At 50.1% G+C, this 576,716-nt stretch overlaps 2 protein-coding genes and 2 long non-coding RNA genes across 15 annotated transcripts; 2 read left to right on the top strand and 2 right to left on the bottom strand.

Annotated features, from left to right (window-relative positions):
• On the top strand, nt 159,020-167,759 carry LOC106506851. Its single transcript, XR_002340332.1, has 4 exons — nt 159,020-160,658; nt 161,804-161,921; nt 166,750-166,881; nt 167,676-167,759. It is a non-coding gene; the product is annotated as an uncharacterized LOC106506851 (long non-coding RNA).
• TNS3 (tensin 3) lies at nt 207,889-439,385 on the bottom strand. 10 transcript variants are annotated; one of them, XM_021079356.1, is made up of 31 exons: nt 439,256-439,385; nt 393,413-393,524; nt 381,026-381,063; nt 360,340-360,378; nt 332,502-332,554; nt 330,616-330,787; nt 328,695-328,745; nt 326,535-326,657; nt 321,340-321,404; nt 318,433-318,516; nt 314,040-314,152; nt 313,899-313,959; nt 313,121-313,196; nt 300,390-300,519; nt 299,969-300,034; nt 298,927-299,031; nt 277,895-279,154; nt 263,196-263,359; nt 262,172-262,298; nt 261,989-262,072; nt 236,351-236,522; nt 234,349-234,986; nt 233,373-233,459; nt 229,060-229,191; nt 223,727-223,822; nt 222,165-222,242; nt 221,160-221,237; nt 215,293-215,461; nt 212,187-212,255; nt 212,060-212,086; nt 207,889-210,466 (listed from the first exon to the last, which is right to left on the bottom strand). In XM_021079356.1, exons 6-31 carry the CDS (start codon nt 330,763-330,765, stop codon nt 210,322-210,324), a joined length of 4,350 nt encoding a protein of 1,449 aa, XP_020935015.1. In that variant the 5' UTR covers nt 330,766-330,787; nt 332,502-332,554; nt 360,340-360,378; nt 381,026-381,063; nt 393,413-393,524; nt 439,256-439,385; the 3' UTR covers nt 207,889-210,321. The 10 variants fall into 10 exon arrangements, with proteins under 10 accessions (XP_020935015.1, XP_020935016.1, XP_020935011.1 ...); XM_021079357.1 differs by lacking the exon at nt 439,256-439,385 and adding an exon at nt 438,732-439,025; XM_021079352.1 differs by lacking the exon at nt 439,256-439,385 and adding an exon at nt 402,779-403,175.
• On the top strand, nt 364,603-366,288 carry LOC110257628. The gene is made up of 3 exons (XR_002340521.1): nt 364,603-364,837; nt 365,803-366,001; nt 366,173-366,288. It is a non-coding gene; the product is annotated as an uncharacterized LOC110257628 (long non-coding RNA).
• Nucleotides 528,029-574,576, bottom strand: MRPS24 (mitochondrial ribosomal protein S24). Of its 3 annotated transcripts, XR_002340520.1 has the most exons (7): nt 574,480-574,576; nt 574,332-574,400; nt 574,117-574,228; nt 563,909-563,965; nt 532,579-532,740; nt 529,542-529,637; nt 528,029-528,795 (listed from the first exon to the last, which is right to left on the bottom strand). XR_002340520.1 is itself a non-coding variant. In XM_021079350.1 (6 exons), the coding sequence occupies exons 1-6, from the start codon at nt 574,516-574,518 to the stop codon at nt 529,594-529,596; spliced, it is 483 nt and encodes a 160-aa protein (XP_020935009.1). In that variant the 5' UTR covers nt 574,519-574,576; the 3' UTR covers nt 529,434-529,593. The 3 variants fall into 3 exon arrangements, 2 of the variants coding, with proteins under 2 accessions (XP_020935009.1, XP_003134910.2); XM_021079350.1 differs by lacking the exon at nt 528,029-528,795 and having other exon boundaries at nt 529,434-529,637; XM_003134862.4 differs by lacking the exons at nt 528,029-528,795; nt 529,542-529,637; nt 532,579-532,740; nt 563,909-563,965 and adding an exon at nt 571,560-572,008 and having other exon boundaries at nt 574,480-574,568.

Raw genomic sequence — 576,716 nt, 5'->3', positions numbered from 1 at the left:
TGGTTGTGTGGGAAAAATGCACGTCCCATAATCTTTTCATTATCTTTGACTTAAAAGTACATTTCAAAGCTCCTTGACATTGGCCTTGGTTATGATTGTCTGGATCCGACACCAAAAGCAAAGGCCATAAAAGCAAAAATAAATACGTGGAACTAATACACAGCAAAGAAAACCATCAACAAAACCCATCGGGTGGGAGAAAAATATCTGTAAATTATATATCTGATAAACGGTAAATACTCAAAGTATATAAAGATTGTACAGCTTAGTAGCGAAAACAAATCAATCTGATTGAAAAATGGTCAGAGAATCTAAATTGGCATTATTTCCAAGAAGACAGACAGTCGGCCAACACGTACAGGAAAAGTTGCTCAACATCACTAAGCAGGAGGGAAATGCAAATACAAACAATGCGGTATCAGCTCCCACCTCTAGAGTCGTCATCGAAAAGATAAGAAAAAGGAATGGTAGTGAGAGGGGGCAGACAAGGAAACCCCTCTGCACTGTCCTTGGAACTATCAGTTGATGCGGCCCCGAGGAAGACAGTACGGAGGGTCCTCAATAAATTCAGAATGAAACTTGCTGCGCAATCCAGCAACCCCACTTCTGGGTGTGTATCCGAAGGAGCCAAAGACACTCACGTGAACAGAGATCTCCACCCCCCCCGTGCCCAATACAGTGTAATTTACAATGGCCGAGAAATGGAAAGAAAATGTGGGAGACATATATATATAATGGAATACTATTTAGCCATAAAAAATAAGGAAACCTTGCCATTTGCAACAACACGAGCGGACCTTCAACACATTATGCCAATTGAAAAAATGTAGAGAAAAATAAATATTGCATGATCACAGTTATTTGTGGAATCTAAAAACAACCCCAAAATTGAGCCTGTTGATGCAGGGAACAGACTGGTGGTGGCCAGAGGCAGAGGGTGCAGGTTAGGAAAAAATGAAGAAAGGGGATAAAAAATAAGTCACAGGGCAGTAATATGCAGCCTGGTGACTATGGTCAGTCAGTAAGTTGCTGGAGCCTAAATCTTAAAACTGCTCATCACAAGAAAAAAATATTGTAACTAAGTATGGTGAGAGAGGTCAACTAGACTTATTGTGGGAACATTTCACAATATTTGCAAATATCTAATCATTATGTTGGACACATAAAATGTATACAACGTTATACAGGGGTCATTGACCACAGCATTTAGTCTTGAGACCCAATATTGAAAATAGTACCCGTACATATTAGGCTGTGAATAAATATATTTTGGATTGACAAAAGATAAATTGTAATTATTTAATGTTTCCCAAAACCATAAGAAGTAGATAATTCTATCTACATGTGAATGATAAGTAGGCAAAAATTTGGTGGGTCACCAGCACAGGGACATACATTTGGTTATTCAAGGAGTCGAATTGATTCCAATATAAATGTTGTCTTGTTTTTACTCTTCTACAGCTCCAAACAATGTCCTCTCTTAACTTTTAAAGATAACTAGGATTTATTATTCAGAAACAAGTTTGGGATTGCTCAGAGAAGGGTAAGGAAGATCTCAAATTCATGGAAATATTTCCTTACCCACGAGAAAAAAAAAAAAAAGGAATTTATTTAACTGATACTTATATAATGCATGTTCCATAGAGTTTTAGACACTTTGAAGTATTAAGTCATTTAGCTCTGATAACAAACACGTGAGCTTGGTACTATTACTGTTCCTATTTCACCAATGAGGCAACAGAGACACAGATTATTTACGTCTGATTGAGTTTTCCTGAGAGTCTCGTGCGGTAGGGCTTGGAAAAAAGTCTTCCCACAAGGAGGAGCGGACCTCGCAGAGGAAACATCGTGTGGAGGAGAGAACGCTTGCGGGGGGGGGGGGCAGAAATCTTCGAGGAGAAACGTTTGCTATGTCACCCCCGCGAGTGAAGAGAGGGTCCCTTCCATCTAAGAAGGCCTCTTTGTCAACTGGAACGTTCCTAGGTTAAATGAACATTTTGCAAACTAATGAGGTCTGGGGTGAAATTAAAGTAGCAGCTACAAAACTGCCAGACGGGATACTGGACACGCCTGCCTGTCAGGGAAGCCTTGCTGTGGCTTTGGAGTCCAGATCCTCTTTTGAAGGTGTACATCAGCGCTGTGCAGTCAGCCGTCTTCATACCATATGGCTTTAAACCCCAGCAGCTTCAGAACCCTGCTCTTCCTGCTAGAAATAGCAGTAATCTGAGAGAGAGAGCTTGATTTTGCAGGATTGTTTCCAGTGTTTGGCATCTTTGTAAACTTTTTTGGAAATCCACTGATCATTTATCTTGCATTGTTTTGTTTTAAGCACAAAAGGGTAAACTGCTCAACGGTGTGTTTGAAACTTTAGGACCATATCATGTTAAATCACAGATACCCAGGATGGCTGAGCAAATGTTTACCTCCCAGGGCCAGCCTAAACAAAGGAAAACAACTGTCCCAAAGAGTTCCTTGCAGAATGATAACTAAAGACTCTTCTTCCCAGAGCCTTAATCCTAATCTTAAATATTTGCTGCCCTAAATTAAGGAAAGTTATGTCTGTAGTCTTCTTATCTGTTTTTCTTCATGTTCATCATAAATGCCAAAGGGTAATTCTTCCTAGAAAAATCCATCTTTTGTGATAACATGCAATGTGTTTTTAATTAATGAAGCCGCTTGATGCTGGCAGACGAGAGGCATCTTATCGTTACATGCTGGGGAAATTCATGCAGGGTCCTGTCTGTGCATATGCCAAGCCCCGGAGCCCAAGAAAAATCTCCTGTCATGAACTGCTCTGCTTAACTAGCTTACTTATTAAGAACCAAGCCATCAGTCATGCTGGATAAGCATATCAAGATATAAGGAGACGCCAGCAGCTGATGAAATACTTTGGTGAGAGCAATGACCAGTTTTGTTGTAATCACTTGTGGTTCATCTTCAGGGTGCGGGGGGAGGGGGAGGAGTCATTTGATATTGCTCAATTTTCTTGGGCAAAATGTAACTGTCATCTGAATCCAGAGGCAGAAAAGAGAATCTCTGTTTATTTTGTTCGTTTTGATGTGAAGATGAAGAGCAGTTTCTCAGTTGGGGGACAGCTTTGGGTTGAGTCGTTCATTTTTTCTTCTTAATAGCCCTAAACCCCTGGTGCATGCCACCTGTCCTCTCCAAGACTCTGTTTCCTCCACTAGAAAATGAAGCTGAGCCCATCCACTTTATGGTGAACACACAGGATAAAGCATTGACAGCACATCATAGGCTATAGGGACAAAGATGCTATTACTCTTTCTTAAAATTATGCTTATTTTATCCTTATAGGAAACCCCACCAACATGAGAGCTGGGAACACACATTCTTAAATGTTCACAAAAAGAAAGATGTCAAGGTATCCTCAGTTTTCAGATTTCCAAATTTTTGAGTTTTAGTGTGCAAACCTGACCAACAAAGGCTCCTTTCTTTCTCCCCTGAATGTGGCCAAAATAAAACGTAGGCATGAAATGCAGGGAATTTTTTGATAATGGAGCCGAGAGGTATTTATTGTTTCAGAAAGCACTTCCTGAAAACATTTATAACCATGGAGCCAATAAAATGACGGGTTCAGAGATAAGTACACTGGAAGGAAACAAAGACCATTGCAACACATAGTGAAACACCCTGGAACCAGTCTTCCTTGTATTCTTAAGCATAATTTTTACATTAATTTAAAGAGTAAAAATAAAAGTTCCCTGCTGGGCTTTTACAACTCCCAGCAACAGACCAACTTGTATAAAGAAAGCACAACCTGATCATTTTCAATTAGATAAATATAGCCCAGGTTGATTTATCTTGAAAATGCAATCATTTCATAGGCATCGACATTCTTTTAATGTTTGAAGGATTAAATTGTTTCTGAATTATAAGCTAACAGGATGAATATTGAATCCAATGCAAGACCTTTATACAACGGAAATAATAAAATTGCATAACTGCAGGTAATAATAATATAAGGATATTATCTCAAAATATAATAATAGTAACAACAATATGTACAGCTCAAGGAATTTGAGAAGATGATGGAAGCAAACAAGATGAGAGAAACTTGCAGAGTTGTCAACCCATACTGGTTCCTCTTCTAGAAGTGTCCACTCCTCAGTATCTGCATGATCACATCCCGTATTTCAAAGCCCAGGTGGAACCCACCGTCCTGCTCAGAACCTCCCCTTGCTCCTACATATCCCTTCTCCTTCTAAGGAAATCCCTCTTGGCATTCACCTCACAATAGTAATTTCCATGTGGGCTGAATCTTTTTTTTTTTTTTTTTTGGTTTGGCTGGGGGTGGGGGCTGTACCCAGCCACATGGAAGATCCAAGCTGCGTCTGTGACCTACACTGCAGCTCGCAGCATCACCAGATCATTAACCCACTGAGCGGGGTCGGGGATTGAACCCGAGTCCTCATGCTGAGCCACAGTGGGAACTCCAAGGCTGAATCTTAAATATACTCCCTTTTATAGCACCCAGTGTCCCTAAGCAGTACTTACCTATGTTCATTGTAGCCCACATGAAATGAATCATATGACAGAAGAGAAGTATTCTTAAGACACATAGCTGGGTTTATCTTCCAGGGTGGGCAAGAGGCAATGCTTGTGGCCACTCGGTGCAGGGAAATTTGATTTGGAGCCCCCATCAGGATGCTCGGCATCCTTAATAATGGGTCAGCACACACACACTGGCAGACCAGACAGGAACCGATGAGAGGCTGATCTCTGGTACGAACTCACTGGTAGCTATTATTTTGGAGAGTGTATTAAAGGAAAATGACTTTCTGATCCAGGATAATAGAACATTGATGATTGGAAGTAAACTGAAGGAGAGATGCTGACCACACAAAATTCACAGGCGTGAGAAAAGCACGGGCTATTTCAAGTCTGACCATCAGGTCAAAGGAAACAGGAGGTGAGATATGATGGAGAATTGGATGGATGGCCAGGTATTGTGTTTGGAGCTGGCTCTGTCCCCACCCCTCCTACCCACCACTATTAGGGTGCAGGAGTCCCCAGCGTTGTGCAGTGTGCTTTTGAGACCAGAGGTAACTTAATAGAGAAGATCAGGGCTTTTAAAAGCCGGACGATGTGTTACCCGAGAAACTCGAGACAGCATGCTTGGGTTTGTGTTCTATCCCCTCCTTCTGAAAAATCAGACCTCTCCTCCTGTACCAGAAGCAGCAACCCTATGATCAAAAACGATGGTCGCTCACGCCCAGTCGGCTCTTTCTATAAATCTGTGGAACTTCACTCAAGTAATCACCTCAATATTATTTCCTGAATCTGAGTAAAAAGAGAAAAATCAAGAACCACCAGCAAAAAAAGACATGAAATAAAGGAAATAAACGCAACCAAGTAGCAAACAAAAATGTTTTGAAATAGGCAATAAGGGTTAATAAGTGTATTCATGGAAACATAAAAACATCTCAGTAGAGAGATGCAAGAGGCAATTATAGCTGTTGTATAGATAAACGTCAATGGAAAAAAGTATCAGTATTTATAAATATAAACATTATCAGTGCGTCCATTTCAGAAGCGTTGGGTGAGCAGAGTCCAGCCCTGCCAAGCTGGGGCAGCAAGCAATGGACAGCAAGGAGAATGTGCGGAGCTAGGATTCTGCGAGAGGAGCACCGGACTTGGGCAGGCTCCTCGGAGGACCACTAACCCATGAGACCAAGTGGTCTCTCACCAGGACATTCTGTGCTCCGTGGACAACCATGTACGGTATGTATTTTATTTGTTTATTTTTTTATATATTATTTCTTTGGCCACATCCATGGCATGTGGAAAATCATGGGCCAAAGACTGACCCTGAGCCACAGCAGTGACTCGAGCCACAGCAGTGACAACTCCGGATCCTTAACCACTAGGCCACCAGGGAACACCCATAAGCAATTTTTACAAAGTGAAAAGACAAACAAATAAGTCTCCAAACATTTATACTGATTTGGGCATTTCGAGAACAGCTAGGGTCTGCCAGCTTGTCCCATGATGAACGTGCGTGTCAGAAAGTAAATCGAAAAGTGTCAGAATTGAAAACAAATGACCACACCGTCCTGTGCAACCTCAAAGCTTTGTCGAATTCTTGGCAGTTAGCAAATGCCCCAGGTATAGAAAGCACACAATATTGGTCTTTTCCCCGAACTCCTGAGCAACGACACAACCATTTTCCCTTCCACGGGGGAGTTTGTGTCTTGTTCTTCTTTGGCAGGGTTGGGGGGTGGGGGCGCAGGGCTGCTGCCCCCTGCACACCAGGCTCTCCTTCCCTCCTCGCCTCGTAGCCGTGAGACTCGGCCCTGGTCCTTGTGGTCTGTTTTCCTCCCCGCCAGATGAGGGACATGACCCTGAACCCAGCAGGTCTTCAGTTAAGTGAAGGCAGAAGAGCTTTGCATCCTCGGCGGTAACAGCGAAACGTGCCCAAATGCCCTCAGCAGCTGGGCCCAGCTCTGCGTGTGTTAATCTCTGTCCTTCTCTCGACAGAACCTCTTGTTGAAAAAATGAAGAGCCCTCCTTGTAGCCGAATTCCCTGTTAGACTTTTCCTTCTCTTCCTGTCTTGAGCTTCCTCTCCTCCTGCATCCCTCAAGGGTGTCAGCTTAAAAGATGCACAGCCTAAGAGTCGAGGGTTACGGTTTATTTGGCGGCCAAATGAGGACTTAAGCCCGGGCGGGGACCATCTCAAGTAACCCCGAGAAAGCCTCTCTGAGGGGGCGAGGGGGAGCCAGGATCTATAGGAGTTTTTGCAACAAAGGGCAGGTGGTAGAAACAAAAGATGACTGCTAATAACAGAAAGCCAGAGATCTCAGGTTCAGGAATTTAGCCCTTTTCCGTGGAAAGATGCAGCGATCTGGGCTCACCAAAATCCTTCCTTCGATATGCACCTCAGTAATCCGGGCCAGTATCCTGTGTCTCCACGGCCTGAGTTTCCCCGGGGCTCTCCGTCGGGAGTGGCTGCAGTCTGCCGGCTGCCAGATGGCAGGTGTTCTCCGTTTCCCTCCTGAGTTCCCTCGGGGCTCCCTGAAAGCCGTGCACACATCTTCCAGAAGTTGGCTGCGGGTCTGGTGACGGTGACGATGGTCATGAGAATCAGACCTCAGTCACCGTGAAGGATCTTCGTTCTTTTCTAGATACAAGGAGATGCAAGAACTAGGCTCATAAAATCTCGTCCTGAACACATCTCTCTGAAGACCTGTTCTGCCAGGTTTCCCAGAGCACAGAGCGCCTCCTCCTGAGCTCCGCCCTGAGCTCCTTTCAGGGGGTCCAAGGGTCGGCAGCTGCAGTGGCTCAGGACTCAGTCCCTGTAGAGGCAGGTGGCAAGGGATGGCAAGGGCCAATTTCCACTTGGCAGGGGTGCAGGTGCTGGAAGCTCCCACGCTGCGGGAGGGGGCCTCAAAGTGGATTCTGAGAACCCGCTGATTCAAAGAAAGGACCGCCCCTGGCCACAGCTGGGTTCTGGCCTCAGGACTGGACTTTGGCAGTGACCTCCTGGCTGTTCACTCCCTCAGTTCGTGTGTCATCAAGTGCCCACCAAGCCACTGCTCCCGCAGAGAAGTCCAACCACCGCTTCCTTAGCCCTTAGATGTACACGGTGACCACAGCCACTCACGGTCCTGGTTAGGAAGAGAAACAGAGGAGCAGTGGAGGGACCCGTGCGCCAAATCCTGTGACCCCTGGGAGACTCCTTGGGAGATTCACGGGAAGGCAGTTCAGCCAGGATGAAAGGCAGGTGTTCGGGGGACTTGGCCTGGCAGCAAAGATTTCCCCCTTGGGCACTTCCAAGAGCAGAGTTTTGACTTGGGTCAGAGGCTGAGATTGACTGAAAAAAATGCACAACCCAAAACCTGAGGACACTCTGAGGACTTCAAGCCTGGGACACTGGACTCTCAGATCTCTCTGAAGGACTGCTCCAAGGAGGGAAGGAGGGAGTCCCCGTGGTGGGTCAGTGGGTTACAAACCTGACTAGGACTCATGGATGCGGGTTTGATCCCCCATAAGCTTCAGTGTAGGTCAGACTCGGCTTGGATCCCACGTTGCTATGGCTATGGCTGTGGTATAGACCAGCAGCTGCAGCTCTGATTTGACCCCTAGCCTGGAAAATTCCACATGCTACAGGTGCATCCCTAGAAAACAAAAACAAACAAAAATCTGTGTATAAATGGACCCCAGCAGTTCACGCCTGTGTTGTTCAAAGGTCAACTGTCTAGAGGAAAAAAACAGGTTTCTGAGTGCTGCTCAGAGGAAACGAATTCCTTCCCTGTCCCTTTTGGTGTTTAGTGCATTAAAACTGGGTGATGGACGGCGTTGTAAAGCCATGTTTGACCTTCCTCACTGCAAATCGGGTTTGGGCACATCTGCGTATGGACTTTTCCAAGGGAAGAAGGAACTCCGGAATAGCACACATCCCCAGTGGGTCCCTGTCTCCCAGGAATGAAGGGACAGGGGAGGCTTTGATTCTAGGGGAACTTCACCTGCTGCCGGGTAGTACCCTTGTACCTTCCACACTCTAGCAGGTGTGCCCAAAGAGTGTTCATTGTGATACTGACGTGATCTCTAGTTTTCCCCCTGCATTCAATCCCCCCACCCCCAATTAGACAGGGACTGTGACCTTTCTTGTCTCCAAAAAATAAATAAATAAATTTTCCAGCTTTATCGAGATACTAGTTCAATTTTCTTCTTTTAAATCAAAGTATAGCTGATTTACATTGTTGTGTACTTTCTGCCGTACAGCCCAGTGACCTAGTCATACATGTATATACATTCTTCTTCTCATATTATCTTCCATCATGGTCTATCCCAAGAGACTTGATGGTGTCCCCTGTGCTGTACAGACAGTAGGACCTCATTGCTTATCCATTCTAAGTATAATAGTTTGCATCTACTGACCCCTCTCTCCATCCATCCCACTGCCTTATTGAAATACTCTTACGAGACATATAGTATTGTGCAAGTGTAAGGCTTGAATCCATTTCTATCTTACAAAATGATCACCATCATAGAGTTAGCGTCAGGCAACTAGCATTCCTTTTTCTGTGATGAGAACACTTAAGATCTACTTTCTGAGCATCAACCACTAGATTCTATCTAAGTGAAAACAGCAATGCAGAGAGAGCCAGAGATACAGAAACTGAGAGACTTTTTTGGACCCTAACTGAGACTTCTGGTTGAAAATGGCCATCTAAGTACATGCATTTATCTCCTCCTAAAAGCCCATTAAAATGACAGTGAAGGAGGAAAAAGAAAGAAAGAAAGAAAGAAAGAAAGCAATAGACCTGCAAGAATTCAAAGAAAATGAGGGAAATCATCTATTAAAGACAGATTTTAATAAAGCCCTGGAGCGTGATGAAGAAGTGGGAACGGGAAGCAGAGTGGAGAAAACTCCAGCCAAGACAACATGAGAAAAAAAATGTTTGGTTTAAATAAAGACTAGAAATATTCCTTCCTGGTTTACTGTGCATCACATGACAGCACTGCACAGAGTTGAACCAATGGAAGCCCTTACTGTGAGAGGCAGTAAGAGTGAAATAATTAGATGGCTCCAGTCTATGAAGATGGCTCAGATCTGGCATTGCTGTGGCTGTGGCTGTGGCCAGCAGCTACCGCTCTCATTCAATGCCTAGCCTGGGAACCTCCATATGCTTCAGGGGTGGCCCTAAAAAAAAAAAAAAAAAAAAAAAAAAGAGGAAAGAAAGAAATCAATATGCAAAAGATGTTTGAAAATTCCCCAAGTATTTTGATATTAAATAATAGACTTATAATTAACCCTTAGATCAAAGATGGACTCAAAGGAAAATTATAAAGCATCCTAGCCTTAATGAAAATGAAAACACAACATATATCAAAATGTCACTGTTGCAATAGTTAGGAAGAATTTACAGCACTAAAATTCTATGTTATAAAAGATGAATATTACAAATAAATCACCTCAGCTTTTACCGTAAGAAACTAGAAAAAAAGAAAGCAAATCACACAAAAGGTAAGCAAAAGAAATGAACATAAAGATAAGAAAAAATAAAGATGAGTGTATATCATTAATAGGAAAAATAGAACAGTAGAGAAAAATGAATGAAACTGAGAGCTAGCTTCTTGCGAAATGAAGACATCTAGATTGCAAAGGGAAATCTTAATCAAGTTGATTGACCATTCTCTAGAATGATCAGGAAAAAAAATAAGGGAGACGCAAATTACCAATATCAAAAATAAAAGAAGTGACATCCTACAGATTCGACGGACATTAAAACAATATGGGGGGGGGGGTTATGAACAACTTCATATCAGAAACACAGTTCAGAGGAAACTGATACATTTGTTGAAAAATGCAAACTACCAAACTCATTCAAAAGAAATGAAGAACCTGAATAGCCTTATACCTATTGAAGGTATTTGTAGTTACAAATATCCCCACAGAAAACTGTAGGCCCAAATGACTTCACCAATGAATTCTTCTAAATGTTCAAGGAAGAAAGAATACCAATTCTACTCAAACATCTTCAGAAAATTCAAGTGGACGGAATGCTTTCCACAAGCATCTTTTCAAAATGGTAAAATAATATTTATTATGAACATAGATGTGAAAATTTGAAACAAATTTTAGCAAATTGAATCCAACACCATATACAAATGATACCAGGTGATACCTCACCGGGATTTATCCCTGAAAGCTCTGTTTGTTTAAATTCAAAGATCCTCAATATAACTCACCATACTAACAAAATATAATTATTATTGTTTTACTAGATGCAGTAGAAGCAAAACTCAACACCAATTTCTGACAGAAAATCTCAGCAAATGAGTAAACCAGTAATTCCTTAATACGAAAAGAAATAGCTATAAAATCTACAGCTAAGAACATACTTATGGTGCGAGACTACCTGTAGGATTCGGAATAAAACAAGGATGTCAAGTCTTACTGCTTATGTTTAAAATTATACTAGTGGTTCTAGCCAGTTCAACAAGGCAAGAAAAAGAAATGAAGACATCTAGATTGCAAAGGGAAAAAAAGCCAATCTTTGTTCGCAGACAATGGAAAAAATCTGAATGAAGCTGCAGAAAAGCCATGAGAACACTAATCAGTGAGTTTAACGTGGTTCAGGATATAACATCAATATACTTTTGTATATTGTATCTCAATTATATTATATATTATTATTGTATATCAATTATATTTTAATTTACTCTTAATGAACCGTCATAAATTACATTTACCACTGAAATCATGATGGTCAACAAGTAATCTTCTTATGGAATTTAAATTTTCCAGTGGGGCCATACTTTCATAACCCACCAGGTAATAGTGATGATGTCATTATTTTTGTCATCCCCAGATCCAGTGTCCCAAGCTAGAAACAGAGGCCACCTGCTCAGACTTTTTCTCCATCGTCTTTATCCAGAACCCTCATCCTCTACCTCCTCAGAGTCTGGTGGTGTTTCCATCATCTTTGTGTCCCCTCAGCAGACTTTCTTTGATTCTGCTTCCAGTTATGACTGACCCGTTAGTCGCTCAGTCATTCAATCAATCAAAGATCCTTCAATTATTCAATCATTACTTCCCCCTTACGTCTCTCGATCTCTTTCTGCTCTCTCTATCACTTAAGAGTCTCATGGGTCAGCGTTCCTGCTGTGGCACACTGGGTTAAGTACATGACTGCAGTGGCTCTGGTTGCTGCAGAGGCACAGGTTTGATCCCTGGCCCTGCAGCACAGTGGATTAAAAGATCTGGCATTGCCTCAGCTGCAGGGTAGGTCACAGGTGCAGCTTGGATTTGATCCCTGGCCTGGAAATTTCCCTAGGCCATCGGTTTGGCCATTAGAAAAAAAAAAAAAAAAGCCTCATGGGCATTTGAAATTCAGCAGCCAAGACAGAACTCTATTTCTCCTATGTACAACTGCCTCTCTTCCTAGATTCTCCATCTAAATTAACAACACTTTCCAAGTGGTTAGAAAAATTTTAGGGACACTTTCTCGGCTTTGCACTCCACTTTCTCCTACGGCCACCCCAAGACATCGCCCACACCCTCCAGGTCTCTCCAGCTCTCCCACGCTACCCCAGACCACCACATTTCTCCCTGTGACCGTGATCCCAGACTCTGACTCTGCCTCCACCTTCAGACCCTGCATGGAGACCTCATTCTTCACACTTAGAGATGCTGTAGAAATCCTTATAAAGCAGAAATTAGATCCTATCTCTTCCATACTTAAAATCCTCCAGTTTCCTAACATATAACTGCCTCCTTTCTTGTCTATTTTGGTCTTCCTGTTGTCCTTTCTGTTCCGAGGTTTATTTGCACCGAGGGAACTTTGTGCTTTGCTATTTCACGAGGCCATCCTTCTCCTGAGACTTCTCATTGTACCCTTTCACTTCATTAGACTTGCAGTTTTAATGTCACAACTCAGGAAAATCCCTGCTCAACCCAATCAAAGGAAACCCTATGTCACTATCTATCACCTACACTTTTCAAATTGTCCACATGCCACATAACATGACATGGTGTTTTGATTGTGTGTGTATGAGCGTGAGTGTGAGAGAGAGAGACAAAGAGAAAGAGACGGAGACAAAGATGGAGAGAGGGAGAAACAGAGAAAAACAGAAAGATAAAGAAAGAGAGAGTCTCAGAGAGATGACGGAGAGGAACAGAGGGACAGAGAGAGACAGAGAAAGACAGAGAGGAGATACAATGAGAGAGAACCATAGAGCGGAAGAGAGGGGCAGAGAGGCACAAAGAGAGCAAGCATATTTATTACTCGTCTCCTTCACAAGAAAGAAACCTCCAAGTGAATACAAACCATGAACCACGTCAACCCTCAAACCCATTTGAGGCATAAATGATTCTGAAACCCGGAGGGTCGGGGGCCCCTTGGCCTTGGACCTAACCAGGCTTAATGCATACAGCACAGAGGATGGACTGGGTGCAGGGTGGGGACCCCTTTTGTTTAGCGAACCTGCTGTTGCTGATGGTGGTGGAGCAGAGCGTGAGAAGCCTTCTTGGGCTTGGTGTCCACTTGTGCTTCAGATGACCCAGCAGGCTGACTTGTTGTTTGACCCCAGAAAGTTGACATTAGCTTTTCTGAGGGAAGGTCAACCTTGAACTTCGCAAGCAGTGCTCTCTGAGCCCTTATGAGACCGGGAAGGAAGCCATCCAAACATTGGTATGTGCCAAAGAACGGTGTCATCCAAGGCACGGATGAGGCTCGGAAGAGATAAAAAGTGATGCTGAAGAATTTTATCTAAACTTGTTATAAATGGGCTTATAAATGTAGAGAAAACTGAAGCACAGGAGCATTCAAATGTGATAAGAAATAATGAGGGACAGAGAAAGGGCAGCTCGCTTGAATCTAGGCATCATTTTCCCCCCAAGGTCTAGGGTTATCTGGAGGCAAAGTTTGAATTCTGTGTTTCCTTCAGTGGAGCTCATTTCCTCAAGACTAATTAAAAGAGTCGTCTGGCAGCTTCCATACTGTCCATAAAACTTCCCGTTTATAGCCCTTCCTTTCTCAATATGTATCTTAGCTACACCTCCGTTTATGAAAAACCGAGACAACTTTACAAGGCATGGAGGACAAAACGCCCACATCTTTTTCCTCAGTTATCTTGAAACCATGTCATACTTAAGCTCCATCATAGACATCAGGGATAAAATGAGATGATATTTGAAGCTATAGATAATATTATGAACCATTTTGTTTGCTGACTTGCTTTTAAGAAACAAACAGAAAAGAAGATTTTAATTGTAAGGAGACAAGGGGCCTGATTTTCATGATTTGTTGCTAATTCTCTTTGACGTTGCCTTTGAGAGTAAAGATATGTCCTTTTTCTGGCATCATTTCTGATGTTTTCCTCACTATTAGGTGGGGTCAAAACTTGGTGCATGCCGGTGACAGTTTGGAGAAGGACTGCCCTGGGGGCTAGAATTCAGGATCTTTATTAAAAGGCCATGTTTACAACCACTATGGAAAACAGTATGGAGGTACCTCAGAAAACTAAATATAAAAATGCCACTGTGATCTGGCAATTCCGCTCCTGGGCATCTATCTAGACGAAACTTTCATTGAAAAAGATACATGCACCCCTATGTTCATGGCAGCACTATTCACAATAGCCAAGACTTGGAAACAACCTAAATGTCCAACAACAGATGAATGGATTAAGAAGATGTGGTACATATATACAATGGAATATTACTCAGCCACAAAAGAGAGCAAAATAATGCCATTTACAGCAACATGGATGGAACAAGAGACTCTCATACGAAGTGAAGTAAGTCAGAAGGAGAAAGCCAAATACCACATGGTATCACTCATACCTGAAATTATAAGTGATATTGTATGGTATCCTACGGGATCATGTTGAAAATATACAGCACAAATGAACCTATCTACAGAAAAGAAACAGACTCGTTGACATGGAGAACAGATTTGTAGTTGCCAAGGGGAGCGGGGAGGGAGTGGGAAGGGCTGGGAGTTCGGGGTCGGTAGAGGCAAACTCTTGCATTTGGAGTGAATGAGCAGTGAGATCCTGCTGTACAGCACAGGGAACTGTATCTAGTCCCTGATGATATGATGATAATGTGAGAGAAATAATGTCTGTATATCTATAACTGAGCCACTTTGCTGTACAGCAGAAATTTGACAGAACACTGTAAATCAACCATAATTTAAAAATTATTTTAAACAGTCATGTTACTTTTTCAAAGCTCTTGCATGAGTTTTACGTTCTCACTGGACGTCCCTTAGCTCTTCACTAGTAGCGCCTTTACATATTAATTCTTACAACTCGTATCAGTATGACATGGTAATTTGATTTACAGGCTCCTGATCACTAATAAGCCGAGGAACTCTTCAGTCGTCTATTGGCTATCCATGATTTTCTCTTCGGTAAATTGCTATTTTTGCCTTTTGTCCACTTTTCTATTGGGTGGTTTTTCTTTTTCATTTACCCTTTTTTTTTTCTTTTTAGGGCCACACCCGTGGCATCTGGAAGTTCCCAGGCTAGGGGCTGAATCAGAACTGCAGCGGCCAGCCTACACCTCAGCCACAGCAACGCCAGAACCGAGCTGCATCTGGGACCTATGCCAGTTTGCAGCAATGTCGGATCCTCAACCCAATGAGCGAGGCCAGGGATCGAACCCAGATACCGAAAGACACTTTGTGGGATTCTTAACCTCCGAGCCACAATGAGAGCTCCTGGATGGTTTTTCTTTTTTTCATTTGTTGGTAGATAAATAGATGATAAAGAGATAGATTGATAGATTAAGGGAGAGAAACATATATACATAGGCATATAGGTAGGCAATGATAGATAAATAGGGATTACATTTCAGCTACATATATTACAAGTATCTTTTATCTTCCCTCCATTTTTTTTTTTGCTTTTGTTCACATTTTATTAGGTTGTTTGTGATAAGCAGATGTTTTTAATTTCAATGGAGTGGACTCCATCAATCACTTCTTTTGTGATTAGTGGTTTTTTTTGTGTGTATCTTGCTCAAGAAATCTTTCTTAACCCCAAGATCGGAATGATTTTCATCTACATTGCTTCTAGCAGTTTTAAAGCTTTGCTTTTGATATTTCAATCCTTAATCCATCTGGATTTAATTTTTCTACAGTGGGAGGTAGACGTTTATTTCACAGATTCCACGTAGAAATGCATTCTCTTCGCCTCATACGTCACATCACCCCATCTTTAAACAACGACCTCCCGTGACTCTGTCATCATTTATCAAAATTTCATATAGTCTTTGGTCTGCTTTTACTACCTAGTTTCATTCCTTAATTCGCTCTCCTCTTGCAAAGTCAAAATATTAATTACTATAGTGGCATAATTAGATCAACTGGGGTAGTGTCTGCCCTTGCTGCTCTATCGCTTGGGAGCCCTTTGAAAATAGAGAATGCGCCTCATTCATCTCTGTCTCCCCAAGAAGAGCCCCTTAAACGGTACATCAAATGCTCTTACTAAGTACCTTTTTGGCAATTTTCATATGCGATTCTTCTCCCATCAAGGTATGGAGTCTATGTCCTCGCTCTTGAACCTGGGAGAGCGTGTGGTTATTTGGCCTCTGGAATATAGTAGGTATGATGCTATGTGACGTCTGAAGCTGGCCTTTTTCTTTTTCTTTCTTAGCTTTTTCCTTTTTCTCTTTTTAGGGTGCACCTGTGACATATGGAAGTTCCCAGGCAAGGGGTCGAATCAGAGCTCAGCTGTTGGCCTATGCTGCTGCCAGAGTGATGCGGGATCCGAGCCTCATCTGTGACCTATGCCCACAGCTCACAGCAACGCCAGATCCTCACTGCGTGAGGCCAAGGATCGAACCCACATGCTTATGTATACTTGTCTGGTCCTTAACCCACTGAGCCATAACGGGAACTCCCTGAGGCTGGTCATTGTAAGTCATGCAGATTTTTCCTCATTCACTGATAATTTTTTGCCCTGGGAGCCAAGAACCATCGTGTAAGGAGTCTGACCACTTCAAGACAGCCATGCCTAACTAAAGCCATAGCCACATGGAGAACTAATAGGTTGGCATTCCTAGCCAAGTTTGGTTTTTGTTTGTTTGTTTGTTTTTGGCTTTTTAGGGTCACACCCACAGCATATGGAAGTTCCCAGGCTAGGGATCGAAAAAGAGCTGTAGCTGCTGGCGTACACCACAGCCATGGCAATGCCAGATCTGCAAATCTGAGCCACATCTGCAACCTACACCACAGCTCACGGCAACGCCAGATCCTTAACCCACAGAGCAAGGCCAGAGGCCAGAGGCCCAAGTCCTCATGAACATTAGTCGGGTTCATTACCCCTGAGCCACAATGGGAGCTCCTCTGTCCAAGCTCTTGAGTTACCCCATCTCTGATGCCAAGAAATTGAGAGAAGAATCCTCCAGGCAATTCTGGCCCCAAGCATTTGAGTCACCCCCAGCTGTTGAATCTTCCCAACTGAGGCCTTAGGTGATGTGTATAAGGTTAGCAAACAATACAACACCACCTCCAAATCCCTGCTCTGCTGAGCCTGGGAGTCTAACCACAAGGTTGTTGTTTTGCACCCTGAAGCTTTGGAGCTGTTTACTCTGCTCCGACAGACAGCCGGGAGACCAATAAGCGGACCTGAGGGAAGACCAAGTATAGCGAGAAATACAAGCAACAGCAAGGCCCTGGGATGGAGGACCATGCCAGGTTCACCGAGGAGCATAACTGACCACGTATCCCCTTACTGATCTAGTTTCCCCTCTGCAAAACCGTTGTGTTGCACGCAATAATTTAAAAGTTTCTTCTGAGTTCTATTGTCTCTAGCTGTAAGCCAATCCAATCTGATAACCATGTTACTTAAAGCCAGAGAACAGGCTTATAAATTCACCTCCAAATTTCCATTTCCAGGATTTGCCAAGTCAGTGAGTGCGAATGGTTACTGGGAATGTATTTTACTTCCTGGATACATAATATTCACCACCCAAATTTCCTAATAAAAAGGGTTTGTCATTCATAATGTATTCTCTTACCACATTTAGAAAGACTAGACAGGTATTCGATGGAAATTAGAGGAAAATACAGGAGAGGTAATATCCACAAAAATGTATATTAATTTAGCTACCATCTGGTAACAAACTGGCCGTGTCTACAATAAATAAATTCAGTTCTGAGCAACCAAGAAGCAAAGGCAAAATATCATGTGTTACTGAACTTCTTTGTCCGATAAAATGTATCAGGTAAATGACTGAGCAATGATCAAAGATGTTCTGATAATGTACTATAGGAGTCAGGCACTGATAAAAAGCAACGAAGCTTGCAAAGTCTAGATATAAGCTCTCTATCAAACTGACCGCACTCTGTCAGTTAGATATCCCAGCATTTCCATTTTACAGATTAAAAAAATAAATAAATAAAGCTAAGGAAGACTAATGACAGTTGCTTAAAATTATACACCTCCCAAATGCTGGAACAAAGACTCAAACATAGTTGTATGAGCTTGAAATCAATCTCTTCCCACCATGTTTATAATAAATCCCAGCACGTGACGCCAGCACATGGGCCAGCTTGTGTCCAATGGCTCCGATAGCAACTGTGCAAAAATCCAGAGATGTGACACTTCCCTGAATCCACTTCCCCAAATCCCTGAGGTTACAAATGTAATAAACTCACCAAAATGATGCGAGTGTGTTGTTTATGTCAGGGGAGGGAGGGAGGCTACGCAAATGAAATTCAAAAGCTATTAAAAAAAAATATGCTCTGCAGTACATGGAAGAATAGTGGGTTTGCTTGTCCTGCCCTTATCTTTCTCAAACATCAACCTCCTCAACCAGGTCTCTGATAAGAATTGGAATGCAAACAGTTCAAAATTGGTCTTTCTTGGCTAGTTGTAGGAATAAACACCATGAAATAAATTTATTGTGAGTCATTGAGACATGCTGTAACCTGCATGGGCAACAGCCAAAGTGTTGTGTGGTCCAGCAATCTTGGGCAGTGTTTTCATGAGCAAAGGGCAGGTGCCTTCCAGTTGGATCTCATAGAGTATTGTTCACGTTCACTAGGTTTTACCTTTCAAAATACTAGGCTTTGAGTCCTGAAAAAATGCCTTAAATACTGTGGGTACAGAAGGTCTTCACCTACAGCTCTTTCTTAGGACCCCGCCTGGATGCTCAGCACGGTCCGATTGAAGCCAGAGGCCCCATCAACCTTTCTCATCACTCCCAACCACTAAGGCCCGCAAATGCTGGACCTCTGCCCTGCTGGGGGACTTCCTAGACTTTCAGAAGAATTGTTGGAACCTCAAATGCATACTGGCAATTTTACATGACTTGTCTTTCCAACTATTTTCAGCCTTTTAATTCATGACTTTTAGCAAAATGCCCACAGGTGGCTCCACACACTTGTAAATTAAAATTCTCCGCACGCTGCAAAACAAAACCAAATAGCAACAACAAATTTTCCCCTAAAGATGGGAAATAAAAATACTCGGAGATATTTTGAAATGGCCCTGGATCTATTAGGAGATGAACGTAGGAGAGATTATCTTTTTCATCATTTGCCCTGGTTTAGAATTTTATTTTCAGGCTGTAATTCACAGGCATCCCTTTGTTCTAGACATTTTAAAGGCTTTGCAGGAATCATAGGAAAAATCCTGGGCTCTTTCTTGTATCTGTGTCTTTTTGTAGCTTGTTCCCTTTGCCTTGGTATCCTGCCCATCAGGAGTCAGCTCTGGATAGCCCAGTTTTTACCTCCTTTTTGAAATCTTCCCCGATTTCTTCAGAAAGAATTGGGGGTCTTAGAAGCTTATAAGGTAGTTTGATTTTATGGTAGCCATCTGGACTTTCCTCTTCACTCAACAAACAGTCAATGAAAAATTGTCTGCATTGTTTCCCGCCTTGTGCCAGGCAACACTGTGAGCCTGGGGAGATGGCAAATGAGGAAGACAGGGTGATTCCACAGTCTAATGGAGGTTACACTGGAGTGAGGTCAGCACACAAACCAAACTAAATGCATTTATAACATTATATCATATGCACACAGAAGAAAGAAAAGCAGGCAAGACTATAGGCCAGAGTTCTGGAGGGGGGGGCCCATGAAGCGATGCTGAAGCTGAAACCTGAATGAGCCCCAAGGAAAGATTGTTCCATGAAGAAGGAAGAACACATACAGAGCTTGTACGGGTAATTGCATGTGGCCTGTTTGAGGAACTGCAAGAGGCCAGCAGGGATGGAGCTTAATGAGCGAGGGGGCGCGTAGGGGAAAAGGGTTTAGGGGGTGAATTCAAGGCCCCATCACATAGGATCCTCTAGACCATGGTCACACCTTGGATTTTCTTCCAAGCACGGTGAGGAGGGAGTGACATGATCTTATATTTTATGTGTTGTTATTTTTAGGGCTGCATCTGCGACATATGAAAGTTCCTGGGCTAGGGGTCTAATCAAAGCTGCAGCCACCGGCCTACACCACAGCCACAGAGATGCCAGATCCAAAGCCACATCTTTGACCTACACCACAAGTTGCAGCAACTCCAGATCCTTAACCCACCGAGTGAGGCCAGGGATTGAACACGCCTCTTCATGGATGCTAGTTGGATTCTTAACCCACTGAGCCACAGTAGGAACTCCTGATTTTATCTTCGAAAAGCATTAATATGGCCCCTCAATAGCTGCCACATTGATCACTGCAGCCCTTCCGACTGCATTTACTCTTTTTCATTATTTTTATAAAATTCCCTTTCCCTGTTTAGAATACAAATCATTGGGGTACATGGGCCAAAAAACCGAAGTGGGAACACTCTCAAAGGCAGAAGCAAATTAGAAGCGTTTTTTGGCAGTCAGGCAAGACAAGGTTTGTAAATTAGATGGGGCAGGGTAATGGCCTAATGGAATTCAGTCTCTTCGTTGAAAGCCCTGGAAGGCCAATGGTAATTGATCCCAGGAATGCAACCTGATTTCACTAAACAATCTCCAGTTAAATTAAACGACCATTCACCCCCTGCCCAATGAAGGAAAGGATATAGCTTCTTTAGAAGACTATATTACCTGCAGATTTTCCATTTTTAAAATACATAATAAATGTCATTTTAAAAATTACTGTTTACTCTGAAACACAAGAACACATTCCCTATAGCTGCGGAAAGAACAGATAATACAAATAGATCCACAGGCTACCCAGATTTTGAAGTTAGCTAGTAAAGCCTTTAAAATAGTTATCCTTAATATGTCCAAGAAAATAAAGAAATTGATGGGCAAAATTTGTGAAAAACTGAAAACTTTTCATCGAAAATTGCAATCTATAAAGTTAAATGACAATTATAGGAAGGAAAAAATACAATATCTGAAATAAAGAACTTATAGATTTAACAGTAAAAGGATACAACAGAAGCAGAATTTTTTCAGATTGGAACATAATCAGAAAATATCCAGTATTTACCAGTAAACAATATCTAATCAGAAGGATAGAGAGAAAAAAATGTAATTATTGAAAAGAATATTAAGTAAATATGGGGAGTTCCTGTCATGGCTCAGCAGTTAACAAACCCAACTGGCATCCATGAGGACATGGGTTCGATCCATAGCCTTGCTCAGTGGGTTAAGGATCTGGCATTGCTCTGAGCTGTGATGTAGGTCAGACAAAGCTCAGATCCTGCATTGTTGTGGCTGTGGTGTAGCCCAGCAGCTGTAGTTCCGATTCGACCCCTAAACTGGGAACCTCCACATGCTGCAGGTGTGGCCCTTAAAAGACAAAAAGACTAAATAAATAAGTAAATAAATAAATATGAGACTTAATGAAAAAAATCTATCCTAGCATGGGATGCAGCCTCCAAAATGGCCCCATAGTCCTCCTGGTGTACACATACTTTGTGTAATCATATCCCTTTTATGTGGGTTGGATACAATAACTACTAATAAGTAGAAGACAAAAAGAGACATGAGATTCTGAGATTTAGTTATTAAAAGATTAGGCTTTGGGAGTTCCCGTCATGGCTCAGCTGAAATGAATCCGACTAGTATCCATGAGGATGCAGGTTGGATCCCTGGCCTCATTTAGTGGGTCAGGGATCCAGCGTTGCTGTGAGCTGTGGTACAGGTTGCAGACAAGGCTTGGATCTGGCGTCGCCAGGGCTGTGACGTAGTTCAGCCACTGTAGCTCCAATTCAGCCCCTAGCCTGGGAATGTTCATATGCCGCAGGTGTGGCCCTAGAGAGCAAAAAATAAAAAATAAAATAAAATAAAAGATTATGTTTCCATCTTGCTCAGTATCTCAACAAGGGGAACATTTGTTCAAGAAAAAAGGCCTGAATCTCTGTAAGAACAGTAAGCTTTATAGTGAATTAACTCATCCTGGTCTTTCTGCCCTCAAGCTTCCTAGCAGCCTTGAAAATAATGGCTCATATGCCCAGATCAATATGAAATGCAGGAGTTCCCGTTGTGGCGCAGTGGTTATCGTATCCAACTAGGAACCATGAGGTTGCGGGTTCAGTCCCTGGCCTTGCTCAGTGGGTTAAGGATCCAGCGTTGCCGTGAGTTTTGGTGTAGGTTGCAGACACAGCTCGGATCCTGAGTTGCTGTGGCTCTGACGTAGGCCGGCGGCTACAGCTCCAATTTGACCCTTAGCCTGGGAACCTCCATATGCCACGGGAGCGGCCCTAGAAAAAGCAAAACGAAGAAAAATATATATTTATATATGAAATGCAGCCTTTACCTGCTGGCATCAGGCCCATTCACATGATAGGGAATGATCTGCTTTTCTCAAAGTCTACTGAGTTAAAAATTAATGTCATCTAAAAAATATTTTCAGGCGTTCCCATTGTGACTCAGTGGAAATGAATCTGACTAGTATCCATAAGGATGCAGGATGGCTCTCTGCCCTCACGCAGTGGGTTAAGGATCCAGGATTGCAGTGAGCCGTGGTATAGGTCACAGAAGTAGCTAGGATCCCATGCTGCTGTGGCGGTGGCATAGGCCAGTGACTACAGCTCCAATTCGAACCCTAGCCTGGGAACCTCCATATGCCGTGGATGAAGTTCTAAGAAGACAAACAAAATGTAAAGAGTAAAAAATATTTTCATAGTAACATCCAGACTGATGTTTGTCCAAACTTCTACATACAGTGGCCTAGCCAAGTTGATACATACAATCAACCATGACAGTGACCAAGCGGGATATATCTAGGAAGTTAGAAGAGCAGTTTAATACATACACACACACACACACACAAAATCAATGTAATATACCATATTAATAAAATAAAGAAAAAATACAAGTCATCTTAACTGATGCAAAATAACATGCGAAAAATATCTCACTCCCTTAACACGATAAAAAACACTTGAAGAGTAGGAGAAGGAATTGTTTTCAATCTGATAAAGGGCATCTGTAAGAAATGCACTGCTGAAGTTCACTCTGTGGTGAGGTGGGTTAACAATCCGTCTGGTCTCTGTGGTGTGGCCAGTTCAATCCCCCACTCAGAGCAGGTCAGAGATGCAGCTCAGATTCAATCCCTGGTTTGATCTCCCATCTGGCATGGGTTGCACAAGTGGCTAGGATTTGATCCTTGGTGATTCCTCAGAAAGTTAAACATAAAATTACAAAATAGTCTAGCAATTGCACTTCTTTTTTTTTTTTTGCTATTTCTTGGGCCTCTCCTGCGGTATATGGAGGTTCCCAGGCTAGGGGTTGAATCGGAGCTGTAGCCACCGGCCTACGCCAGAGCCACAGCAATGCAGGATCCGAGCCGCATCTGCAACCTACACCACAGCTCATGGCAACACCGGATCCTTAACTGAGCAAGGGCAGGGACTGAACCCGCAACCTCATGGTTCCTAGTCGGATTCGTTAACCACTGTGCCACGACGGGAACTCCCCAGCAATTGTACTTCTAAGTATACCCAAGAGAATGAAGACATATGAGCAAATGAAAACTTGTACATAAATGTTCACAGAAGGATTATTCATAATCATTCAATAGTGGAAATAACCCAAATGGCCATTACCTGATGAATACATAAATAAAAGTGATATCGTCATACAATGGAATATTACTTGGTCATAAAAAGGGATGAAGTACTGATACAGGCTACATCCTAAGTGAACCTTGAAAAGATACATGCTACATCATATGTCAACCCGGAAAAGTTTTATGCTAAATAAAAGAACCCAGGCCAAAAAAAAACAAACAAAACAGTACATATTGTGTGAGTATATTTGAATCATTCCATGTGAAATGTCCAGAATCAGCAAATCCATAGAGACAGAAAGTATACTGAAGGAACTGGGGAGTGATTGCTTAATGGGCACAGGGTTTATTTGGGAGGTGATGAAAATGCTCTGGAATTAGATGGCCGTGGTAGCATAACTTTGAGAATACAATGAAAGCCACTAAATTGTGCCTTACAAAATCATTAAAAATAGTGAAAGTTGTGTGAATTTAACCTTGGTTTTTTACAACACATATTTTGATTTAAAATGCATTCATCTCGAAGTGCCAACAAAAATTTAGAAAAAAAAAAAGATGACTTAACAAATATAAAGCCTTATTTGTAACCTGTATTAAATTTTTTATTTATATAAGCTGTATTAATTAAGACAATATGAATATGGGGTAGGGACAGACCTATCTATCAACAGCTTAGACATATACCCATGAAACATTGAGTCCTTGGCACACAATAGCAAAGGCACTATAAATCTTGAAAAAAGAGGAATTCATTTATTAAATAGTATTGGGACAATTGGTTTCCACAGCAGAAACAATAAAATTATATCAGTGACGCCATACTCAAAATAAATTCAAGATGTGTTATAAAAGACTGAATTTGAAAAGAAAAATCTTTTTAAATACATATTATGTATTTATATATGTACACACACATATGCACATCAATAGGAATATTTAAAATAGTCATATTTTCAAACGGTAAAAACTGCCACAGAGCAAAACCAAATAATTCACCAAAGACGAACAAAAATGAAGAGTTGACCATTGAGAAGATGCCTAGCCTCACTAATTTATGAGATATACCTGCTAAATTATGGGAAGTTTAAGTCTAAAACCATGAGATTGACGAAAAGCACAAGTTTGATTACACTGGATCCTTTCCATTTCGATGAGAAATCGAATAGAAAATCCAAATAGGATGGACTTAACAATAAGGAAATATATCACTTTATAGAACTGGAGGTGATTTGAGTTTCTGATTGTTAATCTATTGGTTATGATTCCTTTTCTTTTCAATTCTTCTTCTATAAGTCATATCATTTTAAGGATACCTCCCTTTCATGAACTTGAACAGAGCATTGACTGTGTTTTCCTTAAGTTGTTCTTTCTATTAATTTATGTATCCAACACTACAATGAGATAATCACAATTTTTGTCTGTATTTGGCAGATGAAGAGCCTGATGCGTCAAGAGATTAATTTCGCTCCAGGCTGCTCAGCTGGCAAGAGGCAGTGGTACTGTAGACCCCACACACTTAACACCGTAGGGTGTTGCCTTTATAATGGAGTCAAACTTACTCAAGCACTTTCCATATAACACATTGGCCCTTGGGGGTCGATGGTTACGTAATCACAACCATTGCCCTCGTAGAACTTACAAAATGGGAAGGTTGTCAAGAAATGACCTTGTCGTTCTAATGCACTGTGACATCTGCCAGAAATGGAGAAGAAGAGAAGACAGAGCAGTTCCCTGTTAGGGAAACTAACCCAATCTGAGGGGACAGGTAGCTCTTCCTGCATGAAAGACCCCCTAGCTGACCTCTGCCTCAGCCTCCTTTTCTGTAGGGGAAGCTGGGGGCGACGCCTTTGTCATTGGGGGTCCTAAGGACCTGTGTGGTGCCATGCAATCTTCATTTGGGTCTCAGCGGGTCCCAGAATTTGTCTGGAAAAGTCAACTCCCAAAATTTGGGAACTTTGAAACCCATGAGTCATTCTAGTTCCTCCATCACAAGAAGGAGGAACCTGGCCCTGATTCCAGGAAAGTGGAGCTTTACTGCCGCTCTCCAAAACAGCTACCCCATCCTACCCCAAAAGCTGCATCAGCTCTTATTATCCTGGCAACTAAAAGTGAGCCTGCTTGATCACTTTCAAAAAACTGCTTGGGAGTTCCCGTCATGGCGCAGTGGTTAACGAATCCGACTAGGAACCATGAGGTTGCGGGTTCAGTCCCTGCCCTTGCTCAGTGGGTTAACGATCCGGCGTTGCCATGAGCTGTGGTGTAGGTTGCAGACGTGGCTCGGATCCCGCGTTGCTGTGGCTCTGGCCTAGGCCGGTGGCTACAGCTCCGATTCAACCCCTAGCCTGGGAACCTCCATATGCCGCGGGAGCGGCCCAAGAAATAGCAAAAAAAAAAAGACAAAAAACTGCTTGGAGTTCCCATCATGGCTCACCAGTTAATGAACCCGACTAGTATCTGTAAGGATGCGTGTTTGATCCCTGGCCTCGCTCAGTGGGTGAAGGATCTGGCATTGCCATGAGCTGTGTTGTAGGTCACAGATGCAGCTCGGATCTGGCATTGCTGTGGCTGTGGTGTAGGCCAGTGGATACAGCTCTGATTCGACCCCTAGCCTGGGAACCTCCATATGCTGCAGGTATGGCCCTAAAAAGATTTAAAAAAAAAACAACAACAGCTCAGTACAGGGAAATATATCTAGTCTCTTAGGATAGACCATGATGGAAGATAATATAAGAAAAGGAATGTGTGTGTGTGTGTGTGTGTGTGTGTGTGTGTGTGTGTGTGTGTATACATACATACATATATATACACACATATATATATACACATACACACGTATAAAACTTCTGGGTCACTTTGTGGTATAGCAGAAAACTGGTGCACCATTGTAAACCAACTATAATTAAAAACAAACAAACAAAAAAACTGCTCAATTAATCACTGTGGAAATGGCTGGTGTTTTGTGAGGTTTTACTTTATACTTTACTTACTATTCGTAAAGACAGTATGAGAGAGTGGTAAGTTTTAACATCAAACTAGGAATATCAACTGTAATACGGTGATGCTACCATACCTATCCAGTAGCGTCTGTGAGAAACTGCTCTTCCGAATTGTCCAACAGGCTCTGCTCTAGGGAAGGCCCCTGTACAGCTAGCTTTCCGGTTCCCCATTCTACCCATCACTGGCTCAGTAGGTCCAAAAGTTAATGCTCATAAGTATTTAGCCAGCAGACCGAGAAATTAAAATCATCAGCAAGGGGAGAAAGAGGAAGTACCAGCCAGGTCCAGAAAAATACCGGGAGTCATAAAGCAGAAACGGGGTGGTCTTTATACAGATTGAGTATAAAATTCCTCCGAAGTGAAGGATAGGTAGGTATGATCTCTGAAGTTAACTGGGTGCCCGGAGGAAAATAAGCTAATATATTTTGGATTGATTAATTGATGAGCTGAATAATTACTGAATGTCAGCTAACAACTCAGAGCTGGTTTCAGTTCACGTGACTTCGCAATGGCTGCCTTTATAAATCTTGTAAACAAATAGCATAAAGACATCCCTGAAAGAGTATACTATTTGGGCAAAGGAAGAATAGAGAAGAAGGGGCATAGAATTTTAGAACTGGCTAACTCTGTGTGCTGTCATGGTTATGCTCAAACCCAGGAGAGAGAGAACCAAGATGGAATGACCTCGAGAACCATCCAAACCAGTCACCCAGTGGCCAGTCTCGCCATGATCAAAGCCTGTGGCCCAAGACCAGAATCAAAGCTAGGCCACAAAATTAGGTCAGGAGAAGTCTAGGTCAGCTTGAAAGAAAGAGAAGGTATTTTTATTCCAAAGCCAAAATTTTAGTATTAGGGACATACTGAACAAGGCCTACTATGCTTTTCCTGAATTTCACGCAGTGCCTGTTTTTAAACCATGCAGTGACGGATGACACCTGAGCATGTGTGACCTTGGATGAGTTGTGCCACTTCCTCAGCGTCTACCATGTCCAAAGTGGGACCAGTAACAGCCGTTTTGATACAAGTGGCTGGAAAGACTAAACATGCTGAGATGCTTAACGTGTGAAAAATGCTGGGCTGACGGGAAATGATTGTCTCATGTAATTCATTAAGGCCTATGACATTTCAGATCACTTTCCACTACCATCTGGAGATAGGATTTGCTTACTTCTTTGTTATAGGTATTTTGGTTTTGAGTTGTCATTCATTTTCAAATCTCATATTCTGTAATTATGAGCGAATTCCATTTTTACCACTATTTGCCATTATTGTGTGCATGGCTGCTGCCGTTTGTGATAATGAAATTGTTCTGGTTTAGTTATGCAGTTAGATCCACTTAATATTTCACATTCACAGTCCTTGCTATAAATTTGGAAAATTTTTACGCACCAAACTGTTGCCTTAGGAAGTTTGAAGCCTCATGAATATCACCCACAGTTATTTATAATTCTTTTTTTTTCTGATCACAAAAAAGCAACACTTTTATATTTCATGACCAAGCTATCGAATTGATCTCGAGCAAAAAATGTTCATTTAAACTTTCTACCTTGAAATCAGAGATTAGGATAGACATGCCAATTTTCTAGAAATGCCTTTTCCATGTTACCTTGAACCAGCTGATGGGCTCTGGAGGGAAAATTTTACTTTTACGTATTTTAACGAATTCTTAAGGAAAGAAAGGAGATTTGGCATTTAAGGAAGGACCCGGATATGTGGCCCTGATGATAAAAATTTTCCAAGGCCTAGATGCAGAGGCTGAGTCAGTAGACTTGGCCCTTTCCCACCACAGATTTTTCTGTTGGAAAAAGTAGCTTATCTTATTACATCCCTCAGAAAGTGCCCCAGCCTGTGGCAGACACTATTTGCCTGCCATGGTCCCTTCTTCACCAAAAGGACCAGGATCCATTGATCATCCTGGATCAAGATCAAAGGCTTTTCCCAGAGTTCCCGTCGTGGCGCAGTGGTTAACGAATCCAACTAGGAACCATGAGGTTGCGGGTTCGGTCCCTGCCCTCGCTCCGTGGGTTAAGGATCTGGCGTTGCCGTGAGCTGTGGTGTAGGTTGCAGACGCGGCTCGGATCCCACGTTGCTGTGGCTCTGGCGTAGGCCGGTGGCTACAGCTCCGATTCAACCCCTAGCCTGGGAACCTCCATATGCCGCGGGAGCGGCCCAAGAAATAGCAACAACAACAAAAAAAAGACAAAAAAACAAAAAAACAAAACAAAACAAAAAAAGGCTTTTCCCCTTAATCTGCATGTCTTGACTGGGGAGCATCTGCGTAGAGGTGAGACAGGGAGAGCAGGACGCTGGGACCCGCTCACTCCGTAGATGGAGTGATTTATTCCACGTGAGGATTACGAGCACCGACCCCCACCCCGTCAAAAATCTGTGTATCACCATCTCCATCTCAAAAATGAAGGAATTGATAACCGACTCCTCCGAGGGCCGGAAGCTGAGACTGTTTGGATAGAATCAGGACTCAAACCCTAGTCCTTCGGATTCCACAAACTGAGACGTATCATCAAACACAAACTTTCTAGAGTTCCCGTCGAGGCGCAGCAGAAACAAATCCGACTGGGAACCATGAGGTTGTGGGTTCTATCCCTGGCCTTGCTCAGTGGGTGAAGGATCCAGCATTGCCATGGGCTGTGGTGTAGGTCACAGACGCAGCTCGGCTCTGACATTGCTGTGGCTGTGGTGTAGGCCGGTAGCTCTAGCTCTGATTAGACTCTAAGCCTGGAAACCTCCATATGCCACGAGTGCGGCCCTAAAAAGCAAAAAAAAAAAAGAAAATTTCTGCCCCCTCTGAGTTAATTTAAAGATATGTAAAATGAAAATGCAAGTACTATATTTATTGAAAAAAAAAAATCCACCCATAAGCAGACCCAGGCCATTCAAACCTGTGTTGTTCAGGGGTCAACTGTATTTCTGAATTCTTACTCTGTGCCAGGTGCTCTTCTAGATGCTGGATGAGACGTTAGTAAAAGTAAGCCTATTAAGAATAACTGGGAAATCCTGGTTTTCTCCCTACAGGCACCCCCCCTCCCTGTGTTGCCTCCTCTTTCTTGCTGAAGGGAAGGCATCATGACTAGAGCTGCAGCGCTCACGATGCCAACAGGCGGAAAAAGCTGATGGAACTGCAGAGATTTTGCAGGTTAAGAACCCAACACAGCATGCGTGAAGATGCAGGCTTGATCCCTGGCCTCGCTCAGTGGGTTAAGGATTCTTCTTTGTCCAACCTGTGGCATAGGTTGCAGATGTGGCTCAGATCTGGTGTGGCTGTGGCTGTGGCGTAGGCCTATAGTACAGCTCTGATTTGACCCCTAGCCTGGGAACTTCCATGTGCTGCATGTGCCCCTAAAAAGAAGATAAAAATTTTTTTTTTAATTTTGAAAGGATACAAATGAAATTTAAAAAAAAAAAAAAAGGTGTCCAATAAATCTTGAAAAGACAGAAATAGTGTGCAAAATTTTCTTTCTGGAATACTTGAAGGGACAGGTGCTCTGCAGAATAAACTTTTAAAAACATCGTAATCTCTTAATCTAACTCAAATTCTTTAGGAAACGACTCAAGATATAGATAGAAAAAATAAAACTGAAACGTATAATACCATGATTAAACATATTAAAAATTCTAACAGAACTTTCGCTGATATTTAAGAAAACTTAAGCACTGAAACATTTTTAAAAGCCAATCTTGAGCAAAAGAAGTCAAAGATTGCCATGCCAATTTGTCATTCTCAAAAGAGAAAAATTTTTTATTTATTTTCTCTTTATAGGACTACACCTGCAGCATATGGAAGTTCCCAGGCTAGGGGTTGAATCAGAGCCACTGCTGCTGGCCTGCGCCACAGCCACAGCAACATGGGATCCAAGCCACATCGGTGACCTACACCAGAGCTCGCAGCAACGCCAGATCCTTAACCCACCAAGCAAGGCCAGGGATCGAACTCGCATTATCGTGGATGCTAGTCGGGTTCGTTACTGCTGAGTCACGATGGGAACTCCAAAAAAGAAAAAAATTAATGTTTAATCTTATACATTTGATGCTCCTATATTCATGATTTACCTAAGGACTCCCATGGCCAAATATTTAAAAATATAATATAAAACTCAATCCATTATGTTTACTGCTAAAATAGAAAAGCTGGCTCAGTTAAAGATAACAAGCTTTTACTAATCAAGCACATACATTATAATAATCTGGGTTAAGAACAAAGCCAAATACTCAGGAAAGCCAAGTTCAATTGTATTGACGTTTGCTTCACTCTTTGCGACTTTGTATCACTTAATACTCAGTAGGCCATCTCTGAGTTGGCCTTGGTTGTCCGTTTCTCAGTGTGACATTGAAAGAATGAATCTTACTTGGGAGCACGGGAACACGGTGGAAAGGTACTTTGTGACTTTGCCGCCATCATGTGGGTATTAGATTTACTAAATATGGAGAAAGCACATAGCTTTAAAAAAAGGTGTGTTGAGTCTATTTTATTTTAGGACTTCTTATCCTCGGTCCCATGGACTCCTTAACATGTCTTTACAGGACCTAAAAACCTCCTGAAAATGTATGTAAATTCTTTGTGGGTATGGACATGTTTTGGGGAGCTTTCATCACAGCCTAAAGACATAGGGATCAAACAGAGGAACCACTTACATGAGTTATACAATCAAAAATGTAAGCACTAGAAACATCAGGGAGCTTTTTTTGGGTGGCTTTGGTATGGGCTAGCTTTGATACTGAGGCCAACACATTTATGCTTTTTCTTGCATCTGCAGTCTTAGCCAGTAATTTTTCTTTTAGTCCCTGGTGTGTCGTCTTTTAAGAGTTGTGGGAGTTCCCTTGGTGATGCAGTGGGTGAAGGACCTGGTGTTGTCACTGCAGCAGCCTGGGGCACTGCTGTGGCATGAGTTTGATCCTTGGCCTGGGATCTTCCACTGCCACAGGCTCAGCCAAAAAAAAAAAAAAAGTTGTTGTGAAGATTTCTCCAACATGTTATATCTGAGAAACAGACCTATAAACTTTCGGTTGCTAAACTGAAATTGCAATAGCACTTCGTCATCCAGTGAGCTTTGGGTATTAGAGAAAAAATTTTATCCTGTCTAATTTTTGCTAAAATCAATGTTCTGCAAGAGTTAAACTCAGTGTGTTTCCTTCACTTCCCACTAAAACTGAGCACGGCAAATGACGAGTGAACTACTTTGCTGAGACAGAATTGCAGTGCATTATGCCACACAAGGAAGACTGTCTCCAAACTAATGAGAAGACTGGAATTTTCTCAACAGCTGGAATAGGACTCTACTTACTGTCTTCACGCCGAAATCCAGATATTGGATCTGCAAAATACATTTAATCTGACGGTGGTGATGGCTTCAGGAAGCCCAGCTGTCGTCTCCATGGTGACGGATCATGCCAGGCACGGCACCGGGATGACAACATACACACAGCATCTGTTGTGCTGTTAACTTTCAAAGACAGGACAGGTGGGATGAACACCGGACACCGGTCATGTCTCCTCTAGAGCAAAGACCTTCTAAAACGCCCCGATGCTCTAGAACATCCCTGGCGTTCCCAGTTTTATTGTTGCTGGGTGTTTATTTCAGCTTTGTAGATTAGATACATATTCAACTTCAACAGAATTCGACTTAGGTTCCACTGAAAATACACTCTCAGGAGCCAATTCTGAAAGTCGTGTGTCTGTGAGATTTTCCATGGAATTCAGAAAGAAAAATCAAGTTTTAGCTGAGGAAACAGGTCTGTAAGTAACTATATATTTTAAATTTTTTCTCAACCAGGCAATTTTGTAACCCAATAAGTCTTCCTGCCTCCTACTCAGCTCTGGACAGCAACACTATCCGAGAGAACCTCAAGAAATGATGCCTTGTTCATTCTGGCCACATGTGGCCACTGACCCTTTGGAATGTTCTCAGCATGACTGAGGAACTCAATTTTTAGTTTTATTCACTTTTAATTAATTCAAATTTAAATATCTCCATGTGGCCAGTGGCTATTATATTGGGCGTCAACCCTAAAGATTTGTATTTACTCATCAGTTACCTGTAGATCATTGTGATTTATTAAGAACCATTAACCTGGGAGGTTGAATTAGCAGCTTCTCTGCATTCTCAAGAGTTGCCTGGAGAAACGTTAGCCTGAGCCCGATCACTGTAGATTGGAGCTCCTGGTTTAGGTCTGCAATTCTGTAAACAGCAGTGTATTAAAACTACCTCAGAGATATTTTATTCTGTGGAAAACAAATTATTTACCAGTCACCCAAAAGGAGTTACCAAAATAAAGATACTTGGCAGAATAAACACAGTCAACATCTCAGCTAAGACAAGCTAGGGTGAGGCAGACCCCTGTGTTAAGGACAGAGCTGCTGCAGAGCTGGGGACCCAGCTGCTCTGTGCTGGGTGCAAGGAGGAAACCCACGGTCCCCAGCAGGAGACCTGATCCAGGCAGTTACCCATAACTGTACGGAAATAGTGAATGTAAATTCAGAATATCAAGGCGCGTAAACATTGATGTGGGCAGGAGCTCTCAAGTGTGGTTCTCGATGATTATTTTAGTATAGAAATCTCTTTGGGGGGTTTATTTATGTATGTATGTATGTATGTATGTATGTATTTTGAGGGCCACACCTGAAGCATATAAAAGTTCCCGGGCTAGGGGTCCAATCAGAGCCACAGTGGCCAGCCTACACCACAGCCGTAGATAGCAACATGGGATCTGAGCCATGTCTGAGTCCTACACCACAGCTCGCAGCGATGCCAGACCCTTAACCCGCTGAGCAAGGCCCAGGATCGAACCTGCATCCTTATGGTTACTAGTGGGGCTCATAACCACTGAGCCACAATGGGAGCTTCCAAGACATTTGGTTTTTATTTTTATTTATTTATTTATTTATTTATTTTGTCTTTTTGTCTTTTGTTGTTGTTGTTGTTGTTGCTATTTCTTGGGCCGCTCCCACGGCATATGGAGGTTCCCAGGCTAGGGGTTGAATCAGAGCTGTAGCCACCGGCCTACACCAGAGCCACAGCAACGCAGGATCCGAGCCATGTCTGCAACCTACACCACAGCTCACGGCAACGCCGGATCGGTAACCCACTGAGCAAGGGCAGGGACCGAACCCACAACCTCATGGTTCCTAGTCGGATTCTTTAACCACTGCGCCACGACGGGAACTCCTATATATAACAGTTTTTAATCCGTTAATCCCACACTCCTAAATTGTCCCTGCCCCCTTCCCTTTGGTATCTACAAATTTGTTTTCTATGTGAGTCTTTTTCTGTTTTGCATATGCATTCATTTATATTATTTTTTCAATTCCAAATATAACTGATATCACCCAGTATTTTGTCTTTCTCTGATTTATTTCACTAAATGTAATATTCTCTACGTTCATCTACATTGCTGCCAATGGCAGTATTTCGTTTTTTTAAGGCTGATATTCCTATGATACATATCTCACCACTTCCTAATCCATTCATCTGCTGTTGATGGCCACGCGGGTTGGGTCACATCTTGGCTATTGTAAATTGTGCCACCATGAACACTGGGGTGCATGAAATTTGAATTCTCGAAATGTACAAAAAATTTTATGTTCATGCTAGGTAACTTCTAGAAGATGTAAAGTACTGAGAACAAACTTTACAGTAATTGTAATTGAATCCTCATCAGCTGAGGCTCAATGGTAAACCATACACTTGTATAAATTTTCCTGTCGTCTTTCCAATTTTAAAATCCTTTCATTTTTTCCCCACTAACAGATGTAGCAGGAATGCTTTCTTTAGGTCTCTGACAACCTCAGGTAAGATTCCCAAGGCCTGCTCACTCTAAAGTATACATCAAGGAATGAATTGTTGGGAGTTCCCATCATGGCTCAGTGGTAATGAATCCACCTGGTATCCATGAGGATGTGGGTTCGATCCCTGGCCCCGTGCAGTGGGTTAAGGATCTGGCGTTGCCATGAACTCTGGTGTAGTTCATAGATTCGACTTGGATCCCACGTTGCTGTGGCTGTGGTGTAGGCTGGTAGCTGCAGCTCCGGTTCAACCATCAGCCTGGGAACTTCCATATGCCACAGGTGGGGCCCTAAAAAGACAAAAAAAGAGAGAAAGAAATGAATTGTCATTATTGCTATTTGTTTATTTGTTTTCTCTTTTCCTCACAGATTGCAACTGAGGGATATTTAAGCCATATTAACCTGGATCGGAACAGCTCACAGTTGTGTCAAGAATTATCTCAATTATTTTATGCTTTCAATAATTTTAAGATTTTTGTTCATTTCTTAGTTTTAGTATGAACATGACCTTAATGTTTGCAAAACCTTTTATATATTTTTCTTTTAAAATTATATCTCACCTATACATGCATGTATGTAAAAATATATTCAACCATGCACCATGGATAGATAAATAAATATTCGGAACTTCACCTGTATGTCCTCAGTAAGTAGCACATATGCTCCATTAGAGATATTTAGTTGCAGAAACAAGAATGGAAGAATGATATTACTCTTATTTCCTTTAATTCTCTCTATATATATAAAAAGTCAGAGTAATTTTCCATTGAAGAATAATTTGCTTTAAGTTGGCAATATGACTTTCAGAAAAATTTAAAGTACATGTATAAATTAGCATGAGTCTAAAGACCTAAGAAAATTAAAAAAAAATGATTTTGAAATAAGTGAGAATTTTTAACATTTAAAACATTTGACAGGTCATTTCAATCATTTTAGTGTCATGCTTGCCACATTAATAAAGTCTGATTTTATTAGATTCAGCATAGTAGTGATACCCAAAAGTGGTAACTAGATCATTTGATAGTTTTAGAATTTGACTTTGAGAAAAGCATCCAAAACTTGGAAATCAGAGCAGGGTGGCCTGCCCAGAGTTGCTATTTACTCTTCAGCTGGAACTTGGACACCATGGAGTTGGTCAATTTGTAGATTGCTGCCCAGGACAGAATGTAATGTCCTACCCGGCAGGACTTTAATAAATTTTGAATCTAACCCATCAATCTTATGCTCATTTGATTTCAAAATGCTGATAAATATCCAGTTCTGAAAAATGCTCATTGATCCAATTTTGCAATTCGTAGTTCCTCCATCAATTCATTGAATCAGGTTTTGGCACCTGAGTATTCTTTATGACAGCCACATTTTTAAATTCTGAAAGTTCTATTTTGACACTACCATTGATCGTATTTTAGCACATTAATCAGAAATTAACCAGGTGGGAACAAGAGTTTGACCTCTTACGAGACTAAACACTTTCTCCAGGAATGTGGGTCCTTAGGTATGTATGAGAATACCCTCTCTTCCCCAGAGACCTAGTGTGGGGGGCAGAGCTACTACTATGTTCTATTAAATTCTTATGAAAATGCCATCCGGTGCCTTCCTTAGTTATGAGTTTAACTATCTGTGTTTCTTTTTGACCAAGAACTTAATACAGCTCAATACTTTAGTTTGCTATTGATATTACTTGCAAGCAGTAAAGTTGTTAGGATTTGCGTGATATTTTTACAAGGTAGTAAGTTCCTTGCCACATCCTCAAATCACTTCTAATTAGAGACCACTTCCTCTTGCACAAAGTGAACCCATTTCCCAAGGTGCAGCTTCATCTAAGCTCCCTTCCTGTTACCCACACCTTTTCTAAGTTAGAATCATCCTTCTCTGTTTTCTGGGTCCCAGTATAGTGTCCCATTTAGACCAGATGACCTTAAAAAAGAAAAAAAGATCATCTCTTACACATGTTTGTATTCCTCACTGTGCTTAGCAAAAGCAGTCTTGCTTCTGTAAATAGTTCATGCGGTGAACTGTGAGTTAGGACTGTGAGTTAGAACTCCAGTCTCAAGCCCGAATCCCAGCCCCGCCACTACAGGTTTCGCTGCACACCCCATTCATCATCTACCAAGTGTGAGTAATTTGCGAAGCTTGCCATCAAGACCGAGGTGTAGTGTGATGGAAAGTAAAGGCGTTTTGGAGTTAGACTTGAGTTCCTATTCTGGCTCCTCTACTTAATAATCGTTTCCTGATCACAAAATGGAAGTCTACACAGCAACCTTACACGTTATGAGAATTGCATGATTCAAGGAAAGCTTCTGTCTTTAGTACCTGGTACCTCGTACGTTTTCAAAAAGTTGGGGATTTTTTTTGGGGGGGGGTGGTAATGGCCACACCCAATGGCATGTGGAGGTTCCTGGGCAAGGGATTGAGTCTGAGCCACAGCCGTGGCAGCGTTGGAGCCTTTCACCCACTGTGCCAGGCCAGGGAGAGAACCCTCACCTCTGCAGTGACCCAAGCTGCTGCAGTTGGATTTTTAACCCACTGTGCCACTGCGGGGACTCCTGCAATAAGAGTTTGCTCCCCATTTACAAAATTTTTTTCCAGTCCCTCTTGCTAAACACACCAGAGTAAATCCAACATCAAAGGAAATGAGTAGAGTCCTGAAGACCATAGCTTGTACATTGTATGTAAAAAAAAATTAGAAATCAAAGTCAACATGGAGTTGTCCCCATTCACTAATTCCATGACCTTGCCTTCAATTTACACCTCCCAGGACACTAATCTACTTGTCGCTCCTACTCGTCCACCAATCCTGTAATTGCTGAGGCCACCGATGGCCCTGTGAATTATAAATACAATGGAGGGTTATCTAAAACAACATCTTATTCTACCTTTCTTCTAAAGCTGCCTCTCTGGGTCTCTCCTTCCTCGCTGAAACTGCGAACTACAGCCCTTGATAAGGAATTAGTGGTCCTTCCTCTTGAGTCCTCGTCACTTAAATACGGCTACCTCTTGGCCATTGCTTTTGCTGTGAAACTTTCTGAGATGATTTCATCAACAGGCTTTGTTTCATCCACCTCCTATAGGGTGATCATTCCCTAACGCATTAGAATCCTATAAACAAATCACTTCTGAATAACTGCATTTAGGTGTCCTAAAGTTTCCCGAGATTCAGTGTTTCGAAAGAGTAACTCTTGGTCTTTAACCTGGATTTGCCTCAGGTATTCTCTGTCTCAACTGTTACAGCTAGCATTCCCCTAGTTTCCGAGGCTGGAAACCCAGTGGCCAAGGGTTCAACTGAGGATTGTGGGTGAAAGGAGCTGCTCGTAGAGGTGTGAACAAGCTCAAGAGGAGGACTTCTCAGAGACGAGCAAAGTGCAGGGCTGAAGACAGACATCACTTGGGGTCCAATAAGAAGGAGACCAGGAGGGACCGTAGGTCGAAGGATTTAGTAAAGGCAGCAGGGAATTTTCTAAGCTGATATATGGCACAAAATCTCATACAACAGGCCACTCCCTCTGGAATTTGATCTCACATTAGGAACACATTGTTCCATTATGCTAAGAATTTCTCCCATCATCTGTCTTTTTCTAGATGACAGGTCTCTTCTCTCTTCCTGCCATGTCACAGTTCTGAACGCCCAGCCTAAAATGTGATATCCAGTCAAAAGCCACTACTTCTCTCGGATATACCCAGCTGGTGCCATAATTGTCTTGCCCTGTGTATCTAAGAAGGGAAAATGGTTGTAAGACTTCATGGCATGGGAACTAAGTCTTTGGGTCACCCATGGTACAGGACTTCACATTTTCTGCAGGCTTCTCCAGCAAGAGGACCACCAGACAACTAACGAACTCTTCATAGTTCTGTTTGTGTTGTTGTTGTTCTGTTTGGGGTTTTGGTTTAGTTTTTTGTTTTTGTTTAATCTCATAAAATACGTTCTTAAAATGGAAGCTGTTAAAGTTTGGCATACATTGTTTAAAAATATTTCTAACCGGAGTCACGGAAACAGAAGTTTGGGTCAAAACCTTTTCATCTGTCTTGTGTAAAAGAGTAAATGTCATTGAATTTCTGGCTAAAACTTTAAGAGATTTTGGAACTGGAGCCCTTCATAGGCTGAAGAGAGTATTTCAGGAGCACCAGTGCTCTTGTCTGCGGAAACGTCTGTCTTGGAGGTTGAGAGGAAACTGAGAGGGCATCGGGGACCCACACGAACCCCTAAGTCATTCTCAGTCTTCCCGGAGGTAAACAGGACGACCTCTTTGTGAAGGATCCTCAAGTTGGGAGGCGATTTGGATGAGAGACCTTCTCACAAAGCTACGGCGTGTCTACTGGTCACGATAAGGGTATTCAGAGTGGGCAGGTCCTCACAAGGCCTGAGAAAATCAGACAGACGCATCGGGGGCAGGAAGCATGCTGTGCTTCCTTGTCCGTGGACACTAGCCCAAGAAGGATGAACACCTCTTGGTTGCTACATGTGTCCTAGGTTCAATAAAATAGTTCAAAAATGTTTGCTGCTAATTGTATCGCTAATTTTAATCTAAAAACCTCGTCATTCCAGATTCTGCTTATTTTCCTTCTTTTTTAGTAATTTTATATAACCCTGTCTTTCATACATCATATAAAAGATAGTTTGAAGAGTTCTCAGTATTACAAGCTCTATAACAGGTTTTTAAACACCTGAATAACGATATTATAGAATTAAACATAAGACTTTTATTTCTTTTTTTGGGGGGGTGGGTCTCTTGTCTTTTTAAGGCCGCACCCACGGCTTATGGAGGTTCCCAGGCTAGGGGTCTAATTGGAGCTATTGCTGCTGGCCTACGCCAGAGCCACAGCAATGCCACAGCTCACAGCAATGCCAGATCCTTAACCCACTGTACGAGGAGGCCAGGGATCAAACCTGAAACCTCATGGTTCCCAGTCGGATTCATTTCCGTTGTGCCACGACGGAAACTCCCAAGACTTTTATTTCTGGCATAAAATCTCTACAACTACTTCAAGAGTTTTATTTATATTAAAGTGAATTTGAGATTAGAGCAGGATTCTTTATGAAATTGGTTGTTCGTTTTTCAACACCTAAGTAACTAGAGCAAGGTTTTAAAGGAAAAAAAAGTGTTGGAACAAGCTTATCCAGCTGTTCCTGGATTCATTTCTGCTTGTAGAAACTGTAGGTAGCTTTAAAAGGACATGTTTCAAAAGCTTGAGAGGCAAGTTAATAAGATCGCCTTATCATTACCAAATTAAAAAACCTTGTAATTGTTTACTTAGGATTAAACTCTCATTCCAACACCACACAGAAATTAAGTTGTTCATTTTGGAGTCTTTTAAGAGTAAGCAGAGTGCACGCCAGGAAGAAGCCATGTATCCAGAACGTTGCCGGGAAACAGTCCTGGAGCCATAACACAAGCGCAGGGACCCTAGACCAGGCTATGCAGCTAAGTTTGGAGCAGAGTCAAAACTCACAGCAAGGCTTCACCTCAGGCCCCAGCTGCAAAGCCAACATCTCGGCATCTGTGTTTTGAGGTTTACCTTGCTGGAGTGACAATATCGGAATGTTTTCCTAAAAAAAGAAAGGAAAGCAATGCTTTCATAGAAAGAAAAAGAAATTTTGGTGCGTCCAATAAATCTGGGGAAAAGGGGAGAGTAATTCTCTTGAAAACACCATTTGGTCCTGCTCAGACCATTTTGGGGGTCATAGCAATGGCAGAAAAAGTCTTATTAAAAACGAGCTCTGGTGTTAACAGGCAGATAGAACCATGGCCCAGGTATAGACCATGGAAATAGTCTGACCCAGACCAAGGACCTGCTTAGAAAGCTTTTTGTAAAGTCGCGGGTAAGAGCAACTCAGGACTGGAATGCACCAAGAAAGAGCCTCATCAAACATTTTTCTCATCCAAAGCTGAATATAATTTGGTCTTCCAGGACCCAAGAGGCCCATCAAGGAGATAAATACCTTGCCATGTCCACAGTCAACTCAGCAGAGTATTTGTAAGTCATGAGACAAGAAATTAGGTGCTGTCAAGGACCATTAGTGCCTCTTGCTTCAGACAAAGCAGCTTGGTTTACATAATCCATTCTCCTAATGTGAAGAGTTACATGTATCAACTGGGATGAAGGGAGAGAGCTCTGAACACTCAGCAACCTGGGTTTACATCCTTCCTTGTCATCCACTGGCCGTGCATTTCGGGAGAAATTACATTCCTAAGACCCTTTTTCACACACACACACAAAATGGACCAAGAAGATGTGATAAGAAGAATGCTCATACACACAGAATTTTTGTGATAATTAAAAACATCCTTGGAGTTCCTGTGGTGGCTCAGAGGAAATGAATCTGACCAGGAACCATGAGGATGCAGGTTCGATCCCTGGCCTCGCCCCGTGGGGTAAGGATCTGGCGCTGCCGTGAGCTGTTGCGTAGATCACAGACGCGGCTCAGATCTGGCATTGCCGGGGTGGAGGCCGGCAGCTGCAGCTCTGATTTGACCTCTAGCCTGGGAACCTCCATATGCCTCAGGTGTGGCCCTGAAAAAAAAGAAGAAAAAAAAAATATATATATATATACACACATACTTGGAGTTCCCATTGTGGCCTAGCGGTAATGAACCCTACTAGGATCCACAGTGGACGAAGATTCAATCTCTGGCCCCGCTCATCAGGTTAAGGATCCGGCATGGCCGTTGCTGTGAGCTGTGGTGTAGGTCGCAGACGTGGCTGGGATCCCATGTTGCTGTGGCTGCGGTGTAGGCCAGCGGCTACAGCTCCGATTCGACCCCTAGCCTGAGAACTTCCTTATGCCGTGGGTGCGGTCCTAAAAATCAAAATATATATGTGTACACTTAAAAGTACCTAGATCTCTGTACCCACAACATATATTTCCTGCTGAATAGCTCTGTATGTTTTTAATTGTGAAAGTGGCGTGCGAAAGGTGTTGTTTCTCTCTGGCTTATGGGATCCTGTCTGCAAAGTGCTTTGCACAGTCTCTGGGCCATACTGAAAGTTTTCAACACATGTGCATCATACAGTGAAGAAAATCATAAAGAAGAGGAGGGGGGGGGAGGAGAGTTGTTATCCAGTTAGTAAAAGTGTTTCTCGCAGGCTTATGGGTTAGAAATTCTGAAACTGCCATGAACGCGTCGTTAAAAAAAATTGAATGAATTAGTCAATATATTATAGATAATAAGAGCCCGTTACTCCCAGCTGGAGAAAAAATGTACCAGAAATAACAGGAAACACTTAAACACAGTGGAGTTATATTTGAACCCAAAGATTCCGTATGTCTCCTCATACAGATAGATAAATACCCAAAATACAATGTGTGTACTGGGGTGTTGGCTTTGTCTGCTGAGGGAGACGAGACACAGGGCCACCCCAGAACCAAGAGCCCATCCAATGCCTAAGTCTTGGTTTCTGCATACCACTCACCAGTAACAGGAAGTAGAACTTCTTGGGGAAGCATTTTTCCTTTGTTCGTTTATTGGTTGAGCAGTTTTTTCATTGTAGAACTAGGGCCAGAAAAATATTCTATCAGCTTGGAACACGGCAGTACCAAAAAGTAAGAAAATGCCCTCAGAACAATGAGGCTTGTGAAACGAATACTGGGGCCGGTCCGAGGTTGCTGCCAATGGCAGAAATTGGAGCACTCAGAGCATCAAAGTAATAGCCGTACAGGATTTTAGTCCAGAGACTGGAATAAATCCATACTTAAGTGAGTAAATAATCACACAGATGAGTGGGAGGAGAGGGACAGCTTTTTCTCACTAGATTTCCGATGTAAACATGTAGAAGAAAAGGGGAAAGAGGAGATCGCTATGAAGCACCCGATGCAGTAAGAATTGCTGTAGACAGATGGATGTCAAAAATTAGTAGGTAGGAGTTCCCATCGTGGCGCAGTGATTAACGAATCTGACTAGGAACCATGAGGTGGCGGGTTCGGTCCCTGGCCTTGCTCAGTGGCGTGGCCGTGAGCTGTGGTGTAGGTTGCAGACGCGGCTCGGACCCCGAGTTGCTGTGGCTCTGGGGTGGGCCGGTGGCTACAGCTCCGATTCAACCCCTAGTCTGGGAACCTCTATATGCAGCCCAAGAAATGGCAAAAAGACAAAAAAAAAAAAAAGTAGGTAAATATTGGTGTAGGAAAAGGATTTGCCTTGTCGCAAAGTACCCCCCACCAAGACGCATATGAATGAAAAAGGGACAGATGATAACTTCACCTCGAGGCATCCCACACCATCTCAGCCATATGACCAAAGTCAAGACCACATGCTTCCCAACACAGTGCCCTGAGAGGGTACGACATCCTTTTCTGGTGTTCCTGCCAAAAACGCAAGACTTCATTTCACCCACAAAAAGACTCAAATTAAAGAACATTTTACAAAGTAGCCAATCTTACATGCAAAAGCACCATTCTGGCTGCTGTGTGAAGGACAAGTCATGGGGGAGCAAGCAGGGAAGTATGGACACTAAGGTGGACGCTACTGTGACCTGGATGTAGGGGACAGTGACTTGGACAGGGAGAGTGTGGTGGTGGAAGGGTGACACATGACCAAATTGGGACAGTTACTGATGAAAGAGCAAGCAGGCTTTTCTAACAAGAGGTGGGTCTGAGAGAAAGAGAAGAGTCACAAATGTTTCCAAAGCTTAGACCCGAGCAGCAGGTAGAAGGGGGATTTCTGTTTCTTTTTTTTTTTTTCTTTTTTTTTTTTTTTGTCTTTTGTCTTTTGTTGTTGTTGTTGCTATTTCTTGGGCCGCTCCAGCGGCATATGGAGGTTCCCAGGCTAGGGGTCCAGTCGGAGCTGTAGCCACTGGCCTACGCCAGAGCCACAGCAACGCGGGATCCGAGCCTCGTCTGCAACCTACACCACAGCTCACGGCAATGCCGGATCGTTAACCCACCGAGCAAGGGCAGGGACCGAACCCGCAACCTCATGGTTCCTAGTCGGATTCGTTAACCGCTGCGCCACGACGGGAACTCCGGATTTCTGTATCTTGATGTGGAGACGAGATGAGAGCTCTGGGCACCGGGAAACCTGGAGACGTGTTTTTAGGCACGTTAAACTTGATATGGGGAGAATGCAGCCAAGCAGAGAGGCCACAGAGACAGTTCAAAATCTGGAATTCAAAGGAGAGAGTTAAGGCTGGGTGCACACATTTGGATGGGGTCAGTGTACACTGGGTATTTGAAGTGGAGGTAGAAGGCATTGCCTAGGGAGCCACTGTGGAGAGAAGGGGCAAGGGAGCCCTGGCTTTGCATGGTAAACATTTAGAGGGTCAGAAGATGAGGAGAAGCAGAGAGGGCTTTGTCCACAGTGGGAGAGGAGCCAGATTTAGATGTAGTGTTTCGACATAGACTCGGAGAACAGACTTGTGGTTTTCGAGGGGGAGGGAGACGGGGTGGGATGGACTGGAGTTTGGGGTTAGTAGAGGCAAACTCTTGCATTAGGAGTGGATAAGCCATGAGGTCCTGCTGTATAGCACGGGGAACTAAGGCTAGTCACTTGTGATGGAGCACGATGGAGGATAACGTGAGAAAAAGAATATCTGTGTACACACACACACACACACACACACACACACACACACACAGGTAAGAATGACTGTGTCACTTTGCTGTACAGCAGAAATTGACAGAACATTGTAAATCAACTATAACAGAAAAATAAAAATCTTTTTAAAAAAAAGATGCAGTATTTCGAGAACAAGGCAGCTCTTCTGTAACTGGCTTGTCTCACTGAGCACAGGTGAATAACAAACTCCATCCATGTTGTCACAGGAGTTCCCTTCTGTTTCAATGCTGACTAATACTCACGTGCGATGTATGTGCCATCACATATTCTTCATACTTTCATCCATAGGTGAGCTCTTGGGTTGTAGCCACCTCTTGGCCATTGCGAATAAGATCACTATGAACGTGGGTGTACAAATATCTCTTCGAGATCCAAATTTCAATTATCTTAGATAAATATCCAGAGGCTGGACTGCCAGCTGTAAGAGGAATCTAAAATAGTCAAATTCAAAACAGAGTGGAGGAGTTCCCATCGTGGCGCAGTGGTTAACGAATCCGACTGGGAACCATGAGGTTGCAGGTTCGATCCCTGCCCTTGCTCTGTGGGTTAAGGATCCAGTGTTGCCTTGAGCTGTGGTGTAGGTCGCAGACGCCGCTCGGATCCCACGTTGCTGTGGCTGTGGCATAGGCTGGTGGCTACAGCTCAGATTCGACCCCTAGCCTGGGAACCTCCATATGCCGCGGGAGCGGCCCAAAGAAATAGCAAAAAAAAGACAAAAAAAAAACAAAAAAAAAAAACCCAGAGTGGATTGGATATTGCCAGGGGCCTGGGAGGGGGGGGACAGGGAGTTGCTGTTCAAAGGGTATAAAGCATTGGTTGCAAGATGAATAAGTAAGAGACCTAGTGACATACTGTACAACTTAGCACCTATAACTGACCATTCAGCACTGTGCTCTTAAAAATTTAACAGTAGAGATAACATGTTAAGTGTTTCTACAGTTAAAAAAAAAAAAAAAAAAAGACAAGGCGTTAATCAGGCACGACCACTTCAACTGCAAGGACAGACCCCATATATTAAAGAATATCATGAGGAGCTTTCATAAAAGGGTCCTTACTGACCCAAAAAGGGGCAGTTCCATTGGGAAGTAAACTGAAACTGGACAAGGATCCGGGGAGCCTGGGAGAAGGGAAGGGTGGAATGGGAAGCAAAGAAAAGTGTTTTGAGAATTGCAAATCTAAGAACAAGTAGATGAGTGAAGCGGCTGCTGCCGATGTTTGCAGGCTCGGTAATTTGTAAGACAGAAGAAATTACAGCATGCTCCTTGGAGCCCGATGTGCGTGATCTTAAGCAGAAAGTGTGCACACGAGCTTTACCTCTGCAGGAGGGATGTCTGTCAGCAAGAGGAACACGAGGCGGCCAAGAGAAAGGAAAGCCTGGGCATTAAAAAGACTTGAGGAGCTGCCATCGTGGCTCAGTGGTAAGCATCCATGAGGACATGGGTTCAATCCCTGGCCTCGCTCAGTGGGTTAAGGATCTGGCGTTGCCACGAGCTGTGGGGTAGGTCGAAGCCACGAGAAAGAATGAAACAATGCTATTTGCAGCAACATGGAGGCAACTAGAGATTATCATACTAAGTGAAGTAATTTGGAAAGAGAAAGACAAATGCTATATAATATCACTTATACGTGGAACCTAAAACATGGCACAAATGAACCTATCTATAAAGCAGAAACAGACGCCCAGATAGAGAGAACAGATGTGCAGTTGCCAAGGGGGAAGGGGAAGGGAAGAGGATGGACTGGGTTTAGCAGATGCAAACTGTTGCATTTAGACTGGTTAAGCAATGAGGTCCTGCTGTACAGCACAGGGAACTATATCCAGTCTCTTGGATAGACCATGATGGGAGATAAGATAATACATATGCATGACTGGGGGTCTTTGCTGTACAGCAGAAATTGGCATAACACTGTAAATCAACTATAAGAAAAATAAATAATTATTTTTAAAAAGACAGATGATGAATGATATAGAGATATGTCTAAATAGATACATCCTCTATAGACATGTATACATACACATACACATAGAGTGGGACCTTAAAGAGTTACTTTTACTGAAACTCAACTCTCTCAAGCATATGTCTTGATAGTTAAACGAGGTGATACATGTAGAATGTTTAGCAGAGGCACCTGGAACTTAGCAAGAATTTATCTAATGGATTGGTTTTCAATCATCATCATTACTGTCGTCATTGCCACCTTTATTCTATATTTCGTCCAGCCAACTATGACACATCTGGTATCTCTGATGAATAGCGTGGGCCAGGAGAGACCACAAGGCTTCTTGGGGTAAAATAAGACCTAAAGAAAAAGGTCAACTGTTACATCATTTCCATCATTAGACAGAAGCAATGCTTGGCTTCCAAAGGGTGAATTGTAAGTCCCACCACCCCCAAAAAAAGTTTGTAATTGGATCCCGAGGAGAGGAATAGTGCGAGGAGAGACTCAAGGAATTGTGGTTATTTCCTCAAGCTCTTCGAGACCTCTGGGCACCTATCAGCATTCCCTTGGGAGTATAGAGAGAAGAGAGACTTCCTTCACTCTGCTCTCTGATAGGCCAAAGCTTTGACACTTTAAAGGTTCCAGCACAGGCGGAGGCAGTGCCCACGCGGAGCAAAGGCCTCCGGTCAAAGGACTGGAGAGCAAGTTGGTCACCCTCAGGGAGCTGGTCCCCCCGGGGGCCGAGGATGCCCCCCGGGTCCTGGTGAGGGACAACGAAGCGGGGTACTTCCCTCACTTGACACGGGGGGTGTCCATGCAGTCGGAATGAGCCACTCATTTTCAGGCTTAACTATTTCCCGAGTCACACTCTTTCCACCTTCCACGGCCTCCCTTTGTCTGTGTGAATCTCTCTTTAAGCACAAATAAATAAGTTGAGATTAACCTGACTGTTCAGGAGTTCCCACTGTGGCTCAGCGGTTAACGAACCCACTAGCATCCATGAGCACACAGGTTCAATCCCTGGCCTCGCTGCAGGTTAAGGATCTGGCATTTCCGTGGGCTGTGGTGCAGGCGGGCAGCTGCAGCTCCCATTCAACCCCCTAGCCTGGGAACTTCAGTATGCCATGGGTATGGCCCTACAAAGAAAAAAATGAAAATAAATCAATAAATATATAAACTGGCTGTTCACCTGGTCTGTTTCCAAACTTCGGCCCTGAGCAGTGATGAGAGGAAAGCTCTGTGCAGAGGGCAGGGGGCTCGCAGGTATGAAAGCTTTTGCAGAGTTGGACATGCAGAGAGGGTACACGGTACATGAGTGAAAAAGCTCCGGGAGGCTTCGTTCCTCAAGCCTCCAGGCCTGGGATGACATGAATGCTATCAGCTTCTCTGTGTTACCCAGCAGGACCTTGTGGGACGCAGCAACAAGAGACCCTTCACCCACTGAGCAAGGCCAGGGATTAAACCTGCATCCTCATGGATACTAGCCAGGTTCTAACCCACCGAGCCACAGCGGGAACTCCCTCCCTTGACCTTTTAAAATGCTTTGCAAAAACCCATCAGGGAGTTTAGGCTTTTTTGAGCCTTATCTGTCTCAGACTCCTTGTACGACTCCTTACAATAAAGGCTGCCCTGCCCTTCACCATCCAGAGTCAGTAGATTGGCTCGGCTACGCATGGGGAAACGGACCTAAGTTTTGGCTGAGCAACCTCTGGATCTGAGTAGTAAGTCAGAACAGAATGTGGAAGCTGTTTCTCCACTCACCTTCTCCATGGCCTTCAGCAAAGCTCCATAAGCTCACCAGGTTACAACCGTGACAATAAGAAAATGCTAGTGACTATTGTAGCACTTAGCCCCGGGGTGGGAATACTCAGTACTTCTATGCACGCTAACCCATTGTACTTTCTGAAACATCTTCTGAGATGAGAGTATCATAATGTTATCTCTACAATAATAATTACTGTAATCATGATTATTAGAACACAATGGCCGCAGACCCCAGAATGGTGGGAAAGATTTTTTTAATGTAAACACCTTCATCTGGCAAACAGTAAAGGCAAACACTAAGGCTTCCTTACAGTTACTTTTGTTATTGTAAATGTAAACACTTTACAAATGCGAACTACAATGCCTGAGAGGGGATCTTGCCTTCAGAAATCTCCATATAAATAAGGAGGAAAAAGGCCCCGAAGCTGTAGGTTCCCAGGACTGCACCTCTCCTTCTGTCTGAGACTCTGTGGAGACCCTCCTTCTCCCTGCAGTGACCCCCAATGCCTACAGCTTTACTTCTGGCCAAAACCTCCCCATACGATCTGGAAAACTTGATGAAGAGGCTAATCGAGAAAAATGATGACATTTCCAGGTGGTTTTCTAGCTAAGACATCTCTTTTGAAGACTATGGAGATAAAATCCTATGTCTGGTACAGTCTATACCTCGATTCTGGGCAATGCTACCCAAGGGGATCACAGTGAAATAAATGTGAAATAAATGTGAAAACCTCGAGGCCACCATGTGAGAGTCGCTGGTCTGCCCCCTCTTGTGAGATAATATCCTTTACTCTAAGAGCTAACGTCTGTCCTTTCTTTCGTGGCCTTTGGAATCCCTTGGTCCTTATAAGGGGGTTTAAGTTTAGGGGCAGGTAATGGCTTATAGCTGGTTGGCTGCCTGGTCTATGGAGAGAGAATGACAAGAGTCCAGAAATGAGCAGGTAAAGGACTGAGGAGTTTCACTTCCGCACCTTCCCAGGCCGCTTAGGGCAGAACAGCTCTGAACAAACTCTCTAAAGAACATTTAACTGGAATTCATCACAGCCAGCACAGGGCGAGGTTGGCATTCTGCTGTGCTGTAGCTCAAGGAATCCTTCCACAAGCTAGGAAGCGGGGAATGGCCAGCAAGCCAGGTCCCACATGAGGAAGTGGAGCTGCCAGGAGGGTAAAGAGCCAAAGGAAACATGGGACTCCCTAGAGGTCATTGTCAGCAAAAGCATAAGTAAAAGGTGACTAGAGAGGCAACTTCAGCTCTGATGCCTTAAAAAAATATGCACAACCTCAAAGTTGAGAGGTGAGTTGTATTTGAGGCAAAATGAGGACTTGAGCCTAGGAGGCAGCGTTTCAGACAGCCCTGAAACACGGCTCCAAAGAGGCAGGTGGGAAATACCAGGGTCTGAATGATGTTTGGGGAAGGGGAGGTACGTACAGCGGAGCACACGTTTTTACAAGAGTCGCTGCTGGTCTCCTGAAGTTCCCACCAGTGACAGGGAGCAGATGTCACCATGAAAGATTTTAGTGCTTTTCGAGATCCAAAGGAGATGCAAGAATTGGGCTCATAAAATCTTGTCCCGAAAATATCTATCTGGAGATCTGTTCTTCCAATTTTCCCGGAGGGCAGAGAGCCTCGCCCCCGAGCTCCACCCTCAACTTCTGCAGGGGGTGTTGTGAGTAGGCAGCTGTGCAGTGGCTCATGATTCAATCCATGTCGAGGCTGACAGCATGTGCCAGTCTCCAGCTCACAGCATCACTGTGTATCCATTCAGAGCTTGGAAGACACAAACCCTGGACATTGGAGACAGTGCATCTTGAAGGTGGGACGTCCCTTCTCGTCTCTGAGATCCCTTATCTCAGAGACGACCTGCTGGAGGCATCAGCTCCTTTCGCCTCACTTTGTTCTGCAAGCTCCTTAATCAAGCACCTCTGGGCTTTGTGGTGTGAGTAGGGGAAGTGTACCAGGAGCCTGGAGAGGAACCAGGGGACCACCCGAGGACGATGGCCTAAGTCCACATGAAGGATGGACTTGCTTGAAGAATTTGCTGAGGAAGGAAGAACAAGTAAGAGGCTGAGGGTCTGGGCCTCAAGGACTGGGGGGCTTGTATTGGGCTCAAGAATAAAGTTGGCCAAATTCGGAGAGATAAAATGAGGTATTGAACGAGTAGTTCATATATCACACTGGGCCGCCAGGGAGGGGTCAGAGCTTTAGAGATGAACTTGAGAAACAGGTGTCTATTTCTGGTATTGAAAGCTGCATGGTGGAAGGGGAGGACCTGAGACGGAGTGTAGAGGGGCAAAGAAAGGGAAGTGGGAGGGCAAATTGTGCCCAAGAAGCCAAGTATAAAGGAAGGACAAGTGTTTTTGAAAGGAGAGACTGGGCATCTCTGTCACTGAGAGTATAAGGAATAGAATTGGTGGATTTTAATAGGTCATATGATTTGCAATGACTTGGGGCAAATTATGCTAATTGGCAGAAGGAATAGGGATCATTTTTCATCTTTTCTAATGCTTTTCTTAACTTTCAAATGTTTTGACTTGGCATTGGTGACTTTTCCTGTTTTGATTTTATGGCCCCATTTAATTTTCAGAACATTTTCTAAATCTCAAAATATGCTAACCATTGAAGGATGCGAACAGTTGAGCAATGAGAAAATAAAGCTAGAATGATATATTTTCACTCTTGGAAATGTTTTATTACTATGAGGTAATTGTATCTCTATTCTAATTATATAGCATTTAAGCTGGGTTAAAAACAGTTTGGGCTAAGACTACTTATCTGGGGTTTAATAATTAAAATTCACTTTCTTAACGTAGCCTATAATCTCCGTGTGTTATTCTTTATCTGCCTCATTTTAGAAACGACTTTGAACGGCTTATTTTTGTTGTTGCGGTGGTGGTTTTCATTTGCTGAGCTACCAGAGGTCTTCTTGGGGGTTACCTAATGCTATAGACTGACTTCTGTCTCCCCCAAATTTAAATGTTGAAGCCTAACCCCCCAGTGTGACTGTATTTGGAGACAGGGTATATGAAGGGGTAATTAAGGTAAATGAGGTCACCAGGGCGGCCTCAATCTAATATGACTTGTGTCCTAATAAGAAGGAGGGATTAGGACACAGATACACTCAGGGCGGGGAGATGAGGTGAGGACCGAGAGAGAAGACAAACATCTAGAAGGCAAGACAAGAAACTTCGAGAGAAGCGAACCCTGCCAACGCCTTGCTCTCAGATTTCCAGCCTCCAGAACTATGAAAAGATAAATTCTACTGTGTGAGTCACCCAGCTTAGGATGTTTATGTTGCCAAAACGCAGCCTCTGACTGGTGCTGAATAGAAATGCAGACAGTTTTAGGTGAGGGAGAAAATGCTAGCTTTTATTGCTTTGCCAGGCAAAGCAGGCGAAGGCCTTAAAAACTGTGCCCTCCCTTGGGAAGAATTACAGGGAGATTTATAATAAAAAGGAGAAAAACAGGTTTTCAGATAAGAATCCGGTGTGGGGCAAACATCCATTCTTCTTTCTTTGGGGGAACCTTAGTCATCAGACCTGACGCCAGGAGCTTTCCACGTGGTCATGCTGGGGGTCTTCCGGGTCGTTGCCCAGAATAACAGTACTTGTGGAAAGGGCATATGAGCAGAGATTGGAACAGACCAGGAAAGTTCCTGAAAAACATCACGTGCTAATAATCGTTAACCCACAGGCAACTGTGCCGAGGATGCCCAGTCTTTAGCTTACGCGTGGTTGTGTTGAGAAGGACGAGCAAGGACTCTCAGCTGTTCATTTTTAAAGCATTCTTTTCTCAAAGAAGCATAAGGAAGATAACTTTTATCTTAGGGGTACAGGACGCCCACATCGTTGTGTGTATCTCTTGAGAGGGACCCAGGACCCTGCCCCGAGGCTGTCCTCGGGTTTCTTGACTGTTCTTCCCTTGTCTTTGCATCCCCTCCTTTCCCTGATCAGCAACTGTCTGAAGCCGTCCCTTGGAACTCGGGGAAGACCACGGAGGCCGAACGAGGCCCATTTGCTAAGAAATGAGGGACACAGAAACACTCGTGTGCCGGGGACCCCCAGAGGGCCCCGCTCAGTTACAGTCATTGTGGCAACCCGAGTAGATGAGGACACCTAGAAATAAGACGATAAAGTTCTAATCTTCAGCAACCCCTTCAACATTTGTAAGGTATTTTCTATTCAGCAAAGATACTTTTACTTTGTAAATCTCATGCAGCGTTATCCATGTCATCTATTCATTCAACAAACGTGTTAACAAATGTTAATTTCCATCCCACAAGCCAATGGAAATCCTGGGAAACTGGATTGTGATGATCATTATACAACTACAGATGTGACCAAAAAAATAATAAAAAATAAAATAAAATAAACAAATATTTATTGGGTGCTTATTGTGTACCAGGCAATTTTCTAGGTGCTAGAGACGCAGAAGGGAACGAGACCAAACTGGAGCTTGTGAAAACAAATGAGGCAATGGAGGTGACTTAACTACGGTCATAAGCAGTTGCAGAACTAGAATTCAAAATCAGGATTTTTATTTCTAGCCCAGCACTTTGAAAAATGTATCCAATCTTCCTTTCATGCCTGGGAAATGATCTCCACAAATTGCTGTTCAAACTTTATCTCCTCCAATAAACCCAGTGACCAAAAATTCCATCACTGTTCATGCCCGCAATGGCACAGGTTCCTGTTTTGTCTCTGTGATGGTGCGGGTTTGCCCCCCACCCCGCCCAGGCTGATGCAGTGGGTTAAGGATCTCGCATTACTGCACCTGCTGCATAGTACACAGCCATGGCTCTGATTTTATCCCTGGCCTGGAAACTTCCAAATGCAGTGGGTGTGGCCAGAAAGAAAAAAACAGCCCAACACTGGAACTACATTTACTCAAATTCCTTTTACTTATCTTATATCCTCAGCCACAGCCCAATATTTTAAAAAGTCATTTAATAAATTGTTTTGTAACCAAGCAGGACCCTACCGGGCTTTCCCCGGGTGGGACCTTTCCCCATAATCCTTTGCTTTATCTCCTCTCCGAAGCATCGAGATAAGAGTATGTAATGTACATTTCCTGGCTGTCTCACAGATGTGAAAACCCTCCACCGAATGGCACATGTTAACTACTTGATGACCATGAGCACAGAGCTCCCAGTCGTCCTGGAGCCTCAGGACTGGTAATGTTAACCCTTGTGACACCATCCTGTTACTTCACCATCACCCAATCAGAGAATTGTGCATGAGCTGATCACATACTCTGTAACACTGCCCCCCTCCCCCAGCCTTTAAAAATGCTTTACTGAAATCCTTTAGGGAGTTCAGGATTTTAGGGGGCATAAACCACCCATCTCCTTGCATGGTCCTGCAATAAACATTTCTCTGCTCCCAATTTCAATGTTTCGGTTTGTTTGGCCTCACTGTGCATCAGGTATTCGAACTTTCATTCAGAGGCAATTTTAGAAGTTTCATTTAGAAAATAAAAAGATGTATTTATGTGTCTCACCCTATGTAATGTGCATATTTTTTGTCATTTTTATTTTGACCTAGCTTACTTTTTGCTTTCATTTCCTCTGGCCCAGGTTATCTCTTTCCATGTGTTGAAAGAAGATTCCTTTAGCATCCTGCAACCAATCATGTAACTCTTGCTTGAAACAATGGTGGCAAAAGTAAAAACTTCTCTGAAATAAAGGAACATTACAGAAGTCTACATTACATTTCTTAAGCTATTGCATAACCAGCCACGTGTAACCTACACACATTCTCCCTTCCCTGTGCTCCTAGGTGACACGCTTTTGTATGACATTTTACATCGTCTAATCCATTCATGAGGGAGAGGAACCAAGCAGTCCCACTTCAGTCAAGATGATGGATCAAAACAGCATCCTCATGCTTGCAGACACAGATGGGAAAAAATTGTAAAAAGTCTTGCAAAGAGGAAGTGGGAGAGGATGAATACTCAGTATATCCATCTGGTTGCACATTTTGGAAAAGCAGACTGATTTTTCCCATGTCTCCCCAGGATGATTGCTCCTAAGCCCGGCCATTTAGTGTGAATTTGTAGGTATCAGAGGTTGAAGTGATACCTGCAAATAGATATAGATAGAGGTGCTGAACTATCGAAGAGATTGCAAAATCTTGCGCTGGGGAAGGAAAGGGGGTTCCTTTCTTGCCCTGAACTCTACTTTGGAGTTGAAGTAGAGACAGCCAGCCATTCCCTAGCGCCAAGGACTCCATCCAAACATCACAGCAACAGTGACATTCCCAAACCTTCTGCAAGCCAGCACCATCTTTACTGCATTACAGTTACCTCAGGACCAATAGCGCCCTGGCCACCAAAACCAAAGGGGAGGGGGTGGTGGGAGGGTCCTGGAATGATCACATGACTGTCTTGATTATAGGCTGTGTTTTTGAGTAAACGCACCCTGCTGCTATGGTAGAGTGATAGCTCCTCCCCAGGAAGTGGCCCTCTGGGGCAGTGCTCCTACCTTTGGGATTGGCCCTTGGCTTTTTACAGCCCTTTCTTTTGCTTTTTCCAAGAATCTTTGCTCCTAACCAGAAGAGATGTTCCGTCAACTAAGAGAAGGCCAAAAAACGTGTGCTGGTTCAAAAAGGCCTTGAAAAGGGAAGAATGGAAATTCTCCCCTTGAATGAAGTCAAGGATTAAGAAGGAAAGCAAATGAGGTTGGCATCCTCGTGGCATGTCTTAGATGCTTGATAAATGGCTATGAAGTATTCATTCAGGGCCCTCCCCTTTGCACACCAAAGGCACTTGAAGAGGAGAGCTTGAAAAGTGATTTCTGGGTTCTGAGCATCCATCTGAATTAGAACGGGGGGAAGGATTGAGAATGCGAAAAGCATAGTCCACCACTGCACATACAGCGCCCCTTTGGAACAATTATTGTCTCTTGATTTACAGACTTCGCTGCAAATCGACACAGAAACAGCTATATTCAATCTGTGACTGAGACGCGAATGTAACCCCCAAATAAAAAGGCATTTATTTTATGCAACTGTTATTAAGAAAAATGGTGGTTTTCATTATTTTCGTTGTTGAAGAGAGGAATAACTCATTAACTCTTGAAACTTCTCTACAACCCGCTGGGGACTCTCTGGGGTGTGGGTGTGCCCACGGCTTGCAGAAGAAGTCTGCATTTCACAATATATGCCCGAGGGGGTAGAAATTAGCAAAAATATTAAGAGCCTTTATGTGGTTTTAGCCATGACATTTTGTACTTGGCTTTTCTCATCGAGTTGAGGCCTTATAACCCGTTATAAACCTTGGGGAGAATGCCAGTGTAATTAACATTGTGAAAGAGTTTCCACTATAAGCTTTAATTTGAGGACATTTGAATTTTACGAATAATTCTTCTTTGAAATTTTCCATCTTCATTTTTTATCCAAATGTGATTTGTCTGTTTGTATGTTTGTTTGTTTTGGAAAAATTGAAGATGTTTAACTGTTTTAATGTCAAGACAGGAAAATATTTGTTGTCTGATTGATTTTGTCCAATACTTTCATAGAAATATTCCAAATGTTATAAAGTGTCTGAATTTAAATCGCAAACTTAGAAAGTGAAATGAGATTGAGTGAGAAATTTTATAAATTAGAGTCATGAAATTTCATAAATTAGCAACGCATAGTTAAGACGGCAGAGCGAACAACGTATGGAAAGAATTTAGAGTGAATTAATTCCAACTCACTGTCTCTCTTGTGTGTCCACAAAATCTAAAAACATACCCTCTTGGGTTGTATCAAATTTTTTCAAGCGAAAGACACAATCAACCCAATTCTATTACTAATTTCTCTGCTTGCTTATGTTCAGATAAGAAGGAAATCTGTTCTTCTGAAAGATTAGTACTTAATTATCCTAATAAAAATCTCGTCCTCCTCTCTCTCTTTCCACTAATGGAAATCCGAATGAATTGGTTATATAAGTTTTTTAATAAAACTTTCAGTTTCAGTTTCTGTTTAGAAAGAGCTTGAATTTTATCACTGTTATTCGTACTATAGGAAAAAGCTGAACTAATTAAATGTTAATGACTTCTTTAAACCCATTAGAGAAATACAATTTTAGGACAAACGGCTACTCCACAGTCTGGAGGAACAAGGGAATCTGGAGTCACAGCTAAGATCTGCTTATTAACATCTAGAGCAAAAGTCACTGGAGGAACATCTCAGTAATGATTCTGACGACGTGATGGAGGCCGAATGTGAACTAGCACCAGCATAGCGGAATTCCCGGGAGCTGCAGTCTGAGGGTTTCTCAGTACGTGAAAGGCATTTATTTCAAAATGAAACTATATGGAGTTCCCATCGTGGCTCAGTGGTTAATGAATCTGACCAAGAACCATGAGGTTGCAGGTTCGATCCCCGGCCTTGCTCAGTGGGTTAAGGATCCGGCGTTGCCGTTGCCATGAGCTGTGATGTAGGTTGCAGATGAGGCTCAGATCCCGCGTTGCTGTGGCTCTGGCGTAGGCCGGTGGCTATAGCTCCAATTCGACCCCTAGCCTGGGAACCTCCATATGCCAAGGGAGCAGCCCAAGAAATGGCAAAAAAAGACTAATAATAATAATAATAATAAAATAAAAATGAAACTATAGGAGTTCCCTGATGACTCAGCAGGTTAAGGATCTGGTGTTCTCACTGCTGTGATGCAGGTTCAATCCTTGGACCTGGAACTTCCCTACGCTATGAGTGCAGGGGAAAAAAAAAAGGAGGGGAAAGAAAGAAAGGAAAAAGAAAGGGAGTTCGGGTCTCAGCTCCAACTGAACTAGTATCCAGAAGGATGAGGGTTCGAGCCCTGGCCTTGCTCAGTAGGTTAAGGATCCAGCATTGCTGTGAGCTGTGGCGTCGGTCACACAGGTGGCATGGATCTGGCATTTCCGTGGCTGTGGCATAAGCCGTAAGCTCGAGGCTACAGCTCTGATTCAGCCCCTAGCCTGGGAAGCTCCATATGCCTCGAGTGTGGCCCTAAAAAGACAAAAAAAAAAAAAAAAAACTATGAAAATTAGAAAGAGGCACAGGTGAGACAAATAAATCCAAACGTTGTTTTAATTAACTATCGAATTATTATATCAAAGTGTGATCATTACCTGGGCTGTTCAAAGTCCTATCCGTGGTGAAATGGTAGCATTAGATTTGCCTTTTCCTGCCATGATCATCTGATGAGAGGACAACACACAAAGCAACGGTTTTCAGCCATGGAACCGCACACAGTGCAGGGCTATAAGCTTTGAACGCAGGAAAGACAAGAGGTAAGATTTACCTTCATCCATGCTCCCTTCCTGGGAGCAATTTTCAAAAGTCAGCATAAGGAAGTCATGCCGGAAGGGAGAGCAGGAGCCTTTTTAGGTGGGGGAATAAGAATGAGAGTTTGGATCTGCCGAGGTGTGTGAAGCAGGCGGGCAAGAGCGTCGGAGAGAAGGCAGTTGCTCCGAGAAGAAACCCCAGCAATGGATCGCTTAAACCCTTGTCTCTGGCTGCATGCTGGGCTGCACATGCACAGACAGAGACTCTGTGAGGTCTGGTCGAGAAGAGCCACTCAGGAGCTGTGACCTGAAGAGAGATTCCAGATATTACACAAGGCAAGTAAATGCTGGTGTTCTGATACCCACCATGGGAAGAACTTGAAATCCTTTTTTGTTCAGTTGATATACTGGGGATGCCATTTCTTAGAAGTAGAAGCCCTCGGGGGCGGGGGCAGGGAAGACTCAAAAAAAAGACACCTAAAACTGTGCCACGAGAGCATCAAATGCTGGGACGAGATCAATCCGCCTGTGAACACCCACAATGTCCATCATAACCTAAAAGTACTAGATATGGGAAAATATAGAAAAATGTGACCCGGAATCAGGACCACAAAACAAAAGCAAAGAGACAATCGATAGAAACAGACTCAGAGACGGAAAAGCAATAATTTACATAGTCATTGTTCATATCAAAAGTTCGTACGGAAAAGCAAGTGTTTATTTCTTCATCTCAAACCACACAATGTTCTCTCCAGAGCCAGAGGGCAAGTATCGCCCGCTTCCGTGTTAGAAAAACAGTCGCAAATCAGACCTCTTCTGAATCTTGCTCTGGAACTTCCAATATAAATTCTTTACCTCATTTTATATTAGGATGTATACAGCTACTACATTGTTTTAATAGCTATAAAATATTTCGTCATATTGCATTTAGGTTACTTTTAGCCTTTTGATTATTATTTCCAAAAAATTACAATAAATATTCTTGGAGTTCCCCTGTGGGTCAGTGCTAGGAACCCAACTAGTATCCATGAGAACTGGGGTTTGATCCCTAGCTCCACGCAATGGGTTAAGGATCTGGCCTTGTGGTAAGCTGTGGTGTAGGCTGAAGAAGCAGCTTGGATACTGCGTTGCCGGGGCTGTGGTGTAGACTGGCCTCTGTAGCTCCAATTGGACTCCTAGCCTGGGAACGTCTACATGCAGCACCTGTGGCCCTGAAGAAGCAAATGTGTATATTCTCGTAACCCAGGCTTTAGCCAGAATAATGATGATAACGACAGCTAACACGCTAAGCACTGTTCTAAGTGCTTTCCGTGAACTGATCTAATCCTTACAACTGTCACATGAAATAGACTCTATAGAGATCTCAGTTTTACAGAGGAGGAATCTTTGACCTAGATAAGGTGAGAATTTTGTTTTTGACTAATTGGCTAGTAAATGAAGGGGTCCAAGTACTCTAACCTCAGATGATCAATGTATCTCCCGCGTTTTAACTGCATATATGCCAGGATTTCAAGCAGAGCATTCTGTGGAATTGCTGTGTCACTTGCACGTAATCTTTGATAGTTACCGTAAATAACCCTCAAGATGACTGTGCCAATTTCATATCCCACAAAATTACATGAATGTCCTTGTGTTGCTACATCTTAATAACCATCTTTTTTAGGTTCCCGGGCCCAATTCCAGCGTGTGTGTGTGTGTGTGTGTGTGTGTGTAGGCTCTCCCACACCATTAAGCAATTTTTGGATGCCAGTAGGATATCTGAGAATTCAGCTCAATTCTGACACTATTCTACCCAGAAATAGAATTAGACTCCACAGCTAAAGGACTCAGTTCCACAAGACCACTCTGCACTGCACATACCAGTCACAAGCCCTGGTTACAATTGTGCTTTTTTTTGGTTTCATTAATTTGCTAGAGTGGCTCATAGAACTCAGAGAAGCATGTTATTAGACCATCAATTGATGATAAAAGGAGGTTAAAGAATATAGGTCATTGTAGACGAATACTGCCAAGGCTTGAGGAAAGAGCAAGGAGCTTCTATGGTGTCCCAGGCCTACCACTCTCCCAGTCTCCACATGGTCACCAGCCCAGAAGCTCTCCAAACCCTGTCCTCCTGGATCTTTCTGGAGGCTTCGTCACACAGGTAGGATTGACTACATCATTGACCATGGACCATTGACTCAAATTCCATCCCCTCTCCCATCCCTGGAGGCTGGAGAGAGGGATAGGGTGTGGACGGAAAGTTCCAATCCTCTAATCGCATGGTTGGTTCTACTGGTAACCACTCCACTCCCCAGAATGGGATTCAAAAGCCACTTTCCTGAAGCATTTTAAGGAACTGAAAAAAGAGACTAAATATTATTCCCCTGCTCTTCTCCCTCAGAAAAATTCCAAGAGCTTTGGGAGCTTAAGCCAGGAACTGTGGATGAAGAAAAAATATATATAAGAAATATTTATTTGGTCATTTGGATAATACTGCACAATTCTTACACTTTATGCCTATAAAGTTGTTGATGAAGTATTTATTCTTATTTGTACTTATTTCATTATCAATAGGACTGTGTATATTTTCACATGCATATTCCTTTTTCATTAAGCTCAGTTTGATATTCTATCTTCATTACTTTCTGCTGGATTATTGGAGTTTTTCCAATTGAATATAATTAGGAGATTAACATTGTTATTGTATTGAAAAAGCCCTTGTTTACATGAATAATTAGAATTTTATGTACGCTAATCTACTACTTTATGCTGTTAAGTCTTGCTTTAAAACTTTCTCAAATGCTCAGGTTGTTTATATATGTATATGTATAGACATGTTCATAATACTTTATTATACAAATTTAATTTTAAGCCATTATTTGAAGTTTTTTACTATACAAAGATATACAGACCTGAACTATCCAATATCCTCTAGAAACATGTAACTATTGAGCACTTAAAATATGGTAAGAATAAATTAAGGTGGAATATAAGTGTAAAATAAATAGATATCAGAGAATTAATATAAAAAGGAACATAAAAAGTAAAATTAATAATTTACATTGATTATATTTTGGATATGTTAGGTTTAATACGTTGTATTATTAAAACTAATTTTATCTATTTTAGCTTTTTGAAAATAGTAATTTGAAAATTATATTATAAATTAAATTATATGTGGTCCACATTACACTTCTATTCAGTAGCTCTGCATTTACTATTTCATTTGCCAGTCTTAAATTCTGTCAAATTTATCACAGACACTTATAAAAAGCTTTAAAAGTATTTAACAAGATAAAAGCACAAAAAAATCTACACCTAGATATATTATGTTCAAACTGCAGAAAGTCAAGATAAGGAAAAAAATATCCAAAGAAGTCAGGAGAAAAATGTCTTACCTATATAAGAGTGACAATAAGTATAATTGTAAGGCCCAATTACATTGGGCCTTGGCTCAGATATCATGCAAACGAGAAGAGAATAAAGGGATTCCCTAGTAGCCTAGCAATTAAGGGTCTGGCAGTTGTCACTGCCGTGCTGTGTGTTCAATCCCTGTCCTGGGAACTTCTGTATGCCATGGGTGTAGCCATTTAAAAGAGAAAGAGAGAGGGATGAAATATTTCATGTTGAGAGGGAAAAAAAATCAACCTAGAATTCTATATCCAGTGAAATTATCTTTCAAAAATGAAGAAATAAAAACTTTTTCAAACAAACCAAAAACTGAGCAAATGCATTGCCAGTCAAACTGGCTTGCAATCAATGTTAAAAGGGATTATTCAGAGAAAAGAAAAATGATTTTGTTCAGAACATTGGATCTACATAAAGAAAGAGCTTTAGAGAAGAAATAAGTGAAGGTTAAATTTAAAAACTGTTTTATTATTTTTAGTTAACCTGACAGATGTTTGTTCACAACAATAGTGGCAAAAATACGTTCAATGCTTATAGTTTATGGAGCAATAAAAGCAATGACAGCAATGATACAAGGAACAGGAAAAAGGAATTAGGAAAACTTTATTATAAGGAGCTTATACTGCCTGTGAAGTGATATAGTGTCATTCAAAAGTGGACTAAAACACTAACCATATCAAATGCTTGTGAGAATGTGGTGCAATAGCGATTGCTCATGACAAGGCAAATTGGCCCAGCCCCTTTGGAAGACAGCTTGACAGCTGCTTGCAAAACTATAGCTACTCTTACCATGCAATCCATGAATGTTCTGTATCGTTCACTCAAATGAGTTGAAAAACTTATGTCCCACAGTAACTTGCATGTCGATATTTTTAGTGTTTTAGTCATAGCTGTCAAAACTTCAAAACAACTTAGAATTCCAACAGGTAAATAGCTAAACTGTGGTATACCCATATGATAGACTATTACGTGGCACTAAAAAGAAATGATCTATTAAGCCACAAAAAGACATAGAGGAAACTTAAATGCACATTGCTAAGTGAAAGCAGCCAATCCAAAGGGCTACATATTGTGTCATTTCAACGATGTCACACTCTGTGAAAGGCAAAACTTTGGGGACGATTCTTTTTTTTTTGTCTTTTATCTATTCAGGGTGCTCCCATGGCACATGGAGGTTCCCAGGCTAGGGGCTGAAACAGAGCTGTAGCTGCTGGCCTGTGCCACAGCCACAGCCACTGCACCACTGGATCTGAGCTGCATCTGCGACCTACACCACAGCTCATGGCAGGGATGATTTTTTAAACGTCAGAATTTGCAAGGTGCTTGGGTGGGAGGGAGAGGTTAGTAGGTGGAGCACAAGGGATTTTTAGGGACGTTAAATCTTGACATTATGCATTTGTCAAAACCTATCGGACTGTACAATACAAAAACTGATCCCGAATGCAAACTATGGACTCTAGTTACCAACATAACAGCATTATTTCATCAAATATAACAAATGCTTCATAGCAATGCAAGAGCTTAACAGGGAAAACTGTGAGGTCAGGAAATAGGGTGCATGGGAACTCTTTGGGCCTTTTCTTCAATAGGCTCGGAACCTAAAGCTGGTGTTTTTGGTTTTTTTTTGTTTTCTTTTTAAGTATATATTTCAAAAAATTAAAACCGTTCATTGCAAACTGCAATAAATTTGAAATTTTTTCCCAGAAAGATTTATCCTTCCTTCATGAACAGGTGATAGTTTCCCCTCCCTTATCTGACTCTGGAGTGGCCACATGACTTGTCTTGACCAATGAAATGCTAGCAGGCACATGCTGGACTGCAATTTGAAAAGCGTTTGCCTGATTGGGCATCTCCTCTTGGACTCTTCCACTGCCATGAAAACAACATGCCCTGGATGGTCCCAGAAGGTGAACAACGCGTGAACAGAGATGCCTTGGGTAAGGGAACCAGGCTGAGCGAGACTCTTACAGATGCACGAGCTTCAGATCAGCAGAATCACCCCAGGGGCGCCCATGGTGAATCAACAAACACTCAGCTGACCCACAGACACGAGAACCAAGTTTGTATTCTTGCATATCACCGTGATTTTCTCATTGTTCTTTATGCGGTAAAAGTTAATCGGGTGAAATGGGTCTAGTTGAAAGAGGCGTGCTCCCTAAGATATGTGAGACTGGTTTGAGAACCAGAAAAATGGATAGTAAGGACCTGGAAAATGGTGTCATAGCCATGAAATATTTAGTAAAACTGTTGCCTGCTGTACATTGAAATAGAGAATCGCTCCTTTGCAATTTGGCATATTTTTTCAGTGTGTCAATTTCCACACGTGCAAACCTGACAACAAAACTTGCCTTGCTTTTGATTAATACACGGAGTCTATGATAATTTTATGAAAACTGTCTTTTTTCATAGTGCTGTGTCCTCCATTCTATGAACAGAGTGCTCTCCTTCAATTATTTTAACCTTTTAAAAATATTTTTTCTCAAGTTTCTGTCGTGGCTCAGTGGTCATGAACCCGGCTAGTATCCATGAGGACGCAGGTTTAATCCCTGGCCTCTCTCACTGGGTCAAGGATCCAGCTTTGCCGTGAGCTGTGGTGTAGGTCACAGATGCCTGGCTCTGATCTGGCGTTGCCGTGGCTGTGGCCTGTAGGCCAGCAATTACAGCTCTGATTGGACCCCTAGCCTGGGAACTTCCATACACCATGGGTGTGGCCCTAGAAAGACAAAAAAATAAATAAAATTCTCAGGAGTCTTTTATACTTTTCTGTGTATATATTTATACCTTTTTGTAGCTTTATTATGAGTTGATATTTCGATGCTAAATTAAATATTTTTAAATTTAATTTTCCTTTTGTTTGTTGCTGATATAGCAAATGCAGTATGTTGCAATAACCCCATTGTCAATTCAGTGACCTTGCTAAATCCTCTTACCAAATAGGTTTTGAAATTTGGGGGAGATTTTCTATGATTATGCTTATGTTGGCTGGAATACTTACAGTTTTACTTTTGCTTTTTCAGTCTTTTAACTTCTATTTCTTGGTCTTGCCTAATCACGCTGGCTGCCATAAAGCAGACTTCTAGTACATGTTAAATACAAGGACTAAAGGCAACAGAAAGGGGTTGGGAAGGTAAAAACGCAGTCTCCAGATCATGCACGTCAAAATCAAGTTCATGTCTAACTAGGTCTAAGCCAATGCTTTTAAACTTTTTCTTTGTCTTTGAAAAGTTACACTTCACAGCACATTTTCCAAAAGTCCTTCTACCATCCAAAGGGTTCCGAGGCCCATTGAGGTCAATGGCTATGAACTTCAAACACAAACTGTTCTATTGGAACCAATTATAGCATTAGACCAACCAAGAGCCCAAAGAGAACAAAGTAATGAAAAGTGCATTTCTAGCCAATTTCTGAGCACCTGTTCTACGGCTAGATTATTTTTGGCAAAATCCGTGGATAAATCATGAGGCTTGACATCAAGGAAAGAAATGCTCTTTTCCTAAAAATACTAAACCTCATAGAACACTTACCATATTTTCACTTCACTGTGCTATTATTCAAAATTGCATGACATGCAGAGGAAAAATTCTGGGCCCAAACTATGGAAGCTCTGGACATTTAAAGGAAAAACAACCAGCTGGCATTCAGCACATTTATCATCTCCTGCCAAGTTTAATTCCTTTACCTTCGATATGACTATAGAGCTAATGTAAGTTAAACCTCTAAAAGAAGTTTTCTAAATTTTCCATTATGCATTTCGTATATGTGAAATACTGATGTGGGACCAATATTGCTAAGACATTTTTAATTTTAGGTAATTGTATTCTTTAAGATAAATGCAATGTATTGAATATATATGGATATATGGTATAAAATTTACCAGAAAATAAAATTCTTTTCTATACTAGAATCCTAGAGAATGTGGTTGAGAAATAAAGATCACTTTGCACAGAACATATCAGTTATTTTTTATTACTAAAATTATGTTTAGGAGTTCCCGTCGTGGCGCAGTGGTTAATGAATCCGACTAGGAACCATGAGGTTGCGGGTTCGGTCCCTGGCCTTGCTCAGTGGGTTAACGATCCGGCGTTGCCGTGAGCTGTGGTGTAGGTTGCAGACGCAGCTCGGATCCCGCGTTGCTGTGGCTCTGGCGTAGGCTGGTGGCTGCAGCTCCAATTCGACCCCTAGCCTGGGAATCTCTATATGCCGCGGGAGCGGCCCAAGAAATGGCAAAAAGACAAAAAAAAAAAAAAAAAATTATGTTTAGCTCATTGGGATTGTCTCCGTAATTTCCTTTTCTGATCTTTCATTGTTGGTATGTAGAAATTCAATAGATTTCTGTGTATTACTTTTTCCTCCAGCAATTTTATTGAGTTCATTGCTGAGCTCTAATAGTTTTCTGATAGTGTCTCTAGAATTTTCTATGTATAGTGTCATGTCATCTGCAAACAGTGACAGTTTTACTTCCTTTTCAATTTGGATTCTTTTTTCTTTTTCTTCTCTGATTGCTATGGTTAGGACTTCTAAAACTATGCTGAATAAAAATGGCAAGAGTGGGCATCCTTGTCTGGTTCCTGGTCTTACAGGAAATGCTTTCAGCCTTTTACCATTGAATAGGATCTTAGCTGTGGGTTTGTCATATGTCACCATTATTGTGTTGAGGTATGTTCTCTCTCGGCCCATTTTCTGGAGAGTTTTTATCATAAATGGATGTTGGACTCATTCTGGGTTTGGTTTCTGCTTCCTTGATGACTAGTGATGTTGAGCATCTTGTCATGTCCTTGTTGGCCATTTGTATGTCTTCTTTGGAGAAATGTCTATTCGAGTCCTCTGCCCATTTATTAATAAGATTTTTTCCTATTAAATTGTATGAATTTCATATATAATTTAGATATTAACCCCTTACCAGATAGATGGTTTTCAAATATTCTTCCCACTCAGTAGGTCGCCTTTTCATTTTGTTTATGGTTTCCTTTGCCAGACAGAAACTTTATAGTTTGATACAGACCCACTTGTTGAATTTTGCTTTTGTGGCTTGTGCTTTTGGTACACTGATCCAGGAGTGATATGGGATATGCTGGTTGGTCAAATGAATAATCTATGTGGCATATAATATTTATACACAAGCAATATACACAATATACTTCTAGCATATGGTATCCATAAAAAGAAACTCCAGAAGGATTATAGCTATAAATACAAAAAACACAATAAAAATTTGGGGATAAAGCTAGTGACCACTGTCTTCATAAGCCTGGTACAGTGAAAAAATAAAATAAAACTAAGCAGGACACAAACAGGAATAATAGGAAAAGAGCAATAAATTTTGACCACATTAAATTAAGAACTTCTGTTCATCAAAGTCACCAAAAAGAGAACGAAAAATCAAGCCAGAGAATGGGAGAATGTCTCATTAAAGCATATGACTAACAAAGACCACATTGTCTAAAATAGGAAACAAGCCCTTCAAATCAGCAAGAAAAGAAATCAGAAGAAAAATGGACAAGAGACTTGAGCCATCGTGTCAAATGAAGAAGATATTCCGATCAAACACAAACTTAATAACAGGTTCTCAAATGCATTAGTCGCTAGAGAATGCAAATTCAAATCTTACTTCTTTACCCACAGGAAGGGCTGGAACTAAAAGACCGATAAGTCCAAACAGTTGAAAGACATGACGTAGGGGGTGGTCTCTGACCGTGTCTGAGGGAGTGTGACGTGGTGGAACCACGTTGTGTCTGCTGCCATGGAAGGTATGATTTACTGTCCTGGCTTGGCCCCCAACTCAATATCGCATAGTAGAGATAATGTCACATATCATTTTTTTGTCTCCTAATTCTGGAGACATGCTTTTGTACTTTTTAAGTACGATGTTTGCTGTAGGATTTTTGTAGATACATTTTTCAGATGAAAAAGGTTATGCTTTTTTTTTTTAATTCTTAATTTGCTATGAATTTATTTTTCTTAAAACATTAATGGTTGTTGATTCCTACCAAAAGCATTTTGTTCCTTTTTTGAGCTGATTGTAATGTTTTTTACCTTATTCTCTTTATGTATAAACTGTATGGATTAATTTTTGAATATTAACTCAAACTTTAATTCCTATAATGACCTCAATTTGATAATGATTTTTAATTTGGGGGCATATTTGCTTTGCTATTTTTTTCTTTAATATGTTTGGTATCTTTTTTGTTTGCCTTTCTCAATTTCTTTTAAAAGGTTATCTTGTCCTCAAAATACAAGTTGATTTTTTTTGTTTTTTGTGGGGTTTTTTTTGTTTGTTTTGTTTTTTTCTGTCTTTTCAGGACTGCACCAGCGGCATAGGGAGGTTCCCAGGGTAGGAGTAGAATCGGAGCTGCAGCCACCGCTGGCCTACACCACAGCCACAGCAACGCCAGATCCGAGCCACATCTGCAACCTCCACACAGCTCACGGCAACACCGGATCCTTCACACACTGAGCAAGGCCAGGGATTGAACCTGTGTTCTCATGGATGCTAGTCAGGTTCATTTCTGCTGAGCCACGATGGGAACTTCAGCTGATTGTATTTTCACCAATACAAACATTTGGATTTTTGTGCCAAAGCTTAAATATGAAAAGTGTTTATAGTTTTAACTTTTGGAATTATTTTTTTCTTTTTTGTTTTTGTTTTTGTTTTTAAGTGCTCTAAAACACTGATGCCTGAATTGGTATTGAAGATATACAAATATGCTATGAGCATGTAAATTTGAAAGGTAAAATGGTCAGGTATAATTAGTGCTTGGGTGAGGTATTAACACTTTCACAAGGTAAATTTTGTGAAAAACATTTTGAACAAAAACAACAGATTTAGTAAAACTAGATTTAAAATGGGTACTTCAATAAAAAGTTCTGATATTTGAAAAATACATGTTTTCCTCATCTGTCCCTAGAATCTGGCTGGGGTTTCATCTTGGCCTCCAGTGAAACCACAAGTCCCCCCATCAGTTTTATGTGAAAAAATTGGCCATGAACCCGAGCATCCCAAAGTTGCCCTCTAACTCAGCTCTCCACCAAAATGGATAAAGGCTCCTTGGGACGTTACGATTTTTGCCATGTGCTGGAAAAGAGGAAAATGAAAGATGATCCTATAACAACAACTGGTAGTTTCCACAAAGCAAACATGGTTTTGGTCTTTCTTAAATAGTGATGAAATAACATAGGAACCCAGTCTGTCAAGCTTGACGCTTTTTTTTTTTTGTCTTTTTGCCATTTCTTGGGCCGCTCCCGCGGCAAATGAAGGTTCCCAGGCTAGGGGTCAAATCGGAGCCGTAGCAACCGGCCTATGCCAGAGCCACAGCAATGCGGGATCCGAGCTGCATCTGCGACCTACACCGCAGCTCACGGCAACGCTGGATCCCCAACCCACTGAGCAAGGCCAGGGATCGAACCCACAACCTCATGGTTCCTAGTCGGATACATTGACCACTGCGCCACAACAGGAACTCTGCTTGATGCTTTTACAAAAGGAATAAACAGTTAATCGAGGTGCGTGTCCCCAGAGTCTTACATTCAGCCATCCTAAGGGGATTGAATATTCCCCTGATACGTCAGTCTGGCTAGCCAGGGACTGTGTAGCAATGGGACAGAAATTATGCTAACATAAATTAAACTGTAGAAGTGACACTTTTGAGTTGAATCAATCAATATGTAAATTCCAATCAGCGCTATCATTTGTATGGGTTTTCCTACTCATTCAAGTGAGTGCAGTGTTTATAATAATCCAGCTGTGGCGATGGCTCACATCCCATTTTTTGATGTCAGATGACTGCTGACAGCTTGTAAGCCTCGCTCTCCTCCTTCCCTTTGTCCCACATCTGGACAAGCTAATGGGAATGGCGGGGGAGGGGGACTCCCTCCTTTGGTGTCCACTGGAGGTTCAACCTTGACCCCACCCCTGAGCACTGCAAAAACCCAGGCCAGTCTCCTTTCCTGACCCTCTTGAGCCATTTCAGCCCTGCTCTCCCCAGACCTCAGTTGGATGGGTTATGAAGCTTTTCACACCCTCTTGAAGTATACGTAGCATCAACAGTCTTGCCACTTGAACCAAACTGTCTGCCCCTGAAGGTGGCTGTAACACTGCTACACTGGGAAATCTGTCATTGAACCCCAAGTTATTATTCTAAATGTTTAACAGAAACTGACAATACAGAATTGAGCCGTAATTTAAAACTGAGATTAAATGCAACTGTTTGTAAACAGTGTTTAAAAGTTTAGTCCAATATGATTTTCCATAATTGCAAGTTCAGCTATGTCAGCTATGTAAGTAGCATTGCAACCTGGTAGAAGGCATTTGTTAGATTACAAGGCTTCCCTATCTGGGATGTGGAGTTAGGCAGTCGGAAACGTAAACCTCTAATTTCAGCTTGAGGAAGTTAAAGATATTAATTGTGCCTGGAAATGGAGCTAGAATTATAAGAGAATTCAATCTGTAACAGAATGTTAAATAATAAGCAAGAAGGACCTTTTTATTTTTTTGGCCATGCCCCTGGCATGCAGAAGTTCCTGGACCAAGGATGAAGCCCACACCCTAGAAGTGACAACACTGAATCCTTACCTGCTAGGTCACCAGGGAACTCCAATAATGACCATTTTCAAGTCAACATAAAGTCTGCTAGATTCATGTGTAAAAGAAGATTTTCCCTTAACATTCAAGAACATCTATACTTTAAACATACAAGCTAAGAGATTAGATATTATTTTAAACCCCAAAAAGGAACTAGAAATAGTTTCTTCTACAAACAGCCTCCCCACACCCAACAAAACCCAAGTAACTCAAAGGGCGACCTCAAGAGAGGAGAACTTGGGGAAAGAGGAGAAAATTGCCACGATGGCAGAGCATCACTGGTATGCGGATTAGAGAAGCTGGGGGGCCTGGGGGCATAGGGGACTTGTAAATTTAGGAGACTGCAAACAGGATAAAGTCCTCGCAGCAACTTGGTGAAGCAAGAGAAACACAGTCATGGTAATGGCATGTGTCTGGGTAGCGAAAGTTAAACCCTTCTCTGGGTTTCCAGTAGCCCCCGAGCATCACAGAAAAGCATCTAAAAGATATTCCTGTCCTTGAAAGAGACAATGTCTCTCTTTCAGATGTCACTGAGAGACGAACCGCAGACCTGAAAGGGTCTGACACTGGGAGGGATGGCAGGACCTCTGTGAGAGGAGGTTGAACAAAGGCACCCAAGTCAAAGATCCGCCAGGCCAAGGCTGGAGTGGATGAGGCACACCTGAGCTGACGGTGGTCGAAGACAAGCCACACACACAGGTGTCTCTGACGTCACCTCTCAATAGTAAGGGAGCAATTTTAAATTGCTAGAAAAATCTCTGATATGTCTGATATTAGCCTGAACTGGGGAGATCAGATAATTGAGGACTAGGTTGTCTGGAACCCTAGATACCATTTAAAGGTAATCATACAAAAATAAGATTTTTTTTTTTTTTTGGTCTTTTTGCACACCTGGAAAACCTGTGTCCAGGTATCAGAATTCTTGACAATTACTACCCCTTGAAAATTATTTCAGTTATAATGATTATGGAAACCCACCTCCAAGATTAAGTATTGAAAACCAAGATGCTCAGTCCAAGACAGCCTGTTAAGTAGCTGCATCAATACTAGCAACTACCATTTTCCAGACCACCTGTCTTGGACTGAAAAAAAAAATAATAATAATCCTTGCTTTTTAAATCACTATGAAGCATATTTTTAATTACTTGCAGCTGAAAGCATTCCTAAATATCAAGACATTTTTGAAACTGTTTTAGACATTTTTTTAGTATTTTTTTTTTTTTTAGGGCCCCATTCACAGCATATGGAAGTTCCCATGCTAGGGGTCAAATCAGAGCTGTAGCTGCCAGCCACAGCCAAAGCAATGCCAGATCCGAGCTGCACCTGTGACCTACACCATAGCTCATGGCAATGCCAGATCCTTTAACCCACTGAGTGAGGCCTGGGATCAACCCCAGTCCTCATGGATACTAGTCAGGTTCTTTACTGCTAAGCCACGATGGGAACGCCTAAAACTGTTTTAAATTAACAAGCAATATAAAAATAAGATTTGTTAGTATTACACTTAAAGATACCATGGTATGTACATTTTATTTAAGTTGTGATTAATAAAACTAAATATTATTTATGTATCAGTTAAATAACACTGTTGAAAAAATGAAATTATGTATTGCACCATTGAAAAGAATGAAAAGAAGAATGTCTCTCCTAGCTCCTGAGCCTCAGGCAACACATCAGCAAAATGAGAACCTATGATAATTTTACTTTAAAATAGAAAATGTATGGAGTTCCCATCATGGCTCAGCTGTAATGAACCCGACTAGTATCCATGAGGGTACAGGTTCAATCCTGGCCTCACTCAGTGGGTTCAGGAGCTGTGAACCATGAGCTGTGGTGTAGACCACAGACATGGCTCAGATACCACATTGCTGTGACTGTGGTATAGGTGGGCAGCTGCAGCTCCAATTGGACCCCTAGCCTGGGAACTTCCATATGCCATAGGTGTGGCCATAAAAAAATCAATCAATAAATAAAATAGAAAATATATGCTAAATTCACTCTATTGGAACCATAGGATGGAAAAAAAAAAAAAAGATATTTTGTGATATCTTTATAGCTTTCCTCAGGAAACTTGTCCCGGCAAAGACAAAAGCCCTTAGCAGAAGAAGACAGTCCAAAAGCACCCACTTCCTCCTCCACCCTCTACACACTGCCTTCAGAGTCACTGCCAGCTCTTCCCTGGAGATGCTGTCTAGGCTGACATACCTGGCCCAGCCCACCAATCCACGCCTTTTCCTGCCATTTCCCTCAATACCACCTATGTTCCATCCAGAACTACTCAATCTGCTCCTCATGGAAAGTGTCTCCAGCAGAGTCTATGGACCCCTCATGAGATCCTCGCATGAGATTAACACAAGGTCTGTGCTGCGGGCACGAGCCACCTTGTGCATTTTTCATCATATTACACAGGTCTTTCCCTCCTTTGAATGTGAGGCCAGAGCCTATCCCCTTGGCATCCTGGAATTTAGGATGGATCATGACTTTTGGGTTGACTGGAACTGACTTGCAGGTGGATAGATTCAGATTTATCCAAACACCAAAGAAGGAAAGAAAAGCTGCAAAGAAGCCACACAAAGAACATTTGTAAGACTGAGGGTGAAAATTTCAAAATTTTTAAAATTAATACATGTCCATATCCTTTTGTTTACTAATTATGTACACTGTCTTCATCAAATAAAGATTGCATCTACGTACTCTGTTTATGGAAGAAAAATGTAACTTCAGATGATTAATAATCCCCAGTATTTTCACATAGCATCTCCTGAGCAGAGATTCGGGGACTATCTTCCACATTCAGAAGTAGCTCAATGAACCGACTGGTCTTTGACGCACAGTGGCCTCCAGGATAAATGAAGAATAGTGCTTCCTCTAGGGATTACTGGTTTCCATTTTTAGCCCTTAGTGCTTGACTAAACACCACATGAAAATGAAAATCCTATACTGACTTCCTAATTGAAGCTGTGTCTGATTATGGAAACACTTAAAACATAAAAATGGATTGCGCATGGCCTGCCCCTAGCACTGAATTCAGGCACCATTTCCTGCCATCAATCCTAGATAGGGCAGAACCAATACAGGGCTGGGCCATGAAGTTATGCTGAAATGTGGACTAGTAAGAACAGCAATTTTTCAACCAACAACCCTTAGCATATTCAGTTTCAAAGCATTTTCCTGGCTGTTTCACGGTGACATTGTAGGCAGACCTTCCCAGACATCCCACAGCGTATCTAAGAATTTGAGCTTATATACACATTGAATCTTTGCAGGGGGCTTAAGTATTCACAGATTTTTTTTTTACTAGCAGAAGCCCGTTGGCTCCAGCCTGAAACGTCATTACTAACTTGAACTATGTGATTAGTCAGTTTCTAATTCCTATGCGTCTTCATACAGAAACCTAACGAGATAATACGGTCTGTGTTTGCTAGATCCATCATTCATTCCCTACCCAGACCACACTTCCCTGGAGGAGGGATGCGAAGAGGAGGGCTGCTATTATCCTAGCTAATGTTCAACAGAAACTTAAACTTTATAAAAAGGACGGTTTGAGGAACTGACAAGGGTAATGAGGAAAACTAGAAGATGTCAACCATAGAACCCAAAATGGCTTCATTTTCGCTTCTCCTTGGGAGATGCTTAAGAGGAAAAGGAAGATGCTTCGGCCACAACAGGGATCCCTGTAACCATGCCCTCCTCCTGTGCTCAGTCTGTGCTCCTGCCACCAAGGGCTTCAAGGTCCCTGAAAACCTACACTGAGTTCCCATCAGCAGACCTGGGCCAGCCGCTCCTGGGTCTCCGGCTGCGACGAGGAGGAGGCAGAATCAATGCTTCATCGTCAGAGAAATGAGCTCTGTGGAATCACCCGGATGGGGTTTCAGATCTCAGCCCTTGCCACTTACTAGCTAGAATTTTTTATCTCTTTTTTTCATATATCAAGTGACAGGTTATTTTTATTTTACTCTATATTCGTGACGCTACCAGGCTGCATTATCTTGAGTGAAAGATTTTGCTTCTCTTTGATCCACGAGAATTTCAGTATCATCGCTCTCTGAGAAGATCTAGTTTCTATGAGATCGGTGGGACTGTCCAGCAAAAAACAATGCTTGGCATGAAGGCACATTTTGCCAAGCTGTTCGGGTGTGGTTCTTTCACACAGCTTTTAATTCCTTCTCCCCCTATGTTTTGTTTTGTTTGTTTGTTTTCCTGCACTTGACGGTGTGTTTCCTCATTATGAAGCACAGGATCTTATCAGCAGACAGGCTTTATGTGTTCACAAGGAATGTCCACAGAACGGTGGTGGCCGAGATGAGATGTCACACATCAAACGGCTTTGCAATTAGAGCCTCCCGGAAGAGAAGAATAACGCAGATCTATGAAAAATGCAATACAATGCTGGTCATCATTAGTCCATTCCCTTCCTGATGGACAATTCGTTTTTCTCACCTTTTCCATCATTACAAACACGCTTTGGATTAGAAAGACATAGCTCGAATCATCCTCTTCGATATCACCCGTGGTGCTGCTACGACTGCTCATGGTATTAGGAAGCCTATCAGGTGGTCTAGGAAAATGTGTTTTGAAGAGAAATTGCTTTTAAAATCTGCTTCCAGCACTCCAATGTCGACACTCAGCTCCCACCGGGAGTCCACCATTGTGTCTCTGGAATTTTATCTCTTATCTTCAGGTCACACACACGTGAACACGGAGAGTGTGATTCGAAAGGCTACGTAAAAGCAGGTGGCACTGTGTGGAAAGCCACTTCCGTTTCCTCTTGCTCCTGAAGACAAGAGAGCCGTGGGGGATAAAAATGTGTGAGATTCCTTCCAGATATAACAATCCCTGGTTTATTTTCTAGCCAATGATGTGTTTGAACTTGGTTAGTCACCCAGACAGCACTGTCAAGTCAAATGCTTTGAAGCTTTCCTTTCATCCTAAGAAAGCTAGAGGACTCAGGGTCTCTCTAAAAATAAAACCTACACGGTGTCCCTAAACGCTGGTCCCTGTCTTAAGATCTTTAACCTACGATAAATCATTGACTCTAATGATCGCTAATACTCACATAGTAATTAACGTGTGCCAGATAACATTCAGCTCGCTTCCTGTCTAGTAACTCTCAATCTCCACAATACTTTGTAAAGTCGATACTTTAGTTTCCTCCTTGGATGCGCGTGGAAACTGAGGCGCAGAGAGATCACAGGCTGGTTCCAGGGCAGTGGAGGTGAGAGCTGAGGGGTCCGGGCAGCAGCCAGGCTCTTAGCAACTCCACCTGCAGCCTGTGGCTCCCAGCAGAGTCTAGCTGTCGCTCTTCTTGGGTTGTTCTGTTTGTTGTGCTGTTCCAGCCATTGTGATAAGGTCCTGTTCAAGAGCTGCCTGTCTATCCTCCCAGGAGGAGGTAGAATTTTGTGGAAGCTGAATCTTGTGGATAAAGAAAACTAGCTCCTTGGTCAGAATGAAAGCCGGCGACCTTGGCCTCATTTGTTAGTTTAGGAGCATGGGTGGGGGGCGGGAGAGGTCTTGGGGGGGGTGACCACCTGGGATCAAAGAAGATTCTGTTTCTCGCAGGACTTTCAACTTTTGCATTTATAGAACAAGTCACAAGCCAAGTGACATTATTCCACTATTTAGCATTCGGGGGGATTACCAGGTCGAAGGCATGTGCCTGAACCGGAAGTGTCGGAACCCCTTAATCTTCATTTCATTGTAGGGAGGCCATGCTAAACCAGATTAGGGTGCAAAAAAGTCCACATGGCCTCAGACGAGTCACGACACACGGCAGGGGCCGGGGGTTCTCATCAGCAAGTGACATCACGTTTGTGAGGGGCTTAGCACAACACCTCACACAAGGGCAGGGCTGAAACCCATGAGTCAGGGGAGCTGCTATTGCACTATTATGATTGCTCTTCTTACTATCATTAAAAAGGCGAGGGACATTTAGGTCGTTTCCACGTCTTGGCTATTGTGAACGGTGCTGCTATGAACATAACGTCTTCCTGCGTCTTTTTGAATCATAGCTTTGTCTGGATATAGGCCCAGGAGTGGGATTGCTGGTAGTTCTATATTTCGTTTTCTGAGGAACCGCCATATTTTCTCCATAGTGGTTGTACCCAATGACATTCCCAGCAACGTTTAGAATGGATAAGCAATGGATAAGCAATGAAGTCCTACTGTACAGCACAGGAACGATACCCAGCCTCTGGGGATAGAATGCAATGGAAGACAGTATGAGAAAAATTATATATATACATATACACACATATATATATATACACACATACATATATATACATACATACATATATATATATAATGTACGACTGGGTCAGCATGCTGTATAGCAGAAACTGACCCAACACTGTAAATCAACTATACTCTAATAAAAATAAAATAAAATGAAAAAAAGTTACTGTGTTGCAAAGTTCTTCTACACCTGGAAATAAGTGAAATCTGAGTGGGGCTAGGCAGGGGTCTCCAGGCTTGAGTCCTCCCGTTTGCAGACCCTCTCTGGAGCCTGAGACTCTACAGATACTGCCTGGAGGCATCTGACATGCAGGCAGGTGTGACCTCACCTGCCCAGATCAATGCACAAGGATGCTACCTGGGTATCTGCCGTCTTAGGACAATCATCAATCCTGCAAAGAACTACGCTTGCCTTTGCTTTTTTCTCCATTTTTGAGTTGCTTTTTTGCCCCCAGTATACATGACACCAACAGGCTGGGAGGATTTGTGTAAACACAGGGCCCCTGGGAGAAGGCAGCTTTCGTATCACTATCAGTCAGAAGGGCCCTTCTTTGTGAATGCAGAGTCACCGTCAGCTCCTTAAGGATGTGACAGCAGACCCAAGTCCTCTTGGCTGAATCAGTGGAAAATGCATTTGCATTTGGCAAATGCCAGTGTAATTGGGCTTTTTAAAATTCCAGAAGACTTTAATTGCAGAAAATCACTTAAGTTTACATCCCTTATTGTCTTTTTTTTTTTTTTTTTTTTTTTGCTCTTGAAGCTGAGCAATGAAATGAGACCAAACTAGAGTTTAATCAAAAACGAGTTCCCACTGGAATTCAGAGCACATCTTTAAACGGCCTTGAATCTTCTGTCGTGTGAAACACTGCCCAGCTCACGGCAAGAGGTCCACAGCCTGTTTCTAATTTATACTTTTTGCTCTCCCTTCAGGAGATGGAAGGAAAAAGAGCCAGAGAATAATGTCTGCAAGGAGAGCTCTGTGCCACAATCCTGTGCAACTGCAGGAGGAGCCCTCAGTGTGCGGGGAAGAGGCCACGAGGAGGATCCTCAAGGACCCCTGAGAAAGCAGAGCTGCCCCCGGTCAGCACCTGCCAGACGCCTGGGGCTCGTGGACGCGGTCCCCCCCTTCCCCCCCCCCTTCCAGGGTCCAGGGGCCGCTTGGTGACGCGTGTTTCTATTGCTGTGTAACTGCTCAAGTTCAGAGAGGCTGGGCCACCCCTGGAAGCATGTGCAGAGGTACTATAATGTGCGATTCCAACTGGGGCCGCCTACTTCCCAAACCAATTGTCCTGCCAGACAAAAGACAGGATGCTCAGTTGAATTTGAATTTCAGATAAGCCAGATGTTCCTAGCAGCCCCACAACCCAGGATAAGGCTTTAGTTTAAGTGTATCCCAAATAGCACATGGAATGTAGCGACACTAAGAAATTATCCATTGCTCACCTAAAGCTGCAATTGAACTGGGCGTCATATATTTCTGTTTGCTAATCTGGCAACCTTCCCACTGGGAGATTTCTGCTGATAAGAACCAAATGTTGACTATCTTGTTCTCTTCATTGGTATTGCTCTCAATTCAATTTATAAAAATAAGGAAAGATTGGGAATCTGGGATTAGCAGGTGCAAACTAGTATACACAGGATGGATAAACAACAAGCTTCTACTGTATAACACAGGGAACTATATCCAATAGCCTGTGATAAACCATAACGGAAAAGAATATGAAAAAGAATGTATAAGGAGTTCCCGTTGTTGGCTCAGCAGAAACGAATCTGACGAGTAACCGTGAGGATGCAGGTTCGATCCCTGGCCTTGCTCAGTGGGTTAAGGATCTGGCGTCACCGTGAGCTAGGGTATAGGTCACAGACTCAGCTCAGAGCTGGTGTTGCTGTGGCTGTGGCTAGCAGCTACAGCTCCAATTAGACCCTTAGCCTGGGAACCTCCATATGCCACAGGTGTGGCTCTAAAAAAAGACAAGAAAAATAAAAAGAATGTGTCATATATATGTATAGTATATATATATTATATATGTATGCATACAGACATTTATATATATGTTTATATGTAATATGTACACATACATATATAAATATATATGTATGTATGACTGAATCACTGCTATGCAGCAGAAATTAACATAACATTGTAAATCAACTGTACTTCAATAGATTTTTTTTAAATAATGTATATCTGACAGGGTATATAGGACATTGCTGCTTAATATTTTATTTTAGTCTCACGAGAAGGAAAGGACAAGAAGAAAGGATGGAGGGAAGGAGGAAGAAGGAAAAGAAGAAAGAAAGGGAAACAGATTTCTCAGAACTTTCCTATTTAAAAAACAATACTTTTCCTATATCAGTACCATAGACTGTTAAAAAGGAATTTAGCTGAGAACTGAAATGAATCATAATTCCTTACATAGGACATTTATTTAGAAAGATAACCTGTAAAATATCACTTTGGAACATTTCAATGTAAATATGCATATGTTTGACTAACTAAATTATACTATTAATGCCTTATTTCTCAAATATTATCATAACAAGCAGACCTACAATAATTAGATGACAGTAAACCAACCAAATTACATGCAGATAAATTCAGTTTTCATCCATTCAAAACATATCCTACAAGTCCCAAAACATCTGGATATCTGCAAGCCACTAAAACTTGGGCATTTTTATAGGCAAAGTAATGCACTATTTAATTTTTTACACTATTTATCCAGAGGTTGTATCTTCACACACACACACACACACAGTCACATTTCTCATTAATTTAAGAAGTCCTTTGACCTCCCTAGGCCTTGGTTACTGTGTCCATATAATGAGGCTGGGGTCTCAGGACCCTGACAGACCTTCTCATTTTAAAATTGAATGCTTTTCTCAGTCATTCTTCAATGGGTCATTGCAAGGAGTAAAAGTTTTAAATATTGCCTTTCTCAGTGGAAAAGATGGTTCGAGAATAGAAATACACCCTTATTGCGTTCTGGTTTAAGCTTCCGGGAATATAAGTCACAGTATTTGCACAACTACGAATTTGATTAAACAGAAGGTGAGAGAGTTTAACTGATGGGGGGCGGGCAACAAAACTGAAATCATGCTGTAATCTCATACTTAAGGCTGCTTGTATGTATTTGAAAATGCCAGGATATTATCCACTGGGAACAGAGACCTAAGAAAACAGAGGTTCACTCCAGGCTAAGTTCACAATGAAATCTCTTTCTTTGTCATCCTTGACTTTCTGTCTATACGCCTCTAAAGTGGATGCGACTCTGGGCAGTTCCCAGGACGTTCCTGCATCACAAGGACATTTTCTGGTGGAGCCGGGGGTGGGGGAAGGGCCACAAGCATGAAAAGACATAGTTCTGCCTTCAGTGATGGGGAGACCATGGACCCAGCCAATGCCAACACCCTGTTACAACAGTCACGAATGAAAGGGCTTTGGGGGAAGGTGAGGAGAGAGCCCCAAATCTGGGAGGACCCCAGGGACTATCCTCAGAGAAGGAAATGGAAGTGGTGGGGGACCCCAAAAGCTGAGGGCATCAGAGCTAAATGCACCCTATTGTGGTATCTTGGGCTCACAGACCGTGGGCTATGCTGCTGCATGCAGAGTGCGAGTGTTTTAAAATATAATGTAACAACAGAAATGTGATGTGCTGAGCCCAACGGATCAGGAGATTTCTGCCACTGAAAGGATAGTTTGTTTCAGTTCCCCAGAGGAGAGGGGCCACATGGGAAGCACCAGGGTCCATCAGGGGGCAGAGGGAGGGGGACGGTGGGCTTTCTTTTGGTGTCCTTGGAAGGGACGGGTGAGGCGGACTATGCCCGCAGCCTTAGGGTTGGCTGTTTGAGTGATTTCGGCGGGCTCTGGGCGTTGGTACTGTGCTTGATGGTCTGGTCCCTGCCCTCGGGTGATTAGAGCAGGTGTCACGGGCCTTTGCTCAGTGCACACGCATCACCTAGGTGGGCTCAGCATCCCTAGAGGAAGCCCTGGAGTTGTGGTTATTCTCGGGAGAAGAAGGCCCTGGGCCCATGGGGACCAGCTCCTAATGCACAAGTTCAGTTCTCCACAATTCCCCACGGACCAGGCCTTGGGGGCACCCAGCCCATGGGAATATTTCACCTCTAATTCGGAAGCACCAACCATCTCATTGGTAGTGAGCTTGCTGCACAGACACAAGAGGAAGACAAGGACAATTGTGACCTTTCCTCCGTCTCACCTCCACCTCCTACAGAAGAGAGGACTCTTAGAAAAACCAGCAGCACTGGCAAGCTTATCCAGACATACAGCAAACACCCATGGCATTTTTTTACATTCATTTCCACATATAACATTTTTTTTTTTTTTGTCTTTTTGCCCTTTCTAGGGCCGCACCCGCGCCATGTGGAGGTTCCCAGGCTAGGGGTCTAATCAGAGCTGTAGCCACCAGCCTATGCCAGAGCCACAGCAACGCGGGATCCAAGCCATGTCTGCAACCTACGCCACAGTTCACGGCAACACCAGATCCTTGATCCACTGAGCAAGGCCAGGGATCGAACCCGAAACCTCATGGTTCTTAGTGGGATTCATTAACCACTGAGCCATGATGGGAACTCTATAGGATGTTTCTAATACGTATTTGGTAAACAAGTTCAATTTCAGAGCCTTCATTAAAGCATCATGAGCGTTAATCAAACTGGGGAGTTTTATATAGCTATACATAAAAGAAAGTTCAAGTCATTTTTCAATACGGCCCAATATCTAAATATTAGACATTGCATAGATAAAGCATAACCTAATCAGAAGATTAGGCATTCTGAATATGAGACTATCAGAATATTCCATTCTATTGCAACCTTGGGCTCAATAATTATAAAGTGCCCATGGGTAGGTGCACAGAGAAGGAAAACCACAGAAGCAAAGCAGTTGAGTTCCTCACTCCCCGTAAAATTTGCAGATGGAGAAACTGGTGTACGTCCAAGCGAGCTATGTCACTTGGGAACCACCAAGAGCACGATACGGAGATTACCACGTCTCTATCTTTTTCACAATCTGAAGCTATTTTTTTTTATCTCCCCCCGTTTGGAAAGAGAAAATATATAAAAGAAGAGCGATGGCCTTCCCAAGTTGGTACCCTAGAGTAAAAGATCTGCATGTACTGACTTTTACTCGAATGCTTTGAAGTTTGGAGTGAGAAGAATAATTTTATAAAATGTTCTATGGCCCAAGTTCCCCTCCTGGAGCTTGTAGAGGAATCTGCCCAGCAAACAGCTGTGAGGTTTACACAGTAGAGAACGATGGATGTTTTGGGAGGAAAGCACATGGGACGCATTTCCAGAGCACTTCTAAAGAGCCATTCAGGAGTTCCCATCGTGGCGCAGCAGAAACGAATCCGACTGGGAACCATGAGGTTTCGGGTTCAACCCTGGCCTCGTTCAGCCGGTTAAGGATCCGGTGTTGCTGTGAGCTGTGGTGCAGGTCGCAGAGGTGGCTCGGATCCCACGTTGCTGTGGCTGTGGCTGGTGGCTACAGCTCTGATTCGACCCCTAGCCTGGAAACCTCCATATGCCATGGGTGCGGCCCTAAAAAGACAAAAAGACCAAAAAAAAAAAAAAAAAAAAAGCCCTTCACATTAAAACCATAAAATATTCATCATCAAAACCTAAGAAGGCAAGAGTTAAGGTGATAAAATCTGTTTGGGAGTTCCCGTCGTGGCGCAGTGGTTAACGAATCCGACTAGGAACCATGAGGTTGCGGGTTCGGTCCCTGCCCTTGCTCAGTGGGTTAACGATCCGGCGTTGCCATGAGCTGTGGTGTAGGTTGCAGACGCGGCTCGATCCGCGTTGCTGTGGCTCTGGCGTAGGCCGGTGGCTACAGCTCGATTAGACCCCTAGCCTGGGAACCTCCATATGCCGCGGGAGAGCCCAAGAAATAGCAAAAAAAAAAAAAAATCTGTTTAGCTTGGCCCCACACGGAAAGCGGGGTGTTCAGGTAAATCAGGAGGCCTTGGGGCCCGGCGACAAGTGAGACAAACACACCCTTGACACTGACTGACTGAGGCCCCAGTGGTGCAGGTCAGAGGCGCAGACCACAAGCCCGTGGCGCCCGCTTTCTCCTCCGACGTTCGTTGGGTTAGAGCTCAGACAAACCTTCTCCCCAGGCGAGGCACAGCCAAGATCAGGGAGGCAGCACGAGAGCTGAGCATTCGGCACAGAGGCCCTCTCCCAGCAAAGGAGGGCTGGCTTTCCAAAATAACTGCGAGCTTTGTCTTATTCCAGACCGCGATTTGTTTTTTAACGATTACAAGGGCTTCTTGATTGGGCTCAAATGGTTAGCAGTATAACCCGCCTCAGTCACTGTTCTCACCCAGCTGCCTCTTCACCAGGGGAGAGGTTCACAGGCTACAGCCTGGATGAGACCCTCGGTGACCTGACCCAAGGCCTGGTGTGCAGGCGAGACTCTGAATGTGATTATGCATCACTCAGACACCTTTGTAAAATATGAAATATGGGCTGAAAGCAAACCAAAACCCTACCAAAATATTCTAAGAGCAGACTATTCTAAGAATATTCTTATTCTTAGAAGAGTTTTGTTTTGCGTCCCCAAAGAGATGGGAAATAGGTGTATGTCGAAGCGGGGATTAAGCCTGAGTATATCCTCACCCCTTTTTTTTTCTTTTCCTTTTTTAATGTATTATAGTCGATTTACAATGTTGTGTCAATTTCTGCTGTACAGCAAAGTGACCTAGTCACACAAATATACCCATTCCTTTTCTCAAACCATCATCCATCATGCTCTCGCCCAAGAGGCTGGATATAGTTCCCTGTGCTGTACAGTAGGACGTCACTGCTGATGGATGCTAAATAAATCATTTGCCTCTACTACTTTTCAAAGTAAGAGGACACTGACAAAAAGAAGTTTTAAAAGAGTAATAAAGCCACTGACCTGTGCTTTCTAATAGCCAATAGGTGTTTAACTGCAGCCACACCTCATCTTTTAATATGAGAAAAATATTTTAGCAGAAGCAAATTCTAAAATAATAAACTTTTAAATTCAAAAGGACACTTCTTGGTAATCTCTTTAACATAAATTATTGAATTCTTCATTTGCTCCCAAGGTATTTGGCCGCAGTCAATCAGAACGGAAGTTTTGGAAAGAGAAACTTGATAATTTACCTATGTACAAAAGTTGTGAAATATCAAGATATTTATGGGTTTGGCCATGAATGGCAAATTAGAAACTTATTTCATTTCATCTTTAAAAGACCGAGTTTAGAAAATTCCCAAAATATGTTCTACAAACTTTTCCTTTCGAATTTATGTTCTGCCCTTTAGTATTCATTAAATATGAATCCTCAGAGGGTTTGGACATTGAATTTTGAAAACAAAATTAAGAGAGTTTTTCCCCCTTCAAAACAAGTCACTGGTTTACCAAGGATTAAGTTGCTCACATTAAAATCATCTCCTGGCTGAGCCAGGTCACAGTTCCTCTAACCCAAAACATGTCAAGTGGGAGAGTGAGCCATTCATCACAGGAGCAGCAATAAAAGTATGTATTTCTGCATTTCGTGTGTTCTAGATTTTGTGAATTGGAAGAATTGGAAGACTTAGCAAAATGGAAGTTAACGTCAACAAAGCTGTTAAATAAATCACTTGAAAGATCCATCTCCTCCTGAGGAACAAAGTCTCCCCTGACAGCAAAGGAAGAAAAACAGTGGGATGAAGAGAAATGGTTTTTCTCGCAGCTGCTGTGTCCCGGCCACCGTATGAGGAGCTTGACACGCCCCCGCATGCCACGGGGGACCTTTTTGCAAAACGACCTGGAGATGTGGGGAAATGGCATATCTGCTTCTCAGATGAGGAAAACCACTGACCGGCATAAAGTCCCAGGGGTCAGCTCCTGCCCATGCCAACGCGGAGGTGGTCCTGCTGGCTGCACTGGCCCCCGGCGTTGGCCCTTTCCTGCCGATGTCACTGTGCCAGCTCCTGGACATACTCTGTGACAACCTCCTGTGTCCGGCCCTAGAGAGACGGGCTGGGTCTGGGACCCTTTGCTGCAGTGGTTGCAATGCTTGCACGCAGACAAATATCTCTTGAGCAACAAAATACAAAGAAATTACAGGGACTAAAAATAGCTGTGTGCATGGGCTATTGGGGCAAATTATGGGCAACCAGATATAAAAAAAAAAAAAAAAAAACTAAAAAACCAACTGCCCTTCTGAAGAGCCTGGAGCAAATGCATGCCCCCTGCACATAATACCACCAAAGGGGTGGGCACACCACCCAAGCCACCCCTCTGGCCCTGGTCTCTGCACCCATGGCTATCCTCTCCCTATCAGGTCAGGCGCTACTGCCTGGTACATAATATGAGAGCTGAGTTGAACTGTTGGACAACCAGCTAGTGCTGGAACATGGCTTGCAGGTGTGGGGAACCCCTCCCAGCACACACACATTTTGGAATTGGGTATCAGAACCAAAGAGTCACAGAGCTAATTAGTTGAAGGATCAAACTTTGATTCCAAATCTTTATTTATTTATTTATTTGTTTGTTTATTTGCAGGGCCACACTCGAGGCATATGGAAGCTCCCAGGATAGGGGTTGAAGCAGAGCTACAGCTGCCAGCCCACACCACAGCCAGAGCAACGTGGGATCTGAGCCGAGTCTGCGGCCTACATCACAGATCACGGCAACACTGGATCCCCAACCCACTGAGCAAGGCCAGGGATCGAACCCTCATCTTCATGGACACTAGACAGTTTCCTCGCTGCTGCACCACAAGGGGAACTCCCAGTTCCACATCACTTTAATCTCAAAGTTCATCCTGCCACATCACAAGGCATCTAAGAAGGGATACATGTGGAAACCGGGTCCTTCTTCTATATAGCTCTGGAGAATTTCATGCTCTTTTGTATTCAAAGACTCGATCTCCTCAGAGTCTGAAGTTTCCGGTGAATAAGGAGGTTCCCCATAGATGTGTGCACCTTGCTGATCTCTAGCCAAGCATCAAAGCACAGAGACACGAAGTCCAAACTCTGGGCCTTGTGCTGGCTTGTGCAACTGAATGACTTTGCTCTGTACTCCCAAGGAAAAAGGAAAAAAAAAAAAAGGAAGGAAATGAACTCCCAAGTCTTCTTTTGTTACAAAAGCCATGATTTGCAGCAATATCCCATCTGCGACTAGAGACAATGAAATGTAGGCTTTAAGAGAATATGTTTTCAATTGCATTTTATAGCCAAGTCATTACAAAATGTCCATTTTCCGAATAAGATGAAACTAATGGCTTCCTGTTGGAAATGTTTCCACCTTTTTAATGCTGTCCCCGGAGCTCAGAATTTGCAGAAGGCTAAAGCTGATGACGGGAGCCATGGAGACATCTCATCTTCCCCTCGTGTTTCATGGGTCTTCATCTATTTACCTCTTCCAGTTTTGACAATTGCAATCAGTACGTCTACATCTGCGCGTATCCCAAGAAAGATCTCTCCTACATACCACCAGGACTGTCTTCCTGGTAAGCAGATCTGGTCAATCCATGCCTAAGCCTGAAGAAAAGCCAACCAAACCCAAGCAAGACAAGACAAAACAGAACTCCTGATAATTCTTGCTTCCTATGGAGAAGACTGGCATTCCCAGCCTGGCACACAAACCCTGGACATACAACTCTCATCTCTTCTCCTTGCACCCCCATCACTTTCCTCCTGACCGCACAAACTTTGGTTCTGATTTCTTGTCCCTTACCAAGCACTTTTCATCTTCCATGTATCCGAGTCTTTACATGCGCTCTTTTCTCTGCCTGGATTGTCCTTCCCCTTATATTGATCTGGAGATAATGAAATACATGAAAGAACAAGTCAGAGGTGAAGGTCTCAGAGAGTTTTCCCTCTTGGGTGGGCTTCAGGACTGCCTACACATCTTTCTGTGGCTAACACATGTGTTTGTCTAGTTCTCCTGACTTGCTGGCTACGGAGTCCCTGCTGGGACCCTGAAGTGAAGAAGTGTCGCAGATCCTGGATGAAATATACAGGTTAAAACATGTTCCACCTTTTGCATAGGGCAGCTTTGATTTGGGTGTTGGCGTCTCACTCTTACGAGCTAGATGAGATTAGGCAACTTGCTTAATAACATCCACCTCCACCGTCTTGTCCATAAACTAGGAGAAATAACACACTTCTCAAAGAACTGCGGTGAGGATTGAGACTTATAAACCCTCGGCCCTCTCTGGTATTATAACGCAACTGTTCCATAAGGGAGGAGTTGAGATTTCAGCTGTCAAAACGGGGGGCCCTGTCCTTTCATGGCTGTGTGAACTTGGCAAGTGACGCCCTTTAAGCTCAATGTCCCCTTCTGTTAAAGTGAGAGGCGTGTACCTAGTTTGGGATTATGCACTTTAGCTACACTGCACTTAGATTCTTGGGCAGAAGCTGCAGGATGCACAGCGCTTATCCGTGTAGGTAGCCCTCCAGGTGTTAACTCACCCACCATCTCACCATCTGTGCGCGGTGCTGGTAGCGCTGAGTAGCGCCACGGCCGCATCCTCCTCCTCGTCCATCACCAGCACCTTCATCCTCGCCCTCATCACCCTCAGCATCACCACTGCCACCGTGATCATCGCCCTTGTCCTCACCCTTGTCACCCACACCGTCCCCACTGCCACCATTGGCATCGTCATCTTCATCACTGTCGCCATCATCAGCTCCACCGTCGTCGCGGGCATCCGGTCTCATCCTATCCATCACCCTCTTCTTTGTCCTCACGCTGGCTCCCACTGGGCACACCCCTTCCTAGTCACACCCACTCCTCACCTCTTTACAATCCTCGGTTACTACACTTTGTTAACATGCTCACAAAGCCGTTAGAATCCAGGCTCTGTCCCCCTGGGCGGGATAAGGACCGTTTGAAAGAAGCCTGATCGCTGTACAGCAGAACTCATGATCCCTTTGTATCAGGAGAACTGGTTGGCTTCTCACGTGTAGCTCACTCTCCTTAAAATTGCCTATGAAATACTAGTTTTATAAATGTTCTGAAAATATGGATTCCGTCACGGCTCAGCAGGTTAAGAAACCAGCTGGTATCCATGAGGACGTGGGTTCGATCCCTGGCCTCCCTCAGTGGGTTAAGGATCAGGCATTGCTATGAGCTGCCGCATAGGTGGTAGATGCAGCTCCAATCCCGTGGTGCTGTGGCTGTGGTGTAGGCTGGCAGTTGCAGGCCCGACTTAACTCCTAGCCCAGGAACTTCCATATGGCACAGGTGTGGCCCTAAAAAGAAAAAAGAAAAGTTCTGAAAATAAAAAAAAAACCTATCCTGTGATCAAAAATGTGAGAAATGGCATATTATACATCATTCTCTTGATACACAATAATTCATTTTAGCATATTAAAGGACTAGAGAAATGCCACAGTAAAGAAATATACTGGAGTTCCCGTCGTGGCTCAGCGGAAATTAATCTGACTAGCAATCGTGATAACGCAGGTTCAATACCTGGCCTCACTCAGTAGATTAAGAATCCAGTGTTTCCGTGAGCTGTGGTGTAAGTCACAGACACAGCTCAGATCCCACGTTGCTGTGGCTGTGGTGTAAGCCAGAAGCTACATCTCTGATTTAATCCCTAGCCTGGGAATCTCTATATGCTGCGAGTGCGGCCCCAGAAAGAAAGAAAAGAAAAGAAAAGAAAAGAAAAGAAAAGAAAAGAAATATTCTTACTAATTAATATATTTAACTCATGTAAATCCATTCATCTGTGTAATCAGCTATTCCCTAAATCTATGACTATGGAAAATTCCCCTGTGTTTGTGCGTATGTGTATGTGGGTGTCACATGCAGTAGGAAGGGCTGTGCAAATGCCTTCTTCTAGCCATGTACTGACATGTGTGTATATGCATATGTGTGGTGTGTTGCCTTCTTTCTGTGTGTGTTTGCACTAAGCCATGCCAAGTGTGTCATCTGCCCTCTTTATGTGTGTGTGTGTGTGTGTGTGTGTGTGTGTGTGTGTGTGTGCATGTACTAACAGAGAATGGGGAGACAGTATTACATGGCTTTTTCGATGTACGCGTGTGGGGGTGTATCTGTGTGCTACGCTACATGCGTTCGCCTCTCTATGCGCGTGCATGTGCTGTGTGCACTAAGCGATGAGAGGCTGTACCAACGCCTTCTCCTGTGTGAAACTGCTCCCACCTTAACCTGCTCCTTTCAGGTTTTGAGTCCCTTTCCCTTCTCTATTATCCGCATTTCTGTTCTGTCTCTTTCAATATTTTTTCTACCCTCTACAAAAAATAAAGACAACAACCAAAAGGTGAGGGGAGGTGGGTGGAAAACACGGTGTGCCCACTAGTTTTTATTTGCTCTGCTTCTACTCTGTGGGGTTGATCTGGCACCACTTCTGCTGCATCCATACCAGGTCTCGTTGGCCTGCCCCTGTGCCTCTGGTCCCTTCAAAATTTCATCAAGTCTTCCCCTCCTTAGCAAAGGAGCATATACGCACATGTCCACTCGTACTCACACGTATAACCTTAGACCCTTAGAGGTCAGGTCGATGGATGCTGGGTTATGGCAGATGCTCAAGGCAAGGACAGCAAATGCCATACTAATCCCTGAATCCTTGATGCCAGCACAGGCTCTGGTAGAGAGGAGGTGCCAATAAATGTTGAAAGAATAAATGAATGAATCAGGATGGCTCGTCGAGGTCTGTTTCTCTTTAAGACCACGTGGTGTGTTTTTGGTCAGCATCATATTCAGCTGCAAAGGACCAACCTGTCCCAAGTCCCTGGTACATCCAGATATAATTTTCTCAGCCCCTTTCAAAAAGGTTATCCTTCTCCGACATTCACCCTGCCTTCCTCTGTAAGTTAAATCTCCATCCCTGAAGGTCAATATGCACCGGTGTGAAGGTTGCACACGGTCCTTGTACAGAGTGTCTGCCAAGGAAGGGAGTGAGAGCTGAAATTCGAGCTCACGTATTGGGGCGGGCAGGGTCTGTCTTGAAGTCGAAGCACCATTTGCTTGCAGTTATGCGCTTACCAGCACGAATGCTTTTGTTTCATTCTCTCAGAGAAGCTGTGTGGATTGGTTGTGAGTCTCCCACAGGCTATATGAATCCCTGCAGGTGGTTTGTTTTTTTTTTTTTCTTTTTCAAAATCTAGGTCAAGAGTTGAAAAAGATGGACACATGCCACCTTGTCATTACAACTTACTGTGCGGCTCACAGTGGGAAATATTCCTGAAAGAACATTAGCAACAGATACTAGATTTAACTGGACCGAGTCTCACAAAATTCTTTCCTTTGCTGGCCACAAAGTGGTTGAGATGTGGATGTGCAGACAGCATACAAACAAGTCTTATTTTTGTATCCATTTAGCCACTCCGTGTCTTTTGTTTGGGGCATTTAATCCATTTACATCCAATGAAATTATTGATATGTAAGTATTTATTGCTATCTTCCTAATTGTTTTGGACTTGTAATTTACATCAAAAACTCTATCAACAATAAATGCTAGAGAAGGTGTGGAGAAAAGGGAATACTGTTACACTACTGGTGAGAATATAAATTGGTACGGCCACCAGGGAGCATATTATGGAGGTTCCTAAAAAACTAAATATAGAATTACCATACGACCCAACAATCCCACTCCTGAGGTGTATCCAGAGAAAAGTATAATTCGAAAAGATACATGCATCCCAGTGTTCATTGCAGCACTATTTACAATAGCCAAGACGTGGAAACAACCTAAATGTCCATCAACAGAGGCCTGGATAAAGATGGGGTGTATGTATACAATGTGTCATAATTCAGTCATAAGGGAGGGTAATACAATGCCATTTGCAGCAACCTGGATGGACCTACGAATTATCATATTAAGTGAAGTAAGCCAGGCAGAGAAAGATAAATATCATATGATATCACAATATGTGGAATCTAATTTTAAAATGATGCAAAAGAGGGAGCACGAGGCAAGATGGTGGAAGAGTAGGAGGACACGCTCACCCTCTCCCACAAACACATCAAAAAAAAACCACATCTACATGTGAAATGATACAAAAGAACTTGTTCATAGAACAGAAACTGACTCAAAGATTTTGAGGTCAAATTTAGAGGTACCAAAGAGGAAACCGAGGGTTGGGAGGGATCAGACGGGAGGATGGGATGGGCTCATGCACATTCATACGTGAGGGGAGATACCCAACAGGGACCCAAGGGAAGTCTACTTAACGTTCTGTAAGAATCCACGTGGGAAAAAGAAGAGATATGTGTAAAACTGATTCGCTTTTCTCTACATCTAAAGCTAATACAATATTGTAAATCAATGATACCCCCATAAAAAAAAATTCAGGCAAATATTTAAATGATGAAAAAAATCACCCCTGTTGTAGGAACGCTGTGATAGTGATAAATACTGTACAAATACACTCAGCAGGGCTCCTTGGCTATACTGAGCCCTGCACAGGGTCATTGAGCTGTTGGGTTCCTTTGTTGTGAAAACTGTTCTCTATAAAGATGTAAACACAGAACGCAGACATTTGGGCCACATTCAAACAGTGAGAAATTGTTCAACATTGGAAGAGTTAGGCTGAAACAGTTTGGGTTTTTTTCTTTTTAATATTCTGTCTTTGTGGCCAAATCCTACTTGCTGGGTTAACTTTTGAAACTTAGAACAAATTGTCATCGCGTAAGTTAAAATGATCTCAGCCTGAGTGTGTTTCCTGCTGTTAGTTCACTCAGAATGTTCTGGGCTGTGTGTCAAATGCATTCTCATTGTGTGGCTGCCAGAGGGGAAAAATGCCCATTGTCTTGGCTATTGCTATTTTTATTTAAATTGCAGTCCAACTTTTAGAACGTCTGGATGGTCATAAATGTGAAATGGTGGGTAAAGCACTCTTGAAAAAAGATTTATTGTTTTCATTAAAATAAAATAACACATGTTCATAGGGGCACATTTTGGAGACAAAAACTATAAAAGAGAAAACCATTCCCATATATGTGTTTTTCCAAACATAATCACTTTAAAATCTTTGGCGAATTTTTACTTTTTTTATTTTTTATTTTGTCTCTTTAGGGACACACCCACAGCATATGGAGGTTCCCAGGCTAGGGGCCGAATCAGAGCTGCAGCCGCTAGCCTACACCACAGCCACAGCAACGCGGGATCCGAGCCTCATCTGCAACCTACATCACAGCTCATGGCAATGCCATTTGCAGCAACTTGGATGGACCTAAGAATTATCATATTAAGTGAAGTAGTGTGGATAATATTACTTAACCCACTGAGCAAGGCCGGGGATTGAATCTACATCCTCCTGGATACTAGTCAGATTCTTTTCAACTGAGCCACACTGGGAACTCCCTGGTGAATTTTTAAAATCTAACCATATAGACAGATGTGTACATAGACACCAAATAGACAAACATACGGGATACACATATGCACGTGTTATACGTATGCACATATAAATGAGCGAACATATATATACAGACATAAAATACATACACATGTGCACTAGATATATATGTAAGTACATGTGTGCCTAACTTGCAATATAAATTGGCGATATGCATCTATATGTGTTGTCAGCATGAAGACACAGACACAAATATAAATGATACAATGACTGGGTGTCTGGAGATAAATAGATATACTGACTACATGATCATGAGTCTGCTTTTTTAAGGCTAATGTTCTAGCAAGAACAATATGTTGCATCTTATAATTTTTTTCATCATCAATTTTTTCTTTTTCAGCCACCCCAAGGCATACTGCCTTCCCGGGCCAGGGGTCAGATCCGTGCCGCGGGTGTGATCAACTCCGCAGCAATGGCAACACTGGATTTTTCAACCCACTGCACCAGGCCTGGGATGGAACCCGCGCTCCAGAAATGCCGCCGATCCTGTTGCACCACAGTGGGAACTCCCTTCATCACTAACATTTTAATAACTATGATAATAAGTGCAATAAACTCTGTTTCACAGGTTGACAAACACAATTCTAATGACACTTTTCCTTTGAGGTTGCTTCCCAGCCAATGTTTGGATAAAGATTGCAAGAATTACACTTCTGGAGTTCCCGTCGTGGCGCAGTGGTTAACGAATCCGACTAAGAACTATGAGGTTGCGGGTTCGGTCCCTGCCTTTGCTCAGTGGGTTAACGATCCGGCGTTGCCGTTGCCATGAGCTGTGATGTAGGTTGCAGACGCGGCTTGGATCCCGCGTTGCTGTGGCTCTGGCGTAGGCCGGTGGCTACAGCTCCGATTGGACCCCTAGCCTGGGAACCTCCATATGCCGCGGGAGCGGCCCAAGAAATAGCAACAATAACAACAACAACAAGACAAAAGACAAAAAAAAAAAAAAAGAATTACACTTCTGCATAAAGGTTTATGAATTGTTTCTCTCTTTAGGACATACTTCTGGAATGTGAATTGCTGGATCCAAGAGCGTGAATACTTTGGGGGATTCAAGATACATCACAATAAACATTTTTGTCATTGTTTCTTTCACTGCTTTTAAAATTGTTTGATCAATATTCCCCTCGGTATATTTATACTTTATTTCCCTGTATTCTTCCAAATGTGGCTACCATAATGTTCAAATGAGAATGTTTTTATATTGAAAATAATAGTACACATCCAAGAGGGTTTGAAATGTACCAAAGAGTAGTTAGGCAAACAAGAAAGGCTTATTGCCCAGCTATTGCTTGCAAGCCCCTTTTAGGCACGAAGAAAGAACACGCAGCTACGTAGCAGCCTTTCCTCTTTCACCTGAGGTTTCAGTCCTGCGAGCAGACTGTTGCAGAGCTGCACCCCCGAGAAAGGGCTTCACAATCGGCATAACTACCGTGGTCTCTGCAAGTGACGACAAGGCTCTGGGGGTAGGCGAAGGGACATCCCCAGGGGGAGATGTCAGGTGACCCTGAAAGAACAGTGGTCACAGGAGAAGCTTTAACTAAAAGAGCATCGTGGCCATAGAAACAAGGGCCCAGTTCAGAATGTGGGGGGAGAACCAAGAGAAGTGGGTGGGTGAGTATAATCGGAGCTGAGGAAAGCGATGGGGGGGGGTGCAGGTGAGACCAGTGGGGCTTGGAGCCCCACCCCCACCGCAGTCTCAGCATGGGAAATGGGTCAGCATCATATGATGTCACTTATATGTGATATCTAATAAAAAAAAAAGAATTTCTTTAAAAACAAAAGTACTCAAATGATGCAACTGCCAAGGGCTTAATCTCTAAAACATACAAACTTATACAACTCAAAAAAAAAAAAAAAAAGCCAACAACCCAATTGAAAAATGGGCAAAAAAAACCTGAATAGACATTTCTCTAAAGATATACAGATGGCCAACAGGCACATGAAAAAATGCTCAACATCATTAATTACTAGAGAAATGAAAATCAAAACTGCAGTGAGGTACCACCTCACACCAGTCAGAATAGCCATCCTTCCTAAGTCCACAAGTAACAAATGCTGGAGGGGTTGTGGAGAAAAGGGAACCCTCCTGCACTGTTGGTAGGAATGTAAATTTGTACAACCACTATGGAAAACAGTATGGAGATTCCTCAAAAAACTAAAGTAGAGCTATCATATGATCCAGCAATCCCACTCCTGGGCATCTATCCGGACAACACTTTCATTGAAAAAGATACATGCACCCCTATGTTCACTGCAGCTCTATTCGCAATAGACAAGACACGGAAACAACCTAAATGTCCATCAACAGATGAATGGATTAAGAAGATGTGGTACATATATACACAATGGAATACTACTCGGCCATAAAAAAGAACAAAATAAAAATAATGTCATTTGCAGGAACAGGGATGGAACTAGAGACTCTCAAACTAGAAGCAAGTCAAAAAGAGAAAGACAAATACCATATGATGTCACCTATATCTGGAATCTAATATACAACACAAATGAACCTTTCTACAGAAAAGAAAAACACTCATGGACTTGGAGAACAGACTTGTGGTTGCTGAGGGGGATGGAGTGAGATGGACTGGAAGTTTGGGGTTAGTAGATGCAAAGTATTACATTTGGAGCGGACAAGCAATGAGATCCTGCTCTATAGAACAGGGAACTATATCTGATCACTTGTGGTGGAACATGATGAAGACTCATGTGAGAAAAAGTAAATATATATGTATATATACATTATATATATACATATATATTTATATATACACACACACTGGGTCACTTTGTTATACAGCAGAAATTAGCAGAACAATGTAAATCAACCATAATAGAAAAAAATTAAAACTTAAAAAAAATAAAAAATAAAAAACAAAAAAACAAAAAAACAAAAATAAACACGGATTACCAAACCAATCTCATGGTTAGCATAGGGGAAACAGTGGGGGGAGGGAGGAATTGGGCGGTGGGAATAGCATATACCCACTACTGTATAAAATAGATAATTACCAAGAGCCTGCTGTATAGAGAAATCTACTCAGTAACCTACATGGGGAAAAAAGGGTTGTATTTATATGTATGACTGAGCCACTTTGCTGTACACCTGAAACTAGTACAACATCATAAGTCAATTACTCCAATAAAATTAAATTTAAAAAAAAAGAATGAAAGACCCAAGTGTTCTTTCACTCTGAGTAAACGTGAGACATCCTAAAGTTTCCACACCTTGCAGTTAAAGGGTGCCCCTAAGGACCCCAGAAACTCTCGCCCTCCTGCTCCCCTAGCCTGACCAGCCAAGTTCTCCCACGTGGTTTGAGAGGCCACTCAGTGAGTCATACCCAGCTCGTTATGAGCAGCAGCCCCAAGCCCCGAACTGCGACCTCACTCATCACAGCGCAGCCAGCCCTGCAGACCACCTCTGTGGGCCAAAGGGACAGGGGACAGGAGTAGCTTCAAGAAGAAAGTTTCTTCCAAGAGGAGCTGGTCAGCCGTGTACCTGACAAGGCTGGGGCAGCTCGAGCTGCAGCAGAAATTCCAAAATCCACCCTAGGAAGAGGAGAATGGATGGGCCCTGGTGGAGAACATCCCTGGACTACCCCCAGCCCAGCTCCTGAACCCAAGATAAACCCCCCAAATTGACAAAAAATAAATAAATAAATGCTGCCCAAAAAGAGTCCACGCATGATAACTGAAATGGCCATGGCACTATAGCTGTGTTAACTGTGCCCCGAGAGCCTGCACTAGCCTGCAGGGTCCCCAGAACAGCAGGAAGGTGGGGTGAGATCACCCCATTTGTGACACAGTGGCCACCAGGATGAGAAGCACTTTTAGGAGTTGCCATCGTGGCTCAGCTATAATGAACCTGACTAGTATCCATGAGGATGCAGGTTTGATCCCTGGCCTCGCTCAGTGGGTTAAGGATCCGGTAACAAGCTGTGGTGTAGGTCGCAGATGCGGCTCAGATCTGATGTTGCTGTGGCTGTGGTGTAGGCCAGCAGCTACAATTCTGATTCGACCCCTAGCCTGGGAACCTCCATATACCACGTGTGAGACCCTAAAAAGCAAAAGGAAAGAAGGAAGGAAGGAAGGAAGGAAGGAAAGAAGAAAGAAAGAAAGAAAGAAAGAAAGAAAGAAAGAAAGAAAGAAAGAAAGAAAGAAAGAAAGAAAGGAAGGAAGGAAGGAAGGAAGGAAGGAAGGAAGGAAGGAAGGAAGGAAGAAAGAAAGAAAGAAAGAAATATGGAGGGAGGGAGGGAGGGAGGAAGAAGGCAAGCACTTTGCTTCTCACATTGCTCCTTGGAGACAGGCGTCGCGGGACCGGAGGGGCTGCTGTAAACCACCTCCAAGTGGACCTGGGCTAAGTAGCAGAGTTCTGTACACACAACCGGAGGTCGAAATGCTGTGACCCCGTGGAAACTATTTGCAAATAATAAAGGAGTCACCATGAGTCATTCCCAGAACAAGGAAAGTTTCCTTGTACTCTCAGAATCCATCGTGTGTGCCCCATGCTCTGGTGCTGGTAAGCACTCGGCCCCCAGAGCCCCACGACACAGCTGCCTGGGAGCTGCCCTCCTCTTTGCACTTGTCCCAGAAGGGCTGTGCTTATTCCTTGATGTGTCCGTGTGTCTCTGTTGGCAGACTGAGCAAACGAATGGCTGGGCAGTCAGTCTTGTGCCCTGGATGTTTCCTTAGAGTTGGTATGAGAGAGGAACTGGAGTTCTAGAAGACACGAGCTTTTGGCTAATCAGAAAAGAAAGAGTTGTAAGAAGTGGACTCCCTTAGGAGTAGTGGTGGGAAAATTGTGACTATTCTAGAAGAAGAAAATGCATAGTGCCCCAAAATACAACAAAGATCTGTCCAGGGGGCACCAGCCACTGTGCATCTGCCTGAAACGCTGGTAGAAAAGGGTCTGGAATGACAAGAAAGAAAAACTAATAACAAAGGAACTTGGACAAAAACACAAAGTGAATACATCCATTTTTTCGCTGTTATACCACGTACATATATGCAAACACACAAAAAAACATGTATATATGCATACACACAGATAAAGACATATGTAAACATACATGCATGCACACACACAGCCTGCATACATACAAACATATATACACACACACACATACATACAAAGCAGAGATGACAACACAAGCACACATCCACACACACACACACACAAACACATATGAATGGCTTATTCTATAGTTTGCCTTCAGTTCGTTTCAACTAATTCTTTTTGCTCTCTGATAAAAATGTAAGGTTAAAAACACAAAAATATCCCACTGTATAGCCCTGGGAACTATATCTAGTCACTTATGACGGAGCATGATACTGTGAGAAAAAAGAGTATATACATGTATGTGTGACCGGGTCACCTTGCTGCACAGTGGAAAATGGACAGAACACTGTAAACCAGCTAGAATGGAAAAAATAAACATCGTTATATAAAAAAACATGAAAATAGTAACAGACACATACAGGCGTTACTAAGGAAAGGGACCCCAAATTCGGGACTTCAAGCGACCAGGAGGAGAAGGCAGACTGGGCTTCCGAGAGGGAGGCACAGGTGAGAGGCCTTGCCCATGGCCGGTGCTTCCTCTTCTCCTACCAGGATGGAGATGATTCACGCTCCTTAGAAATAAGCCAGGGGACAACCACGGGCAGGTGCTTTTAGTTTCAAATCTTTCAGCATCATCTCCGTTCAACTCCAGGGCAGAACAGCAGAAGCTGCGACTCAAAGGAGCCTCCTGCTGCACAGGGTGGGCCTCGAGGCCCTGGGGGTGCCTCTGCCCCGACACGCTGGGTGCCCCCTTCTGAGCCGTGTTCCTGTGTAGCACCTCTTCACCTGCCAAAGGGGGCAGTGTCATACATTTCCCTTGGCTGTTTGAAAACCCATCAGGAGGGACAACGTGTAGAATTTCCCTATAAAATGTAATGATTTTGAGCAGTCATGCGATGATGCATTTTGGATGGTCAACTTTATGTACCAAGCACAAAGAATCGCAGAAAGCAAGTCTTTGGTATAAAATATCGCCCTACAAAAAAAGACATATCTGGAACAACACACAAGACAGGATGGAGGCTTCTTTATTATCAAATCCCCATTTCCCTGAGAAAGCAAGAGGGCCTGTGTTTGGGGAAGGGTGCCGCATGGATAATTAGTGACAAGGCCCATGTCCCAAAGGCTCAGCCCTCTGACATGGGGGCCAGTGCTCCCTTGACCAGAGTCCCCAGCTTTCTGCTTCCCAGAAACCCCTGGGAGACAGAGGCAGATACCAAAGGTCATAGAGGAGCAGCTGAGAAAATAAACATGGCAAGTTTCCCCAGGCTCTTAGGGCCTGGCAGCAGACAGATGTGCAGGGGAGTCCCTGGCTTTGAGAAACTCCCCCTGAGGGGCAAGAGGCAGGCGCATTTTAGCTCTAGCTCTTTCCTTCCAATTTCTACGGGAAATAAATCCAAATCCTATACTTTCAGGAGGACACCCCATCACCGCAGTGAAGCAGTGAGACGACCGCTACCACAGCTTCCGCTTATCCAGCCGCACTAGGATACAGGGGCTTAGACACAAACACCAGCACAATGCTTGCCCACTTGGATGAAAAGAGGAAGGCTGGTCAGAGGGAAGGACTAGATGTTTGGGCAAGAGGGGGCAAGAATGGGCAGAAGGTGCGTTCCCGCTGTAGTGCAGTGGGTTAAGCCTCTGGCGTTGTCTCTGCGGCAATGAGGATTTGATCCTTGGCCCCGCCTGGCACACTGGGTTAAGGATCTGGCGTTGCTGTAGCTGTGGCTTGGATTCGATCCCTGGCCCAGGAACTTCCATATACCATGGGTGCAGCCCCCCCCCAAAAAAGAAAAAACCCGAATGGGCCGAATGAGAGGAGCACTCACGTCCCTCTCCGAATCAGAAAGATCAGAATCAAGTCCAGATTATAAGATATATTCAGAAGGTAACATCCAGATATGGCAGCACAAGTGCGGAGGGAAAACAGATGAACGAACGGGCTCTGCTCACAGGGTGGACCGGCCGGGGTCAACTCTGGAAGGGAGCTCGTTCTCCAGCCATGAAAGAACCAGGGAGGAGCCAGGTTCGGCAAAGGCGTCCCGGATTTCCAGTCCCGACAGATACCGGTCCCTCTCAGGGCAAGAAACTCAGCATTCAGGATCCTTGAGAGGCACACGATGCTGTCAATGAAAATAGTCAGGGAGTTCCCGTCGTGGTGCTGCGGAAACAAATCTAACTAGGAACCACGAGGTTGCAGGTTCGATCCCTGGCCTTGCTCAGTGGGTTAAGGATCCGGCATTGCTGTGACCTGTGGTGTAGGTAGCGGACGAGGCTCAGACCCTGTGTCGTTGTGGCTGTGGCGTAGGCCAGTGGCTACCGCTCTGATTCAGCTCCTAGCCTGGGGACCTCCATATGCAGCAGGTGCGGCCCTAAAAAAAAAAAAGGCAAGAAAGAAAATAATCAATAAACAATCTCTAGTAGGAATAGAAAAGAGTTTTATTTGAGCCAGATGGAAGACTATAGCCCAAAAGACAGCTTCCTAGATAACTCTGAGAAGCTGCTCCCAAGAAGTGTGGTTTCCAGCACAGTTTTATGTCTTGTCAGAAGAAAAAGTTCCCATTGTGTCTCAGCAAATTACGAACACAACTAGTCGTATCCTTGAGGATTTGGTAAGATCCCTGGCCTCGCTCCGTGGGTTCAGGATCCAGTGTTGCCGTGAGCTGTGGCGTAGGTTGAGGTTGCATCTTGGATCCGGCATTGCTATGGCTGTGGTGTAGGCCAGCAGCTGTAGCTCTGATTCAACCCCTAGTTCAGAAACTTCTATATGCCACGGGGGTAGCCCTAAAAAGCAAAAAAAAAAAAAAAAAAAAAAAAACAAAGAACATCATATAAGTCAGTGGCACATTCCTTTAAGGTTTAAAAAAAAACAAGACATATCAGCATGTTAACTGAGAGTCAGTATGGCCTGGCTTTGGTGTCCCAGGAAGGGAGACATTTAATCTTTATTTTTAACATGGACATTCTCTACCTCTGGTTAATACGCCCTTTGCTGTAATAATTAAAACAGACATACAATGTATGTTTGCTAGGCCACCAACAGGCTCTCCTAGTTAGCATAAAATGCAGGTTAACTCAGGACACGCTAGAATGACTGCCCTGCACCTCAATATTTGAACATTTCTTTTATCAATACAAACATGGCTGAGAGACTGGGTGAGAAATGGTCAAAAGTGGTGTAAAACACACACACACACACACACACACACACACATCAAAAACAAAAAAGGGAGTTCCCTGATGGCTCAGCAGGTTAAGGATCTGGCATCGTCACATCTGTGGCTCTGGTTATAGCTATGGTTTGGATTCGATCCCTGGCCCAGAACTTCCCCATGCCCCAGGAATGCCCCCCCCCAAAAAAAATGAGTCGTGGGCAGGAGAATTGGCAGTCACACGAAAGCAACTGGACCTTGAGAGCGTGGATCTGAAGCATGGGTCCAAGCACGAGGCAGGAGGAGCCCGCCTGGCTCCCTTAGGCTCTATGCCCTGCAGAACGCGTGCTGGGAAAACACTGCATGCTTTTCAACAACTGTGCCAAGAGGCTCATCTCCCACGAAGGCCACGTTCAAAGGAAATAGGGGTTTCGAAATATACTCAGACCAAGAAAGGTCATTCCTTCTACGTCCCTAAAGAATTATCTAAAATTTCCTGGGGCTCAGCCTATGTGCATCCAGAAAGCTGTAGCTCCTTGGCCGAGCTCAGGCTGAACGGATAGGCCAGGAGATTAATAAGATACTCACACTCGTTTTCACAGAGGAACCCCGACAAGGATGGTTAGCAAATGATTTGTTTGGCTTTCTGGCTTGAACCCAAGGAAAGCACATAAAAATGCTAATTAGCAGCTAAGAGAACGTGAGAAGTTCTTGAGAAATCATGGAGATAGTCACCCTACTTTGGCAAGAATTAGCTTAAACCCTCAGAGGCACTAGAAAAATCTTCTTTTACAAAAGAGAAGCAGAAAGAGGAGTTGGCAGGACCCCCTTGGTATCCTGTTACCATGATAGTAGTTTTCTTTTCTCTTTTTTCTTTTGTTTTCTTTTTTTTTCACAGCGCTCCCTGCAGCAGATGGAAGTCTCTCATGGAGGGGACTCAGATCCCTGTCTGTGGAGCCATGATGGGGACTCCAGCAGCTTTATTCTTAACAGGCCAAACTCACAGTGCTCTGAGGTAAGTCACTGTAAGTCACCCATGTGTCAATAAAATTTTTTTTAAAAAGAGTAAAGTTTATAAAAAAAGAATAAAGCTGCTGTAAACAACTACGTACAGGTTTTTATGACCACAATTTGTTACTACTCTGGGATAGTCACTGGGGTCATTTGGTAATTGCATGGGGTTTTTTTTTCACAAGAAAGTGTCAAAAGGAGTTCCTGTCGTGGTGAAGTGGTTAACGAATCCGACTAGGAACCATGAGGTTGCGGGTTCAATCCCTGGCCTTGCTCAGTGGGTTAAGGATCCAGCGTTGCTGTGAGCTGTGGTGCAGGTTGCAGACGTGGCTCAGATCCCGCATTGCTGTGGCTCTGACTTAGGCCAGTGGTATAGCTCCGATTCAACCCCTAGCCTGGGAACCTCCATATGCCGCGGGAGTAGCTTAAGAAAAAAAAGGCGACAAAAAAAAAAGACGACAGAGGTTGGAATTATGCAAAAGATGAGCTGGTTTACTTCCAAAAAATAATCAAATTGAGGTTATTTTGAACATTGTATTTTAAAAAAGACAAATTATATAGAGTTAATAATATCAAGAAAAAGCCCTATGGTAAAGGTGGGATCTCCCAAAATCTAGGGCAGAGCACATGCTGTGTGGGTACAAAAAAAAAAAAAATTTTTTTTCTTTGTCTTTTTAGGGCTGCACTCATAGCATGTGGAGGTTCCCGGGCTAGGGGTCGAATCAGAGCTACAGCTGCCGGCCTCCACCACAGCCACAGCAATGCCAGATCCAAGCCATGTCTGTGACCTACACCACAGCTCATGGCAATGCTGGACCCTTAACCCATTAAGCGAGGCCAGGGATGGAACCCACATCCTCAAAGATGCTAGTCGGGGTCAGTACTGCTGAGCCAGGACAGGAACTTCTGGGTGGGTGCGACTTGAAGAGTGAGTTGTCTTGAGAGGAAGGGGAAGAAAGGGAAGCCAAGTTTCTTCAGCAAGGGATCCAGGAAGGGAGACGTGCCTCGGAGGGGGACGGTGGGGAGATAAGGCAGGAGTAAACAGAACAATAAACACCCACACCAGTTGTGTTGTCACAGTTTCAGCCATGGGGGAAGTGTGTGTCCCCCTGGACCACATGGGTGGGTAACAGAAAGGCTGACACCCACCTGTCTGCTAGAAGCGCAAGGCTACATGCTTTCTCCTCGGGACAGGGTAGGAAAAGAGAAAACAAACAAAACACTGCATGTGAGTAACAATTATCTGAGATAGAGAGGTTGGTGCCAGAAGAAATCCGGAGTTCCCACTGTGGCTCAGTGGGTTAAGAGCCCAACGCGTCTCCCTGAGGATGCAAATTCCATCCCTGGCCTCGCTCAGTGGGTTAAGGACCCGGCATTGCCACAAGCTTCGGCATGAGTCACAGATGCAGCTCAGATCTGGCATTGCTGTGGTTGTGGCGGAGCCCTCAGCCGCAGCTCCAATTCACCCCCCGAGCCTGGGAACCTCCATAGGCCGCAGGTGCAGCCGTAAGAAAAAGGCAGCGGGGAGAAGGCATACCCACAAAAAGAAATCCCTGCCCGTTTGTGTTCCAGGGAACAGCCCACTGCCAAGAACTCCCCTTCCCCCACAGACCTCAGGTGTTCACCCAGGACTGGACCAGACACCCACATTCCCATTCTGCGTCTCATCAAAGGCTGATTGAACGCTGTGTCCCTATTGACCAATCCGTACGAGCGCCTGCCAGCCGGACCAATCTTCAGCCAGGTTTTCTCCACCCCTGGGGCCCTGAACATGGCCTGCCTTCGGAAAATGGAATGAGGGATTTTTGCGGCTGTGTGGCTGAACCACACGGACCCCTGTGTCCACTCCATCTCAGGCTTCCACTGCCCTCGCTGTGGGCTGAAGCTTTAGCCCGCTGCCAAGGAATGCTCCCAAGCCAGATAAGCTGCCATCAACTTTCGGCCTGGCCTTTGTCTGGTGTGAAAACGGGAAGCACGCCTTTTGCTGACACAGATGGTTAATGGTCCCCGAGGAATAAGGATCCGGAAATTCCCCAGGGGAAAGGGACCCTGGTTCCAGTCAGTGTAGACATGCTACTCCCTGGTGGCCGGCTTCCGTCTTTAGCTTCGCTCCCCGCCCCGCCCCCCCAGCCCCCGAGGGCCCGGTTCCCCTGCCAAGAGCTGACTGCAGCCACAAAGGCGTCTGGGTCCTCCCAGCACCTGAACCTGCCTGTGGGTCCGTCACCACGGTGAAGCACACCTGCTCCGTGGGAAGCTGCCTGCTTCCTTTTCCACCTCAAATGTCCTTCTCAGTTCTGTGGGCACTTTCCATCCCCTCCCTGCTCAGACAATAGCCCCCCTGAGACTCGGTTGATCTCAGGGACGTAGATTTCCTGTCCACTCACTGGTCACTACGCACTCCTGTGTCCCCACGGCAAGGTTTTTCCAGCATCTTTACCCCTCCGGAAACAAGAAAGCCTCTTTCCTGGCCTCTCAGAAAATAGAGGCATCCCCCTCCTCCTACTGCAGTAGGTTTACCCCTCCTCCCCAGCGGGGCCACCCCTCCCCCGGGGCAGTCCCCCTCCCCCATGCAGTCAGCCCTCCCCCACTGCAGCCTCCCTCCCCCTGGGCATTTGTCCTTTCCCCTCTAGGTGATAGCATCTCCCCTTGCTGTAATAGTCTCACTCCTTCTGAACAAAGTCTGTCCTTAACCTAAGTTCAGATTTGATTTCCATTCGAAATCAGGGGAAAGCCTCCATCACGCTCAGCCAGGGGAGCCAGCATCCTGAAAGGAAGGACACAGGGACCTGAAGACAAAAATCGCATATATTTCACTGGCTGAACCAAAGGACCACACTTCGGCAGATCAACGTGCCTGGACCGGAGGCTTCACCTTGAAGCTTTGCAAATGAGGAGGGAGAACTTTAAAGAAGGTGCCCAGGAAGCGGGGACACCGACCACAGCAGAGACAAGGGGCGAGAATTAGGGCAGAACCCGTCTTCACTGCAAGTTAGAAGTGGGTAAGAACCCATGAAATGCCTGAAACATTCAACAGCATCTAACGACTTAACAGTAACGGAGAGAGAACAGACGTCCCTTGAACCTCTTCCCACGGGGGAGTGATTTAAGCCTCGAATGAACACACGCACCCAGAGGGAGAGAAGAGAGTTACATAAGAAAAATGGACACTGTCCACCAAGGAGGTAACGCCACACAACAACAAAGATGACATTTACGTGAATGTGAAATGGATCTATTTGCCAATAGCAGGAGCATTTTAAAACTATAAGAAAAGTTCAGAGAAAGGATTTTAAAACCTTTTTAATAGGAAACATCCTTACACAGTAAGAATCAAATGAGATATTCTTTAAGGACAACACGTCTTATAGAAAAGACGTCAGCGTCTTTAAAAAAACGAGTTTTATGGAGACCAGTGGATTTCACTCGCTATTTGCTCTCCAGACTGCCCTCCAAATACACACACGCCTGTTCTTCAACATCGCCTTCTTCAACTGGGAATTAAAATGAAAAATATGTGTATTTATATGCATATATTTCATACGTATTTTCTATCTTTTGCCAAATTACCTATCTCCTATTGATTTTTGCTTCTGGGATCTTAAAATGTTAAATGTTTAGTGTTTAGTTATTTATTTTTGGCAAAAATGTTCTGTTTAAGACAAAAGGCTTAAAAACATTAAAAAGCTCCAAATGTTTACAATGTCTCTCAAATTGGAAAGATCACTTGAGGACAAATAAATAGAGTGTGACTAGAGCTTCACTTGCTAAACACGGTTTTTAAAATATCAGGGAAAAGTAAAATGAGGCACGTAGGCTGGTATGAAACTTAAAAATCCAGGAAAATAACGGTTTCTGAAAGACTGTGAAATGCATCCAAATGCACTCTTCTCTAGGGAAGAAACTGGACTCTACTTAAATTGAATGTTGTGGATTTGGGGATTTTATTCTTTTTAGCTGTCCTTCGACTCTTTAAGATGGGTCTTGATAGAATTAAGTATAATTCCTGGACATGGAGAACATGGGAAATGATCTAAAAGTTACATATAGCCTCTTCAATTCAGAAGGTTAGCAGTTCAACTCTAAGTGAGTCTGTAATTTGTCCCCATATAAGTTACCAAGCAAGGAGATTAGGAAGTGTCACATATATGCTTCAGAGAGTTCCTGCAGGTGCACCGGGGGGGGGGGGGGCAGGAAAGGTGGGGGAGGAGAGGCCGGGGCGGGGAGGAGGCTTGGCAAGGTGGCATGTATCTCTGACACATTATCTTGTGCACACAGAGTCACACTCTGGCCTGAAAACACACACTTAAGCCTTTGTCGAATTTAGTGCTTGCGTTCTTCAGAAAGAACTGAGTCATCATCTGGTCTCCAGGCGTAATAGTTATATAGCTCACTTTGCAATCAGCACACAGCTCGAGGCACCAAGATGGATTATATGCAAGCCCTGGGAGCCAAAGGAATCCCTCCGAGGGAAAACCAGACATAGAACGTGAAAGCACGGATGTGCACATAGAATGAGAGTCACAGGAAGAAGTCAAAACAGCAACCAGCCTTACCAGGAGTTTGGAAGTAGTTGAGTCCAAGCTTCATGGATGGCTCTGAGGGATTCAAGAGCCCAGTGGAGCAGGGGTTCCACTGTGGCTCAGTGGTAACAAACCCGCCCGGTAACCATGAGGATGCTAGTTCAATCCCTGACCTCGCTCAGTGGGTTAAGGATCTGGCGTTGCCATGAGCTGTGGTGTAGATCGCAGATGCAGCTCAGATCCCACATGGCTGTGGCTGTGACGTAGGCCAGCAGCTCTAGCTCCCATTCAACCCCTAGCCTGGGAATTTCCATATGCTGTGGGTTGGGCCCTAAAAAAAAAAAAAAAAAAAAAAAAAAAAAAAAAAGTCCATTAGAGGAAGTAAATGCCAGTGTGATGGAAATAGCAAGAAAACTACAATGAAAAATAGAGCCTGAGGAGTTCCCATCATGGCGCAGGGAAAACAAATCCAACTAGGAATCATGAGGTCACAGGTTCGATCCCTGGCCTCACTCAGTGGATTAAGGATTCAGCGTTGCCATGAACTGTGGTGTAGGTTGCAGGCTCGGCTCGGATCTGGCGTTGCTGTGACTGTAATGTAGGCCAGCAGCTGTAGTTCCAATTGGACCCCTAGCCTGGGAACCCCCATATGCTGTGGATTCGGCCCTAAAAAGCAAACAAAAAAAGAAAAAAAGAAAAAATTGTCACAATTATCACTTCATCAACAACTATCAACCATCAACATCAAAGCAAAAGATCTTTCACTAACAAAAGTATATGACTTATTGACAGCTCAGATGATGGTTCACATTTTTTAGCAATAAAAGTGTTTTTAAATTAAGATATGTTCTTTTTTTTCTTTTTGTTCTTTTAGGGCTGTATCTGTGGCATATAGAGGTTCCCAGGCTAGAGGCTGAACCAGAGTTGTAGCCACTGGCCTGACACAGCCACAGCGACGCCAGATCCAAGCTGAGTCTGCAAACTATACCACAGCTCACAGCAATGCTGGATCCTTAACCCACTGAGCAAGGCCAGGGATCGAACCTGCAACCTCATGGTTACTAGTCAGATTCATTTCTGCTGAGCCACGATGGGAACTCCAAGGTCGGTTCATTATTTTTTAATGTTATTGCTCTCTTAATAGACTATGGTATAGTATAAATATAACTTTTATAAGCTCTGAGAAACCATAAAATTTGTGACTTGCTTTACTGCAATATTTACTTTAGCGAGGTTTCTAGAACATAACTCACAGTATCTCTGAGGTCTGCCTATATATACATATACATATATATATAGCTTTTTTTGGCAAAGCCATATTCATTAGAAGGGCTGTGTGTAAAAATTCTTTGAGTCCTGAGTCCAAAATGCCTTCCTTTCGAGAGAATTTGCTAGTAGAGGGTTCTACTAGCCCAGGACCGCATTCAGCTGAATTTTAGTTTCGTTTTGGGGGATATGCACAAAGAGTATAATTCCAGACCCAAACCTGAGTTTGCGGAGGCTCGTGGTTGGAATTTCTTGATGACATTTTTTTCTGCATTGTGGACTGAAGACCAAGAGCAATGAACATGTTTCCACATTGTCACCATCTAAAGGCCGAGGTATTTTTAGAATTTTTTTAATTAAAATATAGCTGATTTACAGTGTTGTGCCGGGAGTTCCCGCTGTGGCTCAGTGGTAAAGAACCTGACTAGTATCAAAGAGACGCAGGTTTGATCCTTGGCCTCTCTCAGTGGATTAAGGATCCTTATTGCCCTGAGCTGTGGTGTAGGTCACAGACGCAGCTTGGATCCCGAGTTGCTGTGGCCGTGGCGTAGGCCGGCAGCTACAGCTCCGATTCTATGCCTGGGAACCTCCATATGCTGCAAGCTCGGTCCTAAAAAACACTACAAAAAAAAAAAAAAAATACAATGTTGGGCCAATTTCTGCTGGACAGCAAAATGACCCAATCACACAGATGTACATTTTCAGAATGTGACCCTTGAGGTTGTCTATTCGAAGGGCCCGGCCTGTTTAGGGCGACCTTATCTGGCTTCCCACTCTGCTCAGTGTGGGTTCAGTTGTTTAGTTTCCCCTCACTTCTCCTGCCCATGTGGGCACCCACCTTAATTCAGGATAGAGAGGTTTCAGTAGGAGTTCCCTGGTGGCTCAGTGGGTTAAGGATCTGGCCTCGTCACCACTGTGGCTCAGATCACTGCTGTGGCTCAGGTCACTACTGTGGCATGGGTCCAATCCCCGGCCTGGGAACTTCTGCATGAAAAAAGTTTTCAGTAAACTCCTAGGGCTTACCTCTCCCCTCTATAGATTCTATTTTTCTTAGCATATTTAGCCTCTCAGGATTTACTTTACTTTCCTAGCTCTTGAGGCATAAAAAAATTAGATAATAAACAAATACACACACACACACACACACACACACACACATACACTTTGGTGTGTTCTACCGGAATCGTATGTATCCTGTGCTAGGAGTGTTCTCCACGCATCCAATCTGCCACGTTACGAGAGGAGGATCCCTCTTGCAATCTGCAGTTTAGTTTCATCCCCATGCCCTGCAGGAAGGGCCCTTGCCAAGGCCCAGGAGAACTTCCAGGACGCTAAATTCACGAGACCTCTCGGCGAAATTCAGCGCAGTTGTTCAGGTCGCTTTGCCGGAGCCTCACGTTCTCCTGACTCTCCCGGCACAAGGTTCCACTGATCTTCACCTGTCCCCCTGGCTGCTCTCTCGCTGGCTCTGGGCTGAGGTCCTCCTCCCTTTCTAGCTGTCGTCTTAGTGGTAAAGAGCACAGATCAGGGTCCTTTGGTCCCAGAGACAAATGAGTCCTTGGAGCCCCTTTCTTGTCCTCTGCATTTCTTCCCTCCCCGCACCATCCTCCCCCCCGCCCTCCTTTCCTTCCTCTCCCTCTTCCTCTCCCTCTCCCTCTGGCTTGCGCTCTCTCCCTCTCCCTCCCCCTTCTGCTCCCCCAACTCTTTCCCAGGGAGTGTATTCTTTCCCGTGACTTTAAGTACCCTCTCTGTGTCAGAACTCCCGAATTGATGGCTCCCACCAAAATTTCATTTTCTGTCCCAGGGTATATCTGGTATGAGCCAAGTCATGCCCCACGCCTAAAATTCATGCATTGAAGATCTTCTTCCTAGTCATTTAAAATTTGACCACCTTCGGCATATTTAGAAATAGGGTTTTTAATGAGGTGATTCAGCAAAAACGAGGCCATTTGAATGGGGCTTAATCCAGTCTGACTGGTGTCCTCATTAAGACGGGAAATTTGCACACAGAGGGACACCAGGGAGGGGCACACGGAGAAAAGACCATGTGTAGACACGGTGGGAAGACTGCCCTCTGTAAGCCAACGTCTCAGAAGAAACCAAACCTGCCAACCCCTCCCTCTCGGACTTCCGGCCTCCAGAACTGTAAGAATATACACTTCTCTCGTGTAAGCCCCTCAAGAGGCCTAGCAAACAAACCCAGTGTCCAGCTATCTCTTTGATATCCACCTTGGAGGTCCCACCAGCGTCTCAGCATAAACTTGTCCCAACTTGAGTCTCAATCTTCCCCTCCCCATGACAGGTGCCCACCATCCAACTATTGGATTGAAATTAAAAACTAGGAGTAATTCTGGATTCCTCCCTGTTCCGTGTTACCAAATCCTTCCGATTATTCCAACGAAATACGCACGCTCATCGCTAGCGTCGTGCTTCCGAGGACTATTATTTCTTGATTGGCCTAATAAAGTGTGTTCATAACTTAGCTCCCTGCTTCCACTCCCATCTCCCTACTGGACACGCTCGACTCAGCGGCCAGAGGGCCATTGCTACACGTTTTGTGCAGCTTTTCACTAGTCCTCAGAGGGGAGGTTGCTCCAAATTCCCTCTCCTGATGCCGTGTCCAGACCCAGCGTCCCAACAGGATGACTTCTCAGCTTTCCTTCCTGGCCTTGGTCTTCATTGTCTCCACTGTTCTTTTCAATGATAGAGTTTGCTTGCGGAATCCCTTTCCCGCTGCACCAGAATCCCAGCCGGACGATGTCCTTCCTCCATCCACCCGGGTGGTGCAGGACCTTCAGGACTTCCGGGAGAAACAGGTGACTCTCGCCATTAAGAGGTGCTTGTCCAGGGGTTCGAATCCTTGGGGCATCTTATTTGGCTGCTCACCAGGTACGCATATCTCATGAGTAAAGAGTTTCGCCTTTGTCGTCCCTTTCCTCCATCTCCTCTATGGTTCATCCCCAGGTTGCTCTCCGACAGCTACCCCTTTCTAGAACGCGGCTACGTGAAAGCAACGCTTTCCACGCCCATCTTTTTTTATTGCACTAGGAGTCAAGGGAGGTTAGACAGGCGTCCATGATGGCCCAGGTGTCCTGGGGGCTTTAGCATCGAGCATAGAGAACTCTGTGATGAGCCTCCCAACAGGTGCTTCACAATCCTTTGTTAATTTGAAAATGATGTTTTAGCACATTTGGGGGTTTTCTGAAACACGAAGAACAATTTCAGGGAGAATCCCAAGGAGAGCCACCAGGTCCCAGGAGCAGTTCCCTTCTGGATGCTTAGCACCCACACCTGTCAGACATTGAGCCCCCATGAGTGGGGACCAGTCCTGCCTGGGTCTCAGGCAGCCGCAAGGGGCCCAGGTTTATGACCTCTGACGCTCACAGGGTGCTTGTTGTATGAAGGCATGACCCTCGTGGAAACTGCCCAGGACTCTCTGCTCAGATGGGGAAACCAAGAGAAAGAGGAAAAGAGAGGCTGGGTACCACGCACATCCGGGGTCTAGGAAGGGAATGATACAGGATTCGGCCTCGGCCATCAGTCTCCATAACCACCCTTCTAGAAGGGCCCCAGCTCCCAAGAGGGGAGCTGCTACATACCCCCCACCCCCCATCCCACTGCTACCACTCACCTGCTACTCGTGAGAAAAAAAACAGAGGCTCCAAGGCACTCAGTCCCCTTAACCAACTCTTCTGTTACTTGCATCTCAGAAACAGGCTAAGAGGTGGGGTGATTTTGTTATTAGTACTAGCTGCCAAATTCCATGAGGGTGGCCCCGAGGCCATTTCCCACCTCACTGCTACACATTCTCTGCTCCTCACTGTACACATTCTCTGTCCAGAGACCATCCACGGCACAGGATCAGAAAACAAGCAGATATGCAAATAAAATATTCTTAAAATAGTAGGATGCTCACCCAGAGGCGCCATATTTTGATTTTCCTTACTTTTCAATATAGAATGAATTAATTAGGAAAAAAGACAATGGAGGAAAAGCTGCATTCTCAGAAACTTTAAAAAAAAATATGTTTAAATGTCATTTTCTCCTAGGTGGTCTGTGAAACAAGAAAACTCAGACACAATTCTCCTTTGCAGACAGACATAACTGAGATTGGTTAAACCCCAGGTCATGAGCCAGACGGAAGGAAAGAACCCCTGGACGCCTCACAGCTCTCCCAGTTTATGCATCTCTGTGTCCAAAAAATTCCTGACCAGCTCTCGTATCAGCCACGGAGGCTTTGTTCACACAGCAATAAATTCAAGCGTACAATTGAGTTTACACTCCGCATGTAAACTGTATCCAGGACACAACTAACAAAATAACAAGAAGTGAACCATAAAGTTCTTGAAATGTTTAAGAATTACAGGAACTTCCTAAGAAAGAAACAAAAATATTATGCTTTGTAAAACATCAGGAGAAGTTGCGCTGGAGTTGTTTTGTTTGGTGAGTAAATGCGGTCATTTTTTACCTCCTGAAGAGGTTGGCTCAAACCTCAAGTGTGACTGAGCTGCAAATTTTTCATGAAGCTAAACTATGTAATGCAGCCAACACTCCACCGGGCTGAGGCTAAGGACGGGGGGGAGAGGGAGCATGCCCAGCCCCCTCCATGCAGGGGGGTTGCATCAGGGCCCCCCCCCCCCGGGAGTGGCCTCCCACGGATGAGGCAGAAAGAACGTGGCAGCCGCAAGGAGGAAAGAGAGTAACAGCTTGAGAAGAAGTGCCCCCCAAAAAAACCCTGCTCCCCCCACTTCTCCAGGGGAAGTCTTTGCTCCCCAGAGGCTGCCATAGGCTTCGGTTCTCATGCGTTTAGCAAGCCTTCCACAAGACAGGCTGTTTCATCCCTCAGCCGGTATCTGGTGAAGGCCTGCTGGGCATCTCACATGGTGCCCTTGGGAATAAGCTGGTGCCCAAGGACCTCGCAAGGCCCAGGGTCCTAGCCCAGGGCAGCCGAGGGGGAACCGCATCCAAGGTCTTGTGATTTCAAGTTCCCTGCCCTTCCAGCTACCAGCAGCCGCACTCCTGGGTATTTCACCAAAGAATTGAAAGCAGGATCTCCAAAAGATACCTGCATTCCCACGTTCACTGCAGCGCTATTCACAGTAGCCGGGATTTGAAAGCAACCCACCAGTAGACACAGTGAAAAAGAAAAGAAATTCAAGATAGATACAGATGTGGAGATGGATATAGATACACTGCAGAATATTACTCAGCCCTAAACAAGAAGGAAACCCTATCATTGGCAACAAAGCAGATGAGCCTGGAGAACCTCATCCCAGAGACGGCTTGATTCCACTTATAGGAGAAACTGAAAACCATCAAATGCACAGAAGCAGAGCGTGGAATGGTGGTTGCCAGAGGCTGGGTGGAGGGGGAGATGGGGAGACGAGCAATGGGTGTGGCGTTACAGCCGTGAGGCATGGGTACCTCCCGGAGCTCTGCTGCCCACCATACTGGCTAGAGTCAACCCCTTAGTACTGGGCACAGAAAAACTTGTTGAGCGGGTAGATCTCATTCTAAGGGATCTTATCACCTCCCCCAAAAAAAGCAAACAAGGGGACACAAGAAATCTCACTTCTTACTTCGCAGTGACAGTAGCAGGGATGGAAGCGATGTCCAAACTGATCAAAATGTGTAGTAAAAACATGTAACAGCTGGCAAATGACCTGCACCTCCATGGAGTCGAACAGACAAGATGTCAAGAGCATCAATTGTCATAAGTGGATGTTTGCGAGAAACCATTGCTCATGATATTTGGACAGCTTGCGGAAGCTGCGAAAGACTCTGGTATTCCTAAGAAACTTTCTAGTCTCAGTACCAGAGGGTCCTGATGCGTGGCGCTGGACAGCATGAGAAACGGGGCAGGAAGAGAGCCCCTGGCAAGGCTCTACCTGCTGGGACCTCTGCGGGTCGCTAGGGCTGCACACAACATCCCATCCAGCTCTGAAAAGTTCTCCTTGACTTGCCAGGCAACCTAGCCTGGGATCAGCAACAATGGGCAATGAGAAGTCATGCGTCGGCCCGGTTGAGTCCAAGCCAACACCGGTAGGAAGCACTGGGAAAGGCTGTTGGACCCCAGCAGTTTTCTATGGGGAACCAAAACTAGAATAATGTGAAAAATGCTGGTGAGAAGAAATCCAGAAAAAGCTGTAAACGGAACGTCTGACTTTGGGGAAAAATATTGGGACTTGCCAACACCCTATCTGGGAAATGGGCCACTTGGTTTTGAAGCCTCAGACACAACAGATGCTTAGGACTTTGAGCCGCCGACCGAAACCAGAACCAGACCGTTCACACAGGAACCAGTCTGGCTGCCGCTCCTGTGACCTGCGCTGGCTGGTGGCAACGCTGGAGACACATTCTGCGTGGCTGAGTGAGGGCACAGAGGAAACTTCACGACGGTCAGGAATGTGCTGTTCTTTGAGCTATTTCCTTTCACAACTGGGAAGAAATAATAATTCATATAAACAGTGGTCACCAGAGAGAAATAGGAGCACAAGGTTTGCAATGATTCAAGTTCAAGCACTTCTCTGTGGGAACGGGGCTAAGCCTCCACCCTCTGAGCGTCAGTTTCCCCTTCTGTAACGTTAGCTTTGAATAGGTCTGGGTGCCCTGCAGGCATAGACATTACCCCCGGGGCCCCCTTCACTATCCTCCATGGTTCGATAATCTGCAATTATGTGTTAGGTGATCCCCAGTGAATTAGAAGAAATAACCAAAGCGAAAATGAGACTCCCAGAAGAAAAGTGATTACATCACAAAGGGTTCCAGGCATTAAATTCATTCCCATTTTGGAGAAATATTACAATCCTTCCAGAACGTATAAAAAGATGGGGGGGGGGGCATGTTTATTTTACCAAGCACATCTGACTCTGATATCAACATGTAATTAATATAGATCCAAAAAGGAAAATTGCAGAACTCATCTCACAGATCCCCGATTAATAGCTAATAAATAGACTTTCATGTTCAAAAACAGGAGTACAAGGGCATTTGCCTAACACAGAGGACGCACTGCAAAGCAGCTGCCCCAACGTAGAAACATGAGATGACTCTCACGATACCAGGAATATGAGAGAGAGAGAGAAAAGGGCCCGATAACCCCAAAGGATTGAACCCTGTGGAGGAAGCTATTGTCAATACAATATGACATTAAATATAAATATTGCACCAGAAAAAAATAAAGCAGTATTTATCTGAATACTTGATTATGCAGATAAAAATCCAAAGATAAAAACAAAAAGCCGGTTGGGGGCAGATAAGAATCAGAGACGATAAAGGCAGGCAGGCAGTTCTCTGGAGCCTGAGAAAGAGAGACCCTGTCGGCAGCAGGCCAGGCCCTTCGGGAGGGACAAGGTTTGAAGGGATGGGGGGGGGGGAGGCTTGCACTCGACTCGTGGGTGAGACGGTGGAAAGTCCACGCCGGTCTGGGCGAGGCTGCTGTGGTCCAGGCCTGTGCATCCTGCAAACTCACATTTCAAAGCCCCTCCTGAGGACAATGAGGGGCCCTGATGCCAGCCCCTGGGAGGAGGACCCAAACAGAGCCCAGCAGGGAAAGCAGTGACAAGAGAGTCTAGATTTGAAAATAGACCGTGACTCAAAGATGGTAACCACGGAAACAAAGAGTGCACAGTGGGTCTACACTCCAGAAGATGGGAGAGGGCTCAGAAGGCAGAATGGACAGCAGGTGGCCTTGCAGGTTTAACGGAGAAGAAAGGGATGGGGAAGGGACAAGGGAGGAGGTGGAAGTCACTGGCTCTTTTCAGTACTGTTCGTAGCAGAGCCAGGTGGCAGAGTGCCCATTGTGGCTCTGTGAGTTAAAGACCCAACATTGCCTCTGCGAGGACGCAGGTTCAATCCCTGGTCTCTCGCTCAATTAAGGATTAAGGGTTAAGGATACGACTCGGATCCGGCGTTGCTGTGGCTGTGGTGGAGGCTGGCAGCTGCAGCTCCGATTCGCCCCCTAGCCTGGGAACTTCCATGTACCACGGTGGAAGTTCAGATCCAGACAAAGCTTCAATCCAGACAAAGATTAAGGGAGCTCCTTGCTGGCAGAACTACTGTGGCCTGAATATGTGTGTCCCTCATAATTCATACGCAGAAATCATCACCCCAAAGGGGATGGTGTTAGGAGGTGGGGCCTTTAGGAAGTGATTACGTCGTGAAAGTAGATTCCCTCACCGATGGAACGCGTGCCCTTAGAAAAGGGACCCGGGAGTCCCCTCTGAGGCTCGCCGGAAATGAATCTGACTAGTGTCTACGAGGATTGGGATTCCATCCCTGGCCTTGCTCAGTGGGTGAGGGATCTGGCATGGCCATGAGCTGTGGTGTAGGCTGCCGACACCGCTTGGATCCCGAGTTGCTGTGGCTCAGGTGTAGGCGAGCAGCTACAACTCTGATTCGACCCCTAGCCCAGGAACTTCCCTATGCTGCAGGGGTGACCCTAAAAAGACAAAAAAGAAGAAGAAATCTAAATTCGTGCATCTTGGAGGAAACTGGTGGATTCTATTCTACGGGCAGAGTAATAACTCGCACCAGATTGTAGGAAAAGTTCAAAGGCCCGACTCTAATCAAGTTTCGAATTATAAAAAACCGGTGAATTTGTCAACAACATAATCCTTAGCGACTTAGAAAGAGATGCGGACTGAAGCTCATGCATCGCATGCCATTTTGCTTCAAAAACACGAAGCTGCCATGGTCAGCCAACTGTAAGAAAAATTTAAAAATAAAATACCAACGACAACAACAACAACAAAAAAAAACAACTGAAGCTGAGAGGATGGAATGATTTATCTCTGATTTTTTTTTTTTTTTTGTCTTTTGTCTTTTTTTTTGTTGTTGTTGTTGTTGTTGCTATTTCTTTGGGCCGCTCCCGCGGCATATGGAGGTTCCCAGGTTAGGGGTCGAATCGGAGCTATAGCCGCTGGCCTACGCCAGAGCCACAGCAACGCAGGATCCGAGCCGCGCCTGCAACCTACACCACAGCTCACGGCAACGCCGGATCCTTAACCCACTGAGCAAGGGCAGGGACCGAACCCGCAACCTCATGGTTCCTAGTCGGATTCGTTAACCACTGCGCCACGACAGGAACTCCCATATCTCTGATTTTTTTTTTCATCCAGGTTGGGCGTCCACATCCCTGGGCCCATGAGAACCTGGCCGTTTGGACCCACCTGCCTCCAGTGTATCTCCCCCCCACCCCCAGATTTTTTGTTAAACAGTTGATTTATGATGCTAGGCCATCTTCTGCTGCATAGCATAGTGACCCAGTCATACAAACATAGACATTCTTTTTCTCAGACTATCTTTGAACTCTCTCCTGTCTCTAAAAGGGGCCTGCTGTTGGACTCTGCTTCGCGAGGTTGTTTCGAGAATTAAACTAGAAAATGACATGACGAGCAGTCCCCCGCTCCTTGGCACGCGCCCTGCAGGCAGCCACCAGAGTGGAATTGTCACGTTAGCTACCCATTCTCCTGCCAGTCCTGACAGATGCACAAACACACAGAAACCGGGGAGCCCTGGCTCTCCTGCTGGGACTGAGGACCAGGGAGGGGCTCCCTGAGGGTCCCTGACTCTCCATCCTCCTCTGTGGTCAGGCCTCTTGCTACAGCCACTCCTTTTCGAGAAAAGACCCAGCCCACTCTGTTCGACCCCGATCTTTGCTCTGCTTGAAACCCCAGCCAGCCTGAGTGTTCAGATAAACTCTCTCGGAAGGCATCTGAAGGAAAAGCAAATATTTGGACCGTTAAAAGAACCTCTAAATCTAAACAGCACATGTCAAAGGCCTGGTTTGTATTAGGCAACGTCACTTATCTGCTGGCTCACAGGATGCTTCTGCTCCTTTACCAGTGGCTGTCTCTCGAGAACCTCCGTTCACAGGATAAGAATGATCAGCAAAGAGGGGGATACTGAGCACATCCCAGCATCTGCCTTGAGTGTCTAGCTTCCCAGACACTTCCAACCTGTATTCTCAAGGAACCGGTCTGCAGGGCAGGTGGGAAGGGCTGGGTGGAGGGCACAGGGCCAGGACAGTCTTCTGCAGGTGATCTGAGAAGGTCCTAAGTCGTCTTTCCTCCCCTTACCCTTCATTTTCAGAGGGTGTGGGCTGGTTGGTGTAAACACCAATTTGGGGATGTTGAAAGAATATTTATAGTATTCAGTTTACTTGCCTGCTTAGAATGATAGAGTGGAGTCACCCGAGGAAGATACTGAGGATTTGCTATGTGACAGAAATCACCCACGTTTATTCATTCAGTCTGTCCTCTGCACACCTTCTTACTGCTTGCTACGTGCCAGGCATTCCCCCACGAGCTGGAAGAGGTCCCATAATATACGTCCCTGGGACTTAAATCTAATTCTTAGATAAGCCATAGTCAAGCGTTTTTAAGCAGCCCACAAATCTGTGTCCATATAATTCGATACCTGTATGGCATATCCCATATTACAGGTGAGGAACTGGGCCCCACCCAGCTCAGGCCTGGCATGGGCTTTGGGGCTTCCCGACTCTCCAGCCACAGTAAGAACACATCCCACGACTGTCTTAGAAACACAGATGCCAAGTCAGCGTCATGTCCCCTATTCTACAAGGTCCGCATTCAACTGGCCTGAATCCTTGCATTCTTCCAGATTTTCATCACTTCCTGGTGGCTGACACTACTGAACTCTGATTTCTTCCTTTTTGTTTTTTGGCCACCCCCGGCATGAAGAAATTCCCAGGCCAAGGACTGAACTCACACCACAGCAGTAACCCAGCCAGAGCAGTGACAAGGCCAGATCCTTAAACCACTGAGAAACCTGGGAACTCCCCGATTTCCCTTTTTTTTTTTTTTTTTTTCCTTTTTAGGGCCACACCCTCGGCATATGGAGGTTCCCAGGCTAGGAGTCTCATTGAGCTGTAGCCACCTGCCTACACCACAGCCACAGCAAAGTGGGATCCTTAACCCACTGAGAGAGGCCAGGGATCGAACCCGCAACCTCATGGTTGCTAATCTCATTGGTTTCTGCTGTGCCGCAACCAGAACTTGCCGATCTCCTCAGTTGAAGCTAAACTTATCTTATTTTCATCTCCCGAGGGGTGTGGCTCTTCTCTCCTCTGGTCCATTCTTGATCGCTACTGCCCATCCACACAGGGCATCTCCGTGTTCCAGATTTTAGGAAAATGAAAATGCCCACCAGTGGTGGGCCACAACCCAGCACTAAATGGCCAAAAAAAAAAAGAGAGAGATTTCAAAAAATTAAACTTAAATATTAGATATTTAAAATTATTCTATAGTTCTTTCCTTACCCCAAGCCTGAATTTCTCACTGGTTGCTAATTCCCTACAGGCATCTCACAGGCTCAGCCCTCCTCTGGCCTCATCTCATTGCCACCCACCTCCAAACTCACGTTTATTTCTTATTCATATCGGGATATCATTCATTCACTTGTATTGCTTTCTCCTCCTCAACCAGGTTTCAGTAGTCTTGCCCTTCATTTAAAAAGTGGCACAGCAAAGTTTTTTTCATTACTACATGGAGAGCTATTAAAAGAGGAGAGTATGCTAGTCTGATAAAGACAGGCTGCACTTTATTTTTTATTTTATTTTATTTTTTTTTTGTCTTTTCAGGGCCATACCTCAGCATGTGGAAGTTCCCAGGCTAGAAGTCAAATGGGAGCTGCAGCTGGCAGCCACAGCCACAGCCATAGCCACAGCCACGCTGCATCCTTAATGCACTGAGAGGCGCCAGGGATCAAACCAGTGTCCTCATGGATACTAGTCGGGCTCGTTACTGCTGAGCCAGAATGGGAACTCCCAGTTGCATTTGTAGTAGGACTTAAGTAGTCCTGACTCCTGGGAGGCAGGAATTAACCATCACCTAAGCATCAACGCCTTACCTGGGACCACCGCGGAGGAAGAGAAGGCAGGACCTGAGAACACCTCTTCCTTCTTACTTCCTCCCCACCAGGATGCCGCACCCATGGAGGATGGCCTAAAGCCACCCAACACACAGAACCCAAAATCAAAATGCAATGACAACTACCCAGAAGCATCCTGAGCTCCAACTGCGAGCTGAGCATTATGATGGGACAACATCCTTACGAGTGGGACAAACTGCCCTTGTTCTCCTAAACCTTCGCTGTGCACCAGACCCTCAGCCAGAGACCTAAGCTTCCCAACTGAGCAATTTGCCATCGCCCTTAGCTTAGCACGCCTCATTTCTTGAGCTACAGAGCAGCCAGAATGATCCTCCTTAATAAAATACACATCCTGAAATATTTTGGCATGGATGAAATTCTGCAATTTCTACAGCTCGACCTCCACCCTCATTACTCTCAGGATAAAGGCAAAATCCTTTGGCATGATATTCAACACAGTGCGACGCTTCTCAGCACCGAAATCACCTCTCTGTGCACTCGTCACCCCAAAATCACCTGTAAATGCACCCTGACTCCATGCACACCAGATGCTGAAATTTCCATGAACACACCTTACTCCTTTTGTCTCAAAGCCTGGCACCTTTGTACAGGAACTGTCCTCTACCTGTACTTACTTGCTCTTCCTTTCTCACGTCTTGAATGCCTACCGTTCTATGAAAATCAGTCTCTGAGACTCATTCACAGACCGAATTGCACAGATATGAGTTCATATGTACATATAAATGTTTCCAGGGTCCAGCATCATAGCCTGAGGTCTGTACACACCACAGAGTGGTCCCCATCCCAGACCCACTCATCACCGTACAGTGGACTCCCTTCACCTATTTTGCCCACCCCTCAAGCCCCTTCCCCTCTGGTAACCACCAATCCGTTTTCTGTATCTATGAGTTTTGTTTTGTTTTGGGGGGGGTTGTTTTTTGGTTTTGCCTTTTTTAGGGCCACACCCACGACATATGGAGGTTCCCAGGATAGGGGTCCAATCTGTTGTAGCTGCCAGCCTACACCACAGCCACGCAATGTGGGATCCAAGACATGTCTGCAACCTATACCACAGCTCACAGCAACACCGGATCCGCAACCCACTGAGCAAGGCTGGGAATTGAACCTGAATCTTCACGGATACTAGTCGGATTCGTGTCCACTGCACCACAACGGGCTCTCCCTAGCGTTTTATTGACTCCAGATAAATACCCACAAGTGGAAGCGTTGGGTGGTATGGCAGTTCTGTGTTTACCTTTGCGAGCTCTCTCCCTTCTGTTTGCCAACGTGGCTGCACCACGTTACATTCCCACCAATGCTGCACCGAGGTGCCTCCTTCTCCACATCCTTCCCAACGTGTCTAATTCCTTGTCTCTTCAATAATAGCCATTTCCAACAGGTGCGAGGTAATACTTCACGGTTTCATTGGCATTTGCCTGACAATCTGTGACGTTCATTTGTCTTATCATGTACTGCTTGGCCATCTGTGTGTCTTTGGAAAAATGCCTGTTCATATCCTCTGCTCCTTTTGTAATTATTTTCTTTTTAATGGTTAAGTTGTATGAGTTCCATATGTATACATATACATATAAATACCGTAGGGTATTAAATGTAATTATACATAGTGAAATATACATATTTATTTATATTTGCATATTTGGGATATCAATCCCTTCTAGAATTGAGAGGCTGCCAAAACCTTCCAGGGTAAGCAGCTTTCTGGGTGCAAAAGCTGCCCATCTCTCTACAGGGTAACATTGTTTGCGGGTCCGTCTTCCCCACTATCTCAAGAGCCCCTTAAGGACGAGGCACTGAGTCTCCAGCTTGTAGCCCAGGGTCTCTGGCACATAGTAGGTATGCAGGAAATTATGCTAAATGACTGGACCAATAACCCATTTGAAAGGACGTTCCTAAATCTAAATCCTGAACGTATGCCAAAGTGGCATTATCCTGGGTTGATTCGGCCACTCTACATAGAACCATCCTGGGAATGTGCTTAATCTGCGTTGCGATGTGGTTTTTCCTTCTGTCGATGGAGAGGACTCTATTTTATCCCGAGGTTTGCTCGGTCAGGCAGTGCTGGTCCCCCTGGTAGTGCGTTCGAAAGGGCTGCATCAGGGCAGAGGTGAGGGTAGCAGAAGTTCCCACCCCCTATCGGCCCAGCCGGTCCCCCGCGAGCGCCGCCAATGCTGTAAAACTAAATAAACACCGGAGGGCTGAACATGTGTCTGGCGGGGTTCGCCCTGCCTGACCTCCGCGGGTGCGTCCTTCGGCTTTGCTTATATTCCTCCTAGTCTGTTTGGTCTGGAGCGCGAGCTGGACGGCTCCTGACGCTTTCCGACTCTTCAGGCGGGGACCAGACGGCTCTCGTGCGGCTCGGCCTGGAGCCATCCTCCTCTGAAGGCATCCCCGCCGTCTTTATCGTTGGGTGTAGGAAGCACAGCTTGGGAGGCCAGAACCCAAAAGGCTCCCTGGCGCCTGAAAAGAAGCATGTGCATGCACGTAATTCAGCACTAGCAGGTTGGGACATCACACTGGAGGGAAAGAACGTCTATGCTTCGCATCCCCCGGTTGCGCCTCCCCAGCCCCATCCTGGGAAGGAAATGAACCGGCCCGCGTAGGTGAGGACAACTGCCCAAGACCTGTCCCAGGGAAACAGCAGCCCGATGGCCGGCGGGGGGGGTGGGGGGGGGACGCTCTAAGCCTGCAGAACCAGGCAGTAGTTGTGCAGTTGCGTGTGAACCTCTGCCACACTCGAGATACGTGATCCTACTTTCCTCATTGACTTGAAACCCTGATTACGGCTCACTCTTTTTTTTTTTTTTTTTTTTTTTTTTGCTTTTTAGGGCTGCACCCCTATCATATGGACGTTTCCAGGCTAGAGGTCAAATCAGAGCTGCAACTGCTGGCCTACACCACAGCCACAGCAGTGCAGGATCTGAGCCAAGTCTGTGACCTACACCACAGCTCATGGCAACACCAGATCCTTAACCCACTGAACAAGGCCAGGGATCGAACCCGCAACTTCATGGTTCCTAGTCGGATTCATTAACCACTGCGCCACGACGGGAACTCCTGTCACAGACTTCTGATCTGTGCTGAAGTTTTTCCATCAGCCCCGTTCCAAGGAATTCCTCCCACTGCACGTCAATTCGTGTCAGTTAGCCTCAGGGCTCAGGTTTGGGGCTCCTGGACTCTGTAGTCCATAAGAAAATCTTATCTTAGATGACCAAGCTCCTCATTTTAAGGCTCAGCGGTTAACAAATCCAACTAGTATCCATGAGGATGTGGGTTCGATCCCTGGCCTCCTTCACTGGGTTAAGGATCCAGCATTGCTATAAGCTGTGGTGTATATCACAGATGCGGCTTGGATCCAGTGTTGCTGTGGCTGTGGTGCAGGCTGGAAGCTGCAACTCCAATTGGACCCCTAGCCTGGGAATCTCCATATGCCTCGGGTGTGGCCCTAAAAAGACAAAAATAAAATAAAGAGAATAAAATAATAAAAGAAAATAAAATATAAATAATTTGCATTAAAGGAAAAGAGAGGAGGATAAAAAATCCAGACTCTTTTCTAAACTTCTTATTGACTCACAAAAGAAGAGAGAGGCCTTTGCTTGATCCAGGGGAAAGAGCCGGGACCGTGGGGCCACATGGCAAAGGGTTTCAGGTTTGAGGAGGCAGAGAACAGAGGCTGCAAGACAGAGACCCTGGGAGGCCTGGCTGGGTAGGAGGCTCCCTGGTCAGTCACAGAGGCTCCTGGGACAGGTAGCTGCCCTCCTTCTCTGGGGAGTGGCTACTCACTGAGCTGCACGTGCCAGCCTGCAGGACCCAGGTCATCAGTGACAGTCAGCTCCATTTAATAGGTGGCAGCCAGCATCAGAGATGAAATAAACAAACAGAAGAGAAGGATGAGCAGGTGAAACGGAACGTGGGCGGGGAAGCAAAGGGCAAACATCAGCACGCCTGGTACCCAGAAGGTGAGCCCTCTTTTGTGGCACTTTTGTTTCAATCCTGTGTATGGCAATAGGAGTACTGGTTTGTATTATAAAGCAGATTGCTTATAAAAGTATAAACAGTGTTTTATAGTAAAAAATTTCAAAGTCACTGGCTTCGTCCCCCTAACAGCTCTTCTTCTGAAGCACACCTGTCTACCATCGCTCTGAGGAGGCCAGATCCAGAGGAGAGGAGCCCTAAGGACGGTTTGAAACGTACGCCTTGCTGGTCAGGAGGGAACTCTTGTTTGCTTGTTTTTTCTTTTTACGGCTGCACCGGTGGCAGATAGAAATTCCCAGGCCAGGGGTTGAATCAGAGGTGCCGCAGCAAGCCTATACCACAGTCACAGCAAGGCGGGATCTGAGCTGCGCCTGCGACCTACACCATAGCTTTTGGCAATACTGGATCCTTAACCCGTCGATCAAAGCCAAGGACCAAACCTGCAGCCTCATGGAGACTATGTCAGGTCCTTAACCCTCTGGGCTGCAACAGGAACTCCCAGGATGGAAATCTTGTTATGACATTAATGTCTTTCTAAAATCTGTAGGAGTACTGGAAAATAAATCTAAAACCTTTAGCCAAGCAAAACACTGACAGCACTCCTGGGATTCAATCAGCCAACAGACCTATGAGAGACAACTCAGGGAACTCACAGCCCAACTCCCAGGCAGAGAAGGGACACTGAGTATTCTAGAATCAACAAGTACCGGGGGTAGGAGAGGCATGGGGCAGTTGTCATGGTTATGGACTAGACCCTTGCACTCTCAAGCAGATCCAGTATCATTTCTTCCCCCAGCCATTTAAATTCACTACAGTTATTCCCATGCTCAGCCAATGGGGGTGGGCACAGAAGCCAGCCAGGTGCAGCGGCACCCCCAGGAAACCTGCAAAACCCAAAAGGAACAGAAGCCACAATCCCAGAAGAGAGGTTGTTAGTTCAGCCATTAAAATGGAAACTCTGGACAGATTTGCAAACACAAAAATTAAGATGTCCCTTTGAAACCAAATTCATAGTTACCCAAGGATCATGTGGGCAGGAGGGATACGTTAAGGGGTTGGGATGGACATATACACACTACTAAATTTAAAATAGATAAGTAACAAGGACCTACTGGATAGCACCGTGCAATGTACTCGATCCTGTGTAATAACCCACATGAGAAAAGAATCTGAAAAGGAACAGGCAGGTGTGGAGAGCCAACGTATTTACTTTGCTGCACACCTGAAACGAAGACAACTTGCTAAGTCAATTATACTCCAATAAACTTTATTTTTTAAAAATTAAAATATCTTTACATTGAAAATATTTGCTGCAAACATAACAAAGGAGCACCTTCTAGAAGAGGTGGATTCATCATGAAGCAAATGCAGCTCAAACTGCAGAACCACTCACTTGCGTGGGTCCACCCCAAGTCCCTACACAGGGTGGGTAGTAAAGAGTTACATTTTCATTTAAGTTTGTATTATTTTTCCTAGAGATGACCCTCAATTTTGTCTTATTTTTCTTACAGAAGATCCCCTAAATTTGATAAGCTTTAGGAATCATGAAACCTAAACCCATCTTAGATTTCCAGAGTAAAGTTATCCTGTAATCAATAAGAAATAATAGAAACATGACAATATAAAAATAGGCTAAGGATATGAACAAACAATTCTTAAAAGAAGCAAGGAGCAAATAACCATAAAACATGTGCACCATCTCACTTGAAATTAGGAACATGCAGCAGTTCCCATCATGGCTCAGTCGTTAACGAATCCGACTAGTGACCATGAGGTTGCGGGTTCGATCCCTGCCCTTGTGCAGGGGGTTAAGGATCCGGTGTGGCTGTGAGCTGTGGTGTAGGTTGGCAGCTACAGCTCCAATTGGACCCCTAGCCTGGGAACATCCATATGCCATGGGTACAGCCCTAAAATGAGAAACGCCATACGCTGCACTTGCGACCCGCCCCCCACCCCCAGAAAAAAACTGCAATGAGGTATCACCTCGCTCTAGTCAGAATGGCCATCATCAAAAAGCCTACAAGTAAGAAACGTTGCAGAGGCTGTGGATAAAAAAAAAAAACCCTCCTCCACTGTTAGTGGGAAGGCAAATTGGTGCAACCGCTATGGAGAGCAGTACGGAGTTTCCTTAAAAACCAAAAACAGAACTACCATATGATCTTGCAATCCCAATCCTGGGCATATATCTGGAGAAAGCAATTTGAAAAGATACATGCACCACAATTTTCACAGCAGCACTATTTTTTATTAAAGTGCAGTTGATTTACAATGTTGTGCCAATTTCTGCTGTACAGCAAGGTGACCCCGTCATACATATATGTACATTCTTTTTCTCGTACTATATCTTCCATGACGTTCTGTCCCAGGAGATTGCACACAACTCCCTGTGCTTACAGTATGACCTCATTGCGTATGCATCCTAAATGTAATAGTTAGCATCTACTAACCCCAAACTCCCAGTCCATCCCACTCCCCCTGCCTGGGCCATAAGTCTCTTCTCTATGCCTGTTTTCTGTTTCGTAGACAGGTTCATTTGTGCCATATTTTAGATTCCACATATAAGTGATATCATACGGCACTTGTCTTTCTCTTTCTGACTTACTTCACCTAGTATGTGACTCTCTAGTTATATCTATGTTGCTGCAAACAGAATCATTTTGTTCTTTTTATGACTGAGTAGTATTTACAACAGCCGAGATATGGAAGCAACCCTAAATGTCCATCAGTAGATGAGTGGATAAAGAAGATGTGGCACATACATACAATGGACTATTCGCCATAAAAAGAATGAAATAATGCCATTTGCAGCGACATGGATGCAACTAGAGATTCTCATACCAAGTAAAGTAAGTCGGACAGAGAGAGACAAATATCACAGGATATCACTGGTATGTGGAATCTGAAAACAAGATACAAATGAACATATTTAGAGAACAGATACAGACTCACAGACACAGAAAACAAACTTACCAAGAGGAAAAGACGGGTAGAGGGAGTAATAAATTAGGAATTTGGGATTAACATATACACGCTACTATATATAAAATCAATAACCAACAAGGACCTGGAGTGTAGCACAAGAAACTATAATCAATATTTTTAGTAACCTGTAAGGAAAAAAATCTGAAAAAGAATAGATAGATACACAGATAACAGACAGATACACAGATACATAGAGAGAGTTGTTAAATTTTACATTATTTGGAGTTCCCGTCGTGGCGCAGTGGTTAACGAATCCGACTAGGAACCATGAGGTTGCGGGTTCGGTCCCTGCCCTTGCTCAGTGGGTTAAGGATCCAGCGTTGCCGTGAGCTGTGGTGTAGGTTGCAGACGCGGCTCGGATCCCGCGTTGCTGTGGCTCTGGCGTAGGCCGGTGGCTACAGCTCCGATTCGACCCCTAGCCTGGGAACCTCCATATGCCGCGGGAGCGGCCCAAGAAATAGCAACAACAACAACAAAAGACAAAAAGACAAAAAGACAAAAAAAAAAAAAAAAATTTACATTATTTAAAGCATATTTAAATTATTTTAATGAGGATTAGGGGTATAATGTGCAGAGAAAGTCTATGTATGTAACTGAATCATTTCAGGTGCTGTATGCCTGAAACTAACACAGCACTGTAAGTCAACTATACCTGAGGTTAAAAAAAAAAAAGTTGCCCTTGATTTAGTTTCGAGGCGTCTGTCCAGCAGCCCCCACATCCCACGTCGAGGTGTGGAGGAGGATATCTGTTGCAAAATTGCAAAAGCCAAATTAGAAGAAGCCTACATGCCCAGCAGTAGGGTCTGCATGTCCACACGCCCTGCCTTGAAAAGGAAGGAGGAGATGCGGGTGTCCTCTGAAGGAAAACTTCTCCCGCGAAGGAACGGTTCCCGTGTGAAATTCAAAAGTTAAAATAGCCTGCTATATTCTATACCGGGGCCCTCTGGGAAGAGGGTGGCGCCAGAAAGAATTACAAGATTTATTAAAGATTAAAAACTGCCATTGACCTAAATGTCCTTCTCTCTGCCAGGCACACCTGCGGTGGAATTTCAGTTTCTTGTGGGCTCTTATTCAAAGCTGGCTCTTTGAACTCATGTTTATATTTTGTTCCCATTTCCTTTGGCCATGGCCCCTTTGCCAATACGATTTTCCTCTTCCAATCTTTGGCAGTTTCCCCACACCTTGGCATTTAGGATGCTCAATGCTTGTTCTTCATCCTGCAAAATGATGTCACTTTTAATGTAGTTCCACACCAGTGATCACTGGTTGTTGGACTTCGGACCAGTCTTCCTGTATGTCCCATGGTCTTCATTCAATGTCAAGAACACCACGAGCCCCCATTCTCCTGGAGGAGTGTTTGTGTCCCTACAGCGGTTAACAGTTTCACAGGGGCCTCTGAGCTGCTTTCATAAACATGACTAACCCTCGGATCACCCTTGGAGAGAGAGGCATCCCAGGTTCAGACCTCATCTGGTCCTGCTGACTCATCCACCTCCTGGGTTTATCATAAATGAGCTGATGAAAGGAAGACCTTTGCACCATCCTTGGAAACAGTGAGTATGCAAAAGCGTAGTTGTTCTAAATGGCCTTTGGGTTATCATCCCCTGCTTTGTCAGATACCAGGCATCCTCCGTACATTTTCCAGGATTCCTTGCAAAGCAAGGATGGCCCTGAACTTCAAAACCTTGATCCCAGTCTCATCCCCCCCGCCACTGCCCAGCACCACTCCATCAGGCCTTCCTCAACGCCCACACCTCCCGGGGGACACCCCCTGCCTGGGCCGGTGGGGGGGGGGCGGTGGACACAGCTCCCGAGTCATGTGCACCTGTGCACCTGGCTTTCGCACATTAGTACAAATCGTGTTTGTACGGAGCATGAGGTTACAGCTGTTTTCCTAGGTCTGTACCAGACCTGGAGGGAAGGGAGCCCATGGGGCAGAGGAAATGCAGAGGAAGAGGGGGAAGGGGAGAGGCCCCTCCAACAGGCAGAGGCACCAATGTCCGCTCCTGCCTGTCAGGGCCGTCCCTTTCCCCCAACCCCGAGACAGCGTTCATCCCCACCTCCAGCTGCAGGAGCTTCCACTCCCACACACACTCCTGTGGAATCTCTCTGCCTTTTCCTGTGACTGGACCGCTGGCTTCTGGAAGGCATGAATCAGCCCTCACTCACGCAGGCACCGCCAGGACGCGGTGCACTGATGGGAAGAGGAAAGAGCCCCCGGCTTGATAAGCAGCTGATAAGCAGCGCCGTGACCTCTTCGGATCTCAGTGACCTGAAATGCCCTCTTTCCAGGACACCCTGGGGCAGAGGCAGGAGCTGCGTGGGTTCCTCTGCAGGGCTTCTGGGCCACAGGAGCTCAGAGCAAAAAGGCCAGGAGAATTCTGCAGCAGAGACCAGAGGAGGCCCGACTGGGAGGAAGGGAGACAGACAGGTGGAGACTGGAATTGTCTGTGGGGCGCAGGTGAAGCGGAAATACACATGGATAAAAGCCCCGGCAAAAAATGATGCGGGGAAGCGAAGGCGGTCATAGCCAGGAAGGAGGGCTGGGTCCCCACCCCCGGTCACAGCACGGCAGCCCCATCACCCTGGCGGCTGCTCAGAGGGGCCATGCACTCGCCACACCTACCTGCTACCAAGTATATGGGGAACAACATATGACTCTAGTTCTCCTGGCAGTAGACACTGCCAGTTTCTCAAGCAGGGATGGGGGACTGGGGCTGAGCTGAGCTTCAGCTATGGATACAAACCATCAGCAACTTTAATCCTCCTGAGTTTATTTTCGGCGCGGTTAACGCCCAGACCAGCGGACCAGGACGTCCACGCAGCATCCCAGGGGCCTTGCTGGAGCTGCAGCCCACCGCCCAGGGCTCAGCTCGGCGCTCAGATGTCGCCATCTAGTGGTGAGAATGTGCAAACAGCATCTGCTCCACCCGTGCCTAAAGCATGAGAATTTTTTAAAAAGATGTTTTTCTAATAAGGCAACATTTAAAATACTTCTTTTTTCCAGGAGTTCCTGTCGTGGCTCAGGGGCTAACGAATCTGACTAGGAACCATGAGGTTGCGGATCACAAATTCTCTGAGGCCCATAGTCTTCACTTGCAAAATGGGCATAGCATCCCTGGTTTCCCAGGATTGAGTGGCACGAAAGTGGGTGTAACCATGTATGCGCAGCCCTGGCCCGCTTATTTCCCCTGGCAGCACGCTGGCCAGCTGCCCCCAGGAGCATGCAGTTCCCCCTCTGTGCAGGGAGTTCAAGATACTCCAAACCCTTAACAAATATCAAAAATGGAACAGTCATGATAGAAAAATGCATCGGTTTTCCATTAGCTCGAGTGTCTAAAAAGTGTTAGGTTTCAAGGCGTCTTCAAGGAGGATGACCTCAAAGCCTCTGGCCAAGACAAGAATCGCCAGACCCTTGTCCTCGCCCCATCCGGCTCATTGCAAGGCCGCCTCCCCCACCTCGAGCATCCTGGCCTCCTCCTTGCTGCCCCTACTAGGAGAGGCATGTGGCCCACGCCTCACCCCACTCCTATAGGGCATTACAAGCCCCAACCAACCAGCAAGTGTATCCTAAGAGCCCTCTTTCCCCGACCAATCCGCAGATAGCAGGTGTACGGCGAGACCTCCCCCCTCCCTGGGCTATAAAAACAGACACGACCACGTGCCCAGGCGTCCCCTCTCCCTGATGGTCAGCAAGTCATCCTGCTGCACCAGCAGCATTTCTATTCTCAAGAAACTCTTCTTTCTTTTCACCCTGACACAAGTCTAGAAACTCGTCTTCCCACCCACATGCACAGACCACGACAGAAAGCACTGAGGGCCCTGGTCGGGACAGGCTTCTGCTGCCTGTGCTCCTTGGGGTGGTGGGTGGCGCCAAGAGCCCTTCACCACGTGGAAGCGTGCCTCCTGGGCATTCACGGAGCTCGGGTTCTGCGATGCCAACGTGCTGGTGAAGATCCGCCTGTGTACTTTCCTCCTGGCTCCACAGGTGCCTTTCTCAGTAATGAGCCTCTGCTCCTAGAGCTGCCTCTTAGGATCCTCAGAGATTTTGCTCGTAGACGGACTTCCTGCCCCTATGTCCAGCCTCTCAGCTCTCTCCTCTGCGTGGATGAAAGTGTATGTGTGAGTGTGTCGTGAAGACGTGGGTGAAAGATGTGTGTTGGGGGGAAGGGTACCTAGGACTGTGCGTGCACACTCGTTAGTATATTGTGCGCGGTGTCTATGGATGTGCAAGTGTGTTTATGTGCAAACGTGTGAGCATGTGTGTGTGTGTGTTGTGAGTGTAAGCACCTGGGTATATTGTGCATGGGTGTATGTACGTGTGAGAGTGAGGGCTTATATGTGTGTGTGTGTTGCACACATGCGAGAAGGTGTGTCGGTTTGTGTGAGCATCTCTTTGTGTTTAGGTCTCTGAGTTGCATGTGGGTATTTGCACACCTGGGTTGCTCCCAGCATGTGACAAACGGGACTTAAAGAATCAGGGGTCTTCCTAGTAGCAGATGTGTCCGTTTCAGAGACAACTCCCATGTCTTGAGCACTTTTCTACAGGTTGTGTCACGTATCCGCTACCATCTAAATCCACAAAACAAAGTGTCATTCTTCCTGGTCACCCTGAGGCATGGAAAAGCATCAAACCCCAAAGAAAGGCTGCAATAGACTCAGACCTTTGTGAAAATCGGCTGGGCAGTTCCATCTCGATGCATCATTGTTTAGTTAATTAGTAGCTAACTAACGATATTAACAAAAGTCATTTATCGTTGGGGGCTTCGGAGTTTTTCACTAGCACAGCCCAACACACATCAGAGCCTGGACCCTAAGCATCAAGAATCACTTCCCTTTTTTTGGCCACACTCGTGGCATGCAGAATTTCCTGGGCCAGGGATCGAACCCATAGCCACAGCAGTAACTTGTATAGATGTACCAAATGTTTATCGCTTCATCTGTTGATGGATATTTAGGCTCCCATGTCTTGGCTATGGTGAATAGTGCTACAGTGAACATTGGGTGCATGTTACTAAGTGAAGTTCGTCAGACAGAGACAGACAAACATCATGTGATAGCACTTATATGTGACTCTTAAAAAAGCATGAGACAAGAAAACGGGAACAATGCAGGAAAGCAGGGATGATGTGACCCGCTCTGGGTCTCACAGGTCAAGAAAGGCTCTAGTTTCTTGGGTTTTTCAAGTGCCTTTACCACCCAGATGCTGGCAGGGGGGATGGTACCTCTCAACTCCCCGCCTCTTGGGAAAGCTGAATAGTCCTCAAACCACCTTCCCTGTTGGTCTCTTCTCTTCATTAATCTCTCTCTCTCTCTTTTTTGTTCATTTTAAAATAAAGCCTCAATGCATGAACCTAAAGAATTTATTTGAAATACATTGAATAACTTTGTCTTGATAATTCAAGTATCTATAACATTGGAATTTGACATTTTGTGACAACCCTGTATTACCGACCAACATAAAGCAGAAAATACAATTATTTCTCCACATGAGAAAAACTGGTTTAGGACACAAAAGGGCAACGACTGATTTTTTTTTACTTCTGATTCTAAAAAGTCAGTGAAGGAGAGAAATAGGGAAAAAATACCTTCTGGAGTTTGTGAGATCAGAGGCTAACTGAAAGACCTGAAAACTGAGGCGTATTTCCTGGGTAAGAAATATGTATTCAGGGCAGCCTTCAGCAGACCTGTAGTTCTGATAGATATCCCTTCTTAAGCCTTCAAAAATCTTAGATTTGACCTTCAATCTAAATGCTTGCTGAATAGATTGCCACATTCTTAAAAATATTTTTAATACAAACTTTTTTTTCTTCTTTTTCAGGGCTACACCTGTGGCATATGGAAGTTCCCAGGCTAGGGGGCAAATCGGAGCTGCCGCTGCAGGTCTAGACCACAGCCACATGGAATCCGAGCTGCATCTGCAACCTACACGGCAGTGCATGGCAACTCCAGATCCTTAACCCACTGAGAGAGGCCAGGGATCAAACCCACAACCTCATGGTTCCTAGTCGGATTCCTTTCTGCTGCACCACAACGGGAGCTCCCTCTTTTATCTTTTTAAAGGGATAGTTTAGTGTGAAGCAGCAAGTGGCTGTGTGAAGAACCCGCCTCCGTTATAACAAGGGCTTTAAAATCTACCTGCTACTCAGTCTCACCTTCCAGACCACGAGGCTTCAGAGGGGCCACAATGTTTCTTCTGTGGGAAAATTATAACATGGGCCTCGATTTTGCCCCTGTTATTCCCTGCTCAATACAGACCTAGGTGTGCATATAGATGTGGGGATGGAGGTGGAAATGAACAGGTAGACGGACGTATAGAAATAGATTTCACCATAGATACACACGTGTACTTATTGTGACACGGTTTATAGTAACAGAAAAATACGTATAACTTAAATCCCTGAAAGGAAAGTCAGCCTATTGTAGCACCTCTTGTGTGTTGGCATGTCTAGCGATTGTTTTCGATGCAGCTCAGATGCAAATGCATCTAAAACCCTTGAAGCAAAATTGGATGCTTTTTCTCCAACACGCCTAGACCTTATTGTGCAGGTCTTATTGCACTCATCTCGGTTCCACCAAAGTGGTGTTTGGCTTTTCCTCTTACGGAATCGTGAGCTTTGGGGCACAGACACCAAGTCAGTTTACTAAGTTATATACCGTCAGCATCCCTTCCACAAAGCAGAAGCTGAGTGATTTGTTGTGAAAAACACGAACAAATTAAAGTGATCTGTTTTTATACACTCCCAGGCACATCTAAAAGAAAGTGTGAAGGCATACCACACTTAGTAATGGCAAGAGGAAAGTCATTATGGAAAGGCAGAGGCAAAAGGGCATTTAAAGTCCTATGACCTAATGCCCACACTTGGCAGACATAGAACTCTGGAATGCAAGGGTCTGAGAGGGGCAGTGCCTGACTGAACATCACTTAAAATCAACAAACAGCCAGGGGAAGGTCGGTGCTCTCTTCTGAGCCACGCAGAGCCCCTTCCAGCTGTTCCAGCATCCCCTCCACTCCCGGGGCAGTGGGCACCATTTGGAAGCCCAGGCTGGAGACACTGATGACAGGGCACCTCGCATGCCACCCACACAGTGGGAGCCCATGGGGTCTGTCGAGCAATGGGAGTGAGCATCCCGCCTGTTCCTTGGCCAGCTGACCGCGAGGGAATGGCAGGGGTGAGTGGGACTGGTGGGCCCGTGACACCCGTGGGCCCCCATCATCAGTGCCCTCCCAGGCCACAGCGGAGCCTCAAATCCGGGCCAGAACACCGGGCCTGTAGGATTTCAACTGGCTCTGCCCACTCAGTCCAAACCCTGGCAGAAGGAAGGAAGCCTGAGACACACAGCCCCACAGACCCAGTCAGAGGCTGCACCCTGCACCTGCTGCATCTCTTCGCCAGCATCCTTCCTGGAAGCGCTGCCGCCTCTGCTGATCAGAGTTAAAAATGCCAAGCAAACATCAGATTCAAACCCCAGTCTGTCTCACTCCAGCACCTTCGATCCCCTCCTACTCTCCAGAGTAATGGAAATCCTTTTGTTTCCTCTTATATTTATTGTTAAACACTGATGTTTAAACTTAATTCTTTTTTAAACGGAAGCATGGTTGATGTACAATGTGGAGTTAGTGTCATGTGTACAGCAAAGTGATTCCATTACGCATACACACGCATTTATTCTTTTTCAGCTTCTTTTCCCACGTAGGTTATTACAGATTATTGAGTATAGGTCCCTGTGCTACAGACCAGGGCTGGGTCGTATATGTTACATAAAGTGGGGTGTATCTGTTCATTGCAAACTCTTACTTTATCCCTCCCCACCCCTGGAGTAACAAAATCTTACAACTTGACACACTTGGTCGAAATAGAGAAATTTCCTCCTCCATAGACGGTAAGACTTGATTGAAAAAAGGATAAAGAAATCATACTATAGATTTCAAAAATATTTTAAACACAAGTTCCCATCGTGGTGCAGTGGAGACGAATCAGACTAGGAACCAGAAGGTTGCAGGTTCGATCCCTGGCCTCTCTCAGTGGGTTAAGGATCTGGCATTGACCGTGAGCTGCGGTGTAGGTCACAGACTCTGCTTGGATTCTGCGTTGCTGTGGCTGTGGCGTAGGCTGGCAGCCGTAGCTCTGATTGGACCCCTAAGCCTGGGAACCTCCATATGCTGTGAGTGCGGTCCTTTAAAAAAAAGAAAAAGAGAAAAAAGAAAATATTCTAAACAATGACTGAAAGCCAAAAAAAAAAAAAAAAAACTTTAAGGAAAAAAAATCAATATTTTCCTTGCTAGAATTCTCTAGCTTCTCCCACATTCAACTTCCAGTTGCATGCACGGCAGGTGTCTGTAGGGTTGAGCTGAGCTCTCTAAGAAACAACTGAACTTGTGGTTCTGCAACCCCGAGCTCCCACCACACCCGCCTCTCCCAGCATCACCGTCAGGCCACAAAAGCCACGCAGGTCGGGCACAGGTCATTCCATGGTGCCACATTCCTATCCGGTTGCAAAACCCTCTAATTATCGTCTTCCAAATCTAATTTTGTTGAAATAAGTCCATGTTATTTTCAGCCCATGCTAACCGTTCCACTATTTAAAAACCCTCCACTTAAAATGAGCTTCGGTTTTCTACTTTCCTCTAAAAGGAAACAATTACAAGTGTCTCTTTTACAAAGAATTATTTGCAATTTCAAATAAAAATGTACTATGTCCCCCATTTAGTTCTTTTCAAAAGGGCATTGTGGAAAATTAGCTAAGTTAAGAACAACTGGAGCAAAAATGGTAAAAATTATGTGCAAAGTAATATTTAATTTTTCCTAAATAAGGATATTAATAATTGTCTATAATTACACATGTATAAACCTAACAAGAAAAACATAACTTTGAATGTGGCTTTATTCAGCATTTTCATTTTTTCTGGGATATTCTTTCATCAAACAAATGCATTAAACACCTAGTAGGCGAAAAGCAGCTTAAAAGAACAAGACTAACTTCTAAAACCCAGACGTCCGCTAACTAGCTCATCCTTCCCTAGGAGAAGACGGGGCCACGTGCTACCCTGCGCAGGGCAGGAAAGCTTTCCCCAAACAGGTGACACTTCAGCTGAGTCTTCCTGACTCGAAGGGGAGGGACTCCAGGCAGCCGTGGACAAAGACGAGAGCAGAGCCTGTCCAGGATTGCGCTGTGTCTGGACGATGGAGGCTGGGGAGCTTCTGAATGGAGAGCAGAGGCGAAATACAGTGGCTCGCAATGGCCACCAGTCTCCGAGGCCCCATGTGAGCGGTCCGCTTCTTCCCTCCTGCCTCTATAACATTGTGTGTCCACGTTAAATGCCTCCATCCCTCACAGGATGGCCGGACGAATGCAGACACACTTCCATGCTTCCAGAAGGTCCATGCTTCACTCAGGCACGGAAGCCCCTCTTAGGACCCTAAAAGTGGGCATATCTCCTTCGCTCTTTCATTTTACTCAAAAGCTTTGAAAGAGACCATCTTTTTCTTCTTTATTGAAATATTGCATAGAAGCAGAAAGCAGCCACCATCATACAGTATCCGCAGCACCCCAAGGCCTCGTCTCTTCTCCCAGTCGTCAGCACCCCCTTTCCCAAAGACATGCACTGTCTGACTTTCAACACCATTCGTTGTCTTGCTCCTTTCTGAGCTTTTCACAAAAAGGATTGATACTCATTTATGTCTGCCTTTTTTTTTTTTTTTTTTTTTTTTTTTTAATATGGCCTCACCCATGGCATATGGAAGTTTCCAGGCCAGGGACTAAATCCGAGCCACACCTCTGCACCAATGCCAGATCCCTTAACCCACTGGGCCAGGCTAGGGATCAAACTCCAACCTCTGCAGTGACCCCAGCCACTGCAGTTGGATTCTTAAACCATTGCCCCACAGTGGGAACTCCTGTGACTGCCTTCTTTTTCCAACATTACCTGAGGCTCAACCCTGTTATCCAATGTATAGAAAGACCAGAAGTTATATACGAATTCTTTTTTTTTTTTTTTTTTTTTTTTGCCTTTTAGGGCCTCAGTCGCTGCATATGGAAGTCCCCAGGCTAGGGGTCTATTTGGAGCTGCAGCTGCTGGCCTATGCAACAGCCACAGCAACGCAGGATCTGAGCCATAACTGCGACTTATGCGGGCCACGGATCAAACCGGCATCCTTGTGGATACCAGTCAGGTTCATTACCACTGAACACAGAGGGAACTCCTTGTTTCTTCCCTGTTTGATCCACGCACCTGCTTCTTTTACTTACCTTATTACAGTTCCTTGACTTAGGAAAGCCTATCCCTGATTTCTTTCCTTAACCACTTGCCTGGAAACTCAAGGAGTTTTTACAATTTAATGAAGTTCGCCCACTCCTGACTTTCATGCCATTGTTGGAAGAGTGGTTTACTTATTTCTTTACTTTTTAAACTTGGAAATAATTTCAAACTTATTTAAAAGTTGCAAGAGCAATACGGAGAAACTATATTCCCTTCATCAGGCTCACCATTCTTGTAACTTTCGTGCCATGTTAGTTAGCTAGCGTCTTTATTCTTTCTCTCTTTGGAGAGACATTTTTTCCTAAACCATTTAAGAGTATTTATGTTCATTATGTGCCTTTATTCAATATTTCAGCATGTATTTCCTAAAACAAGGATATTTTCTTTCTTTCTTTCTTTTTTTTTTGCTGCAGCACATGGAGGTTCCCAGGCTAGGGCTCAGATCGCCAGAGCTACAGCCCCCAGCCTGCACCACAGCCACAGCAACGCCAGATTCTTTTTTGTTTCTTTTTTTGAGCCAGGTCTGCAACCTACACCACAGCCTGTGGCAACGCCTGAGTGAGGCCAGGGATCGAACCAGCATCCTCACGAATACCGGTCGGGTTCGTTAACCACTGAGCCATGATGGAAACTCCTAGCCCCATTTTTTTCAGTTGTTCTTTACAGTGTATTTCTCCCCAACCCAGGATTCACTCCGGAATGATGTACCATGTAGTTCATCAGGTGCCTTGGTCTCCTTTCCAGCACTTCCTGTCACAACAGTGATGTTTCCTATGATATAGATCAGATACTTTATATACAGTTGCTCCCCTTGAGAATAACTCTACTAGAAGCAACAAGATTTCATGTCATTCTGAGGGGGTATTTGGCTCAGCAATGCTACCCCTGACCCAGGAACATCCATATGCTGCAGGTGTGTCCCTAAAAAGAAAAAAATAATAAAATGGCATCAAAAGAATAAAATAATTAGGAATCAACTTAACCAAGGAGGTTAAAGAGATACACTCTGAAAACTATAAAACAGTGATGAAGGGAATTGAAGATGATATAAAGAAACAGAAAGATATTTCATGCTCTTGGACGGGGAAGAATTAGTATTATTAAAATGGCCTTATTACCCAAAACAATCGACTGATGTAATGCAATCCCCATTAAAATACCCATGATTTTTTTACAGAACTAGAATCTCTCTAAAATTTATATGAAACCACAAAAGACCCCTAATTGCCAAAACGATCTTCAAGAAAAAAGAAGAGAACAAAACTAGAGGTATCATCTGAGCAGACTTCAAACTATACTACAAAGCTACCATAATCAAAAATTATTTTTTAATGCCAAGATCTGGGTTTTATTACCCCTGAGATACCCTCGCTTCCTGATACCTTCATCAGACAAAACTAGTGTGTGTGTGTGTGTGTGTGTGTATACATATACACATATTTCAATACCTCCATTACCTTTTTCTTTGCTTTCTCTCTATTCAAATGAAAATTCTGAATCCCATCAAGTTTACCACTTTCCATTGCTTGCCCTAGCCTACATTCAAATTGTTTCAGAATCACTATACACACAACACTGCAAAACACAGACGTACAAATGCGAGTGCTCAATTAATTTCAGTTCTTGATTCTGAAAACTACAGTTTTACAATCAAATTACCATGTTCAAGTTAGTTGCATTTAGTTTTTTCCCCTTCACTGTGGGTATGAAATAGACTTACATTCTCTTGCTTCTAATTATATTCAGTATTAGATCTTCCTCCCATGAACTGTTGATTTAATGTTATTTTGTTTTTGAATATATAGAATACCAACAAGGTTCCAAAAGTCAAAATCCTTCAAGACAGAACCAAAAAATTTACACCTTCTTCCGGCTCTTCAACATCATCGGTCCCAACCATTTTAGAACCAGTTTTCTCGTTTTCTGGTTTATCCTTCCAGTGATTTTCTGTCTTGTTTTTGCCAAAAATGTCAAATACGTGTGTATATTTATTATTTCCCTTTTTTCTTCATAATAGGTAGCATACTCTATTACTTTTTGATAATCTGCCTATTTTAGTAAACAGTGCCTCTCAGAAATTACTCCAAACTCTTCATATAGATCTTTCTTATTGTTTTCTACAACTGTATATTTCTCTTTTTGTGTAAGTACCAAGATTTTTAAATTATTCTCCCATACTTGGACATTTCGGTAATTTCCAATATTTTGTAATTACAGAAAATGCTCATGGATAATCTTATGTACTGTGTGTTGTCGTATTTTAGAGGACGTGTCTTTAGGGAACACTTCTAGAAGAGATATTGCTGAGTCAAAGGGTAAATTCATAGGCATTTTGAAAATTTATCGCTTAGCTTTCCCAGCAAAGAAATATCTCACACCTGTTTCACCAGAGACTCACCCATAGGTGTATTGTCTGAGGTTTGAAGACTTTCTATTCACTTTAGAAAGGACTTTCAGATTAAAAATAGCAGTAATCCCAAATTATTCTGAATGTCTTGTCCAAATATATTGTCCAAATCTATGTCTCAAAAGACAAAAGTTGATGAATTTGTGATTGACAATCTATGTTTTGACCAAGTTAGTGAAGCCTTTGAACTGACGCATTTGGGAAAAAGCACTCAAACTGTTGCAACAATTTATTGATTTATTTATTTTTTAGAACTGCACCTGCAGCATATGGAAATTCCCAGGCTAGTGGTGGAATCAGAGCTACAGCTGCTAGCCTACGCCACAGCCACAGCAGCACAGGATCCGAGACCCATCTGCGACCTACACCACAGCTCACGCCAGATCCTTAACCCACTGAGCAGAGCCAGGGATCAAACCCACAACCTCATGGCTCCCGATCCAATTGTTTCTGCTACGCCACAACGGGAACTCCTGATTTTTCAGTTTCTTCTAGGCATTCTCTCCCTGCCTCCCTCTGTCTCTCTCTCTCTCTCTTCTCATTGTGTGTGTCCCGCCAACAGTATGTTAGGCCTTTTGCGCCTGTTCCATGCATCTCCTGGGGCCTCTTCTCTATTTGTTCATCCTTTGTCTTCTGTGTCCAATTTTCTGATGGACCCAGCTCTTGAGTTCTTATTTTCTTGCATGGATTTGTGGTAATTATAGACCATCCACGTAGAACTTTCCTTAACGAGTCTCTTTTCAGCTTTGCGTGTTTTGTTTCCTTAGACACATTAACATAGTTATTTCTAAGTCAAGGTATGGTGACCCCATTATCTCAATACCTGTTGGACCTTTAGGTTGTGTTCTTTGCTCTTAGATCGCGTTATTTTCTGCTGTATACACCTGGTTATTTTCTATTAAATGACTGGCATGCTATATGAAAAAATGATGTAATAATTTCCTTTTTCCAGACACTCTTGGCCTTAACTTGTGCCAAGTGGCCCACGTACTGGCAATCTACACACACTCCTGCTTCCGTGAGGGATTGATTCGAAGATGGGTTCTATCTTGGGCAGGACTGGACCATCTCGGGTTTGCCCTTATCCCTGCATCCAGACTTTAAGGGTGCCCAGCTGCAAACGGGGCTCCTGGACCTCCTCCCTAGCCCTTCTGGAATTAAGACACCTATGAGGAAAATCATTCCTAATTCTGGCTTGCCTTTCTCATCTCCTTTCTCCCTAGCGTCAGCTTTATACTCTTCACTGTGTTATTAAACCTCCAACATCCTTGGGAAAATATTTCTTATATTTGGCCCAGGAGAACTCGTTTGAATTATTTAGTCTGCCTTTACTGCCAGTGGATCTTTATATTTTTATTTTCATGTTTACAGCCTCCCCTGAAGCATATGGAAGTTCCCAGGCCAGAGGTTTGAATCGGAGCTGCAGCTGCCGGCTTACACCCCAGCCACAGCAACACCAGATGCTTAACACCAGATGCCAGGGATTGAACCCATCGCCTCACAGAGACTATATTGAGTCCTTAACCCACTGAGCCACAGCAGGAACTCCTGCAAGTGGATCCTAACTTACATTTTTAGTTAAACATGCATACCTTGTGAAGTAACATGGAATTTTAAAAATAAACCCCTGAGTTCCCGTTCAAGGTCCATCCCTTAGACGACACACCCCACCTGCACGTCGCCTGCTCGCCCACTTACTCCTTTGAGGGACGCTCTGGTAGAAACGTGTTAGAGCAACAGGTGTTGTTTACAGAAGCTGAGGATTTCCGGCTGACCCCAGAAGCTGTGTCCAGAGTAGCTGAGAAGCAGGTATTTCTGTTTGCAGAGACCACGAAGGTGTCCCCACCTGTGTATGAGGAATGGTCCAGGGGCTGGAGAGGACAGGGTCGCTGTCACCTATCTGGAGGAGTCCAGAGAAGACAACTGGCTGGACCCTGGACACGGGATTTCCTGGAGCTCATTCAGGAAGCTCAAGTTAAGACAGGCTCCAAAAGAGGTCAGTTTAGGAAAAGATGAGTTTGTGCATAGAAACTGTGTAGTCGATTAAAAAAAAATCAATACACACAAAAAAGATTGTACACATGTATGTGTGACTGGGTCCCATGCTGTGCCATAGAAAATTGAGAGAACGCTGTAAACGAGCTATGATGGAAAAAATAACAAGCATTCTTTAAAAAAAAACCCATCAATACAGAAAATGGGTCGTCGAGAGATCAACTCCTACCATCATCAATGGTGGAACTGATTTTGAGATGGGACAGAGAGGCGCCTCACCCTTCAGGAAGCTTGGGGTAAAACCAGGAATGTGACAGGTTCTAACTCATTTTCATCTGCCCCCCAGTGGCAGCTGTAACACTGGGGAAGGAGCTGGCAACTAGGAACCAGAGCCTGGCAGGCCGTGGCCTGGCTGGTGGGAATTGAGGGGCAGGGGCGAAGAAGAGACTGAAACTCAGCCAAGTGCTGGAGACGTCACCCAGCATTACTTAGGGGACAAGGTCTTGGCCAATCCCATTCTGACCGAGCTATTTCCCATGATAGTCACAAGCAACCCTCTCCGCCTGCCTACGTCTGCCTGAATTTGTGACAACAAGTGCAGGATCACAGCCATTCTTTTCCTAGAAATTATCTACTTGGGGTTTCGAAAATGTATGTTCAACTTAAAGGAGCCAAATTATATTATATTCCCAAGTCTGTTCCCTAAGTTTTGCTTAAGTGACTCTTAAGAGTGACGAAGAGCAGAAGGCCCTACGATTGGCTTTTTTACATGGTTTCAGCCTTGGAAAATCCCTAAAAGTCCCTAAAGGAAATATATTGCATTTTTACCCCACTTCCAAAAGAACAAAACATCTGTAGCAATTATACACACTATGCTCCCCCATGGGCCAATTAAACTGCTAATTGTTAGTCTATCGTTTTAGTTTTCTTTTTGCATCTGCGCAGAATGTCAATTGTGAAATGCTGGCTTTTCCATCTGCATGAAAAAGGTCCTTGGAAGCTCCTGGCCTCTTCTTGTTCACCGTCTACCCCTCCTCATCCAGTATCGTTATCCCACCCCACCTCCTATGCCCAGAGAAGGCCGAGGACCCCCTCCCCATCCCCGGCTCACATCCTCGGAGACCACAGCATCCGTGAGCCTGACCCAGAGAGCGCCCCAGGCCAAGGAGCCCAGAGGCCAGTGGGCAAGTCCCGACCCCGCCCTCAGGGAATGCAAGTGCCTGCAGAGCCAGTCAGTCGATGGCCAGGCATCTCTTCTCTAGGGTCAGATGGCTTGAGTTCAAATTCAGATTCTGACCTTTCCTATATGTGACCTTGGGCAAGTTCACCCAAGGGGCCTTCCTCCTCTGTAAAAGGCTGGTAGGAGAACAGCACCAGCCTGCAGGGATTGCAGCAAGCCGTAAAAGAGTCCATGCAAAATACTTAGGACTGGCACATAGCGAAGTCTATTCGTTATTATAAAAGACACATACATTCAGAACTATTTCAAGGACAAAGCGCTCATGACCTTAGGGCTGCAGTAAATGTTACAGGATACAAACCAGGGAACAGCTGGGTTGGGGGAGACCCTACGAGGATGGTGGTATGTGAGAGCAAGAATTTGCCTGGTGAGAAATAAACCGAACCTCCCGAAGAGAGCAGACGGCCCATGCCAAGATACAGAAATAGGAAAGGCGTGTGCCACTGCACTTCAGTCCATGGTTCCAGCAGAGTGAAACAAGTGCCCGGGAGTTTGGCAGAGGGAAAGCTCTTTGGGTGGCAGCTAGATAACCAGGACCTGGTTTTAAGGCTGCTCTAAGGCTGTATGAGAACAACGCTGGCATTTCTCAAAAACAAACAAACAAACAAACAAAAAATGCATGCAGTCGTGATCTTTAGAAAAGAGCTACCTAGGAGTTCCCGCTGTGGGGCAGGGGAAATGAACCTAAGAACCATGACCTTGCAGGTTCGATCCCTAGCCTCGCTCAGTGGGTTAAGGACCCAGTGTTGACGTGAGCTGTGGTGTAGGTCGCAGACGCAGCTCGGATCCTGCGCTGCTGTGGCTGTGGTGTAGGCCGGTGGCTAGAGCACTAATTCGACCCCTAGCCTGGGAACCTCCATATGCTGCAGGAGCGGCCCAAGAAAAGACAAAGAATAATAATAATTATTATGGGTAAGCATAATGCGAGCGCAGTGGTTTTCCAAGGGCCTTCCACGAGTGGCCCCGTGCTGTCCTCGTTACATGTATCGTCTTGCTTCTCCAGATCCACTTGGATCTTAACGAAGCAGAGCCGGAGATGGAGCCGTCAGCGCTGTGTCCAGGGAGACCCATGTTCACATGTGAGAGGGACCATAACGTCTGACCAGGAGCAACTCCGCCTGGAGACACAGACCCGCCAGCACCAGCAGCTGGTCTGCCCAGCCTGGCTGAGCGGGCCTCACCCATCCAGGGACTTGCGCACACACCCTGCTCAGGAAACTGAAACACACCCACTGTCTCCCTACAGCTTGCACTACAGGCCCCTCTGGCCCAACAGTCTTTCTAAAACCCTAATTCGAAACCTCCTCCTAATTATCATCTCTCAGTGGATCCTATGTGTTGCCAGTGAAGCCTGAGCCTCTTTTATTTATGAATTTATTTATTTTTTCTTTTTAGGGCCACACCATGGCCTTATGGAAGTTCCCAGGCTAGGGGTCCATGCGGAGCTGCAGCAGCTGCCAGCCTATGCCATGGCCATAGCAACACTGGATTGAACCCGCATCCTCTTAAATACTAGTCAGGTTTGTTACCTCTGAGCCACAAGGAGAGCTCCCCTGTGGCTCCTAACTGCACAGTCAAGGCCCCTTGGATCCTATTCCGCCGACTTATTCAGGAAACGAGCCCTCCACGCCAACACCTCACTCCCTGTCACCTCTGCCCGCAGGAAGGGCATTTCGTCTCCCCCTGCCCTCTATCCAGACCCCTTCTGAATCCTGGCCTGCCCCTATTGCTCCGACTCCGAATCCCCACGGTGCACAGTTTCCACAACCCTTGTGGGGGAGGGCATTGCTTGCTAAAGGGGGGTGGGGAATTTGGAGGCGAAACGGCCAATTCCCATCTCTGCGTCCTACAACCAAGCCAGATGCTGGGCTTCTGGAAGGGCATCGCTGACCTCAGGCATTGAGTGAAATGTGCCACAGGCCACGCTTGCAGTTCCCTCGCCTGGTGATAATTACGAGGCGGAGGAAAGGCCCTGGGATGGCCTGTGTGTCCAGGGAGAGGCTGCCCCCTTTTCATGGAGAAAATAAAATATCCATGCCCTGTCTTCCCACCTTCCTCTCAAAAGATTTTGGAAGGAAGACAGACATATTAAGAATGGAGAGTAGGAGTTCCCGTCGTGGCTCAGTGGTTACTGAATCCGACTAGGAAACATGAGGTTGTGGGTTCGATCCCTGGCCTTGCTCAGTGGGTTAAGGATCTGGCGTTCCCGTGAGCTGTGGTGTAGGTTTCGACGTGGCTCAGATCCCAAGTTGCTGTGGCTGTGGTGTAGGTCGGCGGCTACAGCTCGATTGGACCCCCAGCCTGGGAACCTCCGTATGCCTGGGAGCAGCCCTAGAAAAGGCAAAAAGGTTTCTTCAATTTTAGGGGTATAAAAACCCATTCAATTGCAAACTTTAATGCTTTACCCACAACATATGGAAAAAAAAAAAAAAAAAAAAAGAATGGAGAGTTTAGGACTTCCCGTCATGGCTCAGTGGTTAACAAACCCGACTAGTATCCATGAGGACTTGGGTTCAATCCCTGGCCTCGCTCAGTAGGTTAAGGATCTGGCGTTGCTGTGGTGTAGGCTCAGATCCCGCATTGCTGTGGCTGTGGTGTAGGCAGGTGGCTACAGCTCTGATTCAACCCCTAGCCTAGGAACGTCCATATGCTATGGGTGTGGCCCTAAAAAGACAGAAGCCAAAAAAAAAAAAACGAAAAAAAACAGAGCCATTTTAAAACTCCGGCTTTGGGAGTTCCCTGGTGGCTCGGTGGATGAAGGACCCAGCATTTTCACTGCTGTGGTACAGGTTTGAACCCTGGCCCGGAAACATCTGCAAGCCAACAGTGAAGCCAAAAAATAAATCAATAAAAATAAGTCTCTGGCTTTGAACAAGACGTGGAAAAGGGGAATCTTCGTTAAGTCAGAAGTTTATTAAATACTGGCCACCAGTCCTCAGTGTTGAGTTTTGGATTTCACTCATTTACTTACTTGGCAAACGTTTTTGTTCAGTTTTGTTTTGGTTTTGTTCCTGTTTTTCCTCTCTTTACCACCGGTCGTGGTGGGTTAAGAGCCCAATATAACGTCCGTGAGCATTCGAGTTCGATCCCTGGCCTTGATCAGTGGATCAAGGTGTGGCTGTGGCTGTGGTGTAGGCCAACAGCTGCAGCTCCGCTTCGATCCTTAGCCTGGGAACTTCCACATGCTGCAGGTGTGGCCATAAAAAGAAAAAGAAAGAAACCTCCTCCCCTTGACGCTGGCCCAGCTCTGATGCCTCCCCAGCTTCTCCTCCGACAGCATGGACTCACCCACGGTGATTCTCTCGTGCGTCGGGCTTAATACACAGAAAAGAACAGAGTAGGAGAAGAACAGAGGTCTGCCCCTGTGGGCTTTAGGGCTAGGTGCAGCGCTAAAAAGCAAGAAGAAAAAAGAAAAGTCCTTTCTCCTTAGCAGGTGACACTGTCATCTTCTTTATAGAGGTAATAGGAACAGTCACAGAAGATCTTACCTTCCCGTCTTCAGCCTCTCATTGTCCCTCATGTGTAAATTTTCTGTACAAATTTTAGAATCAACAGCTTAATAAAGAACATAATTGTTGACAAAAACGTCTAACCTATAGGTAAAAATTTGAGAAGAGGTTAATATATTGATAACATCTTGCACAACTATTGCTAGAATTTTTCCCTGTGTATTCGAGATTTTATGAAACTATTGTAAATAATGACTTCACCTTTCTAATTGCTTATTACAAATATAAAAATGCACCTGACCTGTGTTTCTCTTATATGCATCCAATTTTGCCAAACACTCTGTCATGGAGGAACTTCTCCTTCTTCCTTCTCCCCTCTGCCTCCTGCTCATCTTCATGCCCCACTGGAGAGGCATCAACTAGCTCTTCCCTCTCTCCCAAATCATTCTTCAGAAATAGTTGCCTTGGGAGTTCCCCTGTGGCTCAGTGGAAGTGAACCCAACTAGTATCCATGAGAATGTGGGTTCAATCCCTGGCCTCGCACAGTGGGCTAAGGATCTGGCGTTGCCATGAGCTGTGGTGTAGGTTGCAGACACGGCTTGGATCCCTAGTTGCTGTGGCTATAGCATAGGCTAGTATAGCCTGGAAGCTGCAGCTTCCATTTGACCCCTAGCCTGGGAATGTCCATATGTCACAGGCACTGCCCTAAAAAGCAAAAAAGAAAAAAGAAAAGAAACAGCTGCCTCTACAAGCCCCAAGGGCAGCCTCATTGTCAAGGCCAGTTGCCCCGTCTCAGTCCTTGCCTTCCTCACTTTCTCTGGCTTATCTGATACTTCTGGCTGGTCCTTTATCCCTCGTCTTCAGGCAATCTGTTCTCTTGCCCTTTTTTTTTTCAATTTTTTTAATTAAAGTATAGTTGATTTTCAATGTTGTGCCAATTTCTGCTGTATAGCAAAGTGACCCAGTCATACCTACATATACATTCTTTTTCTCTATTTTCTTCTATCGTGGTCTATCTCAGGAGACCAGATATAGTTCTGTTCTACACAGTAGGACCTCATTGCTCATCCAGTCTAAATGTAAGGGTTTGTACCTACTAACCCCAAACTCCCAGTCCATCTGTTCTCTTGCTTTTCTGCCTCTTATCTCTCTGTTTCTCACCATCTTTATCCCTCATTCCCCAACCCCTGCTGTTTTTTTGTAATATGGAAGTTCCCAGGCCAGCGATCCAATCCTCGCCGTAGCCCTGACTCCAGCCACAGCAGTGACAATGCTGGATCCTTAACCCACTGCATCACCAGGGAACTCCCCTTCCTTCTTTAAACATGGTTCTACCCTGGAGCTCACCCTCCCACCTGTTTTCCTGCTCAATGCAGAATGTCCATCTTACTAAATGATTCGAAGGAGGAATTCAACGGCTTTCACTGATTGTTCGAACAATATTTTTACATCCAACTAAGCATATATATTATAGCGTGCAAAAGGTGAATTTCAAAATAAAACCAAGAGTTCAAGGTTAATTTGCACTTGGTCTGCACATCTACACATAGCGGTATAAATGTGCTCTCTAACTCTGGGTATATTTTGGTGGAAATTTGCGAGAAGCACTTCCCTAGAGAATCGAATTCCCGCTTCTCAAATTGTATTAGGGCATCCAGGTTCAAACCCCTCCTCCCCACTTCTGTTCCCTCTACTCACCCCATGTTCAATCACACTGAACTTGGACATGTCCAGCTTGAGCCAGGCTATAGTCATAAATCTTGAGGAGGAGCCGTAACTTAGTCTAAACCAATTGCCTAGACCATGGCATTCACATGTATGAACACATAGATACGACTGACTTTGAGCCAACTTGGAAATCAAATGCAATGGCAAACAGCAGGGCCTTTCTGTGAACTCCCACTGGGTAGAAATAAGCTTGAGAATCAACCTGGAGCAGAATTGGAGGACACGTTTCAGTTCATTTTTAAACAACAGTTTCATTTGCCGGCTAGCCTTAGAAATAACATATTTAAATTATGATGACAACCTGCCTTTTCATTAGTAACTCCCGTTTGAGTAATATGCACCCTTGGAATTAAAATTTTCCCTCCTGGATGAGGACCAAACATAAGAAATTTCAGTCCAAAAAGTAATTTTTGCATAGTGATTTCTTTCCGAAGAAATAACATAACGTTCAACGTATCTCTTTCCGATGCAATATGACGGCACCAGCACCATGATATCAGAGTGACACCGTCATGTGGCCACTCAAATAAAATAAAATTCCCATCTGAGCTTATCATGCGGTTAAAATAACAAGCTTACTGGAGTTCCCGTCGTGGCGCAGTGGTTAACGAATCCGACTAGGAACCATGAGGTTGCGGGTTCGGTCCCTGCCCTTGCTCAGCGGGTTAACGATCCAGCGTTGCCGTGAGCTGGGGTGTAGGTTGCAGACGTGGCTCGGATCCCGCGTTGCTGTGGCTCTGGCGTAGGCCGGTGACTACAGCTCCAATTCAACCCCTAGCCTGGGAACCTCCATATGCCGCGGGAGCGGCCCAAGAAATAGCAACGACAACAACAACAGCAAAAGACAAAAAGACAAAAAAAATAAAAAAATAAAAAAAAATAACAAGCTTACTGACAAGTGCTTGTTTTATGTATGTAACCTCTTCCCAGAAATCCACAAAAGATATGCCGTGAGTGCAGTTCTAAAAAGACCAAAAAAAAAAAAAAAAGAAAAGAAAAAGTTCACAAGCACCTATGAGTTACACTTGGGAGGGCGTGCTTTCTTTTGGGAGCTAGGCAAAGCCAAATGAGATAAAAGAATGCAAATGGTCACAGTGGCTGAGGTTTTCTCAAGTCCTCCTTTTTTTCTCAAATCAATCTTGTTTGTTTCCTTAAGAGTGAGTCAAACGCACGAGGCCGTGTGACAAGTAAAAAGACTTCAGTGTTTTTCCCACCAGTATGTGTTGAGTCATGACCAGTGGGAAATAGTTTTTTTGGCATGAAATTTCCATAAATATCTAGGAGAGTTATGTTCTGATAAGCTTTCAATCAATAATTAAATCAAGAAATTTTTTTCTCTTACCCCATTGCTTTTTCATGAACTGTCATACCTGACTTAATCCTTCTCAGTTTTATGTCTGGTAAAGGTAAGAGATAAGGGCAACAGATAAGGGTCACTCTCTTCCCGGTAGGCAAGTTCAGTGTTTTGTTCTCTGTAAGTGTATTATTCCTGGCTCCATCTCAGAAGTTGAATTTAAAATTCATAACTGGATTTCCCTCCTGGCTCAGGGGTAATGAACCCAACTCGTATCCATGAGGATGCAGGTTCGAACCCTGGCCTTGCTCAGTGGGTTAAGGATCCGGTATTGCCATGAGCTGTGGTGTAGGTCACAGATGTGGCTCCGAACTGCTGTGGCTGTGGCTGTGACTGTGGCATAGGCCAGTGGCTACAGCTCTGATTCAGTCCCTGGCCTGGAAACCTCCATATGCTGTGGACGCAGCCCTAAAAAGACAAATCAAATCAAATCAAATCAAATCAAATTCATAACAGTCTGATGTAGGGTTATTACTCATAGCTTACAGATAAATAAACCAAAGGTCTCCAATCTTGGCAGCACCACTTCAACACGGAAGACTGTGTGTCCTTAGGAGAAGAGGAAATTAGGACAGGGACAGGCACAGAGGGAAAACTGGGTGAGGACGCAGGGAGAAGACGGCTGTCTACTCGCCCAGGAGAGAGGCCTCAGCAGGAAGGACCCAGCCCATGCCTTGGTCGTGGGCTTTCAGCCTCCAACACTGTGGGAAAGTAAATGTGTGTTGTTTAAGCCACCCAGTTTGTGGTACTTTGTTCCAGCAGCCTTAGCAGATAAACACACCAGGAAATGCCTTTCATCATATTTACTCTCCCTCCAGCATCCAGCCAATGCTATGCCTTTATTAAAGTCATTGATTTAAAAAAAAAAAAAATGCCGTAACCGAGCAGGGCCCTTGGGGCTCCTGGGCACAAAAAGCCTTTCTGTGTCCCCCACTTCTCATTTTTAGGAAATGGACCTCCTTCAGTCTCCATGACCTTCCCTGAGTTCCAAGGGACAGGTGCAGACAGCTACGGATCAGGGAGGGGAGGGGATGCAGAGACCAGGGAGGAACAGTCAGAAACAGTAGTTCCCTTGGGGCAGGATCCCGGTTCAATCTCAAGGGATACACATAATGATGAGAGCATCTTATACACCTAAGAGAAAAGCTATATTTCTTATACTTGTTTTAGAAATGAATGCTTTACAGAGGTCCCATCGTGGCTCAGCAATCAACGAATCCAACTAGGAACCACGAGATTTCGGGTTCGATCCCTGGCCTCACTCAGTGGGTTAGGGATCTGGCGTTGCCGTGAGCTGTGGTATAGGTTGCAGACGCGGCTTGGATCCCGAATTGCTGTGGCTGTGGTGGAGGCCGGCAGCTACAGCTCCGATTCAACCCCTAGTCTGGGAACCTCCATATGCCACAGGTGCGGCCCTAGAAAAGACCCAAAAAAAAAAAAAAAAAAAAGAGAGAGAGAGAGAAATGAATACTTCAAAACTGAACAGCCTAGAGTCCTTCCTTGTCCTCCCCAGCTTAATTGTACCCTAAACACAATCACCCATGAGCTAAAAATTAGGCACCCTGAGCCTAATGGCCTGTGGGTTAAAGATTATTAAATTGGCACATGATGTGTTTCAGGAACTTTCCCAGTTTGTTCTGATCTCTGATCAATGTGCGCTTTTCGCAAGTACTGTTATTCTAGGCAGTAACCCAGAAGACCCCCAGCATGATCACGCGAGAGCTCCTAGCATCATCCCTTTGATCAAATTCTCCCCAGAGAAGGAAGAATGCACATTTGCCCCAATCCTGATTCCTATCTGAAAACGTGTGTCTCTCCTTTTTTCTGTAAAACGCCCCAGTTCTTCCCATTGGAGGCACCATCTTTAGGGCCTAAGCCTGCTGGGGCCTCGGTGCCTGGCAAAGCAATAAAAGCTCTGTTTTTCCCCTTTCCCAAAAACTCAGTCTCCATGTTTCTATCAGGCACCCGTGGACGGAGGCTGAGTTGCAGCAGCAGTACTACATGCAAGCAGGAGAGAGCGCCTGAGCCACACCCCTGAAGACCTACAAGTAGCTGTCCCCAGAGAATGGTTCTTGACTCACCCCTGTCTGCTCATCCTGGCTGGCTCCTTTCCTGGTTGGTGCATCTGGAATACAACCAACCACAATCCACCTGCGATTTGAGAAGAGAACTTGTAAGTAGGCTCTTTCTCCCTGGAGTGAAATTGCCTGAAGGCCAATGACCCGCTAGTTATTTATCCCTGAATCCTGGGCAGACACGAGTGCAGCGAGTAATGGGGACACAATCACATTAAAATAAGTTAATGCCCCTGGTACGTCAGATCTGGAAGAAACCCTAAATATTATTTTTTTAGCTCGCAGTATTGGGACCCAGTAGGATCAAGTGACCCATTTCTTTAGCTATCAGCAGGAATCAGCATTGCTCTCAAAATATGAACTTCAGTTTCCTCCTGTTCTACACACACACACACACACACACACACACACACACCTCTCAAACTTAGCCTCTTACTTTGCAAGCATGCTCAGTTGACTTGCTCTCTTGAATGTGTTGGTTTTCCCATGTGTCTAGAGATATGAAGCTTCTCCTTTAGTCTCTTTTGTCTGATTCGGTGAGTTATTTTTAAACTCGGATTTCACTCATGGAAATTCCTTGAGAAATAACTCTTAGGAAAACTGGCGCTGATTATTTTAATTTAGAATTCGAAGGACAACAACAATCCCCATGCCTGTGCTTAAAAATGCGTTGTGTAACAAAAGATATTCCATTTACACGGTCATGTTACGGAACATTAGCAGCTGGCAGAGTTTTGCCACCGCCTGTAATTTCCCTTGATTTTCACATTATTCAGCCGTTGTCGTCTCCCCCACAGGAGCAGCTGAAAACTGTCAGGAGATAGTTTTATTTAAGAAAGTCATTTTGCAATTCCAGGAATCCCCAAATGTCCTAAATCAGCATACGAAACAGACTCAGACCTCAGCGCCTGAGTCCCAGTATTTCTGTAGTTCTTAGCTGACTGTGTTAGGTCAGGAAGGGGGATTTGAACAAGCAGGAACAGGAGGAAAAAGGAAATATTTCCAAAAGAGGGGGGAACGTGGGCCGCAGGATGGAAGCAACGCTGCCCATGAGTTAGGTAACAGCACAGTTATCTACTTGTGGGAAGAGCCCTAAAGAAGCAGGGGGTGGCGTCTGTACCACATACCACAGGGAGCCGGGATCCACCAAGGTGCCGCGAGGAGGGATGTGATGAGGCTTGGGTGTGAAACATACCAGGGCGGTTGGGCTACTCATCTGAGAAGAGGGTCTCTCCCAGGCAGAAAGGTAAAGCCAAAGCCTTCCAGAACAATCCAGATGAAGAAAGAAGGGGGTGGACAGAGGGCAGTGGCGGTGGTGGTGATGACAGTGGTAGGTAAAACGAGAGACAGGGCGGAAGGAAAGTGAGCCAAAGGCAGGGAGGAGATGAGAGCTGAGCCTGCGGCGTGGCAGGCATGTTGTCAGGAGGCTGGAGCCCTCGGGGTGGGATGGGATTGTGGGGGAACGTGGAGAGTTTGCAGGGAGCCTGAAGGATCCGTCTGGACCTACATCCGGGGAGCTTTCCCTGTGGAAGCTTGCTCCAGGCACATGGATGTTTCCAACTGGTGCCCACAAGACGGTCTGGGTCACAGAGGGCTCTTTTTCGGTTGTGAGATGAGGGTGGATGTGGAAGTAGAGAGAGACTGGCACCACGGTCTTAGTCCCTTCAGGCTGGTACAACAGAGGACCACAGACGGGCAGCTTAGAAGCAGTTGGCACTGAGTTCTCACGGTGCTAGAGGCTGGGAGTCCAAGGTCGTGGCGTGACACCTGCGCTGGCTCTTCCTCCTGGACATGGCCTTCTCGCTGTGTCCTCCCGCGGTGGGTGGGGCCAGGCAGCTCCCTGGAGTCTCTCTGTAAGGACACCCATCCCACTCATGAGGGCTGTGCCCTTATGCCCTAAGCACCCCGAAGACCCCACCTCCTAATACGTCACCCTGGGGGTTAGGTTTCCAACATAGGTACTGGGGGAACATGAGCATTCAGTCCACGACAGTAAATGAGTGAGAATATACAAGGCGGGAAAGGAAGGAGTCCAAGGCTGGGACTCTGAGGATGGTGACATTTGGGGGGTTGATGAAGGAGGCAGAAGAGAACTGATATAAACCAGAACCAGGATTTCATGTACAAGAGCTTCCAGAAGGAAGGTAAGGTCAGAGCTATAAAGGGATACCGGGAAGCTGAGTGTGATAAAGAAACAAAAAGAAATGGGATAACTATAAAATTCTTCAGTCCACCTCGAGGGAGCCTGTCTACTCACATGGCTGTGCAGTTGGGTGTAGAGAGCGGACCTGGTTTAGCCGAGGCCCCGGGAGGAAGTCGGTCAGTCGGTCGGCAGAGAGAGCACATGGCCACTGCTCTTGCAGGAACTTTGGTGTAAGTTGAGTTAGAAATAGGTTGGAAAGAATTGCAACCAGCGTAGGAAGATTGCAGCTCAGAGAGGCTGGTGACCCTTTCCCATCCCCAAAAATAGCATAGGAAGTGTCACTTTTGGCTTAATTAGAACTTCTGATGGATTTCAGAGATTTCCCTACAAAAGCAGTTCCGTGTCTTGGTCAATAACCCAGGGTGGCTTGTCCATCACTCATTAGCCAAGAATGTGAGAGGCAAGTGACAGTGGAAAAAAGAGGTGCTTCCATCAGAAAAGCGGGTGGGAGTTCCCACCACGGCTCAGCAGTAATGAACTGACTAGCACCCATGAGGACACAGGTTCCATCCCTGGCCACGCACAGTGGGTTAAGTATCTGGCAGTGTCACAAGCTTTGGCATAGGGTACCAATGTGGCTTGGATCCTACATTCGCTGTGTCTGTGGTCTAGGCCACTGGTTGTGGCTTTGATTCGAGCCCTAGCCTGAGAAACTCCGTATGCCACGGGTTCGGTCCTAAAAAGACAAAACAAATAAATAAATAAAGTTATCCTGGGAGTTCCCTTGTGGCTCAGAGGGATAAAAATCCAGCATTGTCACTGCAGTGGCTTGGGTTATGACTGTGGCATGGGTTCAATCCCAGGCCCAGGAATTTTCACATGGCACAGACAAACTAAATAAATAAAGTTACCCTGTCAAGGAACACTTAGTAACCTGGGGACCTCACATCCCATGGCAGGACACAGGTGCTATCAACCCCTCTGCTGTCCCCAGGCACTTGAGGGGCTACTCTTCCAGTGCCTTGGTCACGTTCTCTATCTCAGCTCTCAGCCGCTCTTGAGAACATCACTCCGGGTTCAAAGACTCCCTACTCCTTCCAAGAGCCCTTAGGCCCCTCTGCCCTTTTATCCTCAAATCTCCTGCAGAGGAAGTATCTTTCCAGCACTTTCTGCCTCCAGCTGTGGCTGCGTGTACAGGAATGCCTTACACGCTGTGTGCCGATCAGCAATAACACGGTGCAGGAGCTTGCTCGAGCTGCGTAACAAAAGATCTCGGACGCAGGGCGGGGCTTCGCAGCCAACATTTCCCGTCTCACAGTTTCGAGGCCAGGAGTCTGAAAGTGGCAGGACCAGGCCCCCTCGCACAGCAGGGAGGGATCCGGGCCAAGTCTCTCTCCTTGGCTCCAGGCTGTGTGTCCTTCACATCGTCTCGTCCTTTGTAGAAGGACAGTCACACTGGTTGAGGACCCGCCCCAATGACCTCATCCTAACTTGATCCAGAACCCACGCTTTCGCCCCTGCCTGCTGCCTTGGAGCCACATTTAACTTTACACACACAAAGTGACTTGGCCAATACATACACCTGAGGTGTGTTTTTATTTTATGTTATGTTATTTTATTATTTTTTTTAATTTATTGGCCGCACCTGCAACATGTGAAACTTCCACGGCCAGGGATCCAACCCACACCACAGCAGTGACTCGAGCCATTGCAATGACTATGTCAGATCCTTAACCTGTTGCACCTCAAGGGAACTCCTTGTTTTACTTTTTATTTTTTTGGCTGTGCCCGCAGCATGCAAAGTTCCCAGGCCAGGGATTGAAGCTAAGCCTCAGCAGTGACCATGCCCGATCCTTAGCTACTAGTCCACAGGGAACTCCTGAGATGTGTAGTTTTATTTTTTTATTTTTTATTTTTTGTCTTTTGTCTTTTTTTAGGGCTGCACCCACAACATATGGAGGTTCAAAGGCTAGGGGTCAAATCGGAGCTACAGCTGCTGGCCTGCACCACAGCCACAGCAACTCAGGATCTGAGCCAAGTCTTCAACCTACACCACAGCTCACACAACACAACATGGGATCCTTAGCCCACTGAGCGAGGCCAGGGATGGAACCCGCAACCTCAAGGTTCCTCGTCAGATTCGCTTCCACTGCACCACGACGGGGTCTCCATGAGATGTGTGATTTTAGATACAGCCTCACATCAAAACTGGTGACCTCCTGAAGTCACCGTCAGCTTCCTTATGCTGTGAGTAAGGTTCCAAGTCCCTTCCCTGCAGCGCCTCCGGGTCAGCCTGACAATGGGCTCCACTTGCTTATACGGCAAAGACGTAAGGGAGAGAAGTCGCAGGATGTGCTCATGGGAGTGTCTCTGTTCCAGACTCAGACGAGCTGCTCTGATCCAGGCACGCGCAGCTTGCAAAATATGCACAATTCTTCCCGTTTTCCTGGGTGCAGCCTGAGACTCCCCCAGAAGCAGCTTTCTCCCAGGGCAGCCCAGGCAGCCAGGGCTGCTCCGCAGGCAACCATGCAGACTTCTGGGTCCTGGGAGGGAGGACCACACAGAGCACGGTCGGGTGGGCCAGGACTTTGTGAGGGTGCAGCCTAGGGTTGCGTGTCAGATGGACTCTTGTCCAGCGCTCAGTCCCGCCCCGGGCAAATGACCCCAGTAAACACAGGGCGTGGGAAAGGGCCAAAGAGCAGCATCTTCCGCTCTCGTTTGCTGTTGCCCCTCAGCTTCTCACTGCGGGCTCTGCGTCAGGGGAGCAAGGCCTGTGCGCTCAGCCGGCGTAGACTCACTGACTGTGAGCGAGAACCACACATGAGGCAGAGCCGTGGTCCTCTCCCGTCCAGAGCAGCCTGGGGGGGACAGCCAGGCAGGACCAGAGCCACTGCCATCAGGGTCGCAGGGGTAGAGGCATCACTGCCCTGGGAAGAGTTAATCCAGGAGAGAAATTAGTTCAACCGCACAAAACGAAACACAGATAATAGTTCCCTTTGTGGCTCAGCAGATTACAAACCTGACTAGTATCCGTGGAGGTGTGGGTTCGGTCCATGGCCTTGCTCTGTGGGTGTTGCTGTGTCTGGGGTGTAAGCTGGCAGCTACAGCTCCATTTCAACCCCTGGTCCAAGAACTTCCACATGCCACAGGTGCAGCCCTAAAAAGCAACAGCAACAACAACAACAAAAACAAAAAACCCACAAACGTAAGAGACCAGGCATTCCAAGCACAAAGTGAATAATTGTAACAGCAGTTGAGAGCAAGGAAAACTCAAATCAAAAAAGAGAGAGGGTAGAAGTTCCATTGTGGCTCAATAGTAACGAAACTGGCTTGTATCCATGAGGACGCAGGTTTGATCCCTGGCCCCACTCAGTAGGTTAAGGATCCAGCTTTGCCATGAACTGTGCTGTAGGTCACAGATGTGGCTCAGATGCCATGGAGCTGTGGCGGTGGTGTCGGCCAGCAGCTGCAGCTCTCATTCAAACCCTAGCCTGGGACCTTCCATATGCCGCAAATGCAGCCCTAAAAAAATAAAAACGAAATAAATAAAACCTGGAGTTCCCATTGCGGCTCAGCAGTACGAACCTGACTTGTATCCATGAAGATGCAGGTTCCATCCCTGGCCCCACTCGGTGAGGGTCGGGGATCTGGCGTTGCTGTGGCTGTGGCGTAGGCCGGCAGCTGCAGCTCTGACTCAACCCCTAGCCTGGGAACCCTGGGAATATGTCACAGTTGCAGCCCATCAATAAATAAATCAATCGAACAAACCAACAAACCTGAGACCGTGAGCCACGTGGCAGCGCAGCTCTCCTGGGTCCCCCACCCTGCTGCTCCCCCCAGGCGCCGCTTCCCAATAAAGTTTTTTGCTTTGTTACACGTGTGTCTCCTTGGAGGATTTATTTTCCAGGAAGACAAGAGCCCACCCTCAGGCGCTGGAAGGGGTCTCACTTCCAGCAGCAGTTGCATTTCTTATGCCGTGTGAACTGGAGGTGGGCTCGTGGATTAACTCGTGAGCCGCTGCTGCTCCCGACCCACAGCACCCCACCCACAGCACCCCACCCACAGCACCCTGTCCACAGCGGGGAGACCAGGAGTGAGACCCTCCGTCCTCCGGGAAAACTGGCAGAACAAGCCTTCTGATAGTTGAATATTTTGAGGAGAAACTGTCATGAGCCCATTGCCTGCATGTCCTCGGATGGAGAAAAGAACTAAAACCCTTCTTGGTGGCATCTGCTCCCCAGGACTAGCAGTTTCCTTCTGGCGTCCTGCAAACTGTAAAATGGGTGTGTGGCTGCGAGCACCTCCCCCTCCCCTTTGTCCCTTCTATCTGGACAGTCCCCCTGTCCTCTTCGCAGAGGGTTTCAGAGCTGTCTGAAACGCGGCCGCTGGGCTGGAGTTAAGCAGGCGGAACAAAAGATGTCAAGGTCAGTCACTCCTAAGGGTGAGCCCCCGAGGGAGCTCAGGAAGAAAGGAAGACAGGCCCCCAGCTGAGCTGCGTCTCCAAGGAGGGACTCCAGGAAGCCCAGGCCTTCACATCTTCCCACAGAAACTGGTTTTCTGCACATTTTTTGTTCCGACCACCTTCCCTGTGCTGCAAAAACTCATCCATCCCGGCTCCCCCCTCACCTCCTCGGAGCGGATTCTCAGGGCTCCCTAACATGCTGGCTCCTGAACTTAAGTCCTAATTTCACCACAAATAAAATTTAACTCTCAACTTTCAAATCATGGGCTTTTTTTTTTTTTTTTTTTTTTTTCTTTTTAGGGCCACAGGTAGGGCATATGGAGGTTCCTAGGCTAGGGATCAAATTGGAGCTGCCACTGCCGGCCTCCACCACAGCCACAGCAACGTGGGATCTGAGACTCATCTGTGACCCACACCACAGCTCACAGCAATGCTGGATCCTTAACCCACTTAGAGGGGCCAGGGATCCAACCTGTATCCTCATGGATCCTAGTTGGGTTCATTACCACTGAGCCACAACAGAAACTCCCAGGTTGTGCATTTTTTAAGTCATCACAGGAAACATTTGAAAACCGGCAACAGAACAATGAGAATGGGGTGGATGCTGAGGAATGAGTGCCTCGCTTGGACTTAATTTTAGGAAAGAGGTTGGAGTGGGCACAGGGGATCCCAGACGGAGGGTGTCCTATTGGCTGTAGAAAACTCGTGCTCTTTCTTTGGGAGGAGGGGGAGTGACTGAGGGGCTTCTGAGGCTCCTCCTGGGATGTGAGGAGCCCCCCCCCACTCCCCAATACTTCACACATCTCCCAGCATGAAAGTGGGACAGGCCAGTCACTGCGCCCCAACCCGTGCAGCTCAGGTGAAATAAACAGGCTTTACTTTCAATTAAACAGGGCTTGCCTCTGCTCTCAGTTCCCCAGAAGGGGTGCCCCTCACTTGGCAGGTGCCGGATGCACGAACTCCGATGGCAGGGGGAACAGACGATGTGAACCCAGAGTCTTTGATGCCAAAACTTGGCCTCTGTCCACGTTGCTGAATAGAAACTCGGAGACAGAGTTTGGGGTGAAGGAGAAAAAGATAGCTTTATTGCTTTGCCAGGCAAAGGGGGCCATAGCGGGCTAATGCCCTAAAGGCTGTGCCCCCTTTAGAATGGATTAGCAGGTGGATTTATAGTTTGCGGAGTGGAAAATAGGGCTGCAGAGAAGGGTCAGGGTAGAGGCAAGTGTGCAGTGTCTTTCCAAGCTGGTGTTTCATGGCCCCGGGACTGGTTCTGGTGGTCCTGCTTCTTCCTGGAATGAAGAGGCTTCATCAGGTAGGTCTTCCATTTGTTGGGGGTTTTAGTTCTGCGGAAAAGCTCAAAGATAGTGTTCTGTGTATTCCTTGAGGAGGAACCAGGACCTGCCCCAAGGCTGCACTAGTCTCTGGACGGCTCCCCCCTGGTCTCTGCATCCCCTCCCCGCCCCGGTTAGCAACTGCCCTTTGGATCTCAGGGAAGGTCCTGCAGGCTGCAGTTTACTCCCTAAAAGCAAGAAACGGAGGACACAGAAATGCTTGTGTGCCCAGGAGCCCCCCAGGGCACTAGCTCGGTTACAAGAGGACAGGAGAGCTGAGGGGGCAGAGCCCTATGGGCTCCTGGGCACCAGCCTTTCTTTGTCCCCCATTCCTTGTTTTCAGGAAGTGAGCCTCTGGGTCCCAGACCCTCCCTGAGTTCCAAGGGGCAGGTTCCAACCTTTCCTAATCAGGGAAGGGAGGGGATGCCCAGGGAAGGGAGGACCAGTCAATAAACAATAGTGAGCCTTGGGGCAGGGGCAGGTTCCCCCTCAAGGAATGGACGTTACAGTATCTTTGAGCTCTTCCTTCAGAGCTCAGGCCCCCACCCAGGTGAAGGATGGTAACTTAAGCCTGAGCTCGATTCCTGGAAGTTGGCCCAGTTATCTCACCACCAACCAATCAGAAGACAGTCACCCCCCTGCAGCCCTCGCACCTGATTTTGCCTATAAAGTCTTTTCCCCCCAAACCATTGGGAAGTGCAGGGGTTTTGAGCACGAGCAGCTCATTCTCGTTTCTTGGCCCTGCAATAAACCATTCTCTGCGCCACACCTCAGCGTTTCAGATTATTTGGCTTCATTGTGCATCAGGCCCATGAACTTTGTTCAATAGCATTCTTTCTGCTTGTCCTCCCAGTTAAGTGAACCAGCAAAAGCCACCTGTCCCCATGCCCTATCCTCGCCCCCCAGCCCACCCCCGCTCCCACCAAGATGCTGCAGCATCTGAGAGCATCGCACCAGAAGGCTTTGTTTTCTCTCTGCAGACCCAGGCAGAGCTGTGCCGGTAACCAAAGACACAGAGTTGTTTTGTTGTTGTTGTTGTTTCTTGGAAAATGACAAGATAAAAATCCAGATGAACCAAGAGAAGCCCTTAGATAACTTTACCACTTAGACAACCTTGAAGAAAATGTTCCTAAGATGATCTCTGATGGCAGATGTGCCAGGGCTCTGTGGGGGAATGTGACAGCAAAAGGCATCACGTTAATTTGGCAAAAACCAAAGAGGAATATCCACATCCAATCATGTGAGAGAAAGCACTTCCTCTTCATTAGACAAATCGTCCTGAGGGAGTAATGTATAACATCCCTTGGGTTTGGGGGGCCATCCCAAGGAAAACGGGTTCTCAGGCTGCCTGGTCCACGGGATTCCCGGTCAGAGACTGCCACCTGCTGGACAGAGGACGGGCCCGAGGCTAATGGCTTCTCATCGGGGCTCTTGAGAAACCAGCGATGGAAAAAATAAGAGAGACAAATGAGTTAATGCAGAGGAGGGTTTAGGCACATGAACAAGGCTCAGCCACCCTCTGAGAGTTGCCTGGCTGAGAGTTCCCGAAGATCCTGAGCTGTCTCGGTGTGCTGTGGAGAACAAGCCTTAACTACTGTCCCAACCATGAGCGAGTTGTTAAAATGAAGATTCCCAAGCCCCTCCCTGGACCGTCCATTTCAGGAGGGCTGGAAGGGGGGGCCCTCAGCATTCTGAGCACATCCCCAGGACCAGGGCTGTGGGGTGGGACCCACCTGGATTCCGGCTGCTGCTCTGGGACCTAGACAAGCTGACCCCCACCCCCACCCCAGGCTAAGGACGGAGGACATCCCATCACCCCCCTGCTCTCATGTCCACCACAGGGGAAGGTCCGAATTCCTCAGTGAGACCTGGAGCTCCTCTGGCCCATCTTCCGCCCATTCGGCCCCTCCCTGTCCAGCCAGCCCCTCTCCCTCTTCTGATATACCAAGCCCTGGGGGATGACCTGACTTACACACGGCCGCTCAGCAGCCCACCCTATGGACATGCCTGGGAGTCCACATCCAGAGTCTCTGGGAAGAAGGACGTGGAAAGCTCTCTGGGCCCTGGAGTTGCAGCCGGTGGACGTCACTTTCCCTGCGGTGCCTCTGGGGAAGCCTCCCCAGTGATGGCAGACCCACCCGGTGGAGGCTCATGGGAGCACCAACCATCAACCATCGCACATCACATCACGTACACGACAGTGGTTCACTGTACATGCATCCCATGCCATTACTTTTTTTGCTTTTTAGGGGTGCACCTGCAGCATATGGAAGTTCCCAGGCTAGGGGTCGAATCACAGCTGCAGCTGCCAGCCTACACCACAGCCACAGCAACAGGGGATCCAAGCCTCATCTGCAACCTACACCACAGCTCACAGCAACACCAGATCCTTAACCCACCAAGCACGGCCAGGGATCGAACCCACAACCACGTGGATACTAGTTGAGTTCTTAACCCACTGCGCCACAGCGGGAACTCACACCTGCTAGTTTTACTGTCTGACTGTCCTTCCGCCCAAGGTATAGCGTGAATGGAGCAGTGTGCTGGCCAGGGGACTGTGGCTGGGGGGGCCTGCTGTGGGGCAGGGCGGGGACGGGCAAGCTCTGGGGACGGCAGAGGAGATGTTCTTGGCATTGACAGACAAGGATGTTGGCATCAACATATCGGCTGGCCCATGGGGTTCGTGCTTCCACTGGTGTTAGCGCTCCCTGGGGTTAAGCCAGGTTTAGGGGACCGATTAGGAAATGCAGGTTCACGGAGGGGCTAAACCAAAAATGACCTGACAACGCTTGCTCCCCTGAGCCTCCCTCCTAACTGAGTTCTTCCTCAGGGGAGGATACCCACGCCGGGAAGAGCAGGCTCCGTGCACACTTGCTCGCACACCAGCTCCCCGAGCACGGCCTCTCTCTGACTCATGCGGGCCTGTCCGCACAGACCTTATTTATAGCTTTTCGCATATTGGCCCAGGACCTGCCTCCCGTGTGCCAGGTTCTTTCTGAAGGAGAACACAGCTCTGCGTGCTCCCGCTCCGTCTCTCCCTGCTCCACGCTCTCTCTTCCCTGAGCAGCTTCTGAGTCCATCAGCCCTTCACCCGGGGGCAGGGAGCCAGCAGGCGGGAACACCAAGACCCACGGACCCTGCCAGCAGCTCCAGCCTCAGCCATTCCGAGTGGGAAGGGAACCACCATCCACGGAGGGGTGAGGTAGTTTGGGAAAAGCTAACTCAACATCTTTTTAAAAATCTTACCTTCGAGGACTGGCCCTCACTGACGACATCTTGTGGGGGGGACATTCCAGGGCCCTGTGTCCTGTCATTTCACTTGGCTTCATTTTTCTTGTTGGCCAGCCACTATCTGGAGTGATCTTATGCATTTCTGTGTTTAATTGTTTACTGTCTGATTGAGACCAGAAGACCCACTTTCTGGTTCTTTGTCCACATTCAGTGCTTGACCTTGGAGGAGCGGTTGCTCTCTCTGCCCCATAATGCACCAGCCACGACCCAGGACCCTTCCGGCACGGTCCCCCAGGACCTGCCAGGTCTTCCCTCCATTTCCACCACATTCTCTTTCTTTGTTGCCTCCCCAAGGGAAGGATGCTCGAAGCGGATGAGCATCCGTGGGTACCACGTTCGAGGGGGCTGGGTTCAACACTCGGAGAGGCATCAACCCTCAGCCAACTCCAGAGAAGGAATCCTAAACACTCAGAAAGGAACTGGCAGAACAAGTAGAAAAGTTAAGCCAGAACATTGTGGGTGTGCTGTACCGTCCAGAACTTCCAATCCCTAACTTCCACAAGCAAGAGGGGTACCATCCCTGAGGGACATGGGCCAGAGAAGAATCTCATAGATGCAGAAAAAGACAGAGAGGCCAGGACAGAGAGAAAGGCGGGAGGGACAGACGGAGAGAGGAAGGGAGAGGTTCAGATGGGAACAGAGACGATGGAGAGAGAACGCAGGGTTCGCGGGGCAAAGGATCAGCTTTCAGAACTGAAATCCGCACAAACTCATCTTTTCACTCGCCCTTCACTCCTGAGTTGTGGCCGAAGTGGACACTGCAGAGGTGAGAGGGCTGGTACCCCGAGTGAACTCTGCAACTCTGTCTCCTCCCGTCCCCCAGGAACTACCCCTCCACCCCCGCCCACCCGCTGGCTCTGGTTTCCTGTTACACCCATCACCGTGAAATCCCCCTGGGGCAGTGGTTCAGTTTAAATCATCCAGTGGGAATCTTAGCTCTTTTTTATTTTATTTTATTTTATTTTATTTTGGTCTTTTTGCCTTTTCTAGGGCCGCACCCACAGCATGTGAAGGTCCCCAGGCTAGGGGTCGAATCGGAGCTGCAGCCGCCAGCCTACACCAGAGCCACAGCAACGCGGGATCCAAGCCGCGTCTGCAACCTACACCACAGCTCATGGCAACGCCGGATCCTTAACCCACTGAGCGAGGCCAGGGATCGACCCCGCAACCTCATGGATACTAGTCAGAGTCATGTTTCTGCTGCGCCACGATGGGAACTCCCACGGGCAGGTTTCTTAAAAGTGGCATAAGCCTCCTTTGCTGGGGAATGGGGCACATTTTCTTCGAAGCCGCTTGAGGGCTGTGGAGAGCAGAACTTTGACTTCTAAACCGTAAGGAGAAAACTCTTGCTTTCTCGGGCTTGCCTTTCAAAGGTATGGTGTTCAAACCCGCAAGGCTGCTGGTGAGCGGGAAGCACAGGACAAGCGGGAGCTCCACGAGGCATCGGGCTTGGTTTCGCCAATGAGCTTCGCAGACTCTTCTGTGTCCTGGCCAGAGGGGTGCCCTCCACGTGGCTCTCAGGGTTAAATCCAGGGGACTGTGTGAGGATTGGGAGCCAAGAGGCCTCATGAGTAATACGACGTGTGTGTGTGTGTCCTTGGAGCACGTATCAGCTCTGGAAAGCTGAGAGGCAGTAGGTGGGAATTTAAAACACCAACGTCATCTTGAGTCATGAAAGAAGAATCTGGTTGCCTTTGGTGGGAAAGCCGTAAATCAGCAAAGGTCAGGCATCTCCTGGCAGAGCTTTGCATGGAATACGTGGATTTGCCCTGTGCCTAGAGATGGCCCATGACGCAGAGAAGAGCTGCTGGCCTTTGCCACGTCAACTCAAGCTGTGGTGAAGGCTCCAGAATCCTCCCAGCATTGCTCCCCATGCCATCAAGTGCATTTTTCTCTTTGGTTATCTTTCAGCCTGGCCTGCTTAGCTCCTGAGCCCATGGAAAGGCTCTTCTTTTCCATTGTGTTGTCTGGACTCACTTTGGCGGAAACATGACTGACCTCACTTTCTATTCAGCCCAACGAAAAGTGGGTGAGTGAGAAATAAAACTGGATTTTTTATATTTTTTTTTTATTTTTATTTTTTTTTGTCTTTTTTTTTGCTATTTCTTGGGCCGCTCCCGCGGCATATGGAGGTTCCCAGGCTAGGGGTCCAATCGGAGCTGTAGCCACCGGCCTACGCCAGAGCCACAGCAACGCGGGATCCGAGCCGCGTCTGCAACCTACACCACAGCTCACGGCAACGCCGGATCCTTAACCCACTGAGCAAGGGCAGGGACCAAACCCGCAACCTCATGGTTCCTAGTCGGATTCGTTACCCACTGCGCCACGACGGGAACTCCAAAACTGGATTTTTTTTAATTGAAGTAGAGCTGATGTATGATTTTCTGATAATGTCAGGTATACAGCAAAGTGAGTCAGCATTTTTGCAGATTATATTTCATTAGAGATGATTATAAGATAATGCCTATAATTCCCTTGCTAGTCAGAGGACTTACATAAAAATCCTTGCTGTTTTTTCATCTATTTTATCTATTTTATATACAGTAGTTTGTATCTATTAATCTCATATCTAGTCCGCCCCTCGCCCACTTCCTCTCCCCTTTGGTAGCCACGATTTTGTTTTCTGTATCTGTGAATCTGTTTCTCTTTACATATATGTCTGTTTGCACTATTTTTAAAATCCCACATGTAAATGCTACCATGTAGTATTTGTCTTTCTCTGTCTGACTCACGTCCCTGAGCATAATGTTGTCTAGGTCCACCCCTATTGCTGCAAATGGCAAAATTTCATTCCTTTTATGGCTGAGTGTTAGTCCACTGCATATACGTACCACATCTTCCTAAGCCAATTACCTGCTGACGGGCACAGCTTTCTTCCGTATCTTGGCCACGGCAAATAGTACTGCTATGAACACTGGGATGCATGCATCATTTCAAATTAGAGCTTTCATCTTTTCTAGATATATGCCCAGAAGCAGAATTGCTGGATCATCTATTGTACTCTAGGTTTTGTAAGGAGCCCCTCTTCTGTTCTCCGTAGTGGCTGCACAAATTTACATTCCCACCAACAGCGCACAAGGGTTCGCTTTTCTCCACATCCTCAGCAACACGTGTCATTTGTAGACTTTTTGATGCAATCCTGAGCTTACTTTGAAGGTGTTGTCGAATTCTTTTCACTGTGCATGTGGCGGTTTGACTTGGCAGAAAAACTGGTTTTAGAGGAAAGAATCACAGCGTCTTGTGACAGTTTCCTAGTTGCACAGTAAGAAGGTACATCTACGTGAGATGCCTGGAGAGGGCACGGCATTGCAGGCAGAGGCTTAGGACGTGTTCAGAGACAGGCTTCCCTGTGGGTGGGTTTGGAGAATCAACCTCAGCTCGGCGAACCCTGAAGTCTGTCTTAATAGGATGGACTGTCAGGTTTGTGCTGGCTCTGGGTTTTCTCAGAACATCACACGACAGAAGGGATGTCGATAAGTGGAAAAAACTGGAAAACAGCGGTTCTAACCCTTTGCCTCTAGGGTCCCTGTGAAAAGGCACCATAAACACAGGGCAGAGTGTGCAGTAAAAGACCAGCAACGCCCGCAGCACTCAGCCTTCCCACACCAGACTTGAGTCCCCAGCTTCTTTTTTGGAATTTCCCAGAGAATTAAGATAATTGATCTGGTTACTTTCATTTAGAATTTTTTTAACATAGAAGAAATAGAACTAATCGGTAATGACAAGGTAAAAAAATTAGTATTCATTTTTCCCAATTCTCCTTTATTCCTTTTCTCTCGCCCCCTCCTCCCTATTTCTCTCTCTCATTTTTATTTATTCATGTATTTATTGGCCCTGCCTAAGCACGTGCAAGTTCCCAGCCAGGGATCGAACTCTTGCCACAGCAGCCACCGAAGCCACAACAGTGACAAGGCTGGATCCTTAGCCACGAGGCCACCAGAGAACTCTGTCTCTCATTTTATTTGTGGTGGAGATTTCGCATAAGTGAACTCACCTTAGTGTAGCTCTGTGAAGTTTACGTACGGACACACACAACTGTGTGTCCATCCAGATCACAATGCAGAATGGCCCCCCGATGTTTTCCACACGCCCCATCCCAGTCAGTAACCAACCCCTCCCACACAGACACAACCCGTAGGGGAACCATTTTTCTGGTATTTATCACCATTAATTTGTTTGTCTTCTTTGGACTTCGCATCATCGAAAACATAGAATACATCTTTTTTCTGCCTGTCTTCTTTCTCTCTCAACATGAGGACTGCCAGGTCCCTCCATGTGTAAGATACATTAATAGCATACACCACAGTTATGTCACCACTTACTTCTCCATTCTCGATGGACACTGGAGCTGTCTTTTTGGCTCTTAGAAATAAAGCACCTGGACAGACAGACAGACATACAGGACAAGCATACAGGACGTGTATGTTCACGACACTTTGGGAGGAAATATTTACTCATTTTTCTTGGGTACAAAGAAATGAATGTTCAAAGCATGAACTTTCCACTCCCTTCTAAGAGAGTAACCAAGAAGCAGCGTGCTAAAAGCCGTATTACACCTCAGGGACACGCAGAGACAAAGGCCAGTACACCGTACAGGCAGGAACAAGGGCAACCATTCCTATGACACCCCATTTCATCCAGCAATTGGTCCCCACGCGGCCCTATGGATCCTGGGGATTGTGCATCGGCAAAACCTAATCAGGAGTCCCCATCGCGGCTCAGCGGAAATGAATCGGACTAGCATCCAAGAGGACACAGGTTCAATCCCTGACCTCGCTCAGTGGGTTAAGGATCCAGTGTTGCCGTGAGCTGTGGTGTAGGCTGGTGGTTACAGCTCCTATTCGACCCCTAGTCTGGGAACCTCCATATGCCTCCGGTGCGGCCCCCAGAAAACAAAAAAAAAAGAAAAAGAAACCTAATCAGGTGGTGAGTCCACCTGCAGCTACCAAGTGTACCACGGCAGGGCGCAGGGTCTCAACCCACTTGACCTTCCACAAAACAACACACGGATCTGTCTCCAAGGTGAAATTCAAGCCGCTGCCCTTCATACTCCTCCCATGAAAAAGGGGGCGCAGTGCTTAGCAGGCAAACCTGGTTTAGTATAACTACCCATACACTTTGCCAGGCCCCGTGTTCAGAGGAGGACAGCATTGACCTTGACAGTGACGGCTTTATTTGCTCTATTTACCCCATTTTGTGGACTACAGCCATGTCCATAAAAGCGAACTTGCTGAAGGTCTCACAATTAAATACTGTTTTAATTGATGCAATTCCCGGTACTGACTTGAATCTTGGAGGGCAGGAAGGGTGTCTATCTAATGATAACTGTAATTGTGATTAGCATATTTCTACAAAGAAGAAGAGAACATTTTTAACCTTGACAGTCTGTAAATATCTCACGGGCCAGGCACGAGTCTACACGGCCCTGCATTGTTATTTCATCTGCAGAACTCACAACAGAGTGGAAAAGCGAGGTGCCACTAGCCAACTAAGGTAGAGTGTGACCAACCCCAGACCAAGTGGAATGCCATCGCTCAGAAAGTAGGGAGAGTCAGCCCTCCATCCCTGAGAGCAGGTGTGTGAACTTGGCATTGGAGGTGGACTCTTCTTTCAGTAATGAATGTAGTGTGGGAGTTCCCATTGTGGCTCAGGGGTAACAAACCCAACTAGTATCCATGAGGGCTCAGGTTCAATCCCTGGTCTCGCTCAGTGGGTTAAGGATCCAGTGTTGCCAGGATCTGTGGCATAGGTTGCAGACACAGGTTGGGTCTGGCATTGCCGTGGCTGTGGTGTAGGCTGGCAGCTGCAGCTCTGATTTGACCCCTAGCCTAGGAATTTCCATATGCTGTGGGTGCAGCCTTAAAAACAAAAATAATAATAATAGGGTAGCATGTACTGACCAATTCCAAGGTTCAGCAAGAGCAGAGGTACAGGAGAAAATCCAAGGAGATGATATTCAAAGGCTGGTAAGTGAGATGAGCAACTAAAGAAAGGGTGCATGTTGGAGCAGGTTTGGGAAGCATGGGAGTGATGGAAGGAAAAGTCAAAGTGTTCTCGGTGTCTCACTAAGTAAGAAGGTTATTCAATAAAAAGGAGACCAAAAAGAAGGCATGCCAACCAAAGGGGTGTCAGTTAATTTGCTGTGAAGATGCTTCCATGCACCCCCGGACTTTTCAACCAACATTGGATTAGTCAGCAAAGGCTAGGTTGTACTTGGTAACAAATAGGCCCGATACCTCTGTGGCTTAATAGAACAAAACTTCACTAATCACTTACATAAAAGCGTCCTGCAGGCCCAGGCAGCCACCTTCCAAGTAGTGGCCCTTCAGTCCAAGTAGGTTGAGTGTGGCTCTGTCACCTTAGCACGGGAATTCCCTGGGGGGCCCTAGAAAGCAAGATCTCTTGACTGCCACAGGCCAGAAGTGATCTTTCTGTTCCCAGCCTGTGGGTCAGAAGCAGCAGCAGGCACCCCTATGTGCACAGGAGCTGAGAGGAGGTCTTCCTGCGCCCAGCAAGGGGTGGAGCTCGGGACATAAGGAAGCCTAAGGGATCTCTACGGCAGCCACTGACGAGTTAAATTTTTATTTGGCTCCCTCACTGCTGACATGAGTGTCAATGTCAAACATTTCTCTAACACTTCTTTCCTTATAATTTTAATTTGTGGTTGGAGTTTCAAAACAAATTCTGCTTTTCACATATTTTGCAATTTAATGATTTGGGTTAGAGGGCGGCCTTCATGTAATATTTACTTGGAAGGAAAGAAGTATTTGGGGACTGTAATTATGTTGATTTAGGAGCTACACTGTTAAATTTAAAAAATTAAAACATCCTAAAAATGATCTCGTCATGTGGTACAGATTGTTGGCTCCAGATCCCAGTTGGCTTTGCACAGAGAACATGTACACGCAGGATCCAGTCCCCGTGCATCTCAGTCTCCCCCTTTAACCCAGCCTACATGTCCCGGTACCATCCACTCACCTGTCTGTAAGGTGAGCAGCAAATGCCCCCGCTGCTTCCTTCCTCATCCAGCTGATGTTTCTGTGCTTTGTGGCTCCACCCCATGGGAGCCCACTGCTTAGCTGCTGAGTCCAATCCAGCTTCCATAGCTGTCAGTCAGGGCTTTGGCTTGGCTTGGTTCTACCTATCCTCCCAAATTTTGGAAGGATCTGCCCATCCCCCTAGGATTCTGCCCCCGTCCAGTCTCCCAATCCGGACACGCAGTGTATTTGGAAGCCAGTTTTATTTACCTTCATCAACAGACTCCTGGTCAGTGTGGTGAAACCCTGTACAAGCCTTTATGGTGTTGCATTTGGAAATTAAAGGCTTTTCCCATAGCCTCCCAGGCCCTCCTCAATCTCAAAAGGCTGACTCAAGAGTTTAGGATTAGGGAGCTCCCGCTATGGCGCAACAGCATTGGCAGCGTCTTGGGAGCGCTGGGATGCGAGTTTGATCCCTGGCCCGGCACGATGGGTTAAGGATCTGGAGTTGCCCCAGCTGCGGCTTGGATGGCAAATGCTGCTGGGATCTGATCCCTGGCCTGGAAGCTCCATATGCTGCAGGGCAGCCAAAAAAAAAAAAGCCTTAATGATCAGGAAATGTAGTTACAGCTATAAAGCCGCTCCCCTTTGCGGGGCTCAGCTTTACTCACACCAACCCGCTTCGCCTAAATGATTTTACTTCCTTGCTCGATTCCCCTTTCACAGATGATTTCTTCTTTTCTTTGCAATCTGGTAGCTTTTCTCCTTTGAAATATTCCCTAACGCCCCCTTCCTTTCATAAGCAGTCTTCACTGCAGAGAGAAGGTCAAGATGCCATAACCCCAACGGCGCCCGAAACTGTCACCGGACCATCCGACTGCAGCCTTGACAACTTTGAAATCATCTCTGGAGGGAGAAGAATGCAGGCTCCCTGACCCTTATCCACAGCCCTGGTTTTCAAGCGAAACCTCTAAGATCCCTTGCTGTCCCCTCTCAAGGGAGGACACAGGTTTGAGGCATTAGTCTGTTGTGCCTCCTTTGCCTGGCAAAGCACTAAAGCCGTTCTTTCTGCTTCGCCCCAAACTCTGTCTCCGAGACTGAATTGGTGCCGGTGTACAGAGGCCGGCTTTCAGCTGCATGGGGTGTTCAGAGCAACAGTCCACACTCTGGGGAACCTGGAGAGCTGAACCCACATCCACGACCACAGCCAGCAGGGCCGCAGCGTGTGACTTACCCCTGTTATTCTGATAACAGGGATACGGGATTCTAACAGCCGGGCTAGTCTCAGAGCCCAGCTCTGAGCTCCCCTTTAAGAAGATTGGCAATAACACCCATGTGACTCATTAGCTCTCCCCGGGGACCCCCACTGGAAGGTCTCAACGCCAACCCCAGGGCTCACACGCTTCCAAAGGGGTGTGGTTCTTCCCTCTCGCGTGGTCTCTACAGATGCCAGATGTCTTTGTTCAAAGTCAGCACTTCATCCTAGGACCGACCTGCCCAGGTCGTGGGAGAGGAGACCCCACCGGGTGCATCGCCACCCTCCCGGAGTCCCTCTGCTTAGTAGTGGCAGCGGCCACAGCGTCCGCGGGTGCAGGAGAATATCCAGGGCTGCAGCGCCCCGCGGCCTTTCCTCTCCCGTCCAGGAACGGCCTACGTGCCAAGGGTCTGTCGGCACCGCCTCTTATTTGAAAACCACCAAACCTCCTCTGATTGGATGCTTCTTAATTCCCTGGAAGGCCCCATATTCCTGGAAAACCGGGAAAGGGCGTCGTTTCGCATCCTCCGAGATGACGCTGCTTCTAAGTGGAAGGAGCATAAAAATGTAGGTTGAGTTTGCAGGCTCGGCGACTCCCCCACCTCTCACCTCGTTGTCCTCCTGCACCAAGAAAGAAAACAAGACTCAGCCCTTGTCACTGAGAGCCTTTTATGCATCAAAGGCATTGTCAGCATAGCGTCTAGAATCTTCATAACTGCCTTAAAGCCATGAATGCTGTCATTCTCAATTCGCGGGGAGAAAGAAAGCCGCTGGAGCAGGGCTGAGCCTTATTCTTCAGCACATGCGCCCTGATCCAGGACCCACAGTCAGGCCTTCCCACCACCCAGGCCCTCACAGCCTGGGACACCAGGACCCACCACCCTGGTGCACCCATAAGAGGCATGGGGCCCGAGCTCTTCTGAAGTGCTGTGAGCTCCGTTTCCTTCACAGGTAAAAGCAAATAGGAGCTCCCCTTGTGGCTCAGTCGGTTAAAGACCTGACATTGCATCCCTGAGAATGTGGGTTCAATTCCTGGCCTCCCTTAGTGGGTTAAGAATCCAGTGTTGGAGTTCCCGTTGTGGCTCAGTGATTAACGAATCCGACTAGGAACCATGAGGTTGTGGGTTCGGTCCCTGGCCTTGCTCAGTGGGTTAAGGATCCATTGTTGCCGTGAGCTGTGGTGTAGGCTGCAGGCACGGCTCAGATCCTGTGTTGCTGTGGCTCTGGCGTAGGCTGGTGGCTATGGCTCCGATTGGACCCCTAGCCTGGGAACCTCCATATGCCGCGGGAGTGGCCCAAGAAATGGCAAAAAAAACAAAAAAAAAGAATCCATGCCGAGACCAGCTCAGCAGAATGGGGCTGAAGAACGGGTGCTGCGGAACTTAAGGAAAAAAGTGAACATAAGACAAGACAGAGACATTTATCTTAAGTAAAGGTGGGAACCGGGGGACTCAAGGTCTCGGGGACCAAGAGCCCTGCCTCAAGAAACCACACCGCTTCCACTGTGCTCTTTAGATGAGATCAACTGAGGAGGGGCTGTGGGTGGAGGAGATAGGGTTTACGATTTTATAAGTTCTTTCACTAGTTTAAAAGCCACTTAGCTGGTAAAAGGTTAAGCTTTTACTCTGACCTTTAGGCACATAAGAGTCTTTGTTCTTAAGCTTTAGTCATTCACCAGCACTGTGACTGTTTTTCCAAGCAGGAAGACTGGATAAAGTAAAGAAGGACAAGATGGAGCTTTCAGAGAAACATGTCTTGCGACAAATCCAGTGTTGCCGCCAGCTGTCGTGTAGATCCTAGATGCAGCTTGGATTCAGTGTTGCTGTGGCTGTGGTGTAGCTCTCATTTGACCCCTAGCCTGGGAACCTCCATATGCCGCAGAATCGGCCCTAGAAAGAAGGGGAAAAAAGGATAATAATCTGTATATTAGTCAAGTTCTCCAAAGAAATAAAACCAATAGATGTGAACACAGAGAAGGATTGATTTGAAGGAATTGATTCACGTGATCGTGGGTCTGAAATTTGCAGGACAGGCCCACAGGTTGCAAATCCAGAGGAGGTGACATTGCAGCCTTGAGTCTAAGAAACCGAGGCCCAGTTTTTTATCTGGTAGCCTTGAGGTAGAACTGCTTCTTTGGGAAAATGCTGCGAAGAACTTTAAAATGATTGAATGAGGAGTTCCTGTCGTGGCGCAGTGGTTAATGAATCCGACTAGGAACCATGAGGTTGCGGGTTCGGTCCCTGGCCTTGCTCAGTGGGTTAACGATCCAGCGTTGCCGTGAGCTGTGGTGTAGGTTGCAGACGCGGCTCGGATCCCGCGTTGCTGTGGCTCTGGCTTAGGCCAGTGGCTACAGCTCCGATTCAACCCCTAGCCTGGGAACCTCCATAGGCCACAGGCACGGCCCTAAAAAGAGGAAAAAAAAAAAAAAATGTAAAAGAACAGAAAGAAATGCGTTTCCGGCAACATCCAGCTAGGAGGCTGAGCAAATAATAGGTACTGTGGTCTGGCCGAGCTGACACCTAACTTACACTTCACACTTCCTGGTCTTGGAAGGCAGTACAATATGGGGGTGAAAGTGTTTTCCTTTCCCCTCGTGACTCAGTGGTAATGACCCCGACTTGTATCCATGCAGATTCAGGTTCAATCCCTGGCCCAGCTCAGTGGGTTAAGGATCCGGCATTGCCGTGAGCTATGGTGTGGGTCGCAGACTCGGTTCAGATCTGGCGTGGCTGTGGCTGTAGTGTAGGCTGGCGTCCACAGCTCCAATTTGCCCCCTAGCCTGGGAACTTCTATATGCCAAGGGTGCAGCCTTAAAAAAAAAAAAAGAAAAGAAAAGAAAGAGTTTTCCTGCTCAAGGTGGCTTCGTCCTGGCAAATGCAGGCACAGCTGGAGTGTCACTCAGTCCCAGATGCCAGGTGAGGCCCAGGGCGAGGCCCGTCCAGGTGGCGCCAGCCCCATGCCTGGCCCCACCCGCTGTCCCCGCTCAAGGACAGGCTGAGGACAACCCCCCACTTGCTGGCTTTCAACTCTGGATTTTTTTTTTCTTTTAATTTGTTTGTTTTTGTTTCCTAATCTTTGAGGATATATTTATTCTGTTTTAAAAACACTTAAACCCTTGTCACTCTGCCCTGTTTCATCGATGCCTGGTTTCTGATTTATGATGTTTTCATTACTTCCCTTTTGTTTTCTTCTCCTTCACCGTCCATCTTCCTAAGCGTCAACTTCACTGATTTCACCTTTTTCCCTTATTTTCACTCGTCTAAAAAAGACAGGAAAAGACAAGCGGTTTTTTTCATGCTCATCGGCCTTTCATTAGAATTCTCTTCTATTCATGCAGCTGCTCCTCTGGTTCCACGAGTACTTCCTTGCCTCCCTCAGTCTCCTAATCCTTCTTCTTTCAGGATGGAGTTTTCTCTTTCACTAGTTTTTATTTATTTGCCTTTTTAGGGCCACATCTGCCGCTTATGGAAGTTCCCAGGCTAGGGGTCAAATCGGCGTTGCAGGGAGTTCCCGTCATGGTGCAGTGGAAACGAATCCGACGAGGATCCATGAGGTTGCAGGTTCGATCCCTGGCTTCACTCAGTGGATCAGGGATCCTGCATTGCTGTGAGCTGTGGTGTAGGTTGCAGATGTGGCTCAGATCCCACATTGCTGTGGCTGTGGTGTAGGTCGCAGCTGTAACTGCTCTTCAACCCCTATCCTGGGAACCTCCATGCGCCATGGGTGTTGCCTTAAAAAGGAAAAAAAAAAAAAAAAAGAATATGCAAAAGGGAGAGAAGGGAGACAAAATACCCAGTCGGAGGTCATTCCTCCTCAACGTCTAACCTTTATAAACAACAAGGTGAGGAATCTCCTTAATTCCCGTCATCTGGTTGTCACTCCCCAGCCCCTGTCAAAGCAGACGTCTCTCTAGGAGTTCCCTCGTGGCTCAGCATGTTAAGGATCTGGCGTTGCCACTACCGTGGCTCTGGTTACGGCTGTGGCGCTCGAGTTCGATCCCTGGCCTGGGAACTTCCATATGCTGTGGGCACGGCCAAAAAAATAATAACGGCAATAACAGTCTTTATCATAGTCTCCATCGAACACGTGGGTGGTAGTGGGCTAGCGTGGCCTTAACAAAGAGCAGAGGGAAATGTGTTCCCTCGCAGTCCTGGAGGCTGGACATCCACGATAAGGTGTCCTCAGGGCTGGTTTGGCCGGAGGCCTTTCTCCTTGGCAGGTAGACTGTCCGCTCAGCCCGTGTCCTCACAGGGTCATCCCTCGGCGCCCGCCCGTGTCCCGATCGCCTCCTCTTACGAGGACACAGTCACAGGGACTCGGGCTCCACTTTACCCAGTCGCCTCTGTAAAGAGCCAGTCTTCGAATAGAGTCGCATCCTGAGGTCCTGCAGGATAAGACTTCAGCACAGGAGTCTGGGGAAGGAGCCAGCAATTGCCGAATGCAAAGTCCTGGTGCTTCTCTCCGCCACCTCAGTCTAACTGGCATTTCCCGAGGGTATGGAGCGCCCCCTGCGGGTGGCGGGGCGCTCAGCCCTGGGCGGCCTGGGGATGAGTCTCCCCAGAAGCCTGCCCAGCCCTGCTCTGTCTCTCTTCCCTTGGCTGGTTCTCTGCAACCCTGGCCTCACCCTTCCTTCTTTATTCCATCATGATCATCTTAGAAGTGCAGTTTTCTGCATTCATGTTTTCTTTAGTTTTCCATCATAAAATTCCAAGCTAAGAATAAAGGGGGAAATGACCTCCAGGCAGAAACCCTTGGAAACAGCATGCGGTCTCCAGCTGTCCTGTGATAAAGTGATCATTACGCAAAAAACAGTCCTCAGGTAAAACTCGGTTTGAGTTTCCCGCCAGTTGAACCTAAATGAAAATGAAACAGAAACGACAAGGTCACATTTCAAATGAAGGGAATAAGTTTGCATCAGGAAAGTGTGACGACATAACTGAAATTCACAGCCGGCTTGAAGCCCACCATCCGGTAACAGGCGGTAGCCGGAAAGTGTCACATCGAACGTGCTATCCCAAGACCTTTTTTTTTTTTTTGGCTTCTCAGGGCTGCACCTGCGGCGTATGGAAGTGTCCAGGCTAGGGGTCGAATCAGAGCTGCAGCTGCCGGTCTACATCACAGCCACAGCAACGTGGGATCTGAGCCGCATCCCCAACATACACCGCAGGTTGTGGCAACACCGGATCCTTACCCACTGAGCGAGGCCATGGATCAAACCGGCATCATAATGGATCCTAGTCTTGTTCATAACCCACTGAGCCACAACGGGAACTCCTCCAAAGACATTTCCGCTTATGGTTTTTGGAAATGTATTCCCCCCCACCCCCGCCTTTTCTAAGGCGATCAAGAAAAACGTTCGCTTTTCAGAAATTCCACAGTAGTGCTGAATTGCCTGAGTTTCTTCTTTCTGGACAAATGGGCCATGTCTTCCCCTCCTGTCCCTTCCTCTCCTCCCCTCTGCCCCCTGCGACTTCACTAGAGTTCAGCGCTTGTCCTAACCATTGGGGGAGCCGTGATTCAAACTCCTCAGGTCAAACATTTTATTCTCACAGCACACAGGCAAGCAGCCAACGATCTGTGGCAAAGGAAAGTTGCCACCTGTGAGATCAATCATCTTGTCAGCCTTGGTGGGAAGGGGAGTAGAGAGGCAGCCAAGGAAGATGCAGAAATCCTCCAGAGGCAGCTGGCAGAGGCTGCATGGTGCAGGTAAGGGGGCCCTTCCAGCTCCGGCAACGGACACCTGGAGGAACGTGCCTCCCTGCCTCCCTGCGGCGCCACCTCGCTGAGCCTCGGGTTCCCCAGCTACGTGTTCCAACAACCTGGACCTCGGTGTTTCGGGGGGGGTGGGGGGGACGATGGATGCTCATGGACAGAGAGCACCCGGAGCAGAATCTCGACAGGGCAGCGGCTCATTTCAAAAGGGAGACAGTGTCGGCAAAAGAAGGCAAGGTCTGTGTCCCAGAAGGACACGGCTCCGCCTTCGACGAGAAGCCAGCCTGCCACAGGCGGCAACCTAGACCATCCTGGAGGAAGTTCCTCTGCGTGAAATAAACCCGTCGCAGAAAGACGGATCCCCTGTGATTCACCGCTGTGAGGCATCCCAAACCAGTCAAAGTTGGAGTGCCCGTTGTGGCTCGGCGGTAGCGAGCCCGACTAGGATCCATGAGGACATGGGTTTGATCCCTAGTCTTGCTCCATGTGTTAAAGGATCCGGCATTGCCGTGAGCTGCGGTGTAGATCACAGACCCGGCTCAGATCCGGTGTCCCTGTGGCTGCAGTATAGGCCGGCCGCTGCAGCTCCGATTGGACCCCTAGCCTGGGAACAGCCATATGCCGCAGGTGCAGCCCTAAAAAGATGAATAAATAAATAAATAAGCAGACAAATAAATAAACAAACAAATAAACCAATAAATAAAATAGTCAAAGTCATGGGATCAAAGAGCAGAGTAGTGGTTGCCAGGGGCTGTGGGAAGGGGGAAATTGGGGAGTTATTAGTCATCGGCCATAAGGTTCGGTCCAGCAAGAGGAGGAAGTTCTAGAGAGCAGCTGTAGCACCCCGTGCCTGCAGTCCACGGGACTGTGTGTACACGGAAACATTCATGAAGGGGTGGGTCTCGGGTTTGGTGTTCTTACCACCATGAAATTTAAGAGAAAGAGGTTGAGAGAGAGTGCTGTGTGCCTCCTGGCTCGGGGCTTGCTTCTCCCGAGGGCTTCCTCTCTAACTAGGTCAGCCTCCTTCCTTCTTCCCCCTTCTATCCCGTGTTCCTCCAGGGTTGCCAGCGACCCAACACCCCAACCACCCCGTCTGACCCTCTTCCAGCAGACAGTCAGCCTCAGGGGCTTGCCCCACGAGCCCCTGCTCTTGGTTGGTACACAGCGCCTCACCCCCTTACTTGACCGTGTGGAACCACCGTGGGGCTGTTCCTCTGAGCCCCTCACCTCCCCCCGCCTCCCCACCCTGACGTCCAGGAGGCAACTCGACCACAGGCAGCTGTAACACATCATGGTTATTTGCAGCAAGATGGGAGCCTGCCCCAAACCACTGATTTCTAGGAACCGCGGTGTAGATTCCAAGAATAATATTTGCGGCAGATACCATGATGATGCCACGATTGCTGGAAGCTGCATTGCTCTGCAGCTCACCAAGGCCCGAGGTTGCGGCACGCGGTCCTAATTAGGTTCAGCCCCGTCTACCAACCAGTACATTATTTTTATGGGGAGTGTCGGAGCTAGCTTACTCCGGAAAAAAATGCTCCTTCGCTCATGCTGGCTCTCCTTCCAGCAAAAGCCAGGAGCTTGGCCGAGATCCCCCAGCCTCCACCTTCTACGAACCGCTTTAGGAAAGACAGAACGACAAGGACGACGGGAAAGCGAATCTGCTTCTGTCAGGGATGGGTCGTTTCTGCAGGACTGGAGCAAAGGACGGGGGTGTCGCATGGGCTATTGTATCTGAGAATCACAAACAGGCTTCATGATGTAAGCCTTCCTTGTGAGGTCTTGCCATCAAGAATAAACATATTAGGAGTTCCCTGGTAATTCAGCAGGTTAAGGATCTGGCATTGTCACCGCTGTGGCCCAGGTTGCTGCTGTGCTGAGGGTTCAGTCCCCGGCCCAGGAACTTCCACATAGGCAGGCCAAAAAAATGGGGGGGGGGGAAGAAGCATATTAACACATTTGTTCAATAAATACATATCATGTGCCGTCTGCGCTCCAGGTTTCCTGCTGACTCTGTGGATTTTCAGCCAAATGACAGACGATTTTGACTCTTCCGCCATCCTCACAGATTTTAACAGAATAAAATAATGAGCAGAGTTGATCTTAATGTACAGAAGCATTTAGTATATGATACAGGAGCCTTTACCAAAAAAAAAAAAAAAATGAGGTAGGAGCCATTTTATAGTAGGAAAATGACTCGTAGTTTGTAACCAAAAATTAGAGGGTTTTCATTTGTTTTTGTTTTTTTTTTTTGACTTTTTAGGGCTGTAGACACAGGCATATGGAAGTTCCCAGGCTAGGGGCCGAATCAAAGCTTTAGCTGCCAGCCTACACCACAGCCACAGCAGCGCCACATTCTTTTTTGGTTTGTTTTGTTTTGTTTATTACTCAATGCATTTTATTGCATTTATAGTTGTACCAATGCCAGATACTTAACCCACTGCGTGAGGCCAGGAATCGAACCCGCAGGCACCCTCATGGATACTAGTCTGGTTCGTTACCACTGAGCCACCGTGGCATCTCCAAAAATGATAAGTTCTTACATCTATCAAAATTAATTCCCAGCAGAGTCAAGAATTAAATCTAGAATTTGCCAGAGAAGATATAATTTTTCCGTTGGGTAAAGGACTTGCTAATGTAAAACACTAAAATAAAGTAGAAACAAAATAATCGATTGGATATTCAAAGGGTTTGAAGCATCTTCGGAGTTCCTGTTGTGGTTCAGCAGATTACGAACCCGACTAGTATCCACGAGGATGCAGGTTCGATCCCTGGCCTCACTCGGTAGGTTAAGGATCCGACATTGCTATGAGTTGCAGTGTAGTTTGCAGACACGGCCTGGATCTGGCATTGCTGTGGCTGTGGCGTAGGCTGGTAGTTGCAGCTCTGAGTCGACCCCAGCCTGCTGGGAACTTCCACAGGTTCGGTCCTAAAAAGACAAAAAAAAAAAAAAAAATTAAGCAGTTTATCCTCTAATAGTTCATCCAACATAAGATGCCCTTTTTTTTCTTTTCTTTCTTTCTTCCTTTTTTTTTTTTTTTTTTTTAATGGCTGCACCCACGGTGCATGGAAGTTCCTGGGCCAGAAATCAAATCCAAGCTGCAGCTGCTACCTACATCAGAACTGGGGCAACACTGAATCCTTAACCCACTGGGCCAGGCCAGGGATCAAGCCTGTTCCTTTGCAGAGACCTGAGTTGCTGCAGTCGGATTCTCAACCCACTGAGTTATAGTGGGAACTCCCATAGTACATATTTATTGAAAAAATGTGTTCATTTGCTTTTTTAAATTTTTTTGTCCACGCCCATGGCATAAGGAAGTTCCTGGGCCAGGAATGGAACCTGAGCCACATCAGTGACAATGCTGGATCCTTAACCCTCTGTGCCACGGCAAGAACTCCTAGGATGCCTTTTCTGAAGGCTGCAGCAGTGCTGCGTGGTGGGAAGACCACAGCATAAGACTTGGGAGATGTGGGCTCCAGTTCTGCTCTGACCATAACTAGACCAGCCCCTCCATTCTGTGGGCCCTTTTTTCTTCATCAGCTTGAAGTGGGTTGGACCCCACAATCTCAGGGAATTCACTGGACCCTCTGGGCATTTGAGGCCTGGGATGGGCCTGGCAGACACCAGGCGAAAGGCTGGATCATGTGTTCAGAGAACAGGGCTTCGTAGGTGGAGGCATCCATTGACGTGGTTAGAGTCAGGAGGAGCCAGGATGGAAGTCAAGGCAGGTCTAGGAAAGGCTGAGGCCAGGCTGGGAAAGTCAGAGCCTCAAGACACCGACAGAGTCATGAGACGGAGTCAAGGCAAAAACTCAAAAATTCGTAAACTCAGAAACTGTGCCCACAGACTGGGCACAAGGCCTGGGTGCATTTCCTTTAGCTGGGCGGGGAGCTGTGTCTGAGATTCTGGCCTCATGCTGGCTTGGAAGACCGTGGCCTGGTTGAGGCACCAGCATTCTGAAAGTCTATGCCTCCCTCATTTGCATATATAACCCAGAAGGAAACAGAGCTCAATGAAGAGTGTAATTGTCTATTTTTGTCTTTTTAGGGCCGCACCCCCGGCACATGGAGGTTCTCAGGCTAGGGGTCCAATCGGAGCTGTAGCCACCGGCCTACACCACAACCACAGCAACAGCAACAGCAACAGCCAGATCTGAGTCACCTCTGCGACCTACACCACAGCTCACGGCAACACCAGATCCTCAACCCACTGAGCGAGGCCACGGACTGAACCCACATCCGCATGGATACTAGTCAGATTTGTTTCCACTGAGCCACAAGGGGAACTCCTATGAAATTTTTTAAAGGTACAAGACTACACAACGGTGTCTGGGCTGCATATTTGGATGAAAACTGCACAAAACTGGTGGACAGTGTTTATTTACCAAGGGAGGCGATTTGCAGCTGGGACAGCATATGGATGGTGTCTGTGTTGAGACAGGGCCATGTATTGGCCTGGGTGGTGACGAAGACATCTGCTTTACAATAGCTTAGGAAGCCACATGTTCGGGGTTGTTTTTTGATGGTCTTAGCTATTTGTGTTTTATTTTACAATGAAGATGTTAAAATATAATAAGGTGTTGCTATAAGCATGTCATCGACCCACCTTCACCAGCGCTAGAATCTTCCGGAAATTTCCCTCAAGCATCACCGTACGATTTAACCCACCTCACCTGCATCTCCCAAGTTTTTACAACAGCTGAGGATGAGTGTTCCGGTGTCCGCCCCGCCCTCCCCAAAGTCAAGGCTCCTTCTTGCCGCAGAGAAATAGCCCCTTCCGATAAATGTCATGGCTTGTTTTGTGTGAGTCCACCTTCCAATCAGACTAAGGACTGGGTCGAATGATTGACCTTTGAATTCTTTGGCGTAAATTAACCCGCTGCCCTTGAGCTGAGACTGTTTGATTTTTAGAAAGAGAAGTGTCTGAGTCACAACTCGTGGAACGTTCTAGTTTCTGCCTGCATTTCCAGTCTCCCTTTTTTTTTTCCATCCAGCTCTAATATTTTATAACTTTATGGTTTTGTTTCTCTATAATATTTGCAACGGTGAGGCAGAACACACATCTGTTTTTCAGAGACAGCTCCAACTAATGACACAATGACGCTCTGAAGAGCAGTCCATCCAAAGAATGAGAAATTACCAAAAGTCCACTCTAAGATGAGTGATGATCAAACTACAAGAAGGAGATTTTGTCTTCTCACTCTGCCCAATCTGCTCAATAAAACTGGGGTCCGTTGTACCAGCAGGGACCCTGAGCAGCAAGAAAAGCTCTTCCGGGTCATGTGACCTTTGTCCTCTGCTTCCCCACTCATCTAAGAGTCCAGAGAACAAAGCAAGAGATATCAAGGGAGTTGAAGAAGTTTATTTTTCCACAACCCAAGTGATTATTGTGATGTGAGTTGCTGAAATTTCATGGGAGGCTGTATTTGCAGTAAGTGTGTCCCTCCAGAATAATAAGTGCCAACTCTTGAGAAAGAGAGAAGTCTGAACAGCTTCCCGGTCTATTCAAGACATCCAAAGTTTGGAGTATCTTGAGCAGATTAGAATTATTCTAGGTAGAACATGCATTCAAGGGAAGTCAGATGTTCATGCGACTTCTAGCCGGATGTGAACAGAAATTCCCTGGAAGGCTTTCTATCATCCCTTCAGATATATTTGTGTCTAGGAGGCAAGGGCCTGAAAACAAGAACTGAATGTACTGATTACAACAGAAGGGAATCTGCTCGCTAGAAATAAACAAGACGAGCAGGTGCCTTGAAGAAATAAAAGCAAAGACATCATTCAGTTCACGCCATGTGCCAAGCAAATATTACCTACATATTACCTTCGCACATGTGACCTACCAACTGTCAGGAGAGCCCAGGAAGACAAGGATGTTACCTTCATCTGATGCAGGAAGAAGAAGAGACTCAGAACACCCCGTTCTCTCAAATGGCACGTCTGATATCAGCCCCGCGGCAAATGTGTGTCTTTGGCATCTAGGAGACCTGGGAGAGCGTAGATGAAAGCAACCCAGTTGCATTCCTTGGGAGAAGAAAGGCCAGCTGCCTTCATTCATTCATTAGTTCATTCAGCACGAATGTTGTGAGGCCCTGAGAAAATCAATGATTCCCACACAAGGGTGTGCTTGTGAATCGCCCCCAGGAAATGGCTACAGGGACAGGGGGCATCCGGATTCAGCAAGCCTGGGCAGGGCCTGAGCCTTTGCGTTTAAAACGCTTTTGGAGGATACCCAGGCTGTCTGTCCACAGCAAGTGCCACCTGGCCAGCCCTCGTGAGGCCAAGGAGAATACAAAAGTGAGTAAGACATGGTCTTTGACCTTACGGTACATAAAAGTCTAACAGAGGAAGACGCCCAAGACAAATACATCCACTGAAATGCCAGACTCTTCAGGAAACCCCAAGCCTTCTGGGCCGAGAGGTAGAGAAAACATCATTTAGGAGGATCTGGAGCTGAGCTGGAGACAAGGGGGCTGTTTTCTCAGAATGGCTGGTGGGTGAAGTTCATTCTAGGGAAGCAGCAGGCTGAGATAAGGGACAGCGAACCGCACAGAAACCCATTTTATGTATTTATTTATTTTTTGTCTTTTTAGGGCCACATCTGGGGCATATGGAGGTTCCCAGGCTAGGGATTGAATCGGAGCGGTAGCTGTCAGCCTCCACCACAGCCACAGCCACATCCCGTGGGATCTAGGCCGTGTCTGTGACCTACACCATAACTCATGGCAACGCCAGATCCTTAACGCACTGAGCAAGGCCGGGGATTGAACCCGAATCCTCATCCGTACTAATAAGACTTGTTTCCACTGTGCCGTGATGGGAACTCCCAGAAACCCGTTTTAAATGCAGCACTCTAAACAGCACTCATCATAAGAGAGCCAGAATCTTCCATCCCAGATTAACGATGAGAAAAATGCCAAATTCCAATTAAAGGCATTCTACAAAATTCCTGACCAGTGCTCCTTCAGCTGTCAAGATCTCAAAAACAAGAGAGACTGAGACCAGGGCAGACGGGGGGGGGGGGGGGGGGGATGATGACCAGGGGACTGTGGCATCTTGGACTAGATCGGGAGCAATAAAAAAAGACAAAAGTAGTGAAACTAGTGAATTCCAGAGTTCCCGCTGCAGTGCTGTGGGTTAAGAACCTGACTGCCGCAACTGGGGTCACTGTGGAGGCTCCAGTTTGATCCCTGGCCCTGCAGAGTGGGTTACAGGATGGGGCTTTGCTGCGGCTATGGCATAGGTCCCTGCTGCAGCTCAGACGCAATCCCTGGCCCGGGAACTCCATAGGCTGCTTGTGCAGCCATTAAAAATAAATAAATAAATAAAAATAAAGCTTCACCAACCATATTAATATTAGGAAAAGTAGACTCAAAACAAAGAAAATGACAAGAAATGAATATAGACCCAACATAATAATAAAGGATGAATTCACCAATATATGATAACCCAAAATACAAGAAGAAAGTATACACACACACACATATATGACTGGGCCACTTTGCTCTAAGGCAGAAATTGGCATGACACTGTAAATCAACTATGCTTAAATTAAAAATATAGCTATAGTCCTGAATACACCTAATATCAGGTTCCACAAAGTGAGAATTGAGAGAGCTGAAAAGAGAAACAGACAAATTCACGGTCACACTTAGAGACTTCCGCAGGCTACTCTCAATTCTCAGTAGAAAAAGGACACAGAAATCCAGCAAAGATAGAAGAGCGATCTGAAAAATACGATCAACAAACTTAATTGAAATTTATGCAACAATTCACTTCAAAAAGCAAAATACACATTCTAAAGCACAAAGAACATTTACCAAGATAAAATAGATCCATCTTTATAGAACTAACGCTACCAAACGAAAAATTTTAATCATGTGAATTATGTTTTCTAACAAGAATGGAATTAATCTAGAATCAAAACATAAATCTGAAAATATTCCCAGACCATCTAGAAATGAAATTACGTATTTCTAAATAGCAAATAGGTCAAAACAGATGTCTCTGGGGAAATTAGAAATAACTTTGAATTTAATGAAAATGAAAATATAATATAAAAATATTTTGTATATATTTGCAGAGGGAACTTTATAGCATTAAATTCTTTTTTTTTTTTTTCTGTCTTTTTAGGACTGCACCCACGGTCTGATACTAGTCAGATTCATTTCCCCTGAGCCACAATGGGAAATGTTCAGGAAAGAAATAGTTTTTAAATAATTTTTTAAAATAATTTTTTAAATCTAGGAATGGAAGCGTGTCTGCACACACATACCTACACACACCCAGGTATACATGTAAGTACAGTAGGATTTAGAGTTTGCCAGCAGATCTCAGGTGACCCTGGGGTTAACTTGGTCAAGGCCTTAGGTGAGAACCCACACTTGCTGTGTCCAGTGGCCTCGAAGACAGATGTCACAAGAAAGCAAAGCCACAGGGCCTGGGAGAGGAGAGCTGAGTGCAGAGCTGGCCAGCAGCTCTTGCCTTGTTTGCTATGGTTCTAATGCCATGGAATTTTATTACAAAGCCTGCTGCCTGGCCCCAACACCACCGCAAAAAAAAAAAAATTGTCTCCTGGGCAGCAAGGAGGCTGATCTTTCCAAAGTCTGAATTATGCGCACAGTGGATAAGATTTGGGTTTTCCTTTTCTTACATGTAACCCTCAGGCATCAGTTCACTGTAGTTCTCCTGATCCCTAACCCTGCAGGGTCACAGTCCTTCAGCACTGAAATGGAAACAGCGCAAGGCCCTGCATCCCGGGTTTGTCAGAAAACTCCATCCATCCCATCCCCATCCACCGACAGACCTGGGGACACTCTGAGGACACGCACTGCCCTGGTGTCCTTGGCTCTGCCCCTGTCAACTCAGATCCTTGGTTCCGCAACAGCCCCCAGCATGGGGCTGTTTCATGGGGCACAGTTTTCCTAGAGGACGTGGTCCCCGGAGGAGACCAATCCCCTTAGAGCACCACAAACGGCTCCCACTGCATGTCAGGAGAGTGTCGAGGAGGTGCTGCCAGGAGCCCTCCCCCAGGGCACCCCTCCCCAGGCACCCTCCCCAGGGCAGCCCTCCCCCAGGACCTTCCTCCCACCAGCTCCACTTTGTCCTGGAGCCTGGCAATTTCCCTCAGTGTTTTGTGCAGGACAACTTTCTCTCCAACCCCTCCAGGGCTGGCGTTGCGCTGCCTTCAAAGGTTTCTTTCTTTATTTATTTATTTTTTGATCTTTTTGTCTTTTTAGGGCCGCACTTTCGGCCTGCGGAGGCTCCCAGGCTAGGGGTCTAATTGGAGCTATAGCCGCCAGCCTACACCACAGCTATAGCAAAGCCAGATCTGAGCTGCTTCTGCGACCTACACCACAGCTCACGGCAACTCTAGATCCTTAACCCACTGAGCGAGGCCAGGGATCAAACCCGCAACTTCATGGCTCCTAGTCGGATTCGTTTCCACTGCACCACAACAGGAACTTCCCAAGGTGTCTTGTTAATGCCTTCAGCTCCCTGGGCCCCCTTTTCTACAAGGTGGTATATAATTGATACTCACCTTTGCCGAGCCATTTACATCTTACTAATAGCAGAAAAGAGGTATCTGGTTATTAGATGCAAACTGTTGCATTTGAACTGGATAAGCAATGAGACCCTGCTGTATAGCACAGTAGCACAGGGAACTATATCTAGTCACCTGTGATGGAACATGATAGAGGATAATGTGAGAAAAAGGATGTGTGTGTGTGTGTGTGTGTGTGACTGTGTCACTTTGCTGTACCGCAGAAATTGATAGAACATTGTAAATCAACTATAAAAGAAAAAATAAAAATATTTTTAGAAAAAGAAAAGGGGTATCTGAACTCTTCTAAAGATTAGCAACTTCAAAAATATCTCCCCCAGGCTCCTTGAAGTTTAAACTCAAGAGAAACGGCTCCCCACGTGAACTGGGAGGTAAATGAAGCATGTTTTAGACCAAAGGAACCAGAGACAAGGAATAGAAGAAGCTGGTGGGGGTTGGCGGGGGGTGGGGGTCCAGGGGGGAGTAGAGTGTGCTGCAGGTACCACATGACGAGGGACAGATCACATCAGGAGGATGCAGGGGTCCAGCACAGGGACGGGGGCTCCTGCCTGAGGAATGGGGCGGCCTTAAAGTGACAGGAGGTCACTGCAGGTGTCGGCAGGACACCAGTCACTTCGAGACGGAGGGCGCTTCTCACCCGAAGCGCTCTGACGTCTGCTGCTGCCTCCCTGTAATCTCAGGCTGTCACCCAAGACCCGACTCCTCCAGACCCTGCCCACTGCCAGTGCCCATCTGGCAGTCCTCAGAGAAGTACGGGAGACTTCCCCCTGCCACCTGTGTCATTCGAGGTTGGGGTCAGGTGCCACAGCAAGATGCCATAGCAAATGGTTTCCTTGCTTGCGGAAACTCTGAGCTCAGAGCTGGAAGATGGGGAGAGGGGCTGCCAGCCCCCGCCGCCAACAGCCTAGAAGCACCCCCTTCTCTTTACACTGGGCTTTCTCTCTGGGGCTCCCCATTAATCTTCTCTTTTTGAACTTCTCATCTGTGTAATGCAGGATTTTTATTATGCTACAAATAATAGAAAAGTCTTAGCTCTGGGAGCTCAGGCGTTTGTAGAACTCCAAAAGTCAACAATGTCTTTAGAGAATAAGGCCCCCTCTTTCCTGCCCATGTGCACAGTGTGGCTCTGGTACCTGCAGGCATCACACACTCTCACAACAGGGGAGAGGGGCAGGTGGGCACAAGGCCGCAGGTGGAGGTAGACCACATGTCCCCACTAAAAGATGCTCTGGATCCCGCCCACAAGCTGAGTCTCACAGCCTCTGGCCCAGAATTAGATCACATACCACCCACAGCAGCAAGTGGGGCGGAGCAAAGGCAGGTATTCTGGTCCTCTGACCTTGGGAGCAGAAGAGGGCAGGGCAGAGGAATGCTGTGAATGGCAGGGCAGGCCTGGGCGAGCTGCCTTGGGGATGCTGGGCTTTTGACCCTGCGAGGACCATCCCGTTCACATCAAGTCAAGGGGAGGGGAGTTCTGGTCCCTGACAGCCCCCAGCGGCCCAGGCCAAGCAGGCTCTCTCTTGGGTGTGTTAAAATGTAAATGCATCCCGACATTCCTCTGAGGAGACCAGGTTTTGGCATTTTGATCATGCTGTGGCAGCTTGAACTGTCATTCCTCACCTGTCCTGGGGAAGCTAATATGCTACGACAGAGCCGACATAGAGAAATGTATGGAGAAAAACAACTAGAGGAGTTCCTGTTGTGGCTCAGTGGGAACAAACCCAACCGGTGTCTGTGAGGACGTGGGTTCGATCCCTGGCCTCACGCAGTGGGTCAAGGTGCTGGCATTGCTGTGAGCTGTGCTGTAGGTCGAAGAGGAGGCTCAGATCTGGCGTTGCTGCAGGCTGGCAGCGGCAGCTCTGATTCAACTCCTAGCCTGGGAACTTCAATACGCTACGGATGTGGCCATAAAAAGATGAGATTAAAAAAAAAAACGGAAAACAACTAGAGAAAACACACTTCACCCTCCATGCTTATAATCTCATTGAGACGTTCCCCAACCCAACAGCTAGTCTCCCGGGTAGACCAGGCCTGGGCAGAAGTCACCACATTGGGCTGGGCAAGCCCACAGCAGGGAGCAGCTCCAGGCCCAAAGCAACCCAGTTCACAGGCACTGGAGCCCAGCTACTCCCAGAGCATGTTATCTGCTTGGTAGGGCTGGGCTGGCCAGGGCAACGTGGCTCGGGGAGAGACCTGCTTTGCAGCCAAGAGAGACTGATTCTAGAGCAAGCGGCACACCAACTGAGCCAGGGATTTGGAGAGAATCCCTGAGCTTCCAGATTCTAGCAGACTAGCTCTATTCTAGAATAGAATTCTATTCTAGAATAGAGAATCCCCCTGAGCTGTTGCAGTTTAATGAGGACAAAGGGCCTGAGAGGCAACGAATATTCCTATAAAATACTGTGCTAAAAATCTATAATTTGGCACACGTTGGGCACGCAGGGTCAGCTCTGTAGCTGCATTTCTGCATTTACACATCGGGACTTTTATAAAATGATCCCTATGCAGATGGCCCCATCCTTCTCGTCCTTGTCTCCAGATGTTTCCCTTTGTTTGGCTTCTAATAGTTATTCTGAAATTGTTATTACGATTGACCTCCTCCTGTTGATCTTCAGAAGATCCTCGATTGAAAAAAAGTCTAGGAAAGTTGCATGTGTCCCAAACAGAGAAGATCTGTTATTTCCAAATTTGTTATTTGTAAATGTGAAGCTTTTTCCCCCTTCCTCAGCTTTCCCAAGGGGTTATATTGTTCCAGATCCTTCCAGCATTTGGAATAGCGCTGAGCTGCACACTTAACATTCTTCTTTAATTATGAAGTTGAAATAAACATCAGTGGACGCCAGATCCAATGGTCGATGGGGACAGAAGTGCCTGGGCCAGTGGGAAGAGGAGTGTCGACCTTCCGACCTAAAAATGATGGATAGTCCGCCTTCTCACCCTTTGAAAGCAGGACGAGGGAGAGAGTTTCCATTTTGGCAGCTTCTTTGTTTACAAAGAAGGGAAGGCAGAAGAGGCCCAGCTCCCCGTAAGCCCTTCCCCTGTTATGCAACTTCCTTGAAAAGCAACTAGGAAACCAAGGCCTCCACTCCAGCTGACAGTTGGTGCAGAGATGGCATCCCGGTGCTGGCTCTGGGCTCCCTCTGGGGTGCTGCCTGGCAGAAGCCCATGGGTGCTCAGGAGCCAGAGAAACCTCAGAGGCATTAGGCTGTTTCCCTCCATCCATCTTGCTGTCTTTCTCCTCTGGCTACGGCCCTTGGGGGAGCCCACACAAGCCACAGGTGGGATTCTGCCTCTCCTTCGCGCCCATGCCCCCACGCCCACGCTCCAGCTTCTTCCCATCCCAGCACTGCCTGAGATCCTGACTCATCCACTGTGCTTTTTTTTTTTTTTTTTTTTTTGGCTTTTCCCTTTTTAGGACCGCACCCATGGCACGTGGAGGTTCCCAGGCTAGGGGTTGAATTGGAGCTGCAGCTGCCAGTCTACGCCACAGGCAGAGCCACTCGGGATCCGAGCCGTGTCTGCAACCTACACCACAGCTCACGGCAATGCCAGATCCTTAACCCACGGAGCGAGGCCAGGAATGAACCCGTGTCCTCATGGATGTTAGTCGGGTTCATTACCCCTGAGTCAGGTTCGTTACCACTGAGCCAACAACAGGCACTCCTCATGCCCTGTGCTTTGCCATCCCTGGCTGCTCTGCTGAAATGGCCTCCCCTCCCCCCACTGGAGGACTTGGTTGTCTCATAGGTCACCTCCCCTAGGGTGGCCCCCTAGGGTCAGTGGGAGCCCTGCATTCGTCTGTTTTGCCAAGCACACCATTGCTGGAAACCTCTCATGGGTGGAATTGTGGCATTCTCCAAACCACCACCAAGTTCACAGGGCAAAACCCTAACCTCTAACGTGACTCGATCTGCATCCAGGGCCTTTACAGGTTAATTAAGGTGAAATGAAGTCACAAGGGTGAGGCCCAGCCCACGCAGACTGGGGTCCTTATAAGATGAGCGAGAGCAGAGACACACACACACAGAAGAAAGGCCACGTGAGGACACAGCAAGAGGACAGCCCTGGGCAAGGACAAGGCACGGGAAGAAGCTTCTGGACAAACCAACCCAAGCCGTACCTTGACCTCAGCCTTCCAGCTATGAGACCCACGAGAAGACAAATGTCTGTTGTCTAAGCCCCTCAGCCCGGGGTGGTATTTTGTGATGGCAGCCGGGCTGATAAACACAAAACTGTCTGACTCTCAGACACATGAGGGCCCCGCCTCCCTGTGGACGAGGCCATCATTTCAAATAATTAGCAAAGCATTTGGTCCTCCATAAGCCCTTTTTCTGCTGCTTGTTATCTTTCTTTTAAGTGCCGAGAAGCAGGAAAATAAATAAGGTACTTTCTTGTCTCCAGTAAGAAATGTACTTCGCTTCTAACACCTGACATCTTAGCTCAATGCTGCAGCTACATTAAGAGACGTGGATGGAACTCCCGCTGTGGTGCAATGGGATCGGCCGTGTCTTGGGAAGCCTGGGACACAGGTTGGATCCCCAGCCCCGCACAGTGGGTTAAGGATCGGGCGTTGCTGCAGCGGCAGCTTAGGTTGCAACTGTGGCTCAGATGTGAACCCTGGCCCGGAAACTCCATGTGCCGTGGGGTAGCCGAAATGATTTAAAAAAAGAAGAACAACAACAACAGAAATGGAGGCGTTCCCCCTGGGGTGCAATGGGCTCAGCTGCATCTCTACAGGGCCAGGACACAGGGGGGTTCAATCCCTGGCCCAGCACAGTGGGTGAAAGGATCCAGCATGGCCACAGGTGGCACCAGATCTGATCGCTGGCCCAGGACCTCCATGTGCCTCGGGGCAGCCATGAAAAAAAAAAAGACTGGCGTTCCTGTCATGCTCAGCTGGGATGATTCCGACTAGCATCCATGAGGAGGCGGGTCCACTCTCTGGCCTTGCTCAGTGGGTTAGAGATCCGGCGTGGCCGGGAGCTGTGGCAGGTCACAGAGACAGCTCAGATCCCACGTTGCTGTGGCTGCGGCGTAGGCCAGCGGATACAGCTCTGATTCGACCCCTAGCCTGGGAACTTCCCTATGCCGTGGGTTTGGCCCTAAAAAAGACAAAAATAAATAAATAAAAGAAGAATGGAAGTGGATTTAAAGGAATGAATGGCTTCCAGGGAACCAGGTTGTCAAGAGGGTCAGTAACCATGACGATGTGGAAAAGCCCTGGGCTGGTCCTGTAGGGATGCCCGGTAAACACACACGCCCCCCGCTTAAGAGCCCACGGCCTGCCATACCCACCCCAGGAACGTCTGCAGCGGGGGAGAGATTCCTCAGTTCAGCCATTTGGTTAGCTAGGGTCCAGGGTGGACAGGCCCTGGGCAAACTGGAGGAACACCAGTAAGATGAAAAGCCGACTCCACCCCTACCTTCACTTCCTTGTGGGTGAAAGAGACACGAACCCAACAAGTGAATCTAATCAGGATTTTGGGATGGTCAGCGCTAGACCAGGCCGGGAATGTGAAGGAGGCTCAGGGATGAGGTGATACAGATGCTGTTTCAGTCACATTTGTTCCAGCGTCAGCTTCTCACAGGAGCCTATGGTCATTTCCAGAAATTCTGCAGGGAACCACCAGGGCCTGTCTGAGACGCTTCTTGGTCCCACAAACCTTGATTAAACTGATAGCACTGTTGAGTTTTTTTATTTCCCTTTCCCTTTCTCCTTCCACAGTTAAACCTTTCTAACGGAGTGGCCTTGGACCTCTGGTCTCCTCTTCAGGATTAGGGCTGGAGAAATTGTGGAAGAGAGAGCAATTTCCCCATGCGTTTTCCAAAGCCAAGGAACTACATCTAAAATAAAGACCTCTCTATATCTTAACAAACACTTTTTCTTTATTTTAGGGAACTGAACTAACCCAAGAAATTATCCTTTGTTGGGAGTACGGCATTGTCACGGCCGGGACTCAGGTGGCTGAGGCGCTGGGGATTTGATCCCTGGTCTGGACAGTCCCCATGCTGTGGGCGGGGCCAACCAGAAAAAAAAATGGACATTGTCCTTTGCTTATAGTCAAAGGAAAAACGTAAAAGCGTTTCCAGCATCGGATGATCTGACTTAATGTTCAGAGCATGTGCATTTTTACGGGGTTCCAGGTGGTGGATGAAGGCGGGGCAGCGCTCATGAGGGTGTCGCAAGTAGCCGCTGGGATGTGGGGGGGCGCGTGGAATCGAGTAAAGTGAGGAGCCCACTCTGCAGATAAACTGGGAGTTCCCACTGGGGCTCAGCGGTAACGAACCCGACAAGTACCCATGAGGACGCAGGTTCCATCCCTGGCCTTGCTCAGTGGGTTAAGCTCCTTCATATCCAGAGAGAGAGTATCTGCCCCATGAAGTCAAACGAGGACTGTCGCGGGGCTTCTTCAAATCAGCAGACGGGCGGTAACAGAGGCTAAAGTACGTGGACTCCCCTCGGGTTTCTGTACAAGGAGGGCCTCCTACTCTGGCAAGTCACCTTCCCCTTAAACTCCTGCCCTTTGTCCCAAGGAGCATTGTCCTGCTGAACTTGAATGCAGGTCGCATTGTATCTTTCCCTCAATGACCTGAGGCCTAGCGCATGCTTGTATGTGTGGTTTTTAGTTAAGCAAGCCTGCTTTGTTCTAGACTTTCCTGAGTGAGCATTAATTAACTCACAGTGGTCTCCCAGATTCCCTAAGTTCCCCAGTCTCTCTCTCTCTCTACGGTCCCCAACTGGACTTCTACGACTACTGTGTAACTGTCCCCTTCTAGCCCTATCAACAAGATGTGAGCAGGTGTGACACGTGACCGACTCAGACGCGGTCAGAGGCTCTCACCTTGAGATCCTGTGTCTTCTTTTCCTGGGAGAAGAGATGTCCCAGATCCGAGTAAAGAAAGCATCCCTTAGGAGTTCCCCTTGTGGCTCAGTGGTAATGAACCTGACTAGTATCCATGAGGACGGGGTTCGATCGTGGGCCTTGCTCAGTGGGTTAAATGATCCCACTGAGCTGTGGTGTAGGTCACAGACTTGGCTCAGATCCTGCGTTCCTGTGGCTGTGGTGTAGGCCAGCAGCTGCAGCTCCAATTCAGTCCTAACCTGGGAACCTCCGTATGCTCTGGGTTTGACCCTAAAAAGACAAAAAAAAAAAAAAAAAAAAGAGGGAAGTCCCCATCCCTGACTGAGGATGCAGGAGAGCCATGGACTGGGGCCATGAGGAATGCAGCCACCGTCACGGCTGACCTGAAGCTGGCAGGACAGAGCCGCAGGCCACCCAGGGGACATGGAATGTGAGCAATTTGCTTCTGTCGAGCAGCTGCCTTTGTTGGCCTTTGGCAGCCTAGGAACCCAGACTCCTACCCCAGCACCGGTAAACCTCGACTCCAAGAAGCTCCTCTCAACACAGCCCGCTTGGGCACCCCTCGCCGCCACCACCACTTGGAAAGCCAGGTGGCCTGAGTTGTCCTTGCACGGCGCCTCTGTCCTGGCCGGCTTCTGCCCTCCCTGGAAGAAGCGACCCAGAGCTGACTCCTCAGGCTGCATCACCAGTCACAGAAACAGCTCGTAAAAACCAGATCCTTGAAACTGGTCACAGTTTCCCTTGCTCTGGCCCAGTCTCTGTTTTGATCACATGACAGAACGTTCTACCATCTTTTTTTCTTTCTTTTTTTCTTTTTTGGCCACCCTGCAGCATATGGAGTTCCCAGGCCAGAGATCATATCAAGCCTCAGTCTCGACCTACGCCACAGCTGTGGCAACGCCAGGTCCTTAACCCACTGTGCCAGGCAGGGGATCAAACCTTCATCCCAGCCCTCCCAAGACACCGCCAATCCCATTGAGCCACAGCAGGAACCCCAAAAGTTCTACCATCTTAAAACGTGCACTTGTTCAGGTAGCTCTTAAGAAAGATTTGTTCTCTGAGTAAAAGAAGCGAGGGCAACACAACATTGCAAATCAATTATAATTCGATTTACAAAGAAGAAAGGAAAGCAGAGAAGGCGGAAAATAAGAAAAACAGAAGTCTGCTACTGTAGAGGAAGAAAACGTAGGATCCACCCCTTTTTACGGCTTGCTGGAGCGTGATACGATGTTGAGAAGCTCCCAAGTTCTACAGAGGCAGGCGATCCCAGAATTTGGTTCATTAGGGGGAATATGGCTCACGCATAAAAGAGAGAAAGCATTTGCCCACAGATGGAGTTGAAGCCACTGAGGAGCTCTGCGATTTACGGGTAATCCAACCTAACGCTCTGCCACTTCGCTCAAGGCCCTGGAGTTTGTGACACTGATGTATAATAAGAATATATGTATAATAAGAATATATATATATTTGGGGTTTGTCCTGGTTTTGGACACAGAACTCCTAAAAATCTGGCCTTTCCTAAGTGAGGGAAGCCAAGAGGGTGACTTTTGTTATGTGAATGAGGTGGTTTTGGAAAGGGCCGGGGAAGGGCTGGAGGTGGACTCGAACCCCAGCCGGCAAGGATCCAATCCATCTGGCCCATGTGTGAAGCCTCCAGAAAGCCCCAGAAAGACAGGGTTCCGAGGGCTTCCCAGTGAACAGGGGGAGATTCATCTTCCACAGGTGAGGACAGAGGGAACCCATGTCCCAGCCCCCACATCAGGTTGGTGGTCCCACGGGGGCTGCAAAGCCTCAAGGGCAGCAACGCTCAGAAACCCTGTCGTTTCCCCATGAGGGGCGGGGAAAGAGTGTTTGTGGCAGCAGAGATGAGTCCCACGTGAAACCTGATGGTGGCCCCAAGGGGTGGGGGCTTTGGTGTTAGCAGTATCACTGGAACCGAGCAGGAGCCGGCAGGGCTCCTGGGCTCCAAAGCCCTTCTGCCTCCCCCGTTTCTTGCGTGTAAGAAGCAGGCTCCATTCAGCCTCCATGACCTTCCCCGGGTTCCAAAGGACAAGTTCACACAGTTGCTAATCAGGGAAGGGCGGGGATGCAGAGGCCAGGGAGGAGCAGGCCAGAGACAATGGTGCTGGAGTTCCTGTTTCGTCTCAGTGGTAACGAACCCAACTGGTACCCACGAGGATGTGGGTTCAATCCCTGGCTCCGCTCAGTGGGTTAAGGATCCAGAGTTGCCATAAGCTGTGGCACAGGTCCATATGCAGCTCGGATCTGGCATTGCTGTGACTGTGGTGTAGGCCGGCAGTTACAGGTTCAATTCCACCCCCTAGCCTGGGAATTTCCATATGCTACAGGTGCGGCCCTGAAAAGAAAAGCAAAGAAAAGAAAGACGATGGTGCAGCTTGGGAGCAAGGCCCTGGGTCCTCCTCAAGGAATACGCATAACAGTATCTTTGAGCTCTTCAGCCGGACTAAAACCTCCAACAAAGGAAGTTAACTACTTGATGAAGCTTTTATTTTTATTATTTTTTTGGACCACACCTGAGGCCTATGGATGTTCCCAGGCTAGGCTGCAGCTTACACCACACCTAGAGCTACGGCAACACCGGATCTGAGCCACATGTTCGACCTACAGCATAGCTTGTGGTAATGGCCAGATCATTAACCCACAGACAGTGGCCAGGGATTGAACCTGCATCCTCATAGATACTAGCTGGATTCCTAACCTGCTGAACTCCCCATGAAGCATTCTTCTTTCCGGAGAGCAGGTCACATCAAGAACCTGGAGAACCACAGTTCTGAGGGTGTTAGCCCTGCGGTGGCCCCTTTACCTGGCAAAGCAATAAAGCTATTCTTTTCCTTTCACCCAAAACCGTCTCCAAGATTCAGTTTTTTACCCATGTACAGAGGCTGAATTTTGGCTACCTTACCTTATTTCACAAACAACTGATGAACTAAAATTCCCATTTTATAGCAAGATGAGAAAAATTTACACCTAAATCGTCGTGGCCCCTCCCTGGCTTTAGTGTGTATTGCGCATCTTCCTGAACCAGACCTTCTCTCCAGAACCTTCCTACTTAAACTTGTTGGGAACCACAGTGACCCTTGACCCACTGCCCGCTTTGTCCCCGTAGACCTGGATTGTGGAAACGGTCGATAATGTCGTGGTCTGCTCGGGGGAGACCCCCAGTAAGGCCCCTGCACGGGCCACCAAGACTTCGCTATCTGTGCATGAGGGTTGGAAGAATGTCCGGATTCCAAACAAGGGGAAGAAAATAGAAGTAAGAGACACCGTTACCATAGCAGGCTGACTTGCTGCCCACCAGGGAGAGCCGACCATGAGCAGGTGGTCGTGTCTGTTTTTATAGCCCAGGGAGAAGGGAGATCTCGCGATACACCTGCTGACCTGCGGATTGGTCGGGAAAAGGGGGGTCTTACGCATTAACTTGCTGGTTGGCTGGGGGCAAATAAGGCCCCTCTGGGGGCGGGGGTGGGGAGTGGGGGCCTAGTAGGGGCAGGAAGGAGAGGGCCAGCTTGCTCAAGGTGGGGGAAGGGGCCTTGCAAAGAGATGGGTGGGGCGATGATAAGGGTCTCGTCATTCTTGTCTCGGCCGGAGACCTTGAGTTCTCCTTGAAGGGGCCTTGAAGCCCAACAGACAATACCGTACTGCACTCAGTGTAGAGCCCTCTGTCTCCAAACCTTACATCACTGAGCTTTGACCTCTAATAGGGAGAACGCTTCTTTCCAAGAGGCTTTCTCTTGTTATAATCCTCCGTTTGGCTCAAATAAAAATTTCCATTTCTTTCTTAGATCAACTGATTGTTTTCATCAACCCGAGAAAGGGCCATCTCCTATGAGAGCCATGGAGCGGAAACCCCAGCAGCTGGTAGGGCCAGAGCCTCCCAGCCTCCAGGGACAGTGGACTGGAACGGTTCCTGGTGCAGGATGGAAGGAGCTGAGAGGAGCTACCATCTGAAGGTCACCCAGCCCATGTTGGGGACATGGCTCAGATCATCAGTGTCGGAAAATGAGACCCACGAACATGGGGAGCTCTCGACAAGACTCTCTCCTCCTGCAGAAGGGCGCAGGTGCTCAAAAAGCGCGCGCCGAGAAGAAAAGACCCTCCCCACTGATCCCTAACACCGGTGATGCACCTGTCCCCTTCCCCTGGGTCAGGTCAGGGTGCACATTCTTCTCGGTTGGCTCATTTGAAACAAACTGTTACTGGGAGAAGAGGGAAAGAGGAGGGGGCTTGCTTTCAGCTGAAACCAGAGCGAAACGGAGTCACCAAGAGTTCCTCTGATAGAAAAGACATTGTTAATTTCCACACCCAGATCCTTGTGGGGGGGGGACCCTCCCCAGACCCAAACCCACAGCTGACCAGCACCCAGGAGCAGGGCCTGAATTCTCACCCTCGCCACGGCACACTCCCCCCAACCCAGAGACACCAAAGGGTCGACCAGCAGCACGCCACCCCAGGAGAGGCCCCAGGACCCAGCCCCACAGGGAGATGGCCAAGCCCAGACACACCCGGGCGGGGACTCCACCAGAAGAGGGACTCAGAGACACCAGGTATCCAAGGCTGTGAAACCCAGCCTGGCTCCCACGGACTGGGAGGGGCTAAAACCCTGTACAAGCCCCCAAGCCCTCATGTTCTGAAGTAAAAGGCCTTTCCTTTAGCCTCCCAGGCCTCCCCTCGGTCCCCAAAGGCTGATTCGGGAGTTAATGATTAGGAACCCTTGTTACAGGAGTTCCCATCGTGGTTAAGCTGTAACGAGTCCGACTAATGTCCATAAGGACGCGGGTTCGATTCCTAGCTTTGTTCAGTGGGTCAGGGATCTGATGTTGCCATGAGCTCCGGTGTCGGCCACAGACACGGCTCTGATCCTGCGTGGCTGTGGCTGTAGCTGTGGTGTAGGCTGGCAGCTGTAGGTTCAAATCAACCCTTAGCCTGGGAAACCTCCATGTGCTGTGGGTGCGACCCTAAAAAGACAGACAGACAGACAGAAAGAGGGGAGGAAGGAAGGAAGGGAGAGAGCAAGGGAGGGAGGAAGAAAGAGAGAGAGAGAAAGGAAGAAAGGAAGAAAGAAAAAAGAAGTACTATTACAGCTAAAAACTAGTTAAAACCCTCTCAGTTGTGTTCGGTCCTGCCTTGGCCCACAAACTTTTCACAAAAGATTTCTTCCTTGCTTAATGCCTTTTTTTTTTGCTAATGTTTACTTTTTAGAGTGGTACTGCATCTCGCATTTTCTTTTGTAATTGAAACACTCCCTACCACCTCTTTCCTGTAAAGCAAAATCTTCTTTCCAGAGGAAAAGTGAGAGGAACAATAACCCCGAAGATAACCAAAAATCGTGGATAGGGATGGAGCAGGGTAGTTGCACGGGTGGCTGTGGGGGTCCCACGGGGGGACCATGGATGGAGGGGGTGCCTGGGGCCCCCGGGAGATCCCTGTGGGTTGGCGATCACTGTGGGGGAGGGGGGTATCAGAAGGAGGCAGGCTTGCTTGACCAGTGGAGGCTCGAGAGAGGCCTCTGGTCATTGGTGGGGGATGGGGTGAGGCCTGCATTCAAGGTCAGACCAAGGGCAGGAGTTTAAGGAGCACCCTTCTGCTGATTTGAAGAAGCACCGTGACAGTCCTCCTTTGACCTTAGAGGGTCAGATACTCTCTTACCGGATACCAAGGAGGAGCTGCTCCTGGAAGAAAGAGGAAGAGGCGGACTTTTCCCAGCCCCACTCCCCTGGGGTGATAAAACTGTAGCCCACCCGACTCTCAGGACAGAGCCTCCTCGCCTGTCCGCTTGCATCTCTCACAAGCATCCCATCTTAATAAATCTATTTCTTGCCTATCCCTTTGTCTCTCACTAAATTCCTTCTGCACTGAGACACAAAGAACCTGAACCTCGGTAAGTCCAGACACGGGGTGAGGGATTCTAGTTTAAAAACTGCAGATTCGGCTCCCAATCTGGCTTCTGGCTGGGTTCGAGTCCAGGCACCTGGGTTCAAGTCCCAAGCTGGGTTCTGACTGAGTGCACGTCATCGGTGCTGTCGGTTTCACCATCACCAGGCTGGCTGCTGCCAGACTTGACGGCTCCAAAATGATCTCCGGAGACACCTCAATCAATAACACTGTCGTCCAAGCTAAACTTATAAGACCCCTTGCTGTCCCCTCTCAAGTCAGGACACAGCTTTGAGGCGTCAGCCTGCCGTGGCCTCCTTTGCCTGGCAAAGCAATAAAGCTGTTCTTTCGGCTTCCCCCAACCCTCTGTCTCCAAGACTTAATTGGTGTCAGTGTGCAGAGGCCACTTTTTGGCTACAAGACCACACCCCAGGAAGCAGAGGTCAGGAAGCAATGGAGCTGGGGAGTCTGAAAGGACCAAGGGTTTAGGGGAAAAATCAGCATCCCTAAGACAGGACCAGATGGAACGGAGAACAGACTCAGACTCTCAGACTGTCAGACAGACATTGGGTGAAAACAGAGCAGAGGTCATGAAATGAAGGCGCGGACCAGGCTCCACTTAAGAGAGGGTGGAAGGACAGGAAAACAAGGAAAGACAGCACAGCGAGATGAAGACGTCAAAGATGCAGGAGCAGGTGAGAGGCGGGAGGACGAGAAGCCCAGCTCTCAATAAGGACATTTCCAGAAGACGGGACTGACCAGGAGGGACGCCCATCGCCCTGAGTCACCAGTGTCCGTGCTTCCATCGCTGGACCTGGGGGCGGGGTGAGATCCTCCTTGCATCCCCAGCACCTGACCCAGAGCAGGCGCAGAGGGGTCTGGAAGCATGTCTGGCAGGACCCTGAGTAGTACCAGCCAAGGGACGCCTCCTGGTCCTGGGGTTGGGGGGGCGGGGATTCAGGCAGAAGGACGAAGACTGCAGTGGGCCCTCCGGTGTGGGGACAAAGACAGCCTGGGGCTGGACCAATAAGGGAAGCCAGGTCAATTTTAAGGGTAATAAGGTTGTAGATAATAGTTAATCCTATTCCTGTCTTGGAATGAGTCACTGGCACCATGTCTCCTCGGATTCCAGGTGGAGAGGTTCACGGTCCCTCGGCCAGCTGGGGTCTGGGGTCAGGTACCCAGTCCCTGAGACAGCCTCTGCTTGGGAAATAGCCTTTTTTCCCCCATTTCTGCGGAGCTGGGGAGCGTGTGTGTGTGAGAGCCCTCCAGGACTGAGCAGGGTCCCCAGCAGCCTGGCCTCGCGTGTCTGGCAGCAGGTCCCCTCCCCGCGTGGGACGGAGACGCTCTGTGCAAGCCCACAAGTTAATCGTGCAAAGTTCCCCAGCACCCAGAAAGCTCTGGAAGACCCCCGCCACTTTCTCGCCTGGCCGAGCAGGTGCGCGCCGGGTTCAGATGGGGCGGGGGGCGCAGGGCAGCCTTCTTGGGGTTCCCGTCTATTCCGGATGAAGCCACCTCCACCAGCATCCCGTTTTCCGGCCCGGGGTCCCTGCTGGCGCCCCCATCCCCTCCCGGGAAAGTTCTGGAGCACCCAGCCTGGCTCAGGACCCAGTGGGCGGTCCGCGAGCCCCCACCGGTCCACCGATCTCGTCCGCCCCCAGCCCCGGGCCCAGCCTCCGTTCTCCGCGAGGATCCCTCCTCCTCCGCTCCGCGCAAGTCCCGCGGGGCGCGCGCCCCCTGCCGGCCACTCCGGAGCCCTGCGCAGACCCTGCCCGGAGCGCTTACTAAGGCGTTTTCCATAATATAAAAGATTTCAGCATTCGAGCCATTTCTGAAAATACAAAAGGGGGGATACCCCCTCCACACACACACTCTGGCACAACTACAGTTACCATTCTGTGTTTTCCTCTAAAGCCTTCCTTCCACAGTGCTTGTGCTTCCACACATGACAGCAGTGATAGGAAAGCGTCCGCGGGCAGCCGTTGGGCAGGTGAACAGTGGGCGGCAGTCTACCAATTCCCAGGAGCCAATGGGAATTTCAAATTCTGCAAAGGCACCGCCCACTTTCTCTAAATCCACAGCATTAACGTGACTTCAACCCCGCAATCCCGGTCCTTGTGAGCTGCAGGCTCTGTTAGCCACTCCTGCCACCCTTGCTGGGCAGCAGGAAGGTCCTGGAGTCCCGGTGACCCAGTGTGGTCCCTGCTGGCCGCTGAACACAGACGGCGCTGAAACTCTTTGGTGCCTGTTGCTGGTGGTCACTGCGGTTTGAGGTTGATAAGGACCTCCAAGCCACATTAGCAAACAAGCACACACACACACCTGCACACACACCTGCGCGCACACACACTCACAGTACTCCATAGCGCAGTCCCCCTCTTCCAAAATCACTGGCCCCAGTGGTGGCGGGGGGGGGGGGGGGGGGGAGGAGGAAGATGGGCCAGGATGCAGCCTCCGAGCCGGGGGACACAGTCCCCTCTGGTCTGCTGCTGCAAAGCCAGGAAGGGAAGGCATCTTCCCCCAGCAGTGAGTTTAGCCCCGCAAAGCCCTTGCTCCTGGGAGCACGAAGAGAGGTCAGCAATTCTCCTGACTTCCTTCCACGTTTCTCTGTGTTTGTACAAAGAATGTGCCCCTTATCTTATACCCGGGCCTGGCCACCTCCCTGGGTTAGGCTGCCCCAAAAGCCTGAGGGAGAGAAAGGGGAGGAGGAGGGAGGGCTGAAGTCGGGCTGTGCTCAGGCTCTTAACCTCATCCTCCGGGATGATCTGGTTCTGCCGGCAAATTTGTCCCCCAGCTGCCATCGGTTTTCTCAGCCCTGCAGCAGGGCGTCCCTCTTAAAAATCACTCTAGTCGGTTGTTTGGAGGCGTGTGTGAGATAATGCCCAGCACAGAGTAAATGCTCAATAAAGTTTAAGGATTAATATTGCTCAGAAAACGCACTGGGCCGCCATCCAGAAATGTGGCCTAATATTTTGTATTTATTTTTACCTTTACATACAATGAAATCCTTGTCTTACTGGTGTACAGCTCCATGAGTTTTTTTTTTCCCTTTTCCTTTTTATTATTGTACGTGTGGCATATGGAGGTTCCCAGGCTAGGGGTAGAATCGGAGCTGCAGCTGCCAGCCTACACCACAGCCACAGACAACACCAGAAGCGAGCCACATCTGCAAGCTGTAACACAGCTCACAGCAATGCTGGATCCTCAACCCACTGAGTGAGGCCAGGGATTGAACCTGCAACCTTGTGGATACTAGTCGAGTTCTTAACCCTCTGAGCCACAGCAGGAACTCTTAATTATATACATATATATATATATATATATGTCTTTTGATGGCTGCCCCCGCAGCATATGGAGGTTCCCAGGCTAGGGGTCCAATCAGAGCTACAGCTACCGGCCTACACCACAGCCACAGCAACGCTGGATCCAAGCCATGTCTGCGACCTACACCACCGGATCCTTAACCCACTGAGCAAGGCCAGGGATTGAACCTGCAACCTCATGGTTCCTAGTCAGATTTGAATCCGCTGTGCCGCGACGGGACCTCCTTAATTATATATTTTTTAAAGATAAATCTAGGAGTTCCCGTCGTGGCGCAGTGGTTAACGAATCCGACTAGGAACCATGAGGTGGCGGGTTCGGTCCCTGCCCTTGCTCAGTGGGTTAACGATCCGGCGTTGCCGTGAGCTGTGGTGTAGGTTGCAGACGCGGCTCGGATCCCGCGTTGCTGTGGCTCTGGCGTAGGCCGGTGGCCAAAGCTCCGATTGGACCCCTAGCCTGGGAATCTCCATATGCCGAGGGAGCGGCCCAAGAAATAGCAACAACAACAAAAAGACGAAAGACAAAAAAAAACAAAAAACAAACAAAAAAAAAAGATAAATATAGCTAGAAATAACTAAGTGCCAATTCCCTATAGGTACTTTTATAACCTGTGTGCGTGGATTCACTCCTGTGGTTCTCAGAACGCCCTTGTCACGGAAGCACTACTTCTGGTCCCATCTGACAAAGGAGAAAATTGGTCTGGTCAAGTAGCTTGTCAAAGTCACAGAGTGAGTAAGCGACAGACCCAGTCTTTGAAGCCAGACAACACGGCTGCGGCTTCCCCACGCCCCACATCAAGACAACTCAGTTTATTCCATTTCATTCGCCGGCTCTCTCCCCGCTGCTTAGCAGCCAACAGAGACCCGCAAGGTCTGTTTTGCCTGCTGTAGTAAACTCTGCTGCCACCAGGGGGCGATGCTGCCCACGATGGTCTCAGCCACCACCGTATTCAGCGCAAATCCTCGGAGACTGTGGCTCTGTTCAGCTGGACTCTTCCTGTGCAAATGGAAGGCCAAGTGCAGGAGAGAGATTGCTCACTGGGCAAGGGTGTGAAAGGACAGCCTCTCAGGGCCACAGGGAGGATATACGCTCTAGGATTGACGGCTGGGTTCTCACAGCCTCCCATGCTGCCTGGCAAAAAAAAAAAAAAAAAAAAAAAGGCAGCCAGGTCTGTGTTCAGGTACCTAAACTTTTCCAAGCCTGAGCTTCATTATCTGGAAGTGGAAACAGCCATCCGCCAGCTTGCCGGCAGTTAAAATCACCTCATCTCCACCCTGTCTGGAAGCGGCTGCTCCATCTTGAGCAAGGTAACCAGATGCCAGCTTCCATGGCTCCTGGCTGAGGATCAACCCATGCCTCTTGGGGGGATCTGGCCCAGATTCAGCAAGCACACTCCCACCCGGGCCCACTCCCGTTTGTGCTGGGGAGGGCGCGGGGCGGGGGGGAGATTTCCTGGGCTCTTCAGCAGAGAGGCACATGGACCAATAAACCAGAGCTAAGTGGCAGGCGGTGGCCCTGCTCTTGGCAAACAGTAGGCATTCAGCCAATGTCTGCGAAACCCCGAAGCCCCCCTGGAGAGGACCCTTGCCCTTTCTCAGGATCCGCCCTCCGCTTTTTGGAGGTCTACTTGCTGAAAGGTCCACAGGTGCTTGAAGAAATATGTATCTTGCCGTTGAGTGGGGTTCGGGATCCATCAGGACCTGTGGCTGCTTTGCCTTGTCCAGGCTTTCCACACCCCCTCTGATTTTCTGTCCGTAGTAGTTCTAGCAGATGCTGAAGGGCACACTGAATCCCCGCTCTACTTGTGGATTTGCCTGTTTGAGCTCAACCAGCTTCATGTGTTTGATGAAGTGTCCATTTAGGATCCACGTGTCTTTCCAGTGGATTGATACTTTAAAAAAATATATGGGGAAAAAGAATTTCTGGGAGCGTAGTTGATTTACAATGTTGCATTCGTCTCACGTACACAGGCAAGTGAATCATTCATACATATAAATGTGTCCATTCCTTTTTCCCATATAGGTTATTACAAACTATTGAGTAGATTTCTCTGTGCTATACAGTAGGCTCTTGGTAATCCTCTATTTTATACAGCAGTGGGTATATGCGATGCCCGCCCTCCCAATTCTTCCCTCCCCCAAAATGGTTTCATGTAGGGTAACCATAAGATTGGTTTCGAGATCTGTGGGTCTGTTTCAGTTTTATAAATAATTCTTTTGTATCTTTTTTTTGGCCCTTTGTTTGTTTTTAGAGCTGCACCTGGGGCATATGGAAGTTCCCAGGCTAGGGGTTGAATTGGAGCTTACAGCTGCCAGCTACGCCACAGCCACAGCCACAGCCACACAGGATCCGAGTCATGTCTGCAACCTACAGCACAGCTCAGGCAACGCTGGATCCTTAACCCACTGACCGTGGACAGGGATCAAAATTGCATCCTCGTGGATGCTAGTCGAATTCATTTCCACTAAGCTCCAAAGGGAACTCCTTTATCACTTTTTTATTGGATTCCACATGTAAGTGGTATCATATGACATTTTTCTTTCTCTCTCTGACTTGCTACACTCAGTCTGATAATTTCCAGGTACATCCATGTTCCTGCAAATGGCATTATTCCATTCTTTTTAGTGGCCGAATAATATCCATATATTATATATATGCTACATCTTCTTCATCCCTTTCTCTGTCGATGGATATTTAGGCTGCTTTCATGTCTCGGCTATTGTGGATAGCGCTGCAGTGGACACACTGGGTGTGTGTACCCTTTAGAATTGTGGTTTTCTCCAGATGGACGCCTGGAGTGGGCCCGCTGGACCATAGTGTTTGCAGGAACTCCGTAGTTTCCGTAGTGGTTGCACCAGTTGACATTCCCATCAACAGTGTAGGGGGCTCCCTTTTCTCCACACCCTCCCCAGCATTTACTGTTTGTAGACTTTTGGATGACGGCCATTCTGACCTGGTGGGAGGTGACACCCCATTGTAGTTTTGACTAGCATTTCGCTAATAATTAGTGACGTGGAGCATCTTTGCACGTGTTGTTTCGGCCACCTGTCCGTCTTCTTTGTGGAAAGGTCTGTTTACATCTTCTGCCCATTTGTTGATTGGACTGATCCTTTTGTGGTTGTATAAAGTCATTTCTTGTCTCTATTAATTTTCTTTGTTCTAAAATTCACTTTATCAGATACATGGGGTGTCTGTATTTTTAAATTAATGTTGGCATTACATCCTTCTAATTTCAACATTCCTACATCACTGAATTTGAAGGGTCTTATAAACAGCTTATCATGGGGTTGGGCTTTTAGGGTTTTCCTTCTTTTGGTCTGTTTAGGGCCACACCACCCACAGCATGTGGAGATTCCCAGGCTAGGGGTCAAATCACAGCTGTAGCCGCCAGCCTATGCCATGGCCACAGCAACACCAGATCTGAGCCACATCTTCAAGCTACACCACAGCTCACGGCAACACGGGATCCTTAACCCACTGAGCGAGGCCAGGGATTGAACCTGCATCCTCATGGATCCTAGTCAGACTTGTTTCCACTGAGCCATGACAGGAACTCCAAGGTTTTTCTTTTTTCATTCTACAATCTCTGTTTTTTGGTTGGCATAGTTCAAATACTTACCTTGAAGGCAGGACATTGTATCGATAAGTTAGGGCTGAAGTCTGCTGTTATTGGTTTTTTTTTTTTTGCCTTGTTTTTGTTTGTTTTCTTGCCTTCCTGTTGGTTATTCTTTAAGAGTTCTTTTGATATATTTAGTGCTATTGAGTATATCTTTTTGTACACTCTCTGTGGTGGTTGTTAAAGCACTAATTTAATTACTAATTCAATGTCATCTACGTGTGTGTGTGTGTGTGTGTGTGTGTGTGTGTGTGTGATTTGTCATCATCTGCTGGTATAAACATTTTACCACTTAGGAGTTCCTGCTGTGGCCTAGTGGGTGAAGAATCCAACTGCAGCAGCTTGGGTCACAAGCTGGAGGCACTGGTTCGATCCCCAGCCTGACACAGTGGGTTAAAGGATCCGTGTTGCCACAGCTGTGGCCAATTTCCATATGCCATTGGTGTGGCCGTTAAAAAAACAAAAACAAAAACTTAGCAAAAAACATTTCACCACTTGGACTGACATATGGAACCATCACTTTCAGTGAGGTCACTTTATCTTCCTCACTTGGAAATATTTCTGCCTTGAATATCGAATGGTGCTATAATTTTTGTCTCAGTCATCGGCCATCTGATTTAAAGTACTTGTGAGGAAAAGCTGAGTCTATAGTTCTTCTCATTGCTCCTTTTTCCTTCTTGATGCTCCAAGTTTCCTTCTTCCATCATTTTCTTTCGTTAGAACTTCCTTTAGCCAAATCATTAAGAATAACCCTGCTGAAAACAAATATATACATATATATTTTTAGTTTTCCTTCATTTGAGAAGAATGTCTTTATTTTCCCTTTATTCCTGAAGGCTGTGCCACTGAACTTAGAATTCACAGCTGATAAGTCTTTCCTGTCAGCCTTGAAAAAATGTGTCACTTCCTTCCAGCCTTTGAGGTTTAACATGATAAATCCATCATTGAATACACATCATCCATCACTTCCTTCTGGCTACTTTCAAGATTTTTTTCTTTGAAAAACAGGGGGGGGGAGCAGATGCAAAAAACAAAAACAATACAGAAAACAATTTTTAAAAAGAAAAAGATTTTTTTTCGTTGTCTTTAGTTGTCAGACAACATTATCAGTTGTTAATGGTAAGTCTTGAATGGATTTTTGTTATCTTTCTCTATTTGGGGTTGACTCGGCTTTTTTTTTTCTTTTGCTTTTTAGGGCCACACCCATGGCATACGGGGGTTCCCCAGCTAGGGGTCCAATCGGAGCTACAGCTGCCAGCCTACACCACAGCCACAGCAATGTGGGGTCCGAGCTGCGTCTGCAACCTACACCACAACTCAGGCAACACCAGATCCTTAACCCACTGAGCAAAGCCAGGGATCGGACCCACAACGTCGTGGTTCCTAGTCGGATTTGTTCCCACTGCGCCACGACAGGAACTCCCGCTCAGCATCTTGAATCGACAGGTTCCTGCCTTTTGCAGAATGTGGAGGGTTGGGGGCCATTTCTTCAGCTACTCCTCAGCCCCTCCTTGCCTTGGGGATACAGAAAATGATTGTCCCACACATCCTGCGCCTCTTTAAAAGTCTCTGCTGTTCAGACTGGAGACGTTATTGCTCAGGACTCAGGTTTACCGAGTCTTTCCTCCATCGTCTCCACTCTGCTACTGAGCCTCCCGTGGGTTTGGGTTTTTGAGTTTACTTTTGGTGGAGGTGTAGTTGTGTTTTATGTTCAGGTGTCTCTTGATCACGGTAACCCATCGTCCCCCATGAGGGGACAGCCGGGAAAGACTTCCGGAGGATTTTACCGAGAATACTTGGTGCCTGCTTTTTGCCCTCAGGAAACCAGAAGCGCTGGAGATTAGGTGGGCTGGGAGCAGGGCTGAGTCCGAAGGAATGCAGGAGTGGGAGGCTTGTGCTGCTTAGCTGAAGCCCTTTGCTCTCTGGTGGGTTTCCAATCCGTTTTATACGTTTTAGTTTGGAAATCTGGTTCTTTTTCATAACTTCTGTCTGGTTTTCATTTGTTCCTTCTTTCTGTGGTTCTGTTTCTCCACTTGTGTGAAGAGAATTTGGACTTGCTTATTGAAGCTTTGCTGCAGCGAGCGCTTTAAATCCTCACCAGATAATCCCAACACCCGATGCGTCCGGATGCTGCCTCCATCAATTGTCTTTCCTCATTCAGGCTGTAAATTTCTTGGTTCCTGGTACAATAGGTCCTTTTCTATCACATCCTGGATATTTTGGCTGTTATGTTAGGAGGCTCTGGGTCCCAATTAAGCCTCATGTGTCAGCACCAGGTCCGGGACTCCCATGGGCTGTGTACCCATCGACCAGTCAGGCTTCAGTCTTTCTGTGCTTTTGGTCTGTGGGGCTTGCCTGCTGCTCTGGGGCTCTCGGGGGCCCCTCCTGCCTGAGTGGCGGAGGGTGTCTCCATGAGGATTGGGGTGGCAGGCCAGCGGCTCAGAGAGCCTTCCCTGGCCTGGCACTTGCTGTAGGGGATCCTTTACCTGCGGGAGACAGAGGGTGCTTCCCAGTGGGCAGGACCTCTGCCTGGGCCCTCATCACCCTGGTGTCTCTGGGCTGGAGAAGGAAGTCTCAGATCCATGGAGAGGAGAGGCTTCGAGGCCAGGTCAGTTGTGGCAGAACCCCTTTTGCTGGCACCTCCACAGGTAACAGGCTTTGGGGGAGCCCTCTCCACCCTCACTGTTGCCCCAGCCCGCACTAGAGTCTCTGATTCCTCAGGAACCTCAAGGCCACTTGTTCTTGGTTCTTTCTTTTTTCCTTTCTTTTTCGGCTGCACCTACGGCATATGGAAGTTCCCAGGCCAGGGGCTGAATCTGAGCTGCAGCTGCAAACTATGCCACAGCCGTGGCGACGTCAGATCCTCAACCCACTGAGTTACAGCAGAAGTTCCTCTTGGATCATTCTTCTTGTTATCCATTCAACAGCCCTGCAGCTCAAATATGTCAGGATAGAGCCCATTTCCAGGTACGGGAATGTCCCTTCCTGGTACCCTAGGTCCACCTGGAAACTCCAATTCAGCTCTGAGCCGGGCTCCATGATGCCAGGGCCACTGGGGCAGCTCTTCCCTCAGCCCTGGAGATCACACACAAACCTCTAGGAGACAAAAAACCATGACAAAGGGGGGCAGACCTAATGTGCCCCAGGCGCCAGGTGAGGAGTGGTCATCAGTGCATCCATGACCCAAGTAGATGGGGCCAGGGGCCTGTCACCAATAGGTCCATTATCTGAGTGGGCAGGGCCTGTCACTGATAGGTGCATTATCTGAGTGGGTGTGGTGAAGGGACAGTCCCTGAATGATGAGCAGAGAGCAGGCAGCTCCTGTGGCAGGGGCTGGTCCAGCAAGGCTTCCCGGGCGCTGGTCCTCTGTGCGACCTTGGGCTATTGTGACAAATCCAGACTGTACTTGAACGTGCCCCCATCAGGGTAGTAGAACCAGGGCGCTGCCCGCCTTCACTACCTGCCGTGACACTGGTCAAGGGTCTGGGGCACTCTTGTGGGACAAGAGTCCACCAGCTTCAGCTGCTCTCCCTCCCTTCCTGGCAGCCATACGGGGACCACTGCGCATCTGTCTTCCCAGCAGTCTCCTGGGCGCCTCCACAGAGCAGAAAGCCGAAGCCTGTACAGGCTCAGCCCGCCAGGAGGCAACGGAGCTTGGAGGAGGAGGACAGCTCGTGTCTGTCCACGGCGGAAACGAGCCCACGTTGTTTGGAGCTGGAGCAGAAGCAGGCAAGGGGGATCAGCCACGTGGATGGTCACGCCTCAGCCGAAACCTGGTGAGGAGTGTTCGTGTCTGTGCCAGAAGCTACAGCGAGAGAGGAGGAAGGCAAGGCCCGGCGTGGCCCCGTGCTTGTCCACCTACTGGGGCCTGGGTGTGACACAGACCGGGGCCGAGGCACATCCAGCGGCCCCCCGGCATCCTGAAGTGACAGAGCTGCACCAGGTCTTGGGACACAGAGGAAAGGAAGGCGGCAGGTCCTGTGTGCCTCACGAGACGGAGGAGGGCAACCTCGGAAGGGGGCCTGGACCCCAAGAAGGCAGAAAGGCAGTAGGGTGGGTGGACGAGCGCTGCTAGCCCAGAGAGCCAGCAGGGTGGCGCTAGGATGGTCACCAGCATCGGCTGAAAAACAGGTGAACTCACCAAGCATTTTGTAGTCAGGCTCAGCGCCCAACTCAGTGAAAACCTGCAAAGTCCCACTGGAGGCTGGTCTACACTGGGAGCTTCCACCTTTAGCTACCGTAACAGGGGGTTTTCTTTTCTTTTTTTTTTTTTAGGGCCACACCTGTGGCATACGGAAGTTCCCAAATCCACCTACAGCTGCCAGCCTGTGCCACAGCCACAGCAACACAGGATCTGAGCTGTGCCTGCTGCCTACACCATAGCTCATGGCAATGCCGGATCCTTAACCCACTGAGCGAGGCCAGGGATTGACCCTGCATCCTCCTGGATACTAGTTGGGTTCTTAACCCACTGAGCCACAGCAGGAACTCCCTAACAGGGGATTTCTATCAACACTAGAAATCTATTAGCAACTATAATCAATACACGCATTACTATTAAATTCTTAAATGAATACAATTTTCAAAAGTCTCTGGGCAGAAATCAAACTATATTCCTGAAGGCAAAACACGTAAGAATTTTTAACTGAATCCGCAGTTATCCATTAACGATCCATAAGCTACCCCTTCAAACTCCCAGTAAACACACACACAGGCACACCCAGAAATGCACACACATATGGGTCCACACCCGCAGGTGCACTTCCACCAACACCACAGACAAATGCCTGCCTCACTGAGGCTTACCAAGCTTATAACTTTATTATACTCTGAATAGAGATGATATTTAAAGAGCAGAGCACATGACTATACAAAGGATTTATAGAACATTCATTTACATACTGGATATATTCTTTACAATATAAGAAAAGTAAAAATATCCACTACTGGGTAAGGCAGATAAGGAGACGTGATGAGGTCTCTGCTGCTGAAGATACACACGGGGGCCCTTAAACGCGGTGACATAACACGGTTACAGGTTAACAATGCAGGAACACAGCGTGGGTTAATGAGCAGGTTAACAGGACCCTGGCTATGACACTTGAAGGGCGCAGTCCTCGCGCACGCCCCGGGAGAGTACCCCTGTGCCCAGATGCCTGAGGATGCCCCTCCCCCGAGTGCCCCGGAGCCAATGTTAGGGGTGGGGCTTGGCCAAGGTCTGAGCATGAAGTTCATGGACTCACCTTGTTCCATTCAATGCACATGTAACACCTTGTTGTACCAGCTCCTCAGAAACTAGGGAATTGGCTCCTCAGTGGGAGCTATTTGCTGGAAGGCACCTTCCTGATGCCCTTGACCACTAAGAGTGAGAGTCTCAGCTGCCGGTCAGTTTAAACAGCCAATGTCTCGGCTTAAATGCTCTGCAGGACGGCTGGGGGCGGCCCTGACACCCTCTGTGATTTGGGCAGCTTATGCCTCTCCATCCCGCATCCTCTCTGGCTCCTATTTCTACACAAGCCTTTTCTTCCTTCATGGAAGGATGAGGGACCTGGCCTGTGGTCTTTGGGTCAAAGTTGGGTACCAGCATCTCGGGAGCAGGCGCCCCTTGGGGACAGCGCAATCCTCCGCTCCCCTGGCCGCGTTCCTGCCATGAATGAAAAACGGAAATGTTAGATGCCCCCAGCACGGGGGACCAAGGCAGCAGGCTTCTGGAAGATACTGGCACATTCTCCTAAACAGCCGCGCTGCCACATGTCAGGAAAGGTCCGCAAAGACCAAGGCAAACATTTGGCACAGAAATGAGGCACTTGCATTTGGTGCATCAATACAGGCTAAACGGTGGACCCATCCACCGGCTTTCACACACAAACACACACACACACACTCACTCGCACTCACGGACAATGCCCACGGCGATTCGGATGACCCCCCTCTGCTGTCACTGCGTCTGTCTCTGCCCTACTTTAAGGCAGAGAATCCACAAAGCCCACTTTCCCCAGCAGTGACCGTGACAGTGATTCCAGAGAGCTGGTACTTGCTTTGGGAAGCGGAGGAGAATGGGTGGTTGGGGGGGAGGCGGCCGTGGCGCGAGTGTCCGGGGTGACCGGGAGGAGACGGCGCTTTATGAAGATGCCGCCCAGTCCTGCCTCTCACTCCGGGGGACGTGCAGGACCAGAGCTTCTCCCAACCTCTGACCACCGCGCTGCGACGCATCACCGCGCATAAACAGGGCTACGGGGGTGCAGAAGAGCTGCTCTCAAAAACGGCTCCTTGTCTTCCTCCCCTGCTCAGGGGCCAGGACACACAAGATGCCAACAGGAACCAAAGGCGGGGCTGAGGCAGACAGGGCAGCAGTTCTCTGGGCAACCTCTCGCCAGCCCTGAGGATGCTGAGGAGGGCTGGGCCTAAAGTTAAGCAGGTGGATCCGCAGCCTGGAAAGGACGCGTCGGTGCTCGAGACCCTGGGCAGGCTGCTGCTGGAGGCAAAGCCAGCACGACCCACAGAACCTCCTCCTGCATCCGACAGAGACGGTCCTTCCAGAACCCGGCCCGGCAGGCGGCAGCATGCGGGCTCCAGGACAGCATGGCAATGGCAAACTGGTGTTAGCATTAAATAATTTGGCCTAAATAAAATATAAATTCCATGGAAACGGCGTTTTACCTCCATCTTCTCACTTTCCCTCTCACAGCCCAGCGAGCTGGTACGTGAGTGGAGGCGGGGAGCTGTCGCCAGGCCAGGGTGGGGCTCTGGCCTCTGTGGCCCCCACGGTGGCCAAGTGACCTCTCACGCCTCGCCGCCCAGCACGCCGTCCCCTCGCCCTTCCACGCCCTCGGTGCTGCAGGGAGGGCCTGACCTGCTCGAACCTTCACCACACATGCATTGCCTTCTCAGGTTAACAGCTTCTCCGCCGTAGGGGGGACAGAGGCCCCTGGGTGCCCGCTGGACAGGAGCCCCCGAGATGGCAATGGCAAGGCAGAGCCGGTCACTTGGGGCCATGTGGAGTGGGCGGGGCTCCCCCCCTCCCCACAAAGGCCAGAGTGCAAGGAACGCGGGTCCCCAGGTCTCATGAATGGTCCTTTCCAGCTCGGAGTCTGAGTGGGCACCCTGGGTGGGTGCCCTTCTTCCTCCACCCAGAGATGCACCAGCTAGCGGTGTCCCTCAGGAAAAGGCCACCAGGTGGCAGGGTTGTTTTGTGAAGCTGGAGGCGTTTCGGGGCTGGGAGGGCTCAGATCTTCTTTGGGGATCCGATCATGACCTTTGACACGAAGTTGACGATGGCGCTGGCGGGCTGCTCTGGGTCATGCTCCGCAAACAGGTGGCACACGTTGTCTGTGGCGCTGCCCTGCTTCCGGGCCACAAATCCAAAGACTCTGCCAAAGGAGAGGCGGGGTCAGCGTGCCAGCCGAGGGCCCATCCATCCCACAAGGATGCAAACCCCACCTCCTCCCACGCCACTGCCACCTCCGGCTGCCACCTCTGTGCCAGCTCGGGGGACAAGACCCCTGCCAGACACTTGCCCTGACCTCCTCTCAGCCTCGCAGACACTGCAGGGAGGGTGCTATAGCCAGCAGCACAGGGAGGAGCCCAGGGACAGGGCTGGGGGTGAGCCAAGCCGCAACGCCAGCCTGAGCCCCATTCCCCAGCCACCGAGGGGAGGGAGGGTGGACCCTGGCTCTACCTGGGGAGCTGCCTGCTCTCCTCACGCCATCGGCGCACAGGCTCCAGGTACTAGCGCCCGGCCTCAGCGCCAGAACGCAGGGCTCTGCCCAGACACCCACGCTCGCACCCACTCGGGCAGTGGCTCCCACCCACTCCCTCCTCAGGCGTCACACCCCTAAGCTACAAACTATGTGCAGGCGAGCAAACGGCTTAAAAGAACAGTACAATCTAATTATTTTGTTTCAGAACTGGGGGCTTTATCAGAATAAGCTTCCCCGAGCCCCAAACTTAGTAACTACCACTATCCAATCCAAATCCCTGGCAAAAGTATGTCTTCTCCTTTTCAAAAAAAATGAAGAATTGTGTGGTTTGAGCTGAGGGGTCTCTACACCACAGGAGGGATGGGCCAATGGCGCTCAAGTGACCTCCTGGGGCCACACACTCCTCTCGGCTGGAAGCGCGGTCGCCAGCGAGCCAGAGCTGGGGGTGGCCCAGGGTGCCGCCCCACGGCGGGGCTGGGGAGGCCTCCAAGCCCTTCATCAGGTGCCAAGACGAGTGAGAAATCGGAATCCTAGGACAGGACACCTGCGGCTGGACATCTGTGATTATCAGACGTGGGGGAGGCAGGGGATGCCCACCTGCGGAGGCTCTGGATTGTTCCGAGGCCACATAGCCAGGCCTGGCTGCCACAGAGCCAGGCTCCCCCAGGTCTGGAGTGTGCGCTCATGTGCGCACAGGCAGCCCCACCTCTAACACCCTGACCCGGGGACTGCTGCTTCCACCCCTCCCCCACGCCCAGAAATGCTGTGTAATTCATACTCTTTTCCTGTGTGTCTTTTTAGGGCCGCTCCGCGGCACACGGAGGTTCCCAGGCTAGGGTTCGAATTGGAGCTGCAGCTGCCGGCCTACACCACAGCCAGAGCCACACGGATCTGAGCCCCATCTGCAACCTACACCCCAGCTCACGGTAATGCCGGATCCTTAACCCACTCAGCAGGGCCAGGGATCGAACCCGCATCCTCATGGATACTAGTTGGATTTGTAACCCGGAGCCACAAGGGGAACTCCACACTCTTTGACCATAATTTTACGGGTCACATATAAATACTGCTCATTCAGAGAGCAGCAAGCAGGAAAGTTAACCCTCTCCAGGCCCTTTCTGCACAAGGACTCTTCCATTCTTTTCAGAGCAAAACCCAACCCCCTTGGCATTATTTAGGCACATCCTCTTTGGAAATCTGGGACAGATTCGGGTTGGAGGCCATTGGGAACTGAGAGAGAAAGCGGACAGGCTGGCAACGTACCTTGAGCAAGGGCCGTCTGTGATCCATCTTGCAAATCACAGAAAAAGAAAAAAGTCACATTAATTTCTCTATTAACTTGTGGGGCAAAGGAGGCACAGTCATGGCTCAACACAAACATCTGTCTTACTTCCTATCTTGCGGATCCAAGGCACAGAAGATGACACTGCTCACGGGGTAGTGTCTCCGGAAGAAGAGCCTGGGGGACATGGAGAGAGGAGTGGGTTACTGGGGTTCTGCAGTGACAGTGCTGCACGGCGCCCCGAGGAGATTCAGGGGACAGAAGCCTATTTCACGCTTTTACTGGTCATCTGGAGAGAAGCGCAGAGGGAACGAGGGTTAGAAATCAGCAGACGGGGGAATTCCCGCTGTGGCAGAGGGTTAGGGACCCGGCACTGCCTCTGCACTGGTGGGGGTTCGTTCGATCCCCAGCCTGGCACAGTGGGTCAAGGATCTGGCATTGCTGTAGCTGCAGTTCAGATACGATCCCTGGCCCAGGGACTTCCATATGCCGTGGGAAAAGAAGAAGAAAAAAGAAAGAAAGAGGAGTTCCCATCGTGGTGCAGTGGTTAACGAGTCGACTAGGAACCATGAGGTTGCGGGTTCAATCCCTGGCCTCGATCAGTGGGTTAAGGATCCGGCGTTGCTGTGAGCTGTGGTGTAGGTCACAGACACGGATTGGATCCCGCATTGCTGTGGCTGCAGTGTAGGCCGGCAGCTACAGCTCCGATTCGACCCCTAGCCTGGGAACCTCCATATGCTGCAGGTGCGGCCCTAAACAGACAAAAGACAAAGAAAGAAAGAAAGAAATGAGCAGACGGAAAGCTGGGCCGGCAGAGCAGTTCTGGGGCAAGTCTTGGGGTGAAGGCAGGCAGCAAGCAGAGCGGAGAACTGCCAGTGCATAGACCAGCCTAGGAGGCCGGCCTTCCCATTCGTATCCCGGGAACCCAGTCTCCAGCCTCAGCGGCTCGCCTGTGAAAAGAGCGTGGCTAGAGCCCACCATTCTCCGGGGCAGGAGCCAAAGCAGCCTGGATGAGGGATCTGACAGCCCGCTGTGAACTGTCAAGGGCTGTGCACACCAAATCCACGAGGAAGGGCCCCTAACGCCAGGCCAGCACAGCTGCTGGGGGGGGACCACCAGAGGGCCCCTCTGCCCTCAGTCCCGGCTCCTGTCACTGTGTCTTTTGCTTCACTGCCAGCCCTCCCCACCCATGGCCAGCTGGGCAAGTGCTTCTTCCTCCTGGGAGACACGGTGTCCCCAGAGGCTGGTGGCTTTGCTCCTGCCAGGGACCAGGAAAGGCACAGGAGAGCCTGGGCGGGCACCTTTCAGATGGGGACCCCACGACTGGACACCACTGAGGACACAGGCCCCTTTGTCCAGCATCAGCCCGTCCGCATTCCAGTTCTGACCCTTAGTTCTGACCCCTGCAGCAGGAAAGACACCAAGTGCTCTGGGCGCGACCCGCTCCCAGGGTTTTATAAGGATACAGGGAAGCTAGAGATACAGAAAAAGCACATAGTCGGCAGAGCAAAGAGAGATGCTGCGAAGAAAGACACCCTGCTTTCCTGCCTGACCCAGGGACCCCGCTTCAGCCGAGCCCGGCTGGCACCCAGCCTGCCTATTTCATTCAAGACAGTTAGCTCAGTGCAGTCTGAGAGGGGAGGAAACTGCTCGGTGGCCCCGCGGGTAAAGGGGGGAGCAAGGACCCGATCTGAGCGGCGGAGCCTATGCCCCCACCTGCTTCATCCTGAGAGCAGTGGGCATGGGGTTCAGTTCAGGGACCTTCCCACATTCGGGACCAGCTCTGGCACGGGGCCAGGCTGGGAAGAGTTCCGGGGGTGCCAGGGGCGCTGGGGTGACCGCTGTCCCAGCTGGTGGGAGGGGACTGGCTGCCTGCCCCTTGAAGCTCCTGTCGCAGCTCTGCTTTTAGGGCTAAGGATGCGGCGGCGCCCCTCCCCGCCCCCCTTAACCAAGGGCAGGCTGTTTCCATAACAAATAAATGTAACTGCCTCTGATTTGCCTTTGATCTTGAGGTCAAAGTCTTGGTCCTGGGAGGAACATGCCTGCAGCTGTACTGTCCCGAATTCGACCCTGCTCCCCGCTCAGGCGCGGCACGAGGGCTCCCCCAGACTCTGCTCAGCTGGAACCCACTCAGTGACCACTCGGAGGGAAGTCCCTGGAAACTGAGACAGTATCTACAGTATCTAGATAAAACTTAATAATACAGGGAATGCCCTTCGTGGCTGAGTGGTTAACAAACCCGACCAGGATCCATGAGGACACGGGTTCGATCCCTCGCCTCACTCAATGGGTTGGGGATCTGGTGTTGCTGTAACCTGTGGTACAGGTTGAACACGCGGCTCTTCACCCCATGTTGCTGTGGCTGTGGTGTAGGCTGACAGCTGTAGCTCCGATTTGACCCTAGCCTGGGAACTTCCATATGCATGGGTGCAGCCCTAAAAAGCAAAAAAGCAAAAAAGAAAAAAGAAAAGAAAAAACTTAATAATATAATGTCGAAATGAACCAGTCATTAATGATTATTGGTAATATCAATCATTCTTATATTTTATTATATTATTATATGGTCACTAATATCTAGGTAATGAAATAATATCCATCAAGATATGACCACCCATTAGAAGTTTTTTTTTTCTTTTTTTGGCTTTTTAGGACCCCACCTGCGGCATATGGAGGTCCGCAGGCTAGGGGTGGAATCAGAGCTGCAGCTGCGGGCCTACACCACAGCTCATGGCAACGCCAGATCCTTAATCCACTGATCAAGGCCAGGGATGGAACCCAAAACCTCATGGTTCCTAGTCAATTCATTTCCACTGCACCGAAACGGGAACTCCTATTAGAAGTACTAAGACTGGAGCAAAGATGAGTGGATTCTATCACAGTCTGAGTGTTTTTACAGAAATGACTCTTGCATTTGTACACACACTTACGTGCATGTGTAAGAGATACTCAAAGGTCCACATGTCTTTTTTTAATTTTACTGATCCTAAAAAAAGAGCATTTGGGCCAAAAGTTAATGGTTTATATGTGGCTCTGGGGACATGCCGGATGTCAGGGAAAACCACAGATTGACTAGATCCCTGGTTAGTCCCAAGACGGCTGAGCTTTGCCCGGGCGACCAGCACACCCCAGGCACGTCAGGGTGATGAGCAGGGCTGGCGGAAGGGTTCACCCGAGGTGGCACCGGAAGCCCCGCCCACCCGCTGGGCACACTCACTTCCTCTGGTTGTCCGTCAGGGTGATGCCCTGGGCTGACACCTTGAAGTGCACGACCGTGCACAGAGGGGGCGGCTCTTGGACCAGGGTGATGCTCAGTGCCTTCTGCACGGCCTGGGGGCCCGTGAGAGACTCCATCTCCACGGAGTTGAGGTACCACACGTTGCAGGCTGCAAGATACGCGGGGAGCGGCGTTAACGCACCCACCCGACACCAGGGCCCCTGGGCGACAGGCACGTTTGCAGCCAGGTGCGTCTGCGGGGCTCGCCCTGTGCCCCTCGCTCCAAGCTGTAGACGGCGAGGGATCCAGTGACACACTGCCCGAGGCCAATGCGGAGAATAACTGCGCGTGGAGGCAAAGGGACCCAGGACGAGTTTCCTCGCTGTGTTTTTCCACCTGGAGTCTCCAGGTGGGGCTGGAGGCACCTGCACGTCTCAGGGTAGGTCTGGAACCCCAAATATCCACCTGCATGGAGTTCTGAAAGCAGCAGGCAGCCAGAAAGGGCTGCTGAGACAACGAATGACTTGCAGTGACTTAAACCGCTGTCTTGGTGCAAAGATCTGGGACAGCCTGTCGTGTCCCCACGCGGCCAGGGGCCTGGGGGCGTGTCCGTGGCCATCTCCCTTGGAGAAGCATCTGAATATGAATGAGGCTTTGGAAACAGCCTGATGGCCCTTTGAGCCAGGATCCTGCAGCTCAAGCAGAGGCTAACGTGGGACTCTGGGGGCGTGTGCAGTCCGTGTGATGCTGCGACAATCAAACTCTGCCTCAAGTTCTCTCCGGTAGGAGCTATGGCACACGCCACGCTCATCCCCTGCTCTGTCGGAGGCCAGGCTGTGCCTGTGAGTGGCGCATCTTAACCCCTCTCTAAAAGCCTCTAGATTTCCACTAAACAGAAAAGAAAATGCTTCCCCGTGACCCTGCAATCGAAGGAGCGCTGTGCCCTCCCTCCACCCTTTCCTCTGGGAGAATCCCCTGGAGGCAGGGCCGTGGGCCAGCTCCGCCTTCACCCCCAACCTCTGATGCTGGGCAGCAGTCACACCTCTTGGCAGGTGCATGATACACATCCGTGAGGGTCGGTTAAGAGGAACGGGAATAGGAGTCCCTGCTGCGGCGCAAAGGGATTGTCAGCATCTCTGCAGTACCAGGGCGCAGGTTCCATCCCCAGCCTGGTACAGTGGGTTAAGGATCCGCAGGGCGGCCAACAACAACAACGACAACAATGGAAACAACGCAGGACGTCCCCGGTGTCAAGACGCAGGGCCACCTGTGAGCTGCTGCCCCCCACCCCCTCCACCCCCAATCTCTCCACAGCCAGCACTACAAGTCACACCTCCATCAGCGTCTAAGAAGCTTGGAGCCTCTGAAACCTCTGCTTCAGGGAACCCAGAGAAGGATGGTGGGGAAAGAAGGCAAAACCTGGGGTCCCCGTAACAAGCCCATCAGAAAAACGAGGCCCCTCCCCTTATCCTGGGCGGGGGGCCTAGAAGCGGGCAGGCAGAGTCCCACTGACGGGCGCCGGGCGCCGGGAAAAGCTACGACCGCTTGACTCACTGCAAGAGGCCTGACTGGCAAGACCAAGTCTGGAGGGCAGGCGGCAGGTGCCAGAGAACCTCCTGAAGGCGAGCAGCCCCAAAGACAGGTTACGATGTCTCCCAGAGCGAGTGTCACCACACAGATCCCAACACACCCGGGAGAACGGCCGAGACCCTCTCAACGCCAGGCTTCCCCGAAGCCGAGTCAACAGGACGTTTTATCCCAGCTACCAACCTCCCTCTAGAAAGTTACAAGTCACTTCTACTCTCATGAAAAAGAGCTTGACCTTTCCCTCCTGTAATTAAAACGACATTGTGCCATGAAGCACAATCCTCAAAGTCCCCACCCCAAACACTGCAGTTTCCATCTCTCCGAGCTTTAGCCAACGTGCAGCTCATTCATAAGGAACCTACGGAAGACTTCAGAAGCTACCTCATCAGACCTGCCCCGCCGGCCTACGAGGAAGATTTTAGCCTCACCCCCAATTTACAGACAGGGAAACTGAGGCGTGGAGACATGAGGAACATGCCAGAAGCGCCTCGGCTCCCCCGCGGGCTGTGGCACCAACCTAGTGCCGACGCCTGCGGGGCTGACGGAAAACCCTCCAGGTACCAGGCACCTGGCAGAGAACACGGGCTCAGGAAGAAACGCCACGTAACATTCCTGAGAATGAGCTGTCGATCTTCCTCCAAGACGTTTAAGTTGTGCGGGGTCTTCCTCGGCTTTAATAACAATGCCACCGACCATTCCACGTCCCCGTCCTGACAGCAGAGGCATCTTTTAGATCTGTCACTCCTGTACATTTCTTTTTTTTTTCTTTTTATAGCTGCGTCTGAGGCATATGGAAGGCCCTTGAACAGGGAGCGCATCAGAGCTGCAGCGGAGGCCTAAGCCACAGCCACCGTAACACTGGATCCGAGCCACATCTGCGACAATCTGCAGCTTGTGGCAATGCCAGATCCATAACCCACTGAGCGAGGCCAGCGATCAAACTCGCATCCTCGCGGCGACAATGTCGCATTCTTAACCGGCTGGACCACAGCGGGAACTCCATTCCTGCACATTTCTGAGGCAGGTGGAGCTCAGAGATGCCCTCCCTGAACGGCTGAGTTTCCACGGCCTCTGCTGCCCTCTCCCAAACACATACCCTCTCCTGCCGGCGATGAGACACGTCCAGGAACCGGTGGGCCGGGAGGCTGACGGGCACTTCAGCTCCCGTCTGAACTTGAGGGATCTACTCAGGTCATCTCGGGAAAGAGATCGAGCTGACCAAAGTCTTTAAAACTTCAGCTTCCCAGGAGTTCCCGTCGTGGCGCAGTGGTTAACAAATCCGACTAGGAACCATGAGGTTGCGGGTTCGGTCCCTGCCCTTGCTCAGTGGGTTAACGATCCGGCGTTGCCCTGAGCTGTGGTGTAGGTTGCAGATGCGGCTCGGATCCCGCGTTGCTGTGGCTCTGGTGTAGGCCGGTGGCTACAGCTCCGATTTTCCTCCCTCCCTCCCCCCTAGCCTGGGAACCTCCATGTGCCGCGGAAGCGGCCTAAGAAATAACAAATAGACAAAAAAAAAAACCAAAAAAACTTCAGTTGCCCAGTGCTCAAGCCTGCGAGGCTCTGATGACATCAGAGGCTCTTACGAGCTGCTCACGTCACCAGGACAGCCCTTCTGGAAGATGATTCTGCAGGGTTTATCGGAGGATCAGAAGACAAGCCTGTACTCGGTAGCCTGGAGGTCCCACCCAGCGAGAAGAGAGAGGAAATGTCTCATAACCAGGGGAGACAACTAACCTAGAGGGGAAGAGAGCTGAGCCACATGCTTATTTGGCAGGGAAGCTGGAGACCAATGACGTCCAAAAAGAAAGGAATGGTGAAATCAGCCCCTCGGTGGAGCAGCAACCAACCAGCAAGCGGGAATCAAGAAGCCCGGTGGGCAACATGGAAGACATTAGCGGTTGATGGAAAAAGCAGAGTAAAACTATCTGTGCTGTGATTAGAACCACATAACAAAAGGCATGTGTGTCTACTACCAACAGGAGCTGGAAGTGAGCCTGGAAAACTGAAGACCGTTTGATTTTAGGAGGGTGAGTATCCTGTCTTTTATTTCATCCGCACTACCGTAATGACAGCCGTGCAGTTACGAAAGAGAAAAGAAGGGCAGTTTTTCCTCCCTCCCTCCCTCCTCCCTCTCTTTCTTTCTGGCTGCACCCGAGGCCCTTGGAAGGTCCTAGGCTGGGGATCAAGCCCTCGCCTCCGCAGTGACCTCAGCCGCTGCAGTCGGATTCTTACCCCACTGCACTACGGCGGGAGCTCCTGAGAAGATAATTTTGATCTGATCACAATGAAAGCCCACAAAACTGGCGCGAGCTGGACCTAGAGCAAGCGCACATCCACAGCTACAGGTGGCCAGGACCCAGACTCCTGTCTCCTTGAGCCGGACAAATGGCCTTTGATGTGGAGCGGCAGGAGCAGAGGGCTGCTGTCCCTCGTGGGAGCAGAGAAGGGAGTGCGCCTCCCACGCATGTCTGGGGGCAGCTCCGCTGGGCACACGCCAGCCTCCGGGAGCCCGTCTCCTACCCAGCAGATGATGGGTGGCACTGCTGTGTTTGTCCACGAGCCTGGCCCAAGAGTCCGATGGCCCCAGAGGGTCAGAGCTGTGATGTGACACTGCACAGGAAGGCGCCCATCAGCCCCACAGCAGGGGGGGCAGAAGTGTGAGGTCCATGCGTTCTCACCCAGTCCTACCATGGCGGGAACCCAGGTTCTTAGGGCCACAATTCAGAATTCAGAAAAAGGGAGTAATGCACAGAGGTAGCCTTTCCATCGCCATGTGTGGGACGGAGACAAGCTGAGCAACCGCAAGGGGGGGAATGGCATGGTGACGGGAAAAGCAGAATAAAACCATCTGTGCCGTGATTAGAACGACACAACGGTTATTCGACGGTTACTCACTGGACATGAGACCTAGGCGGTGTTTACAAAAAACATAAGAAAACCTCTGCTGCTAAGGGAGGAAAGGAAAACCACTCAGTGGCTGTACCTGGGCGACAGGTGTGTGAGGAATTCATTTCTCCCTTTCTTTTCTGTATCTTCGTTTATTTTATTTTTTTAAACTGGAAGAATGCCTATATACCAGCAGAGAACAAGTAAAACTTGGAACTAAAAACACAATACCATTTATATTAGCTCCCCACTCTAAGAGTAATAAGCTTAAGTATAAATCCAATAAAATAGGTGCAAGACCTATCTGAGGAAAACTATAGGACTCCCAGTAATAAAATCAAAGGAAAACTAAATAAATGGAGAGATAGTCCATGTTCATGGATAGGAAGACCCAATACAGTCAAGAGGTCAGTTTTCCCAACTCAACGCATAGATTCAATGAAATCCCGATCAACCTCCCAGCAAGCTCCTTGGTGACTATCAACAAACTAAGTCTAAAGTTTCCATGGAGAAGCAAACAACCAACACAAGACTGAAGAACAAAGTCAGAGGACTGACACTGCTTGGCTTTAAGCCTTACGATGAAGCTACCGTCATCAGGACAGTGTGGTGCTGGTGCAAGACTAGACACATAGGCGAATGGAACAGAATAGAGCCTAGAAATGACCCGCATAACTACAGTCAATGGACCCCTGACCAAGGAGCAAAAAAGATACAATGGAGCAATTTGTCTTTTCAACAAATGGTGCTGGAAGCACTGGGCATCCACATGCAAAACAACGCATCTAGACACAGACCTCACCCTTTTCACAAAAATTAACTCAAACTAGAACAAAAACCAGTTTAGTGTAAAATGCAAAACTATAAACATCTTATAACGCAGGAGAATATTTAAATGACCTTGGGGTTTGGTGATAACTTTTCAGATACAAGTTATATACAAGTCAGATACAACTTTTTAGATTCGAGCCGTGTCTTCGATCTACAATCAGCGACACAGGATCCTTAACCCACTGAGGGAGGCCAGGGATCGAACCCATATCCTCATGGATACCAGTCTGGTTCTTAACCCGCTGAGCCACGACGGGAGCTCCTCACTCATCACTCTGACTTTTACAGCTGGAGGCTCAGGTCAGCACAGCCTGTCTGACCACATTCCCCCAGCGAAACAGAAGACTTGACACTTACTCCACTGAATTTGATCTTGTTCAAATTTCCTGTGGCATCCTGTGGCCCATCGGCCAAGGGAACTTGGGGCCCCACCCAGCCCTGGGGCGGCTCCTACAGAGGGAACCTTCTCTGACACACAGCAAGGAAAGGAACGGGACTGGAGGAGCACGGAGCCCATCCCTGCGGGGAGCCAGGAGGAAAGAACGAGGGGCCGGGGGACTGACCTGCCCCCTGCTTCAGCAGCTCTGCCGCGGAGTTGGCCGCCGTTTGCGGAGAACTTTCGGCTATTTCCTCCAACGGATCTGCAGGAAAGAGCAAGAAAAAGCAGCAATGAGCCCAGCTTGCTTGCAAAGAATCCTTGCAACAGTGGGGATGCCCGTGGAGCCCCAGGCAGCGGCACACTGGCTCCACAGAGCTCCCTTGGCGACAGCAGCCCAGTCCAAAGAAACCCCATCACACTGTGAGCAAAAATCAACACGACACAGCCCAGCAAAATACTTTCCTCATCTCTGCAATAATTTATGGGACCAACTACATTTTCAAAGGTAAATCACATCCACCTGTATTTTAAGCTAATCATATTTCTGGACTAAAACACAATTATGTGACCTCGAGACTGCTTAGGAAAGCAAAGATATGCCTCTTCATATGCTATGGGCGCTATTTTTTTAAAAAATTATATCTTTTTTGGGGGGAGGCGCATCTGGCACATGGAAAATCCCAGTCCAGGGGTCACATCGGGAGCTGCAGCCGCTGGCCTACACCATAGTCACAGCAATGTAGGATCCTGGCCTCATCTGCGACCTACACCACAGCTCACGGCAATACCCACCGGATCCTTAACCCGCTGAGCAAGGCCAGGAATCGAACCCTCGTCTTCATGGATACTAGTCGAGTTCGTTACTGCTGAGCTGTGGGAACTCCATATTGTGGATATTTTTAAACAAACCCAAAGGTACAGAGAATAGTTCAACTAGCACCTATGGTCAAAAACATCAACATTTTGCTGATTTTATAGAATTATAAAAATTACATGTAAATGACCTTGACGGTGTCTGAGCCCAGACATTTTATAATTTCGAGCTACAGAAACCTTTGCTCCGTGGAAATTTTTCACAAAGCCATGACATCAAGATACGACCAGAGGCTGCGGGTGCCGCGGGCCAGCTCTCCTCACCTGACCTGGTGGACTATTCAGGGTTCACCCACAGAGTTATGTATCAGCTCACCTCTGTCCGGAATGAGCAGTTTGCAGGGCAAAGCCAAGGGCGTGATGGAATGCTGACACACCAAAGCCGTCAGGCTCCCTGGGAACGGAAGAACAGCCAAGAGGCATTAGCCCCACTCTCAATACTGTGTTGCTCGGCCAGTGTATCTGCTGAAGGGAGGCTGCTGCAAAAGGTGAGCCTCTGTGTGTGTGTGTGTGTACACATACTTACATTTTGCTTTTTAGGGCCACACACATGGCATATGGAAGTTCCCAGGCTAGGGGATGAATCAGAGCTGCAGCTGCCGGCCTACACCACAGCCACGGCCATGCAGTATCTGAGCCCTGTCTGCGACCTACACCACAGCTCACAGTAGCACCAAATCCTTAATCCACTGAGTGAGGCTAGGGATCAAACCCGAGTCCTCATGGACACTAGTCGGATTGGTTTCCATGGCACCACAACAGGAACTCCTGAGCCCTTAAATTTTTAGCTGCTAACACATTCCATTATGGTGGGAATTTGTGCAAAATTTTCAACAAGTTCAGCAGATAGCAAAGGGGCAGGTAAGCGGAACTGAGATGGCTCTCAGCAAAGACACACCATCACCAGTTTGTCAATCTGAATGCATTCCGGCAGCTCTCACAGCTACCACGGAATTGTCTGCGTGGTGCTTCTTTTTACGACCGCACGCGTGGCATATGGAAGCTGCCAGGCTAGGGGTCGAACTGGAGCTGCATTTGGGGCCTACGCCACAGCCACGGCCACACCGGATCCAAGCTGCATCTGCGACCTACACTGCAGCTTGCGGCAACACTGGATCCTTAACCCACTGAACGAGGCCAGGGATGGAACCTGCATCCTCACAGACACTGTTCTTAACCTTCTAAACCACGGTGGGAATTCCACCTGCCCAGAGGCCATGATAGTGCACTGATGCGGTTTGCTCAAGCTCCGCCTGGTGGGCTCCTGCCGTCTTTCAGACAAGCCGTCAGGGTCAGGTCTTAGGGGCAGCCCGTGCTCTTCTCATGCCCAGAGGATGGGGTCACAATCAGCTCCAACCTCTCCACACTCCTCTGCCACCTGCCTGGACCATACCTGTGAACCTGCATTTCCGTCACCGTGTGTTTATTTGCCTTTTTTTTTTTTGCTTTGTAGGGCCACACCCACAGCATATGGACGTTCCCAGACTCGGGGTCAAATCGGAGCTACAGCTGCCAGCCTACATCACAGCCACAGCCATGCCAGATCCGAGCCGCATCTGCGAGCTACATCACAGCGCACGGCAACACTGGATCCTTAACCCACGGAGCAAGGCCAGGGATCGAACCTACAACCTCATGGTTCCCAGTCGGATTTGTTTTTTTTATTTATTCATTTGCTTTGTTTTGAGAAAGCTTTTTAAGAACAACTTCATATCCAGTTTATTTCATAGATGATAACTGAGGCATCTCCAAACAGGGAGGAAAAGAAAGCGTGCTGTGTGAAGGATGGGCAAACCCACGGCCCTGATTCTCAGGCCGAGAGCACACGGTGCACGTGCTCCTGGGTTCAGAGCCGAGAGCCGGCTCGCAGCCACTTACCGAAATACGGTTCATTGGAGCAGCCTTTCAACCGCACTCCCTTTGGGGTGCACTCGATCAGAAAGTGCCGAACCAGTTCGTTGGCCAAATCTCCAGCTGTAGTAAGAGATTTTAAAAGGAGAAGACAATTTCTAAAAATGAGAGCATGAATTATTAGAGAAATGCATATCAAAATTACAATCAGGGGAGTTCCCGTCATGGCGCAGAGGAGACAAATCCGACTAGGAACCATGAGGTTGTGGGTTTGATCCCTGGCCTCGATCCGTGGGTTAAGGATCCGGCGTTGCTGTGGCTGTGGTGCAGGCCAGCGGCCACAGCTCTGATTAGAACCCTGGCCTGGGAACCTCCATAGCTGTGGGTGCGGCCCTAAAAAGACAAAAGACCAAAAAAAAATTTTTTTTTAATTACAATGAGGTATCACCTCCCTCTGGTCATAAGGCCAGGAGAGGGACTGCTAGATCATACGGCAACTCTATTTTTACGTTTCTAAGGAGGCTCCATAGTTTTCCACAGTGGCTTTTTCATCAAAAATTCTACAAATAAATGCTGGAGAGGGTGTGGAGAAAAGGGAACCCTCTTACATGGTGGATGAGAATGTAAGTGGTGCAGCCCCTGTGGAAAACAGTCTGGAGGCTCCTTAAAAACGTAAAAATAGAGTTGCCATATGATCTCACAGTCCCTCTCGCGGGCATTTATCTGGAGAAAAAAGCCATAGTTCACAAACTGCTTATGCCCTATGTTCACAGCAGGACTATTTACAACAGCCAAGACATGGAAGCAACCTGAATGTCCACCAACAGATGAATAAAGATGTGGTGCATATATACAATGGAATACTACTCAGCCATAAAGAAGAATAATGCCATTTGCAGGAGCATGGATGGACCCAGAGATTATTACACGAAGTGAAGTAAGTCAAAGACAAATACCTTGTGATGGTGCTTCCATGTGACATCTTAACAAAATGATACAAATGAACATATTTACAAAACAGGAACTGACTCACGGGCATAGAAAACAAACTTATGGTTACCAAAGGGGAAATGGATAAATTAGGAGTTTGGGATTAGCAGATACAAGCCACTAAAAGTGAAACAGATAAACAACAAGGTCCTACTACAGAGCACAGGGGGCTATGTTCATTCAATATCTGTAATAAGCTACAGTGGAAAAGAACTTGAGGAAGAATATATACATATATGCACATGTATAACTGAATCACTTTGCTGTGCACTGAAACTATCATAACACTGTAATTCCACTATACTTCAATTTTTTTTTTTTTTTTTATGGCTGCACGCATGGCATATGGAAGTTCTGAGCCAGGGACTGAATCTGAACTGCAGCTGAGACCTACACCATAGCTGTGGCAATGCCAGATCCTCTAGCTTCACGGTGCTAGGCTGGGGATCGAACCCTTGACACTGTGCCACGGCGGGCACGCCATGCTTCAATGTCCCCTGCAGTGGGCGGGCTGCCAAGAGCCACGCTAGGAAAGGTCGCTGGGCTGCAGGAAGGAGGCTAGAACCCCCTGCGGTCACCGCGCCTGGGGGTGAAGGAGTCCTCAACCATTCTGCAGAATCCCCGTGATGGGAAGGAGTCAGCAGCCTCCAGCTCCTTCCCCTCCTAGGAGGAGAGGTTAGAAAGACCCAGATGTAGCCGCCCAGGAATAAATGGCTGAAAGGAGCTGGAAGGGTGCCTGTCCTCTGGGTAAGGCTCAGCCAGGAGCCAGGTCCTCAGCCCCTCGAGGAAGCAGGCCGTCTATCACACGGCTTCTACACAGCCCACGAGCCCAGAGAAGGTGCATGTGAAAAACCACGGAAGGGCGAGCTGTCTGCTGGTGGAAGAGTACAAATGACACAAAAAAGACGAGGCCGTCACCACTCTGTGCTAACAAGTCCTGCAGACATGCCCGCTGTGCTGCGCTTCCGTCCCGCCTCCCTCCCGCCACGGGAACGCGTCTGCTGCACCTCCTAACAGTTCTGAATTTCTGGTGGCAGGACCCGCTGGAGTTGGGTTTGGGCCCCACATCTTGCCCGCAGCAGGCTCCCCCGGGACGCTCATCATAAACCACACAGAGAACCGCAGCGGTGACAGCCTTTCGCAGGGGCCGTATGGCTGGCAGGAAAGAAAATCCTCAGAGCCCATAAAAGGCACCCCTGAATAAAAGCGAGGAAAAAACACTTCGCCCTCCCGTTGAGGGAGGAGAACGACCCACCACCGCTTCCAAAGCCGAGGGAGACAGAGTGTGGTCGGGATGCAGGAAACCCAGCTGCTCGGGGCTTGGGGAGCAGGTCCCGCCCATCTGGGGCTGTCCTGTCTGCCACCAGGGGTGGGTGGTGACTTCCTGGGCTCTTCCCAGGTTTGGTCACCTCTCCCCTCAAATCCACCCTTGGAATGTGAAGTGCAACTGCCAAATCCAGGGGCTGCAGGAAGCCAGATAAAGTGTCACCCAGGACGCCGGCAACTGGCATGTCCTGAAGCCTGTTACACTAACGTCCTCGATTTTGTGGCCTGGGCCTGAAGGTGAGAGTCTAAGTTATACATCAGCATTTGCATTTCCAAAAAGACAATGCATGCAGAAAAAAAAAAAAAAAAAGGTTTGGCCTTGCTTTAAAAGCTTCAGCTAGGGAGTTCCTGTCATGGCTCAGCAGGTTACAAATGCAACTAGTATCCATGAGGATGTGGGTTCGATCCCTGGCCTCGCTCAGGGGGTTAATGATTCTATGTTGCTGTGGCTGTGGTGTAGGCAGGCAGCTGCAGCTCCGATTCAACTCTTAGCCTGGGAACTTCCATATGCCCCAGGTGTGGCCCTAAAAAAGCAAAACAAATAAATAAATAAAAGCTTCAGCCAAAACTGAGGGGGAGCCGGGAGCTGCAGTGTACTCACCTCCTGCCCCCCACTGATCCCCGTCTCCACAGACGCTCAGAGGTTCCGGCCCTGAGACCCTTTTCTGCCCTAACCATCACTCAGCGTGTTTCCAAATGCCCCGCATCCTCCAGGCCCGACTCAGCTCATGAGCTACGAAAGCCTCTATCTCCACCCCAAGGCAAGTGGAGAGTTTGGGTGGAGCTTCTCCTGCAGGGATTCTGGGCACCTCAGGGCCTACTTCCAAGGCTTCGTTCTCCAAAGTTCTCCCCGATGGGCACAGAGCCTGCTCCTTCTTCGCGGCCAGACACAACGACACGCACGGTCTGGGCTCCAGGCTGAGTCACCTGCTTCCACGCAGCCCCGCCCCATCTCCTCACACAACCTCTCCCTTTGCCCGGACTGACCATCTGTGTTTCCTGAAAACCCCGTGGCCACGGCCCGAGGCTCGGCCCCTCGACCAGCAAACCTCATGTGCTTCAAGGGGGAACTCAGTCCCAGGTGATTTTCTCCAGGAAGAGCTTTAAGCAGAGATTTCCTCCAGGGGATGGTTCTGGGTGCGGGGCAGGAATGAAGCAGGTGAGGGTTCTTTTGTTTGAACACCAGGGGCTCAGAATCCGTGCTTATTCTGATCTGCACCCCCAGCTGCACCCAGGTGCCCGAGGAAGAGCCCTGTGACCCACGGACATTCCTGTATCTACAATCTCCACTCGGGGGAAAAGAGAGCAAAAGAATCTTTTCGCTTGGAGTTTGCCGCAGAGTTGATGAGAGGTGGGAGGGGCAAAGAGGGCAGGGTGAGATAGCAAGGCAAAAAGAATAAATCAGAAGCCGTATGTTACGGGAGAGAGGGTATTGATTTGTTGGGAGCCAAGCTTGTCCCTGAGAGAGGAGGAGAAAAGGGACCTCGTGATACCGTATTTGAACAGGGGGTATCAGCACGAGCTCAGGAATTTTATAAGTGACACGTTCTCCAGCTCTGGTCCTAGAGAGAAGCAGCGACAGTCCAATAGCCAAGAGCCGATCCAGCAACTCGAGCTTGGTTTCTGGATGCCACCTTCCGGTAAAGAGAACCAGGAACCTTTGGGGAAATGGCCAAAGCGGGGAAGGAACAAAGTCAGCCTCAAACACGTTTGCTGTTTCAGAAAGCTGGGGTGCCCACAGACTGGTGGGGCTATGCCAGAGGGCGCTGGGGCCAGCCGGAAGGGCTTGCACGGCCAAATCCAGGATCCCTGGGACAGTCAAAAGCAATGACAGTGATGGATTTACTACACGCAGGAAAACACAGGGAGGGGCTTCCCCAGGAGGCTGTCAAGTGCATTTGGGTACACACGCATCTGCCCCATGATACCACCTACTCGTGTCTGCAGGCATTGCAGACTCTGCTGTGCATCATTATGCTCGCAACAAAGAGCATCAAAAAGAGCAAGAAGAAGACATGAATGGAGAACGCATTATTCAGCTAACATCTGCCACCTGTGCAGAGTGCTGGACCAGAGCGGGAGGAAGGCTTTGGCCGTGCCCTTGAGGGGGATAATCCAATGACTCCAGGCTGACACTGGCCTCACTTCTAATCCATCGACACACTCTACGGGGTGCAGGAGCAAGCACTGTGAACGAAGGATGCCACCTTCTAGGTAAGAGAAAGGAAAAATGCACACCTGCCTGCATTGGAGAAAGAGTGAGAAGACGCACAGCAATTTATGGCAGACCTTCGCCCACCTGAGGGAAGTAAGCGGGGGCGGGGGAGGATGGGCTGAAAATGGGAGCCTTATCTGAGGCTCCCACGTCCTGATGTCTGCACAAGGGGACGGATCACCCATCAAAGCAATAAAAAAAATAAAATTAACAAGTAATTAACCTCCCTTCCTGAGCCAGGACTGGCACTTGCCATCTGCCTCTCCTCGGACGGAGCCACGAGCCACTGCAGCTGCCGACCCTCGGACCCCCTGCAAGGAGCTCAGGGCGGAGCTCAGGAGGAGGCGCTCTGTGCTCTGGGAAACCTGGCAGAACAGGTCTTCAGAGAGATGTGTTCAGGACGAGATTTTATGAGCCCAGTTCTGGCATCTCCTCGCATCTAGAAAAGCACTAAAATCCTTCCTGGTGACGTCTGCTTCCCATGACCGGCAGTGACCTTCTGTAAAATGTATGCCTGGCTGCACGTACCTCCTCCCTGTCACCAAAATCGCACATACACGACGTTCCCCCCACACCTCCCTGGAGCGGTATTTCAGAGCTGTCTGCAATGCTGCCTCCTGGGCTCTAGTCCTCATTTGGCCCCAAATCACACTTAATTCTCAACTTTTAAGTTGTGCATGTTTTTGAAGTCAACAGAGTACTTCCTAACGTCTACCCAAAAACATAAACACTAAGAAGAAAATCCATGAATGCTGTCCGGGTCACCCACCATCCCACCAGCCCAAGTGCCCTGATAGTCACGTGGCTGAGCGGAGCCGGCCGGACCCACCTTTCTTGTTCAGCTGCAAGACGGAAGGCGGGGGTGTGGCCACTTTCATGGCCAGGCCGTAGGCGCCTCGGAAGGAGTGGCTGTCCCTGACGATGAAGGACCCAGGCTCCTTGTCCTTCAGCATGGCGATGGCTGGGGGAGGAGAGCAGAGAGACATGAGTGTCCGCCAGGGGGACCGCGGCCTCTCCCCTTAGGGCAGTGGCAACGGTCTCTCCTGCAACCCGGGTCCCTTCTCAGCTGGAGGGCAGTGGCACAGTGGCACAGAACAAAGCAGAGGCCCTCCTGTCTGTGCAGTTGGGGGGCCCTTGGGGAGGTCTCTGTGATGCCCAAGGTTTTGTGGGGGCCTGACCATAAGGATGCAGGGGTCAGGGGGCCCATCCCTTTAGATCACAGAGGTGTGGCTTTTCACACGGGCTCCTGTGAACCCTGCAGCACCTGGAAGGTTCCAGTGAGGACTCCGACCTGACAGTGCAGGAAACTTGAAGCCCCAGGGGCATCGCTGCCCAGACCAGCTCCCAAGACACACAGTGTGGCCAAGCAGGAAGTGGGGGGTGTGGACCAAGGGGCAGCCAGTCCTCTAACTGGCCTTTTTTCTTAGAAATTTTAGAAAGTGCAGTCTCAACTTTCAATGGAAGGAAAGAGATTTCCAGTCATACTTTCTGCAGACTGTGGATGTACCCAAAACGTTACTAAATGTTTAATACAGATTCCCAGATTTGCCCCAGGGGATGGCAAAAATGCGGCCGTAGGTGGCTTTCCAGCCGGCGGCTCCCAGGCAGATGCAGCCATTGTGGCCCACTGTTTCCAGCCTGAAAGGGACAGAGCCCTCCTTTCTGATGTGGCCATCACTGTCCGTCAGGCCACAGCTGGGCCTGGCACTGTACCTCCCACCTGCCCGAGGGAAGGCTGGGAGGCATTTAGCACGACTTGCTGCTTAAAAGGAACAGCCGCCGCTTCCTGCTCCAAGTCTGGCCCCCCAGGTCCCATGCTCACAACATGGGAAGAAAGAGGAATGGGTGGGGGTGCGAGTAACCTCAAGCTAGTGATGCTGCCCAGACATCCGCAAGACTTTTTCCTAGTCACTGGAAAGCATCTCAGAATTTTTTTTATAGACATGTACCTTTTATGACGAGAAAACCAGGGGTTTAAAGGATAAAGTAATACACAATTTCAGCCATGGAAATGCAAGCTTTCTATATAGCCCAAGGCTCCGTCCGGAGAACTTCAGGAGCCTGGACATAAACCCAGGAGTGGCAGGAAGCCCCGCGTCACGCCTTAGAAGATAACCTCAGGGAGTCCTCTGTCCGAGGTCCCTTGGGCACCCCGACTCCAGCCCAACCTTCCAGCATGATGCTGGCTTGGCTGCAGGGCAAAACAACTGGTTTCTTCTATACAATTTTCAGGGCACTGCCCGGAGCCAGGACAAAGCCATGAGGCAGGAGCTCGTAAACTGCACGCAGGGAGGGAGGGAGAGGAACACAGCACTCCTGCCTGGGAGCGGGTTTGACGGGATGCTGGGCAGGTGCAAGCCTGACCTGGTGCAGGGCGAGCCAGCCTCCCTCACCTGCTGCTCCGGCAATCCAAGGCCCCAGATGATGGCTGGGGTGGGGTGGAAGCAGGGCCCCCAGGCCCACATCCTGGACGTGGGGGGATTTGTCTCAGCGTGTTTTCTAAATTTAGGGGCGTAACGTGTATTTTTTTTTTTTTTTTTTTTTTTTTTTTTAGTAGGGGCAAGATCACTTATAGACATTACCATTTTTTTATTGTGAACCACTAACCAGAGCTTTTTCTTTGTAAGTCACAGTTTCCCTTCACTGTGGTGGAAAGAGGGCCCCAGGCTTGCAGGCGGCAGACTGCTGAGCAGCAGAGGAAAGGCTGGGTCTGCTCCAGCCCATTCTCCCCTCCCAGACCCCATCCCAGAACGTGGGCCGCCTGGGTGCAAGGGAGCCAGGCTCTCAGCACAGCAGAGGGGGCTCTGAGGACCACAGTGGGCTCACTGCTTTCTGCGACAGACGTGAGCCTGTGCTGCGGCCATGAGGACAAGCACAGGACACCCCCCTCGTGGGGCAAAGCCAGGGCTGCCAGCTGCAGTGGCCAGCGGCCACATCCTTGTCACCCCTCTCCCTGCAGCTGGCGCTCTCACGGATGGTGAGAGTAGAGGCCTGAGCATGGCTGGAACAACCATACTTCATTCCTGCTTTACTCGAGAGCCCCTTTCCTCCTGGTACTTTCATGTTCACTCTTTTTTTTTTTTTTTAACTGCACCCATGGCATGCGGAAGTTCCCGGGCCAGGGACTGAACCCTCAACACAGCAGCGACCTCAGCCACTGCAGTGACCATGCCAATCCTTAATCTGCTGCACTGCAGTGGGATTCCTATGTTCACGTAAAATAAAACATCCCAAGGAATTAACCTTGCCATAGGAACAGGTGCACAACTGTGCCCCCAAAGAGAATAGAGGTTTTGGTTTGTTTTTTTTTTTCTTTCCTGCATCTCCCTGAAATCTCGCTACAGCTTTTCCAGAAAAAGGCACATTCCAGCAGTTACAACAAAACCCACGCATGGCTATCTTCCATCTGCAGAAGCTGGCACACCAACAGAACATTCGTCTGTGTAGGTGTTCTCTACACGAAACGTCTAGAAAATAGAGGAAGTTACGTTTCTGGAGTCCCAACTGGAAAAATCAACGCCCAGTGCACATAGTAGCTATTTTGAGATGGGGTCCACCCCAAAGAAATATTTTTAAATGTGTGGCTAAGATTAGGCCAATGACAACAGTAACGCCTGCCGCCCACTGTGCAGCCACCAGGTGCCAGCAGGGGAGGTGCCCTCCACCCGGGCCTCTCCCCGAAACTCCACAAGGCAGGCTTTGTCATCCCGGCCTGCAGGACCGCCTGGCGCACTCCAACCAAGCCTGGAAGCGGGAGCCTGGCTGTTCAGAGACGGGGGCAGCCCAGCACAGCCCTCACTCGGCTCTGAAAGGCTGTGCCACTAGTGTAGGCGGGCCCGCTCAGAACATTCTAGAACAGAGCCCTCAACAAGCCCTTCTTAGAGTCTGTGGGGTTGGGTGAGGTGCAAAGGCGCTGGAGCTAAGAGGCACAATCATGCGGATTCTGGCGACCAGAGCAGGGAGGGGACGAGAACGGAGCGTTTGGCCACAACAGGGCCCTGAAACGTGGTGAGCGGCCCAGGCACAAAGGACAATTCAGGGCCTCAGAAGCACCCCCAGCCTCTGACTCCCCCACCCCCACTTCGAAATGACAGTGGGTCCATTGAGCTCAGTGGAAGAAAGGCACATTCTTGCCATTCTTCCAATCTGCTTAATTGAGTAGAAGGCTGTCGGTGGACGTTGCACCGTGCTGGTTCCCAGCCACTTCACTGTTTGCGTGCAGGCGTTTTGGAGACACAATACTTCCCAGGAGAGTGGCTGTGATGTTCCCCCCCGAGCTGAGACTGCGGCACAGAGCGGCCGCGTGGGCTGCACGCCGACTCGTCTTGCCCCTTGAGGCCACACCACCCGCTTCTCAGCGCTGCACCCACCGCCAGAGCCCCTGGGGCACCTCCTTTCTGAGCACCCTGGCCAGCGTTTGCCAGCCTCCCCGCCAGTCCCACGCCAGCCTCTGGGAGGGATAAGCCTGAGGGCGGCCCTGCTGTGGCCTCGAGGGAGGGCAGGGGCTCCCGTGAGCAGGGCCAGCACATTCTCACAGACCCCATGCATTCTGCTGGAGTGAGTGCTGGCTGCCCCCAGAGGGACCACCCCTCCAGCGGCTGGCCGGCCTCCCTCTGGGCCGCCTATCCCCTTTGCATTCTGGTAAAAAGTGACATATGACCTAGCTGCTCAAAAACGTTAATGATTTCTCATTTTTGCTGATCTGGACGTGAGACACTGGGCTAAGCCCACCAACAACAGGTCCAATCCTTGGGTGCTTGTCTTCCCGATGTGGACACAGGCTGGGGCATCAATGCGTTAGAGAAACGCCTCTCCCTCCCCCATCCCCCCATCCCTGCCACTGGGGGCCCGTGACGCCGTCTTGTTATAACCTACAGGCAACACTGGCCAGACCTCGGCTGGTGGAAGCCGCCAGAAGGTACACCCCACCCAATGGAACAACCATGACCCACTCCATTGTCAGAACCGAGCCTTTACAGTAAAAACTTATAGCCTCCCCACCCCCTCCCACCCCCACCCCAGGGCAGGTCATGAAGCGCAGGCATCGCAGGAACCCCTCGGGTCTGGGTGGGGGGGGGCGGCCCCAACATGCCCACCCTGTTCCCGCCTCCGGGTGGCCCAGCCCTCGTCCCACCGGCACACCTTGCTCTCTGGAGATATCCGCCTTGTACCAGAACTTGGATGTGTCTTGGACGAAGTTCACGGACACGTGCTTGTCACCTGAATGATCTACAAAACAGAATTTAAAACCAGGAACCATGAAGGGCGTTTCTTACTGCAACCTGTCACCTCGAGGGGCCTAGAAGTGCAAAGGCCCCCTGCTTAAAGGGAGAAGCACTCTCGGTAACCACGGGGCACAGGGCGTGGCTGCTTTACAACGCAAAACACGAAGACAGCAGGACACTCCAACAACCCGTAGCCGGAGACGGCGGGCACGCGAGCAGAGCTGATGTGGTTTTACTCCTGTCACTGTCTCTTATTCCCTCTGCACTGGAAACATCGCATAATTGAATTCCAAATGTATTCTTTTTTCTTTTTTTTTTTTTTTTAGGGCCACACCTGCGGCATATGGAGGTTCCCGGGCTAGGGGTCCAATTGGAGGTATAGCCACCAGCCTACACCACAGCCACAGCAACGCCGGATCTGAGCTGTGTCTGCGACCTACCCCACAGCTCACGGCAGTGCCCGATGCTTAACCTACTGAGCAAGGCCAGAGATCGAACCTGGGTCCTCATGGATGCTAGTGAGATTCATTTCCGCTGAGCCACGATGGGAACACCTCGAATATATTCTTTCAATTTGTTTAAGGTGACTTTCAGACAACACTGATCCCAAGTGAAAGGGGAAAACCACCACTCAGATGTCTGCGTTTTCTGCTGCAGACTGTACACAGGAGCCCAGGGTGAATTAAGCAGCGGCTCTGGATTGGTACTTTGCTCTGGGCTAGAAGAGCAGAGATGCTCTGAGATGGAAAGGACCCCTTGAAAGCTCCGGATTCTTCTTTCAAGGTGCTCAGCCCAGCACTGGCGCTTGAGCTCACGGGGCAGCCGGGCCGGAAGGCCAGGGCCCTCCCTCCCGGGTGCAGGAGGAGAGCCTCCCGCGGCGGAGACGCACCTACCTGGGGACGGTGCTGCTGCCTCTGCAGCCTTGGAAAAGTCCGGGAGGACGTTGGGGAAAGGGATGCTCATGGTGCTCCCGCTGTGAGGGCTGGAGAAGCCGCTGGAGGACGGGGAGACGGAGCCGAAGGAACGGTCTCCCTCCGAGGCCCGCTTCTTCTCGGGAAGGGGCGGCTGCCCGGGCAGGGTCATCCCCGGGCCCTGCAGGACCGGGCTGTGGTGGCCGCTGTGTCCAGGCGCCACCGTGAGAAAGTTGTGGGACAGGAAGCCATTGTCGGTGGCCTCAGCTGCTGTCCGCGGGGGGCCGGGGGCGGGGGACGCCCCGTGGGAATTGGCCAGCAAGGCCCCAGAATCCTCCCTGGGGGCGAGGCCACCTCCCGAGGGGGCCGTGCTGAAGCTCAGGAAGGCCTGGCTGCTCGGGGGGCCCAGGGCTTCGGGCGGCTCCACCAGGGACAGCTCGTGGCCGTGGAAGGACGTCTGGAGCTCGGCAGGTGGGAAGGGGGGCCGCCCGGGGCCGTCCTTGCCAGGCCCGGAGAACTCGCTGGCGCCGAGGAGGCTCCCTGCAGGCCGGCTGCCCCCCAGCAGGGCCAGCGTGGACTTGGGGCTGCTCTCCACCCACTGGTGCTCGGCCGAGGAAGGGCTGTTCAAAAGACAAACCACCAGAGAAGAAGTCCAGGGGGCTGCCTGGGAATGAGCCAGGTTCCCACAGGGCGAAGAAGGGGACCCGGAGGCTGGTGCTGGGGCTCCCCTGGAGCGTGGCCTGTACCCCCAAGATCAGAATCCAAGCCCTGCCACCCTCCCACTTGACTTTTCACCCCCAGACGCTCAGGCACAGCCTCGGGGACCAGCCCGACCCACCTGCACAGCCTGCTGTGCCTCTGCCCTCCTCGCACTTCACCTGGCCAAGTGGCCTCTTCTCCCCAGGATGAGGCTCGGCTGCGTCCCTCTGAAGCCCTCCCAGCCCAGAGCCACGTGTGCCCAGGGACCAGCGGTGTCCCGCCCTCTCGTGCCTCCACGTGCACATCAACCATACGTCTACTGAAACTGCCTCCCCTTCTTCCTCTTCCCTCGATGCCCAACTCAGTGCCTGACAGTTTTCAGCAAGGGCTTGCTGGTACAACCCGCTGATTGCGGATGCCAGTGAGAAGCTATGAAATTGGAAATTCCACCATTAAGAATATTGGAAATTACGTCATATTTAGAAATATAGGAAGCCAGCTAACACATATATTCCACGAGCAAACACGTATCTGCCTGTGGGTGATGCCGAGCCCTGATGAGAGATGTCCCGCTTTTTTTGTAAAGAGAAAGGAGGGGGAATTAAGGCTGGCAACTGTAAAGCAATGTGCCCACACGTGAAACACTCAGTGATGACTCCTCCCCTGAGCATCTGCAATGGTCCCCTGGCAGTCCTCTGCGAAGGAGAATCAGACATCTCTCTCTGTCCCGGGCCCCCTCCTTCCTGTTTCCCCAATCCCATCGAGGGGGCTTCCTGCACCCCCTGTACTTTCCCGAACACCTGCACAAATTCCATGTCCTGCAGTCCTGCCCACCCTCACCAGCCCCCTAATCTGCAGCCCCAGGCAGGTCCCCTCCTGGCCTGGCCGCTGCACCCCGCTTTCCAGCCTCAGCTCGGACAACGCCTTCACGGATGCTGGTCCTTAACCCGCCACTGTGCCCCGACCACACGCAGGGTGCTCCTTGAGCGCTCTGCCTGCTAAGAGAGAACGTCGCATCTCAGGAGTTTTTTTTTTTGTTTTGACTGCATTTTTTTTTTTTTTTGGCCACACCCACAGGGATGGAACCCACACCACTGCCGTGACAATGCCAGGTCCTTGACCGCTAGGCCACCTGGGAACTCCCTTGACTACATCTTTGAAACGTGACGCTGTCAATCCACAAGGCAGCCTGGTGTCACGTGGAGGAGGGCGCCCGCCTCCCTCCACCCTGCTCGCGCTGGCGTCTATCCGAGCAGCCTGGGTTGGGCTCAAAGGCCCACCTTACCTCTCCCTCCGCTGGCCGGAGCTGTTGCCAGAAATCGTGCAGGAGGACGTGAACGCCCGCTGGAAGGAGGGCGCCGTGGGCATGTCGGCCCGGAGCATCGCGGGTTTGGGTCCAGCGGGGCTCTCTGACATCCCCGCAGAGTGACCGAGAACCTCAGGGCAGCCTCGTGGTTCTGGAGCAAGAAACACGGGCAGACCATAAGCAACAGTGTCACTTGTGACGTTCTCTGCGGCAGGAGACAGTGACCCCGTCCCTCCCAGCACAGCTGCTCCTTGCCTGGCACGTTTCCAAGAGGAGAAACCCGAACCTGTCCCCTGGCGCGGCTTCCCCCATGTTGCTGATGATGGTCGGTGAGTGAGCTCGTTTACAACGGAAAGGGACGGAGCCCAGGGTCACCGCCTGGGGACCCACGTACCCTGACTGACTTGCACGATGACGAAGTAAGCCATGTCCCACTTTAAAGGACAAGGCATCTGTGCAAACCAGCAGGAGGCCCCCACGGAAAAGGGCCGTTTTCCATAAGGTGCCAGCCCAGGGGCTATAGGCTGGGTGGGCCCTTGACCTCCCTTTGTGCCCCAGGCTGGGCCTCGAGCTTTTGGGTGACACGGCCCTGCCCATGGTGTCCCCAGCCCCGAGAGGCCCAGAATAAGAAGCCGAGCACCAGGAAAATCAGCCTGTCTGGCACCTGCACGCCCAGGGGACTTCACACGCTCCACTGAGCAGATGCCCAACCTGCTTTCCGACCACCGTCGCCATCCCTTCCGACACAGGCACCCAAGGCCTGTGGAAGTTCCCAGACCAGGGACTGAATCTGAGCTGCAGCTGCAACCTATGCCAAGCCGCAGCAATGCCAGATCCTTTAACCCACTGCGCCGGGCCGGGGATGGAACTCACACCTCCGCAGCAACCTGAGCCACTACAGCCGGATTCTTAACCTACTGCACCACAGCAGGAACCCCAAACCCACAGATTAAGTCCAGAGCTACCCAGGGATTTTTGCCTGGTAACCAAGACAGAAGCAGCAGCTGGGAAGCCAAAAGATAAGCTGGGATTTTGGCAGGTCCGCGGTGGGGTCTGAAAGAAACAAAACCTAGGAATTCAAGGCACTTAGCTAAGAAGAGAGAACCTTGTAAACACTGCCAAGGTCCCAGGTGAGCCCCTAAAGGCTACAGCCTAGGAAGATGAGCACCAAAACCAAACTGGCCCTAACTGGTCTAAATGGCCTGCCCGAGAGTCAATCATACGCCCTCTGGGGAATTAATCCACCCTCCATGGCTGCCTCTGTCTGCCCATCCACTCATCTGACAACTACCCAGCCCCCCATCCATCCTATTCCTCTATCCAACCATCAACCCATCTGTCTATAATTTTTGGATACAATATCAGATATTTAATTAAAAAAAAACAATCAAGCATGCCAGGTAACAAAACAAAGAAATGAAAAGACAGAAAAAATAAAACAAACAAAACCCACCAACAGCTAAAACAAATACTGGAGTTAAAAGACTTTGAAATAACTAAACTGAAAATGTTTCAGAACAACTAAGAACAGAGAGAAACAGAGAACTGGAGTCCGCTAAGAACAATCAACTGGAAATCCTGGAACTCCAAAATAAAATTAATGCAATTAAGCATGAGGTCAGTGATTTTATCAGCAGGTTAGACATGGCAGAAATAAGTCAGAAGAAAATATGTAGCAAGCACCGAGACGCAAAAGAATGGAAAATACGAAAAAAGAGAAGACACATATAGGACACGATAAAAATTCTAACATATGCAACTGGAGACCAATTGGTAGGGAAACTGAATGAGGCAGAAGCAAAACTGGAAAAGATATTTACTGAGAATTTCCTAGAAGAGACTAAAGAAATCAAGCCACAGGTTTGTTTGCTTTTTTTCAAAATTTAAGTCTTTTTTTTTTTTTTTTTTTTTGTCTTTTTAGGGCCTCACCCAACAAAATATGGAGATTCCCAGGCTAGTGGTTGAATTGGAGCTGTAGCCACTGGTCTACACCACAGCCATAGAAACGCCAGATCAGAGCTGCATCTGAGACCTACACCAGATCCTCAACCCACTGAGCGGGGCCAGGAATCGAACCTGTGTCCTCACAACACTAGTCAGATTTGTTTCTGCTGAGCCACGGCAGGAACTCCTGCCCTTTCTTTTTTAAGTCCATGAAATCTAGGCAGGATAAGTAAAAAGAAAAGTACATGTAGTCCCTTAAAGGAAAATTTATGAAAGTCAATTTAAACATAACATCTGTCCATTTGGGGAGGAGAGTGGGAGCCAAACTCAGTATTAACTTTTTTGAGAAGTTATAGAGAAACCCAGCGCTGTTGTTCTATTTGTACAAACCACACTGTAAGCCCCTGGGGACGGGCACTGCCTTCCACCTTCGGCTGCAAATGCTCAGGCACCACCCGGGGCTGGGCTTGGTCAGTGTCAGCGTCCCAACAAACCTGGGTGCGTGTGTCCTACTGGGACTCACCCAGCCATTCCTAGAGCAGACACAGTCACCCCACCCACAGTAAATGTTCTGCAGGAAATGCTGGGTAATGGGGATTCGTTAATCAGCCAGATGGTCTTCAAAGGCCGCCCTTCAGCCCCTCGATTGAGGCTGGGATAGAAAAACAACGATGCGGGCTTCAGACAGCCGCTGCACCCGCACTGCTCTTCCCGGTAATTAATCTTCAGGACGCCTGCTTGACCTCATTTCCGCTTTATTTATTTCTGTATTTATTTCACTTTTTTGCTTTTTAGGGCTGCACCTGTGGCATATGCAAGTTCCCAGGCTAGGGGTCAAATTGGAGCGACAGCTGCCAGCCTACACCACAGCCACAGCAATGGAGGATCCGAGCTGCACTGCAACCTACACCACAGCTCATGGCAACGCCAGATCCCCGACCCACAGATGGAGGCCAGGGGTCAAATCTGCATCCTCATGGTTCGTAGCCGAGTTCGTTCCTGCTGAGCCACAACAGGAACTCCCTCATTCTCCATTTCAGATGTACCTGCTGAGCACCAGCTACCCGTCAGCCGGGTGCTGGAGGCTGTGGGAAAGCGAGCACCTGGCTGATCCTGCCTTCCAAGGAAGCATTCTGTCTAAAAGAGGAGGCTCGACTTAGCAGCTCATTGAAGAACATGTGAGGTGCAACCAGAGACCTGCAGGCAGAATCATTTCTGTTTGGAGAGAGTGGAAGGCTTCCTGGAGGAAGTGGCATTTGCTAGCTCTGTGCTCACAAGGCAGGAACCACCCTCAACCCCCGCCCCCTTCACTGCTGACCCACCACTGAGCTGGCAGCTGGTGGGAGCTTCAGGTCAGCCGTGCCATGAAGTGATGAATGAGGTGGCTGAGGCGCAGAGGCTAAGGGCAAAGTCCAGGGCGCAGTGTGGAAATACAGTTCAGGGGGCTGGCCCGAGGAGAGGGAGGACAGGGGCACCCACCGGCCCCCAGATCCCACGTCGAGGAGCAGCACTGAACTCTGGGAATCAGAAAACCAGTTTATCTATCAAGTCTAGCGCAGCCACTTTAGGGTTATTTGAACATTTCACAGGCCACGTGTGAGAGACCGTGGCACTGGGCGCGCACGCAGCATCTGCTTGCAGGGTCGGGTCTCAGTTACCCAGGCTGCCCCCGTGGTCCCCGCGCAGGGACACGGGCTGCATGTCAGGGCTGCAGCCATCTCCGGGATCCCACACCACACGCACAGCCAACATTCCCACCACGGGAGAAGAGGCCGAGGGGAATCAGACCCCGCTTTGTGTCGTTACCACATTGCCTGTTCCAGAAAACAGCAAGCGCAGTGCTTCCCATCAAAGCGGCTTTGTTCCTAACTCCGTTCGAGCCAACTCTGGGGCATGCACGGGGTTGTGTGCCCTCTGGTCAGATCACTCCCTGCCCCGGGCACAGGACTTCACCCCCTCAGGGGGGCCGCCGAGGACCTCGGAGTGGAAGGCATTGGCTTCCTGGCTCCTCCATGTCCCAGAGATGCAACAAGCACTAGGAGTGGGGCCTCATGGGCAATGAGAGGGTGCACCCTTCCCCGAGCAGAGGGGTGCTGCCCACTGTCCGCACTGGGAATCTAAAGACGTAAGAACTGGAGCCCCACACGGCCAGGGAAGGACCCTGAAATCAGAGCCCAAGCACAGCCGGAGGCACCAGTTGCCTGAGTCAAAGCTGCAGACTGCAGACCCTTCTGTGGGATCTGCCCCATTTCTAGAACGTGCACGTCCTAAGAGCAGTGCCCTAAGAGCAAGCAGAGGTGTCCTGGCTGGTTTTTTGTTCAACTCGCACATCTGCAAAGTTAAACGACTGGTGAAACTGCCAAAAGGACGACTGCCAGTGGGCCCCAGGCAGTGGGCCAGGCGCTGTCTTCTCAGCTCTGGAGCCAGGAGGCGGCTCAGGGTGCAGTGACGGCTCTGGAGCAGATGAGGGTGAGTCTGCGGTCTGCCAGGGCTGGGCTGCAGGCACCGTGCAGACCTGGCCCCCAGCTGCCTGCCCGTGAGCGCTGTCCTTGGCTCCTGACACCCAAGAGAGCATATCCCTCCTCCATCAACTACTCGAAGGGCTCCGGGGAAGCCAGACTCTGGCCCACGGCCCCCTGGGGATGTGTCCACGGTGTGGCGGGGAGGGCAGCTAAGGGTCGCACGGACACTGCCTTACGCCCCATGCATGGGCTGTCAGAGCCCTGGGGCCTGACCCGACCTGGGCCTCCGTTAGGTCCCTGGCAGCCTCCAGGCAGAGGGGCAGGTCTGCTCCTCCTCCGGCGTCCTCACACCTCCCTTCCTGCCGACACCCCGAAGGGGCCGGACCTTCAGTGTCTGGAAATGCGACCCCCCCACTTCCTGGTGTTCCCTGTGCAGCTGGTACCCTGGAGCTGAGCGCTGGAAGGAGGGAGCTGGCCTCTCCCTGGGGGCTGCCCTCGGCTTCCCCTTCCAGCACTTCCTGTACCCAGAACAGGGTGAGACAGGCTCGTGGGCGCTTTGCCAAACGGTCTATTTTTATATTCTCGCTGGGGCCGCTGCAGGAGGGTCTGTGGGAAGCTGGGTAACATTTGCTCTCTGCTTGCTACTATTTACATCACATAGAAGGTAACAGGAAGAAAGGGAGCCAGCTCTGCTCGCAGGCCGGGCTCCGGCTCACTGTCCTCCAGACCCTGGTGCCTCCCGCCCGGAGGCTGAGACCGACCCGTGGAGGGACAGGCCAGGCAGAAAACGTGAAGGAGGGGCCTGAACGTCAACGTTCATCCCCGCAAGATGCAGGAACCACTACCTAAACTAACAAAAGTCAGGGCACGCAACGTTTAAAAAAAAAAAATCAACATTTTCCTGTCTTAGTTACATAAAACATCTTACAAATGCATACAAATCATTTGTTCATATATGACTTACTCTTAATGAGGATAAACTGCCATAAAATCTGTTATAGGACCTTTAATGAAACACAAATTTAGCTGAGGTCAAGATCACACTTGCCTAGGGAAGCGAAGCCTCTTGAGTAATTTATTTCACTACCTAAAAGGTCAGTCTCAACCTCTGACCCACAATCAACAGGCAGACTCACAGTAAACTTTTAGAAGTGCATGAGAATATCCATATCTGTAATCTTTTTTTTGCCATTTCTTGGGCCTCTCCCGCTGCTCCCTCGGCATATGGAGGTTCCTAGGCTAGGGGTGTAATCGGAGCTGTAGCCACTGGCCTATGCCAGGGCCACAGCAATGCGGGATCCGAGCCGCGTCCATAACCTACACCACAGCTCACAGCAACGCCGGATCCTTTACCCACTGAGCAAGGGCAGGGATCAAACCCGCAACCTCATGGTTCCTAGTCGGATTCATTAACCACTGCGCCACGACGGGAACTCCCATATCTGTAATCTTTTTATCCATCTAGTCACCGTTCATCCATCAATCCTCCTTCTCCCTGTCTTTCATGTTGTAGCTATTTCTCTCTATTTCCTATCACGAATCTCTCTCTATCTCCATCCCTCCGTCCGGGTGACATCGGGGGATGATGTCATCAACCGGGAAGCTTCCTTCGCCAGCATATGAGAGAGTTCCACAAAACGGAACTCTTTCGTCTCTTTCACTCTATTTCTAGCTGTGAAACTGGGAGCTGCCAGGAAGGGGGTGCACAAGCTCTCCGAGTTCGAGTCTGGGTTCTGCCGCAAGTCATGGACCACCCAACACACTCTCAGCCTCTGGGACCTCAGGCTCTTCATCCTCGGAAGCCCATCAATTAGGACCAGAGAAGATGATTTCCAGGGTCTGTTTCGCTCTAAAGTTACCCTCTACTGTCTCCATTTCCTCTTCCCTCCATTTCCTCTCTTGTGTCCCTTCCTCCATCTCTGCTTCCCTTTGTAAGTTGCTGGTTTCCATCTATGGCCATTTGCTGTCTCCCCTTTTAACGTCTCATTTCAGCTCTTGAGTTTTGCTTTATGGGTACCACAAGGTGTACATAAAATAGTTCAGAGGTAAAATCGACCTTTTTTTTTTCTTTTTTTTTAAGGCCTCACCTGTGGCATATGGAAGTTCCTGGGCCAGGGGTCGGTCAAATCAGAGCTGCAGCTGCTGGCCTACACCACAGCTTGAAGCAATGCTAGATCCCTAACCCACTGAGTGAGGCCAGGGATCGAACGCACACCCTCACAGAGATCACATTCGGTCCTTAACCTGCTGAGCCACAACGGGAACTCCCAAACAGTCCTTTTTCTCTGTCTAGATCTAAATTTAAAGTATTATTTTGGGAAGCTCAACAGTAATATTTTTTAAGGGAACCCATATCTTATAATTCTTCTGTTATTTGTCCATAAACAACAGAGCGTTTAACCAGCCCTCTTGAAAGCCAGGGGAAGACGGACAGGCAGCCAGATATAATGACAATTAAGTAGCGTAAAACCCTGAAAGACTGAAAAGCAAAGTTACGGTAGATGTTCTTGATGAAAATCAAAGTTCTTCTTCTCTGGCCTCACAGACACCCTACAAACAGTAGGAAAGGATCGACGGTCCCCAAAGACAGAGATGTACAGTTTCCTGGCCTCGTGTACACCCCTCTTGTAAGCCCTTAAGTCAAAATCACCTCATATGGAGTTCCCATCGTGGCTCAGCGATAACGAACCCGACTAGTATCCTTAAGGATGCAGGTTCGAGCCCTGGCCTCGCTCAGTGGGTTAAGGATCTGATGTTGCCATGAACTGCAGTGGATCCCGAGTTGCTGTGGCTGTGGTGGAGGCCGACAGCGGCAGCTCTGATTCGACCCCAGCTGGGAATCTCCATAAAAAGATAAAAAAAAAAAAAAAATCACATCATATGAATGTGTTCTATGGGTTAGGTCACCATTTTCAGTAAGTACCAGGAGTGCCCTCCCAAGGACGGACTCTCTCTTCTAGAAGCATTCTCACCCCTGACAGAGCCAGGAGTGCCCCACACAGCAGGACAGCCAGGGCCCCATCCAGTCAGAGACGGGGGACCTTCTGTGAAGTTCTTATCCAAACTCAAATTATCCCTTTCAAAAAATGATGCTGTCAATTAGAATAAAGAATAAAAAAAATGATGCCACCGTGGTCCTTTTCCTCAATACACAGAAGAACCAGAAAACGCAGATACAATAGCTTATTACAATTAGGACTTTGTTTCTTCTGATTCTTTGAAGATGCCCCATTTTTGTTCAGAGGTTTTGCTTCAAACATGCTGGAAAGAAAACACACTTGCCCCCATTTAGTTGGTATTGTGTAGGGAATTCTAATGTAGAAACGGTTTTTCTTCACAATGAGACTTTCCAAAGCAGTTTCTACTCCAGGGATGCCCTAAGCAAGGCCAGTTTCTCAAGTGACTAACGAGGGCTCTTAGCAACCTATGAAGAATGAGCATGTTTCAAAAATGGGCTTTGCTGGGAGCTCGCAAGAAAATAAGCTCCTTCTTTCTTTCCCGCTAGCCTTTAAGGAAGGATGGCATTGGGGCGGGAGGGTCCCGAGGACACCTAAGACCCCCCAGACCCATGGCTGAGGGAGCCTACACATCAGGGGAATGAAGTCCCCTGACACCAAACAGGAGCCAGAACCACCCTCTGCAAAACTCGCTTCCGTCCCCTTCCTTAAAAAGACCGAGGTGAAACATACAAACTACCTTTTACTCTTTTCACCAGTTTTCAGCGTGCAGTTCAGAGGCACTAGGTACAACTCACGTGCTGTGACACCATCAGCACCAACCACCTCCAGAACGCTCGTCATCCTGCAAAACTGAAACTCTGTCCCCACTACACACCAACTCTGCATTCCCCCACCCCCCGCTGCCCTGCACCCAGTCCTGGCTCCCACCATCCCGCTTTCAGTCTCTGTAAATCTGATCCCTCTAAGCACTTCATATAAGTAGAATCATACAGTACTTGTGCTTTCGCGTCTGGCTTCTTTGCTCAAGGGTCATCCATGTGTCACATGCCTAAGACGTGCCTTCCTTTTTAAGGCTGTATAATATTCCACGATACGGCTGGATCACACTGTTTATCCCTTCACCTGAGAATGGACACTGGGGCTGCTCCCACCTGGCCGCCAGTCCTCTCAGCTAACACACGCTTTCGCAGCCTTACACGGAGCTGCTACATATTTTAAGCTAGAGCTGCCGGCATCTTCCCGGGGGACACGGATCCCTCCCAGAGGACGTGGCACTGAGGGCCAGGTCCAAAGGGCCAGGTCTCTACAGTCCCAGGGAGCCGGGTCCATGCGGCTGCTGACCCTGCAGGTCCGTGAGCCGATGGTGTCCCTTCCAGAGAGCTGGGAGGGCTTGTCATCAGGAGTCATGGCCACTCCACACAATGACACCAGGGCGCCACTCCCACGTCCTATCCCGGAGATGAAAGGTGAGGCTCTGTGTCTTCCAGAAATGCCTGCTTTCCTGCTGGGGCTGTGGCCTTTGGAATGTGCCTCCGCTTCTTTCCTCAGCAGATCCCTCAGCAGTACAGCAGTCTTTGATTGTTATCATTTTATGAGAAAACTCCGTGCGTGCGCTACCTCACCCCCACCTGCTCCAGGAAGCGGGACACTGTCCCAAGCCAAGGCCTTCTAAGGAATGCCTCTTCCTCCCTCACTTCATGTCTCTGGATGTTTCGGGCGTCTCTGGATGACTTCCTCAACCAGCTGGTGAAGTTCCTGCAGTGGGGACTTGTACCTGCTTAGCCCTGGTTTCCAGTTGCTCGGCACACAGCGGGTGTTTGTGCAGAGATGTTTGCCAAATGAGCAATGCTAAAAATAGTAAGATTGGGACCTTGCGGTTCTGGCCAAGATGGAGTAGCCTCGTCCCTCCCCTGGCCTGGCATTGACAGCTACCACCCCGGACCGCACACCACCCCAGGCACCAGAACTGTGGCAGCAAGAAGGACCTGGGCACCTGGGCAGGTGAGGAAGGACACCGCGGCGAGTTCCCCGGTCTTGCCTGCTTCCCATAGATCCCAGAACCATCGGACAACAACAGCTCCTGGAAAAGCCTGCTCAGCTAAGCAAACAACTCAAACCAAACAGACAGACAAACCCAAGAGCGGCCTAACAGCAGGAGAGCTTTTTGGCAATACCTGCCCTGTTCCGCCGACCAAACAGCCACCGGACCCCCGCCCCTGGCTCCACCATGGGTTTAGCGAGGCCCAGTGGAAAGCTGATCTTCGTATCACGCCCACCTCACAGGAGGTGCCCCCCATTTCCCCACCAGGGGAAAATGAGCCAGGTGCCTCCCCACCGAGCCTCAGGATCAAGGACAATGGTGCGATCGGACAGGGGCGCTGTCTCCTCCTGTGTCGGCAGGGCTGGCTGGAAGTGCATCTAAACACCTAAATGTCCACGTGGCCATGGAGCTACACCTGGACAGGAGCGCTGCCAAAAAACAAGACCAGAGGAAACCGCATGCAGGGCTCACAACTAACATCAAAAAAGTCCAGGAGAAAACCTAAAACCGTCTCATCACACCAAGAACCAGACCGTGAACCTGCAGGACAACGGGGAACCCACGGGAGCTCCTCAAGGCATGTGCCCTGGGGCAGAGGGACAGGGCCCTGGGTGACATCAGGTCTGCTCTACCCACAACCCCGCCCCTTCCAGGACCAAATCTTCTCCTGGGGGAAACCCTGCCCTCTCACCTTCTCAGAGCTGTCAAGGAGACCCATGGCCTTCTAGAAGCTTCTCTCTGTGCACGCAGTCATGCCAGAAAGCTGGCTGTCCCAGTGATTCTCGGGTTCTCCACCCCGCTGAGTCTTGATTATACCTACCCCAGTCCTTCCACCACATTCCGCTGGCTCCCGCCCTGAGTGTGAAAGCTTTACCTGGCTGTCCTCTCCCTCGTCCCCCTGGCCGCCCCCAGTCTTTTCCGTGGAGACGTCGGACCTGCGCTCCCTGAGGCTCACCGCGGATCAGGTATCAAAGGACACCGCTCCAGGACAAAAGTTCCCTGGTATTTAGCGGCAGAACTGGAAGCTGAACTGGATCTCTAACTTCTTCATCCATGTTTTAAACGTCTGTCTACAGGATAGGAGATGATGGGACCGAAGGAGGAAACAGGACTGCGGCCTGTGAAAGGGAGTCCAGACCCCAGCGCCTCCGTAAACTCTGATTCGGTTAAAGCTCCCCCCCCCCAATACACACACCTTTTTTTCTTGGCCACCTTCGAGGCATGCGGAAGGTCCCAGGTCCAGGGATCAAACCCACACCCCAGCAGTCACTGCAGCCACCACAGTGACAACACCAAATTCTTTTTTTTTTTTTTTGTCTTTTCTAGGGCCGCTCCTGCGGCATATGGAGGTTCCCAGGCTAGGGGTCCAATTGGAGCTGTAGCTGCCAGCCTACACCAGAGCCACAGCAACGCAGGATCTGAGCCGCATCTGCAACCTACACCACAGCTCACAGCAACACCAGATCCTTAACCCACTGAGCAAGGGCAGGGATCGAACCTGCAACCTCATGGTTCCTAGTCAGTTTCGTTAACCACTGTGCCATGACGGGAACTCCGACAACACCAAATTCTTAACCGCCTAGGCCACCAGGGAACTCTGAGGCTACCTTTAAGTCACAAGAAAATGCCTGGAGAAGAGACCGTCTCTGGGGGCCTTTTGCAAAGTGAGTGGGACCCGGGGCTCCTAAGCCATCCCGGACGGACGGCAGGAGACCAGGCTCCACAGTGCCACTTAACACCCGTCAGCCACACACACACAACCCCTGTCGCCACCCAACCTGATTCCAATGCAGCTGAGCGGCTACTGCCTTTGGATCTCATTTTATTATTTTCTCAAAATACAGGGAGGGGAAACTGATGGGTAGGAGGAAAGGCAAAGTGAGCAACAGTCGGAGGATTGTTGATACACGGTCGGTCCTTGATGTGCCAACTGCTGGCCTTCTAAGCTGATCGTGAAACCCAGCGCCGCCCAAGCGCCACTGCTTTCAGAGCAGTGCCGCAGGCCGCATCTGCATGTCCATGACTCCTAAAGCACAGATTTCTCAAAAGATGTTTTAAAAGCCTGGGTAGAGCACACATATCCATCTTCTTTGCAAAGGGAACAATAATGGAAATCAGAATAATAGCTGCTCTGGGCTGAGTGCTAAGCCACAGGCAGGCGTCATCTTTTTTTTTTCCTTTTCTTTTTGGGGCCGCACCTGTGGCATTTGGAGGTTCCCAGGCTAGGGGACAAATCAGAGCTGCAGCTGCCGGCCCACGCCACAGCCACACCAGATCTGAGCTGCATCTGTGACTTACACCACAGCTCACGTCAATGCCAGATCCTTAACCCACTGAGCAAGGCCAGGGATCGAACCGGCATCCTCATGGATACCAGTCAGGTTTGTAACCGCTGAGTCACCACGGGAACTCCCGCAGGCATCACCTGATTTACCCTCATAAAAAGGTTTCTTTGTGCAAATGATGACTCCTATGTTATGGATGAGGAAAGGGAGATGCTGAAAGATGGAGGGGCCTGCTGTGGGAGTTCCCAAGTGTGGAGAAGGCCTGGGGCATCTGGGCATAGCCCTGGGACTGAGGCCACCCCTTGCAAAGAGGGCCTGCAGGGAGCCCCACCTGGAAGCTGGCTCCCAGGATTTATCAGCCACCATCACCAGCAGAGAGAAAAAACCTCTCTCCCCTGATGTAAATGGGCCAAAACGCACTTAAATTCACCCTTGGAGTTAAAAAAGTATTTCCACTCTAACCAAATAATTTCTCATAGATGGACACACATATGGGATTCATGGAAAATTACTATGATGTATATATTGCATTCTAACGACAGGAAACATGTGAACAGACATTGTCTCCCACTCTACTGCGGAGAGATCCCCCAATCCTGGAAGAGAGAACATAGGAGACTTTCAGGCTGGAAAGAATGAGCGGGCGGACCCCCCACGGGTCTGGGCTTGCCTCTCTTAGAGCCACTGTTCCTCCCCCTCCTAACAGCCCCCACCCTTGCAGCCAAGACACACACAGCGCTGAGTCGGCTCAGGGTTAGCAGAATGCAGAACAGCAGCGGAATCCTAGGGGCAAAGATGCCCCCGGGCAGCCACGGAGATCCAGGCGCCCTGCCGGGCCCCTGCCACTGGGGGTGGGTTCAGAGGTAAGAGGCAGACCCAGATGCTCTTCCCTCTAGAGGCTCCAGTAATACGGTGAGCTGGTGATTTCGGGGTGTGTCTCGTTTTAAAGTCCTGGACTCAAACCTTCCCTCTGATTGCTCCAGCAGAAGATGGGACAACAGCAAAACTCATTTTGAAACCCCAACGTTGCTCCTCAGGCTGGCTTGAAGCATTTAGTAAAAGCACCACTCTCCTAAGAAGCAGTAGCACCTAGGTGCAGCCCCAGGGGTCCCTCTGTCCTTGGGGCAGCCCGAGGTCACTCAAGGGGGACTCCGGGGATGCATGGGACAGCCCTGGAACTGGGCAGGCAGGCTTTCTTGGTTGCAGCAAAAGAATGTGCTGTGCTGGGAAGTAGCCCCGGCTCCGGAAAGCCGCACATCTGTAAACCAGGCTTTCCTCTGCCCCAGTGAGTCTCCGCAAAGACAAAGCATGGCTTTCTTTTGGAAGGAGGAGCCCTCCAGGCTCCAGGACAGGGGCGTTTTGTTCCGCAGCCTTAGGACCTGAGGGCTGTCAAGTGACGGGGGACACTGGGAAGAGCCACCCTCCTCCCAAGCCCCATCCTCCGGGCTTCCTGGCCCCGGACCCCGCAGCCCACCTCCTTCCACTCCCCTCCTCCCCTCCCCCACCGCCCCAGAGATCAGGTTTCAGCGTTGCCTGGAGACGTGGCCAGAGGCAGCGCGGAGCTGGGACGCAGCGCAGCCGCTTACCTGGCACCGCAGGGCACCGGTCAGTCCACGGCCGGCCCGGGAAGTGGGGGCCGGCGGAAGGCGCTCCCAGGACTGTCCCCAGCGGCGTCCCCCACCCACCAGGGCAGGGCAACTCTGGGTTCCGGCGTCCCGGGGGAGTCGGGGCGGGACGCGGGGCGGCCACCTCGGAGGAGGCCCATTCAGAGGGCGGCGGGGAGAGCTCGTCCGAGGAAAGAATCCGGGCTTGCTGGGCGGCCGCTGGCTGCGGCGGGCCGCCTGCCCAGTGAGTGCCTCCAGACGGCGGTGGCCCCGCCTCGCTCCACTGCGTGGTTCGCTTCCTTTTCATTTCTTTCCCCTTTTTTCCTTTTCCCTCCCTTTAATCTCTTGCAAACTCCAGGCTGAAACCCCACTCAGCTTTGTTTCAGCCCCAGGGCCAGTGCCACCCAAGGGACAAGCAGCATGGAGCGGGTGACCCCTGGGAAACAGACCCCCCCAAACCAGCCCTGGGGGGTCTCCTGTCCAGGACCTGTGCCTCAAAGCCACTTTCCCTAAAGGCAGACCCCGCTCCCTGAATCTGATGGTCACGGAGGGAAGCCTCCGGGCTCCCCGGTCCCCTCCGCCCCGCCCCTGCCTGGATCCACACCCAGTCCCTTCTGCCTGGATAGGGACACTGTCTCTCATCAGGTTCCAGTCACCAGCTCCAAGGCCCAGGGCAGCCTGGGGGACCTTCCATTGTCACTGTCCTGCTCAAACCCTGCAGGGTTTCCTCCTGGCTGCAGTGGCTCTTGGCACATCTCTCACACCCCATTTACAGAGTCTTTTCCAACACTCGGCCTGTCTCACCTGGCTGGGAGCATCGTCTACCCACAGGCAGGTCTAAACACATTATATCCTTCCCTTCCTCTTCATTGCTCGTTATATCCTTCTCTTCCCTCTATCTGAAAGGCCAGCTCCCTCCACTGCAGCAAACTGGCGAACTCTATATACTCTTCAAAGCCCATTCCAAATAACCCCACATTTTTATAAGACTTGGCACAATATCCCCCATTAGTCAGGTAAGTCCATGCTCCATCCCTCATGGCCTGAAATCTGTACCAAGTCCACAGAGCAGAGCAGAGGGGCTCCGTCTGGTGTGTGGCCTTCAAGACCGAAGCTCCAGGCAGCAGATACGTGCTCACTAGGTTTATATCCACCAAGCGCAGCATAGAGTGAACCCTCACCCCGGCCTCTCCTGCCTTTCTGGTCAGACACAATCCCACTCATCCGTTAAATCATGGCGCTGACGCCACATCCCCTAAAGTCTCCCCTGAAAGAGAAGGTCCCACGTCCCTCTGGGAGACCCCTTTCTTGCCCGTGGGCCAGCATCAGTGCTGCCTGCAGCACACCACCACGGGGCACAAAGCACACGCAGCAGGCTTCCAGGACACGCTCCAACCACACTGCGCTGAGTTACACCTGCCTGGCCCCAGAGTGACCCTCTGACCCACACATCAACCTGGAGAAAGCTGCAGACACCTGCCTCTGACAGGACAGACAGGAGTGCCTGGGACCCTGGGGCCACCCATCTGAGATACAGGCCACGAAGGAACCAAGGACCCTCCGAGCCAGAGGTCGGCGCAGGGCACTTCCTCTGGGGTGTTTCTGTGCCTGCTGGGCAGCAGCCCTGTGCAGGATCTGAGGAAATGCCCGAACACAGCCCAAGGCAGCCTCAGCTGGCAGATGGACAGGCCTTTCCGGCGGCCCAGAGCTTCCCGAGAAGAGAGGAAGGCAGCCGTCTGGCAGCCAGGCCCAGGAAGGGCGGGCACGCCCCAGGGTGGTCCTGCCCCGAAGCCTGGGGCAGCCAGGCTGGGTGGAGGGGAGGGCAGGACCCGCTTTCTGAAATGCTGCCTCTGTGCTGCTGCCTTCAACCCTTCCGTGACCAGGACACTCTTGTGGGGATCTACAGCCACTTAGAACCTTCCAGAAATCCACCCGCCCTTTGTCCTTCTCCTCTCCGCTCAGCTGGAGAAACAGGGACTAAACTGATTCCATGGTTGTGCTCCAAGCAGCAGCAATTTCGAGGAAAAGTCCCTTTCAGAAAACGCATCCCCTCGTACTGTGCTGCCTCCACCTAGCAACCAGGATCTGGGTCAGCAGGGGTGGGTACCCAAGGGGCTCACACCTGGCAGGGCCCCCCACTCACTTGTGGAGTCACAGATCAAGTGCAGGCGGTGTGTCCACGGTCATCGGCCACACCAACCCTCCCCTGCCCACGACGCACCGGCCACCTTGCTCCCTCCACTCCTGGAGCAACGCGTGTGCTCAGCTCCCTTTAAGCAGAAGGCGTCTCTTTCCTACTCACTCACTTATCTACTAACTTGCTAGAAAACCACAGACTTTTATCCAGAACCTTCTCTGTGTTAGGTGCCGGGATGTGATGAGGAGTGAACGTTAGGTCACTCGGTAGCCTGGACGCTAAGAGAGGGGGAAGGGCACGATCTCAGTCCGGGCTGTTGCTGCCTGCAAGGCAGACCCCCCACCGCCTGCCAGGAAGCACAGCCCAGGGCAGGTGACGGGCTGGAGGGCTGCCCCATGGAGGGCCTGGGACCCTGTCCACGCCGACAGGCACTCGGCACCGCTGTGGCCACCCAGGAGGTGACTGTGGGACTAAGAAACACTGCCCAGGGTGGGGGGCACAGGGAGAAACCATGGGGCAGGAGCAGAGGGGCAGTGCAAGCTCCTCTCTAGAGGAGGATGCAGAAAGGCTCAGCATCTGGGGTGAGGCACCGGGAGCGGGATAAAGGATGACAACCCGACGGCTAAGGCGCCCGGAAAGGGCACCGGGAGGCGAGGAGGGTCCCCCGCCTTGCGCCTCCAGAGGGACCTGACCCGTTGTTTTGGTTTTGGGGTTTTTTTTTTTTCAAATTTCTTGTCTTTTTAGGGCTGCACCCGCGGCATATGGAAGTTTCCAGGAGAGGGGTCGAATTGGAGTGACAGCTGCCGGCCTTCACCACAGCCACACCAGATCCAAGCCAAATCCATGACCTACACCAGAGCTCACAGCAATGCCAGACTTTGACCCATGAAGTGAGGCCAGGGATCAAACCCACATCGTCATGGATACTAGTCAGGTTCTTGACCTACTGAACCACAATAGGAATTACTTAGAAATGCTGTAATGACCAAGCACATTTGGGATTTTAAAACCATAGTGCAAGGCAAATTTTTGGTACGTTATCACACACATCAGCTGAAATCTACCTTCATTTCTGAGAGACCACCCAACACCACATATGATATAGCCTTTTTGGCCATGCCCACAGCATGCAGAAGCTACCAGGCCAGGGATTTAGCTCAAGCCAAAGCAGTGACAATGCCAAATCTTTGCCCACTGTGCCACAAGAGAACTCCAAGCTATTAGTATTTTTGTTTAACAGATGTCTTAAAAAGTGCCAGAACTGTGGAGCGGCAGCTGTGGACGCCCATGTGCCTGTCAGCAAGCCCAGAGCCTGGTCCGAGGCCACTGGCCTGTGGGGCCAGAATCACAGAAGCAGCAAGACCCCTGTTGGCAGCACAAGGGAATAACTTCTATGTGCCGAGATTCGAGAACAGTCCATCAGAGGAGTTCCCGTTGTGGCTCAGTGGTAATGAACCCGAAGAGCATCCATGAGGATGCGGATTTGATCCCTGGCCTCACTCTGTGGGTTAAGGATGGGTGTAGGTCGCAGACATGACTCAGATCCCAAGTTGCAGCTGCAGCTCCGATTCCACCCCTAGCCTGGGAACCTCCATATGCCACAGGGGAGGCCCTAAGAAGACAAAAAAAAAAAAAAAAAAAAAAAAGAGCATCCATCAGATACATACATTGAAAAAGACAAAGTCTCCTCCAAACTCAAAGCAGGCAAACAAAAGGTGGCATCCACCACGGTCAGGAAACCGTCGGCTCTCATGGGGACACGTCCCAGCCGGCCTGCGGGGTGGATGAGGTGTCGGCACAAGGATGCCAACATTTCGTATGTTTTGAGCTTCACTCCGCTGAGAGCAGGGCTCTCGTCTCTGCAGACGGCTCACTGTGCCGTCATGAGCAAGCGCGGCCGGCGGACCTCCACCAGCCCCGCACCGATGTTCACTTTGAAATAGATTTTGAGGCGGTCAGCTTTCCTGTTCTCATTTTCTAAATCTGAGGTGGCGGTGAGGGAGCCATAATTTGCTAACCCATAGCCATCATGCGGCGTCACATTCATCAGCAGGAGTCCCTGGCACACATCGGCGTGCAAAGTACACACACGTGTGGCCAGGCGTGCTTGTTCCTACACGTACTTCCCCACATGTGTACCTACGTGTAAGAACACCACAGATACACACATCAAGTGCTTGCTCGCCGGGTTCTGCAAAATTCAAAGTGATCAGAGACGTCTATACATGTCACACACACTCACATGCAGTCCCTGCTTTCACTCCTATTGTAAACATGCGCATTGGAAGTTTACAAAATGTCAAACGAATCCTAAGCTGGGTACATGAAGGAAAGGGAGGCCTGAGAGAAGCATTTTACAATTTGCCAAGCTTTGAAGAAGGACAATTTTGTTTAAAAAAAAAAATGGAGTTCCCGTCGTGGCGCAGTGGTTAACGAATCCGACTGGGAACCATGAGGTTGCGGGTTCGGTCCTTGCCCTTGCTCAGTGGGTTAACGATCCGGTGTTGCCGTGAGCTGTGGTGTAGGTTGCAGACCCGGCTCGGATCCCGCGTTGCTGTGGCTCTGGCGTAGGCCGGTGGCTACAGCTCTGATTCGACCCCTAGCCTGGGAACCTCCATATGCCGCGGGAGCGGCCCAAGAAATAGCAACAACAACAAAAAAGACAAAAAAAAAAAAAAAAAAAAACACAAAAAGAAGAAGAAAAAGAAAAAAAGACACAGTCCTGGAGCGTCCCTGTACCAAAGTGGATTAAGAACCCAACTGCAGTAGCTCGGATTCCTCACCCGGCCCAGTGAGTTAAAGGATCCGGCACTGTTGCAGCTGAGGCTTGGATTCTATCCCTGTCCCAGGAACTCCCATACGCCGAGAATGCAGCCTTGAAAATAAGAAATACACACAGACGTAAATAAAGCATGGCTTCCAAGTCACCTCTGACTCCCTTTCTCTCTCCAACCCCCGACCCCACAAGACACACTCCTGATGCCTCTTCCTCCTTCTGGCAAAATTCACCCATTTTTGCCCTTTGAAGCCAACTCCAAGAGGTCCCAAGAGCACTAACCAAACCCCCCGTGCTCAGGGCAGGCCTCCCTCCTGCCGGCTCAGCGAGCTGGGGGTCAGAGCCTCTCCCTCGGGATGCGGTCCCCCCGTCACAGGCAGGTCTCCAGAAACACCGCTCCTTCTCCCCAGAACTAGCAGACGCAGGACGTACAAAAGCCTTTCTCTTTCAGTAAACATAATCATTGAAGCCTGAAGTCCCCAAATGTTCCCTAAATCCCACCTGTAAAACCGTCACCTGGTGAGGATATTCTGGAACTACTTGTGGACGACGTTGTGGCCGTAGGACACACCACTGAACTGTCCACTGCAAACTGCTTCCCTTGAGGTCCTACGAGTTTTACCTCAATTAAAACAAATCTATCACAGGAGTTCCCGCGTTAGGGCTCAGCGGGTCACGGACTGAGGATGCAGGGTGCTGGTCTGATCCCCGGCCTTGCTCAGTGCGTTAAGGATCCAGCATTGCCATGAGCTGTGGTATAGGTACAGCGCGGCCAGGATCTGGTGTGGCTATGGCTGTGGTGTAGACCGGCAGCTGCAGCTCTGATTCAGCCTCTAGCCTGGGAACCTCCATATGCTGTGGGTGCAGCCTTAAAAAAAAAAAAAAAGAAAAAAAATCTATTATGGTTTAAGTTAGAAGCTGAGCTATATCAGAAACATACATATATGTGTATACATACATATATATACGTATTTTTTTTTTTTTTTTTTTTTGCCGCACCCAAGGCCAGGGATCAAACCCACGCCATAGGAATGACTCGAGCCACAGCAGTGACAATATCGGATCCTTAACCCGCCGAGCCATGAGGGAACTCCAGAAACATAAATGATTTTAATGAAACCTGTCCTCCTGGTATTTCCCCATTTATTTTAAAAATATCATCGAGGCTACTTAGCCTTTAATATACTTCCGAGAGAATACTTTAAGTCGTAAACTTCCTGATTTTCTCTCTTTCTCAATCTTTGAGGATTGAGACTAAATGGCTCCTTTATTCAGACTCTGACCACGGGTTTTGTTTTCAGAAGCGCTTTCCCTCTGAGGTTCTAAAAGGTTCCACCCCAATTAGAATGTCGCATATGTGTGGGCGGGTCCCCACACCAACCAGCAGGGCTCCCACACCAGCTGGGGGTCCTACAGCTCGACCCAGTTCTCACACTTCTACCCGGGGGAGCGTCAGACCCCACAGGCTAAGCACGCAGTCCCACAAGACTGCCTTCCCTTCGGGCGACACTCACAAGTCCAGGCTGTCACCTGTGTCCTCAGGTGCCTTCAATTTGCTAGAGCGGCTCACAGAACCCAGGGAAACTTTTTACTCACTAGATCACCAGTTTTTCGTTTTTTTGTTTTTAACCTTTTTAGGGCCCCACCTGTGGCATACGGAAGTTCCCAGGCTAGGGGTCGAATCGGAGCTGCAGCTGCCAGCCTACACCACAGCCACAGCAACCCAGGATCCAAGCTGCATCTGCGATTTACACCGTAGCTCAGGGCAACACCAGATCCTTAATCCACTGAGCGAGGCCAGGGATTGAACCCACGTCCTCATAGATACTAGTCAGGTACGTTACCACTCAGCCATGATGGGAACTCCAGATCACCGGGTTATTATGACAGAATATCACTCAGGAACAGCCAGAGGGAAGAGCTGTACAGGCCAGGGTGTGGGGCAGGGCGTGGAACTTCCACGCCCTCTCCAGAAGCACCATTCTCCCGAATCTCCAAGTACCGACCCGAGAGCCCCGAACGCTGTCCTTCTGGACTTTTCTGGGGGCTTCATTAACCAATCCTTCATAGGCAGGACTGCTTAAATCACTGGCCACTGCCCATGATTCAACCTCCAGTCCTTCTCCCCACCTGGAGGTCAGGGGGTTCCAACCCTCTAATTACCTGGTTGGTTCCTATGGCCACCCTCCCCCGCCCTTTCCAAAAGTCACCTTACTGGCTCTCCTCCCTGGAGAAATTACAAAGGTTCTAGAAACTCTGCTAGAAATGAGAAAGAAAACCAAATGGGTATTTCTTAATATGAATCATAATATCACAGGCTCGCGCCAGTCTGAGGATGCTGTTCCCGCATCCGTGTGTTCCCAGGGCACAATGCAGGCTGAGTCAGAGATGCGCTGAGCGCACAGACCATTCGTGGGGCAGCCACTCCAGGCCTCCCGCTTGAGGGTCCCAAGCAGGGGGGACCTGTGGGTCTCTCCTCCTGGAACTCATGGTACTGCCTCATCAGGACGTCCCACAGGAGCCTTGTCATGCATCCCCTGGCTGGTGCCAGCGTCCTCCAAGCTCCCACGGCTGCCCTGCCACCTCCTGCTGCCTGCCCCCACTCCTTCAAGCCACCACCTCCTCTTTTAGTTACAACACCTGCCAGGAGAATTCAACAGCACGGGAACTCATGGATTAACTACTCAAGTAAATACTTAAATACCTCTCAGAGTTCCTGCAGGGGCACAGTGGGTTAAGAATCTGACTGCAGGAGTTCCCGTCGTGGCGCAGTGGTTGACGAATCTGACTAGGAACCATGAGGTTGCGGGTTCGATCCCTGGCCTTGCTCAGCAGGTTAAGGATCCGGTGTTGCCGTGAGCTGTGGTGTAGGTTGCAGACCCGGCTCGGATCTGTGTTTCTGTGGCTCTGGTGTAGGCTGGCAGCTACAGCTCCGATTAGACCCCTAGCCTGGGAACCTCCATATGCCGCGGGAGCGGCCCAAGAAATGGCAAAAAGACAAAAAAATAAAGAATCTGACTGCAGCAGCTCGGGTTGCTGCAGAGGGGTGGGTTTGATCCCTCGCCCCAGACCTTCCATATGCCTCGGGTATAGACAAAGAAATAAAAAACGAGAATAAATAAATAAATAAACATTCCTCATTTTTCTGGCGACGGTGCTGTAATTTAAGAAAAGCCCTGGGCACAGGCCTGGGCAATGGGAGCCCACACCGGGCGAGGGCAGGCTATCCTAGGCTCAGATCCCCCCATCACTAATAACCTAGAGGACACATACCCTTGTTTACTGCAGGGGTGAAGGGTGAGTGGGAGGTGTCTGTCACAGGGGATCCCTGGCACTGAAGTCTAGGGGCTTACGCTAAGCGCCACAGGACCTGAAGGACAGAGAACGGACGTGTACTCCCCAAGGGGAGGGCAAGAGCTGCCGGCGGAGGGGATAACACAGAGCTATCCGAGACCAACTCTCCCTCCTTGGTCAAACCTGAGACAGGGCCCCAGGAGCATCTTCTCCACAACCTTGGCTTTCCACATCTGTCCTAGGCGGATCCAGCCTGGGATTCTGCGAGGTTGGACCCTCTGCCTGCTCTGATCAAGCTCTTCACCCCCACTCTCTGGATGGCTAAGACCTCCGCCTGGCTTCAGCAAGATCCTGTTAGGACAGTTTAGCAAGAATCTCCCTCCTCTGGATATTCCTCTGAGTAACTTTTAATTCCCCGCCCCATCACTGCTCTTTGGCTGTCTTTGCTGCATAGGAGTGGAGCTCAGCTCTTTCTCCTGCTGCACTAGCACCAAATAAAATCTGTCTCTACCATCTTCATCTGGTGTCCTACTCTGTTTCTCCCTGGCACTTGTCTGCCGGTGGTCTGAGAAATAACCTGACACATCTGGGTTCGTGATGACGAGGCCAATACCAAGCTCAAGACGATACAAGCTCAGTTTGATGTAATAAGCCACACCGAGGAATTTTACGCAGCGGTATACTAACTGCATGCTAACTGGAAGAAGACAGAAGACAACTGCGATCACAATGTTACCAGCAAAAAAATCAGGAACAGTCAAGCCCCAAATCCACTCTACCAAGGTCAGTTGGTTGCACAACCTCCATCTCCCAGAAATCCACCTACCTCTTCCCAGCGTTTCTGAAACTATTTTTTGGCCAGAGCTATTCCCCCGACACCTACACTGACTGCTGCTCTACACAGAGAAGCCAGGTCAACGTATGAAAATGGAAATCTGAGCCGGGCCTCCCTGTCTCAAGCCTTGTTAATGACCTTGCATTGCTTGGGGATGTCACACCACCACCTGTGGTTACAGAGAACAGCTATGGCTGGGCCTCGGCTCACCCCTCCACCTCCCTGTAGACCCCTCGTCTCCAGCCTGTCCTGGGCCACATGGCCAGTACCTGCTATTTCTCCACCTCAAACGTGCCCCTCCATTCACCAAGTTAACTCTTACTTAACCCTACTCATCTTCAACCACCAGACCTTCTCACCAGGTACACAACCAATGCGAACTGGCAGAGTGCCACTGCCCTGTCCTGAGGTTTCCCCACCAGGGGATCACCAGGTCCATCCCTGCTTCACCGGCTGCACTTCTGGGAGGGCAGGGCTGGGTCCCTGGGCTCGCACCAGCCTAGCAGAGCGCCACAGAACAGATGAGTTCAATAGACAGATGCAGACCACACCGAGAGGTCTACTCCATGTCAAACGTTCCTTTCTTTTATACTTTACGTTTTCATGAGAGAAAATTCCAAACACACACAAAGCAGGCAGAACTGTCTGATGAACCTCCTTGTGGACATCACCAGCTTCAGCTACTGTCCACTCACAGCCAATAAAGAGTTGCAACCACACCCATGCCACTTCCCCCAAGGGGGTTTAAACGCAACTTTTAATGTTGAGATCATGGTAGATCTACGTGCAGTTGGAAGGAATTACACAGAGACCCCCTGTACTCTTTTTCCAGTTTCCCTCAACCGTAGTACTTTACAGAACTAGACCGGGATGGTGACAGTGATACACTTAAGGTACAGAGAGCATTTCCAACCCACGAGGACCCCTCGCGTGGCCCTTTACAGCCACCTGCACCGCCCCTCCACCTTTCCCTGCTCCTAACTCCGAGAAAACACTCATCCCCTCTCCATGTCTACAATTCTGCCATGTAAAGGATATTATACGAATGAACCATACACGATGTGAACTCTGGGGAATGGCTTTGCTCTGGACAGTCGCTCAGGTTGCTGCACTACTGTTACATCAATATTCCACCCCCTTCACTGCTGAGCTGTGGTCCACGGTGTGCCTGGACCCCGATCTCTGTATTCACCTGCTGAAGGTGACCCACGTTGTTTTGCGTTTGGGGCTATATTAAGAATAAAGCTGCTACAAACATCTGTGTACATGTTTTTGTGTGAGTGTAAGTCTGCGTCTTTGGAATAAAAACCCAGGCACGCAATCGCTGGGTCATGTGGTGGTAGCATGTTCCGTTTTTTTAAGAAACTGCCAAACTCTTTCCCATAAAGGCAGCACCACTGTACATTCCCCCTAGCCATCACGGAGAGTTTCAGTTTCTCTACATCCTCACCAGCATTTGGCATGGTCACCCTTTTTATTTTTAACCTTTCTGATAGGGGTGTAGTCACATCTCACTATGGTTTTAATCCAAATTTCGCTGACGGCCAGTGATCATCTGCCACCAATACAGGGTCTTCAGGGAAATGTCTCTTCGGGTATTTTGCCCATTTTCTAACTGAATTGTCTGTTTCTTTACGGCTGGGTAGTTAAGAGTGCAAATATTTTCTCCCAGTCTCTCGTTCGTCTTTTTTTTTTTTAACTTACCAATTTTTTCTTTAACGGATTGTGTTCTGGGTGCTAATCTAAGAACCCGTGCCTCCTCTGGACCCCAAAGATGTTCTCTTTTTTTCGTAAGAGTTTTACGTTTTACAGTTAGGTTTGTGATCCACCAGAAGCTAATTTCTACAGAAGATGTGAAACATCAGTTTGCCTGTGGATGCCCACTTGCTGAAGCACCACTGGTTGAAAGCCTCTTTCCTTCACTGACTGCTTTTGTACCTTTCTATTTTATCTTTTATTTTTGTGTCTCTTTAGGGCCACACGTGCAGCATATGGAGGTTCCCAAGTTAGGGGTCGAATTGGAGCTGCAGCTGCCCACCTACACCACAGCCACAGCCATGTGGGATCCAAGCGGTGTCTGCGAGCTACACCACAGCTCACGGCAACGCTGGAGCCTTAACCCACTGAACGAGGTCAGGGATTGAATCTACATCCTCATGGATGATAGTCAGGTTCATTACCACTGAGCCACAGTGAGAACTCCCTCAATACATTTTTTTAATTTCCCATCAAATTTCCTCTTGGATTCATGGATTTGCAAGTTGGTTGTTTCATTTCCAGGTGTTTGGAGATGTTCCTGTTACCTTCGTGTTACTGATTTTTCCAGTTTGACGCCATATGGTTGGAGAATACACTCTACCTGGGTGTCGATTCTTTTTCGTCCACTGAGGACTGTTACATGGCCCAGAATGTGGTCCTCTCAGGCCACCGGTCCTGAGGACCATGGCCAGGCTGCCATCTTTCCTCCACCTGCCAATCTTCTCACTTTTGTCATATATTTGCTGGCCAGGGTACTCAGCTGGACTTAGCAGGAAAAATAAGGAAAAGTATGTCTACTCTATCTTCTAGGAAGCCAAAGCCACTTTTCCTGCATAATTTAAAATCAAGACCTTCATTTTCATACAGGCAGGTATCCAGTTCTTACACACGTGTAGGTACCCAGTTCTAAGTGATACAGAACCAGGCAGTACGTTAGGTGCCTCAAAGATGCTACAATTCGAAACGCACAGCGGTCACGGAGGTGTTCTTGCCTACATCTGTAAATGAGGAAATAGGCAGAGCATGCCAAGTACACACGTCACACTTACTCCTTGATTAGCCTTAAACCCAGGACGGCTGAGACGTTCCATGTGCCTTTTCAGTACTGACATCACATCAGCACCGGTTTACACGAGGAACGGGAAAAAGCAGCCCTGTCCAATCTGACAATATCTGAAAAGGTTGGGTGGTCCAGTGTTCTAGCTTCTTTCAGCTTCAAGCAATGCTACAAGGAGCTGAGAAGTACTGATACACGGCTACTGAGAGCACCACGACCCCCACCCCCCGCCCCTGCCCCGCAAGGCCTGACAGCGCTGAGTGAACAGAGGCACTGCCTGCAGGAAGCCAGGCTGAGATTCAGCAGTGTTGCACAGCCCCCGAAGGCCGCACAGCCCCGTGCCTGCACCTTCCCCCACCAGAGCCATCCTGGCCTTTGAGGTTTCTGAGAAGTGATGCAGGTGGAAACGCTTCTGCACCAACCAGAGCACGCCCCGAGCAGAGAGAAGGAGGTGGGTTTCTTACCGTGAGCTCCTTTGTACAGACTGCTGGCGCTGCCCATCTGGGGCCCGGATGGGCTGAACGGAGGATAACGCGGGCTTGTAGTCACTGGGCAAGAAAGCAGAGTGAGGAGCTGTTTCGGTCCCCGCCACCCCAACCCTGCCTCCCAAGCAGGACTGCACACAGAGAGCCCTGCTTCGTTCTTACCATACGGTGTTTCTGGAGACACAGGGAACGCGGGTGTGGGAGAGACGGACTCACTGCCACTGCTGGTGGGAGAGAAGATCCTGCCGTCGACCGCATCCAGGTCTGGGGGATACGCGGTGACCACCGTCTGAAATCGGCATGGGTGGGGGTGAGGGGAAGGCCGCCTCCGCACAGAGGGGGATCCCCGGAACCAGCCCTCATCTGAGAGTGGGCACAGGAGGCGGCCACGGAGAACTGGAAGACGCTTCGGTGACAGTAAAGGCGGAGGGAAGGGAAGTGTCGTGTGGTCCACTGGTCACCACATTACACAGCTCGTGGGCAGAGCTGGCAGAGCGTTTGTGCAGCAGAGGGAACGTGAGCATTCAGTGAAGGGCAGCGGAAGCATCTTCCCCTGCAGCGTGTTCACGGCTACGTAAAAGGCACCGTGAAATTAAACACACAGGTGTAGAAAAACAAAAGGCTGGAAGGACCTATCCCAGACATCGACACGGGCTCTGCGTGCGTGAAGACTGCAAGTGACTTTCCTTTCTCGTCTGTCTTGGGTTCCAACTTTTCCGCCTTGAGAGTAGATTGGAAAGCGTTCATGGTTTGGGGGTTTGCCAAGCTGGCTTACTTCATTTCGGATTAAAAGCGTAATTAAACGCCTCCCAGAAGATGCTCTATTGGTCTCCCCGGGGGTTACACATCCACGCTGACCCGGTTATCTTCCTGCATCCCTCCCAGGGGCTCCGAGCCCTTGGCGGTGACCTTGAGGAAGTGTGTGTTTGCCCTTTGCTGCTGCCGTCCACCCACGAGGCTCTGCGACCCCCATCCTCAGAACCCACCTATCCCCCTTCTCAGGTCAGAGCACAGAGGCTCACGTGGCCCAAGTGAGAGAGGTGCACACCCGCCCAGCTCCCTCGGGAGCCAGGGGGTTCCAGCCAGGCCGGCTGATGGCACCCCAGCCCCCAACCATACCACCTGCCTTCAGGGAGGCTGGGGTGGGGACCGGCTCAGGCCAGGCTATGGGTGGCAGTATGCATACCTCCTTGGCGTTGGCTGGAGAGAGAAAAGGTGCCAGGCTTGGAGGCTGCTCCCCGCCGGTGGGTTTCCCCCAGCCGCACTTGGAGAAGGCCGGCTGCCCCCCAGCATCGTTGTCATACTGCCCAAGGCTCAGCTTCCGGAATCTTCCGCCCAGCGGCTCGTCACCTGTTAGGAGAGTCACATGGGCTGCAGGCGCCTTCAACTCAGAGGGAAGTCCAGGCCCTCAGTTAAAACCTCACAGGAGTTCCCGGTGTGGCTCAACGGAAACAATCCGACTCGTACCCATGAGGATGCAGGTGCAATCCCAGGCTTTGCTCAGTGGGTTGGGGATCCCGTGTTGCCGTGAGCTGTGGTGTAGGTTGCAGACGCAGCTTGGACTGGACCCCTAGCCTGGGAACTTCCATGTGCCGTGGGTGCAGCTCTAAAAAGAAAACAAAAACAAAAAACCCCAAACCCAAAAAACAAACAAACAAACAAACAAACCTGATTCTAGAACCTCTCAGAGGCACTCTATTTTATTCTTTCGAGTTCAAGAATATTTTCATCACCCAAGAGGAAACCCCAGCACCCACTAAGCTGTCTCTCCCCATCCCCAACCCCCGGCCCCCGGCAACACCACCCTGCTTTCCGTCTCTATGGATTTGCCTGTTCTGGACGCTTCATGTGCACAGGCTCACGCAGTCCCAGGCCGTTGGCGTGTGGCTTCCTTCACGCAGCCCGGGCCCTTTCCCGGTACTGTGGGAACTGACCCGTGTCCACCTCCAGCACTTGCGTCTGGTGGAGCTGAGGGTGGGATCAGGATTCCCTGGGCCTAGAACACTGCCTGGCGCACAGCAGGTGCTCAGGAAGCACGAGGCGCAGAGAAGGGCCAGGACCCCGGATCCAGCCTTCCTCCCCCTAGGTGAGTGAGCAAGAAAGATTCTTGCTGGTCGTTCACGTCAAAGAGCCCAGGGCGGCCCCGATGGCCGCAGGCACTGGGGCTCCACTGTCTGAGGCCTCTGCACACACAAGCCATCTCCCCTTCTCGAAGCAGCTGTGGTCATCTTTGGGGTCAGAGTGCTTGCATTTTGTTTAATGACCAGAAGGAGATAACAACACTTAGACCAGAGACACAGAAATCTTTTCTTTTTTTTTTTTTTGTCTTTTTAGAGCTGCACCCAAGGCATAAAGGGGTTCCCAGGCTAGAGGTGGAATCAGAGCTATAGCCACTGGCCTACATCACAGCCACAGCAACACCAGATCCAAACGTCATCTGCGACCTACACCACAGCCCACAGCAACGCCAGATCCTTAACCTACTGAGCAGGGCCAGGGATTGAACCTGCGTCCTCATGGTTCATTGCTGTTGAGCACCGACGGGCACTCCCAGAAATCTTCTTTTCTTGAGTCACAAACGGGCGTATATATCCATTTGCCTACTCAGTCACTTTCTATACCTGTCGTCGGCATTTTAAGAAAAACTTCATCCCCTCTTTTTTTCCACGGTGAATCACTATTTGCTTATTTGCTCAAGCCCAGGAGATCTGTGCAGTAGTACCGGAATTGTTAACCTGTACAGTATTATTATTATTTTTTGGTCCCCCTGCAGCATATGGAGTTCCCAGGCCAGGGATGAGATCCCAGCCACAGTTTCAACCTAGGCCACAGCTTGCTGCAATGCCGGATCCTTAACCCACTCTGCCAGACCGGGGATAGAACCTGCATTCCCAGCGCCCCCCAGACGCCATCAACCCCATTGCGCCCCCGTGGGAACTCCAACTGTACACTTCTATTTCCAAGGGTCAAAGACACTGTATTTCATTGTTGGTCGACACAGGTTGCTCAGGGGAGTCTCGGGGGCTGCTGCACAAGGACATGCAACCCAGGGGTGTCCTCAGACTCATGCAAGGAAGCAGCCCTGAAAACCAGCAGCTCCTGAGAACCAGCCCCCTTCTTCTGGAACTGGCTTCTGGGCAAGACCGAGCAGCAGGACAGCACCCATGGTGGCTGGGGGCAAGGACCGGGCGGGGTGTGCCCTACAGCCACTGGGCACACAGGGACCTTGTGCGCCAGAGCTGTGTGCGCCTGCCCAGGTCAGGGCCAGAGAGCTCTGAAGGGCTCCACCTGCAGAGGCTCGGGGCCAAGCAAGGGCTCTGGGCGTGACAGCTTGAGTCTTAACCACGAGAGACTCTGGAGTTTGAGAAGAATGCTTAATTCAAGCACCGACAATCAACATTCACGGTCCCAACCAACTCAGACTCAGGTTAAGGGGGGTGGCGGAGTGATCCGGGGAATCTCACGGCTGGTGGTTTGGGAAACCTGCTACAGGCTTTAAGGATGGCAATCTTTCTTTCTTTGGTCTCTTGTCTTTTTAGGGCTGCACCCACGGCACGTGGAGGTTCCCAGGCTAGGGGTGTAATCAGCTACAGCCGCCGGCCTACACCACAGCCACAGCAACGCCAGATCTGAGCCACGTCTGCGACTTACACCACCGCTCACGGCAACGCCAGATCCTTAACCCACTGAGCGACCCCAGGAATCAAACCCACAACGCCATGGCTCCTGGTCGGATTTGTTTCTGCTGCACCACAGCGGGAACTCCAGGATGGTAACGTTTCTATCGATGACACCCTCTGAAAGTTCAGACACGATAAGGATTCCCCTGCACTTCAGATTTAAGCTCTGCAATCCTACAACCCTGAGGCTCACAATGACACCGCATTTAAAGGTGGGTTTACATCACCAGCGCCTGCGGCCCACACGGAACAGCCCTGCTCCAAGTGAGCCCATGGCTCGGGTCACGCTGTCACGCAAGCGCCCCACCCTCTGCAGGCACATTCAGAAGCTGTGTGTAATTCAGAAGCTGCCCCTTGAAGGGAAGCTACATCAACAGCAGGGACACTCGGCGACTCCTTTGAGGGCCCCACCTCCCAGCCCTCCAGCTTCCCAAGGGTCCCTTCCTGGACAGAGGCCAGCCTGGCACCGCTCTTTGTGTCACGCAGGAGGACATTTGCTCAAAGCCATATGGCTGGTGACCCAGCGAGCGAGCTGTAAACTCGACCTCCACGTGGCCACCCCTCCCAGAACCCGTCCACCCGCACGTCCCTGCACAAGCCTGGCTCCCAGAGGGTCAGTCTGGGAGCAGCAGTTCCTTTATAGGATGCTGCTGGCCGGTCCGCTCTGCGAACCTGCTCTTCCCACCAGCACGTGGCAACCAGATGACTCAGGCCCCTCACAGGGTCAGAGCCCTGCTGGGAGAAGGGCCGGGCAGTGGATGCAAATTTACACTGGCCACGAGAAAAAAATGAGGTGGTGCGGGGAAGTTGGGGGTGCTACGGACAGAGCAGGAGAGCCAGTCTTTTAAAAGCCAGAAACCCTTCGGCTGCTCTGCACCTGAACACACCGAACTCCCGACCATGCAAACGAACAGCGCACAGGAGCACGGTCGCAGGTGACTCAGAGCACACTTGTGTTTTCCTTGCACGGCGCCATGGCAGACGCAGACTTGTCTGGGGGACTGTAGGACCCTATTTAAAGACGAACCTCTGCACCATCCAGGTGGGGTCACAGCACCCACTCCACCTGCTGAAATAAAGCTTGGACCCTCGAGGAGGTGGTGGCACAGGGAGTCACTGCCCAGACCCCAGGCACGTGGCTCCCAGCTGGCCTCCCAGCAGGTGCACTTCTCCTGCCTCACAGCAGTGGGTCAGCCTCCAGGTGATGGGGACCCAGGCCCAGGCCGAAGCACAAACAGGAAATAGTGATTCTTGGCGTTCTCATGGTGGCTCGGTGGTAACAAACCCAACTAGTATCCATGAGGACATGGGTTCGATCCCTGGCCTCGCTCAGTGGGTTAAGGATCTGGCGTGGCCATGAGCTGCCGTGTAGGTCGCATACGTGCCTCGGATTCAGTGTGGCTGTGGCTGTGGTGGAGGCCTCAGCTGTCGCTCTGATTCCACTCTTAGCCCGGGAACTTCCATAATGCAGTGGGTGTGGCTGTAAAAATATATAAAAATAAAAAGTAAAATAGGAGTGCCCATCGTGGCTCAGTGGTTAACGAATCCAACTAGGAACCATTAGGTTGCGCGTTCGATCCCTGGCCTTGCTCAGTGGTTGAGGATCCGTCACTGCCATTAGCTCTGGTGTAGGTTGCAGACTTGGCTCAGATCCCGAGTTGCTGTGGCTCTGGTGTAGGCCAGTGGCTACAGCTCCGATTAGACCCCTAGCCTGGGACTCTCCATATGCCGCAAGAACGGCCCTGGAAAAGGCAAAAAGACGAAAATAAAATAAAGTAATTCTGACCCCCCACCCCCACCCAGCCACAAACCAGGCCAACTCAGTCTACCTTCTGGAGGCAGGAACTGCATACGGGCACTTTGGGCCCCTGCGTTTTGTCCAGTTTCCAGGGAGCACCGAGCAGCAGTGACGGACTCCCGCTCTGGACAGGAGGTGGGGACCCACGACCTTTTAGAACATGGCCTGCGTCTTCTATCTGGGTCGCTGCAAGGGAAAGCACCCTTAGGCTGTTTATTTATCTTTATACGATCATATAAGAACGAAGCCTGCGTCATACAGGCCTGCGCAGTGGGTTCTGGAAACTCCCCTGCATTCCTAGGAGCAAGAGCCATCGCCAAAGATCCACTTGGGTAGGTTGTGTCCAGAGCTGGTTGGAGGCCTCCCGATTCCAGCGCATTCAAATGACCACGTGCATCCTCTACACGAAGAGTGGAAAAGGGGAAAAGGCAGAATGGCAACGAGAAGCCCAACACTCTTCCCAGCTTAAATGTTCCCAGGATGATGTAAGAAGCTTCCCCCACCGCAACCCCCCTGAACTGAAATACGAATTGATTCACCAGCATGGTATATTCTTGAAGAGCAGGGTGACACTGTTAGAAATTCCTAGTCTGGGAGTTCCCGTCGTGGCTCAGCAGTTAACAAATCTGGCTAGCAACCATGAGGACGCAGGTTCAATCCCTGGCCTCACTCAGTGGGTTAAGGATCCGGCGTTGCTATGAGCTGGGGCGTAGGTCGCAGATGCAGCTTGGATCTGGTGTTGCTGTGGCTCTGGCGTAGGCCGGCAGCTACAGCTCCGACTGAACCCCTGGCCTGGGAACCTCCATATGCTGCAGGTACGGCCCCAAAAAGACAAAAAAAAGAAAGAAAGAAAGAAATTCCTAGTCTGCAGGTAGAGTGATGAAGATGCTGGTGGGAGCAGCCTCCGCCTCTGGGGCGCCCTCTCTCAGCCTTAAACTACAACACAGATGTGCCTGCAGAGCCATTCGCTGAGAAAAAAGAGGCTCCACTTCCATGTATGGGAAACGCCCAGAAGAGGCAAATCCCTAGAGAGAGAAAGCAGATTAGGGGCTGCCGGGGCCTCAGGGGAGTGGAACAGGGTGACTGCCAGTGGGCACAGGTCTCCTTTTGAAATGACAACAAATCAGGTAGCGGTGATGGTGGCATAACATTGGGAAGGTATTTAATGCCATTTAATTGCGTACTTCGAAATGGTTAAAATAGTAAATTTTACTTAAGGTGCATTTTCTCACAATAAAAAAGATCGAGGTGGGAGGCTGTGGTTTTTATTCCCGAGGGTGACCTGCCCAAGGGTTTTCATCTGGAGATGCACATTATTCTATCGCGAATTGCTTAACTGCTTTCTTTCTATGGCTGCACCCGCAGCGTATGGAAATTTCCTGGGCCAGGGGTCGAATTGGAGCTGCAGCTGCCAGCCTACACCGCAGTTGCACCAACAGTGGATCCAAGCCACATCTTCGACCTACACTGCAGCCTGCAACAACACCAGATCCTTAACCCACTGAGCGAGGCCAGGGATGGAACCCACATGCTCACGTACACTATGTCAGGTCCCTAACCCACTGAGCCACAGTGGGAACTCCAACTGCTTTCTCTTCATGTATCCTTTACTGAGAGTGCTAGGGTATTATGGAGATCTTCTAAAAATATGTGTTTAGGTAGCTTACGTCAGCTATGACTTCGATTTCAGGATACTGAGATGGTATCGGAAAATAGCTGTTTTGCAAACAGGACCGTGGGCCTGAGAGGGAGGAGAAGCACTGCTGCAGGCCAGCCCAGGCGGCCCAGAGCAGGCCGGAGAGGCCTCCAGGGCCAGATGGCACCTCCCGCGTCCACACCCCCTAGGCCTTTCAGGGATGTCCAGAGAGACACCGAACTGGCCAGTCTGTGAAATGAGGGTCGCTGGAGCACAAGGAAGTGGTTCACCAACTCTCAGATTTAAAACGCGCTTTGATGCCACAAAAGTGAGTAGTCGCAACAACAGCTTCCAACGGTGACCTTGTATTTCTCATCTTGCAGTCTCTTCCAGATTCAATGGGCACAGAACAGCCTGTGGCGCAGCAAGCTGACTCTGCCACTAAATGTGCACGTGTGGGGGTGGGGGTCCAGTCCACCACTCTTCACTGTCCTAAAACGTCCGTGTCAGGGGGCAAGAGGGAGGCGTGGCCAGCCCTGACCTCTGGGCAGGAAACTCACTTTACTTTTTTATGATTTTTAGTAGCAAGCAGCTACTCTTTAGATCTTTCTTTTTTTTGGCCACGCCCACCACACGTGGACATTCCCAGGCCACCAGGGATAGAACAGGCGCCACAGCAACAACCTGAGCCACAGCAGTGACCTGCCAGATCCTTAGCCCGTGGTGCCACTAGGGCGCTCCGGGCACCTCGTTTCTGACCTCTCATGCAATGACTGGAGCTCCCTGGGGGAAAAGTCCACCTTTGCCTGTGGCAGCACATGGAGAGCAGAGTCCTTCATGGCAACGTGACCAGGGGCCCTGGGCCCAGGCTCACGGGCCCTCACCCCACCATCTCCTTTATCCTGGGTCCCTCCTGGGCCTGGGCAGGAGGAAGTCCCCCCACCCCCCGTAACTGTTAGCTCCTCCTGCTTCCCAGGCGACTGGGGGACGGGGGTCGGGAATGACGTCAGAGCAAGGGACACACACAGTGCAAATTATCCCGGGAGAGGGGGACCCTCTGGGCACACAGGGAAGGGACGGCGGCCAAGAAGCACCTCAGAGAATGCGACCCCGAGCTGACCCCTGACCACCCAGAGCGTCCCTGACCCCTAGAGGCCACGGAATGAGAGGCCAGGCCTCCTGGGCTCCTGTGTGTCCTGAGGGCCTGGGAGTCGGACTGGACAGCACTGGACACAGCCTAAAACCACACACTCTGGGCTCGGGTTCAAAACAACATCCAGCGTTGTCATGGTGACACGGATGGGATCCTGCACGCCTCCGCAGACCCAAGGATGCTCACACCTGGCTCAGTGGGGACAGGCCTGGCTGGGCAGCTGAGAGGAACGGGGGTTTCCGTGGACGGTGGAACAGCAGGTGCGACGTTCGCGTTGCATTAGCTGGGTTCGAAGGAGGCAGCCGCCCCTCCCAGCACGTGTGGTTGGGACCAGGGGCTCGGGAGGAAGGAGGCGGGAGAGAGGGACGTGGTGGGGGTGGGGGGTGGCCAGGCAGACATCGGCACAGGAGCCCGGGACTTGACAAACTCCAAGGGTGCAGCTACGCAGGTACAAAGCAGATCAATTAACAACTTATTTAGGCTTTAAACGTTAACTCCCTTTTTTGTAGTGTTAAAAATACAGCATTACATTCACATTCTTGGCCATTTATAAGTGCGCAGTTTAGTGATATTAAGCATATAATCAGATGGTTCTGCCACCGATCTCTGTAACTTTTTCATCTCAAAATACTGGATAGAACTTGTCTCTTAACCGAAGCGGTATGGACACGTTGCCTTAAGCTCTACTCCGCGCTAGAGCTTTTAAAACCACACGAATGAACCCATGCCCAGACGGCATTAGATTTGTGGGCATAACAGCCACCATCTAAAGAAAGGCCACCTGCACTGTTTGAAACCCACCGAAAGAGAACCAAGCTGTAGCTCCAAGGACCTGGCACGTCACGTCTCCCAGTGGAGACCAGTGGCTATTATCCTTCACCCTCTTGTTCCCAAGCTCGCCCGCGGCCCCCAAGGACAAGGACACTGAGCTGCCAGTGACGCCTGCTCTGCCACGGCTCCTGCAGGGACACCAGGTCCGCCTGCCCCCTGGACATAGAAGCATCCCCCCTCCCCGTCTGCAAAGGGTCATTTTTGTCTTGGAAGGGCCATGAGGAGAGGCCCGAGGGTGGAGAGAAGAGACCCGAGCCCTCGCTCTTTGCTCAATGCGTCCCCAGACCACACGGTCCGCGGTGGCTCCTGCTCCTGGGCCGGGACCCTCTTCCCGGAAATGCCTAAGAACGAACACAGGATGGCCACGCAGGAAGAGCCCCCAGGCCGGGTCGGAGCCTGGTCTCACGCCCTCCCTGACCTCGAGCTTCCTCTCTGTGAACAGACGTCACCCTCCATCGCATTCGACTGGGGGGGACCAGAGCGCCTCCGGGAGGGCGATCCTGGAAGAGCCTTCTTGGTTCGGTGATGCCCAGTTCATCGGGAAGCACACGGCTGTGCCCCAGAGCCCCAGAGGCTGCGGTACGTGGTAGGGGCATATGGCAGGCTGGGGACCTGCTGCTGTGGGTGACCCCGGGGCCAGCCTGAGATGGCTTTCCTCACCCATCAGAGTCTGCATCCTCGGGGAAACGGAGGGACCCCGAGGGCGAATATTCCATTCCGTGACGCACCCCACTGGCCCCTTCCTCCCTCTCCCTGCCCACCTGGATTCCTTGGCCTTGGCCTTGAACACCCCTGCACTTCGGGCGCACCTGGGCCCCGCCTCTCCCCCAGGTCTGCACAGCCCGTGCCAACCTTCCTCCTGGCAAGCCCTTGCTTTCCACCCTTCCACCCCCATGCGATGCTCTCAGCTGTCCTACGCTGGCCCCATGAGCTCATGCCCTTGCCCCCCCACGCTCAGGGGTCCTATGCTCACCATGTGGACCCACAGCTGAAGCTGCGAGTTCTCACACTGGACCCCTCTGGTTGGGGCATAACACAGAATTGAAATTGATGGGCTTTCCACTACCCGTCACTAAATACTTGGCATCACTCTGGATTCCCTTCAGCAGGAATCAGCTCTGATGCAAGGACTCAGGCAGGGCATGTCTGTCTGCACAGTGTCCTAGCGTCCTCTGCAAGCAGAACACGGGGCCCGCCAGGGTCCTACCGCTCAGGGTCAGGGATGGATGTGCCGCGAACAAAAGATTTTGACCACGGGAAGCAAGGAGCCCATGAGGTGTAAGGAAAACAGAGCTGGCTTTCTGCCATCCGTGGAATCATACACTCCACAGACTGAGTCATTTCTCTTGTTACTCGGGTATTATCAGGTGAGATCTCCCCCCACTTAAAGGATGTGATCCAAGAAACCCATCTTCAAGCAGGGCTGCAGAGGTGTCAGATGGGAGCAGGGGAGCCCCAGGGGCACGGAGCACCTGCAGGGAGTGAAACACCCCCACATCTCACCCCACTTCACAAGGTCTCTCAAAAGCTTCCTGAGATCCCCTTCTCTGTGGGGCCTCTCTTTTGTCCCCTGGGTGGGGACTGACTCCTCACACTGTTCAAGATAAACCTCACTCAGGACCCTGTGCCAATTCAGCAGAGCCACAAGGGTCCCTGGAGAATCTGCATTTCCTTCCAGCCCCTCTACGTACAAGCCTTACCAGGTGCCAGGAAACAAAATGAATAAGTCGCTGGCACTACCCTCCAGGGGTTTTCTGTCTGGTGGCAAAATCTGAATTTAGTGGTGTAAGGGCACAGCCAAGGGAAGCAGCATGAGACAGACGGAGGCTCTGTTTATATAGTCTGGTGGCGTGGACGTCAGGGATGATGCTGTGCTTACAAGAGTGCAGGTGCCGAGGGTCAGTACTTACCATCACTCTACCCTCCCAGCGTCGTCATCACCACCCTCACCACCCTCACCACCAGCGTCACCACCACCACCATCACCTCCGTTGTCATCACTGTCGTCCTCACCACCCTCACCACCAGCGTCATCACCCATCATCGCCATCACCACCATCATCACAACCATTGTTACCACCACCACTGTCATCACCATCGTCCCCATCACCACCATCACCATCACCTCCGTTGTCATCACTGTCGTCCTCACCACTGTCACCACCAGCGTCACCACCACCACCACCACCGCCATCACCCGTCATTACCATCATCGCCATCACCACCAACCATTGTTACCACCACCACCACTGTCTGTCATCACCACCGTCCTCACCAGCATCACCACCACCACCATCACCACCAGTGTCATCACCTTCACCACCACAACCACTGTCATCACCACCATCCCCATCACCACCAACTATCACCACCAGCGTCACCACCACCACTGTCATCACCACCAGTGTCATCACCCTCACCACCACGACCACCACTGTCGTCACCACCGTCCCCATCACCACCACCCATCACCAGCACCGTCATCACCACCACCAGCACCAGCACCCTCCTCACCATTATTATAACTGTGTTGATATAAAGGAGACTTTCTCAGAAAACGCTCAGCCTCCACATATAAATTTCATCTCAGAAACACCCAGACCCAAGGTGGCCACGCGGCTGCCCGCAGAGCCGATACAGCGTGACGTGTGCGGAACACGCAGCAGCCCTAGAAGGAGCTCCGCGTGTTCCCAACTCCCTACCACCAGGCGGTCTTTCGCATAGTCAGGACATGATGTGCAAAGACTGAAGGACTTTGCTCACTTAAGGATGCTGAGGCCTCTGCGGCAAACATTTATCTACAGCCAGAAGGAAGACACTGTGCAGCTGTTGACAGCTGGGGGCAAGATACAAGGCAGGCCAAGGAGGGTCTCATGGAGCAGATACAGCGTCTTGGAACTTCCCAGCCTATTTCCCATTTGAGAGCAAAACTCGAGGCGGCTCTGGTCAGATACTGCCCCACATGAACAGGGCTGAGCCTCAGGCACACGGAAGCAGGACGATGCATCTGTGGGGTGAGAGCCACCGTCCTGGGCACGTCTGGAGCCTTGCACTCTCCAGCCCCTCCCGACCCAGCATGGCAGGACCAAGAGCCACACGTGCCCCAGCTCAGCTCGGCAGCCCTGCTCTTGCCCATCCAGGGGACAGACGTGTGCTGGGGACCTGGAACATTTTCAAAGCCCAGGTTTCCAGCATCCCCAAACCTTCTGGGATGTTCCACAACTCAGAATCAGTGGGTTAGCTCTACACCTTTATGACTTTCCTGGCCACTTGGTGCTTTTTTTTTTTTTCCCCCCTGTTGCTGGCTGACCTAGCTTTTTGCAACAGAGAGATGTAAATACTGACATTTAAATTTTTTTCTTCTTTTTTGTCTTTTTTAGGGCCACACCTGCGGCATATGGAGGTTCCCAGGCTAGGGGTCCAATCGGAGCTGTAGCTGCCGGCCTACACCACAGCCACAGCAACATGGGATCCAAGCCACGTTGCAACCTACCCCATAGCTCACGGCAACGCTTAAGGATCCTTAACCCACTGAACGAGGCCAGGGATCGAACCGGCAACCTCATGGTTCCTAGTCGGATTCGTTAACCACTGAGCCACGACGGGAACTCCTGACATTTAAATTTTAAAATCAAACGGGTTCCCGTGTCCTCTATACATGCCAAGGAGGGAAGGAAGTTGTCTTCGCCCTCCATTCCAGGGGCTGAGAGCTACCGACTTGCACACGCCTCTGATGGCCTTTCTATCAAGACAACACGTCCCAGAACGAGGGCCAGAAGTCTGCGCGCGGCCTGTTGCAAGACTTGTCCACACCTTCACATCAAACGTGGTGCTGGTCTCAAGGCGCTGCCCTTCCCCGCTGGGCACTTTCCTGGAACAGGAGCTCATCCCGCCCTCGCGAGCCAGGCTCCAAGGACAAGGCCAGTGCCTACGCTGTGAGCCGCGCCTCTGGAGTTCCTCGCTGCTCAGGCTTCCTAACTTCAGGATGATCTCTGGCGATCAGCCTCCACTCAGCCTACATCAATCGAGTTCTAAAACTATAGGGGGAAAATAAAAACCAACGAACGCCCAAGACTCCTATCAAAAAAGAATGGACTGATAAACACTCTAATTGAATTGGCATAATTAAGAACCAAACATGCATTAAATTTTACAGGTCTGTTGAAGCATTCAAGTCCTACAATTTCAAAAACATCATTATGTAGCATAGGTCGCAGCTGCAGCTCGGGCTCAATCCCTGGCCTGGGAACATCCATGTGCTAGGAGTGCAGCCACTAAAAAAAAATTTTTTAATGTAATTATTTTTTATAAGAAAAGGAACGAGAAAATATCTAAAATAAAATTAACATTCCAGGACTTCCTGTTGTGGCTCAGTGGCAACAAACTTAACTAGTATTCATGAGGATGCAGGTTTGATCCCCAGCCTCGCTCAGAGCTCAGTGGGTGAAGGATCCCGAGGTGCTGTGAGCTGCAGAACAGGTCACAGATGCTCAGCTTGCATCTGGTGTGGCTGTGACGTAGGCCAGCAGCTGCAGCTCCGAGTGAACCCCTGGCCTGGGAACTTCCATATACTGCAGGTTCGGCCCCACCCCACATCCCCCCAAAAAATAAAATAAAATAGACAAAAATTCCAGTAATTACAGTGATGAGTTTCTCAAGTAACTTAAGCCAACTAAAGCGTGGAGGAGGGGAAGGGCTCCAGGCTCTGGGTTTCATTGCTGTAAGAGGAGCAGTCCCTGCGGATGGAGTTCCATCCCCTGGAAAACGAATGAACTAATTAAAGAGGCCGCCAGAGGGTAACCAGAGCCTCAGAGTCCTTTTTCTCCAATACGCTCAGATGCCTCCAACCTCCTCCAAATTTCGAAGGAAGTTTTCATCCAAGGGAAAAGGATTTCTGGTTTTAATTTTTCCAAATATTTGAAGTAGGTTCGGTGAAGTAAGAGAGAGGATGCAGGCAGTCTTTTTCCCCAGCTGAAACCTTTTTTAAACTCAGAAGCCTCTGAACGAATCTGAGTCTCTACACCCACATCCTGCCACTTGGACTCAGCACCACTGAGGTGCTGCTGTTACTACTGCTGCTGTCCTACGGCTACATGACAGCCTGGGAGTTCCTGTCATGGAGCAGCAGAAACAAATCCGACTAGGAAACATGAGGTTGTGGGTTCGATCCCTGGCCTTGCTCAGTGGGTTAAGGATCTGGCATTGCCATGAGCTACAGTGTAAGCTGCAGACTCAGCTCAGAGCTGATATTGCTATGGCTGTGGTGTAGGCCAGCAGATGTAGTTCTGATTGGACCCCTAGCCTGGGAACCTCCCCACGAAGTGGGTGTGGCCCTAAAAAGCAAAAAAAAAAAAAAAAAAAAACCCACAGTACATCCTGGTCCTCCACTCTCAGGAGATGCTTCCAGGATCCTAGGTACTCGGGGGAGCTGGGATGTCACACCATCGGCTCCCTTATGACCCAGGTATTTGACTAGCACTTCCTGAGCCCCTCCATCAGCCCGGCACGGCACAGGATTTCTTTTAACGGATGGAGTGAACAGAAATTCAGAGATTACATCCTTAACCCCAAATCCCAGTCAGTCCACGCAAGGCTCAGCCACACCAAGGTCTGCAAAGCTCAGGTTCCCTGGCCACCTGGCCCTGGGCGGCCTGAAATCCACCCCATCTGACCGCGAAGCGGGCAGGGCCTCTGGGTGCAGCAACAGGGGCCAATTCCTGTGAACGACCTGGGTGACCCTGGAACCTCAACTGCAAGACAGATCGGCCCCTGCAGCCCAGGGGCCGGAGGGGATGAAAGGGCTCTGAGAACAATGTCCAGAGCAAGAAGAGCCCTCCCCCATCAGGAGTCCCGTCCTGCAGACACCCGGTCCTCAGGGCCAGACTCCCATGGAGGAGCAGGAGGCACAGGAGGAGGAGGAGGAGGAGCAGGAGGAGGGGGGGAGGGGACCCCAGGTGCTTCCTTCTTCACCCTCCTGTGTTCGCTCTAAGAGGCTAGGCCCTTGGGGAACCAGCTGAAGCCCCAGGTGGGGACGCACTAACGCACCAACACCAGAGGGTCTGGCCTCCCTGGACGCCACAGTCTCAGCCCCGAGGTGACCACTGGGTCGTGCATCCTGCCTGAGAGAGGGAGCTCCCCAGAACGCGGCCCCATCCTGCCCTCCACCTCCCCAGATGCCAGCAGCTCCCAGGCTTCACCCAGCCCCATCCCCTCCGTGTGGACGTTTCTAGACGTTCACTCCCCCTGTGGCCTCACACACCATCCCTTGACCCCGGGCACCCCCACTCTGTCCCCGTGTCCCACAGCCTACACCTCCCCAACGTGAACAGCTTGTCACAGGCCCAAGCCCAACACCCGCCCCACATCCAAGCAGCTGTGCGGCCAGAGGTCACCTCTGCCCACCACAGCCATTCCCCGTGGCCCCCAGGCCTTGCACAACCAGTCCTGGGGGAAGAGCCTGCACAGCCCCCACTGCTGCACGGGGCACTTGGGGACCCCTCGTCAGCGCCTGCCTTCCTGCTGCGCTGGAGCTGCCACTGGCCCCTGGAGCCCGGATTCCAGCCTCTCAGCCCGACTCTCTGGAACATGCCGCTCCGTCTTCCCTCCCCAAGCCCACCTCCACCCGCCCCCACGACCCTCTTCTAGCTCTTCGGCCCCAAGAACAGCCTCTCCACTCCTCCTCATGCCCCTCATCCGGACCCAGTGAAGAGCCCAGCATCTTCCAGAAAGCCCTATTCTGCTAAACACGGACGCAGGCAAGTACACGTCCCATCAAACGCCAGCTCACCTTGCCGCGTGGGGGCCCGGCCGGGGCCATCTCCTGCGTCCTGCAGGCGCCCGCTGGCCCGCAGCCCGCCTCCCACGCCGTCCGGGGGCGCAGGGCTGTTGGCCTGGCTGCCCGGCATGGTCATGTGGGTGGGGATGGGCTCAAAGGTGGGGTCCAGCTCCAAGATCAGCCTGTTGAGCTGCTCAATGGACTGATCGATGTCCAGGGTGGGGGAGCCTGGGGAGGGGTCCGCGCTCAGCTCCAGGCCGGTACCATTCATGACTCTGACGTCTGAAATCCTGGGTTTGAAGGCTGCTTTGCCGGGAGGGGGTCGCTGTGTGTCAGGTGGATGTGGCCCGGGGCCTATGCCCCTCTGGACAGCCACTCTGCTGCTGGCGCCCCGGGTGGGGGTGATGGGGACCCTGGGCTGGATCTGTGCCAGGCTGGAACTGTCTGCTGGGCCGCGGGCGCCGAGCCTGGCCTCCCCGTCGGGGGCGAAGCTGTACTGGTGAGCGGCCACCATCTGCTGCTGGCGCACCCAGGTCTGCGTGGGGTAGCTGCCCTGCCCGTAGGCCGGTGTCGGGGCGGGCACAGAGGGCTTCCTGAGCACGGGCTGCGGCTGCTTGGGCTCACAGCTTCCAAACGCCCGCTCCCGCTCGTAAGAGGGGTCCACACCGAGGCCCAAGTCTGGGGCGAGGGTCCCGTGCTGATCCTCGCCCGCGGTGCTGCCAAATCCGTCAGACAGGAGGGAGTTCTGGCTGCTCTGGTGGCAGGTGAAGGGGCCCAGGTGGGCTGACGGGTGGCCCTCCGAGGAGGACAGCGTCCCGATGCTGTCGACACTGTGCAGGTCGTGGCCGGGCGTCTCGTCGTCCAGGATGTCCGTCTCCCGGTCCTTGGGGGTGGCGTCTCCATTCACGTGGACCTGGGCTGGTACCACATGGCGTGTCCCGCTGTACTTGCTGCGAGCATCAGTCATATCCTTGACGGGGCTTCCAGAATCTTCGAGGCCAAAGCCACTGAGCAGCTGATCCAGCTCGGCCTTCTCCTGGGGGCTCAGGCCCCTCTTGGGTCCTGGAACCAGGTGCTCCTCAGTCCTGTCGGTCCTCACCGAGGCTGTGGAGTGGCCCGAGTCACTGCTGACAGACAGGGTGTGGTCGCTGTGGTCTGGGCTGCCGGCGGCCGGGACGGCCGGGGATCCAGCCGGGGCACTGGGATCCGAGGCGCTCTTCTTCCTCACCTTGGCGTAAAGACTGCCGTCGACGGGGCCCTGCGTGTGCAGCACTGGTGGGGAGAAAAGGAGAGGCGGACTGTAAGTCAGGGCTGAAAGGGGGCTTTGGGCTCTTGGAACGGGTCTGTGCACCTGCCTGGACAAATACATGAATTCCTAACAGGCAGCTTAGAATAACCAAGGCCAGGGACTCTTCTAGGATCCCCAAGTTCTATACACTCCTGCAAGCGATTGCCAATGAAAAGCAATTTGAATAATCAAATATCTTCAGGCCCCAGAAGTGTTTCGACCGCCCCCCCCCCCCTTACGGCCGCACCCACGGCATATGGAAGTTCCCAGGCCAGGAACTGAATCTGAGCCTGAGCTGCGACCTATGCCACAGCTGCAGCAATGCCCCATCCTTAACCCAAAGGGATGGAACCAGTGCCTCCAAGGAGACAAGGTGGATCTTGAATCCTCTGTGCCACCGCGGGAAGTCCTGTTTCTACCTGCTGGTGCCACGGGACTGGTCATTTAGAGAACCTTTGGGACTCTCCACACTCAAAGTCATCTCGCTTCGAGGGCTCCCTGCCAGATTCATTCTTAGTGTGAATGCGGAACACAGCTCAGCTCGCAAACCCCCGAGACTCAAGGATGGATTGTGCGTGTGAGACAAGACAGGGCTTCTGTCAACTGAGACTTTTCCAGGGACCAGGTTCACAAGCCCTTAGTAAACAGAATATCCGACTTAGGAGCCTGCTATCCTTTCAACACAATCCAATGAAATCTAAATATGTGACTCGGTGAAAAGAGAAAGTTACAGGAACAGGTTTCCAGGCTTCCTGCTAAGGCAGCATCCCCGTCCCCCGGCCAGGAAGGTGCCAAAGACCTCAGCACACAGGTAGGTGAGCACTGGTTGGTTGCCACGGCGAGCCAGGAAAACAAAAGTAGGCCTGGCATGCAGGTGGGAAGAGCAGAACCCCCTGCTACAATTATTAATTTCAGCCTTGGCTGCGGCACTCAGCCACTCCCCGGCCTCAAATTGCTGATGGTACTTGGTACTCGCCCGCCGGGGTCAGAGCGTGGAGCTGGGAGGGCACCCGACAGCAGGAGAGAGCTGCAGTCAGCTCCTCCCTCCCCCGCCGCCCTCCTCAGCGCCCCCCCCCCAGCCCCGTTTTCCCAAGCCTGAAATTGCAGGCATACCACAACAAGGGAGCTGCAGGGGGCTTGACCACAGGGCTGCCGGGGCCCCTGGGAGCCACTGGGCTGCATCCCAGCACAGGAGGAGCCTGCAGCGCTCCGGAGGGACCTGTGCTGGGTGCACGCCAGGATCAGCTGCTTCTGCTTTTTTGAGAACATTGGGGCGCCATGCCAGAGCAGAGATCTGTAGGGTGTTTGGGGGTGCTATGCCAAGAACGCTGTGCCCAAGAGGAGGCAGTGTGAGGAGGAATGGGGACACTGAGGTACAGGCCAGTGCAGAACCTCAGTGACCCTCATCCGAAAGTAAGACCTGGCCAGGGGGCGAGGGGGGTGCCGGTGTTAGGGCTGGGCAGAGAAATGATACCCCAAAATGCTGTCAACAAACCAAGTCTTTAAGACAGGCAACCGGTGATGTGAGCATCTAAGTAAGAGGCAGCTGCTGGACGCAGCTTCGGGGTAATTGAGGGAAGGTGTCAATGACAGCTGGTGGCCACAGAGCACCTGTCAGGGGGCAGGCACTCAGCACATTTCCTCTAACTTCCACAGGAACGCCTTTCTCGCATGTTCCTTTTGTGAAATAAAGAGCAAAAGCTGAAAGAGCATCCGTAACTTGACCAAGATCGGGAGGTCCAGGCGGGATCAGAACCCAGGCTCTCCGGCTTTGCAGCCTGGGCTCCCCCATTGCCCGTGCTGACCACCTGCCCAGGAAGGCCTGTGCCAGGGCCCTGCCCATGAACGAGGTGGCACCGGTGAGGACACTCTGCAGGGGGTCAGCAAGTGACTGGCGGGCACTGATGGGAGTGTGTGCTGCCCGAAGCTCTGCACACAAGGACCCTGAAACGAGCTCTGCAAGTCACAGGGCACCTGCCACCATCACCCCTACAGCCTCAAAGTGCAAAGTCCAGCCGCAGGTGAGTCACCAGGTCATCACGCTTAGGACACTGGTGGGCTCCTGCAGAATGGCCATGGGTGAAGTGGGAGCTGGAACATCAGACAGCCACCAGTTCAAGTCCCGGCTCTTCCTCGACCTGCCCTGGGCCACCCACCCCAGTTTGCCCAGCTGCACAATGAGAGGGTGGGCGTGGTTTCCGCAACACTCTGGAGGTCACGGCACACAGAGGGGTTCTTTCTAGCCCCGAGGAGACACTGGTTTAACTGGGCCTCTGTGGGAGACCCTCTACAACCAGGAAAACTCGAGTAACGCGAGACCCGGGGAGACAGGTGCTGGCCTTCTCATCTGCAGCGTGAGCAGGACAGGGCACTGCCCCCTGGGAAGCTCAGCTCCCCACAGCGCAGGGGCAGCTGGCACCAGGCCCAGGGGACAGACCCCCCCCCCCCCCACTGCACAGCCAGGCAGGGTGGTCTGCGATCTCTAGAAACCGAAGCCAGGCATGCCAGGCATTCATGACTTCTGCCTCCCTCTTCCTGAATCTGGTTGCAAACGACGGGCACAACGAATTAGGGGAAACAAGGAATCTGAGAATGAGCTGCACAAAAATTTTTGATTTCGATTCAGGCACTGCCCCAAAGTTAATCACTTAGAGTCGAACCCCTTGGCCAGCCCCAAGCCAAGAACGGTGCCTAAGCGCCTGCAGGCAACAGAACAAGACAGGATATCCCTGTCTGGGGAGTTACGAGTAATCTCAATCTTATTTTTATTAGCAGTAGAAATCTTACGATAATAATAAATGCATTAAAAACAACACGACTGCCCCTGACTAGACACCAGCTCTGTGTGAGGCCGGGGGGGCACTGAGCATCTAGGCCTCCGTCTCCTGGAACCCGCAGCCTGAGGGGGTGGGAGGAGGGCCCAGGCTGCCCCCCCTACAGGGAGTGCGGCAATGGGATGCAGCCAAAGGCCACCACGGACTCTCTCTAAACTTCCTACCAGGCGCACAGATTCCTTTCTACATCAGAAAGCGCCCAACACATGTTCCCTCCATGGGAAAAGAATCAGCACCAAATCAGTGCATCTTCAAGTCAGACTTGCCCAAACTTCTGAATCAGTCTGTAGGAGCTTGAATCTCCCCATGCTACAGGGCCCCTGGGGGGCTGTCCAGAGGCCTCCACAGATGCCCTCCTGCACCCACGCTTTGTGCTCCTGGGGAGAGGGGCAGCCAGACTCCGGGCGAGGAGGAAAAGGGTGCCCTCTGGTGCCCATTGCCCCTGCCCTGCATTCTTCGCCAAGGGACTCAGAGTGAGGCTCTCTGCACCTGGAGGTGGGGCTCGTCTTCTGCACTGACTTTGCGCATCCCCGGTTAGGATGTTCAGCCTGTTCAAGGCCCTGATTCTTTACTTCCAACAGGAAATAATTATTCCTACCTTCCAATGCACTTAGAAGAATTAGAGAACTCAGCTCCTAGGCTCTGAATACCGGTATCCATAATTACTAAAAACTCCTTCCACAATGAACAAGGCCCGGCATTCCCTGTCTGCACTCACATCCTCCCTGCCCACCCTGCTCTCAGACCACAGCAGCCGTGCACCTGCCCCAGGACCTTTGCCCAGGCTATTCTCTGTCTGCACTCACATCCTCCCTGCCCACTCTGCTCTCAGACCACAGCCACCATGCACCTGCCCCAGGACCTTTGCTCATGCTATTCTCTGTCTGCAGGACTATCTTGACCTCCTCCTTCACCTCTTCAGCCCGGGCTCTCCGGACCTTCCTTTCCCTCCCTGCTGGGCGCTCATCTGGGCACACACCAACACTCAGACATATTGCACACTTTCTCAACAGCCTCCCCCCACCAACAAGAACGTGGGCTCTAGGAGGGAAGGGGTTTGCTTTTTGCTCTCTGTGGTACCCCAGCATTAGGGACCAGCTCCTCGTGTCCAGCGGGCATCAAGTAACTGAGAGACTGCATGTTCTAGCTTGCTCTCACAGGACAGAGCCTGGAGAGCTCTTTTGGAAAGATGCTCAGCTGCCTTAGAAGGAAAATACCTGAAAACAACCAACCAACCAACCCAAACAAGCAGGGGCCCTAAGGTAGAAAAGTACCCACAGCCCTTGGCCACCTGCAGCCCCAGGGACTCCACTTCCCAGACATCAAAACAACCTCCCCCCAGATGGAGAAATTAGTTGCAAATGATGCCACCAACAAGGGCTTAATCTCCAAAATACACAAACAATGCATGCAACTCAACAACAATAACAAAAAACCCAATTAAAAAATAGACAGAAGACCTAAATAGACATTTCTCCAAAGAAGACATATGGATGGCCAGGAAACACATGAAAAGATGTTCAACATCACAATTATTGGATAAATGCAAAGCAAAACTATAATGAGGTACCACCTCACACACATCAGAATGGCTATCATTAATATTAAGTCTATAAATAACAAATGCTGGAGAGGGTGTGGAGAAAAGGGAAGCCTCCTACACTGTTGGTGGGAATGTAAACTGGTGCAACCATTATGGAAAACGGTATGGAGGTTCCTCAGAAAACTAAAAATGGAATTACCATATGATCCAGCAAGCCCACTCCTGGACACATAGCCGGACAAAACTGTAACTCAGAAAGATCCATGCACCCCTATGTTCATAGTAGCACTATTCACAATAGGCAAGACATGGAAACAACCTCAATGTCCATCAACAGATGAATGGATTAAGTAGATGTGGTATGTGTATACAATGGAATAGTACTCAGCCATAAAAAAGAATGAAATAATGCCATTTACATCAACATGGATGCAACCAGAGATTCTCATACTAAGTGAAGTGAGTCAGAAAGAGAAAGACAAATATCAGATGACATCATTTTTATGTGGAATCTAAAATACGGCACAAACGAATCTATCTACAAAACAGAAACAGACACACCAGGCATAGAGAATAGACTTGGGGTTGCCAAGGGGGAGGTATGGACTGGGAGTTTGGGCTTAGTAGATGCAAACTATTCCATTTAGAATGGATAAAGAATGAGACCCTACTGTACAGCACAGGGAAATATATCCAATCTCCTGGGACAGACCATGATGGAGAAGAATATTTAAAAAAAGAACGTATGTATATGTATGACTAAAGTCACTTTGCTGTACAGCAGAAATTGGCATGACATTGTCAATCAATTATGCTTTAATAAAAAACTAAAAATTAAAAAAAACCCTCCCCTCAGGCAGGCAGCACAGGCCTACTGAGCTGGCCTCCCAGGAACCCGGCACCCTTCACGTTCTCAGCTTGCCACCAAACAAGACTGGAAAGGTGCTAAAGTCCACATGCGGTTCCAGAATGTCAAAGAACCTCAGTGTGAGCCCGATGTGCCCGTTAGGCAGGCAGAAGGGTCAAAGGTCAGAAGGACATGTGAACACATCTGCGCACCGCAGAGTTTATGCAACACTTGCCACGGGTGCCGTTAGTTGTTCGTGAAGAGAGAAGTGAAGCACTCAGCAGAGCCCCAACTATGTGCTGGGATGGACCAGCCTGGGGAACCAGTTAAGAAGCAAGCAACAGAGGCGGGCAGGTACTTCACAGCATCCGATGGGGCAGCAGAGGCAGAAAGAGAGTAAGAGCGCAGGACTGGGAGAAAGGACGCATCCAGGAGCAGCTGCACTCAGGGGAGGCTGTAGGAAATGGCTAGTTCCATCATCGGAGGAAGAGAGAAGGCAGGAAGCAGCCCCCCTGCCATGGCGCCGACACCCCCCATGTGCCAGGACACGGCCACGCTCCAGGGATGGAGCTCGCTTACTCCCAAAGCAATCCCGTGACAAGTCCATTTTACAGAGGAGAAAACAGAGGCTCAGAGAGGTTAAGCTCATTTTTTTTTCTGCCTTTTTTTTAGGGCTGCACCCTCTGCATTTGGAGGTTCCCAGGCTAGGGGTGGAATCAGAGCTACAGCTGCCGGCCTACGCCAGAGCCACAGCAACACCTGATCTGAGCCACGTCTGTGACCTACACCACAGCTCACGGCAACACCAGATCCTCAACCCACTGAACGGGGCCCAGGATGGAACCTGCATCTTCATGGATACTAGTCGGGGTCATAACCCTCTGAGCCATCGTGGGAACTCCAAAGCTAATATTTAAGATAAAAGGCTATCGAATAGATCACCTGGAATTCAAATCCTTCCTCTGTCCCACTCCCAAATCCATGCTTCCTGGTTGGTTTTTTTGTTTTGTTTAAGCACTGGAATTCTCAACCTGACCCACCACTTTAATGTGAAATTAACAATTTAATTTGAGAAAGGAATTTGCCTAAATGTTTTCTTTGCAACTCCCTCCCTCTCCCCCCGCTCCACCCAATTCCTCAGAAAGGACTGGAGCACTTGGTTTTCCTCCGAACTCCTGACACGGTTCACGGTGGAGACAGGATCCTGTGCTGATGATGGCAGTGTTTCGTCTGTTTCCTAGGCTGCAGCAGCAGGAGGCCACAGTAGGCTGTGCATTTCTGTCCTTACAATGAATGAACAGTCCCCACCACTGTGGCCACCACGCCCACCACACCCACAGCCCCCTGGGCAATCCACCCTGACTCACCAGGGGACAGGCTGTTTCTCTGGACGGGGACTGCTGGCCACCGTCTCTCATTTCTGCCTCCTGAGGCGGCCCGCCGGGCACCATCGCCAGCTCCCCTCCAGATTACGCCCCAACTGGGGCCACCCAGCTAAACCAATTCACCCCGTCAAAACATCCTCAAAGAGGTCCCGCTGTACAGCACAGGGAACTCTATCCAGTCTCTTGGGATAGACCACGGTAGAAAATTATAGGAGAAAAAGAACGTATACGTATGTTTAACTGGGTCACTTTGCTGTACGGCAAAAATTGACAGAACATGGTGCATCAACTAAAATTTAAAAAAAATTTTTTTAAATGTCCCAATGCCAGACCTCACAAGTCCCCAAGGAGGGGCTTACAGCCGCGGGCTTCCCAGGAAAAGTGCTGAGAAGAAGGAAAGACGATGAGACTGCCATCTGCATGCCGTGCACCCCCGGGCACTGAGCAAAAGCAGCCAGACTCTGAAGGCATCAGCTGTAGGATCCTGGGGACAGATCGGCGCTCTGGGAGCCGAAGCTGTGAAGGACAGAAATGTCCTCTGTCTTACCCGTGGTGGGAGTTTCAGGACAGTAAACAGAGTGAACTTTATGGAAATCATACTTCGGGTTTTTTTCTAAAAGAGCACGAAATCAAGACAGAAGTGAGGCTCACTGCGCCATGGGCCCGCCTGCTGTGGGGCCTCATCCTCCCTCCCCTCCTCACCCTCCTCCACCTTCTGTCTTCCAGGACCTCCCTGCCTCTTCCGAGAATCCAGAAGAGGGTTAGCGTTCTCTTCCCTTCCCCTCGGGATGGCTGTCATGGTCCCTGTGTGTCCCCCTGGCGCCGCAGAGCTTAACTTTTTCCTGGAGCAATTTATGTGCACAGCTTCAGTTCCCTGCTAGACTTTCTGGCATAATCCACCTGGGTGTGACTCCTAATTAAAAATCCTCCCCAGAGCTGTGTGACCTTGGGGGAGTTACTCGACCTCTCTGTGCTTCACTTCCCTTATTGGGAGAGACTTCGCATGGCGATGGGGTGTTTGACCGAGAGCTGCCCTGGGATCACCGTGGCCATTTCGTGAGACCAGCACAAGGGGAAGAGTGCAGGGCACTGGGGGAACACTGTCCCCACAAGTTCCCACACCTGTGCTCCCCCGACCCAGAGCCTGGGGAATAAGCCTGCCTCGCGGTGTCCAGTTAATGAGTATTCTTTTTTTTAAGGGCCACACCCACAGCATATGGAAGTTCCCAGGCTATGGGTCAAACTGGAGCTGCAGCTTCCAGCCTACACCACAGCCACAGCAACATCGGATCAGAGCCTTGTCTGACCTACACCGCAGCTCACAGCAACGCTGGATCCTTAACCCACTGAATAAGTCCAGGGATTGAGCCCACGTCCTCATGGGTACCAGTCGGGTTCAATACTGCTGAGCCATGACGGGAAGTCCCAAATATTCTTAACTCAGCCTAATCTCATGCTTTGGAATTAAGTGGAAGAATTGCTTTTTTAACAGAAATCTAAAGTAAAAGATGGAATTTTTAAAACCACTCTGAAAGTTCTCTAAGCCCTCATCTCACAGGCCCCAAACTGCACAGCGTGACCCCCCCAGGTCAGCTGAGCAGCCCATCTCCGGCCCTCACACCAGCTATAGAGAACACAATTTGAGCCCCATAACCTGCTCTATTTCTCAATTTTCTCCGATCGACAGCCATGAGGACAAAAGCAGTAGCAGTCAGACAGCTGAGCGGCTCCTGTGGCCTCTGCATTGTCTCGCAGCCTCACCACCAGTGCGCCTCTGCTGGACCTGGGCCATCGTGGGGGCCGTGCCTGACCCCCAGGCCTCAGTGGAAGGATAACAGCCCTGCCAGGGGTCCTCTAAAGCACCCAGGGGCGTCACCCCTCTGCACATCTCGAGACCTCACCCTAGCGGTTAGGTACGGTTTCTCCCAGACCCGCGGCAGCCATCAGCTCCCATCGACCTGCTTTCAATCTGGAGAAGGGGCCCGGGAGAACCAGCCCAGCACTGCAGCCTGAATAGAAGCAACAAGCGTCTCAGTGCCCGCCCTGCCGTGTACAGAGGGGGCACCTGGGCTTCCAGTCTCTGCAGCGTGGAGAAGGCCACCACCGTGCAGGACGGCTGCAAGGGGGATGGGCCCAGAGCAGGAGAGCGGGGTGAGTAACCCCCGCATCCTCTGGCCAGGTGGGGAGCTGCAGGTGGCTTTGGAAGCATCCAGGGTGCCTCCTCCCCTCCCTCAGGGGCCTGTGGGGCAGCAGGACCTTCACATTCAGGAGAAAGGCCAGGTGTGGCAGGTGGCCCTCTCTGGGGGGCGGGTCCTTATCATGTCACTGAGTCACTCAGGCTGACTCTCTTTCCACTTGGACACTATAATTGTAATAGTAGCATTTATAACTTCTCAGGAAATGAGGTTGGCTTTTTTTTTTTTTTTTTTTTTTTTTACTGCAATAGGATTCTGCCTCTGTGCTGATTAAAAACACTCTTGCATTTGCACCAAATTAGTCCCTATTCTCCAAAAACTGCGAGTTGCAAAGGATGGCTGTACCAGGGCCTTTGGGAGTATCACCTTTGGTCTGCAACAGCGCAGGCAGGTGACTGAAAAATGACAGCGTTAAAAGTGCCCAGAGTTCCTTTCGTTCAGTGGGTTAAGGATCCTGCCTTGTCACTGCAGCGCGGGTTGAGGCTCTCTGGCACCGGTTTGATCCGGGTCCGGGAACTTCCACATGCCGCAAGTGTGATCAACGCCCCGCCCCGCCAAAAAACCCCCCATAAAACCAAATTTAAAAAAAAAAAAAAAAAAAAAAAGGTGCCCCTTTCCTCTAAGCAAAAGGCAAAAACATGGTAACGAGCTGCTCGGAACCTCACCGGGTGAAAGCCCCGCCTGTGCCTCTGGCCAAGTAAACGCCCTTTCTCGCCGCCCCAGGCTGAGTTCCAGAAGTAACTCCAGGCTAGCACAAAGCTTCTCCAGACGTGCCATCTCACACCTTGAGAGCAAATGCCTGCCAGAACCCCCAAACTCAAAACGGCCCCCCTGAATGCCAGCCGAGGAGGCGCCGGAGGCAGGAAGGCGACACCTCGCCTGCCAAGGAAGGTGCGGGGCGCAGATGAAAATCACTCCCTTTGGAGCCAAGTCAAGCTTGTGTAAATGTTTTCTAGAAGCGGGCAGGCTGTAAATTCTTGGGGAAAAAAAATGAAGCAGGAGTGGGGCGTTGCAGGCAGAAAGGCACGCGGCTCTCCCGGAAGGGACACGCCAACGGCAGGGCCCCGGGAGATGGAGCCACACGGATTCCAGGCGCTCCTGGCGGTCCCCCGGGCGAGGCCAGGAATGCCAGATAACAGTGCTGGGCCCAGCCCCACGGTGGCAGGCGTGTCCCAGCCACGGCAACCGTCCCAGGCAGCCCACACGAGCAGGACTGCTCCCACTCGGGCCCCTGTCCCTTCCAGCCAACGCCCCGTCCCAGCAAGCGCCCTATCTTGGCAGCCCTTCCCTTTCGGGCACTCCTGACTCTGCCAACACCCGAGCCGCCCAGGAAGGCAGGAGGCCCCAGGGCCGACTCCGAGGCCACCTGGGCTGGCCCGCCACGAGCCCGCTTCCAACCATCACTGATTCTCCAAGGGCAGAAGCAGCCAATATTCCTCTAACCTGCAAACAGTCTTGCCCCGGGCCTGCCTGCCCTTCCCCGGGCTCGCTGCTCCCCACTGGATGCCCTCTCCTCTCACGGAGTGCCATGCGGGCCCTCTGGGACTTTTCCTGGCTGGCAAGTCCCTGGTCTCAGCTGCTGGTCTTTGCAGCCCACACAGGCTCCCTGCTTACCTTCCTTCCAAACAGCCCCAAGGCTTGTTCAGTCCAGACCGGTTGGACCCACGTTTCCATGAAGAAAGCCTTCAACCCCAGGGCGCAGCATCCCCGGGCAGGGCGTGTCTGCCCCCCAGGGACCCAGCCTCCCTCTCCGCACAGAAGGTGGATCTTCCCAGCTCAGTAAGGGACTTTGGTTCCACCAAAAAAAGGCCAGGGCTATGTAAACAGGAGGGTGGGGTTTCCTGCAATCAGGTTTAGTGAAATTTGAACCCTGGAGGCGGAGGAGGCGGGGCAAAGGCTTCCACTCCGGAGCCACTCAGCCAGACCTCTGCTCCCTTCCAAACCTTCCCAGCTGACAACCTGGCCTGCAGAGCCAGCACTACCCTGCTTGGGTTTACAAACCAGTTTCGGCCATCCTTTGCGTCCCTGAGCACATCAGCCACTGGCTGACACCCTCCATCTCCGGGGCTGTGACTCTCCTCCCTGCTGGGTCGCTGCCGGGGTTAACTGCACATGGCCTATCTTGCAGGGCTTCCTTGCACACTCAGACCACCACGCTCTGCCCAGCAGCACCTCTGCACCTCAAGCCTGTACATGTGCAGCTTAGGTGGCCCAAGGGTTTACCCTCTGCTTTGACTGCCTCTCGGTCACAGCACAGCCACACACCCTGGGTCTTTCGATGACAAGCGCCAGCAAGCAAAGCCCGTCCCAACGCCTTTAGGTTCCCACAGCACAAATGTCACCACCCCATCAGCCTGAGATAGGAGACAGAACACAGCCAGGAGGTCACCATGGGTACGGATTTCCTCAACAAATCCCCCGAAAAGGCCATCAAGGCACACATCACCTTTGCACTGGAGGGGAAAACCATCTCTTTTATCGCGGGACACAAAGCGCTTGTTATGCAAGGTCTGTTCCGCTGGGTGTTCGGTAAAGGGTATTGACCAACCCGCCTTCCTTGGAAGGGAACCGACATCCCTGTGCCCACTCTGCAAATAACACCGTCGCGGCCAGAAAGGAAGTGACTAACTGATGGCGTAGTACTTATCTTCAAAGATTTTACATCAAAAGGAAAGAGATTAGAAATGGAAATCCGAGAGATCAGGTTTAACAGCGGAGCTGAATGGGGCCTTACCACGTGATAGCCAAGGCCAAGGCCAGGGGGTGGGAGTCCCGGCCCTCTACAGGACAAGGTTTTAAAATCAGACCTTTGCACCTCAATTGCTTTTTTTTTTTTTTTTTTTTGTCTTTTTGCCATTTCTTGGGCTGCTCTCATGGCATATGGAGGTTCCCAGGCTAGGGGTCGAATCAGAGCTATAGCCACAGGCCTACGCCAGAGCCACAGCAACACGGGATCCAAGCCGCGTCTGCAACCTACACCACAGCTCACGGCAACACCGGATCCTTAACCCACTGAGCAAGGCCAGGAACCGAACCCGCAACCTCATGGTTCCTAGTCGGATTCGTTAACCACTGCGCCACGACGGGAACTCCTGCACCCCAATTGTTTAAAAAAAAAAAAAAAAAAAAAAAAGCTAAGTACCACAACAATGAGGAAGAGACAAAACATCTGTACGCTCCACTGAGGTCCCTTGGCTCCATTTCTAACAGAACCAAGTCGCATGACTGGTTGTGTGTCTAAAGGAGCCTGGTCTTTCCTGCGGCTCCTTTTCCACCCTCCTATGGGGCACAGGGTGGGTTTTCCTGGCATTGACAGCAGCCTCACCCATGAGCTATGACAGCCTCCATGAATACCTGCAGCGGGCACCAATCTGGCCTTCCGATCTTGGCGGTTACGCAGCCGATGGCCTCCCAGGGCTCAAGCTCAACACACTATCCTGTTCCCTGGCGCCCGCCTGAGGGTGTGGATCACACACAGCCCATGCAGGCGGGTGGTGCTAACTTCTCCTGCAACAACGCGGTCTTGTGAGGCGTTGCTGATGTGCGGCCAAAAGGGAGCTCTGTGTCTCAGTGTTTGGAAACGCCTCAAACTTTTCAACCGCACAGAGGTGGCATTTTATACCTGGGGTGACAGAGCGAACACAGAAAATACTTTCCCTGACAGTAGTTGGCAAAGTGGGACAGGAGGCCTGCAGAACGTTCAGCGGGAGGCTCTGTGGGGAGCCGCAGGACAGAAGAAACAGCCAGAAGGGGAGACCAACCAGGAAAGCAGTAGAAGAAGTGGAAACTTCACAGCACAGTAGACAAGATCGGCGGTGTGAGACCAACTTAAGGTCAAAACGTGTACGGGACTCTTCACAGCGGCATGAATTCCAACAGCCAAAAAGTAGAAATAACCCAAACGCCCACCTGTGGATGAACAAATCGACACACTGTGGTGTGGCCACACTCTGGAACATTATGCAGCCCTAAAAAAGGAATGACGTATGAAACCAACGTGCATGCACCCTCAAATCATCAGGCAAAGTGAAAGAAGCCTGTCACAAAAGGCCACACACGGCATGATTACACCCATGTTAAACGTCAGACGAGGGAAAGTGACGGCGACAGCAGACAGGTGGTCGCCTGAAGCCGGCAGCGGGAGGGCTGGGAGTGACTGCCGGGGGCACAGGGTTCTAGATGGAACAACCCGAAGCCTGAGTGAGAAGGGGCTGGGCTGCACGTGCTCCTGGGTGCGCCCAGGATGGAAATGGGGTGATGAAAATGTTCTAGAATTAGAAGGTGGTGACAGGTGCCTGGTCAGACCTGGCCCGGGCCCACAGAGGGGCAGCTGCCACCACAAGGCCAGGAGAGGTCCCCCTGTCCCCAACCCACACCAGGCCACCTTCACCTCCATCCAAGCTTCCTCCTCCTCTGGAAGCGCGTGCCTTCCCTCCAGCCACTCCTGAGGCACCTGATGGGAATCCTAGAGTCACAAGACATGGAATCTGACCCCAGGAACACCCTCACTGCCACAAGGAACACCACTGCCAAAGGAGCCTCGCAATCAATGGCAGGGATTTTTTTTTTTCTTAAAGGAATGGGCACATGATAATTGTCCCTATAAAGACAAAATAAAGGGTTTTTCCAACTGCTACCTTTCCCCGTAATTCATGGGAAATTTTTCTCTTGAGGATCCCTGGGTCCGCTTTGCTTTGCAGCCCTTTTCCAAGGAGGGAGCGTGTGATCAAGTCCCGTATCTGGGATCCGAAAGGGCCCCCCAACATCTGTTAAATCTGAAGAGATGGGAGGTGGGGCAACAGTGTAACCATCTCAGGCAAGAGGTGGCAGGAGGGGTAACGAGGGCGCGTGCTCGGGAGGGCGCACCCAGGAGCACGTGCACCCCAGCCCCTTCTCGCTCAGGCTTTGGGTTGCCCTTGTCAAGGAGTTAAGGTCTGTATCTTTCCTGTGTTAGTGACATCGTCAGAATGTCTCAGCCCTGACTTGGCAGAGATGCCCCTGATGGCAGGGATGCAGAATGGAAGACTGCCATCTGCCCATTACTGGCAACAGAAAGTTCTCCCCACGGAGGACACACAAGGAAATTCAACAGGTTTGATCTGAGCGGAATTCACGCAGCCAACGTGCCAGCTCCAGGCTAAGCGGGGAGCAAGCCAGGAGGGGCTTGACTGAGAGGCAATTTGATAAAGGCAGGTCTGCGTGCAAGAGCTTTTAAAGAAGGGAACAAAGAGCAAACCCCCGGCCACACCACCTTTACACACTCTGCAGCTCACACTCACGTAGAAGCTGCATGATTTAGGGTCTTGGGGAGATGGGGGTGGGGGTGGGGAGCCGAGCCCACTTCAAAGTTCATCTCTCAGAAAACCCATCAAAAGCCAGAACTAAACTGCTGTCCCCAAGGCAGGGCATCAGTGACAGAGTCCGAAGATCCGTGTTCCAGAGGCAGGATCCAGGGAACAGGCAGGGATCCTGGGTGCCTGCTGCTTAAGCCAGTGCAGCATCAAAGGGCAGGAGCTATGCCGAAGCCTCTCATAAATGGGAAGAGGAAAGTGAGAGCTGAAGAAACACCCACTTGGCTGGAATCTAGGAAGATACTGGAGCTGCAGGCACACCAACAGCTACCTGTCTTTCAGACGCCTGCCCAGAGCACAGGACACAAGGACTCCCGAAGTGGGTCCCATGGCCCGAGGCATGTTCGCAGGCTGGGGACCAAGGGCCGCAGGGAAATTGAGCCAACTCTCAGTGCCTCTGTTCGCTGTCTGTCCTGGGGTAATGCCACTTAACACCTAGCCCTCCTTGGGAGACCGATTCAATTCGTGCAAAATCAGCCCGGACAATACGAAGTCTGAACCGATTTCTCCATTACCCCTCAGGCTAGACAAGCAATAGACTCTGAGTGAGATGACAGCTCAGGGCCAGTTATGACTCCTGAACAGCCTCCGATGTCGCACTTATGTTTTGGACAGGATCCAATCCGTTTCCAAAAGTCAACACCCAAAGCTGCTCTCCACTCAACTGTCTACGCCCGCTTGGCTGGGGCAAGACAGAAGAAACTCCCCTCGGTCTGGGTACAGAACGTGGAAGCGTTCAGGGAGTGGTTGCCATGGCTGGACACTCGTGAAGCACCCCCCCCACCTCCAATTTCTGGAAGTTCTGGGAGCTCAGGCAGCCGCATTCCCATCCCGCAGATGAGGAGCCCGGCCCTGAGCAGAGTGGAGCCAGGACCTAACCTCTGACCTGCCTGGTTCCAGCGGATGCTCCTCCTGGGGGCTGGTTTGCTTTTCCAAATCTCAGTATCCAACAATTTCTAGGGAGAAATGCTTTCAAATCCATTTTCAAACTGGCAACACCTAAAGGTCACAACTTGACCCAACACTTCTTTCTGTGTGTCTTTTTAGGGCCACATCTGCGGCATATGGAAGTTCCCAGGCTAGGGGTCGAATCAGAGCCACAGATGCCAGCCTACCCCACAGCCACAGCAACGTGGGATCCGAGCCACATCTGCGACCTACACCACAGCTCACGGCAACGCCAGATCGCCGGCCCACTGAGCGAGGCCAGGGATCGAACCCGCAACCTCATGGTTCCTAGTCGGATTCGTTTCCACTGCGCTACGACGGGAACTCCCAGGTCTGCTTATTTTCTCTCCTCGAGCCCCTCACAGGCTCAGAAACACAGCAGACCCTAAGGAAACAGGAGATGCATATGCAAAAGAGAGACTGAATGTAGAATAATAGAAAAAGAACTCAGCAGTAGACGTTATCTCTAGGGTGAGCTAATTAAAATAGGCCATTTTACAGAGGAGGAAACTGAGGTTTGGTCAGAAAGAGAAGCACTGCACCTCGGAGGAGTGGAGCAGGGCCACGGCTGCACCTGCTCAGCTGGGCTCACTGCCTGTCCTCATCATTACCTGCCCCCAGGGAACGCTGCCTCTGGGGGTGACAGGCCAAGTTCAGGGACCCGATCCGTGCTGAACAGCAGAACAGGTCCGTCCTGTCTGGGGAATGTTCTCCGTGCAACAGGAAGTCGAGGCAGAGCTAAGCGTCATCACCGAGCAAGGTCAGCATGGAGGTGAGAGAGACGGGAACAGAAAAGTCTTCTGGCTGGAATAGAAGTCACCAGAGCCCCTGGTCACAGGCCCCCCTCGGTTCTGCCATGCTGTGCTGGGGGGCACCTGACAGTGCAGGGAAAGACAGTCACGTGCCTCTCCCAAGACATCTCAGGGTGCCACGCACCTCCCCCAATCTCAGGTTAGACCAGAGCCTCCATCAGTCTCTGGGATTCCGACAAAGGGCTAACACTGTTAGAGTCCTGGCATCCAAAGGACATGCTCAGCGTTTCGGGGGGTCCGTTTCACTGCACCCCCACGGCAGCTCTGGTGCTACACCTCCTCCCACTCTGCCGAGGAGAAACGGGCACAGAGAAGTCAAGTAATCCGTCCAAGGTGACACAGCACAGGCAGAGGGGGCAGCTGTGCAGAGCCGTGGGTCTTACACCTCCCTGGGCAGGACGGCGGTGGTCCCTGGGCACAGAGGGCAGCAGAGGACAGAGCCCCTCCGCAGGGCAGGGACGAAGGAAACAGAAAGAATAAGTTGAGCCTTTCCCCCTTCATCATGATTCCGCATCTGCGAATTCGCCTACTCGCTAAGAATGACTTGTAACCCCCCCAAATCATTACGCCTGGCGTTTTCTGGGTCGCTCAGTGACACGCACAGGGCGGTAGAAGTTTCCAGTCCCACACATGCAGGCTCCTGGCTGGGGTGACAAAAAGGAACGCCCTGCTTTCTCCTTTCAGCTCTCAGACCATAAACAAGTGCCCACCCAGGCTTATTTAGTGCCACCTTTTTTGGCATTTCTGTGCATTTTGTCAGTGCTTTTTTTGTTTAAAGCGGCCCCCAAGCATGGCGCTGAAGTGCCATCCTGGGCTCCCCAGAGCAGGAGACTCTGAGGTTTCTTCTGGAGAAAACGCACGTATGGAAAAGCTCTGGTCAGACACGATCACCGCACCGACGGCCAGGAGTTACCGAACCAAGAGAGTCAATAAGCCGTCTTTAAACAGAGCAGCACGTAACAGGGCGATGCACAGGCAGCAATCCTGGCCCCGCCCTGTCATCCAGCATGCGTGGGGCTGCCCGACCCAGCCCAGCTCCACTTCCTGGGCCCAAGTAGAGGGTCCACCGTGCAGCCAGGGCCCCACGAGCAGTGCCCAAGATCAGGCCCACGGGGGAGAGATGGTCACTTCCACCCAGAAGCTCACTACTCAGGGCCCTGGAACTAAGTCTCTGCTGCTCCAACCGCCTACCGGGATCATGCTGCCCGCAGCCCGCGGTGGAAAGATAACCTTTGCACCGCGCAAGCTTTGGGGTCAAACGGCCCGCATGGAGTCCCATTTCCACAGTCTCTGTCCCACGTGACCTCGAGCACCGGACCGCTGGCTCAGCTGCACCTGAGACCACCAAGACCCAAGCACCCCAAAGGGCTACCAGGACCCCTCACCAATTTCTCGTCTTTGATCACTCCTGGGAATTGTCCCTTTTACCTTGAAAACGAGTCACAGGTTCCTGTGTGGATTAACTAAGATGACAGGCGAGAGGCTTCTGGCAGGCTGCCATGCTCTCGAGCACCCCCCACTTCTCTCTCCTCGAGACAGTGAGTGCCCCACAAAATGCTGATGGGGCAGCGGGACCCCACCACTGCCCCGTCAGGGCCACAGAGCCGGGAGCAGAGGAGTTCACCACGGGTAGAAAGTGGAACGCCTCGGTCAGCTGTAAATGGGGGATCGAGGGCCCACTTGAAGGCAGCTGCAGAGGGTCCAGTCCAGGGAGGCAGGGACTTCCAGGGATAAATGCAGCTTAAGTCAGTGCGTGTGTGCACGTGTGTGTGTGTGTTACTAGCAGGACTAGAGATGGACGTGCAGACAGAAAAGAGAGGGCTGCACTATGTCACTGTCCAGCCAAAAGACACCGTTCTACAGGCTGCCAAACCCTCCTAAGCCCTGGCTAGAGTTCGGTCCTGATGGGAGCAGAGCCGAGAGCCCGCAGCTTTCGGCCAGAGCCAAGAGCCTTGGGAACGAGTTCACCACTGCAGGTCGGCCCCAGGAAGCCTGGAGAGTCGGGGAGAGGAAGGGAACTTCAGAAAGGGAAGGGTCCCTGTGGGCGAAACGGCGTGCGTTCTGGAAGGTGCCTGTGCTGGGGGCTGCAGGGCCTTGGCTACGGGGCCGAAGAGGCAGCACTTAACAGCGAGAACCCCACGAGCTCCACCAAGACCAAGTGCAACTGAGGAGGGGCAGGATGGGGGTAGGGAATGAAGAGGCACAAACCATTTCAGGCATCAAATAAAGAAGCTACGAGGCTACACTGTACAGCATAGGCAATACCGCCGATGTTCTATAATATAAATGGAGTGAAACCTGTAAGGATTGTGACTCGCCTGCAACTTACATGATTTTGTACTTCACCTCTGCCTGAATGTTCAAAAACAGATTTGAGAGGTCTAAGAAAAAAAGATCAAGAGCAATTGGGAACCCCTCTGACGGAAGGCAGTGGGGTCGATGAACTGGGCGCAGGAACGGTGCTTAAAGGTGTGCCCAGACGCTCGCACAGGGGCTCAAAGGGGCCACCGGGTGATGAAACCACGCAGGAGCCACCCTCCTGTGAAACACACACACAGCATTGCTTTTTTGGCTGCGCCCACAGCACACAGAAGTCCCCAGGCCAGGGATCAAACCCGCGCCACAAAGGTAACAACGCTGGATCCCGACCTGACAAGGGCTTCACCTCTAGAGAGCAGGATGGTCTGGGTGACAAAAATACGGGCATGAAGCGTTCCCAGGATGGCTCAACAGGAACGAACCCAACTGGTATCTATGAGGATGTGGGTTTGATCCCAGGCCTCGCTCAGTGGATCAAGGATCCGGCGTTGCTGAGAGCTGTGGTGTAAGTCACAGATGCAGCTCGGATCTAGCGTTGCTGTGGCTGTGGTGTAGGCCGGCAGCTACAGCTCTGATTTGACCCCTAGCCCAGGAACCTCCATATGTCATGGGTGCAGCCCTGAAAAGAAAAGAGAAAAAAAAAAAAAAAAAACAAGGGCTGTGAGCCCAGACATTCCAGGAAGACAAGCAGAGCCACGTGCCACCTGGAACACACAGTCCATGACTCCTCATATGGACCACAGACATCCCAGCCAGTGCCAGCAGGTGCAGCCACCCACAAAGATGGGCACTGGTGGGTCATTGCCACAACACTTGCCTTCAGCTATTTAATGTCTGGACTAGACTCACTGGACCAAAAGTGTTTTGCTTATCTCTCCCAAATCAGGTCTGTTCTCAACCAGTGGTTGACAAAGATGAAAGGCCGGAGCCTGAAAGAAGTCTGAGCCCTCTTCTTTGAGAATCAGCCTTCAGGGGCTTCCTCATTCCTTTCCTCCTTCATGATGCCACTTGGGACCCAAACCGTGGATCGCGTGGCAAACCGAGAATGTGTTTGGATGAGACGGACTCACAAAAAGGGAGATTAAATGATGCAGCCGGACACCAGGACATGAGTGTGATAAGCAGACAGAAACAAAACCAACACACCTGCCACCCGCAGGGCTTCCCAGGGGCAGGACGGCTGCCTCTGCTCAGACACCAGGCAGCCCCCACGCGCACTCGGGAGGGAGAGGAGGGGGCAAAAGTTGGCCCCTGGAAACATGCAGACACGCAGCTTCAGGTGAGGAAGCTTCGGAATGATGCCTTCACTCACTGGCCATCGCCTGCCCAGCTTCATCAAAGCCCAGCCCAATTCATCAAGCCTGATGTTCATGAACCCCCTCAGACTCACAGCGGCGGGGGGTTCCGGACAGCGGGGTCCCCAGCCTCCAAGCAGACTGCAAGGACATTTCTGATCTAACCAGGAACAGGCTGCCCTTTCAGGCTCTGGTCCCAGGTAACTGACACAGCAACCCAGACGCACCTCCCCCGTCTGCGCTCAGGTTCTCGTACGAGTCCCAGCGGATCAGCGGGTCTGCCGTGTTGAAGTCCACGATCACCCCGTGGTCGTTTTGCAGATGTTCACACCCTGCAGGGGGAGAGGGTAGAGGTGGGTAAAGACAGGCATTAGTCCCGGCCAAGCCGGCCCCTTCCTTGGGCACCTGCCAGATCTGAGCGCCGAAGCCCAGCACCTAGACCTACAGCTGCCCCCACGAGCCCGGCAGTAATCAGAGCCGCCGAGCGGTGTTTTCAATGAACGAACGAACAACCGTGCAAACTGCTCAGCAGAGAGGACAGACGAACGCTGGTCCTCCGTCCTCCGGGTGCAGGGCTCTGGGCTCTGAGCTGCTGCTTCTGCGGACAGGATCGCCAGAATCGCTCCACACATCCCCACCCAGAGGCACCGAGAGGACGGACTCAGGGCAGGTGGACAGCTGGGGCAGGCGTGGCCCCCAGACCCCTCCGAGGAGGCCAAGACGACCCTCACCCCCACAGCCTCGAGCTGAACCACCCATGCCTCATCCATGGCACTGAGCAGAGAAGTAGGCGTTTCTTTGCCACAGCTGCTAAGAACTTAATTAAAACCTTCACGCACAGGGACCCCGTGGTGGAAATGAATCATTTGCCTTAACCAGTAGTGATCCCCCTTTCAAGGTATTTGTAGACAAAAGGAGAGTCTATTTTGCACACACTTGCGGTTTACCACATTTCTAATCCTCTTTTAAAATATTCAGTTGTTTGCTGAGGGGAGAAATAAATAGGACATCAGGGCACGGACCCAGTCCTGAGGTTCTGGGACCTTCCTGGGGCAAATCATGCCATTTCTGGGCTCTTACTGACTCACACTGGCTCTACTGTCTGTCGAATAGCCTATTATTTTCTTAAAACATACGCTAAATATTTCCAATTACATGCAAAGGTGGGAGGCTCTCCAGAGATCCCAGCCTATGCATGACTGGACCAGGTCTGCATCCTGCTCGTAGCATCCTGCATCCTGCCCGCCCAGTAGCCTGCATTTTACTCACCTTGAATCTTCTCGGGAGTGGCTGAGAAGATTAACTCAATCTTCCCATTGTCAGGAAAACGGTCATCTAAAAAAAAAAAAAAAAAATCCATTTCAACAAACGTGGAGATGAGACAATAAAGCGTGGATGAATTCTGTCCTTACGTTCCAACCAGGACAGCACCACTCCCAACTGTGCGACAGCACACCCGCGGCAGAGGAAGTATCACTAGTTTCACTGTTTCCGCTGGAATTTTTTTCTTTATTGGATCAATTGTCTTTCCTGAGATTGGCATCATTCCGCCAATGGGCTGATGTATGAGGTGGGGGTTGAGGGCAACCCTGAAAGGAACACACAAGGCCACCGGGGGGCACCATGCTGAGGGCCCAGAGCGCCCCCCCCCGGCCCCCATGCCCCATATGCACCCGGCAAGGGACCTCACCTTTGCTGGCATTGTCCAGGTCCTCCTTCCCAAACAGGAGCCTGTAGCCCTGCACAGCCCCGGTGTGAAACTGCAGGCGGAAAATGACGTCGCGGGTGGCTGAGCGGTACTTCTTATGGTAGCACTTCACCTGCGAAAAGGGGGGGAAGGAAGGGCCGCGCTGTGTCCCCGGGACAGCCCCTCCCGCGCGGACGCCATGGGTGGGGGTGCGCAGGCCTCCCCCTCTCGGGAGGGGCTGGGAGCGTGTGCAGCCAACAGCGGGTCCCGTTCCCCCCCACACTCCCCCCAAAGACGGGCTGCAAACATCCCTGAGGCTTTGGTCCTTTGCAGGACGCTGGTCCTGTCCCAGCAGGACAGGAATCCCTCAGCCTCTAGTCCTTGGATGGACCACACCTCTCTTTGGAAGACATCTGCAGAATGAAATTCCACAGCGCCTTTTCCCTAATTTCATCTAAATTCTCCACATTTCACCTTAAAGCCTCGAAAGAAGCAGGGGGTCATTACTTTCTGTAATGCACTCAATATTTCTGTCGCCTGTGTAATGGGGGGGGAAGAAGGCCTCGGCATTTAAATTCCAGTGCTGAGCGGTCCCAACGGACGTCCCGAATGGTCGTCCCGAATGGTCATTTGAACCAGTCTCCATAATCACCAAAGATGTGAACTCAGGCTATGGCTCCCCCGGGTCCCCGGGTGCAGCTCAGGCCTCCGGGGTGACAGTGACGATAAGCAGGGTCAAAGCACCCCTTCCTGGCACTTGGCACCACCCAGGAAGGGTGGGCAGAGGAAGGGCCCTTTACGGGAAGGGCCCTGCAGTCTCCCTGCCTGACAGACCTGTGGCCACTGGGAGGGCTCCAAGGCCAAGGTGTGCGGTGGAGGGGCTGCTGCGGGAGAGGGGACCCTTCCTCCCTCCCACGGCAGGCCAGGGGCTCTTCCCAGGGTTCCCAGGGGTCCAAGGCCAGAAAGAGGCTGGATCCTGCCCCAGACACACAGAGCAGGGGGCACTCCCTCCACTGCACCTGGCAGGAGGGAGCGAGGCTGGAGGCTGTGGGGACTTCACAGGCAGCCAGGCGCTCACAAGAGACTTCTCCTGGGAAAAGGCAGGCTTAAAACATTCTGTGTGGCGTCAATGAGAAGCAGCCACGGCAAGGAGGGCCAGCGACACGGAACCATGCCGCAGGTGACCATCTGTCATCTTCACGAACCTGAGAAACCATCACGCCAAAGAAAAAATAAAGGCTCAAGGAGCCAGGCCGGCTTGGCCCGTGGCCCTTAGGGCAGGCCAGAGGTCCTCTACCACCGTGCTGTCTACAAGGAAACAGTCCCACAAATACACGGAAAAATGTAAACAGACCATCAGGGGAGTGTCGCACGTTGACAAACACGCGCTGAGCACTCGCCCCACGAAGGTGCCAGGCGGCCTGTGCATACACGGCCGGCAGGGAGCCAGACCCAGGCCTGGCCTCTGGGGCCCTGTCCAGGGTGTCTGGAAGCAGCCGACAAGAAATCTGCAGAAACGTGAAAACTTCCACCTGCTTTCCAATAGCAGAAAGACGGCCAGCCGCAAGCCCTCTCCACCTCGTCCAGAGCCTCTGGCCGGCCTCCCAGCCCTCCTTCCAGAAGGTGCTGCCTGCATCTCACCCCTCTTGAGGCCCTCGTCCCATACTGACCACCCCGAGCGCTCAGCAGAGGCCCTCAGTGCCCTCATGCTGAAGTGGAGACACCCCGCAGAGAGGTCATGTCCCTGGGTGCCCATCTCTGCGACACGAGGGGCCCACGCCCTCCACTTGCCTCGCCCACTGGTACGGACGTTAAGAGTGAAAGGGGGTCACAAGTTGAAGAAAAGGAAAGAGAGGGCCCTCAAGTCTTTACAAATACCAAGGGGAACCCAAACTGTACAATAACCCAGCGGGACCTCCAGAAGCTGAGAGCCCGAGGGAGGCCACCCCAGACCAGCCGACAGGAGCAGCCACGGCCAGCCAGCAGCTCCCCCACGCGGGCACCAGGCACCTATGGGCAGGCAGAGCCCCAGGTGGACATGGGAGCATCGCAGGTGCCAGGCAGAGAGCGACATGCAGCCTCAAGGTGGCACAGAACGGTCCCCCTCCCACTGCTTCTGTTCTGGGGAGCCTTTCTGCTGCGAGTTGCAGGCTTCTTCCTGCAGCTGCTCCCAGAGGACAGCTCAGCTCCACCAGGAACCCCGAGGCCCGAGCCCCGCATCCCCCAGAACCCAGGGAGCTCCATGAGCTCCCTCCAGTTTCCCCATGGCTCATCACAGCAGCTACCCCCCCCCACACACACACACAGCGTGACGCATCAGACACGAATCCCAGCCCACGCTGGGCACCAGGCAGGGGGAAGGCAGAGGTCACCAAGCGCCCTGGGGCAGGGGAGGGACACCAGGTGGAGTCACCCTCCCAGGCTGCCAGCTCCCAGGGTGCTGGGGCACAGGTCCCTTCCCAGGCCCCGCGAGACTCTAGTGCCTGAAGACTCCTAGTGTTCCAGAGGGCAAGGCTCAGGGTGGGAGGAAGAGCGAGGGATCCACTGTCACGGGACAGCCACGCGCTGGCTGAGACCCCAGTCCCCCCGACTCCCTTCCGCTGCTTCAGGAAGAACTTCTCTTCCCCGGGGGGTACCCGCCACCCCTCTAGCCCTCCTGGCCTCCCGGGAGCCTCCCTGACTTGGGTCCTGGCAGTTCTAACCCAGGAGGAGCCCGACAGCGGGGGGCGGGGGTGGGGAGACACACTCTGAGTTGTGTTCATCAAGCACATCAATAAATCTGTGTAGCATTTGCAAGAAGAGAGCAGAATCATGCTCTTTCCACCCCACGGAAAGAACCATCAACATTTTGCCCCCTTTTTTGGTCTTTTTAGGGCCACACCCGAGGCATATGGAGGCTCCCAGGCTAGGGGGTGAATGGGAGCTGCAGCTACCGGTCTACACCACAGCCACAGCAACGCCAGATCTGAGCCATGTCTGCGACCTATACTGTAGCTCACGGCAATGCCGGATCCTTAACCCGCTGAGCAAGGCCGGGGATCCAACAGGCAGACTCATGGATACTAGCTAGGTTCTTAACCTGCTGAGCCACAACGGGAACTCCAAACGCCCCTTTTAAGATATGAAGTATTGGTACCATTTTATAAAGATTAGCGTGATTGAGGTCTGTAATGTGCCCTTTATCCTTTCGGCGTTACCAGTTTTAGTTACCTAAGTCTCCCCAGCAAGTTTCTAGAATGCATCAATTCCTTTGCCTTCAGATTTTAGAACAGCTGCCTTTGAAACAACAATTCAAAGAGCTGGATGTCAATTGCGTCTGGGGGGGGAAATTAACAAGACGCAGTGAGCACTGCATCACAAGACATCCACCCGTCATGGGTCCTCACCAGAGCCCACCAGAGAGGCACATGGAACTGGGAGCCTGGGGTCTTGGGAAAGATACTTAGCCTGGACGTGGCTTTGTCTGACTACACAAGGAATATTAAAGCAAGGGTCTCATGATGCTGTAAGGATTAAAAAGCACTGGACATCAATGTAATATGTAAATCCAAACACAGACAGTATCTGTACGTTTATATGCACATATTACCAAAGGCCCCGAGAGAGGGTGGTCCCTAGTGGATAAGGACCTAGTGGGAAGGTCTGCCTGCTCTTCCCATCCCCGCCAGGTAGATGAAACAATTCTGGCACCTTGGGGCAGCTGTATTTTCTTTTTTCTTTCTTTCTTTCTTTTTTTTTTTTTTGGTCATTTTAAGGCCACACCCACAGCATGTGGAGGTTCCTGGGCTAGGGGTCGAATCGGAGCTGTAGCTGCTGGCCTATGCCACAGCCACGGCAATGCTAGATTCGAGCCACGTCTGCGACCTACGCCACAGCTCATGGCAGCGCTGGATCCTTAATCCCTGAGAGAGGCCAGGGATCCGAACCTGCATCCTCATGGATGCTAGTCAGATTCATTTCTGCTGAGCCACGACGCGAACTCCTGTATTTTCTAACGGTTGCATAAGAGCCCACCCCACGCCCTTGAGTGGACTCTGAGTTGCCAACGACCGGTAACCAAAGCACCACCCAGACCTCGGCTTCCCTGGAGATGCCGATCACACATCACATGCGACAGAATTCTGATTCTAAGAAGTTATCCATCAATCTGGTACCTAAAGGCAGCTGATATGCTAACAGACCTGCTAAATCCTTAGGCGGCACCGGTGCATTTTTATTTCAAACTCTCCATCAACGAGAGAAAAAGCACCTTGGACCAAGGGTTCAGGCTTGAGGACACAGCTCTGGGAGCTCATGCTCCAGAGGTCAGCCTTCGGGTCATCAGTCCCCGCCGCCTCCCTGTGTGGCAGCCCCGGTCAGTAGTGGCCCCTATTCGAATCCATCCTCCCCTAAATCTTCTAAGCTGTTACAGGAAGCAGGTCCTTCAATGTAACCCCTACCTGAAGAGAGTCACCCTGTTTCAACCCACTTTGCTGGTGGCCCCAGCAGCTGTCTAGACAGGCCTCAAGGAAACTGTATCCTCAAAGAAGGAGCTACAGGAGTTCCCGTTGTGGCTCAGCAGGTTAAGAACCCGACTAGTATCTATGAGGATGCGGGTTCAATCCCTGGCCTTGCTCAGTAGGTTAAAGGATCCAGTGTTCCAGCAAGCAGACGTAGCTTGGATCCAGCATTGCTATGGCTGCAGCAGAGGCCGGCAGCTGCAGCTCCCCTTCAACCCCTGGCCTGGAAACTTCCATATGCCATAGGTGTTGCCCTAAAAACAAAAAAACAAAAAAAAAAAAAAAAAGAGAGAGAAAGGAAAAAAAGAAGGAGCTACAACCACACACCCTTAAGGTTTTAACACTTTAGATGGTTGCCCTCCTAAGTCAAAGCACCTGCATTATCCAGGGCCAACACTAACCGCGCTTCCGCTTGAAGGTGAAAATGACCTCAGAAGGTGGCAAGACTGTGACGCACTCACTAAATCACTGGCGGGTCAGGAGTGTTGGCCGTGCTGAAAACAGTAGATCCACTGTGCGCAGATGCAAGATGGATTAGGCCCGACCCAGGTCCAGGAGACTCCCAGCCGGCGAGAGGGAAGCACGCCCAGCCAGTCCTAGGACCGCAGGGGACCGTTCAGCAGAGATCCTGTTAACGACGGGGGAGCGGATCCAGCGGGGCCAACGGCCCGTTCATCTCCCTTGATCTTAGTGAAGTGCCCTCGGCCAGAAACAAGAAAGCAGGGTGCTGGCTGTTTGCAAGGCCCCTTGAGAAAGGATCCCCCGTGTTTACACGCCGGGTCGCTGGAGCCAGGTCCCGGAGCCCTGTAAGCACAAGGCTGAAGTGGACGTGGCCACGGGGTTTGCACAGGCAGAGGCAGCAAGCCGAGGCATGAGGATGGGAAAGTGTTTACAAGCCCATCAGGGCTCTGGACAGCGGCCAGGCTGCCGACAGGCCGGCGGCCCACGCGAATTCCTCAGCGAGGTTACATAACGACACGGCCGCGCCTCGGACGCTCTGCGCTCCCTCCTGTCAGCAGCGTGTTTACTGAACACCTGAGGCCCTGCCCTTTGGAAGGGGTGGACTTGAAAATCACTGCGAACTCGGGCGGGTCAGGTGTGCAGTGGGAGGACGCAGGGGATGGGCCAGCCGTGTTCAGGTGAAGCCGGGGAGCCGGTAGATGTCACCCAGGCCTCACCAGGAACAGCCCTCCCGCCAGCCCCTGAGGGGATGGAAGGACAGACGGAGCCCCTCCACTATCCCATGTCGTGTCCCCAATCCGTGAGCCCTAAGGAGGCTCCCTTATAACCTTGACCTCTGCTACCTTCATTCACCTCAACACAGAATCCCTCATACGGAAAGAGGCGGGTTTGTCTGTGCACTAGGCTGCCATTTACCAAAATCAAGGAGGGAAAAAAAAATCAGAGGACCAACCACGGGCCTGGAAGGATGGCAACCTAAAGCACACGCCCGAGGAGCCAGCCCTGGGGGCACCTTCCACCTTCCAGAGCAGAGCCAGGAACGGCAGAGGGAGCCGGCAGAGCCCTCTCCAGAAAAGCATTTTCTGCAAATTGGGATTCTGTCCAAATCATGTTGCCAAATTCTTGACGAGGACTGGACATGCCTGCCTATTTGAACCTTTACACAGAAAAGTCCCTGAGACTGTCCTCATCCGTCCAGAGCTTTCCCCACCCAAGGAGCACCCACTGGACTCGAAAGCGATGATGTGCGGAAAACTGAGGGACGGGGCAGGACCACAGTGCGAGTGTCTCCCACAGTTTATCTGAGACGGGGAGGGGCCGGAAAGGACGGAGCAGGTGCTTCTCCCGCCTCGGAGACGCAGGAGATGGGGCCTCCCTCTCAGCGGCTCAGCCTGCTCCCCGGGATGCTCTGCCCACACCCAGGAACATCCTGCCACACGCACCCTGGCTTCCCTGTGTTGATCCTGGAGGTCACTGTCAGGTTGAACCAACAGCCCTGGGATTTGGGGGAGCCCACAGATAGGGGCACACAGTGTGGACCCCAGCGCTTCCGATCTGAGTGTGGGGACACCCGAGGTCTGTCCTCCCAGCTGGCGGGCGCTGCCAGCCCCGCTCAGCCTCCCTCCTCGGACACACTGGGGTGGCCTCTCCCGCCCCCGCAAGCCTCCACTCCTGCCTCGTGCTCACGTGAACACACCCCGCTCTCCTTGCGGCCCGTCTCCCCCAGCAGCTGGAATCCACAGTCTTGGGGCAGGGCCCGGGTGTGTCTCGAGGGCACATCCGCCTCGTTCCCAGGTTCAGGACCCGCTGCGGGGAATGAACGAGGGGAACGAATGAAGGCCGGTGACAAATCAGAGCCAGAGGTGCCAGGCGACCAGGGATGCTTGATTTCACAGGTTTATTCTAGAAAAGGTCTAGTCAATGCACAGAGGTCTCATGGGCTGAATTCTGTGCCCCCCAAATCCATCCAAGTCCTAAAGGCAATGAAGGTAAAGTGAGTTCGTGGGGATGTGGCCCTAACCCGCATCACCGGTGTCCTTCTAAGAGAAGATCAGGACACAGACACACACGCAGAGGGACGGCCAGGTGAGGACACAGGGAGAAGAGGGGCCTACCCCCAGCTGAGGAGGCCTCAAGGGGAACCAGCCCTGCCGACACCCTGATCTTAGATTTCCAGCTTCCAGAACGGTGAGAAATAAATATCTATCATTTAATCTCGCCCCCACCCCTACCCCCAGGCTGTGGTACTTTATGGCAGCCCTGGGAAACTCACACAAGAGGTTGGAGCTACTCTGCAGCTTCTTAGAGGTCAATAACTAAACTAACCTCCCCAGATAAATCATTTCTACGCACGGGGCAAGGAAAAATTACCCTTGTGCGATGGAAAAACACCCCTTCCAGCTGTAACCCCTATCAGTCCCCTTCCATCTGATAAAGTTGCAAAAAATAAGTGCAGAGTGTGCAAAAATGAACTGTAAACACAGGAAATAGAAGTCAAAAAATAATTCAATCCTAAAATATGCTTTGTCAGACATGCATAAATGCGCAGGAAGAGGCCGGTTTATCAAGGTCAGCGTCTCCCGGGCCGAGATGGGCAAGAGCCTGTGTACTGGCATTTGTGACGAAAACAAGAATCCACAGGCAGCGCGCCTTCAGGGCCTGGAACAGCCACCCCCTCCCCTGCCTGAGAGACCCCAGTGACAGGACACCCGAATGCCAGACCTCTGGGTTCTGCCCTTCTTCATACACCACGGCTTCTGCTTCCAGGCTGATGGGCCTGGAGCTCAGATCCCTGCGGGATGGCCCATGGCTGTCCCCTCGCCCGGGCTGCCCACAGCCCTAGACCCAGGCTCCTGCAGTGAACGTGCCCAGGGACTGCGGCCTCAGGGGCAGGCTCCGGCCAGGAAGGTGGGGATGACAGGCCCCCTGTCAGCTCACAGCGGGGGAGAGCCACCACCCGACAGGGCAGTGTCCCACTCTGCAGAGCAAGGACAAGTGCACCATGTGCTGGAGGGCTTGGCATCACGAGGAGGCAGACGAGACACCCATCTGTGACAGATCGTCATGGGACACGGCCTAAGGGAGGGCCCGGTCACGTGCCCCAGTCACGTCCGATGTGGCTGATGCGGGTGAGCAGCATTAGCAAGACGCAGAGGAAAGGGGTGTGGGGCCACATGCAGAACAAGGTGGATAATCCAGGGTCTCCGGGGCTAAGTGGCTGGAGGGGGCAGGAACCAAGGAGCCTGGACGTCCCTCTCCCACTCGGGGAGGACGCTGGGCCATGACCTCGCAGCCTTGGGATTCAGGACACGTCGGGTGGAGGGTCTGCATGACTGATGAGAGGTGGGGCAAGGGGCGCCAGGACGAAGCACCCGCCTGGAGTCTGGGAGATGGACGGGGATTGTCCCAGAAACCAGCCCGGCGGACTCTGGGGGACCAGCGGGCACAAAGGCTGAGCCTGAGGACGGAGGCCGAAGAGAGTAAGAGGCAGCTGGGACCCAGCAAGAGAGGCACAGGGCCATGAAGAGCAGTTCTCAGGAAAGAGGGAAGCTGGGGACACGGCCAGGGGGCGACCAGGAGAGGGGGGCTTCAGGTGGGGGCTGAGCTAAGAGGAGGCTCCAGCAAAGAGAAAGGGAGCCTGGACGGCAAATGCCACGGGGACAGTCATGGGGACGTGGTCTCTGGATGCGGCGGGAGGCGAGGGGCACGGAGGGAGGGGAGCAGAAGGCAGGGCCGTCGGGTGTAAACTATCCCCTCCTGAAACCTGGGCGGGGGGCGCCCCCGGGGGAGGAGGCACTGTGGGGCCCAGACTCTTCCTCTCAAGACCCTCTGAGGTGGCACTGAGGCCACACCAGGCTTCCTGTCATTCCTCCCACCTGGCCCACGCCCCTCCTCTGTCCTCCTGTGACTGTGGGGCCCCCTCCTCTTGATGACACTGCTTGCAGGCCACAAGCGCCCCAGCCCTGTGACAGAAGGGAGCCACTCAGCCCGGCTCAGGGCTGATGGCCCCCTGGCCACGCTGGGTCCACCCTCCCCTCCGCCCAGGCTCGCTGTCTCCAGGGGACTCGAGCAGGTGCTGGTCTCACGCCTTCACCTGCGGTGGGCACTTCAGACACCCCCTCAAACCCACCCTCAGCACCAGGAAGACGACGAGTGTGCCCCGGAAATGAAGTTTTTCTGAGAAGGACCTAATAACCAGACTTTCCGACTTCCTGGGAAGGGCTTCACAGCGAGGTGCATTTGGCCACCGGTTCAAACCCACTTAAGAACATACCTGAGGAATATACCCGAGGACAGCCGTGGGCCACGAACCCGTGGCCACCGGCACCTTTCATGCGGCTGTGGGTGCCCAGAGGCACCATCTTTCTTCTAAAACCAATGCAGGCAACTCGCATCCCAAACTCATAGGCTTGGCTTCGCCAGTGCCCAGGGCTGGCTCCTGGCACCCACCCAGGCACTGGCTCGCAGAAACCAAGCCTGGGCATGTCTGCCAGCACCTCCTTCACCCACCCGGCCCCTCTCCTCCCGCATTCCCAGACCTGCCTCCAAGGTACCAAGGGCCAAACCACAACCTCCCACCCGCATCCCCTCAGAATGCCCCCACCCCCTGCTCAGACCGCATTCCAGCTGAAGGTGGGTGCACGTGATGTCTCCTCTGACACCTTGCTCTCAGCTGGCTAGGACAGCGGCGGGGTCCGGGGGGGGGACCACACCGGGAGGGGGCTTCCAGGATGGTGGCAGTAGATGTCCCTGGCGGAGCCACAGCGCTAGTGTCGTGTGGCCTTCCCACACACCCACCCCCCCAGCTAGCTGCCCCAGCTCACGTCACCCTCACAAACCCTGAGCAGGGTTCTCATGCAGCGGAAGGGGGCTCCAGCTTGGACAGGACCAGTCTGAGGCCACCCAATCCCATTAAGCCAAACACCCGGCAGGAGCCCAGGCAGGGGACCTGAGGCCTGTCGAGCTGCGGTCCCCTGGGCCGCATCAGAGGCTGCAGTTCCCAGTCTGCTGCGGCTGGTAAGCGCCCGGTAAGCGCCCGCAGGGCTTCGTTCCCTCCACCCGGAGACTGGGTCCCTTCTCCCATCCTCCCTACTCCTCTGGTTCCCCACCCATAAGGTGACGGGAATTCAGTGCATTTTTAGGACACGGAAAAGAGCTCTGGTGACACCACGTTTCCCAAAAGGAAATGGCCAAATCCAAGCCCTGTGATGATCTGGCTTCAATCCCCCAGGACAAATGACTCCCACCAGGCCATTCACCAGGCCTGCGGGGGGCCAGGGAGCCCCAGCCCGGCGCCTCACATCCAAGTCCAAGGGCCTCCACCTGAACCTCCAGCCCACCTCATCCAGCAGGGCCCCCTCCGTGCTGGGCGGCGCTCCAGGGAGATGCTTCCTCCCCTCCCCAGGCTCCTCTGTCCCTGCCCTCCCTCCTGTGCGAGGGCCCAACACAGACACTCGGAAAGCTCAAAGCATTCAAAAAGGGACTGCTGGGCAAATCAATGAATGTACGGAAGAAAGGAGGGCAGGTGAGACCCCCCCCAGCTGGCCTGGGGACTGGCGACCTCCTGCTGCCTCGGGAAGACCCTGCAGCCCCTCAGCCCCCAATCTGGAGCTCTTTCTGGGAGGGGGAGCCCCCCCCCCCAGGCCTGGGAGTCACCCTCCACGTTGTGGTATTTCCGCCACCTCCTGCGGGTCATCACACAGCGACTCGGCCATAAACTTCTCACCACGGGCCCCAGGGAGCATCCTGCCTGGAGATGCTGTCCCAAGCCCCGCCCCCCAGGCCTGGCACACCCCCTGGCAGCAGCTCCACCCTCTCTCCTAGCCTCTCTGGGCTTCCTGGCCTTTTTTTGGGGGGGCTTTTTTTTTTTGTCTTTTCTAGGGCCTCACCAGCAGCATACGGAGGTTCCTAGGCTAAGGTCTAATTGGAGCTGTAGTCACTGGCCCACGCCAGAGCCACAGCAACGCGGGATCTGAGCTGCGTCTGCGACCTACACCACAGCTCATGGCAATGCCGGTTCCTTAACCCACTGAGCAAGGCCAGGGATCGAACCGGCAACCTCATGGTTCCTAGCCGGATTCGTTAACCACTGGACCACGAAGGGAACTCCCTGGCCTTTTTAAAGCTGGAACGATACACCCAGAACTCCGAGCCGGCGAGCAGAGAAAGCCAGAGCCAGGTAAAGCCCTGGTTGGAGCCCAGCACACAGCAGGTGTCAGTAACTGCACGGCCCCTTTGCCCAGCAATCCCGGGAGGTCCAGGGAGACTTGCGCGAGGGCCGCAAGCCAGGCAGAGAAGCACGGGAGCAGGGGCCCCTTCCCGCTCCGAACCCCAGGGCTGAGGCTGCGGGCTGCTGAGCAGAACGCCAGGCGGGAGAAGCCCGTCCCCACGCCCTCTCTCTCGGGCCCGTGCCACCCTGTGCCTGAGAAAATGGGCTTATTTCTGGAAAGGCCACAATTGTCCCGCACCGCGGCTTCCTCACCTACGGAACGGGGCCCTGGCTCTTCCACCGCAAGGTCTCTGGGAGGACGGAAGGCCCTGATGTCTGTAAAGTGCTCGGCAAGGCGACTTGCTGTTGGTCTTACTGCTTTTGTAAATTGCTTATTCCCTCTCTGAACACAGACCTGCGGCCCAGAAGTCGGGGGCCCCAGCTGGGAATGTCCAGGGGGAGTGTATCTCTGAGACCCTCATTGACTTCACCTTGTAAGGATTCAGGATGGGGCAGGTTGGGGGGGTGGTCAGCCACCCCAAAAAAAGGCTAAAATCCAGTAGTTTAGGGGAAATTCCTAAGACTCCTCAAAACCTCTGGATGAACCACTTACAGTAAATTAAAAACCAACCTGTGACCATGTCACCTTCTCATCGGGGCGGCCCTCTAGGCCTCCAACAGATTCTAGGAAAGCCCTTCTACGCGTGGGCAAAGCACGCATGCGCCTTAAAGGTTTTCCTTACTTCAGACAGATTTCTCTCGGGCTACTTTAGATGTAGGAATTTTCTTAGATTCAAGAAAGATAAGAGGCAAGACGGAACAGCTAATCTCCCCCTAAGATCCAGCACAGCTGAGAGTCAAAGTTATCTGGAGAAATTACTGTTCGGTCATAAACCAAGTGCAATACACTAGCTTGAATTTCACACTTAGGCCACTGGTGATAAATATTTTTCATCTACACCTGCCCCTGGAAGGCCAAGGTCATGGTAAGGCTGCACATGATGGTCAGGAAATGGAACCCTGGGCAGAGCAGTGCCTGGGTTAGGAGTTTAATTTCAAGGGTGTCCACAGCAAGCAGCTCTAACAATTTATTCTGTTCTTTGATTAAAATAGGTTTACTTAAGGAGTTCCCGTCATGGCTCGGCGGGTAATGAATCCGACTAGGAACCATGAGGTCACGGGTTTGATCCCTGGCCTCGATCAGTGGGTTAAGGATCCGGCGTTGCCGTGAGCTGTGGTGTAGACTGCAGACGGGGCTTGGATCCCGCGTTGCTGTGGCTGTGGTGCAGGCTGGTGGCTACAGCTCTGATTAGACCCCTAGCCTGCGAACCTCCATAGGCCATAGGTGTGGCCCTAGAAAAGACAAAAAAAAAAAAAGGTTTACTCAGAAAATTAACCAACTGCCTTAAGGTAACGGATACCTTTCATTCTTCCTACAGGTTTTTTCGGTCGGTAGGGGCGGGGGGGGGTCTGAGTGAGTTGATGCCATCGCTTTCAGACGAACCTGTTTTTCCCTTTTGAGGTGTGACTACTGGGAGAGCAGGGACGAGGCCATGACCACTCACCATGATGTCCCCTTTCAGGAGCTGGGCCGGCTCTACGGCAATGTGGATCCTGCTCTGGTGTTCTGGGCCAACGTTGCTTTGGAATAAACAAGAAGGTATATTATCATGCAATTTCATGATTTCATGGACAGAATGCATTCTGAGAAAGGCAACCCCGCAACCGAAATGAGATAAACTATCCTGCTTGGCCCAGGAATCTGAATCCTCAAACTCTCTCCCATGGACATGAGTCCAAACGGTGTGAAAACGCTACAGCACCGGGCTGGGTCCTGAGAGGAACATTCATCAGCGACCCCAGGCCCGGCCCAGCCCAGCCGGCGGGGCACCCAGCATGGAGTCGGAGGGTGGGGTGGGTGGGGGCTGATGGTGGCATCTGCACTCAGCCGAGGAGGAGACTGCCCCCGTGTCACCAATGCCTGGGCCCGACAAGAGTCCAGACACCTGACGACAGCTCGCATGCCAAATGACGACAGAATGAGAATATGTTTTCACCTTTATACGTTTTCTGCTAATGTGCATACAATTACCAAAAGAGCAAACGAGAAAGATCCAGAATTTGTACATTCTGGAAATGTGTGCCTGCCATTTGCAAAGCGGAGACGAAGCATAAGACCACTGGCCGGTCACAAACCTGGGATGCATTTACTTCCACCACGCAGGGCCCTCCCCTCTCCCCAGGTCTGGGCGTCCACACCCCTTCATGGAGCCAAGACAGCTGCTGGGCTGGGCGGCAGGCCAGGCCCCTTCCCCCCCGCCCCCCGAAAGCAGCCACACTTACTAGATCCCCGACGTGTACACGGGCTGCATGGCTTGGTAGAGCTTCAGAAAGGGCCGGCACGCTGCAAGACAGGCAACTGTCTGTTAAAGGGCCAGCCCTGGGCAGCAAATCCCCTGAGCCCGCCCCAGGCAAGACACTCACCTCCACCCGAGTCAAAGTTGGGGGTTCCGTGCAGGATGACGAAATGCAGGAACAGGGGCGAGGCGTTCATCTTCACGGTCCCAGACAGGAGCCCGCTGAGAAACTGCACGTACCTGCAAAGGGCAGCCAGCTTAGACTTTCCACCGGGCGCCCGCACGGCTCCCGAGCCCAAGAGGGGCTGCAGGGAAACGAGGAAACGCACCCGCTTTTCCAGGAGATCCGGGCCAGAACCCATCCTGAGGGCTCACAGCAAGGAGGGCTCGCAGCACCCCAGGCATTGGCCCTGGCCCTGCAGAGCCCAGGCGAGCCCACGACCCCACCGAGAAGCACTGGGCCTCCCACACTGACCCAGATGCAGAACCAAGGGCGCCCCCTGCGTGGCAGCCCAAGCGTGTCCACTGAACCCAGAGCTGGCAGGGCCAGGTCCGGGGCTGTCAGGTCCATGGGCAAAAGAGCTGCCATCCCGAGCATGCTCTCTGAGCCAGCCCTGACCTCTGAAGGCGTCAGGGTCACTCAGTCGCTCAGTCCCATCCACCCCGCTTTCTGGTCGCACGGGGAAACCCAGCAAAACACTGGCTGGAGTGCACACTCCCACCCCCAGGAAGCCGTCAGAGGCCACATCTCATGTGAGAGGCGACCCCACAACAAGACCGGCCCTCGGTCTTGTCTCCCCTGGGCCCTCCTTCCTCGTGGCCCATCTTGTCTCTGATACCACGCCCAGCTTGTGTGCCAGGCTGACGGCTGGCGCCCGGCGTGAGTGCTTGGGGGCTAGAGGGAAGATCCTACCCTAGGAGCACCCCCCTTGTTGGTTTCTCCTGAGGACCCAGGTGGCAGCTGTGACCTCAAAGGGGGTGCAGACCTGCCAAGCTCTCGGATGCAGTCAGATGCACTCCTGCACCCCGAGTGCGTGACTCCAGAGCAAAAACCAAAACCCCACAATATCCAGCACCTATGAGCACATCTAATGCCTCCACGGAACCACGGAACCACGAGGCGCGGAAGGAGGCATTCACTGACTCAGCAGGCGGTGCTGCCCGCACAGCGTCCTCCACACCCTCCAACCAGCCCGCCCCAGGCCACCCCCCCCACCCCAGGACTGAATCACCAGCCCGGCTCAGGCTACCTATGGTTAAAAAATTAAATCAAAATTCTGGTTTTCTCTCTCTGGCCTATTTCACTTTGCAAAATGTCCTCAACGTCCATCCATGTTGTTGCAAACGGCAAGGTTTCATTCTTTTTTATGGCTGAGTAATACTCCATTGCATTCTTGATCCCCTCATCCACTGGGGGACACTTGAGTTGCTGCCATGCCTCAGCTGTAGTGAATAATCCTGCACAAGGAACACAGCGCCCTCTTCATCTCCCTCAGGTATATACCCAGAATGGCAGTTTCAGTTTCAATTTTTGGAGAATGGGTAATAAGTATGCCCTCGAGATCTAATACACAGTATAGTAAATACAGACAATACTGTAGTATAATTATCAAACTTGCTAAGAGACTAGAACTTAACTTCAACCACTGAAAAGAACTGGTTAGCATGTAACACAATAGAGGTGCTAATTACAGCAACAACGATACGAATGTCTCAAATTAACACGTTGTACACCTTAAATCTCACACAATGTCACATGTCAAATGCATTTAAATTTTGAAAGATACCTAATTTATATAAGCAATTCAGATGTGGTCCTTTATCTGAAGCAGCTGAATATACAAAGGAAACTGAACAAGAGGAAATTTCTAGTACATTTTTTTTTTTTTAAAGTTTAAAAACCCCACTTATAATCCATTCTTTTAGGGGGAAAAAACGTCAGAAAAGAACACACGTTTCAGCTTAGGTTCCCTTCACAGTGTTTCCATCTTCCCGGCGGCAAACTGCTCCTCCTTCCTCTCAGAACAGGAAAACTCATGAGAGTCCAGAGGTCCCGTGGTCTGGGGGACGGGCTGCAGGCCACCAGGTGGCTGAGCTCACCTCCTCATCTCATCTTTTCTTTCTTTCTTTTTTTTTTGCTTTTTAGGGCTGCACCTGTGGCATATGGAGGTTCCCAGGCTAGGGGACAAATCAGAGCTGCAGTTGCCAGCCACAGCCACAGCCACAGCCACGCGGGATCCCAGCCAAGTCTGCGACCTACACCACAGCTCGCAGCATCGCCGCTTTAAGGATTGAGACACAAAGCGACAGAGAATTTGCCACCCATCAAATGAGCCTCCTGCCTCTGAGCTCATAAACCCAGGATTAATTACATGAAGGCTGGAGGAAGCTTGCTGTGTAGCCTCTAAGCTTTTTGGACCGCAGACCCAAGCTAATTAATCCACTCTCACCAGGAGATGGATTTTGAAATGGTTTCTTGAGCCCAGTCCTAAAACAGCCTGCAGAGCCCCCCTTCGGGGCACTGGGGACCAGGGCAATGGCTCCCATCACCACAGGGCCTGTCCCCACAAATGCAGTCATCGCACGTCCTCCGGGTCTCGAATGTTCCTCCAGTTGTCCCTACACATTCACTCTGTCTTCTACCCACCCAATGACTGAGGCGTGAGCATCTCCCCACGTGGGCGCTGGCGGGATAGTGTCCTGCTAATCTGCCTGGGTGCAGGGAGATTAGCCTCAAAATGCAAAAACCTCACAAAATGTAAATACCACAGCTTCCGCTATGCAATGATGCAGGAGACACATTAAAAGGAGAAGATTTTCCCCCTTTTCCAGACCCCTTCAATGCTATCCAAAAGCAGCACATATCCTGCTGTACAGCACAGGGAACTCTGTCCAATCACCTGTGATGGAAGCTGATGGACAGTAAGTGAGAGTGTGCACAGACGTATGACAGGGTCACCCCGCTGTGTGGCAGAAATTGACAGAACAACCTAAATCAACTATAATAACATTTAAAACAACAGTAGTAAGTAATGACAAAAAAGAAGAAAGCGAGGCAAACACCCCTCTCTGGGGTGTGCTGAGCTGTGGGGCGAGCGGCCCCCTGCTGACCCTCACGAGTCACCGAGGGGCTGGTATACATGCAACCATTCTCAAACACGGCTCCACCAAGAAATGACGCTAAAAAGTTCAAAACAGATCAAGGGGCTGTTACACTGTAATACTAATAAAATGCTGGCTTTTCCCTGGCTACTCACATGCCCCAGGACGGGGGCCCTTGCTCAGAGCAGGGCATGGCCAGGCCCTGACCTGTGGTGCCACATGCACAACACATCGCGGGTCTGAACACAAACAGACCCAGCCACAGAACACCCAGGACAAAGCACGAGGGGCCTCTGGCAAACTCCCTGTTCCAAGAGGAAATACGGCCACGGGGCTCCTGCCCAAACCACACCTGAGAGCCTGCCTCCTGAAGGAATGTGGAGTCCACCAGGGCTGGTCCAGTCCTCCGGCAGGGTGGGAAAAGATGCGAGGGGCAGGAAAACCATCTGGGCAATTGCCTTGGCAGTTCTTATGCAAATGCCATGATGTCTGCTTTAAAATAAAAATGCAGCGACTGTGTTCTTGGCTCCAGGTTCCCAGGCACAGTGGCAGTGGGTCTGCAAGGGAAGTGGCCACCGCTCTCCTCAGGCCTCACACCTGACTCTTCTCTGGCTGGATGGCAGGGATGTAGCCAGGGGCAGGCAGCCAGAGGAAGTGTGCTCCCTGGAGCCCTTCCACCACACCTGCCAGGGGCCACGCCCGGCAGGAGAGAAGGGAGGTAGGCCTGGGAGGCCAATAAGAGAGAAAGACTCCCAGGCCTCTGAAGCTGGCGGTCTAGCCCAGGAGTTGGCCACCTGGGAACCCGTGTGTGTCAAGTTTTGCTGGAGATCAGCTGCATCCACTCGCTTCCCACCACCCACAGCCACTCCGTTAGAGTGGCCGTGACAGAGACTACGTGGCCTGCAGAGCCCAGGACATCCGCCATCTAGCCCCCTACGGACACAGTTCACCGACCCCTATTCCAGGATCCAGAAACCAGTTCTAGCATAGTAAGGGCCCCAACACCAGCTGAGCGTGGGGAGAGAGTCTGAATCCATGCCAGAGCCAGCCAGGGCTGGACACCAACAGCCCCTCCGTTCTGACCCCGGCTGGTCAGCAGATGTGCCTTTTTTTTTTTTAAATGGTCACTCCTGGGGCATATGGAAGCTCCCAGGGTAGAGGCTGAACTGGAACTGCAACCGCCGGCCACAGCCACAGCCACAGCCACACTGGATCCAGGCTGCATCTGCAACCTACACCTCAGCTCATAGAAATGCGGGATCCTTAACCCACTGTGCAAGGCCAGTGATGGAACCCACCTCCTCACAGGCACTATGTCAGTTCTTAACCTGCTGAGCCACAAGGGGAACTCCCTCCCTACATTTTTCAATGTAAAAACGTATTCACCTTCTTCCTCTGGTTCCAGGACAGATACCTACCGTTTCTGGGAAGGCTGCATTAAAGCTGAAAGTTTATCATCATAAAACTTCTTCATTGCAAATCTGTCGAGGGCCTGGTCGGCACTGGGGAAGCAGAGAGAGAGAGAGAGAGAGCTTTAACTCCGTGGCCACCGTGGGGGGCTGGGTGACATGGGACAGGCTCGAGGCTGTTCTGAGCGACTGGCACCCACAAGACCTCCACTTTTGCTACACCCCTACCCCACGCACACCTACTTTAGCAGCTTTTCTCAGGCCTTGTTTTCCCCAGGAAGAGGTTCAGGGCCAAGTGGAAGCCCGGCTGCAGGGTCTGAAGCCGGTTCTGAAACAGCAGCACCTGATCTTAGGATATGGCGCTTTCTGCGCTGCACGCAGGCGGGCAGGAGAGGCACCCGCCTGCCACTTCTCACAGGCAGGCACAGGTGTCCTAACCACCTACAATACTGTCTCAAGTAATAGTTTTTGCCTAAATAAGGGCTGGGCTGGTAGGGCTGCACAAGAGCAAGGGTCACCTAAGCACTGACTATTTAACATGCTGAGAGCACAGGTATTTTAGAGCACATGCAATCATATTTTCTTAGGTATTCCTTTTTCTGGAATTCATTTTTGTTATTAGATTTTTTTTTTTCCCCTAGGGCAGCTCCCTCAGCATATGGAGGTCCCAGGCTAGGGGTCAAATCGGAGCTGTAGACACCGGCCTATGTCACAGCCACAGCAACGCTGGATCCTTAACCCACTGAACGAGGCCAGGGATCGAACCCACAACCCCATGGTTCCTAGTCGGATTCGTTCACCACTGTGCCATGGTGGGAACTCCTGTATTATTAGATAGTGATAATGCATTTTGGCCAATATTTACGCTCAGCATTAGTACTGTTATTAGTATTCATAATATTTTTAAATTTTTTTTTAAATTTTATGGTCATACCCACAGCATATGGAAGGTCACGGGTTGGGGACTAAATCCGAGCCACTGCTGCAGCAAGGCAGGATCCTTTAACTCTCTGTGCCAGGCCAGGGATCAAAGCCACACCTCCACAGGGCCCCAAGCCACTGGACCGCGGCGGGAAGCCGGTATTCACAGTATCAGCACCGACTCTGTGAACTCTTATCTTCCCGGCGCTGCTACTATACTGTTCTTCCCACTTTGTGCCTGGACGTGTCTGTCTGTTTTTTTATTGTAATGATTTTTCCTTTTTCTATTATATTTGGTTTACGGTGTTCTGTCAAAGTGTTTGTCTTCATCAGGAGCACAGTTTGTGACAAAGGCCTTAAAAACGTCTGCGCCCTGTGACTACTTGTGGGATAATATCCAATAGAGAAAAAGGAGACGTGATCAAAGGTGCCTGGGTGGGAGTCTGCTATCACGGCATGCTTTAGCGTAAGAAGCTCCTCAAAAGGAAGCAACAGAAATTCTCAAGAAAAACTGCAAATAACCTGGACCAGCGATACTGGCGAATCCTTAAATATGCACTATCCTATTCATCAAGGGGCGAATCATGCAGCCACTGAAATAATGTCAGGGAAGGCAAGCAGGGAAGCGTGTCAATTTAGAGGAGCAGGCTACCCAGAGCACGGTGGTGTCACTTTATTTTCACCAAGAGCACTTCACGCCGTCACCCCTACTAGGACCAGCAGCAGTAACAGCAGCTAATACCCAGCACGGGTGCTGCAGTACGTGCCTTCCAGGCAAAGACCTCCTGAACTGTCCCAAAACCCTGTGAAGTCCAAGCATCACTCCCACTTCCCCCGGGAGGCTGTTTTCGTGTGAACGGCCTGACACATGCAGCAAGACATGCACTCACTATTTGGAGAAAGTGGGGCTTTTAGAGAGTCAGTGATGAGCTTTAAATGAATGAAGCTCAGTCTCCACGCTTCCCCCAAAAATGCCAGGATTGCCTGCCCAGGGTGCGTGGAACTCTGGTTCTGTGCTGCTGCAGCAAAAACGTGAGGCGGGCTCCGTCCAGAATCCACCAGAAATCTGCTCTCTGATCAAAATGTCTTTGGCTGAGCAAAGGGACACGATGTGACCAGGAATCTCAATTTGTCTGGCACACACGCGAAAGCTTCTTATCACCAAGGAGGGATCTGATTTTCGCTGGAGGGGGTGGGGTTTCCTGCCTGGCAGGCATGGGCTCCCCAATTTGTTCCCAGAGAAAACATTTAGAAGGTCAAATTTCACTCCTTAATCCTAGAAAGGAGAGGGTTTATGGGCTAACGTGAATAGGCTTATATTCCCTCCGCACGGAATAGTTCATGCTTCACAAAGTGGCCATTGGACAGACAGGGCCAGTGCAGGTGCACAACCCAGAGAAGCTATTTCTGAAGTGGACTTCAGTGTGAGGGGAGGCGTGTGCTGGGGGCGATGTATCTGGGGTCACCACGTGTGCCCCAATGCCAGGAGGGCTGGCTTGTGGTCGGGCGCCTCACTCACTGGCCTTGCAGTGCCCGTCGACCCCGGTGGACCAAACTGGCCTCCACTCATGGGCCGTGAGGTCCTGAGCAAGCTGCTGGGATCCCCAAGCCTCAGTTTCCGCATCTGTGAAGTGGGAGCCATGACTTGGGAGGAAGTCAAAACGGGCAAAGGGAAATATGCAGAGTACCTCCCGTCGGCCCAGTGCACACAAACCGTGGTGGCCATGGCCATGGCCATGACCAAATTCGAGGTGTTAGAGAATGACAGTGTGTTCACGTCCTCACGGATGCCTGTGTGGAAGTCTCCAGGGTGAATCCTACGTGGCTGCACGTCTAGGAAAGCGTCTTTCTCACGAGTGTAAACCCTTAGCTGGAGCTGGGTTTCTGGGCACCAGGGGCACTGGGGCACAGGTCGGCCCCCAGGCTGCCTGCCTCCCACCCACCCAGCCTCAGAGCAGCACGATGCCCTTGGCAGCCAGGACGCATCCCTCCTACCTGGCCGAGACGTTGGTGAAGTGCATATAAGATGATACGACCACGCCCATGCGTCCCTTTCCGCCCTGAGGGAGACAGAAGGGGGTCATTTGAACACGAAAATGCCTTCGGGCGCAGGGCAGCAGTGAACCTGCTCTAGCGGGGGAGCCAGCCTTAGCCTCCTCTGGTCCCCGATCCAGGGCAGGGCAGCACCCACCTCAGCAGGGAACATGTATGTGGGGTGCTGACGGCAGGTGCAGGTGCCACCTGGGGCATCCGAGGACACCCCCAGGGGCAGGTCTGCACAGAGGGGGCCCGTCAGGTCCCATTTCTCAGAAGGGCCGGAAAAAGTTGTGCGTTGGTGATGAGCGTGAGGGGATTACCCCGGTGAGAAAGACCCAAATGGCCCACTCACGGGCGGAGGGCTTTGAGGGCTGCACACCCAGCCCAGAGAGGTCTGGAGGAGCTGGACGGCAGATCCCAGCTGCTGGCACTGCCCGCCCTGCCCTGCCACACACAGGGCACCCCATCCCAGGCAGTATGACAGAAAGTGCACCACTCAATCTAACCACAGACACACGCAGTCCAGACACAGTAGCCTGGCCAGATCTCAAACCCTCATCACCATCAGGAGAAGATGTCTGGGCGTTCCTGCTGTGGCTCAGAGGGCTATGGACTCGACTAGTATCCATGAGGATGCAGGTTCGATCCCTGGCCTTGCTCAGTGGGTTAAGGATCCAGCATTACCATGAGCTGTGGTGTAGGTCGCGGCCACAGCTCAGAGCCCGTATTGCTGTGGCTGTGGTGCAGGCTGACAGTTGCAGCTCCTACTCGACCCCTAACCTGGGAACTTCCGCATGCTGCGAGTGCGGCCCTAAAATGCCAAAAAAATAAAAAAAGAAGTTGTTTGGAAGGACCCCAGTTCCACGACAGGACACCCTCAACCAGAACTGTGGACTGCCGCCTGCCAGAACACGCTGCCATGACCCAGAACAGCGGGCAGCGAACACAGCCCACCAGCCGCTTCTGCCCACCACCCGTGTCCCTACTACCTCTGAGTTAAGAGCCGTTTTAACGTTTTTAGACAGCTGAAGAAAAATCAAAAGAATATTTCAAGGACACATGAAAATCACATGAAGTTCAAAGGTCAGTGCCCATCAAAGTTTGATTGAGACATGGCCTCGTCTGCTGATTGAGGCAGCTCTGGAGCTATTTCCACACGGTCCCAGCAGGTGTGAGCAGACGGTGAGGCCCCAAAGCCTTGAAAGCCCCATCTAGGTGTTTCCAGAAAAGCGAGCAAGCCCTGAGCTAGAACCACATGGGCCACAAAGGCGGCACCATCAGCATGCAGGTCCCACATCTAATCTTGAAAAGGAACAATGGAGAAAATTCACGTCCACATTCTGGTGCCTGAACATCAGTCGGAAGCACTCTCCTCCCCGCCTTGCGAGCTTCAGTGCAGACCCGCCTTCAGGCTCTCACGGGAATCCTGCCTCCCGAGGAGACGAACTGTGCAGCCCTAGCCCGTAGGCTGCATAAATGCACCTGCCATGAGCACCATCTCCCGCAAGCCTGGCACATGTGGTGGCTTCCACTGCCACCATCTCCAGGGGTGCTTGGTGCAGAGAGGAAATCTTTAAGTACAAGCCACATTCTTTAGGACTTGACCAGTTTTTGGCTGTTCTTCACAAAACTCAGAATCGCTGACGGCCCCATTTCCAGACAGCGTGCTTCACCAGCAGCTCGGAACTAAACGGCGTGGGGAGCGGGCAAACTCATCCAGCAGAACTGCGGGCTTGTCCTACTCAATACCGGTGTGGGGGCGGGTGGATTCATTTACAACACGGAAACAAATTCTCAGATTTCAAAACCAACCTATGCGAATCCGACTAGGAACCATGAGGTTGTGGGTTCGATCCCCAGCCTCACTCAGTGGGTTCAGAATCCGGCATTGCCGTGAGCTATGGTGTAGGCCGCAGACACGGCTCGGATCTGGCGTTGCTGTGGTGTAGGCCGGCAGCTGTAGCTCCAATTGGACCCCTAGCCTGGGAACCTCCACATGCTACCGGTGCAGCCCTAAAAAAAAACCCAAAAACAAACAAAAAAACCTAGTGTGCGGGCAGGTGAGGGGGGACCTGGAGACCAATTCACATAAACACCACCCTTTGTATCCGGGGCGGGGGGAGGCAAAGCGTGGCAGTTTGGTCCTTGCCGGCCCTCCCCAGGCCGTGACAGCATCCCTGGCCTTCTAGGCAGGAGGAGGGCTCTGTGCAGGACAGGCAGGTTTTGGTGAAAATCAGCAGTCTCACCCCTTCTGCCACTGGGATGAACTTCCCCACATGTCCACATCTGTAAATTGAAATTACAGGAGCGCTTCCTCCTCGGGGCATGGTTTCTGGAACATCTCGGACAGAGTTCTCAGCCGTCTGAATAAGTGTCAGAGAGGAACAAATCGCTTCCAGGAAGTTCCAGCATGTTTTTGGTTAACCCCATTCACAAGGCTTGTCCAGAGAGCAACGTAGAGTTTCGGAAAAGGATGTGTTTGGAGACCTCGACGAGGCAAGTTCATCACTTGGGACCCAGATGTTGTAAGTAATATGTATTATAATCGCTTCACTAAAAACGTGGACCTTTGACACGCACAGCTGAATCCCTGTGTTGTGCAGCACAAACTATCACAACATTGTAAATCAACTGTTTTTTTTTTTTTTTTTGCTTTTTAGGGCCACACCCACACGGCATAGGGAAGTTCCCAGGCTAAGGGTCAAATCAGAGCGACAGCTGCCGGCCTACACCACAGCCACAACAAAGCCAGATCAGAGGCGAGTCTGCAACCTACACCACAGCTCAGGGCAACGCTGGATCCTCAACTCACTGAGTGAGGCCAGGGATCAAACCCACATCCTCATGGATACCAGTCGGGTTTGTAATCCACGGCACCACAATGGGAACTCAATAAAACTTTAAAAGATGAAAAAAAAATTTTAATAAATCAATATCAGAATCAAAAAAAAAAAAAAAAAACGAACAACAAAAATGGACTGTATGGGAAAGGGGTGCGTCGTCTCAAGGGCCAGGGACCAGAATCCTCTGGAGACGCAGCTGGGAGCCAGTCTGACCGCAGGCTGCTGTTTCTCCCTGTGCAGCTGCTCTCTGCCCAGGTTAGGGAACACAGCTTCAAAGGCTTGCGAAGGAATCTTAGGCAACAATGGCCCATCAGTAGCATCCTGACCGTGTTAAAATCATCAGGCCAGAGCTCTCGCTGTGACACAGTGGGTTAAGAATCCGACCGCAGCAGCTTGGTGGATACGGAGGCACGGGTTCAATCCCCAGCCCCAGCCTGGCAGTGGGTTAAGGATCCGGCGCTGCTGCAGCTGCAGTGTGGGTTAAAGCTGTGGCTCAGATTCAATCCCTGGCCTGGGAACCTCCATATGCCACACGTGCGGTGAAAAAGGAAAAAAAAAAATCCACGTGTCAAACCCAATGAAAAACAGTTTTAACAATAATTGTTTTAAAAAAGAAAAGAAAAGAGTCTCTTTCTTTACGTTTGCATCAAAACACAAACGCGGCGAGAAGCTCCATAATATAACGCAACCCTTGAATAAAAGTTAACTTCATAATAAGAGAAGTAACAGGACTGCCCGGCTGTTAGCGGGAGAATATGCAATCAAGTTAGACGAATAAATAAGAAAAGCAGAGAATAAATAAGAAAATAAATAAGAGAATAAATAAGAAAAGTGGAGAGCAGCAAATCCCCTTTGTGTGCACCCAGTGGCTTTTCCTCCAGGTTGAGTGACCGTCACCTGTCCCCATTGCGGGAGCTTTGAACTGCACCAGCCGCGTCCACCCTCCTCACTCAGGGGCCAGACCTTAGTGCCCCTGCAGGAAACTCCACAGAAAGTCTGAAAACTCAAGGAAGGTTCATTTACTTTAATTTACATCATGCAAAAGGTGTCTGTGCAGCTGGGACATCGCCCTGCCGTCCCCACAGCCGGCCCTGGCCACCCTTTAAGAGTGGACTTGTCACGTCCCCATCAGGCTGGCCTGCTTGGCAAGGACCATAACATTGCTGCAGCAGCATCCTGCTCGCAAGTGCGAGTCAATGGACTAGCCTAACGTGATCACTGCCGTGGTTACCTTAACGGCTCCTCTTTACTTTCTCCGCTTTTTTTGCTTTTCTAGGCTCAGGCCCAAGGCATTTGGAAGTTCCCAGGCCAGGGGTCAAACTGGAGCTACAGTTGCCAGCCTACACCACAGCCACAGCAATGCCAGATCCGCGCTGCATCTATGACCTAAATCACAGCTCACAGCAATGCAGGATCCTTAACCCACTGAGCAAGGCCAGGGATCGAACCCGTGTCCTCATCAGATTTGTTTCCGCGGAGCCACAATGGGCACTCCTCCTCGTTACTTGTTAAAAAGGCTTTCCTTGAAAAATGAAAATGCATGAAAATGAAAGGATTCACTCCTGGGTACCTTAAAATGGTGACTGTCGTATCTATCAGTAAACCAAAAATGTGGCAGCCATCAAGCCAGCACGTTACAGCGGCCCCCACGGCAAGCCCCAAGGGAACTCAGGATGGGAACGAAGAACGCCTGCCATCTAGCGGTCAGTTGCTGCAGACACACACACACACACACACACCCTCCCCCAGGTGTTCCCCCCCCAACACACACACACCCCAAGGTGCCCCCTGGGGAGACTCAGGATGAGAAGAGCAGGAGACTGGCCCCAGAGACGGAATGATTTCAGTGAGCCCAGACTCCGCGTCGTCCCACACTCAGAAAAGCACAAATTTCATTCCTCTGAGATCTCTGCTTTTCTTTCACTAACAGTAATCCTTCCATGTTCCCCCTACCTGGTCTTTGGTTATAAAAACTTCTGTAATCCTGGCTCCCCTTCTTGCCTCTTTGGAACAGTTTCTCAGGGTGCGCTGAGATGCTGTGTCCCAGGCTTGGAGGCCTCAGAACATCCGCCAAGTAAAACCTAACTCTCCACGTCAGGTTGTGCTGGGGGTTTTTTGTTTTGTTTTTTTCCAGTCAACACTACATTTGCAGCTTTGTATTCAGAGACCTTCCAATACCATCTGCAGCCAGACCCTGGGAGGCTGGATGACTTTTTTTTTTCCCCTAAGTGTGAAAACCTAACCACACCCCCCTATAGAAGCTGTTAAGAGAGACAAGGTGGTCCCCCCGGCTCCCAAGTGGGCACTTACCCTGCAGTGAATGACAACCACGTGCTGGGGGTCGCTGTTCAGCCAGGCCTCCTGCGCCTTGCAAATGGTACACACCTTATCCAGGGGCGGCGCGTGCAGCTCGGGCCAGCCCACGTCCAGGGTCTGCAGGGACAGAGAGAGAAGGAGCTGCCTGCTTCCCATCTCAGAAGCCCCAGGAAGCCGCCTCACGACGGTCTGCTCAGTTTCCCAAAATATTCCATTTTAGAGTAAAGACTAGGGGGGCATGTTCCTTTTCTAAAACTTCAGGGGAACTGTGGCCAGCCTCCTTTACTGGAAAGGAAAATATGAAGGATTATGTTTCCCCAGGAGACATCCACTCCGCGTCTTATCTGCTTTTCTGCAGCTGGAATGACAATTCTAGAAAGGGCTTTCGGGAGCCACTCATGGGGCAGGGCTCACGCGGAGAGGCCCAGGCCTGGCAAGATCTGAAACAGGAGTTCTTGGCCGGAGCTGCTGCCAAAATTCCTCCCCGCAGACTAAAATCGCAGTTTGGGAAAGTGCAGTGAGCCGTTCCTCCACAGGCCATGCGGGCGGGTAACTTGGGAGCTGGAGACGCCTACACAGTGTCACTCCTGCAGGAGAGGAACCTGCCAGGAAGGCCTTCAAGCCCAGGGTGCAATTCAGGAACAAAGAAAGTCATCACCACGTGACAAGAAACCCAGCAGGTCTGTATGCAAAAAACCAGCCCCTCTGAGCCACCTGACTCACACACGCCCGGCTCTGAACCTGCCGACGTGCAGGGCTGTGACTTCTGCTTAGCTTCTTTTTTAAGCGGGGCAGAGACACAGAACTCTGCCTGATTACAAAAGCAACAGAAATTGTGTAAAATGATGGGAAGATTCCAAAAACTGCCAGAAGCAGGGAGAGGCACACACCCCTTCTGCCACTCAGACCTAAAGGCCACTACCTTACATTGTTTTTCCGTGTACACTGGGCATAGGTGAAGTACTATTATACACAAAGTCTAGACTGCATTAAAACAGGCAATTCATCCTCCTCCTATTTACATATTCTAGTGGCTGCAAAATATTTCACCATATGGAACACATATACCTGTATATATTATATAATATACTGTAACTTCGTCAATCTTAAAAATTTCCCCCTAAATCTTTGCTATTTAAAAAGAATAACAGGGGGAGTTCCCGTTGTGGTTCGGCGGGTTAAGAACCCGACTAGTATCCATGAGGATGTGGGTCCAATCCCCGGCCTCACTCAGTGGGTTGAGGATCCCACATTGCTGTGAACTGTGGTGTAGGTCACAGACCTGGCTGGGATCTGGCGTTGCTGTGGCTGTGGTGTAGGTCAGCAGCTGCAGCTCCGATTCAACCTCTAGCCTGGGAACTTCCGTATGCCTTGGGTGTGGTCCTTAAAAAAAAAAAAAAAAGGAAAGAAAAAAAAAAAGAAGAAGAATGGGGAGTTCGCACTGTGGTACTTCAGGTTAAGGACCCAACTGCTGCGGCTCCAGTCACTGCAGAGGCTCAGGTTTGATCCCCAGCCCAATGCAGTGGGTTAAGGATCCACTGTTGCTGCAGCTGTGGTACATACAGGTGGCAGCTGTAGCTTCTATTCAGTCCCTGGCCGTGGAACTTCCACGTGCTCCAGGGCCCACCACAGAAATAAAATAATAATGGACGGTAGGGTGGCGCGTGGCTGTACCGAAGTGGCAGGAGGGAGACCTTTGAGGTGAAAATGGTCTGGATTTGACTGTGGTGCTGGTGACACAAATCTACAAGGAATGAGATGGCACACATCTCACACACACACATCGCACGCGCGCACACACACATGCACACACACAGCTGCTACACGCAAACTCAGTGGAAGCTGCATGCAGTCTGTGGATTGTAATAAGGTCAAATTCCTGGCATTAATACTTTATTGCAAGTTATACAAGATGTTACCTCTGGGGAAGACTGGGTCAGGGGTATTATTTCTTCAATTTCCTATAAATTTAAAACTATTTCAAACTAAAAAAAAAAATTTCAATTAAGAAAAATCAGCCATGGATTTGAACAGTTCCTAATACCCCTCATTAAGTCAGATCCCACAAAGATTTGCAACAAACCCTTTCTGCACAAGCAGGATAAGCATCATGACATTTAACAAAACTCAGAATATAAAGGCGAAGGTCCCTACCTTTGGGTTAAGCTTCGTAAGGTCATACCTCTTTTCTGAAAGGTTTAATACCTACAGAGGGGAAATCAGAAGCCATTAGACAAATCACTGTCCTCGGAGATCAAAGAGGAAACAATGCATCTCACACGCTGTTTGCCTTTGAGACACGGAGGATTATAAAACCTTGAAAGGGGGAGTTCCCATGGTGGCTCAGCGGTAGCAAACCCGACTAGTACCCATGAGGATGTGGGTTCGATCCTGGCCTTGCTCAGAGGGTCAGGGATCCAGCACTGCCGTGAGCTGTGGTGCAGGTCACAGATGTGGCTTGGGTCCCACGTTGCTGTGGCTGTGGTGTAGGCCAGCAGCTGTAACTCTGGTCTGGGAACCTCCTATGCCGTGAGTGCGGCCCTAAAGAAATAAAACAAAATATTGGAAGGGATAGATTATATAATTGCCATGGAATGAAAAAGAAACAAATGCACTCAAGTCAGCACACGTATCCCATGGGACTGGCCTCGGCCCCGAAAGCCTGGGCTTCCAGGAAGGACGCAGCACAGCGAGGGGCCCAGACCCACGTGCTGGCCGCCCCTCGAGGGAAGAACACGGGAGGGCCACTCTTTGGAGGCTGAGGACAGCGGAGACGAGGGGCTGCACGTGGGGTGGGGGCCCGCGGTTCCTCTACCCCAGAGCAAGCTCTCCTGCACCTCGGACCGTGGGCCCTGCGGGAACCCACCTACGTGGCCAAGGCCTGGGGCCGGACAAGACAGTCGCCCTGGCCGGTGGCACTGAACAGTCGTGGGTGGGGAGGGCAGCGGCCTGTCAGAGCCCCCCCATTCAGAGGTGGGGAGACACGTGCTCACCTCGGGGTTCTTAACGTGCACCTGGGTCTTCCTTCGGACTTTTCACAAACGTCCTTGTCCCAAGACAAGGTGGGGACGCACCCCCTCGCCATTTTGCAAGGGGAGGCTCTGGCCTGACGGGGCCCCGCCCGAGTGAGGGGAAGAACTGGCCCAGCCCCCAGCCCGGACCCCGGTCCCAGGCCCCCGAGGGCTCTGGGTGGACAGGAGGTGGGGTGGGGGACTGTGTGACCACCTCCTGGGCGGGACATCAGGAGGGGGAGACAGCTCCCGCCACGCCTGCGGCCCTGAGAGAGAGGACGGGGTGGGACCATCTCAGGGGCTGGACCCCAGCCTCCCGCCTGTCACCGGCCCTGCCGAGGGCTGGCGTCAGCGCTCCGCTCCGGCTCGGACCGCTCCGGGTGGGGGCTGCTGGAAGCCACCCAGAGGTCACCTCCCTCTGCTCTGCCTCTGGGGCCACCCGCCCGGCCACCGCCCAACAGTTTAGTCCTCTGAGCAGACCGATAAGGATGACAATGAGAGTCTTGTCGGTTTAGGGCAAAGATTAGTGGCCCTAAGGAGATAAAGAGGCCTCCCGGGGGCCGGCCCAGGGAGGCGCGAGGAGCCGTAACTGAACCAGAGATCACATCACAGGGGACGGAGCCGCGGCCGCACCACCCGGCCGTGGGAACATGAAGGCCGCGTGGCGAAGGGGGGACCGGGAAGCCTCGGGTGCGGGTCCCGCCCACAGCGTCTGACCAGGCGGATGCTGGCGTCCCGAGCGCCCACCCTCAGGCCTGGCTGACGGCAGCAGGAGGGAGAGGACGGGACCTCTGATGCCAGCAAGGCCAAGCCCGCCGGCAGGCAGGAGAGCGGTGCCCTCGGGGCACATGGGCCAGGAGCTTGGCTGGGGAGACCCGGGCGCCCACAGCATAGCAGGCAGCGCAGGCGGGCCTCTCCCTGCGGCTCTGAGAGGCCCCGACACAGGGGCACCGCTGCTGAGCTGCAGCAAACTCGGGGTCTTCCCAGCTTTACCCACGCTCAGTGTGCCCAGCGTCCCCGCGCTCAGTGTCCCCAGCGTCCCCGCGCTCAGTGTCCCCACTCACCAAGTAGTTGTCGCCGTGCTTGGACCGCAGCATGCGCGTCACCTCCTGCAGGCTGTGCAGGTACGACTCCTCGGCGCAGCCGGCGGGGAAGGACACGGCGATGATGCGCTCCGTGATGTAGGTGAGGTCCAGCTCGCGGCCGTCCTCCATGGCGGGGCGCGGCGCGGGGGGCCTGGAGGGGAGGCGGCTTTCAGCAAAGGGGCCGAGAACCGGGACGGAGGGCCAGGTCCACGGCCGGGCCTGCTTCCAGGCCTCTGGGGGTTTGCCGCGTCTGCAGCCTACGTTCTGCCCATCACAGGAGGGCACGTTTCCCTAACAGTTGCCACGGGGCACCGCAAGCCAGGAGCGGGGAATGAACAGAGAATAGGGTGGTGGCAGGGCTCCCGGGCCTGGTGGGAAGCCCGCAGAGGGAGGGCTGGCGGGGGATGGGGGCGGGCAGGTGGGAGGGGTGCAGAGAGCCTGGACCTCAGACGGAAGAGCTTTCCTGGCTCCGGGGGTCAGAAGGGCCTGAGGCAGCAGGGGAGGGAGCCCACTGGGTGGGATGGGAGTCTAGAGGTGACGAGCCCTGCCTGCAGGCGGCATCCTGGGGCAGGTGCACAGTGCGCGGCCCCGAGGGGGGCCGGCGGCCTGTCCTGCAGAGGGGACGAGCCAGGCCAGGAGGGATTCCAGCAGCAGCCGGGAGGCCTGAGAAGGGCTGTGAGGGGAGGACCCAGGGAGGCTGGCGGATGTGGGGAGAGCCGGGGGCGGTGAGCCAGGGGCAGTTCCTCCTTCTTGGCTCATCACGGCCTGTGCTGTGGGACCTGTCGAGCGCCCCTCCCAGGAGAGGCCCAGGGGCCGAGGGGGTGGCAGGAGTGGCAGGGGAAGGTCCCAGGGAGAGGTGACAGGGTCAACCCCAGAGCTGAGAGCCCACCGTGAAACCATGGAGGGCTGCAGGACAGTCGCAGGAAGGCAGTCCCAGTCCATCAAACTGCCCGCCTCCCCAGCTTGAGGGGTCTGTAGTTGTCTGTTTACTACCCCAGTTCAAATCTGACACTCGGCTACCCTCTTCCATCCATATCCTCTGCTACCTCCTCCAACACTTTGAAGAAATCCCAGATATTACATGGGCTGTCATTTACAAGTATTTTTGCATTTATTTCTAAAAGACGAAGACATTTTTTAGAAATATCTACAATGCCATTATCACACCTACAACAAGCAATAATATCCTCAGCTATCCAATACCATAAATTATTTTTTTTAAAACTGGGTTACTCAAATCTCCACCATCACCAGGATTTTTTTTTTCTCTATTCTACTCACCAGACATGGATGTAAAACAGTTTTGATGACTTTAAAAAAAATCAAGTCACATTTTTTGACCCTGGTATTAAAAAAATAAAGAGCTTATTCCACTGCTAGAGTCAATTCTGCCCCCCCCCGTACATTTCACAATCAAATCACAGCTTCATTATTTGTTGAATGTTCCACAGTCAATCAGGGTTTCTTCTTTTTTTCTTCTTTTTATGGCCACACCTGCAGCACATGGAAGTTCCCAGGATAGAGATCAAATTCAAGCCGCATCTGCAATCTACACAGCAGCTTGTGGCAACACCGGATCCTTAACCCACTGAGCGAGGCAAGGGCTCGAACCCGCATCTTCAGGGAGACTACCTCAGGTTCTAAACCCCCTGAACCACAGCGAGAACGCCACGACCAGGGTTCTGAATGCTGGGCGATCACATCCAGGAAAAGGGATAGAAACCTGCCATTTATCAACCTTGAGCATCTATTTGCAAAACTGAAAACAACACTAAGATTCCTACAGAGTAAAATGCCACCACGTCCGGGCTGCCTCTGGGACATGTGACCCCAGGCCAGAGGCACACGCCGTGACGGACACTCACCTGGACGGTCTGTCACGGCACGGAGAAGCGGGTGGTGAGGACACCTCCGGAGCCTGCCAACGACAAAACACAGGCCATTCGCAAGTCTCCCGTCCCGCCAGCCCGCACAGCACAAACCCCACAGAGAAGGAAGGACGACGGCCGCTCCGAGGTTTAATCGTAAAGGGTACGTCAGACCCTGGAACTACGGGCTCATCTCATCACCAGGGAGGGCCGCCAGCTTATCGGGTTATCTGGGCCCTAAGACTGCAGATCCCAGCCGACACGATTCCACGAAGCACCAGCAGGGTGACAGCAGCACGACAGCCCCCGGTCAGGGCCAGGGAAGCGGTCCCGACCCTTGCAAAGGCTTGTCCTTGCGCACGACAGGGGCTCGGTCAAGGCCGGCATCATTCCTGTCACTGGTGTCGGGAGTGACTTGAGAGGATCAGTTAATGACTTCGAGTAAACTCATAGTTTTTTCTACTCTTTTTTTTTTTTTTTTTTTTTCCTTTTTGGCCGCATGGCGCTCCCAGGCCAGGAATCAGATCCAAGCAACAGCTGCAACCTACTCGGCAGCTTCGGCAACGCTGGATCCTTATCCCACAGTGCCAGGCCGGGGATGCAACCTGCGTCCTGGCGCTGCAGAGACACCTGCAATCCCTTTGTGACACAGCGGGAACTCCTCTACTTTTTTTTTTTTTTTTCAAAAAAGCTTATCCAACTGTGAAAAAAACTTGATTGTAATTGCTGTACAGTTTACACATGACGCTTTTGTGTGTGTGGCGTGTGTGTCTAGTGTATTGTGTGTAGTATGTGGCGTGTATGTGGAGTGTATGGTGTGTGGTGTGTATGGGGGGGGTGGCTATGTGCACACCTGTGTTCCAGGTTGTGCTACCATCTGTACACTGCAGGAGGTGCACCCAGCAACTTTTGGAGAAGGACTCAGCCCCAGGTTTCAGAGGTGGGGAAGGCGAGACTAAGAGAGCCGTGAGGTCTTGTCAGAGATGGCGGGGGGCGGGGGGACCAAGATGTCCCCGTCACAGCATCCCCGTCACAGCTCTTCTTTTCCTGCTGCCTTCTGAGAGGTCCTCCCTGCCCACTGCACCCCTGGATCCTGCCCCGATGCCCAGCCTGGGACACACTCTGGGTGGGCAGTACTGGGGACAGAGCCTCCCACCCCCGACCCCGACCCTGACCCTGGGGAACCCCTCTCGGACAGGATCTGACACCCCTCCCTCACCTGGTGTCCCACCTGGGCACCCGGCTCACCTTGGCGCCCAAGGTGTGAGATGGAGAGACAGAGAGCAAATACCAACGTTGCTCTGGGGATTGAGGGACAGGCACAGACATTCTCCTGAAGTCACGCAACGTACCCCCAAGCCAACCCCGACCCACAGAGGTCACCACCTCGGCCCCGCCAGAGGCAGGACCTGGAAGGCACCCTCCTCTGTGCACAGACGTGAGCGCGCGCTCTGGGGATGCACGCGCGCTGGTCTCCCCGCCAGGACACCCTCCACTCTGCCCTCCTCGCAGAGGTGTCTGGGATCGACCTGGACACGAACCCCATCGGCGGCAGGAAGCCTGCCCAGCACAGGGTGGGGCCCTGGGGGCTGGACAAACCCAGGCCAGGCACAGCCCTGCAGCCCTGCAGCCCCAGAGAACCAACACGGGCCTCCACGGCCCAAGCCCAGAGACCTGAGCATTCCCCACCCACCTAGAGTCCCTGCCCAGCGGCTAGAGGGGCCTGAGAGTGACCCCACCCTCACCATGGCCAGGTCACAGACCCTGACCACTGCCCACTGGGCCTCCAGCCTGCCGTTCCTCCCAAGGACCGCATCTCCCTCGGGACTCAGCCACCGGTCTCATGGTCAGAGGACCCTGCTGGTTTTAAGCGAAGCAGGTCCCCAGCGGGAGGCGCAGGCTGCTGTGGGCTGTCCGTCAATTCCAGCAGCGTTGACCACTTTGTTTTAGACTGAGTGTGTAGAAGGAAGGCACACGACATATCTGCAAAGCGGGACAGGTGTGTAATTTATAAACAAGCAAACGCAACGTACTGCATTCTAGTCCACTCAGCCTAGACCCACCGTTCAACCCAAGTGGGTCTCGGCCCGGGGGGGCAGGGATCAAAGCTGGAGATCCCTGCCGTCAACCACCGAGCAGCACAAACAGAGGCTTCTGTCTTCTGACATTTTCAAAACGCCTCTGCATTGTCACTAAGAACCCGAAAACTCCCATCAGCAGGCTGTGCGCACATAACGATAACAAAGCCAAGCGGGAGGAGATAAAGCCCCGACGGGAGGGAAGCAAGAGGGCGTCCGGGGCCCAGCCACCTGCTGATGTCCCCACGCTGACGTGACCGAGCCAGGCTGCCCACCTCTGCCCCCTCCCGCCCCCACCGCCTCGCCTCCACGCTGAGCTGCGAGGGGGCTCCCCTGTCATTCCTGACACACAGAAGCTGAGTTTCAAGGGGGCCACAGAGTCCCATCTTTCCCCACTCCCTCCTCTCCTGGCTTGGCTCAAGGGCTCAAAGAGAGCCGTGTTAGTTTTGCCCTGTAATTGTAACCAGCCGGAGCATCACGACTCTTCCTGCTCCAGAAGGCACAGGGACAGCAGCTTCTGGGCCCAGGGAAGTGCCAGGAGGGCAGTACCCACCCTCCCCACAGCCCACAGCTTCACGGAGGGTCCTAGCCAGCCGGCCCCCAGCAAGTCCTCAGCTCCCACTCCTCTGCAGGAGCTAGATGATAAGGACTGAGATAGACGGCAAATAGAAGATTAAGAGGTGACACAGACACACAGGTGCAGCCAGAGGATGCGATAGATAATGCAGTCGCACACGTACGTGAAAGATGAGTAAACAAACGCATTCGTATCTACAAACAAACAATACAGTCAGAAGGTCAGGCCTGCCCTCCCCCCCAAGCCCATCATTTCTCTGTGTCCCCCCCCCACTTTAGACTGAGGTAACGCCCACGGACTTAGAACAATCAGACACCAGCCATAGAGTAAATTTGTGAATAAAACGGGAACTCTTTTTTTTTTTTTTTTTTAAGGGCCACACTCACTGCACATGGAAGTTCCCAGGCCAGGGGTCAAATCAGAGATGCAGCTGCCGGCCTACACCACAGCCACAGCCACGCCAGATCTGAGCCACATCTGTGATCTGCACCACAGCTCATGGCCACGCCGGATCCTTAACCCACTAAGCGAGGTCAGGAATCAAACCTGCATCCTCACGGAGACTAGGCGGGGTGGGTACCGCCAAGCCACAACGGGAACTCAAGAGGGAACTCTTTTTTTTTTTTTTGTCTTTTTTTTTTGCTATTTCTTGGGCCGCTCCCGCGGCATATGGAGGTTCCCAGGCTAGGGGTCCAATCGGAGCTGTAGCCACCGGCCTACACCAGAGCCACAGCAACGCGGGATCCGAGCCTCGTCTGCGACCTACACCACAGCTCACGGCAACACCGGATCGTTAACCCACTGAGCAAGGGCAGGGATCGAACCCGCAACCTCATGGTTCCTAGTCGGATTTGTTAACCACTGCGCCACGACGGGAACTCCAAGAGGGAACTCTTGAAGGCAGGCCCTTCATGCCTTCCAGCACTGCCTCCACCACCCCCACCCCACCCCCCCATCACCTAACTGGATGACAAAGGCTGGAAGCGCCACATACTGACAGTCCACCCCAGCCTGCCAGGACTGGACTGGACTGGCCACCACTCGGGAGAGGAACACACAGGGAGGGGCACAGCACCGCTTGGCGCGGGGGTGGGGCAGTGTGGGAGGTGGGCTGAGGGTCTCTGCAACTCCGGGGGCGCGTGGCCAGTGCCAAGGCCCTGAGGAGGGACTGTCTGCAGCCAGGGAACCAGCAGCCGGGATGGGGGGTGGGGAGGAGAGTGAGGGGGTAGGACCCCTAGGATGAAGAGGGGAGGCCCTCCGGCCAGTCCAGGGCCCCCGAGAAGCTGGAGAGAAAGCCTCCTGGACCCCGTTCCTCGCCGCCCTGCCCCTGCCCCCAGAGCAGGCAGCTGTGCCAGGGCCGCAGGGCCTGGGCTGCAGCTCACATGGAGGGCAGCAGCGTCCCACCGCCCCGTCCTGTAAGAGGGCACAGGTGACCAAGGTCAGGAAGCAGACCCACTCGTGGTCCGCCACCAGCTCCCAGCAGGACCCCAGGGAGCAGACGTGACTGTCCCACTTCATAGGCTGGGAGAGAAGCACTCAGCACCCGGACGTGTCTAGAATCACACAGCAAAGAGGCAGCAGCAACTTCTGACACCGACTCTGGACTCCTTCCCCCCACTCCAGCCCCCCACGCCCCCCCCACTTCCTGCCCTGCCTGTCCCTGAGTCAGACTGAAATCAGGGAAGTTAGAGGAGCTTTTCCCAGGGAAGTTGGTCTCACCCTCAGCCCAAGAAGAGAGAAACAGTGACTGAGGCACCACTTCTTTTTTTTTTTTCCCCCCTGTCTTTTTAGGGCCACACCCATGGCATATGGAAGTTCCATATGGGGTCAAATTAGAGCGGAAACCACCAGCCTACACCACGGCCACAGCAACACCAGATCTGAGCCTCGTCTGCAACCCACACCACAGCTCAGCGCAAGGCCGGATCCTTAACCCGCTGAGCGAAGCCAGGGATCAAACCTGAGTCCTCATGGATACTAGTCAGATTCTTTTTGGCTGAGGCGCCACTTCTAAGCCAGCTCCTGTGATTCAATGGACACGAAGTCCTGCAACAAGGAAAACTTCATTCTGGGGCTGTATGTGGAACGAAGCAGATGCTGTATCAGTGACAAGACCCGGATACCCTGGATAGAAGCCCCTGGGTGGCCCAGGAGGTCCTGCGCTGCCGCTGATGGAAAGGGGCCGGGCCCACGTCCACTGGAAGGGCCGACCTTGCAGAAACATGGTGCTGGTCAGGAAGGTGCCACATGCTCTGGCTCTGGGCATCTTGACCCAGAAGCAAAGAATTCACTACTCTTGGGGCTAAAAAGCCAAAGCCCCCCTTTTTCACTGCAGCACATCTCTTGCCTTAAGAAAGACAGAGAACCAACTCACTACAAGTTTAGGGAAGACGGTCCCTTGCTCACGAGAAACCCTGCACCCTGATCTTGCAGGAGTCTGAGGCCATCTCTCTCCTCCTGGACCCCAGGCCTCCAGATCCGTGCTGCCAACTCCTTGTCTCTTGCTGTTGTGCAAGAGGAAAACTGCCCGCCCGCCTTTCTGGGGAGCCTCTGGAGGCCGAGGGCTCCAGGTCACCTGCTCTCCGTGGACCCGTGCCAGCATCCCAGGATCGCACAGGCGCCTCCTGGTCTCCAAGACCAGCAGCTCCGTCCCCACCCGTCTCTGCCAGGCCCACCCTCCTTCGCCTGTACTCCCTTTGGCACGAGCTTATCACCGCCTGCGACTTCTAAAGGTGCTAAGAAAAAGAAGGAAAAAGACACAGCTGGAATGGGTGGTAAAGGTCAAACCTGTGAAAGGTCACCAGCGACGCCAGGGCTGCCGGAGTGGCCGCCTCTCCTTAAAGGCGCTGCTCATGGCCCAAAGCTCATCTGCTTGGACCACTAAGTGGTCCTGGGACCAGATGAAGCCCCTGGCCTCCCTGGGCATGAGTCCCTTGGCATAAAATGACAGTGTTGTATGCAACGCTCAGAAGGCCCGGCCCAGCCCTGGAGTCCCCAAGTGCACTGATCAGAAGCAGGGACGAGTGGGCACCCCATCAGGTAAAGAGTTAAGACGACCTACTTGGGCGCGGGGGACGCTCTTGTTCAATATCTTTGACATGATGGAAGCTCATTTATTCCGCTAATGGGATTACTTTTATATTTGCAATAGACACAGCAAGAGCACTTCTGCAGCCACGCAGCCACTTCTAAGAGAGAACCTCCATGACATTTGCATGCTGACACTAACTTCTTTATTTTTATTTTTGTTTTATTTTTAGGGCTGCAGCTGAGCCATATGGAAGGTCCCGAGTTGGGGTTCAATCAGAGCTGCAGCTGCCAGCCTCCGCCACAGCCACGGCAACATCAGATCTGAGCTGCACCCACGACCTACGCCACAGCGCACAGCCATGCAGGATTCTTAACCCAGTGAGAGAGGCCAGGGATCGAACCCGCATCCTCACGGACACTATGTCGGGGGCTTAACCCACTGAGCCACAATGGGAACTCCTGACACAAGCTTCTAAGGGAGAACAGGGCTCGGTGCATGAGTTGCCAAGACCACTGGCTGCTCTGCCCAGAGCACTTCTTGGTGACACTGGCCCAAGTATTGCTGAGCGAGAAATGCTTTGCCACTGATAACTGGGCCTGCCTGAGAGGCCAGACTGCTGGAAGGCAGGCTGAGGTTCAGACAGGAGCCACATCCTTCCAGATAACAGGGTGTAAGAAGGACAGCAGGTCTGCTGGGGGGGTGGCAGGGACCATGGGGTGAAAAGGCCACAAGCTTGCCTGGAGCCAAAGCCAAAGCCACCCCCCCGCCCCCCCCTCCGTCCACAGGAGGCGGTCCAATGCCCCCCAAGCGCACACCCAGCTCTAGGTCACACCCTGCAGGCCCCGCCGGGCTGAATAAACACACGCCCAGGGGCCCAGAGGCGCCCCTGTGCTTCCAGACCGTGGACGGTGGGGGCGGCGGGGCGGCCGGAGGATCTGCATTCCGGGGGCAACACCACCGCCCAGGAGATGCCGGACTCCCCAGGGCAGGAGGGGGTCCCAGCTCCCAGGCCCCCCGCTGACCTGAGGCTTGTGAGGCAAGTTCTTCAAATCCAGTGGGGATTCAGGTTTTTTGACCTTTGTCATTTTTTCACTGATTATCCGCACACATCAAATGTTTCTGCAGCCTCGTGAGGTCGTGACAAACTCAGAGGCGGTCCAAGTGTGAATTCCACCCCCTGGCAGCTGTAGCCTTGGGCCAGGGAGCTGAGGAGCCTCAGTGATCTCATCTCTCCAATGGGCTCAGCGATGCCACCCTGAAAGACTGTCCCCTGAACAGTGACAGACGCTGGGAGTCTGCCTGGCACTCGGGACAGACAGGTACCGCGCACGGCAGACCTCTGCTGAGCCTTTTCTGTAGGCGTCCCTGGCCAGGTGCGCAGTGTCCGGGACAGGCTACTGCTTGGCATCCAGCAGCTCAGGGTGGACCTGGGGCATCATGAACCCAGAAAGTGGAGTGCCCTGGGCAGGGGTGGCACAGAACTAGAGGACACAGGACTGCAAGAACCTTGAGGCTCATCTGCTCCAAGCCCCAAAGGGACCCATGAATCTGCTGCAGGTGGATTCAGCCTGGCCTCATCTGGAGCAGGGAGCTCACTCCCTCTGGGACAGCGCAGGCCACTTCTAGAAGGTCTGCCTTGGAGTTCCCACTGTGGCACAACGGGAGCAGCAGCCTCTTGGTAGCACTGGGTCTCGGGTTCAATCCCTGGCCCCCCACAGTGGGTTAGGGATCCGGCATTGCTGCAGGTGCAGCTTAGGTTGCAGCTGCGGCTCGGATCTGATACCTGGCCCAGGAACTCCACATGCCACAGGCTGGCCAAAAAAGAAAAATAAGTACATAAATAATTTTTTTAAAATAGAAAAAAATATAGAGTTCCTGTTGCGGCTCAGCGGGTCACGAACCCAGTTGGGGGGACTAGAATACATGACGATGCAGGTTCAAACCCTGGCCCTGCTCACTGGGTTAAGGATCTGGCATTGCTGTGAGCTGTGGTGTAGGTTGCAGACACTGCTCAAATCTAGCACTGCTGTGGCTGTGGCACAGGCTGGCACCTGCAGCTCCAATTCCACCCCTAACCTGGGAACTTCCATATGACACATACTCGGCCCAAAAAGAAAGGAGAAAATAAAATTAAAAAAAAAAAGACAAAAGATCTGCCTTCTCCTGAGCTGCCCTGTCCGTGCCCCCTGACAACAGCTCAGCCATCCTGGGTGTTACACAAAAAGCCTGGTGCTGTGGATTTTGCCCCTCAAGTACCTGAACGGCTCTCAAATTTCGCCAGGTTTTCATTTCCACAAGAATTCTGAGCTTGGGTTTCAGCCCCAAGACGGACATCGGCTGTAGGACTGATCCCTGATCCTGTCTTTGACCTGGTCAGCAGGACAGCAGAGACCTCGTGACAGGCAGGTGCTGGGAGCCACCCCGGAACCTCCCCGGCCCTCTCCAGGGTGCCACTGCCCGTCCCCGCCAGCCATCCAGGACCCAGGTTTGTCCCTCCAGAGTCTATGGGGCAGTTCAAGGATGAGCCCAGAGCCAGGACCACACCAAGCTGAGCCCCAAGCATCCTGCACCACCTGGAATCCAGGCCTCCGCCACCTTAACAGAACGCCACGTGTTCTCAGCGACCTTGAGCTCATACTTTTTCAAGGAAAAGGTGCAGTGAGTGCATCACAAGACAAACACCCTGATGTTATTCTGGATGCAAGAGCTGACATCATGGAAAAGACACCTTATGACTCTGAGGCCAAGAAGCTCTGCGCCTCCCATAATCATCCATGAGGGGCAGATCACTGGCTTCCTACAGGCTTCTAGAAGAAGTGGTGCTTAACGAACACAACTCAGGAATGACAGCAGCAATGCCCCATGGCCAAGGGCCCCGTGGCCACCTTCTGGGCTTCTCCCTGCAAGCCCTCCAGCCCCAGGTGGCTGTGACTGCAAACCTGCATGGGGACACCCAATGGACATACAGGCAGGGTTGGTCACCAGGCCCCGCTCTCCTTCAGATGAAGGCCTCTGAGAGTACAGGTAACAGAAGTCCGGACTCTCCCGCTGTGTGATCTTGGGGAGGCGTCTTGCCCTCTCTGTGCTTCATGCTCCTTTTTCATAAAATGGGCTACTATCTGCAGCAACTTTCTCTGCAAGGTCACTGTGGGGTGCACACAGCAAAGGCCTGTCACACGCCCAGAACAGGGGCCAGCCCAGAGTAAATGCATTATTAGCATCGACAGCAACATACTCTCATGTGTTTTCTGGGAAACCGTGAGACGGGGCAGGAGGAAAATGAGAATGGAAGAAGAAATGCCTCGCTGAGAATCACTCAGTGGGCAGTGCCCACACGTCAACAGGACAGAAGAGGCCACGGACGCGTCTCCATTAAGATCAGCAGTACCTGTCTTTCTCATGAGCGCGCGCTCACGTGCACACACAGTGGGTCCGGCACAGGCACAAATCAAGCCTGTGTTGGGAGGCTGATGCTAGTGGGGAGGTCCCATTGCCACCAGGTGAAGGGCTGGGACTTGCCCGGCTCAGGAGGCCCTGGGCGACACCACCCCGCCCCTGCCCACCCAGAACAGCCCACCTCGTGGACCTCCTCCCTCACTCTTCATTCTCACCCCGAAGCCGTCTGTCAGTTCTCCCAATCCAGTCACTCCCTCCTGCCCCAGGGCCTTTACACGTGCCCTGCGCAGCCTGGAATGCCCCCACCCCCTTACTCAAGCCCCACCTGGCGCGCGGGGCTCAGATGTCATCTCCCCAGCAGAGAGACCCCTTTGCGTGTTCCATCTAGCCTGGTCTTCTCCACAGCACTGACCTCAACTGCACAGGAACAACTAGTGTGTGAGTTCTTGTCTGAGCTGCACACCCCCCACCCCCAACCCATGACGACCCGGCAGAGGTGCGGGCGGCCCGCTTCCAGATGCGGCTCAGGGCTCAGCGCAGCTCAGCATATGCTGCTCACAGCGCGCGGCCAGACACGGAGGAAGGAAGGGACCGGGCACTGACTCGAGGATGGGGCGGGATGGCCTGGCCACTTTCAGACGCAGGGGGTTACGGACTGACATGGTAGGAATGAATATTGCGTTAGCTTCCTTTCTAGAACCCAAATAAATGTACCCCAATGATTTCAACAAACTTTTCATCTAAGAGAAGCACAGGAGAGGAGGAGTTAAGTCGACACCTTTACACGGTTGTGACATATGGAATCAATGAAACGGGGGGGGGGGGTAACGTGGGAAGAAATTGCCCCTGCACAGCCACGGGCTGAAGCACCAACCCCAGAAACCCAGAGAAAGCAAGGCCCAGGTGTCCCCACGAAGCCGTAAAAGGGGCTCACTGGCTGGATGGGACCCACAGGCGGTGCCACCAGAAACCGGCTACAGTAACACACATTCTCTCCCATGGCTCCCCCACAACCACCCGGCCTCCGCGGAAGCTCTTCGAGACCTTCCCCCACCCCCCCAGCAGGAACCCAGGCGGTGGCGACAGTCCGCTCCAGAAGGGGCACACCCCGACCACCAGGCTCACCCCTCGCTCCTGGCGGTGCCAGGATCCCTGGGCTGGAGCAGGTGACGGCTGCGCTCCTGCTTCCCACGGCCCCTCACCCGCCTCCGGCTGTAGGACGAAGAGCAAATGAAGAAAGACCTTTAGCGGACGCCACACCAGGAACTTGGCAGGGCCTGAGAACACATCAGGGATGCCAGCTTCCCCAGAGCCGCCGGGCCTCTGCTCGCTCCAGCCGTGCTGACCAGTCCTGAAACTTGCCTTGTGAAAGGTCCCGTAAAAAGGAACAAAAGGGACCTTGTTGCATAACCGGAGCCAGATTCACAAGGAAGCACAGGGCCTGGTGGCAGCGCAAAGATGTCCCTGCCAGGCTGGGGACTGGGAGGGGGCTCCATGGAGGAGATGGGCTGAAACACTTCTGCCCACTGTGTTTTTGTTTCTCCAGGAAAAGGGAGGGAAAAATACATTTAAAACCTTTTTCAAGGGCAACAGTTTAGCCACATGCAGTTCAACCATGAAGGCATTCGTTTGTTCTCTCATTCATTCCCTCACTCACCAGCCAACCCACTGGCGGGGTGCAGTGCACCCCCTTCGGAAGCCTCATGCCTGGGTCTGAGGCCCCAGCTGTCTGACCTCTGGAGAGTACCTCTTCGAGACTCAGTTTTCCCATCTGGAAAGCGGGGGTGTCGGGAGGATTAAATAAGGAAACCCCTGCCGAGCTAAGAACAGCCCCGGGCAGGTCACAGGTGCTAAGCAGGTATCAGCTCTGCATTTGAATGCCAGGCAGGGATTGGCCCCTGAAATACACCCCCCCCAAAGGCCCACCCCAAAGTAACCAGCCAAGACCGCAGCACCATCCAGAGAAATCCAACTCAGGGAGGAAATTTTCCCCAAGTCCGACAGCCAGCGAGACCCTGTTCCCTTCCGGAATGAGAATACCAGCAACAATTTCAGATCAGGATGGCCCACTTTAAGAATTTCTGAAGACGGCCCACCTCAAGAATCTTTCTGAACACAAGAGCAGCGATTACCATAAGCTCCTAGAGAAACCTCACAGCCTCTGAAGCCAGGAAGCTAAGGTAACATCATGTTGCCCCCAAGCTCAACTATCCGAAGCAAAGATTTGTTCACGCTGAGATCACGTCTGTGCTGCGTTGTCACCAAACACGCAGGTTCTGAGATGCATAAGCTGGTCTGAACCACGCAGAGGCGGAGGGAGGGAGGGAGGGGGCCCCGGGCAGGCTGTGGAGTCTAAGCTCTCACAGTCAAGTCTGAGGTCCCCAGAGGGGCCGGCCGGGCCGAGGTCCTCAGAAGCGCAGCCCCCAGCAAGCAGCGGCCGGGAGCCAGGGTCGGGCGCAGGCTTTCCATGGAACTTCCACCACCCAGTCCAGCAGAGCGAGGACAGAGGCAAACAGGAGAGGTGCCAGGGACAGGCCCAGGGCCAAGTGCACATGGAGGCCGCTACGGATCCCTCAGGAGCAGGACTTACTGTGCTGGGGAGGGGCGCGCGGCCAGCTTCTCCTTCCAGAAGCAGCCCCTGCTCCTGTCTTGCTCCCTCCCTGAAGTTCAGCAGGAAAGAAGTTTCGGGCTTGGGCACAGGCCTGGGCCAGGGCGGGGACATGGGGCTCCAGCCAAGGGCCGCCTGCCAGGGCCCAGCAGGACCTGGCGAGGGACCAGGAAGGACCGCACTGAGCAGGGGCTGCATCCCCCTGGCCCAGCAGGCACCGAGCTGGCCCCTCGCCCCCCTAAGCTCCCTCAGGAAACCTCCTGTGTTCCCGAGAAGCCAGGAGTCCCTTAACCTCACAGGGGCCCGTCCACCGGCCTTCTGTCTTTTCTGATTAGCCTGAAACCAAGAAACAAACACCAGAACAGTCAAAGCACAGCACTGGACCCCAAAGAAGCTGGACCCAAAGAGCAGGGCACAAAGAAGGGCTACCTCCATTAGCTCCTGCACTTTCATGCTCCTTGGGCTCCGAGTTGCCAGGAGGCCAAACAAAAAGGGAGGTGGTGGCTGGACACACGTCAGGCCATGGGGACAACTGCGGCTTTCCAGGCGACCCAAGCTGTCTGAGGCTGGATTCAATTCTCTCGCTGGACACCCTGGGCTACAAGAGGAAGGGCAGGCAGCACCGGACAGTCGAGGACCCGCCCAGGCTCAGAGCCTTGTCCCCCACTTCCTGCTGTCTACACTGGAGGCTGTTGGGTGGATTCCAGTATTAAGTGGTCAGTTACGTCCCTTAAGTTGGGAAGGCGATTCACCTGGGCTCATGTTACCACTATGTCTCACATGGGGATTCTTTTATGTTTATCAGTTATTCAGTTATGTCGTAACGAGAATATTTCTTTGGATGGAGGACCACAGGGCAGGGCGGGGAGGCCCGGCCGTCAAAACTCTATACCCGGCTCATGGGTGGGGAGGGGGCTACGGAAGGCGTCCTGTGGAGAAGAAGAGGCCCCCACACTCTCTAGAAGCTGAGGAGCTTCGGGCAGGTGTGAGCTCCCCGCAGAGGAGGGGCTTCAGCTGCTGGGACGTGAGCCGGCTCCGGGGGTCCTACAGGCCCTCTGCCCAGGGCCCAGGCCCCCCACCAAGGACGGCCCCCTGAAACCCAGGATCCAGAGGAAAAAGCAGGCCCCCTTTCTGGGAACAGCTCTGAAAAGGTGTTCTTTCTTTATAGGTGAGGCTACTTCCCACATGTAAGATGCTTACAATGGGGGGGGGCGTCCATACAGGACGGTGAATGTGGAATTAAACGCTGGATGACAAGGGGTCACATTCGAGAAAATCCAGACACATGCTGATCAAAATGGAAAGCGAGCCTTGGCTCTTGGGAAAAGCCACGTCGAAGTTTGGGTCCTGGGGCTTGCTGACGGGAATGAAACTCTGTCTCGCCCTTCAAGAACCAAACAGATGAGGTCACATCCAAACTGCCCTGCCGGTCCCCCAAATCTGTTCATGCCAGATGTACTGGCACTTCTGTCCCTGCAGAGTCTAAGGAAATATTGCGCAAACCAACATGTGAGCCTGACACGAAAGGGAGCTTGCTGTTGCTAAGAACGCGGGCGTCCGGGCCTGGCACGGTCCTGGACATGGGGACCCAGCGGGGGTGCGGAAGACATAGGGCACATCCAGACGGCAGGGGCGGCCAGGTCCTCTCCTTTGTCTCTTTAGGCTTCTGTAACACGTGGAGGATGCCCAAACAGGGAATTTTAGAGGACTCACGGTGGGTGTACATTATGCAAAATCGGAACAGGGAGTCCCTGCCCCTGGACCGAACTCAGAGAGAGGGCCACCCCTAAATCGCAGACAGAGGGCGACGGCTGTCTGTCCGATGCAATTAAATGCGAAAGCGAGTAACCTCAGGATTCCACAAGCTAACTGCCATGTCCATCCAAAAACCAGCTACCAATTCTGATCCTCTTCAGTGACAGGTGTGACAGAATGCGAAAGCAAAGTGACGGCATGTGACAAGCATCCTCATCACTGCTGCCGTCGTGTGAACAGAAACAGTTAGAGCCACACACCCCACACTTACTGGAGCCCGGAGTCCATGCTGTGTCCTCCCTGGGCCACTTCTCAGGACCCGTAGGGAACCCATACCATCCCCACTTTACAAAAGGGAGCTGAGGACCAGGCTTGGCCAGGTGAGGCCCCTGCCCAAAGTCACCCAGCCCGTGAGAGGCGGCGCTGGGACTCAAGCTCCGGGCTCTTACTCCTCTAGCACTCCCCTAGCAGTCCCAAAGCCAGGGCCAGTCCGCCCTCAGCCACAGAGGGGAAAGGTCCGCAGGAGAAATGCCCACCATAGGTTCACGGGGAGACAGCGGACAAGGGGACTGGAACTTGTACCCTCTGATGGGCAGGTCAGGGCAAAGGGAGTTCAAGGGGATAACTTGACCGTGGAGCAGTCTGAGGACCTCAAGTCAAGAGCTCATCGACTGTGGTTCACTCTTGCTACCCAAGGTCGTTGTGTTCTAAAGAGTCACCACGGAGTTCCTGCTGTGGCGCAGAGGTAATGAACCCGACTAGCATCCATGAGGACACGGGTTCCATCCCTGGCCTCGCTCAGTGGGTTAAGGATCTGGCGTTGCCGTGAGCTGCAGTGTAGGTTGAAGACATGGCTCAGATCCTGCCTGGCTATGGTTGGGGTGTAGGCCAGCAGCTGTAGCTCCAATTCAACTCCTAGCCTGGGAACTTCCATAGGCCGTGGGAACAGCCCTAAAAAGACAAAAAAAAAAAAAAAAAAAAAAAAACCACAAATAATGAGGATCAACTGTAATGTAACCTATTTAAATTTGTCGATAATTCAACCTTCGATTCACTGAAGATACACCTGGAAAACGTCCTAATTCTAATGTCCCCGTATAAAAAATGTGTCACGTTAACATTATGAAAGAATCACAATCACAGTCTAATCCAATCATGTTTGTAAGCTGATGTGATGTCCTTTCTTTCTTTTTTTTTTTTTTTTTGTCTTTTTGCCATTTCTTGGGCCATTCCCACAGCATATGGAGGTTCCCAGGCCAGGGGTCTAAGCGGAGCTGTAGCTGCCAGCCTACGCCAGAGCCACAGCAACGTGGGATCCGAGCCATGTCTGCAACCTACACCACAGCTCACGGCAACGCCAGATCCTTAACCCACTGAGCAAGGCCAGGGACCGAACCCACCACTTCATGGTTCCTAGTCGGATTCGTTAACCGCTGCGCCACGACGGGAACTCCCTGATGTCCTTTCTTTATGCGGAGATGCCTCTGCTCCTTGAGAAGCCAAGCCCTGGAGTCCTCCTTCCTCCTCCGAAGGCAGAGGCTGAGAGGTCAACACTGCCATGCGTCCTTCTAAAGACCTGCACGTCCTCGGCCAGAACTCTGTCTCCACCTGAGGACTTGCGGTGCCAAGCACTGGGAAGACAGAGACGCAGAATACTCTGAAGAAGGCAGCTCTGTGTTCAACTACACAGACAAAAGGACCACAGCATCCTCTGCCCGGAAGGGCATCAGGAGGTGAGAGATTGTTCCCAGGAGGAAGGACCACCGTGAGGCAGCCCAGCCCCCCGCCCCCAGAGGAGCATCCACGTCCTGCTCCCACGGCCCCACCCTGGAAGGCACTTCTATCCAGACCAAGGCGTCCAAGCTTCCGCTGCAGCACAATCACCCGGAGACTTAAGAAAAGAGAGATCGGAGTTCCCGTCGTGGCGCAGTGGTTAACGAATCCGACTAGGTTGCGGGTTCGGTCCCTGCCCTTGCTCAGTGGGTTAATGATCCAGCGTTGCTGTGAGCTGTGGTGTAGGTTGCAGACGCGGCTCGGATCCCGCGTTGCTGTGGCTCTGGCGTAGGCCGGTGGCTACAGCTCCAATTCGACCCCTAGCCTGGGAACCTCCATATGCCGCGGGAGTGGCCCAAAGAAATGGCAAAAAGACAAGACAAAAAAAAAAAAAAAGAAAAAGAAAAAGAAAAGAGAGATCCAACCAGGTCAGGAGTGGAACCACAGACTTTCTGTTTCTAAACATTGATGCCGTTGGTCTGAAATCACACTGGAGAGCCACCGAATGAACTCGTGGTGCGCTGCTTGGTTGGTACTGACACCTTGTTATTACATACGACGCTGGCCTTATTAAAGCATCTGACACTGTCACAGCCTTTACCTGAACATCCCCAAGGACCGGGAGCTCACTGCCTCATACACATCCAAGTCCATTTTGAACTATTAATTTCCCAAGCTCTTTATTACTGAGTCTAAACCTGCATTCACTCAATGCCTGCGCCTTGGTCATGAGCAATCAAACTGAAGTCAATCTCCTTGGGGAAGGAGATGAATGATCTTCCCAAGGAGAAGAGGAAGAACGCACCTGGCTCTCTGGAAAGGAACTGCATGCAGAATGATTATTTTCGAAAGGCTTTGTGAAGCCAACACTGCCATTTTAGAAAACAATGTCTCACTTCTGTACCGTGTGATGAATTCAGCAGGGTTTTTTGTTTTTTTGCTTTTTAGGGCCACACCTGCAGTATATGAACATTCCCAGGCTAAGTGGGAGTCGAATCGGAGCTACAGCTGCCAGCCTACACTACAGCCACAGCCACGCCAGATCCAAGCCTCGTCTGTGACCTACACCACAGCTCACGGCAACACCAGATCGCTGAGCCACTGAGAAAGGCCAGGGATCAAACCTGCCTCCTCATGGGCATACTAGTCAGATTCATTTCCACTGCATCACAACGGGAACTCCAGACTCAGCAGGTTTCCAGGGGAGCATTTCATCAAGCAGATGCACCGTCTTCCCAGGTGTCAACTGGTGACTTTCAGGCCAGCCTTGGGCCATGAAGGTAAAGATAACAGTGCAGGACAGGGAGCTGGCAGTGAATCCCGACACATGGCGTGCAATTTGTAAGATGAAAAACAGCTACTGGCCCACCCTGAGCTTCAGTCACTGGGCCACCCTAAGCTCTGAGCCAAGAGCGCATTCTGCACAAAAGCGCTGGGGGTTGGAGACAAGGGGTCTGAGGCGACACCAGCTTCCACGAATCCCCAGACGGCATCTACACCCCCACCCCACAGCCCCTTGTGGAACTATTGTAAAGGCAGCCCCTGCCGTCTCATCACTTCACCTATAAGTATTTCAATATATGCATCTTTAGAAGAAGGGCTTAAAAACAATTACAACAGGAGTTCCCGTTGTGGCACAGTGGAAACGAATCCACTAGGAACCATGAGGTTGCAGGTTCCAACCCTGGCCTTGCTCAGTGGGTCGGGGATCTGGTGTTGCCGTGAGCTGTGGTGTAGGTCACCGAAGCGGCTGGGATCTGGTGTTGCTGTGGCTGTGGTGCAGGCTCGCAGCTGTAGCTCCAATTGGACCCCTAGCCTGGGAACCTCCATATGCCGCGGGCGCGGCCCTGAAAAGACAAAAGACAAAAAAAAAAAAACAAGAAGAAGACACCAGCATCATTAGCAATCATTCCTTAATGTCAACCAACTATGTCATCATATTCGTACACAAATACGTAGTCAATGTTCAAATGTCCCCGTCTTACAAGTTTGTTTTGGTGTCGGTTTTTGGTTTTCGGCTTTTTAAGGGCCGCACCTGCAGCATATGGAGGTTCCCGGGCTAGGGGTTGAATCAGCGCTGCAGCTGCCAGCCTCCACCACAGCCACAGCAACGCAGGACTCAAGCTGCATCTGCAACCTATACCACAGCTCACGGCAACACCATCTCCTTAACCCACTGATCGAGGCCAGGGATCGTCATGTCATCGTCATGGATACCAGTCGGGTTCTTAACCCACTGAGCCACAACGGGAACTCCTGGTTTGGTTTGGTTTTGTTTACAATCTGCTCGTTTGAATCAGGATCCACAGCAAGCCTTGCCGCGTTTATTGAGTCTGTTTCTTCAGTTCCTTCACAATCCAGGCTCCTCCTTTTCTGGCCATTTACTTGAAAACAACTTGAGTTCTTTTCACCCAGTAGAACTTCCCCATTCTGAATTTCGCTGACCTTTCTGGAATTATTTTTCAGATCACTCTGTATTTCCTGTAAGCTGCGGGGGCGGGGGCGGGGGTCCTGGGCTGGGTGTGATTCTGGTTGGATTTCTGGGAGGACTCGGCAGAGGCAGCCGGTCCCTTCACGTGTGGCCCACGTGACCCCCACCAGCTTCCTCTGAGCCCAAGGAGGTCCCCAAAGGTCACAAGCTAGAGCCAGCTGTTCTGTTATTAACCGTCTGAAACGTGGCCTATTCTAACTCGACCACTTTCTCAACACATCCCAGCCGGAATTCCTCTCCAAAAAAAACACCTTTTTCTCGGCATCTATTTTTAATCCTGAGGTAAAGATCATACAAGGAAGAGGGTTAGATGCTTGATTGCTTCTCTTGACCAAATTTCACAAGCTGCTTCCCGAGCATCCCATCGCAGGGCAACGAACAAAAGTTTGTTGCTTTTTGAAATATGTACTTTTCTTTTTTATTTTATTTTTTTTCTTTTTAAAAAAATCTTTATTATAGTTGGTTTACAATGTTCTAGAAGTTTCTGCTGTACAGCAAAGTGACCCAGTTCTACCTATACATTCTTCTTCTCATATTATCTTCTATCGTGTTCCATCCCATGAGATTGGCTAGAGTTCGCTGTGCTGTGCAGCAGGATCTCATTGCTTATCCATTCTATTTTTTTTTTTTTTTTTTTTTGTCTTTATGTCTTTTCTAGGCCAGGGGTCGAATCAGAGCTGTAGCCACCGGCCTACGCCAGAGCCACAGCAACGTGGGATCCGAGCCGAGTCTGCAAACTACACCACAGCTCACGGCAACGCCGGATCCTTAACCCACTGGGCAAGGCCAGGGAGAACCCGCAACCTCATGGTTCCTAGTCGGATTCGTTAACCACTGCACCACGACGGGAGCTCCTGCTTATCCATTCTAAATGGAATCGTTTGCATCTACCACCCCAAGCTCCCCGTCCATCCCACTCCCTCCCGCTCCCCCTTGGCAACCACAAGTCCTTTCTCCAAGTCCAGGAGAGAGTTTGTTTCTGTTTTGGAGCTAGGTTCCTTGGTGCCACAATTTAGGTTCTACAAAGAAGTAACATCATATGGTGTTTGTCTTTGTCTTTCTGACTTTTAAGTATTTCTCAAAGTCTGTTGTATAAGTCAGAAAGTGATGTCCCCAAGCCACAAAGCTGATGGCTTTTATAACCCAGATCCAGGCCCACACCTGCACTCAGACACCCCAATTCTCGGCCCCTCGCCTGCTCACCAGACTCAGTTCCAGAGCCAGTTCCCCACCCCCATCCCCACTGCTCTCGGGCTCCCAGGAGAGGGTCTTGGGGCATAGGTCAAACATAGGGAGGAAGCTGACTGCACAACCCTGGGCTACAAATTGGCCATCAGGGTCACCCCACCCCACCCCACCCCACCCCGACCCCAGCTCCCTGGCAGAGACTTACATTCTGGGGAGGCGGCCGTCATGTGCTTTTTTTAACAAGTACTCCTCTCACAGGTAAGAATACACTCAAGTAATACAGGTGCCATGGCAACATCGGGCCTCTCCTTCGTCCCAATTCAGGGACGTGAAAAAAATAAGCAATCGAGTTTCCCCTTCAACGGCTACAGTTAATTCCACCACCGATCACACGGAACTCGGTCTCAGAGAGTCCCTCCCACATTTAAAACCTGGGATTGCAGTGGAATCAGCGCCAAACAAGAAAAGAAACAACACCTAACTGGAGTTTTCTTATCCACTGCAGACCTGCAGCCCTGGGACCTGGGGACGCTCTATCCATTCCCTGCACACATTTCCTGGGGCCCTTCCCTGGGAGAGGAGCTGTCACTCTGGACGCTGCAGGCTCTGGGGAGCTGACCACTGTCACCCCAGGACCAGGGCGGACAGGGACCATGAGCAGCCCACAGCTGGCAGGGGTGTGCAGGGGGACTGACGTTTGTCACAAGGACGGGAACAGACCCAGGGGGGCAATCACGGGTGCAACCGCCTGTGGGCGATGAGCGTTTTAATCATCAGCCCTGGATGCGAGCGGCCACTGGGTTCATGTGCTCCCTGCAGCCCTCTCCTGGGGCCTGGCGGCCACCAACAGCAGGTGGTCCACCAGCTTTCACGTCCTGACTTGGTGGGTTTTTCCTTAATTTATGGAGGGTCGTCCCTCTTTCTCAGAAAGTTTCTGAATTGAGACTTAAGCAAAGGCTCCCGATGCCCAGTTCCCCCTAAGGAAATGCAAATGCTGCCTATGCCTCTTTTGTTAAGTTTTCTTTTTTGTCTTTTTTAGGGCTGCACCCTTGGCATACGGAAGTTCCCACGCTACGGGTGAATGAGAGCTACAGCTGCACGCCTACACCACAGCCACGGCAACATGGGATCCGAGCCACATCTGCGACCTACACCACAGCTCACGGCAACGCCGGATCCTTAACCCACTGAACAAGGCCAGGGATCAAACCCACATCTTCATGGATGCTAGTCAGGTTCATTACCACTGAGCCACGATGGGCACTCCTTCTTCTTCTATTTTTTTTTTAAGCCTCTTAACCTGATACCTCTCATAAACATCCAGGCAATTCTACCCCCAAAGTTGAAAAACACCCAAGGGCTGGGTGTTATTTTAGGTGTGGGAGGGAACCATGAAATCAAAACACAGTGCAGATCAAAGTTTGGCCCAGGGTTAGAAGAGGACGGAGGCAGGTGCCTCTTCCCGGGCAGAGTCTTGGGGAGTCCCCACCAGGTGTGGGGACAGGCCCGCCGGCCACTGCAGATGGAGGCTGGGCAAAGACAGGGCCCCCTTCTCACCACTGGCTGGGCTCTGACCAGTCCAGCCTGGGTCCCGCTCGTTCCTGGAAGGAATGGAACCGGTCTTCCCACTGCCGCCGTGGGCTCACACGGACTGAATGCCCAGTCCAGCTCCTTCTTCACCTGAACTGAGGACTCTGAACTGAGAAAAGTACAACAAAGGAGCCATCGAGAAAGGAAGTTAGATACCGAGTGTCACGCACCCGGCCCTGGAGGGGCTGGCGGGCATCTGCATGAGGAGTGCCAGGGCAACAGGGGGCCAGACCCCACCTCAGCGGGGTTCAGCTCTTCAACACTTGCCTTCCCCCAGCTCTAAGTCTGTCCACACTTGCTGAGAACACAGCAGGGGGGCCAGCCACTCAGGCGCAGCGGCTGGGAAATGGGGCCTGAGGGTCTCCGCCAGCAGCGCCGCAGGGCTAGAACACCCCGCTTCCCCAGTGGAGATGGTGCCACACCTGCCCTCCTTTCTGGTCGCGTGACCTTGGGCCCATCCCAGCCCCTCAAGGCCAGGTGCGCTTGCCACGCTTCTCCCATGCTAACTAAGCCTTTGGGTCTCCTCCCAGGGGCTCCTGGGGTGACCCGTCCCTGTGCAGACAGGCTACGTGGAGCGCAGTTATTAGAGGACTTAGTTTCGAGGTCACACTCTGGGAATGTAGCATCGTGTATGTTTTCATTTCTGGGTCTCGCCCGGCTTTAACCAAAACCATGGACGTCAGGTTTGGTTCTCTTGACCAAGGGCAAGACTTGGACTTGGATCCAACAGGATTCCTGAGACTTTTCTCTATTTCCTGACGATCCGAGCGATTAAAGAGCAATGAAATGTGCAAGTCTCTGTTGGCCTGAAACCACTTAACCTCTGGTTCTTCTGGTCCAATATGTTTGTATGAGATACACAGGCTCTGACAGGCCAACTGTGGCTCCCGACAGTGTGCTGCACACACACGTGGACAGGTGTTTGTGACTTTTAGAAAACGACGTGTCCAGCTCAGCCACAACCCTGCTGTGCGAGGCAGACCCCCGTCTGTGCCTCTCAAGTTCACGACAGTGGTGGCAACAACCTGCAAGCAAGGAATAACCCGGAGCCGACTGAATACCGACACTTACTGACGAGGACAAGCCAGGTATACAGACAGCCTGCTGTGGACGGGAGCCGGCGGGAGAGAACCCTGTTCCACAGGCTCTAGTCACACTTCTTTACAGATCAGCATCCATCTGACAGATGGCAACGTGTCGCTGCTACCTAATTGTGCCATAAAATAAAGGAAGTATCACCCAAGTAGCTTCCTTTTCATCATCTCACACTTCCAGTCATCCAGTTTGGTGGGCCTTCTTTCTGAAATAAATCACAACTTTTTCCTATCGTTTTCTCTTCCGGTTTCATTGAGCCGTAATTGACCAACAGCGCCGTGTACGTCAAGGGGGACCACGTAGTGATCTGACTTACACATGTTGGGTACGGATGACCACGGTAAGTTTAGTGAACATTCATCATCTCACATAGGTACAAAATTAAAGAGATGGGAAAAAAATGTTTTCCTTGTGATGAGAACTTTTAGGATTTACTCTCTTAACTATTTTTTCCTTCTTAGGGCTACACCTGTCACATATGGAAGTTTCCAGGGTAGGGGCCAGTTGGGGCTGCAGTGGCAGGCCTACGCCACAGCCACAGCCATGAAGGATCTGCACTGCATCTGCATCCCAAGTTGCAGCTTGCGGCAAAACCAAATCCTTACCACACTGAACCAGATCTTAACACACTGAGCGAGGCCAGGGATCGAACCCCCACCCTCACGGACACTGTGCTGGGTTCTTAACCTGCTGAGCCACAACGGGAACTCCACTCTGTTAACTTTCACATGTAACATATAGCAGTCTTAATTATAGGTGTCAGGTGGTACCTTATATGCCTGGTACCTATTTATCTTGTAACTGGAAACTTGTAGCTTTTAACTGCCTTCCTCCTACCCCCACTTCTGGTAACCACAAATTTAGTATCATGTGTTTGCCTATGTTTTTATTTTTTTATGAACTTCTTAAAAAAACTGCAGTTGATTTACAATGTTGTGCTAATTTCTGCTGTACAGCAAAGTGACATATATATATATATATATATATATATCTCCTTTTTATATGATCTTCCATCATGGTCTATTCCAAGAGAATGGATGTAGTTCCCTGTGCTGTGCACTAGAACCTCATTGCTGAAAAAAGTCAAAACTTCTGAGAGAACCCATCATGGGCCACTGGTGGGAAATGTGACCGTGACAGCACAGGCTCATGAACACGTAGCAGTCACGCTGGCCTCCTGTGACCCTCATGGCTTCTGATCACTTCCTCTGACTTTGTGAATTTAAGCGAACAACACACACACACACACACACACAAATACAAAGGTGTAGCTGTCAGATCCCAGGGTGGAAACCAGCCTCCACCTGTGTAATCTGACTCCTAATGTCACCTGCGACAGAAACCACCCATTGTCTTCCCTGTCATTAAACAAAGGAAATAAAGCCAGCTAAATTCAGTAAACAGCCGACTCAAATTTCAGAAGCTATTCTTATTCAACCTCTCCTCCAGTAGAAAAACCACAATGGTCGGGCAAAAACAATGGGCGAGTGGTGCCAGCCGCCAGGTGAGGGCCTGCACCTGCGTCCCGAGTCAGGCACTGCCTGGACTGCCCCCCACACGTGGCCCCCGGAAAGTGGCAGCTGGGGCCCCTTTCAAGGACGGCGGCGGCTCTGAAGTGGAGGAACTTCTCAGACGCAAATCGGCCTCTCCCGACCGAGGGTGCGGCCGTGGGGGCGGTTCTTGCACGTGGACACGCCGTGTCCCCACAAACCCTCCACCAGCCCCGGGAAAGCGTTTCCGCTGGGGCACGGCTACGAATTGTCTCCTGCGGCCGACGGCATTGGAAAGGCAAAGATAAGATGGAAAAACAAACAACACTGGCTGCCTCGGACATCAATAAAAAGTTGTCAGGCCACGTTCAGAGCCCCGAGTCGTGAAGAGATCCTGCAATCAAGCCACCAGCCACCAGCTGGAGGAAATCTCACACACACACACACACACACACACACACACACACACACACACACACACACACACACCCCCGCATCCCGACCACAGGCTCTTTGCCATCGGCTCTCCACCGCCTCTATGTCGACAAACGAGGGGCTGCCAGATTCAAGGTCCCAGACGTGGCGGTCAAGGTCCCTGCACCCCACCCCGCCCCCACCACAGCAGAGAGCATGCTGCGGAACCCATCAAATTGGTTCTCTCCCCACCAGATGGCAAGAGGAGGGGCAAACCCAAAATGCAAACAGCAAAGGCTGCGCTGCCCCCTTGAACTCACCCAACAACACATGAGGCTTTTTCCCACTCGCTGTGTACTTTCCATGCGCCAGAGCCAAGGCTCAGAATCTCCCTATGTTATTTCATCCCAACCTGAGCACCCCTCGAGGACGTGGGGGGCGTCCCCACTTTACAGAAGATGGCTGTGGACCCCAGAAGTGGGAGGTCTCAGTTCACGGTTATAGCCTAGGTGGGACCCCGAGCTGACTCAAGCCCCACTCACTGTTCTAGTCTTAGTCTGTGCCACATGCACATGAGCAAGCAGGTCCACCTATAGAAAGAACTAGAGGATGCGCGTGACCCAGTCCCAAAGAGCCTGACCCCTCTCCCACCACTAAAGATTACCGTAGTTATCTCAACAACCAGCGAGTCATCCACTCCACAAACCAGGAGATGACATGCCATGGACGTCTCGCAGGTGTAACCCAGAGCGACAATAAGGCATCTATTTCTAAATGCCGTGCCAACAGCCGCAGCCACATAATGCCAAGGGTTCTGAGAAGGCTGCACTTCAAAGCTTGTGTCCGACGTCCCTCTAAAAGAAGAATTCATCTGGACCTGGCCATGGGCGGGAGCATGTCCGTGCAGCTGTCGTGCAGGACCTGTCCCCGGCCACAGTCAACACCTGGCATAGCTTCCCACGTGGCACTTTCTCCACTGATTTGCTTTTTCCCTCCTTGCTGATAAGGCACAGGCCAATACTGCGGTTTCCCTCTCACGCCGGCTTCCAGGAAACTGGGAGCCTTGTTTGCAGGTTTCATCAGCTCAGTTGACATTTACAGAGGGAGGTCTGCCTCCCAGATCTTTCTCTCAGCCCCACCGCCTGTCATTTCTAGTCAGTGTATCACTCAAACCTGGTGCCCACCTTTTTTTTTTTTTTTTCTTTTCAGGGCTGTACCTGCAGCATATGAAGGTTCCCAGGCTCGGGGTAGAATGGGAGCTGCAGCTGCCAGCCTACATCACAGCCACAGCAACACCAGATCCGAGCTGCATCTGTGACCTATGCTGCAGTCTGTGGCAACACCAGACCCTTAACCCACTGATTGAGACCAGGGGTCAAACCCAAATCCTCAGAGACTGCATCGGATTCTTAACCCACTGAGCCACGATGGGAACTTCCATGGCCACATTCTAAGCCACGGCAATAAACAGGAAGAGAATGTGCTACCAGAAAAGGCCCAGAAAAATGAGCAGCAAGGCCAACAGCCAAGGGGTCAGGGCAGGAGGGCCACGTGAAGTTTCCTGGCTGCTGGGTCCCAAACACTTCAGGTGGTCACAAGGGAACCTCCGCCTGGCAGAGCATGACGTCATGAGGTGCAGGGGTCACGGGAGGTCACCAGGTCCTGTGGGCACAGCCTGGCACCAACCTCTCCTCTCCAACCAGGGCAGTGAAGGACGCTTCCAAATAGTCATGCCAGACCAGACCTGCCCCAGGAACTCAGGCAGCCCTGGTGGCTCAGAGTTAGCCCGAGCTGAGCGCCAGCTCTCCTGCAGCCTCCAGGAAGGGCTCCCTGCACTCAGCACAGCAGGCGAATGCCATGCAGAGAAGGGTCCTGGGCACAGAAGAGGGCAGCTGGGTCAGAGGGCCTGACACCGAGGGCCACCGTCACAGCTTCAGCTGGACAAGGAAGCGGGCTCCTGCTCCCAAACCCGGGAGGCCTGAATCCCGCCACCACCAGGAACACAGGATGAAGCTGGGGGGAAGGGGACGGGGGGCAGGTGCCCACGGACCCTGCGGGTGTCAGCTCAAGTGGCGCTGGGATCCGGGGCAGGGTGGCCTAGTGAAAGGGCACCTGAAATCCAAACCTCTGGCCGTCGCCCCATTCGTGAGCAAGGCCACCGTGGCCCATCGCACGGAGACGTGGTGAGAGGGAAATACTGAGCTGGGGTCTGAACCCGTCGCACTGCATCCCCATGAGTTTCTTCTCAGAACACGAGGGGTGGAGTTCTCGTTGTGGCTCTGCAGGTTAAGAATCCGACGAGCATCCATGAAGATGCCGGTTCAATCCCTGGCCTCACGCCATGAACAGAATGAGGATATGCTACCAGAAAAGGCCCATAAAAATGAGCAGCAAAGCCAACAGCCAAGGGGTCAGGGCAGCAGGGCCACATGAAGTTTCCTTGGCCGAAGGATCCGGCACTGCTGAGAGCTGTGGTGTAGGTCACAGACGTGGCTTGGATTCGGTGTTGCTGTGGCTGTGGCGTAGGCCTCAGCTGCAGTTCCCATTCCCTAGCCTGGGAACCTCCAGGTGCCGCAGGTGCAGCCCTCAAAAAAAAAAAAAAAAAAAAAAAAAAAGAGGGGTTTTTCCCTGCATAGTTATCCTTGATTCTACAACACGCAGAGTCAAAAAATAGGAAAGCAATGCCAACTGACCTGCTTCATCTCTAGAAGCCAGCAGCAGCAAAAGAAGCCGAGACTGGGAGTTCCCATTGTGGCTCAGTGGGTTAAGAACCAGACATAGTGTCCATGAGGATGTGGGGTCAATCCCTGGCCTTGCAGCTCTAATTGATCCCTAGCTGTAAAAAGAAAAAAAGAAAAAGAGCCCATAAAGCTTTAACAAAAGAAAAGAAAAGAAAAAAAAAAGAAGCAGCCAAGAGTGGAGGCTACAGCCACTCCGGGTCTGGGGCCCTGGGAAGTGACTTCACTTTTCTCAGCCCCTCATCCTTCCTGTCTCAGGTGGGTGAGCCCAGGTGACTTTCCGGGCAAATGTGCCTAAGACAGAGCAGGTACTCAGTGAATGGAACAAAGAAAGAAACAGGACCAGGACCTCAGGCGGCCTGGTCAGGACCAAGGCCTGGATGTTCCCAAGTGACATCCGAAATGTTGCTATTATCTTGGGGTACCTCCATGCCAATCCAAAATGCCGGCCCATGGTACTAGAAGGTTCTTGACCAATGCAGGGCCAGGAGAGAAAAGGCAATTTCTGTGCTTTCTGCCCTGAGAAGTGATACTGAGTAGGTGAAAGCCCTGCACCGAATCTCCAGTGGACTGAGCAGTCCGCATACACCACCCCACCCCCCACAGCCAGGGGGAGGGGCCCGGCCCGGCTGGGCTGCCCACACCCATCCTACCGTGTATTCTTCCTAAAACTCCTGAGGCAGCACTCTGGAGTTTTAGGAAGAAAGCCACTTGCAAGGCACAGAGCTGAGCCCCTTGGAGGGTGTGCGCTACTCAGGAAGAACCAGCCCTGGGGCTACGGGCTGCCAGGCTCTCAGCCATCAGAGGCACCAGAAGCAGGAAGGTGGGTGAAATCCCCACCAGGTGTGTGGCAAAGCCGGGGCCAAGGGCACGGGGCCGTGTCCAGTTGGGGAAGCACAGAGGACACACCTAGCAGATATCCCGGGGGAGGCTCCGGGCACACCTGTTTCCTCCCCTCACAGGTGAGGCTGGGAAAGGCACGCACGCCCCCGCAGTGAGTCACTTCCAGTTTGCACGAACAGAAGACAGTGGTCGGCATCCTGTTGTCCGGGAAGCGCACTGAGCCAGGTGTCCCGCGGCCGCTCTGAAGTCATTAACACCAGGCTTAACCCCCTCATCTCCAGGGAGGGGGAGCGGGCAGCAAAGAAAACACCCAGAAGCACCTTGACACTCACAGATGTTTCCATCGACAAAGCAGCCAACGATTAATATTTGCCAAAAGTAAGTGTTATCCCTGCGTTTGCCTTCAATCGGATAGAAAGATGGCACCTGTCTGAGCTGCCTGTTCCAAAGCCACTGTGTTCTGCCAGCCACCCCGAACTCTGCCCACGTCTTTGTCACTAAGGAAACGGGCAGCATCTTTGTGTCCCAGCAGGGGGACATGGGCCGAGGGAAATGAATCCCTGAAGGCAACTAACACTGATCTGAAAGAAGCCTCTTCCAAAGGAGTGCGGGATTCGCAAGCCTTAAGAAAAGCCTGCAAATGCCTAGTGGAAGGGTCCCTGCTGAGCTCTGTGGATAAAAGCTACAGCTCAGAGCGGATCCTAAAGGGGCTGGGAGACTCCCCAAGAGGGCACCGTAGGAACAGAGCCAAGGAAATGCAGGACTTACCTGCTCCAGGTGGGCTTTCGCACAGCGGGGACTCACGACCTGAGGGGAAAAAAACAGATCAGCAGATGGGTTCTCTCAGGAAAAACATGCCGCATCACCATCAAGCGAGGCCCCCAAGCCTGACACTGTCTCTGACTGCATTCACAAAGTTTCAGCATCTCAAGACAAAAAAGACATGGCGTTACCAGAGTCCAGGTTTTGTTGCTTTTATAAAGTCTGGATCCTTTTCAGAGAATGTCATGAAAACCATGGGGCCTCCCCCCAAGAGAAATGCCCAGGGCTCCCAAATACAGGACTTCATCTTTAATTTGGAAGATCTAGTGGACTCCTAGGCTAGGATGTTCTGAGCTAGCACAAGCGCCTCCTCACCAGGTAGCATGGGGAGCAGGGGCCAGGAGAGAGAGAGAGTGGGCACTCCACCTGGGAGCACCCAGCTGCCCCGACACCTCACTAGCCCACTCAGGGCTGGCACTCTCTATAAAGCAGATCAACTTTTCCAGAGCTCGTGCCACAACTGGAACAGAAGTCAAGGTCTGAATGTGTCAATGCCCTGTGGACGCTTCACTCTAGGCTGGAGCTGAGCGCCTGAGATGGTGATGGAGTCCCCTGACTCCCCCGTGGTGGGCCCCTGCAGATGTGAGTGCACTAAGACAGACACACACGGAGCCCGAGTGACGGGGCATAGCTGTGATCCGGAGAAAGAACACAGTTGCAGGCGCCTGGGACGACAGACCCAACGAAGATAAAGATTCCAGCTCTGGAGTCTGTCCTGTATGGGACTTCTGCTCCACCGCTCACTGGCCACGCAACCCCGGGCTCTCATCACTCTGGACTCAGTTTCCTCATCTGAGCACTGCAGGTAGTGAGAGCTTGTGGTGCTCACAACAGGTGCCTTCACTGAGCCTCAGTCGGGAACAGGGCACCCTCCCGGAGCAGAAAGGGCTGTGGGCAGGTGAGAGGATCAGACTTGCTTCCTGCGGTTCTGGAAAGCCAGGATCCTGCACCTGCAGGTGGGATTCACCTCCCCACGGGCTGCCTCCTGGCTCTCCTCCCCCCAGACCCCTGATAGCCCCATCCATCCTTCAAGAGTTTTCTAAAAACAAGAGAAATCCCAGGGATCTGACGTACTGTCCTTGTAGGTTGGAGTGGGCGGCAGTGTGACCTTGGCTCTTGCCATATCAACTATTTATAGTTCTCGCTTATCTTAACAAAGTTCCTCAAGGAATATGATACACAGTCATTCATCTGTCTGAGACATATTAGTACTCCACCAGGATTCTGACTCATGCTCTCGTCTGGGGCAGAGGCCCTTCTCTCCTGACACCCCCTCTTCCTCCCCTCTACCCAGCGGCCCCCTTCCCACACCCTTAGCAGCCCCTCTCACTGTCCAGAACTGCTGAGCTAAGAGTTGCTTTACTCTACACTGAGAATCCCCGGGAAGGAGGAACCTTCTTTGAACATATAGGGAGCTACGTGCAGATGCTTACAGGATGGTGCTGGCAGTCAGACAGGAAGTCCCCATGCCTAAAGTGATTAATTTCATCCCGTGCACGGTCCTTACTTGGTGCAGGCTCGTGTCCTAGATGTCTGACATGCTGCTGGGACGTGTGTAAGCCACTGAAGCTCCTACCTTTGAAACATCATTATTCCACGTGATACTATTCAGCAATAAAAAGAAATGAGCTATCAAGCCATGAAAAGATATGGAAGAACCTTAAATGCATATCACTGAATGAAAGACGTCAATCTGAAAAGGCTACACATACTGTAAAGATTCCAGCTTTGCGACATTCTGGGAAAGGCAAAACTCTGGGGACCATACAAAGATTAGTGGTTGCCAGGGGTTGGGGGATGGATGAATAGGTGGGGCACAGAGAATTTTTAGGGCAGGAAAACTGTTCGCTGTGCTACTATAATGAGAGATACACATCGTTATACATGTGTTCCAGGCCTAGAATGTATAACACCATGTAAATTACGGAGTTTGGTCAGTAATGTCACATGCACCACACCAACACAAGGTAACAATGGGGGACAGACACGGCAGGAAAGTGAGCATAGGTTAACTCTGTACTACCCAACTTTTCTGTAAATCTAAAACTGGCCCCAAAAGTAAAGCATATTAGTTACTTTTAATTCATTGTCTGGAAGATGTGTCTGTCAAGAGAATGAAGGCAAAAGCCCTGTGCATTATCAGAAACTTGACGCTGTTTTGTTTGTTTGTTTTCTTTTTATGGCCGCACCTGCAGCATATAGAAGATCCCAGGCTAGGGGTGGAATTGGAGCTGCAGCTGCCGGCCAACGCCATAGCCACAGAAATGCAGGATCCGAGCCGAGTCTGGAACCTACACCACAGCTCACGGCAACACTGGATCTTTAATCCACTGATCAAGGGATCAAACCTGCATCCTCACGGATACTAGTCGGGTTCGTTACCACTGAGCTACAAGGGAAACTCCCAGAACTTGAGTTTTAAAAACAGCAGCCACTAAGTAGACAGTGCTGAGGCCACCCAGGGACTAGTGATACCATCACCCAGTCTGTCCCCAGAGTGTCCTCCAGAAAACAGGAGAGGGCTCCCTGCTCTGCGGGCCCCCAAATCCCACCTTCCCTGGCTGTGCCACAAGCCCCGTCTACTGCTGACGTCACAACAAGCTGTGCAGTCTGCACCCCGATCATGTCATTTGTATTGTGCATCCTCTCCTGCCAGGCACTCACTGTCACTGTCCTTTTCGGACGCATCAGTTAACAAAACAGACAAGCCCTCCGGGAGGAGACATTCTCGAACACCAACTGCATAAACGTCACGAGAAAGGGAGCCGGGCGTGGGGTGAGGTGAGCGGGATCCTGGGGTCAGGGCAGCAAATGGCAAACATCAGTTCTGCATTTCCAGGACCGCATCCCTGCCAGAAATGAACCTCTCGACCAGACAATCGACGACAAGCCCTATTGTCTGTCTTTACATGCCCTGGGGTGAAAAGCAGACAGCCGATGTCTGAGGAGGACGTCGCGTTAGAAGGAATTTGCACATGGAAATGCACAAGAAGACCAACTCCGAGAAGAGGGGTGGTCTGGGGGGCGGGAGAGAAGCCACGTGTCTGTGCAGAGAAAAGCAAAGTTTCCATCAAGAACTACAAACACCCAGCTTTGTAAAGCCCATCAGCAAGGGGACACACGGACTCCTCTTCCTTCAGCGTGACATTCCAGCATGGAAATGACGTGAGGACAGATGCGATTTGCACATCACGTTAGAGAAAGGCAGGGAGCACGGTCTGGCAGAGCTTGGAGCAATCGGTGGTCCGGACGCTCTCACATGGACCACCCTGCACGGCATCAGCGATGTGAGTGGCAGGCAGTTGGCGCCTTGGTTGCATTTCCTGGAGCCTCGGGTGTCCCCCCGCCCTGGCTCTGCAGCCTGACCGGAGACAGACGTGCGCGGCTTCTCTGGACAGGCTGCGTCCAGTGCTGGAGTCCACACAGCTGCAGCCTCTCCACCTGCCCCTGACCTTCAGGCGCTGCCTGCGTGTCTCTCCAGAGCAGCACATCCTCAGAATGGAGCCACCAGGGGACCATGCCGAGGGCGGCCACCCCAGGTTCAGGTGGGCTCAGTCATGGCGTCGCTCACCTGCTTTCGGTTCCCGTCTCCAGGGCAACCTCTGATCACACGCCTCTCGGGGCTGGCTGGGTCTCTGCTGCTGTCATTTGACAAAAGGAATACCGTGACACTGGGTCATTTCTGGGGAGCCTCAGCCATGCTCAGCATGGAAGGAGCGGAGACTTCTTGAGCGGTCGGCCTCTGCGGGGCCCGTCTCATGTCACTGATGGAGCTGAAAGCAGAGCGGGCAGCCAGGACGCACCCTGGGACTGCAGGAGGGTCCCGACGCTGCTCTGCTCCCCAACACTGTCCTGCCTGTGTGCCTCCCACTGACCCCCGAGGGCATGGCCAGTGCGCCGGGGGGCGGGGGGGGGGTCAGATCAGTGCCTTCCTCGCCAAGCCCCCTTCCTCTTTTGGAGGTGGCCCGATCAAGTGGCAGCAGGAAGATAACAGTCACAACAAGGCCAGGGCACCTGCAGGTCCTTCTCACCGGCTGCAGAGCCCAGGAAGCTGCTGAGCATCCGGTCAGGGCGCTGAGTCCCAAGGAGGCTGGGCCACGTGGGCAGATCCTCACAGGGTGGGGACGCGGTCCCTGGGTCCAAACTCCTGGGTCCACATTCCTCTTGTGATACGAATGGCTCCCCTTTCTCGCCAGAAGAAGCCTGGGAGTCAGGGTGACAGAGGGTGTGGGAGGGACAAGGCAGGAGGCAGGGCCAGCACTCCTTGACTAAGGAAGCCCCGGCGAGGCCCCAGAGGCCTGCAGTGAATGGCCAGGTGGCGGCTCCGTGTGGGGCTGAGCCACCGTTACCAAGGACGACCACAAACAAACAGGGCTGGCCCGCCACACCTGGCTAGTGGCGCCTGCTGCCTGCTGGTATCAGCAACCTGTCCCGAAGCCGGCAGGTGAGCAGGTGAGGGAGACGGGGTGGGGGTGGAGAAGGGAGGCCCTGCACAGTGACTGTGACCCTGGCGGGTGGGAGTGGGGCGAGTGTGAGTGTGTGAGGGAGGGTGTGAGGGTGTATGAGGGTGAAGGTGAGCATGGGGAGTGAAGGAAGGTGTGAGAGAGTGTGAGTATGAAAGAGTGTGTGAATGACTGTATGGGGGTGAGTGACGGCATGAGATTAAGTGTGTCAGTGTGTCTGTGTGCGTGCATCTAAGTGTGAAAGGCAGGGGGGTTGTTTGCTTTTTTTTTTGGTTGTGCCCACATCATGCAGATATGCCTGGGCCAGGGATGGAACCCATGCCACAGCAGTGACAATACCAGATCCTCTAGCTGCTAGGCCGCCAGAGAACTCCAGGCATGTGTTTGAAGCGTTTGCACGAGCACATGTGCACACACATGCACACACACCCAGCCCTGCACTTCACTTCCCAGGGGGAACCAGGGCTGTGGTCCCCCAGGGCTGACTCCGGCTCTGAGAGGCCCTTTCTCCAGGAGGAGTGACGGGCACCTGGGCTGATTCTGGAGGTCAATGCTAGAGGGAGACTAAAGGTCAGATTGACACGTGCCTTAGAGAGGTTTGTCTTCCTTCTCATCAGTGCCAGGAAACAAAGCATTCGGCTTTGTTGTCAATGGTTCTTATTAAATTTTACCTTGGACAAAGCTTGACATCTTCCCACCAGCATCCCCAAAAGCGCGCATGCGTCACTGGCACCCTGCATGTCACCGTGGGCTCAGAGCAGAGGTAAATCAGAGGACAACCTCTTCTCAACCGCCAGGAATCCATGTGCGCTGAGTCTCCTGGCGGAGCTTCACAGATGCCCGCGGACCTCGGTGCCCTGGAGCGCGCGGCACGTACCTCCCGTTTGGCCGCGAGAGCCCCCAGCTTGGTCTCTCCTCCTGCCATTTTTTCCCACTTGTTTCCCAGGTAACTCCACCCACAGGTGAGCCCCCAGCTGGGCATCCAGCCGGCCTGAGCAGATCCAACTCACGCCAGGACCTTGGAAGGATGGGTCACCGCAACAGCAACAGCCAACAAGTCTCAAAATGCACTAAATAGAGACACACAGGCACCAAAAGTAACTCCATCTGCCATCACGTTGGTGCAAAATGGGCAAACCTGGCAGGTGAGCCAACTGGCCTGGCAGCAGGTTTGAAGGCAGTCAGCAGAGTTATACCAAGTAAAAAAGCACACAGAGCATCACTAAATAAAACCACTTTAGCACCGTAATTTGAATTCTAACAGAGGCTGTGCAAATTTGGGAGTAACGTTTCACTTTGTTTTATCTTTGCAAAAGTGATTCTTCTTTTTGAGGGGGCCGGTGCTGTGCCTGCGGCATGTGGAAATTCCAGGGCTAGAGATCAAACCCCACACCACAGCAGCAACCCGGGCCACTGCAGCGACAACACCGGACACCTAACCCACAAGTGCAAAGGTGATTATGAAGGAAACACACGATGACATGAGACCAAGACTTTCCCACGTCAGCCTGTTGAGTCCCAGGCCGCCGTCGCCATCTCTCATGGGCTGAACCAGGAGCTGGAGAGATGGATGCAGATCTGCCGGCCACAGGGACCTCACCGGAACAGGGGGCGACCCCTCCCTCATCTCTGCACAGAGCAGCACTCGAGCAGAAGGAGGCTTTCCCCAAGGAGCAGAATCTTTCTTATCACCTTGATTTTTCATTATTTTATAGCTTTACTTCTGGCACTGTACATTACTGATCAGAAAAGCAATAAGGTGTTTTCAGCATCCATCACAGATACTTGAGAAAAAAGTCCAATTATTTCTACTAGCATTACTAGCATTTACTATAAATGGGGGGTGGGTGGGTAGAATAATGAAAAGAGGAAAGCCCGCTCTTCCCCAGGGCTTATATTCTAAGAGGGGCACGTCTGCTAAAATGCCATCTCTTGGGCAGCTCGGGCCGCCGTAACCAACACCACGGCCTGGGCAGCTTCAACAGCCCTACCTCTCACCGTCCTGGAGGCTGGAGGTCGGAGACGGAGTGTCAGCCAGGGCTGGCTTCTCCTGAGCCCTCTCTCCTTGGTGTGCAGGAGCATCTCTGCTCCTCACCGGGAGGTCCCTCTGGGTGTCTGTCTCCTGATTTTTCTTGTAAGGACACCAGGCATATGGGGTTACGGCGCCATCCGTATGACCTCATGTTACCTCCAGCCTCTCTTTAAAGACCCTATTTCCGGAGTTCCCGTCGTGGCGCAGTAGTTAACGAATCTGACTAGGAACCATGAGGTTGCGGGTTCGATCCCTGCCTTGCTCAGTGGGTTAAGGATCTGGCGTTGCCGTGAGCTGTGGTGTAGGTTGCAGACACGGCTCGAATCCCACGTTGCTGTGGCTGTGGTGTAGGCCACAGCTCCGATTCGACCCCTAGCCTGGGAACCTCCATATGCCGTGGGAGCGGCCCAAGAAATGGCAAAAAGACAAAAAAAAAAAAAAAAAAAAAAAAAAAAGACCCTATTTCCAAATCAGCACACATTCTGAGGTCCTGGGGGACGATGCTCCTCCCTATGCATGTGGGGAAGAGGGCACTTCAGCCTGGCACTGACCACCAGAGGCCTGCGCGGGCCAGTGCGGAACAAAGACCAACACAGGCCGTCCTCCCAAGGCGGGCGGGGGCAGGGTCCTCCACGCAGGGCCCCGGGCTGGGCCGTGGGCCGTGGCCAGTCATTCCTCTGGGCTGGAGAGGCTCCAGCCCAACGTTCAGCATCACCCTCCAGAGAATGACAGAATCCACGAGAAGGGACGGCTGCCCAAATGCCGACCTTCGAGACTTTGTTAATATATTTGCTTCCTTCAAGAGCTTCTCCTTGACTTTATCAGGCATGACCCTGGAATCCCTAATGAGGTTCACATTCCTCGGGAAACTGTTCTCCCACTGAGCGTTAAAGCCCCATGTAGCCTGTCTAATCCCCATGAGAACACGCTGCCCTACAAACGCGGTGAAGCCTTCCGAGGAGCGGAAGAGAGAGCAGGAAAGTCACTGGAATCATTTCAATCTAGTTTCCCGTAAAGTTAACCATCAGCCAGCGAAGAGCGTGCCCTCTGGGGCGGGCCCTTACCAGATTCCTGGGTCTTATCTTTTTGAAAATCGAGGGGAAAAAAAAAAAAAAAAAAGATGGCATCCCATGACTGATAAGATGCTAATGGCTTTTGCTGCAGAACCGGAAGGAAAAAACTCATCAATCCAAGCGAATGGCAGAAATATTTTAAAAATGAAGCTTCAGAAATCTTTCAGAAACTGTCTTATTTTTCTGATCATTTACAACACCAAGGATCATGACTTAACCAAAATGACTGGATCCAGTGCCATGAGAAGAAACCAGGGCTCCAGTTCAGAAGCATTCCCCACCGGCCATGTCAGGATCGGCCTGGAAAGGCATCACAAGGGATTGGTAATTAAGAATAATCAACAGACCCGCGTTGGCAAAGAGTTTCTATTTCAATTAATTACAGGGGCGCACCGGTTACTGCGACAGCAATGCCTTCACCCTATTTCCACTGCAGCTGGATCCTCAAAAGTGGGGGCATCACGTGGGTCTTGAGGTGATTCTGTCACACCCCCTCGAGGAGGGAACAAAGGCCAAGGGCAGGGAGGTGAGCAAGGGTTAGTAGGCCCGGAGATGCAGAGACTCCACGCGTGGCGGGGGGTGCCTTCCTTCCCTGCATCCCCACAGACACGGGGAGTGGAGGAAGGCAGCTCTCAATTGGCACCTTAAAGAGCACAGAGTGGGAGTTCCTGCTGTGGCTCAAGGGGATAAGAACCCGACACCGTGCGGATGCAGGTTCGATCCCCGGCCTCGCTCCGTGAGGTAAGGATCGGGCGTTGCCCTAAGCCGAGGCATAGGTCCCAGAAGCAGCTCAGAGTCAGTGCTGCCGTAGCTGTGGCGCAGGCTGGCCCCTGCAGCTCTGATGTGACCCCTAGCCCGGGAACGTCCATACGCCCCAGGTGCAGCCATAAAAGGAAGAGAAAAAAGAGCATCAGGTGTACTATGAGGTGACAGAAGGTGCTTAGAAGCCGATGGTGGAACAAAGAAAACGGGGGAGAGTATACATTGTCTGGGAGTCCACCGGCTTCAAGTGCAAAAGCCAGCAAACCCAAGCCGAGAGCAAGCAGGCGGGGGTCCACAGCAGCACAAAAGGGCTGCAGGGCGCCAGGCATGCTCCATCTCCCTGCCTGGGATGTGACCACACAGAGGGCGTCCACCGTCAAAACTCACCAGGCTGGACGTTTATGAGAGGTGACCTTTCCAAAGGCATGCTTCAATTTTAAACCAACATTCATCTAGAAACCTAACATATACTTCGTTTCAAGTGCATGAGTCAGCTGGATAGAAGGGTAAAAGCTCAGGACTCTGACTCAGAGACTGACATTAAATCCCCCAGTGTCCCCTGCCCTCTCCTAGCCAGCCTGATCCACCCAGCAAGGCCTGGCTCTCCCAACTCAACCCACCTCGGCTGTGAAATGGGGCTCTTATCACCTCGCCGTGGGCTGTGAACCTGGAGAGACCACGAAAGGCTTTGATAGAATGACTATGGAATATACATACTATCAGATTGCTGGGGGGGGGAGACCTGAGACCCTCCCAGAGGACAGAAGAGTGAGTTACGACCGTCACGTGGCGCTGGGAGAGCTCCGCCGTCTCTCCTGACACAGACATCACAGAGCAGCGCAGACTGTGTTTCCTGCCGACGCAGGGCTGGCTCTGTAATCACATCAGTAGGAGAGTAAGAGGCCATCTCCCTGGTGCCCTGGTCACCACGACAGGCTGCTGATTCCATGTGCCCACGACTGCAGGACACCCAGAGCCCCCCAGGATTCCACGTGCTCCCAGGAAGGAGCTGTCTGAATGGCACGCCTGGCAGCTAACGCAGAAAACAAGTCAACCGGTGGGGTTAGCGAGTGAAGGGCCACGTTTTGCTCTGGTTTATTCATATGCCCAAGATAAAGGTTAAAATCCTGGCTGATGAGACGGCACATGGGGACGACTGGATGGGACCCAAGCACCTGTGCCAGAACCTTCTCAAGGATGCCCAGCCCAGGGTCAGGGACGTGACGCTGCCCCGGCTCGCTCCTTTGTGGCCCCGGCTGGCATGTCCGCAAGGATCAGTGCTCCACAGGACAGGGACGGCCACACGAGTCCTTCTCTGGGACTGTTCCTGTCACCCCAGAAAGGGGCAGGGGCCTTTCCACCACACAGCTGCCTGAAGTAGAAGCAGCCCCAGGCCAGGGTGCATGCTGGCCCCAAGGTGTACAGGCTGCACGAGGCGCCCCAGCCTCCCCGGAGCTCGAGGACCCCAAGGGGCACTGGACCCTGCACCTCCTTTTTCCATCCCCAGGGCCCAGGATCATCTCGCCCCCCCGGGCCACCTCAGGCTGGGTCCTCTGCCAAGAAAACCCACCTCCCCCTTCCCATTCTGCCTACTTCAAGGCTGGACCAGAGGCCCTCCTTCAGGAAACCCACAAATATGATGTGCTCTGTCCCCAACCAAGACCCCTCCACCCACCAAGCCCCTCCCCTCGCCTTCCCCTCTCCACCCACCCATCCTCTTCCCTCCCTCCCCCCTCTCCACCCACCAAGCCCCTCCCCTCGGACACCTAACATGGACAGCTGCATAGCCTGCAGGGACACAGGGAGAAGGACACCCCCACCCCCAAAGAACACCAACCCTGTGTACAAGGTGGGTGGAGCCAGGAGAAACAGAACCAAGAGATGCACCAAAAATTCAGGACAAATGAAGTCCATGCTTCTGCTTTTTTTTAAGAGAAGAGCTTAGAAGTGATGTGACAAAGTGATGCGACAGCACCCCACTTTTTAACACCTTCCTTCTTGTTACAAAAGGAAGGGAGAAAAGGCACAAACAGGAAAAAAATCACCATTTTTAAGAATGGAAATGATACACAAAGGGGGATAGCAAGGAAACTTCCCCCAAATATTTCGGCAACAGTGTTGAAGAATTACACAGCGCTGGTCTGGTTTTCGCCAACTGTTCTTTGATCCAGGGAAGGGCTGGCAATAAAGGGAAAAAGGACAACTTTTCCTATCAAATTTTTATCAAATCTTAGAAGAAAAAAAATTTTCTTTTTTTGCTTTTTTTAGGGCTGCACCCGAGGCATGTGGAGGTTCCCAGGCTAGGGGTCCAATCAAAGCTGCAGCTGCCAGCCTACCCACAGCCACAGCAACGCAAGATCCTTAACCCACTGAGCGAGGCCAGGGATCCAACCTGCAACCTCATGGTTCCTAGTCGGATTCACTTCCGCTGTGCCACGACAGGAACTCCAGAAAAAATTTTAAATTTTACCATTAGGCCCAGAAGGGTCAGCTCACTCACTGTAAATGTCCATATAATCATATTCCACTAAACCCACGGGAGCTCACCGGACGAGCCTAAACCTCCTCCACATTTACAAAATCCTGCCAATTCTGTCACTCTCCACCCAGGATCCCAAACAGAACCTAGAACTGGGGCAAGCCCGTCCCCATCTGCCCAGGCCACCAGCCCCACCTGCCAGGTTCTCCCTCAAACACCCGTGAGTGCCTTCCTGCTGCCCCTTTGCTGCAACCAGGTCCTCCCCAGGCAGCACTCTGCTTTGCAGGGGCCTCCTACCGCCAGGCAAGGCCCTCGCAGCGCACTCGCTGAAAATAAAGAAGACGGCCTCCAAAATGACAAGGGTTTCAATAAAGACTCTGGAATCCGAGTTTCTGACTTCTCAGCCCTCCTCCACAAGGAAGCGGTGGTGTGTTTACACTAAAGACCGTCTGGGAGTTCCCGCTATGGCGCAAGGGGATCAGCGGCATCTTGGGAGCGCTGGGACGCAGGTTCAATTCTCCAGCCCGGCACAGTGGGTTAAGGATCCAGTGTTGCTGCAACTGTGGCTTAGGTCACAACTGTGGCCGGGATCTGACCCCCGGCCCAGGAATTCCATATGCCGCAGGGGAAGGAAGGAAGGGAGAGAGGGAAGAGGTGGGGAGAAAGAGAGAACGAGAAAGAAAGGAAGAAAGAGGGAGGAAGGACGGAATAAAAAAATAATGTGAAACATAATTAAAAAAAAAAAAAAAAGACGGTCTAAGCAGAGGCAGGGGAGGCTGAGAGCCCAGAGTCCGGTGCTCAGCTCTGGTAGACCAGAAGGCCTACCGGCTCCGAAAGTTCCCGAGTGGGGGGTTGCAGGGGGCTTAGGAGCTGAAAGGTGCGGAGACACACGGGGCTGGTGAGAAGGTAAGAGTCAAAAATGCCTAAAAACACACAAAGATGAACTGTACCCGGATCCGCCCGGAGGACACCCATCCCAGGAGCTATTTCTGAGCTCGAAGGAAAAGAGGAGGCCGGCCCTTCCTGAATCCCTGCTCAAAATAACCCGCTTTACGAGAGACAAAACAAAGCACAGGGGGAAACGGGAGTTTAATTTTACAGATTAAAATGTGGGGGTGGGGATTCAAATGCTTCGCTGATTATTTTCATCCTGCTCTCAAAGGAGCCATGGGTTTTCTATTTAGGAAAACTCTCCGCCAGAAGCAGCCCCACGAAAATAAAACCGGCAGGTGGATTAGGACTGTTCTCCTCCGAGGATAACGGCCAGCGGGTTCAAGTGAGAGGTGCGGAGCTGCTGACGCAGACCCCCGACCCCCGCCGCCGTGAAACACTCCCAGAGGCTCACTGGGCATCACTGGAGGCAGGCGTGACCCAGTGACTCCGGCGCTGGCCCTCTGTCCTCACCCGGGTGGTGGTGCTGGCCACGGACACACGTGCTCAGAGGCAGGATGCGGGGTGCCAGGAGGCACGGGGTGTCCAAGGCCAAGGTGGGAGTGGGTCCAAAGCCATCAAGTGCCCTTGAGCACAAGGCCTGCAGAAGCACATGTCCCCAAAGCCCACCAGCATGTGCCCCCCACAGGGACAGGGACAATGAAGTCAGTGCAGGCTTCTGTCACCTCTACCAGCCTGAACGCGGGGCTGGGGAGACAACGGAGGGAAAGAGCAACAGAGGGGTGACCTTGGATAATGAGAGGTGTCCCAGCCAGAGCTGGAACACACCCCCAAACCAAGAGAAAAGTTCCTGGAACCTGGATCCCAGGGTGTCACGACAAGCGTATGCTGAAGCTCGGAGGATGTGCTGTGGCGTCTAGAGAATGTTCCAGGGCCAAGGGAATACACTGCTTTACCCATTAATAGAGGACACGAGGCCTGCACTGACGGAGCTGCCATCAGAACCCCGACCAGGTCCGGAGCCCCTTCTCCAGTGGGTCCCACGGCTCAAGGGGCTGCTCCTGACAGCTACACATGGAAGTTTCCATTTTCTACTTTTTGTTCTCCCAAAATAAGGGCAGGTGCAGGGAAAGAATCACCTATAAGAGCGGCATGAACTGGAGAGCGCAGAGAGGAAAAGAAGATCCACCAAGCTTTTTCTTGCTTTTGTTGACATTCGAGTGACAGGTGCCCACAGCAGCCTGGCCCCAGGGCCGCTCTCCTGGGCACCAAGTTCCCGGCTGCATGAGGTCCCTTCCACAGCTGGCTCTGCCCTGCCGCCTGACGGGGCCGGGACACATCTGTCACTGTCATCACCAGGGTGCCGTCTGCTTTGAATCAAGGGGCCTCGTGGACCCAAATGCCCTTACTGTCATCAGAGCCTGGCTGCCTGGGTCAGATGGCACTACCCTCCGGATGCCCTGCAGGTGGACACCTGCCCCCTCTCTGCCCTCGGCCTTGGGGAGCTGGCTTGCTTGATTACGTTTGATCCTCTCCCAGGTAACTAAGTCCCCTTTGCACAACAGGGGGGCCCCATAATAAACCGGAATCCACTTGCTAAAAATACTTCAAACCATCACTGCTACCGTTCCATTCCTCCCGTCCCCCCAAGTCCTACAGGTGTGGGGGACACAGGGCACTGGCTCATTTGTCACACAGGCCTCACCCAGTGCTCTCTCTATAAAGGACCAAAGATGCACGGGCCAAAGATGATGGTGCAGGAAGGGCTGTTTTTGAAGGAATCTTCTAGAACGTACACACTTAAATTTGTTGGAAGCTCTTTACAAGTCACCTTGAGACACTACCCATATATTCCAACAATTGCATTATTCATTAAAACAAAGCTGACAAAACCAAAACCCTGTTGGAACAGGGTTTTGAGGTGCTGAGTCAGGTCCCAGAGAAGACAGGTGGGACTGCAGGCAGGGGCAACCGACCTGCACGTCCCAGCACCCGCAGTCACGGGATTGATCAACCACCAAGTCCTCCCCAAAAGCACGGAGCCTTGCTGCGGATGAAGTCACAAAAACATGTGTTCCCAGAATGTCAAAAGGTATTCTGAGAAACTTGAGCAGTGCTCAGTCTCAGGCGCCCCTCCCCTCACAGATGACATCTGCAGCCAGGAATCTGTGACAACTGGCCCCGGTGGACTCCCCCACCCAGGGGGCATGGCTCCAGGGGAGTCAGGCTGGAGTGAGAAGGATGTGGCTCAAAAGCAGGTTCCCAGGGCACCTCCACTGTCTAGTCTAAATAACAGCTGCAGAGTTTCCTGGCAGCTCAGCATGTTAAGGATCCGGCATTGTCACTGCTGTGGCTCAGGTGGACAACTGCGGCGCAGGTTCGATCTCTGGCCCAGGAACTTCCACATGCTGCAGCACGTGTGGCCGAAATAAGTGGAGAGATAGATAGATGACAGATAGATAGATAGATAGAAGACAGACAGACAGACAGGTAACAGAGTGCAGCTGGACAGGCAGCAGCCCGGGCTCTCCTCCTGCTAACTAGGTAACTAGCCTAATGGAGTAGCCAGCGGGTAAGAGCAGTTTCACTAGGTGCCTATGGAAGCTGCCACATCAGCCACAACACAATGTGGAATGAAAAATGATGACGTACTGAAAACAGAACGTGGAAAGGACGTGATTTATTTAAAACACGTATATTTCAAAAGAAGATTAATTCCCTTCTGAGCTTTTTGGGGGCAGGGCTAGTGAATCCCACATAAACAGAGCTTAACCCTAGGCCATATTCCAGAGCAAATCAGCCACGATGGAATGACACTGTCAACATCGCAGCCACTTGGTCCTGTCACCCGGCCACATGCCTGTTTCCTCTTGTGTAAAATGGTGAACGCAGTGCCTGCAGGCCCGTCCAGTGCCCAGCAGGGTCTGAAGTGCCAGCAGAAGAAGGTGCCAGAACTACCCCTGGCAGTGTTGCTCAGGGGACAAACTTCTCCCATTCGCAGTGGCTCCATCCTGCTGGCCACCTTCAGGTCCCAGACAGTTCCAAGACCCCACAATGGAGGCCCCTGCTTGGCCCAGATTATTTAGGGTTGAAAAACATGAATTCCTGTACAAAGGAAATGGCCCTGCTTATATAAAATAGCACTTTGCTAGTGCAGCTGCACGCGGCTTGCTGACTGCAGGAGCTGACCCAGAGCCCGTGCCACGGCTTCGCTGGTAGGAATTCGCATGTGGGGCTGTTCCCCAAATCCTGGGCCTCAGAGTAACAGTTTCAGTGGGACGACAGCCACAGCCATGAATATACCTGTAGCAACGTGACTTTCTTCTTTTTTTTTTTTTTTTTTAGGGCCACACTTGTGGCCTATGGAACTCCCCAGGCTAGGGGTCCAATCAGCACTGCAGCCACTGGCCTACGCCACAGCCACAGCCACCCCAGATCCAACTGGCATCTGCGACCTACAACACAGCTCATGGCAACGTCAGATCCTTAACCCACCGAGCAAGGCCGGGGATCGAACCCGTGTCCTTATGGATACTAGCCAGGTTCATTAGCAGTGAGCCACGACGGGAACTCCCTAAAGTGATTTTCTTCTAATTATAATGAGTCAGGAAAAAAAATGGTGAGGACAGTCTACCAGGAAGGGGAACTTACAGGAAAAGGAATAAAAATACCCAGAAGAAGAGCTGAACTTCACAATTCTTCATGGCTCTTTTGACTCGAGTGATAAATTGCAAAAATAAAAACCAAGATAGGGAAGCAACGAGATGTCCTTTGGGGGGTGAATGCACAAATAAACCATACATCCAGACAATGGCATATGATTCAGCAGTTTAAAAAAAAAAAAAAAAAAAAGAGTTCCCACTGTGGCTCAGCGGGTTAAGAACCTGACACTGTCTCTGTGAGGAGGCCGTTTCAATCCCTGGCCTCACTCAGTGGGTTAAAGATCCAGCGTTGACACAAGCTACAGTGTAGGTCACAGATGTGGCTCAGATCTAGTATTGCTGTGACCATGCTGTAGGCTGGCAGCTGCAGCTCCGATGCAACCCCGAGCCTGGAAACCTCCATGTGCGGCAGGTGTGGTTGTAAAAAAAAAAGGAAAAAGGGGGGGGGCTATCAGGCCACTAAAAGGCATGGGGGAGGAGTTCCAGTCGTGGCTCAGTGGTTAAGGAATGCGACTAGGAACCATGGCCTCGCTCAGTGGGCGAAGGATCTGGCATTGCCATGAGCTATGGTGTAGGTTGCAGACGCAGCTCAGATCCTGCCTGGCTGTGGCTGTAGCGTAGGCCGACAGCTGTAGCTCCGATTCGAGCCCTAGCCTGGGAACCTCCATATGCCGCGGGTGTGGCCCTAAAAAGCAAAACACAGAAAATCAACAGCCAGACGTTAAAACACAGGCCCAGGTCTGTCTAACAGAGGTGGATAAACGGACTCCTCAAACTGGCCTGGCCTCCCCGTGGGTCCTGGGCAGGTGGCAGGCCTCCGCGGACCTGTGGTCAGCGAGCTACATCTGGTTACAGCCTGGCCAAAGCAAACCTAGAAACAGTTGTTGAATTGAGCAGCTTAAAAATTAACCGCCTCCTCCCTTAGCGCAGGGAATGCGAGGAGGCGGGGAGAGACGTGTAAACACTGACTGAGCAGGCAGGCGGTGTGACTCTTAAAGTCCCAGGGCCACCTGTAAGGCTGGAGCAAGGACAGGAAGCCCCCCAGAGAGGCTGTGACATCAAAGATAGAAAAGCAAAGGCGAAGCTGGTTTCCGCGACTTCCGGGCACCGTTAGCAGACAATCCAGGCCATCCCTGGCCAGACATGGAGCTGTGCCACCTCACATCACCCCCAAACCACCCTGCTGGATCCCCATCTGCCACCATATTTCTTTTCTTTTCTTTTTTTAATTTTATGGCTGCACCCACAGCCTATGGAAGTTCCCAGGCCAGGACTGAATCTGAGCCACAGCTGTGACCTATGCCGCAACTGCAGCTTTGCTGGATCCCTTAGCCCGCTGTGCTGGGCCGGGAATCGAACCAGTGCCTCTGCATCCACCTAAGCCACTGAAGTCAGATTTTTTGCAAGTGTCTTTTTTTATTTTTTTTAGGGCCACACCCATGGCATATGGAGGTTCCCAGACTAGGGGTCGAGTCAGAGCTGGGCCCTAGCTCACGGCTCCACGTCCCTTCCTGAGCCCCTTTTCTGCAGGGTGGCTCTCTTCTTCCACGTCACCCGCTCTACCAAGGGGACATCCTGAGCCAGGTCTGGAGCCTCCCTGATGGTGGCCCTGGTGGCAGCACAGTGACGATGGCAGCAGGGTTCACCACACGCGAACATGCTGGGGAAGGGGGGTTGTTCCCAGCACAGAGGGGACCCACAGCCACACCATCCCAGAGTCAGTAAGTGGACGAATGGGCCAGACATTAGGCCAAAGTCTATATATATATATATATATATATATATATATATATATATATATATACATATACACATACATATATATACATTCTCTTTAGCATATGGAAGTTCCCAGGCTAGGGGTTGAATCAGCGCTCCAGCTGCCAGCCCACACCACAGCCACAACAACAGGGCATCCAAGCCGCGTCTGTGACCTACACCGCAGCGCACGGCAATGCAGGATCCTTAACCCACTGAGTGAGGCCAGGGATCGAACCTGCGTCCTCATGGTTCCTAGTCGGGTTCGTTACCACTGAGCCACGACGGGAACTCCCAAAGTCTACGTCCTTGACCATAGCTTCACCCAGGCTCTCGTGGTCTCCAGAGAATTCCGGGCACCCACAGTCACGCACAGACGTGCGGTGATCAAGGACCCGGCCATCCAGGAGAGCCCCGTCTCAGCTCCTGGGAGACGCAGCTGCCCCAACCCCACCCCTGCTCCCCCTCATCTCCAAGGGCGGCTGTGAATTTCTGGCCCTCGTCTGCCCAGAAGCAAGAGCGTTATGGGTTGAGAATAAGAAGGGTCTTTGTTACTGCTGGTGGCATTCCCTCCTGCCATTCAAAGCTACATTATCGAGAAAAATGACAACGGATACATGTCCCCCCATCATGATCTAATGAGAATAAAAGCTTATCTCTCCCTAGCAAGCTGCCAATGACTGTGGCTAGAAATGCCATAATCAGTGATAGTTAAGACTTTTGGAATATTCTTTGAACCAAAGAATTCAATCCTCTAAGTAGCTGGCACCGGGCCTCCGTTAAGAAACAGTGCCAAGAGCAGTGGGGCTCGGTCTGCAGCTGCGGCTCAGGAGTGGCCGTGCCAGCCAGAGTGTCACAGGAGCCACACATAGGCACAGGCACACGTGCACAGACAGGCCGTGCTTCTGGGGGTGGCTCTGCCCTCTGTATGCCCCCCAACTCCAGCATGACAAGTCACAAGCTACACAGGACAAGGCTCACTACAACTGAGACCCACAGGGGCCAGGGCGCTTCTAAATGCTTACGAGGCGAGTGGGGACAAAGGCCTCCAAGGTGGTGTCTCGCCCTCGTCCACTGCACATAGGAGTCTCTGCTCCGTCAGTCACTTAGGTCACAGCACACAGCACACTGGAGAAAAGAGCCCAACCACGGGCAAAGCAGACCTAACATAAACCGAGGTCAGAAATTAAAAAAAGAAAACGTAGCTCCCATTGTGGCTCGGGGGTTAAGAACCCGACATAGGAGTTCCTGTGGTGGCACAGAGGAAACGAATCCCACTAGGAACCATGAGGTTTCGGGTTCGATTCCTGCCCTCGTTCAGCGGGTTAAGGACCCGGCGTTGCCGTGAGCTGTGGGGTAGGTCGCAGATGCAGCTCAGATCTGGCATTGCCGTGGCTCTGGCATAGGCCAGCAGCTGTAGCTTCAATTAGACTCCTCACTGGGAACCTCCATATGCTGTGGGTGTGGCCCTAAAAAGCAACAAAAAAAAAAGAACCTGTATCCATGAGGCTGCGGGTTCGATCCCTGGCCTCGCTCAATGGGATGCGGATCTGGCACTGTCACAAGCTGCAGTGTAGGTCTCAGAGGCACTTGGATTTGGTGTTGCTGTGGCTGTGGCTGTGGCACAGGGGCGGCTGCAGCTCCACTTCAGCCCCTAGCCCGGAACTTCCATATGCCATGGGTGCAGCCTAAAAGGAAAAAACAAAAGGAAAAATCATCCACGGCCACGCCTATGGGTGAGTGGGAGCAAGGGCCTCGGCCAGAAAAGAGGAAGCCTTCTCCACAGTGAGGCCGGAAGTGGCAGCAGAAGTGTCCCAAAGCCCCACCACTGGGCCGGGTCTTGAAACGACTAAAACCCACATCATGTGACATCTGAACGGGGCAGTGGGGGTTGTCGGCTTGGGGGCTGGTAACGGGTACCCAGCGCGGAGCTGCACCCAGCCTCTCTCCCCTTCTGCAACTGTCCCAAATGCTTCCTAACAAAGGTTCAAGAAGAAAAGTCATTTAATCTCTTTCTTGGAAAAAAAAAAAAAAAAAAAAAAAGCAAGGCTCGGGTTGAATTGGAGCTGCAGCCACTGCCTACACCACAGCCATGGCAACACCAGCTCTGAGGGCGTCTGAGACCCACGCCGCAGCTCGCGACAATGCCGGATCCTCATCCCTCTGAGTGAGGCCAGGGATCGAACCGCATCCTCGTGGACACTACGTCGGGTTCTTAACCCCCTGAGCCACAATGGGAACCCAGCACGGAGCCGCACCCAGCCTCGCCCCTTCTGCAACTGTCCCAAACGCTTCCTAACAAAGGTTTAAGAAGAAAAGTCATTCAGTCTCTTTCTTGAAAAAACAGCAGGGCTAGACCCACCTGTGAGTTTTCCAGCTTTGTGTGTGTGCACCTGTGTGTGTGTGTGTGTGTGTGTACCCGCGTGGGTACACTGTGTGCACGTGTGTGAACTGCATGTGTTGGTGCATGCAGGCACATGTGTGAACTTCATGTCTGCATGCATGAGTGTCGCGTGTGGGGGTGAATGTGTGTGCGTGCGCGTGCCTGTGTGTGTGGTGGGAAGAGTGGGGACACCCGGGTCCTGGTCTGTACACGGAGGTCACACGCACGTGAGGCCAGCTCGACCCCAAGAAGCCCGGCTCCCGCACACGTTCCTTCTGCCCAGAGCCCGAGGACCCACTGGAATCCGAATTCTCAGGAACCACTCACCCGAGCAGCAACAAAACCCCAAGATTCTCTAAAACCCCATCTCCCTGGACCTCCAGCCACAGGGGCAGCCTGTGGGGCACATGAGGGGGTCCCACAGAGGCGGGGCCCAGGCCCCTCCGAGGGTTATATCACATCCGCAAATGGTGGGGGTGCAGACGCTGAGAGCCAAGCAGAAAAGCAGGGCCCCATCCAGGGGTGCCTTCGGCTCCCACGTGCCACCTCAGGGCTCCTCACTCCCCCGTAATCAAAGTCCGACGCCCAACCCAGCACATCCTGGCCCCCAGCATTCGTGGGTACCATCCAGCAATCGAAGCACCCCCCCCCACACACACACACAGGGAATCCACAAACACAGGACATCTGTCTTGATTCAGGGTCCCCAGACTTCCATGACAGCCTGAAAACCCCTCAAGAAGAAGCCAGAAAAATCCTCAAGGCCAGGCGTCGTCCCCGGACCTTATCCCTGCCCCTCTGCGCCCTAAAGAGCAGCATGTCGACGTGACTAGAACGAAGAGTCACTTGTGGAGGAAGGGCTGCGACCTGGCCGGGACAAAATGACCCAATTCTTCCCTGAAACCAAATTCGCGAGAGTTATTTTTCGATAATGAAAAACATGGATTTCATAGCTCCTCGGTTGATTCTAAGATGAAAACTATACACGCTATCGGAAAGCATCTAGCAGCCGTTTCTGAAGCGTTTCGTTTCCGTGGCCACAGTCCAAAGCGGGCCCCTGGCGCGCACATCATTCAACGCGGGCCAACTCGGCTCCAGGCGCCCCCGGGGAGAGCAACGCGACACTTACCGCGGCTTCACATGGCTGGTGGCAGGCGTACTTGCAGGCTGCGAGAGAAAGAGAAAAAAGGCGTGTGTTGAGCGCTCGCTCAGGACTCTCTACGTCTCCAAACTCTCAGTCCTCGAAAGCGGCCGGACCGAGGGAGGTTTGCCGCTGAAGATGCAGCGCCGACGTGTATCGTGATGCCCAGGAGCCCGGCCAACCCTGCGGGGTCGGCAACGGCGCCGATGGAGCAGGGGACCCGGGGGAGCGGTTACAAGCACACCAGCTTTCCCAGGGTCCCCGAAGGAGAAAGGCAGTGAATCTGAGCAGGAGAAAGCATCCGTGTTTGCCTGGAAATGACAGCCTCTCGCCGAAAAAAAGAGAAACTTGAAAATGCCCCAGAAGAATCAGGATGGGTGCCTTTAAATTAGGGAGAAGCTGTGGACCTCTGAGGTCCACGCTCCCTGCACTTCCGGACAAGCTCAGAGCTGGTGGTCAGCACAAACCCACATCGACATTCCTGCGGGGACCCTGCAGCCCGGCCGCTGTGTGGACTGAGGGACCCGTGTGTCGGTGCCGAGGCCCCCACAATGCAGCCTGAGAGCCGGAACCAAAGCGGATTTCACAGGCCAGCCCTCCAGAAGCTGCAGCTGTGCTGGCAGCACAGGAACGCCTGTCCCTCCACGGGGGCTGGGGCACGGCGCTTCCAGGCAGACAGCAGGCCTGGGAGGAGAGGCAGAACGAAGCATTTGCACCACATGAGCCCGGTGCGGGCTCCCCAGGCGGGCTCCAGGCGGGCATCTGTCTGGTGACCCCCAAGGGGCAGCTGGGGGATGGGGGGTAGGGTCCCAGACTTGGGGGCACGTGACCTGAGGGCTTCCTGGTCCTGTCCAGCTGGGCTGCCCTGGGCAGGACCAGCGACCTCTCTGGGCTTCTGTTTCCTCCCATGGGATTATCTCGATGCCAAGAGGGGACCATTCAAGGGACCCTGCTTTGAAACTACAAAGTACAAGGTCAACGTACTTTGAATGTGTGGGGTCCAGAAAGCAAACGGCGGCCCCAGAGGTCAGGAGACAGCCCCCGATCCTGGCCAGCACTTCAGGGCTCAAACTCCCCCCACCCCCCGGCCCCCATACGTCCCCTCTCTTGTCTCTGAGCTGGGAACAGATATCTGGAACTCGCAGTCCACATGGGACTAAACGAGCGTGGAACGAAGTTACCCGGTCCAAGGCTGGGGCTCCTGGAACAGGGAAGAGCTGGGGTCTTTATCTTTGCAAGATTTTTTTTTTTTTTTTTTGGGCTTCTTGGGCTGCACTCACATCATGTGGGGAGGTTCCCAGGCTAGAGGTCCAATGGGAGCTGCAGCCACCAGCCTACACCACAGCCACAGCAACATGGGATCTGAACCGCATCTGCGACCTACACCACAGCTCACGGCAGCGCCGGATCCTTAACCCACTGAGCGAGGCCAGGGATCGAACACGCGTCCTCATGGATGCTAGACGGGTTCATTCACCACTGAGCCACGATGGGAACTCCAGGATCTATTTTTTAAATTGCCTTTCTAGGCATCCGGGGTGTGTGAAAAGATTCACAAAGACAAGTATTTATTCTCCATCTTCTAATGGGCCCACCCTGCAGGGAGTAATGTTCTAATAGAGAGAAGCCGGCCTCTGGAATAAAAGGGGTTTTCACATCAAATTAAACTCTCAGAGAGAGGGACAGGCAGGGACCAGAGGCCAGCAGGAAGGACTGAGAGAGAGAAGAAGGCAGCTGGGGGGCTCCCTCTGGCCTTTGAGTAAGTGACGAGGAGCAGAAGGGCAGGTGACAACTCGCCCTGGGCCCATAGGAAGCTCTGTCCACACACACACTGCACGGGCGGCCCGCACCGCTCGGCAGCTTGGACAGGAGCACGGTCCCACGTGATGGTGACCCCGAGATGACCTCAGGGATCTTCCTGGTGCCCTGGCCCCGTGCGGCCCCCTCACACAGTGACAGAGCCTGCTCTGTGAGCAGGCAGATGGCAGAGGGCGTGGCGAGTGACTTCTGCCCTGGCCTCCTGGGTCCTTCCCCACCAGCCCCAGGGGCCCAGGTACCAAGCTGTGAGGGCACCAAGGCAGCCCTGGGGAGGGGGTCCACATTCCCACAGCCAGCACCACCTTGCCAGCCATGTAGGAGGCCACCAGCCTCAGGAGAGCCTTCAGATGAGGCAGCTTCTTAAGCGACGCTGAGCCAGCACTGCCCAGCTGCGTGACTCCCCAGTTCCTGATCCACAGAAGCCGTGAGAACAGAAGCTACCGTCCCGGTGAGTCACTAACTTTGGGGTTAATTATGCAGCACCAGATAATTAATACAATAAACCAATTCGACCCAAAAAGGGGCTCCGGTCAGTGGAAGCATGGTGACAGCGGTGTGACATATTCACGGCAGATGGCCAGCTAGGAACCACCTGACAGGGAGAAGGAGTGCAGGGTGCCGGGCCCGGCTGCACCCTGCAGGCTGGGAGTCCTCGCTTTGCACCCGGCCTTTCCAACAGAGTATAAACACTGCCGGGGACCGTGTCCAGACCCAGTTTCCAATCCTGTAGTCTCCAGGAGCCAGGGCAGCCCCTGATGCAGATCCAGCATCCAAGGCCCCCAGCCTCCCTCCAGGGCTCAGCACCTCGTTCACCTCCTTGGCACCTCCTCAGCCCTGCTCTGCTGTCTGGGCCTGGAATTCTCTACAACACCCTTCCGTGTGGAACGGACTGGTTTCCTTCTTCGAGACTGGGGCGAGAGCCACCTCCTCCACCAGGGAGCCCTCCCTCCCTCCACCCTGCCCGGCTCAGGCAGGGCTCAGTGTCTGATGGGACTCCAGAAGTCCTGGCCGCCTTTCAGAGGGGTCTCTGTGCATCCACCTCGGCTGCCAGGCCAAGTTCATCCACAGAAGGTGCCAGCTTCCTAGACCAACGCCCTGAAAGGAGGAGCAGAGGCTAACAGAGCACCTGCCCACCCTGCAGCCTGCCCCAGGGGCAAAGCCCTCACTGCACAGGCACTGCCACATTGTCCCCACGCCCACGAAGGAGCTGCAGGTCCTCTCCTGACTCCTCACGGGACAGGAGCTCGTGGATGAGGCGTCATTCCGTGGACCACTGCAAACAGGCCGCATCTGTTCTGGGCCTGCTTTCAGAAGCAGTATCCCGCAGGACTGCACAGGCCAGGGGTCTCCTTACCCTACCGCCCCCCTGCAAGGCAGTCCCCAGGAAGCAGGAAGGGCTCAGAAAGCACCAGAACTTCCCCGACAGGGGGCATCCCCAAACCGCCCAAGCCCGAAAGGACCAAACGTAGCATTTACTTGGACCACAGCCTCGCAGCTACCCCTCCTCTCGGACGCCAAGACCAGCAGCTCATACTGCTGTTTCCTTCCCAGCTTTACTGAGATATCACTGACACACACAACTGTATGTATTTAAAGTACACAACGTGATGATTTGATATACATACGCATTGTGAAATGCTGACCACAACTGAGTCAACTAACACATCCATCACCTGACACAGGTACCATCTGTCTGTGTGTGTGTGTGTGTGTGTGTGTGTGTGCACGCGCGTATGTGTGTGTGTGGGGGGGTGAGAACACTTAAGAGCCGCTCTCTCGGCATCTCTCAAGTGTACGATACCCTAGTGTGGACTCGGTCACCACGCTGGGCATCACAGCCCCAGAACCAATTCATCGCATCCCCGCGAGCCGGTACCCTTTGAGCAACATCTCCCCGCCTGCCCAGCCCCCAGCCACTCTCCTCCTCTCTGTTTCTATGAGTTTGATTTTTCAGTTTTTAGTTTCCACATGTAAATGATATCAGACAGTATTCATCTTCCTCGGTTTGACTGATCGCACTCAGTGCTCGAGACTCATCCGTGTTGACAAAAGGCAGGATTTCCCACTAGGTTACATGTAAATAACACGCAGCCGTACAGCAGAAATCGGCAGAACCCTGAAAGTCAACCATACTTCAAACAATCGTTAAATAATGTGTCCTTGGGTACGTGTAGTGCGTTTCTCTCCCCAGCCATCCATCGATGGACCCTGGGCTTTTGTAAATATGCTGCTGTGAACATGGGCGTATAGACATCTCTTTAAGATTCTAACTTCCCTTCCCTCAGATAAATACACCCAGGAGTGGGACTGCTGGGTCACGGGGTAGTTCTGTTTGTTCACGTTTCGAGGTGCCTCTCCACTGCGGTCCTCAGTGGCTGAACCAGTTTACACTCCCAGCGACAGCACACGGGCCCCCTGTCCTGTCCATCCTCGCCAGCATCTGTTCTGGCTTGTCTTTTTGAGGACAGCCATTGTGACGGGGGTGCAGAGTTATCACGTGGTGGTTTCGAGTTGCGTGTCCCTCACGATTGGTGATGCTGGGCACCTCTGCATGTACCTTTGGGTCACTCGAGTGTCGTCTTTGGAAACTAAACTTTAAGAAACTACCATTTGAGTTTTGGTGTAATATCAAAAAGTCCACAATAATCTGAAGAGGCTATTAAGACATTTTCTTGTCCAAATACCTATCTGCATAGAGCTGGGTTTTCTTCAACCAAAATAACACATTTGTGACGGCTCATTTTATGTGCCAACTTCACTGTGCCACGAGATACCAAGATATTTGCTTCAACATTATTCTGGGTGTGTTGGGGAGGGAGTTTCTGCATGAGATTAATATTTGAACCTGTAGACGGACTGAAGCTGATTGACTGACCTCCCCAACATGGTAGACTTCACCCAATCCACCGAGCGCCTGGAGAGTGGAGGAGGAAAGAAGGCTTTCTCCCTGCCTGCCTGTCTTCCGGCTGGCACAATGGCCTTCTCCTGCTTTTGGACTAGGACTCAGACCAGAACGACACAATGGCCCTCCCGGGTCAACAGCTTGCCAGCTACAGATGGCACTCAGCCTCCATAACCACGTGCACCAGTTCCCTATAGGCAAGGTCTTTCTCTGAAGAACCCTAACTCATACCATGCTGAAAAAGACTGAATGCAGAAGCAGCTAGGAGGAGCCAGCCTATTAAGTCACATGTAACATACGCAATGCGTCTAAATATATACACACATAAAACAATGCCACTCTTACTGTATGTCATGAGAAGCGGGACAAAGGCATATCAAAGACTCCTTTCTGCCATGATGAAAGAAGTTACCGAAGCAATAAAGAAGAAAGAAATTATACCCGCAAATAAAATATTGACTAGCGATTGAAAAAGCATGATGTCTAAAAATCCCATATGTGACAACGCTTATAAAAGGCAAGGCGTAAAGACATAAAACTATGCACAGCGCAAAGCAAGTTCAGGAAAGCTAGACACGTGCAACGCCTTCACACGCGAGGGGTCAGCACAGGAGAAGGAGATCATACTTGGCTAAGAAAGGACGGGCCACCCAATAAATCACGCTGGGAAAACCGACTCACAAAAAATAACCCAAATAACAGGAATTCCAGATGAATCAACCATGAAATTGGATCAGAATTGGAAAAGCAGAAGGGAGCATTAGCAGGCGGGATTTTAAAACATCTTTCTTCAGCAAGGAACAAAGAAATTCAGTGAGATGATGGGTAGATTCAAAGAAGCTGTACCTTAAAACCTGCACATGACAAATATTTCACAAACAAAATAAGGCAAAAGCAACTTCCGGCAATGTTTGCAATATGAAATGGTAAGGAACTGACATGTCCGTAGGTCAGAATACATCAAAAAGTGGCAAAAAGTCTGCCTCACATGATGAATATTTATAAGGAACTGAATTCCTAGAAATCAAGAAGAAAATGTAATCTAATTTTATAAATGAGCTGGGGGCCGAAAGGCTAGTCTACTAAATGAATATTACAGACATCTTCTTCTGTCTCTGTTTAGATGCTCAGATGAACAAAAAGCGTAACAGAGGGAAATGCCACTTTTCATCCATCACCTTGCAAAAAAGAGATGCAGAGCAGCGGCAGGTGAGGGAGTGGGGTGGCGTGCAAGGCCAAGGCCCAGCGTCGGCTTCCTAAGCATTTCCCACCAGGAGCCCGTTCTCTCTCCATCTGGGAGCGGGGCGTGGCGAGTGCCCTTTGCATGAGTTTCGGGGAACTGACGACACACAGCATCCTGTCTCCAGTGTTGAGGTCCTTCAGGTCCGCCACACAACAGCTCCCTTGCCCCACAGGGGTTTCCAAAGTCGGGGGGAGGAAGCCCGGGTCCCGCTGCAGCAGCAACTGCCCCGAGCATCTGGCTCTGAAGCCAGCCTGTTCCACATTGTTCCACGTTGTCTTGGAACTGCGATGCTCCCCTGGGAATCCAGGCCACTGTCTTACAGGCTTGTCAGAGCCTTTCTCACAACACTGCACATATTTACCAAGTGAGAGAGGAGCCCTGGACGTCACCTCCGCTTCTCCTGCGTCTGCCCTCAAGCTCACCAGCTTTTCCACGTCCACAGTCACCAGCCACATGACACGGGGCACTGGATGCCCGCAGCAGAGGGTAGAAGACAGCGAGCTCCCCCCCAAGAGGACACAGCTCTCTCGTCTTTTTATTCTGGCTGGTGCTTAACTGAAGGGGGAAAAGTCATTATGGAATATTCCTCACCAAAGCCCCTCCATTCCATTTTAACCTCCAGCCTCGTTCTTGCTCCCTTCCTCAAACTTCACGCCTTCAGGCTCCTCCCTGCAGTCTGCAGCAATGCTCTGGTTTTTTTTGTCCATTCCAGTCTGTTCTCTCCTATTCCGTCATGAGATCCAAGCAAACCACCTCCCCACCAGGATCTCTTCTGCTTGGTCTAACCCTGCATCCTCTCTGGATCTACCTCCCACTCGGGGCCAAGTCCCCCAGAACTCAGAGCTCTCCACACTGAGGCAAAGAGCCTCACCCACTCAGGACCAGGACGCCAACACCACCCGCACCGGCGCCCTCCACGTGGGTGTGCAGGACTATGGATGGAAACCAGGCCACTGAAACCAGGGGAGGGATCTCAGTGGAACGGTGAGGACAGGTTACCTGCGGCGGAGCCTTAACTGGTGGCGAGGGCAGAGCAGGAGCCACACCACGCCGGTTCTGGGCAGCGGCAGGCAAACCAACCAGACACTCACTGCACCGCTCACTATCCACGTGTGGCCTTCCCTGCCATTCAGGTTGGAGAAGTGGGGGGGCTAAGGGAACCTCTAAGTGCAAACAACAGCTTCTTAAGTGGGCATTTTTTCCTTCTAAGTTGGCTGCATATGAAATTTGTGGCAAAATAGGTTAAAATGTGAAACAAAGGGACAGCAAAGCCAAGAATATGCTAGAAAAAGAACGGTCAAAATAGCAGCCAGAGGAGTTCCCGTCGTGGCTCAGTGGTTAAGGAATCCGACTAGGAACCATGAGGTTGCGGGTTCGGTCCCTGGCCTCGCTCAGTGGGTTAACGATCCGGCGTTGCCGTGAGCTGTGGTGTAGGTCACAGATGCGGCTCAGATCCCGCGTTGCTGTGGCTGTGGTGTAGACCGGCAGCTGCAGCTCTGATTCGACCCCTACCTGGGAACCTCCGTATGCCATGGGAGGGCCCAAGAAATGGTAAAAAGACAAAAAAAAAAAAAAAAAAAAGCAGCCAGAGTTACCAAAAAACGCACTTAACCCTTCTCCACCGTCACCGCCACCCTCTCCATCACTGGCGTCACCACATCGGCAGGCCTAACAACATCATAACGTCACTGTCACTGACCCTTCCAGATGCTTCCTCGAGCCGGTCAACAGGCTTTGTGCTCCTTGTGCTGTGATTCACAATGACTCTCAAAGAAAATTCAAGCCCAGAGGGAGAGCAGGAACCCAGCGGCCTGCCTCCACCGCCCAGGCTCCCCGCCTCGCACCCTGCTGCCTCTCCAGAAACGAGCCAAAGCAAGCGCCCTCCCGCCCAGACCGCACAGAGCTCGTGTGGGACCCCTGAGGCCACGGGTACTGCCCACAGGCAGCACATCCTGCAAGCGCATCCTGCAAATGTCTACGACACGCACAGAAATAAAAAGGAGAGAAAAACCACTACATTGTCTGGGTTTTCGTGGTCTCAGTAGCACCTGCTGTAAAGAGCAGAGATTCTAGAGATGAACTATTCTACAAGCCATGTGTCAAGGTCACAAAACTGAGGGCCTAGAGCGGGCCCTGTCTGGAGCCACAGCTTCTTCTGCAGGAACCAACCACTGACTGTCAGGCCCCGTCTACACCCGCAAGGACTCTGCCAGGCGCTCAATCTAGCGGCACCTTTGCATCCTGCGCTGCCTCTCTACAGCTATGTGGGAGGGACAGGGGCCAGGTCCTCAGAAAGTTCAGAACCGCGGCTAAGATGGAGGCAGCCACGCAGCAACAGCACACAGAAAAACCCGACTCTTGTGTTTTTATCCCACTTGGATGGTCACTTCCGCAGGCCTTTTTTCCCTCGACAAGGTCAGAGAGCATGTCAAGTCTGTAGTAACAGATGATGGCATCTTTGAGAGGCAGGTGTCACAATCACCCTGGGACAAGCCCTTGGATCTGGCGCACACATCGATGTATTTTAATTTAAGAAGATAATGATCCAAAGACTCCAGTCTCTTCCTCTTCAAAAAAGCTTCTCTGTGGTCTACTGACACCATGCAACACACTTAGGTACCTAAAGTGGTCATTTCTGGAGTATGCTGCGAAATTTTGACATGCCACCATCTGGGGGAGTTCTAGAAAACCTTTTTCTGGAGAGACGTCAGCAGACACATCACGATCAGGTGAGGCAGGCACGTCCCCAGCCCCTGGGGGCACCCGTGCGTGAGGGACAGCACCTGCCACGTGGTGAGCGCGCCCTGTGCTGCACCTGGCCATCAGGAGGCCATGCCTCCAAGGACCCCCACGCCCCGCCCTGGAATCCGCGTCTCGGCCCCAGCGGGCAGGGGTCCGGGGCCTCGTTCCTCCCGGACCTGCTCCTTGTTACCTCTCCCAGGAGCACAGCTCTCCCGGACCCACGCCCAGGCTGCTTCGATGGAGGACGTGATGGGCTGGGCGGCTTCCCAGATGAGCCCGGGATGAAGGTGGCCTCTGCCAGCCAGGCTCCCGGCCACCACCCAGGCCTGAGGGCCCTGCAGGCAGAGTCCACACGTGGCTGGGGGGCTCAGAGCAGAGGACCACGGAGACAGCAGGAGAGGCCAGGCAGGAATGAGGGTCACGGCGCAGGCTGGAACGGGGGGCATCAGAGAGGAGCCGCCAGGCCCCATGCCCAGGGTCATGGGCCACCCTCCCTGGAGGAGCTGCTCGGAAGCTCTCTGACCTGGAGGGCGCAGGCAGAGTCGCCCAGGGTGCCCTTGGCAGAACCAGGACTCGTGCCCAACCCCGGATCCCCTTCTACTGCCTCCAAACCACGCAAACCACCCCAGCCAAGCACCAGGGTGACATACAGGGACAGGCATCTCGGGGCCACCACGTGTGTGTCCTGGCTTTCCCGCAAAGAGGCAGTGGCAGAGCGTCCCAACTGGGGCAGTGAGATGTGGAGGGTGGACCCCACCTGTAGGAGACAGCGCCCACAGGACGGCCGTCAGCCAACGATTCTCTCCCAGGAAAAAAAGTAAGGAGTCCGAAAGGTGATCTCACTGGGCTAGAAAGTGCCAGAAAACAGAACCTCACAGGGAGTTCCTAGTGTGGCACAGCGGAAACAAATCTGACTGGGAACCATGAAGTTGCAGGTTCAATCCCTGGCCCCACTCAGTGGGTTAAGGGTCCGGCGTTGCCGTGAGCTGTGGTATAGGTCGCAGATGCGGCTTGGATCCTGAGTTGCTGTGGCTGTGGTACAGGCCAGCGGCTGTAGCTCTGATTCGACCCCTAGCCTGGGAACTTCCATATGCTGCAGGTGAAGCCTAGAAAGGAAAACAAAAAACAAACAAACAAAAAAAAACAGGAGCTCACAGCAATTCTCAGAGTGAGAGCCAAACAGGTCACAGAGGGCAGTGTTGCACAAGGCTGGCCTGTTGCCGCCCCCCATCCCTCCGTACTGGGCACGCCTGGGCCCCAGGGAGCCTCAGGCAGCAGAGCACACGGTGCGAGTCTGAGATCTCACTGCCTCCCCCACCGCAGAGATTTTTAAAAAGGACCTTTGGGGAGTTCCCGTCGTGGCGCAGTGGTTAACAAATCCGACTAAGAACCATGAGGTTGCGGGTTCAGTCCCTGCCCTTGCTCAGTGGGTTAAGGATCCGGCGTTGCCGTGAGCTGTGGTGTAGGTTGCAGACGCGGCTCGGATCTCGCGTTGCTGTGGCTCTGGCGTAGGCCGGTGGCTACAGCTCCGATTCGACCCCTAGCCTGGGAACCTCCATATGCCGAGGGAGCGGCCCAAGAAATAGCAACAACAACAACAACAACAACAACAAAAAGACAAAAGACAAAAAAAATAAAAATAAAAAAAAATAAAAAGGACCTTTGGGGTCACTCCTTAGCTCAGGCTCAGTTGTACAGAAAGAAAGAAAGTGACTTTTCAAAGCGACGATCTGTTGCAACCAGGCCCTTATTAAATGTCCATGGGAAACGGAGCCCTTTGCCCAGGAAGCCAACCACCCTGGCCCGTGCTCAGGACCTGCTCACGTGGACAGCAGCCAGCCCAGGACACTGGAATCCCCCGCGCGTGTTCCACTGGGGACACTGAGGGAAAATAATCACCACAGCAGCGGCGAAGCTAAGTGCCAGCAAGCGGGCTAGGCGCTCAGCGGCGTCTCTCGCAGGCCTCGCCCAGCCGGCCAGAGAACGGATGCGCCCGGGCCTGAGAGCAGGGGGCTCAGCCCCGATCAGCATCAGAGCCGGTACACAGACCCAAGGGCTACCTGGGCCACCAGCCTGTGCTCCCAGCCCAGACCTGTCTCGGTCACACCCTCCACTGTGTTTTCATGTGTGTGTCTGTGAGCATGCGTGTGTGTGCATGCAGGTGTCCGTGTGTGTGTTTGCACATGCACTTGCACATGTGTGTGCATGCATATGTACACACCTGCTGTTGCGGGGAGGGCACTGGGAGGGGGAGGCTGGCATTGTCATGTTCCATGCACACACCCACAGGTGACTCCCCAGCACCCCCCTTCTAAGTGCAGAGGAACCTCCAGGCCCCAGGGCATTCAGGTGACAAGGTGAGAGGGGCCGTGAGCTCTGAGAAGCAGGGCACCAGCCTGGAAATAGAGACTCCTGGAGGGTCCGGTAGGGAGGGGACTTCTGGCGCCCCCAAGAGGCAGTAGCGGGGGAAGGAGAGGAGGGAGCTGGGGAGATGCCTGGCTCAGGGCACAGTCGGCACTGACTGCGAAGGGGCCCTTCAGAGGAGGGGACCGCACCAGCCTCCCGCCTGCCCTCGGGCCCCACTGAGGTCTGACCATCACGACGTCCATCCAGGCCATCCGACCCCAAGGCAGCCGTCAGGGGCCCTGCGCCAGGGCACGGCCACAGGGAAGAGGCGGGCAGAGAGGCCCACCAGCCAGACCCTAGAAACGTGCTACGGGGGAAACCCTAAACCACCAATGAGAAGAAGCCCCGGAGTAGCCCTAAGCCTTCTCCGAGCCCCCAACCCACCTCTGCACTGTGACGCAGACCCACGACCACCAGCCCCCATCCTAGGTTCCAAGGGAAACAAGAGCCTCTTCCTCCCGGCTCCAATGTACAGATGTGCTGACGTTAAAGCACCAAAAATAGCAAGCTGGAGCTCCCACAGTGGCACAGGGGGTTAAGAACCCACCTGCAGCCACTCAGGTGGCTACAGAGGAGGAATTCCACCCCCAGCCCAACGCAGTGGGTTAAAGGATCCAGCATTGCCGCAGGGGACGCTCGGATGCCATCCCTGGCCCAGAAACTTCCATATGCCACGGATGCGGCCATACAAAATAAAAAAAAAAAAACAGCAAGTTGCATTGATTACCTGAGGATTAAGCACTAAATACTGAAGCTGGTGGCTTTGTTTACAGACAGGAGCGATGCCTGACGACAGGCTGGAAGGGCAGGGGTACAAGGAACCCTGACTCATAGAGAGAGAAGAAAAATTTCATCTGTCAACGCTGCCACGAGATCAGAAAGTAAAAGAGAATAAACCGGAGCTACTGACACCCCAGGACAGACGGAAAATGAGTCAGGAACCCCTTGCTGCTGCTCCCTCGCCCGTTCGACTAGCTTTGCTCTTTCTGGAATGATCTCTCAGGAGCACCTATCTGTGCGGGTAGGGCAGTCCCAGTCTAGCGACGGTCGGTCGGGGTAAAGTCAGGCTAACAGGGGGAATTCCACGACTTAGTAACTTCTGGAAACTCCCCAAGAGAAGGGTTCATTTTGGTTTTTCGTTTGCTTTGATTTCATCAGCATGAGAACGGTAAATGAAGACTCACCTCCATCATTGCACAACTACAAATGTAATAAAATTCATGGAGCAATTTAAAAAAAAAAAAAAAAAAAAAAAAGGACTCACCTCGGCATGACAGCCCTCGACCGTCGATAATCTGTTTGCAAACCCCGCAGACTCTGGCTTTTTTAAAGGTCTTGTTCTTAAAACTGTGCAGACTCGTCGTGAGTTCTTCCGGCTGGAAAAGGAAAAGGACAAAGGCTCAGCGCTTCCATTCGGTCCACCTGCTCTTCCTTTTTCCGGCGGAGTTGGGGAAGCACCGCAACAGGAACCTGACCAGGCGACCAGAGGAGAACAAAACACCACCCTGCCAAGGCCGGGATCGGGGGCGGGGGGCTCGGGTACCCGAGGGAGGCCCCCAGGCGCCCAGCTTGTAATCCAGGGGGCGAAGGGCAGCCAGGCCTCCGTGACGACGTGCTGCGCTTCCAGACTGTCGCTTACAACCATCCCTTCTGTGACACGCACCCCCACCCCGTGCCCCCGCCCCATCTCCCCCACCCTGTGCCCCCCATCCCCCTTCTTCACACTTTTTCCTCCGGAAGAAACAATTATAAACAACACGATGGTGCTCAGAGGCGGCCGACTGGCCTTTCTGGCCCCTTAGTCCCTCTGAACAGATATACGGAAGGGCGAGTGGTCACCAGTCCGGGGTGACAAGAGAGGCAGTTCCTTCTTAAACCTGGTAGAGCATCGGATCCATTTCACACACTGGCACTGGGAGGAGACGAAACAGTCAGCCACCAAACCCAAGTCTGCTGTGCCAAGGCGCACAGCTGCATCGGAGGAGCTTATAAAAATTCAATCTGCCTTAGAAACCAAACACCAGCCATACTGCCATTAGCTGATGGGTGACAGTGCGCTCATTCTGTGATGACTGGTACGCCATGCATGCACAAGGCCACTGCTCACCCCCAGAGAGTTACAATTCCCCAAGGAGATGGAATGTTACCCAGAACAGGAGACAAACGGCACTTCGGAAAATAGTTTGACAATTTTTTTGTACAGATTTTTAAACCTACACCCATGCTATGACCCAGCAATTCCTCTCTCACAGACACTGAAAAAGAAATATGGGAGTTCCCACTGTGGCTCAGCAGTAATGAACCTGACTAGTATCCATGAGGACTCGGGTTGGATTCCTGGCCCTACTCAGTGGGTTAAGGATACAGCATTGCCAAGAGTTATGGTGTAGGTCACAGATGTGGCTCAGATCTGTGGCAGAGGCTGGCATCTGCAGCTCTGATTTGACCTGGGAACTGCCATATGCCATGGGTGTGGCCCTAAAAAGACAAAATAAAATAAATTTAAAAATAGATAAATAAGGAGTTCCTGTCATGGCGCAGTGGTTAACGAATCTGACTGGGAACCATGAGGTTGTGAGTTCAATCCCTGGCCTTGCTCAGAGGGTTAAGGACCCAGCATTGCCGTGAGCTGTGGTGTAGGTTGCAGATGCAGCTAGGATCCCACATTGCTGTGGCTCTGGCGTAAGCCAGTGGCTACAGCTCCGATTAGACCCCTAGCCTGGGAACCTCCATATGCCGAGGGAGCAGCCCTAGAAAAGGCACAAAGACCAAAAAAAAAAAAAAAAAAAGATAAATAAGAAACATGGCCACAAAGACACCTGCAAAAATCATCAAAGCCACCGTATTTAAAAATGCCCCCAACAAGAGGTAACCCAAATGCCCATCAAAAGGAGCCTGGATAAACAAACCACAGAAGTCATAAAATGGAATGCTTTTCGGGTGTACACAAGAGCAAGTTACTAGTCCATGTAGAACATGTAGCATCGTGGGTGCACATCAAAGGCATTATTTTGCTGAATGAAAGACATCCGACTCAAGAGCACACAGAATGATTTGCTTTACTGGATGTTCATGAACAAGCAAACAAACCTATCTAGAAACTCAGAGGCAGGAAAAAATGAGGTGAGCGCTATAATGGCACCAAATTCCTACCTGGAGAAAGTTTCTGGGATGCAGAGAAGGAAGGGGGAACCAGTGCACAACATGGGTTGAAGCAAAGGAATGAAAAGTTTAGGCAGAATAAGCCAGCAAGAGGTTACTTGCCTGAGCAGCAGGGAACAGATAGCTGCGCAGAACCCAGGATCTGTGGAAGGGCTCAGCACAGTCCTGAGGGGGGTGTGTGTGGGTGTGTGTGTGTGTGTGTGTGTGTGTGTGGGTGTGTGTGCATGCACATGTGCTTGAGGAAGCTACCTAAGGGGGAGGAAAGAACCACCAGAGAGGATTAGCGGAAACAGAGCTCAGGGCTCCCACAGACCTGGGAAGGGTGCCTCTTCCCACACACAGACCAGAAAACCTCAAGATGCAGGGAGTATGAGCACAGAAGACACAGAAGCACCTTGCCTCAATCATGGGAAATGATTAACTCTAACCTGAGCACTGCTCCCGTTCTGCCTGGCCTATCTAGAAGGGATTATACCACCTCCAAGTAATTTAGTTGCATTCCAGAACAAAGCCCAAGAACATCTGGGGAAAAAAGAAACAAAGCCCAAGAATATCTGAGGAACAAAAAAATATCCAGCACCCTAATAAGGTGAAATTCACCTTGTCTGCTATCCAATCAACAAATTATCTGGTATACAATCAAAAAGCAGGAGGCGTACAAGGCCAGAGGAATACACAATCCACAGTGAGAATAATAAATTAATTAAAAATGGCCCTGAACTGACAAGAATAGGCAAACAAGATACTAAGAGAAGAATTATAACTGGATTTCATTTGTTCAAGAAGGTAAGTAGGGATGGAAAGGTATAAAAAGATGCAAACCAGACATCTATACAAGAAATGTAAAATCTGAAATAAAAAAATACACTGGATGCAATTACTGGCAGATTAGACACTGCAGTAGAACAGATGAATGAACTTGAAGATATCACCATAGAAACTTCCCAAAATAAAGGACAGAAAGAGAAAAGACCATCTAAGTAAATTAGGAAATAAACAGAGCATCAGTAAGCAGCCTCTGAAGGAGGACGAGTGGATGGAGGGATATTTGAAGAAATAACAGCTGAAGCTTTTCCAAAATAGGAAGAAGACTATAAAATCACAAGCCTGGGAAACTCAACAAACCTCAAGCATAACAAATGTGATAAACTATACCAAAATGCAAGATAATCACATTGCTCAAATCCAATCACAAACAAACCCATATACAAAACAGAAACAGACTCACAGACTAGAAAACAAACTTATGGTTGTCAAAGGAGAAAGGGACGGGGGATAAATTAGGAGTTGGGGATTAAGATATACACACTACTATACATAAAACTGATAAGCAACAAAGATTTACACTATAGCACAGGGAACTATACTCCATACCTTATAATAACCTATAATGGAAAATAATCTGAAAAAACAATATATATAAAGAGGAAAAGAACACATTATATTCAAGAGACCAACCATTAGCATAACAGCAGATTTCTTATTCAAAAAAAAGAAAAGTTAAGGAAGAAAGAGAAAAAACAGTGCAACAAGATAAAATACTGAGGAAAAAAAATGCCAATCTAAAATTCTGCACCCAGTAAAATATATTTCAAAAATGAAAGCAAATTAAAAATTTCTTAAGATATATAAAAGCTGGAGTTCCCTTTGTGGCTCAGCGGTTAACAAACCCGACTAGGATCCATGAGGATATGGGTTCGATCCCTGGCCTTGCTCAGTGGGTTGAGGATCCAGCGTTGCTGTGAGCTGCAGTGCAGTTAACAGACACGGCTTGGATCCCATGTTGCTGTGGCTGTGGTGTAAGCTGGCAGCTGAAACTCCAATTTGACCCCTAGCCTAGGAATTTTCTCACATGCCGCAAGCGTGGCCCTAGGAGGAAAAAAAAAAAAAAAAAAAAGGCAAAAAAAAGGAGAAAGAGATATATAAAAAATCACCAGCGGACACATACTACAAAGCATGTTAAAGGTAGTCTGGTCAAAAGAAAAATGTTATCAGATGGAAATATGGCTTCACACAAAAGAATAAAGAGCACTACAAGGGGTAATTACATGGACAAATATATAAGATTTTTACTTATTTAAAATGAACCAAAAGATAATTAACTGTTTAAAAAAAACTAATGATGATGTAATGTGAGGTTTAACATAAGTAGAAGTGGAATTTATGATAAAAGATACAAAGCTCAGGAAAGGAGAAACGGCAGTATTCTATCGCAAGGCTCTCATGAAGTCCCGTACAAAAAAACCAAGCCTGTCAATACCTTGATCTTGGACTTCCAGAACTGCTTTTAAGCCACCAGCCTATGGTATGTTGTTATGGCAGCCCTAGCAAACTAATATACCCTTTCTCAATAATTAATCATTAGGAGTTCCCGTCGTGGCGCAGTGGTTAACGAATCCGACTAGGAACCATGAGGTTGCGGGTTCGGTCCCTGCCCTTGCTCAGTGGGTTGACGATCCGGCGTTGCCGTGAGCTGTGGTGTGGGTTGCAGACGCGGCTCAGATCCTGCTTTGCTGTGGCTCTGGTGTAGGCCAGTGGCTACAGCTCCGATTGGACCCCTAGCCTGGGAACCTCCATATGCCGCGGGAGCGGCCCAAGAAATAGCAAAAAGACAAAAAAAAAAAAAATTAATCATTATTTTTATCAATAATAATTGATAATATTGCATAAGATAAGCATGGCTATATAAGCCTTAAAGAATGTTATGAAAAACTTGACCTAATTGCTATCTTTAGCACATCTGACCTAACAGAAGCAGAATATACATTCTTTTCAAACGCATATGGAATATTTACCAAGGTAGACTATATTCTGGGGCATTACACAGGTGTAAATAAATTTAAAAGCACTCAAGTCATACTAAATATATTCTCTGACTACACTGGGATTAAAGTAGGGATCAGAAACAGAATGATCTCTATAAAATCCCCAAATATTTGGAAACCAAACAACACATTTCTAAATAGGGTGACACATCATGGCAAACTGGGTTTCTCCCAGGAATACAGGTTGGTTGATTTTATGTTCAAGTATCAATCAGCAAAAATAAAAAATTTTAAAAAAGAAACTTGCACAATCTTTCAATTGATGCAAAAAAAAAAAAAAACCCTCATAAAATCTAACATCCATTTCCTGATTTAATTTTTTTAATTTTAAATTTAAAAAAACTCAAATAGGAATAAAAAGAGACTTCCTCAACTTCATAAAACTGTCTGTGTAAAACCTACAGCAAATGTCATATGTAATGATGAAAGACTGAATGCCTTCCCTTCAGGATGTGAGACAAGACAAGGATTTCCTCAATCAATATTTCTATGTAGGCTTGTCCTCGAGGTTCTAATTAGTGCAATCAGGCAAGAAAAATAAATAAAAGGTATCCAGGTTAGAAAGGAGAAAGTTAAACTATCTTTAGTCACTGATGACATCATTGCCTATGTAGAAAAAGCTGATGGAATCAACAAAAAAGCTCTAGGACAAGTGAGTTTATCAAAGTTGAAGGATACAAGATCAATGAATGTACAAACTGATTGTACTTCTACATACCAGCCATAAACATCCAGAAATTGAAATTCAAAAAATATTACCACTTACATTAGAATCAAAAATATGAAATATTTAAGGATAAATCTGACAAAATTGTGACAGACTTATAAACTAAAAACTGTAAAACACTGTGGAAAGAAATTAAAGAAAATATAGGGAAACTGAATTTCTTCTATAATTAAAGAAATTATAGAAAACAGATGGAGAGATATACCATGTTCATGGATCAGACAACACAATATAATTAAGATGCAGTTCTTCCCATAAAATCTATAGATTCAACATAATCCCCATCAAAATCCCAGCAGGCTTCTTCCATAATTGGCAAATTGATTCCAAACTTCATATTTAAATTGCAAAGCACTTAGAATTGCCAAAACAACTTTGAATATTGTTCCTATTTAAGTGTACAATTTGATAAGTTTTCTATTATATTTTGAAAAGGCGTTTTCAGTATAAAAACACTGAGTTTCAAAGATAGAATACTCTTGGGATTCTCTATCATTAAAAAATATGAGGTGCTAAACGAACACTTTGGAGTCTAATTTTCTTTTTTCTTTTTTTTTTTTTTTTGTGTCTTTTGGCTTTTTGTTGTTGTTGTTGTTGTTGCTGCTATTTCTTGGGCCGCTCCCGCGGCATTTGGAGGTTCCCAGGCTAGGGGTTGAATCGGAGCTGTAGCCACCGGCCTACGCCAGAGCCACAGCAACGCGGGATCCGAGCCGGGTCTGCAACCTACACCACAGCTCACGGCAACGCCGGATCGTTAACCCACTGAGCAAGGGCAGGGACCGAACCCGCAACCTCATGGTTCCTAGTCGGATTCGTTAACCACTGCGCCACGACGGGAACTCCTGGAGTCTAATTTTCAACAAAGCATATGCTCCTCTGAAACTGATCAAAGGAAGACCAATACTCAGCACACAGACCGAAACTCCTCATCCCTTGACCAATGCAGACACAACGAATCAATCATGGCTAATGTCCCCAGTTGACTTTACAAGCCTTCTCAATGGAGAACCCCAGGTGCCACTACCAATGGGCTGGAACTGGCAGAGGGCTCCTTCAGACATGCCATTGCCACTCCACCTTTAAAGCACTCTCTGACCATCCCCAAACGTTCCTCCACTATTCAAGCTGGAATGCTGGGAACTTACAGTTTTCTGCTGCGACCATTTCTCATCCCACACCCCCGCCCCCCAAGTCCTTCTGACCACTTCCGGTTCCTCAGAAGCCCTCCAGCAGAGCCATCAGTCACGCATTCCCTGGTGTCAGCTGGCAAGTCTGTCAAATGAGGGAACGTTTCCTGCACCAGGGGGAAAACTTCTCACTTCTTCTGCCGCCTGGGTTACAAGCTCTGTGACCCTGGATAAGTCATACCCCCTTTCCATGGGAAAGGGGACCCTCCCCCATCCTGCCTACGAACACTGTAAATAAACAAGTGCTGTGGCAGGTACCACTTATAAGCACTGGGATTCTATGGGAATCACTGGGCCAGCGTTTGCAAATCAGCTCCACCTAGGCTCCACCCTATAACAAATAAAATAGATTGTCTGGTGGGGGGGGGGGGGGCAGAATGCAAATTTTTCCAAAGCTCCCCCAGGGATTCTAATTCGTAGCTGAAATTGAGGCCACCACTATGTAATGGACTACACATATACTGTGAGGTGCTGTCCTACATACACTCAAGGCGCTGTTATTCTGTGTTTGTTTCTGTTTTGTTTTGTTTTTTTCACAGACTACTTTTCGACAGCAGAGCTGTTGTACTAGAAGCCTGCAAACAGGGACAACGGTGCTGTTATGACGACGCTCACAACATCAGTAGGGCCCTTCTAGGCCGTAACCACGACCATCACTGTTCTACGAACAGGAATGCTGGGACGCAGGCCCAAGACCACAGAGCCAGAGGATAAGGGATATGGCCTCAGACCCAGTCTCCACCCCAGCCTCAAGTTCAGACAGGAGTATGTATTCAAGTAGCTGACAAACACAGCCCTCTGTAGTAATCCCCCAGTTGGCACATGCTTCCCCCCTCATATTTCAGTTATTTGTCTCTACGCCTCTCCTGTGTAATTCCCTTGAGACAGGACACCAGGCTCTTAACCATTTGTCCTCCGAGGCCCTGCACAGCGCCTGGCACACAGTGAACTGAGGACGCTCAATTAGCATTTGTTGCCTGAATGAACTGGCTGTAGTCTGTGGGCCAACGGGGGATACTATGACCTTTTATTCCCTACAAATACCTTTATTACAACCAGGGAGAAAGAGGCACTGTGTTCCCGTGGCTTTCTTGCCAGGCTGGGCCACAGCTAGAAGCCTGGAGAGGAAGGAAAGAGCAAAGGTGCTGTGAGGAGGCTGAGGCCATTTCAATGGCTGGATGGCAGAGGAATTCATTGCAGATAGTGTAGTAACATCTGCTCACGCTTCATCTGTACATAACATCTCCATTGTGCAATGAGCCTAGACGGGATTAGACTGCCTTTGTTTTCACCTGATACTGTGCTTTCATTTCTCCCACAGAGGCGGGGCCACTGCGTGCCGGGGGAAGGGGAGGGAGGCCGAAATGCTGAAGCATTTAGCAGGCTCAGTTCAGGAATCTAAATTGCATTTAATTGTTAGGAGCAGACAGTTAGAAGCATTGAGAGCAAGGCTGCCCGTTCCACAAGGACTCCCTGAGGGGCGGAGGGTAATTAGTGCTGGTCGTGATGGTGAGGTCTCTTTTCAGAAAGAAACGTCTGCAAAATTGAGCAAGGAAGCGCTCCACAGGAGTGCAGAAGGGGGACCCTTGGCTCTGCCCTGCGGGAATGCAAAATCTCACCGACCCCACCCTCCACCAGGTTCTCTGGGCTAAGGCTGCGATAGCAAAACAGTTACTGCACAAAGGCTGCATCAGCACAATGCAAGCTACCTTCTCTTTTCAGGCCAGAGGATTTAGGCGTGTGTTTTCCTACCTGGGGAAACGTTCAGCAGCATCCTAGGGAGGCAGACACTGAGCAAAGACACCCAGCAACTTGACTCTGGAGTGTCTTAAACCCCACGAAAACTTCCTGCATCAGCAAAGTGGACCCCAAACCGCTGGGGTCATCCTGCTCAGAGCCTGAGAACCCCCATACAGGGGACAGCCATTGCATACCACACACTGTCCCCAACTTCCCAGCAATAGCATTTGACTGTTAAACTACAAATCGGAACGGAGCACAGCTCAAAGTGATGGGAGGTTGCTGACCTTCTGACGACTTCTCAGTCCTCAGAACCTTACCTAAGTTTCTGGGAAAACAAAAGCCATAAATAAATGAGTTTACTCCGAGAAAGGACTGCTGAATCTACTGGCCAGCAGCCTCCTGCATCTGCTCTGTTTAATTCAAACGCCATGGAGGACGGTTCCAGGACCACAGATTCTAAGAGCCGTGTTGACCTTGCACTTCTGCAACAATGGCAGCACCTCCCCACATCCACACGGAGCTCCGCACCCTTTTCTTTTGCAAGAAACGCAGGCTGCGACGCGAGTCCTCGAAATGGCCCATGTCCCACTTCTGTGCCGGGAAAGGAGTCCAAAGAAGAGGGAGTCGAAATAGAACATGAAGCTTGAACTGTCACCCACTCCATGTGGGCGCACCAGGGCGCCACCTCCCACCAGGCAAAGCCCTGCTTTCCCCCTCTCCTGAGCACGTAACACGTGCACACACAGGGACACGCGGGCACAGACCAGGACACGCGCGCTCGTGAACATGAGGGCACCCATGGGCATGCGCAGAAACAAGAGCACACGCGTGAACGTGCACGCACAGACAAGGGTGCATGGGCATCCGTACACACTTGCACACCGGCGCGCAGACCGCGTCCTCAGGCGCACACTGGCACGCGCGCGCACCGGCCCGAAGCGCCCCCCTCTCCCGGTTCCAGCGTCCCGCGCCCCTTCTCCACTCACCTGGCGCCGGTGCCGGCGAGCCCGCGCTCCCCGCGCGCACCCTCCAGGCGGCCCCGGGGTCAGCGCGCGCAGCCGCATGGCCTCCGGCGCCCGCGCGTTGAGCCGGACCAGGGCCAGGCTTGGAAGGCCCAGGCCGGCACGGACCCTCCCCCGAGACGGTGCCAGGCAGGGATGCCTCCTGGGCCCCTGCGTCTGGGAGTCCCAGGGAAAGTTCCACCCCGGGAGCCCCGAAAAGACGCGGCCGCCACCTCCAAGTCCACTCTGCCGTCAGAAGTCAGATGCCTGGAACAAAAGCCAGACGAGTGAGCGCAGGGTCCCCCGGCGCCCCTCCATCTGACATGAATTAGCTCTCCCTCCCCCGCCCCAGACCGCAGCTCCAGAGAGGAGGCAAAAGGCTTCTCAGCCAAACCCAGGAAAAGTGGAAAAGAAACGCCTCCTAGGGCCGGGGTGGGGGGGGGGGGGCAAACCTACAGCCGCCCTCCGCCCTCCCACTGGATCGCCGCCGCCTTTGGCTGGAGTACAGCTTGACTAGGATTTCAGACCTCTCCAAGAATGCGGACCCAGGGGCTTAAAAGCAAAATCCAGAGGCTCTTTGGTTTTTCAGGATTTTCGATCGTGTCCAGTAAACCTGCATTCGGAATGGTCGGTGTCACTGGTAAACGACCTTGCTAGCCAGCAGCAGCTTTGGAGTGGAAAGAAGGAAAACTAATGCAGAATGGCTTTTTTTTTTTCCAATTTGCCTCTTCGACTACGAAAAACAAGGGGCAGCCTTGCCAGAGAGGGATGAGAGCCAGGCGGAGGTTCCAGTAGACTCAGAAATGATTGTGGGACTTCCATACCTGGGGGTCCAGGACCCCGCACACCCCTCCCACACACACCCCCTTACCATCCAGAGTGCCAGACAGCTCCCGGCAAATCACATGCCCGTTTTCCTCTGTGGCTCTGTGGTTATGGAAGGAAACTTACAACCTGTCTTTAACTTTTTTGAAGGAGATGAAGGTGACTGAGGTGATGGGACAAGGTGTCACAGGAAGAGGACGCCAGACACCGGGAAAGTGGAAGGGTCCCTTAGCCAGAAGGACAGCCCCCCTCCGGGGGGGGGGGGAGTGATCCACAGAAAAGGGCCCTTTTCCCACGCCTGTCAGGCCCCCTCAGGACTGAGTTGTCATGCTGGGCCCGTAGAGCCATGGATCTTAGCTTTCTACCATGAGAAGCTCCGGCAGCCCGCTCCTGGGAGAGGCTGCGCCCCACAGAGGCCCCCACCCACCCCCGCTCCTCCTTGCACAGAAGCACGTGGCCTAGGGAGCTGGATGTCCTCAGGCCAACCAGCTCACGGTGTGCCCAGAGCAGCACCGAACGCCCTGGTGACTTGACCTGCCTCCATGCCCAGTGCAGGGTGCGGGTCTCATGACCTGCCTTGCATCTAAAGCTCTGACTACAGATCTTCAACTCTGCTTGCAACTCCCAAGGTCTTAGTGCTGGAGAGCGGTCTGGGTGGGCTAGGCCTGGGCTTTTATGGTTAACACATGTGCGAATTCCAGCCATAGATTCAAAGGCCGGCATTAACCTCTCCGGTTCTGGCACCGAACACCCATCCTTCCATTTCTGAGGTTGCAACAGCAAAGCTGCTCTTCAACTTTCAACCAGAAAAAAAAAAAAAAAAAAAAGAGGAACATGCCATTCTGGCTTCTGATTCCTCACCAGGCAGCCACCCATCCATGCGCATTTTCCTCATCCTTCAAATGAGATTCTTATTCATCTGTCTCTGTAGTCATTCATTGATTCGGTCGCTAATTCGTTTTCTAAATGCATTCATCACTATTCACCCTTTCTCTAGAGAGTTTAAACTTCAGTTTTGCAGGCATCTCTCGGTCCTATTTCTTCACACACATCCCTCACCCCCAAGTGACTGCAGGAGTCCTAAGAACACACCTGTAGGGGATTCATTGCTGAGTCCTCAACGTCTAACACAAGACAAGGCACAAAGCAGTGTCTACAAGCCGAGCTAGAAGCACACTGTTCTGCTGTCCTCGGGCACAGCGTGCAAACACTTTTTCCAGAAGTCCGTTGGATCTATTCCCACTCCCACCCAGGAACAGCAGAAGGAACGTGAATCTCAGCAACGAGGTGGTCCCCAACATGATAAAGCCCCATGAACTCGAGGACTGGGCTTCGCACTCTGTGGGGCCCCTGGAGACCATACAGTGCTCCTGTGCCCACAGCTCCCAGCTTGGAAGACAAATGGGGGCTTCAGGGGGACACCTGAATCTCCTCTTACTTGATTAAAAGATGCACCATTCAGGAAATTCCCACACATCCTTACTAATAATAAGTCACATGCCTGGGATACACCTCACAGGTGATGACCCCAAACCAGGTTGTCACAACTGGGTCAGCGTCAGGGATCACAGACACAGCCTCTCGGCTCAAGCCCAGAGCACCACAGCCCAAGGGAACGTCCCCAAACACAGAAGTGGGGCCCCTGCCGGGACTCCCCACTTTGCCAGCTGGCCCACCTCCAGCCCCTTCTCCCTCCATAGCCCCCCAGCCCTGCTCATCCCCAGGCTCCTCTGGGTCAGCACCACTGGGAGGCAAGCTGAAGCATGAGCATTTGGGGCCGGATCAGCTGGGGGACCCCAGAGGAACCCAGAAACCAGGGCGGGCACGGAGCCAGCTACTCCAGCCTCGCCAGACTCGCTTCACAGCTGCGCTGCCAGCCTAGCCTGCCCCTCATAGGGCAACGATCCCACCTGCTCCTTGCTGGCCCGACCGCCTACCTCTGACTTCTGGCTACTACAGAGTCTGCAGCAACAAAAGGGGGCTCTTCTTGCACAGGATGGACTTCAGGGGGCCTGGGGCCAGACTGTGAGGCCTCAGGGCTGCAGTACCAACCCAGCCTGGACTGGGGACTCGGGCCGGGCCATCCAAGAAGTCAGACCTGACTGCAGTGGAGGCTGCTGCCACATGTCTCCTCACTCACACACTCATATCCATCCAGGAACGTCACTGAGCAGCCTGTGCATCTGGCATTACAGGGAGCACAGTGCAGAAATGTCTGCATGTGGTGTGAGGAGGGGGCGCCCTGTCCTCTCCTGGGACGTCGGGGGAAAAGAGCGACAGGTGGACTGAGACCTGGAGGAGAGGTGGGCATTTTCGAGACAGGAAAAGAGCCAAGGCGTTCCCCGTTGTGGCTCAGCAGTAACGAACGCAACTAGTATCCTTGGGAATGCGGGTTCGACCCCTGGCCTTGCTCAGTGGGATCCAGCATTGCATGAGCTGTGGTGTAGGTCATGGATGAGGCTTGGATCCCGTGTTGCTGTGGCTATGACACAGGCTGGCAGCTGCAGCTCCAACTTGACCTCGGAACTTCCATATACCGAAGGTGAGGCCTTAAAAAGACAAAAGAAGAAGAAGATGAGAGCCAGGAGACCCAGCATAGTGCACAGGGTAGGGCGCTGGGGCAAACTGAAGCTCAGCACGCATTAGGGCGTGGACAGCAGGCAGGTGCAGGCCGTGTCCAAAGAGTGCGCACGGTGGCGGGGGGGGCGGTGAGCAAGCCAGGGCTGGACCGAGGTCCAGGGGAACCCGAGCGGTGAGAGGGAAGCATGTCCTGGGGAGCACCTGGCAGAAAGGCAGAAAATTGCCGTCATCGCTATGCTGCGGGACTGGAATGGGATCCTGGTGTAACACACGGTTTCAACGGACACAGACATCGACAGAAATGAAAGCTGAGGCACCTGTGCACACACGCGCACACGCACGCAGCCATACACACCCGTGCATATACACTCTCCCTACACTCCCCAGCTCTGTCCACAGGGAGGGCCTGAGGCAGCCCCCAGTGGTAGTGGTTACACCCAGCACCCAGTCCTCGGTTTTAAAAGACAATTTCCCAGAAAGAAAAAAAAAAAATGGGCTCCTTAGAGACATGGCTAATTTCAGATTTGAGTCAGGGACAGCACAGATGAACTGCAATTTTTTTTTTTTCTTGGTTTTGCCCAAAGGTAAAGGGATGCTCCCAGAATGACCAGGCTACCACACAGGGGCACTGAGTCTGGGCTGCAGAGGCGGCCCCCGGCCAAACCTGGGGACATTGAAATAAACAGTGATAATACCAGACTATAACCCGTTGAATTACATAGGAATCCATGAGTGCATGAGTCCTACTGATAGACATAAATTAATAAAAGAACACACGGAAGATGCAGATGCCTGCAGGGTCTCAAGGCACCCTCCCTCACCTGACGGACCGGGTGGGGAGGCGGCAGGAGAGGAGCTCCTGTAAATAGGACGGAGGGGTTGGGTATAGAGAGAGTAAAGGATTTAGCCTCCACTTGCCATGGAAACTTGAAGCGAACATAACCCACCATTCCGCCCCTGTCACTCTCTGGAGAAGAGCCACATCATCTCAAAAATACCACCCCTAATTTGTTATAAAGAGGAACCTTGAGCCGAGACCAGGGGGCCATGGCCTTTGACAGACCTGTCCGCCTAGAGAGCATGGCTCTGTAGCTGAGTGTAGCTGAGTGTGCTCACACGGAGGCACAGCCTGAACATGCTCTTGACCAGGTATGACCAGATGTGAGTGAGGGGCATGGGGGCCCAAATCGGAGGTCCCCGGAAGCCAAGCCTGGAGGGCCTGTCTGCCGGCAGGTGCACCCAGCACCAGCGTCTGCGGGGGGGTCACCCGACTCTCTGGGCAAATGACTCCCATCTTCACCCCTCCATCCTCATCACACCTAAGACCCACCACAGGCCAGTCACACTCATCCGTGGCTCTGGGACGCCAGTGCCAACCAAGGGGGTCCCAGGAGCCACCTAAAGCACTTGCAAAAGTACATTGCCTCCCTACTCAGCCATAAAAAAACCCACAAAATAACACCATTTGCAGCCACATGGATGGAACTAGAGAGTCTCATACTAAGTGGAAATAAGTCAGAAAGAGAAAGACCCATATCCTATGCTGTCACTTACATGTGGAATCTAATAGGTAGCACAGTGGCCCTGTCTACAGAAAAGAAACAAACTCATGGACTCGGAGAACAGACTTGTGGTTGCCAAGGGGGAGGGGAGGGGAGGGGATGGACTGGGAGTTTGGGGTTCGTCGAGGCGAACTCTTGCATTTGGAGTGGATAAGCAATGAGATCCTGCTGTACAGCACAGGGGACTAAAGCTAGTCACTGTGATGGAACATAGTGGAAGATAACTATGTGTGTATGTACATCTGGGTCAGGCTGCCGTACAGCAGAATTGACAGAACAATGTACATCAACTATAACAGAAAAAATAAAAACCTAAAAAAAAAAAAAAAAGCACATTGCCTCTGATAACAAGAAAAGACTCTTGCTTGAATTTAAGGAGCTTCTGATAGCAGTAAGCTGCTGCCAGCTCTCCTGCAGAAACCTCCAGGCCTGGCCTTCTCTCCTTGTCCAAAGGCAGGGACACCAGCCGTGCTGGCCACTGGAGGCCCAGGTACCATCTCCAGATACTGGCCCCGCACCTGGACCCCGGGGCAAACCCTTGCTGGCCAGCCCTCCTTCCTCTTCCCTACCCACCCCCAGCCAGCTTCTGCCCCAGCCCACACCTGGCGGGGCAGCAGGACACAGCGGGCCTCAGAGGCCCTGCCAGTCCTTCCTGACGACCCCCAGGAGCCTGTGAGTCCGTCTCGCCAGTGGCAGCACAGTCTATTCCTGGGACAATGAGGGGGTGGAAGACGGGGCCTGGGACCCAAGGGACACTGGGTCCCCAGGGATGTGTGGGGACCCCAAAGACTGGAGAGAGCCAGGGAGTGTAGGCCCGTCACGTAACCCGGGGACATCCCGGGGACAAGGGTCAGAGGAAAGGCGCTGCGTGTTTAGCGCCTGACCCTAGAAGGAGGACAAACGGCAGGTACGACCTCCTCCTAGAGGAGGCAGGACAGTAGGGCCGGGCTCCCACTCCAGGCTTGGTCTTCTGCACGCCTCCGGTTCTCCGCAAAGTCTCTGTAAATCCACCTCAATGAACCTGTGATGAACCAGGAGCCTCCTGGCCCCCCAAGAGGTCGTCTCCTCCAGCCGGTTTCACCAAATGGTTTTAGCCAGAGTTCAAGGGGACTCCCGTCCTGAGCTCACTGCCCACCGCCCACAACCGGCCCCATGGGGTGTGCGCACCAGCCAGGGACTCGGACCCTTGCGTGCATCAAGCTCGGGGCTTCCTTTAAGGACGAGGTGGTAACATCTGCCCCCCTCAGCATGACGCTTTGCCCCGATGCTGGGACAGTGAACCCCGCTTCTCATTTCTCCTCCACTCCCCGCCTTCGTGCCTTCACGTCTTTCCTTCCCCAGCCTTTGAAAAGCACAAAACGTGGAGTTTCCGTCGTGGCTCAGTGGTTAACGAACCCAACTAGCATCCATCAGGACGTGGGTTCAATCCCTGGCCTTGCTCAGTGAGCTAAGGATCTGGCGTTGCTGTGAGCTGTGGTGCAGGTCGCAGACACGGCTCGGATCCTGAGTTGCTGTGGTTGTGGTGTACGCCAGCAGCTACAGCTCCAATTCAGCCCCTAGCCTGGGAACCTCCATATGCCTCAAATGCGGCCTAAAAAGACAAAAAGACCAAAAAAAAGAAAGAAAAGTACAAAATGTGCTTACTTTACAAAACCACCCTCCAGTGTGTGCTTTCTTACACCTTTTCTGCTCAAAAACAGCCACTGCTTCACTGAAGAACAGGCAGAGCAGGAGTTCCCGGTGTGGCCCAGCAGGCTAAAAACCCAACTAGTATCCATGAGGTTTCGGGATTCGATCCCTGTGGCCTGGGAACTTCCGCATTCCAAGGGCACGCCCCCCCCCCAAAGGGACCCCTCCCCACCACAGGACTCACAGCCTTGCCCTGGGGTGGGGGAAATAATTTTCAGGAAGGGGTGGGGCATTGCAACGATAAATACAGACTAGTCAGTGCAAAACCAAGCTTTCTCCCTGCGCGGTGATTTGACTCCTGGGGAGGGGACTGGAGGCCTGGAGGGGCCCCCACCAGGGATTCTTGTTTCTTACACTAGAATGCCACGCTCAGAGACCTGCCCGAGGTCGCAGCGCTGAACACCCCAGCCCCTGGGCTCCAGGCCTCCTGTCCATCTCAGATGCCCACAGCTCCTGACAGCGTCCCAGGAACCAGCAAGGGCCCCGGCCTATCCTAGTCGACCTCAGAAAATGCGCCAATAGAACACTGGTAGGTGGCCTCTGTTGGGGACTGAGGGGAGGGGACGGTGGCAGGCACCCCCGGCTTTCTCCTCACTCCCCACCACGCATGTCTGCACTAGCACCTGACTCCACGTGCAAAGAGACCCCCAGAATTGGTTCCTAAGGCAAACCCAGAGACCCGCCATGAAGTATTGTGCTGCTTTCAGCTCAGTGCACCAACAGTGGAGAGAACCTGCCCGGTCGCGGCTGCTGCCACTCGTCTGGCCTTTTAATAAAATTCCTCCCCAACACAGGCAGACCTTGTCGGCTGCCCTTCGCAGACACCGTACATTTCACACGTTGGAGGGTTTGCGGCAACCCTGAGCTGCCAGCATTTTTTAGCAACCCAGTCTTTCTGTTTTCTCTTTTTGCCTGCACCTGCCACATGCAGATGTTCCTGGGCCAGGGATCAAAGCCTGGCCACAGCAGAGACCGGAGCCACTGCAGTGACGCCGGGTCCTTAACCTCCTGTGCCATAGGAGAACTCCGGCTTTAATTAAGGATAGGTACACTGTTTTTAGAATAAGGCTATTGCACGCACTTAATAGATGAGTATAGTGTAAACGTTACTTTTATACACACTGGGAAACCAAAAACATTGTATGACTCACTTTATGGCAATATTCACTTTATCGCTGGAACGAAACCAACAATATCTCCCGAGGTATGTCTGAACTAGGGAAATGAAATCCTTCAGAGTGAGTCTTCTGTAACACAGAGGAAAAATCTAGATCACAGTCAGGGCTGGTGACGGTCTGCAAATTGCCAGCACTGCTCTGGACAGAGCTGCCTCTCAGGGAGCACCCCACCCCTAGAAATTTGGTTCTGCGGGGCTATCATCCCCACTGTCGGTGACAAGGGGAGGCTGTGCGAAGATTAACCTAACGATCAAAGCTCCACGGCACAGCGGAGCAGGCCGCCCACGGGTGGTCCCAAGCCCGTGCCACTTCCCCAGGGCAGGGAGTGAGGATGGCAGCCTCAAGCCTGATTTTTTTTTTTTTTTTTGTCTTTTTAGGGCCACGCTCGAGGCACACAGAAGTTCCCACTGGCCTACACCACAGCCACAGGAATGCCAGATCCGAGCCACGTCTTGTCTTCAACCTACACCATAGCTCATAGCAATGCCAAGTCCTTAACCTACCGAGCGAGGCCAGGGATCGAACCCATATCCTCTTGGATCCTCGTTCAGGTTCGTTTCCACTGAGCCACAACGGGAATTCCCTCGTTTCTGTTACTGCCACCATGAACCGGTATTTGCATTCACAATGAGTGAGATAGCCAGGGCTGGGTCCCACCTCCTCTGGGGAAGCCAGGACGTTGGGGTGACTCCCTGGCACCTGCTCACCCTCAAAATCACTGAGGCCTTGACGAAGCCGGGAACATAAATGGCCCCATAAAGTCTACGCTCCAAGAGAGCTAATAATTAAATCCTCTAATTTAACTTCCAGCAAAGCGGGTCTCCAAGGCTCATATGAAGCTCTTGCCTTGAAGTAATCTCTGCTTCACCCAAATCAGGCCCCAAGAAGTTTCCAGCATGTTAAAAGCCTGTTTCCAACAAATACTATTGCTTGTTGCACCTCAGAAAAAAGAAACATGGAGTTCCCCTGTGGTGCAGCGGGTTAATGATCTAGTACGTCTCTGTGGTGTTGCGGGTTCAATCCCCGGCCCCGCACAGTGGGTTAAGGATCTGGCGTTGCCATGGATGCAGCTTAGATTTGACCCCTGGCCTGGGAACTTCCATATGCAGAGGGTTCTGCAGAAAAAGGGAGGGGGAAAAAAGGAAAAAGCAAAATTTCCTTCCACGCCCAGAGCCCAGAGAGCCAGAATCAACATCCACAAGAGGAGAAATCCCTCCTCCACACGCCTGGCCAATGCCTCACTCTCCTGCTGCTCCTCATCCCGAGAGCATCCGCTAGGATCAGCCCCTCCCTAACACCACTTTAAAAATGTTTAAAAAGCATATCCTAAAATAAAATTTTAAAAAAGTATATCCGTCCTAAGTATGATAACCCTTTTAATCCTCCTTTATTTTTTTTTTTTTAATTATTCCATTTCCCGTCCCACCTGCCCAACGGGTCTTCTCATCTGGTGTCTTAAACAGCAATGGACACTGTCCCTCCAGGTCAGACGGAGAAGCGACACTGCCCAGCCACTGCCCCATCACCTGCTTTCTGTGTGTGTCCCTAGCCTCCGCCCACCTCACAGTAAACAAGGCAGGCGTGGGGACCGCGGGCCACTCTCAGCGTGTGCCCTCCCAGGCCACAGGGTGTGCTGGGCACACATTACTGGCGAATGAATGACTGTAAGTCAATAAAGACAGATGCCAAGTTTTAAGGTGATGGTCACTGGAGGCCACACCCTCAGTCACACCTGGGCTGGGCCTTGGAACTTATGGCCCCGTATCTTCTGCCCTTTGATTTCTGATTGGCGAAGTGACAGTGACTCCCAGCGCCCACCACCCGCCCTCCACCGAGTCCCCACAGTTCACCGCGTGGGACGGAGGAGAGTTGATAAGGAAGGTGGTCCCACGGAGGTCCCTTGTGGCTCATGGGGTTAAGGATCCGGACTTGTCACGGCTGTGGCTCTGGTTACAGCTGCGGCCTCTTTGGGGCTGGGGACCTTCAGAGGTCATCCGCGCTCGCTGGAGGATAGCGCTTCAGATCGTTGTTTGGCTGGCAGGCTTTTGCTGCGCTTGCCCGGTGGGACGGGGCAGTGTAGGGTCGGGGCAGGGTGGGGTGGGTGGGGGCAGACCCCGTAAGCTCGGGTGCAGCGCTCTGCCCTCCAGCTCTCCCGTCTCCTCCAGGACAAGCACGAGGTCTCAGGGACCCCCTGCTGTTCAGTCAGCTGGCCAGGGCCACCACGCACCTGCTGTGCAACTTAGGAAGGCCAAGATCAGGGACACAGGCCAAGGTCACTGCCAGCAAGGAGGGCTCAAATGGCCTCAGGGAAACCTCCCTAAGTGGGTGCTGCCACCCATCCCCTTCCACTGGCACCCAGCTGAGCACGGCTGCCCCGTGCACACCGCACACTGACACGCAAGTCCAGTGCTCCCAACAAACCAGACGCATAAGAAGGTCTGGGGACTTAGCCCAGCTCACAGGGTGTGAACCTGGACGCACCACAGGTGCCCCCACTGTGAGGTCCTCAGAGCAGCCCTGGCTCTTGCTCACCCAGAGCCAAACCTCACCAGCTTCTGTGCTGACTCCCCAGCAGACTAAGAGGCTGCCAGACACCCATCTTTAGAGATGGCCCTCCTGGGACCCCCGCCCCTCACCTCCTCTCATCTCCCTTGGAGAGTGCTTGCCCCCTGGGCACCACTAAGTGTCCTAGGCTCTCCTCTATGCCCTTTTCCTCCAGCTGGCGCCTCCAGCCCACCCCACCGCCGCCAACAGCACCCACGCTCTCCAGCACTTCCCTGCTGAGGGATCCCCAGTGTCCAGGCTCCACACCGCCCCCAGGCTGTCCCCTCGGCCTCATCAGCCCCAGCCCCTCACGTGGAGCCCCGGGTTTTCTCCCCACATGCGCTCCTCCCAGCGCCTCTCTCCACAAGTGCCACACAGCAGACATGTCAGCAAGCCCTACAGACCCACCCCCAAAAGACCCGCCCTGGTCTCTCTAACCGCCCCAGTCCCTGCACCAGCACGCGGACTGGCTCTCTGCATCCACAGGCCCTGTCTTAAACAGGAATTGGGCAGGACTTGCCAAAGCTCCAGCAAAACGTGCTACCCAGCTTTCATAAGGCCACGCTGAACAAAAACCCCCAAACCTCTGATCCCGGACCCTCAGGCCACTTGAACCAGTCCCTGCCCACCTGCTGGACCAGCTGCTGCCTCCGGACATTTGCATGTGCTGTTCCTGCCACCCACACCTCCGTGTGACTCACTCTTCTCTTCCTTCAAATATCTGCCCAAAGGTCACACACAGACACACACAGACACACACACCACCCCTGAGAAGCCTTGCGGGACACCCTGTGGAAACAGCGGTCCCACCTCGGCCCTTACTCTCTCCCCCCTACCGCCTTCAGTGTCCTTAAGCTTCTCGTCTTGCTATCCTGGGGGCCCTGGGTGTGGGTCTGTGGGCAGGGCCAGGCCCCCCCCACACCTGCCCCCGACGCCTGGCTTGCACAGGGTTCCTGGTGCCTGGAACAGTGCTGAGCGGGGGCTGAGTGATGAGTGAACGAATGGTGCTCCTGAGGCCCCCTGGCAGACCCCTCACGACCCCATCCAGGTTCCCCACCTCTCAAAGCACAGTAGGGTCATGGGCGTCTGGCTTCCACCCCCTGCCAGCGCTCCTCACGTGGCTCCTGCCTTCCGCCCGGAGGCCCTTCAGCCTAAATGCCAGCACAGGTCTCCCTGCAGATCCCCCCAAAGCCGACGTAGAGGGGTCCTCCAGCTCGCAGCCCATTCAGTGTATACAGTGTCCCTGCCCCGCCGCCCCTCCACGTGCACGGCTGGGAGGGCCCGCACCTGTCTCCGACATGAATGGGTGAGGGAGGCAGGGGACTGGATCAAGGACCCAGGGGCAGGGGGCACAGCGCCCTTTACAAAGCAAACGTGCAGAATAAGTCGCTGCGAGCCAGACCACAGGGAGCCCTGTCCCAAAGCAGGACGGCAAGGCCGAGGGAGAAGCACAAGACACACGCACACCCATGCAGCATCTCCACGGGCAAGGCAGGTGCAAACAAACTCTACACTTCTTCATGTAAAACACGCACATGGTGTACAATTCCACGACCAGGAAGCCATGCTAAGGCAACAGTCGCACAAGTAGATCAAGATTCAGACGGAAGGCCGTGCCTCACGAAGCATGCACAGCAGGAAAAACTGGACACGGTTTGAATAGCCAACGAACGGCCCGAGGCCAAGACACAAAGGAATCTATAAGTCTACACCCCCATAAAATACAGACATCAGGAGTTCCCGCTGTGGCTCAGTGGGTTAAGAACCCAACGGTGTCCCTGAGGATGCAGGTTCAATCCCCAGCCTTGCTCGGTCGGTTAAGGATCCTGCGTTGCCACAAGCTGCAGTGTAGGTCACAGCAGATCCATATTCGTGGACATGGAAGTAGCCATGATAAATTAAGAAAGGCACAAAAGAATCTAAGCGGCTAAGGTTCCATCAGCCCCAGGGGTCTTTCCCCACCTGAGGCACCACGCCACCCAAAGGAGAACTGGTGGTTCTGGGTGACTGATACCGACTTCCGGTCCATTCCCAGCCTTGAGGTGTGAACAGACTCCGTGCAGGGACAGCCAGGGCTCAGCCTCCTGGGCCACCGTGTGAACCCCAGGGGCCCCCTGAAACGCACGGTCCCTGAAGGAGGCATCCCTGGCTTCTCTCTTGACAGGAAAACAGGGCCCCCTGCCACCCAGCAGACGGACAGGCCCTGGCCCAAGCGTGGGCATCTCTCTCCTGGCTCCCTCCCCATGTGCACACTCTCCGCAGGACCCTGGCTGTGTACCCATGTGGTGCCACTGGACACAGGCAGCAGAGCGTGAACAATTCAAGGTCCCTGTCCTCATAGAGCCTACGATCCAGCAGGGGGCCTGGCAGGAACCAGAGAGATGGCATACGACACGGGCCAGAGGTTCTGGAGGAAAATGAAAAAGACAGAAAGTCATGCCAGGAACCTCTGGGGGCAGGGCGCTCCCTGATGGCGGGTGATTTGGTATTTTATACCGAGGACTGAGAAGAGGGCATCAGCGAAGCCTAAGGAACGCCGGGGCCATGGGTGGGGAAGAGCCATCGCAGGTCATGCCTGGGGCAGGGTCGGGGGGACAGAGGGGTCACTGCAGGAGGAAGGGGACCAGGCCAACATAAGGACTTGGCTTATGACTCAGAGAAAAAGAGATGGCCAGAGGTTTTGAGCAAAGGAGTGCCGTGATGGAATTTGAATTGGAGGTTCCCCCTGGTGCCGTGTGACAGAGAAACTGGGGGAGGGAGGCGTGGCAACAGTGTGGCTAAGAACCCCCAGCCAGGGGTGATGGTAGTTGGTAGCTGTCTGTGCCAGGTGGTGGCAGGGCCCAGGGCTAAGGTGGCTGCAGCTGGAACCCACTCTGACCTGCAGGCTGGCAGAGTTCCGTGCTGCTCGGCTGCTGACTTAAGTACACAAGAGACCACCGAGATGAGGGTGGGTAGAGCCCCGTGTTGGCGAGGGTGGGTCTGGGGCTCCAGCAGAGCCCCCAGGAGCCTTCGGCCAGATCAGTGCCCACAACGACAATGGAGGGACACCCGGTGACAGTTCGTTACCCAAGGAAGCACTCTGGAAAGTGATGGAACCATCTCTCTATATCAAGCACTACCAAGAAGTTCAAGCTCCTGGCCGCGCTCACTCCACACCTGTGACTCCCAACTAAGGAGGTGTCTGAAGACAGAGGCGCCAAGCAAGAAGAGGTGACGGGGCCATCCGCAGTGACAGCGGGAAGGAAACAAAGTCCGCCAGACAGAGGTCCATAAACGAACGGAGGTGGCACAGTAACCCCAGCACCTGGCACAGGGAATGCAGCCTTGCGTAGAATACTGAGCGAGCAAATCCATAAACGGAAAGGTGACATGCCATCAATCCTCACGCGGCAGAGACCATGTAATGACAGAGAATGAGTTCTGCTAAGGCGCTTTAAGAGGTGAGGAAACACAAAATGCCAAGTCCGCAGTGCTGCAGGAATTCAACAACGTTCTCTTTGTTAAAAGGGAGGACGGGCAGACCAGACCCCGGGAAGCAGGCTCTCTGCGGGCACGGGAGCTGCCTTTCCTCTACATAGACCCGTGTCACACATGACGGCCTGGTAGTTGCCCCTTTATTAATTTTTTAAAAGGGAAGCGATTAAATAGACATTGAGAAGGCACAGCCTGCTCCCTTATTTGCATAACCCCCTTCCCGGACACATTTTGCTGGCACACCTAATTCATTTGATTCATTCTTTTCTTCCCCTGAGGCTATTTCGGCTGCAAGATAAATTCTCACAAAATAACAGGGATTTGACAAATAAAAGGCCTGCTTTAAAGATGCATTCCCATTAACCTTGCCAAGCCAGGAAGCAGTCTGGAGTTCAGCACAGGAGTGAGAGAAACAATTTGCCTGGGGAAGGAAAGCAATAGCAGCAACAACACACCCACACACCCCAAAACGCTCCCTGCCTCCATTTCAGAAATGGACAATGGCACATGCATACACACGTGTGTACAGATGCACACACAAACATGCATGCCTATACACGTATTCCTATACCCGTGGATGCATTACATACACAAGTGTATGAATACACACGTGTAGGTGTGTCCGTGTGCATATACAGCATGCGCACGCATACGCGCACACGTAAGACACCATTACATAGTGTATGCAGATACACTGCATGTGTGTGAACATGTGTGTGTGCATGCATGGCACGTCCACATGAATGTGCAAATGCGTGTACAGCAATGCTCCTATGCACACATACAGACACAGAGCACTGTGGGTATACATGGGTACCTGCACATGTCTGCATACACACAGGTAATATGCGTGCATGCATACATGCAAGCGCACAGAGAGGGAGGTGAGCAGGTGGGGTTGTGAGTGTGAAGCAGACGTTTGGCTCTTCCGGAACCCTGCTACCCTCTTTTGTAAGATAAAGGCCACTGACTATCACATGCTGAGATCAAAATATGGCCGTCTGTGGTCCACGGCAGGACATGCTGGAGATACTTCGAAATGAAAATATGATCCTCTAAAGATTCTTTTTACTTAATCAAATAGAAACTGGCTACCCTGAGACAGGCCCACATTGCTTTTATCGTCCAGGGCATGTAGAAGTTCCCAGGGCAGGGATGGCACCTGTGCCACAGGAGCCACAGCGACAACACTGGATCCTTAACCCATTGCACCAGAGGGTACAGTTTCTGCTTTGTTTGTCGTCTGCTTGAATTTCCTTTTTTACCCCAATAACTGGGCCCTGACATGAGTTTCTCTTGTGAAGAGGAACCCCTCTCCGCCATGCTTACCGAGCAGAGGGAATAAAGCTGCAGCTTACTTCCCAGACAAATTGGAGGGCGCAGAATTAGATTTCCGAGGTGGGCACACAGTGCAGACACCGGCAGGCCCTCCACACGTTCATGCAGGCCTGGCATGCACGCCACGCCCTACAGAAGCCAACGGCGAGGCTCCTCCCACAAGCGCACTGGTGGGAGGTTCGGCTCTGGGGTTCTGGTTTCAAGGATGCTGCCCCCACGCCCGCACTTGACAATGAGCAAGTCGCAGCTAGAGGCACTGTCCCCATGCAAACCCACCCAGCACGGCTGGACAAGAGCAGGAGACTGAGTCAGAGCAGGAAGAAAAGCCATGGTGGAGCCCCTGACTCAGAGCCTTAGGCCCTCCGGAGAACATCCACCAATCAGAGCCACACCTGAACCAACCACGGGCTCGTCCACCAATCAGAGAAGCACTTATGCCAACAATGGGCTCGTCCACCAATCAGAGCCAAACTTGAGCCAACCATGGGCTCCAGTCATTGAGAAACTTCTTTCGCTTCTTATTCGGTGGGCTTCGTATCCGCATACAAGCACCTCCAACGGTGCAAATGCCACCATCAAAAGGCCCTTGATAAACAGGGGCCACCTTCACCTGCCTGTGTCATGCTCATAGAAGGACCTTTTCACCCAAACGCTTCTTCTTTTAACCCAATCCTCCACCCTCTGCTTTCCAAAGAGTTCTTCTCATCTTTCAAATACAGAAAAAAAAGGAAAAAAAAATGCACAAGGTATAATGACCAAAAAGCCCCTGTTGGTTTCTATTACGTTTTTCAAATATTTTTGACAGCAACACACAGTAAGAAATATATTTTAACCAGCAACTTGGTAAAACATACATATAAAAGGAACTGAAAGATTTTTGGGTTTTTTTTTTTTTTTTAATACCTGACAACTTGAACAGTAATTTTTTTTTTCATCCTAGGTCATTTTTAAGTCCTGAGCGATTTCCCTTGCCACGAATCACTAGGGTGATGTTAGGGGCATTTAGAAACATGAAGCCATCAGTTCTCATTGTGGCAGGGCAGAAACGAATCCGACTGGTATCCATGAGGATGCGGGTTCCATCCCTGGCTTCACTCAGTGCGTCAGGGATCCAGCATTACCATGAGCTGTGGTGTAGGTCGCAGACTTGGCTCAGATCCAGCGTGGCTGTGGCTGTGGCGTATGCCGGCAGCTATAGTTCGGATTCGACCCCTGGCCCGAAAGCTTCCATGTGCTGTGCATGCACCCCCCCCAAAAGAAATATAAGGCATCTTTTTTCTTTCCATTGTCGCCCCCACGGGGGTGGTCACTAAGGTTTACTGGAAGGAGGCAGGGATGCTGTGCCATTCCTGGCAAACCCTCCATCAAAGAATTACTCTGTCCAAAACGTCATGAAGCATGCACTATGGGGTGGCCCCCACCGTTCAAACACATGAAATTTCCAGAGATAGCTACGAACTGGAAGGATGCCCTGTTTCAGGAGGTGGGCAGTGAGCAGGCCCCTAGGACCTCTCCCATCAGTCTGGCAGTAGGTCCTGAGCCCCGGGGCCGCTCCCCACCCCCACCCCCATCAACGAGGCCCCAGCAAGTCCTCCCCTGCAGACAGGGCAAGACTTCCTACAAGCAAGAGGGAAGAAGCGCTTCCAATTTCAGGGCCCCGTGTGGGTTCCCAACATAAAAGGGGAAAGGGAATTTGCTGTCCTGATGGCAGCAAGCTGCAGCAAGCCCGGGGCACAAAGATCAAAGAGGCTGGGCCACCTCCAGGTAATCTCCGCCAGGAAGGCTTCCTCTGCTCACACTGTTTTCTCTTCTTTTCTTAGCCTAAGGCCAGATGCAGAGCCCGTCTGTGGCCCTCCTTTCAGGCTGCCTAGGTACTCCGCGGAGTCTCACACCCTCGCTCCCAGGGGCCCCCAGGCTCTGCTGCCCCACCTTCCTCACAAGTGTCCCTAAGCCCAGATTTCAAAGAGCCTGACGGGCCGCGTGTCCTGTTACAGCCACGTGGTGTGTGGGGCCGGGAAAGGGCTCCGAGTTTTCCCTCTAAGGACACAGGGCTGACGCCCAACTTTGCTTCACCTGTTTGCAACATTCAATTGTGTTTCCTCCCTAAAAAATTGGGAGAGAATCAACCCAGCCCTGCTGGGCAGGAATGGGACAGGAAGGCGACCAGTACAAAGGCACTGACCTCACTCTTGGTCCCAACCATCTCCACCCCTCAATGCCCATCCAAGGGTCCCCTCTGTGCCCAGCTGTGGCACCAGACAGCCTCCTTACTGGGCAGGAGGGGCTCTGCAGGACCTCCGGGAACCAGTCCAAGGACCGGGGCATGGGAAAACCAACCGAAACCTCCCAGAAACCAAAACCACTCCCCAAGGGGAAGCAAATGTGCAGCTTCCACTCAGGCGGGCTGCTTACTTCACTCAAGGGCCATGCTGAGTGAGCGCATCCTTAAGTAAACAGAAGACACTGGGGACAAATGCTCAGATTTGTATAATGAGGGGCGGAGGGAGGTGGAAGCACCGAGAATGGAGACCCAGAGGCAGGGTCAAGGCGGACTTACAGACCTCCTGCCCGCTGGGAGGCAGCACGAGGAGCTGACCTTCTCTTTGGAACCAGGGTGACCCACCCCATAAGAGAGAACAGCCTTCCTGCTCTCCTGGCCTGGCCTCTGTCAAGGTCAAGGGCATGACCCTGGACCTGGCCCACCTGACCCCTGACCCACCCTTAACACCGTACCCCATGGACTCTGAAGGCTGCTCCGTACCTGATCGCTCTGCTCCCCCTCCACCCAGCGTCTTCAGCCAGAGAAAAGGGAGCTGCCGAGTGGACAGATGAGAAAGGATTTGGGAGAGATGCCATAAAATTATGGTTGTCCAAGAGGAAAGGGAGGGGGGGATAAATTCAGAGTATGGAATTAACAGATATATACCACTGTATATAAAACAGACAAGCAACAAGGACTTACTATATAACACAGGGAATAATAGTCAATTGTCTTCTAATAACCTACCATGGAAAATAATCCAAAAAAAATACATGTATAAACGAATCATTTTGCTGTGGAACTATGCCGTATTGTAAATTAATTATACTTTAATTTGTTTAATTTTTTGATTAAAAAAAGAAAAGGGAGGCTGGAGGGGGCCTTACTACGATTCTGATTCTAACACACCTGCTGGAAAAGTCATTTTGAAGCAGTCAAGGAAATTTAAACACAGTATTGCCAATGGGGGGGTGATGCCAAAGAAATACTGTCACCATTAGGTAAGCAAAGTGTCTGCGCCTTCGGACACGTGCAGTATCACCATCTGCATGCATTTTGAAGGTAGACCGTAGCTTCTTTAATCTTGGCTCTGCATGTGGTCCTTAATTCTGAGATGTTGAGCTGAAACTTTCTCAAATTCCTTAGAATTGGAAATGATTATGGTATATGTGCTATAAATTTTCCAAAGTTAATCCGAGTGTGTACACACCAAAGCGCAGGGGAAGAGACACCCTGCCTTCGAGATCATTGAGGCCGTTATCACAGGGAGAGGAGGTGGCGGCAGGCAGAAAGCAAAATCGTAATAAATGTTAAACCTGGCTGTTGGGTTATGTTCCTTCTGCTTTGGGAAATGTTTGAAAATATCCACAATAAAAGATTTATCCCAGGGAAGGAAGCCCTAACCCACAGCCTCCGGTCTGCCCAGAGCTCAAGCTCTAGCCCCTTCCCCGCAGCATCACGGCAGCTCTGTGGGCTGCTCCTGTGAATAAGGAGACCTAGCAGTAGTCACAGCGGCCCCATTTTATAGTTGGGGAAATTGAGGCTTGGGCTGATAAGGTGGGAAGAAAAAGGGGCCGACGCCCTTGCTAAGGCGGACAGGACAAGAATGAAGAGGTGCCAGAGCGTTCCCACTGTGGCGCAGCAGAAACGAACCTAACCAGTATCCCAACTAGTTAGTATCCCAACTAGTTAGTACAACTAGTTAGTACCCCAACTAGTTAGTATCCCAACTAGTTAGTACAACTAGTTAGTATCCCAACTAGTAGGTGGGTTCGATCCCTGGCCTTGCTCACTGGGTCAGGGATCCCAAGTTGCTGTGAGCTGTGATGTAAGTTGCAAATGCAGCTCGGACCCTGAGTTGCTGTGGCTGTGGTGTAGGCTGGCAGCTGTAGCTCCTATTCGAGCCCTAGCCCGGGAACATCCATATGCCATGAGTGTGGCCCTAAAAAGCAAAAAAGAAGAATGAGGTGGTGCCAGGCAGCAGGTGCCTGACAGCCAACCCTGGAGCCCGAGCCCCAGCCGGCTCTGTCACACCGACGCAGTCTTCATGTCTGGGGGGATCATGCACTCCTGATTATCTGATGAAGCTACAAACGCCCGGAAGCCAGAGCCCACACACCCAACGTCACATTCAGCTTGAAGGTCTCACAACGCCCAAGGCCAACCACGGCCCCCCACAAGAACCCCAGCCTGGACGCACCCCCCCAGGACTGCAAGAGCTGGCCTTGGGGCTCCAACACTCCATAGCGCACCCCCCAACCCCCTGCCCCCTCCTGTGAACTGCAGGCACATGGACACCCTCGGCCACCCAATGTGACATCACCAAATCATCACACCACCTCCGTGACCCGCTCCTTGGCCAGGTCACCGAGCAGGGCTGGGGCCAAGTAGGCAGCTCTTTCCCAGGGGGCCGACACAGGGGTTCCCCAGCCTCTCACTCCCTAACGTGCCCGGCTCCCAACCAGAGCCCAAGGTGCAGGAAAAGCCCTGTGAGAGCTGGGGACCAGGGGACAATCCCTCCTGTCCCTCGAAGGCCTCAGGTAAATAGGAAACTGAGCCCACGTGGCAAATGGGAAGCCCCACTGTAGACGCACGTCGCAGTTTCCTTGGTGACGGCTGAGCCCTGCTTCGGGACTCACCAAGGACCTGCGCAGAGGGGCTGGGACTCTCAAAGCCAAACTTCACAAAATCTATAAAAGTCACAATTTCTCACCTCCTCTCACCTCTCCACACACACCCCCGACCCTTCGCAGGGGGTGACGGGAAGGCTCTGAGAAATTTTAAAAAGTTCTCCACTGACTGACTGTTTACCACCCCAGGATCTAAGCATCTAAGTCCAGCGGGGCCTTGGGGACCCTTCCTTGTCCCCGAGAGGACAGCTGCTCACTCAGCCTCTCTCTTCTAACTCGCTGGTGGGAGCAGGGCTACACCACGAGTCTGTGTGTGGACGGAGCCCCTGGACCAACGAAGCACTGGCTGTTCATGGGCTTCACAGCCTTCTCAAATCCTTTTATTTACTTATTTATTTATTTATTTTTGTCTTTTCTAGGGCCACACCCGCGGCATATGGAGGTTCCCAGGCTAGGGTTTAAATCGGAGCTGCAGCCGCCATTCTACGCCAGAGCCACAGCAACATGGGATCCGAGCCGTGTCTGCAACCTACACCACAGCTCACGGCAATGCCGGATCCTGAACCCACTGAGCGAGGCCAGGGATCGAACCCGAAACCTCGTGGTTCCTAGTCGGATTCGTTAACCACTGCGCCACGACGGGAACTCTGGCTTCTCAACATTTTATCTTCTCTCTGTCATATATTTCTTTTAAAATACATTTTGAATATATTTTTGAATGCATATATAGGTGTATATGTGTACTTCTGCATGCTTTTAGAAGCATCTGGGGAATCGGGAAAGACATGACGCCAGGAAAAGAAGTTAAAATTCTGCGGGTTCGCAACACGGATTTGGAGCTTCCCACGATGACTGTTAACAAGCACACATGTCAGAGGCTAAAAGGCCAGACGTCCTGGGCGCCCATGGGCTTCCCCACAGGTGTCCACCCGGGACGGCAACACGCGAGCACCACACTCCCACACCAAGGCCAGGAAGACTGCGGGCACCAGACAGAGGACCAGCCCTCTGCGGAGCCACCCTGGTTCCAGGTTTGGTCTCTTTACGGTGAGGTCCCCGTGAACCAGTTGTCTTCACAAACATCACGGGCTCCTCTCCCAGCTCACGAATGAGCAGACGGACCCTCCCGAGAGGCAAATCCACGGAGCCGGGGTCACACGGCAGCTCTTCTACATCCTCCAGCCACACCTTCTTACTTCTGGAAGAAGGTGGCCACTACCCAGTCCTGGAGCATCTTCCGGGCTCTGCATCTGTCCTCACAGCTGGGCACCTGCTCAGAGGCACATCAACTGACAGCCGGAGTCGGTACGGCCACGAAGCAAGGGGTCCAGGGGCCGTGAGACCCAGTGGCAACTCGGCCTCATCGCTCGGCCTTCTACTCCCAGGACCCCACCTCGGAAGTGCTGCTGAGCACGCAGTCTAACCCCTGGTCGTCTGAGAAGCAAACCCTGACCTAGGACATTGGCCAACAGCACATCGGGGCCCCCTGCTCGTCTCAGGAAGATGAAGCCGCAGTAAGGCAGGGCCGGGAGCAGACACAGGAGGAGTTGGGAGAGGACAAGGTGAGGCCTGGCTCCTTGGAGGCCTTTCACGGCCACTCGGTGCTTTCTAGAGGGACAATGGATGACGACGTGGTCCCGGGGCTGGAGCACGTGCTCCCACGCAAGGCCGGAGGTCACAGGGAGGGGCTGTGCCACTGCTGAGGGGCTGTGCTCCGCTGGTATCAGCAAGAGGCCAAACAGTGAAACAGACGGCGCTCGCGCCCACAGGGCACACCGAGCAAGGATTCAGAGGGAAAGCCTGGTCTGCCCCCCCATCCACCAGGGGTCTTGGTGCTTTCAATCACTAAGTTTGAGGTGGTCTGTGTCACAGTGGACAGCAGGCGCAGTCACCCATGCCAAACCAGAGCGGCCTGCAGAAGTCATGCCAGGCGGCAGCTCCAGGCCAACAAGGCACCGGGGCCCAAAGCATCGCAGTTCAACAGGTGGGTATTTCTCCGCTTCAGCCATGATGGCAAACACCCCTTGTGTGCCCTCGCTGCCAATGGGACAATGCTCAGAGCTGAGCCCAGCTCACGACGATGGCCTCGGAAATGGAATGCAGCCCACTTTCCCTCAATGAGATTCTGCCAAGATTATCTCCGGCACCACGTCCAATTATATAAAGAGACTCCAAGAAATGGAATTAGAATTATTTGATCAACGGTGGATATAGGAGAGATGCTTGAACAACCACATCCCGTAAGCCGGTGGCCCGCCTGGTGCTAAAGTGGGCCACTGGGTAAAATGGTCCCATCGGCTGTGTGGACAGCATGGAGACGCTGTGTCTTTCCAGGGGGACTCCTAACTGCCTGCGGAACAGGCGTCAGTCTCTCAGGCTGTGTGTGGAGAACGGACTTCTAGATTCACCCAAAGATGAATAGGAAGACAGCGTTGATGGGTTCAAGTCGGGTCACTTTATCAATACTTTGCACAGGAAGGTAGGTGTCAGGGTCGGCCAACTCTATCAGTGCCCGAAGACAATTCATCCGTGGCCAGTTACGCCCCAAGCTGCCATCAGGGGTGGGAGAGCCCAGCCAGGGGCCAAAGGCTCTAGCTCTGGACGTTCCCGTCGTGGCTCAGTGGTTAACGAACCCAACTAGTATCCAGGAGGATGCAGGTTCGATCCCTGGCCTTGCTCAGTGGGTTAAGGAGCCAGCGTTGCTGTGAGCTGTGGTGTAGGTCTCGGATGTGGCTCGGATCCTGCGTTGCTGTAGCTGTGGTGTAGGCTGGAGGCTACAGCTCCGATTCAACCCCTAACCTGGGAACCTCCATTTGCCACCAGTGCCAAAAAAGGACAAAGGCTCTAGCTCTGGGCACCTCCTGATGTAAGGTGGGCAGACTACTCCACCTTACACCTACACGCGTGATCCCAAAGGTGATGACAAGACTCAGACAAGCCAGACTGCGGGATGTGCTAGGAGGAAACTGCCCTGGGCTCTTCAGAAAGTCCACATGCAATGGCCCCTATTTTCAGAAATAAAACGGCCCCTATTTTCAGAAGACAGGATTGTCAGCATAGACAAGGCCAGGAAATCTACAAAATAAAACTCCTAGAATTTATAAGTGATCACAGGAGACAACATAAACATGCAAAAGTCAACAGGATGTGGGGAGCTCCCATCATGGTTCAGGGGTAACAAACCCTACTAGTATCCATGAGAACGCAGGTTCAATCCCTGGCCTCACTCAGTGGTTTGAGGATCCTGCGTTTCGATGGCTGTGGTGAAGGCCGGCATCTGTAGCTCCGGTTTGACCCCTAGCCTGGGAAACTTCCATATGCCACAGATGCGCCCCTAAGAGGCCAAAAAAAAAAAAAAAATCTGTATTTCCATGTACTAGCAATGAACACACGGAGGCCAGAATGAAACATAACAGTACCATTTGTAATTGTTCAAAAAAAATGAATTACTTGGGTGTGACTCTAACAACGCTTACATAGGACTTAGATGCTGAAATCTACACGACACTCATGGACGAAACCAAAGGTCTAAACAACTGGGGAGACATACACGCTCGAGGACTGGAGACACACTTAGCAGAGACGGCCCTCAGTGAGCGAATGAGCTGGGGTCCCTCCACACCGTGGAGCAGGACTCGGCGATGAAACGGAAAGAACGACTGATACAGAGAAAACCTGGATGGATCGCTGGAGGATTAAAGACACCGGCCCCAAGATGCCTACATACTGTACAGTCCCGTTTAAGCAACGCTCTTCAAAACGACACGGCCGCAGACAGGAAGATGCGTGGCCGCCGGAGCGACGTTCGGGCGCAGGTGGGTGGGAAGTGGGGGGGGACGTACGGGGCCACGAGAGGGACCCTTGGGGGAATGGAATGTTCTCTACCCTGATCCTATCGCTGTCATCATCCCGGTTGTGCTGCGGTCCTACCGTTTTTGAAGATGTCTTCATAGGAAGACACGGGGTCAAGGTACACAGGAGCGCTCTGTCTCATTGCTCACGACTGCCTGAAGATTATCTCAAAATTAAAATTTTGATAAAAAAAAGTCTTCCAAAAAAAAAAAGTCATGAAAAAGAATAACATGAAATAAAGCAAGCAGGAGGCCCACTGCCAGTTTCGGAGCACAGAAGGGCAGAGTCAGCCGGTGTCACACGTGAACCACGACGGGACAGCTAGCAGATTAAGGACGGCACGATAGCACTTCGGGGGCTAACAGTGAATAGCTGAGGAAGGACGGGCCGTAAGCCGACGGGACCAGGGCCTTCGGGTTGAGGGGTGTCAGTTTCTGTTCTCAGGAAACACAGGCACTTGCGGGTGAAGTTCGAGATGCGCACAGCCTCTCAGATGACGTGACTAAAGATGAAGCTAATGTGACCAATTGGCCCCAAAAAAGGCACTTCTAGGTGAAGGGTGGACAAGTGTTCATACTACTAGTCTCCAGAAACTGTAAACATTTCCCCCAAGAAAGTGGGACGAAAAAATCTTTTCAGTTCCATAAGCATCCAGCGCTGTGTCGTCCTCTGCAGTTTCCTCCTCCTTTCACATTAAAGCACAGATCCAGCCAACATCAAGTTCCCAGCGTCCCAAACGACGGCACAAAAGCCTTCCACGCGGGAGCCAGAGGCCCCCTGGGCCCCCAGACAGGGAGCCTCCGGCCGATGCGGCCTCGGTCTCAAAATGACGGTGAGAATTCAGAATGAGATGGTCGGAAGTAACTAGAGATGAATATGACCAGGGCTGCGATGGGGGGATCCCGGCTCTGACCCCGCCATCTTCAGGACCTTCCCAAATCGTGTGTTCCTCAGGACCCATCAGCCCCATCGGCCTTAGGACTCCCCGCCAAGCCCATGGTCCTCAGGACCCATCCCCCACCCCGTGTTCCATAGGACCCTCCAATCCTGGGGTCCTCAGGACCCCCCCTTAACCCCGTGGTCCCAGGACCCACTAGCCCCATGGTCCTTACGATCCGCTCCCAATCCCATGGTCCTCAGGACCCCCCAGTCCTGGGGTCCTCAGGACTCACCCCTAACCCCTCGGTCCCAGGACCCCCAGCCCAGGGTCCTCAGGACCCGGCGAGGCTGTTGCGCTGCATACAAGCTGAGACGCAGTCGAGCCAGAGCCCTGCTTCTTCAGACTGTGAAGATGCATCCTGTCCAGGATACAGTTGGCACTCAATAAATGTCAGCTGCTGGGAGCAGGGAGGGAGGGAGGGAGAGCAGGAACAAAGGCGTCACCTCTGACAGGGCCTCGCACAGTCAATAATTAATGTCAGCCCCCCCCACCATCTCCCCACCTGGGGCAAGGGGGCGGGGTGCAGCTTTTATTCCAAGCAACCCCCGGGTTTATGCGCCGAAGCCCCACCGCCTCTCATTTACCAGGCTGGGGAGAGAGCAGTGTCACGGAGACGGAGGAAGGTGATGGGGGTCCCGGGTGAGCCCGGACCAAGACCCGACGCCACCACTTTGAGGCAGGACAGATGGACGCACAGTGAAGACAGCGCGTGGCTGGTAAACAGCACACACCTGCCACCACCCCTCCCGCCCGCGCTGCCTGCGAGGTACGTGCCTCCAGGCAGCAAGGGTACCGCACGGCACAGCCAAACCTCTCTGCAAAATGTAGCCGTTTCTCAAAACGCATTCAGTCCCACAGAAAGCATTTGCGAACGTGATCTGGGCAGCCTGGGCCAAAAGCATCTAAGGGCACAAGCCAACCCTTTTCCCAGCAGGAGTCCGACGGATGCCCAACATTTTTATAAGAACAAAACTCTCGTTTAAATATCAGACAAGAGATTACACATGGCCCGCGGGGCTGTAGCGAGACTGGAATCCTTTCTGAGAGGGACACAAAGGCGATAATTCTTGCCATTTTACAGCGTGCATTTCAAGGAACCCCCCAAAACACTCTGTCCAAACTGAATATTCTTTTGTGCTACCAGGATGGTAAAGGAGCGGCTTTGTATTCCCAGCTCTTGCCAGGGAGCCCCCACGGCTTCCGAGCAGGCATCTTCCACGCACTTGGGTGGCTGTCTTCCAAGAAAAGACTAGCGGGCTAGGGTCTCAGGTCTGGAGGGAAGCGGTAGGACCCTCTGGAAGGTCATGGAGCCCCTGCAAAGCGACACTCCAAGAAAGAAAGAAATGGTGACCCTGAAAAAATGAATGAAACCCTGCGAAAACTTGCCAGTGCCTCCTTCTCTTCCAGAAAAGAACCAGCTTCAACTGTCTCCTCCCTCGGTGAAGCCTTAGAGAAGGGAGGCGCCGGGAGGGTGGCCTTGCCCAAGGTCACGCATCTCTGAGCTCCTTTCAAAGCCCTTATCATGAAGATAAAGGAAGCCTTGGTTCTCGTCCTTGGAAGAGCTGGGATTTTAGTAAGGAGAGAGACAAATGGAATAGCCCCATCCCAGAGGACATGAGAAGATGCAGGACATGCTAACTGGGCGTCAGGAAGGGTGGCACGGGCCTCTGACTGCCAGGGTTCCACCCAGAGGACACCGGCCTGCGTGAGAGCTCAGGGACCCCACACCCTCCCAGGAGGTGTGTCTCAGGGAGGTGGGGTAGCAGGACAGAAAAGTCTTCCCTGGATTCAGCTCCTCAAAAGGCTGATTAAAGACAAAAGAAAAGGAATGGGAGTTCCCCTTGTGGCTCAGTGGGTTAAGAACCCGATATAGTGTCCGTGAGAATGCAGGTTTGATCCCTGGACTTGCTCAATGGATTTAGGATCTGGTGTTGCCACAAGCTGCGGTGTAAGTTGCAGATACATCTTGGATCCGGTACTGCTGTGGCTGCGGTGTAGGCCAGCAGTTGCAGCTCCAATTCGACCCCTATAGCTCAAGAACTTCCATATGCTGCAGGTGCAGCCCTAACAAGAACCGAGTGTGTATTCCAGAGGACCTCAATACGAGAGGTCCTCACGCTCCCCCCAACAACCCAGGGAGGCCCTTCCTTCCAACCCCGTGTTCAGCAACATTTCAGAGGAGCAAGGTGACGGTCCCAGGGCCACAGGGAGAGGCAGGACACAGGCCACGGCGGTGACTGCAGAGCACGCTCGCTCCCTTTCTGCCTCAGCCCCAGGCTAAACAGGCAGGACCGCCCCGCTTCCAGCAGCCCCATGGGACACAGAGAAGCTGACGTTCTGAAGGGCACTTGGGTCTGATGGACAGAGCACGTCGGAGGCCAAAGGCAGGCAGGCAGTAGACCCAGGGGTCACGGGAGAGCAGGCAAGAAACATCACCATTGGCCAAGAGTCTTCATCAGCTACAGCCCGTTTGCCCAGCCATCTTGGCAATGAAACCTGAAAGCTGAGCCTGTCTGGACCCCACCGCAACGTTATTAGTTGCAGAGCTTTCAGCCCCAACACGTTCGAGCTGGACAGGAGCCAAGATTCTAGGTCACAAAAACTCCCAGAGCCAAGGTCAGCATCACAGCAGCTCCAGTGCCCAGAATCCCATCAGCACCCAGCAGGCCACAGGGTGCCGGCCCGCCCCGAGCCTTTGTAAAGACACAGCCTGGTGAGGGCCATGCCACCTCCACCCACAGTGGCCCAGAGGCCCCAGAGCACAGGAAAGAAAACTGGGCCCCTTGGAGCAGGACGAGCAGCCTGGGTGAAAGGGCTCTGTCCCTGCCAGGCCTGGGGCTGTACCCATGTTCCCACAGGCTACACCCCAAATCAGAAACCAGCAGGCTCCATAATGCTCCAACCACTTGGTCCAGCAACTGGGGCTGCCTTTGCAGGCCGCACTCAGGAACATTCCTGCGCTGACTCCCTGCGCCCACCCAGGCTCCCATGGGCCCCTGAGGTGGCCAGTACTCAAGGCAGACCCTCGACCCCCACTGGTGTGGAAGGCTAAGGCTTGGACACAGCGTTCCCAGTTTAAAGACTGGAATGCCCATTTCTTCTTCTTTTTTCTCTTTTTTCTTTTTAGGGCTGCGCCTGCAGCATATGGAAGTTCCCATGTTCAGGGTCAAATCAGAGCTGAAGCTGCCGGCCTACACCACAGCCAGAGCAACACCAGATCCTTAACCCACTGGGCTAGGCCAGGGATCGAACCCACATCCTCATGGAGACTATGTCAGGTTCTTAACAATGGGAACTCCCCCTGTGTCTGCTTATTCCTCCGCCTCCCTCAATCCCTGCCCTGCTCCAGGAACACACCAGGCAGTTCCAGGCCTCCACCCTCACTGACCTGCCAAGAGCCCAGGATTTACTCTCTCGCCTCCTTCAGCCCAGCAGCTCCTTCTAAAGAAGCCCCACCAGGCCACCCTGGAGAGCCCAGGGCCCAGGACCTGAACCCAGGGAGCCTCCATAAACTGGGGACAAGGTAAGGACACCCACCCCACTCAAATCCTCCGGGCCCAACCAATGCTGCAAATGCCCACATTGGAAAAGATGCCAGCAATTCTGGTCCAACGTGTTCTGGCACCAGGGGCAGGGCCTCCTGGTTGGCATTCCTGACCTGAGATTGTGAACACATTCTCAGAGGATAAAAATTAACCAGCGGCCTTGGGCCTTGGGCCCCAGAGGCTCCGCTTACCGACGGGAGAGCTGCCCCCGCTCCGAGGCACAGCCACGTGCACCCACCTCACGGAGGCCCGACGGCGCAGGGCCCGGGTCTGCGCTGTTCCCGAGGAAACCCTGCAGAACTGCACTCATACATACATCATAGGTTCTGGCATGCAGGTCCCAGACTGAACCATTTATCCAAATTAAAACCATTCTCCAGAAACAGAATCAGACCCTTTTAATTGAAAATAAAACCCAGCAACCCCAAAGGCTCTTTTTTTTTTTTTTTTTAAATGAAAGACATTCTTCCTGCTTTCTCATTCCATTAATCACTGAGTTTACACAATCTGTCAAAAGAGCTTGGTGAGAAGTCTCCTGCTTCCTTTCCCTGCAGGCCTGCTTTTCCCCAGCGGGCGCCAACCCGGCCAGGAATTCGCGGACGCTGGGTGAGAGCACCAGGACGATTCAGCCAGCCTGCTCGCTGTTTCTCAACTGCAACCCAGCAGAACACCTCCAGGGACTTCCGAGAACTTGTGGTCCCTGCTGGGGACACAGGCCAAAGAAGTGAGAGCAGAGACCCAAACAGATACATGCCCCCTCGTGTCCAGGGCAGCTTAACTCACAAAAGCCAAAAGATGGGGGCAACTCAAGAGTCCGCTGGAGGCTGAACGGATCAACAAAATGTGGTCTGTATGCACAACAGAGCATGGGTCAGCCTTAAAAAGGAAGGAGACTCTGGAGTTCCCACTGTGGCACAGCAGTTTAAGGATCTGGCATCGTCTCTGCAGCACTGAGGGTTGCTTCGGAGGTTTGGGTTCAATCCCCGGCCCGCTACAGTGGGTTAATGATCTGGCATTGTGGCACAGGTCACAGCTGTGGCTCAGATTCAGTCCCTGGCCCAGGAACTTCCATATGTCACCAGGGCGGCCAATAGAGAAAAAATGAAGGGGGAAGGAAATTGTGGCACATCCTACAACATGGATGGACTCTGAGGACATGACGTTAAGTGAAATAAAAGCCAGTCACAAAAAAACAAATACGGGGAGTTCCCGTTGTGGTGCAGAGGAAATGTATGGGACTAGTATCCATGAGGTTGCGGGTTTGATCCCTGGCCTCACTCAGTGGGTCGAGGATCTGGTGTTGCTGTGCACTGTGGTGTAGGTCACAGATGTGGCTCGGATGCTGAGTTGCTATGGCTGCAGTGTAGGCTGGCAGCGATAGCTCCGATTCAACCCCCTAAGCCTGGGAACTTTCATATGCCGCAGGTGCAGTCCTAGAAGGCAAAAAAAAAAAAAAAAAAAAAAAAAACGAAAAAACGAAAAAACAAATACAGTGCAATTCCTCTTCCATAAGGCACCTAGAGTAGTCAAATCCACAGAAACAGAAAGTAAAATGGTGGGTGACAGAGGCCGGAGGTGTGGGGGCGGGGGTGGGGGAGGGGAGGAGGAATGAGGAGTTAGTGTTTAATGGGGCAGAGTTTGTTTTGCAAGATGAAAACTGTTCTGTGTTAGGACGGCGGTGGTGACGGTTTCCCAATAGGAATGTACTAATATGCCACCGAACGATACACTTGACAATGCTTATGGGTATTTTACCACAATCAAAATAGTTTGTATTCTTTGACCTCGAACCTTAGAAGTCCTTCCAAGACTATGACTGGTCAGGATCTTGCCCAACCAGGGCCGTGCAAGGATGCACACAGGCTGTGTGTGACCAGAGGACAAATGGGCATCACGCGCATCATGGCACGTCCACATCCTGGCACTGCCCTGGCATCAACACTCGTGTGTATGCAGAGTGAGTGGCAGGCGGGGAAATGCTTCTATGGCCACACAGTGGCTAAAATAATACATACATAGGATCTCAACTCAGTAAACCTCAAACGCACAGAATGTACACAGCATTCGAGTGAAAACATTATCCCCGACTGGTAATATTAGGACATTTTTCCTGCATTCTTAACATTTCTCTCTCTTTTCCAGCAAGCATTTAAGACAAAAATTATTTCGTAGAAAAAGAGTCAAGGTAACAAAATCCTACTGTATATAGCACAGGAAACTACATCCAGTCTCCTAGGAGAGACCTTGATGGAAAATAATACGTGTGTGAGTGTGTGTGTGTGTGTGTGTGTGTGTGTACGCTGTTACCTTTCTGTACGGCAGAAATTGCAAATCAACTTCACTTTAATAAAAGAAAAATTAAAAGAGAAATAGTTTTCCAGACAAGTAAAAGCAAGAAAGGAAGGAAGGTTGAAAGGAAGAAAGAAAGCCTAAAAGTCACTTAGGAAGTAAAGATACGTCCATTACCCGGAATCTTCTCCCAGCCCCAAGCGACACATCCCCTCACCCCTGAAAATCACGTGCCTAACCAGCTGAGCGCCTTACTCAGCCCTCAGCCCAGCAGAGGTGCGTGTCCGCTTCAGATCTTTCCAGAGAAGATAAACTGGAAACACACCTGTCCAAGATCATCAGCCAGCTCCTGGGCCCCCACCACCGCCTCCTGTTATCACAAAGGCTTGCGCCCAGGGGGCATCAGATAAAGCCGCCAAGAATGGGGAAGTGATGCTTCGGTGGGTGGGAGACCCCGGGGCTATGAAAATTCAGTAGGACCAGAGCCGGCAGAAGGGACCGCCAGGGCCAGGCGGGCAACCCCACAGCCAGACAGCGCTGGGGGAGTCCCAGGGAGGGCAGCGATGTCCCCAGGCTGCAGGTGGGGAGCCAGCCGAGAAGGCAGTCGCAGGACAAAGGGCGCCTTTACCCCAGGTCTGCGGTGGTCAGAGCCCGGCTCCTTCCTCCCAGCGCGCTGCCTGCGCCGTACCTTTGATGTGTGGCCAAAATCACCAGGGGCGAGGGGTGAGCGCTCAGGAAGGCTGGGAGAAAGGTGATGGATTAGGAGCGGAGGAGAAGGGCAGCACGGAGTCAATGGGACCCTTTTGTTCCCGCGGCCCGTCGGGAAGGAATGTGTACAGAACGCAGACGCCCCAGTTAATGGCCCAGCCTGGCCCCGGGGCGACATGCACGGCCAGATGTGGGCCGCTCCCCCGCGTCCTGTAAGCCTCCACTGCCAGTGAGATGCAACACAGAGCAGCTGTGTTCCAGGGTAACTAACGGGGGGCGGGGGGGGGGGGACGCAGATTCCTGAGCCCTCCTGTGTGCCCAGGGCACAGCTTCCTCTCCCGGCTGCACCGGAAGCCTTGGCCTCTGCCCCTTCTCGAGAGCCTGGCTCTCTCCCACTGGGATGCAACCATCTCACTCCTGGGTCTTGAAAACCTCAGGGCGGGTCTTGCCTTGTCCATCCCTGGTTTCCGAAAACCTACACTCCAGAGGTACCAGGTCACGCCCTGCTGCTGCCCGGAGATGAAATGAAAGGAGGGTCTCGCGAGCTGGCCGGGAGGGGCACCAACTGGCATCAGGGTTCCTACAGGTGTTTCTCAATCTCCGAAACGGAGCCGGGTGTACCACGCGCCACCATCATCTCCCAAGGAGCAGAGAAAGAGGAAGGCAGGCAGCTCGCCACGTGCCATAATTAGAGCTGAAGGAGGAAGGAAGGGAGTGAAGGCCTCAAGTCCAAGGAAGCAGCTGTGGCCGGAGCTCCAGCTAGCTGTGGATGGCGGGCACTCAAGGGGGGTGGCGGGGGCAAGACCCCTGATCTTGGGAAGAAGTTCCAGCATTGCGGAGGGACCTGGCTTCCGGTCTGGGAACCTGCCAGCACCGCACCACCCCATCCAGTCATGGGCTTGGGTCCCTGTGACCAAGGGGGCCACTCTCCTTCTGTGGGTGAGAGCTGGGCACAGCTCCGTCCCCAGACAGACCCGGGATCCAAACAGCCCCCTGACACAGGCAAGCGACTTAAGCTGAGTCTCAATGCCCATTCCAGAAAACAGGGACAAAAATCTTATGCTGCAAGGTTGAGTGGTAAGAGATCTGATCCGGAGAACAAGCACCCCACCTCCAGGGGGGCACAGGGCGGCACGGGGGTAACCTTGCCACCAAAAGAAGTGTTCATCCGACAAGGTTACCAGGCTGGGAGCAGGGCGATGCTGGCCCAGGGCTTCCTGCCCAGGCACGGGCCTGCGAGCAAAGCTTGGTCTCCCAAAGCTGGTGGCTCTGGGGAGTACCTCCCGGGCACAATCAGGAAACGCCCCATCAGAGAGAATTCTCCTGATGGCTGATGCAGATGCCTTAAACATAAATTTCTCATTAAATTAGCCCATTCGGGACAAAACATATTAATACCAGATCACTGCATTCTTAAAAAAAAAAATAACAGAAATCTCTGAAAATGTCCTGTGGCCATCACAACGACCATCGTGCCCTCAGCGACACAGCAGGGCGTTCCGATGACGCCTAGCAGTGTCCCCAGGTAGCAGTCATCCTCCCCTTCCCTGGCCTCCTCCCTCCTATCTTGCAGAGGCAGTGCCCAGCAAGGAAGGGGTGGCGAGGTCTGGGTACAGCAGGCAGGAGACAGCCAGTCGCCTGCCCCAGGGGCCAGGCGCACAGTGGGGACCCAGAGTGCACACAGAGCAGGAGAGAGATGTCCTCGCAGGAGAGCCCGGCTCATGACAGACGTGGCGGGCAGACGTGGGGGATCCCGGCTGACCCACGCCAACGTGAGGGGGCTTCACCAAACACATTCCTGACACAGGCACGGCGCAAAGAGCACGTTGCAGAAATCTGGGGATTCTCGTTTTTTCTGCTTTTACGGGAAAAGGACAAACATCGGGGACATAAGCGTTCGCGCCCTGAGCTCACTCACAGGCACGGCGGGGCAGATCAGCCGGTCCCGAGGCCTCAACGCGCTAGAAGATTCCAAACATTTTCAGAACCTAAGAGAGGTCAACTCACATCCAGCAGCAAGTTGACTGAGGGGATTTTTAACATCTTAAATGATTTAAAAGCAGCGAATTAGCAACCATGGAAAAACACATCGTCACCGTCAGACCGTCGGAAGGTCGGGGTTTAAGGATCAGCTCCACGTGCACAACCCCGGGACGATCAGGCCACGGCACCCTCTCACCCCCTTTGCTTAGGGGTGAGGGTGAACAGAAGTAACCATTTCAGCTGCTAGAACGGGGCCCAGAACCTGGACGGCGATGACAGGGACGGCTTTGAACACTTCTGCCAACAGCCAGGAACGTGCCGTAGCTCTGAGTTAACAAAACGCTTATTTGACTCACCAACCAGCCAGACCCCTCATGCTGGATCAACAGAGATATAACTGCAAGGACCCGGGCAGGGCGGCGGGCTGGGGGTTGCAGGCTGGGCCAGCTCTTGGTCACGGATGACTATCTGATGCTTAACCGGGTCCTACAGGAAAGCGCCTGGGGTCCAGGGTCTGGGAACTTCCGAGCCCCCCACCCCAGTGTCCGATGCCAGCAAACCCTTCAAACCCTTCAAACCCAGGCACAAGAGAAAGCGGAGAAAGCGGATGCTGGTGGCCGGGTCCCCTCGGGGTCTCGGGGCCGGGATGCAAGAGTAACCTCTGCCTGCTGGAGGCTGGCTGCTTCTCTTGCAGAAACATCTAGCACTTCCTCTCAGAGGAGTTTTGGGGGGAGGGGATACAAAAGGCTCTCCCCAACCTGGTGGTGGTTAAGGGCAGGCTGACCCCAGCGAAGGAACACCCACTGACCCCAGAGAAGGGACAGCCACCGCAGGCGCAGGCGCGGAGAGCAGGGGTGGGGAAGACCGGTTCTGACCCAGCCCCCAACTGCTTTGCACTTGAACAAACGTACTCACTGGTCAACTGGGCCTTGGGTGCAAACGGCCACCGCCCGCCTTCCCCCCCCACCCCCCGGGGGAGGGGGGCGGTGTCAGAAATCTTCCCCTCTAGGCCTTTCCCTGCACTTTTCTGGCCTTTTGCCTGCTTCCCTGACCATTTTTATCCCCTCAGCAATATCTCCTGCAGCCCAGGAACATACTTTGACCCCGTGACCCTTAGCTCCCAGGCTCACATTTGCAAATAGCTCCATATGAATCCAATAGGTGCCAAAGCTACACTTTGTAAAGGCCAAGTCAATTTGCATCCCGGAGCAGGCAGTGCTGCCCTGAGGCTACTTTTTCTGTCTTCTTGCTGGTTTGCAAAGGAATAACTCTTCTGCCGCAGCAGCCGCTGCTAACTTTGGCACCTCGGCTGAGGAATGTGCCGTCAGGACGTGCAACCACTTGACAGTCAGACAAGCAGCAGCAAATTCAGGGCCCTGGAACCTCACTGTCCTGGCCAAATCCTGGGCTGCACCACCACCGCGTTTCCTCACCTTGGGCAAGGTACTTAGCCTTGCTCTGCCGCTCAGTTTGCACATCTGTAAAACGGAGCAATAATCCCAGCTCCCTCCAAAGGTTGTTATTCGGGTGAAAGCATGCAAAGCATTTAGCACAAGCAAATACTCAAGAAAACACTTGCTACAACCATGCTATTACTCTGTCTCCAGGGTCACTATGACTTTGTAATATGACCAAGTAAGACTACTATTACTTTGTCTTTGAGGTCAGGAGTCTGGCCTCCTGCCAGTTCCCACAGTCAGCTCCCTGGGCAGAGGTCCCCTGGTTCTCCACCGGCTGGCCTTGTCCCCTCCACCCTCCAGCTGCAGCGACTCCTGGACCCCTCCAGGCCTCTGCACAGAAATGCCTTTCTTAATACGTGTTGAGTGATTTGCAAATACAACCTCCTAGGCTCTCAAGAGGGAAGAATCGTGAAGACACACAAATCTCTTTCGAAAGGCAAAGTACGAACGAAAGCACTTCAAAAAGAATCAAATGCACAGACCGAATATATCAAAACGCCAGCATGGATGGTCCTGGGGACTCTGCACGCAGCTGCGATGAGACTTTTCACCTCCGCACCCTCAGTCTATTTATTTCAGTCCTGCACTCACATCACAAAAAGGGAAAAAGGAGGGAGAGCTCTGCCGGAAGATCAAAGTGTGGGAAGGACAGGGACACCCTCGGGGTCTCGGGGGCTTCTAAGTGGGCAGTGACCTCCCTCAACAGAGGTCTCTGCGGGCCCCACACTCTTTGGGCTTTTCTGTTTCAACCTCCTTGGAGAACACGGGTCACCCGGCTGCGCCGTCTCAAGAATTCCAGTGGCGATCTTCAGCCCCTTCCCGCCACACAGAGTTTTCAAATCACTTTAGCAGAGGACCCCCCGGCTCACCTATCAGACCCTGGCGGCGCCCACCGGGCCCCGGACCCTCCCTCTTCCTGCTTGTCAGCGACAGCGCGGGCGTGCCAGCAGGCACGTGCCACAGGTGGCCCCGGCCCCGGCCGCCCCCCGCCGGGTCCCCGCTCCTTCAGCAGTGAGGAAGGAAGCCGGCCCGGGGACCCCCGCCTCCCGCCCAACTCAGGCAAAGGAAAAGAGAGACGCACCGGAAAGCCCGCTTGCAAAGAGCGGGAGAAGGATCCCGAGCCTTCCCGTCTGCAGCTCTCAGCTCGGCTCTCCGCCCGGGACTCTCGAGACGCGTCCCAGGAGCGAAGTCCACCCGGGCGCCGCCGCCACGGTGCCGCTCCGGCTCGCGCCCGCCGACCAGGGCGCCCCGGACCCGCGGGCCCTTGAGCGCGTCGGCCCGGGCCCCAGCGGAGTCTCCGCGCCCCTGCGCCCCTGTCCCCGGGTCCTGGCCGAGCCCGCGCGCGCCAGCCGCGTCCCCGCGCCCCCGTCCCCTGCCCAGGTCCCGGACCCTGGCTGAGCCCGCCCACGCCCCAGCCGCGTCCACCCGCCTCCGTCCCTGCGCCGCGCTCCCGGCTTCCCGGACCCTGGCGGGGATCTCTTCCCCCGCTCGCCCCCAGCTCAGGTCCCCGCGCGCCCCGAGCCCCCTGCCCGCCGCGCCCAGGGCGCAGGCCCCGGCGCCGGGCCCGAAACAAAGAGGTTGGCGGCGCGTGCCCCCCTCCAGTACCTGGGCGAGCGGCGGCGCGGTCCCGCGGGGCGATGGCCGCAGCAGGCAGGGCGCCGAGCAGCGCGAGCAGCGAGCGGGCGGGCCCGTCCTCCTGGCTCGCGGCCGCGCCCGCCGCAGGGCCCCTCGAGGCGACGCGGGCAATCGCCGCCGCCGCGCCCGGGACGGCCGGTCCCCTGGCCTGGCCGCCCTAACAATGCGGCGTGTTCTAGGCGAGCCCGAGGCCCCGTGCACCTCTGGGACCTCCCCGCGTTGGCCAGGTGGGCCCCGGAATTATTAGACCCATGGAGCAGCCCAGGGTCAAAGAGTTCACGGGCTGGCGGATCCCAGCTAGGCAGGTGGAGTCCTGGCTCCTACACAACTGGTTCATTCATTCATTCATTCATTCGGAGCTATAATGCTTGTGCTCTAAGAAATCGAAACCTTGCTACCAGCCCGTAGCTTACAGTCCACGGGGGGTAGTGCAGATGTAAAGCAGCAGATAACCCTGGCAGAGGAAACCCAAGATGCTCTGGAAGTCCCTGGAAGGTCTGTCTTTAGAAGTCACATGGCTTCTTCAAACGAGCAGAGGAGAAATGAGCACGATGTAGGCAGACCAGGAGCGGACCTGAAAGAAGGTCCAGGCAGAGGGATGCTGGGAGCAGATAGATGCCAACATCCCTCAAAGACAAATGCCCCTCACTCTGTCGCTCAGCCTCAGGTCCTCCACGGGTGACATCTGAGGAGTGAAAAGCATGTGCTTGGAGGTCGCCTCCTCTAGAGTCAGAAGTACCTTCCCTCCTCTCAGTCACCGGGAGCTCCAGCCTCACTGTGAGCAAACATCAGTCGTGTTCCAGCGGACGGACATCCTGCAAAACACTGCCCAGGGCTCCTCAAAACTGTCCAGGTCGGCAAAAGCTCAGGAACTCTGAGGAACTCACAGCGCTGGAGCCTGGGGAGACGATGAAGAGATGCCAGCGATCTGGATGGGGTCCCGTGGCAGAGAAAGGACAGCAGGGGCAAAGACGTGGATTCTGAATAAGCCGCTGACCTGAGTTAAAAGGATGTCCTGGAGTTCCCATCACGGTGCACCTGAAAAGAACCTGAGTAGGAACCATGAGGTTGCAGGTTCGATCCCTGGCCTCGCTCAGTGGGTTAAGGATCCCGCGTTGCCATGAGCTGTGGTTAGGTTTCAGATGCGGCTTGCATCTGGCATTGCTGCAGCTGCAGCTGTGGCCAGCAACTGTAGCTCTGATTAGACCCCTAGCCTGGGAAACTCCATATGCTGAGGGTGCAGCCCAAAAAAGCAAAAAAAAAAAAGATGCCCCAATAGTGACTCTTTAGTTGTGACCATGGAGCATTGCATGGTAAAACGTTAAATGCTGTCGGCTATATACAAAATCCATTCAGCATCACTGCAGCTGTGGCATAGGTAGCAATTGCAGTTCATATCTGATCCTTGGCCCAGGAACTCCATATGCCGAGAGGTGGCCAGAAAAGGAAACAAAGAAAAAAGAACCTGTAGCTATAGCTCTGGAAAATCTATTCAATACTCTGTGATAGCTTATATGGGGAAAGAATCTGACAAAGAATGGACATACGTATATGTATGGCCAACTCACTTTTCTCTACACCTGAAACTTAACACAAATTGCAAGTCACCCATACGCCAATAAAATCTATTTTTTTAAAAAAAAAGATGTTAAGCGCTGGAAAACGGAATCATACGGGAACAGGAACTCTGTGTGGCCCTTGCAACTGTTCTGTAATCTAAAGCAACTCTCAAATTAACGTTTATTTTTTTTAAATACCGTGGAAGAAAATGGCTTCTTTTCAGAAGGCAGCACAGCTGTCCAAGTGCAAAGATGTGACCATGGATGGCCTTTTTGTGCCCTGGAGCAACCCAAGTCCCCCACATTTTCTGTGAACTTTTGCTGCACAAAAATGTGCTTACCTTGCTCAGGGGAGTTTGTCCAAACTGGAATCCATGGATGTGCCTAGTTAGTTCCTGCAGTTTCCCTTTCTCCCTCATATTTCACTGCTTCTCAAGAGGTCGTTCGAAGTGAAATTCTAGGTTTATTCAAAGAGAAATGAAATTTCCTGGATAAAGCAGTTGTGTAATAATATTACTTCTGAATCTGTGTCTCAGGGAAAAGACATGGCTGAGTGGTTAGCTCTGTCTACCTATTTAAGCTTCATAATAGGTGCTGTTCAGGACATAGATTGTGAAAAAAGAAATCAATCAATCAGTACATATTGGGACTACTTAATATGGATATTTAACTGAATATAAAATCTACAGTAATCCATTTTATCCATATTACATTTTACAAAATCAGACAGAAGAAATTTATAAGCCGTGTTTTATAATAAGAACCGCAATTTAATTTTAAACAAATACATTCCTGTCCTCTTCCTTTATCCTATATATATATTCAGCTGGCAAAGCCTACGAGATGGCTGAAATCAGTAGTAATCCAATCTAAGATGCTTCAATTCCTTTTTTTCATATTCAGCACCTAATCCAAAAATATCGTGCGCTGAGCAAAGCACAGATTACGGCAGCCATGACAAGCTAAGTCATTATTCCTGCTCAGCACCATTCTCACGGGCCCCCAGAAGACCGGGGGTCTCCCCAACAGAGCCTGCAGTAGGGGGTTCACGGTCCATGTCTGGGCTGCTGCCCTATGCTCTCAAGTCCCAACAGGCTCTGGCCACCGCCCCAGCAAAGCCCAGGACAGCTGAGAGATGACCTCACGCGCCCAGCCCTCCCAGCCTGCTGAAGTCGGTCCTTGACCTTGGCTGACAAACCCAGGGCCAGGCTGACCTTGGATCTCCCTGCCAAGTACACAGGTCTCACCAGCCCTCGCTGTGTCCAGATGGTCTACCTAGACAGCGAAATCCCACCCCCCCGCCAAAGAACAGAAGAACAAAGGTGTCTGAGGCAGAGGCGCCAGGGGTGGACAGAGGGACCGCCTCCCTTACAGACCCACAGACATGACCCCAAGCTCACAGCCCTACCTGCAAGGCCTGAGACCACTCACGTCCTCGGGTCAGGAGGGGACCTCACCGGGCCCCCGGCTTGGGGGGCTGGAAAAGCCCGTTTGCTGCCTGGCGGTCCTGGGCCTGGCACTTCAGGGGGAGTTAGATTCAAGGGACCAGCCACCAAGGCTGAAGACAGGATGGAAATGGGATCTCTGCAGGCTGCACAGAGTCCCGGCCACTGCCAACGCCACACACGTGCACACGGACGTGAACACGTGGAGGGGAGCTTCGGGGCTCAGGGGTGGAAGGTCACGTGAAGGAAGGGGGGCCGGAGTCCCCAGGCATCTCTTCCTGCAGATCTCAGGCACCTTCAGCCACTGTGACTTACTAATCAGAGGCTCTTGTGAGCTGAACTGTGACCCCTCAAAACTCATGCATTGTAGTCTTAACTCCCAGTATCTCAGAATGTGACAGTTTGGAGAGGAGGCCTCCAAAGGGGTGATTAAGGTAAAATGAAGCCATTGCAAGGGCCCAATCCAATCTGACTGGTGCCCTTATAAGAAGAGATCAGCCATTCCCTGCAGCAGCTCAGATCCCTGTGGAGATGTGAGTTCAGTCCCCGACCTGGTCCAGTGGGTTAAGGATCTGGCTGTAGTGCAGGTCACAGTTGCAGCTCCAATTCGAGCCGTGGCCCCAGAACTTCCATATGCCTTGGGTGCAGCCAAATAAAAGAAGACGCAGTCAGGACACAGACACAGAGAGGGACGGCCGCGTGAGGACGGAGGGAGAAGACGGCCTCTCCCACCAAGGAGGGAGACCTGGGGAAAACCGGCCCTGCCCTCCCCTTGATCTTGGACTTCCAGCCGCCAGAACTGTAAGGAAATAAATCGTTGGATCAATCCCCAGGACTGGTACTTTGTCATTGCAGCCCCAACTGTCGGCCTGAAACTCATCGTGGGTATTGTTCTTTGACTCATTAATTCACATATGCGTTCATTCATTCATTCAAGCATTCACGCCTTTAACGAAGGTTCATCAGGTGCCCACTATGAGTCATCACGGGGCAGTGAGATGCTGTTAGATGCTTCACTTGCCATCCAGCCAGCAGATCCTTCAGAGCACACACACGTGCCAAGGCAGTGCTGGATGTTGACCCCTTACGGCGTGTCCACTGAGTCAACTTTTACTGAGCCCTGGGCCTGCGGCAGCCCCAGTGAGACACCAGGCCTGAGTTAGGTGGCAGAGTGCTGGGCAGATGTGAGGATCCCAGAATCTTCCAGCTGGAAGAGTCTCTGGCCTCTACCCTGCATGCCAGGATGTCCTTTTTTTTTTTTTTTTTTTTTTTTCAGGCTGCACTCATGGCATATGGAAGTTTCCAGGCTAAGGATCAAATCGGAGCTGTAGCTGCCGGCCACAGCCACAGCAATGTGGGATCTTTAACCCACTGATTGAGGCCAGGGATCGAACCCGCATCCTCATGGACACCCGTTAGGTTTGTAACCCCCTGAGCCACAGCAGGAACTCCCAGAATGTCCTCTTGCCGGTCCCTGACACAGGCTCACTGGACTCAGCTCCAGGGCTTCCAACCTTGGGAACCCCCCAGCTTTGGAAACACCAGTCCCTTCTCCCAAGTGGCTCTGGCTGGCAGGGAGGTCTTCCCAGAGATGTCCCCAGAGGCTGTGGGGCACAGGAGGGGTGCACTAGCGAAAGCCCCCTGGAGGAGCTGAGAGGGTACAGAGCCTGGAGAAGAAGGGTGCAGGGTGCAGGCACAAGCAGAGGCCTTGGCGTCAGGGGGCAAGGGCAGCCTTCTTGAATCTGTGCACAGGACTTTGAGGAACGAGGACACAGCCTGGAGGGGACAGCACAGGGACAGAGGAGGGAGTCCAGCTGGAGGGTAGGAGCGAGGCCCCGGGCAGGAGGGAAGAGGGGGCAGATGGCGGGATGATAAGCTTTCAATTCCAGTGAATGTGAGTAGGAATCGTGGCGCTGCACCACAAACACCTCTGGAAGCCTCAGTTTACCCATCTGTAAAGTGAAGCTATGGAAACTGAGGTGTTGCCTGTGCATGGGTGGCAGAGGCTGTGACCCTGCATCCTTTGTCCAGGGCCTGGCACCATGAGGATGCCTGGTTGGCGGGGGGGGGGGGGGGGGTACGCTGTGACCGTGGGAAGCGCTGTGGGCTTGGGCGGACATGGAGTTTGGCTGGGGTAGGGCTGAGTTCCCGGACGTGAGAGGCCTGGTCTGCTAACCCCGCTCGGGCCCTTGGGGCCTGGGGTTGTGGGGGGACGGGGGAGGGCTGGAGCCTTTTCCTGTTCCCCTTTCTAGAGGGCAACATAGAAATAAATACCAAAGCAGACAGGCCACCGGCCTGGGATTCAGTGGGTTGTTTTGTTTTGTTTTGTTTTGATCTTTTTTAGGGCCACACCAGAGGCATATGGAAGTTCCCAGGCTAGAGGTTGAATTGGAGCTGTAGCCATTGGCCTACGCCAGAGCCACAGCAAGGCCAGATCCCAGCCGCGTCTGCGACCTTCACCACAGCTCACGGCAATGCCGGATCTTTAACCCAATGAGCAAGGCCAGGGATTGAACCTGCGTCCTCATGGATGCTAGTCAGATTCATTTCCCCTGAGCCATGACGGGCACTCCTGCTTTTTTGTTTTTTAATCTTTTGCGGGTTTTTTTTTTTTTAATATTTAACATTTTTTAATAATTTTTTTTTGCCTTGAAATAATTATGAATCACAGAAGGCGTTACTCAGATATTTCATGTTCACCCTGCCATTTCCACTGAGGATGCTAGAGCACTTTGCTGACATATGTTGGGGCCAGGACCCCCATGTAGAGAAATTCAGGCCAGCCTGGCACACCCATCACTGCCTGGCAGGGCCTCTCCTGCTCCTCTTAGGCTCCATGCAGACATCCTGACCCTAGAAATCCCCAACAGGTGCCCCGATCATTGTGGGGTCTGCCCAGCCTTCCCAGGTCCCACCCCAGTGCTGTCAGCCCGCGTCTGCCCCTGGCCTAGACCCTCACCAACACACAGCTCAGCACCTCTGATCAGTGGCTTTGGTCCCCTCAACACTCTTCCTACCGCCCATGCTCTGTGCCCCTTACACAACGGACCACAGGTCCCAGGAACTGGACCGCAGTTTCAGCGCGTTCTGGGCAATCGCGCCGTTTGCAGTTGAGACGAGGACCCCCGGAGGGAGCAGGTTCTGCTCCTGAGCCAGGTCTCCGGGGCCGGACCCTATCCCGATGTGAAGGCAAACGCCATGACCGTGACTTTCAAACATCCCTCGATTCTGCCTCCGCGTAGGTGTCCTCCATAAATACCGGCACCTAAAAACACGTCGCGAATCAAATAAACACTCACTTGGGCTTGTCCGCATTTTATCCCTCAAGAACCGTCTAAGGAAATGAGAAAGACCTAACTCTGGGTTCTCTGGGCAGAAGAGAGATCTGGAAACGTCTCTGCAGGGTCCAGACCAGGTGGCCTGGCCTGGAGAAGAAGCTCAGGGGTGATGTTCTCAGGGCGGCATCTGGCTGACCTGCCCCTCGGGCTGGGCTGCTGCTGACACTGCCTGGAGGAGCCCGAGGGGAGGAAGGCCGGGCCAGAGGGACTCCCCCACCCCTTCTGTCTCTCTCCACACCTGCCGGCACCCCCCCACACCACACCCAACACACATACACCTGCCCACACACACACACACACACACCACACACATTCCAAGAATTACTGATAAAAACGGTACCAGTTTACAGTTAGTCAACATAATATTCCTTCTAAACATATATATTCTTTTGGAGTTCCCATTGTGGTACAGTGGAAACAAATCTGACTAGGAACCATGAGGTTCTAGGTTCGATCCCTGGCTCTGCTCAGTGGGTTAAGGATCCGGTGTTGCCGTGAGCTGTGGGGTAGGTCGCAGATGAGGCTCGGATCCCGCGTTGCTGTGGCTGTGGTGTAGGCCGGCAGCTGCAGCTCCGATTGGACCCCTAGCCTGAGAACCTCCATATGCTGAGGGTGCGGCCCTTAAAAGCAAAAAAAAAAAAAAAAAAAGGCTAAACATATATTCCTTTGAAAATGAAATATGATTTATTTAGTAAAACGCATATGGGAAACAAATATATGATATCACTTATATGTGGACTAAAAAATGATACAAATAAACTTATTTATAAAAGAGAAAGAGACTCACAGATCTCAAAATCAAACTTATGTTTACCAAGGGGAAGTGTGGGAGGGTTATGGATAAATTAGGAGTTTGGGATTAACGTACACACACTATGTATAAGACAGATAACCAGCAAGGACCTACTGCATAGCAGGGATGTCTACTCAATATTCCGTAATAACCTATATGGGAAAAAGGAACAGATATACATATAAATATAACTGAATCACTTTGCTGAACACCTGAAACTAACACATTATGAATCAACTGTATCCCAAAAAATTAAAAATAATACATTAATAAATAAAAATAAAATGCACATGTAGCGTATCAGGAATGCATCTGTTGCTCGAAGGGGGGGCCCTGCCTCACCCCCGGCTGAACTCTGGCTGCAGGACACCACGGGTCGGCTACACGAGCAAGAAAAGGAACCGGGTCACAGAGCCCCCTGCTTCCCATTGATCTTGGTTCTGAAGTTTGAGCTTGATCGTTTCTGGGCTGCACGAGTGGGCGCAACTACGACAGAGACAGAGGCCCGCTGATCTCACTCTGCCTATGCTCCTGTATCTCTCTGCAGACCTGGGGGCCTCTGCACCCCCTAAATGGCCACAGAGGGTTTTCATGCTAGGTGGCCCCTCTGTCCTTTCCACCTAACCGAGAGCTCCCTGGGACCCCAGCTGGGAGCCAGGAAGGACACCTGGATTTGAAACCCTAGAATGCCCCGTTACTCACTGTGTGGCTTTGGCAGGTTAATTAACGTCTCTGAGCCTCAGATCCCTTTTCTGCAAAAAATGGAGGTGATAACAGGACCAATCCGACGAGGCTGTTGTGAGCACGAAGCACGGCCCGTGCTCTGTGCCCCGCAGCGTCCAGCACTCAGGGCAGATGTTGCCCCTTTACGGCCACTCCCTCCCCACCCTCCCCAGGGCCCACCGAGCCCTGGACTGTGGCCATAGGACCGACACGTAATCAGAGTAGCCCAAGAGGACGTGCGAGCAAAGATCATGACGGCACAGGCCCTCTACCTCCCCACCAGAGGAAGCCAGCTTGCTTTAGTGTTTTTGCTTTAGAATCTTTTGCACCTTGGCTCCTCCTCCCAGAAGCCAAACACCCTCCTGCCTGAGGTGTGGACCCAAACCTGCTGGTCTGCAAAATCACACTGGGGGAGGGGCCGCTAAGCCTGCAGATTCCTGGGGCCAGATCTCTGAATTCCAGGGCTGGATCCAGGAATGTGAGAGAGAGAAAGAGACAGAGAGAGAGGGAGGGAGAGACAGAGAGAGAGAGGGAGAGAGAGAGGGAGACAAAGAAAGAAAGAGAGAGGGAGGAAGGGGGAGAGAGAGAGAGAAAGATAGACAGACAGACAGACAGACAGATGGAGTTCCCGTCATGGCTCAGCAGAAGTGAACCTGACCAGCATCCATGAGGACGCAGGTTCGATCCCTGGCCTCGCTCCGTGGGTTAAGGAGCCAGCGTTGCCGTGAGCTGTGGTGTAGGTCCCAGACACAGCTTGGATCTGGCGTTGCTGTGGCTGTGGCGTAGGCCAGTGGCTGCAGCTCTGATTCGGCCCTAGCCTGGGAACCTCCATATGCCACAGGTGTGGCCGTAAAAAGACAGACAGACAGACAGAAAGGAAGGAAGGAAGAAAACATTTCCATGTTGTAATTACTGCTGAGAAAGAGATGGGCACCAGTTGGAGGGGAGCTTGGCTTTCCTGAAGTCGCATTAAGCAGCATTTCTTTTTAAAGACCCTCTTTCCCCAGGGAGGGGGAAGCCTGTACGGTTAAACCAGCTCAAGAATTGAGATGGGCGTGTTCCCAGCAGATCCTAAGGAGGAATTCCCAGCTACAGGATCTCTTAGCTGAACTAACTGCGCTGCGGCATCAGGATGCTGAGCGCCAGGGTGTCTCTGCTCCCTGCGTGACTCGCAGAGGGGACAGGAGGGGGCCGGGAGCAAACCTTTGGCAACTGAGGACATTGTGACAATCAGAGAGGCAACGGGACACTGAATGAAGGACAATACGTTGGTTTTTCACAGAAGAGACGTAGAAGGAACTCAAATAAATACTTGCTCTCTCACAAAGGGGGCAGAGGCGTGTCCCCCGCATGTGTGCCCTACCCCAGCCCTCAGAAAGCTGCCAGTGCCCTCCCCTGGTCCTGGCTGCTGGTGTGTTACTCTCACTACTTCCTGGGGCACCTTCAATGGCCGCCACCCCCCAGCTTGTTCAGAGGTTGCTGAACAGCACCCCCAAGAAACCCCAGGCCCTCAGGGTTGCACCCCCCCAAACCCCCAGCCACCAGGGGCTACCTCAAAAAATCCCGAGCCCCCCCGCCATGGTTGACTCCTATTATTTTGTGAATTCTATGTTTACTCTCATGAGAAAACACGTCGCACTGTGTGTCACACGCTGCAGGCCTCCCATGGAAGCCCCTGGCCCCCGTATTTCCCCCCAAGTCCTATAACTCCCATTGACTGGGAGCTAGGAGGTGGGCCCTGGCCTTTCCTGGCCATGCCGCTGACCAGGAGGCCTGGCGGGTCATCGTCTCTTCCAGCAGCGTTCATTTTTATGTCTAAATAAGTAAATAAATAACTACCCCAGAACGGTCCTATTTTCTTTCCGCTTGGGAACTCTCCAGAGTCCAGCATGGAGTTCCCTGTCTGTGCCTCCCCGCCTCCACCAAAGGCCTGATCAAGAGCAAATAATTCCTCATAAATCAGACACCTGATAGATGCCCATTACCTGGCAAAGACTAGGGCATGCAGGTGCCTGAGGCCATGGCCCAGGCCAGTGCGCGCCCTCTGTGCCCATCCAGCCTGCTGCCATGGGACCTTGGATGTCCAACAATCTCATTGAGAAACTCAAGCAGTTGGATAACCCATCGATTAAAACAAAACGATCTTAGGAGCTTGAAAGACGAAGACCAGTTAATGCTTGCAAAGCACAGACTGCTCCCTGCCCACAGTGTGTCCTCAGGGAGTGTTCACCTGCCGTTCTCTTTCTCCTCTTTATGTGCAACGCTGCCAGGAGCACCTTGGCACCAAAGTCTCCGCTTCTATCTCTGACAGCGTCCTTGGGTGGAATCCTGGCAGCAGGGTTTTTTTTTTTTTTCCTCTTTTTTCTTTTTACAGCTGTATCTGTGGCCTATGGAAGTTCCCGGGCGAGGGGTCATTGTTGTCTCTGTTTCAAAAGGGGGAAATCTGAAATTCAGACAGGGTGGACTTGCCCAGACAGTGCTGGCTCCGAGGCTGCCCCAGCTCTCCAGGGGGCACCACCTGGTGCCATTTGAGTGAAGCTGGATATGCCCATTTAAAATGATTCTTCAGGAGTTCCCGTCGTGGCGCAGTGGTTAACGAATCCGATTAGGAACCATAAGGTTGCAGGTTCGGTCCCTGCCCTTGCTCAGTGGGTTAAGGATCTGGCGTTGCCGTGAGCTGTGGTGTAGGTTGCAGACGCAGCTCGGATCCTGCGTTGCTGTGGCTCTGGCGTAGGCCGGGGGCTACAGCTCCAATTTGACCCCTAGCCTGGGAACCTCCATATGCCGCGGGAGCGGCCCAAAGAAATAGCAAAAAAAAAATAATAATAATAATAAAATAAAATGATTCTTCAAAGAATCTTAGCAAAAGATTTTGCTCAAACTATCTAAAGTTATGCGGAAAAGACATGCTTACATACATGAAAATATGCTTAGAAGGAATCCCGGAGGAAGATGTTGACAGGGCTACCTGCGCTTCTCCGCGCTCAGTAGTATTACCCACAGCTGCTGTCTTCACCTTGCACTCCTCCTTAGCTTTCCAGTATTCCACCATGGCCTTGTATTACTTTCATCATGTGGGAAAAACCCCATTTTCCAGTATTTTAAAATGCCGCTTCCTTGTAGGGTTGGGCGCTGCTCGTTGCTGAGACCTCAGTGCAATGATGAGCGCGCTGAACTAGATTTTGCTACCCCCTGTGTAACCTCCTCCAGCCCCCGCTTGATTAAATGTGGGGACTGTTTCTAAGCAAAGCAGATTTTACTTCTCCAAACAAAAGTGACAAGGAGTAGCTTTTTCACCCCGGTCGCCTCTTGCCACAGAGCTGAGATGCCAAAATTCTTCCAAATATCGGCGGAAAGTCCCAAGGACCCGCAGAGATGTCAACGTCTAAGTAAATAACTTCCTTTGCCAACATTCCTTTCTGGAGCGAATCGTGCATCTTTTTCAAACTATTCAGTCTCTAACCTCTGCACAGCGTCAAAGCCCTGTAAGGCCCTGACCCCCTCGTGTGGTCCCTATGCGTTTGAGAAGTGCCATTTGTCACAAAATAACACACTGCTGAAGATGAGAGCAAATTACTTAGAAAGTAAGTACACAGCGGAAGCAAGGTCATTTCTCCGGGAGCATCGTCCTCACGCCCTTTCATGGTGACACCTGTGCACGGGTGGCAGTTAAGAGCCCACGTGCACATAAGCCTTGGCGCACCCATGGAACGCGGTCGTCCTTCATGTGTGTTGTGGGTGGAGGGAAAGCTTGAGAGTTCAGGAGTTCCCATGTGGCTCAGCAGTAACAAACCCAACTAGTATCCATGAGGATGCCGGTTCCATCTCTGGCTTGGGCTCAGTGGGTTAAGGATCTGGTGTTACCCTGTGCTGCAGTGTAGATTGCAGACATGGCTCGGATCTGACGTGGCTGTGGCTGTGGTGTAGGCCAGCAACTGCAGCTCCGATTGGACCCCAGGCCTGGGAACTTCCACATGCCACACATATCTGGCAGACCAGACTGCGGAATGGTGTGCACGTGTTTGCTGGACAAATTTGCTGAGTTCAGGGAATGCTGGCAAGGCACAGAGGAGCCCAAGGTGCCATCAGGGGTCTAGACGAGGAGGGTACGGCTTTGGGGTGGGCTGTCACTGGGGAGCCTAGAAGCCAGCAGGAGACAAATCCCAGCAGCTCAGAAACTGGCTGGAGGGCTTTGTTTTCTGTTGGACTTGTATCCAGGAAGAACAAATCTGATGTTTTAACTTTGTATTCTACTGCTTTTGCTTCCTGTTAAGAATGTTGCCCATAGCCTGAACACACAAGCCAGCCTCCTCTTAAGGTTCTGACTTTTAAGGGTGTAATTCTTTTCTATTCACATAGTGATAAAAAGTTGCAGAACAGAGAAGAACATTTGTCTTGTTGGAGGTTTCTGAGAACATCCTGACCCGACCTAGGGGACAGTTGCAAGAACAAAGGATTCTGAACCCTAAGAAGTTTGTAACAAACCAACCATCCCCCTCCCTCACCTGTTTTCTTAAATTGCTTTGCTGAACTCTTTCAGGGAGTTTGGTGGTTTAGGGCGGGGGGGCAAGAGCCTTCCTTGGATGGCTCTGCAATAAACCTTTTTTTTCTTTTTTTGCTCCAAACTCCCACGTTTTGTTTGGCTTCACCTCGCATCCAGCACACAAACTTAGCTTTGGTCACAGACATTCATCTTCTTGCTACGCATGGCAAGCCGCGGGGCGGTGACAGCAGCGGTGACAGTCAGCATCTACGGGGAATTAACATCTCTGATTGAGCTGGGGACAGATGTGCTAGGGTTTCCCCCAGATTCCTATTGCCGGCCATGTGATTGTCAACTTTTTATAATTATAAATTGCTTTTTTTTTTTTAAGAGAAAGAAGCCTGGGACAGTGTTGGGGGCTGAGTCGTGCCTTCTCAAAATGCTATGTTGGGGTCCGAACCCCCGGGGCCTCAGACTGTGACCGTTTGGGGACAGGATCTTTAAAGAGCTGGCTAAGGTAAAATTGTGCCATATGGGCGGGCCCTACTCCACGCTGACCCGTGTCCTTATAAGAAGAGGAGATCAGGACACAGACCCACGGAGGGACAACCATCGCACACCAAGGAGAGAGGCCTCAGGAGAAACCAACCTTTGATCTTGGACTTCTGGCCCCAGAGCTGCGAGGGGCTACATGTCTATTCACGTCTCCTGGTCTGCGGCGCTTGGTTGTACAAACATGAAGCATCACGTAAGCATTTTCTTGGCATCCTCTCTGTGTTTACTGCAGCCCATGTGACACTGGCTACTTTCAGGGGATCGTCCCTGGCCCGTGGACCTCAACGGTGAGGCTCACAGGTGCGGTGTCAGGTCCGCGGTCCTAGCATCTGAGGCACTTGCCAGAACACTGGTCTTGGGGTCAAAGAATGCCAGTGCCCTCATCTGCAGTGAGTGGTTCCCTCCATACACGCAGCCCTAAGTTTCTCAGCCTCCTTCGTCTTAAAGGCAGCGGGGAAGAGGGAATTAAGTGAATGAAAGAGTGTATATGTGTAGGTGAGACTGGGTCACCTTGCTGCACTGCAGGAAACGGACACAACACTGTGAACCAGCTGTGATGGAAAAACTAAAATTCACTTTAAAAAAATTAAAAAATAATACGTGAACTGAGCACGTCCCATGTGTCAGACCCTGTAATGGGCTCTTTTTCAATAGGCGCGAGCCACTTGATGGTGAGAAATAACCAGGAAGGCCGTGACTGATATGTCTTTTCCCTACCAGGCTTTGATATGGGATGTATCTCACTCAACGCTGACCCACCCCAGGTGGGGATGAGACTGAACCCAGAGGAATTAGCACCATTAGCACCAGCACTGGGAACAGGTACTTTCAGCCAGAAGCGTCTCTGATCTCCATCACCCAGTGAAGAGCCTTTCATTGGGACCCCACCTTGGAGACAGAAGGACACGGTGCGGGCACCAAGGGCCCTTCTAGAGGCAGTGCAGCCGGCCGCAGGCCTGGGGGCTGGAGTTGGAACTCCCCCCGCCTCTCTTTCAAGGGTGTGGTGTCTCTGCCAAGGTCAAGCAGGTAGTACGAGCATCCACAGTGTGCCCGTGTGAGGGTCAGCCAGTTCAAGAGTGAGAAAGGAAAGCGTCCCTTCAGTTCTCAGCCCCGGGGTGGACGTGGCTGGATGCTCAGGATGAGGCCTGGGGCTGCTCCCCCCCCCCCCATTTCTAATCATCAACCCAGCTTCCAGGGCCACCGCAGAGCTGGAAGCGTCCAGAGCAATACCAGCCAAAATAAGGGTTTTAGGGATGACTGGGGGTCACGGCCCACTGCCCAGGCTGCTCTTTGGGGAAGAAGGTCCTGCTTCTCCTCATGTCTGTACTGGATGTGGGGAAAGTGTTGCCCTTTCACAGGGGAGCCGGACCTTCCAAAGCCCCACACCGGGGGAGAGTGGGGAGAGAGACAGGGAACCCCTCACTTCCCCGAGCCACTGCCCCCGTGGGCTCTCCCCGCCAGTCCTTCTGCATCTTCTCACCTCCATCCCCAGGAGCTCTGCTGGCTGCTGGTGGCTTGGGCCTATTTACAGGATGGGACATGTAACAAGTGGTCTCTCCCGACAGCAGGATGACCTCTGTAATGACACAGCCGGAGAAAACAGCGGCTCTGTTGGGGAGGCAGGTTTTGCTCCCCGGGGGGGAATGGTTTGTTGAGATAAATGTCGCTGCACACTCAGTTTCCTTCCACAAATTTCCCTCTGCCAGGCCAATTTCTTCCTTGTTCCCGTGGACTCACCGAGCCGCCTGGATGCTGAGTCTTGGCAGTTCTGGTCACCTGCTCTCTCTAAATCGTGATGTACTCCCCCACTCACTTTTGCAGCTCTGAGGACCCATCTGGAAAGATTCACACTCCATCCTTGCCACAGACCTCCACCAGTGGCCCCTCTGCAGCTCCCTGACTGGCCTGGCACCCTCTTCCAGTCCCAGAAAGGGTGAGTGGAGGGGGGACCTGGGTACCACTCCTTGGGAGGAAGGCTGTGAACCCGCCCACGGCTCCGAGTTCCTCCCACCACCAAATGTTCCCAGGCTTGTCAGGTCATAGCCACAAGCAAAAGGTAGGCTGCAGCCAGGGCTAGTGGAACCCACAGATGGGCCAGCCACGTCCAGATAGCAGTGTGCTCTTTGCAGAAGAGGCTAAACTTTTTGTGAGGTTTGTCTTTTATCATTATTATTTTTCTTTGGGGGGGCCTCACCTGCAGCACATGGAAGTTCCCAGGCTAGGAGTCCACTCGGAGCTGCAGCTGCTGGCCTACACCACAGCCACAGCAACGCCGGATCCGAGCCACATCTGGGACCTACACCACAGCTTGTGGCACTGCCAGATCCTTAACCCACTGAGTGAGGCCAGCCAGGCTCACTCATCAAGTCTCTGATGTCTGGTGTCTGGAGCTGGACAGTAAGAAGTCACAAGAGCCAATTGTTAAACTTTTGGAGATTTTGCTAGCTAGTTGGTAAATACAGGCATCATTAAAAATTGTTATACAAACTTAAAATGAAATGGATCATGTTAAGAACCCAGGCAATAAATTCTCAAAACTTATCACTTCTGAATTATTTTACTATGTATCACTATTGCTGATGCTCTGGGGGTGATTTCTGCCTGTTTTGTCTGCATGGTGTGATCTGAGGCACTTCTTCCTAACTCTGTGCTCAGCACTATCACGTGACTCCAGCCATGGTGGAAACATTTACACCATGGAAATTGGCACCCGTCAGGGTTGTACATTTTTTCCCAGAGCCCCCATTTGTCGAGCATTTCCCCAGTGGCCTTTCGCTGTTGGTCTGAGCAACTTAGACCTTAACTAATTCTCAGATTCCAGAGACAGTGGGGGGGGGCACCCACTATGGGGTACTGGTCACGTGAACAAGAACAGGTGTGATGAGCAGGGGGACAGCCATCTTTGGGAAACCCAGTCTGCTCAGGGATAACGGAAGGATCTTTCTTGGAGGAGTTGAGACATAATTGACGCAAAGTATTTCTCTGAGTACCAGGGAGGTGACTTCCTCAGCAAATGGTCCTGTCACAAGGACACACAGCACTTTCTGTGCTCGGCGTGGCAGACACCCTTCAGGAGGGGCTTCTCCACGTACCTGCTTCCCTCCGCCCAGTGGTCAGCTACCTGAGGGAAGGGCTGTCGATTTGTTCATCTTGCACCCCTGAAGCCTAGCACGCAAGGTGTGTACTCATTCGTTTCTGTAACAGGTGAGACGTCTCCTTCGCGAAGCGCATCAGAAGCGCCCGATGCAACCTTTGCAAAGCCAGATGCCTTGAACCCAGGCTCCCCTGCCCAGCGCCAAAGCCTCGAGCAGGCCCTTGCAGGTAGCGCATCCTTTGTGTGAGCAGCATCGGCTCGCCTAGCTCTGCAGGGGGCTCCCCAGAGCAAATCATAACCCCCGTAAAGCATCTTCAAAGCCTTGGATGTGCCTGGTCGCTGACAAAGGGCCCCCCTTGCTGGCACTCCCCGCCCCCGGAGTGCTCGCACCCCTAGGCTACTTTGTCCCCTGCCTTCCAGTCCCCTTCAGCACCTCCTCTGGCCTCCTCTCTCACCTGGGCTGAGGGGGATCCTGGCCCTGGGGCTCCCAACCAAACTCGGCAGCAGGTTTAGCTGTGGGTTTCTCAACCAGACTCCTGGGCAAGTGAGAGGACAGTGGGCAGGGAGACCTGGGAGCGGTCATCGCTTTGTGCGACCACCCTGGGCTGGCCCCTCCGGTCCCAAAGATGACCCGGCCTTCACCCCTCACCCAACAATGGGCGAAACCCGGAGGGAGGAAGATGGGCATCTTGCTTGGTACATGGTTCTCTGTTTTGCGATTTTTTTAAATTTGCTTTTTAGGGCCACACCCGCAGCATGTGGAAGTTCCCAGGCTAGAGGGCAAATCGGAGCTACAGCTGCCAGCCTACACCACAGCCAGAGCAACATCAGATCCGAGCTGCGTCTACAACCTACACTGCAGCCCACCACAAAGCCGGATCTTAACCCTCTGAGCAAGGCCAAGGATTGAAACTGTATCCTCATAGATATTAACAGTCAGGCTCACAAATGGAACTCCCCTTCTGCTTTTTTTTTTTTTAAATCATTTTTTTAAAGTTACAGTATAGTTGATTTACAATGTTCTGTCAATTTCTGCTGTGCAGCAATGTGACCAAGTCATACATATACACATTATATATACTTGTGTGTATATATATATATATTTTTTTTTTCATTTTGTTTTGTTTTTTTCAGGGCTGCACCCACAGCATATGGAGATTCCCAGGCTAGGAGCTGAATCGGAGCTGTAGCTGCTGGCCTATACCACAGCCGCAGCAACGCCAGATCCTTAACCCACTGGGCAAGGCCAGGGATTGAACTTATGTCCTCATGGATCCTAGTCAGATGTTTCTGCTGGGCATTCTTTTTCTCATTTTATCTTCCCTCGTGGTCTATCCCAAGAGACTGGATATAGTTCCCTGTGCTGTAGAGCAGGGCCGCATTGCTGATCCATTCTCAATGTGATAGTTTGCATCTACCAACCCCACATACCCAGTCCATCCCACCCCCTCCCTTGTCACATGTTAAGAGGGAGGAAAAGTCCCCAGAGGCCCCAAAGCAGACCTGACTCATATTTCACTCACCACAGTCCTTCACATGGCCCCTCCCAAAGCAACCCCTGCCCGGGGGCCGGCAGACCCATGATAGACTTCACCAGACACAGCTGGGGCCCTGGGGACAGTGGAGCCACCAGGTCTTGGGGGCGGGGGGGCAGAGAAGTCCTACACTCCCTCCCGGACAGCCAGCCCAGCCCAGGTAGGGAAGCAGGACTTGTTGAGGCGCCTCAGAGAAGGACAGATTTATTTCTGCTGGCTGCGCAAGGCCAAGGGCAAGAGTGCAGGGCTGAACAGAGAAGGACTTTTGGAGGTAAGGGTGGGCGAGGTAGGTCCTCGCCTCAAACAGTGTGCATCTTAATGACCAAACGGGAGCTCATTCCTTTCCTGCTTTGTCCCTTCCCTCTCTCGCTTCCTCGCTCTCTCTTTCTCTCTCCCACTCTGTCTCTCTCTTTCTTCTTTTTAAAAGATCTTTCAGTCCAAGCATTGTACCGAGTGCCAAATATTGACACAGAAAGAATGTTACGTTAACTCTTTTCAGTGCTGGGAAGTCATTAGACTCAGACCCTTGTAGATTGTACTCTCAAGCTCTGAGCATTTTTTTTTTTTAAGTCTTGGTTTTTTCACAAATGAGGTCAGGAAGTGCCTGAGAATGGATCCTTGTGGATTAGTATTCAGCGCTCCATTTCTGGTGAAGCAGGAAGTGCGTACAAAGCTGCCATGAATATGCTCTTGGCCATTTGAAAAGATCCAGCATCGCTTCAAGTTCAAAAATAACTCTGTTGAGTGTGGTCGCAGCCGGGCACGGGGAATTTTCTGAAATCAAAAGCAGCTGTTGCATCTTATTGAACCATTAGCCTGAATTATACAGACTCAGGGCAGGAATCACGGAGCCTTGAGCGTCCCTGCTCAGAGCAGCCTCGTTTTCCAGGAGAGAATAAAGTGAGTTCCTTGATGGCAACTGTTTACATTTGTTTGCTGAGCGCCCAGAGTCCCCCAGGACAGAGGCGAGGTCATTCCTCTGAGCTTTCTAATAACAGATGACTTTACTGCCTGAGCAACGGGCACAGGGGGCACGGCAGGCCTCCCCATGTGGTCCTGGCAGGGCGGAGCAGGGCACCCTTCAGACGGGCAGGACACGCTTTGCCCTCACTCTGAGATTCGGGGCCAAGACTCCCATTTATTTTATTTTTTTTATTTTATTTATTTCTTTTTTGGTCGCACCCGAAGCACATAGACGTCCTGAACCAGGGGTCAACTCTGAACCACAGCTGTGACCTATGCCGTAACTTCAGCAATACCAGATCCTTAGCCAGCCCACTGTGCCGGGCTGGGGATGGAACCCGCGCCACCACGGAGTCAACACTGGACTGCTAACCTGCTGCGCCACAGCAGAAACTCCCCAGATTTCTTTTTAAATGGCTTTTATTTTATTGTTATAAAAGTAGAGCATGTGCGAAATAAAAATTCAAACGGTTCAGAAGGGCTGTAAGGTGAATGTTAGCAATCCCCTCTCTGGCACCTACATCCACCTTCTCAGAGGTTAGAGCCCCTCGGTGTGCCAGGTGCTTTAGCCCAGAATCTCCGGACATGTGCCAGGGTGAGTGTGCGTAGCACGGGCTTGCATATGTGTGCAGGCGTGTATGAAGAGGCAGTGCATGTGCTTGCACTCTTACCCGTGCACCCTCAGAAGGAAGCATACACACCGAGGAAAAAGCAGGGCCGAGAGGCCTCTCCCCTCCTTGGATTCCCTCCCCTCAGCATTTGGGGGAATGGGAGCCAGGTCTGCCTTAGGGATAGGCTGATAGGGAGGCAGTGGTTGTGTATTTTGGAGGCTTTTGGCCTGGGTTCAAATCTAATGTAACTTCCTTTCTGTAACAGGTTCTGTGACCTGGGGCCTTTCAACTCAGGGTTTTTCCCTAAAAAAAAAAAAAAAAAAAAAAAAAAAAAAAGAGTTCCCATTGTGGCTCAGCAGGTTAAAGACCCAATTAATATCCGTGAGGATCCAGGTTCGATCTCTGGGCTCGCTCAGTGGGTTAAGGATCCAGAGTTGCTGCAAAGCTACATCTAGGTCGAAGATACAGCTCGGACCGTCCTTTCAGATCCTTGCTGTGGGTGAAACTGGGGCACGATTTGCTAACTCGGAGGATTAAATGAGGTGACACGCGGAGCACTCCTGGCACAGGGCTCAGCTAACATGTGCCAATGATCCGTACGACGGTCCTACCGACATCATGAAACCCTTGTATCCCCGTCCAACCGCCGTGCACTGGCACAGCCACCCGCCCAACAGTGGCAACAAGCCCTGACTGGTCTCCAGGTCTCAGCCACTCGGACCTGTCCCCACTGTGCCGAAGTGACTTTTCCAAAGCACAGGTTTCGGCCCAGCCCAGCTCAGTGGCACCCTCTCTCTGAATGCTTCCCAGAACCTTCCCCCAACCAGCCCCCTCCTCCGTGCTTCTAGACACCTGGGCATCACCTAGTGTGTCCGCAGGGTCCCTTCCTTCCGCCCCACACCCCAGCAGGGTGTGTATCCAGAACCTCACACGGAACTGATGCCCAGCTCATGCTTGTTGATGACGCAGTTACCGACAAAGGACCCTTCAGTTGTTTCTAAACTGAACCTTCAACCAGGCCCTGGCTGGCATCGCTGCCATTTACAGGGCACATGAGCCCTGGGGACTGTGAGCCAGGCCGTTGCCTCTTGAGCAGACATTCGGGTCAGCACAGGACAAGCTGGAGAGGAGACTAAACAACCTGATAAATAGGAAAAGTAATGGGTAGCTCCCATGTCTCTGGACAGCGGCGTGGACCGCAGCTTAGAAATGATAGGTTTCTCTGAAATGAGAGGAGGAAAGGCAGTGACCCCGAAGTTAGGTCTGTGACCCGGCCAGCCCCTGCCTTCCCCCAGCGACACATGGGGTTGGGGCCCACCCCCCTCAGGAGCAATGGCAGCCAGAAATGCCCTCTCCCAATGCCAAGGGGATGTAAGACCCTGCCCCCCCAGCACTGCACCAGATGCTACTCCCCGAAACCCCCCACCTAACAAGTAGGGGGGCAGATGGATGCAATTCCTAAACGTGTCCCCTTTCTGGCCCCACGGAGCCCACATTCTCCACAGGGCGTCTTGCAGGGGACGGAGCTCTTTGGGGTCCGGCCAGCATCCCCTCTCTGGAGGCCTGAGTTAGTGAGCCCCAGACCAGGTCCCAAGGCCATTGACTGGTCCCCGTGTGGGCTCTGCTCTCAGGGCTTTCCTCCAGGCTGGTCCTGATGCTCTGGCTGCCACGCTGCCCGCTGGGGGCCGGGGCTCCGATCCCAGGCTGGTAGCCGAGAGCCCCGTGTGGCGGGCTCCTGGAGTCCCCGGGCTCTGTGTCAAAGGCCTGCGTCTGCGAGGGACTCCGGCTTTTAGCAAAGTCACTCCCCCAGGAAAAGCCAGGCCAAACGATTCTGAAGCAAAAAGCCTCCCGCCGCTCCCAGCTCTCTCGGGTCCTTTCAACACCGTGACGTTTCGCTGAGTGTTTTCGGGGTGATGTCAGGCGGGAGGGTTTACTCAAGGCTCCGGCTGAGACCCGGGCCGGCCCGGAACGTGCCTTCCCTCCCACCTGGGCATCAGCCCAGGCTGTCGCCCAGAGGACGAGGACCGCTGGTGTCTGAGGCCCGACGGTCTCCAGGCGCAGGCCGTGTTTGCGCAAGAAGATTGGGGGCCCGGGCCGTCTGGGCCGACGCAGAAAAACCCGTCAAAATGAACTCTTTCATGGGCCAAAGTTTCAACGCAGAGCCACGTTTAGAGGTTGGAAAGCCGCTGAGATACGGCCGCTACAGGTTCTGGGCAGGTGTCTGAGCAGAGGGTGCCAAAGTCCTGTTAGGAAGCGGCTCCCGCGGGGCCAACTCAGCCCCGGCCCATCCATCAGCTCCCAGCTGCTGATGATCTTAAAAATTACTCGGGAGTGGAGGGTAAACAAGATCCTAGTAGAGCACAGAGGATTATATTCAATGTCTATGACGAACCACAAAGGAAAACAATATTTTTTAAAAGTATGTATATATATATATACACACACACACTTAAAAGTACATACACACACACACACACACACACACATCCATACATATAGACACAACTGAATCACTTTGCTGTACAGCAGAAATTAACACCACAACTATACTTTAATTAAAAAATCATTTTGGGGGAATTTCCATGTGGCTCAACGGGTTAAGACTGACTAGTATCCATGACGATGTGTGTTCGATCCCTGGCCTTGCTCAGGGGGTTAAGGATCTATTTCATTCCACATCCTTATACACAGAATACTGTACTCAGTCATTTTTTTCTCCATGGTTTTATTAGGAGAAACTGCCAACAGAATAGAAAACTGGAGAAGTTCTCTTGCGACACAGCAGGTTACATACCGGGCATTGTCACTTCAGCAGCTCGGGGCATTGCTAATGGCCCAGGTTTGATCTGGTGTGGCCAAAAAAAAAAAAAACTTAAAAAAAAATAGTACTATATCTCCCAGGAATCCTTAATAGAATGCTTTGCTGCATTTACTCTCTTTATTTTTCTCTTTTTTTGGAAACTAAAATATTTATCTCTGGTTTTAATTCAAAAGAGTGTAGAACTTAAAAGTTTACAGAGTGAAATGAAGTGAAAAAGTGATTTGATATACTTTCAACTGTATAGTCAATCCAGAAAAAAAAAAATGTTTTTAAGTGAATATTTCTTTTTCTTCCTTTTCTTCTTTTTTATCTGAACTGCTTGAAACTAAACTACACAGCTCATGACCTAAATATTTTAACACGCGTCTCCTGAGGATAAAGACATTTTCTTACATAACCAGAATGACATTTTTCACACAAAAAAATGCACTTTGCTGTACAGCAGAAATTGACAGAACACTGTAAATCAATGATAGTTTAAATTTTTTAAAAAATGCACAATTATTCCCTAATATTATCTACTATCCGGCCATATTCAGATTTCCCCAGTGGCTCCCAAGTGTCTGTTATAGTTCCCTCTCCCCCAAAGCAGCATCTTACCAACATTCATGCATTATGTTGGTTGTTTCATCTTTATGGAATCTTCCAATCTGGCATAGCCCCCTATTTTTGTGATCTTTCTTTTTTCTTTTGGCTGCACCCACGGCACATGGAAGTTCTGGGGCCAGGGATTGAGCTCTCGCCACAGCTACACCAGAGCCACAACAGAGACAATGTTGGATCCTTAACCTGCTGAGCTACCTGGGAACTCTGACTTTTTTAAAGCTCTTTGATAACAATTTTCTTTTTTTAATCATTTTTTTCTTGATGAAAAGTTAATTTACAATGCTCTGTTAGCTTCAGATATACAGTAAAGTAATTCAGTTCCACATATATTTTTTTCAGATTCTTTTCCATTATAGGTTATTACAAGTCATTGAATATAGTTCCCTGTGCTATAAGTTAATCCCAAACTCCTAATTACTCTCCCACTCTGCCCACTGCCCCACTAACCCCTCTGGTAACTGTAGGTTTGTTTTCTATGTCTATTTCTGTTTTGTAAATAAGTTAATTTACATCATTTTTAAGGTTCTTCGTATAAGTAATATCATATGATATTTGTCTTTCTCTGACTTACTTCATTTAGTATGATAATCTCTATGTTCATCTGTGTTGCTGAAAATGGCATCATGTCATTATGCCATTCTTTTTCATGGCTGAGTAGTATCCCATTGTGTACACATTGTGTGCCACATCTTTATCCATTCATCTGCCAATGGATACTTAGGTTGCGTCCACATCATGGCTGCTGTAAATAGTGCTACTATAAACACTGGGGAGTATGCATCTTTTCAAATTAGAGTTTTGTCTGGATATATATCCAGAAGTGGGATTGCAGGATGACATGGTAACTCTAATTTTAGTTTTTTCAGAAACCTCCATACTGTTCTTCATAGTGGTTATGCATTTCCACCAACAGTGTAGGAGGCTTCCTTTTCCTCCACACACTCTCCAGCATTTATTATTTACAGGCTTTTAAATGGCGGCCCTTCTGACTGGTGTGAAGTGATACCTCATTTTAGTTTTGATTTGCATTTGTCTAATAATTAGCAATACCGAGCATCTTTTCATATGCCTCTTGGCCCTCTGTGTGTCCTCTTTGGCGAGATGTCTAGTTAGGTCTTCTTCCCATTTTTTGATTGGGTGGGGTTTTTTTTATATTAAACTGTATGAGTTGTTTGTATATTTGGGGAATTAATCCGTTATCGGTAGCATTATTTGCAAATATTTTCTCCCATTCCATAGGCTGTCTTTTCATTTTGTTTATGGTTTATTTTGCTGTGTAAAAGGTATTAACTATTTCCCATTCAATTATTTTTGTTTTTATTTCCATGATTCTAGCAGGTGGATCCAAAAACCTATTGCTATGATTTATGTCCAAGAGTGTTCTGCCTACATTTTCCCCCGGGAGATTTAGAGTATCGGTCTGACAGTTAGGGCTGTAGTCCATTTTGAGTTTATTTGTGTGTATGGTGTTAGAGAGTGTTCTAATTTCATTCTTTGACATGTAGCTGTCCAGTCCTCCCAGCACCACTTATTAAAGAGGCCTGTTTTCTCCATTGTGTGTTCTTGCCCACTTCCGAGACTTGTTTTAGAGACACCAGGGCAGTCCTTGCTGACATTTCACTTGCCCCAGAAAGACATCCAAATAATTTGCATCCCGAATAACGCATTCGATCCCTGGCCTTGCTCAGTGGGTTAAGGATCCGGTGTTGCCATGAGCTGTGGTGTAGGTTGAAGACACAGCTCAGATCCCGTGTTGCTGTGGCTGTGGCTGGCAGCTACAGCTCTGATTCGACCCCTAGCCTGGAAACCTCCATATGCTGTGGGTGTGGCCCTAAAAAAAGACCAAAAAGGAGTTCCCATCATGGCTCAGTGGTTAACGAATCCAATGAGGAACCACGAGGTTTCGGGTTCCATCCCTGGCCTTGCTCAGTGGGTTAAGGATCTGGCGTTGCTGTGGCTGTGGTGTAGGCTGGCAGCTACAGCTCCGATTAGACCCTCAGCCTGGGAACCTCCATATGCCGCAGGTGCAGCCCTAGAAATGACACACACACACACACAAAGACCAAAAAAAAAAAAAAAAAAAAAGAGAGAGAGAGAGAGCCAAATAATTCAGCTGTTTCTGCTCTTCTTTCTCATTGCCACTGCCTGCCTCAGGTTTCCCCCCGTCTCTGTCTGGGACCAGGGTTCACCTCCATCGCCTGGGCCTGCTCCATCCATACCGTACGTGCTACTGCTCTTAAACCCCCGTCTAGGGACTTCACCTTAAAACCCTGATGGCTTCACGTGGAGGTTACAGGGAAGGCTGGACTCCCTCGGCAGGGCGCTCAAACTTCCATATGCTCCTGACGTGACCCTCTATCAGATCCCCCCACCCCCACCCCGCGTAGCTCAGTAGCACAACCTCACAGTTGTTTTTAAAGTGTTTGCCTAGTAAGTCCAATGCCTGGTTTTCTTCAGAGGTAGTTTTTGCTGCTTTACTTTCTTCCTTTGAATAGGAAACCTGCCCTCCTGCTTACATCACCCCATGCTTATGCTTCATTGATGTGTTTTTGTTGCTGCAACTCAAAGAGCCCTAACAACTCTCTCTCTATATGTGAACAAATTCAATCAGCCACACAGTCTCCAACTTACAAAGCTAAGAAGTGGGTGACCAGACTCAAATCCAGTGTGTCTAAGTCTTACTCTGTGTTCTCTCTCTCTCTTTCTTTTTTTTTTTTTTTTTTTTTTTTTTTGTTGTTGTTGTCTTTTTAGCGCCGAGCCTGCAGTATATGGAGGTTCCCAGGCTAGGGGTCAAATTGGAGCTGTAGCTACCGCCCTACACCACAGCCACACAACACCAGATCTCAGCCGCATCTTCGACCTGCACCACAGCTCATGGCAACGCCGGGTCCTTAACCCGCTGAGCGAGGCCAGGGATCGAAGCTGTGTTCTCGTGGGTGCTATAGTCAGATTCATTTCCACCGCGCCACGACGAGACCTCCCTCTCTCTGTTCTCTAAGGCAGAGCGGCTCAGCCCTGACAAGCACACAGATCACCTGACCCGTGAGGCCTAGGGTGAGACCTGAGGTTCTGAATTGCTCGTAAGCACCAAAGTGAAGCTCAAGCTGCTGGTCTGTAGCCTCCACTGTGAATGGATGATGATGGAGAGAAAACGACAGCTTAGAGGAGGAGGTGGCCGACTCAAAGTGGTCTCTTCAGGATGTGAAGTTGTCTGCAGATACTCTGAATTCTGAGGCTGAAATGGAAAAGACATTTGATCTAGAATGGAAGGTAAAAGTGACACGAGTCGTAGGTGTCCAGGATCTGTTTCCTCCATGATGAAGGTATCCTAAGTTCAAGTCAACTCCTGGACTTTCCTGAGTCATTCCAAAATCCAAGGCCACCCCTTGGCATCCCAGAACAGCCCCTCACACAGAGGGATTCTAAGTAGTCTGTGCCTTGAATAACAAATGCCAGAGTGGGAGCTCCCACTGTGGCTCAGCAGTTAAGGACCCAATATAGTCTCCATGAGGATGCGGGTTCAATCCCTGACCTCCCTTGGTGGGTTAAAAATCCGGTGTTGCCTGGAGCTGCCGCAGAGGTCACAGACGTGGCTTGGATCTGGCGTTGCTGTGGCTGTGGCACAGGCCAGCAGCTGCAGCTCCGTTTCAGTCCCTAGTCTGGCAACTTCCACATGCCGCAGGTGCAGCCCTTAAAAAAAAAAAAAAAAAAAAAAGCCAGAGTCCCGACTCCACACTTGTTCTCCTCAGGTCCCCAAAGGCAGCCAATCAGAAGTGTCTATTGAGGACAAGTGTCCCCATGCAAAAACCCTGGGACAGCAGGAAATTGCCACCCAAAGGCATGGATGACCCTTTTAAATCCGTGAATGGAGGGAGACCGAGGAGTGTCTGCGGGGGTGAAGGCTGCTGCAGTCAGTGTCAGAAAGAGGCCATCGGGGGCCCTCTGCTCCCCTAAAGGCCAGTCATTCAATTGTCCCCCTAGGAGTCACCAGCAGGGAACCTGCCCGTCTGGACCCCAAGTGTGAGCAGAGAATGAACATCCGGGTACGTAACAGCAGGCTGATGACCCTGGGAACAGAGAGTCCCCAGGTGCCCCCCGAGCCAACCACTGCCTTTCCTCTGTGTGGCCACAGGCCTGTGGACTCAGCCTCATGTTCCAGAACCACCCACAGTGCCTGGAGCTGCCAGCAAAGCACCACTGTCAGTCCCTGGGAAAGGGCTGGCCAAGTGGTGGCTTTGCTTTGGGCAAATGTTAAAATAGATTCTCCCTCTGACCAGCCAAGCTCCTGGGAAATCCAGAACAAGTCGATAACAGTGCAAGGGAAGGCAGGAAAGTGGTCGTCCTTCCTGCTTCTCTTTCTTGGCCCAGAACCTGACCTCTCCCGAGTTAGCTGCAGACGGGGACGCCAGGGGCCCGTGCTGCAGTCCCGGCCTGCAGCTTCCTACCAGGTGGCCGAGCTTGGGGACCCTTCACTTCCTCAGCTTTGGTTTAGTTTATGTTATTTTATTTCGCTTTTTTAGGGTTGCACCTGAGGCTGATGGAAGTTCCTAGGCTAGGGGTCAAATTGGAGCTGTAGCTACTGGCCGACACCACAGCCACAGCAACACTGGATCTGAGCCGTGTCTGCGACCTACACCACAGCTCACGGCAATGCTGGATCCTTAACCTGCTGTTCGAGGCCAGGGATCAAATCTGCATCCTCCTGGATACTAGTTGGGTCCATTACCCCTGAGCCGCTGTGGGAAGTCCAGCTTTGGTTTCTTCCTGTGACATTGCCACCTCCTGGGGAGTGCCTTTTCTAAACAGTCTTTATCTGGAGGACTTTTAGAATATGATGTTAAGACATCATTAAAAGCAAACAGAGCATTAGAAAAAGGGACTTCAGGTTATGAGAGTGTCCAAGACTAGCTTGAGCTCAGCTCGTGTTATTATTGAGGAGATCCTGGCCAGCCTTCCTTATCAATTTAATCATGAATGAAGCAGGGGGTCATTTGTCGGATTGTTAATTTCTTCAACATTACTGAGCATGTCCTCTGCCGTTGGCTCTGCAAGAGCCTCACAGTGCCCCCCCATCCCAGATTAAGAAAAACAGACACAAAAGAAAACTCTACTCCCATCCCTTCTCTGAAGGAACTTATAGCCCGGACCCCAAAACTGTCTTCATTTCCAGAAAGAGCCTTTGTTTCAGAGTCTACTTTTGATTTTTTTTAATTCTTCTTTTTTTTTTTTTAAATCTTTCAGGCCACACCTGCGACATATGGAAGTTCCCAGGCGAGGGGGTCTGCAGCTGCTGGCCTACGCCACAGCAATGCCGGATCTGAGTCGCATCTGTGACCAGCACAGCAGCTTGCTGCATCTCCAGATCCTTAACCCAGTGAGCGAGGCCAGGGATTGAACCCACATCCTCACAGCCACTGCCTGCTTCTTATTTCACTGAGCCACAAGGGAAACGCCGATGCTTTAAAAATTCTGTCTTCCATATTTCATGGGCTGAACACCCGAAGAACGGTGCTTTTCTTATGGCCGAGAGAGAAGCTGCTCTTTGAAAGATTCCCTGGCAGGCAGATCCCACCCTTGCCTTCGCCAGGGATGTGCTGGGCCCCAGGAAACCAGTTCATGCGAGGAGAGGGGGCTTCCTGTTCTGTTTGTCTTCCCTCGGCCAGCCTATTTCAGGTTCTAAAATCCCATCCATTCCATTGAGGTTTCGTAATTGGAGGGTCCCAGCTGACCCTGCACCCCTCTTCAGGACAAGGCCACCCTAAGGGAGAAAAGCTGGCATGTTTCTGGACTATGGAATAACTAAAAAAACACCCCTAAACACCGAAAACAGATATGACTACAAATCCGTAATTTCCCAGGCAGACTCGCAGGGACCAGAATTGTGGGAAAGGCTCAGACAGGCCCTGGGTCCTGTGCCCCCCTTCACGCGAGATGGATGTGTGGGTTCGACGTTTCAGCAAGACTGTCATCAACCCAAACCGCACGAGACAGATGGATTCTCTTTCCAAGATTTCACCTTTGTTTTTGTTGAGGAAGTTGCACTGATGTTTCAAAACTCTTACCTACGCCTGCCTCTCAAGACTGTCAGCTAATTCATAAATACACTCAGGATGCTTTGAGATGATACGCAAGCAGGATTTGGAACGAAAAGCAATAAATCATTCAACGCTCTCCCCACCCCCAACTGAAAAACTGAAAAAAGAAAAAGCTGAGGAGAGAGAACGCTGAATGGCTGATTCAAGGGTCTGGCATAAGACCGTACCTGGCGCCCGATCGTGGCGGGGGTTGCTTCTCTGCGAGGTCAGAACGAAAACCTCCCACCTCCCGTCTCCCCAGCAAAGAGCTCTGAGGGTCCCTCCTGCTGACTTCGAATGACCGTGTGAGAATTGCTGAGCAGCAAGGTCAGAGCGCAGGTTCTGGCCCTCCCCTGGACCTTCTGAAAGCGGGCCCTGGAATCTGCATTTTAAATGGCCCCTCCATGGTGAGCGTCCAGTCTAAAAACAGAATTGCTGGGGGGAAGGTGGCTTTGCCAAAGTTGGCTGCACCCAGACTGCGCTCTTGATTCTTGTTTCTCCTCAACTAGCACCAAGACACCTGAGGCAATGGCTCCTTCTGAGCCCCAGTTGAGTCGGGAACATCTGGTCCTTCCTGAAAGACGGAGGCTCTTAGAGACCGTGAGGGGCGGGTCAAAAGGTGGAGAACCCAACCTGAAGGGGCTTCCAGTGGTCAGTGATGGAACAACTTGAGTATCAAAAAGAACAGATTTTTCTGGAGCAGATACATCGGTTCCTTTAAAAGCTTTGGGTTCATCATGACAACAAGAAATGAAAGCTTCCTGGTCACCCCAAGGATGCTAGACAACCAGAACGTTTTAAGTAGGAATCACGTATTCATGCCATGGTTCCCTCTGGTTGACCAGATGTCGGGAATGCCACACCTCTAGGAAGGGAATCCTGTTCCGCTTGTCTTCACAGCATCTCGAGGGCTCCGCTGGGTCCATCCCAGCCACTCCTGTGCCCCCCGTCCCCCGTGCTCCTGGGTAGGAACGCTTACCCAGTGATGTGGGTGTCAGGGGCAGTTCTCGCCTTGCCCAGGGTCCCGCCAACCCTGGAGTGACACTTTCAGACTGGCCCCCATCCCTGAGGCTTGGTGGGAATGTGGGGCCAGCCTGTCAGGACAGCCCCTCTCTGTCGCCTGCCTCACCACATGCTGCCACAGTGTCACTGAGGCTCACACCACCCGAGGCACTTGTGCACGAGCCCATGTCACCACCGCCCTGTAAAAACCCTGTAACATGCACAGGGCAGGGGACTGACCCCACCGGACGGGGCAGAACGGAGGCTGGAGAGCCTCTTGCTCGCAACAGCAAGTGGGCTTCCTGACAGGCCCACGTAACTGGCCAAGGTCACCGCCACCGCCGCAGGGGCGCTCCGGCCTGGAGCCCCTACCAGCCCCCTACATCCCAAAGGACAGCAGGCTCAGGAAGTCACGTCTAGATGTTTACAGATTTCTTTTTTTTCCCGGGAAAACTCTGGCCGTGATATAATCTTTTCAACCCGAAACCTCAACATAATCGCATATGAAGGATGGAGTGAATGCCCTAATCACAGGGATTTTGTAAAACAAAAATCACAAGTCACCTAAAATATTTCAGTCAGGAGTTCCCCTCGTGGGCAGTGGAAACGAATCCGACTAGGAACCAGGAGGATGCGGGTTCGATCCCTGGCCTCGCTCAGTGGGTTAAGGATTTGGCGTTGCCGTGAGCTGTGGGGTAGGTCGCAGACGCGGCTCGGATCCCGCGTTGCTGTGGCTCTGGTGTAGGCCGGTGGCTGCAGCTCCGATTAGACCCCTAGCCTGGGAACCTCCATATGCTCTGGGGGCGGCCTTAAAAAAAATTTTTTTTTCGGTCAATTGTGAGCTATTTGCACCCCTCACCCCGATCCCCTGATGCCTCTGTCCCCAGAGGTTCCGTAGGGGGCAAGTTTGAAAACCAGACGACCCAAAGGGCAGCACCTAGTGTGGGGTCTGAGGCCGGAGCTCCTGGCCTCCCTCTCAGCTCCAGCCTCACACCCCTTTGGCCTCAGGGAGGCCCTTGAGGATCCCTGAGGCTCAACTTTCTCACCTGTCAAATGGAGTCATAAGACTTTTTTCAAAGGACACGTGCGAGATTTGAATTTTCAAATGTATGCTTAAAGCTCTACACCAGGATTCATTGTCCTTTTTTTCTGTTAATAGGCAGCTTCACAATTTTTTTTCTTGTCCTTTTGCCCTGTTGCTAAACTTTAAGAAGATGAAAATGAGATTTGGAATAAAACACGTGGGAGTTCCCCCACGGCTCAGTGGGTGAAGGACCTGGCGTTGTCACTGCTGTGGTGCAGGTACAAGCCCTGGCTGGGGAACTTCCATGTGCCATGCGCATGGCCAAAAATACAAAATAAAATAAAACATGTGATCACTTTTTTTGTATATAATTTTCAGTGACTCCTTGGAGTTTTCCAGAAGTCTCTATGGGAATCCAAATTCCTTTGGAGGCGACGGGGTCTGTCGTTCCACCAAGAAATGAACCCAGCTCCAGGTCAGGCTAAATTGAACAAGGATAAACAGGCACGGTCTGAGGAAAACGACTCGTCCTTCTCTCTGATGACCTAATTCCTACTTACTTCCATTTTCATGTCCTTAAGCCCCATGTCTTGTCCCCGTGCCATGTGCCCTAGAGTCTAGAACTGGGCCCAGAGGTGAGAATGTGAACCCCTGTGGGCCACCGTCCCCAGCTGAACACACCCTGCTTCTTACCTGGTGGCATTCTTACTTGACGCAGCCCTCCTCGGGCTCTAGAACATTCCACAGGCCCAACTCCAGGTCACCCGCAAGTCCAGGTCACCCCCAAGTCCACAAGTCCCAGGGACCTTCCCCTTCTCTGGGCCTGTCTCTTCCACGACCCCCAGCTCCTGAGTTTGCCTGCAAGGTACCCATCTCACCTGGAGAACCCAGGGTGACCTGCCTGCTTCACTCAGAGGCCAGGAGCTTCTGGACGGAACAGAGTCCATCCAGCCTCCCACCCTGCGTGACCTGTGGTCCTGCAGCTGGTACTTAAGCCGAGCCGGTGATTCCACATGAATTGCATCTAAATTGCTTTGTCTCACAGGATGAATTAGAGCAGCGCTGAATGACAGCCACAGCTTCCGGAACCAAATCACTGGATTTGGATTATTAAAAGGTGAGTAAAACAAAATATTAAAATCCCCCAATCTGAGGGGCAGGTCAGTTCATTTCTATGAGATACGTATGCTGGATATTTTCTAAAATTGCCTGTGATGTACCCCCCCCCCGCCTCTTTTTTGTCTGTTTAGGGCCTCGCTTGCGGCATATGGAAGTTCCCAGGCTAGGAGTCTAATCGGAGCTGTAGCTGCCGGCCTACACCACAGCTCACAGCAACGCTGGATCCCCAACCCACTGAGCGAGGCCAGGAATCGAACCTGTGTCCTCATGGATACTAGTTGGGTTCGTAACCAATGAGCCACTGCAGGCACTCCCTGTGATGCCCCTTTTACGTTGACTATTGAAATAACTTCTCCTTTCTTCTCATTTTGCACACAAACTGTTATAAAGAACATTTTTGTTCTTCCTTCTGTGAAAAAAATAATTAAACGAACATGAAGGCACGAGACTGCTATTAATGCAGGTAATGATTTTTAAATAAGCCCCCATAGGCCATAAGGCCAACGTGCCATCCCGCCCGTCCCCGGCCTGTCACTGCAGCAGCCAGGCTTAAAACAGCAGCGTAGTAAATCTTTCGCATCTCCATGTCCTGAGGACAGGCCCCTAAAATAGATGCAGGAACTGAAAATTACAGGAAGTCAGTGAAATTCTAGGATTGCTGAGGTTCCCACAGGCCCCACCCTCTCTCTCGGAGCGTGTGGGTGGGGGGAGACTCAGGGAACCTTTGCTTGTGGGAGAATCAGGGGGGCTGCCCAGTCGTGTCGCCCTTGGAAGCCAAGGGGAGAGAGGTAAGGATCCCCTGCCGCCTGCAGCAGGCTGCTGGCACCTGGCACCGCATGCCACGCCTCCGGCCAGACCACCCCAGGATCCCGGGGCAAAGCCCAAAGCTGTGCACCCACCTTGGGGCTGGGGGTGCGTGGTGCCATGTAGTCTGCAAGCCTCACCTCCCTCCGCCCCATTTCTTGAATTTGGCAGGAGGTGGCCCAGGGCAGCGGGCAAGCAGGATGCTGACCAAATCAACAGAGAAGGGTGGCCCTGGGAGGCAGCTCTTGCGGTCAGGACAGGGTTATTTGTGGGGACAGAGAGGGTGGGCCCCAGGGGGTGGCCTGGACTCCTGGACCACTGTTGATGTGCTCTTTCTGGGTCTGGGAAGTTGTTACATGGGTGTTTCCGCTTCGCGATCATTCAGTAGGATTTTTGGTGCCCTTTTATATGTGTTTGTTTATCCATTAAGGCTTGGAAAAATCCCCAGTGGGACCCCCCAGAATGGCAAGACTGCGTTCCCACCAAGCTGGAAGGAGGAGAGTTCAGAGCCGTGGTTAGTTTGTTCAGTGGAGGGAAAGCAACTGGGCACGGGTTACACAGGGAAAGCAGAGCTCCTTGTGCAGTGTCTGAGCCCCGCAGGTGCTCAGCAGGCAGCTGCCCCCTGCAGACAGGGCTGCCCCCCACCCCCGTCCCCTCTGCAGGCGCACGGGGCTCGGCCTGGCTGATGGCCATGCGTAAGGAGGGCCTCTGCCTGAGCAGCTCTGTTCTCCCAGGAAACACCCCACAAAGAGGGAGACAGGTGGCCAATGAATCCATAGTGATGATACTGATATGATCATTGAACATTAATTATGCAGCAAATCAGGGGGGAAAACCCCAAAGACAACAAGAACCTATGAGGAAGGTATTTGATTAACCACTTTACTTATTAATTTATTTGCTTTTTAGGGCAGCCCTTGCGGCATATGGAGGTTCCCAGGCTAGGGCTCAAATCGAAGCTGCGGTGGCCGGCCTACACCACAGCCACAGCAACGCAGGATCCTTAACCCACTGAGGGGTGGCCAGGGATCAAACCCACATCCTCATGGATACTAGTCAGGTTCATAACCCGAAAGGCCACAGCGGGAACTCCTTATGAACCACCTTTGACAAATGGGAAAACTGAGCAGGTGAAAGTCTTGGACCAGGTTACATAGCTACTCAGGCCAAGAGCCACCTTTTCTGTCTTCAGATCTGTCAGGACCTGAACCAGGGAAATCCCAAGGGCTGAGGCTGGGCTGGCCCTCCACGTGTGACCTGGCCTGTGCCAGGCACCGCTGCCCCCTGACCCATCTCTTGGTGGCCACGGGCTCTGCAGGACTCAGCCTGGCACATCCCAAGTCTGACTCTCTCCATGACCTTCAGGACTATCCATGGGGGGCTCTGCCTCTCTAGCCCATCTCACCCTCCAGTGGGGTCCATCCTGCACGCCTCCTGCTGACCCTGACCACAGCCAACGGCCTCCCCACCTGCAGTCCGCATGGGGACATTTGCATTGTGCAAAATTAAAAGCCTTTATTCTTTTTCTGACTATAAAATTGATCTATCCTTTGTAAAATACTTAAGCCCTAGAAAAGAACTGAGGAAGCAATAAGCCCATGCCAGGCTCCCCCTTTAAGGAGCTGTTCCAGGCTTGGCGGCACACACGTTGTTCACGACAGGCTGTTTCCCACACATCTGACTATGTGGGTTTTAGCAGATGATGCTAGCGGAGTCGGGATGGAGTCTCATGACTCCAAGATAAAAGCACTCCTGGCCCCACCCACTGCCTCTCCAGATGTTTCTCCTGGCTCTGCCTCCACCTGCTGCCTGGGTGCCGGTCCCTGTCTCCGTCACTTGGATTCCTCACAGAGGCGGACAGCACTTCCCTTCCTCTCCTTTGTCCTTGCTGTCCCCCCAGCGCGCCTCTAGTCCTCTTTCCTCTGAAGTTTGATGGATTCTACTTCTCTTTCAGGGCTTCTCTTAACCCCTATGGTGGGGAAGTGAGCAGCCTCCTGCTTGGAGCCCCTGGCTTATCTGTTAATACACCCCCAGGTGGTGGGAATCAGGTGGGTGAGTGGCTGCCACACTTCCTCCATTCTTGATGGCTTGGGACTCTGAGTTCTTTGGGTGAACATAATAATTATCATGATAATACAATAGCAGCATTATTACTTATTAAGCATTGAGACCGTGCCCCTGGGTCTCTTACCTAAACCTACTCAACGTGGGTTTGCTGACAGAGAGCAGAGACCAGAGCTGGTCCTCTCGGGCTGTGCCACATCCTCTGCCTCACTCGGGACTCCATCTACTTCTGGGTCCTTCCTCAGATCTTGGATCTCAAGTCTCTGAGATCTCGCTCTCTCAGGGGGAGATGCCACAAAAGAGGAAGGAGAACATCTGCAAAGACTCACAGCGAGTATCACACTTAATGGTAAAAGACTAAATGCTTTTCCCCTGAGACAAGACAAGAATAAGACAAGAGCATCCATTCCAACAGCTCTTACTCAACATAATGCTGTGAGTTTTAGCCAATGCAATAAGGCAAGAAAAGGGAAAAAAGGCATGGAGGTCAGGAAGGAAGAAAGATGGAAATTATTTTCTATGGTGAAAATTCCAAGGACTCAACAACAACAACAAAAAACTCCTAATAAGAGAGTTCAGCAAGCTTGTGGGATACAAGATAAACATACAAAAATGTCCTGTGTTTCTACATACAATAGAAATGAACACATGGAAAGTGAAACTAAACATGCAATATCATTTACCATTGGTCAAAAAAGAAAGAAATACTTTATCGTAAATCTACTAAAATATACTTTGTGGGCTGAAAAACTACGAATAGCTGAAAGAAGACAAAGAAAGCTTAAATAAAAGGAGAATCATGCTGTGGATGGAAGACTCAGCAGAGTGAAGATGTCTATTCTCCCAAAACTGATACACAAGCTTATCACAATCCCTACACCCAGAAAGATATTTTGCAACTATCAACAAGATTATTCTAAAATTTATTTGGCGCTCTCTCATTGCACAACAGGTTAAGGATCCTGCAGCTTGGGTTGCTGCTATGGCTCAAGTTCAATCCCTGGTCTAGGAATTTCCACATGCTTAGGTCACTTTCAAAGGGAAAAAAAAAAGGTAAAATTTATATAGATAGGGACTAGCATAGCCAAACCAATTTTTTTTCATTTTTAAAAGTGTTATTGACATAGAGTTGATTTATAATATTGTGATAATTTCTGCTGTACAGCAAAATGATTGTTTACACACACACACACACACACACACATCCATTCTTTTTCAGATTCTTTTCCCATATAGATCATCACAGAATATTGGGTCAAGTTCCCTGACTGTACAGCAGGTCCCCATTGGTCAGTCATTCCATACACCACAGTGTGCATATGCCAATCCCAAACCCCTAGTCCATCCCTTTCCCCACAACCTGTCCATTTTGGTAACCATAAGTTTGTTTTCAAAGTCCATAGGTTTGTTTCTATTCTGTAAATGAATTCATTTGCATCATTTTTTAAAAAGATTCCTATGATTGATATCACATGATGTTTATCTTTAGCTGTCTGGTTAACTTCACTTAGTATGATAATTTCTAAGTCTATCCATGTTGCTGCAAATGACATTCTTTCTTTTATGGCTGAGTCATATTCCATATGGGCCACATCTTTTTTTTTTAATTTTTTTTTTGGTCTTTTTGCCTTTTCTAGGGCCGATCCCAAGGCATATGGAGGTTCCCAGGCTAGGGGTCTAATCAAAGCCGTAGCCACCGGCCTACACCACAGCCACAACAATGCAGAATCTGAGCCACGTCTGCAAACTACACCACGGCAACACTGGATCCTTAACCCACTGAGCAAGGCCAGGGATCGAACCCAGAACCTCATGGTTCCTAGTCAGATTCGTTAACCACTGCGCCACGACGGGAACTCCCATAAGTGCCACATCTTCTTTTTCCACCCCTCTGTCCATGGCCATTTAGGTTGCTTCCATGCCTTGGCTATTGTTTTGGTTTTTTTTTTTTTTTTTTTTTTGTCTTTTGTATTTTTAGGGCCACACCCACAGCATATGGAGGTTCCCAGGCTAGGGGTCAAATTGGAGCTGCAGCTGCCAACCTACACCACAGCCATAGCAACTTGGGATCCGAGTCATGTCTGCAACATATATTACAGCTCACAGCAACACTGGATCCCTGACCCACTGAGTGAGGCCAGGGATCAAACCTGCATCCTCATGGATACTAATCAGGTTCATTTCCGCTGTGCCATAATGGGAACTCCCTGTCCATTTTTGATTGGTTTGTTTATTGTTTTTGATATTGAGTTGCAGGAAGTGTTTGTATGTTTTGGAGATTAATCTCTTGTCATTTGCTTCACTTGCAAATACTTTCTCCCATTCTGTGGGTTGTCTTTTTGTTTTGTTTATGTTTTCCTTTTCTGTGCAAAAACTTTTTTTAAGTTTAATTAGGTCCCATTTGTTTCTTTTTGTTTTTATTTTCATTACTCTGAGAGATGGATCTGAAAAGATAATGCTGTGGTTTATGTCAGAGAGTGTTCTGCCTATGTTTTCCTCTAAGACTTTTATAGTGTCTGGTCTGACATTTAGGTCTTTAATCCATTTCGAGTTTATTTTTGTGTGGTGTTAGGGAGTGTTCTAGTTTCATGCTTTTATATGTGGCTTCTAGTTTTCTCAGCACCCATTTACTAAAGACACATTCTTTCCTCCATTGTATATTCTTATCTCCTTTGTCATAGATTAGTTGATTATAGGTGCTTAGGTGTATTTCTGGGCTTTCTAGCTTGTTCCATTAATCAAGAATTCTGTTTCCGTGCCCATACCACACTGTTTTGATGAGTGTAGCTCTATAGTATAGCCTAAATCCAGGGAGTCTGATTTCTCCAGCTCCTTTTTTCTTTTCAGGTTTGCTTGGGCTAATCTGAGCCTTTTATGTTCCTATACAAATTTAAAACTTCTTTGTTCTAGTTTTGTGATAAAACAATTTTTTTTAAAGGAGAATAAAGTAGGGGGAATCACCCTATTCCATTTCCAGGCTTATTACTTAAGCATGACTGTCAAGACTGTGGCATTGGTAGAGGAACAGACACATAAATCAACAGAGATACCCACACAAATATGCCTTTGCATATTTGTGCAAAAGTAAGTCATTAGAGGAAAGACAGTCTTTTCAACAAACGATGCTGGAGAGTTCCTGTTGTGGCTCAGCAGTAACAAACCTGACTAGTATCCATGAGGATGTGTGTTAGATCCCTAGCCCCACTCAGTGGGTTAGGGATCTGGCATTGCCAAAAGCTGTATTGTAGGTCTCAGACACAGTTCGGATTCCACATTGCTATGGCTGTGGTGTAGGCCAGCAGCTGCAGCTCTGATTCAGCCCCTAGCCTGAGAACTTCCATATGCCTCAGTGTATCCCTAAAAAAAAACCCAAAAAACAAATAAATAAATGATGCTGGAGCCATTTGGAGATCCGCAGTGGGAAAATAAACTTCAAACTTCACACATCTTATATAAACATAAATTCAAAATGGATCAAAATGTAAAACTATAAAACTGATGTTAAAAAAATAGAACTGGGAGTCGGGGGTTAGTGGACATGAACTATTACATTTGGAACAGGTGGGCAACGGGGAACTGGGTCCAGTCTCTTGGGGTAGAACACGATGGGGGGATAATATGAGGAAAAGAATGTATATATATGTATGACTGGGTCACTTTGCTGTACAACAGAAATTGGCACAGCATTGAAAATCAGCTACACTTTAATAATTTTTTTAAAAAATAGAGAAAAATCTGGGGATCCAGGGTGAGGTAAAGAGTTCTTAGACTTGACACCAAAAGCATGGTCCACAAAAGGAAAAATTGATAAATTGACTTCATCAAAATATAACTGTTGCTCTGCCAAAAAAAAAAAAAAATCTGTTAAGAGGGTGAAAATACAAGCTTTGGACTGAAAAAATATTTGCAAACCACAAGTCCAAAAAAGGACTAGTATACGGAACATATAAAGAACCTTCCAAACTCAGCCGTGAAAAAACAAGCAATGCAGTGAGAAAATGGGCAAAAGACATGAAGAGGCATCGCCCCGAAGAGAACCTACGGATGGCAAACAAGCCCACGGAAAGATGTTCAGCATCACCGGCCATCAGTGAAATGCAAATTAAAATCACAGTGAGTCATCACTACACACCTATGAGAATGGTTAAAATTAAAAAAAAAAAAATAGTGACGACACCAAATGACAGCGAGAATGAAGGGAAACGCCCACATTGTTAGTGAGGAATGTAAATGGCACAGCGACTCTGGAAAACAGTTCGCCAGTTTCTCTCTTCCTTTCTTTCTTTCTTTCTTTCCTTTTTTTGGTCTTTTTTAGGGCTGCACCTGCGGCATATGGAGGTTCCCAGGCTAAGGGTTGAACTGGAGCTGTAGCCGCTGACCCACGCCAGAGCCACAGCAACGCCAGATCCGAGCCGCATCTGTGACCTACACCACAGCTCACGGCAACGCTGGATCCTTAACCCACTGAGCAACGCCAGGGATCGAACCTGCAACCTCATGGATCCTGGTCAGATTTGTTTCTGCTGCGCCACAACGGGAAATCTCAGCCAGGCAGTTTCTTCAAAAGTTAAACATGCAATTAGCATGTGAGCCAGCAATTATACTCCCAGGCATTTATCTCAGAGAAACAAGCTTCACATTCACATAAAAAAGCTGTACATAAATATTTACAGGAGCTTTATTCATAATTGCCTTAAACTGGAAAAGCCGCACATAAATGGATAAACAAACTGGCTGGAGCGGTCTGTTCCCTCTTGGTCTCTGCCCTCACGATGCTGCCAGCCTGCCCTCCACGGCCGCCCCATCCACAGGCCTCCTCTTGGGAAAGTGGGCCGTGGCCCCAGGCCCTCTGCTGGAGGCGGCGACGGAAACACCTTTGAAACCATTCAAAACCCCGTGTCCCGACTCTCCCTCGCCCCGTGTGTTTGGGTCTCCAGCAGGGCTCTCCTTTTCTGCAGCTCCTATTGCAAGGTACCAGACAAGGTGCCTTAAGAGTTGCTTTATTCGCTTCGTTTTAATGCAGTTATTCGTTTTCAGTTCTGCAGGTCCCAAGTCCAGCATGGCCCTCACTGGGCTAAAAACATGGGGCGGGCAGGGCGGTGCTTCCTGATGCCCGAGGGGAGAGCCCCTCCTCACCTCTGGCAGGGCCCCAAGCGCTGCATGTGCTGGCTGGTGGCCTCTTCCTCTCCTGTCACAGCCAGCAATGGCGTCCCTTGACCTCTGCTTCCTTCGTCACACCTCCTTCTCTGACTGTCCTGCCCCCGTCCCCCCTCTGTCATGGATAAGGACCTGTGTGACTCCCAGAGCCCACCTGATTATCCAAGGGAAGCTCTCCATCTCGAAATCTTTTTTTTTTTTTTTTTTTTTTTTTTGTTAGCTACAGCCATCCGAAGAGGGAGAGAAAACTGACTTGGTATTTCTGAAAAACAACATGGTAGGTATCCAAAGCTTCAAATCCAACAGAATAAGTAGCCTCATGGAGGACTTGACAGAAGCAATAAAAAATGTGGACAAAGTTTTATGCAGTTCTGGTCGAGTCCATCGCTTTTAAAAAGTGGAAACTGCTCTGCAATAGAAGAATGAATCATGACACACCTTCATCAAAGTAACGCAAGGTCACAACTGGTCTGATTGCCATGGACAGACGTGCCTTGCAAAACATAAAGGGGAATAACTGTCACACATCAAGAGGGAAACTATCCTAAAAATCCATAGTAAGGCTGGACGTACGTGAACCAAAACACTAATGGAATATGGATGCTGATTTTACAGCCATGATCTTTGTCTTTTTTTTTTAGGGCCAAACCTGTGGCATATGGACGTTCCCAGGCTAGGTACTGAATGGGAGTTGCAGCTGCCAGCCTGCACCACAGCCACAGCAACGCGGGATCCGAGCCACATCTGTGACCTACACCACAGCTCATGGCAACGCCAGATCATTAGCCCACTGAGCGAGGCCAGGGATGGAACCCGTGTCCTCATGGATACTGGTTGGGTTCATTTCCACTGAGTCACTATGGGAACTCCCCTGCTTATTTTTGTACTTCTGAATTTTCCGTGATGACAATGACTCATCTTCATGGTCAGAGGACAGCAGAATTAGAGGCTGCAGAACTGGCAGTTATGGTTCTGGAGCTCTGCCTGAAGGACACAAAAGCCACAGTGCTGTAGGCAGCCGGTGGACACCCTTCTGCCTTTTACTGTCCGTAGAATGCTGAGCCCCTGACGTGTACCTGGGCTGTGCAGGCCCCGGGGAGGGGCAGTGGGTAAAGACACTACTCCCCACCCCCCCACCCCCACCAAGAAAAGTGCTTCCAGAGCCTGGGGAGGCCAGCAGGTCCGTTCCACCACTAATCGCAGAAGAGTGTCTTGTCTCTGTCCCCAGGGCATGGCAGATGCTCAGGAAATATTCGCAGAATGAATAGAAGTCTCCTATTAGAAACAATAAAAGCCAATGCTACTGCCGCGTGTGTCTCTAGGTCGGCGTTGTCCTCAACTTGACATTCTTCACCCACGTGGTTGTCCTAACAAGCCCTCCTGACTTTCCAGTTGAGGGAATAGAGGCCCCAAAGGGCAGGAACACGAGGAAGACGGTGCAGGGAGAGAGTGAGGGGCCGGCTCCCAAGCCTCGCTGCCTTCCACGTGACCGGCTCCTCGGAAGGACCAAAGGAAGGTGGCTGCCTCTGGCTGGCCTGTCCTCCCCAGAGGAGGCAGCAGGAATGGCCCAAACACAGGGCCACAAACACCTGTTCCCATGGGAATGGGCATCCTGCCCACCCCTGAAACCAGCACATTGCTGCATCCTCTGGAGCCAGCTGTGGAATGCCCTGCTTTCTTTTCCTGGCCTCCTGTGGGACACGAGTGTGTGTGTGTGTGTGTGTGTGTGTGTGTGTGTGCTGAAGGTCCCCAGAGCAGCAAGGCGGAGCCAGGCAGGTGAGGAGGGGTGGGGGCTCCATCCTTGATTAAAGAGAGGAGCCTTGGAGTTCCCTGGTAGCCTCCCCTGCTGTGGTGCGGGTTCAGTCCCTGGTCTGAGAACTTCCGCATGCCACGGGCATTGCCCAAACAAACAACAAACAAAAAACCAAAACCAACCAACCAAACAAAAACACAGAGAGTGGGAAGCTTCTGGAAAGCCAAGCGCCTAGGTGGCATTTTCTTCTCTTACAGGAACAGGGGACTGAGCTGGGTCGCCCACCCCCTCCCGAGATCGTGGCTGTAGGAAGCCAGACATGAAACGCGGGCACACTGCAAAGCCCAGGAATGAGGCCAGGACTCCACAGGCAGCTAGTCCCTGCCTGGACACCGATGCCCCTTCAGGCCTGTACTCCCTGCCCCCGCCCCCCTAAAATGTGCATTCGTGAGTTCTTTGACTTAATTACAACATGCCTGCCTCCCTAAACAATGAGTTATTTAGTCGGACTTATGTGGGCCTTCCGAGAAGTGCTGTCACACTCTGCGTCACCCTCAAGGTCACGTTCCCTCCCTGAGGCTTTCCCAGGCAGGCGGCGTCTAGTTCATTCCGCGCAGTCTGTGTTGGAAGCACCTTCCCCCACCTCCAGTTCTGTGCCCGGACCTGTGCAATGCGCAGGCCATGTTCCCAGAAACCCTTGTCCAGCAAACAGAGAGCAGGTGCCAAGGAAGTGAAGAATTTGGTAAATTCTGGGCAGCTCTGTAGATTCTGGAAAGCTTCGTGTCCCACGGACGGCGACGACTTCTGCTGTGGCTCCCACAGGTGTGTGAGAGCACCGCTCCCACCTGCATCCATGGCCCGTGTTGAAGGCGCGGTTTTACTGAAACTCGGCCACACTCATCTGTTTCACGTTGTCCACGGCTGTCCCAGCGCCACTGCAGCAGAGTTCAGTGTTAGCCTGTACGGTCCACGAAGTATGAGATATTTACTTCCTGGCCCTTTGCCAGGAGGTTTGTGACCCCCGTTTTGGACCCTATTTCTCCTTCTTCTCTTTAGACCCTTTCGTTTCCATTGTATGTTAGCCTCTAACAGTCCCCAAGTTTTTTTGTTTTTCTCTCCCCCACGCGGAAACAGATGAGGTGCATTTTTAGACTATGTAAAAGCAGAGCCAGGGTCCCGGTGTACTTGTCAGGATGTCAAGAGAGCAGGTGACAGCTGACAGCAGCAGGATTTGCAGCTGGGCCCCCCTCACCGATGTCCACCTGCAGGGGGGCGCAGCTGGCCGCCAGCTTCTAGTTTCCTGTTTCATTCTCGCTGTTCATTTTATTCTCAGCCTAAGCCTGACTCTTCCTCTTAGCAACATGCAAATTTTAGGCAGCTACAGATGTCTGGAAAGTTACAGCCCCAGCATCTCGGCCCTGAGGGTAGGATTGCATAGGGGTTCAATTTCTTTTTTGAACTTTCTTGACTGTTTTTTCAGTTTGGCCCACCTTGATATTGTCTTGTAAGGAGGAAAAGACTTCGCAGTGCGTCTGCAAGAAATCCTGGCTGCAACCCTCTGCTCCTTCCTCTGAAAAGTGGGGCCAGACTAGCACTTTCCTCAGAGGGCTTGCTAAGGGCTTAGCTCCCAAACGTTGGTTGTTGCGCCCCTTCTGCACACCAGAGATTGGGGATTTGAGGAATCACAGGGGCTCCTGCCCGTGGGGGTCTAGCTGGGAAGAGAGAGGTTTCTGTATGCAACCCAAGTTCTAAATGGCACAGACCGTGATGGAGTGATGGGCAGGCTTTAGGGACAGGTGGAGGAAGGTGGTGACACGCTTCCATGGGGTCCACAAGACACCCCACGCTGGGCAGTGGTGGGTGGGTTGACGTTTGCCAGAGTGGGGTTCCGGGCCCCTGAGTACTGGAACAGTACCAAAGGTATGAAAGAGCACGAGAGAGGCCGTGGCCCTGGGGTCTGCGGCGAGCACTGCATACTGGCAGGGGAGGGAGCAGGTGGCCCTTGGCTCTGAGGAACCACTGGTTTATTGGCAAGCCTGAGTTACCCGAGACTTTCACCGGGACGGCCTTGAAGAGATAGATCCGTGTTACAGACGGAAAGCCAGGAATCTAGTGTAAGTGGGTAACAAGTCCATCCCACAGGGGTGGCGCCCTTGTCCGTTTCCTCCAGCGGTGTCTAGGGATCTAGTTTCTCCCTCTGAACTGGCATTTGGCCTTGTCACTGGTTTATTTTTAAAAAGTTTTTATTAAAGTATAGTCGATTTACAATGTTGTGTCAATTTCAGCACTGTTTTATTTTTGAAAAATTTTTTAATTTTTTTCTTTTTAGGGCCACACCCACATCACAGGGACATTCCCAGTTGGAGCTGCAGCGACTGGCCTGTGGCAAGGCCCAGATCCAAGCTGCAACTGAGATCTTACAAAGCAGCTTGCAGCAATGACAGATCCTTAACCCATTTTTGAGCAAGGCCAGGGATCAAACCTGCATCCTCACGGATACTGGTCGGGTTCTTAACCCAGGGAGCCCCAGTGAGAACTGCCTCATCACTGGTTTGTATTAGCTGTCCTGGTAGGTGTGTGGGGCCATCGCATGTGGCTTGCCCTTCCCTAGTAGCCAATGACAGTGAGCGCTTTTGCAGGTGCCTAGTTGTCGTCCATACATTCTCAGTGGTGAGACGTCCCTCGCATGCCTTTGCCCACCCTGAGCATCCCTTTTATTTCCCTTCACGATACTATCTGGAGAACAGATTAGTGGTTGCAAGGGTTAGGGATGTGGTGAAGGAAAAATTGTGTTTCTGGACTGCGGTGGTGGTTACACAAATCTTCACACTTGATTAAGTGACATAGAGCTAGGCTCATTGAACCAAGGTCAGTTTCCTGGTTTTGACATTTTACTACAGTCCTGGAAGATTGGGGGCGGCGGGGGGAAGGGGTGCATAGGACCTCTCACTGTCTTTGCGAGTTCCTGGGGATCTATAATTGTCTCCAAATAAAAAGTTAAAAAGCCAAGTCAGCACCAATCATTCTGACTGAAAGAGGATCGTAAAACCCACAATTATTATCTTACTTCTTTCCCCAGCTGATTGTTTGTTTATCCTCAATCAAGCCAATTATACCATTTAACATTATGGCTCTGACTCCATTCCCTAAGAAAACACACAAAATCGTTATGTGGGAAACGGTTGTCACATTTCACCTGAGGAATGTGAAGCTAGAAATAGGATCTTCTCATGGGGTGCCTGAGAAACGCAGGCAGCCAGAGGGTAGTGCCCCCCACCCATCCGCAACCTCATTCCCCTCCCCCTCCCATCCTCATCCCCACTCCCACCCCCATCCTCATCCCTCCGCCATCCTCATCCTCATCCCCATCCTCATCTCCACCTCCATCCCCATCCCCATCCCCCTCCTCATCCCCATCCCCATCCTCATCCTCATCCCCATCCTCATCTCCACCTCCATCCCCATCCTCATCCCCATTCTCATCCCCATCCCCATCCTCATCCTCATCCCCATCCTCATCTCCACCTCCATCCCCATCCTCATCCCCATCCTCATCCTCATCCTCATCCTCATCCTCATCCCCATCCTCATCTCCACCTCCATCCCCATCCTCATCCCCATCCTCATCCTCATCCCCATCCTCATCCTCATCCTCATCCTCATCCTCATCCCCATCCCCATCCCCATCCCATCCTCATCCCCATCCTCATCCTCATCCCCATCCTCATCCTCATCCCCATCCCCACCTCCATCCCCATCCTCATCCCCATCCTCATCCTCATCCTCATCCCCATCCTCATCCTCATCCTCATCCTCATCCTCATCCCCATCCCCATCCCTCTCCTCATCCCATCCCCATCCCCATCCTCATCCCCATTCTCATCCCCATCCCCATCCTCATCCTCAACCCCATCCTCATCTCCACCTCCATCCCCATCCTCATCCCCATCCTCATCCTCATCCCCATCCTCATCCTCATCCTCATCCTCATCCCCATCCCCATCCCCATCCTCATCCCCATCCTCATCCCTCCACCATCCTCATCCTCATCCCCATCCTCATCTCCACCTCCATCCCCATCCTCATCCCTCTCCTCATCCCCATCCCCATCCTCATCCTCATCCCCATCCTCATCTCCACCTCCATCCCCATCCTCATCCCCATTCTCATCCCCATCCCCATCCTCATCCTCATCCCCATCCTCATCTCCACCTCCATCCCCATCCTCATCCCCATCCTCATCCTCATCCCCATCCTCATCCTCATCCTCATCCTCATCCTCATCCTCATCCCCATCCCCATCCCCATCCTCATCCCCATCCTCATCCTCATCCCCATCCTCATCCTCATCCCCATCCCCACCTCCATCCCCATCCTCATCCCCATCCTCATCCTCATCCCCATCCTCATCCTCATCCTCATCCTCATCCTCATCCCCATCCCCATCCCTCTCCTCATCCCCATCCCCATCCCCATCCTCATCCCCATCCTCATCCCCATCCCCATCCTCATCCTCATCCCCATCCTCATCTCCACCTCCATCCCCATCCTCATCCCCATCCTCATCCTCATCCCCATCCTCATCCTCATCCTCATCCTCATCCTCATCCCATCCCCATCCCCATCCCATCCCCATCCTCATCCCCATCCTCATCCTCATCCCCATCCTCATCCTCATCCCCATCCCCATCCCCATCCCCATCCTCATCCCCATCCTCATCCTCATCCCCATCCTCATCCTCATCCTCATCCTCATCCTCATCCCCATCCCCATCCCTCTCCTCATCCCCATCCCCATCCCCATCCTCATCCCCATCCTCATCCCCATCCCCATCCTCATCCTCATCCCCATCCTCATCTCCACCTCCATCCCCATCCTCATCCCCATCCTCATCCTCATCCCCATCCTCATCCTCATCCCCATCCTCATCCTCATCCCCATCCTCATCCCCATCCCCATCCCCATCCTCATCCCCATCCTCATCCCTCCACCATCCTCATCCTCATCCTCATCTCCACCTCCATCCCCATCCTCATCCCCATCCCCATCCTCATCCCCATCCCCATCCTCATCTCCACCTCCATCCCCATCCTCATCCCCATCCTCATCCTCATCCCCATCCTCATCCCCATCCTCATCCTCATCCTCATCCCCATCCCCATCCCCATCCCCATCCTCATCCCCATCCTCATCTCCACCTCCATCCCCATCCTCATCCCCATCCTCATCCTCATCCCCATCCCCATCCTCATCCTCATCCTCATCCTCATCCCCATCCCCATCCCTCTCCTCATCCCCATCCCCATCCCCATCCTCATCCCCATCCTCATCCCCATCCCCATCCTCATCCTCATCCCCATCCCATCTCCACCTCCATCCCCATCCTCATCCCCATCCTCATCCCCATCCTCATCCTCATCCTCATCCTCATCCCCATCCCCATCCCCATCCCCATCCTCATCCCCATCCTCATCCCTCCACCATCCTCATCCTCATCCTCATCTCCACCTCCATCCCCATCCTCATCCCCATCCTCATCCCTCCACCATCCTCATCCTCATCCTCATCCTCATCCCCATCCCCATCCCCATCCTCATCCCCATCCTCATCCCTCCACCATCCTCATCCTCATCCTCATCCCCATCCTCATCCTCATCCTCATCCTCATCCCCATCCCCATCCCCATCCCCATCCTCATCCCCATCCTCATCCCTCCACCATCCTCATCCTCATCCTCATCCTCATCCCCATCCTCATCCCCATCCTCATCCCTCCACCATCCTCATCCTCATCCTCATCTCCACCTCCATCCCCATCCTCATCCCCATCCTCATCCCTCCACCATCCTCATCCTCATTCTCATCCTCATCCCCATCCCCATCCTCATCCCCATCCACATCCCTCCACCATCCTCATCCTCATCCTCATCCCCATCCTCATCCTCATCCTCATCCTCATCCTCATCCCCATCCCCATCCCCATCCCCATCCTCATCCCCATCCTCATCCCTCCACCATCCTCATCCTCATCCTCATCCTCATCCCCATCCCCATCCTCATCCTCATCCTCATCCTCATCCCCATCCCCATCCCCATCCCCATCCTCATCCCCATCCTCATCCCTCCACCATCCTCATCCTCATCCTCATCTCCACCTCCATCCCCATCCTCATCCCCATCCTCATCCCTCCACCATCCCCATCCCCATCCCCATCCTCATCCCCATCCCCATCTCCACCTCCATCCCCATCCTCATCCCTCTCCTCATCCCCATCCCCATCTCCACCTCCATCCCCATCCTCATCCCCATCCTCATCCCCATCCCCATCCTCATCCTCATCCCCATCCTCATCTCCACCTCCATCCCCATCCTCATCCCCATCCTCATCCTCATCCCCATCCTCATCCTCATCCTCATCCTCATCCCCATCCCCATCCCCATCCCCATCCTCATCCCCATCCTCATCCCCACCTCCATCCCCATCCTCATCCCCATCCTCATCCTCATCCCCATCCTCATCCTCATCCTCATCCTCATCCTCATCCCCATCCCCATCCCTCTCCTCATCCCCATCCCCATCCCCATCCTCATCCCCATCCTCATCCCCATCCCCATCCTCATCCTCATCCCCATCCTCATCTCCACCTCCATCCCCATCCTCATCCCCATCCTCATCTCCACCTCCATCCCCATCCTCATCCCCATCCTCATCCCCATCCTCATCCTCATCCTCATCCTCATCCTCATCCCCATCCCCATCCCTCTCCTCATCCCCATCCCCATCTCCACCTCCATCCCCATCCTCATCCCTCTCCTCATCCCCATCCTCATCTCCACCTCCATCCCCATCCCCATCCCCATCTCCATCTCCACCTCCATCCCCATCCCCATCCTCATCCTCATCCTCATCCTCATCCTCATCCTCATCCCCATCCCCATCCCCATCCTCATCCCCATCCCCATCCTCATCCCCATCCCCATCCTCATCCCCATCCCCATCCTCATCTCCATCTTCATCCCCATCCTCATCCTCATCCTCATCCTCATCCCCATCCCCATCTCCACCTCCATCCCCATCCCCATCCTCATCCTCATCCCCATCCTCATCCCCATCCTCATCCCCATCCCCATCTCCACCTCCATCCCCATCCCCATCCCCATCCTCATCCTCATCCTCATCCTCATCCTCATCCTCATCCCCATCCTCATCCCCATCCTCATCCCCATCCTAAGCCTCCTCTCTTCAATGGCCTTTCCGCATGGGGACAGGCCACCATCAGGCCCCTCTGATAGCCTGGCTTTTGTAAAAGGCCTCTTTGATGTCCCCTTTCTCATTTGTTTAGACAACACAAGAGGATTCTTGCTGGCTGCAGCCCAGAGGCCCTTTGGGTGGCCTTGCTTTTTTATGCAGAAGTGTTGACAAACAGCTGTCAAACTCTGAGGATAATCAGCCCTTATTCCTTCTCATTAAGACTGAGATCGTCACTCAACACAGATGTGGCCACTGGACAGGCTGGGGCTGGGGCTGGGGCTGGGGCTGGGGCTGGGGTGCGGAGGGTGTAGGAGGATGGGTGGGAAGGGAGCAAGGAGCCACGCAAGCTCAGAGAGACTGCAGGGGGCAGAGGCGCCCACCTGCTTGTGGTCACACACAGGCTGGAGACGTTTGGGGCTCTAGCCTGGCCTGGGGCACAACCCACAAGAGGCCCTACCAGGCTGCGACCTCCTGAGCCTGCCTGCCTTCCAGAGGTGAGGGAGACGGAGGTCCACACGGAGGGACACCTCCAAGGCAAGAGCAGGGTGGAGAATATAGAATTTTGAAAAGGAAACGCATTCCAGGTGCAGGGGTCCGGGCTGTTTGGGGACCTGCGGACCCTCTCTCAAGGCTAACAAGACATTGTTAGACATTGTTGGCTCTCCTGACATTGGCACCTGCGGGAGGAGAGGGCATCTGGGAGTTCGGACAAGAGGAAACAGGGACGTCCTGGTCCAGCTCGGAGACAGTGGCCCATTGGGAGCTGGACCAGGCCCGTCGTGGAGGGAAGGTGGAGGCAGAGGGCCCCCCCCCACCCCGCCCCAGACGCCCAGCAGGCGGCCTGTCAGTCAGCTCCCTTGAGCCTGGCGAGGAGCTGGACGGTTGTGGGGGATTTTAGTGGAGGGGGAGTGATGGGATTAGGTCCACTGCAAACGCGGAGCATCTGGACGAGGCGCAGACAGGGGGTGGCGGAGGGGAACATGTGTCGGGGGAGAGGCCGGCGGGAAGGGGTGGGGCAAACACAGACACGCCCCTCTCGCTCTTTCACACATATTCACACTCACACTTGCACACGCAGCCCTGGTGACCCCTCAGGGAGGGGCTGAGCACAACGGAACGAAGAGGGGAGTCACCGCAGGGTGTGCTGGGAGGGTGTGCAGGTCCCCGTCCATTGCCCACGGCCGTCTCTGCCCCGAGCACCCAGGCAAACGTGGGATCGCGGATCATGAGGCCGGAAGGCGGGTCGAGGGCTTTCTACCTGGAAGGATGAAAGGCACCCGGCCAGGAGTGGAGAAGCGCACACAATCTTCCGGGGTGCTTTAAACAGCCCAGAAAATAGTGTGGGGTGATCTTTTCACGGAAACACTTCAAATTTAGAATTAGCTTAATTTATTGCAGAAGAGGGACCATATGGCCTGGAAAAAAAGTTGGCTTAAGGTCAGTGATTGAGGTCATCAGATATTCTAAGATTTCCGTCTTCACTGAGCGCAAACCCTAGCCCTCTCATTTTTCTTTTTTTTTAAGAACAAGAATTTTATTTTACTTTTTAATTTTTTTTTAACAGCCTCGTCTGTGGCATATGGACGTTCCACGGCCAAGGGTCCAATCAGAGCTGCAGCTGCAGCCACAGCCGCAGCCACAGCAACATGGGATCCGAATCACGTCTGAGACCTATGTCACAGCTTGCCCACTGAGCGAGGCCAGGGATGGAACCCTTATCTTCAGGGAGACCACATCATGTCCTTAACGGGATGAGCCACAGTGGGAACTCTCCCTGGTACTCTCTTTTTTTTTTTTGTCTTTTGTTGTTGTTGCTTATTTTTTGGGCCGCTCCCGCGGCATATGGAGGTTCCCAGGCTAGGGGTCTAATCGGAGCTGTAACCACCGGCCTACGCCAGAGCCACAGCAACGCGGGATCCGAGCCGCGTCTGCAACCTACACCACAGCTCACGGCAACGCCGGATCGTTAACCCACCGAGCAAGTGCAGGGACCGAACCCGCAACCTCATGGTTCCTAGTCGGATTCGTTAACCACTGCGCCACGACGGGAACTCCCCTGGTAGTCTCTTTTAAAGGAAATTTGATAGGTTTGTAAACACTGGTGTCTTTTATGACAGTTAAACAGCAGGAAAGATCAAGGTTGCCTTAGCTTCTCACACAGCCTTGGGTTCAAATGTGCCTCTTGCTGAGTCTCGGAGTCCCTGGGTGTTCCGTAGGTGTACTGGTTATGTTTCAGCTTCTTAACCCTCTGAGCCACAGTGGGAACTCCTAGCCAGGGGCTTTGAAGAATTCTGTGTAATGGATTTGTCCAAAAAGATGGATAAACGTGCACTCCCACCTCCTGCCACGTTCAAAAGGAAACGCCAGAGGAAAAACATGAAATGTTGAGAACCCATAAGACCCAGAGAAGGGGATTTAAAGATACGACATCAGGGTGGAAGTGCTACTTTCCCAGGGCTCTTTGCCTCCTTAATCAATGGAAATCGATAAGAGGCCAGACAAGAAAATTCAGGCGAGGCTTTATTGGGGCCCCTGCTGCAGCAGCGGGAACGAAAACACACAGCAGCTAGTTCCCTGGAGGGTGGGGGCAGAGTGCGAGCTGGTTCCTTACACGGGGGGAGGGTAGGGGTGAGTCCACGGTTTGTGCCAGAGGGGTGGCTTAGGGGGTCTGCCCACCCCTTTGGCAGTGCAGGTGGCATGGGCAGTACCCTGCTCTGCTCTCGGCTCTTCAGAAGTGGCAGCTGGGTTTTTAGGTTTTTTGTATTTTCTTGCCCATAATTTGCCCCAACTATGCATGTATGTAGTTATTTTTAGTCCCTTACAGTTTCTCTGTATTTTGTTCCTTGAGACTTTTGTCCGGGTGTGAACACTGCAGCCCCTGCAGTGAAGATCCCAGGTCCCCGGTCCCCAACTCTCTCAGAAGTGGCTTTATATGTATGACAAGCAAACCAGAAAATGTAAAGAAAAATATTGGCAGAATCAAACATTTGGAAATGAAATTCTCTGGGTGGAATCAGACTCCCTAAATAATATGAAAGGACAGTGACACCATGGAGGAAGTCAGGGCTGCCCAGAGCCGCCTGGGCGAGGTTGTGGGGAGGGCAGGAAATCTCGGGGCGTCCCCTCTCCCTCCAGGCAGTCAGCTGGAGGGGGCTGGGTTCTGCCGACTTCCTGCTTGTCCCTGGCATTTATTTATTTATCGGCCACATCTGCAGCATGTGCAAATTCCCAGGCCAGGGATCGAACCTGCACCACAGCAGGGACCCCCAACCGCTACAGTGACAATGCCAGGTCCTTAACCCGCTGTGCCACAAGGGAACTCCCAGCCCTGCGCATTTTTGGAACCTGGATCTCCAGTCTTCCTTTCAGTTCTGTGAGCAACCTGGCAGCGTTCTTGTAAATGCCTTTTCTGCCTGAGCTGACCAAAGTTCATTTGTTTGGCTTGCCACCCGAGCCCTGACGGATACACTCTGTGGCAAAGAAAGAGTAGCTCCGCTCCTCAGGAAGGGGTTTTTAAAGCCAGGCACTCCTGTGCTGTGACAGCCACCATCCTCCCAGCTCTGGCTCTTACAACTTAATGGAACAGATTCTTCATAGGGGGATGCTTAGTCTTTGGGAGAAAATTCCTAGGCGAACTTGCTTAGGGTCAGAGTTGAGACCCCCGGGAGGCAGAACTGGTCTGCACTAAAGAGGGAGAGGGTGTTCCAAGCGGGAGGGGATTCTCTGAGAGGAGGGGGCGGTGGTCTGGAGTTGGTCAAGGGCGGGAAGCGGACACTCCCAAGGTAGATGGCAGAGTGATCTGCAAAGGTACAGGACACTCCGCGGGGAGAGCGGTGGGGAAGGCTGGCTTTGCCCCTAGGGACAGGCGAGGTCGGAAGAGAGAGTGTGTGGGGTCAGGACGTGGGGCAAGGCTACGAGGAAGGGCACCAGGAACTCACAGAAAGGGTGAGAAGCCTCGGGACTCCAGGAGCCTTGGAGAGGAGCCAGCTCTCGGAGGGTGGTCCTGGGGACCCATAGGCACCAAGGCTCCTCTCGCCTATGGTGGGGAAGACAGGAACTGCTGGCTGTGACACGAAACGCCAAGTTCTGGCTGGAGGGAAACACCTGCTGGCCAGGTAAGGCATTGGGTCCCTTACAGAGTCAACGGAGGGAAAGCACTCGGGGATACAGGTGGGGTGGAGCCTTGAGGGGTGGGGTGCCTGGGCGGCCGTGCTTAGGGTCTGTTATGGACTAAAGGTTTGGGTCCCCTGAATTCAAGCCCTAACTCTGAATGTGATGGTATCAGGAGTGGGGCCTTTGGGAGGCAGTGAGGGTTAGACGAGGTCATGAGAGTGGGGCCCCCGGGATGGGATTAGTGACCAGGGCAGAAGAGATACCAGGGCTCTCTCCCTTTCTCCCTCTCTCTCTCTCTGCCGTCTGAGGACACGGTGAGACCATGGCGTCTGCCAGCCAGGCAGAAGCTGGTCAGGAACTGAATCTGCCAGCACCTTGATCTTGAACGTCCAGGCTCCAGGACGGGGAGAAGTAAATGTCTGCCGTCTAGGCCGCCCCTTGCGTGGTGATTTATTGTGGGGACTGGAGCTGACAGCCACAGAATCTGCTTCCAGGGCGGAGGGTGAGATGATGTCTTCGTCCAGGTCCTTCCACACCTGATTCAGACTGTCCGTTTGAGGGAAGAAGCCCTGGGATTCATTGGAGGCGGAGTTCTCCGCACGGCAGGCTAACACTTAAGACTTTTTGAGTCAAAAGTATCTTAATAGTTTAAATGCTCTCACCTCACACGCCAGTCAGAACGGCCTTCATTAAAAAGTCTATAAAAACCAAATGCTGGAGAGGGTGTAGAGAAAAGCGAACCCTCCTGCCCTGTTTGTGGGAAAGCACGTTGGTGTCGCCACTATGGAAAACAGTATGCAGGCGCCTCAGAAAACTAAATATAGAACGGCCGTATGATCCAGCAACCCCACTCCTGGGCATATAACCAGACAAAACTACAATTCAAAAAGATACACACATAGGTATGTTCGTAGAAGCACTATTCACAACAGCCAAGACATGGAAGCCAAGTAAATGTTCACCGACCATTGAATGGATAAAGAAGGTGTGGTGTGTGCACAATGGAATACTACTCAGCTGTAAAAAAGAATGAAGTGATGCCCTTTGAGCAACATGGATGGAACTAGAGATTCTCATACGAAGTGAGGTCAGACAAATACCGTATGAGATCACTTATATGTGGAATCTAAAACACCATACAAACGAACCTATCTATGAAACAGAAACAGATTCATGGCGAGCAGGCATGTGGTTTTGAAAGCGGAGAAGGCTGGGGGAGGGTGCAGTGGGAGGTGGGGGTTGGCAGATGTAAGCTTCTATATATAGAATGGATAACCGAGGTCCTGCAGTAGAGTCCCCAGCGCTGTATTCAATATCCTATGATAAACCCTAACGGAAAAGAGTGAAAAAGGAAGCTGTATATATATCTGAATCGTCTTCCTGTACAGCAGAAATTAACACAACACTGTAAATTAACTATACTGCAACAACAAAAAAATCTTAATAGTTTAAAGATGCACTATACCCCGCTGTCAACACATTAGAAGCCACAGTCCTGCATCATGCTGCAGGAGAAATTTCCCTTGAAATCTGTTCATGTAACTTGAGTTCTCTTTTGTTAGCTTGTTCCTTTAAGAAAGAATTATAAATGTTCCTCTTACCTGCTTTTTTCTTTTTTCTTTTTTTTTTTTTTTAAGGGCTGAAGGTGGTGCATTTAAGAGAAAGCATTTGCAGCACATTTAAACCGGGGGCCTCTGCTGTAAAATCTGTGACTACTACTGACTTTATTAAGCTCATAGGAAGGATAGCTGGATCCAGGCAAACTCTATTCTAACCTCATCAAGTGGGACTGCCCCTCCGTGCCGCAGGCTGGCCGAGAAGTGCCAGGTGTGGGCTGTAGGCAGCCTGTTCTGGCTAGGCTGGAGCACCCCCCGGGGCCCTGGGACCCTCACGTGGAGCCAGGGCCATTGCCAAGAGCAGGGGCTCTGAGTGGGGGGTTCAAAGGGCAGGTGAGTGGCACGGGGCTTCAAGGTCCTGCCCCCAGCCTGCACTGGGAAGAGGCTGAAGAGGGCCCATGGGAGGGAGGGAGGAAGGACAGGGGCCTGCAAAAGCTGCAGGCCGTGCAGGAAATGCTTCAGTGAGCTTTGGGGCCCAGCACGGGCTTTTCTCTGAGCAGAAAAGGAGCCACGGTGTTTTAGAGCAGGAAGGAGGCCTTTTTGAGGTCCAGGCCGGGTCCTGAAGGGATTCCAGAGAGTCAGAATAGGGGACTGGGGAGAAGGGCCTCACGGACAGACCTGTCCGGCCACCCCTCCGCCCCCTGGGCTCCCACGGTTGTCCCAACACAGGAGCATTCCTCAGCTAGCCCAGCACACAAAGGCGAGCCCTGGGCCGCGAGCGAGCAAGTCCCTTGCAGGTTTTATTCGTCCAGGCAAAGCCATAAATCCCCCCCTGGAATGCTGTTCTGCCCCCTCCAACAACCCAGGCTGACCGGCTGGCAAGGCCAAGGCAGGCCACCTTTCCTTCCCTTTCAGAGTGAACCCAGTTCACTGGAATATGACCTGTTCATTGTGGAGATTTTGCTAAGTACTGAAATCCAAGAACAGAAAGTAAAAACTCACATATAATATCTATGTTCACAAGCAAATCCTGACACACGTATGTATGTGTACATACCTAAATCTGCACATACATACGACATGTATAGGTATTTGAGTGGAGGGGTTAGTGTTTTGCCAACCCTTCATCGTGAAATACGACACACTTATGACACACGGAAGATGTGGTTGTCACGGGACTGCCCTGCCTGCGGCTGGAGGCCCGGAGACGGTTTGTTTGGGATCACCCCCTTTGCCAGAGCACCCCCAGCCTTGCGCTTTGCTTTGGAGTTTACTATTAAACGTGTACGCTTAGCAGCTTACACAGGGCTGCACCCGCAGCACATGGAGGTTCCCAGGCTAGGGATCCAAACGGAGCCACAGCTGCCGGCCTACACCACAGCCACAGCCACGCCAGATCCGAGCCGGGTCTGCGATCTTCCCCGCGGCTCATGGCAACGCCAAATCCTTAACCCACGGAGCGAGGCCAGGGATCGAACCCGCAACCTCATGGTTCCTAGTCGGATTCGTTTCCACTGCGCACGACGGGAACTCCGTGAGGGCGTTTCTCTTATCACTCATGTGCGCCACGCCATCCTCACCTGGGAGATTGCATAATCTAATTAAAACCCCCTTTTTAATTTTAAAAAAGCTATAGTAACCTCTTTCTGTAACTTCGAAATCATTTGTCTTCTCTGTGTCTTACCAAATAACCCATAAGTCACGGGTTTCTTAGCCTGAACATTTGGAGAGGCTGCTTTTTAAAACGTGTGAACATTCCAGGATCGTGACACCCAAGAAGTCTTAATAGCCAGAGCTGCAGACTCCCGGCGTGCGGATTTCCTGAGCAGCCTGCAGGCCAGATGGGAAGAGCTGGGTTTTACTTTTTATACAGCATCTTCAAGTGCTTGAAGATTAGCTGGCTTCGCTTGACTCTAATCCTGTTTTATACAGAACTAGTATAACATGAACTATTTTTAAGACACATGATACAATTATTTTCTTCTGTCTTTGATAGGTAATTTTGAACCGTTAAATACGAGCTATGTGGAGTCTTATTTAAATAGATGGACTGGCTTATATTAGATACAAGTAGAAAATTCAACATTTACCAAGAGCAATACATAAATTTTTAGCCACGTTTTACTCACTTTAAACAGGTGGTTATTGCATTACTAAAAAAAAAAAAAAAAACAACATAATTTATGACTTTTAGAAAATCCACAATGTTGATCCCTATTTTTTAAAAAAGAGGGACTGTTGTGGATGAAATGTTTTTTTAAGAGTTATTTTTCTTTGGATATTTTTAGTGTGTTGTATATAAAAAGCTTGCAAATAGAAAAGCAAAACTTTGTCCTCGCATCTTAGACTATAATTTTAATTCGCACTTCAAATGCTGACGATCTTGACGTGGCACAATTTTATTTTTTAACTAAATCGTTTAAAAATAAAGCCATCCATGTTTTCCAGGAGCTATTTCAAAGAACTGATAAATTAATATAAATAACTTTCTGCTCCTTGGCGTATTTGATCTTTCTCCTACAAAGAAATTAGTGTTTGGAAAATTGGAAAAGTGGTCTTGGCAGGTTGAGAGAAGCAGTATTTGGGAGGCTCTGCATCAAGTTCAGAAGACGAGGTTGGGGAAGAGACAGCCCTGGTGGAAGCCCCAGTGACCCCATTAGTACAGGTGTAGCATCAAATTTCTACCACCGGTTAGATCAGAAACCCACTGTGCATCCGTACTGGTGAGCACACCCCGCCACCAACGTGCAGTTCTCACTGGAACCGTCTGGAACGTGTTTGCTCCCTGTCGACCCAGAGATCCCCTGGATGTCCCTGCCACCAGCTCCCCTGGCCTGATGCCTCCTGACATTCCAGGGCCAGGAATCCAATCCATGACACAGCATTGACAACGCCTGATCCTTAACCAGCTGAGCCACCAGGGAACTCTGACGCCTGGTTTTCTGGTCAGGCCTCTGCTGCCTGTTACTCTGCTCCCCAAGGCTGGTCTCCTACCCGAGCTGTTCTCACTCGTCATACTCACCCCCGATCGTCTCATCAACTCACAAAGTTGGGACCCTCACCTGCCAATCCCATGTGCCCCACTCTGCTTCCAGCCCAATCTTTGTACTGAACCCCAGCCCCAGAAGCAGCTTCACGTTTCCTGGCCACCTCATTGGACCAACTAAGCACTTTCACTGTGTACATGCCCACTCCCCCCGCATTCTGCATTCGTTTTAGGCAACACTGCACCCCACAGCCTAGGCTAGAATAATTAGTCTTGTTTGTCTATTTAGACTCTGTCATCAACTTATCCAATCAGTCACTAGTTTTATTCTGTTGATTTCCTAGAAACTTCTCAAAACCATCCATGCACTTTCTCCATCCCAGCCCTGTGCCTTCGTTCAGACGCCTTTCATCATCTCTTACCCCTTCTTCGAAAGAACTGCTGAATTGTTCTTTTACCTGAATTAATAATGGATAATACAATCAGAGATCCTCCCACAACACAAGTCCGATCCTCTTTTCTCTAATTAAAATGGCTCAATGGCTCCATCTTATTTAAGAAAAGCTGAGAAAAGCCCAAACTTCCTTTTTTTTGTTTTGTTTTGTTTTGTTTTGTTTTGCTATGCCCTGGGCAGGCAGAAGTTCCCAGGCCAGAGATCAAATCCATACCACAGCAGTGACAACACTGGGTCCTTAACCTGCTGAGCCACCAGGGAACTCCTAGCCCAAATTTCTTTTCTTTTTTTCTTTTTCTTTCTTTTAATTTTTTGGTCACACTCACAGCATATGGAAGTTCCTGGGACAGGGACTGAATCCTAGCCACAGCTGAACCTGTGCTGCAGCTGCAGCAGTGCCAGATCCTTTAACCAACTGCACCAGGCAGAAGAGTGAACCATTGTCCGCACAGCAGCCTGAGCCACAGCAGTCAGATTCTTAACCCATCATTGCCACAGTGGGAACTCACCAAACTTCTTAACCTGATGATTAAAGAAAACCCCTGATCAGACTTGGGCCTTTCCCATCTGGGTATGAGCTGGCCTCTGATGCTGAATTCGGGAGACCCCCGGTGACTGGTGTGTGACCTACCAGCACCTCTGGGCTCTGAGTGTTGGAATTCACGGAGCTGGGTCTCTCCTGCAAAAGCCGTTGAGCTGAGTTCACGCTCACATCCTCTGCCCATATGGAGTTTCGTACAAAGTTCAAAAATATTTCTTGTAAAACCATAGTGGAATGTATTGCCTACTACAAGGAGTAATAAATCCCTGTGTGAGTCTCATTCCAGGAAATATTTAGTCTCTACAATTGGAGGCATCTGTTTTCTGTTGTCAAAAATTTAAATCTGCGTAACCTGGGGTCTCCTCTGGCTTTAAGTGCCAGAAAACTTGGAACCAGATATATTAGCCAAGAATTGTAAACTGCTTAGCTCTGCTGTCAGAATCTATGGACCCCTTCTGCTTCCTTTAAATGGATTTTTTTCCTTAAGCTCTGGAAGACATTCCTGACTTGTTTTTTCTCTAACAACCTAAAGACTTGGGATAGAAGGGCCCAGAACCCCATCAAGCTCAACATAATGGCTTTTTTATACCTTGGTTCTTGCCTTTACCCACATGTTTTTTGAAGTTGCAGTTTTCCCTAACATGAGAAAGATCCATAAATCCTGCCTCTTGCATCTTCTCTCTGGACCTTCTGTTTCCACTGTTTCCATCTTGTTCAGTCCCCATATTTTTGGCCAGGCCAACTGCTGTCTTCTTTTCCGCACCTTTGTATCCAGACTTCCTTCTGTCAATCCAGCTTCCAAATGACCAGCTGAGGACTCTTTCTAATACCTATGTGGTGGGTCAGCTCTCTGCTGCTCGAGGCTTTTTCTTTCTCTTTTTTACTTTTTAGGGCCGCACCTGCGGCATATGGAGGTTCCCAGGCTAGGGGTTGAATGGGAGCTGCATCTGCCCGCTGAGGCCACAGCCACAACAAAGCAGGATCCCAGTCTTGTCTGTGACCTACACCACAGCTCATGGCAATGCCGGATCCCTGACCCACTAAGCGAGGCCAGGGATCGAACCTGCATCTTCATGGATACTAGTCAGATTTGTTTCCACTGCGCTACAACAGGAGCTCCTTTTTTTTTCTTTTTCTTTCTCTTTTTTACTTTTTAGGATGCAGCACAAAATCCAACGGGGCAGACTGTCCAGACACAGATAAGTGGGAAGAAGTGAAAAGTTGACCTCAGAGAAGCGTTTAGGGGCAGGGCTCATGAGGAGGTGCACAGGCAGGCTAAGAAAGGTCACAGGCAGAAGAAGGTGAGCAGGTGGAGAGCACCCAGCAGCGTCCCCTGGAAGCCGTGGAGGGACTGATGGAGGTGTTATGGGTGGGTGGAGGGGGCATGGAGGAAGTGGGGGGCACGGGGAGGCAGTCTGCTCAGCCTGCTCACAGGCTGCTTCCGCCCCACCTGGCCCTGGAGAGAGGGCTACGTGAACCCTTTACAGAAAGGCACCAAGCATGCAGCTGGGCCTGGCTCCATCTGCACCTAGAGCAAGCCATCCTGAGCCCGGCCGTAAGGCCGTGTGTCTCCTTCCTCCTCTGCCAGGGCCATCCAGAGGGGTGCCTGCCAGCGGCCCCCCGCAAGAGCTTCCGGGCAGAGACCCACAGACAACAGATGAGATTTGAGGCAAGGTCCATCCTAATTTGTGCCAGGCCCACCGAGATGAGAGGCCAGGCTTAAGTCACCATGGACAAAGCTCATCCCCAAACCCTGTAGTCTGGCACACGGGCGGGCACACACAGGGTGACCCGGCGCACTTTCCTACATTCTGCCCAAATCTGAGCCCGGCCTGGGCAAGTATCAGTGACGAGGTGTTCCTGCTGTGGGACAGAGAAAATTTTGAGGGGGTGTATTCAGGAGATCATGTGACATTCGTGAGATAGAAGTGACAAGCTGGTGGGCACCGATCTTGTAACCGGTTTGCAGCCCAGGCTGAGCCTCAGTGCGGACAGAGGGAGGTCCACTAGCATCTCAGTGGCTTCTGGCCACTGCCATCCATGCCCGGATGATGTTGGCAGAAGCTGGTATGTCCGTGGCTTGCCCATCAGTGTTTTAAAACCTCCTTGGGGAGTTCCCCTGGTGGCCGAGCAGGTTAAAAACCCATCTAGTATCCATGAGAATGAGGGTTCGATCTCTGGCCTCGCTCAGTAGGTTAAGGATCTGGCTCTGCCTTGAGCTGTGGATCCGGTGTGGCTGTGGCTGTGCTGGAGGCTGGCAGCTGCAGCTCCATTTCAACCCCTAGCCTGGGAACTTCCATATGCCACGCGTGTGGCCCAAAAAAGACAAAAATAAATTAATGAAGTAAAACCTCCTTGGGGAGTTTTCCCACGTGGCCAGGGTGGACACTCACTGTGTGACCTCAAGGGCGCCAGGCCTCTGCAGGCAGCCTGAGGGCGGGGGGTCGGCCTCCAGACCCCGGTACCCCAGTCGCAGTGAAACGTGTCAACGGCCAAAGGCTGGGTCTCCACCCAGCTGGGGGGCAGATCACTCCCTGAGGTCAGGGTCAGGGGCCTCGCTCAGGCCGGGGCAGGGCCTCCTCTCCAAACAGCTGCGCCCGGCTCCGGAGGCGCCAGGGCCCTTAGCTCCAGGCCACACGGAGACGACCTTGGCCTGTGGGGCCTGAAGGGCCGGGTGGCGTTCCCGGAGCAGCGGGCTTTCCCCACGGGGAGGACGTGGGGGTGGCTGCCGCAGGTCACATGTGCACAGGCCTTGGCTGGCACCGCATCTTTTCAGCCCCTGGTTTCTGACTGTACCGCGTGGGCCAGCAGGAGACCGTGGACCGATGGGGAGGGACACGAGACGAGCACACAGTCAGCCAGGACCCCCTCCCCGGGGACATGGGGCTGAGGACTGGGGTCTGTGCCAAAATGTCTTGAGCACAAAAGCAGTGTCACATATCTGCATGGACAGTGCCCACCGGCCACAACTGTGGACGTGGGAGCCCCTCATGAGAGGTCATGTGTTCGCTCTCCTTAAAACGTAATTCAGAAAAAACTGGATTGTGTGGCTTTTGGGCTCCAAGAAGGCTGGGAGCAAGAAGGGCTGTGCTGGAAGAGCAGGAGGCAGGAGGCAGCCTGGACGCAGGGCTGGGGGAGCAGGGGCGCCCCCCCCCCCATGCACACAGCTCCGGGCTCCCAGGCTTGTGCCAGGGATGTGAAGCTCCAGGCCCAGGGTGACCCCTGCCCAGGGTCTTCCTGGCACTCAGTGTCCTCCTGGCACCCAGTGTCCTCCCGGCAGAGTGACTCTGCTTCTTCATTGAGAACGGGCTCTCAGAAACACGATCTCCGGCACAGGACTTGAGAAGAGCTGGTGCCCTGTCAGGTGGCAGGTTAGGGGGCTGGAGGCAGAATCATGGAGGAAGCCCCTCGGGCTGGAGGCCCTCCCAGGGGTCTCCAGTGAAAGGGATTTTTTTTTTAAATTTTTTATTTTTGCTTTTTAGGGCTGCGCCCGTGGCATATGAAAGTGCCCAGGCTAGGGGTCGAATAGGAGCTGCAGCTGCCAGCCTACACCACAGCCACAGCAGCTTGGGCTCTGAGCCATGTCTATGGCCTACACCACAGCTCATGGCAACGCCAGATCCTTAACCCACCAAGGGAGGCCAGGGATCGAACCCTCATCCTTATGGACACTAATCGGGTTCATTTACACTGAGCCACGATGGGAACTCCTGAAAGGGATTTTAGAAATGATATTTACAACAGTAGCCCATCGGCTGCTCAAGGATATTGAGCTTGCTGTGGGCAGTGCACAGGTGAGAGGTACTGAGATAATTCAAACACTGTAACTCCTTCCTGCTTGCTTTTGTTCCAAGAAAATGTGAACTGTTTGGGGGCAGCTCAACCCTCATTTTGTGATGGTAGCTTTCCAGGTGCCCCTTCATTTGGCACGGACAGGTGGCCAATGAAATCTAGTCCTCATTCCCTAAGGATTTCCATCCATGTAAAATGCAAGTAAGGAGTTCCCGCTGCGGCTCAGCGATAACGAACCCAACTAGTATCCATGAGGATGCGGTTCAATCCCTAGCCTCGCTCAGTGGGTTAAAGGCTCCGGCTGTGGCTGTCCCATAGGCCAGCAGCTTCCTTCACCTCCGATTTGACCCTTAGCCTGGGAACTTCCATATGCCATGAGTGTAGCCCTAAAAAAAAGAAAAGGAGAAAGAAAGAAATAAGTCCTGGTTCTAACACAGCACTGTTCATCAACTATAACCCAATAAAAAAAATTTTTTTAATGCAAGTAACAACCATGTAAAATGAAGTCTGAGACCATCAGAATACCTCTCACAAAACATCGCTGTATAAACAGCCTGATGATGAGCGGTCATTCCTGCCAGCTTGGTCTCCTTGTCACATCAGAGGACTAAGGGAGGGACACAAACGGCTCAAAAAGGCTGTGTTCTAAAATATCTGCCAAGTGCCTTGAACATCGCCAGGAAACTGCTCGGGGAATCCTGATTTCAATTACGCTCGTAAACTTCATAGCGGCGCAGCTATAAGGCCCCATCTTGGCCAAATTAACATCTTCAAAGTAAATCCCTTTCAAGGAGACATAAAACGATCCTCTTTAAATAGCACAAGAACTAAAATATTTGAGGTGAAGGGGTCCCAAAATAAATGACACTGCATATATCAGTGGGGCCCTTGCAGACGCCTCCACTTCCACTTCAGTGGCTAAGAGTGCCGAGTATAAAAACTGGTGATCCTGAAAAACATAACGCGGGGAAAAAATGTTTCCCCTCAAGAATGACTGCGAAGTTCCTTTTTAAGCTGATTAACGTTTTTAAGCTGATTTCTCTGCTCTTGGTGACCTGAGTGTGAGATGGCTATGCACGAAGACCGGTTGCATTGCAATCTGTGGTCGGCATTTGGGGAGCAGTGCAGGAAGAGGTGAGCAAAACCATAAATATATTTTATACTTCTTGGCTCGGTATTCCAAATTCCAAGAAGTTATTCTCCGGAACCATTTCATGGGGAAGTGGCTTGGACGTAGCAGAACACACAATGTAGTTATTGTACGCTGGAGGAAAAGAGGAACTCAGCCATTTGTAGCAGGGTTGGCAAACCCTGTCCCCTGTGCCAGTTTGGCCCTTTGCTTGTTAGAGTAAATAAAGTTTTATTGGAACACAGCCGCCCTCACTCATGAATGTCTGACGCTGCTTCTGTGCGACACCAGTAAAACTGCGCTTTGTCACACCGCCCGGGGGGCTTGCAAAACTGAAAACCCTTTGCTATGTGGCCTACTTTGCACAGCTTTGACTTTTTAAAATCCTGGATTATGCTATCACTCTCTGGTGATTAAATTATTCATGTTATATTCTTTGGTAACTCAAATTTAATCTGAGGTATTTTACTTTTTTCTTACTATTGCGAATAAAGTACTTTTTTTTTTTACATTTTTTCTATTATTTTAATGATTTTTATTTTTTTCCGGTACAGCTGGTTTGCAGTGTTCTGTCAATTTTTTACTGCACAGCAGGGTGACCCAGTCGCACGTACATGTATACATTCTTTTTTCTCACATGATCATGCTCCATCATACGTGACTACATATGGTTCCCAGTGCTATACAGCAGGATCTCATTGCTTACCCATTCCAAAGGCAATAGTTTGCATCTACGAACCCCAAATTCCCAGTCCCTCCCACTCCCTCCCTCTCCCCCTTGGCAACCACAAGTCTGTTCTCCAAGTCCATCAGTCTCTTTTCTGCAGAAAGGTTCATTTGTGCCGTATATTAGATTCCGGATATAAGCGACATCATATAGTATTTGTCTTTCTGTTTCTGACTGACTTCACTCAGTATGAGAGTCTCTAGTTCCATCCATGTTGCTGCAAATGACATTATTTTGTTCTTTCTTAAGGCTGAGTAGTGTGAATTAAGAACTTTTTTAAAAAGGCCCTTCTCTTGCTGAGAATGGCTGTATTGGAAAAGCCTTTGATCTTCAAATATTTATATTATAACCAACCACCCTCTGAAATCCCTTACTAGGTTAATTCCTCTTTCCTCGATTCTCTTCAGTGTTTCATGTAGACAATCATACTATCTGGAAGTATTAAATGATATTTTGTGCCATCCCCTCAATATTTAGCTTTCATCTTTCTTGTGTCACTATTATTTCTTGAGTCGGCTATTATTTCTGGGAAGGGTTAGATATTCGTGGGAAGGATGAACGTAATTCCATTCATTCATTCTGAGATGGCTTTCCCCTAGTTCCTCAGAATGCAGAGTCCTTAAGCAATCCCTAAAACCCCACTTACAAAATTTATATTCCTCTTAAAACAGCCTTTCAATCAGCTCACCCTCAAAGAAGACTGTGGCTGAGAGAAGCTGAGGAGTTCACACCTGTGCAGAATCTCTTGTCTGACTTGGCAGAAACCCTAACTTGTTTTGTTTTTTTTTATTGATTTTTTTTTTTTTGGTCTTTTTTTAGGGCCACACCTGTGGCATGGGGAGGTTCCCAGGCTAGGGGGTCTCATCGCAGCTGTGGCTGCCGGCCTACGCCAGAGTCACAGCAATGTCACATCTGAGCCCCGTCTGTGACCTACACCACAGCTCACAGCAACGCCGGATCCTTAACCCAGTGATCGAGGCCAGGGATCGAACCCAAAACCTCATGGTTCCTAGTCAGATTTGTTTCCGCTGTGCCACTATGGGAACTCCAGTCCTAACGTCTTCCTACTCTTCAGTCACTGTGTTTAGGGCTGAAATTCTTAACCTTTTCTCTCTCCAGGCACAGAGACGGGGGTAAGGAAGGCCCATTTCAAAAGCTTGTACCAACCAGCAAAACGGAATCCCATTCAAATAAGAGATAACTATGCAAAGTACAGATGGTGAGACAGACATGGGTCCTGGGTGCTTCCCATAAGCTCCGCGACACTGGGCCAAGTTTCTGAGGCTCAGTGTTCTCCCCTGTAAAACAGGGACCAACACTGGAATCGCAGAGTTGTGTCAATGAGGAATAGCAGCATGGTGCGGGAGAGATGTCAGACAAAGCCTCGCAGAAGAGCAGCTGTAACCACCAAACAAACCGTTCTCCCCATGTGGGGGGGTGGTTCCGCCGGCTGCTCAAAACATGACTGTTCTATGAACACAAGGATTGAGTGGGAAGAGGAGGGTGTGGGAAGAGATGACAGAGGAGGAGCGGTCGCTCCAGCCCACCTTTCTGCAAGTAGACCCCCTTCCACCCCCTAAACACCCCCCTTAGTCCTGATTGCATGTTTACCCTCCTGCCCTGGAGCCCCTCCGGCCACCAGTCCCCTTTTCCCAACCGCCAGGCCTTCTCTGATTTTCGCCCCTGCTCCCAAGGCCTCCTGGCCGATCCTTGAACTTGCTGTGAACTTGACGGCGATCGCCCTGCTCCTGAGCGGCCGGGCTGTTGTAAATAATCAGGATGATGATAATGAAAAGAGTTGTGCAGGAGGCGGCAGGAGGCCAACCAGACTCCCAGACTCGCTGGGGAACGAGGGATGTCATGTCCACGGCCCTGCTCTGTGTAGCTGGTGTTAATAAATCACAATAATTAAATACTGGTCCCAGTTATTTGAAATTCTTTCCTTTCACTCTGCGCAGCATTTACGGGAATATGACGATGACGGCTGACAGTCCTCGGGACTGCTGTTGCGCGCCGGGGCTGGCGCAGGACTTGGCCTGCGGCCTCCCTCCCGAGGCTCCCTCCAAACCTGGCCCCCATCTGGCCTGGGAGCTCTCTCGGTCTTTCCTTCCTGCGCACAGATGCTGACGATGGCCAGGACACTGGCCTGTGCGCCTGAGCGTCCAGAGCCGGGGCTTTGGAGACACAATGGCTGTCACGCACTTGTCTGACCTTGGCTTAGCACCAGGCCACGCTCTCCCCAAGCATGGCCTCGCTTCATCCTCACAGCCTCCCTTTGGTGGATAAGGCACCTGGGGCTGGGAGCCTGGCCTTGAACGGTGGTCCTGTCTCCACCGACGTGTATTAGTTGGGCTGGGCTGGGCCCTGCTGTGGCAACAAACATCTCCCCAAATCTCAGTTGCTTTAACTGCAAAAGTTTATTTTTCAGGCCTGCAAAATGTTGTGACTTTACCGGGCATGTGACTTCACTGGGCAGCTGTCCCCATGCGGGGACCCAGCTGTCCCCATGCAAGGACCCAACTCTGCAGGCTGCTCCCGTGTCCTGACTCAGCTGTCTCCATAGGAGGTCCCCTTTGCCTTCACAGCAGGGTGGGGATGCCTGTGGAGAGCCTACACACACACACACACACACACACACATGCCCCCACCCAGAGGTGGCACACAATTCCTCTCACAGCCTGGTATCCAGGAGTAGCCAAGCACCCCATCTAAGTGCAAGGGGCCTGGGGGCACAGAGTTTCCTGAGCGCTAGAGGAGAGAGGGCTGAGGGGAGCACTCGTGGAGGGGGGAGGAGGAGACTGGTACCCATCACCCTCGGCAGAGGCTGGGGACCCGCCAAGGTTCCTGCTCAGACGCACGGCTTGCTTGCATCTTCCCAACCTCTGGGCTTCATTTCTGTCACCTCTGTGGCCACCTCGTGCCCAGGAATGGAAGACCCTCCTGACTCTAAGGCACCCCACGACTCCACGGGGACCTGGACCCCATGCACTTGGCTTTGGCTGGTGGATCCTGGTCAAGTATAGGTGGCCTTGGCTGTGTCAACCAGGACATGGGCTAGGGGGTGCCAGACCCTTAGGGGATGAGAATCTGCTCCTGCTTTCCTGGGTCCACCACCCCTTGCCCCCATTCACAGCTGTCTCCAAGGCCCAGAAGGACACGCAGGTGTCTCAGTCTTGCTCTCAAGGGCTCTTCGGTTTGGAGATGAGATGACATGCTGGTCCCTACAAGACAAGGTGGCAGCTGTAGCTCTGATTTGACCCCTAGTCTAGGAACTTCCATGTGCGACAGGTGCCACCGTTAAAAAAAAAAAAAAAAAAAGGTAAAAAGCCTACGAGTTCTCACCCCAGGGCAGCCCACTCTGATCCTATGAAAGAATACTATTCCAAACATTTAGAGACAAGACATCAGAATTCTTACAAGGCTGCTTGGATTTCATGTAACCTGCAACTTTGACACAAGCAAGTTTCTACCTACGGATAAAATTGTAAAAACCCAACGCTTCCTTCCTACCGTTCCTTTAATCTAGAGACGGAAAAAGGGGGGCGTGCACCCATGAGAACTAGGGGACCTGGGTCCAGATCTGTCCAGGGCTTATGTCGGAATCTGCACAGGAAGCTTAAACGGCGGTGCCCGGCTGCAAAGCAGGAATGACGGAGAATGAATGAGTACGGAAGGGAGAAGCCAGGGTGCCAAGCTGGGGTGGGAGGGCAAACCACGACGGCTCTGGGGGCATCCCTGAACGGGATCTAGAGTCTGACGTTGTCCAGACACTGCGGCTCTGAGATTCCCACCGGAGAGAGGAAGGGGCAGGGAGGATGGTGGTCCTGCAGTCGGGGGGCAGCTCAGGGCCTCAGGGATGCTCACCAGTGCAGGGCAGCCCTCTCCCAGGGCTGCCCGCACATCCTCCTGCCCACGAAGACCTGGAAAGGGAACCCAAATGAGGACATTTAAGAGCAGAGCTGCCCTTGAAGGAGCCTGAAACTCTGGCGCCCCCGAACATCTTGCTGTCACTGTGGGGACATGTTTGTACCTGATCAAGAGTGAGAGGGTAATTGCTCACCATGGGCCATGCTCCCCAGGTATTCGGTCCAACATGATTCTAGATGTTGTCGACAAAGTGTTTTTCAGAAGATCTTAACGCACGTCAGCAGACAAAGCGGACGATCCTCCCCAAGGGGGGCTTTGTCCCACCAGTCGAGGGACTTAGAAGACGATGGAGAGCCTTGAGCGGAGGGAGTTCTGCCTCCAGACAGTCTTCGACTTCAACTGTTGACTCTCCCTCGCGTCGCCAGCCTGCGGGCCTGCCCTGCACATTTTGGTCTTGCCAGCCTCCTCCACGGTCCCCAACTCGGCAGACCAGGTCCCCCCACTCTCTTTCTTTCTTCCTCCATATCTCTCTGTGTGTGTGTGTCTACATCCTATTGGTTCTGTTTCTCTGTAGAAACCCGGACAGCTCCGCTCAGTTTGTTGAGCTGCCATAGAATCATTTCTGTTTGTCCGGCAAATCCTCATGAGGAGCCCCCATGGGTCAAGGATCCCTTCTTTGACCCGCTCGGCAGGGAGGGGAAGGGTCTCCATTCTGCACTGTGTCCATCCATCCACCAGAGAGGTCGACTTCAGCCCTCTGAGATGGTGAATCTGCTTCCGGCTCTGCCTTCAATCAGCAAAACACACTGTACCCAGAAATAGAGCCAGGAACCCGTTGTTCAACCTCACCCCGCATTCTTCTGTGAACCCTAAAATGTGGGGGTCGTGGAGGATGGCATGAGAGGCTGTTTTTCCTGAAGAGTCTCGATTTCAAACATGGATTAGGCCCCAGCAGGAGAGGCTGTATTTCCCATGCACCGATTTGGCCCCTCGTAGGACATTGAGCTTCGCTGAGTTACCCGTGGGTGCTACACAAACCATCGACACTGAGAGATGGTGTAATCAGGAGTCAGATAAAAAAGTGGTGAGCTCCCTTGTAAGAAGAGACACAGGAGTTCCCACTGTGGCTGAGCAGGTGAAGAATGGGACTAGCATCCTTGAGGACTTGGGCTCGATCCCTGGCCTCGCTCAGTGGGTTAAGGACCTGGCGTTGCTGTGAGCTGTGGTGTAGGTGGCAGACACGGCTCAGATCTGGCGTGGCTGTGGCTGTGGCGTAGGCCGGCAGCTGCAACTCCCATGCAACCTCTAACCTGGGAATCTCCATATGCCTCGAGTGCAGCCATTTGAAGAAAAGAGAGAGAGACAGAGAGTTGACTTCTCTCTCTCCGCCACGTGAGGACACAGGTAGAAGGTAGCCGTCTGCAAACCAGCGAGAAGACTCTCACCACGACCAACCCTGCTGGCAGTGCGGTCTCGGACTCCAGCCTCCAGACCCATCAGAAGTAAGCATCTGTCATTTTGTTTGTTTGTTTTAAAATGTGAAGGTTTGGGAGTTCCCGTCGTGGCTCAGTGGTTAACAAATCCGACTGGGAACCATGAGGTTGCAGGTTCCATCCCTGGCCTTGCTCAGTGGGTTAAGGATCCGATGTTGCCATGAGTTGTGGTGTAGGTCGCAGACACGGCTTGGATCCCGCATTGCTGTGGCTGAGGTGTAGGCCAGTGGCAACAGCTCCGATTCGACCCCTAGCCTGGGATCCTCCATATGCCGCAGGAGCGTCCCTAGAAAAGGCAAAAACAAAAACAAAAACAAAAAAAAAGAAAGAAAGAAATGTCAAGTCTTGGACCACGTTACCCATTGGTTAAGAGGATGGGCTCTGCTGCCAGCCACAACCGTTGTCCCTGGCACATTACTCCATGTGTCTCTGCCTCCGTTTCTCACCTCACTTCGTAGGCTGGTTGGGATGATCAAACGAGGTGACCCACAGAGTGAGTGGCCGTCTGCGCAGTTCCGTGGGGACATCAGACCTGGCTGTAGGTACTTGGCGAAGGTGGGGTGGGGAGGAGTCAGAAGGCTGGTCTTTGCAACCAGTCTGGCTGGCACCAGAATAGCTTCCCAGCTCTGCATTTTTTTTTTTTTTCCTTTTTTCCTTCCGAGAACGCTGCTGCTCTCTCGTAAAGCCAACGCACAGCTCTCACCCAGGGGTTTGCGCACGATTTAACATCCAGTCAGGCGCGTCTGCAGCCCTGAGCCCAATGCCAGCGTTCTGGCCGGATGGTGAGGGGCTAAGCCGATTACCCTGCAGAGGGCTGTTCTGGTTTGGCAAGACGTAATGACCCCATTAGCGTGTGTTAGCCAGGACAGAAGAGGATTTGAATTAGGAGTTCTGGATCGAAAGCCTGGCCAGCTTTGAACTCTCTGTAACCTGGTAAATTCTTAAATGTCTTATTAAGAGGAAATTTAAGCTCTGCGGACCAGGTAAAGATTAGCGACAGGAAATCTCATCACAAAAGTGTAAGGAGGGTTCACATCTCCTCAATATTCAGAAAAAGCGAGCATATCTACTTGTTTGACGTTAAACACAGAAACCAGAGTTTTATCACTTTTGGAATGAACTCATTTTTCTGTTCTTACTGCAGTAAATGCCACTCATTTCTGGAGAGATTGACTATAACTTGCCTAAGATGAGACAAACACACAGGGATGAAGGTGCTCGGAGTCAATGGTTCTCCAGTGTGAAAACATTTTCTTTGTCTCGTTCCCCCTCTATTTCTCTCTCTTTGTTTGGTGCCACCCACAGCATATGCAAAAGTTCCCAGGCCAGGGGTGGAATCCGAGCCGCAGCAGTGACGATGCCTAGTCCTTAACCACCAGGCCACCAGGGAACTCCCTATCTATTTCTCTTTACACTTGTTTGCCTTTTCTTCTAAGCATGTCCTTAGTGGTAAAGCTTAACATTCATTTTTTAAAAGCTGTTAGTAGTGTTCCCACTGTGGATCAGTGGGTTAAGAACCCTACATAGTCTTGTGAGGATGCAGGTTTGATCCTTGGCCTGGCTCAGTGGGTTAAGATCTAGTGTTGCCGTAAGCTGTGGCATAGGTCACAGGTACTGCTCAGATCTGGCATGGCTGTGGCTGTGGTGTAGGCCTGCAGATGCAACTCTGATTTGGCCCCTAGCCTGCTGCAGGTGCAGCCATACCAATAAAATAAAATAAATAAAGTAAAATAAAATTTAGAAAACTGAAGGGAAAAAGAAAACCGTTTGTATTTACCTATATTTTTACTCTTTCCATTTTTCTTTCTTCCTTTAACCAAGTCCCACTATTCTTCCTCTTATTTTTTTCCTTTTCTCTTTAGAGAACTTCTTGTAACCATGCTTGTGAAGTAGGTCTGTTGGTGACCAAGTCTCTTAGTTTTCCACCACTTGAAAATACCTTCATTTCATCTTTATTCCTGAAGGATATTTTCCCTGAATGTATAATTCCCAGTTGACATTTCTCACCACACTCAAAAAATACTGTGCCACTTTTTTCTGGTCTTCATAGTTTGTGACAAGAAATCTGCTGTCATTTAAATTGTCTTTCCCTATCTGCGAAGGGATACATTCAGGATCTTTGTCTTTGTCGTTAGAAGTTTGATTATGATGTGTCTTGTGTAGACTTATTCGACATATTCCATTTGAAATTCACTGAGTCTCTTGAATCTGTAGTTTTAGGTTTTTGTTTTTTTTTTTTTTTTAATTTGTGTGCCACATTTGGAAAATTTTCAGACATTATTTCTTCAAATACTTTAGCCCTGACCTCTATCTCCTGTCCTCTCCTTCTGGACTTATGATGACATGAATGCTAGATCTTTTGTTAGTCTCTGAGGTCCTTGAAGCTGTTTTCTCAGTTCTCCATATATGGCAATTTCTATTGTTCTATCTTCAAGTTCACTGATTCTGTCTTCTCTGTTCTGCTCTTGAACTCATCCACTGAATTTTTAATTTTGATATTTTTCAGTTCTAAAATTTCCATTTGGTTCTTCTTTATAAGCTTTTGTTTTTCTCTTGTGACTTTCTGGGTTTTTTAATTTGTTTCAAATGTGTTCACAATTGTTCATGGAAGCACTTATATGATGGCTGCTTTCAAATTTTTTTTTTTTGGTCTTTTTATTCTGCCATGCCTTTCAGGTCCTTGGCTATAAAGAGTGTCAATTAAAAAAAATCCCCAACCTAAAAGTTGAGAGTTAAGTTTTATTTGGGGCAATGAGAAGGTAAGCCTGGGAGGCAGCATCTCAGGTAAACCTGAGAAACCTGCTCCAAGGAGGAAGAGGCAAGGGAGGGGGTGGGGATTAGGATATATAGGAGTTTTGCAGCAGAGGGCAGGTGGTAGGAACAAAAGATTACTGCTAATAACAGAAAACCAGAGATCTCAAGTTAAGGAATCCAGCCCTTTCTATGGGAAGATGCAAACGTCTGGGCTCACTGGAACCATTCCCTTGAGACATACCTCAGCTATCTGGGGCCACTACCCTGTGTTTTCACAGCCTGAGTTTTCTCAGGGCTCGCTGTTAGCAGCGGCTGCGATCTGCTGGCTGCTAGATGGCAGGTGTTCTGTGGTTCCTTCCCAAGTTCCCTTGGGGCTCACTGGCTCCCCCTTGGAGGTGACTGCACTCGCTGATGACTGTGACATCTTCTGTTTTATATATAGGTGACAAAGGTGAAGGCGGAGGTGCAAATGCAGCCATGCACACATGTTATAGTAGCCGCTGCTGGTCTCATGAAGGTCACTCCTAGCCACGAGGAGCAGACATCACCATGAAGGATTTCAGTGTTTTTCTAGACATGAGGTGATGCAAGAATTGGCTTTTTAAAACATTCTCCTAAAAATACCTAATTGAAGACCTGTTCTTCCAGTTTTCCCAGAGTGTCTCATTCCTGATCTCTACCCTGAGCTCTGCAGGTTGGCAGCGGCAGGGGCTCATGAGTTAATCCATGAAGAGGCAGATGGCAAGTGCCAATCTCCAGTTCCTAAGAGCAAGCTCTTGTTTTTGTCTACACTGTCTCCTCCAGCTCCTGGTGTAAAGGCATAGGAAACAAGAAGAAAACCCAGAGAATTCATCACCTGGTCATTCCTCAAGGCCTGAGGTCTCTGGTTGCTTTACTCTCAGTGCCTCCTTATTTGGTTTTATATGTAATTCTCAGGGGGTTTAGCTGTGTTTAGCAGAAAAAAAATAGAAAAAAGTGTGTTGACTCTTATCTTTCTAGAAAAGGAATTCTCCTGGTATGTGTGTGTGCGCGCGCGCGCGTGCGTGCGTGCGTGCGTGTGTGTGTGTGTGTGTAGTTTAGTCACTGGCTGGAGCTACGAGGAAAGCAAGCAGTGGACACATGGCACAAAGATGAACATGGTGGAGGATTCAGCCCAAACATTTCCCAAGAAGCTGTGCACTTGCTTCAAATCAATGAACTGAAATTTAATCAGATCCTTAAAAAAACTGAACTGCAGTGGTCAAGAAAGGAGGAACACGGGGGTAAGATGTATGAATATGAAAAAAGGAAGTGTTTGTTAATTCTAAATTTTAAAGTTCTCATTGTTACGTTAATTCTAAATTTAAAAGCTAAATTTGAGCTGATAGCATTTCTCGCAGGTGCGGTGATCTGAGAAGCGATGCTTCGACCTTCAGGCTAAGACGATGGTGACTGTCTTGCAGACGTTTAGATCAGCCCTGGATGTCCCGCCACGCCAACCCCAAGAGCACATGAAATGGTTTATAGCAAAAGACCCAGAAATTCTTGGACTAATGCAGGAAGTTGAGAGTGCTTATATGCTGAGAGAATCAAACAGCATATGTAAGCCAGAAAGTTGTGAAAAAAAGAAAAAGAAAATCCTGCAGGACTTTTTCTTAAAAAGTCAGTCCTGCTAAAAAATTGTGTTGAATAGCTTAAAGTAATCATTGACATTAATGCAGGACTTTGTAGATAATGACCTCAAACTCTCTACATAAGTTCTCTCACGCATTCCAAATCTCTTTCCATCTCTGACTCTCTCCGTTGCTTTCTTTTTTTAGTTGAAGTTTAAAATTAAAGTATAGTTGATTTACAGTGTTGTGCCAATTTCCGCTGTACAGCAAAGTGACCCAGCCACACACACACACACACACACACACACATTCTTTTTCTCACACTATCGTCCATCATGGTCTATCCCAAGAGACTGGATATAGTTCCCTGTGCTGCACAGGAGAACCTCACTGCTTATCCATTCTCAATGTCACAGTTTGCCTCTAGTAACCCCACAATCCCCGTCCATCCCCTCCCATCGCTTTCTAAACCTCCTCTCCCTCTCCCCTCCCACACATTAACACACATGTATGCACTTACACACACAAGCACAAGCACACACACAAACCTACAATGAGCCCAAGTGAATATATTAAAAGGAAAAGCTAAGGGGGCGTCAAGAACCAGTAAAGAGAATTATGAGGCTATAAAACAAAATCAAATACCTAGATTCATTAAGAATTTTTAGCTCAACATCTTCTCTCCAAATGTTAAAGTCAACACAGAGATCCAATTCCTTTCCCGAGGAAGAAGGGCTTTTAAAAGACATTTTATAAAGGAGTTTATGACTAGAAGATCCAGATGTGTTCATGGTTTTAAAAAATGTTAAGACTAAGAATGACTGCCCAAATGAAAGTCTCAGTTTTCTGTTTAATGTGGTTGTAGCTATTTATACTGCCAGGAATGTTTTAGTTCTCAAAGTTGGGGTAAACACAAAGTTTTACAGAAGAAATTTTTGAATTTTGTGAGACTTGGTGACATAGGACTTTATGCTGTTTTCAAAACACTATAACTCCAGACTAACAAAAAGCTTATTGTAGTTCCAAGTATTTCATTATCAGGACTCTTGCCTTTAGAATTCAAATTCTAACTTAAAAATTAAATTTTAGAGTTCCCATTGCGGTCAGTCGGTTAAGAACCCAACTAGTGTCCGCAAGAATGCAGGTTCCATCCCTGGCCCCACTCAGTGGGTTAAGGATCCGGCGTTGCCATGAGCTATGGTGTAGGTCACAGACACGGCTTGAGTCCCGTGTTGCTGTGGCTGTGATGTAGGCTGGCAGCTACAGCTCTGATTTGACCTCTAACCTGGGAAATTCCACATGCCATGGGTGCGGTCCTTAAAAAAAAGAGTTGGCTTAATACGCAATCACCCCATCTCCCCCCCTACCCCCGCTGGCCTGCACAGAAATGCCCAGCCATGTCCTCCCTCTGCATCAGCCAGGTGCCCCTGCCCCAGTTTACCAGCTACGTCTTCATGAGCAATGGAACCTGAACGTTCCCCTGTTTTTGACTCAAGTTCTCCTCTCAGTCACTTCCATTTCCTTTGATCTGCAGTCTCTCATTTCTCCTAATTCACAGCAATGTCTCCCCACGCCCTGCGAGGAGTTTTCCCGAGGTGCTAGTGTTCGGCCAGCCTCTCATCGGCAGCAGGCCCGTCCTGGTCTGTTTTGCCAACGGGCCCTGGTGCCCCTGGAGCAACACTGGGGCCCAGGCCCCAGGTTTTCTCAGCAGTGGCGGCCATGCCAAGAGGGGCTCGTGCTGTTTCCACCAATCAGGTGGGGCTTCTGCTAAGGGTTCTCTGAGGCAAAGCTGCCACATGAGGAGCCATTAGCTTCCAAGCTGCTCTGGCTCTGGGGAAACACCCTAAATGGAAACACCCTTCTCCTCCTTCAGTGTCAGCTCTCCTCCGGGCCACACGCCCTGAAGGCTCCCCCCAGACACGGGTGCGAATCACACCCAAAGTCTCCTGTGCTGGTTGTGAGCGGCCCACTTGCAAAGGGATGCCGCTTTGAGCTGAATCATGTCTCCTAAAAGATGCAGTGATATTTGCAAATAAATGTATGTGAAATAAGTTAGTCCGAACCCTAGGTACCTATGCTGCAGTTACTGACACTGAACAGACAGTAAAATATGCACATGAATCATTCCTCATTTTTCTGCCATTTTATAACTGATGCAAACAACACTAGGACTGCATCTTCTTCTTGTTGTTATGACAGCTGCACCTGCGGCACACGGAAGTTCTCAGGCTAAGGGTTGAATCAAAGCTGCAGCTGCTGGCCTACACCACAGCCACAGCCACGGCCACAGCAACACTGGATCCCAGCCGCATCCACAACCTACACCACAGCTTGTGGCAACACCAGATCCTTAACCCACTGAGTGAGGTCAGGGATCAAACCCACATTCTCATGGATGCTAGCTGGGTTCTTGGCTGAGCCACAAAGGGAACTCCCAGAAGAGGGAAATTTAGACACAAAAGCACAGATACACAGGGGAGGGGGATGCAAAGATGCAGACAGAGATTGGATTGTTGGAGTCACAAGCTGAGGAGCTAGCAAGAGCCAGCAAAAGCCAGCAGAGGCCAGGAAGCCTCCTTCCCTGGGGGGCTTTGGAGAAAGCATAGCCCTGACAACATAGCGACTTTGGGGTTCTGGCCTCCAGGTCTGGGACAGAGCAAATGCCTGCTATTTAAGCTGCCCCACCTGTGATCCTTGTTAGATTGGCCCCAGGAAACCAGGACCAATGCCTTGGGCATCTTACGCCCAGGTCTGCTGGGCCACACAGCCAGGCAGGCCCGGCCACAGTGTCCAGTCTGCAGGCTTGCATGCTGCCTCCCAGCTCGCCACACCCTCTGGGACCCACGCATACCTCCCCACAGCTGGTCAGTCTATTCATGCTTCAGCTGCGAGACTCCGGGTTAATCTGGATTTGATAAAATGAGATCTACTTGTGATATGGCCTGCTGGACCCTGTCTTTAACTGGACAAGGGCAGCCGCCTACATAACTGGGCAAAGTTGGCCCAGCACCATCTCAGTTTAGAAACTCGACTGGTAACCTGGGGTTTTGCCTTGCTTTGTTTTTGTTTTTTCCCCCAAAATAAATAGAGCGGCATCGTGCAGGTAGAAGGGGCCTCAGAGGTCCTCAGCCGTGCCATGTGCCAGACTTTGGTGGAGAATCAGGCCCAGAGAGGGGACAAAGGGGAGCCCTTGCGGTTACAAGGAGATGGGTCTTTTCCAAAGCCCTTCCCGTCCCTCGCCAGGGTCCTTTCATGTCTCTGTGAGTTAAACAGAGAAATGCTAATGACAGGCAGGATACAAAGCGCAAGGCATGGGTTGCTGCCCTTGAGGGAGGAACAGTTGCAGGTGACGAAATAAGAGTTGATTCTGTGGGTGAACAAAGGGAATGCGTGTAATGGGAGGTCAGCTAGAGACAAGAATGAAATCTTGCTATTTGTGACACTTATTATCTTAAGTGAAATAAGTCAGAAAGAGAAAGACACATACCATGTGATCTGAAAAACCCCTATGTGGAAGTTCCCCTTGTGGCACAGTGGAAACGACTGGGAACCAGGAGCTTTCGGGTTCGATCCCTGGCCTCCCTCAGTGGGTTAAGGATCTGGTGTTGCCGTGAGCTGTGGTGTAGGTCGCAGACACGGCTCAGATCCCGCGTTGCCGTGGCTGTGGTGTAGGCCAGTGGCTACAGCTCTGATTCGACCCCTAGCCTGGGAACCTCTACATGCCGTGGGTGTAGCCCTAAAAGGACAAAAGACAAAAAAATTAAATTAAATTAAATTAAATTAAAAACTCCTATGTGGAATCTAAAGCAAACAAACAAATAAGCTCATAGGAGTTCTTGCTGTGCAGCAGTGGTTTAAGAACCTGAGCGCAGGAGTTCCCTTTGTGGCACAGCAGAAATGAATCCGACTAGGAGCCATGAGGTTGCAGGTGTGATCCCTGGCCTCGCTCAGTGGGTGAAGGATCTGGCGTTGCTGTGGCTGTGGTGTAGCTCCAATTAGACCCCCTAGCCCGGGGACCTCCACATGCCGTGGGTGCGGCCCTAAAAAGAAAAAAAAAACGAACCTGACTGCAGCAGCTCGGATTGCTGTGGAGGGGGAGGTGCCGTGTGGTGGGTTAAAGGATCTGGCACTGTGGCAGCTGCAACATGGGCAGGTCACAACTGCAGCTCGGATTCAATCCCTGGCCCGGAACGTCCATATGCCATGGGTGTGGCCAAAAAACAAAAACAAAAACCACCTCATGGATGCAGAGAACGGACTGGTGGGTGCTAGAGGTGTGGTGCAGGGGGGAGGGTGAAATGGGTGAAAGCCGTCAAAAAGCAAAAGCTCCAGTTCTAAATAGATTCGGGGATGCTTTCATAGCACGTGGACTAGAGTTCACGGAAGTGTGCCGTGTATTTGAAAGTTGCTGGAGAGTAGATCTTAAATGCTCTCATCATAAGAAAAAATTTGTTTAACTATGTGAGATGATGAATGTTAAATAGACTTACCGTGGCGCAATTTCACAACGTATACAGAGAGCGAATCATGATGTGTACACCTGAAACTAATACAATGTCAATGTCAGTTGTATCTCAATTTAGGAAAAGAGTTCAGGAGTTCCTGTTGTAGCTCAGCAGGTTAAGAACCCAACATAGTGTCTGTGAGGATGCAGGTTTGATGCCTGGCCTCGCTCAGTGGGTTAAGGATCTGCCGTTGCCATGAGCTGTGGTGTAGGTGGCAGATGCAGTTCAGTTCTGGTGTTGCTGTGGCTGTGCTATAGGCTGGCAGCTGCAACGCTGGTTCCACCCCTAGCCTGGGAACTTCCATACGCCACAGTTGTGGCCCCAAAAAGGAAAAAAGAAAGAAAGAAAAACATTAAGAAAGAGTTCAGCAGGTTCAGTGCCTCTGCCTGGGTCTCCCAGCTCATCACTGAGGGAGCAGCATTCACACACAGGAAGCAGGTGGGAAACCTCTCCCGGGTGTGCCCTGCCCTCTCCCCCAAGGTGGCCAGCGGGGGGCCTGAGGCCATCATCGCTGCTGGCTCCAGTCTAACGGCTCCACCCCTTACTCCTGGCCTGGATCCTGGCTCCCAACAGTCCTCGGTGCAGGCCTGGTCCTGTCCACACATGTGGAGAGCTTTCTGGAGGCCACTCTCCCTAGCACCCCAAGACCTGATTTCCACATGGACTGAGCCATCAGCTGCAGTTTGTACAGAGGCAGAGTGGGCTGGGCAAGCTTGAGGTCTCATCCCATCCCAAAACCAGTCTCGATGAGTTAGAACCTGTGAGAAGTTAGGACTGTGGGAAAACCAGAAAGCAGCTCAGGGGTTCAGAGTGGGTGAGGTGGGTGGCATTTTACCCTTCCCTCCAAGACCGGGTCATCAAAGGAACTAGTTGGCACTGGCAGCCAGGAAGGCAGGTGGTTGCTGACTGTCACCGGGAGCAGGTGCGGGGGCCACATACCAGCCCCAGGAGCCCCGGCTGAGTTGAGAGGTTGTGACCTCCCCTCCCCCCACAACCGCCATCCTTCCTAAAGTGAATGGCAACTCCTCCAACCTACCCTGTGCCATCCTCAGACTTGGCACTGCCAGTCCTTCTCTTTCCTCCTCCCACCTCCCATCTCCAATTTTCTTTCTTTTTTGTGTTTTTGGCCATGCATGCCCGCAGCATGTGGAAGTTCCCAGGCCAGGGATCGAACTTGAGCCACAGCAGCAACCTGAACGCTGCAGTGACAAGGCCGTTTCCTTAACCCACTATACCACCGGGGAACTCCTACAACTTTCACCCGTAAAGAACTAACTGTTTAGCATCAGCTCTGCCAGAGATATGAGCATGGGTCCAGGGCAAGGAACTGTGGGTCCCCTGCCTGCCCGAGCCATGCAGCCACACCCTGCCTCACACCAGGGAGAGAGGTCTGGGCTGGAGACAGAGGGCTTTGTCACCTGTCGCCTCGGTTCTGGGCATCTGAATGGTGACAGGGGTCTGTGTACACAGCACATTTAGAGGCAAAAGAAACATCCGGCTTCACGCCTTCCGCTGCCCCTGGCTCCCTGCCATGTCCCCCCAGGGCCATGTCACAGCCCTGGACAGGATGCAGAGAAAGTGGCCACCCCAGCCCCGCTGAGCTGGTAGCTCTCCCCAACCATGTGGTCAGAAGGCCAGCCCATCCACCGGCAAGACATGTGTATCTCCTGAGTTTCTAGGTTATTTCTAGAACATCCTGTTGGTGTTTTGTTGTTCTCACTATAGACCAGCTTCATCTTTTCCGATATACACAGCACAGACCATCCCATTTCTGACAGAAAAAGCTGATTATTTTCAGCTCATCGTTAACACAGTCCTAAGTGCTCTACAGTAACCCTCCCGCGTAACCCCACCCACAGCCCAATCTGCAACCCAGAGAGGTTGCCAGGGCCCCAGGCTTCGCAGTAGGATGGCACGGACCACATCTGACACACTTGAGTGTTTCCCAATTAAGACGCTTTGTGCACTATTATCTCCAGGACGCGCTCCAGTACAGTCCACGAACGCGTCCCAGCTCTGGAAGGGTGGGTGCGGTTTGACAACAGACCTCGGGGGCCCCAGGGGAACTTCCTCCCTAGTCCATCTTCCTGGCTGGAGGGAATGGCCCGGCTGTGCCTGGGCTTCTGTGCAGGGTGGCCCTCCCCCCAGGGGCTCCTCTCCTTGGCATGGAGCCATCTTTCCAGGGTCATTCAAGGGCTCTAATGGAGGCGAGAAAAATCCTCTTCCTCCTCAGTCCCCAGGTGGTTCCAGGTCTTTCTCCCACCATGGCCCCAGCTAAGGAGCTTCTTCCAGAAAAAAGGAAGAGCCAGCGCCCTGGCCCTGCCTGGACCCCAAACCACAAATCGCCTGGGACTGAGGTGTGTCTCCCTCCTCCTCCCAGGCCCTGCAGGATCAAGTCGAAGGCGTTCCTGCACCTGGACCCGGCCCGCCCCCCGCCCGAGCTGGGCCTAGGCCTGTGCTCCTCACGGGGCTGCCCTGCGATGTGTCCCCTTTCCCGTTCTTGGTTCTGTTCCTTGGCAAGTGCACAGGCCAGCCAGACACCCAGAGACCCAATGCATTGGGCGGGGTGTATGGGGGAGACTGCGCTCCAGGAACCACAGGGATCTGCTGGCTTTAGGGTGAGAACATATCCAACTCCCTGGATGTTGGCAGATGCCACACGCAGTGGTAACCCGAAGTGCCACTGTCTCCTAGCTGTGCTTGGGCAGCTGCGATCACGGATCACGGATGCCACCCCATTCAGCGGCAACAAGGCTAACCCATCCAAGGGCATCCTCACACCTTTTTTTAAATCTTTTTGGGGCTGAACCTGAAGCATATGGAAGTTTCCGGGCTAGGGGTTGAATTGGAGCTGCAGCTGCAGCTGCCAGCCTAAGCCACAGCCACAGCAATGCAGGATCCTAGCCGCATCTGAGACTTATGCTCGGCCACGCCAGAACCTTAAGCCCACTGAACAGGCCAGGGATCAAACCTGCATCCTCATGGATACTAGTTGGGTTTGTTAACCACTGAGCCACAACGGGAACTCCCATCCTTACACGCTTAAAAGATAGACTTGGGGAGGAAGCAGGGCAGGAACAAACGTAAGGAACTCATTAGCCTGAGGTCATGCGGGCTGACAGTCTAAATAGGCTCAAGAAAATGAAGATATTTTCGCAAATGATGGATGAGCTGGGGGTCATTAGGAAAATCTGAGCTCATCTTCAACCCTTCTTTGTCCCCCCCACCCACCCAAAATACATTTTCATTACAAAAAAAAAAGACATGCTAACCAGTTAGAACTAGACAATTGGATATGTCCAATTTTCAAAACACGACCATTAGTGCTGATTTGTTCAATTTTCTTCTAGACTCTAACTCTGTAAAGGTTTGTTTGCATAATTGAAGCAGTACTATATAAACAACCTCACAACCTACTTTATAAGCCAACAGTATATCATAACTATCTCTACAAGGTATTTTCTTGGCAATCATTTTTCAGATGTACGCAAACCAGTTCAGTGATATTTTGGTTATTTCCAAACCGACTGTGATGATTAACTTTATACATACAATTTTTTGGTGAATTTAGAGTTGCTTCTTTTGGTCTTATTTTTTACACATTTTAAGCATTTTTCTTTTGGTCAGATTTACTCAGGTGGATTCCTGGTTAAATGACATACGCATCAGGGTAAGAGGGAGGCGTATCTTTCAGGGTTCCTAATACATGTTACTAAACTGCTTTTGAAAACAGTTGTACCACTTTATACATCTACCTGTATCACACGAGAATCTCCTTGATTTCACCAGCATTGCATATCGTATTTTATTTTGACACTTTTGTTCATTTGATAGCCAATGAAAGGTATCTCATTATTTTATTTACTTATTTTTTATACATTTTTAAAATTGTATTGATGTATAGGTGATTTACAATGTTGTGCTAATTTCTTCTGTACAGCGAAGCGAGTCAGGTGTACATATACATACATGCTTTTTATATTCTTTTCCATTACGGCTCGTCGCGGGATCGTGAATGTGGTTCCCCTGGGCTTTATCCTTGTGGTGTACCCCAAGGGACCTCATCATTTTAATTTTCATTTCTTTAACCACCGGGAAGGTCGCCCATTCTCCCATTCGTAGGTTCCCTCCTTCTTTGTCCTCTGCTGTGAATCACTAGCTCTCACTCGTCCACGGGAAGTTGCTTTCCATAGTTTGCACGAGCTCTCCGTGTCACCAAAACATGGTCTCTGGAGCATTTCCGGAGCCTACATGTTGACATTATTGCTCCACAAGAGCCCGTATGCCCGGAAAAATGCAGAAAAGGAGGCTGCTTTCTGGCCAAGCCAGGAGAGCATGTCTTTGTCTTCTTTCTTGGTCGTCTTCTCTTTCCCGGGGCTCTCTGGCTCTGATTCGCCCTTTATGAGCTGGGTCATGTTTATTTTACTTTTCTCTACAATTTATTATAATGAGTGAGTCTGTGTTTTTACTAACAGACCACTTCCTCCTTCTTCCCCCAAGGAAAACACAGATAATTGGCATATCTGGCACTGGAAAGAAACACGCATCCGAGCAGCCGTGCCCCCGAGACCCTCGGCAGGCTCGTTGATCAAACCCAAATGAAGTGTGCCAGCCCCAGACTGGGCCTTTCCCCGCGGCCAGACCCGGGTTACAGTGCCTGTAAGGGCCGCCTCCCCGCAGGGCGGCCCCGTGGAGGGGAGGCCTGCCCCTGGCTTGTCAGAGGAGCTTGTGAGGGTTGACACGAAGTGTGGATGTGGGGCGCTCAGCAGCCCCCACTTCGTGACAGACACGTCGCTCTTTGGAAAACAGTTCTCACACGCCCCCACTGCCTCGTAAGCAGGACTGCTTCCATCTATTCTGCAGGAAGGGACGCCAGGTGCCAGGGGCTGGCGTGCTTTGCCCATCAGCTCAGAACCAGAGATGCGCTCGGAGGAGACCTGACCGGTTTCACTGTTTCCAGGTTCTGTGATGCTCCAGCCACTCAGGGCTTCTGGCAGAAGGGAGAAATCTGCATCTGGGGCCTGAGACGTCTCCATGGTTCTGGACCCATCAACACAGGAACTTGCATCCTAGGGTTTAACATCAAAGGAAGACACGGATGCTGTAGCAGCCAAGCCCTCGGGAGTCGGGGGTGAAATTTCTCCTTTCTAGGCCAACAGAGTCACCCATTTCGGTTTGAAGGAAGAAAGTAACTGAGACGTCCTGGAAGCCGGCCTGATTGCGAACCAACTTCATCCATTCATCCATGCAGCAAAGGACGATTCAAAGGCGGCCGCGTCTCACACAATTGTCTGCAGCTGCTGTTCTACTCCTTCCCCCCATCTTCTACTCTCTCTCTCTCTCAGGTCATCTCACCAAGAACTGAGTCTCCAAACCTCAGAAAGGTATTCGGTTCGGATCTCTCTGCCCAGCATCCCCGCACAATCACCCACTACCCCCTCTGCGTCTCTGCTTGAGTAGGGAATAGAGGACTATTCTGGCAAAGAGAACGCTCCATTTTTCCTGTCCAGCCTTCTCAATATACCATAACCTGAGGCTCACACTGACTTCCGCCTTCCTTTCACACCCATATCCAACCCATTCTGTGAGTTCTGGTTCCACGATACTTCTCAAGCCAAGTCATGGCTACTGCCCCATCATCTCATCTCTGGATCGTGGCATGTTGCCTGCTCAACCTCCCTGCCTCTCCCCTTGCCTTTCTGCAGCCTCAGCTCCACCCGGAGCCAGCGGCACCAGCACACACCTCCTCCTGCGGCATCATGTTACTCCGTGGTTTCGTACCCACCAGTGTTCCACCCCGTATCACAATCTCCAAGCGCCTGCCTGGCCTGGCCCGGGGGTCACCCTCTGATCCTATCCTCCTGCCTCAGATCCTTCGACCACAGCCACCTCAGCACCGAGCTTTCCCCAGACACCTGCCCATCCTGCTATTACAGCTGCCCTTGGGAAAATCTCCATCCTGTTACGCAGCTTCATAAAACCCATGAGCTCCGGACACGCCCTGTTTGCTTGCTCCGTATCTGTTGTTTGTCTCTCCCACCGGACGGTCTGTCCTAAGAGGGCAGCCACTCTGCTCTGCTCGGGCTACCCCCCCACCCCCGGCTGCTAGTTCAGGACCCCACACGTGGAGGTGCACCGTGCAACTCGTGCAGAGAGCACATGATGCTGGTGAGTCAGCAGATTAGTGTGGCTTTTGGGGGGGGGGGCTCCCCCTCACTAGGGTACCATTTCTACCCTGTGGCAAAGAAGTCGCACCTTAGCTATGACAATTTCTCTCTCTCTCTCTCTCTTTTTTTTTTTTTTGGTCCACAGCCACAGCAACACGGAATTCAAGCCATATCTGTGATCTGCACCACAGCTCACAGCCATACCAGATCCCTTAAGCCACTGAGTGAGGCCAGAGATCGAACCTGCGTCCTCATGGATGCTAGTCAGATTCATTTCCGCTGAGCCAAGATGGGAACTCCATTACAACTAATTCTTTAGCATACGTTTCGACAAATATAATTACTGAATCAAAAGGAAAGTCCATTTTCAATTTCCTGAACCTTTGTTGGGGGCTGGATGTCAGGGTTTCCTGGGAAAGTGGGTTCACCTCCCCCACCCCCTGTCTCCTTAATACAAAGAACCATTTATAACAGTGACAGACTTAATGATGCTTCTGCAAAGATATTCTCCTGTATGACAACAAAGCTGTTATCCTGTTTATGAAATTTAATGTTCATTCAGATGTTTTCTTTATCCACAAAATATCTTTTAAAGATTTTTTATTGCATGATTTTTTTCTTTCAAGAGTTAAATCTTAAGCCAGTGATAAGATCAACTCACTTATGGGAAATCTATGTGCCAGGAGTTTTGCAAGTCTCAGCATCATTTCAGTGAGATATATGTATATATATATATTTTTTTCTGTCTTTTTTTGTCTTTTCTAGGGCCGCACCCACAGCATATGGAGGTTCCCAGGCTAGGGGCCGAATCTGATTTGTTAACCACTGAGCCACGACGGGAACTCCTCAGTGGTATATTTTCACATTGACTTTCCAGTTTCCCCCCCTCCCTAGATGAGACTGACTAGGGCAGGAGTCATGGCCAAGAGCAGATGCCGAAGACCTGCATTTTAGGAGAACAGCTTTACCTGACTCCCCTGGATATATATTGGTACCTGGGTTCAGGATGATGCTAAGATTTGCCCAAATCGCTAAGGTCTGGCAAATGGACACTCGAATGGGAAGCCCTGCCTTCAAATTTAAGTTTGTTCAACTGGAAGCAGCCGCCCATCGTTTCCCCCAGGGAGATTAAGGAACGAAACTGGCTTGTCTCAAAAATACATCTCAGTTCTAAGTGTGCTGAGAGTCAGAAGGTCACGACCTTCAGCAGGCTTACGCCCTCAGAGTAGCACGGCTTAGCAGAAGGCGCGTGTTAAGATCCTGGGCTCCAGCCTTGGCTCCCTTCTCCAACTATTGATGGCCACGGGCAAGGCATCGAACCTCTCACAGGTTCCCAGTGGCCTCAGTAGGATAAGGGCGAGAGTATCTGCCTAAGGAGCAGAAGGAGGAGAAAACGAGCTGAGAATGCAAAACACCCGGCCGACGCCCAGTGTGTGACAAGATGCTCGCCTAAACCAGAAGGAGAAGCCAAAAAACATGAGACCGAGGACAGAGCGAACAGGAGTGGAACAAAAATCACATCTGGACAGTCATGAAACGGTCAACATTTGCTGCGTCAAGAACCCTCTCTATTTCTTGCATACTTCCAAAAACTGAAATCAGTGTCCTGCCTCCTGTCTGCGCCAAGCAGGTAGGAGAAGGTTAGCATTTGTTTCTTTCCGCAGTGATTGATAACTTCTAGGTGCAGAGTGTCTGAGGAACACAGACAGCCCCATTCAGAGCTAATGGAATGAGAACCAGATGTGACCTGGAGGCTGATGCCATAATTCATCCATGCCGCCCTGCCTGGGCTTCAGTCTCGGCCCCAGGGTGTGGCTCAGAAAATGCATTACAAAAAGGTATTCGGCACAGTTTGGGAATGACCAGGTAGAAAGTTAAAACAGAATTAAAATTTACTTTAATTCTTGTAGATGAATCCATATGTGTGTGTCTTCCAAATTTCAGGCAAAACAAAATAGGCCACCACCCCCCTTTGGAAAAAAAAGGCAAAATATTCTTAGTGGCTAAGGATTTATGTCTGGATCAAAACCAACCTGGCTTCACAAACCTTAAATTATTTGGATTTCAAGAAAACATGCTTCAGTTTGATGATGAGCAAATGGAGATTTCAGGCATATGCCTAAGGCTATACTAAATATTCTAGAAATGAAACCACCATGCTTCCTCTTAAGATTGGAGCTGAGCCCTCCTGTACAGCACAGGGAACTTTATCCAATCTCTTGGGAAAGAACGTGATGGAAAATAATGTGAGAAAAAGAATGTATATGTCAATATATATGTATGACTGCATCACTTCGCTGTGCAGCAGAAATTGGCACATTATAAATCAACTATACCTACTTTAAAAAAATTTTTAATGGAGCTGAATGGAGTATCTTTGAAAGCGAAACCTACAGCAAGCATTCCAAGTAGTCGCGCAGCGAAGTCCAGCGATCTTTGCAAAACCCGTCTCCGTCTCCGTCTCCGGAGAGCTAACTGGGCAGGAAGACCCCGAGGTTGCCATCATACCCATCCAGGCAGAAACCGGGATGCTGGAGCCAGGTGGTGGCGAGTGGGAGGAGGGCATCAGGACAATCTTGGATGTCACCTCCAGGGAGCTGGTTCCCTGACGGAGAAGGTGGGCTGAGAAGTGGGGTGTCGGGATGAATCCCCATTTCTGACTTGAGCTGCCGGGTGGATGGCTGTGCCATTCAATGAGGAACTCTCTGGGGAAATGTACCAAGCCTTTCAAAACGTTAGCTTCTTCTTTCATGAAACGGAAAAGACATCACGTACTCTACGGTTGTTATAAGACTTGGGAAGTTTTCCAACACCATCCAAAAGTGCCAGAGGCTCAGAGGATGTTTATCAATGCTTTTCCCGTTACGTTAGGGGTCCTGCCTCCTCTCCCAGCCCCCTCCTCGTCTTCTCAGGCCCCGTGAGGCTCCTGCTTGCAAGAACGAGCCTTCTTCTCTCCCAGTCAGGCTTTCTCCCCCACACTTTGTCAAACATCTCACCTGTCTAGAATGGCCTAGCCTTGAGCTGGCTAGCTCATAAATTATTGAGATAAATCACCATCATTCTCAGAACAACGCAGGTCGCTTCTAGAAGGCAGGTGTTTCATCGCATGGAGGGATTTTTTTTTTTTTTTTTTTTAAGAAATGGATCAGGTTCTTTTGGCTCCTCGCCATTCCCTGCTCTCACTTAGCCCTTTCCCTCTCTTTCATTCAAGCAAGGAGTTGGATCTCTATTGCATCTGAGAAAGGATGTGATCATTGGAAAGCAAAGCCAACAAACAAACAATAATGACAAAAGTCCTGGGTCTTAATCGGTGTTGATTTCTCCAAGAGAATCCCTCAGGGAGCTAAGAAGATGTGAGAAGAGCAGACTTGCACATATTCACACACCCTCACGTCTGTCTCTTCTCTCCACAACCCACGGGCACCGAGGGGTTTATCTTTAAACGCCTTTAAACGCCTCTTTATCTCCAAAATCCTCATCAAAGCAGGCATGTGGGCGCACACAAACGTGTGTGCGCGTGCGCGCGCGCGTGTGCGTGCGTGTGTGTGTGTGTGTGTGTGTGTGTATGTGTGTGTGTCTGAGAGAGAGAAAGAGAAAGGAAGTTCCCACTGTGGCTTTGCAGATACTAGCCTGACTAGTATCTGTGAGGACTTGGGTTCGATCCCTGGCCTCGCTCAGTGGGTTAAGGATCCTGGCATTGCCATGAGCTGTGGTGTAGGCCAGCAGCTGCAGCTCCAATTCCACCCCTAGCCTGGGAGCTTCCACAGGCCACGGGTATGGCTCTAAAAAGACAAAAAAAAAAAAAAAAAAAAAAGATTAAAAGAAAGAGGTGTGTCTGCTGAGAGACTGATCAACGGAGGAGGCGCTCCCTCTGATCAGACACTTGGCAGCAGCTGGAGTCTATTTCCTCCATGGGTGATGCCCAGGGTTCAGGAGCACACACCCCACATGACTCAGAGGACCACCAAGACTGACCAACATTCCCAAACAGAGGGGTAGAAATTCCAGAATTTCCTGATCTGGAAAAGAATGAGACCTCAGTTCAAAACCGCAAATGGGAAAAAAAAAAAAGAAAGAAAGAAAAAAAAACCCCACGGATTTCCCACTGTTCCCACTGTCGTTCTGTGGGTTAAGGACGTGATGTCATCTCTGTGAGGATGCGAGTTCCATCCCCGGCCTTGCTCAGTGGGTTAAGGACCCAGCGTTGCTGCAAGCTGTGGGGTAGGTCACAGATGCAGCTCGAACCTGGCCTTGCTGTGACGGTGGTGTGGGCACCCGCTGCAGCTCCAGTTTGACTCCTAGCCTGGGAACTTCCATGTGCCGCAGGTGGGGTGGTAAAAAGACCAAAAAAACAAAACAAACAAACAACTCTGTAAATGGGCTGATTTGAAATGACCTGCTTTGTGAGGACGAACCGATTGTAGAATACATTCTTCTATAAATGTAATTCCTGAATTTCTAGAGAATAGAAGCATAGAAGGCTATGACTGAGTTAAAGTTTTCTATTGCTTTTTGGGAAAATGCTACGATAATTTGGATTCTTTCACATTCTGGCCCTCCTGGGCCCTGAGAGTCCACGGCTGACCACGGTGGACTTGCCCTGTGCGAAGCTCAGCCCTTCCCCCAAGGACAGAGGTGACGCAGACCTGGCACCACCTGCCAGCTCACGGAACTTCCACCAAAGCCACGGGCTTTCTGTGCCTCGTCCATCACGGGATGATCGCGCTCATTAAAATAAAGCACTGATTTGATTTTTCCAGAGAGCTTCATTAGAATAAGGAAAAATTAAATTTACCAAGGAAAGGAGGAAATGGTTGAATAATAATATGACAGGTAATTGAATTCTAGGTCCGTGAATGCCCTGGTGTGATTCAATTCTGACACATGGAGCCAGGGATGAGAGGAGGAAGGCCTCTTCCAGCAGAAACCTGCTGATCCCCAAAGCCGCCTGGTGTTCCTGGCCATCCGGTTCCCTTGGTGACAGGTGACCTCTTTACTCCAAGGGCAGAATCTGGTCCTTGCAGAGTGGCTTTGGGGGACTTAGACATTACTGAGAATCTACAGCACACCAGAGAGTGATACTGAGAGTTCCCGTTGTGGCTCAGCAGGTTAAGAACATGACTAGAGGAGTTCTCAGTGGTTAATGAATCTGACTAGGAACCAGGAGGTTGCGGGTTCGATCCCTGGCCTTGCTCAGCGGGTTAAGGATCTGGCGTTGCTGTGGCTGTGGCGTAGGCCAATGGTTGCAGCTCTGATTCGACCTCTAGCCCCGGAACCCAACTAGGCCACAGGTTTGGCCGGAATAAGGAAAAAAGAGTGTGAAACTGTAACAGCACTTAACCCTCAGACACCCAGTGAGGAGGACAACAGATTTCCATTTTGCTTATTAGATAACAAAGGCCCCAGGAAAATGGAGACATTGCACACACAAAACAGTGCAGAGCTGGGCGTTAACTCCAATGTTTCTTTTCTTCTTCTTCCTTTTTTTTTTTTTTCGGTTTTTGGGGCCACCTGAGGCATATGGAGGTTCCCAGGCTAGGGGTCGAATCAGAGCTGCAGCTGCCGGCCTACACCACAGCCAGAGCCATGCCGGATCCGAGCCGCATCTGCAACCTACATCACAGCTCACGGCAATGCTGGATCCTTAACCCACTGAGCGAGGCCAGGGATCAAGCCCAAATCCTCATAGATACCAGTTGGGTTAGTTACCGCTGAGCTGCAACAGAACGCCACGCCTGTGTTTCTGATGCTAACTTGCATGTTATTTCTACCACACTCATGGTTACTTCCAAAAGGTTGCTTACCTCAAGGTGAACAAGGAAGCGGGCATCCTGCTGGGACCGGCTCATCTGTTTACTAAGCTCCTCTCAGGTTCTTCTTCCTGGCATCTTTTCTCAAGTCTAGGCAGTATGAGAGGGGACATACTCTGAAGTTTTGTGAAAGGACTCAGCCAGTGTGCAAGTGGCCAGTTTACTTAGGAGTAAATTAACATTTTTTTGGAGTTACTGCTGTGACACCACGGGTTAAGGATCTGGCATTGTCTCTGTGGCAGCTCAGGTCACTGCTGAGGCGTGAGTTTGACACCCAGCCAGTTGCAGTGCATTAAAGGATCCAGTGTTGCTGCAACTATAGCACAGGTCACAGCTATGGCTCGGACAGGTCACAGCTGCAGCTCAGATTTGATTCCTGGCCCAGGAACTTCCAAATGCCTCGGGTGCAGCCAGAAAAAAAAAGAGTAAATTAGCAGTTTTTAAAAATTCATAAATAAGCAAACATTTTTTTAAAGAATAATACTCAATGCTTGGGGCTTACAATGTGGTAATACCCTAATAGACTGTTAATGAGAATGTCCATTGCCTCAATCTTTTTAAAAAGTGACTTGGACATTGTTATAAGTTGAATTTTGTCCTCCTAAAATTCATATGTTGAGGTCCTGGACTCCAGGCCCTCAGCATGTGATCATATTTGGAAATAAGCTTTTTAAAGATGGAATCAAGCTGAGGAGTTCCCACTATGGCACAGTGGGTTAAGAATCTGACTGCAGCAGCTCAGTTTGTGGGCTCGATCCCTGGCCAGGGTTAAAGGTGCAGCCATAAAATTAAAAAAAAAAAAAAAAAAAGACAGAATCAAGTTGAGATGAGATCATTCTAGAACAAAATGGGCCGCTAATCCAATATGACTGATATCTTTACCCAAAGGGGAAATTTGGACCCAGAGACACAGAAGGAGAACCATGTGACGAGACACCCGGAGAAGTCAGCTGGTGACAAGCCCTGGAACAGCTCCTTCGGGGCTCAGAGGGAACCACCCTGATGACACCTTGATCTTGGACTTGCAGCCTCCAGACTTTGAGACAAGCAGTTCTGCTGTGGCACGTGTGTCACGGCAGCCAGAGCAAAGCAGTAAAGGGGATGCGCCCCGAGAATCTGAAACCCCCCCATAGCTGCCGGCATGGGAATTTCTTGCCTTTGGCTGCTTCCTAAGAAGTCATGCCCCTGACGTAGATTCATTTCTCCGGCCTTCCCCCTCTGCGTGCTGTTGCAGGAGGCCGTTCCCAAGTCCTCCAGGGCCCTGCTCATTTCTGTAAGTTCTCTGGGAGCTTAAGCTTCAGCCACCAAGAGATCTCTCGTCGGTTTTCCTCTCCTGGTTTGGCCTCCCTGGGTGAATCAGCTGTCACGCTCCATTCAAGGACATTCCTGCCCCTGGGCACTGCCCTGCCACAGCCCCCGTGCCCTGGGTTCTGGTCATACTTGGAGCTGAAGCCCAGTCTCTCCTCTGGGACGTAGAAGTGAATCTGGGGGTCTGCTGGGCCTCAGGAGGCAGGCGGGAGGGATGTCACCTGTCAAGAGGACCCCACGACCACTGAGGGGTCTGGACCTGCCTGGTGTGCAGCTTTCTCGTCCACTTGAAGATGAAGTCCCTCCAGCCAGCGGGCCCCTTGGTTCTGAGCCGCCTGGTCCTTCAGACACATGTGATCTAGTGATGACCCCTGTTTGGCCACCTGTCCCGCTTCCCGGCCACTGTGTGACAGCCACACCTGTTCTCCTCTCCCAGCCGCTGCTGCAGCCACCTGCCCTCTCACTCGGAGCAGCATGACGGCATGAGAATTCGGCCACGTGAGACAGGCAGTCCAGGGACGCGTCCTTCTTTTTCAGGTCCGAGCTTCCGGATGCCCTCTGTAGTGAGAAGCAGGACCCAGAGCCCCTCCAGTCCTCACTGACTGACTCCTGTGCTTTGGAAACTTCCAGACTGAAAGGAATTCTGATGTTAAACAGGGGCTCCTTGTGTGGCCTGTTTGCAGAACCGCACAGGCTGGAGCAGCCGTGTTGACCTCTGACCCTTGGCCCGCTAAGCAAAACAAGGTGAGGGTTTCTCGGGCAGCGTGGCGGGGGCGGGGGGGGGGGAGGACCGGAGGAAAAAAATCTGACCCTCTTTCCCCTGAAGGTGATGAATAGCCCCCGTTTCAAGCCAGGGCCCTCTGGCCCTTCTAGTCTGTGCTCTAGTTTTAAAAAGCGGGGGATGGATGAGCGCCTTTCAACTGTTTACCAGGAGAAGGACAAAGATCGGGTTACCAGCCCTGGGTGATTCATCTTTTCTCCCAAATCAAAGCCTGTGTCCGCGTGAGTTCATCTTCCGTGTGCAGGCGGTCGGGGCAGGAGGCCGGGGCCAAAGGCCCCGGAGAAAGAGGGGGAACCAGGAGCGCAGCCAGTGAGCGTCCGGGGCTTTTTTCTGCCTTCACTTTAGGACCTGAATGGCTCTGTTGGGTTTTTGGTGTCTCTTTTTTTCAGCAGAAGGGTCTCTGGTTTCCTTTCCATCAGGACAACTGAGGATGTTTCTCCAAGGTTCCTAAGCTGGGAGGTTTTCTAATCCCAGAGACGTTTCCACGGCAAAAATCTGTGTTTGTGTTTAGAAACACTGCTGTTGGAACCGTGAGAACCCAAATTCGTATTTGAAGGGGAAGGGGCTGTGGGTCTGAGACAGACGGATGCCCTGACCGCTGACGCTGTAAATGTCTAGAACATTCCGAACACAGAGAACATGTTCAAGGACAGAAAATAACCTTCTGAACACCTAGGTGTTCCTTATAAACTTCCGACATTCCGCCGTATGTGCCAGCTTTCACTAAGAAATAGAATATGCACCGAGACCTCGGAAGCCCCTCCGCTCCTCCCTGTCCTTAAGTCAGAGTTTCTCCTTCCCCGATGTTACCATGTCCCTGCTACAGACGAATGTCTCTGTAAACAATACACAACAAACCACTGAATTTTACCGAAGGTGTCATTCAGGAGTGAGCTTTGCTTTCGGGCGATGTGATGTTTTCGGGTTTGGTAATATACTCACCGAGGCAGCACCGGTCCTTTTGAAGGAGCGCATCCCGTGTATGGTGCACTTTCAGCATGATGACCATGGGGACATCGGTGCCTTCGGTCCGGAGCTGTGGAGGATCGGAGGCTTCACCCCACTCACCAGCTAACGAGTTAGGCTGCCTCTGTCTCATGAATGCTGGTAGGAGAAACGAGATTCCTGGGTCAGAGATGAGAGCCTTCATTATTCACAGCGTCAAAGCAGCGGCCAGAGTGCCAGCATGTGTGGGCTGGCTCCCTGAACCCTAAAGCCCGCAGGGTGGCGTGGGGGTCCAGATGACAGCTGCACATGTGGTGGGTTGGGTTGCAGAAAAGGACCTCTGAGTTTGGGGATCCTGCAGATTTGGGGCAAGCAGTAAGCAAGCTGCCTCTTTGCCCTGGAGTGAAAAGTTCCCTCGTCCTTTGAAGGAAGGGCCTCCCTGCCAATACAGCCCTGAGGATGGCTGGTAAGAAGTGTCAAGGCTTTGCAGTCTTGGCACAGCCAGTAAGTCTTATAGGAAAACCAGAAGCCCAAGGCAGACCATGTCTCCCAAAGCTTCCGGGTACCAGTTCTTACAGGGGTCCCTCGGGTGTGCCATTTGTCTCCTTCCCCAGCATGTGTGAGAAGATTTGCTTCTTTCCAAATGGTTTTTCACAGTGATTGTCGGAATTTACCATCTCCCCCCACAGCATACGGGGTTTTTCTTGCTTCTTTGTCTCCTGTCCAACCCTTGTGTTGGCAGACACTTTCATTTGTGCTGACAGCTATAGAAGGATAATGCAGGTGATGTGAATGTGTTCCCTGGATGACTGATGAGTTTGAGCATCTTTTCATTTACAGCGTTGACCTTGTACTTTCCTTCTCTGGCCTTTGCCTTTTCATGCCTTTTGCCTGTTTTTATGGACTTCCCTTTTCCCAATTGATTTGTAAGTGTTCTTTGTACAAATGGTATATAATTCTTTGCCATTTATATGTATTAATAACAGCTATTCTCACTCTGCAGCTTGTTTTCTCACTTGGTACATAGATTTTTGTTTCAGAGAAAAAATTTAAAGTTTGAAATATGAAAAAGAAACTAAGAAAAAATTCCTTTTGCCATAGCATCAAAAAGAATAAAATACTTAATAGTAAGTTTAACTGAGTAAGCGAAAGAGCTGTAAACTGAAAACAATAAAAACATGGATGAAAGAAAGACTAAATGGGAAGATACCTCATGTTCTTGTATTAGAAAAATTAATATTGTTTAAATGTCCATAATATCCAAAAGGATCTACAGATTCAGTATAATCCCTATCAAAATTCTAAAGGCTTTCACAGAAATAGGAAAAAATGATTTTACCATTCGTATGGAACCACAAAAGACACCAAACAGCCAAATTAATCTTAAGAAAGAACAACAAAGCTGTAGGAATTGCACTTTCTGACTTCAAACTATGTTACGAAGCTATAGTAATAAAAACAGTGTGGTATTGGCATAAATACAGATACCAGTGGAACAGAATAGGGAGCTGAGAAATAAACCCGTACATATATGGTCAACTAATCTGTGCCAAGAATCTATAATCGGGAAAGAACAGTCTCTTCAATAAACAATGTTGGGGAAATTGGATATATCCACTTGCAGAAGAATGACATTAGAGCCCCCTCTCGATCTTACAACACTCACAAAAACTAACTTGAAATTGATTAATGACTTGAAAGTAAGACCTGAAACTTTAAAACTTCTAGAAGAAAACACTGAAGAAAAGCTCCTTGGTATAACCTTGGCAATGATTTTTTGGATTTGACACCAAAAGCATAAACAAAAGCAAAAATAAACAAGTGGAACTGTATCAACCTAAAAAGTTTCTGCATAGCAAAGGAAAAATATCAACAGAATGAAAAGGCAACATATACGGAATGAGAGAAAATAGTTGCAAATCATATATCTGGTAAGTATATAAATATATACCCAAAGTATATAAGAAACTCATACAACTCAGTAGCAAAGCACTCAATTAAAAACACAATTAAAATGAATTCGAGGGAGTTCCCACAGTGGCTCAGGGGTAAAGATCCTGACGAGTATCCATGAGGATATGGATTTGATCCCTAGGCCTGATCAGTGGGTTAAGGATCTGGTGTTGCTATGACCTGCAGCATAGGTCACAGACACAGCTTGGATCCCACATTGCTGTGGCTGTGGCTGTGGTTGGCAGGTGCAGCTCCAATTGGACCCCTGACCTGGGAACTTACATATGCTGAAGGTGCAGCCCTAAAAAGAAAGAAAGAAAAAAAAAAGTAATGAGTGGGCAAGAAAACAGAATAGATGCTTTTCTAAATATACAAATGGTCAATAGGAATATGAAAAGATACTCAAATCAGAGAAATGCAAATCAACATGACAATAAGAAGTCACATCACTTCCGAATGACTTCTATCAAAAAGATGGGAGACAGCAAGTGTTGGTGAGGAAGTGGAGCAAAGGGAATCCCTGTGCACTGCTAGTGGGAAGGTAAATTGGTGAAAGCACTATGGAAAACAAGGTGCAGTTTCCCCACAAAATTAAAAATAAAACTACCACGTTATCCAGTAAACTCATTTCTGGGTACATATCAAAAGGAAATGAAATCAGTATCTCAAAGAGATATCTGAAATCTTGTTTTCATTGTAACATTATTCACAATAGACAAGGTATGGAAACAGCTCAAATTTCTGCAAATAGATAAAGAAAATGCGTGATATCACACACACACACACACACACACACACACACACACACACACACAAGCACAATGGAATATTATTTAGCTACAAAGAGAAGGAGATTCTGCCATTCGCAATGACATGGATGAACCCGGAGGACATTATGCCTTGAAATAAACCCTACACAGAGGCAAATGCTGTCATGGTTTCACTTATGTGTGGAGTCTAAAAAATTCACTCACAGAAACAGAGTAAGATGGTGGGTACCAGGGGCTCAGGAGTGGGGGAAATAGGTGTTGCTCAAAGAGCACAAACTTTGAGTCAAAAACGAATAATCTCCGGGATTCTCTATGCAGCATGGTGAGTATAATTAATAGTATTGTATCTTGAAATTTTCTAAAAGAACAGATCTTAAGTGTTCTCGTTACACACGCACACTCAAATGGCAACGGTGTGTGGCGATGGCTGTGTTAATTAGCTTTATTGCGATCATCGTTTCATGACGCACGTGTGTGTCAGATCATCACACTGTATCCACTGTAAATATACATAAACTGTGTTTGTAAATTGTACCTCTTAAAGCTGGAGTTAAAACTGTTTTAAAGACTAAAATTTATTTTCACTTTTTTTCGGTCACACCTGAGGCATGCAAAGTTCCTGGGCCGGGGATGGAACCCACACCACAAGAGCGACCCATGCAACCACAGTGACAACCTGCTGAGCCACCAGGAAACTGTAATTTTCAACAGTTTGTTTTTGCGTCTTAAGAAACTCTTTTCTACAGTAAGGCCAAATTTTTTTCCCCTTCTTTCGCTTTTAAAAATATTAAAGTTCGGCTTTTTTCATTTAGGTCTTAACATGGGAAATTTAATCATTTGTTAAAGTAAGGTATGAAACTGACTGACTTTCACATGCGGACAAGCGATTGTGTCACCATTTACTGGGTTCCCCAGAGACAGGTGAAATATTCACTCCATCATGCTGCACCTGTCATTCAGGCTAAAAACCTTAGAGCTATCCTGACTCTTGTCCCTGACAGCCAATCCATCAGCAAATCCTGACAGCGCTGCCTCCAACAGATTTCCCCCTGCTGGTCATTTCTCACCCACACACCCACCACTGCCTCAGCACCACTGCCCCCAGCTTTTGCCTGGATTATTCTGTGGCCCCCTAGTTAATCCTCCTCCTCCATCTCTTGCTTCCCTACAGCATCTCGTCTACACAGCAGCAGGTTACATCTTTAAAAACATATTTGATCACACTATTCCTTGCTAACATTCAGAATAAAATTCACAACCGTCCTGTGCTCTCAAGCAACCTGACCGCTGTCTGCTCTCCTCACCCCATTTCCTCCTTCTCTCCCTGTCTCTTTGTCTCTTAGTATCTGTCTGTCTGCCTGTCTCTGTTTTGCTCTCTCTCTCACTCACTGTGCGGCAGACAGGCTTGCTGTATCTCACATACTGACTCTGTTTCTACCTCAGGACCTTTGCACTTGTCATTTCTTCTTCCTGCCATTTCTCTTTTCCCCAGATAACTGTACAGCTTGCTTTAACCTCATCCAGGTTCCTTGGGGAGGGGGGCAGCATATGGAAGTTCTCGGGCCAGGGGTTGAATGGGAGCTGCAGTTGCTGGCCACAGCCACAGCCACAGCCACGGTAACACAAGGTCTGAGCCCGAGTTCTCTTGTAACTAACTACCTTGCACTGATTTTATGATGAAATAGTGTTGAATTTTATGGATTACTTTTTCTTCTTTAATTGTAAGGTGGTAGAGAACAGTAATATATTTTCCGAAGTTAAGCCATCTTTCCATCCTCAGAGTAAACCCTACAAGTTATAAGGTATATTTTAATACACTGCTAAATTTGATATTTTTTAGCATTTTAAGATTTTTGAAATGATGTTTATTAGTAAGATTTTTCTAAAATTTTTATTTAATGCCCTTAGCCAGTTTTTAAAAATCCTTCTTATACTAAATTTATTTTTAAACCTTTCTTTTTAATTAATGCATTTCAGATATAAATTTTCTTCTAAATTCTGATTGAGAGACATCATACAAGTTAACTGCATTGTCATTTTCTCTTTAAGTCATGAATTATTTCAATTATTTCAAGTTTCATTCATATGGCTTCTTTTGAATAATCTATCTCTATTTTTTGCTCTAAATTGTGCCATTGTGGTCAGAAAATGAGTTCTAGACTATATCAGTTTTTGGAAAATATGTTGAGTTTTTTTGTGGCATATTGCACCATGAGTTAAAAAAATTCATATGACCTCAAATATATTTTATAGGTTATTTGTGTTTAGTACAGGGTTTCATAAAGAACAATCAAATCAAGATCAACAAGTCTTTTAAAATCTATTTTTATTGCTAGTTTGTATGCTTGATTATTCTTTTTCATATAAAGTTGTCGTTATATCCTTTAATTCTGTACAATTCTCCTTCTACTTTTATTTATTTATTTGTCTTTTTGCCTTTTCTAGGGCCGCTCCCAGGAGGTTCCCAGGCTAGGGGTCCAATCAGAGCTGTAGCCGGCGGCCTGCGCCAGAGTCACGGCAACGCGGGACCGAGCCGTGTCTGCGACCCACACCACCGCACACGGCAGAGCTGGAACCTTAGCCCACTTCTCCTTCTTTTAGTCTGAGACTATGTTGTTGGGTACCAGCAAGTTCATGACTATTACATCAACATTATTCATCATTCCTTCAATGTATCCCTTTCAATACTTTTCATCTCAAATTCTATTTTTATATTAATATTACTTTCTTTTGGTTAATATTTGTATATTTAACTGTTATTTTCAACATTTTCATGTTACTTAAGATATGCCATATTCACATATAACACAGCTCATTTTTGTTATTTAAAAATTCAGTCTGATCATTTCCATCTGTTAATAAATTTAGTCATCATATTTATTATTATAGGTAATGTATTTGACTTATTTACTAATCTTATCTTTTGTTTTCATTTTTTAATTTTTGCTTTTCTTTTTAAAACTTCCTTTGTGCCTCTTTGCCACTGTAAATATTTTGTATATTCTTTCCCCTGTCTTAACGGTTTTTAAGCACACACAATAGTCTGTTGGTAGTTATGCTTACTTTATAATATAATGTATTTGCCATATAGTCTTACTTATATAATACATCCTTAATTCACAATATATGTATATATATTTACATATAGTTTAACATACATATAATTTAACTCTCATTTAGTATTACCGTTCTTCCCTCTGCACCTAAAAGAACACAGCATCTTGTAAACAAGAGTTGAACATCACACACCCAATGCAGTTATTTTATCTAGATTTTTTTTTCTTTTTTGTGTGTGTTTTTATCTTTTCCAGTGACGCACCGGTGGCATATGAAGGTTCCCAGGATAGGGGTCGAATCGGAGTTGTAGCCACTGGCCTACGTCAGAACCACAGCAACGCGGGATCGGAGCCGCGGGATTCTCAGTCTGTGACCTACACCACAGCTCACGGCCACGCCGTATCATTAACCCACTGAGCAAGGCCAGGGATCGAACCTGCAACCTCATGGTGCCTAGTCGGATTTGTTAACCACTGCGCCACGAGGAGAACTCCCTTATCTAGATTTTTAATTTATCCTTTTAACAAAAATTGTTAGTGTATACATTATATATATGTACAATCAATAATTAACATATACAAGTCCCAACCTCACCCTTGGTCTTGATACTGTGACTTCTGCCTGAGTTCACTTTTCTTCTCACTGATCTACAGCTTTTCATGATTCTTTAGTGAGTGTTTGTGGGTGGGAGACTGGAATAGTCCTCAGGTGTCTGGAATGTCTTCCTCCTGACTGCATCCTGGTCACTAGCCTTATGGCATAGGGTTCTGGGTCATTGATATGTGTCCTTTTTGCCACTTTGCAATTATTGCTCCAGTGCCTCCAACCTTTTTTCCGGAAGTCTTCTGCAATTTGGCTGACACCTGCTGTACACTGTCTTTTCTCCTCTCTCTGGTAGCTTTTAGCCATTCTGTTTACCCATGACACCTGAAGCTCCTGTGCCAGGTGTCACAGCATGGGTTCAGGATCGTTCAGGCTGCTCAATGCTTACAGCACTTCTGATCTGAGAACTTATGTATTTCTCCAGTTTTTTTAATCTAAGCTTTCTCAGTTTTTTTATATTCAGGGTAGATTTGCTTCTGTTCTCTCCATTCCCATTTTTTTGGAACTCCACAATCTGCTCCTGGGACCTCTTGTTGATTGTTTTAATCTCTTTAATCTCTGCTCTCTGCTAGATCCTGGAGAAATGATAGTATTTGATTTCACCATTTGGTCTTCAGCTATATCTAGTCTAGTGTCTGCCTTCCTTCCTTCCTCCCCCTCCCCCTTCCTTCCTTCTGGCTCACCCATGGCATAAATACAGAAGTTCCCAGGCCATGGATTAAATCCAAGGCTCAGCTTCAGCAATGCTGGATCCTTTAATCCACTGTGCTGGGCTGGGATCAAACCTGTACCTCTGCAGTGACCCAAGCTGCTACAGTCAGATTCTTAACCCACTACACCACAGCAAGAACTGCAAGAGTTTATATTTCCTGTTTCTTTTTTATTGTAATGTCAGTCCTATACTTTTATTTTCTTATATTTCTAATTTTAAATAGTGTACATGGTTTTTATGACAGTCTATATCATAATTCCTTATTTTTAATGTTTTATATATGAACATTATAAAATTTATATAATTTTTATATATGAGTCCTTATATTGAGTATTGATTTTATTGTCTTTCTTAGCTTCAGACATGAAGCTTCAGGTGCTTTGATTTTTAGTATCATCTCATTTTCAGTTTTTGTTTTGAGATTTTATTTCATTTTATTCTTTCTTTCCCTCACCTGCGGTTCTCTTTCTGGGGTCCCCCACCCAGTCGTCCATCTCATCTCCTGCTGCTTTGGGGGTGCTATCCTCAGGGTTCACTGCAGGGATCCCAGACCCAGCCCCCCTTACTGGCCACGGATCCCAGTGGTACAGCCTCTGTCCTCCCTGGGCCCACGGGGCTGTACTGCTACTTTCTGTCTCCTTGCATGGAGGGGCTGGAGCTGTGGGGAGTCTGGTCCTAGTCTAGCAAGCAGCTGTCAGGCTGGTGGGCTCCAAGCTCTGCCTCTTGGGTTGTGCCGTGTCCAGCATCCTGCAGGAGTTAGCCCGCTGCAGGCCTAGATATGCAGCAAGCCTGCTGTCCTTCAGCCCTTTGGAAGTTTCCTGGTCCTGCCTGTTTGGTTTACGAGGCTTGTGCTTATCTATCAGCGTCTTGTGTGGGCCACTGATGCACCGAGGAACCCCCGTGTCTTATGGCATTTAGAATAGAAGAGAAAGAACACTTATCCTAAATGCTTGCTAACATTGGACCCTGTCTTAAGGGGCAGTTCAGGAAGCCAGGCAGGCATAGAGACCAACAAAGCACGTGACTGCCTGTTGTCAATGGCAGTTGACAGGACAAGTCGAGAGTGATGCTTTATATGTCATCAGAGCCACTTCCACAAGGTTCCACCCAGGGAACTTCTTTCAAATCAGTGCTGGACGAGCGTTTCCCACTGAAAAACTTTCTAACAACCAGGGCTGTGTGTCTGCCAGTTTCCTCTTCATCATGGCCACTAGCAGTTGAATTTCAGCGATTTATTTTCCTCTTGCTTGTCGTTTGCTTTCTCCTCTACGATTTTTGTTTCCCTATCTAGTTTTTAATTATTTTGTAGTGCTGACAGTTCTCTTTATACACCGTCTCAACATTTCTTTTTATGGAGACAGGCAAGTATAAAGAGAAACAGAAAGGGAGTTACCACTGTGGCTCAGTGGTAACGAACCCAACTAGTATCAATGAGGATGTGGGTTGGATCCCTGGCCTCGATCAGTGGGTTAAGGATCCGTCATCACCATGAGCTGTGGTGTCGGTCACAGACGTTGCTATGTCTGTGGCTTAAGCTGGCAGCTGCAGCTCCAATTTGACCCCTAGCCTGGGAACTTCCATATGCCGCAGGCGCAGCCATAAAAAGCAAAAAAAGAGAAAGAGAAACAGAAAAACAGAACTCCCTTTTGCAATATTAAGTGTTTTAATTTTTTATGATAGAAGTTAATTTATTGAGATGTAATTGACATGTGACATTATATTCGTTTCAGGTGCACGACCTAGTGAATGACTGGAGATTTGTATATATGGTAAAATAATCACGGCAGTTAAGTCTGGTTAGCACCCATCACCTCACATAGACACAGATTTTTTCTTCTTATGATGAGACATCTAAGATCCAGTCTGTGAGCAATTTTCAGACACACGATAGAGTGTCGTTAAGACTCGCCATCCTGCACGTTCCATCCCACAACCGGCGGACGTATTTTATAACTGGGAGTTTGCACCTTTTGACCGTCTCCACTCATCTGACTACCTGCCAACTCCCTGTCTCTGGCAACCACCAATCCTTAAGGTGGGGGGGGGGGGGCAGTGGTTAAGTTTTTTTTTTTTAAAGATTTTAAAATGAGAGCATACAGTATGTGTCTTTGTCTGGTTTACTTCTCTTGACTTACTAGTTTTTTTATCTTTTCTTTTAGGGCCACACCCACAGCATATGGAGGTTCCCAGACCAGGGGTCGAATTGGAGCTGTAGCCACCAGCCTACACCACAGTCACAGCAACACGGGATCTGAGCCATATCTGTGACCCACACCACAGCTCACGGCAACACCGGATCCTTAACCCACTGAGTGAGGCCAGGGATCGAACCTACGTCCTCATGGATACTAGTCAGATTCATTTCCGCTGTCTGACTTAACTTCTGTCTGACTTGCTTTTATGTGTTTTAATAAAAACAGAAATTAAACCTGTAAGCTATTTTTCCAGTTGCTTTACATGTGACTACATGATTAGATTCACAGAAGAGGCTAAGTCTCCTTACCCCTCTGGCCAGCTGCTAACGCGGCTTGAGGTTCCCAGACTGGGACATGGGGACAGGATCCAGGGGAAGAGACAGCGGCTCTCAGGGTGCGTGTGAAGACTGGAGGTGAGAGAAGCTAATTAGCCTTGCTGAGCAGTGCCCCCCCCACTCCGCAGTTGGGAAGGCAGCAAGAAAATCGTGTAATTAGATATTCAGGGTGAGATGAAATGAAAGGCCCTTTTGAGAAAATAATACTGTTTCTCAGAGAAGTCGGGAAATGCCTGTGGGAATAGCACGTTCAGAGGGGCCAGGGGACAGAGGGACCTTCAGAGGGTCTGTGCATTTGGCACCGAGGCTCCCTCTTCCCCTCCAAGCTGCCTCTGACAGCAAGGAGCCTTGGGACCGTGACAGCTTTCTGGAAAACCAGAACGGTTGCGTATGCAGAATTTCACAGGCAGCAAGTCACTTTTGTACCAGTGATGCCACGTACCCTCCCCTGACGCCCTGGGAGAATGTTTTCATTGTGTTCATCTTGTAGAGAAGTCGCAGATTAGCTCACACTTTTCTAGGGCCAACAATGAGGCACACACTCAATAAAAACAAGGAATTCAGCTTCCTCTGCCAGCCAGGGAGGTAGGAGAGCTGTCCACGTTTTCAAAACAAGGAGGTCATATCTTGTGGAAAGTTGCTCAAAATTGCTCTGACCTTGGCCTCTGACCCCACAGCCTCTCACCTTCCACCCCTATGCAATGTTAACTGCCAAAAACACACAACATCCCCAAGTTCTAAAGGTGCCAGCTTGACCAATTATTCACAACTGACAATTATTCACTAAGAACCACCATGACCAGGAGGGGTAGACACAGCACTGGTGCAGGAACACGGCTCTTTCTCCAGGTTTGTGTTGGAAAGATCCATTTATGACTTTCCCAGTCATCGGCCCCCATTAATATTCCTGAACAGACCCTTCTCCCATGTCCATCTGCACCGTGACTCCGCGACACCTTGATTTTCACCCAGCGGACCCATTTCAGACTTCTGTCTCCAGAACTGTGAGATAATACATGTTTGTCATTTTAAGGCACTTAGTTTGCGGGAATTTGTTATGGCTGCAATAACAGACTCATACTCACAGAAAGGACCCAGTGAGAAGCTTGTCAAAAAAGCTTCCGTGACTGGCACTGCCATGTTTTCCATTATCACACCGTTTCGGGCTTAGGAAGCCAGTGGAACATTCTTTAACATACCCTAACTTTAAGACCACCGTGAGCCCCGTGCATATATCACCCCCTGTCTTCCAAGGCAGGCAGAACGAACAGGAAAAGGCGACAGTGCACCTGCAGCTCACGCTTACCGGCACTAACCTGCATCATACACACCATGACCAAGATGACAGCCTGTGCATCTCACCTGTTCTGGGACTGGGCCTGCCCTGCCTCATCCCGAAGCTGTCTGTTGGCTTCTCCCCTCCTCTGCTAGAATAGCTGTCCTTGAAAAGCGGTCACGTGTCCCATGGTCCTTGTGTCTTTCATAGATATTTGGACGCGGTGGGTGCTCAAGAAATAGTTTGGGAATGAAGGAATCCATGAAAAAGGTCTGTCAAACCATAGCTCATGGGACGAAACAAAACATCTTTCAGCGAGGATAAAATTCAGCATCTTGAGACCCCCCTGGAGGAAGGCAGGGTGCTCTCAGCGACTGGCAGATCTCTTCACCCGCCACACGCACCAGGCAACATGGCTCACGCAGGGGTCTCCTACATGGAGACCCCCTCTCACAGGTCACTTATGGGAAAATGGGGCACCATGCCCCAAATACATTAGCCGGAGTTCCTGTTGTGGTGTAGTGGTTAACGAATCCGACTAGGAACCATGATGTTGCGGGTTCAATCCCTGCCCTTGCTCAGTGGGTTGGGGATCCGGCATTGCTGTGAGTGAGCTGTGGTGAAGGTTGCAGACGCAGCTCAGATCCTGCGTTGCTGTGGCTCTGGCATAGGCCGGTGGCTCCAGCTCCGATACAACCCCTAGCCTGGGAACTTCCATATGCTGCTGGAGCGGCCCAAGAAATAGCAAAAAGACAAAAAAAAAAAAACCAAAAAAACAAAAACATTAGCCTATGAATCATGCATTTTACCATCAGAGGAGACCTCGGATTCTCAAACACATAAATGAATGCTGAGAACAGCACACTCGCTTCAGTAGTTCCACAGCAGAATTGCCATTTGCTGTCAGGCACTGCGCTCCCCGATGTACCTGCATTATCATGGATTCTTATGAAATTCTTCAAGGCAAATTTCTCTGACTCCCATTTTGCCCGGAGGGTAATTGTGCTGTAAGATGGTGTAATAAGGGGCAACGCTGAAGATCTCCCAGCTCTGCCTGACCCAGTGCCTCCCAGGCTGCAGCCCAGTCCCCTGGGTGCACAGCACAGAGTGGACGCCAGAGGCGCGTCCACACCATCTTTCTGCTCCCACTTCTTTTTTCTTTTTAGGGCCACACCTGGGGCAATGGAATTTCCCAGGCTAGGAGTCAAATCGGAGCTGCAGCTGCCAGCCTACGCCACTGCCACTGAGACACTGGATCTGAGCCACAGCTGCAACCTAGGCCACAGCTCAGTGCAATGCTGGATCCTTAACCCACTGAGCAAGGCCGAACCTGCATCCTCACAGACACTCTGTCAGGTTCTTAACCTGCTGAGCCACAACAGGAACTCCTGCTGCCACCTTTTTTTTTTTTGTCTTTTTGCAATTTCTTGGGCCGCTCCCGCGGCATATGGAGGTTCCCAGGCCAGGGGTCGAATTGGAGCTGTAGCTGCCAGCCTACGCCAGAGCCACAGCAATGCAGGATCCAAGCCGCGTCTGCAACCTACACCACAGCTCACAGCAACACCGGATCCTGAACCCACTGAGCAAGGGCAGGGACCAAACCCGCCACCTCATGGTTCCTAGTCAGATTCGTTAACCACTGCGCCACGACGGGAACTCCTGCCACCTTTTTTAATGCACTCTATACCCAGCATTTTGAAACTGCTTTGAATACAAAAATATGAGCACACACTCCAAGTTCAATAATCTCCTTAGCAAATTCTGATATAGCATATGGCTTTTTTAAAGGGATTTAAAATAGCAGACCAGCTGATTTCAAAGTTTCGGTTCGAATAACCATTTTATACGGAATTATTGTCAGGAAAAGGAGAGTTATTAATTTGGCAAGATTCAATTGCTAACTTTATAAAATAAGAACTTTCTTTTAAGAATCTTATTTAAATATCAGAATTCTCTCCTGGTCCATTCAATTGAATTTATTATGTTTATATGATAACTGGCAGGAACAGACTGGATTGACTAGAAATTCCACAAAATAAAATTTAAGCTTTTGATACTCAGGCAGATTCAGTAAAACTAATAAACAAACATAACAATACACAGCTCTAGGGCAACTGGCAGAAAAACCATTTGGGAAAGCTACAGCAACGGAATCCTATCCCCATCCAAACTGTCGGAATGATGATTTTGAGTAATGATCTGATGACAGATAAACCTTGATTTTAATCCCAGTTTCCCATTTACTTATTGTGTGAACTGGAACAATTAACTGTTACCTGGAAACTTGTCCTTTCTCATATGAAAGACCAGAAGGTCTTCTAAAATTGGTTGTTGTGTGGCTTAAGTAAATTAGTGTTTATCAGCACCCTAGCATAGCACCAGGCCATCATAAGTCCTCAATCCCTAATGGCTAAAGGGAAACAAATTTTTCTTGGATTAAAACCAATTCCAAATTAACCTGATATAAGTAGCAGAAGGAAAAAGAAATCAGTGTCATGAACAATCAAGATGAAAAGGCTCTACGAAGGCATTCCCTAATGGCTTGGCGGGTTAAGAACCCGACTAGCATCCATGAGGAGGCAGGTTCGATCCCTGGCCTCAGTGGGTTAAGGATCCAATGTTGCCACAAGCTGCAGTGGAGGTTGCAGATGCAGCTCGGATCTGGTGTTGCTGTGCCCGTGGTGTAGGCCGGCAGCTATAGCTCTGATGCCACCCCTAGCCTGGGAACTTCCATATGCCGCGGGTGTGGCCCTAAAAAGACAAAAATAAAAGAGGACTAGATTCAGGAGTTCCCGTCGTGGCGCAGTGGTTAACGAATCCGACTAGGAACCATGAGGTTGCGGGTTCCGTCCCTGCCCTTGCTCAGTGGGTTAAGGATCCGGCGTTGCCGTGAGCTGTGGTGTAAGTTGCAGATGCGGCTCGGATCCTGCATTGCTGTGGCTCTGGTGGCTACAGCTCCGATTCGACCCCTAGCCTGGGAACTTCCATATGCCATGGGAGCGGCCCAAGAAATAGCAAAAAGACCAAAAAAAAAAAAGAGGATTAGATTCATATGTTGACTTCCTACACCCCATGCCTCAGTCAGGACCTCAGAATGTGACTGTATTTAAAATGAGCCTTTGGAGTTCCAGTCGTGGCTCAGTGGCTTAAGAACCCGACACAGTGTCCGTGGGGATGTGGGTTCATCTTCACTGCTAATCAAAAGATGTGAATTCCAGCAATGAGCTAGCAGTTATCACGTAAGACTGAACAAGACGTAGAAGGATTATCGCCAGTATGGACCACCACTGAAAAGGCGGGGGAACTCTCTCATGACCGGTGGGAAAATAAATTGGAAAAATCTTTCTGGAGGGCAATTCAGCAACAGTTATCAAAGTCTTATCTACAAATACATTGTATCTGAGCTTGCCAATTTTTTTTTCTGCAGATTTTTTCCTAAGAATATAATTGGACAGGTACGTGAGTCTGCCGTGCTGATGTCCAAGCAGGCACAGAGATGTCTGCTGCCGCCTCCGCCAGTGCCACGGCCTGAGAGCTGGGGGCCTCGGGGACAGGATGTGACCAGGACTGCAGGGCAGCTCGTACCCACCTTCTTTCAGACTTTTCTTCTGGTTTGGACGGATGGCCTTTTTTCTTCCTTAGACACAGACGTGTGTCTCTGGGCTCAAAAAAGGAATGACCCCTGCAAGCGTGCAGATGGAGATGAGGCTCTCAGGGTTAAGGAAGCTGGTGTCTGTGGGAGAGACAATCAGGGAGAAAGCGCCGCAGGTCTGTGAGGGTGGCCTTTGAGGGGTCATCAGACCACATGTTGGAGAGGACACCACAGGAAACTGGAAGGCTCAGGTTTGATCCCGCCCCAGAACTTCCACATGCCACAGGCAAAGTCAAAAAAATAAAAAATAAAAATAAAAAATAAATAAAGCCTAGTTCTTTGAGAAGCACAGGAAAATCGATGATCAACCCTCTAACCAGGGGAGTTCCCGTTGGTGGAGCAGTGGGAAATGAATCTGACTAGTAACCATGAGGTTGCGGGTTCCTGGCCCTCGCCCAGTGGGTTAAGGATCTGGTGTTGCCGTGGGCTGCAGTGTAGGTCACAGATGCGGCTTGGACCCTGTGTTGCTGGGGCTATGGTGTAGGCCGGCAGCTGTAGCTCTGATTTGACCCCTAGCCTGGGAACCTCTGTATGCTGTGTGTGCGGCTTTAAGGAAAACAAAACAAAACAAAACCTCTAACCAGACTGATGGGAAGAAAAAAACTCCCACAAATGACAAATAATCACCACAGAACATAATTTTTCCTAATCATCCTATTCCTGGAATCTTGTTTATCATTCAGTGTAGACACAAAAAAGTGCAAACAGGAGACTCACGAATGGTCACCAGGCAGGTGATGTCACTCAAAGAAATGTCATCTGGGGATATTGGGAAGGGGTGCTGTCATTTGGGGCTGAGGGGGAAATGTCACATAAGGATGATGGGGGGAGCTGTCATGTGGGGATGGGGGGGGGCCCTGTTCTATGGGATGCTGGGGGTGGGGCAACGTCATAGGAGGATGGTGGAGGATGCCGTCAGGTGGGGATGGTAGAGGTGGAGGCAACTGATATGGGACGTGGTGTGACACGGAGGCTGGGACCTGGACCGCCTCCTGACCTCAGAGGCAGCTCTGATCTTGAACCAGGCCAACTCGGATTGCAAGGCTAGACTATGTGTTTTGGAAGGAATTTTGCCCATGGAATAAACACTAATGCTAATGTCTTCTCAAAAATGAGACTAAGCTGGGAGTTCCCGTTGTGGCTCAGCAGAAACCAATCTGACTGGGATCCATGAGGATGCAGGTTCGATCCCTGGCCTCACTCAGTGGGTTAAGGATCCGGCTTTGCTGTGAGCTGTGGTGTAAGTCACAGAAGCGGCTTGGATTAGGCGTTGCTGTGGCTGTGGTGTAGTTTGGCAGCTACAGTTCCGATTCAACCTCTAGCCTGGGAACCTCCATATGCCAGGGGTGCGCCTAAAAAGACAAAAAAAAAAAAAAGAGAGAGAGAAGACTGAGCTAACAAGTTGTTATATCTGTAACTAACTTAAGACCTTTTGTCCTGTGGAGTTGGAGAGTTTGGAAATATCTTGAGAGTTCTGGAAATCTTGAGAGATTTTGTAAATATCTCTTTCCTAGTCTCACCATGACTTTTATAGCCTTGGTAACTTCCGTGGTCTAAAGAATGCCAGGACACCATCAGCCCTGCCCAACACACGAAGATTTCCATGTGTTTTTTAGGCCAGGGCGGCAAACCTGGATCCAGAGGGAGAAGAAATTAGACACTGCTGCTGCAGATGTCCTGCCAGAAAGGCAGGAGGCTACGCATTCCGTCCAGCGGCCCCATCACTCTAGAGCAGACATCCAATTATCAGGCGGGGCACGTGAACTTCCTGATTTCTTGGTCCCTGACTCAGTTTCCTTGGTCAGTTTCGGTCTCGGGTTATGATGCTGCTCAAATGCTGGTGTGCCTTTCATGGCTAAGATATGCCAAACAGTTTCAGTTTTTAGGTGCAAGGTGCCAGGTAGCTGAACTATAGTGTCAGGAGGGTGGCCCATGCTTCAGGCGGAGCCTCTAAATCTCTCCGGCTTGGCCTGACCATCTGATCTTTCTTCCACCCACATTTCCTGCTGGTGTTCTCTCTGGAGATGTTTGGTTACTGACAAACATATTACGCTGATCCCAGCTAATGCAGAGTTTTTGAGCTTCTAAGAAAGATTCTACAGGAGCTACCATGGCACAGGATCGCCCCCATCTGAGTCTTGGTACAACAGGAAGTGGAAACAGATGGTGTGGGGCCCAGGACAGGGCTGGAGCTCATTACGGAGAAATCAGAACACTCCCTGGAGGATCTTAGGTGTCTTCATGCTCTGGAACTTTCATCCTTAAAAGATAGTTGGGGAAAAGGATAGACCATGGGCCCAGCTGGAGAAAGGAGGTGTTAGGAAGTAGCTCACATTGTTAACTTTGCATGTAATAACAACTTGAAGTTACTTTTTAAACTAAATTTTTAAATTTAAGATAATTTGAGGTCATTGTAGGTTCACACACAGTTTCCAAAAAGTACATAGAGGAGTTCCCGTTGTGGCTCAGTGGTAACGAACCTCACTATTATCCACGAGGATGTGGGTTCCATCCCTGGCCCCACTCAGTGGGTTAAGGATCCAGCATTGCCTTGAGCTGAGGTGTAGGTCACAGACACGGCTCAGATCTGGCATGGCTGTGGCTGTGGCGTAGGCCAGCAGCTGCAGCCTCGGATTGGGCCCCTGGTCTGGGAACCTCCGTATGCCGCGTGTGCAGCCCTAAAAAAAGAAAAAAAAAAACATATATAGAATATGTATGACTGGGTCACTTTGCTGTAAAGCAGAAATTGAGAGAACATTGTAAATCAACTATAAAAATTTTTTTTCATTAAAAAATTTTAAAAATAAATAAATAACAAATAAAATTAAAAGTGTAGAGAGAGATCCCAGGTACACTTATCCCAATTTCCTCAGTGGTAACATCTTGCGCAAATAAAGGACAATATCCCAACTTCTGATATGGTCGCAATCCAGAATGTTCCACGACCAAGCTCTCTCCTGCTGCCCCTTTTATGGCTACCCCGTCACTGTCTCATTAACTCCTCCACTAATCTTCTCTCTGTCACTATAATTTTGTCATTTCAAGACTGCTGTATAAACACCATCACGTGGTGCATACATCACCTGCTGAGCTTGGCTTCTGCACTCAGCATAATTCTTGGAGACTCACTGAATCAAGAGTTCCACGTGGCTCTCCACGGTGTGAAGGCTGGGTGCTTTGCTTAACCGTTCCATCAATGAAAGCTATTGGAGGTTTCCAGCTCAGGAGTATTTCAGATAAAGCTGCTAAGAACATTCAGGCACAGGTTTTTGTATAAGTCTCTATGTCTCTGGTATCAAGGATCGAAGCTGTCCTTTCCAGGTCAGGCCTTTTCATGTTTCTCTTGGTAAGAAACTGAGGAACACTCCCAGAGTGGCTTTACCATTTTGCATTCCTGGCAGCAGTGGATGAGTGATCTAGTGAGTCTCTGCATCCTCGCTGGCATTTGGTGACACAATTTTGTCGTTTAGCTCTTCTCACAGGTATGCAGTGATGTGTCATTGTGGTCTTACTTTGCATAGTGATATTCACATCTTTTCATGTGTTTTTTGTCACCTGAACATTCTCTTCATGAAATGCCTATTCCTTTTGGGGCCCACTTTCTAACTGTTTTATTTGTCTCTTTCTTGTTGAATTCTGAGAGTTCTTTACATATGTTCAACACTAGTCCTTGTTGAATATGTGGTTTGCAAGTATTTCCTTCCAGCCTGTAGATTGTACTTTCTTCATCTTAACTGCGTCATTTGCAGCACAAAAGTTTTGTACTTGATAAGATCTAATTTATCAATTTGTTTTTTTTTATGGATATGCTAATTTTCTCCTTTGGTTTTCTTTTTTTCAAAAATGTCATTATTTTACAGTTTTCATTTAAGTCCATGACCCATTTTGAGTTAACTTCTGCAAGGTGTGAAGTATAGGTTGAAGTTCTTTCAACTTCTTTTTTTCTTTTTTTTTTCCTTTCTTTTTTGCTTTCAGATGTCCAAATATGCAAACATCATTCTTGGAAAAAGCTATTGCGTTCCTTTCGCACTTTTGTTAAAAATAAGTTTGGCCTATTGGCAGTGGGCCTATTTCTAGATTGTCTGTGTCTGTCCCTCTGCCACGCTGTCCTGATTGCTTGCCATACACAGCATAGGCGCCTTCTCCATAGGCATCAAGTCCCTCCTTCTGCACGAGAAACTAGCTGTCTATGAGAATTATAAATTTTGTCATCCACAGCATTGGAAGAAAAACATTCACCCTCCACAGGGCGCTGGGGGTAACTAAGGTCTTTCAAAGGTAAGCACACATTCCTGAACTTGGACGAGCAAGTTTCCTTGCTGCTCGCCTGACAACGCAGCCAGGGAGATGGCAAAAACATGCAGGAACTTACAAAAGTAAAGACTCCAAGAAGGAGGCCACGCAGAGGCCACGGGAAGCACACATCTCTGGAAAATGGTTCAATTCAGGCCAAATGCAGAGAAAGCCTATCTAAGGTCTTTACTTTTTCGAGGCCAAGGACTAGTATTTTAATGCTATTAAACCACTTTCAATATGTAGAAATATAATAGTGAGAGACATCCAGGAGGAGAAGGCTAGGAGTTCCCATGGTGGGTTAAGAACCCAACATAGTGTTTGCGAGGACACAGGTTCAATCCCTGGCCACACTCAGTGGGTTAAGGATCCAACATTGCCATGAGCTGTGGTGTATGTCACAGATATGGCTGCGATCCCACGTTGCTGTGGCTGTGGTATAGGCCTATAGCTGCAGCTCCAATTCAACCTCTAGCCTAGAAACTTCCACATGCTGCGGGTGCATTTGTTAAAAAAAAGAGAGAGGGGGGAAGGTGAGCCCTGAAGTAGGGTCCCCGCTCTAAGATTTTCATGACTTACTCTACATTGACTTGAATTCTGATGATCTGATCAAATAAATCTCACATTGGTGCAGTGAGTGGTGACATTCTTGGGTGGGGCCAAGCAAGAAGCATCTAGTGGGAGCCAGGAAGGGAGCCTGAGGTCTGACAGGGAACCTCTTCCATCCGCTCCCCCCACCCCCACCCCCACCCACCCCCATGTGAGCTGCCGCTTTAGAATTTACCCAAGAGGAGTTCCCACTGTGGCACCATGGATTAAGAACCTGACATAGTGTCCATGAAGAGATGGGTTTGATCCCTGGCCTCGCTCAGTGGGTTAAGGATCCGGTGTTGTCACAATCTGTGGTATAGGCCTCATGTGCAGCTCTGATTTGACCCCTGGCCCAAGAACTTGCATATGCTGCAGGTGCAGCCATCGAAAGGAAAAAAAACTATATACCCCTTGTCTTCAAATATTGACACTGGCTTAAAAGTATGTGTTACAGTTTGAATTGTGCACACACCCCGCCCCCACAAAGGTGCTGAAGTGCCAACCCCCAGCCCCATGCACGTAACCTTATTGTGTAGATGAGCAAATCAGGACAAGTCCTAAGGGTGAGCCCTGACCCAGTGCAACTGGGTCCTTATAAAAAGAGGAATTTGGACACAGACACACGCGCACAGGGACGTGCCTGTATTAACTGGAGTTATGCTGCCACGGGCAAGGATCTGGGAAAAGTCAGGAGACGGGCCAGGGCTGGATCCTTCCTGAGCACCTTCCGGCCGGGCCACCCCGCCACTCGGGAACGCCACCTGGGAGACAGCACGTTTCTCTTTCTGGGACTTGTTACAAGAGGCCTAGCAAACTAATAATGGTATTTTGCTTATTGCTTTGGGAAATCATTGTCATTTGTAAGACTCCAAGCTAAAACAGAAGCCTCTTCAAAAAGAAGCCAACTGGAGTTCCCGCCGTGGCCCGAACTGTACTAGTATCCATGAGGCTGAGGGTTGGATCCCTGGCCTCGCTCAAGGGGTTAAGGATCCGGTGTTGCCCTCTCAGATCCCACATTCCTGTGGCTGTGGTGTAGGCCGACAGCTGCAGCTCTGATTCGACCTCTAGCCTGGGAAACTTCATATGCGGTGGGTGCAGGCTTAAAAAGATTAAAAAAAGAAAGAAAAAGAAAGCTAACTGATACGCAGTTTAGTCTTCAAGAATTCAACTTTCTGAGTTCCCATTGTGGCTCAGTGGTAACAAATCTGACTAGTATCCATGAGGATGCAGGTTTGATCCCTGGCCTTGCTCAGTAGGTTAAGGATCCGGCGTTGCTGTGAGCTACGGTGTAGGTCACAGACGCGGCTCAAATCTGGTGTTGCTGTGGCTGTGGTGTAGGCCAGCAGTTGCAGCTCTGATTCAATCCCTAGCCTGGGAACCTCCATGTGCAACGGGTGCAGCCTTAAAAAGCAAAAAAAAAAAAAAAAAAAAAAAAAAAAAAAAAAAAAAAAAAAAAATTTGAACTTTCTTGGCCCCCACTAGAAGATAATTTGGTTCAAGTAAATAAATGCTCTCTTCACAGTAACCCAGAAGTACTGGTTTATATCCATGGAGCCTCCAAGTGCTATTCCAGCACACATCTAAATAAAAAGAGATTAACAGTAATATTTCAACTTTGTTGGAACTCTGTCTGCCAGGAAGAAATGAATCAGCAGCTACAAAAACATTCCTTCTTATGAAGTTATCACAGGCAGACTTAATATAATCCATGAAAGCAGAGAAAATTTATTTCAGAAGGCTGTCTGTTTCAACATTTCTGTCGGCTTATTTCCACTTCTAATTTATTAAGCATTTATAAATCATATCTAAATAATTCTATTAAATTTAATTAGCATTTCTTGTGACATCCTTTAAGGGAAAAATTCCAAGTTATACTGAGACATGCAGAATAGCTCAGAAAAACAAGAACCATTAAAACTAATCATATCCCATACTTATGAGTCTATCATTTTGTCATCTTTCTACTTGAATGACATAATAACTCCTTCTTTTTTTTTTTTTTTTTTTTTTTGTCTTTCTAGGGCCATACCTGCGGCATATAGAGGTTCCCAGGCTAGGGGTCCAATCGGAGTTGTAGCTGTTGGCCTACACCACAGCTCACGGCAACGCCGGATCCTTAACCCACTGAGCGAGGCCAGGGATCGAACCCATGTCCTCACGGATGCTAGTCGGGTTCATTAACTGCTGAGCCACGACGGGAATGCCAATACCTTCTTTTTAAAAGCTTATCATTGGTAATAATTTCACACGATTTCAATGAGCACTCATGTACCTTCACTCAGAATGACCTGTTAACGCTTGGCCCTTTTCACTTAATTGCCCTCTTTCTATCCCTATGCATATTCCAGTGGTTTCTTTTTGCTCCATACTCAATTTACTGCTTATTTGCAGAGTACCAGGCCCGTGGAAAGAACTGAGGTGGAGAGAAAGTGGAAGAGACAAAACTTAGCTAGCAAGAACAGACCAGGCTCGGGCCCGCCTTCTCACTTTTATTCAAATCCAGGAATAATCTGGTCCTTTCACACTGAGTGGACCCTGGCAATTACGAGGTGCTCTCTTCCTAGGCAACCTCACGTTAACTCAATATTCTCATCATTAATGGCCCCATTCAGTTTCCCATAAAGAAACATACCACCCTGCAGGTCCAAGTGGGCCCCAAATTTGCCCAGAGCTCTGCCCATGCTACTGAGGTCCATATTTTCCAGTTTCCAGGAATACTGTCTTGGTGACATAGCTTCAAATCATTGGATCCCCAGCCCCTGGGACAAAAATGCTTGGAGGATGAATGAATCTTGAAACCCAATTTTCATAATCACATATAAAGTCCATAGAGAGCTTTCACGGTGTACAGCTACTCCCACTGACTTCTCTTGGGGCCCTGGGGAGGGTCTGTACTTGTGTTCTCCTTTCACAGAGGATATTAAGATGAGAAGGCGTCCGAGGTCCATCTAGCCAAGGGTTAAAACTGGATCCCACTCAGCAGGTGCCGGACCATTGACCTGCCTGCCTCTCCAGGGCTTCCATCCTTTCTGCATGTTCAGGCTGCATTGATAGCTCCTTGAACAAACACTTTTCAGCCTGTTTTCTTTTCAAAGATTCAAGTTCAGTGTATTCAGATATCTGGCTTCAGCAGTTAGAACACGCTGGAGTCACGGCAGATTCAGTAAGTTGGGTCAATAGAACACAGCTATAATTACAAAATGGCCAGATATGAGAAGAAGCACAACACATTTCCTTGCATTTGGGTTTCTGTGACCCAGGATGTCTGATTGCTTTTAAAAAGCCAAGGCTTCTGGAGTTCCCATGTGGCTCATCGGGCTAAAAACCCAACCAGTATGCATGAGGATTTGGGTTTGATCCTAGCCTTGCTCAGTGGGTTAAGCAGCCGGCATTGGCATGAGCTCTGGTATAAACTGAAGATGCAGCTCGAATCCCGAATTGCTGTGGCTGTGGTGTAGGCCGACAGCTGCAGTTCTGATTCACCCCTAGCTTGGGAAATTCCACATGCCACAGGTGCAGCCCTAAAAAGAAAGAAAGAAGGAAAGCCAAGTCTTCTGAAATCTCCTTCAAGATATCCCTCAGGAGTTCCCGTCGTGGCGCAGTGGTTAACGAATCGACTAGGAACCATGAGGTTGCGGGTTCGATCCCTGCCCTTGCTCAGTGGGTTCAGGATCCAGTGTTGCTGTGAGCTGTGGTGTAGGTTGCAGACGCGGCTCGGATCCCAAGTTGCTGTGGCTCTGGCATAGGCTGGTGGCTATGGCTCCGATTAGACCCCTAGCCTGGGAACCTCCATATGCCGCGGGAGCGGCCCAAGAAATAGCAAAAAGATAAAAAAAAAAAAAAAAAAAAAAAAATCCCCCAAACAACAGAAGTTGAAGAAGACACAGAAAGAAAACCCACCCTCTTCGTGGCTTCCTTTATTGTGAATATCACTGGGCCACAGGGCTCGCAACACAAGCCCTTCTGATGCCAGGAGCTGTGGACATGGGGCGGGCCGGTCCTCTCTGCAGAGTCACACCTCCTGTCACAGGGACCCCAGATGTGGAAAGTGAAGCAGATTTCCCACAGCTAGACAAAACTTCTCAACTTCCCCCCAGTGGGTGGGCGCTAAGAAATTATACTTCTTGGAGTTCCTGTTGTGGCTCAGTGGGTTAAGGATCTGAAATGGTGTCTGTTAGGATTTGGGTTCAATCCCTGGCCTCGCTCAGTGGGTTAAGGATCCAGTGTTAACGTGAGCTGTGGTGTAGGTGCAGCCAAGGATCGGATCTGGCGCTGCTGTGGCTGTGGTGTAGGCCAGCAGCTGTAGCTCCAATTCAACCCCTAGCCTAGGAACCTCCATAAGTCACAGGTGCAGCCATAAAAAGGAAAAAAAAATTATACTTTATTAAAAAAAAAAAAAAAGGGACAAAAAACTGGTCAGACAGACTGAGGTCAGAATGTTCTTGACCTTCTCGATGTTTCTGCCTTACTCAATCATACAGTCGAGGCATAAAAGCAAATCAAGAGGAAGTATGTAAGGAAAAACCCTCCTGGCATCTCTAACTTGCACTGGCTTCCCCAGTGGCCTGGCCAGTTTCCGACGGTGGGGAGTCCCAGAGGGAAGGAAGAGCAATTTTGAGCCTTAGGTGTCAAGAATTGGGTGGGAGCTGCCCAGGGGACAAGGTCCTTCTGCTCAACAACGAGCACGGACTGACGTGGAGTTTTCTCCTGGGCCAAATCGACAAAGCTGAAGCGAGAGAGCTGGGCTGTTCAGGGAGCCAGGCTGGCGAGGAGGAGCCACTGCAGGGCAGAGGAGGCCGGCGGCCCATGCATTTCACCGCAGTGAGCCGCCCAGACAACACTAAGAACCATGCGCGTGTAGGTGGTTATTGATAGCTCCAGGCAGCCCATCCTCCCCGTTGATAAAGACACAAATCTTAATTATGAACAGTTAGGATGAAAAAACAACTGCCCTCAAGTTAGGAAATTCAAACGGATTATTTCCTCAGATCACACCACACAGAAGCGGGTCTGTTCTGTGAAGTTCAGCCGGCTCGGCCTGTTCCGATGCCAAGCACATTCCTGGGTCTATCCCACTCGAGGCCAGCTAGACTTACGTTGCAGAAACTTGAGTTCCCCAGCCAGAGACATACCTGGGAGCCCGGTGAGAGAGGCTGGGCCCTGGCAGCCCTGGCTTTTCATGAATACCCTTTTGATCAGTGCCACATGCAGTGGTCTTTCCAGAAAGAATTGTATTTTCTCACGGTACAAAATGAAGATCAGAGATTGCATTGCTGCTGAAAACGTCCCACATCCTGCTCCAGAACAATGTGTGGGAAGGGCAAAGACACAACCACTGCAAGCCTCCGTCACCCTTTGAGTGAAATGCTTTTCTAAGCTTTAGGAAATCAGTCTGAATGACTATAGGTTATGATTATACGAGAAATCGCAACAGGCTGTGCTGTGTACATAAAAGACTACCAACCATATTATAAATTTAATTTGAAGTTCCCTTTAGCTGGAAGAGTTCTTAAGTCTATAAACAAGATAAATGTGCTTACGAGAGTGAGATAAGATACATCCCTTAAAAGTATGATTATGGGACTTTTGAACTAACAATCTCTTCTCGTCCTTAACTCAGTGGGAATATTTTGGATTTTGTACCATTAGACATGGCACTGGCTTCCCCTCCCCACCCCCCTGCATGCACCTGAGGCATGCGGAAATTCCCAGTCTTGGCATTGAACCCACACTACAGCAGCAACCCAAGCCACAGTAGTTGACAATGCCAGATCTGTAACCCACTGAGCCCCCAGGGGACTCCAGCATTGGCTTTAACTTGAGATACAGTCTTTTTTTAAAAAATTATATCAATTCTTTTTAAAATTAAGAGTATGTTTTTTAAAGTTAGGAATGGAATAAACCCACCTAAGGAGGCAAAGGCCTGTATTCCAAACACTGTAAGACACTAGTGAAAGAAACTGAAGATGACACAAACAGATGGAAAGATACACTATACTCTTGGATTGGAAGAATCAATCCTATTAAAATGACCATACTACCCAAAGCAATCTACAGATGCGATGGAATCCCTATCAAATTACCAATGGCATTTTCCACAGAGCTAAAACAAAATTTTTTTTAATTTATATGAAAACACAAAAGACTCTGAATAGCCAAAATAATCTTGAGAAAGAAGTACAGAGCTGGAGGAATCAGGCTTCCTGGCTTCAGACTATACTACAAAGCTACAGTTTTAAGAACAGTGTGGTACTGTCGCAAAACAGACACATGGTCAATTATCTACAACAAAGGAGGCAAGAATATATAGTGGAGAAAAGACAATCTCTTCAATAAGTGGTCAATAAGTGGTGCTGGGATAACAGGACAGCTGCATGTAAAAGAATGAAATTAGAACATTCTCTAACACCATATACAAAAATAAACTCAAAATAGATTAAAGTCCTAAATATAAGACCAGACACTATAAAACTCTTGGAGGAAAATATAGGCAGAAAACTGTTTGACATAAATCACAGCAATATTTTTTGGATACTTCACCTAGAGTAATGGAAATAAAAAGAAAAATAAACAAATGGAACCTAATTAAACCTAAAAGCTTTTGCATGGCAAAAGAAACCATCAACAAAATTAACAGACAACCTATGGAATGGAATAAAATATTTGCAACAAGGGATTAATTTCCAAAATATATAAACAGTTCATACAGCTTAATATTAAAAAAAAAACAATCAAAAAATGGGCAGAAGACCTAAATAGACATTTCTTCAAAGAAGACATGCAGATGACCACAGGAACATGAAAAGATGCAAAATATCTCTACTTATTAGAGCAATGCAAATGAGGTATCTCCTCATACCAGTTCAGACACTAGAACAGAATGGCCATCATTTAAAAGTCAGAGTTCCTGTCCTGGCTCAGTGGGTAAAGGACCCGATGTAGTCTCCGTGAGGATGCAGGTTTGATCCTCACTCAGTGTGTTAAGGATCCGGTGTTGCCATGAGCTGTGACGTAGGTTGCAGACGTGCCTCGGATCCTGCATTGCTGTGGCTGTGGTGCAGGCCAGCAGCTACAACTCCGATTCGACCCCTAGCCTGGGAAATTCTATTTGCCACAGGTGTGGCCCAAAAAAGAGATTTAAAGGAGAAGATTTCTATTTCTAATTCATGTCAGTTTGGAGCATAAGAAGTACTGATGACTGTTCTCTCTTTCCAAATGTTTGATAACTAACTTAATTTCCTTCAACATTTTCCCCTCTTATTTTTATTTTGTGTATTTACCATACTCACTTTTCCAACTTATCTTTTTAATTGTGTGTTAAAAGAATCATCTCGTGGCTGTCGATTTAATTAAATTATGCTTCCAGCTTTACACAGCCTTTCCTGCTTTGCTCAGTGTGAGTGCGGGCATGTACACGTGTATGTGTTTCCTGCCTATTCTAGTTGAATATACAGTTTACTTTCATTCATTGTTGCTTCATAACATAGCCATAGATTTTCCTCTAATGCCATTTAGCAGTATACATTGTCCTTTGTTTTAATTCTATAATCCAGAAATAATATCAACCTAGTAGCATGAAGATAAATGCATAATAGTCATCCTTTTCTAAATTTTTAATTTTTTTTCATTATTTTACAAAGTACTAAGTGGTATCCTATCTTCTTCATGTATATTCTTTTTCTTCTATTTTTTTACACAGTTGGTCATTACATTTCCCATCCTATAAAAACTGTTTCCTCTATCATTTGCCCAATTTTCTACTGATTGTAGACTTAAACAGTTTTTAATGATTTAAATTAATTAATAAAACACCTTCTGAATAAGTTAAATAAATTTTAATCACTTGAAGTTACTTGAGTTTTAGGGGAAAGGTACCTATATGTCAATAGAATTTTTTAAGTCCAGTAACTTTATTAGGATTTGTTCTGTTTTTAATAGATCCGAGCTGAGTCTGCGACCTACACCACAGCTCACGGCAACGCTGGATCCTTAACCCACTGAGCGAAGGCCAGGGATTGAACCTGCGTCCTCATGGATGCTAGTCAGATTCGTTTCTGCTGAGCCACAACAGGAACTCCAAATGGTGCTGATTTGAGATGGTGTTGTGCTCTGTGAGAAAACACACTGGACCCTGGAGCCAGGAGACCTGGGGCTACGGCCGAATCTTCGTATCTCAGTCCCCTCCCTCATGATGTCATGTACATGTGTGGACAAGCACCCCCTCATTCCTGATGTTACATATCCCGGTACCCAACCCATTTTCCATCCATGATGTCATGCATGGGTACCACACACATCACATTCATGGTGCCATATACGTGTATGGACATTCACCCCTCATTCCTAATGTACATATACTGGTATGCTCGCCCATTCCTCATACATGATGTCACGTACGGGTACACACGCTCACACCTCATTCATGGCACCATATGCAGTACACACATTAGCCCTTCATTCATAAATGCCATATACCAGTATGCACATAAGTGTTGTGGTTCACAATGCCTACAGGAAGGACTATTAAATGTATTTTAAGGTAATAATATATAGGAAATAAATATATATTATTTATTTCCTATATATATATAGGAAGTACATGATCAACAGTAAAGCCCCATAAAAAGGCACAGTACAATTGGCTTCAGAATTGTGCTGGGTGATGCCTAAATATTATCCATGGAAAACAGGCATTCAGTGTGCAATTGGCTTTAATTTGTTTGCATTCATGTTTGGGGTGACAACATTCAAACACTGGGCACACCACAGCTCACAGCAATGTCAGATCCTTAACGCACTGAGCAAGGCCAGGGATCGAACCTGCATCCTCATGGATATTAGTCGGCAACACTGGATCCTTAACCCACTGAGGGGGGCTAGGAATCAAACTTGTGTCCTCATGGATACTAGTCGGGTTCATAACCTGCTGAGCCACAATGAGAACTCCCCACATTTTTTGGCACATTTGGGGTTTTTTTTTGGTTTTTCATTAAATTATAGTTGATCTGGGAACTCCCCACATTTTAAAAAGCGAAGATAAATGGCTGAAATAAATGTATTTTGTAATATATTTAATTCGTTATATCTAAAACATTGTTACTCAACATCTATTCAGTGTAAAAGTTACTGAATAGACTCCAATAGGAAAGCAACAGAAGGTAGAAAAGGACATTAATTGTCCTTCCTGTTCCAGCAACTAGATCCAGACCACCTCAAGAATGGACTGACCGAGAGGGTGCGGAAAAAGGGAACCCTCCCGCACTGGTGGCGGGAATGTAAATGGGTACAACCGTGATGGAGAACAGTATGGCAGCACCTCAGAAAACCACATGTAGAACTCCCATATGACCCAGCAATCCCACTCCTGGGCATATATCCCAACAAAACGATCACTGAAAAAGACACATGTACCCCTGTGTTCACTGCAGCGCTATTCACAGCAGCCAAGACACGGAAACAGCCTCAATGTGCATGGACAGATGACTGGATTAGGAAGATGTGGTATATACACAATGGAATACTCCTCGGCCATAAAAAGAGAAATAAACAATGCCATTGGCAGCAACACGGAGAGAACTAGAGACTCTCATACTAAGTGAAGTCAGTCGGAAAGAGAAAGACAAATACCATATGGCACAAGTGAACCTTTCCACAGAAAAGAAAATCATGAGACAGAGTGTCCAGAGACAGTGAGGTTTTGTATCCTTGTAGGAAACACTGATTTGTGCAAACCAACGGGGCCAGCCTGTGGGCCATTAATCCAAGGCCATTGACTGCTCTGCACACGAGACATGGCACAAATATTATCTCAGCTGTGATATTTCTGATTTGAGTGTCAAGAGGCAAGAATCCATGTAAGAAATACGTCGAGTAATGCTGACTTACAAAATGTGACTTAAAAATAAATTAGCACAGCCAGAAATTTCTCAGAGTTAGGATTCCATTTCCAGAGAGAACCACCCCGATGGTCACTTTGTTTTGTCCACAGCGCCACCTGCCGACACAAACTGTGACCCCGCACAGGTGGGAGAGCTGAAAAGTGGGTCCTTGATGGAAATAGCTGCTGTTTTTGCAAATGCAGAGGCCAAGAATACCACTTCATTTCACTCTACAGTGTTCATCAGTAAAAAGCTGGATTACTGATTTATGGAGAACCCAGATCTGTGAACTGAGACAACCAGGTCCTACTTCCGTGGGTACTAAATTTACCTCCACTCTTCGTTAGCTCTGCAGGCATTGATTCCTTTCTCCTCTGTAGAAGAAAAAAATAAGTATGTCTTCAAGGGAGTTCCTGTTGTGGCTCAGTGGGTTAAGAACCCGACTAGTATCCATGAGGAAGCGGGTTCTATTCCTGGCCTCATTTAGTGGGCTAAGGATCCAGCACTGCCATGAGCTGTGGTATAGGTCACGGATACAACTGGGATGCTGCATTGCTATGGCTGTGGTGTGGGCTGGCAGCTGCAGCTCCATCCTAGCCTTGGAACTTCTGTATGCTATGGGTGCAGTCAAAAAAGGCAAAATAATAATAATAATTAATTAACAAATACATCTTTAAATAATGATATTAAATAGATTTGCTAGCCACCTACTCCTGCCAAAAAGTAATTCAACAAAAATAATTTACACCAAAGTAAATCACTTGTCAAAGGCAAGTGTTCATAGAAAAGCTGCAGGAATGTGGTTTTAAATATTCTCCAGAGAAAGCAAAACTTGGAACACATTATTTCCTGCCACTGACCATAGTAAAGAATCAATGGGAATTCATATCATGCACTTCAGAATCCAAAGCCAAATTATTTGAAAGAACTATCAGATGAACACTTTTGGCAGGTGAAAAGAAAGTCTGTGCATTGATTTAATAACAACTTTGAATTTAAAAAGGAATGCCAAATTAAACGCACACATTGATTGCAACTTACATCCCAATTTCAGAAACTTTGAAACAGAAGAAAGAAGACACAATAAAACGTTGTCCGTGGTTGCCTCGGGTGGTAATATTACAGTAATTCTTCTGATTTCTGTTTTTCACCTCTTTCATGTTAAGCTACGGAGAACATCACAACTTTTAAAAGTAGGAAGAAACAAGCAAACACAGCGAAATGGTGGAGAAGTGGAGAATTACAACTCTTGGCAGTCGGGTTCCATTAATTGTGAAATGCAGCACTATCCTTTCACTGGAGAACTCAGACGTCCTTAGCAAAAAAAGAAATTGCAATACTCTGTTTTGGTGCAGCATCTCAGCTCCCAGAATTGAAAGTGCCTTGAAATATCATTGTTTCAACCCAATCAAAAAATGGACAGAAGATCTAACTAGACATTTCTCCGAAGGAGACACACAAATGGCCGAAAAACACATGAGAAGATGCTCAACAGGGCTGATTATTAGAGAAAATGCGAATCAAAACCACTACGAGGTACCACTTTCCACCAGCCAGAATGGGCATCATCAAAAAGACCACAAACAATAAATGCTGGAGAGGGTGAGAAGAAAATGGACCCTCTCACACTGTTGGTGGGAATGTAACTTGGTGCAACCACTACGGAAAACAGTAAGGAGCTTCCTCAAGAAACTAAGACTAGAACTACCACATGATTCAGGAATCCCACTCCTGGGCATCTCTCTGGAGAAAACCGTAACTAGAAAAGATACGTGTACGCCAATATTCATTGCAGCGCTATTTACAATAGCCAAGACAAGGAAGCAACCTAAATGTCCACCAGCAGAGGAGTGGATAAGGAAGATGTGGTACATATGGCTCAAAGTAAGAAAGTAGAGTAACCCTCACCCTGGAACCCTGGGCTCTGGCCCCGACATGCCCTATGCTGGCCAGGAACAAATCGTTCCTGGTGCAGCAGCCCGGGTCCTGAGAGGATTACCGAAACTTCTTACCTTGTAAACTCATTCCAGATAGCTTGATTGACAGAATATTCATCCTGGGAGAATTTCCTGTAGATTATAAACAAACACAGAAGCTGCATGAAGGTTTACATGGAAATATCTCCGTAAGAAAAAAAATTAAATTAGCACCCTCATGGACACGGCAAAATGTTTTTAATTGAACAATGTTTTAAAATCCTTGTGTGGAGGAGCTTCCTGGCAGTGTAGCAAGTTAAGAACCTGGGGTCATCACGGCTGTGGCTCAGGTCACTGCTGTGGTGTGGTTTCAATCCCTGGCCCAGAAACTTACACATGCCATGGATGCAGCCAAAAAATAAAATTAAATCCCTGTGTGGAAATTTCTGAATCAGGCTTGAGGTATGTGTTGAGATTCATTTATTTTGCACATTAACATCCCATTTTTCCAGCACCATTTTTGAAAAAGGATATCCTTTTCTATTGGATTGCCTTTGTGACTTTGAAAAAAATCAGTTGAACAAATGTGAATGGGTCTATTTCTGGGCTCTTGAGTCTTTTTTTTTTTTTTTTTTAGGGCAACACCTGTGCAAATAGACGTTCCCAGGGTGGAGATGGAATACCATGGCAACACCAGGGATCGAACCCGCATCCTCATGGATGCTAGTAGGGTACCTAACCCAATGAGCCATGACAGGAACTCCTCTCAATTCCATCATGATCTATGTGTCTGTTCTGCTTCCAGTTCTATACTGTCTCGGTTGCTGTTGCTTTAAAGTAAGTCCTAGGAGTTCTCACTGTGGCTCAGGGGAAACGAAATCTGACTATGATCCACAAGGATGCAGGTTCTATTCCTGGCCTTGCTCAGTGGGTTAATGATTCGCCATTGCAACAAACTGTGGTATAGGTTGCAGACGTGGCTTGTATCTGGTGTTGCTGTGGCTGTGGCGTACGCCAGTGGCTGCAGCTCCGATTCAGCCCCTAGCCTGAGAACCTCCAAAGGCCTTGGGTGCAGCCCTAATAAAATTAAAAAAAAAAAAAAAAGACAAACAATTTTTTAAATTTTTTGAAAATTAAATAAACATAAAACAAATAAATAAATAAAGTCCTGAAGTCAGTGTCAGTCTTCTGACTTTTTTTTTTTCAGAATTGCTTTGGCTATTCTAGGTCTTTGCCTTCCATATGCATTTTAGAATTGATGCAGTCAGTTTCCTCCGTCCCTGTCTCACCGCAGCAAAGCATTGAAACGATGGAGGTTTTACAAATTTATTAAAGTAAAAGTACGTTTTCAGAGAGGGATGGGGGACTTGAAGTCTATAACAGAATCGGTTTCTCAGGGTCTATAAAAATGCTTCCAGGGTTCAAGTTGGAATGGCATAGCGTCAATAGATCAAACTGGAAAGAACTGACACCTTGGCAATACTGGTGTCAGTGAACATGGCGTCTTTCCACTTGATTTCTTTCATTAGTGTTTTGTGGTTTTCAGCATTTAAATTCTGCACATATTTTCGTAGATTTATATCTGAGTGCTTCATTTCTTTGACTCCATGGTAAATGGTGCTGCTTTTCGAAAGTTTAAATTACGCCTCTTCATCATTGATGTACAGGAACATGATAGACTTTACACTGACGTATTAGCTCTAGGAGCCTTTTTTTCATTCTGATAGATTATGTGGGACTTGCTTTCTCTCCTTCCCTCCCTCCCTTCCTTTCTTCCTCCCTCCGTCTCTCTCTTTCTTTCTCTCTCTCTTTTTATGGCCGAAACTCTAACCTGTGGAAGTTCCCAGGCCAGGGTTGGAATCAGAGCTGCACCTGAGGCCGACATCACAGCCACAGCAACACTGGATCCAAGCTGCATCTGCTGCCTACACCAAAGCTTGTGGCAACACTGGATCCTTAACCCACTGTCGAGGCCAGGGATGAAACGTACAACCTTATGGATACTAGCCTGGTTTTTAACCCGCTGAGGCACAACGGGAACTCCCATGTGAATTCTTCTGCGTAGAGGATTCATGTCATTGTAACTGAGCAGGACCCCATTGGGCCTCCCCCAGGCAGACCCCTCCCTCAATCCTCTGCTGCAGCTCTTCTCTGGAGATAACAGTATCTCATGCACACGTCCTGCGTTTCGAAGATGCTAAAACCCCAAAATGGAAGAAACCAACTACTTGATGGCCATGAGCAGGCCGCCCCCAGACCTTCTGGTGCCTGAGGATTGACCACCATCAACCAGTCAGAGACTGGCGCAGAGCTGATCACAAACCCTGGGGGGGAGTTTCCTAGGGGCATGGTTTAGTGCGAAAGATGGGATTTGACACTTCATTACCAGTTTTCCTAGTTTTTAGAGTTGGTTCCCAAGCACCCACCAGCACTGATCAATTACATTTTTGGTGTCGTTGTTGCCAAAACTCAGCCTCTGTCCAACAGCGCCCAATAGAACGTGGAGACAGAATTTGGGGTGAAGAGAAAAAAATAGCTTTATTGCTTCGCCAGGCAGTGGAGGCCACAGAAGACTGTGCCCTCAGGGGAGGAGAGGAAGTGCTTTTGGAGTTTGGGAGTAGACAACAGGGACACAGATAAGGATCAGGGTAGACGGAAGGTTTCCTTCTTCAAAGCTGGTGTTTAGGGCCCAGGACTAGTTCTGGAGAGCCTTCCCTCTTCTTTTCCTTTGTTGGCGATTTTAGTTCTGCAAACGAACTCAAAGATATTGTTCTGTGTATTCCTTGAAGAGGAAGCAGGACCCTGCCCCGAGGCTGTACCATTGTTTCTTGACGGCTCTTCTCTAGTCTCTGCATCCCCTTCCTTCTCTGATCAGCAACAGTTTGAACCAACCATCTGGAACTCAGAAATATTCCAGGCTTATCCTGTACATTTTCTGTCATTGGAAATCAGGAATGCCAATGATTCTTAGGGTTTTTTTTGGTGGAAAATGGTATTTACAGATCAGCGTCCAGGTGATGGGCATGCATATTTCTGCTGGGTTGTTCCAGGGTTTTTGGGGGAGCGGACACATCTAGGAATGTTTTTTTTTTCTTAAAAAAAAAAATAACATGTGACTCCATACTTATACTTTTAATTCAAATTCAGGACTACAGGGTTTTAACTATTTTATTTTTATTGTATTAAAGTATAATTGATTTACAATGTTGTGCCAATTTCTACTGTATAGCAAAGTGACCCAGTCACACACACACACACATATATACACATTCCTTTTCTTATATTATCTTCCACCACATTCTATCCCAAGAGACCGGATACAGTTCCTTGCAGGACCTCACTGCTTATCCATTCTAAATGTAGTAGTTGGTTTTAATTTTTTTGAACTCAGATCTCAATCTCCCTTCTCCCACACCAAGAATCCCACTTTTCCAGGACACAGAAATGGCAGAATTGGGAAGTCACAGAATTTCTCATTTGCTTATCCCACAGCGAATCAACAAATCAGAATAGGAGATGCAGGGTCCATCTCTGGACGCGCCTGCGGCATATGGGATCTCCCAGGCTAGGGGTCGAATTGGAGCTACAGCTGCCGGCCTATACCACAGCCACAGCAAGGCGAGATCTGAGCCATTCTGAGACCTACACCTCAGCTCACGGCAACGCAGGATCCTTAACCCACTGATCTAGGCCAGGGATTGAACCAGCATCCTCATGGATACTGGTCAGATTTGTTTCCTCTGCACCACAAAAGGAACTCCCCAGTTGTGATTTTTAAACCATCAGCCATGGTATACTACTTAGAACTGCTTAAGACAAAATATATTAAAACGTAAAACTTCAGCATATCTAAGAGCCAAGACAATGGTTGCCTCTTGTAAATTAGATATGTTCATTGCAAATTAAACTTTCCCCTAATAAATTCAAAATCTGAAGGCATTTGGCTTAATTTTTATATCTCTATTCAAATGGTAAATTAGGATATTTGTCATCTCCTTACTTCTTATCCTAAGCCCCTTTCCCTTAAGAATTGATATTTTTGCCTGTAGATTCCGCAGTGCTATTTCTCTCCTTTTCCTTTTTATTTTCTCTATCAGAAAGTATATTTCTACGTCTCGTTAAAGTTTTTCATGACACTAACATTTCGAAGGTACTTTCTCTCATTGTTTGTAAACAAGGGAAGAGGTCTCCTAATAAGCGTACATGGTATACACAGTCAAGATTTTTCCACGGAGAGATTTCCTAACGATTTCTGTTTTACACCATCATTCCATCGTGAAACCTGCATAAATGTTTGTAATCTATTTGTACCAAGAGTCTCCTGACTTCATCACAGTGAATTTCCTTATATGACACTAAATATGAATAAAACAATATAGTATTTGCTTTTGTTATTTACATATTATATACATGTGGACATGTATATTAATATTTGCTAAATGTCATTCATTTGCACAGGGTGGTAGCTGATTGCACTTAATGGTGGTAACTATTTGGCATTCTATTTTTTTTGAGGCGGGGGAGGCACCTCCACGGCATGCAGAAGTCCTCAGGGACTGAGCCATTGCAGTGACCATGCTGGATCTCAACCCACGGAGCCACACAGGAGCTCCACTGTTGGGCATTCTTAGGAGTTGTTTAGAGAACATTTTAGAACGGTCATGAAAATATGCCATCTACTCACTGAATTCACAAATCGTTTATAAATTACACAATACTTTAAAGGAGCAGAGATTTTGTCTCTTAAAGATTGTAAACTGAATAAGTCCACCCATTTGGCATAATGATACTCAGCAAAGGAATAATGGCTTCTACTTCACTGTATATATGTTATAGTTGCTCCTACAAAATCTATGCGGCCATGAGCATTTTCATGTCAACATTCTTTGTCTAGTTTACTAATAATGACCTGAGGTCCATCCTATCCCTTATTTTCTTTTATTTCAATACAACCGATTAAATTTTTTCCTTCTGGGATGGCAATGTTCTTAACATGAATACTCCTTGCACCTAACACATTCCAGCATGTGAGCTACTTCTCTTGTACAATCAAAACAAGTTTTTGCTTTTTATATTTTCAACTACATTTAAGATCTGAAATGCTTTCTTAGGAGCAATGTATTTCTTTTGAACTGTATTAAACATATAGCAACAGGAGTTCCCGTTGTGGCTCAGGGGAAACAAATCTGACTAGCACCCGTGAGGATGCAGGTTCGATCCCTGGCCTTGCTCAGTGGGTTAAGGATCCAGCGTTGCTGTGAGCTGTGGTGTAGGTCGCAGATACAGCTTGGAATCCACATTGCTGTGGCACAGGCCAGTGGCTGCAGCTCCCATTTGCCCCTTAGCCTGGCCGCCTCCATATGCCATGGGTTCGCCCCCCCAAAAAACATATAAAATATATATTTGTTTTAAAATAATATATATATTTAATATAATATACATAAACAGATATATATAATATAAAAATATATATATAAACAGATCACTTCTTGATTTACACTGCTAGCTATAATGGACACTGTAAGAACATGTGCTTTTGACTAAGTTGAGAAACATTCTAGGCTTTGAACTGCCAGTAATTCCATGTGACCTTCTAAGAGGCAACTTATCTCTGGCACAAACTAAAGCAACATCTGAAATCACTTGTGAGATAGTCTGCCATTGCTTCTCTGACTTTGTCACTTTCTCCTATTACCTAGGACTGATGAGTTTGAATATTTTTTAAGCACTTCTAATTAGAAAAAATCTTGATGAGAAACTGAATCCTTGTGGTCACAACTTTTCTCATTATTCTCTAGTATTTGAGCTGGCAAATATTTGATTTTTTGCTAGAAGTCTTAAAATATAAGCAGGGAAACAAAATTAAAATAAGCATTCTTGAAAAAAGTGAGCCAGTCATGTGAATCATTACTCATTTCATTTTTATTTTATAAGCTGCCCTGTTGAATGTGTTCAGCCATGAAGTGAAGTAGACTCACTAGTGTCTGAATTCTAAACGACATCTATGGTAACAGGCATTTCAGAGTGTACCCAGGACAGAGCCACACCAGTTTAAAAAAAAAAAAAAAAAAACAAAACAAGAAAACTCTTAAGTAACATAAGTAGACATGTGCATTAATAATTTAACATAAAATTATGTATTACCTGACTTATTTACTTCACTGTGCCAAAAATCTTATTTTAAAAAATAAAACAATAGAACTAAGGAGTTCCCTGGTGGCACAGCAGGTTAAGCATCTGGCATTGTATCTGCTGTGGCCATGTTCGAATCCTGGCCCAGAAACTTCTGCATGCCACGGGTATGGCCGCTTCTCTAGTGCTTGCATGTTTCTTCCGACTTTTAAAAACAGTAGTGTTCTGGGAGTTCCCACTGTGGCTCGGCAGGTTAAGAACCCAACCAGTATCCATGAGGATGAGCATTTGATCTCTGGCCTTGCTCAGTGGGTCAAATGGCCGGCATTACCGTGAGCTACAGTGTAGGTCATGGGCACAGCTCAGACCTGGCATTGCTGTAGCTGTAGCATAGCCTGGCAGCTGCAGGCCCGATTGGACCCCTAACCGGGGAAATTCCAGGTCACGGGTGTGCCCTAAAAAGACCCCCCCCCGCCCCTGCAAAAAAGAGCTTGGGTAAGGGTCATTCATGGTCAAAGCATCAGTGTTACAAGTTAGGATAAAGGTCAGCATAGCATTAGGATGAAGTTTTCGGTTTCCGATGGAGGCAGGGTTAGTTACACTTGAGGACTCAGTATCCAGGTCCCGGCGAACTAGTCCAAGCTAGCATCAGAGTCAGAGGCAGGACCAGGAAGGGCGTGGCTGACACCCTCAGGTAAGAGTGAGTCTGAAGGTACAGGTAAGGTTGTGGGGAGCATCAGGCAAAATCAAGGGTTAGGAGTAAGAGCGAGTGTTAAGGCTCAGAGTCAAGTGAAGAGTATCAGGATCACGGTCCTCAGTGTCAGGTGCAGCTGAAGGTCAGCAATCCCGCCCCATCTCCCAGCACCACGGGCGGCTTTCGCACATGCCACTTTCTGAAACGCTCCTCCCACACGCTGCCCGGCCACCTCCCTCGCCTTCACGGACTCTTCAGTGCCGTCTGACCCCTCTGCCCCTCCCCGGGAATACAGGGGTTTTGAAAGCCAGGGTCTTGGAGTGGGATGTTTTGATCACTGATGGGTTCCAAGCTGCTTAGAAGGGGCTGGCACAGAGCAGGTGCAGTTAAAAGCTTGTTTAGGAGTCCCTGCCGTGGCTCAGCAGTAACGAACCCCACTAGTATCCCTGAGGATTCAGGTTCGCGCCTGTGTTGCCGTGAGCTGCGGTGTAGTCACAGGACACGGCTCGGATCCCATGTTTCTGTGGCAGTGGTGTAGGCGGGCAGCTACAGCTCCAATTCGACCCCTAGCCTGGGAACTTCCATATGCCATGGGCAAAGCCCTAAAAAGACCAAAAAAAAAAAAAAAAAAAAAAAAGTACACCTAGAATAAAGTTCAAAGTTCTGAGGCAGAATTACAAGTAAGCTTCACAGCTGATCTAATATGCCTATATTGCTTTGATCTTTTTAAAATCAACACTGCTTTATAATCTCCAAAAACGGACCTTTCTTATTTTGAGAGAAAACAAAGAACCTCGGGTAAAGTTCCTGACATAGTGAATGGCTCAAGATACTCATTGAACTGTAGCTATTACCCAAATCTCAGTAACAAGCAGCCTTCCTGGGAACCCTGGAGCATGCTAAAAAACCCGATTCTTGTTCTCTCAACAGACTGAGAAGCAAGACAAGGAGAGTCTATTTATTCAACAGCAACTTTGAAGACAAAGCCTCAGTAATCCGAGGGGATGAATTTCCTCTGTTTCACTTCAGTCCTTTTCCACACATTTCTTCTGCAGGCTAGAGCTTGATGCAAAAAGGGCCGTCGTCCTAGATATACTTATACACAACTTTCGAGGGCACAGTCTGGAGGTGCAGATGCACAGGACACTTGTAAAAGTGGGACAGCAGAGTCTCACTGTAGCCCACAAGGAAGTAGAACTTGTGTGGGGGCAGCTGCCTCAGGACCAGGGCACAGATCTCCAGCTGGTTAGCCCGGCGCTTCAGAACAAGCTGGTCAGCCAGGCAGCCTGGGAAGGTGCCCAGCATAAATTTGCGCAGGAAAACATCTTCCACCGTTCTCTCTGCAGCATGGTCCTCCCCGTCCAGGTTACCTGCAGGGAGAAGGGCGCCGTGGCGAGATGGTCAAAACCCCAGAGGGAGCATCCACGAGCACTGGACGCTCAATTCCACACCCCACCCGAGGCTCTTCTCTCTTCTTCTATAAGTGGAATAAGAACAACACTTTAGGAGTTCCTGCTGCCACTCAGTGGGTTAAAAATCCGACACTGTCTCTGTGAGGATGCAGGTTCAATCCCTGGCCTCGCTCAGTGGGTTAAGGATCTGGCATTGCTGCAAAGCTGCAGTGTAGGTCGCAGATGTGGCTTGGATCCAGTGCTGCTGTGGTTGTGGCTTTGAGTCTACCCCTAGCCCAGGAACTTCCATATGCCACAGGTATGACCAAAAAAAAAAAAACAAAAAACACATTAAAAGTTCTAATCCCCTCCCCCCGCCTCCCAATCCTGAACGGTATGTATTATCATTACTTCTGCTTCACGAAAGAACGGGGCCTTAGCCAGGGTGCAAAACTCAGACGACCCCTCCACGTAGACCCAGAGTGTTTCTTTCCAGCTCTTTCTTGGCTGCCTTACAGAAGCACTGGTCATCCCACAGGCCAGAGAGATGACGGCACCAGTTACTCCTGAGATTAGGGAAGTGAGCTCCCTCACTGACCAGAGCCATGGCCTCAACCAGTGGGTTCTCACTGTGCACCCTGGAACCTCAGCACATCTTACAATACCTGTTGAGAATGTCCATACCCATCCCAGACCTTAGAACCAGAACCTGAAAAAGGCAGGGGACAGGAATCCATATTTTAAGTAAATTTTCCACATAGATGTACCTCCAACATTCAAAGTTGGGAACCCTCAGAGTGAACAAAATAGTGCTGATTCTCATTAATTCACAGGAGTTATGTTCCAGAACTCACTAGTTATGTTCTATAAAATCACTATGAACAAAGAGTTAGCAAATATTGAACCAGTGCTCCTGGTAGAAATAAACTATTACGCTTCTGCAAGACTTTGATTACAATATTTTTGTCAACAGATGGACATGTAACCTTTTTCTGTTCTTGTTTAAAGACACCTACAAATGGCTGATTTAACTTTGAACTCTGTCCCTACAGCTCTGCAACTCCTGCCTGAAGGAAGCTTTTCCAGCAAACGCTTTTTTCCTATAAGGTACAACTTTCCCATAAGATAACTTCTCCTTAGCAACACCAGACAGTACTTCAGCATTATAGGTTTTTGTTTTTTGTTTTTGTCTTTTCTAGGGCCGCACCCTCGGCGTATGGAAGTTCCCAGGCTAGGGGTCTAATCGGAGCTGCAGCTGCCGGCCTACATCACAGCTCACAGCAATGCTGGATCCTTAACCTACTGAGCTAGGCCAGCGATCCAACCCCGAAACCTCGTAGTTACTAGTCCGGTTCGTTAACCACTGAGCCACGACGGGAATTCCATACAGGCTATTTTAAGGCAGTGAAATCACAAACTTGAAAGCACGGCACTAAAGGACCTCAAAAGGGATACCTGTTTATAGCGTGAAGATGAAACCAGAAGGCAGAGCCTTGTTCAACCTCAGCTTAGGTGCATGGGGCGGGCGGGGGTTGTTCCACCATTTCTTAGAACGAACATGAATGTGAAAGCACCAAGAGTAGACAAATTCACAAATACGGAATCTGTGAATGAGGAAGATCAACTACATATACTCACAGTGAAACACCTGTGCTTCAGCGGAAAACTGCAATATTTAGAACAGCTTTCCAGGTCGTCGAATTCTACAAGGTTCCACATTTCACTGCCTCTGAGTTATTTTACACCTAAACTATAGATAACTGGTAGCAGTGCAAAATAATTGTCTTTAGGCATGCAACTAATTTCTGAGTCCTTGCTCCCCACGGAAAAAGCCAATTTTGCATCCCTTCCAAATACATTTCAACATCTCCGCTCATATAAGTATCTACTCCTCCTTTGAAAGCATTTAACGTATTTTTAGCTCTCACATTGACGACTGAGTTAAATAAAACCTCTAGCACGCGTTCATTTCGTGTTTACGAGACAGTCACGACTGAGCGCGCCTTCGGTGAAAACTGGGGTTGTAACACCAGCTCCGCTGCACGTCCTCCCCGCTCCCGCCGCCGGGACAAGCCTCGTCCCCTCACCTGTGTGCAGCGACAGCCAGCCCTTGCGGTGCGCGATGTAGTGAGGCGCGTGCGCCTCCTCATAGGTCACTGGCTTATCCCCCTTGCTCACTCGGACTCGGGCCGCCCGGTTCTAGAAGGAAAACGGGGCCATGACTCCCCGCGACCCCTGATCCAGGCCGCGCACCAGGCCACGTCCCAGTCCCCCAGGCCGCGCGCCCCCAGGCTAGACTCACCTTGGCGCAGACCGCGGAGATGTGCAAGGCGCGCCAGGCGCAGGGCAGCTCCCGGCTCCACGACAGCACCTGCAGGGAGACGGGGTCGTGAGACAGAAACGAGGGCTCCCACCTCCACCCACCCGCCCTGTCCGCGCCGCCCACTCACCAGCGGCCGTAGCCCCCCGCCGCACACGGACGCCACCATCTTGGGCCGAGCGGAGCGCCGCCTGGGGGCGGGGCGGCCCCCGGGTTAAAGGTCAAGCGCGGGAGGGCACCACGCGGGCGAGACCACGTGCGAGCCGGCGCGGGGGTGGAGCCGCTCCCCGGACGGGGCCGCGGTGCAGTCGGCGGCGCTGACCGCCGGTGGGAGGCGGAGGCCTCGGCTCGGAGCTCGTGCGACGGCCTGGGTGGACCCGGTTGGTGTGGGGAGCTGGGCTCTCCGCCTCCGCCTGCAGCCCTGGCACAGGCCGTCCCCCCCTCCGCCTACCACAGTCGTGGTTCGGCTCCGGAAACTGGCTGACGCAGAACGTAAGGATTCGGCGCCCCAGAGCAGGCGGCCGTGAGGCGAAGGATGGGGGTCCTGGTGGGGTTCCTGGTGGGGGTCCCCGGGAGACTGTAGCGCTCACTGCTTCCCATGCCGGCCTGGGCCTTTCGTGGGAGCCGAGCCTTTTGCCACGCTCTAGAAATTAGGTTGGTGAATTCTGACTCCAAGTGATACCCTTTAAGAAAAGAAAAAACAACAGAAAACCCAGGAGTTCCCTTCGTGGTTCAGTGGTCAACGAATCCGACTAGGAACCATGAAGTTGCAGGTTCGATCCGTGGCCTCGCTCAGTGGGTTAAGGATCCGGCGTTGCCGTGAGCTGTGGTGTAGGTTGCAGACGCAGCTCGGATCCCGCGTTGCTGTGTCTCTGGCGTAGGCCGGCGGCTACAGCTCCGATTCGACCCCTAGCCTGGGAACCTCCATATGCTGCAGGTGCTGCCCTAGAAAAGACCAAAAAAAAAAAAAGAAAAGAAAAAAAAAAAAAAGGTCTGACCTTTATCCACAATAAAGAGGAAATGTGTTTTGGTTAAAACTTTACCCAGTTCTTGGAGGGACAAGATAGGGGCAGGGGATTAAGGGGCACTACTATGTATAAAATAAATAGGCTACAAGAATGTATTATACGACACAGGAAATAGGTTTTTTTAATTTATAATTTTAAATGAAGTATAAGCTATAAAAATACTGAGTTACTATGTTGTACAGCTAATATAATATTGTAAACAGCCGTACTTTAATACATTTTAAAGAAACAGTTTTTCAAAGATGGGTTATGGGTAGGGTTTCATATGTGACCTTACCTTGGTGTCTGGTCCCTGGGGAAGGAAAACTTTAAAGGAGAAAGGGCTAAATGACCAGGGAATGCCTGGAGATGTTGCAGAGCCTGTAATACTCAAACCAAAGCATTGCCGCTGTAATCGGTATCCAGTAATTATCGTCAGAAGGACAGTAGCAACACTGGCAATCCTAGTTCTGAATTCACACTGGGAAAATCATGGACTCTGGATTCCGGCTCAGGTGTAACAATCTTTGTACAGTTGGGCCTCAGTTCCATAATCTATATAATGAGTTTTGTTAATTAAACCACTTCATAGAGCTGTAAAGATAAATAGCTGTTATTAGCTCTGTTAGGTTGAATCGTGTGAAATTGCCAACATGTGGCCATTTTGGCTTCATCATTCCCCCAATGCTGCTTGCATACTGCTTGGGGTTTTGCATGGGAAGAAGGACCAGATTATCATCTGTGTGGAGGGCAGATGGCGGCAAAGGCAGATGGTGAGTTGCCTAAAATCACACTGGGGAGGGCCACAGAGGCACTCGGCTTCGGCACAGTACATCTTCTGTGACCAGATACCTCTACCTGGGGTTCCCTGGTAGCTCAGTGGGTTAAGAATCTGATGCTGTCACTGCCGTGGCTCTGGTTACTGCTCTGGCATGGGTTTGATCCCCAATCCTGGGAACTTCAAGCCATGAAGCATGGCTAAAAAAAAAAAAAAAAAAAAATTTAAGATTCTTCTGACCATTTGGAGCTGGTTTCTCCAAAAATGGACAACGTCCTTGATGCCCACTTTACTAGGAATGTTTTATTTCTAAAATTTTATTATTTAAGTTTTATCGAAGTACAGTTGATTTACAATGTTGTGATAATTTCTACTATACAACAAAGTGAGTCAGTTATATACACAACTGTTCTTTTTCAGATTCTGTTCCCATGTAGATTGTCACAGAATATTGAGTAGAGTTTCCTGTGCTATGTAGCAAGTCCCCGTTAGCCAATCATTCCAGATACCACAGTGTACATATGCCTGTCCCAAACCCCCATCCATCTCTCCCCCTGACCTGTCCCCTTCAGTAACCACAAG

Source organism: Sus scrofa, chromosome 18 (genome assembly GCF_000003025.6).
Source record: "Sus scrofa isolate TJ Tabasco breed Duroc chromosome 18, Sscrofa11.1, whole genome shotgun sequence".
Lineage (NCBI taxonomy): Eukaryota > Metazoa > Chordata > Mammalia > Artiodactyla > Suidae > Sus > Sus scrofa.
This window is presented reverse-complemented; position numbering and strand designations above follow the sequence as displayed.

Coding starts and splice junctions, on each gene's coding strand:
- MRPS24 (XM_003134862.4), bottom strand. CDS start 574,518: ATGGTGGCGTCCGTGTGCGGCGGGGGGCTACGGCCGCTG. Junction 574,229..574,331: donor TCTCCGCGGTCTGCGCCAAG/GTGAGTCTAGCC, acceptor TTTTCCTTCTAG/AACCGGGCGGCCCGAGTCCG. Junction 572,009..574,116: donor CTGGCTGTCGCTGCACACAG/GTGAGGGGACGA, acceptor TTCTCCCTGCAG/GTAACCTGGACGGGGAGGAC.
- TNS3 (XM_021079352.1), bottom strand. CDS start 402,856: ATGCGGCTGCGCGCGCTGACCCCGGGGCCGCCTGGAGGGTGCGCGCGG. Junction 279,155..298,926: donor CCTGAGCGCAGACGGGGGAG/GTGCGTCTGGGT, acceptor TCTCCCCACCAG/TGCTGCACACGCAGGGCCCC. Junction 233,460..234,348: donor GGCAGCAGCACCGTCCCCAG/GTAGGTGCGTCT, acceptor TCTGTTTTGTAG/ATCATTCAGGTGACAAGCAC.